This window comes from Pogoniulus pusillus, chromosome 8, assembly GCF_015220805.1.
Source record: "Pogoniulus pusillus isolate bPogPus1 chromosome 8, bPogPus1.pri, whole genome shotgun sequence".
Taxonomy (NCBI): domain Eukaryota; kingdom Metazoa; phylum Chordata; class Aves; order Piciformes; family Lybiidae; genus Pogoniulus; species Pogoniulus pusillus.
In genome coordinates this window covers 6,161,551-6,738,266 of record NC_087271.1, presented here as the reverse complement: position 1 = coordinate 6,738,266, position 576,716 = coordinate 6,161,551, and the positions used below count along the sequence as shown (strand labels likewise).

The following is a 576,716-nucleotide window of genomic DNA, read 5'->3' as shown; positions in this document are numbered from 1 at the left end:
GCCTAATAAACTGCAAACCTGAAGTGACACACCAGCACAAAATAGAACAGTGGATTGTTAAAAATAGGTAATGGGAGGACAAATGTACTTGGCAGAGAGTAGAGAGCTGTACTTCCATCCTTAAGGTCTTACTAGGAATTCACTCCATGGCCATAAGACAGGTACAAGTCAAGAAAACACAGGAGATATTTATTGTGTTGTGTATGTGAACTCTGATGAATGTTAGTAAGACTCTTGTTCCTTCCCCTTGGAAATCACAGATCTAGTACATGCTCTGTGTCATCTGCTGGTAAGAATTAGAAGAGTTATTTGGGTTAAGTTTATTTTAATAGACACTGACTAACCCTTTGAAGAGTTTGCTCTCCCTCCTCCCCTGAAAGTCTTTCACCATACCTTGTTGTGGCTTCTTACAATCCCGAATGAATTTCTTTTGCACAGGTGCAGTCAAAGTAAGATGTTCTCTGAGGTTATTACACTGACATGAGAGACTTGTAAAAACCAAGCACAGTCATGAATAAAAGATAGAAAGATGCAATGGAAGCAGCTTCTCAAAGTGTTGTGCTAACAATAAGAAACAAACTAGCTGGGTGTTCTTGTAAGCACCAGTGTGAAGATCTGTATTTCATACTGCAGCTCTTAGGGTTTTTTTTTTGAGAGCTGATATGAATTTCTTTTCTCTGATCATGAAAGTATTGAATAATCATTTCTTTGAGGTTTTCCATTGACTTGGCTGTTTAAGTGTTTTATCTAGGCTGCAGAATTTATGGTTGTGCTCCCCACTTTGCCCCAGTAAATTCAAATACAAGAGGTAGATAAAAGTTTTCGAGGTTTCTTTGTCTACAGAACAGTTTTGTAACCACTACTGACATTTCATCAACTAAACTGCAATGTGAGTCCCTGTGGTAGGACCAATGATGATACATTTGAGTAGGAAATGAGCATCACTTACAATTATGCCTCTTAGAAAAGCAGTTTTCCATGTCACAATTTGCACTACAGTGATCACCTTCTGATGCAGTTTTGTAAATAGTTTTCCTGAAGCATTTTACCACCTCAGTTTTAACACAAGATTTCACAGAATCAGTCAGGGTTGGAAGGGACCGCAAGGATCATCCTGTTCCAACCCACTTGCCATGGGCAGGGACACCCTACCTTAGTGCAGGCTGGCCACAGCCTCATCCAGCCTGGCCTTAAACACCTCCAGGGATGGAGCCTCAACCACCTCCCTGGGCAACCCATTCCAGGCTCTCACCACTCTCGTGCTGAACAACCTCCTCCTCACGTCCAGTCTGAATCTCCCCACCTCCAGCTTTGCTCCATTCCCCCTAGTCCTGTCACTCCCTGACAGCCTGAAAAGTCCCTCCCCAGCTTTTTTCAGGCCCCCTTCAGATACTGAAAGCCTGTGAGAAGGTCACCTGGGAGCTTTCTCTTCCCCAGACTGCACACCTCCAACTCTTTCAGTCTGTCCTCATAGCAGAGCTGCTGCAGCCCTCTGATCATCCTTGTGGCCCTTTCCTTGCATATGACTTTCATTTCATGTTTTCCCACAATTTATTCATTAGTGAGTCAAGTTGGTGCTGTTCTCTTCTCACAGGTAATTAGCAATAGAACAAGAGGGAATGGCCTCAAGCTGCAACTGGGTAGGTTTAGCCTGGGCATTAGCAAAAAAAAAGTCACAGAAAGGGTGGTCAGGCATTGGAAGGGGTGCCCAGGCAGGTGGCTGATTCACCAACCTTGGATGTTTTTTAGAGTCGTTTGGATGTGGTGCTTGGGGATATGGTTCAGGGATCAACTTGTAGAGTAGGGTGAATGGTTAAACTTGATGATCCCAGGTGGCTTTTACAACCTGAATGATTCTATCATCTGAAGTATCTTTTTACTTCAGTGATCTTTTCCACTGCATCTTTCTTTCTGTTTGTCTCTTTTGGTTTTCTTTTTGAACTTCTGTCTCATTGTATGTCTGTCTCTTTCCTGTTCCCTTTTCTGTGGTCTTATTTTAATTTCCTTACTGCTATATTCTCATTCTTCTCAGGACCATTTTCTGTGTTCCTTACCTTTTCCTTTGCTAGTCTGACACGGGGATCCTTAGCAAAAGATATTTTAGGGATGCAACTCTGGGATGTAAGACGGATAGTACTAGTCATTTGAAAAGGTAACTAAGTAGAGGGACTGCCTAGCTAATCTCTGTGCATCTTGCATACCTAATGCCGTGTTCCACTTGCTGGTTCTTTGTGATGAGACGCGGCAGGATAGACTGTGAAGTCTTGCTAGTAAGGAACAAAGGGCTACTCGAAAAAAAAATCACTCCTTGCAACAGTATGCTGTCTTGAGCTGCCACACATGCCTCTTATCAATTACACTTGGGGAGTTCTTTCAGTCAGGACTCTAGTCTAAAGATTTCCATCTCTTTATCTCTGTGCTTTCCCAAAAATCTGCTTTAGTTTTCATTTTGCAATAAGCCAAGATGCTCCTTCAGGCAGCCTGGCGACTCCTGTTCTGGTGCAAGTGGCAGGACATGAAAGTTGTCTGCTGAATATATTTCAGTGACCACTGACTACAAGTTGCCAGTTTCATGGCATGTAGGAGTACTTGACCTAAGGGACACAAGGAATTCTGACACTTTGCTCTCATTTGCTTAACCAGTGTAATAGTCCCAGTGTAGCCAGGGTCAAGAATGCATAATAATTCCTGAGCTGTGTGTTTTGTTGTTTTTTTTCCCCCCAATTTGCCCTCTGTTAATTCCATATCAATACTAATAAAAGCTGAGCAGCCATTGTGCTTCCTCAGCTCTTTTCCAAGTTTCAATTTCCATTTTCTTTCTTTGAAGCACAGAGAAGAGCAACTGTACATAAACAAACTTTCATACTCAAGCCAAAATGCAACAATTGAATAGCAGTCAGTTAGGAATCTTAAGAGGACCTTTCCTATGAATATTTAATTGCTATATTTACTGAGCAAATAAAGAACATGCTATTAATATTCATACCGTGTTAGCAGTGGTTCAAAGGAACTTAATACATTTTGCAGTTCATACAGCATCCTGTGCATTGTGTAGGCCTTCAAAGGGTGCCCACATCTAGTAAGCTAATAACGCTACAGATCTCTCTCGTTTTAATTATCTGGATTTAAGGAACGTCTGTTGTTGCTCTTTGCATAGCACATTAATTAGCCAAATTCTTCACAGTTATGCAATGACACCAGTCTTGCTTGTTTTGTGGCCCAAAAATGACTTTTAAATGGCTATACAAAGAGCTGTGAGCTGCTGAGGTACTGATAACGAGCCTGACTCCTCCAGAACTCACTGTGCTGTCTCCTCCTTCTTCATTATTCTGCTTTGTAACCTTTTGGAGTGCAAAGTTCAGGAGGTACATAATATCTGGCTTGTTTGCTCCTGCTTAAAGCTTTCAGAATGCTTATCTGTCTGAATGATGGAGATAGAGTTCAGAAGAGGCCAAATGCAGAACCTAAACCTGAGCTCTTTGCTGTGATGTGTTCTTCCTCTGTGTCAGTTTCTGTTTTAAATGCACTTCTCAAGTTAATGTGTTTTATCCAAGAATGAGGAAACAGAATAGTGCTTACTTTTGGGGTTGTGACACCTCAAATCAGAAAAAAAATTCTGGAGACAGCCCTGTAGCTTTCATTTGCTTGCTGAAAATAGGAGCACTCTTTCTTTCTCATTGACTTAGTCTTTAAATTCCTTATGGCTGTTTGCATTGCCTACCCTCAGTAAGGATTTAAAGATCTTTACAACAAGTGGCATGCATAGGAACAACTGAAATGCTAAAATTTCCCTTCTTGACTCTGGTACTCCTTTTTCCTGGCTTGAGGAAAGACATTAACAGACGCTGAATTGAGACTTCATCAAGGTCTCTACTTCATTCACTTAGAAATACTTTCAGCTATTTTTTACTGCATATAGTGATAATTACTCCTGTTGGCAGAGCAGAACTAATCTAATCTGCTTTGCCTGCTGAAATATGTGGAAGAGCCAAGAATGATTTCTGTGTTGAATTGTTAACTCTGAATGTACAACGCAGAGTACCAGAGTGTGCCCCTGCGTTGTCAGAGTACTTAGTATTTTGGTGTTAATGAAAATCTAGATGGTAAAGAAAAAAGGGGTTATCCAATAGAGGTGCTCCTGTTTTGGTAACCCTTGATGGGGAGCCATCCAGCTTGGCTTGTGGAAAGGAGCCCTTGGTATATGAGCAGCTGTATCTGTAAATACCTAAATTGTCTTCCTTTATTGTATGTGGCTGAAAGAATTTAAAGGAAGTTAGACGTTTCCTGTACCCACACATAATGTAGGAGACAGTGAGGCTCTTGGATCAGTATCTCTACTTACGGTTGGCTTCTGTGGTGTGGGTGTTTTTTTTGTTTGGTTGATTAATTTTGTTTGTATCTAGGTTCAAGGTAGAACTGTTGTACCTTCACTGTGATCACAGCATTGTCACCCTGACCAGAAGAGGTAATAGTGCTGTTTGGTCACAGCAGGGAGAGTAGGGAGTTCTTGGATCTCTCTATATACTTACAAAGACTAAACGGGCTTAGTATGGAATTTATGTTCCTCTTTCCAACACAGTTATTGCAGCAAGTACTGAAACAGCCCTCAGGCTATTGTTCTGTTTCAGTGCTTTCTTTCACTGAAACAACCTGCACATATCAGTCTTGGTGATGGAATGTGGAAAAGCAATTCTTCCAGGGACATCCATTATGGCAATTTTCACATGGTTCCTTGCACTTAAGAGGTGTAACTGTGTTATTTGCCTTTTTGCATGTGTTTTCAGGAACAGAGTGGGAATCAAAATGGGATATTCCCAGCTAATCTGTTGTCATCAGCATCCCAGAAACAGGCAGGAAAAGTCAGGAGCCCATGTTTTGCAATGAACGCCGAGGTGTAGGAGCACAGTATAAGAGTTAGAGCAATGATTGTTCCTCTTTTATGCTTCTGCCATCTATTCTTGTGTAATTCTGCTTTTCTAAGGCCATAAGTGGCTCACAGAAAAATGTCCCATCCTCATTACACTGCGTATGCCTCCTTGCATGTAGCATCAGTATTTCACAAATGGAAAAGGAAACTGCCTTCTGAGATGGGTGAATTGCAGCCAACCTTGATTATGTGATTACTTCCCTTTTTCATATGTGTTTTGAATGCGTGGCCTTTCCTCAACTATTTTTGTCATGAAATGCTTGCTTTCACACACAAACCCATGTTTTTTTGGTTTGCTTATGTATGCCTGCAAAGCTGTTCAGAGGCTGGTCTGCAGCTGGGTGGCTCATAAAGGGATGCTATCTATAGGAGGTATAGGAGGGGAAGATTTCTGTACTTTCCCTGATATGCTGCTTTTTCTCACAGGAGACTAAGTGGTTCTTGTGGACAGCTGACTAAGCAGAGTCCGTTGTCTGTTTTTGACTCTCTTGTCATGACTTTGTGATGTTGGCTGTGAGGGATTGGCCTCAGTTCTTGTGCATTTGCTGGGAACCTCTTCAAGTTCAGGCTTGAGGTGAGAAGAAAGCTCTTCACTGAGAGAGTCACTGGACACTGGAATGGGCTGCCCGGGGAGGTGGTGGAGTCGCCATCCCTGGAGCTGTTCAAGGCAGGATTGGACGTGGCACTTGGTGCCATGGTCTGGCCTTGAGCTCTGTGGTAAAGGGTTGGACTTGATGATCTATGAGGTCTCTTCCAACCTTGGTGATACTGTGATACTGTGAAGTTTGCATGGGGCCATGCACACAACCTGCAAAAAACCCTGGGAAGTGTGGTGACCGAGGGATGGGTGTACAGTGTCAGCAAGTGTGAATCATGCTGAAAAAGCCCTGACACCTTCCCTGAGATGGAGTGCCAGTAATCCATTTTGTTCTTACCACTCCTTTAGAGCTTAGCATCTATTTAAATTGGTTCAGATGCTCAGGCTTCAGCATGCACTCTATCCCAAAGGCAGTGTGAACGTCTGTTGATCCAGACACAAACACGGGGGGCTGCCGGCTACCTAAGCTTTCTTCCTTGCTTGTGCCTAAATCACTGTAATGAAAAGGAGGTGGAAGTTGAAATGAATATAAATAACTTATTTTCCCCTTCCTAGTACTGATAATGAAGCAAAGGAAGTTGAAAGTGGCCTAGACCTCCTGTCTTCTCTACCAGCTTGTGATTGCTTGGCCTCTCAGTTTTCACTTGACTGACTGGTGTTGCTTCCTTGGAATTCCATATAAATATCTCATGGCAGAATTTCATCTTCAGAGCTCTTTGTGTTGGTTTCTCAACACCCTCAGGAGTGCTTTCAGTACAAAAGATAAATGTAGATACTGAATATTATGGTCTGTACCAGACTTTTGTTCCATTGAAGTGCTTCAGTGCTGAAATACCTTTTCTGAGAAATACCTCTAACAAATTGATATTTTTTTCCTTGTTCTTTTTTTTTTTTTTTCATTTAATCTTTCACTTCATTAGATGCTTGGTTGGAGAAATCAGTCTTCCCTGTGGGCAGCTGCAGTCCTGCCAGTGCTTTTTTAAGTCTAATTAGTCATTTCTGTTCAGTAGATTCTGTAAAATATTTCTCTCTGTACTCTGTTGAAAAAGCTTCACGTTTTGTGAAGCTGTAGATATTATGGCAGAAACCAGCATGCTTTTTCTAGAGAACTTAGTGTCATTTGGCTTGCCCACTCTTTTCTGCTTTATGTTCAGACAAATACAGTCCTAATGAAGATAGTATACTTTTTTCCCTTTACTGACTTGTTTTTGTTATAAAATTCAGTGCAGAATGCACCAGAGGCCATGAAACTCCAGTCTGTTCCATACAATCACCGTGGTTTATCACAAGAGTTGTACTCTTTTGTCAGCCATACAATGGCAATTTATTGGTTTGTAGTAAACTACTTACACTGTGAAACGTGAGGGTGCTTTAGGGATGTCTTACTAATCTACAGATGCTAAGAGTAAAAATTCTCATGGTCCTGAACCCCAACAGGTTGTGGTTTTGCCAGCCTGTCTCAAGGGACTGGGTGTGCTCTCCTCTTCTGGTGTGTCTGGAGTTGAGCCAAATACAAGCTCTGTTTTTCACTAGAGTAAACTTTTTCACATTCTTGGCTTACACTATCCTACTGCAATATTTTTACTGATCCACATATATTAGGACTTCTGCATTGCCATCTCCTGATAGAGCCATTTAATGCAAAAAGAGGGAAAAAAGGCAGCAATAACTTTTCAAGAGAATGTTTTAAAGTTACAGGATACTATAATGAAGAGAAATCAGTTTTCATAGTGAAAGGCATGCCCTGTGGAGGAGACTTTAGCAGATAAAACCAGGTGAGAGATCTCTAGTTCTCCTTGCATCTCTGATGGACCCGGGTACCCAACTGCTCTTTGTGCCTTTGATGATCTCCCTTGTGCTATGCTGAAGCATAATTCTTTTCTTCGAAAAGAAAACACCTTCAAGTGGTAGGTTTCCAAACATCCTGAGGACTGTGCTTACTAATGAGAGACTGCAGACTGATGGTGCCTGTTCTTCCTTGGTTGAATTTAGGTGTATGCTCTCTCCTTTTCATTTGGAGGTTTCTTCTGCTGATTTGCACTTATACCATAAGAATAGTGATAAAGATCTTTGTTTTCATTGTGGAAAATTGCATCCTTAGATGATTGTGCTATAGAGTTTTGAAAAACTTTGAGTAATAAATAGGATTTTTTCAACCTGAGATTAGCAGAAAATGAGTTCTTGTCAAATATTAATTTTCCTTAGATGTCCTATTGCAAAACGAGTATATATAAATACAAACATTTAAAAATCTTACAATTTTATCCTTGTAGTTACTGTGTTTACTTCCATAGTTTAGTAATAAGCATTTCAATTATTTTGCAAGAGGAAATTGATGGGTTCTGTATCATGAGTTGCTCAGCTAAACTGAAAAAAAAGAAGATGGTGGAGACAAAGCTGGTGAGAGGTCTGGAACACAAACCCTGTGAGGAGAGGCTGAGGGACCTGGGGGTGTTTAGCCTGGAGAAGAGGAGGCTCAGGGCAGACCTCATTGCTGTCTACAACTACCTGAAGGGAGGCTGTAGCCAGGTGGGGATTGGTCTCTTATGCCAGGCAACCAGCATCAGAACAAGGGGACACAGTCTCAAGTTGTGCCAGGGGAGGTCTGGGCTGGATGTTTGGAGGAAGCTCTTCACAGAGAGAGGGATTGGCATTGGAATGGGCTGCTCAGGGAGGTGGTGGAGTTGCTGTCCCTGGAAGTGTTCAAGCAAAGACTGGATGAGGCACTTAGTGCCATGGTCTAGTTGACTGGAAAGGGTGGCTGGGTGCTAGGTTGGACTGGATGATCTTGGAGGTTTCTTCCAACCTGGTTGATTCTGTAATTCTATAGTAGGATTACATTGGTCTTCAGTGTCTCTATTAGAATATTCCAGTATTATTATTTACAGTTTAGATACTTCAACGTTTCCTTTAAAATGTGAGTTAGAGAAAACTGTATCTTGTAATGTGCTCTCCCATCTATTTGTGTATAACTCATAGTAACGCGAATTTAAACATAACAGTCACAAAATTCCCTTCAGATGTGAAGGGAATCTGGTTGGAATAAAAAAGCTACTATCTTGGCCTTCTCTTGTAGGAGACCTTTGTTAATAATGGGAGGAATTTCTCCGATGGGGAAGGGTATTTAATTTGTGCTGATACAGTGAACAGTTCTTGTAGCTATATTAAGAAGCTAAGTGCAACTCACTCAAATGCTCTTTAATAAATCTAGGCCAGATATTAGGCTCATGACAGCTCCTGTCTCTCTCTTAATATCTTGCTCTCTATAGAGGTAAACAACCTAGAGCAGCTGTAAGCTTTCTTTGCACTGGCACTAACTAATCTAAACTCAAAACAGAGGCTTTAAAAAGACAGCTGAGTTTGCCAGTGAGGGAAAAAAGCTGTCTGTGGTTGTGAGAATTTCAGTGTCAAGGAAGTAAATTTGTATTCAAGTGGAATCATCAAATCAGTCAGGGTTGGAAGGGCCCACAAGGATCATCTAGTTCCAAGCTCCCTGCCATGGGCAGGGATGCCCTACCTTAGATCAGGCTGGCCACAGCCTCATCCAGCCTGGCTTTAAACACCTGCAGGAATGGGGCTTCAACCACCTCCCCGGGCAACCCATTCCAAGCTCTCACCACTCTCATGCTGAACAACTTCCTCCTCATGACCAGCCTGAACCTACCCACCTCCAGCTTTGCTCCATTCCCCCTAGTCCTATCATTACCTGATAGCCTAACAAGTCCCTCCTCAGATTGATTGTAGGCCCCCTGCAGATACTGGAAGGCCTGGAATCTGCTGGACAAACATGTTGGACAAGCCTGTTCATCCTTGATGGCTTTTAAGAAAAAAAAAACAAACCCAAAACCTGGGGAAAAATCTTATCAGAACACACTAATCACTTTGCATATGCCATCTTGTTTTAAAAGCCTGTGCACTTCCAACCCAGGTCTTGGTGCCAGTGTCATGGTGGAAGCAGCACACAGGTTTTATATCACTTAGCCTTCCCACTTTGTATTTTTAACTTGAAAATGGTAATTTTTGTGAAACTGTAGAAGCCTGTGATATTGCTGGAGCAAGCAAGACTAATTTTGCAGATTTTGCTAGGCATAACAGCAGTTTGGCTTAAATGCAGTGTTGTTCTTGAGCGGCCCAGTATGGAGCCCAGCATCGTCTGCCCCATCTGAAGGGAAGGGTGGAGGCTTCAGCTCCACCTGGTTCATACCTACCCATTATGATTTGCCATTGGAATGGGCTGCCCAGGGAGGTGGTGGAGTCACTGTCCCTGCAGGTGTTCAAGAAAAGAGTGGATGAGGCACTTGGTTCCATGGTCTAATTGACTGGATAGGGCCAGGTGCTAGGTTGGACTGGATGATCTTGGAGGTGTCTTCCAACTTGGTTGATTCTATGAATGAAGTTAAAAGCCTTGTGTCAAAAGGGATCTGTTATGGGCAGATGAGAACTGGTGGAAGATCACAGCATAATCCAAGTGCTGACTTGAGCAATAATTTCATTCAGGAATTTAGTGATGTATGTGTGACCACAGTGAGCACACAGGTTGTTAACTGACACACTTGATGCTCAGTGTTTTTCTTTTCTTTCCCCTAGTTTCTTTGCTTGAAGAACATAAGGACTTTCCTTTCGGCATGTTGTGAAATATTTGGGATGAAGAAAAGTGAACTTTTTGAAGCATTCGACTTGTTTGATGTGAGAGATTTTGGAAAGGTAAGGAGTCCTGTAAATCACATCCTGAATAATGCCTGTGCTCTGCTGCTTGAGTATAAAAGACTTTGATGCTAGGTGTGGCATAGAAGTAGTGTCTAATGGGTGAACATTTGTTGTTGTGATGGGTTTACACCACTGAGAGTTTGGGATTTACCCTGCCTCACCCCCGAGGTAAATTGCTTACAACATGGAAGTAAAAGGAAATTACTATTTACAAAAATAGGTTAACTATAAAAGGTAATAAACCTACATAAACACATATATATGTATACAGCTAGCCGACAGCCCAACTACCCACCCTGGACAAGGCTCAGGCACCCCTTGGACACTGTAGCCAAGGCCAAGTTGCCTTATCTTGCTACTGTGGTGTGACCCAAGTGATGTTTGGCACAGAGCAGGCAAGGCCAAAGGCAGAGACAGTGGCAAAAGCAAGGAAGCAAGCAAGAACACTGAACCTCAGGTTATATAGGAAAATCATAAACCACTGAAATGAGATAAATAGATCTCTTGTGTTCTGTCTGCCTCCTTTGGGATGTACTCTCAAATTCTCTCAAACTTTATTTACAATTTCCAGTGAAGACACTGATCTTTAACTGTAGCAGTTGGTAAAAAAGAACCAGTGTGGAAGAATTAGGAAAAGCAGAAGAATTATGCTTGCATTGGAGGCATAAAAAAGGGCAGAGAGAAGTCTCCAACAGGAAAGTTCTGAAGGTGTGGAAAGCATAGATGAATTAAAAAAATAGGTTAAAAGATGCTGGGTTACAGAGAGATGAAATGTGTGAAGATGTCAAACTGTGGTTAAGTGCTATCTGATGAGATCAGTTTTGATGTAAGTAGTGTGGAATAGAAAACCCTGGGCCAATACCTTGTGAGATTGTTGGGAACTGGCTGAAAAATAGGGGGCATGAGCCCCTAGAAGCTTGTACAATCAAGCTTTGGATGTGAGGACTGAATACTGAACTGCAGTAAACCACAGCGCTGTGTGTGAAGAAGCTCAGAGGAATTTGTCCTTGAGCCTTCTGATAAACAGCTTCTGTGGGACTGTGTGCAGAGCAGGAGGGAAACAGGAGGAATATTCAAATTCCAATGCTTAGGTGCACTAAACAGCTATAACAGTAACTGCAAGTAGGGAGGATTATGCATATTCAAATATTAGATGCACGAAATGCTAATGAACAGTACCACGTTGCATGCTGCATGCATTCACTTCACCCTAACTGAAAAGTATGTGCTTTGTAACTTGAAGTCTGATGCCCTTAATAAACAAATGGATTGCTTGGACAGCTAGCTCACATTGAGTGGTGCCTTGGCTTTCCCATTCCCTTCCGTGTGAGACTGTGTGTCACAGAGCATGCCTCTTTGGTCTGTAGTGCTCAGAACTCACCCTTGTATCTGCCCTTGTCAGGTTTTCTTGGACAAATAGTTTCTAAATCAGTTGGGCTTTTTTCCTAAGCTGCTATAAAAGTGCCACAGCAATGGTAGGTTAATGAGACTATTCTAATTTACACAGTGTGAACTATATTCTCTGAGTCTATGGTTAGTTATTCTATGTGTAAAAGCTTTTTCCAGTCTATTGTTTGCAACCACCTACGTATCTTTGATCTGTCATTGCCAGCATATGTTCAGTTCAACTTCAGTTTCTGCTTTTGAGTCATAGGGCATCATTACCCTCATTTCACAAGAACATTTCTAAAAATTACCTGAAGTAGGACCAAAAATAGTTATTTATTCAAATTTAGTATGTTTCAAGTATCACTCCTTTTTTTTTATTTTAAGGGGTCCTAATTTTATTACCTAATCCTTGTACACTGCTCTACATGTAAGCAGGTGTAGAGGCAAAGATGCTGTAACAGTGCAAGTGTGAATCAGGGTTGTGATCTGACTTTGGAAATGGTGCAGTGATTGCTGTTAGCCAAAACAACAATTTATACTCCTGGATTTTTCATCTAGTTTTAAGTCCTTTGAGTCTAAAATGAGATAAATCTAGTAATCCCAAATTTCCTTTAGTTATGTCGAGCTTCTTTGTCCTTATAAATCATATTTAAGACAAAACCTTTCTTTTTAAAATGTGGTTTTTTTTTTTAAACAATTTTGGTGCATTGGTTATTAAAAAAAATACCTTTTGCTTGTTTTCATGGTGCAAGTAGCAGAGGAATTAAACTTGTTTGGTTTGATTTTTGTCTTATTTAAGGCATGCAATGTTAAGTTAGGTATATTAATGCTTGCTTTAAGCCCTGCAAGGAGAGGCCGAGGGAGCTGGGGTTGTTCAGCCCAGAGAATAGGAGGCTCAGAGGAGACCTCATTGCTCTTTACAACTACCTGAAGAGAGATTGTAGCCAGGTGGGGGTTGGTCTCCTCTCCCAGACAACCAGTGACAGAACAAAAGGGCATAGTCTCAAGCTGCACCAGGGCAGGTCTAGGCTGGATGTTAGGAAGAAGTTCTTCACAGAAAGAATGATTGGCATTGGAATGGGCTGCCCAGGGGGATGGTGGAGTCACAGTCCCTGGAGGTGTTCAAGAAAAGACTGGATGAGGCACTTAATGCCATGGTTTAGTTAATTAGAAGGTGTTGGGTGATAGGTTGGACTCGATCTCAAAAGTCTTTTCCAACCTGCTTGATTCTGTGAAGTCTTTGAGACCTATGCCCAGTGCAGATATTTTTTTTAATGTTGCATGTTTAATTGCTGGGAGTTTCCCATCAGTTGCCTGGTGGTGTGGTGTGTTTTTTTTTTAAATACAGTCTACTTTTGAAGAGGTATTTTGCAGTATTTGCTGTTATTTCTGCATCACCAAACACTCAGGAAACAAGTTCTGAGTTCAGACTGAATTGAACTGAACAAATCTGTCTCTGGTGCTCTTAAATTGTTATTTTAACAGAATTTACTGTAGGATGCAGTTTTATGTAAGTAATTAGTTTTAAATATACTGTCTTCTACCCATGATACTTAATATTGGTTTATTCCCAAAGTAAATTTGGATGCAGAGCCATAGGTTTTTTTTTTTCTTTTTAAACCACTGTTTGTTGCCACAGAGTAGCACAAACAGGCTAATTATTCTTCATACTGATATTTCAGTTTTAGTGATGGTGACCATGCTTATAAGCAATGGTTTCTCTAGTCATGCCTTCATCAGTGCCCTTTGACACCTCATTTGAAAAGCTACCAAGTGAAAAATGCAGCAATGAGTTTAAAAGACGCAGATGTGTGAGTCTCTTCAGTGAGGTGGTCTGGTTACAGCTACTTGTGCAGAGCTGGAGATACTGAGGGAAGCAAGCCTGTGCAATTGGCAGTTGCTGTGTTGGAACCACTTCTGGGTGTGCAATGGCTCTGCAGTTTAGCTGCTCTCATGGCATGTTAGTGTGGAAGCTTGCCACACAAGTCAAAGCTGCATTATACTGTATTTAGATAAGCTGATCTGTGTATTTTACTAGCCTCTGTGAATGAGCATTTAGTCATCTCTAGAAACCAATTGTGAACTTGAGGCCATCAAGGAGGTGGAAGGGAAAATTACAGCAGTATTAAAATGTGTAGTTAGTCCTAGGCTGAGCAACTGCTGTGGTTTTTACTGTGTTGTGTTTGCAGTTAGCTGTGAAATGACATGGGATTTCAGGACTGATTACTTTGGAAGCTCTGATTGCTAGTAGCAGCCATGAGAGTAAGAAAAGTCATCTTTTTCAGACTGCTCTTGGCTTCTCAGCTTTCCCTTCTATTATTATTACCTATGTCTTACAACTCCAATACAGTTCTAAATCTCCAGCTTTCCTGCAAATCAGTGCTGCAGATATTTTTCCTGCTACTGCATCCAAGTAATTGTAAAAATGCCTCTCTCTAACTGTGTACAAAATATGTATAATCTTGAAATAATGGCAGGCACAAAGAAAAAGGATAACAAGGTTTAAAAAAACCACTTTCCCAAACTGTTGACCAAATGAGTGATAGAATGAATGTGTGCAATATCTAAAGCCTCTAACACGTCTGTGTGTACTGGAAGTTGTCTTGAGATGTCAAAAGTTCTCAGGTGCTTATTAATGATCAGATGCAAATGAACTTCAGCTGAAATGCCTCCACAAGCCTTGCATATTTAGTGCTTTTAAATACTTGAATTGAGCTAGTGAAGAAATGTTTATTTAAGTTGTCTTAAACAAATGGAATATTCTACTTAATATGACATATTTCAATGACTACTTAAGCATGCAGTGGAAGGGACAGGAGCAATGTATCAACTGTACATGATCAGTGTGCCTTGGGAGAAACAAGACTGAAGGGAAATTGCTGGTGATGGAAACAGGTATATAAAAAAGCCTTTAGAGAAAACAGCAGCAAAACCATGTGCATGGTAGGAGCAGCAGCTGTCATCAAACTTGTAAGAGCCTTGTGAAATAGCAGTTACAAAATGTTTGATGTAGTGGTGAAACTTGCGTTTAATAGCTAGGGGTAAATGAGCTGTTTTCAGCTGCTTTGACATAACACGTGGAAATGTGACTTGAACTTTGTACTCTGCTTTGCAGAGATTCTTTGATCTTTCAGTGGTTAGAGAGAAAGAAGGGCGTACATGATGTAGATGGATATCAGAGGTGAAGCTAAGTACCAGCACAAAGAATAGGTAAAGAGAGAGGGAAGTAGGCAAAGGCCATGGGTATGATTTTAACATGTATATTCTGTGTGACCATTGACACCAGCTGTTACAAGATGAGTGTTGGCTTTTTTTTCCCCAAGTAAAATAGTAGTTTTCCTTATATTCAGATGAATTGTGCTTGAAAAAAGAGTGACTACGTTACATAGAAATAGGGGGGGGGTCTTAAATCATGCTTTATGAAACTTAGGTTTTCCAGGAGTTGCACAGTATTCACCCATTCCCACACACCTTTCTATCAGTACATTTCATTGTCATTGCGTTGAGTTCCTGACAGAGCATGAAATGCCCTCCCACGCACACAGGGTGCCAGACAGTGTTTTCATTATGAATTCCACGCTGCAGAGTCATTTTTCACTACCGCAGGGTTGTCAGGTCCTTCCTTTCTTACCTGTGTGCCAGAATCAACAAACAGTGTTGATGCTCATCCTTTCAGCTCTGTGAGCCCTGCATGCTTTTCCAGCAGCAGCAGCCTTTGCTGTTTGCTACACTGCAACGTGTTGTTGCTATCCCTATTCTCTGAAGGAGGTTTGCAACTAATGTGTTACAGAAGTGGGAATTTGAGGATTAGTTCCAGTGCCTGTTGATGTCAATAGATACTCCTTGGCCTCAGAGAGATGTGTTTGAGGTCCTGCATGGGAAAACTGTGTCCAGATACTGACAGAAAAAGAACTCTGTGTACTCTGCTTTTAAATATGCTAAGGGTAACTGAGCACAGAGTGTTTTTTATGGGATAAGTGATGTAATCTGAACATAGCCACAAACTCCCCTACTAGGGATCCTGCAGTGGATGCCTACATACAATATTCAATCATGATTTAACTAATAACCAAACAAGGAGACCAGATGTCAATTGCTACCAATCAAGCAAGTACCTGAGTGTTTAAAATCATTTGATAGCTGTACAGTGGCACTTAAAGGCTAATTTGTGTAAAATCAAGCAACTACTGTGAATTAAACTAAGGCTGTGTAGGTTGAGACCATTTTAGTCACTCTTAATGCAAGGAAAATCCAGGCTATGATGAAGCAGAAAGTCATGCTGGTGTTGAGGATCCTTTGTGTTAGTGTTCCCTCAGGTTTAACAGATGTTGGGAAGCTCAGGCAAATGTGTGTGAGACAATCAAAATCAACACAAAGAAGAATTGTTAGAGGTTGTTACATACTCTTGCAGGAAGAGAGAGGAGGAAAAATGGTTATAAAAATATTCAGTAAAACTGAAGTGCTTGAGATGAGCCTCAGCAGTTTCAGGTTTCATTTGATGAATTCAGTGAGTGAAGTAAGAGAGCAAAATATGAGCACTTTCACTAACACAGTTACATTAAAACTGCAGAACACTGGGGAATGTGCCAAGACATTGTGGCATTTTTTTGGGGGGGTAAAGATATTCAGATGGTGGAAGAGAAATGAACTGGTAAAAACAAGACTTGCCCTAAAAATGATGTCTGTATCTTCTGAAATCTTTTAGTGGTAGGATAAAGAAAACCAACAAACACCACCATCACCAAAAAACCCTTACTGGTTTACTCAACAGACTCCCTGTACAATTGTTTTAATAGTAGTATGTTGATGGGCTCATTTGGGGTGAATGACACTTAAACTGACTCAAGGTGTGCTTGTGAAAGTTGGAAACTGAAGATACTAAGACATGGACAGGTTTCAGCTTCTCACTCTGTGGAAATGCCTTGGAAAAAATGAGCAAGAAAACACTGGCCTGTTGCAAAACTGTGGAAATGCTTGGCATACATGGAGACCATAACTGTTGGATGTTACTTCTGTTTGTATGGAGTTACATAAAGGTCAAGCACTCAGGAGCACCCCTGAAAGCCTTCCTTAAATCAGAAAAAGGGCTTTCAGGGCTAGAGAATGTAAGTCACAGTTAGGGGATGGGTCGTGAGATAAGGTAGGTGAATGAGTGGGATGAATAATGGTCTAGTTCAACAGCCTCCTTTTGGAGGAAGTCCTTGAAAATTTAAAGAAGGAGATGGTGAGGCTCAGTTTAGGAAAGATGTTGAGATGCTTGAGTGTGTCCAGAGACGAGCAATGAGGCTGATGTGGAGGCTGGAGCACAGCCCTACAAAGAAAGGCTGAGGGAGCTGGGGTTGTTCAACCTGGAGAAGAGGAGGCTCAGGGCAGACCTCATTGCTGTCTACAACTACCTGAAAGGAGGTTGTAGCCAGGTGGGGGTTGGTCTCTTCTGCCAGGCAACCAGTGACAGAACAAGAGGACACAATCACAAGCTGCACCAGGGCAGGTTTAGGCTGGTTGTTAGGAGGAAGTTCTTCACAGAGAGAGTGATTGGCCTTGGAATGGGCTACCCTGGGAGGTGGTGGAGTTATGATCACTGGAAGTGTTTAAAAAGAGACTGGATGTGACACTTGGTGCCATGGTTTAGTTCATTAGATAAAGATAGGCAATAGGTTGGACTTGTGATGATCTTGGATGTCTTTTGCAGCCTGATTGATTATGTGATTCTGTGTGACAGTGGAAAGCATTGCAAACCCTAGATACATGTAGTGTGCTGCAGTAGCTGTCACCAAAGAGTGTAAAAATTTCTAGGCACAAGACATCAATGAATCTAAAAGCATTAGTGTGACTTCACAGCTGCTTCATAAGTTCATATATTTAGGCCTGGATATTTCAGGCCTTGAATGTTCTTGTGATGGAACACTGGTTGGCTGTCACCTCACTCACTCATCTTTCCAAACCAATCTTCATGAAGTTCTTCAAGCTGTGTCATAACTTTTCAAGTTGCAATGGTTGCTCGCTGTTGATGAAAATGGTGACAGTAATCTTTGCTTCTGACCACATCACAAGGTGGTGAAGAGGCCACAAGTGTTTGATCATTAATGAAGAATTCTCATCCAGGGAGTGCTTGGGATCTCTCAGAAGTACCAGAGGACTTTGAGTCCTTTTACAATGCAGGTATCTGTTATTTTTCTGGGTTTTCTTGAAATGTGACAGGGTTAATGAGAAACTGTGAACATGAGAGAATAAAACTCAGTTTCTGAGCACTTGCCTTGGTTTTTAAGATGATCAGCTCTAGTTGATGGACAGGGCTGGGGGATAGGTTGGACTGGATGATCATAGAATCAACCAGATTGGAAGAGACCTCCAAGATCATTCAGTCCAATCTAGCACCCAGCCCTATCCAATCAACTAGACCATGGCACTAAGTGCCTCATCCAGTCTTTGCTTGAACACCTCCAGGGATGGTGACTCCACCACCTCCCTGGGCAGCCCATTCCAATGCCAATCAGTTTCTCTGGGAAGAACTTCCTCCTAACATCCAGCCTATACTTCCCCCAGCACACCTTGAGACTGTGTCTCCTTGTTCTGATGCTGGTTGCCTGGCAGAAGTGACCAACCCCCACCCAGCTACAGCCTCCCTTCAGGTAGTTGTAGACAGCAATGAGGTCACCCCTGAGCCTCCTCTTCTCCAGGCTATCTTGAAGGTCTCTTCCAACCTGATTCTATGATCTTGTACAAATGTTAGGTGTATCTGATTGATGTGTCTTGGAGACACTGAAATAGTAGCATGGAATTCTGATGGCCTGTATTTCTCTTTGATGTGAAAGAAGCCTTAGAGGAAGAGGACAATTGGAGCTTGAGTAGGTTTAACACAGAGTTGTTTATAAGAATAAGGTTGAAAAACTTTTCTAAGTGGAGAATGGATTCCTTGCAGTATAAACATTTCAGTAACCAATTATTGATGGTGGAGCTGACAGCTAAACCCAAATCTTCCTGAGTTTATAAGGGTTGGTCCAAGTAACACAAGTACTGTTGTTAGAACCAGAAGGCAATTAATGAACACCTTGAAGATGAAGTCTCAATGAACTTTGAGGAGTTTTGTGTGTCTTTTTTTGCTCTGCTAGTGGAATTGTTCACCCTCTCAGAAGGTGAGAGAAGGTTGTTTTTAAAAAATTGCTTCTTTTCTCTTTTTTTCCTCCCTCCTTTGCACAGCCAGGAGGCTTCCACAGAGGAGAAGCCTGAGTTGTTTGTCAGCATGTGGATAAATGGAACAGTGGGGCAAGAGGAGAAGCACAAATTGTATAACCTATTAGTTCAAGGATGAGAGAGCATGTGTCATTCATTTCTAAGAGAATCCCTCTCCTACTGTGACCTACATTCTCCCGCTGCTGCCTCGCATCCCTGTGTGTCTGCTTTCTCTCTGTTCTATGATTCTGAGATGGAGTTGAGGCAGGCACCAAACTGTACTACCTCTAGGACCAAGCAGTGTATGTCTGGTGCGTTTACCTGGGCCTGTTGTTCAGTCTGAGATTTCCAGTTACCACAGAAATGGGCTCAAGGTGAGCCTGAAGAGTCTGTTGTAAATGGGGTTTGAATTCCACATCTCATTAAGATACAAGGTTGGGTTTCCCACTGAATTTGCAGAGGCTTGGTCCTCGATTTTTGGACTTCAATTTTTGTCATCAGTAGAGCAAATCAAATATTCAAGGCAGAGGTTGAAACAGAGCACAGTCACAGAGCTGAAGAACTTAAAATTTTTATTCACTTAATGATCCTCTGCCTCTTCTGAATTGGGGGACATTTGTTTTCTGCTGGTGTTCCTCATGTCTGCCTATAAGTATTAGATTCCCAGTCAAAAATAACACGGCTGGGTAATGAAGGAGACTTCCTGGGTGTGGTGGTTTTGGTTTTGTGTGTGTCTGTGAGTTGTTTGGGTTGTTTTAACATTTATTTATTTATTATTCCCTATTTGGTATAATTTACTTCCATTCTCCCAGACAACCAGCAACAGAACAAGGGGACACAGTCTCAAGGTGTGCTGGGGGAAGTATAGGCTGGATGTTAGGAGGAAGTTCTTCCCCGAGGGAGTGATTGGCATTGGAATGGGCTGCCCAGGGAGGTGGTGGAGTCACCATCCCTGGAGGTGTTCAAGCAAAGACTGGATGAGGCACTTAGTGCCATGGTCTAGTTGACTGGCTAGAGCTGGGTACTAGGTTGGATTAGATGATCTTGGAGGTCTCTTCCAACCTGGTTGATTCTATGATCCTATGATTTTATAGTTTGGAAGTGATGAAAGGAAGAAAGAGAACTTTGTGGCACTGCGTAATCTCAACAATGGGTAAGGCACATCAGGTTTCTACTACCCTAGCCTGGAATTGGGCAAACTCAGTGTAGTTGTAGCTTCCTGCCTGATTCCCCACAGCCTGATCCATTCCATAGAGCTGTGAGCCTCAAGGCTTGTAGCAAAGTTACATGAGCATCTGTGGCAGTGATTAATGTTTTACTGTTAGCATTTTTGGTAATGGTAGATACTGGCATGGTTGACTGCACTTCCTTTGCTAGACCCATGAGAAAAGGCTTATTTGGACAAGTTATGTTCAAGCTTTGTTTTTGCTCTTTTCCTTCCCTCCCCCCCCCCCCCCGTACTTACATTGGTATTTCTAGGGAGAGAATTTTAAGGGTGGCTTGGACTACATTTCAATCTGAGTGTTGAAGTCCTATTCAATTCTAAGGTTTTGCTAACATGCATGGATTCAAGCATAGCCTTTTTGCAGGGTCAGTGGGCCATTCTGAATACGTGGCTGCTCTTAATGATGACAACAGCAGTTCAATTAGCCTGATAGATGATCTATGTGTAGTTTAAAAATAATAAATGTGGCAACTCTTTGTTCCATTCCAACATATATATATATATATAAAAGGCAGAGAAAGTATGATTACAAAGTTTGGTTTTCCCCCTCTGTTCCTTGGAATGATTTGAAATAGCTAAACTTCCCTGTTACAGAAAGATGTCTCCTAGTTCTAGTCTGTATATCTGTATGTGTGTGTATATAATCTGTCAAATGAGGTAAAAGCATGACTGAAGCTTGGAGACGAGACTGAGAGGTGACCTCATTCGTGTTTATAAATATGTAAAGGCTGAGTGTCAAAAGAATGGAGCCAGGATCTGCTCAGTGATGCCCAAAGACAAGAGGCAGTGGGTGGATGTTGAGGCACAGGAAGTTCTATGTAAAGATGAGGAGTATTTTTTTTCACTCTGAAGATGACAGAACACTGTAACAGGCTGTCCAAGGAGGTTGTGGAGTATGTCTGGAGATACCCACTTGGATGCATTTCTGTGTGATCTGGTATAGGTGATCCTGCTCTGGCAGAGTGGTTGAACTGGATAATCCTTTGAGGTCCCTTCCAACCCCTCACATTCTGTGATTCTGTGATATCTGTGATATATCTTCACCAGAGGGCCACTCCTGAACAAATTGCAAGCTATGGAGATGATGGTTTAAGCCATATCTTACTGAGTGTTGGGACTTCCTGTGAAGAGTCAGCTCAGCACGTGTAAGCATCCTCCAAGAATTCTTACACACAGTCTGCCACAAGCAGCTCCTGGCACAGCTGGCAGCTCGTGGCTTGGACAGATTCATTTTGATATGGGTCAAGAACTGGCTGGAGAGCTGGGCCCAGAGAGTGGTGGTGAATGGTGCCACATCCAGTTGGCAGCTATCACTACTGGTGTGCCCCAGGGATCAGTGCTGGGCCCAGTCCTGTTCAATATCTTTATTGATGATATGGACCAGGGAATTGAGTCCAGCATCAGTAAGCTAGAGATGACACCAAGCTAGGAGCAGGTGTGGATCTACTGGAGGGTAGGAGAGCCCTGCAGAGGGACTTTGACAGGCTGGATGGGTGTGCAGAGGCCAGTAAGATGAGATTTAACAAGGCCAAGTGCAGGACCCTACACTTTGGCCACAAGAACCCCAAATGGTGCTACAGGCTGGGGACAGAGTGGCTGAGAGCAGCCAGGAAGAAAGGGACCTGGGGGTACTGGTAGAGAGTAGCTGAAGATGAGCCAGCAGTGTGCCCAGGAGAGCCAATGGCATCCTGGCCTTGATCTGGAACAGTGTGGCCAGTAGGACAAGGGAGATTATTCTGCCCCTGTACTCAACACTGCTCAGGCCACACCTTGAGTGCTGTGTCCAGTTCTGGGCCCCTCAATTCAAGAGAGATGTTGAGGTGCTGGAACATGTGCAGAGAAGGGCAATGACGCTGCTGAGGGGCCTGGAACACAGCCCAGTGTGGGGAGGTTGAGGGAGCTGGGGGTGTTTAGCCTGGAGAAGAGGAGGCTCAGGGGGACCTCACTGCTGTCTACAACTACCTGAAGGGAGGCTGTAGTCAGGTGGGTGATGGTCTCTTCTGCCAGGCAACCAGCAATAGAACAAGGGGACACAGTCTGAAGCTGTGCTGAGGGAGATATAGGCTGGATATTAGGAGGAAGTTCTTCCCAGAGAGAGTGCAATCTCTCTGCAGAGGGAGGTGGTGGAGTTGCTGTCCCTGGAGGTGTTCAAGCAAAGCCTGGCTGAGGCACTTAGTGCCATGGTCTAGTTGACTGAATAGGGCTGGGTGCTATGTTGGACTGGATTATTTTCGGGGTCTCTTCCAGCCTGGTTGATTCTATGAGTCTAAGACCAGCTCCTAATGACACGATGGAGCCAAGCCCTGGAGATGTTAGTCTGCTGGTGGAAAGCTGGGCTGTGTTTTTATTGCTCAGTGTGTAGAGCCCCCCATTTTCTGCAGGCAGATGGGAGACCACCTGCCAGCTGTTTGTGGTTGGTGGTACTTCTGTGTGAAGCAGAAACATACTTGAGAGAAAAGCACGTTTTCAGAAGGCTGTGGTTGCTGCTTATTTCTTTGTGGGTATTACAAAGTCAGGGTTTGTTCAGCCTGGAGAATGCTCTGGTAGTTAGATTGGCTGTAATTTCAGTCATTGTTTTCGCTGTCTGTTTTCCTCTCCTCACCAGGCTGTGCAGCCTGCTGTATGTGCCCCTCCCTGCAGTGCTTCTTGAGCCTTTTCCATACTGCATTTCATGTTCGTTTCTGTGGTTTGCTTTTGCCTCTTGGTTTTTACCAGAAGACTGATCTTTTTATTCCTCTGTTACTTCAATGCATCCTCACATTTTTCTCCCTGTGAGGTAAGTATTCACTAGAACTACAGTTCTGTTAGGAATCCTGCAATCCAGTTTCTTGAATTTAGTAGTCTCTTCCTTCATTTTGGTCACGTAAAGGAAAAAAGTCTCAAGTGTGGTTTTGTTTGCATCCTCTTACATCTGATTTGGGACAAAGTTTTCTAAGTTGAATAGCAGAGTGAGACCAGGCTTTGGTGTTGTCTGGCACCAACCAACAAACCTCTGAAAAGGAAACAGAATTCTTAGCATTGATGTTCTGATAAGGCTTTATTTCCTCTGTCTGAACTGAAAAAAACCACTCCCACAGCACTCGTGAAGAAGGAACTTCACTTTTGACACAAATTACTTTAAAAACTTGCACTTTGCATGCTGTAAAATATACTTTTATTTATTGGGAATGATTCAAAAGGGTGTTTTGGCTCTGAGGAGCAGTATTTTCTTCCAGCTGTGCTCCCTTACCTTAATTTTTTTTAACAGCTGACAACAAAAACTACTTCAGTTCAGAATGCAGTTGAGAGGAGTTGGGAGAAGTCATTAATGTGCTGGGGTCTATAACAAATGTTGATCAACATACGCATACATGAATTGCTGTGATGTCTCAGGACATCAGAAAGTTAGACTCTGTATCAGATTTACTTTTTCTGAGGTTCTCTGAGATTGAACAAGGCCAAGTGTAGGACCCTACACTTCAGTCACAGCAACCCCAAGCATCGCTACAGGCTGGGGACAGAGTGGTTGGAGGAGCAGCCAGGAAGAAAGGGACCTGGGGGTGCTGGTAGATTTAGCTGAACATGAGCCAGCATTGTGCCCAGGTGGCCAGGAGAGACAATGGCATCCTGGCCTGACCCAGGAACAGTGTGGCCAGTAGGACAAGGGAGGTTATTCTGCCCCTGTACTCAGCACTGGTCCGGACACACCTTGAGTGCTGTGTCCAGTTCTGGGCTCCTCAATTCAAGAGAGATGTTGAGGTATTGGAGCATGTGCAGAGAAGGGCAATGACGTTGGTGTGGGGCCTGGAACACAAACCCTATGAGGAGAGGATGAGGGAGCTGGGGGCGTGCAGCCTGGAGAGGAGGCGGCTCAGGGGTGATCTCATTGTTGTCTACAACTATCTGGAGGAAGGCTGTAGCCAGGTGAGGTTCATCTCTTCTCCCAGACAACCAGCAGCAGAACAAGGGGACACAGTCTCAAGTTGTGCTGGGGGAGGTCTAGGCTGGATGTTAGGAGGAAGTTCCTGCCAGAGAGAGTGATTTGCACTGGAATGGGCTGCCTGGAGAGGTGGTGGAGTTGCCCTCTGGGGAAGTGTTCAAGAAAAGCCTGGATGAGGCACTTAGTGCCATGGTCTAGTTGATTGGACAGGGCTGGGTGCTAGGTTGGACTGGGTGATCTTGGAGATCTCTTCCAACCTGGTTGATTCTAGGATTCTATTCTATGATTGCACTTTGTAGCAGCCTATCTTAGGAACTCCAGAAGCTGATGAAGATTTTTCCAGAGAACATGATATACAGAAATAGCAGGAGAGTCTTTTGCCAATGCACAGCTCTGGACTGAGCAGAGAGTGCAGTGCAAGGCAGGGAAGCATAGTGCTCTATGATATGTTTGTGCTTCTGTGGTGCATGTGTGATTGTGAATGTGGAGAATCAAAGATTCCATGTGATGCTGAGTTCTCTGAGGCATATAAAGCCAGCTGCCCAGGGAGGTGGTAGATTCACCGTCCCTGGAGGTGTTCAAGCAAAGCCTGGATGAGGCACTTAGTGCCATGGTTTAGTTGACTGAACAGGGCTGGGTGCTAGGTTGGACTGGATGATCTTGGGGGTTTCTTCCAACCTGGTTGATTCTATGAGTCTAAGACCAGCTCCTAATGACATGATAGAGCCAAGCCCTGGAGATGTTAGTCTGCTGGTGGAAAGCTGGGCTGTGTTTTTATTGCTCAGTGTGTAGAGCCCCCCATTTTCTGCAGGCAGGTGGGAGACCACCTGCCAGCTGTTTGTGGTTGGTGGTACTTCTGTGTGAAGCAGAAACATACTTGAGAGAAAAGCACGTTTTCAGAAGGCTGTGGTTGCTGCTTATTTCTTTGTGGGTATTACAAAGTCAGGGTTTGTTCAGCCTGGAGAATGCTCTGGTAGTTAGATAGGCTGGGTGCTAGGTTGGACTGGATGATCTTGGAGGTCTCTTCCAACCTGGTTGATTCTATGAAATCATACCTGAGCTGCTTGGCTGGTAGAAAAGAATTTGCCTGACAGAGTGCCTCAGACCTTGTGAGGGCTTCAAATTGATTGATATTAGTTCACTTGGCAAACTAAGCTCTTAAGGGAAAAAAATCGTGCTGTGAAGCTTCTCATAGACAGGGGTGCCTTGTGCTAGCAAGGCAGCAAATCCTGTCAGAAGCCCTTTTTCCCTGCTTGCTTTGTTGTGATGTTAGTAAGCTGTAGACCTGTGAAGATGGAGTAGAAGTGATAGCAGAAAGTGTTGTGTAAGAGTGGTTTAGTGGTTGTGTCATTCTCAAACAGCAGTAATGACAACTTACAAATAGTGAAATCTAACTGCTGTGGTGTGTCTGCAGCTGATTCCTGTACCTCACACGATCAGGTGTGTGCCACACATGCTCTAGGTACTTCATCTAGATCAGCCAACAGCATGGATACAGCTGACAAAGATGATTCATATGGTGATAGTTCTGATCCTTGCTGTGGAAAATGTGCAGCACCTTTATTTGGAAGTAAATTGGTGCAGAGGGAACTGTGTGAGGTTCTTTGGTCTCGTTTTATGTTTCGTTTGGTTTCAGTTGTCTTGTCCTGCGTCTGAGCTGTTGAGGTGATGTTTTTGTCATCTCAAATAATTTCACAAGCTGACATTACTTTTCCTAGAATGAGATTTTTCCTCTTCCTCCGTTGCCTCACCCTCCCTCTTTCAATTTCTTTCCTCACATCTTCATCCTGATGACACCTTTCATCTTTCCCAAAACTTCTCTCTCTCTCCAAACCCTCAACTTCACTTCTCTCTGAAGATTACATTTCACTCCTGTGCCTCAGGTAAGCATTGCTTTATTTCACTGTTTTGGATGCTGTCTCATCCCTGAAGCTGCTGTTTTGAACAGAAGTGCACCAAGGGAATTTCTGTTTTGTTGGAAATGCCTGTGAGCAGTAAAATGAGTGATTGCCAAATAAGCAGGGAATTATATTGAGGGATGCCATTTTTAGAGACCAATTACAGTTAGTGTGGGATAAAACTACAGCAGTAATACAGAACAGCGCCTTGGAAAACTTGCCAATGAGGCTCTTTCAGTCTCTTGGTTTAGCATTCATCAACATTTAAGCATTTAAAGTGATCTCTGGTTTAGATGTGGGTTTGGTATGAAAAATGGAGAAGGTAAATGAGTGTCTTGAGTTGGGATGCTTCTGAACATGGACAAACTTCAGAACATGTGTTCCTAACTTGTGCTTATACTGGAGCTTGGGAATGTAGTTGCTGCCACGAAGAAAGTTTTATATGTTTGAAATCATTATTGTTTTTTTTTCCCTGGGGTAGCTGGCTAGTGAGAATTTAACTCTCTTTGCCACAAATGTTGCCTTTCAATGAGCCCATAATACTTCTGACAAAATACTAGGGAAATCCTGGCTGCCCAAGGAGGTGGTGGAGTCACCATCCCTGGAGGTGTTCAAGAAAAGACTGGATGAAGCACTCAGTGCCATGGTCTAGATGACTGGCTAGGGCTGGGTGCTAGGTTGTACTGGATGATCTTGGAGGTCTCTTCCAACCTGGCTGATTCTATGAGGTGTATCTTTCTCATTGCATGTTAGAGACAAGCAGAACACTTAGACAAGGTGGGTTGATTGTGATTTCTCTTTCCTCAATTCCGTCTCTCCACAGTGTGCTGACTGCAAGAGATATGGGAGCCTGTTGTTCCTAAAACATGGCTTCTTCTGGTAGCTTGTTCATGTCTAGGACAGAGAACAGTTTTCAGCTTTGCTCAGTGTGATATCTGGGTGCACCTCCTTGCCTCCAGTTCATCTTGTGATTTTTCACTCTTAGGCCATTGCTAAGACTTGGGTGGGACTGAGTGGCACTCTGGATATTGTGATTGCTTTGGACATGCCATGTAGAATTGGAATGCTCAACTTGGTTCATTGAAGAGTTTCATTAACTCCTATGTACTCCTTTTGCCTTTGTCATGAATACTTGGAAGAGCTTGGCTTTAGATGAAGTTTTATAACCAGTCTGGGATGTGTTCAGTCCTGTGCCCTTTCATAAATGCTTTTAAGCACAGTTCACTACAAAATATTTGAAAATGCCTATAAACCTTAGAAAGTAAAAGTGAGATGTAGTTCTGTGTACTCTGAGAGACAATATTCATGTCCAGGGGGAGGTTGCTCTCTTCTCTCAGGTGGCCAGCTCCAGAAGAGAGGACACAGCCTCAGGCTGCACCAGGGGAAATTTCGGCTCGAGGTGAGGAGAAAGTTCTTCACTGAGAGAGTCATTGGGCACTGGAATGGGCTGCCCGGGGAGGTGGTGGAGTCGTCGTCCCTGGGGCAGTTCAAGGCAAGGTTGGATGTGGCACTTGGTGCCATGGTCTAGCCTTGGGCACTGTGATAAAGGGTTGGACTTGATGATCTGTGAGGTCTCTTCCAACCTTCGTGATACTGTGATACTGTGATGTCAAAAATTATTAGTACTTATTTGTTCTGCTCCTTTTCATGTGCTGGTGAAACAGAGATTAAGAAATCTGTTTCTCTGCTTACCAAGTCTCTGTAGTGGTCTGTGACATAGAATCATAGAATGGTCTGGGCTGGAAGAGACCTCCAAAGGTCATCTAGTCCAACCCTTGCAGTCAGCAGGGACATCCTCAACTAGACCAGGTTGCCCAGAGCTTTGTCCAGCCTCACTTGGAATATCTCCAGGGATGAGGCCTCAGCCACCTCTCTGGGCTGTTTCAGTGTTCCACCACTCTCATTGTGCAGAACTTGTTCCTAACATCCAATCTGAATCTGCTCTTCTCCAGTTTGAAGCCATTGCCTCATCCTGTCACTGTAGGCCTCTGTAAACATTACCATGCTAATGGCTTCATTAGCACAGCTAAGACAGTAGAAACCTGAAGTGCAAGGAGGAACAAGTGGATGAAGAGCACAAGGCAGAGGGCAAGAATTTCTGGAGTCAGTTATGCTGGTGGAATCCCAGGAGACATCATAGCATTACCTACAGCTGAATGGTCAGTGATAGGTATCAGTGGTATCTACATCTAAAGCACACAGCACGATCCTTATCACATACTTGAAGAGCTCAGCCTTCTCTGAAATCTCTAGAGATGTGAAAATTGAAGAACGAGTCCCAGTCTGAAGGACATCTCATATGACTCACTTAGCATCGTCCAATACAAAGAAATTGGATTCCTCTCTGCAGTTCAGGTTTGGGGCTGTAGTTCTGAGATTAGTGTCAGGCACATTGGCTGCCCAGCATCTTCAGATATCGATGCAGCAGAAGAGTAAAGCCTTTCCCATGACACTGCTGAAAGCTTTTATTTTTTCCTCCTGTGAGAGAAATCAAGTGCCTCCCCTCCCCCTCCCTGGTGTTTTGAAACATCCACGAACAGCCCCTGCTGCCTCCCAAATGACAGGAAGAGGTGCAGCAAATATTGTTTTCCTCAATGAGAGATGGCATCAGATCACTGAGCAGAGGGTGTTTAAGATGCTCTTCTGGTTTGTATTTCGTCAAGGTGAAGGACTTGGAAGAGGACAGATCAGAGACATAGATTTACAATGAGATCTGATCCTGACTCTTGTTTTATTTTAGTAATATGGGCATAACACCTCATGTTATGCCTGATGGGGAGGTCTGATGGTGTGGGTGTTACCCCCCCACTTGGGAAAATCACCCAGGCTAGACTCAGCAGCTCTGGAAAATTGAATAAAGCTTTATATTTACAGCTTAGCACAAGCAGATACTTACAGTATATACAGCTATAGACAGAAATACACAAAGTGAAAGGTAATACAGAAACACAACAGCCCTCCCAGAAACCAGAGTCCCCAGGAGGGGCTCCCAACCACCCTTCCACCTTCTCCCACCCTTCTATCTTAACCCTGACTTTGCCTTACTCTCATTACTGTCTGCAACTACCTGAAGGGAGGTTGTAGCCAGGTGGGGGTTGGTCTCTTCTCCCAGGCAACCAGCAACAGAACAAGGGGACACAGTCTAAAGTTGTGCCAGGGGAAGTATAGGCTGGATGTTAGGAAGAAGTTCTTGACAGAATGAGTGATTTGCCATTGGAATGGGCTGCCCAGGGAGGTGGTGGAGTTGCTGTCCCTGGAGGGATTCAAGCAAAGACTGGATGGGGCACTTAGTGCCATGGTCTAGTTCATTGGATAGGGCTGGGTGCTCGATTGGACTGGATGATCTTGGAGGTCTCTTCCAACCTGGTTGATTCTATAATGATTCTATGAAAGGCAGGTTGGAGGATTGGCCAGGGGGGTTAGGAAGCAGAAGGATTAGTCACACAGGCAGCAGATTGGGTTAGAAAGAAGTTCATGAAGCCCCAAGAGCCAGAGAGCAACTCTGTTATCTATGTTTGTATTCTTGTTCTTACACGTCTCAGCAAGCCTATGAGTGAAGTAGACATCACCATTGTTTCCTTTTCACAGCCTATGATCTAGTTCTTCTCACCAAAACAATCCAGCTAGCTTCAAACTAGCACAGGAGGTGAGGTTTGTGATCCTCTGCAGTAACTGTGTTTAAATACTTTTGCTTTGCTTGTATTTAGATACTTTTGAACATGGTTAATGAGTGCACGTTGGTGAGCGTCTGGCTGGGGAAGAAACATTGACCTAAATAGATGCATATTTTAGATTAAAATGAAAGTTAAAGATGGGTAATTTTAAAATGAACTATCCTTAAGTGTTAGTTGCCTTTTCTGTCTTCTAACTGATCTTTTAGATGGCAAGCTCTCTGAGGTCTGCCCAGCTTCATTTTGCCATATGCACTGTAAGGGCAGCATCAGTATGGGTGCAAAGGAGGATATGGTGTTGCTCAGAAGTGATATTTTGTATTGCAAATATTAAAGCAAACAAAAACCAACATAGAGAGGAATTCCACTTAATCATGGCTGTTCGTAAGTGCAGAACTCCTTCTAAAAGGGATATCTATATGTAGATAACTTAAGCTGCAAGCAGCTGGGTATTCAAGGGAACAAAGCAAGAGAAGTAAGTGGTAGCAAATAAAATCAGCAGGTTAGTTTTATTAATTTTGTAGGTTTTGGTACAACGATGCAGCTCCAAGAGAATGAGATGTAAATTTAATTAATAGCTGTAGTTGATGCTTTTTTAATCTAATTGAACCAACGATTAGGGAGAAAGCCAAACTAGAACAGAAGTATTGCTATTTTTCTTGCAAGATGTCTTCTTAAACGCAGAGGTTTTTTGTTTGGTTGGGGGTTTATTGTAAAACCTGTCTCAAAGACGAGTTTAAAACAAGAGTGGAAAGTGAGTTATGCCATCTTGTGTACTGTGTGTGTATCTCTTTGTAGTTTTGAAGGTAAGTGAAAAGCTTTTTTGATGGGCTGATCCAATCTTGTCTCATGCGTACAGAAAAAAAGCTCTTCAGAGCCTGGGGCTTGAGAGACAGCCTCGAGTAAGCTGGAGGCTAATTGCATTGAAGAGAACAGCTCACTTCCTTTTGTATTGCCCACTCTTTCAGCGAGAAAGGAGACACACAGGTGTGTGTTTACCCCTAATAAACATCCTTATCTTCAGCGATTGTATGCTGGAGCAAATTCATCTCATGGTTCAAGTGTGCCCTGATACCGTTCAGCAAAGCTGCACTTCACTTGAATTTGTACAGTCAATGCTTAAAGTAAATGTAGAAAAGAGAGAAGTGTGGCAGAAACTGTTTCACCCAAGACAGGAAGAGAAAGATCTTCCTCTGCTTTTAGCAGATGAGAGGAAGAAAATCACTGTGTGGTCTTCTCTGAATATTCTCCTTGCCAGTATCAAAATTGACAAAGAGTCATTTTAGATACTAAAGTGCAAGAAAAAATGGGAATGAAGAAGCCACAGGTCACTTCAACTCCAGGATGCATACCTAAAACAGTATTTGAGGTGTAATCAATAATGAATATGAGAGCCTTTGGCTCCTTCTAAAACGTTTGTATGCTAATTTTAAACATCCAAGGTCAAGAATACCCAAACTGTATACATAGTGTCCAAACCAGAGGTTGCAGGTTAGAGAATTTGCTTGTTCTTTCCAGAGATGAAAAATAGGGTTTTGAAATCCTTTAGAGAACAGCAGCAAAAGAAAATTAACTTTGAAAAACACAGAGCACTGATTTATGGTCATATAATCAGGGTTATATATCAGGCCAACCTCATGAAATTCAACAAGGCCAAGTGTAAGGTCCTGCATCTGGGTTGGTGTAATCCCAAGCAAAAATCCAGGCTGGGTGCTGAATGGATGAGAGCAGCTCTGAGATAAAGGACCTGCGGGTCTGGGGTGATGAAGAGGTCAACATGAGCCAACAGTGTGCATGTTCAGTGCAGCCCAGACAGCAACCGTGTCCTGGGCTGCAGCAAGAGCAATGTGGCCAGCAGGGCGAGGGAAGGACTTCTCCTCCTTTGCTCTGCTCTCATCGGACCCTACCTGCATGTGCAGTTCTGGAGCCCCCAACACACGAAGGACATGCAACTGTTAGAGTGAGTCCAGAGGAGGGCCACGAAGATGCTCAGAGAGCTGCAGCAGCTCTGCTATGAGGACAGGCTACAAGAGTTGGGGCTTTTCAGTCTGGAGAAGAGAGGGCTTCAAGGAGACCTTATTGTGGCTTTTCAATGTCTGAAGGGAGTGTGCAGGAAGGCTGGGGAGGGACTATTGACAAAGTCTTGTAATGACAGGACAAGAAATAAAGGGTTTAAACCCATTATTACAGGGGAGATTAAAACTAGATGCTGGGAAAGGGTTCTTTGCAGTGAGAGTGGTGAGACACTGGCACAGGTTGGCCAGGGACGTTATGGCTGCTCCCTGCCTGGAGGTGTTCAAGGCCAGGTTGGATGAGGCCTTGAGTGACCTGTTCTAGTGGGAGGTGTCCCTGCCTATGGTGGGGAGTTAGAACTGGCTGATCCTTGAGGTCCCTTCCAACCTAAACCATTGTATGATTATATTATAATGTACTGTTTAAAATGCAGTAAAGAACTGCTCTCTCCTTGATTGTTTAGTCTTAAGACCCATATTAAATACAGTAAAAAAACTTGTGGTATCATGGGTAAGAGTGTTTACAAAGCATTGGAAGTGAGCACTCGATGAAAGATGAATGCACTTTGAAGATGCTGTTCCTAAGTTCTCATAATAAAAGTTATGAAGGGAACTGGAATGATTTAATAGCATCTAGGTTTTGCAGTACTGTCCTAGGCATATCCTTTAGTATTCCTTTGCCCTCCGTGCAAACCATGAAATGTAATACCTGGACTAGAAAGGACAGCATGCTATTTCATTGTGCCTTTTACAAGGATGGTCTGCTTGACAGCGGTCTGCACCCATGCTGTTAGCTGCGGCGTTCAAGGGCTCTGTTTATATCCCAGCAGTGCTTGAAATGACTTTGTAATTCTTTCAGCAATATCTCAAACCCAACCCAAACCCCAGAACTAACCCCCCTGAGAGCATGGTGAGGGCTGGAAGGTATTCATAGAACCAAACACACGAGCTGCAGGCAGGAAGCAGCTGCTAAACCTCCCTCCTCCTGTGCTTGCTTTGGACAAAAAGAACCAAGAGCTTAACGACTGTGCTGCTGCTTGTGCAATTGGGACTTTTTCAGTTCCTTCTAACACCAGAACTGCCCAGGGAACCTCTCATGCTTTTGCACTAGCAACTGTAGCCATGTCACAGATCTAAAGTTTGCAAGGATGGGATTTTTAAGTGTGACTTCTGTGTACTGTTTATACACTTGTGGTTGTTAAAGGCTTGCAGCCTTCCTCGCTATACTCATTGTAGTCCTGATAATCTGGCATTGAGTGTTTCAGATTGCTGAAGAGTGTTCAGTTTTGGTTCTTCTTGTTTTGTTTTGGGCTTTTTTGGTTGTTGATGGGGTTTTTTGATGATTTGGTATTTTGTGGTTGTGGTGGTGTTGTGTTTTCTCAGTTGCTTCTGCCAGTGCCACTACTCCAGTTCAGGAGTGTCGCTCGCTATAAAAGAGATAAAACGTTAAAGATGCTCAGCGTGTGAAAGGGGTGACTGAGGAGTTTGGTTAACGTGAGGTTCAAGCTGCCCCTTGCTACTGTTGGAAGCTACATTGATGGTCTTAACTACTGCCCTAGAGAAAAACGCTATAGGTGCTTTGTCTGTAATGCAAACAGACATCAAGTGTCGCCTCCTCTACTTCAGCAATGTGAAAAGAAAACAATACCAGAACTAAGCACTTCGGGGTATTTCTTACTTAATGACAGGTGCGTTATTTTTACTAAAAGGACATCAAGTCCCCTGTCCTCTTATTTCTTTCAGACCGGAGTGTTGGTGGTTATTTTTGGGGCTTTTTTAGATTCCATTCTGTCTCTCTGGCTCTGGTAGCTGGTGCCAAACTGCCGCCCTGCCGCCCTCCTCCTCACCTCTCCTTGCAAAGCTTTGGAGCAAATGTTTTAGCTAAGTTGATTTCCCCAAGCCTTTTGAAGTCTCGGCAGTTTGCATCTCTCTTGTTAGCTTATCTACAAACAGAAAGAGGCAACACCCAGGAGGCTTTTTTTGGTCTTCTCTTTTTTTTCTTTTCTTTTGTCTGGAGAAAGACTTTCCTGACACTTTATCAAGAAGACACTGAAGAAAATGGGTACAAGATGAGACTGTCCTAGGGCAATATATGCATGGTGGAGGTTTGTATGCCAGGAGCCAGCCAGGCTTAGCCCCAGCAGCATGTCAGTACCTCCAAGGTCTTTTCACAGCTGTGGGCTGGAGCTCTGTGTTCAGAGAAAACACACGTGGCTACCAAACCCATGTTACCCTTGCTTCCTCTGCATAGAAGCCTCTGGCACCTGGTTTCAAAGGGGTTTCTAGAGTTGCTGTCAGGTTCCTGTCGGTCACAAAAAGCCTTAGCTTGAGGTTGTGCATTACTCTGCATTACTTCCCTGGAACACTTGGGCTATTTTCCTTCTTGCTACTATTCCAGTGCTAAGCTTTGGTGGGAAAGAAGGATGCAGTAGTCTTCTGGTGTGTTTCCTGAAGATGTAGTTCAGTGGAAATGAAAGAATGGAATGATGCCAGAGTCAGGTTAGCTGAAGGTGATGTCAGTGAGAAAACAGGCAGCATCCCGCAGCTGGTGATTACCTCTGTGGAAAGTAAATTTCTGTCTTTCCTTTGTTCCTCTGGATTGCAGCTATCAGTGCTCTACACTTAAAGCTCTCGATTTCAGTGCTTGAATGTGAGGAAAATCGGTATTGTGATATCTGTGAAGCTTTGTGCAAGCAAAACGAAGCTATTACTATTTGCTTTCAAGGGCCTGATAGCGGTGCCTTAGGTGAAACGAGGGGTTTGTATTTAGGCCAACTCTTTTTTATTGTGCCTTTTTCTTTCCTTTTTTCTCCTTCCTTTCCCCTCCCCCCAACCCCCCTTTCTTCTTTTTAATGAGCTTCCATTCATTCAACTTATTTTGAAAAATCCCCACCCCTTCTCCTTCCCTAGGGGTTTGTGGTTTGATTAAGCCTAACATGAACTAACGCAGAGTACTGACATGACACCAGAACAAGGCAGAAGGAGAGAAAATGTGCAGTTTCACTCATGGCTTGGAATAATGTGCTCTTTAGGTCAGCAGCTGTGTAATTACTCTGGGCTTGTCTGGCTACAGGTCTTTTCCCACATGTGTCACCTAAGTGAGATGCAAATGTAAATGCAACAGTTCCTAGAGGTCTTGAGATGAAGAAGTTAGTGGTGGGTGATGTTACCTTATTAAGATACATTTCCTCCCTCTTCTCTTGTGCACCAAATGAAGTATTGATCCAGGGTTGCCCAGGTCCCAGTTAACTGCAGAGTAGCAAATGCTGAACCTTTGTTCTTTAATAAACATTATTTTCATATACTCTTTGCACTTCTAGTTCTATAAAAGTCTGCCAACCAAACAGAACTGTTCCAAAGTCAGCATGTAAGGAGGCATGTTAGAAATGTGATCAGAGATCTAAAGTTATCTTGAATGTAAGAGAGCTCAAGATCATTCTTGTAATGCAGAGACTGGGATGGAGAAGGAGCGTAGTGAAGGATGTTACAGCTTTCTAAGGGATTAATTTGTCTTCATAATGGAAGCTATTTATTTATCCCCCTAAATTTGAAGTTAATTAAGACTTGTTTGGGAAAAAGCCTTTGTCACTTTATTTAAAAGCAGCATATCAAAATAAGTTGTCATGGGCAAATAACTGTTTTATGCTATGCTAATCTGTTTCTATGTTTGTTATAGAAGTCACTTCAAGGTGAGGAGTGAAGCTAAGTATTCAGCAAAACGAAACATTTAAATGCTAAGTCAGAGGCTCTTGGGAAAAAAGATCTGATATGCAACAGGCTTGTGGTGACTTTTTCTGCCTAGGAAAAACATATCCTGACTTAAGTGCATATGCAAAAACAACTGCTTTGAAGGTCTAACACACAAATGAGTCTTTCCAGACTTCACTGATTTAATCCATGAAACTTGCTGTAGACATTTGTTGATCAACTTCATGCTTTCACTTCAGGTAAACATCAGGAATATAAATATGGGCCTAATCTTGACAGCAGGTCAATAGCAGGGAAATGTTGCCTGTTTGGGGAGAGTTGTAAAATGGTTTACTTTTAGTTCTAAAAGTGGAAAAGTATTTTTGAGATGTACTTTGCCTGTGCTTGAGCTGCATGATTTTTAAGTGCTTCTTTTTCAAGAAACAAAAAGTGACCTCCACCAAAAGACTTAAAAAGGCACATGTTAAACGCAGGCACACCACTGCTGTGGGAAGTAGTCGAGCAGTCCCTCTAGTGTACTGCTACTGTAAGCATGCCTAGGAACATCAGGTGTGATTCACTGAGATATGGCTGCAGGGAATTACAAAACAACGTTTCGACAGGGGGTATGAAAGTGCTTCCATAAACTGGAGTCTCATCTACAAGAGCAAGTCGAGTGATACAATAATAAATACCAAGCCAGAAAAAAAAAGAGACTGCTGTTGGAGTAATAAATGAAGTAACAAGTTTATGTGTAATGTGAAACTGAGCCATGAACGAGCAGCTTGGCCACTCACTGGGGCACAGGCTGAGGTTTGTTTTCTCTTGCATGGATGGCGATTTGAATTTCATGACCTGGTTTGCCTAAACTGGTTATGTTCTGAAAAACAAACATGGATGCTCACATCTTGAAGCAGCTCTGGCTTTGATGTGACTTCTGAAGACTTGCCTAACCGTTCTCTGGCAGTAGTTAGTGTGAAGGAGCTACATGGAGACAGCACGTCCTTTTAGACCTGAAATGCTCTTCCAATCACAGGTTTGCTGCAGGAGAGTTGGGAAGTCATCGAGTTTTCCACCGTGAAGAGATGAAGTCATTGCAGGATGTTTTTGAGTATAAACATTAGGGTTTATGAGTCAATTATGAGCCTTTACTTGCTATCTCATTTTCACTGCCTGTTGCTAGTATCTCTTTCTGTGTGTGTGTGAGTGTGCAATGGCCCTGCAGCTTTTTATACGCTTGGCGCAGAGCAGAGCCTGACGTGGAAGCCACATTGGTCTGGACTTGTACATACATTTCGGCTCGAGGTGAGGAGAAAGTTCTTCACTGAGAGAGTCATTGGGCACTGGAATGGGCTGCCCGGGGAGGTGGTGGAGTCGCCGTCCCTGGAGCTGTTCAAGGCAAGGTTGGACGTGGCACTTGGTGCCATGGTCTAGCCTTGGGCACTGTGGTAAAGGGTTGGACTTGATGATCTGTGAGGTCTCTTCCAACCTTGGTGATACTGTGATACTGTGATACAAGGGATGCTACTTTCACTCCTTAGCTAAGATCCAGTTTAGCCTCAAAGATAAACAAGCATCTGTCCAAGGCCTTGCTGTGAAAGGTTACTAGGCAGTCGTTTAGGGTGAGGTGGGTAAAACAGATTGAAGCTCTGCTGAAAGGAAGAGAGAAAGGCCAAAAGCAGATGAAAACCAAGAGAGTAAAGCGAAAAGCAGATGAAAAGCATTAACCTCAATCTTCTGGAGTTTCATGGGCATGGTGCATTGTAATTTTAGAGTTCAGAGTTGCACTGCTATAGCTTCCTTTGACAACTGTATAAGGGCTTCAAACTATGAGTGTTGTGAAAAACTCCTGAGCCTCTCTGTCACTTTGTTGAAAATCAGACATTTGTGTGGGTTTGGTTTTTAAGATGAATGTCTTTTGAAACTCTGTTTTTCTGACAACTCGTTCCATACGTGGCCTCAACCTTCCCCACTGACCTGGAAACTGGATTTTGTACAGTGGCTCAAAACAGAACTGAGTTTTATGTGGAAGGAGGATCTTTTTTTCGCCTCCCTTCCCGTTGGAGAAAATACATTTACACCTATGTGAGGTTGAAGTGGTAGTTTTGCATGTGATTGCTTGTGTAAGTATTCCTGGTGTCTTCTCAGAAGTGTTTAAGGGAACTACAACAAGAAGAAAAAGTAGAAACTGTTCTGTATCTAGACAGTTTTATGCTGTGTGGAGTTGTGCAGTGAATGGGCAGGAATTACCTTAATTTTGTAGAAATTATGTCCTCATTTAATGTGTTTTAATGTTAAACACACACTGATGTGCTTAATGGTCTTAAGTTCTTAATTGCTTTGTTTTGAAATAAAGGAATAATGATCTCTGTCCATTACCTTTCCCCTTCTGCAATGCTCAGGTGGCTATGCTTGATCACAGTCTTGTGGAGAACTCAGGGTGTCTCTGATGGGATACTGACAGCTGTTGTGATGATAACTGTTTTCTTCTTAGCAGGTTGTTCACTGTTCGGTCGTTGGTAGAAATCTGCCTGGTGGTGGCTTCCTGCCAAGTTAGTTTCCTTTTCCTGCAGTGCCAGACCTCTGTTCTAAGAGCAGTGAAAATCACCAAGTAGTCTTCTGTTGTATCCAGTCATATTATTGCTCCTTTCTCCCATTCTGTGTGCATGTTCCATAAATGCTTCCTTGTCTTCCTCCATGGCTTATGTTCCTAAAAAAGGGTTTTCTTAGCTTAAGTATAAGCCTTGCTTTTGTTTGTGCTTGCATTAATACCTGTAAAATGTGACTTGGTGGTGCATTTTGGGGAATGACATTTACTGGCTGGTTTACTAGAATTCATAACTTTACTTGCACAGATTTTTTTTTTTCATGTTATCTTGAAGCCACATTTCTACTGAGTTTGATCATGATAGATAAGTGAGGCTCTCTATGAGGAAAAGGCTTTATGTGGGTGAGATAGTTTGCAAAAAAATACCCTGTACTGGGAGTTGAGTGCTGTGTCCAGTTCTGGGCCCCTCAATTCAAGAGAGATGTTGAGATGTTGGAACGTGTCCAGAGAAGGGCGACAAAGCTGGTGAGGGGCCTGGAGCACAAACCCTATGAGGAGAGGCTGAGGGAGCTGGGGGTGTGCAGCCTGGAGAAGAGGAGGCTCAGAGGTGACCTCATTGCTGTCTACAACTTCCTGAAGGGAGTTTGTAGCCAGGTGGGGGTTGGTCTCTTCTGCCAGACAACCAGCAACAGAACAAGGGGACACAGTCTCAAGTTGTGCCGGGGGAGGTATTGGCTGGATGTTAGGAGGAAGTTCTTCACGGAGAGAGTGATTGGCATTGGAATGGGCTGCCCAGGGAGGTGGTGGGGGCACCATCCCTGGAGATCTTCAAGAAAAGAGTGGATGAAGCATTTAGTGCCGTGGTGTAGTTGACTGGCTAGGGCTGGGTGCTAGGTTGGACTGGATGATTTTGGAGGTCTCTTCCAACCTGATTGATTCTATGGTGCAACAAGAAAGGGATATTTAATCTCCACACTTGTCCCCCTCTGTTTTGGTACTCATTAACCCTCTTCTCCTGTAATTTGCCAATCAGTGTTCACTCATTCTCAGGACAGATCATTTTGACAGCAATTAAATCTTCAGTTAACTTCCTGTAGTCTCTTGTCTCATAGCTTAGCAGTCCCTGCAGTCCTGCACTGGGATTCTTGCAGGTGTATGGAGGCAAGTGGTTGTCTAGTACAGAAACCAGAGCTCCTCTGCAACCATGAGACTGTTTAAAGGTAGAGCCTTTTTTCCCCCCTTTTAACCTTTTGACTGGGGTTAATAGTCTGTTAGTAACTTGATTGTTTAATCAATTCTATTAGTAATTTCTAATTCTTAAGCTAAGCTGCATTGCAGTTTTATTGTGCCTGCACCTTTTCATTATGTCCATGGCACATTTGTTTGTTTTTATCATTCTTTAAGGCAAAAACCAGATGCTCTGCAACATTGATTTTTCAGAGCAGCTTAAATGACCCCCTAATGTTCCGTTCATGGGAGTAATGCATCTGAATTCATTCTGTATTTTGCTTGTATACGTATGAGACTTTTGTAACTTCAGTTTGAGGTCTGTAGTTGGTGATTACTTTCTGTGGTTTTTACTTTACAACGGAGAGTGATAAAGATGTAATGCTTTTGTTTTCTTTGAGCAATGTGCTTTTCATGTGCAATGTGCTTTGATGAGTGGTCAAGCTAGTCTCGTAGTTTAAACTTGAAAATTCAGTGTTTTTTGAGATGATTCCCAAATGCCTGTGGAATGCAGACTTGTTGAATTTTTGTATTACTGACAAAAACCTTACTTGGAGGTTTCTCTTGAGTTTATTACAGGTTTTAAGTTGTAAAGATCCAACCTGAAACTTCTGCTAAGTTCAGGGGAGCCTTGTCATTGGATAGATGGCATTTGGCCTGTTTTTTTTCTCTATGTATAAAAGAATACCGATCTGATAGTGCTCAAAATAAAATATCTGTGACTTGCAGAACACCCTGGGCAGATTATTGCTTGATCTTCTAGTATTACTGCTGAGAGCAGCATAACTTCATGTGTATGTCCTTATGTGTGTGTATTCCACCCTCTCTAATGTTGCCAGTGTCATCTTATATGATCTTGTGCACTTAGAGGAGATGTTTTCTTAAAACGAGATCTGAGAATGAACTAAGCTCCTGGGCTCAAATGTTCATCTTCTCTACCTCTTGGGCTGAGTTTCCTTCCTGACAGGTGGCTGCGGCTTGCTGCTCAGCTGGTGTCTGGCTCCCTCTTGTGGCCAGTTTTGGAACTTCTCAACACTTGAGAAGTGTTGAGAAGTTATCACAGTATCATCAGGGTTGGAAGAGACCTCACAGATCATCCAGTCCAACCCTTTACCACAGAGCTCAAGGCTAGACCATGGCACCAAGTGCCACGTCCAATCCTGCCTTGAACAGCCCCAGGGACGGCGACTCCACCACCTCCCCGGGCAGCCCATTCCAGTGTCCAATGACTCTCTCAGTGAAGAACTTTCTCCTCACCTCGAGCCTAAATTTCCCCTGGCATAGCTTGAGGCTGTGTCTTCTTCTGGTGCTGGCCATCTGGTGCTCCCATCACATTTCCCAGTACAAAAGTACTGAAAACCAGCTCGTAGGAAATCTGTGGACGTTTGGTGCCCTCGATGTTTTGCACAGCCAGATTCTGTGGAGCTGTCATCTGTTCATGGGGGTATTTCTGGGGCCTGGACCCAGTGGTCTAGAAGCTTGGAGCAGGAGGTTGGATGAGACACTTAGTGTCAGGGGTTAGTTAATTAGGAAGGTTAAGTGATAGGTTGGACTGGATGACCCTAGAGGTCTTTTCCAACCTGGTTAATTCTGTAATTGGGTGTGAAATGGTGTTGGTGATAACTAAACAACAGAGAACAAAAGGCTTTGTTTCTTCTGTCCTACAGCTAATTGTGGTTTCTGTTTCCTTCTTCTGCAGGTGATAGAAACGCTTTCAAAACTGTCTCGCACTCCAATTGCATTAGGCACAGGAATAAGGTATGTTACTGCCCTAAGGAATGGTGGGAATAATGACTTGTGTGATGCTCCTTGGAATAGAGACAGTATTGGTTTTATCCCCCAGTAGGAACTTCTCTGTTTTTAAATCAAATGGCCCAGTGAACAACTATCCAAAGCTCCAAAGGTTATCTTCTACTTCTGGTACACTTTCTGAGGTGCCTGAGCTCCATTTACTTCTCCTGTTAAAACACAAACTGAACAAATGAGCAGTTAGCATTACAGAACGTATGGAGTAGTTCTGACACAAAGATATTAAGTCAGGCTAGTGCAGTGCTGACCTACATAAACACAAATTGGTTTCCTTTTCTCTCTCTCTTCCAAAAATTATGACAAGTACCAAGTTTGTGAGAATCTAATTTTCAAAAAGAGACCATAAAACTCCAACCAAACTTAACCTTGTGAATTATAACTGTGGACTGTGAGAAGAGGTGAAAGACTTATGCTTTCATGTTGTCCTTCTCTTTGAATGGTTTGATTCAATGGCCTTACTGTATATGAATTGATGATGGCTTTCAATGTGGTTAAAACTGCCTAGTCAGTCCTGTAATCTGTGTCCTGTGCTAAAAAGACTAGTTAATATTTTCAGTTGGAAAACCATCAGTGATGTGTTTTGATGGTAATATATAACAATCTTCCATCCATTGGGGTTGTTTACTATATTAATTATCAGTTCATATAAAGAGGTCTGCATATGTGCGTACTGCTCATCAAAGAGGGGAATTTATGAACACATTAGCATAGAGTAATGCATGTGAAGACTTCAGATACCAAACAAACCCCCACTATGTGACTGTACAGTGCTGTCTATAACACATGCTGTTTGTCTTTCCGTAGGCCCTTCCCTACAGAAGAAAGTGTTGATGATGATGATGTCTACAAAGCTCTTCCTGATTTAATAGAGTATGTTGTAATCTTTAGTCAAAGATATTAGCTTTAAGTGTATGCTTTAATTTGATGGATACTTACTTAAGAGGTGTTCACAGAATGTGATGTAATGTCCACAGTGGTGTTAGGTCACTGCTGGACTTGTTGGGAGGCTTTTCCAACCAAAACAATTCTGTGATGACTCTGAAGGAGGAAGAATTAAAAAAGCTTGTCTGAATGACTATAAGGAATCATATTTCATAGAGGGTGCTGGTAGCAGAGTAATTAATGAATCTTTTCCAACTGTCTGTACTATGAGAATGCTTTCATAGAATTCCATTATCAGTTGTAAGAGATCCAAGGAAGTTGATTTGAACTTGCAAATAAATGCAATTTTGGATTGTAATTCAATGGAGTAATTTCCTTGGAGCCAAGGACATTCTTCTTATATCTTTGAATAAGTCTTTACAAGACTTAGTTGCTTTGAGATACAATTAAGGTAGACATGAACATAGTGCATAGTGCTGAATGTTAGACACTGGCTTTATTTTGCAGACTGGTGAGATAAATACAGGTGAGCAATTGTCAAGAGGAATGACTCTTGTGTTCTACAGCTAGGATCTCTCCATATCTGTTAAGAGTCATGTTGGACAAGAGCTAGGATCAGAGCTTGCTCCCTTGAAGTTTGCTAGCAATTGTCTGGCTCTTTTTTGGCTCTGGACGTTCCCTATGTGACTTGTAGTGTGATGAAGTAAATGCTGTGCACGCAGTGGATTTGGTGCTTTACTGCCTGTAAACCTCACTCTGGTTGACACTTCTCAGTTTATCACCTTCCCTGCAAAGCTTGTTCTTGCCTCCTGCAGCTGGCTGACTGTCAGAGGTAGCTGCTTTTCACTCTGTGTAGCTGAATGTGCAGAAGGTAGGACATGCAGACTTGGACTCTGAGACTGAGATAGACAAATTCAGTACTGAGTCTGTCTGTCTGAAAGATGAATTATACCAACAAAATGGAGATTTGTAGCTCTTGTTTTGCATCAGGTTACAGATACTCTTCACTGATACTTGATAGTTTCATGATGTTTCACTTGAAGCAATTCAAGAAGTCCTCTCCTCACAGGAAGCAAATGTAGCAGTGATTGGTGCAAATGGTCTGCACTTTTAAGTTCCATAGTAAGCAGTTTTGATTTAAATGATTTAATTGCCCCTGTGTGGAAGTGATAGCTAAAGAACTTAGAATGAATGTAAGGCTTTCTGTTCTGAAGAAGTGTATTAGTTAAAAAAAGAAGTGTAGCAGTTAAATGTTTCTATCCTTTCTCTACCTTTTTGCCAGCCTTTGTTCCCTGGAGCAGGTGAGGTGAAATGGAGTTTGTCTGTGTTGCATTTGACACAGCTGCTTGGGTTCACTGGGAAATGGTAGCACTGTGCAAACCCAGATGTTCAACTAACCTGGAGCACCTGAGCTTCTTTTAATTGTGTTTTTCTTTCAGTGAAACTGGTGTTGATGAAGATGAGGAGTTGTATGATTGTGTCTATGGAGAAGATGAAGGTGGGGAGGTTTATGAAGACCTAATGAAAGATGAAGCAGCCCAGCAACCTGTATGTGTTCCAATTCCTAGTTGCTTTCAAACAGCAGAAGTTATATTTTTTCAAAGTTAATATTTCTGAAATAAATATCTTGATAGCTAGTTTGAGAAGAGCTTAATTTTATGATTTATGGTGGTTTCCTTGCTTGATTGTTGCTATTGTTATCTTTTTCCCACCTGCCTTGCATGGGGCAATATAACTCTACTGTTTTCCAGCTTGATTTTGTCTGTCTTCTAAAGTTTAGGTTGTTCAGTGAAAGCCAAATGAAAAATGGACTAGAAAAACTGTTTTGTGTGTAATGAAGTTGCATTCACTTGCAGACAGGATGTTTTAGAAAACGGTTTGAATCATAGGAGATCTTTTCTGTAATCCTGTTATGAGTTTTTATTTTATACTGAATTTCAGAATGTGTTAAGCTTTGGATTTCACATAATGAGCTTGGGTAGCTTTTTTCTTTCTTCAACTGTATTGGTTGGTAGTCCTTGGCTGTTGGTAGTGTCTAAACTTGCTCTAATTCTTCCTTTCCCATTGCAAATGTCACTCATCTATGATTTGCCGTCTGTGATTGGCTTAAACAGGTGGACTGTTCACTGGGTTAAAAACTAGCTGGATGGCCGAGCCCAGAGAGTTGTGGTCAATGGGGTTAGATCCAGTTGGTGACTGGTCACAAGTGGAGTCCCTCAGGGCTCAGTTTTGGGGCACCCTCAGCAAGTTTGCAGATGACATCAAATTAAGCAGAAGTGTCAATCTGCTGGAGGGTAGGAGGGCCCTGCAGAGGGATTTGGACAGGCTGGAATGATGGGCTGAGGCCAACTGAATGAGGTTTAACAAGGCCAAGTGCTGGGTCATGCACTTTGGCCACAACAACCCCCAGCAGCCCTACAGGCTGAGAAAGGAGTGGCTGGAGAGGTGCCTGGTGGAAAAGGACCTGGGGATGTTGGTGGACAGCTGGCTGAACAGGAGCCAGCAGTGTGCCCAGGTGGCCAAGAAGGCCAACAGCATCCTGGCCTGTGTCAGAAATGGTGTGACCAGCAGGAGTAGGGAGGTGATCATGCCCCTGTACTCAGCACTGCTGAGACCACACCTCAAGTAGTGTGTCCAGTTTTGGTCACCACAGTACGGGAGGGACACTGAGGTGCTGAAGCAGGTGCAGAGATGGGTGATGAGGCTGGGGAGAGGTCTGGCAAACATGACCTATGAGGAGCAGCTGAGGGAACTGGGCTTGTTTAGTGTGGAGAACAGGAGGCTGAGAGGGGACCTTATTGCCCTCTACAGCTACCTAAAAGGAGGTTGAGGTGAGGCTGGAGCTGGTCTCTTCTCCCGAATTACTAATGATAGGACAAGAGGAAATGGCCTCAAGTTGCGTCAGGGGAGGCTTAGGTTGGATGTTTGGATGAAATTCTTTCCTGAGGGGGTGGTCAGGCACTGGAACAGGTTGCCCAGGGAGGTGGTGGAGTCACCATGCCTGGAGGTGTTCAAGAAAAGACTGGATGAGGCACTTGATGCCATGGTCTGGTTGATTGGACAGGGCTGGGTGCTAGGTTGGCCTGGATGATCTTGGATGTCTCTTCCAACCTGGCTGATTCTATGATTCTATATTTCTAGCAAATGAGCAGTACAGCAATGAGAACTCTTATATTCTAATTTTACTTGCATCTTAACCTAGATATCTCAGATGGAACAGACTTTGCATTTGTTTCTCGCCAAAAAGCAAATGGAAAATGTGGTACAGCACAATACTTTTCCACAACATGTAGTGAATGGAGACGTAGCAATTATTTTGTTGTGGCAGCTTTTTTGAATGTGGTAATTATTTCTGGCTTATGATATTTCCTCTTAGCTTTATAAATACATTGCATGCTAGCATGATGATTCTGTGTACTTCATGTGAATCATCCTTGAGAAGGAGGATGGGCCCAGGTGAACATCATTAGGTTCAACAAGAGCAAGTGCAGGGTGCTGCACCTGGACCACAGCAGTCTGTGCTATCAATATAGGCTGAGGGAGGAGCCGATAGAAAGCAGTCCTGAGGAAAGGGACTGATGGATGGGAGGCTGAATGTCAGCAGACAGTGTGAGCTTGCAGCACAGAAGGCAAATGACATCCTGGGCTGCATCCAAAGCAGCATGGTCAGTGGATCCAGAGAGTGGATTCTGCCACTTTACCGTGCTCTGGTGAGATCTCACTTGGACTACTGCATCCAGCTCTGGAGCCCTAAATATGGGAAGGACATGAACGTGATGAGTGCAGAGGAGAGCCACAAAAATGATCAGGAGGTGGAGCACCTCAGCTACAAGCACAGGCTGAAGAAGGTGGGACTGTGCAGCCTGGAGAAGGCTCCAGGGAGACCTAATAGCAGCCTGCCAGTACCTGAAGTGGGCTACAAGAAGGCGGGAGACAGACTGTTTGCAAAGGCCTGCAGGGACAGGATGAGGGCAATGGCTTCAAACTAGAGCAGATTTAGATTGGATATTAGGAACAAATTCTGCTTGTAGATTCATATGGGGAGAAACAGAGAGAAGGGTAAAGTAGATAGACCAAAACAGCAAACAGAATGTGAGCGATGAGGAAGCTTTATGTGTCTGTATGAGTTGCTACTTGATACCTAGTTTAGGTGGTAGGGATACATTTGCCACTTCTCAAGGGTGGAGAAGGGGCATTATAGGGGCTCTATGGAGCTCAGGGACTGTTTAAGTGCCATTTGTTATTTCTGTGGTATGCTTAGCAGGTCTATCAAGTAGGCTGATAGCAGAGAGAGGGAGCAGGAGTTGTCTAGCTGTTGGACATACTGACATCTAGTTGTTAAGTATCAATTGAGAAGATGTACTGTTCTTGGAGGAGAAAAGTCTTCAAAAGTTGAAGTATTTTGCAGCATGGAAGGAACTGTAGTACAAAATTTCTAGTCCTGGTTGCTTCCCCCTGTGTTGTGTGTACATGTGACATGGAAGAATGCTGCAGACTGATGAACAGGCTTCAGAAAGGACATGACATTACCGTTGCTCATCAAGCCACTGCTTATTGGTGGTTTTGGAGAAGATATTTTGGTTCAATTATTGTTTTTAATTGTAAGAGCCTTATCCAAGAGCTGACCAATAGTTGAAGAGATTTGAAGCCTTGCCTGAGGTGAATGCTTCCGTACATTCCTCTTACACTTGAAATCACGTTGGAAAGTTACTGAAGCGCTAAGGCTGTGAATCTGCGCTTCGGGAAGAGTCCTTGTAAACTGTTTCATAGAGTTCTATGCTGATAATGAGAGTTGGGTTAAAATCCCAGGCTCTCATGGAAGTCAGACACATGCATATGCAGGATCAGAACTTTGAGGCCATTGTACTTCCTACCTTGAGGACACACCCATATTGTGCCTGAAGAGGAAGTTTCCCCTGAGAACTGAAAAGGAAAAGCCGTAACTAAGTGCAGGGATTAGGCTGAATCCCATATTTATGGCAATGCAAAGTTACTTACATGATTTAGCCCCATTAAGTTTAATGGGATTATTAACTGCTGGGTATTTGAATTAAGATTTCTCAGGCTGGATGTAAATGAAATGTGACCTTGTATTTCAGCTTGTGAAGTACATGCAGAGAGTTCAGTGTTTTATGTCTAAACGTTAACTTTTCATAATATTCCTTTGATGCTGAGTTTTAGTAGAACTCTTTTAAGTCATCAGCTAATTGAACATTAAAATATTCATGGTTATTGCTATCATCTTTGGAGGCTGCAGTACTTGGAAATTTTCAGGAAGCAGTTATCCTAATTGCTTAATTCTAAACAAATAAATACATTTATTATCCACTAGGTGCCTGTTAATGTCTTTGAACATGACTCCATTGTAATTGCAGAAATACACTGAAAATGACATAAGGAGCTGCTGTCTTGCTGAAATAAAGCAAACTGAAGAGAAATACACCGAAACTCTGGAGTCAATAGAGAAAGTAAGATACTACTTAGAGAACTGCAGCATGTGTTTTCGTAACTCTCAAGACAACAGAACGTACTTGATGAGTACATACTTCTTTTTGCCTTGCAGTTTTTCATGGTGCCATTGAAAAGGTTTCTGTCAGCATCAGAGTTAGATACTGTTTTCATCAACATTCCTGTAAGTAATTGTGTACTTAGGAACAGAGGTAAGGTTCGTCGCTGGCTGTGATGGATTCGTGCTGTGTATTACTGCACAGAGTGATTGTTTGAAGTATGGTGCCCAGTGCTTTTGTGTAGCTGATAAAAAAGAATAGGTGCATCATTTCTTTCTGCATGAAGAAATACGATAAGAGGAATACTATCATTGTGTCAGATAGTGAATGTTTCTAACCTGGAGTTACCTTTGACCCTTAACAGCTAACAGTGCTAGAGGAGGTGGTTTATCTTGCAACATGCTGGTATTTGAGCCAACACTAGAAGTTGTGACTCATGAGTTGCCTGCCACTGTGTGCTGAGTGGTGCTTGCATGAAGATTTCTATAGCTGCTCTGCAGTCTCTTGATCTGATCCCTTGGATTTTGAAAACAAATTTATATTCTATCCTACATGAATGTTTCTTATTCATAGAATCATAGAATCAACCAGGTTGGAAGAGACCTCCAAGATCATCCAGTCCAACCTAGCACCCAGCCCTATCCAATCAACTAGACCATGGCACTAAGTGCCTCAGCCAGCCTTTTCCTGAAGACCCCCAGGGACGGTGCCTCCACCACCTCCCTGGGCAGCCCATTCCAATGGGAAATCACTCTCTCTGTGAAGAACTTCTTCCTAATATCCAGCCTATACCTACCCTGGCACAACTTGAGACTGTGTCCCCTTGTTCTATTGCTGGTTACCTGGGAGAAGAGACCAACCCCCACCTGGCTACAATGCCCCTTCAGGTAGTTGTAGACAGTAATAAGATCACCCCTGAGCCTCCTCTTCTCCAGGCTAAACAGCCCCAGCTCCCTCAACCTCTCCTCATAGGATTTGTGCTCCAGGCCCCTCACCAGCTTTGTTGCCCTTCTCTGGACATGTTCCAGCACCTCAACATTCTTCTTGAATTGAGGGGCCCAGTACTGGACACAGCAGTCAAGGTGTGGTCTGACCAGTGCTGAGTACAGGGGAAGAATAACCTCCCTCGTCCTACTGGCCACACTGTTCCTGATGCAGGCCAGGATGCCATTGTCTCTCTTGGCCACCTGGGCACAAGATTCATGGTAGATAAGACCCTCATATGCCCTACCTAGGTTACTGTAAACCTCTTTCCTGTGTGCCAAGGCACAGTGACTTAGGTGAACCTAGAGCCAGTCAGCCTGAAACACTGCACAGCAATATGAAAAGAGCTTACACCCTGCAAGCACAAACTGAGAGGTCAGCCTACTGACTACTTGTTAAAGAAATATAAGGTGAACAGAGGAGGGAAAAGAACAAAACCTGTCTCTTTGAAACTAGGAAGACAGGTAGTAAACTGCCACATTTCAATGGTTTTACTTTGCTTTTCATTATTACCATTCAGTGTTCTGCTGTTAGAAGGCAGTGCTTAATTTTGACTCCAGTTAGATTTCATAGGTATCAAAAACATTAAAGGAAATACAGAGCTGGCTTATCTGCAAATGCTTTGGGTACTCAGACCTTGTCTGTGCAGCAGTTCCTCAGCAGGAAGGCTGGAGGGCAGTGGAAGCTTGTTTTATACTAAAAATAGCTGTTCCATAGTGCTCTACAGCAGGCTGTGATGTGGAGAGCGACTGTGGTCTTGGGATGGATTTGCCTCTGTTAAAGGGCTGCAGTAAAGGATTGGTGCTTTACACAGATGATATATTCCTTTTATAGACTCTAAAAGATGCTTGCAGGAAAAAACCTCTGCTGATGTCAACATATATTCTAATTTTAAGGGAAAACCTCCTCAACAGCCCAAAGCATCCACCCCAAATTACTTGCCAGTCTACCAAGAATGCCTTTTGGTAAGGCTCAGATTTCCAAGTCCTGCCCTATAAAATGTGTGTTTGGCTCTACATTCCTGTGTGTATCTGTGTGCACATGTGTCTCTGTATGCATTTGTGTATGCATCTGCCTTATGTACATGTGTGTGCACACAGCTCCATTTGCCTGTGTGCCTATGTGTGCACATCAATTGAGAAGTATCAACAGAGAAAGAGCTGGACATGTGATGGGTATTGAAGTGGTGGAATCCTCATTAGCTTCTAATGATGCTAACATGAGTTCTGCTTAAAATTTGACTTGGAATTGAAGAAAGCAGCTCAAAAAGACCACCTTGTGATGGTTTGGGCGTTTCCTGCTCCCTCACACTTCAGAAAATCACCCAGACTAGACTCAGTGGCTGGAAATTTAAGAATGAAGCTATATTTACAGCTTAGCACAATATAAAAGCAGATACTTACAATGTATATAGCTATATACAGAAATATACAAATTAGAAAGGTAATACAGAAACACAACCACCCTCCCAGAAACCAGAGTCCCCAGGAGGGGCTCCCAACCACCCTTATATCTCCTTTCCACCCCTCTACCTTATCCCAGACTTCGCCTTATGTTCAAAGGGAGTTTGGAGAATTGGCCAGGGGGGTTAGGAAGCAGAAGGATTAGTCACACAGACAGCTGGTTAGAGAGAGAGAAGGGAAGTGGCCAAAGCCAGAGAGCAACTGTGTTATCTATGTTTGTGTTCTTGTTTTTATACATCTCAGCAAGCCTATGAGTGAAGTAGACATCACCATTGTTTTCTTTTCATAGCCGATAATCTAATTCTCCTCACCACAATATCCCAGCTAGGCTCAAACTAGCACACACCTCTTTAGCATTAAGCTGCTGTTCAGGGATATTTCTCCCTTGGGTCACTGTGCATTCAAGGGCAAATGTGCTCCCCTGATCTGTTACTGGGGAAGCATTTCCAGAGTGATGTTTTGGTTGCCACTTCAGATTCTCAGGACATGGCCATACCATTGCTAGCAATTGAATCTTACTTGCTTTAAGTTTTTGCTCCCTCTCTTGTGATTGTGTGTGTGCTTAGTTTGCATCAGTGAGAAGTGAAACACAACCAGCAGTAGAACAAGGGGACACAGTCTCAAGTTGTACCAGGGGAGGTCTAGGCTGGATGTTAGGAAGAAGTTCTTCATGGAGAGAGTGATTGCCATTGGAATGGGCTGCCCAGGGAGGTGGTGGAGTCACCATCCCTGGGAGTGTTCAGTAAAGGACTGGATGAGGCACTTGGTGCCATGGTCTGGTTGACTGGCTAGGGCTGGGTGCTAGGTTGGCCTGGATGATCTTGGAGGTCTCTTCCAACCTGGTTGATTCTATGATTCAGCTCACAGCTCAGCCCTATGTATTATTTTTGCAGTATATAACTTACTGCATTAAGACATCATCCCTGGCTTGCCTTTTTTTTTAAAACAGTCCTCTATTTTTCATTGCAGTGCTCTGTACACTGCTTGCAGTCAGTTGTCCTGATCTCAAAACATTTTTAACTTCTTTTGCCTTAGTTTTCTATGCATTCCCTGACAGTCTCTGTGTGGTATTAAGGCTGATGTAGTCTCCTGTAGTGCCATTCAGATTCTTGTATGACATTTCACAAGTGACTTGCTGCTACACTCAGGGAGTGCAGTGGTCTTGCCTTTCAGCCTGCAGTTGCCTGCTGTATTGGAAAACTCATTATGATTGCAGTTCAGCTAGCACTAGAACATCACTAATTGACCAATGTAATGTACAAAGCTAATTTTTCACAGCTCAGGGACATGAATCATTACTTTATCTTGCCACTAAAGCATTTACTTGACGTGCTTAATTTTAAAATTATCATTATAAAATGAAGATGAATTAACAGTGAACATTCCAAGCTGGAATAAATTAGTCTCTTAATAGGTGGTTGTTGGAGTTTAGTGTGGGAGTTTTTTTTTGGTGTTATTTTGTCATGGTATATGGAAGATGTGTCAAACTTGGAAATCAGGTTTTACTTTCAAATGATCTTTTTCAATTGATTGGAATGAATGGATCTAATATGAAATGATTTATTTCTATATTCAAAGCCTTAAATGATTCTGTTTTTAAAGAGCTTTCCCCTTCCCATTCCTGTTTTTAAGGATTTGGTGAAAATCCACAGGAATCTAACACAGGACATCAATGACTCCATCGTTAACAAAAATGATCAGAACCTCTATCAGATTTTTATTAACTACAAGGAAAGGTAAGATTGGAGCACTCTGACTAACTGCAGTAATCTCTGCTGAGTTGGAAGTTGAATGATATTTTTGTTTGATTAATATTTCTGAAACACAATTGAATTTGATATCAGTTATCCTTAAGCTACTATTTAATACCTTGAGTTTGAAAGTGAAAATGTAACCTATTGCTGTATGAGCCTTTCCTTTTCTTACCCCTAGTTTTGGCAGTATCGGTACATAGATGTAACATCTCTATTTTGATCAGAAGGGAATTTGTTTTGCACATCATTTATTTGAAATACAAATAATCCCTGGCATTTTATGGGCTGCACCTGTATTGTTTAACAGATAAAATGCTGTAAAAGAGGAAGATGGGACAAAATAGGGCAAGAATACATGGACACAGTCTCAAGTTGTGCTGGGGGAAGTATAGGCTAGATGTTAGGAGGAAATTCTTCACAGAGAGAGTGACTGGCATTGGAATGGGCTGCCCAGGGAGGTGGTGGAGGCACCATCCCTGGAGGTGTTCAAGCAAAGCCTGGAAGAGGCACTTGGTGCCATGGTCTAGTTGACTGGCTAGGGCTGGGTGCTAGGTTGGACTGGATTATTTTGGAGGTCTCTTCCAACCTGGTTGATTCTATGATTCTATGATATTAAGGCAATTGCAGGTTAAAGAAAGCAGAGGGGGTCCTAAATTGAAAGAAGATAAAGCAGGTGTGAAAGAGAAGGGAGAGGACACTGGGGTCGTACCCTACCCTGCAGCCCAAGATGTGACTGTAAAGCAACCACACTTCACCTTCCAACTGTGAAAGAGAGTCAAGCTGATAACAGGCTAGCAGTGGCAGCATGCCATGCCCTGTGGGCTAATTGCCATTTTTTTAAACTCACTTTTCCAGATGATTTTTCTTGCCAGCACTGAGCAGCTGTTGGACTGCATAGATGAACTTAGATGCCTTTGGTACTTCACTGAAAAAAAGCACTTATACTGAGGGCTACACTGCTGACCTACCTTGAAGTAACCCTTGGGTTGTGGTTAAAAATTAGTTCCTTCTGGAACCAGAGTAGGAAAGACCTGTGGGAGCTAATTGGATTTGCTTGGGGGTGATGAGGAAGGGGGATTGTGGCAGTAATAGCAGGCTTTTGGGAAATTGGCTGGCAGCATCGGTAAAACGCTGGACAGGAGAGTTGTTTGCTGAGGGAGGAGGGTGTCCCTGGCTGCTCATAAACAGGCTTGCCTGCAGAGACCCTCTGTCGCAGCTTTTATGTTGGAGCAGGACATAGTTATTTCCCAGGCTGTTAGCCTTTCTTCTGCTGTAGAAGGGAATTAGGGGGCAAGAACTTACTGTGGAAAATGCTTACCTTACAGAAGTAAGTCTGGAATGTTTACTAAATGGGAAACAAAGGACACTTGAAAGAAACTTCAAGTTTATACAAAAAGGAAGCAGGTGAAGCTTAACTCAGTATCTTAACAGTGTCATGATTTAATAATAATCAGAAGTGGTAAATCAGTGTAATTGTTTTAATTATGGGGGGAAAAACGGTGGCAAAAAAGTGCTAAAGGTCAGGTGTCATGATTTAATAATAGAACTGGTAAATCAGTATCATTGTGTTAATTGTGGGGGGAAAAAAGTGGCAAAAAAGTGCTAAAGGTCAGGTGTCATGATTTAATAATAGAACTGGTAAATCAGTATCATTGTGTTAATTGTGGGGGGAAAAAAGTGGCAAAAAAGTGCTAAAGGTCAGGTGTCATGATTTAATAATAGAACTGGTAAATCAGTATCATTGTTTTAATTGTGGGGAAAAAAAGGTGGCAAAAAGTGCTAAAGGTCAGGTGTCATGATTTAACAATAATCAGAACTGGTAAATCAGTATCATTGTTTTAATTGTGGGGGAAAAAAGGTGGCAAAAAGTGCTAAAGGTCAGGTGTCATGATTTAATAATAATCAGAACTGGTAAATCAGTATCATTGTTTCAATTGTGGGGGAAAAAATGTGGCAAAAAAGTGCTGAAGGTCAGGTGTCATGATTTAATAATAATCAGAACTGGTAAATCCAGTATCATTGTTTTAATTGTGGGGGAAAAAAAAGGTGGCAAAAAGTGCTAAAGGTCAGGTGTCATGATTTAATAATAATCAGAACTGGTAAATCAGTATCATTGTGTTAATTGTGGGAGGAAAAAAGTGGCAAAGTGGTGCTAAAGGTCAGGTGTCATGATTTAATAATAATCAGAACTGGTAAATCAGTATCTTTGTTTTAATTATGGGGGGGAAAAAGGGTGGCAAAAAAGTGCTGAAGGTCAGGTGACATGATTTAATAAATAGAACTGGTAAATCAGTATCTTTGTTTTAATTATGGGGGGAAAAAAGGGTGGCAAAAAAGTGCTAAGGGTAGGTGGGGAAAATTTAGGAGACCCCAATGGAAAGCTTGTGGGAAGTCCCAAGAAAAGGGATTTGAAGCACACAGAGGGAACTGCCTCATGGAATGTATGACGGTATGAAAGGAGACAGCTCTCTCTGCGAGGGGACTAGCAGAAAGCAGCACTCCAAAGAGTGGCAAGAAACTGCTGTCCTAAATCCAGGCTCCTTCAAGCAGCATTGCTGCCCTTGGCAGCCATTGGAAATCTGAGCTTCTAAACACTGTTACTTGGCTCTGTGAGCTCTTGGAATGTAACCTGGTAGAAATGGTTGGAGATGAATCAGTTTGGGTAAGGTACAAGCTCTTCAAAGGATAGCTGTAATTAATTCTCGAAGTCTGTGTGGTAGAATCCATTCATTACAGCCTTCTTCACCTGCAGTGCTGTAAATACTGCAGACTGGTCTCTTACACAGCAGTTTTTAATGAGTCCTGTCTTCATCAGAATATATAGCTGGGAATATTAGGGGAAATTCCAATGATTTTTCCAGCATCTTGAAGGTAGATAAAAATGGTGTTCTCCTGCAGATTCTTCCTCGTATTCCTTGAAGTCTGTGGCTAAATCCTATGCTTCTATAGGCACTGTTGCTTTTGGAAGAAGGATTGTTAAGAATGTATTTCTGAAAATAGATCAAGGATTAGTCTTAAACAAGGAAATGTTGCTTTTGTTCTTTGTCTCTTCCTTCGATTTAGGTTGGTCATTTATGGACAGTACTGCAGTCAGGTGGAGATAGCCATATCATGTTTAGACAACATCTCTAAGACAAAAGAAGATGTGAAATTGAAATTGGAGGTATCAGTATGTTTTAACATACATGTGTGTCCAGTGTGTTTCTATGCATATGCCCTGATGTCATCCTAGTAAAAACCTTTACTTCTCATCATGTGATAAAAAATAATCTGGATTGATACATGTATGTGTGTGGGTTTTGTTTTCTATTTAAAGTTCTGGTTTGTTTTTTTGAGCCTCTGATCAAATGAGTTATCTGAGCTGTTGTGATATATGTCCTGGCACTGAAGTGAATGGAGTTTAGCTGCTGATGTCAGTAGTGTTAGTCTTTATTTTGGAAAGCCTTCATCAGTGATATGGTTCTGTTTGCCTTCACTTCAGCTGAGAACACAGACTGGAGAATCACTCAGGTTGGGTTGGGTTGTGACCACCAAGCTGAACAAGCCCTGGTATCACAGCCTCACAGGGCTTGCTGTCTCTTATGACCCCTGTGTCTTTGCCGGTAGAGCTGCTCCCTAGCTGGTCATGCCCCAGGGTTAGTGTGTTCCAGGTTAGTGCATACCAGATGAAAGACTTTGCTTTCATGTTGTCTTCATGTCTTGTTGGACATGCCCTGAAGAGCACCCCCAGTCTGGTGTTGTTTGCAGACTTTATGTGGGTGCTCTCTGTTTTTTTTCCTGCAGGTTATTGTTAAAGATATTAAATGTGAGGGGTCCCTGGAGAGATCTCTGAGGAGGTCTACTTGCATCTGCCCCTCAGGTAGTGTGGGGAACACTAGCCTCTGCTCTTTTTTAACCTGATGACCTAGCCAGTTCTTCATACACCCAGTAGTTAATTCTTCTGGAAAGTAACATCCCAAGCTAAGTGTCAGGATGCTGTGGGAGATAATGTTGAAAGCCTTGGAAAAGTCAGGGTAAACTCTCCCCACCTTTACCCAGATCTAGCCATTGAGTTGTGGAAAGCAGTCAAGCAGGGCAAGCATTGATTTACATATGCAAAGTCCATGCTGGTTATTACTAGGCATTGATCCCATGTGCCTGGAAATTCAATCAAGTCCATCAAAAAGGACTTCCTCTGTAATGTTTGCAGGGACTGAAGGGAGACTAAGCGCCTTGCAGCTTCTAGTGTTGTCTCTTGCATTTTTTGAAGAGAGGTGGAATATTTGCCACCTTTGCTGTGCTTCCAGGCAATGATTTCCATTTAATTCAGTGGGCTCTGCACCACTGTTGTCTTTATGGTGTTTATTCTACTCTTTCTCATGCTGTTGTGTCTAACAGTATTTAGACTCAGTCCTTTTCTTACTGCCAATCAACTCTTTTCCTTCATTTTGTTGATAGTCTTGATCTCAAGCTCAATATGGTTCCTTGGCCCTTATATCACTTGAATATTTTTGTTTTCTAACTCCTCTGTCTTATTGTTTCTTCTGTTTTGAACTAGGAATGTTCCAAGAGGGCCAATAACGGGAAATTTACCTTGAGGGATCTTTTAGTGGTTCCAATGCAGAGAGTGCTAAAATACCATCTGCTGCTCCAGGTACTTAATGCTTAAAACTGAAGGTACAGAGAGCACAACTTTGCCTGTTTATTCTTGGTGGATTGTCAGAATGAGAGCTATTGGCCTTTATGAAAGGGAGGTGGTTGACATTTCTCTACACTTGAGGCTGATGTTTAACAAGGAGCCGAGTGGGGTGTAGGTGTTCTTACAGAGGTCAAAGAAACTGCAGTTTGCTCAGTACCTGAACCTTTTATTCTTGGTCCATTTAAAAATGTTAGGAGTATCAGACTATGATGATGGTACTTAAAAATATGAACCTTTACTCCCCAAAAGAGGAAGCTGGACCATGATTAGAGCAAACTTTTAAGATGCTTATTTGCTGTCAAAAATTACAATGAACCTATATTTATTTTGAAGTGCTTCTTGCTTTAACCCACAGAGCTTTAGCTTTTGCAGTTAGTCCTCTAAGAAGGGTATAGAGAGTCTTATAAATTTAATTTGATAGCTGCCAGGAGACTCATTAGTTCAGCTGCAAAGAAATACATTACTGTAGACTGTCAGCCCTGCTGAGGCGTGTGAAATGTCATTTTAGAAAGACCTACCACTTGGATGTGGAGCACAATTTTGGCTCTGCAGAGCAATATACATACATTTTGGGTAACATTTCTATAAGTGAGTCATCAATATTTGGATCAATTGGAAAACAAAACCAAACCAAAACAGTGCAACTGCTTCAAAGAAAGATAAAAATGGAGACCTGTATCATTCTGTATTCAAGTTGTATATTAGGAAAAGCTGATATACAATGTCACTATGCTCTGTAGTATACATCATACAAGAAAGAAAGGTTTTACAGACTTGAAAGAGAAAACAAGCAGTAAATTATTAGAATTGTACCATAAATACTTATTCCTCAGCTTCCTACAATCTTAGCAAGCTATGTTAGCTGAAATATATAATTCCCTTCTGAAATTATAACCTTTTCTCCAAGAAGTTACTTTTCCACTTCATAAAAGCCAAAAGAGCTCCTTTATTTTCCTTGTGGGAAGTGGCTAAAAGACTTTAAAAAAAACATTTACATGTGATTTAAATATGTCTTCTGAGTTCAGGCATAATGAGACAGTGGCTTCTTGTAAGCAGTGCATAGTTTAGCTGAGATTTCATTGCCAGCATATATGCCCCTCTGCATACAAGTGTATGCTTTGGAATGGAGTGATATCTACTATATAGTAATGCACAAATGAGCAGGGTTACCTGTGCTGTCAGCACACACATGTAATGATGGTTCATTATCGGCTGAAATCAGTGTTCAGGCTAGGCAGCAATCACTGCTAAACAATTGCCAAGTACCTGTTTGTGGTAATCCCCCACCCACTTACAGGCTGCACACTCTAGAGGTGAAAACATGATTTTTTGGGTTGTGTGTTTGACTGTGTTTCTTTTGGTTTGGTTTTTTTGGGGGGGAGGGGGAGAGGGTGGTTGGGTGGTGGGGTGACAACTCGAGTTTATAAACTGACAGACAGTGAGTGAAAAGTTCTGACTGCTGTGTCCACAGGAGCTGGTAAAGCACACTACAGATCCCATGGAGAAGGCAAATCTCAAACTGGCACTTGATGCAATGAAGGTAAGTATTCCTGGCAATGAAATATTCATGTCTTTGTTTGCAGTTAAAATGATAGCTCAGAATTCTATTTCCTGGAGGAGATAATGTTTTCACAGCAGATCAAACATGTTTCCACAGGTCACTGTGAGCTTTGAGTATGTCAGGGCAAGTATATAGCTGAGTGCTTTACTCAAGTCTGCAAAACAAGTTCAGTATTTTTCTGAAGTGGAGGGTTTATGGAATGGAACTTCCTGATTTCAGTTTACTTTTACATCATTTTACTGTCATATAATGAGTTGAAAGAAGAGCTGTTTCAGTTATGTTGGCCTCACTCCCCAAATTTAAGAGCATTTCAGGACCATAAGTCAATGCTCATTGAGGTCAGCTGTCTTGACGGGAGTTTTCCTGTCATCTTCGTGTCATCTCTGTGGCTTTACTTGAGAAAGCAGTAGAGGCTTTCTGGAGGTAGATTACCTGTTACTGTGCATTCACCTGCAAGCGTTATAAGCAGATGCTTTCCAAAGTAGCTGTGCTGCCTTATACACAAGAGAGCAGGCTCCATGAAATGGGGCACAGTTCTGCTTTAGTTGTCTTTGCAGCATGAGTTGTGACGCACAGGCACTGGAATGGGGAGTTTCTTTTAGAATCATAGAATGGTTTAGGTTGGAAGGGACTTCAAGGATCATCCAGTTCAAACTCCCTGCCATAGGCAGGGACACCTCCCACTAGAACAGGTAGCCCAGGGCCTCACGCAACCTGGCCTTGAACACCTCCAGGCAGGGAGTATCCACAGCCTCCCTGGGCAACCTGTGCCAGTGTCTCACCACCCTCACTGTAAAGAGCCCCTTCCTAATATCTAGTTTGAATCTTCCCTCTTCCACTTTAAACCCATTACTCCTCATCTTATCATTACAAGACCTTGTCAATAGTCCCTCCCCAGCCTTCCTGTAGGTCCCTTTCAGATACTGGAAGGCTAGTACAAGGTCTCCTTAAAGCCTTCTCGAGGCTGAAGAGCCCCAGCTCTTGTAACCTGTCCTCATAGCAGAACTGCTCCAGCCTTCTGATCATCTTTGTGGCCCTCCTCTGGGCTCACTCTAATAGTCCTTCTTCTGTTGGGGGCTCCAGAACTGCACACAGTGCTTCCTTTGTGGGGAATAGGAGAAGGAAGCCAATGTGATGCAGGTCATATCTCATTCTGTTCTAAGCTGTGTGGTCCACAGAAGTCAGATTAAGTTAGTTTTGGGTCACAGAGCTGCCTCTCATTATGTGACTGCCTGCCTTGCACACTTGCAGTACAGACCATCTCACAAATGAGATTCCTGGTTTCCTTTTTTGGGTCCAGTTTTGTGCAGTGAATGCATCTAGTCACCACCGTGGTAATCTCCAATGGAGAGGTGGCTGAAATGGGGTGGCACGCTGCTCTCACCACCTAGTGGCAAGCCATGCCTGCTGGCTGCTGCTTGGCCAGAGAAAGAACCCTGAGTTTTATTCCCCTGCCACTCTGCTGTTTCTGATGGCTCTTGAACTGTAAAGATAAGTTAAGCAGGCTCTTTTCAGAGTGGCTGTGGCTGTTATGTGCCAGCTGTCAGGACATAACCAGCCAATTAAAAAGAGCCCCAAATCCTCCACTCACACCTCTCCTCCCTACTTACAGGGCAGAGTGCCACAGGTATGATCCATCTCTGCTTCAGAGCACAGGACTGTTTCCTTCTGGATTTATTGTATTCACTTAGCGTAGTCCCTGCTAGTGTAGGAGAAGTAACAGCAATATTAGTATGTTGCCTCTGAAAACACTGATGTGCCTGCTTGAAAACAAAATGTCTTTGGAAGAACTGTCAGCAAAGTGGTATTGCCCCTCTAGAAAGAAAATTCTAGGAAGGATTAGATGTCAGATTTCTTTTAGCAGCAAGAAAATGGCTATTTAATTTCTACACTAACTCTTTTAGGACCCATGTGAATGTCTCCTGCACATGTTCATTTGAGAAGCTGGCATAATGATTGCAGCTATTCTTAGATTCTGATTAAAAACATCTAAGGAAGAGGATGTATCTTTTCCCCCACCCTCCAGATCTGTGACTGTATTGAAGGGACAGTGTAAGAGCAAGTTGTGAAGATCAGAATGCCTTTTCCAGCTGCTGCTTCTAGCATCCCTAGCCTTATCAGCTACCATTCCTGTTCACTTCTCATCTTTAGCCAGAGAGAAACCCCAGCAAATTGTGACTATTGCTGAAGCCCATTCAGAGCATTTTGAAGGCTTTAATGAATGGTGTACAGTACATGTTCTGGTAAGGGAGGCAATAAGGATCTCAACCTGTGACTTCAGGTTGTGTATGCCATTGAAAGACCTTTCGAAGTTCTGCTGTGTAATGGCTTCTCTGCTGTGCCACAGTGAAAGCAAGATCCTACTGCTAGGGCAGTAGCTTCTGTGCTCCTATTTAGCACCCAGCTTATGATGTGTTTATGCCTCACATGTTGCTTTTGGGTGGTCTTATGCATGTTTTCTACTATATGCTTTATTCACCTTCTGTCTTATTCTCAGACAGTGGATGTTATTGGCTATTTTTTTTGACAGTGTGCTGCATAAATTACATTTCCATCTTTAATTTTGCAAGTAAGACACAATGAAAATTAAGAACAGAATGTCCCTTTTAAACAATTGATTACAACTTGCTACTGAATTGGTGTTTCAGTAGGTAAGATGAAGAAAGCTGTAAATACGGTGGAAGCTATGCAAAGGCTTTTCTCTTTTATTAAGGTGTGCACACTGGTAATTGCTGAGCATTAATTATATTTCTTTATTTTAAATGACATATCAAAGACAAAATTAGGAATAAACTTGCCAAAATAATGTCTGAAGGTGGTCTGTTATGAAAAAGTGTTTCTTCCCTCCTGTTTTCTGTGGATGCTCCAGGACTTGGCTCAGTATGTAAATGAAGTGAAGCGAGATAACGAAACACTGCGTGAAATTAGGCAGTTCCAACTATCAATAGAGAACTTGGTATGTGACATTTTCTATTCATACAGTTTATAAATAACTTTTTGGTCAAGTATGTAGATAGATATTCCTTTTTTCTCCCCCAATTTCATGAGAGATTATAGTACTCAGTAATTAATTTGCTTGGTTTAGCATGACCCGAATATTGAAATACAGAAATCTCTACTTTGTGGGCTGACTGTGGTTAAATCCTTTTGAGTAGTTCAAGGTTTGTGTTTGTGCAGTGATTTAGATGTTTTTGTAATGGGAAAATTTCCTTGCATTGAAGGCAAAAATGGGAGAAACTGACACTTGTATTTAGTTGAGGGTGTCCAGAGAAGGGCGATAAGGCTGGTGAGAGGCCTTGAGCACAGCCCTACGAGGAGAGGCTGAGGGAGCTGGGATTGTTTAGCCTGGAGAAGAGGAGGCTCAGGGGTGACCTTATTGCTGTCTGCAGCTACCTGAGGGGTGGTTGTAGCCAGGAGGAGGTTGCTCTCTTCTCTCAGGTGGCCAGCACCAGAACAAGAGGACACAGCCTCAAGCTATGCCAGGGGAAATTTAGGCTTGAGGTGAGGAGAAAGTTCTTCACTGAGAGAGTCATTGGACACTGGAATGGGCTGCCCGGGGAGGTGGTGGAGTCGCCGTCCCTGGGGCTGTTCAAGGCAAGGTTGGACGTGGCACTTGGTGCCATGGTCTAGCCTTGAGCTCTGTGGTAAAGGGTTGGACTTGATGATCTGTGAGGTCTCTTCCAACCTTGGTGATACTGTGATGTTTTTAGATGGTAGTAAGGCAAAGATGCTTTTAAGGTGTGAAAAGTGTTTTATTTAGGTTAAAAGAAGCGGTCAACAATTTGAATGTGTCAACATCTTCATGTTTTTAGTATTACTGAGCTGTACATATTACTTCTGTTTCAGAATCATTCCCTTTTACAATATGGAAGACCTCAAGGTGATGGGGAAATAAGGATAACCACGTTAGACAAACGTGCAAGGCAAGACAGGTGATGCTCGGGCTGCTGGTGTTTGCTGTTAAAAAGCCTCTAAAGTAACTCTTTTTGTGGTTGGCTCAGTGAGCCTCTTGCACTGCATATTTGCAGAGCCTATCCACCACTTAGCAAGTGAATTTGCAAAGTGATCCATGGGAAGTTAGCTATTATGTTGTCATCTGAAGACCACCTAATACTCTTGAAAGTATTAAGTGTTGAGCAAAAGTACTTCCATTACTCCTTTTCTTGCATTATTCTTCAGTTCAGTTGCTCATCTTCAAAATTTTACATGCCATGAGACTATGGAATGAGATTTTTGAATGTTTGCTTTCTGGAGTGTTTTGAACCACCTTTATATTGTATTTTCATAGGCATATCTTCCTGTTTGATCTAGCTGTAATTGTTTGCAAACGGAGAGGTGACAATTATGAGATGAAGGAAATAATAGATCTTCAGAAGTACAAAATTACAAACAACCCCACTACTGATAAAGAAAATAAGAAGGTAAAGATTTGTTGCTAATTCCTATGTTTTCAGTAGCTGCCTGAAACATTTCTTTGGGTTATTTGCGCTCAACACTGGTTAGTCCACACCTTGAGTACTGTGTCCAGTTCTGGGCTCCTCAATTCAAGAGAGATGTTGAGGTGCTGGAATGTGTCCAGAGAAGGGCAACAAAGCTGGTGAGGGGCCTGGAACACAAACCCTATGAGGAGAGACTGAGTGAGCTCAGATTGTTTAGCCTGCAGAAGAGGAGGCTCAGGGGTGACATCATTGCTGCCTACAACTCCCTGAAGGCAGGTTGTAGCCAGGTGGGGGTTGGTCCTTTCTCCCAGGCAACCAGCAACAGAACAAGGGGACACAGTCTCAAGTTGTGCTGGGAGAGGTCTAGGCTGGATGTTAGGAGGAAGTTGTTGGCAGAAAGAGTGATTGGCATTGGAATGGGCTGCCCGGGGAGGTGGTGGAGTCGCCATCCCTGGAGGTGTTCAAGCAAAGACTGACTGAGGCACTTAGTGCTATGGTCTAGTTAACTGGATAGGTCTGGGTGCTAGGTTGGACTGGATAATCTTAGAGGTCTCTTCCAACCTGGTTGATTCTATGATATTCTATGAAATATTTCTTTTAGTTTTATATTTTAATTGTGAGCAGAAGTAAATATTTGGGGATTTCAGCTTTTGTTTATTTTGATGTAATTGAATCATATGAATAATTTCTAAGGGAACACTATAAACCTGGGAGTTAAGGAATGTACAAATGCTCTCTTATTAATACTTTCTTTTCCTTTCTTCATAACTGATGACCTTTCTACTGCCAATTTTATTATTTTTTTTTAATACAGTGGTCTTATGGCTTCTACCTCATTCATATCCAAGGTCAAAATGGCTTAGAAGTTTATTGCAAAACTAAAGACCTGAAGAAAAAATGGCTGGAACAATTTCAGATGGCTCTGTAAGTATATTTTCATTAGGGTAGATTCACACTAGTCGACACTGTAAGGATATGTCCTGGGTTAGGGTGGATCCCTCCCCTGGTAGAATAAACTCACCACAACAGAGATTTTTGTTTGTAAAGTCAGGGAAAAGTGGAATTGTATTTCTTATAGTTTAAATATAACAGTATAAGGAGAAAGAAATTACTAGGGAAATACAGTAACATTAAGGAAGATGGGGAAGGGGTCAAGTGGTGGCGAAGCAGCAAAGCAGCAACAGCCAAAACAGCAGCGGGGGAAGATAGCAGCGAGCATAACTGAAGCAGCAGAAGCCAGCAAGGGGAAGAACAAGCTGTGCTTCTAGACATAAAGGTCTTGATGCTCCAACGAAATGATATTAACTTAACCATTGTTGCCATGATATGGCCTATCCCTAGAATATTCACCCCTCCCCTATGTCTGAGCTAGAAATCTAGCTCGAACGGCCACAGGATATGAATTCAATGATGCTGAGCTGCTTTCCTGTTTTAAGTTTCTTTAACGTAGCCTGGTTGCCTATTTAATGTGACCTCCTGAGAAGCAACTGACTGACATCTTCATTTACAGAATGTCTTTTCCTCTAGGAAATGACAGAGGGCACTCTTGGCTATGTATTACTTTCCAGCTCTGCTGCTGAGACTGGAGTGGTAATCCTGTCTTAAGCAACCAGTGGGGAAATTTTCTTTTGGAACAATAAATATCTAACAGAAAAGTGACATTTTCCCCTTTCCCATTTCTATTTTGATTAATTGAGGTGTTGTTTTGTTTTTTTTTTTTTTGTGAAGGTAATGCTAGTGATTTGAGAGGGTATTCTGGCATCTTTCCTAGCTCTTTGAGCAAATTTATTGTTCAGTGTTTGGATTAGGTTGCTTGCTTTATTAAATTTAGTTTCAAAAGGCTGATTTTGATTATGTGTTTTCGACTAAAAGAGGAGGTTGCTTTAGACTTCTTGGAAAGTAAGTTGTTGAGATGCAACACTGTGGGTTACATTATCCTTACACAGCATGAGCTTTGTTTCCATTCCTGATTCCTGTCAGAAAGATACAAGATGATTGACACCTCAGGTATTCTGATTAAATTCAAAACACCTGAACTAGGTCTTCAAATGACCAAATGATGCTTAACAAAAAAAATAAAGTGAGGAGGGAGTAAGATACTCTCAGTATCTGAGAGATAATATTAATAAAGGCTGTTTGGATGTGACTGTAAAGGTATGTGCCCTTAGACAAAAAGCCTACTGTGAGCTGATATGAGTGCAACTTGCTCATATATTATTATGTGTGTGATTAAAAGGCCTCATGGTATCAGGAACAGTGTGGCCAGTAGGATGAGGGAGATTGTTCTTCCCTTTGTACTCAACACTGGTCAGGCCACACCTTGAGTACTGTGTCCAGTTCTGGGCTCCTCAATTCAAGAGAGATGTTGAGATACTGGAATGTGTCCAGAGAAGGGCAACAAAGCTGGTGAGGGGCCTGGAACGCAGCCCTGTGAGGAGAGGCTGAGGGAGCTGGGGGTGTGCAGCTTGGAGAAGAGGAGGCTCAGGGGTGACCTCATTGCTGTCTACAACTGCCTGGAGGGAGACTGTAGCCAGGTGGTGGGTGGCCTCTTCTGCCAGGCAACCAGCAACAGAACAAAGGGACACAGTCTCAAGTTGTGCCAGGGTAGGTCTAGGCTGGATGTTAGGAGGAGGTTCTTCACAGAGAGAGTGATTGGCATTGGAATGGGCTGCCCAGGGAGGTGGTGGAGGCACCATCCCTGGAGGTGTTCAAGAAAAGAGTGGATGAGGCACTTAGTGCCATGGTCTAGTTGACTGGCTAGGGCTGGGTGCTAGGTTGGACTGGCTGATCTTGGAGGTCTCTTCCAACCTGGTTGATTCTATGATTCTGTGAGTGCTAACGATTTAAATAAAAATCTGAGGAAAGACAGCCTGGCTAGATGGATATTTTAATGTCGTCTTATTGGGGTTCACATCTTGTTAATTGCTACTGAAGCCAAGAAAAGTTTGTGTTTTGGCATATAGTTCTGGGTAGCGTAGTGGGGGGGATGGGAAGAGCTGTTTGTATGTATGCAGAAAGCTGATTTCTTTGCTTTTTCCTGTGCCTGTGCTCTCCCTACTGCACTTCCTGTAATGCCATTATTGAACATACTTGAACATAGATAAAAAACATGAGCAACTCAGATTACTAGCTTGAGCATTGCAACTATTGATCACTCTTCAGGTGTCCTTGTCTAGTGCACAAAACGCCCCAACCAAGCAAAACAAAAGCTACTCCAGGAGCCAAGGGGAGCAATGAGATCTGTAATGTTTCCCCCAGGAGCATATCCTTAATTCTTCCCAAACATTTTTATGGTTTTTGTTGGGCCACCCCCACCATTGCTGTGTGCATGGTTAGTGCAGCTGTTTATCCTTACAGAGTGCTGGTACCAGCTAGTGCTCTTGAGCTGGTTATGAGGATGCCTTTTACAGCTGCTGGCTGCCCTGTGCGAACAGAACAAATGAGACCTGAAGGGCTGACAAGTGAACATGCTGCTCGTTGGGCAGATGGAGGTCGTTGCTGAGAACGAGCAGAAATTCCAGCCTTTTCTTTCAAGGATGTTTGTCCTTCTGAAAAACCCAACACCTCTGGTTTAATCTCTTCCCCTGTGATTAAAGGCTGCAATGCAGCAGCATGGGAACTGGAGGTCAGGGCTGAGGTGTAACACGATACAGTGGCATAATGTGCATTGGGCAATGATTTTCCTCCCATGTGCTGTGTTTGGGAATAAACCAAGCCAAGCATTTGGAACATTTAGTTGTTTCAGGGGTCATATTGCCTGCTGTGTAGGCTCTCTCCTAGTCTATTTCTACTCTGAAGAGTAGCCATGATTGCAATGATGCCATTATTCATCATATTCAATTATAATTGCTGCCCCTATGGCTGAAATACTTCTCATAGCTTACAAATTTTGCTGAGCCTGCAAAAGAGCACAATTGAAGGGGTGAATTAAGTTACTTTTTTCATCATCAGAAATGTTGTTTGCTGAGTTCCAGATGGAAATTGCAATGCATTTTTGTTGCCTTTAGGATAGCATTCTGTATGAAATCAGGTCTGTGCAAGTGTTAATCTGAGAACATACCAGGAGAACAGATTAGGATCTCTCTCCCTATTTTTAAATTAAGAGTTAACCTTGATGCCTTTTGTTGGCATAAGTGTTAAATAGGCTGTAAGCTTTTTTTATTCCTCCCCCCCCCACTTTTTAGGATATTAGGTGTGTTTATACCAGTGTATGAACAACAGTGATGATAGTTATAGTAATGGAAAGACATCTACTGTTGGAATACTGGTGTCACTGAGATCAGAATTTTTCTCCAGCTATGTAGAATTATATAATCAGTCAGGGTTGGAAGGGACCACAAGGATCATCTAGTTCCAACTCCCCTGCCATGGGCAGGGACATACTACCTTAGATCAGGCTGGCCAGAGCCCCATCCAGCTTGGCCTTAAACATCTCCAGGTATGGGGCCTCAACTGCTTCTCTGGGCAACCCATTCCAGGCTCTCCCCACTCTCATGGTGAAGAACTTCCTCTTCATGTCCAGCCTGAATCTCTCCACCTCCAGCTTTCTCCATTCCCCTTAGTCCTGTCACTCCCTGAGGGCCTAAAAAGTCCCTCCCCAGCTTTTTTTGTAGGCCCCCTTCAGATACTGGAAGGTCACAAGAAGGTCACCACAGAGCCTTCTCTTTTGCAGACTGAACAGCCCCAACTCTTTCAGTCTGTCCTTATGGCAGAGGTGCTCCAGCCCTCTGTAAAGCTGATGTTACTGATGAAGCAGGAGACAGAGGAGAGCACTGCTTTGCTGTCTGGGCATTTTTTAGCTTTGAAGGGTTGGAATGCATTAAGCACTTCAGATATGGAAAAACTTCCAAGGAAAGAAGATGATATCCCAGAGCACTTCCCAGTGTGTTACTTTCCAGACTAGAAAGCTTCTTTTAGAAATCTAGTTTCACAAACCTGTGAGAATATTTTACCTCTTGGCATCCTAACAACAGAGGTGGCTATGTGATGAGTTGTTCTGTTGTGAGGGAGGTTGGGAACAATGTGCTACGGGTCATAAGAAACTGAGCAGATGGGTTTTGTTCATACAGCACTTGTCTTGCTTTGTGATGTGTTTGCTATTTTCCTGAGACTGTTAGAATATTTAGAAAGTGCATGGCACCAAAACATCTCAATTTTATCTGTTTTTGCAAGAATTTCATGAGTGTTATTGATGAAGCCTGTTCATACACTGCATCTTCAGCATAATGGCCCAAGCCTTTGCTGTACTCCTGCCCTTGCTTCTCCCATCAGCAGAAGGGTGGAGCAAGCCAAGACATCTAATAGGCTTATTAGCCTTCCAGGACAGCAGTTCCACATCTCAAAGGTGAAACTTGGAATAGACTCAGAAATCTGCTGAATTTGTGGCACTTTCTTAAAGTAAGCAGGCAAAGATTAGTGTAGGATGTTTCAACAGGAGCCATCATCTCCCAGACAGTAGGCTGAAGATGACCCAGCAGTGTGCCCAGGTGGCCAAGAGAGCCAATGGCATCCTGGCATGCATCAGGAACAGTGTGGCCAGTAGGACAAGGGAGGTTATTCTTGCCCTGTACTCAACACTGGTCAGGCCACACCTTGAGTGCTGTGTCCAGTTCTTGGCTCTTCAACTGAAGAGAGATGTTGAGGTGCTGGAATGTGTCCAGAGAAGAGCAACAAAGCTGGTGAAGGGCCTGGAACACAAACCCTATGAGGGGAGGATGAGGGAGCTGGGGTTGTTTAGTCTGGAGAAGAGGAGGCTCAGGGGTGACCTCATTGCTGTCTACAGCTACCTGAAGGGAGATTGTAGCCAGGTGGGGGTTGGTCTCTTCTCCCAGGCAACCAGCAATGGAACAAGGGGACACAGTCTCAAGTTGTGCTGGGGTAGGTCTAGGCTGGATGCTAGGAGGAAGTTGTTGGCAGAGAGAGTGATTGGCATTGGAATGGGCTGCCCAGGGAGGTGGTGGAGTCACCATCCTTGGAGGTGTTCAAGCAAAGCCTGGATGAGGCACTTAGTGCCATGGTCTAGTTGACTGGCTAGGGCTGGGTGCTAGGTTGGCCTGGATGATCTCTTCCAACCTGGTTGATTCTATGGTTCTATGATTCTCCCTTGGTGTATCCACTCCCTTATTGATATGAATGGATGTTGGGTATGCAGAGAGGGAATGCAACCGCTTACTACTTGAGATGTGGTGCTTAACAGAGGTAGTGGTTAATTTGAGCAGTTGAAAGGGTGCTCTTGGAACTCTCTTCATAGTAATGGATGAGCCTATAGCTGTGTGGGTGAATAAGCACCATTTAAAAGATAATACTATGAAGACTTGACTAGACATGGAATGTTTAAATTTAATCTAGCCTCTCAAATAGCATTGGTTTAAGTGCAAAGTCTCTCCATATCCAAGGTAATTTGAATGTATGATTCTATTAATATTACTGCACCAAATTAGAGACCTCATATATTAAGTGAAAGTTTGTCAGCAAAAGTCTATGATTTACTTGCTGGAACTGAGCCATTAAAAGATGGATTGAGAAAGTGACACGATTCAGTTAGATTTTGTAGCAGCATATCCTGTCTAACCAATCACCTCCTGTGTCAAAACCAACCAGAAGGATGTGTTATACCTAAAAGTTACATCAAGTACTTTTATATTGTTCAGTTTATGCTAAAAGGGAGGAGCATTGATGGATAATTTTTTTCTCCCTAGAAAACTCTCCTACTGATGCTTATATTTTGAAACACTTGTGTAATATCTTAATACGTATATGTCAGCTACTCTTTATTAAGGGAAAAATGTGACATTTGAAGCTCTCTTTCTCTGCTCTATGTGTCTATATACCTCAGTTACAATACTTTGGAGCTCCTTATCTGACTAATTATCAGGTCTAATTTCTTCCTGTATGGCAACTGCTTCTCCCTGCTTTGTGGTGATTGTTTTAATTTTCTTTTATTTCATTATGAGATAACAGAATAAATATTGAAAGAAAACATATTAATCATAGAATCAACCAGGTTAGAAGAGACCTCCAAGATCATCCAGTCCAACCTAGCACCCAGCTCTATGCAGTCAACTAGACCATGGCACTAAGTGCCTCAGCCAGGCTTTTCTTGAACATCTCCAGGGATGGTGCCTCCACCACCTCCCTGGGCAGCCCATTCCAATGCCAATCACTCTCTCTGGGAAGAACTTCCTCCTAACATCCAGCTTATACTCCCCCTGGCACAATTTGAGACTGTGTCCCCTTGTTCTGTTGCTGGTTGCCTGGGAGAAGAGACCTATTCCCACCTGGCTACAGTCTCCCTCCAGGCAGTTGTAGACAGCAATGAGGTCACCCCTGAGCCTCCTCTTCTCCAGGCTGCACACCCCCAGCTCCCTCAGCCTCTCCTCATAGGGTTTGTGTTCCAGGCCCCTCACCAGCTTCGTCACCCTTCTCTGGACACATTTCAGTATCTCAACATGTCTCTTGAATTGAGGAGCCCAGAACTGGACCCAGTACTCAAGGTGTGGCCTGACCAGTGTTGCTATTGATGTCTGCTAAATGTTTCTTTGTGTGTGGTTTGTTTCCTGATGGCAGCAGAATGGGAGCAGGTTCATGCTGTCTTCCATGGCCCAGACCTTCCCTGTGAAAGGCTGCAGTTGCTATTTTCACACAGACTTCATATCTGACTCTATTAGTGTAACGTGGCATGCAACATCTTATGCTGCTTTGTCCTGAACTTATTCTGCCATCATGAACAAGTTCTTCACCATGAGGGTGGTGAGACACCAGAACAGGTTTCCCAGGGAGATGGTAGGAGCTCTATCTCTGGAAGTCTTAAGTCCAGGCTGGATGCGGCTCTGAGCAGCCTAATCTATTGTGAGGTGTCCCTGCTCATGGCAGGGCAGTTGGAGCTTGTTGATCTTTGAGGTCGCTTCCAGCCCTGACAATTCTGTGACATGCAATTTACTAATTTAATTAAGCCTTTGTCTGGTTTCTCAGTTGTGCTTTGTAATCCACTCTATAAATGGCCATCAGCAAACTTTGCTTCCATGTGTGTTTGCAGATAGGGACATAGGACAAAAATGCTCTTCAGGAGGAGTTCAAGTTTGAAGGAGTTCATGGAGATGGTCTGCCTCAGTCACCTGCAGGGCTTAGGTTGCTTAGGGCCTTGTCAGTTTGAGTTGAGTATAGCTGGATTCCAAGATGCACAAAAGCCATGTTGCAAAGTCTCATGCAGCAACGTTTTAACATGCCTTTTAATTAGGCTTTACTCAACATCTCTTGCACAAACTTTGCAGTGCAAGAAAACATCTTGCAGGCAGAGGAAGAGGCCTTTTTATAAAGGTACTTACTTAGCTGGGATTTCACCTTCAGAAGTGCCATGATTGTAATTTCTGCTTTGAAATTGTTACTGAAATTGCAATATTAACATTATGTTTAAGTAGCAATGCTGAAAATATCAGTGGGAAACACCTGATCATTATAGTGGTTAGACTATGTGTTAATTGCATAGAGTTAATGAATCTGGTGTGGTGTGTGTGTGTGCATTTTTTTCTTCCTTTTAAACATACATGCAAAAAAAGATTTCAGACACGAAAGCTGTAGAGGCCTCAAAAACATTGGTGATTTTAATTACACTGTCTTTAAGTTTTAGGTCACCACAGAGTTTGTGCAGCAGCTCAAGTACAGTCAAATAGGTTGTTGAAATGTTACAGTTCCAATTAAACATTAATTTGCACCCTGTAACTGCAAGGTTATGTAGAATGGTTTAGGTTGGAAGAGACCCCAAGCATCATGCAGTTCGAACCCTCCACCATAGGCAGGGACACCTCCCACTAGAACAGGTTGCTCAGGGCCTTGTCCAAACTGGCCTTGAACACCTCCAGGGAGGTTGTGGAGCACAGAAGCACCCAATGTGATCAAAGATTACATTGGGTGCTTCTGTGCTCCACAACCTCCCTGGGCAACCTGTGCCAGTGTCTCACCACCCTCACTGGAAACAACCCTTTCCTAACATCTAGTTTGAATCTCCCCTCTGACAGTTTAAACCCATTGCCCCCTGTCCTGTCATTCCAAGACCTTGCAATAGTCTCTCCCCAGCCTTCCTGTAGGCCCCCTTCACATACTGTAAGGCCACTCTAAGGTCTCCTTGAAGCCTTCTGTTCTCCAGGCTGAAGACCCCCAACTCTTGTAGCCTGTCCTCATAGCAGAGCTGCTTTAGCTCTTTGGTCATCTTTGTGGGCCTCCTCTGGCCCACAGTTAAATATGCTTCTTGTGTTGGGGGCTCCAGAACTGTAGGCAGTACTCCAGGTGGGGCTACAGAACACAGAATCTGATTCTAGGGAAATCATCCCAAGATTCACTGATTCTCAAGCTTGATAGGTATTTGTGCAAGGCTGTGATGGTTTGAGTGTTCTCTGCCTCCTACACTTCAGAAATCACCCAGACTAGACTCAGCCAGCTCTGGAAATATGAATGAAGCTTGTATTTACAGCTAGCACAATATACAAGCAGATATTTACAGTATAGACAGTTATAGACAGAAATATACAAGGTTTTATACATCTCAGCAAGCCTATGAGTGAAGTAGACATCACCATTGTTTTCCTTTCACAGCCTGTGATCTAGTTCTTCTCACCAAAATATTCTAGCCTGCTTCAAACTAGCACCAAGGCTTTGGGTCAGGCAAGCTACAGAAACTGCATACAGACCTCATTGGTTTGTTTAAATTTTGAAGTAAACTAGTACAAGAAACAAGGTTAGTGAAAATATTCTCTTACCCATGACCATTCCTCCAGATTTGGATTGCAGTCTGAATAATGACATTGGTCAGATTGAGCTCAAATAGATCCATTCCCTCAGTGCATCAATAATGCATATGCCTTAAGACTCCTTCTGCAAGAACGTTTGAGCTCTGGCATATTGAACACTGACATATTAAATTGAAGCCATCTTATCAGAGCATGTTAAAAGCCTTAGATATTGGCTCTATTTTTCTAGTAGCCTGCAAAGATGTTTTACTTTATACCAAGCTCATACAGCTTACCAAAGCAATAATAAAGCATGTCTGCTGCCAGGGCTTTGCCAAAATCACTGCCAAGTTCACGTCTGCTGAAGAAGAGTGGTTGCCTGTTCTTTGCTGTGACTCGAGGTTGTTTTTCTTTTCCATTCTCCCCCCCCCCAAAAAAAAAAGGTTCTTCAGGGCTATAAGCAGCCATTCACAACACATATTTATAGTTGAGTCATTTCTTTAGATTATTCCAGACGCAGCAAAAACTGTGTGAAGATTCTGAGTGTGATTAAGAGCTCAGTGTAAGGCCAGCGAGGAATGTGAAAACAGAATTTATGGAAGTAGTGTGTAAACACCTGGAGATGATAAATATACTTTGATGCTACATCTTCTGGCTCACAAAATCCAAAGGTTTCCCAGTCCTTGTTTATTTTTTTTTTTCTTTCAACTTGACTTATAACATGTGAGCTGTATTGCTATGAAAATTAATAGGGGTTTCTTCAAATCCAGTGAAATGGATTTGTGGTGACACTACATCCTAACAATAAAGTACCACCATCTAAATATCAGCTTTTAAAGCAAGGTGTTAGTTTCATCCAGTCTTTACACATGGAATGCTGCGTTGCACATTTGTCCTGAAAATATGGCTGTAGGAAAAGATTTCCTAGTTTCTCCCTGCAAGCCAGTGCTACATTTTGTCTCAGCCAATTTTAGGTGTTTGGTTGGTAATTCACAAGTTTATGGCAGTATTTGTCCTGTGTTTTTAGTGGTTTTCCTCTAAAGTATAGACATTTGTCTTCTGTTAAGTGTGGCTATATGATAAAATATTTAAAGCTCATCAAGACAAGCAACTTCATAAATCTGAATCTGTAAGCTTTAGAACTCCCACAAGTAAGACTCAACCTGTGAATATTAAAGTACATAAAGTATTGATGCCTTTGATTTACAAATACTGATGTGTGACAGAGCTTTGTTCCTCTCAGGTGGTGCTCAAGAAAGTTAAATGGGAACATATTAGCTCAAAGCAGTCCATCTCCCACACTATTGAGGGAAGCAGGCTGATAAGCAAAGAGGAAAGGCATTATCTGGTTTGAAACAATGTAGTGTATTTCCAAAAAGTGAACAAGATAATTTCCTTGATCTTAACAAAAGTTACTCATCATATGATCAAATAAGCAAATTTCCTAGCCCAGTCTTAGAAGCTGTGCAGTCTTGATCCAAAAGCACAATTTACTTCTGGTATGGTTAAATGAATTACATCACATGTCTTCTTGATGGAGATTCATTGATGTGACAAACCAGAATGTTTGAGGATTAGCATATAGAGGATTGATTGATTAATTCAGTAAATAATGTCTTCAAAGATGATTCTGAAATATAACAGCTTAAGCTGGCACAGAGGAAATGAATTAGCTGTAAGTAATCAGCATGGCTTCTGAGAGGACAGAAAGAAGCCAGAAATCATCCTTTGTGAGGTGGCATTGCCCATCTCCAGTGAGGATACCCCTTAGGAATGCCATTTTCTCTCTCCACCCTTTCAGAGGAAATAACAGAGCCCTTGTATAGGCTGAGAAAAGAGCTGTTTAGATGTGCTTTTGTCTCTGCATTCTTACCTTGTTGTTTCCTTACCCAAATAGCTTTTTATTAGATGACAGCACGTTGGGTGAAGTGGTCAGTTGGAATGGTGATAGCTGCACAGATCCAAAATGCTTCCTATGGAAGGAAAGGGTAGTGCAAACCTGGGACTGGTTCTGCTGTTTACAAGGAATAGGGCTGTAAGGGAAGGCTGCTGCACAGCAGAGCACAGAACAAGGTTGAACATCTCTAGGGGAACCATCTTTGCATGCAATTCTTCAACTAAACTCTGTGCTGGATTAGGAACTGGCTGGAGGGCCGGACCCAGAGAGTGGTGGTGAATGGTGCCACATCCAGCTGGCGGCCAGTCACTAGTGGTGTCCCTCAGGGATCTGTGCTGGGCCCCATCCTCTTTAACATCTTCATAGATGATCTGGATGAGGGCATCGAGTCAGTCATCAGCAAGTTTGCAGATGACACTAAGCTGGGGGCAGATGTGACTGAGCTGGAGGGCAGAAGGGCTCTGCAGCGGGACCTTGACCGCCTGGACAGATGGGCAGAGGCCAATGGGATGGGGTTCAATAGCTCCAAGTGCAGGGTGCTGCACTTTGGCCACAACAACCCCATGCAGAGATACAGGCTGGGGTCGGAGTGGCTGGAGAGCAGCCAGACAGAGAGGGATCTGGGGGTACTGATTGATACCCGCCTGAACATGAGCCAGCAGTGTGCCCAGGTGGCCAAGAGAGCCAGTGGCATCCTGGCCTGCATCAGGAATGGTGTGGTCAGCAGGAGCAGGGAGGACATTCTGCCCCTGTACTCTGCACTGGTCAGACCACACCTCGAGTACTGCGTTCAGTTCTGGGCCCCCCAGTTTAGGAAGGACACTGAGATGCTTGAGCGTGTCCAGAGAAGGGCGACGAGGCTGGTGAGAGGCCTCGAGCACAGCCCTACGAGGAGAGGCTTAGGGAGCTGGGATTGTTTAGCCTGGAGAAGAGGAGGCTCAGGGGTGACCTTATTGCTGTCTACAACTACCTGAGGGGTGGTTGTGGCCAGGAGGAGGTTGCTCTCTTCTCTCAGGTGGCCAGCTCCAGAACAAGAGGACACAGCCTCAGGCTGCGCCAGGGGAAATTTAGGCTGGAGGTGAGGAGAAAGTTCTTCACTGAGAGAGTCATTGGACACTGGAATGGGCTGCCTGGGGAGGTGGTGGAGTCGTCGTCCCTGGGGCAGTTCAAGGCAAGGTTGGATGTGGCACTTGGTGCCATGGTCTAGCCTTGGGCACTGTGGTAAAGGGTTGGACTTGATGATCTGTGAGGTCTCTTCCAACCTTGGTGATACTGTGATACTGTGATACTGTGATAAAGGCTTTTTGTCTCATTTGACAGCTCCTCACCACGAGGATGGGGAGACACTGGAACAGGTTGCCCAGGGAGGTGGTGGAAGCCCCATCCCTGGAGATTTTTAAGGCCAGGCTGGATGAGGTTCTGAGCAATTTGGTCTAATGCCAGTGTGAGGTGGAACTGGATGATCTTTGAGGTCTTTTACAACCCTGACAATTCTGTGATGAACATAATTTTGTGTTTCTTAACTTCTACTCTCCATGTTATTACTGAAAATATGAAAATGTGACAACTTGGATATCTTTTATAGCCTAGTTGAATTTCCTGAAGTGTTCTGAGATGCTTAGCACCAGTTGTCATCAGTAACTTCTAAGATGCTTAACATTTTGAAAAGGAGATGACTTTGGCACAAACTAGGAATTTTATCTTTGGATGTCTTCTTACATATTTCTGTTTGCTTTGAATGGCTTAGAAATACTTAAGGCAGATCTGGGTTTATTGATGCATTTTTGTGCAGCGATGTCAAATATTAATACAGTAAGTAAAACTGGAATGAAAATTGGCAGTGTCCTCAGGCATTAACCTTTGCCATTTTCTTCCTAGGCTACACTTCATGAATACAGCATCAGGTTTCATGTCACGTACTCTTTCAAGATGTTCTTCAGCAGTTTGTGCTCAGGGTGTTCATAATTCTGAACAGCTCTGTGAGGAGCATTTCAAATGATTTTAAGGATAATATGGAGTGCAGAATAATAACAGCTCTAAAATGCAAAGGTCTTACTTGGGGTTGAGAGTTGACGAGAGTTCAAGGTATTGAGTTCTATCTAAGCTCCCTGTAGTATTTCTTCTTTTAATACTTAAAAGAGTCTCCTTATGTGATTCTTCATGCATCTGCTTATTGGTTATGCCTCTGGGCTCACAGGTGGGCTTACATACATTGGCTATTCTCTAAAACCAAAGTTTAATCAGCTGGAATGGCTACTCAGTTTCAAATAGAACAGACTCTTCACATTTGGGGATATTTTGCAGACATCTCCATACAGTCAAATGATGCATGATGTCTTGGGCTAATATGGAATTCCTTGAGGAGGCTGATATGGGAAAAAAACTGATGCAAATAGCATTTCTGCAAAAATGAGTCAACCCCAAAGCTAAGAAATATCATTAGGACTTAGTAACGTATCAACCTCATATGGATGCCTTCCTCTGTGACCTGAGATAGATTGCATGGTCCTGTTCTGGCGGGGTGGGCTGGGCTTGATCTCTCTGGGTCCCTTCCAACCCTTAACATTCTGTGATCCTGTGAAAAGGAAGCTGTCATGCTACTGTTCCACAGAACAGGAGGAGAAAGTTCTTCACTGAGAGAGTCATTGGACACTGGAATGGGCTGCCCGGGGAGGTGGTGGAGTTGCTGTCCCTGGGGCTGTTCAAGGCAAGGTTGGACGTGGCACTTGGTGCCATGGTCTAGCCTTGAGCTCTGTGGTAAAGGGTTGGACTTGATGATCTGTGAGGTCTCTTCCAACCCTGATGATACTGTGATAACCTATGACCTGGTTGGACAGTCTGTTACCAACTTGACAAGATCCACATCTGGGCACTTGCTGCTCTTCCTGGTCACTCAGAAATACATGCTTTTGGCATTGCTGCTAGAGGAAAAGAAGGTTCCTCTTCCATTGCAGCTGACAGTCCCTACTGAGTATTGGCAGTCTGGAGGAGTATCTCTGGACTTGAGTGATACCTGTGAGGTTTGAAACACAAACCCTATGAGGAGAGGCTGAGGCAGCTGGGGTTGTTTAGCCTGAACAAGAGGAGGCTCAGGGGGGACCTCACTGCTGCCTACAATGACCTGAAGGGAGGCTGTAGCCAGGTGGGGGTTGGTCTCTTATGTCAGGCAAGCAGCAACAGAACAAGGGGACACAGTCTCAAGTTGTGCCGGGGGAGGTCTGGCCTGGATGTTAGGAGGAAGTTGTTGGCAGAGAGAGTGATTGGCATTGGAATGGGCTGCCCAGGGAGGTGGTGGAGGGATCGTCCCTGGAGGTGTTCAAGAAAAGAGTGGATGAGGCACTTAGTGCCATGGTCTAGTTGATTGTACAGGGCTGGGTGCTAGGTTGGACTGCATGATCTTGGAGGGCTCTTCCAGCCTGGTTGATTGTATGATTCTATATGAGAGTTTGTTGTCAGTCTCCTGAGAAGAATGGCTCAAGCAAGTCAGTGTTCATAATGCATATGTAGAAGAAGTTATCTACTCAAACAGTCAGCACCTGTTTGTAGTAATACTCTGTCTTAATTTGCAGCTTCCAAAGGAGCCTGACTTATGCATTTGAGAGTTACTTCTGTGTTTGGCATGTGATGTATTTATTTTATGTGTGCCATGATTCCTGTAGTTAAGCATGGATGTGCTCTTTGAGAATATGCTCTTTGAGGTAGAAAAAGGATTTGTGCCTATCTGAGAAATGCAAGATGTTTATTATCACACGGTGGTGGTGGGTTCTTAGGTGCGTGGTGGGGCTTTTTGTAACCCTGTAATACTTCTTTAACTTCCAGTTTCAGAAAAAAACAAATTAATTTATAAACATGTGAAGTCTGGGAAGGAGAAGTTGAGTTGTTAATTAAGTATTCCAGAGAAGCAATTTTTCAGCGTTACTTGAAGTGTTTGCAGTGTTTGAAGTGTTGCAGTGAGTATAAGCAACACCTTCTCAGTGGCCTAGGCCCTGAGTGGTGAGGAATCTGCACAGGTCTTAATTGCTGAAGTTGAGCTAGTATTGAAAAGCTGCCAAGGAAGCAATTAAAAGAAATAGCCATTAAAGAATGGCAGGAAAGACAGAAGATTGCTCAGTAGTGGAAGGTAGCAGTGGGCCTTGTAGAAAGGTTGTTTGCAGTACAATTTCCAACCTGTGGTATTAAACACAATAGTAAATAGGTTTAGAATAAAAGAGGTTTTTTTGTGTGCTGTGTTTTGAAGTCTCCATCCTTTATCTCCTTACAAAATGGAGCCATAGTGTGGTAGACTGGCAGTGCTCTCTGCTGCTGAATACCTTTGTGTTATTGTCTACAACTACCTGAAGGGAGGCTGTAGCCAGGTGGGGGTTGGTCTCTTCAGCCAGGCAACCAGCAACAGAACAAGGGGACACAGTCTCAAGTTGTGCCAGGGCAGGTCTAGACTGGATGTTAGGAGGAAGTTCTTCCTAGAGAGAGTGATTTGCATTGGCATGGGCTGCCCAGGGAGGTGGTGGAGTCACCATCCCTGAAGGTGTTCAAGCAAAGCCTGGATGAGGCACTTAGTGCCATGGTCTAGTTGATTGACAGGGCTGATAGGTTGGACTGGATGATCTTGGAGGTCTCTTCCAACCTGGCTGATTCTATGATTAGTGCTGTGCTATGAAACTGACACCCAGGGAGCCAGTTTAAGTGCTTCTCCTCTTTACTTTTTCACAGCACTGCTATATCTCCTTTCTGTACACTTTTTCAGTAGGAGCAGTGTTATTTACATTTCATTAATTTCCTATTTAAAATTTAAACTTGCTATGAGAATTTAATTAATCAATGCTGTGCTTAATCCTTGCATTGTTTTTTGTTGGATTTGCTGGCAGCCAGTAGGCTTTGAGTAAAATGTTCATGCAAAACAAACTTGAGACAATAGTCCTTCAAGTCTGTAAGGCTAATGCTGAAACCTCTGAAGGGCAAAACAGTCAAGAGAAGATGTACTCAATATGTTTACAATTGGTGAAATGGGGGTTTCTTCATTGGTTAGGTCTTTAAAAAGATGACTCTTCTGGAAATGAAGACTGGGATTTTAATGTGCTTATTCACCTCATGGGAAAAGAGAAGGGAAAAGCTGCAATAAATAATCTCTAAGCCTTTTATTTATTCTCTTGGGACACATTACCTGTGGTAATGTACACATTTAGTAGAGAGAAAAGATAAGAGTTTTAGGGCTGAAAGTTTAGCAGCTTTCCCAGTGTATTTTATTTTGTGAGCCTTAACTGTGTAGCGCAAGTTTAAACTAGCAGGAGAAGAAAGCGTATTTGTGCTTGTCCCACTGAATAAATTGCAGCTGGTAAGTTTAGTTGTTCTATGTAGTTTTTCTTGTCAGAAATGAGCAGGAATGTAGAAGTACTCATGAACTGCTGCTATGTCAGTAAGTTTGCAGATGACATCAAGCTAGGAGCAGGTGTTGAACTGTTGGAAGGTAGAAGAGTCCTGCAGAGGGACCTGGACAGGCTGGATGGGTGGGCAGAGGCCAATGGAATGAGATTTAACAAGGCCAAGTGCAGGGTTCTGCACTTTATCCACAACAATCCCAAGCAGCCCTACAGGCTGGGGACAGAGTGGCTGAGAGCAGATAGGAAGAAAGGGACCTGGGGGTACTGGTAGATAGTAGCTGAAGATGATCCAGTAGTGTGCCCAGGTGGCCAAGAGAGCCAATGGCATCCTGGCCTGCATCAGGAACAGTGTGGCCAGTAGGACAAGGGAGGTTATTCTTCCCCTGTACTTGGCACTGGTCAGGCCATACCTTGAGTGCTGTGTTCCAGTTCTGGGCTCCTCAGTTCAAGAGAGATGTTGAGGTGCTGGAACATGTCCAGAGAAGGGCAACAAAGCTGGTGAGGGGCCTGGAACACAAACCCTATGAGGAGAGGCTGAGGGAGCTGGGGGTGTGCAGCCTGGAGAAGAGGAGGCTCAGGGGTGATCTTATTACTGTCTACAACTACCTGAAGGGAGGCTGTAGCCAGGTGGGGGTTGGTCTCTTCTGCCAGGCATCCAGCAACAGAAGAAGGGGACACAGTCTGAAGTTGTGCCAGGGGAAGTATAGGCTGGATGCTAGGAGGAAGTTCCTCACAGAGAGAGTGATTGGCATTGGAATGGGCTGCCCAGGGAGGTGGTGGAGTTGCCGCCCCTGGAGGTGTAGAATAAAAGCCTGGATGAGGCACTTAGTGCCATGGTCTAGTTGAGTGTCTAGGGCTGGGTGCTAGGTTGGACTGGATGATCTTGGAGGTCTCTTCCAACCTGGTTGATTCTATGATATTCTATAATATAAAATAGCTCAATGCCTGTTGTGTGCTATTGCAATGCAGACATATTCTGATCTGAATGTTTTCTCATCAGGATATGATTTTGATTAAACAGGGCAATGACATCCTTAGTGTTGACAATGTGTGCTTTTCATTGCTATATACATTTTGGCATCACTTTGTATCCAAGGTGATGTAAGTTCAGTTTGATAAAATGAGCTGTAGAACTTACATTGTTGGAAATGTGAAGATTTCCAAGGTTCATTGATTTATTTTGACTTAAGTATTGGTGTTTTGATTGTAAGATGTTTGTGTTTTGAGGGTTTAAAAATGACTTATAATTTTTTCATCTCCTCTCCTAGCCACTATATGAGAGTGTTACAAACCCTATAGCTTAAATGATTTAATTTTATTCATATGAACAACTGTTTTCTTATTGTGAGGTAGGATAGTAGAAAAAACTTACTCTTTATTGCATAGGAATAGCTGCCTACCTGTCTTGTCTGGCAAGATAACTTTGGGCTATGCTGTGTGGTCAGCTGTACTATTAGCTGAAGTGATTATTACTAGATTATTACTAGAATGAATTCTCACTGAGAAAGCTCATAAGTGATGGCTGATAATTTGGCACTTTCTGACACCATTTATAAAGGTGTTACATTATGTGGGTGACTGAAGACAGAATTGTCCTGTGATCAACTTATGGAGGAGTCAGAGTCAGTAGAAAGAAGTGCCACTGCAAATGCATTTAGAAGGGGAATACTTCATATACACAAGGTCAGCAAGAATGGAGTGCTTTGGAGTTTGATGATATTACGGGCAGTCGAATAAGGTACCTGAATAATTCTTTGCTATGCTGAACTCTGCAGACTTTACTGATGAAAGTTCTGTTCAGAGATGCAGAACTGTCTGAAGAAGGTAGTCATTCTGCTCCCAGAACAATGGCTCCAGTGGCTGATGCAGAGATAAGAATTGTGTGTCCAAATGACGGAGAGTAGAAAGACAAGCACCTGCAGGTCTCTGGGCTGGTGGTGTAGCTGTGAATTGGTCCCTGTGGGACTAATATTCACCAAGTAGCTTGGAAAGAGAAAGCTTTATTCAAAAGGCTCAGGGGCAGCCCAAGGACATTGCTGTAGTGACTGGAGTACATCTGGTTAAGGGGATCCTGCACTGTGCAGGAGAGGGCACTCATGATCATCCTTTACAAAAACTTTGCTGCTGGATTGAGGAGAGAACTGGAAAAAAACTCCTTATTACAAATTCCTTCTGTTCCTCTATCCTGACATTTTATCTCTACTAAAGTGCAGAAGTTAAAACAGCCTGGAGAAAAAGTAGAAGAGAATAAGGGAAGCTACTTTTGACTTCCCACATTGCTTGTGAAAATAAGAGACACAGTTTTGCCATAAAATGTTACTTGCCTAGGATGAAATACTCCTGCTATCTGGTTGACTTCCTGCTCTGGCCACTGATAAGATTGTTTGACAGCAGGAATGGATAAAACATATCATTTGCAGTCAGCCTGGGGCACCCTACAGAAGCTGTTGTAGAAGGAGTTAATACTTTTAGAGTGGTGGAAGGGAAGGATAGCAAAATCTGGAAGGTCCTTCTAGTTTATGAATAGGTGCTGTGTGCCCCTGAATGTACTACTCAGGCACATGTCTTAAAACAAAACCAATCAGACAGGTTTAGAAGACCTTTTTCTAGCTTGGCCATAGCCAACAAGGACATATATGAGGTTAGATGGCAGTGAATGAATAAGAGAGCATGACAGAGGTGAAGAAAATTCAGTTTTTCAGATAAAAAAAAATCATTGATATGGTCATTAGTCAGGGTTTTTTGATAAGGAAATGATTGAAATAATCATTAGAATCTTCCAATCACTAAATGAAAACCTGTTGGGTTTGAAGAAACTGAGCAGTTCAGTCTTTGGAACCAAAGTAGGTCCTTTTGTAGGTAATACACAAAAGATCAACTGAACTTTGTGTTTTATTCTGAATCTGTATTGTATTAAATGTTTTCAGCTTTGCATTCTTCTATGCGAGTAGGGCAGATGTATCCAAATTTTATCAGACAGCAGAGAGCCAAAGCTGTTAAGTCTGTGTATCTGGATAAACCCTCTCTCTTGTTTAGGACTTCATGATCTGGTCATTTAGCCCAGAGATGAGTAGAACAATTGATGTTGAAAGCAAGTGGAGGACCTGTGACAGCTGTACATAGAATCATAGAATCAACCAGGTTGGAAGAGACCTCCAAGATCATCCAGTCCAACCTAGCACCCAGCCCTAGCCAGTCAACTAGACCATGGCACTAAGTGCCTCATCCAGCCTTTTCTTGAAGACCCCCAGGGACGGTGCCTCCACCACCTCCCTGGGCAGCCCATTCCAATGGGAAATCACTCTCTCTGTTCAGTGAGGCAGCAGCTTCATTCTTTCCCATTTTACCACTGTGCTTTTTTTCCCCCCTCAGTTAAGGACTGCAAAATGAAAGGGAATGGCTTTATAAAATATGAAGCAATGAGAATGTTACTTTTTCTGCGAGGAAGAATTAAGACAGTGTATCATCTTTGTTCTCTTAATAGGGGACATATTTTCTGTAGTCCTTCTGTTCCAATCTTTGTGTGAGATAGGCTGAGAGAAGAATGAAAGAAAATCTGTGCATACAAAGGAAGTCCTGCAGTCAATCGCTGGTGTTAAATAACTCTCTGTATGATGTAGCAATGTTTTTTCTTATCATCCACTATGCTAATTCTTTGTGAAAAACGATCCTGTTCTAATTAAATTAATGGGCTCTTGTTTGGTTTGTTCCTGAAAAAATGGTCAGGTCATTAGGATTAATTCTGTAGGTTTTCCAATCTGATGGGTCCCTGCCCTTAGGCTAGTATTTTCCAAACTCTTTTGCAAGCTTTCCTGGTCTCCACCAAATGGTCAACAAAGAGCAGCTTTGGTTAGGAACATTAAGTAGTGCAACAAGTTTCAGGGAGTTTTCAGGGTTGTCCATAGCCAACAGTGTAGCCCAAGAGATTTTAGCAGCTCTTTGGCAACCGTTACAAGAAAGATCTGGATGTGCTAGAATGTGTCCAGAGAAGGGCCAAGAGGGTGATCAGAGGGCTGGAGCAGCTGTCCTGTGAGGACAGGCTGAGCAGCTCCTTGGCAAATGTTACAAGAAAGATCTGGATGTGCTGGAATGTGTCCAGAGAAGGGCCATGAGGGTGATCAGAGGGCTGGAGCAGCTCTCCTATGAGGACAGGCTGAGAGAGTAGAGGTTGTTCAGTTCACAGGATCACAGGATATTAGGAGTTGGAAGGGACCTAAGGAGATCGAGTCCACCCCCCCCTGCCAGAGCAGGTTTGGATAAGAGAATGCTCTGAGGAGACCTTATTGTGGCCTTCCAGTATCTGAAGAGGGCTACAAGAAAGCCGGGGAGGGACTTTTTAAGGTGTTAGGTAATGATAGGACTAGGGGGAATGGATCCAAGCTAGAGGAGGGCAGATTTAGCTTAGATATTAGGAAGAAGTTCTTCACCATGAGGGTGGCGAGACAGGTTGCCCAGAGATGTGGTGGAAGCCTCATCCCTGGAAGTGTGTAAGATCAGGCTGGATGTGGCTCTGGAAAGTGTACCTGCCCTTTGCAGGGGGGTTGGAACTATATGATCCTTGAGGTCTCTAACAGCCCTGACAGTTCTGTGATTCTGTGTTGTGAAATACAGGCCTTGCTCTGTGCAGTTAACACCCCTGAGAAAATAAACTGGTCTCCTGATGTAAAAAGTTCTTTACTACTTGGAGATTATCCTCACATCTGTACCTTCTTGCTGTGAGTGAGTAGTATCAGTGCCTGCTTTAGTTAGCAGGAGTTGTGGCATTAACGTCTTGCATGCCATGGCAGAAAGAGACTCTAGTGAGCTGGCTAAATACTACTGAGTGTGATGTTATTCTTAACCATAACAGCAAAATCCCATTTACTCTCTGAGTACAGTTTTAAACACATTCATTTTCAGCAGGTGGGTTAGAACATTGACCTTTCTGATACTGGTACTCAAACAGATTCTTTAGATTGCTTTATTTTTATAAGCCTTTTCATTCCTGCAGAGATTGATGAGTGCATTTTGGTCTCTATGTTTTATTGCAGTTTGTGCCTCTCTGTGTCTTAATCTAGAACTTATTTATAAGACATAAAAATGAAACTATCCTAATAGGTGTCTCCAGGTTTAATGCAAGAATTTGCAGTTATGTGTGTGGAAAAAACCTTTTAGTCTTTCCTTTGAGTGTTGTAGATTCTTTTGTTCTTACACTCGAGATTTTTTTTCCCTATCTCTATTCCTATGAGGAGAGGCTGAGGGAGCTGGGGGTGTGCAGCCTGGAGATGAGGAGGCTCAGGGGTGACCTCTTTGTTATTGTCTACAACTACCTGAAGGTGTAGCCAGGTGGGGGTTGGTCTTTTCTGTCAGGCGACCAGCATCGAGATGCTTGAGTGTGTCCACAGAAGGGCGATGAGGCTGGTGAGAGGCCTTGAGCACAGCCCTGCGAGGAGAGGCTGAGGGAGCTGGGATTGGTTAGCCTGGAGAAGAGGAGGCTCAGGGGGGACCTTATTGCTGTCTACAACTACCTGAAGGGTGGTTGTGGCCAGGGGGAGGTTGCTCTCTTCTCTCAGGTAGCCAGCGCCAGAACGAGAGGACACAGCCTCAGGCTGTGCCAGGGGAAATTTAGGCTGGAGGTGAGGAGAAAGTTCTTCACTGAGAGAGTCATTGGACACTGGAATGGGCTGCCCAGGGAGGTGGTGGAGTCGCCGTCCCTGGGGCTGTTCAAGGCAGGATTGGACGTGGCACTTGGTGCCATGGTCTAGCCTTGAGCTCTGTGGTAAAGGGTTGGACTTGATGATCTGTGAGGTCTCTTCCAACCCTGATGATACTGTGATACTGTGAAGGGCACACAGTCTCAAGTTGTGCCAGGGGAGGTCTAGGCTGGATGTTAGGAGGAAGTTCTTCACAGAGAGAGTGATTGGCATTGGAATGGGCTGCCCAGGGAGGTGGTGGAGTCGCTGTCCCTGGAGGTGTTCAAGCAAAGCCTGGCTGAGGCACTTAGTGCCATGGTCTAGTTGATTGGCTAGGGCTGGGTGCTAGGTTGGACTGGATGATGTTGGAGGTCTCTTCCAACCTGGTTGATTCTGAGAGTCTACATAACAGAGTATTGGAGAATGAAGTGAGCTTTTTTCAGGTCCATAAAATGATCCTAGTTAAATGAACAGAAATGAGAACCAGATGATACTTGATGTCTAGTTTTCTAGTCACTATAGCAGCTAAGGTAGGTACAGGCTGTATATCAGGACCAGGTCTGCATAGTATTATAATTTAGTTTTTTTGCTTCAGGTTGTGTGCTAAAATCTATATTAGGCTGTATTTCTGGTTCTCCTCAGTGAAAACCCCTTAGTTGTTCTTGAATTCAGATTTTCTGCTGTGAATGCCACAGTTTCTTCTAGATTTTACCAATCTAAGGCAGATTTCAAATGTTATTTAATTTATTTATTAACTTTTAGGTCAAACATACGGCCAGAATATGCAGACACAAGCTTTCATGAGTTCAAAATGCATACCTTCAGTCGGGTGACATCTTGCAAAGTCTGTCAGATGCTTCTGAGGTAAGAATTTTGGGTGATTTGTGGAGGTGGGGTGTCTTTTTTTTTTGTGTGGATTTTTTTTTTTTACAGTATCCCTGCCTGCAGTGAATTATTTTGAGTTAAAAGAGTATGTGGAAATCTAGGGCTAGCTGCTTAACTGTCCTAAGACAGAGAAACCATGAAGCCACATGTAGTATATCTCATTGTGTTAACGTGTCCAGAGAAGGGCGATAAAGCCGGTGAGCAGCCTGAACACAACCCTGTGAGGAAAGGTTGAGGGAGCTGGGATTATTCAGCCTGGAGAAGAGGAGGCTCAGGGGCGATCTCATTGCTGTCTACAACAACCTAAAGAGAGGCTGTAGCCAGGTGGAGTTGGTCTTTTCTGCCAGGCAACCAGCAACAAAACAAGGGGACACAGTCTCAAGTTGTGCCGGGGGAGGTCTAGGCTGGATGTTAAGAGGAAGTTGTTGTCAGAGAGAGTGATTGGCATTGGAATGGGCTGCCCAGGGAGGTGGTGGAGTCACCATGCCTGGAGGTGTTGAAGCAATGCCTGGATGAGGCACTTAGTGCCATGGTCTAGTTGAGTGTCTAGGGCTGGGTGCTAGGTTGGACTGGCTGATCTTGGAGGTCTCTTCCAACCTGGTTGATTCTATGCATCATGTATGGCAATGTTTTTGCTAGAAACAAAGGGACTCTTAAGCATTCTGATACAAATAATAATTGAAAATACTTTAATCTTTACTACTTATGTTTTTTTTCTTGTCTGATTATGCTGAAGATGAAATTATGCACCTACCATTTCAGTGTGTCTAATTTTGCCAGTATTAAGATTGGGGAATGTTACTGAATTCAAAAGAAAACAAAAGAACCAAACCCAAATGAAAATTCATATTTTCCTCTCTAATCTTGGAAATGGGCAATATAACAGAATAAAAATGGGTAGGTGCTAGGTTGGACTGGATGATCTTGGAGGTCTCTTCCAACCTGTTTGATTCTATGATTCTAAGCTGTGGTGACAAAATTGCCCAGTATTATGAGGACTGCTGCTAAAGGCTCAAGACATTTATCAGAAGACTACTTCATCATGATTTTTCCAGGAGGATTGCTTTACAGGAGTTCTTAGGTCAGTGACAACAGTCTGGTTCAGTTCTGACCACTGTGGCTGCTCCATCAGGCTCACTATTTGTAGACCACCAGTCACAAGAACAGATGGAAGGCTTCCTCAGTAAACTGGATGATGACAACGTTCATAAATGTTTGATATGGGGACATGACTTTGAGAGACAGAAAATAACTGGGGCATTTACAGGCAGTTCTGAATTGGAGGTGTGTGGACAAATTGAAGGTAGATGTTGCAAAGCTAGATAAAGGCTTGCAGACAGATCATGGTTTCCTGAGTGTGAGGATTTGTGAAAGTAACTGGATCTAAAATGTTCCATGTTTTCTGCTGCTTCTCTGTGAAACTCACAGAAGCTTGTCTGTATTTGTAGTTTCTTATTCAGCATTTGAGTTATCCTGTAGAAGCTATGTTTGGTTTTTATGGGAAGTGCAATGGTGTAGAGGTATGTACAGAACCCTAAATTTCATAGTGTAGATTGGAGAAGCAAAAGCTTTGTAACCTTTCAGCAGTTCAAGGGCTGCCCAGCTAAGCTGTGAATACCCCAATGTGGGAAGTGCTCAAGAGCTTTGAGGCATACAGTAGGGTCTAAGCTACTATGAAGTGTAGTACAGACACTGTGAACTAGGCAACGGGAGGACTGATTTCTGAGTTTGAGGCACTGTGTCTCTTACAGCTCTGACTGCTATTGCTGAGCTTTCAGGGCACAGCCTGCATGATGCTGCCCTGTTGTGCATAGGCATGCTGATTTGCTCCGAGATAACTTGAGTATCCCAAAGTGCTACCCTGTGGTTTACAGTCATGTCTCTGGATAGCTAAGCTGTATTCAATGCCTACTAGACTTAGCCTCTTCCAATGGGAATAAAATCCTAGTCTTAAGAGGCACCTGTAGAGAAGGATAATGTGTCCTATACATTAGTATAGAGTATCTGGCATTCCTGTGTAACAATAAGGAAAAAATAAGAATGGAAGAATAAAAACCAGTAAAGTGGATTAAAAATATATATATGTATATTTCTACTTATTTCTCTTTGCTTATATATTCCAATACTTACAAATACTGAAGTTCTCAGTGTAATTAAAAATATATTTCATCACTAGCAGTCTAGAAATTGCTGTAGTAAATAGCAAGTGTTGTACATTGTGTTCAGGTTTAATTGTCCTGTGTTCTGTACGAGGCACCTGACTTTCCCTTGAGGTGTCATGTGAGAGTCGGATGCATGATGCCAGTCACTAGTGGTGTTCCCCAAGGATCAGTGCTGGGCCCAGTCCTGTTCAATATCTTTACTGATGATCTGGACAAGGGGATTGAGTCCAGTATCAGTAAGTTTGCAGATGACACCAAGCTAGGAGCAGGTGTTGATCTGTTGGAGGATAGGAGAGCCCTGCAGAGGGACCTGGACAGGCTGGATGGGTGTGCAGAGGCCAATGGGATGAGATTTAACAATGCCAAGTGCAGGGTTCTGCACTTTGGCCACAACAATCCCAAGCAGCGCTACAGGCTGGGGACAGAGTGTCTGGAAAGCAGCCAGGAGGAAAGGAACCTGGCCGAAGATGAGGCAGCAGTGTGCCCAGGTGGCCAAGAGAGCCAATGGCATCCTGGCCTGCATCAGGAACAGTGTGGCCAGTAGGACAAGGGAGGTTATTCTTCCCCTGTACTCAACACTGGTCAGGCTACACCTTGAGTGCTGTGTCCAGTTTTGGGCTCCTCAATTCAAGAGAGATGTTGAGGTGCTGGAATGTATCCAAAGAAGGGCAACAAAGCTGGTGAGGGGCCTGGAACACAAACCCTCTAAGGAGAGGCTGAGGGAGCTGGGGGTGTGCAGCCTGGAGAAGAGGAGGCTCAGGAGTGACCTCATTGCTGTCTACAACTACCGGAAGGGAGGCTGTAGCCAGGTGGGGTTGGTCTCTTCTGCCAGGCAACCAGCGATAGAAGAAGGGGACACAGTCTCAAGTTGTGCCAGGGGAGGTCTAGGCTGGATGTTAGGAGGAAGTTGTTGGCAGAGAGAGTGATTGGCACTGGAATGGGCTGCCCAGGGAGATGGTGGAGTCACCATCCCTGGAGCTGTTCAAGCAAAGCCTGGATGAGGCACTTAGTGCCATGGTCTAGTTGACTGGATAGGGCTGGGGGGTAGGTTGGCCTGGATGATGTTGGAGGTCTCTTCCAACCTGGTTGATTCTATGATCACTCCAAACTGGTCAGGACAGTCTTGACAACACATATGCAATGTGGAGTGTGAGCAGATACATCAGTGGATGAAATGTGTAACTGCTAAGAGGTACATGTAAAAAGCTGTTAGCCTGCTAGCTGTTCAGTGGATAGAAACTAAGAGAAAAGGAACACACAAATCTGAAAATAAACCAATTTCCTCAGGCTTCATTTCAGCTCCTTAAGGGGAATTGCAGAACACTTAGAGCAAGGAAAGTGACTCCTAACTTAGCAACTCTAATATTAACCAGACTTGGATATCTCTCTGGGTTTGGTGTCTGTGTGATGTGGGGTTTTTTTTGTTGTTGTTGCTTTGTTTTCTCCCCCCCCCTCCCCTTTTTAAAGCTTTCCCCCTTTTGAGTTAACGTCTCTGAAGTCAAGGATATTTCCAGTATAGCCTACACATTCCTTAATGCTTAAATATATTTTCAAGCTTGTGACTGTCTCAAAATGCATCTTATTCTTCATGGTGTCTAGGCTAATTCCCACTGAGATGAAATGAAGTGCAGCTCTATACTAGGATAGATGTGTAATGGTAGTGGTTGAAGTACACCATGCCAGAGTTGCTTTGGGCTAAACTGAAATGGAGATAATTCTGGACTACCAGAAGCACAATCTGGTTATGACTTTTGAAAGGCTAGTGGTGACAAAGAGGAGGAGAGCTGCTTGTCACTTGTGTCACTTATTCTCAGTGCAAGGACTATCGTCACACACAACAGCAAACGACTTTTAATGCTTTATGCTGCGTCTCTTATTTCCTTTATGTGTGGAATTTACCACCTCTAATGTATCACAACCTAATTTTATTTTACAGGGGAACATTTTATCAAGGCTATTTATGTTCCAAGTGTGGAGCTGGAGCACACAAAGAATGCTTAGGAAGATTAGACAATTGTGGCAGAGCTAATTCAGGTGGTAAGTCATTTTTATTGTTAGAATACCATTTTTAATTAGGACATAAAACTTGCTAGATATAATTAAGGTTTAATTTACCTCTAATTTGTGTTTATTGTAACATACATACTTGTGAAACTACCATTTATAAGCACAATTAGAACTGCATTTGGAATTCATAGGGATTTTTATTGTTGCTAAACTGAAGTGTTCCAAAGCAGGAGAGAACTGCTATAGGTCAAACCCAGTTTCTTCCTCAGTGCTGTACACAACAGAGACTTGCTCTTGTTTTAATCATAGGCTGCTCATATGTAACACCTACTCTATGGCACATCATCTATCATCCTTGTGGTTCTCCCTTCATGTCTGTGTCATTTCAAATATTTTCCTCTCAGCATCTAAAGCTGTTTGTTTGTGTTGCCTCAGCTTCCTCTTTCATCTGCTTGGTTTCCATGGTTTCTGTCCATTCACAATATGCACAAAAAGGTGATTGATGGCTCACATCTAAGGACTGTTTTTTTTCCTCTCCTCTTGTTATCGACTGCTGTGCTCTGAGTTTCTTCCCTGGCCGTTGTCACTTTGTGCTTCCTCTATTTTTCTGCTCTTTGGAACCTTAAAGACTTTTTTGACTTGAGCTAAGATTTCAATGACTCTAAATTTGCCCCTTTCTCTTTCTGCTCTCTAGTGTATCTGTAGTTCTCTCTGACATCTTCTGATGCTAGCTCTTGAAATTTACATCCTTTCCCTAGGCCTGTTCAGTTGGTAGCAGTGAGTTTGTTACAGTCCAACCTGCTAGTCACATACTTGTAGTGCCATTTTGGACTCTTCCCTCTCTACAGGTTCCTACCTATTCTTTCTTCTTTGTAGAGATGATTTTGTGCTTAAGGGGCAGGGTGGCCAGGGAAAACAACAACTGGCAAGCACGCACGCTCCCATCCTGAATTTCCCTGTGTTTGAATGTGCTTGAAAAGGAGAAGGCATTGGGCCCCACAATGATTTCTGGAGTGCAGTTGTACATGTTGGCAAAGTTTCTAGTTCACTGTCCCTTTCGCTTCTTGGAAACCTCTACCTTCCTTGCAAGAAGGAAGTTTGTGAAGTTCCTGTTCTCACACCAGCTGCTGCGACCTCCTCCGTTGTGTAATTCTCTTTCTGATATTGGTGTCTGCAGCCTTTGCAAAAAGATGTTGCAGCAATCATCTCTCCCACTGCTTTAATTGCATCATGGCTTCACTAAGCTCCTGCTTCAGAATTTTGGCTGCTTTTCCCCTTGCAAAACTGTATAAACTTGTTTCTGCCTTTGTCCCTATTTGCATTAATTCCTGACTTGATTTTTGCTTCTTGGCTCACTGTGCTATTTGCCTGTTCTGTCATGAAATCATCAGGGTGGCAGGTACTGACTTCTTCTGCAGTCAGTGAGCTTGATTTTTCTCACTTACTTTCCTGTCTTAGGCATCTTCCAAGTCTGGAATTTAAAAACCTATTCTGTAGGTCTACAAGCCATAAAAATAAATCACAATATTTTTCAATGAAGTCCTTTTTTTGAACACTGTTCTTTTTTTTGGTAGAACCTCCTATGGATATTATAAAGAAAATAAATCTCCATTGAAACCAGAATATTCTAAAGCATTTGCATTGATACTAATAGAGTGGAAAAACAAACACACACTGCTCTTCACAAAAGAGCAATTTCCTCTGGTTTAAACCATCCCTGTTCCTACTTTTTTCTTTCCTTTGTACCTTCTGTTTTAATTGCTTTTGTAGTTTTTAGTTTAATTGGATAGCTGACACCCCAGGAGGCAGGAGCTTGTCTTTTGATTCCTCTCCAAAGAGCTGTGGACACATATGGTGCAGCATGTAGCAGTAAGAATGACCATTAAATGCCTGGATAACACAAGGCCTGATTTCTTGCAGTTTTCCTGTATATACTTAAGTATTGCTGTGCACTTGCTAGAGGGAACAAAATCAAATCACACTTCCACTTCTTTGTGAGTAGTATAAGTTATCATTGTACAGCTTCAGAGGACCAGAATGTTAATTTGGGTTTTACTTGAAATCATTGCCCATTGTAAAATGATACTGCACCAAGTCTTAAGAGCAATTGGAAGCAACTGGGTTACTTAGAGGCTATTTTCTATTTGGCTTTCTATGTTTAGCTTTTATCGAGGTGTTCTGCTCTCTGTCCTCTCTTCAAACTTCTTTTTCTCTTTCCAGTCTACTTTTCTTCTATGCAAGGACTCAAAGCTGTCTGTAGCTCTGTTACAAACTAGAAGCTCTTCTGCATGTTCATGTGGCAGCATGAAAGGAGATGGTCGGCTGGGGCTTCCTCACAGCCTGCCCTGGGAGTAGATCATAGCTGTGAAAAACAACCTGTAAATTGCAGTTCTTGTCATGCATCCCCATGCTCTATGAATTAAAGAGTATGGAAAAGACAAATGATTTTGCCCACCTTGCTGACAACGTGTCCTGTTTCAGCTTGATGAGGGACTTTGCCAGTGAATGTGAAGGGAAGTGCTGAGGTTTCTCCTTCCACTTTTACCCTTTCTTTGCCCATTCCTAATGTTCACAGTGTAAGGAAAGGTTTAAGGAGGAGTTTTATTACCAGTTGCCTGTATGATCCATAAAGGGGTGGGGCAATTCAGACTCTTTTTAAACCCTGGTTTGTGCAACCCCAAGTATAAATTATTTTCTGGAGCTATGCTTTTTATTTTTCAAGAGCCATGCTGAGTAATGAGATCTCCCATAGGTTACCTGCCACACCTGCTAAGTTGTGCAATATTGCTCAGGAAAGGCAGGCACAAAGACACCATGTAATATTCCCTGTTTTCTCTGCATTTTGTAGGGAAAGGATGCTCTACATGCACAACATTCCAACACAGTTTTCGTTTGGAAACTCTTCCTTTTGAAGTCTTTAGAGACTTTAATTTATGGTAAATTTAATTTTTCTAGTGATGTCATTTACCATTCCTGTGGGAAATTAGCAGAAGTGGTCTGGGTGTGCTAGTGGGTAAGAGATTGTGAAGTGTAGCTGGAGTGCTTCAATATAGCAGAATGCCTGGGAACATTTATTGTATTACTATGCATTTCTTCTGTTTCTAGGGGACCATTACAACCTTTTCCACAGGCTATAACGGACACCAGCCACAATTTCCCTTGTAGAAATCTGGACATGATTATTACTCAGTCATGTAGTAGTAATTACTACCACACACACTGAAAAAAGTAGGTAGAATCATGGAATCAGTCAGGGTTGGAAGGCACCACAAGGATCATCTAGTTCCAAGCCCCCTGCTGTGAGCAGGGACACCCTACCCTAGATAAGGCTGGCCACAGCCTCATCTAGCCTGGCCTTAAACTCCTCCAGGGATGGGGTAACCTGGGCAACCCATTCCAGCCTCTCACCACTCTCATGGTGAAATATATGTGTATGTACCCCATTAGAGATGTGTGGCCTGTTCAATCTAGAGTTCTGTCATTCTGCCAGTGGGTGGTTGCAGGTGCTTCACAGAGAAGTGCATAAGCTCTGTATGGCAGACAGTGCCCAGGAGGGATGCTGCTTTCTTAATCCAGTGAAAATTTCTTCTTTTTATTTCTTTTTTTTTTGTTTTCCTTTTTGTATCCTCAGAGATTTTGCATCTTGTTAATACCTTTGCCTATCTTCCCTAACTGCATTTCAGAAGATTTGGAACAATGAGTTCCCTAAAGTTTTTGTTTGGATTTGTTTTTCTCTTTTAAATGTTACTGTTTGTTTATTTTTTTTTTTATAATTTGTAGGCTGGTTATGCCTGGCTTTTTTCTACCTTTCCAGTTGAATCATAGAATCAACCAGGTTGGAAGAGACCTCCAAGATCATCCAGTCCAACCTAGCACCCAGACCTATCCAGTCAACTAGACCATGGCACCGAGTGCCTCATCCAGTCTTTTCTTGAAGACCTCAAGGGATGGTGCCTCCACCACCACCCTGGGCAGCCCATGTGGGACTCTGTTAGGGTTTTATGAGAAGAGTCAATAGAAGCCTTGACTATCTACTTCTGTGTGATAAATGACTTTATTTTATGACTTCTCATGACCTTTTGTTAGCATGCTCTCTGGGCTGAATAGTTTTTAATATCTTTTTTTATTCAATTATCTCTTAATAAGTGGAATGTATTCTGCACCTCAGGTGATTTTTCATTCTCATTCCATAGATGACTTCTATTTCTGGAGGTCTGTTTGAGAAGAGGTGATCAAAATTCAAAGCACTGCAATGAGAATATACCCTTAGGTGTAAAGGCATTTGCATTTTCTGGTTCTGTAGAGGTGAAGGTTTTGTTTTCTTTTTGGGCCACTGAGCAGATGTTTTTGCTAGCCTTTGTGAAATGATGCTCAGAATTTCCTCAAGTGGATGAAATGTTAGGAGGAAGTTATTGACAGAGAGAGTGAGTTCCCATTGGAATGGGCTGCCCAGGGAGGTGGTGGAGGCACCGTCCCTGGAGGTCTTCAAGAAAAGGCTGGATGAGGCACTTGATGCCATGGTCTAGTTGACTGGACAGGGCTGGGTACTTGGTTGGACTGGATGATCTTGGAGGTCTCTTCCAACCTGGTTGATTCTATGATTCTGTAAGTTACAATGTGTAAAAAATTCAAAGGACAGCCAAGCCAGATGAAAGCTTTAGAATGACAAATGTAATAAGGGTCAGATGAAAATTACACACTTGGGAGAAAAACATGGACAAAATCTGAAGGTCAGCTGCTGTGTTGCCATGCTATGCTTTGTGCACAAACATGGGCTTAGCTTTTCAGATGCCTTGCTTCAGAGCAGGCCATTCAGCAGACTAGAAATGGCAGGGATGAAAGATGCAGAGTTAAGTGGTTGGATGTCGGTGGTGGGTTTTAGTTACTGTCCCTGCCTTTGTTGCTGTAAATCATTAGTGCTGGTTCAAGTCTTTTGTGCTCATCTCTCTCACTGTTTAAGAAAAAGTATTTCCCCTGAAATGGTTCCTTGTACATGCTCAAGCAGACCTCTGCATTTCCATACATTTCACTCTTATGCTCTGGTCTCTTTCTGTGGCTCAGTCCTCTATGCCCTTTCTTTTTTGCTTATGTTCTGATGAACTGCAAGTCTGATTGTGCACTTCTAAACACAAAGCTTTACAAAATTCTTAAGCACTGGGATTACAAAATGGATGTACATATTTCTGACATGTTTATTAGCACATAATGTTGCTCTTTTCTGTTGTTGAAGTCTCCTTTTTATTTTCTACTTCTGCTTCTTACCTGAGTTTCTATGCCCTATTTCAAGGCAGAGGACAATTTCATTTATCTGATGATGCCCTTCCATTATATGGGAGGATTTATATTTGGGACTGGTTAAGAGTGGGACTTTTGATTACTGAGCATGAGTAATACACACCTTTAAGAGAAAAGAAAGAAATTATATCCCTCATTATTCCCACTTCCATTGTACCCATTGTTCTGTGGTCCTTGCAATTTCTACAGAGGTCCTCAGCATTAATGAAATAGCATCACTTTGCTCAGAACATGCTGCAGAAGTCCAGTGACTGGTCTAGACTGGTCTGCTCATTTAGACTGCTAGTCTAAACCAGCTAAATTAACAATCCATTTCTCTTGCCAAACTGGAATTTTCCCAAATCTGTCCAATTATAGTGGATGAAATATTCTCAGGCAAATGTTTGCTGGTTCCACAGACTGCTGAGTATTTCAATTAGATGAACCTCCAATAACTGTTGTACAATCTGAATATGTTTTGAATATTTTAAATACTGTGCCAAACCCACAAAACTTTCTTCTTTATATCATTGTTCCCAGGGAATGTTAGAAGCATCTCTCATCAGGGCATAAACAGATTAGAACAGCACTGAGTTTCAAGGTTTAGGGCAGGGCAGGCCACTAAACAACTGGCAGACACTCTCTATTAATCTTTCTCCCTTCCCAAAGGGGAAAAGAAAGGGAGTAAGGGAGGGAGACTTATGAATTAGTAAAGAAAACTAAAACTACTTTAATGAAAGTAATAATAATAAAATGAAGCATTCACAAATATGTACAAACCCAAAACTGCATCAAACCCAGCCCCCTTGATAGCAATTAGTCACTGTCACCACTGAGACTGTGGCAGAAGTCCCAGACTGGAGTCTGTGGAAGACTGGAACCAGACTGAGGAGCTGAGTTCTGGAGCTATATTCAGAAACTCATGGTTTGGGATGGAAGGCAGAATGGACAAGGTCCCCTTCAGGTGCTGGCCATTGAGGAAGAGAGGTGAACTTGTCCCTTGTGGTGCCTCAGCTTTACTCTGAATATGATGTATATGGAACAGAATATCTTGGTCAGCTTATGGTCACCTGTCCTGTCTGCTCCTCCCCTCAGGTGCTAACTGGAAACAGTGAGGCTGTTCCCTACTAGAAACAGTCACTGCCTGTGGAAAAGTGCCATTAACTTCAGAACATGCAGTTACATAGAAGAGACTGAGTTGAAAAGTAAAATCACTGCTCAGTTCTGTCTAATTCCAACCAGGACACTGGGCATTTTTATAGGAATTTTTAGTTAGCTGATGCATGATTCATTTTTCCTTCAGATAATTCCTTCTGGAAAAAAAATCCTGCATTTCTTTAGGTGGAAAAAATTCTTAACTGTGTGATGAAATGGAAGGAAAATATTACCCTGAGAATGGGTTAAGTTTAGACTTGCTTTCATATGGTAATGTGTATACCCAATGAGATAGTCTGTGCTGTTTATTGAATAATTGCTTGCTACAGCAAAACAGATATTATTCACCAAAAAGCAAGAGCGTTTCTGACATCTGAGAGGAGATCAGCAGCTTCCACTGTTTACCTTTTTGCTGGCCTGATCAATAGTTGCAAAATTGCTGGCTCTGCTCCAAACCCACTGTGTCAACAGAATTGACAAGTTAAATGCTTAAATCCCAGCATGTTTATTGGAGTTATGCCACTTTTTATTGGACTGCAGCAAAGATTGAGCTGTATTGTTTAACCATCCTTGCTCAACCTGAACAGAAGTCACGTAAGGGGGTTGGTATTCTATGCAGAGTGCTGCTCTATGCTACTTGTGGGCCATGATTTTCTTTGTTCTGACTGTGCAGTAACTGGTTAAAGGGCTGGAAAGGAGCAGGTAGTCCTACAGTTCCTTTATAGTGACTTACTTTATAGTTCTTGCATTTAAAATATTTTGAGTTTTCATTTTCAAATGGAAAGATGAGTAGTTTAATACATACCCTTTTTATTTACTCTCCATTTAGTTCCCATGTAAATCCAACTGCTCTGTTGCAGCCCTGATGTGGTGCTTTGGGTGTTCCCTGCCCCTCCCCCCAACTTTAGAAATCACCCAGACTAGACTCAGCCAGCTCTGGAAATATGAATGAAGCTTATATTTACAGCTGGCACAATATACAAGCAGATATTTGCAGTATATACAGTTATAGATAGAAATAGACAAGGTGAAAGGTAATACAGAAACACAACTCCCCTCCCAGAAACCTGAGTCCCCAGGAAGGGCTCTCAACTGCCCCTACCCCTCTCAACCTTACCCCAGTCCCAAGGAAGAATGGAGGCTTGACCAGGGGGTTAGGAGGCAAAGTGGATTAGTCCAAACTGGAGGGTGAGGTTAGAGAGATGCAGCTCAGCCAGCAGCCCAAGTGAGAGTGGTTATCTATGTTTTTATTTCTTGTTCCTATACATCTCAGCAGGCCTATGACCGAAGTAGACATCACCATTGTTTTCCTTTCACAGCCTGTAATCTAGTTCTCCTCACCAAAACATTCTAGCTAGCTTCAAACTAGCACACCTGAGGAGCAGCTTATTCCCATTTTCAGTCTGTACTGCCTCACTTATTGAGGCCAGCTGATCACAGAATCATAGAATCAACCAGGTTGGAGGACACCTCCAAGATCATCCAGTCCAACCTAGCACCCAGCTCTGTCCAATCAACTAGGCCATGGCACTAAGTGCCTCATCCAGGCTTTGCTTGAGTGGACAGTGACTCCACCACCTCCCTGGGCAGCCCATTCCAATGGCAAATCACTCCCTCTGGGAAGAACTTCCTCCTAACATCCAGCCAAGAAAAGCCTGGATGAGGCACTTAGTGCCATGGTCTATTTGACTGAACAGGGCTGGGGGATAGGTTGGACTGGATGATCTTGGAGGTCTCTTCCAACCTGGTTGATTCTATTCTATTCCATATTGCTTTTGTAGTAAAATACAAGTATGAGATATGACCCAGTGGTGTCTTCCCTTCAGACACTCGACAACCCCCCTAAACATTATGCTGAGCTATGGCAGTGTAAGTAGGTTCCTTTCAGATCCGAGAACTCACTTGATAATTTCATTTGTACATTGGGGATGAGCAGGAACTTGGATCAATATTGCCATGTGTGAAGTATCTGCTATCATTTTTAGTTTTGCTGAAAGTAAATAGAAATGAGGGTTGGTTGATTTTCATTGTGCATTTTTTCCCACTCCTGTGCCTATTTAATATTTGAAAAAGATCTCTTATGAAAAAAAAATCATATAAATCCATACAAAATATTCTGAAATACAGGAATTTTTAAGCTAATGAAATAACAAGACAAGTTTAAGTCTTATTTTTGAATAGGCTTTCATGTGGAAATACAGATATGGAATATTTTTCTATTCCTGGAGTGCTAAGTGAAGTGAAAAAAAAAAGAAAAAGGCATTTTAATCCACAATTGCTGGCAAAATCTTGGGCTTTTCTTTTTAATCCCATCCCTCCAGCTCCCTTTTCATGAAATTCATTTTATGTGAGCTACCTGGAGCGTTTACTGCCTTTTTTTTTTGGTAGTGAATTCTTGAATCTGATTATAGGAAATTAGTCATAAGTTTCTTATTATGAAACGTTGGGATGCTGCAGTCATCACATGAAGCTCCTCTGCATAGGTGGGTTTGGGATATTTCCTAGAGGTAAAATTAATCTTCAACAGCAGTCATAAAAATCAGCTTCATTCCTTCCCATTGGAGGACAGAGTGGCATTTCCATTTAATTTTTCTATCAGGAGATTTGCACAACTAAATATAGGTCATTTAAAACAAAAGAGAAAGGAAAACCTCCCAGGTCTTTGTTTGAAGTTTTGCTCCTGCTCTGTAAGTACTTATCAAAATGATTGACTTTATTTGAAGTCTTTCACAATGCTGACATCAAACATAAGGGGAAAAAAAAAAGTGATTTATTCAGATATTGGCAAAAATTCAAGAGGTGTAGCAAATTGCGAAAGTAAATACCAAACTACTGAACTTGAGCAGCGCTCACTTGGCTGATTGCCTCAGGCTCCATAGAAAACCTCAGTAGCCTTAGCAGCACCACCTCCTTCGGAGCAGGCTTCTTTTTCTCCTCTTTGCTCACTATGCAAATGCAAATGAATCCTTGGGAAGGGTTATAATGGTGCGAGTGTTTCTGTGGATGGCAAGATGATGTGTCTTTGGCGCGCTGTGTGAGAGAGGAAACGGCGGCTGAAAGCCTACGTGAGAAGAGAGCTCTGCCGGAGGTAAACAGGCTGCGCCTCCCTGGCCCAGCCCAGAGTCCTCAGCCGGAGTGCTTGGTCTTGGCATGCCTTAGCTTTGCATGAAATGCTGCAAAGCCAAAGATAATCCCTCCCTCCACACGTTATTATTTAACAGTTTGTGGTTTTTTTTTTTTTTTTTTTTTTTTTTTTTAACGTTTAGCAGAAAACTGACTTGCAGCTCAAGCTTTTTCATTGCTTTAGTGTGACCGTGACTTCTCGTGTACAAAGTATGACAGGTTGTAGATGTGATGAAGTCCAGATTTGGCGTGCGCAGCTTGCGCCTTGCCTCGGCGCCGGCTGCAGCGCACGTCAATACAGGTGTGTGTGCGTTTCATAACACTGAACCCAAATCGAGAATGGAGCTGAATCCCTGTCAGCAAATTAGAAATTCAAAGAGAAATGTGTGTGTGTGGGGGAAAAAAGTATTCTTTTCTGATTCTTTTGTACTGGGTGGTGGTGCGTGCGCAGAAGTGATTTTGACTTGGTGCGCTCCTGATCACCCGTGGGGCCTTAGGATTTTTTGGTAATAATTTTTAAATTGTTAATAGAAGAGGGAAATGAGTCACCAGTGGCTTCAAAGTCTGTAGTACACTAGTGCAACACTGAACTGGACTGAAAGACACAAAATGCAGATAGATTGGGAGCTAAGAGGTACACATCTTGGCTTGACACACAACAACATGCTAAGACGAGACAAAGCGTAACTTGACATGCAATGAAAAGCTGAAGCTTTTGAATTCCCAGTGAGTAGATACACGTAAAGAATATCTGAAATTCCCTAGCACTCGACAAAGTTTTGTGAGCCAGATAGCTAGAATGTGCAGCGTACCTTGCAGCGAAGAGCCCTTCCAGCCAGCGCAGTGCAGCCTGGCAGCACCAACGAGCGGGGAGGGGTTTGCACAACAGCACCTGGAACAGCCCTGGGCTGCCAAGGCAGCTGCAGGTATCAGGTAGCAAGAGACCGTACCAGCGTTCTCTGTAATGCAACGCGACACAGACTGAGATTGCTGTATATAAAGTGTACAATTGCCAATCACCAATAATGCCAATTTTTACTTATGTTCCAGAACACGGGAACCTGAAACACGAGGTAAGGATTTGTTTTCCTTTGCATGTGATACTTGTTTTGTCAGTGACAAGATCGAGTTCCTTATTTGCTTTGTGCATGTGCTGTTGGGGCAGGTATGTTGTTTTTTTTCTGTGTTTAACAACAGATTTTCAGAGTGGTGAGAGATTGAAAGAAACAAAGCATTCATAATTAAATATCATTGTATTCTTTTTAAATTCTGGGTGAATTTTCAGTTGGTAGGACTTAATGCTGAGAGCACTGGAAGGGATGGAGATGTGCTTAAGTTAGAGGTAAAAATGCACTTGGTTTCACATCTAATACCTAGATCCTTACTGTTCCTAGACCAAAGCTGGCAGCAGAGTTAAATGTAATGATTTGTTTTTCCCCTTAAGTGCCAGTGAGTCCTGCTGGGCTTACACAGTGCACCATCTCACCCATGCCAGACTCCAATGTTTGCTTTTCTCGTGAAAAGGCATGAGTGGCAGAGCTATCCAGCAGTTATCAGTTTACATAACCCGGAGAGAGCAGTGAAATGGGTCCTGCGTGGAGCAGAGACTGTGGTGCACGTAACGCAGCACCAGCACAAGGAGGCTGAAAGCTAACCTGGGGTGTTTGTGGCCAGCTCCTGATAGCTTTCCACTCAGGTACAGCAGCGTGGCAGCGGATTTTTGTCTGCCACTTCTGACAAAGGACGGGCAGCACTTGACACGTACAGTGTAGCAGTTTGTAGCGTCTGTTTCGTATCAGTTTTCTGACGGGTTAGCTGCTGAAAGGGGAGGCTGCTCTGAGCAGCGCACAGGTCCGTGTGCTGCTGCACAAGCACGGCGTGTTTGCTGTGCCTAACGCGGGCAGCGCAACCAGAAGGACGTTCCTGCTGACGTGCCTGGTGCAGGGCAGAGTCGCGCACAGGGCTGGCCACGTCTGTGGGCTCTGGAGCCAGTTCGGTGTCCCTCTACGCCCAGCCGACAGCAGGCGCAGAGCGAGAGGAGCCCTGGCACGCCTGTGGGCCTCAGGCCGGCGCAGGCCACAGCAGTGGGCACTGGGGGCCTGGCACGGGAAGGGCTGGGCAACCTGGGAGGAGAAGGCTGTGCTAGCACGGGGAGACGCTGGTCACGGCTGCATCAGCCGTGCCCCTGCCGTGTGCCGCCTGACTTAGCTCCTCTCCGCCCAGCGCACAGCTCAGCGAGGGCGCTCTGAACTGCGGGAGGCGTTGCCTGGCGCTCCCCAGGGCTGCAGCCGGCTGGCAGCGCCGCGCCCTGTAACCAGATCCCCTCCTGGGCCCTGTGGCGTTGCCAGGCTCCGTCACTCCAGCTCTGGCTGTGGCTGGGTGAGGGGAACAGCTATCCAGGCTGAATGTAAGCCCTCCCTCTCCTTGGCCTCTCACTCCCTGGCTTGGCTGATTAATCGGTTGGGTTTTTTGGGTGAAGGGGTTAAAAACCTCTTCCTTTCTGCAGCTATTGATTTGCTGCTGCCGATGGAGTTGATCCAGAACGTCACCGTTTCTTCAATTCTTACCGAGACTCTCCCTTCAGTGCCTGCTTTAATGCTCTCTGTGCAATGATTTTAAAAAAGCATTTAGCTTTCCTACCAGTAATGTACTAGAGTCTACTGGTACCACAGTACACTGCACCATATTAAGCCTGTTTCCATACAACTCAAGAATGGTTTTCCTCAGAATGCTTTTCCTTCTGGTCCCTTGGTGTATATGAGTTGCATGGGCCCAGAGCTATTCATAGAATCATAGAATCAACCAGGTTGGAAGAGACCTCCAAGGTCATCCAGTCCAACCTAGCACCCAGCTCTATTGTATTTTAAAAGAAAATACTTCAGTTCAACGTTTCTGTATCTTTGTGCTGTCACTTTCCCTCTCTTGTGGTTGCTCACCGCTTTGCATCAATCCTCATCAGCGATACAGCCTCCATCAAAACAAAACAAGAAGAATATAATTGAGGCTTTTGTTCTTAGTCACTAATACGACCTTCATTCTACCAGCAGCTTGAAATGTTTCTTCTTTCCGCTGCAGACGAAACAAAACTTGCACCCTCTTTTTTAATCACAGCTGTGGAGTACAGAGGGAATGTGTCCGAACACTTCAAAGTTCAAAAGATCTTTTTAAACCAAGCTTTTCATTTTGCCAGCATGCTACAGGGCTTAGTAATTTGGTTGTGCCTCAGGTTACTGCTTTCTGGCTTTCCTCTGTGTGTGTCCTGCATCAGCTTCTATCAGCTGCAAGTAAATTGAAGCAACCTAATTGTTCCCTTTGTTATGCAACGTGCTGTTCTCTGCGTAGTTTGATTAAAGTAACAAATCCATGTACCTTCCTGCAGGGGACGAGTTAAAACAAGTTTGCAAAAGCAAAGTGCTTCACAGATAGGCGTTATTTCACAGTAACACAGTATCACAGTATCAACAAGGTTGGAAGAGACCTCATAGATCATCAAGTCCAACCCTTTACCACAATTCTCAAGGCTAGACCATGGCACCATTCACACTGCTATTTTCAGTATTCCCCATGAAGTGCCTTGGAATATAAAACACATTACAAAATCAGAGAGAAAGTCTCAGTCTTGTCAGAGATTTTTGGATTTGACACTGCTCTGAGTCAGCCAAACTTTAAAAGAAAGAGGAAGGTGAACATATTTAAGTACTTGCTCAGCAAATAAGTAAATCCATAGTGTGATGGTTTGGGTGTACCCCACCCCCCCACACTTTAGATATCACCCAGACTAGTCTCAGTCAGCTCTGGGAATATAAATGAAGCTATTTATTTACAGCTAGCACAATACACAAGCAGATATTTACAGTATATACAGTGTTGTACAGAAATATACAAGGTAACAGGTAATACAAAAACACAACTTCCCTCCCAGAAACCTGAGTCCCCAGGAGGGGCTCTCAACCATGCCTGCACCTTCCCCTTGCCCCTCTCTAACCTTACCCCAGTCCCAAGGAAGAATGGAGATTCAGCCAAGAGGTTATGAAGCAAAAGTGGGTTAGTCCAAATGGAAGGTGAGGTTAGGGAGATGCAGCTCAAAGCAGTGTGAGACAAAATGGGGAGAGTGTTATCTAATGTTTTCATTTCTTCTTCAGCAAGGCTCTGAGGGGAGTAGACATCAGCCTTGTTTTCCTTCCACAGCCTGTGATCTACTTCTTCTCACCAAAACATTCCACCCTGCTTCAAACTAACACACATTGGAAGTTCTAGCTGCCTGAAGTACAAATTAGTAATAGTGAACGTTTCTGCCTCATTAAAGCAGTGCAAACAGCTTTGATACTTTCTGTGTTCATGGTCATGATGCAGGATGGATAATAGCAAACAACATATTCTGCCCCCTATCCATGATCTAAAAATACATTTGTTCTTGCTATCAAAAGATTTTGTATGAACAAACCTGTTGCAGAGTAAGAATCTTTTGAGCCTAGCGTCAGGAAAGAATGGGATTTGTGAGAAAACCATCTATGTTACTAGGAATATTTCACAAATGATGATCTTTCTACAAGATAAAGATAATTGTGGTGGTGGTTGGGGGGAAATAAGAATACCAGCTTTGCCTAGTAGATTGTGGGAAAGAGAGGAGTGCATTATGCCTACATGAAGACACATTTATTCATATCCTTAATTTGTATTTTTGCTCTACAGAAACGAACAAATGGAATTAGAAGAAACTCTAGACACGTGGACCCAGGTTTGTGTCATGGCTTTTTAACTGTTAAAAAGAGCAAGAGAGCTTTTACTTGCTCGAAGTTGTGGTATGAACACCGTTGTAATGCATACCGTGTGGAGAAGGTTCTTTATTGCTAAAGTGATGAAGGTCTGAAGGCTTTGCTCTGTGATTTCAAAGATGTGGGCAGCTGATTTCTTTTTCTCTTCCCCTCTTTGTTTAAAAGCAGTGCTTCAGTTCTGTCTGAACAACAAAATGCCTCTAGGCTTTTGGTTAGCATGACCCACCTTACTGTACTCTGCAGTTTTGAAGGGAACAACTAAGTGATTGAAGGCAGACAGAGGGTGATAAAGCTTAAGTTCTGATCTGTGAAGCTGTGGGTATTCTCAGTGCACTTAACTGTAGTGGTGCTCAGTGCTTGGTTGTTCTGAATGTGAGTTGTTCTTCTAAAGGGCATAAACCAATTGCAGTTTTATGTAGAATTTCAAAGTGAATTTATTCTTTCTGTTAGTTTATAGTAGATACTCTTGTGGAGCCATGGCAGCAGCAGCCCTTAAGAAAATTAAATGCTTGCTTACAGACTATGTACTCAAGTGGGTGAACATTCCCTCTAAGGATCCATTATGTGTCTGTATAAAATATTCAATGGGTTTCAGTGTAATTGTGTGATATTTTTAGTGTGATTTTTTTTACAGTAATTACGTTTCTGTCCTTTATGTTCCTTGTGTAGTTTAATTTCTGGAGATTTGTTATGCAGATATTATTTGGAATAAAACTAAGCCGTGGATTATGAAATATTTCTAGACGTGGACACCTGACAGTAACTGGAGTCAAACATTAAAGAGGCTGTCAGCTCTGTCCACACATTACAGCCTGGCAGAGCTAAGCACCTTTTGAGAAGTAGGAATGCTGGTTGTGCTAGCAGCATTGCAGCTGCCTGGGCTCTGCAAGTCTGAGTGTTGTAACCAGCTGAAGCAGACCGCACCTTTCTTACTCGCGTGCCTTTGACATGTTTTGCAATACGTGTTGTCACTTTGTTCCCTCTAGCAAAAAGAAAGTACTTCATGATACTCCTAAATGGTTCTGTGTTTCGTTGACTGAAGTCATTTAAAGAAAAAAAACAATACAATGAGCACCCTGTAACTGTAGAAATTCATACAGTGAGAGAGGGAAACATAAGGAAGAATACTTCTTCCAAGTGGGACTGCTGGAGTTCTTCCCACTGAGTGGTATGTGCTAGAGTGAAGTGCAAAGTGTACTCACAGGATAGGTCCTTATAGGTCCAGATCTTTAAACATAACTATTTCATATGGGCTTCAGAAAGGTTAAGTAATTCAGCTTTGAGGACCTTGTGGGTTTGCTTGCAGTTGAAGTCTGATAAAAGTAGTTACACAATTTTTATACCCGAGGATACTTTTAAAAATGAAGTCTGATTAATTCATATGACCAGAATCATTGCATTAAATAGATGTTTAAAATCTGTAGGTAACCAATGCCTAAAATATGGTTCTGCTCCTCTCTTCCCTGTCCATTTGCCTACACAGAAGAGTTTTTGGAGTTGAGGTAGACTTCAGGAGTGAAGTTCTTAGGCCAAATGACATTTTTGGAAGTCAGTAAAAATGCTGAACATCTGCATTGAGTTTAAGTCTTTATCAGAGCCCTTGTTGCAGGAAACTTACAGTATTGCCTCTGAGGGTCTACATATTTCTTAAAATAACAGTGATGATTACAAAGGTAGTGCATGCTAATATGCTTCATGCTTTGTTGGTTTTCAAACAAAGTGAGCTGTGGTATTTGTGTTTTCCCAGCATGTGGGTCCCCCTGTAGCCTGGTATTGGTATCTTTCAGAGACACAAATGTCTCTGATAAACCCTTGGCATCTTTTTTTTTTGCATATTCTGAGGTCATCAGATTGCATATTGCCTGGAGAGACAGAGGATGCTATCAGGAGAGCAGCACTTGTGAGAGATCAGTTATTTCAGACGTACATTACTGCATTGATCCTAAGAGCTTTTCAAGAACACTGGCATATAAATCTCTAGCAGTCCTAGCAACATGGTGCTCTTTTTGCTGAGGTAGTCCAAGTCAAAGATAACATTTAAATCTTAATATGCTGTCTTTTTCTTCCTAATTTTTTTTTTCTTTCATTAAAAAAATGGCACAGACTTATAGTCTTGGTTTGATATACTGCTGCTGTGTGTGCTGAAGCATGAGTACTGGTTTAGGCAAGCAAGCATTTGCTGTGAATCAATAACCTGCACCTGCAGTGTCTAAATACTGATGGAATTTGATAGTAGTAGTAAAGACAATTATTTTGGGCTGCAAATGGTTTAGCACAGACATTTTAATATCTTCTTCTGTCTTGTTTCTTTCTGCTGTCTGGCTATTTGAGTAAAGTACAATGAATGCAGGAGGCATAGTACAAATAAGTTGATAAGCTGTGCTTCTGTTTTTATGCTTGTTAGAACAAAATTCAGCTTTTACTGGCACAGCTTAGTCCTGAATGAAAAGTGATTTAAGTCTGATGAGACTTACTGCAAGCAGAAGGGTGTATAAGCAAAACAATGTGAAGATACTGGATTAAAATATCTCTTCTCTTGGTAAAGTTTTTTTATGGAAGAACCTATTTAGCTGAAATACCCTCAAAACAATAAGTTGCTCACAACTTTCATTTCATTTTCCTTTAAGTTTGGTTAAAAGTTTTGAGAGTGATAGTTTCCTTCTCAAGATGTGCTGTATTGTGCTGAATACAAAGGAATGGTAGAAGGGAGAGTGAGCAGTAGGTGATGAGGCAGAAAAATGCATGGCAATTAAACAGTCAGGAGAAAAGAAATATGGGTAGAATCTGAACAAAAAGGCCTGTGCAGGAACTGTACAAGTGCAGAGTAAATAGAAAATTGGAAGGGAAAAAAAAAGACACTTCATGCTGTGTACTGTGACTTCAACCTGTGGTCCAGTTGCAGATAGCCTCCTGAATTGATTCATCTAAGTTTTAGAGACAGGTTTTAGATTCTCTTTCTTTGGATTAAGCAGCACATAATAAAATCTGCTGGGAGAGTGAACCTGTAAATGCAGCTCCATCTATAAAGCCAGGAAAAAACTGGTCTAGTTAGCATTTTGCTATACAATTCTGCTTAAATATAGTTGAGAAGTGATTAGATTGGTGTCAGTTTTTGCCTGAAATAGGCATATGGAGTGATAATTCCATGACATTTTCAGCCTTGTATAAGGAATGCTATGAAATTTTTTATGCTCTGGTTCAATTTTAAGCATGTGATTTGTGCTACTGACTGAAATGACAAATGAACCATTTATGTATGTATATATAGAGATATATGTGTGTATATGTAAGTATGTGAGTATAAATTAACACTTCATATGCTTTGTTGAGTATGATGAAATCTGGCAAGTATCTTTACTATGATTTTGTCTCTGTTTTAATGAGCAAAATTATTTCTCTTTCTCAACTGTTGTAATACTCTGCATGTTTGCTATCTTTTATTTCCTCAGTGTTATGCAGAGTTCAGGTATGATAGATTCCCAATATAGTGTTTTTAAAACTAGTTTTATCCTATCTTTGCTAATATAAGCTTTGGAACTTCCATTTTTAAAAGTGTGAAAGTATATTTCATATCAGGGTAAACTTGGTGAAAAAATAGAACACTACAAGCCTTATATTCAAGATTCACTGCAGATTAAACTCAATCTGATCTGTAAAAGAATGTCCTTGAGCATGTTCTGACTTCCTTGTAAGCATGGATTAAAGCTTAGAAAATCTTGTTTCTGAACTGAGGGACAGAACCAACAGGTCTTTTCACAGTATCACCAAGGTTGGAAGAGACCTCATAGATCATCAAGTCCAACCCTTTACCACAGAGCTCAAGGCTAGACCATGGCACCAAGTGCCATGTCCAATCCTGCCTTCCTTTCACAGTAAGCAAGATGCTGACTGGCATTATTTTTGGTGGGCAACACAGTATTAACAAGCAATGTATGCAGAGCAATAGCTTGGACAAACCCATCTTTCTGCCTGCAAGTGGGGTTCAAATAGTAATTTCTAGTTGATGTCTGGTCCATACTTGATTTATGAAACAGCCCTGTAGTACTGATTTGACACAGGTTGTACAGAAAAGGATCTGAAGAGTATAAGTGGATTTATGGCCTGAAGTATATCTGGCCTGAAGCTTAAAAAACCCCAAACAACTGTGCAGGGACAAGAACAATGTTAGAGACATGTTTATTTAATTAGACCTAGTGGGAAATGAGCTACTGTGTGCTTCGTATTTTGTTGAGATTAGATTATGGTATCTTGTAACTAGGTTGTGCCATTGTTATGTGTTTGATTATTAAGCAGCAAAACAATATTCAGATGCTTGTGTGTTGTGGTAAAAATTCATCCCATCTTAGTGGTAAAAATCAGGGCGTAGTGTAATGCCAACAGTTAGGTCCTAGAATATGCATCAGATATTCTTTACAGTTTTAAATACTGTTTACATTGAACATAGCCATGGGCTTTAATGCCTGGTCAAAATGAACGTGTACGTGCAGCTGACTCTAAATTAAATCAAGGAAATCTCAAGGGAATACTGGAGGAAAGAGAAATGTTTCACAGAACTTGGTGTTCCCCAGGGATCAGTGCTGGGCCCAGTCCTGTTCAATATCTTTATTGATGACCTGGACGAGGGGATTGAGTCCCGCATCAGTAAGTGTGCAGATGACACCAAGCTAGGAGCAGGTGTTGATCTGTTGGAAGGTAGGAGAGCCCTGCAGAGGGACCTAGACAGGCTGGATGGGTGGGCGGGCAGAGGCCAATTGGATGAGATTTAACAAGGCCAAGTGCAGGATTCTGCACTTTGGCCACCACAACCCGAAGCAGCGCTACAGGCTGGGGCCAGAGTGGCTGAGAGCAGCCAGGAGGAAAGGGACCTGGGGGTACTGATTGACAGCAGGCTAAAGATGAGCCAGCAGTGTGCCCAGGTGGGCAAAAGAGCCAATGGCATCCTGGCCTGCATCAGGAAGAGTGTGGCCAGTAGGATGAGGGAGGTTATTCTTCCCTTGGACTCAGCACTGGTCCGGCCACACCTTGAGTGCTGTGTCCAGTTCTGGGCCCCTCAATTCAAGACAGATGTTGAGGTGCTGGAATGTGTCCAGAGAAGAGTGACAAAGCTGGTGAAGGGCCTGGAACACAAACCCTATGAGGAGAGGCTGAGGGAGCTGGGGGTGTGCAGCCTGGAGAAGAGGAGGCTCAGGGGTGATCTTATTGCTGTCTACAACTACGTGAAGGGAGGCTGTAGCCAGGTGGGGGGTGGCCTCTTTTCCCAGGTAATCAACAATAGAACAAGGGGACACAGTCTCAAGGGTAGGTATAGGCTGGATGTTAGGAGGAAGTTGTTGGCAGAGAGAGTGATTGGCATTGGAATGGGCTGCCCAGGGAGGTGGTGGAGTCACCGTCCCTGGAGCTGTTCAAAAGAAGACTGGATGAGGCACTTAGTGCCATAGTCTAGTTGACTGGCTAGGGCTGGGTGCTAGTTTGGACTGGCTGATCTTGGAGATCTCTTCCAACCTGGTTGATTCTGTGATTCTAACTTCCACTAGTGAAGAGTTTGTTTGCAGGATTGAGGGTGTCCTCGCTGCTCACTGATATGGGATAACCTAATAAGGTTCGTAGTAATAAGCCATCCATCGCATCCTGTAACAGACCAGGAGACCTGGAGACTTGTTGTTGCAGACTAGCCAGAATGACCTGCTCAATTATGTCCTTTTGATTTAGTTTTTGCAGTTTCCTGTTATAGATAAAAATGCAGCCCATGGCTTAAAAAATGCAGCCTATCTGGCTCTGGGATAAAAAGAAAGCACAAAGCCAAGAACTATTCTAGAGACTTGAAGGAACTCAAACATCTACTTCTCTTGGAAGTAAAGTGTGTCTAAAAACTAAGAGTGATAACAAAGAATATGTAGTTTGGTGTGTTTTCTATAGAGACAATTGGATGTTGGAGGAAGTTCTTGCCAGAGAGAGAGATTTGCCACTGGAATGGGCTGCCCAGCGAGGTGGTGGAGTCACCATCCCTGGAGGTATTCAAGAAAAGCCTGGATGAGGCACTTAGTGCCATGGTCCAGTTGACTGGATAGGGCTGGGTGCTAGGTTGGACTGGATGATCTTGGAGGTCTCTTCCAACCTGGTTGATTCTATGAATTTTGTGGAGCATTACTTCAGTAAGTAGTTAAAGGCTTTTCTGTAGGGTAATGTGTTAAGTGATAGGCCTGAAAATAGACTTTGATTATACATCCATATAAACATGCTTAACTTCTGGTGGGTTTTATTGGGTTAGGGATGCTATCTTCTCCTCTATGCAGCATCTAAATGATCTGTTCAAGGTGTATATGTAGTGCAGGTCTGCAGGAATCTGTGCAAACCAGGTGAAATGCAGTTAAGAACTGGTTTAACAGGGCAGCTAGGAGCATGCTCGTTGCAAAAGGAAAGCTCCTTAGCAGAATAGAGGCAATACTGCTTGTTGACGTGATGTATAATTCTGAATCTTCTGGAGTCCTTCAGGGACTTAGATTTCAGCTGTAACCTGGCCAGCTCTTAGTATCATAGATGTGTTTTAACCTGATTTACATTATGTGACTCCACAGTGCTGGGGTTTGAGTTTGGAGTCAGGACATGTCTTTTTGGTCACTACGTTGTTAGAAGCAGTTCATGAGGTCACTTGGTGGACATCAGCAACAGTGAATTCAGATGCACTGAATTGAATGACCTAATTTATGTGATCAAATAAATTTATCACAAAGGTATTAAACAATACATATTGCAGTCAGGATCCTTGCTTTTTTAACTACAGGGCCAATACTGTGCACTCAGCTGTTGTTGCTTCCCAAAAGAATGAATTCATCTTTGTTGTGATACAAGAAAGAACATGTCTAATGTTTTGCACCAAGAATCTTTCCACTAATGCATTTCTGGAAGGCAAAGCACAGTTGTCTTCCAATGAAGCATTTCAAATTCAGTTTAATGTTTTTTTATTTGGGTTGTTATATTTTAAATTAAAATGATTTTTACATTCCTGTTGGGGGGAGAGAGAGAGAGAGGTGTTTTGAGAGGTGGTTGTCCGTTTGGCATGTCAGCAGTGAGCTAACATTCAGAGAAGAACATAGCCTTTAGCCCTTTCTTTTAATTAAACATCAGAAGACCCAGGTGCCAAAGGGTGAAATATATTTATTTTGTCAAACTCTTTCATCCTTTCCTGGTTGGATTGCAAGATTAGGTAGTAGTTGAGTAATTTAGACTCTTTTGTCTTACTGGATGTGTTTTGGGGGCTGTCTTTACATCTTGAGCAACTACCATTTCATTTTTCTCTTAAAGAAATAATGGTGAATAGAAGACAGCACTGTACCCTTTGCAGCCCAGAAAGCCCTCTGTGTCCTGGGCTCCATCAAGGAAGTGTAGCCAGCAGATATGGGAGGCGATTCTCCACCTCTGTTCGGTCCTTTTGATATCCCACCTGGAGTGCTCTGTCCAGCTCTGGGGCGCAAAACAGATGTGGATGTGCAGAGGTGGTCCATGAATATAATCGAAGGGCTGTAAGGACAGGCTGAGAGTGTTGGGGTTGTTCAGCCTAGTGAACAGAAGGCTCTGAGAAGACCTTAAAATAGCTTTTCACTATTTAAAGGGGACCTACAGGAAAGATGGGGAGAGACTTACTTGGGGAGTAGAGTGATTGACTGTGAGGGTTAAGGGTTTTACATTGAAAGGGGGTAGATTTAGATGAGCAGTAAGGAAGAAATTCTTTACAGTGAGGGTGGTAGAGCACTGTAACAGATTGCCCAGAGAAGCTGTGGATACTCCCTTTCCTGGAAGTGTTCATGGCCAGGTTGCATAGGGTTTCAATCAACCTGGTTGAGGGGGAGGTCCTGCTGCCCATGGCAGATAGGTTGGAACTAGAGATCATCTGTCAAGGTCCCTTTCAACCCAAACCATCCTAGGATTCTGTGATATTCAAGCATTAGCATAATTTTGAATGTGAGTTGGGTTAAACATTCTGTGGTATCTTCCTCCTCTTCTGCATAAAAATGCTCTCAAGCATGGAATGTGCTAAGCAAAATGTCACCATTTACAGATAACTACAAGGGAGTTGGCAGGCAGAAAAAAGGAAAAGATTAAGGTAGAAGTGGCCGTGATGAGCACACAACTATGATCAATAAAACAGAAGTATGCTGCTTTGCATTTGATACAAAAAGCTCATCACAATTAACCCAAACAACAAACCCACCTCCTCTTCCCTATAAACCAAACTCCAACAAACATAACAACCACCAGCCTCAATAAAAGATGCATCCAGAAACCATAGACCCCCGAAGTTGCCTTTAGTTACCATGGCAAATGGAAAGGAATTGCATAGAGTTTTGCTATCATTTATTGAGACTTAGAAATCTCTTACTGAGCTTCAAGAGGAATGTTGCATTTAGGTATCTATTTTCATATCTGATTTTAATCTTAAGGGTACTGTCATTCTCAGAAGGCAGCAAAAAAGATAATAAGGCAATGAATGATTAAAAATAGTCCAAAGTTACTGAACTGTTGTGCACTTTAAAGCTTATGGTTTCTTTTTTTGTGGCTCACTCATTTAACTAAATCAGTATTTGATCATTACTTCAAAGTGATTCTCACACAAAGAATTTGGGGAACCTTATGAAACTGAAAGCAGGCATCCCATGGGAGAAAAAAGACTGCTAAAAATTCACAGAAGAGAACCTCCTAAAACTGCCCCTTCTTTCTGCCTGGGGAAGGTTTGACAGCTTGGTGAAAGGGGCCAGTAGCAGGAGCCTGAGAAACTGATGCTGCTTTTCTGGAGGGTTTTCTGTCTGCTTACCTCTTCTCCTCAGAGAAGAGAATCACAGAAACATTCAAGCTGGAAAAGACCCTCAGGATCACCAAGTCCAACAGAGAACCCTACTCTACGAGGTTCACCCCTAAACCATATTCCCAAGCACCACATCCAAACGACCTTTAAACACATCCAGGGTTGGTATCTCCACCACCTTGCTGGGCAGCCCATTCCAATACTTGACCGCTCTTGCTGGGAAAGATTTTTTTTCCTAATGTCCAGTCTAAAACTAGATCTATGAGGCTGAGTTGAAGTCTGCAGGCCCATCTAACCCAGGATCCCTTCTTCAACAGTAGCAAATTAAATGGATGCTTAAGGATAGAATAGAAAGTAAGATGTATGCTACTTCTCTCTGCCCCAGAAACTTGTGGTCTTACTTCTTAGCTTTTAATTCTTCTTGCTTTTATTTTCATTACTGCTTTTTGAGCTGATCTAAAATCTTGCTGTTCATTGCATGCTTTAACTGTGGCTTTCATGATTTCAGTTGAGCAATGCACATCTTTATGTTTGTTTTAAACCTGCTTCCTGGTACTTTGGCACCTCCTATTTTTCAAATAGAGTAAGTAGTAAATGAAGAAATAATGAATACTTTCCTCTAGTCACTATCTCTGTGCCACTTTAGGTTTGTGTGTCATATCACCTCCAATCTTACTCCACCTTGAAGATCTGTTCTCTGTTTAATAATTCTGAAACAAAAGTTCTTCTGTAAGTCTGACAATCCTGTTTGCTTCTCTGCATGCTTCTAGGTCCAAGAGTGGTCAATCTTTCTAATTCTGTGGTCTGCTTCATGAAATTAATTGGCATTGGTACACAGCACAATTAGATTATGATCTCAAAGAACTGGTTTTAAAGAATGCTTAACAATTGTTCTAAAATACATTGTTGGTATGGTAGTAGCTGCTTTAGAGTCATATTTAACCCATGCTACTTAGATTTGTTAATATATGTCTTATATGAAGTTATGACTAAATGAGCTCCAATGATTCTTCCAGTGAAAGGTATTCTGTGGTTTGAAATTCTGTTGTACAGGCACTTGAGTTCTTGAAAGGTTCCTTCAATTCTCTACAAATAGTTTTCTTTTTAAGAAACTAACTTTGCACTTCATCATAGAATCAACCAGGTTGGAAGAGACCTCCAAGATCATCCAGTCCAACCTAGCACCCAGCCCTAGCCAGTCAACTAGATCATGGCACTAAGTGCCTCATCCAGTCTTCTTTTGAACACCTCCAGGGATGGCGACTCCACCACCTCCCTGGGCAGCCCATTCCAATGCCAATCACTCTCTCTGTGAGGAACTTCCTCCTAACATCCAGCTTATACTTCCCCAGCACAACTTGAGACTGTGTCCCCTTCTTCTGTTGCTGGTTGTCTGGGAGAAGAGACCAAACCCCACCTGGCTACAGCTTCCCTCCAGGTAGTTGTAGACAGCAATGAGGTCACCCCCGAGCCTCCTCTTCTCCAGGCTAAACAGCTCCAGCTCCTTCATTCTCTCCTCACAGAGCTGTGCTCCAGACCTCTCACCAGCTTTGTTCCATGTTCTCTGGACATGTTCCAGCACCTCAACATCTCTCTTGAATTGAGGAGCCCAGAACTGGACAGAGCACTCAAGGTGTGTCCGGACTAGTGTTGAGTACAAGGGCAGAATAACCTCCCTTGTCCTACTGGCCACACTCTTCCTGATGCAGGCCAGGATGCCATTGGTTCTCTTGGCCACCTGGACACACTGCTGGCTCATCTTTAGCCTATGATCTACCAATACCCCCAGGTCCCTTTCTTCCTGGCTGCTCTCCAGCCACTCCGTCCCCAGCCTATAGTGCTGCTTGGGGTTGTTGTGGCCCAAGTGTAGAATCCTGCACTTGGCCTTGTTAAATCTCATCCCATTGGCCTCTGCCCACCCATCCAGCCTGTCCAGGTCCCTCTGCAGGGCTCTCCTACCCTCCAACAGATTGACAGCTATTCATAGCTTGGTATCATCTGCAAACTTACTGATGCTGGACTCAATTCCCTGGTCCAGATCACCAATAAAGATACTGAACAGGACCTTCTAAAGGACTTCATCTGCTCCCATTACAATGCAACATTAATTTATTGGAAAAGTGCAAGTTCAAGTATGAATTTCTTTGGGTGAACCTTTTGGAAACTACCTTCTACTGGGGTTGTGTGTTTGGAATTGCTTCCAACCTTTTACTTCCTGTTTTTTACAGCTTACTGAGGAGGGAGCTTTGTCTCTCACGTTGTGAAAAGTGGAAGGGAGCCTCCTAATAAGTCCTGTTAAAATTAATTTGCTAACCTCTTAATATATAATCTGGAATCTCCTGTTCATTGTCAGCTTCAAAGAATTCTAAACAGTGTCCCTGTTTTTCCTTTCAAAAGAATTTTTGGTCTTTACATTTATCCATATGTTTGCAAATCCTGTTTTTGTAGCAGGCTGAACAAATTTGCCTTTGTACAAGGCACAATGATGTTTATACAATGTTAGATATCTGTGTTGGGGCATCTGCTGATTATGACTGAGTTGCTTTAAAACATTGCTTGCAGACTTAACCTATTTCTGTGGTATTGAGGGTGTTTTAGGAATTAGATTGCAGAACACAACTCAGCAATTTCATTTTTGGGTTTATTTTGTACTTAGTCTTTCTAAGTAGTAATAGTGAAAAAAATGATCTGATTGATTTTCCAGCAGAATCAATTCATTCAACCCACTTGTTTTAACCCTTTGATGTGATTTATCCAGCAGAATAGATAAGTACCCTATATAAGAGATTCAGAGAGAATATTTGAGGTCATCTCTCATTGCTGCTCTTGCTGTCCTGCAAATAAATAGAGGACATGTTCAGTCTTGCACTTTTCCTGACTCTCATTTCTTAAGCTTTAGTGTTCAACAGGAAATTAAATAGTAACTTCATTATCTGGTACCTTGAAAACGTGCCTCAGCTGCACTAACCTTAGAAGTTATTCTTTAACCAGCCCATTTTGAATAGGGGATGTGAGGAAAGGAGTGAATGTGAGTCTTTTAATTCAGGTGCTGAAGCAGTTTTATGGCAGTAAATCACAGGAAATATGGTACAGCAGAAGCTGCATGTACACATCACAGCTTTCCTTCCAGAGCAATGTCTCAGCCCTGCAAGTAGCAGTCTGCTTGCAACTAGCAGGAGTAGTTTTAGCACGGTGGAATTCACTTAATGCCACTATGTCTTCTAGAGTTTAAATCTGGTGGATTGTTTTGTCTTGTCTGTCTGTCTTCCTTGTAAGAACCTACAAATTGCACAGTTCGCTCCCTCCTCCACCCCCTGTGCCCAACCTCCTCCCCCCCCCGTTTTTTTTCCCCCACTTGATTATAGGGAGAAGAGTGGATAAATAAGGACACTGAGAAGGAAAAGGTAATGATCCTTAATAATGGAGGCTGAAATCTCCAGACTTGTGCATGGTGATATTGGTTTAGGTTCTGCATTCTTACATTGCTCTGTGCATGGCTGAGAAACACTGAGTGATCAAAGAGCTTATGCTGGGATTCAAATGCATGAAGGATGTTCTTTGGTTGTTAGTAGTTTTGGGAGAAAGACCAACTTTGGGTGTTGTGCTGTCATCACTATGGTCTCTGGAGATCCTTCAATATAGCTGCAGGCTGTTGCCACAAAATATGCTGCTTATCCCTACGCAGGTATTCCCTTGTAGTCGTTTCTTCTCAATTTAATGATCATCTGGTCAACAGGCCTATAGTGAGCTAGTAGAAAAGTGCCCATGGGATGTGGTGGCAGCAGTGCTGATAGTGGCAGTGGGGAAATAAGTGATTTTCTTCCTGACTGGATTGCTGAAGCAGCTCGCTTCAGAGGCTGCACAGTTCGTGGCAGGTGACAGAATGCACTCATCCTGGGTTAAACGGAACATCGACTATATCCATTATTGCTTTCAGCTATGGTGTATGCCCTAACAAATTGCCCACTGTTGGCTGGACTATAACAATCCACCTTCAGACTAGAAACAGAAAAGAGGAGGAAAACCTTTCCTGCTGGGAAAATGAATATGTGAGGGTTTTCTTGGAGGGTGTGGGGGGAAAGAAATAAAAAGGTTTTAAGATGGAGCCACATTATTAGGATGGGAATTAACTTGATTCCCATCTTTACTGCCAGTGATAGTTTACCAATAGCCTTAATTTTGCTCCAAAGATCAAGTGATCATGGATTTGAATCTTTTATTAAAACTATTTACATTTTTACCTTTAAAACAACAACCTCTTACTACATATTTATCATGTGATCCACCTTCAAGTTGAGGACTTACTGATATATATCTAAACAAAAAAATAAGCTATTTACTTTAAAAATCAAATTAGAAATGCTGTAGTAAAAAAGTGAAATGTTTTTCTTTGATAAAAGGGAGGGGATTTGGGGAGACTGCAGTGCATCACAGTGCTATGTGTTTTTCAGTATGCCAATCCTGCTAAAAGAAAGGGTAGTTTTTAAATGAAGACAGATCAGGTCCAGCATCAGTAAGTTTGCAGATGACACCAAGCTAGGAGCAGGTGTTGGAGGGTAGGAGAGCCCTGAGGAGGGACCTTGACAGGCTGGATGGGTGGGCAGAGGCCGATGGGATGAGGGTTCTGCACATTGGCCACAACAACCCCAAGCAGTGCTACAGGCTGGGGACTGAGTGGTTGGAGAGCAGCCAGGAAGAAAATGACCTGGGGGTACTGATAGACAGTAGCTGAACGTCATCCAGCAGTGTGCCCAGGTGGCCAAGAGAGCCAATGGCATCCTGGCCTGCATCAGGAACAGTGTGGCCAGTAGGACAAGGGAGGTTATTCTGCCCCTGTGCTCAGCACTGGTCCGGACACACCTTGAGTGCTGTGTCCAGTTCTGGGCCCCTCAATTCAAGAGAGATGTTGAGGTGCTGGAATGTGTCCAGAGAAGGGCGATGCTTACATACTAAGTGGCTGAATTGTGGTCTGAATGAGGAAAAGCTGGATGAAATGACTGTGTCTTTTGGATTTCCTAGAAGCTATTTTCATAGATTTCTGCTGCTTCAAATGTACAAAGTGTGCAGCAGAGAAAGAAAATCAGAAGGGTGTATTTTTTTGGAATAAGCAATTTAAATTATATTGAAATAACAGTGAAAATGTAATTATTTTTTTTGTTTTCCTTCTGTAGCAGAAATATTTTGTGGTGAAAAGAAGTGTTCTTTGCTTTCCCCAAGAAAATGTTACTCACTATAAGCTGTACAAACCAGAAATCAAGAGATATACTTAGTGAAAGCAAGTTTGTTTCAGCCAAAGCAGCATTGCTCAATAGAATGTCGTAATTCCTGGTGACACTGATCTACAGGTACTTGCCTGCAATTCATGTCTACATGGCCTGAAATGTTTTCATATGTTGGTGAAGAGCTGTCTGTTAAGAAGTAAAAGAAGTATCTGCTATAATCAGGGTAGAGGCCACAGAGAAGAAAACCTGCAGTAAGAGGCAGATCACAGGAGCCTAACTTGAGAGGCTGCAGGATTATGTTGCATTACAGAGGGTGTGTACAGGAGAGATTGTTCTGTCATCTGCTGGAGCCTACTTAGGCAAGCATCAGACATTTTCCCTTCATGTCATGCAGTAGTTTGAAACTCTGTTCTTGCCAGAGAATTTCTTTAAGTAGCAGAAACGAGGAGTAAGATCTTTGATCTTAGAGGCTGATGCTATTAGCCAGTACTGAACACGAAAGAAATTGCATGAAAGATAATTCAGTTTTCGTTTCCGCAGGGTTTGGTGAGGAAAATCTCAGCATGTTCATAGCAATGCCTGTTTTAAAGTTGTTTTTGAGCCCTCTGGGAAATTCTAGGGGGCAAAACTGTGTGTTTTTATGGGTTCTATTGTGCACAGTTACCAACTTGGTGTCCACAATGATTATTTTAGTGTGCAGCCTGTTCATCAGGATGACTAATTCCATTTGTGCTGACCAGACTTGTTGGAAGGCAGGGCTGCCTCCTGTCATGCCATGCTTACATATGCACTGCAGGTGATATTTGACTATCACATTCTTACTGCAGTATATTTATCTTTTAGAGAGGACAAACTTTGTGTTTATGCTTCCATGACCAGGTTACTTCCAAGATTGTTTAGTCTGTGAATGTACAGTAACAGAAATGTCCAGGTCCTATACAAGATGCATGACATTTCACAAGATTAACTTCAGCTCCTGCTCTCAACCCTTTTTTCTTTCTTCTGCTTGCTGTAGAATCATCCCTGGGTATGCAGAAGGCAGGATTAAAAGTATTGTTCTAAGTAATTACTTCTGTGGAATAATGGAGTTTTATTTTCCAAGATTTGTCCCTTTTTTCAGAGCTGTTGCTTTATTTCAGCAAGGTTATGATTCACCTTAGAATCATAGAATCAACCAGGTTGGAAGAGATCTCCAAGATCATCCAGTCCAACCTTACACCCAGCCCTAGCCACTCAACTAGACCATGGCACTAAGTGCCTCAGCCAGCCTTTTCTTCAACACCTCCAGGGATGGTGACTCCACCACCTCCCTGGGCAGCCCATTCCAATGCCAATCACTCTCTCTGCCACCAATTTCCTCCTAACATCCAGCCTAGACCTCCCCCAGCACAACTTCAGACTATGTCCACTTGTTGTGTTGCTGATTGCTTGGGAGGAGACCAACCCCTATCTGGCTGCAACCTCCCTTCAGGTAGTTGTAGACAGCATTATATAATCTCCTACTGTCTTGACACACCTTTATAGCTCCTCTGTAGTACCTGCCCAGTGTAAGTTGTTAGCTCCTCGGGGCAGGTACTTGTTTGAACAAATACACATTTTTGAATGTTGTACCTGTGTATGACACCACATTAAAAGAGGGCATAATCAGCACTGCTTGATTTTCATACCTTCTGCTTTTATAAAAAGCAGCATCTCATCTACCATACTTTTAGACTCCTATACCCAAACTCTAGTTTGTTCAATGTTAAAGAAAATAAGCAAGCTTCTCAGATTTAGAGGCAACATTTATTCTCAGAATCCTTGTTCCCACTTTACCTACTACACTCATAGAATCAGCCAGTTTGGAAGAGACCTCCAAGATCATCCAGCCCAACCTAGCAACCAGACGTAGACAATCAACTAGACCATGGCAATAAGTGCTTCATCCAGTCTGTTCTTGAACACCCCCAGGGATGGTGACTCCACCACCTCCCTGGGCAGCCCATTCCAATGCCAATCACTCTCTCTGCCAACAACTTCCTCCTAATATCCATCCTAGACCTCCCCTGGCACAACTTGAGACTGTGTCCCCTTGTTCTGTTTCTGGTTCTCTGGGAGAAGAGACCAACCCCCATCTGGCTACAGCCTCCCTTCAGGTAGTTGTAGACAGCAATGAGGTCACCCCTGAGCTTCCTCTTCTTCAGGCTGCACACCCCCACCTCCCTCAGCCTCTCCTCATAGGGTTTGTGTTCCAGCCCCCTCACCAGCCTTGTTGCCCTTTTCTGGACACGTTCCAGTATCTCAACATCTCTCTTAAATTGAGGAGCCCAGAACTGGACACAGCACTCAAGGTGTGGCCTGACCTGTGCTGAGCCCAGGGGCAGAATAACCTCCCTCATCCTACTGGCCACACTCCATTGAAATGATAAGATTTCATTACTTTGTCAAAACAAAGGAAAGTTGTGGGTTTGAAACCTGATTATACTTTACTCCAATAAGACATTTAGCACTCAGACATTTATAATGCTGATGATTCCAAAATCCCTTACTCTCTCTAAGATAATTGCTTATGGCAGAGCAAATAAGGAGAGGTTGCCTGATTAAGCATTTGAAGTTATAACTGTACAAAACATGAGATCTTGTCAGTAACTGTTGCTTGGAGGAGGACATGCTGAAAAAGGGAAACCAAGTGCTGTCAGAAAAATGGTTTTCATTCAGTCACAGAATGCCTGTGTTTATGGCCAGTGATGTTCCCAGCACTTTCCTGCTTTCTTTCAGTGCAGTCCTGAAGAAAGCCCTCTTTTTGTTTTTTGAGAGAGGGCAAACATCAAAGTTTTAAATGCCAGGTACCTGGCTTTCAATTTAAATAATTTAACCTGCTACTGGAGTTGCACACCACTTCTATTCTTTTAAGCATCCTTTCTTTCATTTGCAGCCCAGTTACCTATCTAGGTCTTGGCCAGGTTTCCTAAATTCATCTGCTGCAGTTTCAGCATTGATCTTACAATCCTTGATCTTTCCTAGTACTTGGTACTTTCTGAAAATGAGATCCTTTTTTTGCTTCACTTGCTTATGAATATACTAAACCGTGTATTTTTCATTCCAATGACTATTTGCATCATGCTAGGACACCTGTGGAGAGTTTGTATCAGTAGATTCTTATCACAGTGTACTTGCCTAACTGTCAGGTTGCTTTTGCTCTGTAGCTGTAACATTTTGTCCTCCAACTTGCCAAAAATTTTTGAGTTTCTCTTCCTTGTGTTTTGAGAAGCAAAAAGTAATTTTATATCTGACTGTTTAGGCCACAGCTTGAGTCCTGTGTCCAGTTCTGGGACCCTCAACTCAAGACAGATGTTGAGATATTGGAATGTGTCCAGAGAAGGGTTACAAAGCTGCTGAGAGGCCTGTGGGGAGAGAATGAGGGAGCTCAAGATGTTTAGCCTGGAAAACAGGAGGCTCAGGGGTGACCTCATTGCTGTCTACAACTACCTGGAGGGAGGCTGTAGCCAGGTGGGGGGGTTGGTCTCTTCTCCCAGGCATCCAGCAACAGAACAAGAGGACACAGCCTCAAGCTGTGCTGGGGGAGGTCTAGGCTGGATGTTAGGAGGAAGTTGTTGGCAGAGAGAGTGATTGGCATTGGAATGGGCTGCCCAGGGAGGTGGTGGAGGCACCGTCCCTGGAGGTGTTCAAACAAAGCGTGGATGAGGCACTTAGTGCCATGGGCTAGTTGATTGGATAGGTCTGGGTGCTAGGTTGGGCTGCATGATCTTGGTGGTCACTTCCAGCCTGGTTGATTCTATGAGGAGTGAGCTGTAGACAGAACAAGCCTTAAGGGCATGAAAGACAAACGGTCACTGGTCATTGAAATACCAATACATTCATTCCTTCCCAAAAGGCAGCCCATAAGGTTTTCTGTTCTGTTCATAAAGCATTTCTCCAGTGCCTGCTTTTCCTTGCAAGGAGGCAGGCTTCCAGATTCCTTAAAATGCAAGCCACCATGTGCCAAGTGGCCCTGCTTTTAGGAATTATTAAAATGCCTTCTGTTGGAGTTATTTTTCTAAAGAAAAAAAAAATCTAAAACTTGAATTGGCATTTTGAGTTTTCTTAGCCAAATTTCTTACTGCTGACAGAAGAAAGGGTGGCTACTACGCTGGGGATTAACTGCTCACAGGATTACTTTCTTCATCAGTGAGTGACTCTGTTATGTTGCTGCTCATATTGTCACTAAGCATAAAGAGATAGTTATCCTCTAACATCTTAGCTGAGAAACTGCTTGACCTAGGTGATGTTCAGACCAGGTGAAGATGTCCATTTATCTGTGCATTGTTCTTTCAGCAGAAGAAACTACTGCCATGTAGAGAGAAGGAATAATGAAACAACCCTGTGAGGAGAGGCTGAGGGAGCTGGGGTTGTTTAGCCTGGAGAAGAGGAAGCTCAGGGGTGACCTCATTGCTGTCTACAACTACCTGAAGGGAGGTTGTAGCCAGGTGGGGGTTGGTCTCTTCTGCCAGGCAACCAGCACCAGAACAAGGGGACACAGTCTCAAGTTGTGCAGGGGGAAGTCTAGGCTGGATGTTAGGAGGAAGTTGTTGGCAGAGAGAGTGATTGGCATTGGAATGGGCTGCCCAGGGAGGTGGTGGAGTCGCCATCCCTGGAGGTGTTCAAGCAAAGCCTGGCTGAGGCACTTAGTGCCATGGTCTAGTTGATTGGCTAGGGCTGGGTGCTAGGTTGGACTGGATGATCTTGGAGGTCTCTTCCAACCTGGTTGATTCTATTCTAATCTTTATATCAGAAGTTACACAATTTCAGAAATGCACCATTGCAAATGCAACATAGCTGGACTTGTTTATTTGCCTTGTAGTGAGATCCTGCTATGAGCTGCAGTATAGTTCCAAGCTTTTTGTGGATCTTAACTGAAAAATGAATATATCAGAGTGAGCTTAGGTTATTTTTTTCCCCTAATGATGAAATGTACAAAACTCCTAGAAGCAAAAAGGTTTCCTGGCTTGTGGTGTTTTTCTGTTTCTAATAACAAGTTGTTGATCAGACTGTTAGCAGACAGATTTTTTCCTCCCACACATCTTCATTTTAGTTAATGGTTGACCATTTTTGCAGAGGTCTCTGCCAAGAATACAGCTTGTATGTGCAGCATTAAAGAGAAATGGTGGAAAAATTGAGTCTTGGAATAATTACAGACGGTTTGACATGCAGTCACATACTACGTGTGAAATGCACTGGAGAGAACCCCTGAATTCTGCTTCAAGGAAGTTTTTAAGGAGGCACAATGATGGAAACAGTTGAGAGAAGACAGTCATCTCACTTATGAGATGGAGATTTTTGCCCATCCCCTAGTGCTCATGCCACTAAAACACAGACTGAAATGGTTTAAAGCAACTTTACAATATCCAGATACCAAAGCTGCTCTTGCAATGACAAAATGGACAGCGAGAGTGATTTGCCATTGGAATGGGCACCCCAGGGAGGTGGTAGAGTTGTTGTCCCTGGAGGTCATAGAAGGTTTATAGAATCAACCAGGCTGGAAGCAACCTCCAAGCTCATCCAGTCCAACCTAGCACCCAGCCCTATCCAGTCAACCAGACCATGACACTAAGTGCCTCATCCAGGCTTTGCTTGAACACCTCTAAGAATAGAGACTCCACCACCTCCCTGGGCAGCCCATTCCAATGCCAAATCACTCTCTCTGTGAAGAACTTTCTCCTAACATCCAGCTTATACCTTCTCTGAAACAACTTGAGACTGTGTCCCCTTGTTCTGTTGCTGGTTGCCTGGCAGAAGAGACCAACCCCCACCTGGCTGCAGTCAGGTGTTCAAGAAAAGCCTGGATGAGGCTCTTAATACCATGATCTAGTTCATTGGATAGGGCTGGGTGCTAGGTTGGACTTGGATTATCTTGGAGGTCTCTTTCAACCTGGTTGATTCTATGAATGAATGAGACTTGATGAGAATTCCAACAGGAAAGGTAAATGTCATGGTCTTGTGTTTCTGGAAACATTAGACTGTGGCTGTGTCAGTCTGAAACTGTTTCAGGTTCAAAGCCTCATGAAGTCAGCAGGCTTTCTTCCATTACATTACTGGATTTTGGATCAGGTTATGAGTATTTGGTGACTAGGTTGTGTTTTCACTAGAGAAAAAGGAAGTCTTCCTTCAAGACTCTCATTTGCTAGGGATGGGTGTTTAATGCAAACAGAGCTGGTTTACGTCTTTGTGCTGGTCTCCTATACTCCATGTCATTATTCTGTGTTAAAACGATCCCTGCCCAAAGTGTAAACCATGTTGCTTGGAAATAACAGATGCTGGAATCAATTTTGACAGATAGAGGTCATAGGGCATGCATTATGCATGTTGTTAGCAAAAAATAACATTTGTGATGCTCTGCATGAAACTCTGAGGGTCATCCAGTGCCATTCAGAACTGCAGAGCTGCTGTAAGGAATGGAAGTAGTTAGTTCTCATCATTCCACCTTTAATGAGGACTTTAAGTTGTTATGTACAGTGTTAATCCTGAAATGCAGCCTTCTTCCTTGTCTCATAATGAGGAGATTAAATCCTCAAATATGTGATGTGGTTTATAAATGGTTTTATTTTGCTGTCGTGTAACCAAATTGGTACTTTGTAAATCCCAATTTCCAACAAGCTTTCTACTTCTCTTCTGACTGCAGTTTAGATCATCAATTTGTGTTAGGTCTGTGACCTGGAGCCCAGCTCTCAAGACTCTTCTAGGAATCCCAGTTTTGTTCTGGCTTTCAAGTGAAGTACGTTTGGGCTTCTAATTGGTAGAATAACAGGATCAGTTTGCCTTCTGATTTGAAGATTGGAAACTGCCAGGATGATTTGTCATCTTTAAATTAGGAAATTTCATGCTAAAATGCTTCAGTGGTGAAATTTGATCTCATGGAATTAATTAGAATACGTGGCTGAAGTCCTGACCTTGTCTTTGTCTTGCAATGTTATCTGCTTTTAAACACGCTAATGAATATGTGTCCAGGAACTTTCTGCAGTTGTCAGATGCTCTCAGTACTGCAGTTCTATACACCACAATGGCCTTATCTCTAATCATAGAATCAACCAGCTTGGAAGAGACCTCTAACATCATCCAGTCCAACCTAACACTCAGCTCTATCCAGTTGTCTAGATGGGGCTAAGTGCCCCAGCCAGTCTTTTCTTGAACACCTCCAGGGACGGTGACTCCACCACCTCCCTGGGCAGCCCATTCCAATGCCAATCACTCTCTCTGCCAACTACTTCCTCCTAACATCCAGCCTATACTTCCCCCAGCACAACTTCAGACTATGTCCCCTTGTTCTGTTGCTGGGTATAAGCTGGGTGTGAACTAATTTGCACTGGGAAGCAGAACATTGCAAATGCTCAGAGTATACATTTGTACAATGAACAGTAGGAAAAAAACCAAATCAGTTTCAGGATAAGTTTGCCAACAGCTGCAAGATTGTATGAACTGGTTCCTGTGGTAATGATGGATGGAGTTAGGTAGGATAATGATGGTAGGAGTTAGGAGGAGAAGGGCTGACTAGATTCTGTCCAATTAAGTGTACACTATTCCAACTGTGTTACTAGTATCAAATCTGTAATTACATGGAAAGAAGAAAGCTGAGTGTTCTATGTGGAGCTTTGACTCTATCTCAATGTATTACCTTTTATTCTGTTCTTAATGGTAATATAAGTTAAATTCTGTTGGAAGAACATCTATTTATGGGAAAAAAGCTATGCCACTGATTCAAGGATTTCTTTAGACTTTCTGATGATGTAACAGAGACAGGTCCTTTTGATGATAGTTTCATACAAGTCCAAGACAGTAGTTGTCCATTCTCTCTATATATATCTTTGATTGGTACATGTCTGGCATCAGTGATATTGAAATGAACATACTCTCTGTGACTCAGATGCTGCTGTTGTTGGAGACTTTCTTCACCTTGCATCATCACACTTTGAGTTTTAAGTACTTTTCAGAATCTCTGTCAGGTCTGATGTTTGCTCAGTTGGTGCCAGAAGGCAGTTTCTCCTGATGATAGGTGCATCTTTGGTCAGTGGTCTTAAAGCTAGCACATGAGTGACTGGAAATAACATGGTAATGAATGAAATCACATTATTCTTCTGCAGTAATTAATGAAATCACACTATCCTTCTCTGTTGCAGTGTGTGGGAACCCTAGCCCAGCATCCCTGTTGTTCCAGGTGGTGGTTGATGTGGGGCTGGTGATAGAGCTTATCTATTGTGCTAGGCAGTGTGTACTCATACAAAGACAAAGCTGGAGAGAAAGAACTCCAGAGCAGACCAAAGACAACAGTTGGTTAAAAATAGGCAGTAAAATTACAGTAGAAGAGTAGTGTTTATTGGTCACCGTAGCAGAGAGCAGCTGTAGCACATCAATACTGCAGCTATCACAGTTTCTGTGGGCATTACTGCAAAGGAGTTTTAAGGAGGGATTTGAAACAAGGTAATGAGCTCTCTTAAGATCAAGACCCAAGCTTATTTGAATGAATAGGATTATTTGTAGTGATGTCAAGAGCTGTTAGATCAACTCTTTTAACACTGTATCTGCCAAGAAAAGTTTGTAATCAAAACTGCTGTTAGAATTTATGGAATTAAGCACACGGAGTTATACACAAGTATTTGAAGCATGTGTTTTAGCAGGATCCAGTCTGTGTTATCTTTTGAATAATTCTCCTAGTTGGCACAACAGTGTTTTGTTGATTCCCCCCCCCTCCATGTTGTCTTGGCTTGGTCTTGTGTAACACAGAGGGAGAGGAATTTTGGGGTATACAGGACTCCAGGACATTCGGTTTTCAGAGGTATCAGTGATCATAAATACCAGTAAAATAGAAACAAGAAGTCATTTTACTTGTATTTATGATTAATAATTTCAGCTGTGTAGTATCTCTAAAAGACCCCACGACTGGCTCTGAAAGGTGCATGGGACTATTTCTTGGTAATGCTCTGATAAGATCAATGCCAAGGTGATTTTTGAAGTTTAGTGTCTGCACACTAAAAATGTGCTGCATTAAATCACCTAATACCAGGTTTCATACCATGAGGGGATTTTTGTGTTCAGATTCCAAGTGTTTCCAAGATGAGTGCATGCTTATGATTCATCACATATGTAGAGCTATCCTTTATGCTGTGATGGGAGTTACCTTACCTTAGAATCATAGAATCAACCAGGTTGGAAGAGACTTCCAAGATCATCCAGTCCAACCTAGCACCCAGCCCTATCCAGTCAACTAGACCATGGCACTAAGTGCCTCATCCAGGCTTTTCTTGAACACCTCCAGGGACGGTGCCTTAGGACAGAGGTGTCAGCTCTGAGGAGATCTTGTATGCAACATTGCTTCCATTTGCTACTCAGTAGATGCAACATTTGTTGATGCTGAATCAGCAAAAGCCTGAGAGCCTTCAGCTGAGCAATAAAGCACAGGCCAGTATTTACCTAAGGGGCATAATAGCTTACTTAAAACGAGCACCTAATTATTGGCACGCTAGACAACTTGAAGAAGTAGTAAGTGTTATGGTGTCATTTGAGTTGTTAAGCAGCATAAGAGCTGGCATTAGTTTGCTTAACATTGCATCATCACTTTGAATTAGTATTTATTCTTCAATAGAGAGAGCAGTAATAATGGAAGGTGAACTCTTTCATGTTTCATACAATTTAGAAGAGATCATAAGTATTAGTACTTCTTGCCACCTAATTTTCAGTAGTGGCCAACAGAAATAGGTCTTTTGGTAACCTTGATGATATTTTGTTGTTACAATTAAGTTCATTGTGACTTTCCAGCAAGAAACTGGTTGAATATGGCAGCCCAGCTGCCTTGACTTGGCTGCTTTTGCTTGTATGTGCCTTTGTTGATATACATTCATACAAAATCTTAACCGAAAACTTTCTGGTTAAGAACATAAATGAATTTGCTCACTGAATGGTAGCAGTTTTTAACGTCCCATGTGCAGTTAAAATGGGAAAATTATTGCACACAATATTATTTAAAGACAGAACGAGAGTGATTAAATATAGATCTGTTAAAATCATGCTTTCCTTGGCAGTATAAAGAGTGGAAAAAAATGCTTTTCTAAGCTTTTAAGTCTGTATTATGTTTGTTATGGAGTGGGTGGTGCTTCACTTGATTCAAATGGTTTTGATAATATCACAACACACTGTTTTAGTGCAATGCTCTAACTGTCCATAATGCCTTCTGTGGGTTTTGTTTTGATACAATGCCATTATAGTTGCAAGAATACAGAGTTACATTACTTAGAGTTTTCTCCTGCCTGAAGTCTCATCCCCTGGCCCCCTATTTGATACATGCTTGTGGCAGGCTCTTGAAGGGCAGTTCGAAACAGTGATTCAGTTCTTTGTACAGGCAGAGAGATTAATCCTTGGGGAAAATATTTTGTCTCAAGTAGATTGCTTCCTTGAAAGAAACAACCCCAAACTTCACAGATCAGCTATCTAGATTCAGCCAGTATTGCTGTGGAAGGACCAGTCTGCAGCTAGAGTTCTTGAAAAGGAAGCCTTAAATTGATGCAGGCTTTGCTATGTGTTTCCAGAGCTAAAGCCCAAGGCTGAAAATGCTAAGGAGTAAAACAAACCAAAACAACCAAACACCCCCTAAATGACTACATTTCAAAGGACTCTCATCCTCAGTCTCTTGGACATGTTCACATCAGCAGTAGGCTTTTTTAGTAATGCTGATCTAAAGGTGGTGAAATTGGTGTCTTTAGTACTACCTTCTACAAAGATGGCCTTAATATGTGAACCTTGTGCAGAGCCAGGGGTGCACATGTAGAGGAAAGAGTCTCCATAGGTAGACATGAAATGAAAGAAGGGCAAATAGGTGTTTTTCAAAGCAGTTATTATCTATTGGGCTCTAAGTAGTGTAGCACTAACACACTGCCATAGTGCCTTAGGTACCTAGTAAAGATCTAGTGCCTCTTTGTTGCTTGATTGCTTTTGTGGTCTTCAGATTGGAAATTGTCATTAACTAAAAGTTTATGTTGACTTATGGCTTGTTTGTTTCTTTTTGTTGCTTTTTTCTTTGTCCAGGCTTACCAAAAATGCAGGTTATTCAAAACTACAATGGAATACCCCAGCCAGCAACACAAGATGGTCCACCACTGCATATCCAGGTTGGGGACACCGTTGAACTAATCAGAGGAGATGCACATAGCTTATTTTGGCAGGTATTGTATCCTTGAGAAAATGGCTATATTCCATGGGTCCTTGAAATTCGATTTTTTTAATGTCATATTGATTTATTGATCCTGTAACTTTCTTTTTGAACAAAAGAACATCTGAATTTTACCCCAAATAAATGTCAAATGCAACTCTTTTTACTTCTAAATCGCTAGCAGTTCACACATGGTATAAAGCTTCCTCCTTGCCTTATAGTAACAGTACTGGTTAATAAGTCTGAGAGAACATGGCATTAGTAGTAGTCCTTGTAGTGAAATTTTCAGAGTGTGTAAACATTGGAATCCTTTGAGTTTTCAGTCACTGCTTCTCTAATACAGCACAAAAAAAAGCTCTGTTAGTGAAACTCAGTTACAACTATTAGGTTCATAGGGAAGAGAAAGAGCTCTGTCAACCAAAATCACACCAAAACTTCTTGATGAGCTCTCAAGTCAGTTAGGGACAGGGTGGTTTATGTGCATAGGAAAAGCATCTTCTAGTGATGGCAAAATCCACATCACTACTGCTGTTAGTGAACTTGCATTCAATTGAAAGGTGCATTAAAGCATGGCTCATCATTAAACTGCACTAGAGTCCTGTGTACTACTGATATTGTTGGATTAAAGGAAATAGAGCTGAACAGGAGAGCTTTCAGGATATTAACAGAACAACAACTGGGAAGCATCTGTTGTCTTGTATTGTTCCTGTCTTTGTGATTTGCCTTTTTTTTTTTTTCCCTTTGAGACTTTAATAAGTTAATGAATGTAATTATAAAAACTGCTTGGTCTATTATGTGAGTTAAGTTATACTTTGTTGTTGTTGGCTTCAATGAGGATTGAATCTTCCCCAAACTCCTTGGGACTGAACTCTGTTCCTATGCCACTGCCTTGTCCTGAATAACATTTAACTGGGGGAAGTAATTTACAAGGAAATTCATGTGTGTATTTAAAAATATGTAAATAATTGTATCCATCCCTCCACCTCCCTGCAAAAAAACCCCTCAAACTCAACAAGCCAACCAAAATGAAAATCCTGCAAACCTGATATTTAGTAATATTTCACATCACTGAAAAGAAACTGTTTCAAACGTTGGTTGGCAGATTGTGGCCTATGTAGTTTGAGATGTAAGGTTTGGGTCTGCAAAATCTTGAGATCTGATCCAGGGAAGCATTTAGCCATGCTTGTGATCTGAAACTGCCTGGTGGATAATCATCTGACTAATACAATCAGTACAAGCTAGAATTTTTGGCACTGTGTGAAACTGATTCTGTTGCCATGCTCATGTACATTTGTCAGATCAATCTACTGAAGTTTGACATAAATGCTAGTTGTACCTATCCTATTAAAGAATTTAGCTAGAATCTCACTGTGATTAACTGGTAAAAGCTGCATGAGGCTTTTTCCCTAGAAGGCTTGGTAATAGATTTGAATCATAATGAAAGTCATCATCTCCATCAGCATCATTCAGGAATGTTTTTTTTTTCTCAGTGTTTTCACATGCTGCTTAGTACAGATTTTACTAAGTTACATAATGATACCTGTGGTTTAAAATGCATGTTAAGAAAAAGACCCTGTAAAACACAGTTTGTTTTAAAATCTAGGTTTTATTCAGAAAGTAATTTTAGAGGTGACCTGCAAGGCTAATATTAGAAGAGATTTTTAAGTCAACCATCATTCAGTTTAGAAACTTGGCTGTTTTATGTCTGTACTCAGCACTGGTGAGTGCTCAAATACTCTGTTCAGTTTTGGGCCCCTTGCTACAAGGATATTGAGTTGCTGGACATAGAATCATAGAATCAACCAGGTTAGAAGAGACCTCCAAGATCATCCAGTCCAACCTAGCACCCAGCCCTAGACACTCAACTAGACCATGGCACCAAGTGCCTCATCCAGGCTTTGCTTGAACACCTCAAGGGATGCTGACTCCACCACCTCCCTGGGCAGCCCATTCCAATGCCAATCACTCTCTCTGGCAACAACTTCCTCCCAACATCCAGCCTAGACGTCCCCTGGCACAACTTGAGACTGCGTCCCCTTGTTCTGTTGCTGGTTACCTGGGAGAAGAGACCAACCCCCACCTGGCTACAGCCTCCCTCCAGGTAGTTGTAGACAGCACTGAGGTCTGCCCTGAGCCTTCTCTTCTCCAGGCTAAACACCCCCAGCTCCCTCAGCCTCTCCTCACAGGGCTGTGCTCCAGGCCCCTCTCCAGCCTTGCTGCCCTTCTCTGGACCCCTTCCAGCACCTCAACATTTCTCTTGAATTGAGGAGCCCAGAACTGGACATAGTACTCAAGGTGTGGCCTGACCAGTGTTGAGTAGAGGGGCAGAATATCCTCCCTTGTCCTACTGGCCACACTGTTCCTGATACATGGCCAGAGAAGGGCACAGTGCCTGGTAAATGGTGTAGAGAGCAAGTCTTAAAAGAAGTAGCTGAGACAGCTGGGGTTTTTCAGTCTGGAGAAAAAGGAGGCTCAGGGGAGACCTTATCAGCCTTTACAACTACATGAAAGAGAGTTGTAGAGAGGTGGAGGTTGGTCTGTTCAACCAAGTTGCAAGGAGTAGGACAAGAGAACACGGCCTCAGGTTGCACCAGGGAAGGCTGGATATTAGGAAGAATTTCTCTCTTGAAAGGGCTCTCAGGTGCTGCAATGGCTGTTTGAGTCCCTGTCCCTGGAGTCATGTAGAAGTATCATGCAGGGATATGATTTAGTCAAGGACTTGTCAGTGTTAGGTTAATGATTGGACTTGATGATCTTAAAGGTCCTTTCCTATCTAAACAATTCTGTGATAGGTGTCTATGTGTGGTTTAAGCACAATTTCTTAATTCTTTGCAGTCCATGAAATAAACACCACAGGTCACTAAGCGATGTCTAAGCAGTAACTTTCAAACGTGTTTTGGTAGGCACTGAAATTCTGCCGAGTTAATGTTTGAATGCTCATATAGCAGTTGTGGTAGGTTCTGTAGTAATTCCTGGCTGCATACAGATGGGAATCTACCTCTTAGGCTGTCTGGAAAACAGGAGCAGTATGGGATTTTTTTCTTTGTAGAACAGCAAGTACTTTTCTGAGAGGCAAACTGAACAATCACAGAGCAATCCACAGTGAAGACCGTAAGGTGGCTGGGTTAAGCGTTTCTGAATGTCTGGAATTTGCTTTCGACCTCTTCACTGCTATCACCCAAAACCTAAGCTTTTCTTCAGAGAATCTGTAATGTGGGGGGGGTCAGTAGTGTCAGAAATAATTTCACTCTCCTCAGTAAACACCTCGTCGTGTGCTGTGACACGCACATCCCGTTGTGCACAACTACTCTCATGTGCTCTGTAAGATTAGATGACCTGAGAGCTTGCCTCACAGGGGGCTCTGGCTAACATCACTTGAGGAACAGAAAAAGGAAGGGGAAAGGGGCTGAGGAAAAGAGGACTAAACTCAATACTTTAAATTGAAATTTCAGACTGCTTAACCACAGCACTGCCACTTCTTTCAGCTGTAGTGCTATGGCTTTGAAGTAGCCAGATGGTTGGGTTTTTTTTGTGTATGTGTGTTGCAGATGTGAATTATTTTTCTCTTCTGAGTTCGGTTTGAGTAAATTGTTAGCTGCTTAACCTGAGGGTAGGCTTTCAGGGGTGCTGCTGTGCCTGCCAGAAGACACAATGTAATTCTAGTTTCACAAGTTTGCATTGCAATTACCCACCACCCTAGGCAATCATGCTTCTGAAGCATGCCAGGAGAATACAGATATTTCCTGGACTGATTCTTTCGTGTTGTTAAAAATCAGCTTTTCTTTGATGCAGTTTAAACCCATATCAGGTAATAGTTATTACAATATATTTCCTAATGCTTCTGCTGTAAACAGCCAAAAGGCACTAACTGTGTTGTAAATACGATAGAAAATTGAAACATTGGGGTGGCAGCAGTGTAAAAGTGCCTTTTCTTTTTCCTTTGCCTTGTAAGTTTTCATTTGTCCTCTTTCATCCCTTCACCACAGTTCACACTAAATAAAAAACCAGAAATGGGTGAAGAACATGTTTAAAACCACTGAATTATGTTCTGTGTGGTGGCACTAGGGTAGAATTACACATTTTCTGTTACTGAAACAAAAGGAACTGAACCCCCAGAGAAATTCCACGTCTGCTTCTGAAGCATCTTTCCCCCCTTTGATTCTTTGTTGTTGCTTCTACAAAAAAAAAACCCTCAAACAATAATTTTCAATATTAAAATGTTTGTGAAGTACTCATTCTTACTGTCACTGCTAAATGCTAATAGTATATTATAGTTATAGTCAGTATATTAAATTTAATGGAGGTTAGGTATTTATGTGCTTTTAATCTGTCAAATGAAAATGTATTCATTTGCTTAAATATGCATTTTGGTGCCTTCATTTTATGCATCCGTGTCCAGAAATTTTAGTGTTGTGCCCTGTTCTGCTTTGAAAAATGCAGTCAGTATTTCACAGCCGAGTGTTTACTAGCTCCAGAAAGGTTTTTCTTTCACTGTTGTGACTGAGGAGGTGAATTGTGAGCTGCTGGAGCATAGCTCCTTGCTGGTTAGGTCACTTTTGGTTGTTAGAAGTCTGAAGTATCATAGAATCAGTCAGGGTTGAAGGGACCACAAGGATCTAGTTCCAACTCCTCTGCCATGGGCAGGGACACCCTTCCCTAGATCAGGTTGGCCAGAGCCTCATCCATCCTGGCCTTAAACACCTCCAGGGATGGGGCCTCAACCACCTCCCTGGGCAACCCATTCCAGGCTCTCACCACTCTCATGCTGAACAACTTCCTCCTCACGTCCAGTCTGAACTTACCCATCTCCAGCTTCACTCCATTCCCCCTGGTCCTGTCACTCCCTGAGAGTAGATGAATGATCCTGCAGAAGTGAGGCAGCAGTTGTGTTACATAAAAGGCCCAGTTCAGGCCATGCTGGATGCATTTCTGCTGCTGATCTCCCAGGTGTGCAGGTGCAGCTACAACGTAGTGTGAATATATCGGAGTCAGAGATGCTGTTAGCGTTTCTGCGCCCACTCCCTTTCCAAAGGTTTGCATCACTTATGGAAACCCCTAACTGTAGAACTTTGTGTCTGACTCAGCTGATGCATTATTAACTGTGAGCTCCCACTGGAGTCAGCATAATTTCTCAGGTGCTACAACTGCCACTGCAATGTGGTGCAGCCATTCTGGGGATCTGTACCGTGGCATTGGTCACTAGAGATTGAGAGGAGATAATTAACTCTAATGGAGATATCAGACGCTGGCAGACGTTGACAGAACTGGGAATCACAGCCCATACTCTACCCCCACTTGGTGTATCTCATCTCTTGGAGATCTCAGGTGGATCAACTATAATTGTTACTTAATTACATAAACATGAAGAGCAAACAAAACTAAACAAAAGTCACATGACAGTTAACAGTATAGGCTGGATGTTAGGAGGAAGTTCTTGCCAGAGAGAGTGATTGGCATTGGAATGGGCTGCCCAGGGAGATGGTGGAGTTGCTGTCCCTGGAGGTGGTCAAGCAAAGCCTGGATGAGGCACTTAGTGCCATGGTCTGGTTGACTGGTTAGGGCTGGGTTGGACTGGATGATCTTGGAGGTTTCTTCCAACCTCTTTGATTCTATGATATACTCTTCCTATCCTATATCCCTCTTTTTTATCTGCTGTTAATGTCCATAATGTCTCAAAATGGAACAATTTGGGTTTCTTTTCTAGGGCAGAAATTTAACAACAGGAGAACTTGGATTCTTCCCAAGTGATGCAGTCAAGCCTAGTCCCTGTGTAAGTACAATTGTTTGATGTTAGATGTTACCTTAGAGAAAAAACACCTGTTCATGCCATTGCTTTGTTGGTCTTAATTGTGTAAACCAGATTGTTTCTAGTTCCTTTGTGTTTTTATGTTATGTTCAATATTGCTTGAAATAGAGCATTCTAATGCTGCTGGTTATTGGGTGTAAATGGGACAGATCAAGAAAACCTTTCTGAGAAGCAGATTGATTTTTTTTTGGGGGGAGGGGGGAAGGGATATTAATAAATTGAACTATCCAAAGAGTTTCTTGACTATGGAACAAGCACATTTCATGTCAAAGTGCACTTTCTTCCTTCCCTAGCAGTGAGGTGAGAATGCTGTGGTTCTAATCTATTCCCCAGTCACAATGGGTTAGAGAGAGAGATTACACCATCAGAAGCAAGTGGAAAATTGTGTGAAACTAATATGAAACTTTGAATTCAGGCTGCTTGATAAATTCTCTCGTCTCTGGAGGGTCTTACTTGCCTTTATTTCACACAAGGCTGTTCTCAACCCAGGGTAACAACAAGAAAAAACTATAATATGTACTCAAGGGCTTTGTATACAGATGTGATGATGCATTAATGCCCTAAATGCCTGCTCCTTCATTCGCTGCCCTCGATAATACTGTATGTCAGATAACTATGTGTCTGGTGTGAGATTGGTGTAACCCCTGAAAACCAGTGGTGAATCACTTCATCTTCTTTTAACTTGATTCACAACAGTGTGACTTATTACTAGGATTGCTTTCATTACAGCACCCAAGACCTGCCACTTACAATGGTTTATAGTAGGTAGAACCAGCTGTTAGAGGGCTTATTTTGATGTGCTGTTAAGGCTTATATTGTGCCTGGGGCTCTAAAACAAGTGTCTAAACACATGAGTATATCTCAAGGCATCTTTGGTATCCTGTGTTTTCAGAATTCTATTTGAAGAGTCATGTACAATGTGTTTGTGGGTACCAGGTGTGTTAAATGGGGTGAGAGAACAGATCACTATCCCTTGCTTAGGTAAAGGTTGGGGATTTCTCATGCTGTGGTGTCACTCTCCAGGACACACTCAATGTGTGTTACATATTGGCATTAGGTTATCAGAGTCACCCAGTCAATCATTTTAAGAACCACCATCATGCTTTAAAGCAGAGTGAGCAGCATCTCCAGAGTTAGGAAAACTCTTCCTGCAGTCTTGTGAAGATTGCTTTCTAGTGGTAAAGCTTTCTGCTAGGTTTAAAATATGCCATTGAGGTGAGCATTGAAAAGAATACAATTTTGCAGAATAAATAAGTATTATTCATGAAATGTTACCAGCCCATGTCAGGATCAGAACAAAAAGATAAATTGATGCTTCACCACTGTTAACTTGGAAAGATGAAATACAAATATCTTACTATGATAAATGATGCAGTTAAAGATACTGAAACATCAATCAGGTTTTAAACATGCTATAACTTTTACTGTTATTATTAAGTCTAACAATTTTTACAACCAGCTGATATAAAAATGCCCAGAAACAGCATAAAATACGTACATCAAAAGACTTTTAGGAATGAATATTGAATGAAAAACTGCTGAGCTCCAGAATATCTCTGTAGCAGACTTTTCACAGATGTACTTATAAAAAATATATTCCTCTTTGCAATAAGTAGTGTATGTCAGCAGACATTTTCTGCACCATAGAAATAAAGTCTGGTGCTTCCTAGCTTTTTTCCATAGCTTTCTTCCAGTTCTCTGATTCCTGTAGATGCATTGGATGCATAGCACAGTGTGAGCCAAGAGCTTTGGCTTTACATTTGGTTTTACTGCATTAGGTGTATCTGTCCATTCAAAATTAATGAAAAGAGCTACTTGTCTTGTGGTGCATTGAGAAGAGTGTGGCCAACAGGTCAAGGGAGACTCTCCTGCTCCTCTGCTCTGCTGAGGCCACATCTGGAGTATTATGTCCAGTTCTGGACTCCCCAGTTCAGGAGGGACAGAGATATGCTAGAGTGTCCAATGGAGGATGATTAGGTGACTGAAATATCTGCTTTATGACGAAAGGCCAAGAGACCTGGGGCTCTTTAGCAGGGAAAAAAACAAAAGATGACTGAGGAGATAGGTTAAAGTTTATAAAGGTAAATGTTACCCAAGTGAGATAAAATAGTGTGAAGTCATAGAATTAAATCAGTGGATTAGGCTCATCTCTTTCATCACATTTTATACTTCGGTTCCTAGTGGAAAGACCTTCTAATGCCATACAATCTGAAGTGAATTTAATACATATTACTGTAGAATTCTGCACATTGTAATGATACTTTTCAACATCATGTAGCATTGGGCTGTTTCATGAAGGAAATGCAGATGTAGACACTGTCAAAGTAACTCTTAACAGCTGTTTTAAGTTAAAAAAACCCAAACATTGGAGCGTCAGAGAGATAAAATATTCTATACTGCTTTAAGAATCATATGAAATATTTGTCCTTTGACTTCCTTCAAAAGAAATTAAGCTTTGCAGACTAATTGGATCTTCTGCTTCTTTCAGTTGTGTGATCTGAATATTGACAGTAAGATCAATTTGGTCTGATTTGTGTTGATTTGAAAAAATCTTGATGCTCATTCTCTTGTATCTTTTCCTGTCCTAGGTTCCTAAACCAGTAGACTACTCTTCACAACTGTGGTGAGTCTTACAAGAACCTCTTTGAGAGAAGCAGTCATAGAAAGGCAGCTGTGTTTGTTACATGCAGTTGATATTGGTTTAACCTTTCTAGGCTTCCAAAGAAGACACGATGCAGTGGTTTTGGAAAGCAAGACCATGCATTGCCTGAAAACCTCTCTGAAGTAGCAAAAGGCTTAATACAGGCTGGGGTCAGAGTGGCTGGAGAGCAGCCAAACAGAGAGGGATCTGGGGGTGCTGATTGATACCCACCTGAACATGAGCCAGCAGTGTGCCCAGGTGGCCAAGAGAGCCAGTGGCATCCTGGCCTGCATCAGGAATGGTGTGGTCAGCAGGAGCAGGGAAGTCATTCTGCCTCTGTACTCTGCACTGGTTAGAACACACCTTGAGTCCTGTGTTCAGTTCTGGGCCCCCCAGTTTAGGAGGGACATTGAGATGCTTGAGCATGTCCAGAGAAGGGCGACGAGGCTGGTGAGAGGCCTTGAGCACAGCCCTAGGAGGAGAGGCTGAGGGAGCTGGGATTGTTTAGCCTGAAGAAGAGGAGGCTCAGGGGTGACCTTATTGCTGTCTACAACTACCTGAGGGGTGGTTGTGGCCAGGAGGAGGTTGCTCTCTTCTCTCAGGTGGCCAGCACCAGAACAAGAGGACGCAGCCTCAGGCTGCACCAGGGGAGATTTAGGCTGGAGGTGAGGAGAAAGTTCTTCACTGAGAGAGTCATTGGACACTGGAATGGACTGCCCGGGGAGGTGGTGGAGTCGCCGTCCCTGGGGCCGTTCAAGGCAGGATTGGACGTGGCACTGGGTGCCATGGTCTAGCCTTGAGCTCTGTGGTAAAGGGTTGGACTTGATGATCTGTGAGGTCTCTTCCAACCTTGGTGATACTGTGATTTCATTTACAAAAGCTGTAGCTGTGCAGCCTTAGCCTGAAACAGGATAGTAAGCAATGAGTATAATGCTAAGTGTGCAAGTAGTTCTTCTGTATAAAGTGAACAGAGTGAAGGAAAAAACTTGAAATACATCTTGTCTCATGAATAATTCTGTATTTCTTGAAAACAAGATCTTAGGGATATAAACCCAGTTTACCAAAACTACAGACACTAGTGGTCAGGGGCTTCTTGTGTGGGCTCTTTACTGGAATTTAGCTTGCTTCAAGAAAAGACATGGCAGTGCTGAGAGAGCAGAATAGGCAGCACTTGTGGTGGTCTGCAGCTTTTGTGCTTGGTCATTTAGATGTGTTCTGACTCGTGCCAGTTTGCAAAAGTGAACTCAGAATTTGAGCTGTAGAGATACTGATTTGTAGTATAGAATGTTTAATATTTAAACTTGATATTTTAAAGTAAATTCAAAGATTTGCCCTATTTACAAGAAGAAAGTAAATCATTGGGACCAATCTTAATCTTCTAAGGATTTGTAATCATAGAATCAACCAGGTTGGAAGAGACCTCCAAGATCATCCAGTCCAACCTATTCCCCAGCCCTATCCAATCAACAAGACCATGGCACTGAGTGCCTCATCCAGTCTTTTCTTCAGCACCTCCAGGGACGGTGACTCCACCACCTCCCTGGGCAGCCCATTCCAATGGCACTTAACTGGACAACGATTTTAGGTTGAAACTTGCTGTAAAAAGCCATGTTTTGTCATATACTTCAAAACACATCTTCCCTCATATGATTAACAAAATAACTATTAAAAAGTTTCCTTCTGACTGGTAGTGATAGCATAAAGTTTACATGGTCATGATCTGTGATGACTGCCTGTAGACTACTTTCTGAGATGGTAAAATAAGCATCATTTCCCTGTTTCTAAAATGGTAAAAAAGGGCATAATTTCCTTATTTCTGAAATGGTAAAATAAGCATCGTTTCCCTGGAAGCAAGGTCATTTTCCTCAATTAACAGTTTGACCTCTAGTTCTGCAAGTAAGTATTTGCTGATGGCCTCAGCCTGTCTGAACTAGAAAGGCAGAGCAAGGGAACAAATCTTATGCAATCAGGCATGCAGAACTGGTGACTTCCTTCTCTTGGACTTCACATTTTAGTATCACCTCTTTCAAAGTTGGACATAGTAGACCAATTTAATAGAATCATAGGATCATAGAATCAACCAGGTTGGAAGAGACCTCCAAGATCATCCAGTCCAACCTATCACCCTGCCCTATTCAATCAACTAGACCATGGCACTAAGTGCCTCATCCAGGCTTTGCTTGAAGACCCCCAGGGACGGTGCCTCTACCATCTCCCTGGGCAGCCCATTCCAATGGGAAATCACTCTCTCTGTGAAGAACTTCTTCCTAATATCCAGCCTATACCTACCCTGGCACAACTTGAGACTGTCCCCCCTTGTTCTATTGCTGGTTACCTGGGAGAAGAGGCCACCCCCCACCTGGCTACAATGCCCTTTCAGGCAGTTATAGACAGTAATAAGATCACCCCTGAGCCTCCTCTTCTCCAAGCTAAATAGGCCAGCTCCCTCAACCTCTCCTCATAGGATTTGTGCTCCAGGCCCCTCACCAGCTTTGTTGCCATTCTCTGGACATGTTCCAGCACCTCAACATCCTTCTTGAATTGAGGAGCCCAGAACTGGACACAGTACTCAATAGCTTTCTTTTTTTTCTTGTGTATGTTTAGTCTCCCCATTACACTTATGCTTTTAGAGGTTATGAATAATTCTGGAACCAAATACAATTTTTTGCCTGTGTCTCTCTTTTTTTTAACCTAATACACTGTTGGTTCTCTACTCGGTTAAGTTAAATCCCACTGGAACTCAGGGAGGTTCAAATGTTCTGGAGCATTGTTGTATTCTTTCAAGCACAATTTGGATTTATGATCTACTCAAGCAAGTGGTCATTCAGCTAATGTTCAGGCTCAGGGCATTATCTTGAACATGTGCAGAAGTACTTTTGATTTTTTTATCTCTTTGTTCTTCAGACAAAGATCTGGAAGAAGAATTCACTTGCAACTGGTGCATTTTTAGGTCCCTATCATTTGCAGAACATTGAGGGTCTGCACTGTAGATTTGATAGACCTTTCTTTGTAGCTTTGAGAAAATCATAGCCAGCCTTTCTTTATAGCTTTGAGAAAATCATACCCAATTTTTGTTGTTCTCTGTTACAGGTTTGCAGGAGCAATGGAAAGATTACAAGCAGAGAGTGAACTTATCAACAGAGTAAATAGCACTTACCTGGTGCGGCACAGAACTAAAGAATCAGGAGAATATGCAATTAGCATTAAGTAAGTGAAATAAGATCTCTTACAAATAGTTTTCCTTTTCTCATTTATGTCTAGACAACATTTTGCCTAATTGTGCACAGCCTTTAAAACCATCAGTACAGGAAAGCTGAAGCTGCTATCAAAAGTACCCAGGGTTTATAGTGGGAAGGTAGAAATGACTTTTTGATGCTGGTGCAGCAAGCAAGTCTACAGAAATGATGGTCTAATATATTGGGTAAGAGTAAGGGAGGAATGTGGTGTGTTTCTCTGCTGTGTTTCACTGTCTTGAGGGAGAGCATGTCAGAGCCCTATGCGTCTCTGACATTGCAGTTCAATGCAGGTTCATAAATTCCAGGGATGCAAATTATTGTGGGGGGGCTTGTTTGACTTCACATTGTTTATCAGCCTGAACGTAAAAGCAATGTATGGGAATTCCCAATAAAAACAAACAGTTAGCTTGGACTTCACTTCTGAATACAGATTACCTTTTCAGCTGTACTTCAACAAATATATTTGGTTAATTAGATGTCAGCTTTGTTTTGGCACAGATGTACGTTCTGTCTTAAGAATGCATTCCTGTGGTGTTCTTGGGGCATGCCCTCAGGTGATTATTGATTGTGTCTGATTAAAAACACATTTATATTCATAAGTTATTCTTTGCCCACAGGTACAATAATGAAGTGAAACACATCAAGATTTTAACGAGAGATGGTTTTTTCCACATTGCAGAAAACAGAAAATTTAAGAATTTAATGGTAATCATTGATTAGGTTTTGAACAGTTTATGGTTTCCTTTGCAGCAGTTGCTTTAAGTGAGAGCTCCTTTGGTTTGTGAAATTACAGACTCACATTAATTTCTTAGATTGGAAAAGACCTTTGAGATCATCAACTCCAGTCATTAGTTCCACATTGACAAGTGCTTGACCAAACCAAATCCCTCAGCACAACATCTAATCACTGTGAATCACTATGGTTGGAAAGAACCACCAGGATTGTCCAGTCCAACCTTCATCCCAGCATCCTTAATCGCTAGACCATAGCCTCAAGTGCCACATCCACTCTCCTTTGAAACATCTCCAGGGATGGTGACTCCTCCCTGGGCAGCCTGTTCCAGTGCCTGACCACCCACTCAGGAAAGAACTTCCTCCCAACATCCGACCTAAACCTCCATGCTGCAACTTGAGGCCATTTCCTTTTGTCCTATCATTAGTAACTGGGGAGAAGAGACCAGCTCCAGCCTCACCTCAACCTCCTTTTAGGTAGTTCTAGAGGGCAATAAGGTCCCCTCTCAGCCTCCACTTCTCCAGACTAAACAAGCCCAGTTGCCTCAGCCGCTTCTCATAGGTCATGTTTGCCAGACCTCTCCCCAGCCTTGTCACCTTTCTCTGCACCCACTCCAGCACCTCAGATGCTATGGGAGATTTGAGTTGTGTCCATGCTTCCAAATAGGATGATTTAATTTGTTTCTGCTTTGTGCTTTAAACTACATAATTATACTTAGGACTGGACTGTGTCCCTTGCAGTGATGTGGAAGAGAAGAGGAATTGACTCCAATGCACTAAACCACTATGGAGTTAGGCTAAATATAGAAAGGAGAATTTGATGTCTCTGTGTAGTAATGATCCCTAAAAGTAGCTGGGTGAAGATTCCTCCCCATCCAGCATGTGCACAGGTGTACTGCTGAATGTAATGATAACTACTGATAGGTAAGTTCAGAGGGAGAAGAATATGAGGTGCAGCTGTGTCAGAGAACCCAGTAAAACTTGGTAGGGGCTGATCTTCCTCGTCCTAACGTGCCAGACACAGAAATACAACTAGCAAATGGGACTGTTTATGTTGCTAGTACTGTTGGAATAACAGTAATCTGGAATCACTGACTAGTTAAGTTAAAACAACTATGTGGCTACTTTGAACTTATGCTTTATGGCAGCCAATCACTCACTAACAAACTAAATTAATAGCACACAAAACAGTCTCCCTCATTTAACTTTCACTCCACCTATAGGCATCCTTCATTCCCAGAAATGTGAGTTTGATGTCCTAACCACCTAGATCAGTGAATTTCAATGTTGTCAGAATCATCTTGTACTGGGAAAGTTAACTTTTTGAACTTTTAACTGGGAAGAGTTTCTTGACAGCTCGTTCTGCTCAGAGAAGACTCAGAAATGCAAGGTGTCTGAATAAATTAATGTAGTGCATCTGTAAAACGTTGCTACTTAGGCATTTTCTGGTGCATTGTTCAAGGAAGCTTGTTCAGTAGATTATATTTCATGTGATCAATTGGGTTAAAACTTAAGCTGCACCCTTCCTATGTGCATATCCAAATACTCTAAACTGATAAATAAAAATCAAAGGCAGTGTAAAACAAGGGTAAGGAAAGAAGCTTTTCAACTGGAAAGCCTTAGAAATTATTTTCATTTAACCAGTGGTACTCTGTAAAGCAGGGGCAGCCTACGGGTGGTAAGAAGTCAAGCAGAAATCTATGCTTTGTCTGACCCTATCTGAAACTAATGAAGTGATCAGCATTAGGGCTGGGGACCTTGGGGTCTTATCATTGTTAGCAAGCAGAAATGGTGACATTCTTTGTATACATGAAGGAGGTGGTTACTTAGTCTGCAAACATTACAAGTGATACCCTGGAAACCTGTGAGACCATGAGTGCTCTCAGGATCTTGAAGAAGTATGTGAGCTGCAGTCAGCTGCTGCTAGGTACCTAGGGAGGTTGTAACCAGGTGGGGATTGATCTCTTCTGCCAGGCAACCAGCAACAGAAGAAAGGGACATAGGCTAAAGTTGTGCCAGGGGAGGTATGGGCTGGATGTTAGGTGGAAGTTCTTCACAGAGGAAGTGATTTGCCATTAGAATGTGTTGTCCAGGGAGGTGATGGAGTTGCTGTCCCTGGGGGTGTTCAAGCAAAGTCTGGATGAGGCACTTAGTGCCATGGTCTATTTGATTGGACAAGGGCTGGGTGCTAGGTTGGACTGGATGATCTCAGAAGTCTCTTCCACCCTGCTTGATTCTATGATTATGGAGATGATGCAGTTTAATGCACTAGTGCAGGCTTTAAAATAGAGCTAAATTATCAGAGATGTAAACACAAGGCACAAACTTGGGTAAAAAAGAAGCAAAAAGAATGTGCATTGCATCAAATAGTTGAGACAACAAAAGCAATGTTTAATGCAAAGGCCTCATACTTAAGCATTTGGCCTTGCCAACATTCAATTAGGAAGGAGTAATTTCATAACTCAGCTTAAGGGTATTATGAAGTCTGCCCTTGGGAGTTCAATAGACAAGCCATAGTAGTGTAAGCACTGTTTGCATATGCTATGAAACAACTCCTTTTTATGGGTGGATGGAATAGAAAAAGCAACAGAAGAGGCACAAAAGTAGTGTGAGTAGAACTGGGAGTGAAAGAAAGACAAAGTTAGCAGTCATGGAAACCTGAAGCAGTGATCTTCAGTGACACAGTGTTCAACACTACTTTGAGGGTAACAAAAGTAGAAGAGCTCTTGTATGTAATTTTCATATTGTATTTGAGGTACTTTCACAAGAGTAATTAAAATGTGCTGAGTGCATAAAGCAGGTGAAGGTGCAGTGAGAGGTCACCTCTGCTGCTGCTGTGTATAGTGATTATGTAATAGCCTCCTGAGGAGCCCCAGCCACAATGAATGTTCTGGAAGCCAGTTATTTGTCAACTGTTTTCAAGGAAAAATGCTATTAAAAACTAAGTAACAGAGTCTTTGTGACCCAAAGTAAATGTTTTCTCAGATTTGGAACCATTTTGGCAAGAAATAACATCTATCCAGTTGAAATTCTTTCCTTACCAAACAGCAGAGAATCATAGAATCAACCAGGTTGGAAGAGAACTCCATAACTGTTCCAGATTTATGTAATGCAAATGGGTAACAAAAGTTTCATACTGATAGGATTTCTGGATAACTGCAAGAACAACTTTGAATGCTGATAACTTACAAACCATCCTCTATGTTCCCTTGCTAGTTTGAATATCTGGGTATTCAGTGATGATATTTGACAGAAAATTTGGTTGCTGAGATTATAACTAGCATGCTGTTCTGATCTTGGACAGCAAAGCCCAAATTGGTTTTAGTCTCCTGGCCTTTCTTCTTACTTGGGAGTGTCTAGCAGGTCTGTGAATATGAACTGTTAAAAGAGGTGCAGATTTTGCTTAGTTTTCAGCTCAACTTCATAACTAGTTTCAGAGACATGCAACAGTGTGGGGAGTGAAGTGGTCCAGAATTCAAAAGATAATCTCCAGGCTGTTGTCAGGAACTTTATGCAGTAGATCTTGGACTAGGAAAAATTGAGAATTATTTTGTTTGGCTGGAATTAACAAATCATTGATGCAGGCTGTTGTGGGCTGTGTGATTTTGTTAATGATTTTACCAGGAGGGAATAATTGAACGCAGTCCTATTTCTATACTTTGACCTGGGCTTGGCTTTGTCATCTTTGATTTTGGTAATCTAAGTGTAAGTAAGATGGAATGACTGAGTTACTGGTAGGAGTGAAGGATTTACAATGGAAAGTTATCAACCTTGTTTTATTAAAAAAGCTTTCTTGGTGTTTGCTTTTCTGGAGTGAAACCCCACAGGTGAAGAGTCATTAATCAAATTAAATACATTTGCTTTGAATTATCTGGTCACTTTTAACGTTATTCTGGGCTTTTATGTAGAAATTGTGATGTTGACATTGGAAGTGATAATTCACATGTAGGAGACAATGGCAGAGGCTGAAGATAGCTAAGGAAAAACACCAGCTGTCAGTATTTTGATGGGTGTTGCCTTCTTCATGTTAGAAACTGAAGCTACTTTTCTCCCTGGTTACATATTGGTACTATTGGAGCCAGTCTTTTATATTTGCATATATATATACAGTTATAAAACTTGTCTGTGTGTCTGTCTGTGTGCATATGTAAAGTTATGTATGTGCACACAGCTTGGCCCAAGGATAATGTGGAACATTGGATTTTCTTAGTTGGTTTATCTGAAACCTTGCCACCCTATTCACCCCATCCAACAACCACCCACTCTCCCCCAGATTTTAATAGCAGAACCCGGTAACTTTTACACAGTCCTGCTCGTTAAGTTGCTGTTGGTTCATATGCAAACCTTCTACTTCATTTTGGATCTGCATGCTTAGAAATACTGTGGTGGATACACAGCACTTATCATTGCAGAAGAAATCTGAAGAAACCAGACAGTTACCATTAAATACTTAAGGAGCAGCTGACCTTGCCTTCTGCCTGACTGCAGAAAACAGAATACATGCTCAAAGGAGCCAGAAGTATTGAATCTGGCAGTGCTTTTTAGGTAAAACACCCCAACCAAACCCAAAGAAGAAAACACCCAAACCACTTAGAATCATAGAATCAACCAGGTTGGAAGAGACCTCCAACATCATCCAGTCTAACCAAGCACCCAGCCCTAGCCAATCAACTAGACCATGGCACTAAGTGCCTCATCCAGTCTTTTCTTGAAGACGTCCAGGGACGGTGCCTCCACCACCTCCCTGGGCAGCCCATTCCAATGCCAATCACTCTCTCTGTGAACAACTTCCTCCTAACATCCAGCCTATACCTACCCTGGCACAACTTGAGACTGTCCCCTTGTTCTATTGCTGGTTGCCTGGGAGAAGAGGTCACCCCCCACCTGGCTACAATGCCCCTTCAGGTAGTTGTAGACAGTAATAAGATCACCCCTGAGCCTCCTCTTCTCCAGGCTAAACATCCTCAGCTCCCTCAGCCTCTCCTCATAGGATTTGTGTTCCAGACCCCTCACCAGCTTTGTTGCCCTTCTCTGGACATGTTCCAGCACCTCAACATCTCTCTTGAATTGAGGGGCCCAGAACTGGACACAGTACTCAAGGTGTGGCTGGACCAGTGCTGAGTACAGGGGAAGAATAACCTCCCTTGTTCTACTGGCCACACTGTTCCTTATCCAGGTCAGGATGCCATTGGCTCTCTTGGCCACCTGAGCACACTGCTGGCTCATCTTCAGCTACTATCTACCAGTACCCCCAGGTCCCTTTCCTCCTGGCTGCTCTCAGCCACTCTGGCCCCAGCCTGAAGTGCTGCTTGGGATTGTTGTGGCCAAAGTGTAGAACCCTGCACTTGGCCTTGTTAAATCTCATCCCATTGGCCTCTGCCCACCCATCCAGCCTGTCTAGGTCCCTCTGCAGGGCTCTCCTACCTTCCAACAGATCAACACCTGCTCCTAGCTTGGTGTCATCTGCAAACTTACTGATGCTGGACTCAATCCCCTCGTCCAGGTCATCAGTAAAGATATTGAACAGGACTGGGCCCAGCACTGATCCCTGGGGCACTTAACCATTTAAGTGGCAGTGTAAAAGCAGTCAGTACTTAGGATGTTATATTCTACAGTAGGATGACTTGTATGATGAAATTGTCTTTACCTGTATGCCAGAATGTTGAAGAGGATGTGGTATCAATTTCCAATTGAAATGCAGTGTTTTCCCTTTCTGAAAGGAACTTGTAGAATACTACAAGCACCACTCTCTCAAAGAAGGCTTTCGAAGTTTGGATACTACTCTTCAATTCCCATACAAAGAATCTGAAAACTCAGTGGGACAAAGAAGCAACAGAGCAGGGGGCAACTGTGAGTATTATGTATATAAACCTCTTCATTTCCCATTTTTGACATGAAACCAATTAATATAGTAATGCTTTTAACTAGATTAATTGTTATTTTTAAGTCTGAAACAGATTCAGATCTGCTAAGAGGTTTAAAAACATGTCTAGCAAGTTTGCCTTGCTGCCAAACATCAAATCTCCCTGCTACTCATAAATCTATTAGGCAAGCTGGTGGGAGATTAAACTGCATCCTGCTTAGTGTTTTTTCCTGACATTTCCCTACGTGCAGCTGCAAGTGTTAATATCTGTGACAACTTCTAATCCTTAAAAAGAGATTTAAATAAATCAGTTCTGTAGTGGAGCCACAGGAAGTAGAATTTCAGTAACACAACATAAATTTCTCAAAAATCCCCCTTAGATTTACTGTATCATAATTATTTGTATGCCTGCCTTTTAGCTTGAAATATTTATTACAGCCTCCTAAGCTTCTGATAGTTAATGAACTACTGTACAATGTAAATAGCAGTTAAAAAGTTTTGGAGTTTAGGAATCAACTGAGAAAATCTGAGGTATGTGATGTCCTTTATTTAACCTATTGCAACTGAAGTGGAAGTTAGCATGAGTTTTAGGACATGTTCAGTGTTAACAACAAAAGCTCCTGCGTGGCTGACCTCTGGAACATGTATGAGCTTTCTGGCAAAGAGCAAATATTAGATTTGCAGCTCTGCAGACAGTGGCTGTACCATTGTCTGCAACAGAGAAGAGGAAAACAGAAATGAAATGGGATTTTACCAATGTGAGGAGTGTTGTGAAAGATCATAGAGGCTAGTCTAATCTTTGTGGAGATTAAGCTGGTAGTGTTACATTCATTTGTGAGCTTTTGTTTATTTGCATGACTCTGTTCCACAGCATTTCTATAGCTTTAGAAGCTTTCTTCCTCTCCAAATTGAGGGGAAGAGGATTTAGGACAAAGTAAAAAAACTAGTGTGTCTCTGTGCGTTTTATTTACTCTGTTTCAATCTCTCAATTCCTTTTTGTTCCTTATTCCGTTTTCTGTCACTGCTTTCCAGGACTTTTGTCAGTTGTCTCTTTGCTGTGCTCTATCTCAGTACATCTCTGTTCTTGGGGAACTTATCTGTTCTCCTTTTAGCTTGTGATCTCCCTTCGTTTCTTTCTTCCCCTTTTCATCTCTTGTCCTTTCCTCATCCCTTACTTCCTTGCAGAACTGAGACTTTAATTGTTGAGAGGACACATCCTGCTTAATTTACTTTGTGTCTGTTTTAGTGGTTATTGACTGTGAGCAGGACCAATTTGTTTTCTTTCGTTTCTTAGCCTAGGTAGAATGTTATCTGTATTGTCCACAAACCTGTTAGCCTGCAGGAGCATTATCTCAATTGTTTTGCACTTTACAGGATACAAGACTCTAGTACATCCTCATTACCTTCATTTCCTATGCAAAACCTCCCTGTCCTTAGCAAGCTTTTTTAAGAGCAAGAGAAATGAATGTGCCATGCTCTCATTTTGGTCCCGCGGTTGAGAATGTGTGTCTCTGCTGAAGTCAATAGCAGTGTCACAAACCATGCTACTGGGAACTGGCAGGTTTTAGCTTAGGCCAGACAGATCAAATTCCCCCTCTCAATTCTCAGACTTCTCACATAAAATCTAGCAGATGTTCACAGATCTACTAGCCTACCTACACTCACTGTGGATGATGTTTTCCTTTAGTAGAGCTGACAGTGTTTCAATCAATGAAATTGTTAGCATGTCCACATGAGTATAGGGAGTGGTGGGAGTTTTTGTTGGTTGTTTCTTTTTTAAAGTCAAATTTCCATGGATTACAGCCCAACTGTGAGTCATGCTGCTCACTTTTAAAGCTGTCTTCACAGTTTTTCCCAAGTTGGTGTTGGAACTTTTTATCCAGGCCATAGGAAATTTGCTGGATTGAATTTGGAAAGAAGTTGGTAAACTTTGATCTGCAGTTTAAAGTAGATTTGAAGGAGGTTTTACACTCTATCATTTGGTCTTTTGGACTATATTATTCCCTGGACTGCATCTGGATGTTTTAATGAGGCCAGTTTTTGAGAAGACATCAGCTTTTTAGTCAAAACAGCTGGTCTTTGGCATCTGAAAGCAGGAAAAGTATTTCCACATATATCAGTTAAACCACTGTAGTCTTTGACAGCGTTGCATCACTTTCTGCTGCAAAGGTCTTCAAACTACTGTAAGGTGGAGAGACAATACCAAATTAACTTCATTTTTCCAGAGCAGTGTGAGAAAGGATTATGCTAATTGTTTTGGTTATTGTCACGTTTTCCTTTACCCATGTGGTGGTTTGGGTGTTACTCACCCCCCCCGCTCCCCTTAAGAAAATCACCCAGACTAGACTTAGCAGCTCTGGAAGTTGAATGAATGAAGCTTTGTATTTACAGCTTAGCACCATATAGAAGCAAATATTTACAATCTATGCAGCTATAGACAGAAATATACAAGTTAAAAAGTAATACAGAAACACAACAGCCCTCCCAGAAACCTGAGTCCCCAGGAGGGGCTCTCAACCACCCTTCCACCTTCTCCTGCCCCTCTACCCTACCCCAGACTTTGCCTTACATTTAAGGTAGTTTGGAGGGTCAGCCAGGGGAGTTAGGAAGCAGAAGGATTAGTCAGGCAGCAAGTTAGGGAGAGGGAGAAGTTCATGCAGCCCAAAAAGCCCAGAGAGCAACTCCCCTATCTATGTTTGTGTTCTTGTTCTTATACATCTCAGCAAGCCTATGAGTGTAATAGACATCACCATTGTTTCCTTTTCACAGCCTATAATCAAATTCCTCTCACTAAAATATCCCAGCTAGGATCAAACTAGCACAATCCATTGAAGGAAAGAAAATCAAGTGGCATTTAATTTCAACTGTAGTTTTTGATGTGCTAATAATAGATCACCTTGCAGCTTACGTTGATAGAGAATCTGATTCTCTGTTGAGCATCTACTAGAGCTTTAGAACAAACATCTTCATGTAATGGAGATGGTTAATTCAACTCCCCACTTCAATTAGACCTTTGCTGCTTAGTTTTCTGGTCTTGCAGAAGTCACTCACTCTTCCCTGATATTTACTGCACATTTTTAAAGCAGCTGTAAAAGCTGTCAGCTGTTTACTTTGATCAATATAGAAATGTAAGTTAATTAGGAAGATTTTTGGGAAATGGTATGTTCTTTATTTTAGTCTTAGGCATTTCTAGACATGGTATGATCAAATTTGGGTTTGCTACACAGCAAAATACGATAATCATTGCATTAGATTAGAGAGTCGATCGACCATGTAATGAAATAAAGGCAAAAATGGAAGATAACTTGACATTCTTCTAGAGAATTGGTTTTGGCACTTCATTCCAATTTGCAGTTGTTGAGCACAGTCATATTGAGGAATCTGTGTCCTTATGGAATTTTGACTGCAGTGTCACCTAAGTCACAAAGCCGCAAACTCTTTGCATGACACTTTTAATCACCTGCAGACTTAGGGGTAGGCTTATGAGCCAGTTAGATCACTTCATTCTGCTACTTAAGGAATTAACTATGTGAAAATATCACAGTATCACCAAAGTTGGAAGAGACCTCATAGATCATCAAGTCCAACCCTTTACCACAGAGCTCAAGGCTAGACCATGGCACCAAGTGCCACGTCCAATCCTGCCTTGAACAGCCCCAGGGATGGCGACTCCACCACCTCCCCGGGCAGCCCATTCCAGTGTCCAATGACTCTCTCAGGGAAGAACTTTCTCCTCACCTCCAGCCTAAATTTCCCCTGGCGTAGCTTGAGGCTGTATCCTCTTGTTCTGGTGCTGGCCACCTGAGAGAAGAGAGCAACCTCCTCCTGGCCACAACCACCCCTCAGGTAGTTGTAGACAGCAATGAGGTCTCCCCTGAGCCTCCTCTTCTCCAGGCTAACCAATCCCAGCTCCCTCAGCCTCTCCTCTTAGGGCTGTGCTCAAGGCCTCTCCCCAGCCTCGTCGCCCTTCTCTGGACACGCTCAAGCATCTCCGTGTCCTTCCTAAACTGGGGGGCCCAGAACTGAACACAGTACTCAAGGTGTGGTCTAAGCAGTGCAGAGTACAGGGGCAGAATGACCTCCCTGCTCCTGCTGACCACACCATTCCTGCTGATAAAGTAAAATAAAATGCCACCCCAGTCCTTAAGGAACTAGAGTACCCAGCATTTTACCCCAAACCCTAATACCTGAAAATAGGTTTAGTTGTTGAGAATTTTGCACATAACACCCAAACTCCAGTTAAATCAAACAGGAAAATTCTCCAAATCTTAAGATACCAGATGGACAGGATGGGCCACCCTCTAAGAAGCTCCTAACCTGTCTTTATTCCTTTGCACTTTTGCACATCATCATTGTTCTTCTGTAGAAATAAAGTCAGTTAGTTGTCTCTTGGAATGGGCACACTGCTTAATCAAGTTGCCCTTTGGGTCCATGTAACATATTTCCTTACAGAGCTGTCACCTGGGGTGCTTCCTCCTTGACTAACCTCATAGATTCTTACATAGCCCACTTAGTATTAGAGGAGGAGAAAGGATCATCACTGTGGTATGGTTTGTGTTTTGGTTTGGTGTTTTGGTTTGGTTGGTTGTTTTTTTAAGCAAATAACTAACATCTAATGACCACAAAAATACAGTAGCAGTCCTGTTTGTTTTATTAATGGTGGTAATGTCATTGTCACCAGTGTATCTGTTCTCATCCAGGTAAGATGCACAAACTGTATCATGATCTTCACCATGGTTTCTTTGTTGAGTCCTTGTGTAAGGAAGGTCTAGCTGTCATCCATGGAAAGAAGGTCTAGCTGTCATCCATGGAAAGAAGGTCTAGCTGTCATCCATGGAAAGAAGGTCTAGCTGTCATCCATGGAAAGAGGGTCTAGCTGTCATCCATGGAAAGAGGGTCTAGCTGTCATCCATGGAAAGAGGGTCTAGCTGTCATCCATGGAAAGAGGGTCTAGCTGTCATCCATGGAAAGAGGGTCTAGCTGTCATCCATGGAAAGATGGATTTTGAAGAAAAGTTATCTTTTGTAGTCACAAGGGGAAAAAATATCATGGAAGCATCTGTATATGATGAATATAACCCTGCTGCATTTTTAAAGAGCACATTTTGGTCAATGATTATAGATACTACTAGGTGCAATATAGAATCTAGATTACCTTTTTTTTTCCAGTTGAGGATGGACTTCCCTTTCCAAACTCACAGCTAGGACCAAAGATCTCAACTTTATTAGACTTTTTATATGTCTTCATTGGCTCTCCAAAAGGGACAAATGTGAGATCACGTAAGCAAGCTGTAGTGCCATTTGAAGTGATTTTAGTTAATCTGTTTTTACTGCAAAGTATGTTGACCCCAGGTTTGTTGGCCACAAGCTCTAACCTTTCACTCGAAGCTGTTACAGGGACTAGGATGATGTGTTGGTTCTGCTGAGGTTAAACATTACCTTTCTTTGCTTGCTCAAGTTTCTCCCCCCCCCTAAATAGGAGCAATAGTGTTTGGGCCTTTGAGGATGCAGCTTAGCTGTGCAATTCCTACTCATGTTAATGATTATGAGGGCCAAATGTGTTCTTTCTCACGCATATGACAAGACCCCTGTTCAGCTGATACTTAGGCTGTATTCCTAACTAAAACCGTGAGACTGGTCTTTCAGGGCTCAAGGAATTCTTATGTATTCAGGAGTTCTTGCTTTTATACTGTTAAGAAGTGGGGCACCCAAAATGATAGGGTTCCTCCCCCCCCCTTTTAAATCTGAAAATATTTGCAAGAGTCTGCAGTTCTAATTTGCTTCTCTGAAACCCTGAATGGGTGACTCCTTTGTACTTTACTCTTTGAAAAATGCAATTGTTAAAAATTAAATCACAGATCCAAATTTTCTAGTTATTACAGTCAATTTCCTTCCAGACATCCTTAGTAGGGAACCTTGGTTTCCTTATTATCAATGAATGATATAGTTAAAAACCTATTATTTAAACCTCATGCCAATATTTCAACTTTCTTTTCCTTTTCTCTTTTTCTCTTTCTTTCTCTAAGCCCCTTCTTTGTTCTGTGGGTTTTCTTTTGTAACTCCTCCAGGCTACAGCTTTGTTCCCCCTTCCTCCACTCCTTTCTGGTCAGGTACTGCTTTACTGCTTTTATATTTCTTCTCAATTTGCTTCTGTTGTTTCTGTGTGCAGCAAGCAAGGGAAGGGACGAATCTAATACTTCACTTCTTCACCAACAAAGGAAATTTACATGTTATTCTTGAAGCATAACAAAAATCGAGCTCCTAAACTCGTATCAAAAGTGTATTTCACAATAAGCAGTTTCAACAGGCAGTGGCAAAGCTCAATATTTGCAGCAGATTCAGTGAATGATCATTTGATCTTTAATTGTTATCTAGTTGTCATCTGTGAGCTATTTCTATCTTAATGTAGTTATTCAAATGCACCAAGCTGACAATTTCACTGCTTGTAGATGAATAATATATTCGTCCCATCCCTGCAGCAAACCATACTGCAGCAGCACCTTAGAATGCAGTAGTTTTTGTGCAGAAAATGCTTTCTTTAAATTCTGCATTGAAATTGTTAATTCGTTTTGCCCATCTGTTTTCTAAGTATTGTTTTCCTTGTTCTCATTTTACCACATCTGACTTTAATAAATGCAAACATTTTAAACTAAGAGGCTGCGTTAAAAATACTTCAAGTAGTAGCAGCAGTGATAGTCTCCATGAGTGCTTTGGTGTGACTATGACTTGCTCTGATCTTCAAAGAGGTGAACTGCACCACTGGACAATTCAAGAAGGATTTTGCTAGTAAATGCTTCTGAGGAGCATGTTGGAAGGAGCTACTGCTGTTGAGAACACAGCCTTCACCCATGTTGCCCTGGCACATCTGTGCGTGAAGGTGGTGGAGAACTTGTCCTAGGTTGTGCAATCAGGACTGAGGTTGGCTTTTGCACCAGTGAAGGGAAGTGCCAAGCATGCACATACATGGATGTAGTTATAATCAAGATCTATATAGGGTGTCTTAGGAGAAAATGTCTTACACCTGCCCCACAGAGATCATTCCAATTGCTTCACCCTCTGAGATGGATTTGTAAGGTTCTGAATTTTCCAAAGGGGGAAAGGATGTAGGTGGCAGCTCAGTAGTGGAATTGTTAGTGTTCTCACTTGTGCTGAGTGTATCTGATTATTCCTCTCTGAAATACCTGCCATGAGATGAATCTCCATGTCCAATAGTCTTGAACGTTTGGATTTTCAATTGCTCACTGTTTTGGAGTCTGTTTCTTTCATTTCTATCTCCTTATGTAGAGATGTTTTGGGGGTAGATACTTTTATTTCCTTTCATTAGTCGCAACATTGATGACTGAGAATCCAAGCTTTAAGGCACACTTCCAGCTTGACATTTACTCACATCAAGGGGCACATCTGTAGATAAGATTAGAAAGCCATTCTGGTACAGCAGTTAATCCTGTGGTCATGACATACAGCTGGAATAGCTGGTGAACTCACCCAATTTGAAACGGAGAACATAAAGGATTTAAGTTCTGTCCTTTATTGTAGGTACTTTGAGCTTCTGTCCTCTTGGGCAAAAAGAGATGATGTCCTTTTTTTGCCATTCAACTGCACAGTGCTTGGTCAAAGTCTTACTGAAACTGATATCACTTCCATGAAAACTAAATTTTCAGGTAGCCTACAGTTCTGCAGAGTTACTCAGACTAGGAGTCATTTTAGCCTGCCACACATTCCCATATATATATTCTCATCTATGGTTTCAAGAGATTACATCTATTTTTCTCTGTGATAAACTTCCTAATCATAAAATTCTGAAGTAGTTGACAGTAAGTAAGGCTTTAATGCCTTGAGTATGACAATATTCAATGTAAAGTATTTCTTTATACAAGCACAAAATGTTAAGGGAAAAGATTGCTTAGTAATTCTTCATTTAAGCTGATCTACCTACTGGAATTCCATGTTCTGGTAGATAGGCTACATTACTTGATATGTTCTTTGCAAAAGTATCTTAGAGAAGAATTTGCTTACATTAAGTGAACATATACCTATTTTGTGATATTACAAGGCTTTTTCTTCAAAGCTGGCTTAGTTCTGCTGATATGAAAGTTGCAGAAGGGTTAAGCCAGCTGCTGAGCACTGCTGGAGGTGCTGCCTGTGTTTGTATAATAAAACAGAGTTTTAGTTAAACAGAGCAAGTAGATATACATTGCTTTGAGGAGCATGGAAACCAATATACAGGAGGAAGCCTTAGGGGGATGTGGCTGTAGAATTACAAGGATTCCATAGCACAAGGAGAGAAACAGCTCAGCTTTTATAATGATGCACCGATCCTTGTGGAATTTAAGCACAGGCAGAAATGTGAGCTAGATTAGCCTGCTGAGACAGCATGGAACCTCGGTTTTTTTTGCACCCTAGTTCCTTCATCAGTGGCCTGTACAAGTACTGAAATTAATTTGCCACGCATCTACCTCACTGTCAGTGAGAAACTTCTCCAACATACCCTAGTGTGAATGAAAGCTGACTATAGTCTCCTGTCTTTTCTCCCGCTGTTGGCAGGAGGAAAAGCTTGGTTAAGCAAAAGTATACTTCTCTCATTCACATGTGTACCTTTTCTCACCTCCTTCAGATGTGTCACTGTTTTCTGTTAATCCTCTGAGATCTCCCTCCTAATAAACAAGATTTATGCATTGTTACTTTAAGAAGGTCATTCCTATTTTCTTTCCCTTTTTGTGTTTCTTCCTTGATTTCTCATTCACTTCAATTCTATGATTCTCCTGTTGGACACTTTCTTCCCACCAATCTCTATGTCAATTCCATTCTCTCTTCCCCTCCTCATTGTCCCTGTAGCTGTTCTCTTTCTCTCCTTCCCCCAATGTTTCTTCCCACTCCCATCTATACGAGTGTCCTTTTCACATGCTGCCTCTCTTTGCTCAAGATTCATTTATCCTAGGACAACTCCAGTTGGGAATTCATGGCTGGTAGTCTCTACTAAAGTTGCTTCTGTGACTCTGTCACCAGACTGATATGTTTAATAGCTTTTCTAGAATTAGCAGTGTCATTTTCCTATGTTCCACCTCTTGTCTGGCTTCCATTTATGTATTTTCTAGCACAAGCATCACTTTTAATTGAAAAGATGGGTGTTGGATTCTAGATTGATCTAAATTCTGCTGTTTTCTGCCTCTATACTTTTGGAGATGCATGGCTTTGATTTCTCAGGCTGCTTTATCCTTTTCCTTTCTGTCTTCACAACTTGAAAAATTGTTAGAAGTCCTCCTTTTCCCCAGATCTGCTCCTCTTTCTTTCCTATTTTCCCTCTTTATTATTCTTATTTATTATTATTCCCTCCTCAGCTATTGTGTCTCATTCTTTCCCAAACATGTTCATTTTTGCCTTGTGTTATCTCCTTCCTTTGTCTGAATCTAAAATGATACAGTCGTGCTCTGCTCCTCAGAATCACCCTTCCATTCTGCAATGCTTCACCAAATCTGCCAGTGAGTAGTGCTGCAGAGCTATAAGTAGTTACTGGCCTTAAAATTGATAATTGCTGGGTTTGTGGTGTGGTTTGGGTTTTGTTGCTGTTCCAGTTTGGTTTGGTATTTTCTTGGTTTATTTTGTTGGGATTTTTTGGAACAAAACAACTGCTGCCCATGATGTGCTCAAATTGCTGCAATGTTGGTAAGGTATAGGGCACAACATTCCTGTCAGGATCTAAACAAGTAATGCCTACATGTGACAAAGTATGTTTGATCTTTAATGTCCTTAATATATCAGCTACATGTTTAACAACTCTAGATTGTAAATATAAGCAATAGATTGAGATGTTGATTCTCTTTTATGTGGCATCCTGTGTTGAGTACCTGATGAGCACACACTATGTATGCAGCCTGAAATGTTGACCTAACCCTGATTGTCATGATATAAGAGGAAATGATTTGGTGCCAAACCAGCTTTTTAGGCATTGCCTCTTTGTGATATAACTAATAATACTTCAAAATAGTATTTATTGTTATTCCAGAGTAAATTGTGTTGTCCCTAAGCTATATTTAAATGTGTAATATATTTAATATCATTATGCAAAAGCATCTGTTTCAATGAAATGTCCCCAGTGGGGCCAGGAGCAATCTTAACTACAAGCAGAGCTGAAACCATCAAGAGCTTCTAGCTTATTTGCTATGTTTTGTGTTCCTGATTTAAATGAAAGACAACTAGCTGTGAACTTTCAGTATTGCATTGGTGCAGATGTTGCTAAAACTAGAAACCATCAAGAGCTTCTAGCTTACTTGCTATGTTTTGTGTTCCTGATTTAAATTGAAGACAACTAGCTGTGAACTTTCAGTATTGCATTGTTGCAGATGTTGCTAAAACTAGAATGTTGCTAAAACTAGAAACCATCAAGAGCTTCTATCTTACTTGCTATGTTTTGTGTTCCTGATTTCAATGAAAGACAACTAGCTATGAGCTTTCAGTATTGCATTGTTGCAGATGTTGCTAAAACTAGAAACCATCAAGAGCTTCTAGTTTCCTTGCTATGTTTTGTGTTTCTGGTTTAAATTGAAGACAAAATAGCTATGAACTTTCAGTATTGCCTTGTTGCAGGTGTTGCTAACACTAGAATGTTGCTAAAACTGGAAACCATCAAGAGCTTCTAGTTTCCTTGCTATGCTTTGGGTTCCTGGTTTCAATGAAAGACAACTAGCTATGAACTTTCAGTATTGCATTGTTGCAGATGTTGCTAAAACTAGAAACCATCAAGAGCTTCTAGTTTCCTTGCTATGTTTTGTGATTTCCTGATTTAAATGAGACAACTAGCTGTGAACTTTCAGTATTGCATTGTTGTAGATGTTGCTAAAGCTAGAAACCATCAAGAGCTTCTAGTTTCCTTGCTATGTTTTGTGATTTCCTGATTTAAATGAGACAACTAGCTGTGAACTTTCAGTATTGCATTGTTGTAGATGTTGCTAAAGCTAGAAACCATCAAGAGCTTCTAGTTTCCTTGCTATGTTTTGTGATTTCCTGATTTAAATGAGACATCTAGCTATGAACTTTCAGTATTGCATTGTTGCAGATGTTGCTAACACCAGATTGTTGCTAAAACTGGAAACCATCAAGAGCTTCTAGTTTCCTTGCTATGTTTTGTGCTCCTGATTTAAATGAAAGACAACTAGCTGTGAACTTTCGTTATTGCATTATTGCAGATGTTGCTAAAACTAGAAACCATCAAGAGTTTCTAGTTTCCTTGCTATGTTTTGTGCTCCTGATTTAAATTGGACACAATTAGCTATGAACTTTCAGTATTGCATTGTTGCCAAACCTAGAATCAGTGTGGTGTTTCCTAAAGATGATTGGGAGTTTTAAAGAAATATAAAAGGGTTTGGAGAAAAATGAATATGATTTAAAGGTATATAATATCAAGTCATCCATCACTGCATTTGATGAAGACTTCTCAGCAGGAAGTTTGCATGTGTTTATAAAGTCCTGTCTAGAGTAACTTTCGCAGAAAAGCAATGGCATTAGTGGGGAAAGCAAAAGAATGCTTTGGCCAGATTATCCAACTACACAATGGAGTAGAATGGTAGATGTTCTTCCTGAAAGGCCCTCATCTCTTAGGTGGCATGTCCACTTTGCTCTCAGTGCAAGAGCTGAGCACTTCTCCTATGAGGACAGACCGAAAAGAGTTGGAGCTGTTCAGTCTGGAGAAGAGGAAGCTCTTCTAGCTAGCTTCAGACTAGCACAGAAGCTCTTTGTGGTTTTTGCTCATACTGATAGCAGCTTCCAGTTTTAAGCTCATTAATAGTTAACTTGGGAGTTGTTTTGAGCGACCAGCACTTCACTTTCATTGTTTTGCTTCAATAGAGGTTTAAAGTTCAATCAGGTGAAAATGCCATTCATTTCTATAGAAAGAAACTAGTGACCTGTAGAATATATTCATGCCTGTAACTGATAGCAAGTAGTATTATGAAGCCCAAAATACAACAAATGCAAATGTATTTAACATTTTTGGGGTGGGGGATATTTTAGTCATTACTAAAAGTAAGAACTATCAGAATCATGTACAATCTCCTCAACTTTTACACCACTCCACTATATTTAAAGCTTCTTGATCTGGATTGTTAGATCTTTTCACACCTGCACAAATGCAATGCCAGTGTATGTTGTTAGGAAGCTGTTTTATATCTGACAGTACAGCTGTTTACATTACCAGCCTTCAATTAACAAACACTAATAATTCCAAATCTGTTTTGTTTCAGTGCTAAGCCCAAAGGTGATAGGCATTGCCATAGCCAGGTATGACTTCTGTGCAAGAGACATGAGAGAACTATCTCTGATGAAAGGGGATGTTGTCAAAATTTACACAAAAATGAGTGCAAATGGCTGGTGGAGAGGTGAAGTAAATGGAAGGGTAAGGTGCTCTTTTTTTGTTGTTGCTCTTTCTTTTCTTCCTTTGTCTCATTTCTGCCCTCACTGGCAGGGATTTTGTAAAAAGATAATGGGGGATGTTCCTACATCATAAACTTCCTTTGTGTATTTAAATTCACAAGATACAACATGCTCTCATCTGTGTTTCACAGGAGTCAGGCAGAACTCTTGCCAGGCTGCTTTCCCAACATCAAAATTAACTGGTTATTTAATATTACCTACCAGGTGGAATCTTTGGGCAAGAAAGTGTGGTTGGACAATAACCAGGGTTAGTGGGGCAGCTACAGCTGAACCCTCCCAAACAGAGTTGCACCACATTTCTGGTGTCAAAAGCTCAGGTTTCTGCTGCTATGGGAGTTTAGCAGTTTGACACACAATGATTTCCACATCACTCTGCTGGATGCAGTAGATTCAGGCATCTTTTTTTGTAGGGACTATGTCTCTTAGCCTCTGCAAATGACTGGTACGGAGTGCCATATTTACCAGGGATTTTTGCAAAGGCATTTCATGCTGCTCTGAAAGACTTGCATAGAAGTGACATTCCAGCTTTGACTGATAAAGACTATATTGTCTTAGTCTTAGTACATTGCTCCTCAATGCAGATTCATCAGAAGTATTTGAGGCTATGTCTAAAGGGCCAGGGTGCAGGATGGAAGAAAGCAGATTGACTGGAAGCTGGAAATGAAAGTGGCAAGCCCAGTTGAAGCAGATGTCCAAATTGACTGCCTTATGCAATTTGGAGAGCTTTTATGTGTGTGGGCCTGGCTTTGCTCTTAAATTGAGATGGTCAGTTAGACAAGACAGGGAAGTGCTCATCCTATATACACTTTCCATGGGGTGAAAAGTAAGCACCTTGTTCTAAGGCATCTACCCACACTCTCAAGGGTGCTCTCTAATATGCTGACATTGTTTCTAATAGCTTTTGCAAGCTGGACTTTGGATCATAAGCTCACCTCCGGACATGGTTTGGAGAGGCAGTCTAAAAGGAAATGTCTGCAGTTTTTCCTTCCAGTCACACCCTAGGTTTGCTTTTGAGGACTTGAGTGTTAAATTGACTTGGGTATAAAGAAGTCTGAGTGAAAAACATAAAGTGGAGTAGATAAGACAATAAGAAATATATGGCATTGGTTGCCTGTGTGTGTTATGTAGTCCTCGTTGAACACATCATTAATTTCAGAATGAAGGTAGCACTGTAAGTTATGGAGTATAAAACACTGGACTCTGCCTCCCAGTTACTAAAAACCTGTTGGTGGCAGTGGAATTTAACTCCATGTAATCAAATCAGTCACTGTTGCCTTTGTAAGAGGTTTCCCCAGACCTGGCTGAAGTCTGTTAAATATTTAACTGCTCATTCATGAAATAAAAACAGCAGCAGCCTGCCTGTAGTGAAACTACTGCTCTTGGCATTTCTAGGCATTTTGTCTGAATGTATAGACTTCAAATTGGGGCAAGAAATGTTTGGGATTTTTTTTGGTGGTGTTTGGGGGGTTGTTTTTTTTCGTTTTTATATGAGAGGATGAGTTTAGTCTCCAAATGTTCACATCCACAAGTTTTCATTTTATTCAGGGTACTTACTCTGTCAAGTTTATGTAGGTAATCTTCTCCTTATATTTATTGAGCAGGCTCATCCTTGTTTTGCCTGGTTCAGCCATTAAAAACCCCCACACCTGTGCACATAATGTATTCTTTTCTTCTGCTTTCCCCCTTTTTAGGTGGGCTGGTTTCCATCAACTTACGTTGAAGAGGACGAATGAATTAAAACCTTTCCTTTGCTGACCAGCAGTTTCAGGGATTGTGTAAAAATTTAGCATCTTCAAAGTATTGTTGGTCTTATTAAGTGTTTTAACAGAAGCATTTTTGTCTGTCTGAACCTTCCAGTCTTAATGTTGGGATTTATAAAGAAGTTTTTGCTGACAGATGATTATTTTGCCCAAAGCTGTGCAAGAAACAACCTGCTGCTTTGCCATCTCTGGGGATCGGTACAAAGACCAACCCTCACCTCCCAGAAGATCTCTGGAAAACAAATTTCTTTATGCTCATTTTCATTTCTCCCTGTATTACAAATACTATCTCTGGCTAAATACTTAATAAGTCTCTTCCAGCTAATATCTGTGATGGTACAAGGAGATGAAGGCTTTACTACTCCTTATCGCTGCACGCAGAAAACAGAGTTCATTTATTCCAGTGGGCATAAAGTATAGTTGGTAGATCTCTTTTGCAACATCAGACTACTTTACTTACCACCTTACAAGCAGTTTTATGCTCACAGAGGCTTCATGAAGAAGTATCAGGTAAACAAGAGTAGCAGTCATGCATATATAATTAGTTAACTGACTACTTTGCCTAAATCTTCTAAGGATTTGTTTAAAGACGACGTTTTCAAGAGGTGTAGTGATGTGGTATTGCTGGAAACAGCATCCACAAGGTAGAACTGTGGGACTCTTCCTTTGTCATCCCAAGCCTTTTTGTGGGAGGCTTTTTTCATGTCAGCAGCTGATCCTAAAAGCTCCACTGAGGATAGTCATGACCAGATGAGTTATAAAAATTAAGTATTGTGGACCTGTTCTGTAGGAGAATACACTAATGCAAGGTGATGTCACTTCTTGAGGACAGAACTCTTTATCTTAACCTTTTGATTGATTCAGATGAATGCTGATGCTTTCAACACTGAACTATCTTCCTAGTTAGGCAGGGTTTTTTGGGTGCCCTTTCCTGCCTTGTTCCCTGGGACAGTTCGCAGTTCAGTAGTGGTCTGGTTGAGTTGTTGTGAACATTCATAAGGAAAAATGCATCTAGGTTAGCTAGCTTCAAACATCAGAACTTGTCAAGTGCTGTTCACCCCTTAGTGAGAGAGTGTTTTAATATATTTATGGAGAGTCAGAAGTGTTGTAGTTCCAACCTAAAATAGATGTGGGTGATGTCTTCAGATGTACAGTTTCAAATATTTAGGTAGTGGCTTGAAAACTTCTGAGAAATTAAAGCTCTTCTATGTGTTTTCCTTCTACAGTAGCATTAACCAATCAAGAAAGTTAATTTATCCTGTTCCCTGTCCTCTGTTTTGCTTTTCCCTGCCATCTTTTCCTGTAGGCATCTTGCACTTAGTGTGCATAGACACTGCATGGTTTAACACTGCGGTTTTACCCACTTCACAAGCAACCTAATAGCTGCTGTTTGGCGGTACACTGCCAGGACACATGGCAGATTCTTTCTGGCTGTCCTCAGTGCTCTTTGTTTTGTTTCTGCCTGCCTTCTGGCCATCAGGAAGAACCAAGCACAGCACAGAGGTTTTACAGTAATCCCCTTCATCTCTGCAGCAAACTTACCCATCTGATAAACCCGCTGAGTGACCAGGTGAAAAAGGGGGTCTCCTAGTCAGAACTCCTCTGCTTGTGAGATTGGGCCTTGTAGGTGAAACTCTGCTGATGATCTAACTTATCAAAGATTTACCTCAAAATGATGTAAACTGTGATTGTGTTGAGTGCATTACTTGATGAAGCAGTTGAGAGCATTTGTAAATATGTAGATGATGCATAAAACATATTCTGTAAATGACGTGTACAGCAGTGTAAACTAGAGTCTTTGATCATGTTTTGCCACACAGTTTTATTGTCCAATGAGAGCTTAATCTTATATTCCTTAACTAGACAGAACTGATTCTTTTGCAGTTTTGCCTGCTGAAGGGATAGAGGAATAGGATCTGAGTTTGTGGAAGTGTTTAGTGCTTTGCTGTCCCGTGGTTCGGAGAAGAGCTAGATCAATACAAGTTGAGAAATGCATCCTTTATTTTCAACAGCTTGGTCTTAGAGTAATCTCGAGTAGTCTCCATCTTAAAGTTGCCTTTAAGCAAACGCTGAGTCCAATAATCAGCTCTTGAGAAGAACAAAAGCCATAGCTAACCTTAGTTTTGTGGCATAAATCTACATAGTGCTGTCTGTGTTTGATGCCCTGTATTTATTGAGTTAATGCTGCATCTTAAACCACATTTTGAGTACCAAAGACTTCCTAAATATCCTGGAGTGTCTCGTTCATGTGCTGCTTTTGCCTATATAGAGGTTTTGTTGTCATGCAATAACGGAGTTACAGTGCTTTATTTTGTACTATTTTGTAAATATGTTAAATATAATAAACTGGTTAATTTTTTTGTTTAATGGTATTTGTCAAAATAAGTGGTTGGGTAGTTGTTATGAAGATGATGTTGTTAGTGTGAAGATTATATTGTTAGTATGACCATTGTGCTCCATATTCTCATTGTGAGCCAAAGCTGAGAGTGTTCTATTTTAGTTTTTCATCTCTATATATATTGTTTAGCTGTTAAACTGAGTTGTCTAGATGAATGGGATAGTAGAGCTTTCCTTGATAGCTTTCGTATTGTTGTGATAATTATTTGCCTTCTGCAGTATCTAGAAAGGGCATTTTTTTGGCATCTGTGTGGTTTTGCTTGTTTGTTTTTCAGTTAGGGAGAACACTGTGAAATCAGTCATATACCATTAACTTCTGTCAGTCAAAAACGATTTTTTTAGTGTTTTGATTGAAACTTGTTCTAAAAAGTTCCTTTTTTTTGTGTGTGTGTGTGTGTTATGTTTCATAGTAAAGTCCTTTCACAGGGTCACAAGATATTAGGGGTTGGAAGGGACCCAAGAAGATCATCGAGTCCAACCCTCCTGCCAGAGCAGGACCACAGAATCTAGCACAGATCGCAGAGGAATGCATCCAGACAAGCCTTGAAAGTCTTCAGAGAAGGAGACTCTGCAACCTTTCTGGGGAGCCTGTTCCAGTGCTTTGTGACCCTTACAGTAAAGAAGTTCCCCCTTGTGTTGAGGTGGAACCTCTTATGCTGCAACTTACGCCCATTGCTCCTTGTCCTCTCACAGGGAGCAGTGAGCAGAGCCTGTCCCCTCTCTCCTGACCAGCCCTCAGATGTTTATAAACATTTATCAAATCCCCTTTCAGTTTTCTCTTCTCCAGACTAAAAAGTCCTAGGTCCCTCAGCCTCTCCTCAAAAGGCATCTCCTCCAGTCCCCTAATCATCCTTGTAGCCCTTTACTTTCCCTTCCACCTTCTGCTTTCTCTCTCATATGTGTCTTAACACACAAATTCAGGCCGACATCATCTCAAATCTGAAAATACAGTTGGTCTCGTCTCATGGGCTACTTGATAACCTTTTTATGGTGTAACTCATTGGTGCATTTTTTTACAGTGTAACATTCATTAATATGCATATGGAAACACTTCTGGACAGGTGAGTTAATTCAGCAGGGTCAGCTATGATACAATTGCAATGTTTTTTTCACTATGCCCCGTCTGTGTTTGCAGCAGCAGAGATTTTCTTGTGGAACTGCCTTTCTAACGGATAATTATTAGACTTAATGAGGCATTTACACATCTCTGCAGATGTAAGACATAATTTTCCCTTCACCCATGCACATATCACATAACTAAGAGTCACACCTAATGCGAGATGCAAAAATGTTTCTCAATGAAGTCCTGGTTAACAATGTTGCTTTCAGTCACAGGCATTCGCCTTGTCTGTGAGAAGAGATGCTTGGCCTCTGATGGGTGAGAAACTGAGGAAGAACTGGAATTAGGGCATGAGAACCACTCGTGACTGTGTTCTGAATAATGGTGGTGTGTTTTTTGGTTGTCAGGCTTGGAAGCTTATTGGAAAATCTCATCTTGAAAGAATCCTGACTTGAATAATGAAAACTATGCCGACCAGGATGCAGTTTTCCTTTGCCACTAAATGCTGTATTGAAGGGGAAAAAAAGGATCAGTTCTCAAGGCTTTAGCAGTTCATAACGCTGAGAGAGAGGTGCTGGGTAGGAAAAGTGAGACTTGTTTATACAAAATATCCAGGTTTTGTTCTTGTTGACTTTGATGCTCAGGGCATAAATGTTTGTTTCCATTTTGTGATCAATATTGCCAACACTTTGGAAGAAGTGCTACAGCGGCTGATATAATTTATGCACTAGCTCTGTCATGAAGCTTCTCCAACCATATTGATGCTTCAGTAAATTAACTCTCATCTGTTTGCTACAAACTGGGCTTCTGAGAGCCTTATATTATTATTTGATCTGAAATTCAGGTTCTCCTCAGAGAGCACTGCTTATCTCATTTGAGGGACAGAAGTGCTCCAGCCTCTCCATCTTATTGCATAATGTTGCATGTTGTCGAGTATCTCTTTAGTTAGCTTGGGTTGTCTACTTGGTTGTGCCCACACCCAGGTTCTATTCACTGGTGGGGAAGGCACAGAGTAAGAGAAAGCCTTGATGCTATGCATCAAGTGGTAGCTGAATGGCATTCTCGCCTGGATCAGGAGCAGTGTGGCCAGTAGGACAAGGGAGGTTATTTTTCCCCTCTACTCAACACTGGTTAGGCCACACCTTGAGCACTGTGTCCAGTTCTGGGCTCCTCAATTCAAGAGAGATCTTGAGATGCTGGAATGTGTCTAGAGAAGGGTGACAAAGCTGGTGAGAGGCCTGGAGCACAGCCCTGTGAGGAGAGGCTGAAGGAGCTGGGGGTGTGCAGCCTCATTGCTGTCTACAACTACCTGAAGGGAGGCTGTAGCCAAGTCGGGGTTGGTCTCTTCTGCCAGGCAACCAGCAACAGAACAAGGAGACACAGTCTCAAGCTGTGCCAGGGGTGGATGTTAGGAGGAAGTTGTTGCCAGAGAGAGTGATTGACATTGGAATGGGCTGCCCAGCAAGGTGATGGAGTTGCTGTCCCTGGAGGTGTTCAAGAAAAGACTGGATGTGAGGCACTTAGTGCCATGGTCTGGTTGATTGGCTAGGGCTGGGTGCTAGGTTGGACTGGATGATCTTGGAGGTCTCTTCCAACCTTGTTGATTCTGTGCTTCTGTGATTGTATAAAAGGTCAGTGTGTCATCAGTGCTGTTTTTGTTGCTGATCCAAATCACAGGTGGTAAGAGCTGGTACAAAGAAGGTCAACATGTCCAGACCCAGTACAGCAGGCATCAAGGTGAAATGATGGGCAGAGATGCTGTGTGTGTATGTATAGTGCAGGGTCAAGGTGAAATGATGGGCAGAGATGCTGTGTGTGTATGTATAGTGCAGGGTCAAGGTGAAATGATGGGCAGAGATGCTGTGTGTGTATGTATAGTGCAGGGTCAAGGTGAAATGATGGGCAGAGATGCTGTGTGTGTATGTGTAGTGCACGGTCCTTTATCAAGCTACAGTAGTATGTGTTCTTATCAAGTAGAGTCATCTGACATAGAACTTTGAGTCCTGGAATATATTCACTTCAGAGAGAAGTTAATGCATTCCTTAGCCATGGAACTTAACTAGCTGTCTACTATATGAAGAAGTTTTGAGTAATTTAACTTCATAAAGCTGTGAGATGAGATGTTAATGATAACTGTTTTTTTTTTAGCAAAGTGCTGAAGTGCTAGACAAGTGTACAGTTAGCTAAAAGAAATACAGAAAGGATTAAGCATCAGCAATGGGCTGCAGAAGGATGATTCCTTGCATTATGTTAGCAACTTCCTTTGCAAGATCAGAGAGCTGTTTGTTTTTATAGCAAATGAGATTTGGTTTCCTAAATTGGTTTTATAATTCCTGATCTGCTGTAGTGTTTTCTGTCCATTCATTATAAGAGTCTCTGCTGCTTACATGCCTGTGAAGTTAGATTTGACTTTCTAAATCTCCTGAAATATTTTGACTTATTGGAGGCTTTTTCTGAGTTACTTATTTTTTTTTCCTCACCTGGCAATGTGCTTTTCAGAAAGTATGTGAGTTTGTTCATAAAGCATCACAGTCTGACCTTAAGCCAACTCATTCTTACATCAAATAACAGGTTTGGAGGTGGCTGTTTGCCAGGGGGCATGAGGCTGGTTTGCTTCTTTCAGAACTATTGAGGTTGGTTGGTTGATTGGTTTAAAATTTGTAGTTGTTTGGGTTTTTTGGTTGCTTTCTTGGGGGTGGGTGTTTTTTTTTTGTGTGTGTATAAGTTGTGTCAAGTTGGCCTCACTTAGGCCACGTGGGAGTGGGAAGGACATAGACTGATACCACTATGGTACATTGGTGGTCAGTCCATTTATTGAGGCTAAGCATTGATTTGGTACAGGGGTGTGTACTTCTGATAGGCTTACATAGCAGAGTATGGGATGTCCACATGCATAGAATCATAGAATCAACCAGGTGGGAAGAGACCTCCAAGATCATCCAGTCCAACCTATCCCCAGTCCTGACCAATTGCCCCTTCCGATCTCCCCCTGCGCAGCTAGCCACAATGTTCATTCGTTCCCAGGGCTAACCAGCCTGCCCTCCTTTCACAGTTGAGCTTACAGATAGCAGCTCACTTCTCTGCTAGCCTCCCAAGGCCACTTTTCTGCAGCTGTGTCTCCCTATCAGAATGACCTAAGTCTGTTCAGTCACTCAGCCCTGCTCAGACCCCAGCAAAGTTGGTTTGGTTTGTTTGTTTCTTTGGCTTGCTTCAATGTCAATAGTATAATATATAGCTTTAGGAAAAACAGAAATAAGGAATATCAGAGAATGAGAAGTAAAAAAAATGATATCATACCATATATGTTGGAAAGTTATCATACACCAGGTTGTTTCTAAATAGTCGCCCAGAATATTAACTATTTATTGGTGGTTTGGAAGGAGAAATTCTCCAAAGCTTCTGTATAGGAAAATATTGCTAGTAAGGTATAGAGTCAACCAGGTTGGAGGAGATTTCCAAGATCATCCAGTCCAAACTAGCACCCAGCCCTGTCCAGTCAACTAGACCATGGCACCAAGTGCCTCAGCCAGGCTTTTCTTGAACATCTCCAGGGATGGTGACTCCACCACCTCCCTGGGCAGCCCATTCCAATGCCAATCACTCTCTCTGCCAACAACTTCCTCCTAACATCCAGCCTGGACCTCTCTGGCACAACTTGAGACTGTGGCCCCTTGTTCTGTTGCTGGTTGTCTGGGAGAAGAGACCAACCCCCACCTGGCTACAGCCTCTCTTCAAGTAGTTGTCGACAGCAACCAGTCATGGCTGAGTTTCGTTTTGGTAATATTTATATTTCTAAGGGAAGGGTGGGACAGGGCTTGCATTGCCTTTAGGACCTTGATTAGCAGGACTTTGATTAGCTTCAGTTTGTTGTATGAAGTGTGCTAGTCCCAAGAACAACTCCAGCAGAGGATGCAGTGCCAGATCTTCTGTTCCTATTGGATTTTTTTTGCTTCTGTTCCCGTTTGATTTGATTTTAAAAAGACATTTATTGTTTTCTCAAATATATTCGGTTGAATTAGACAAAGACAAGTGGTAGAAGATTAAAAGCCAGATTGCTCTCTAAATCATTACATCACTGTGACTTTTTCCAGGTAGTAAATTGTGGAAAATCAAGGCCTAGGCAAAGTCTAGATGCAGCTTTTCGGTCTGTGCAACTTCGATTCACACCTTGGAGGAGCATCCCCTTTGTTTTTAAGTACACTCTGCTGAGCATGGGTGCACAAGCTTAGCCTTCCCGTCATCAGAGGGTGATTACATCTCCTCAGAGTGATGCAACAAGACAAGATGCACAAAGCTCTTTGGGTATCTCCTGGGACATGCTAATGAGCAGTCATTTATACAGAAAGTATTTGTGATTGTGTTATTTCTTTTGCCCACTTCCCCAAAGAGCCTTATGTTTTTAGGAAAAAAACCAAGCTTCCAGTAGGTTTGGTTCTCTGCCTGCACATTCTTCACTTGCAAACCTCTGATGGTCTCAGTCTGTCTGTAGGGAGCTTAGTTTTAACTGTGCTCAGGGCCCTCCATTTCCAAGGTGACCTTGCCCCAACCAACAAATGCTTGCCCAATGCTACCTTTCCCTGTATAGAAAATAGATTTAAGATAGGTCATGCAAGCACAGACTGTGAGTAGGCTGGAGGATAGGATTTTAGCTCTCCCAGATACTGCTGAATTGCTAACTTATAAAAGCAGATGCCATTGAATGTGAATATCTATGAAATTATGTTTGTAGGTGGAAAGAGTTGTCTGCACCATTAAGACTGGGCAGTTTCTGACTAAGCAGCAATACTGTATTATAGAAGGACTGAAGAAGAAGAAGAGTAAAAGTGAATCATGGACAGAGCATAAGTTAACAGGACTTTACTGTGAAGGTAAATATGTTCCTGGTGTGTAGCAGTGGGACAATCATCCATAAAATGTGAAGTAATAATTGAGTTAATTTCTGGTAAGCCTGCAGCTGAAGTACTTTATTTGGTTTGGGGCACTACATTTTGAATAAGATATAGTCTCTTTGAAGATGTTCCTGAAGAGACTAATCAAGAAGAATCAATAAACTGGAGTCCTTTCAACAGAGTTATAGAATAGGCTAAGGGAGGTGGTGGTAATAACATCCAAATAAGTAAAAGGTTTTGTGTGATGTAAGAGGCCAAACTTCTCTCCATAGTCAGTGTAAACAGTATGAGTTAAAATCAAGCTTGAACTAGAGCAAAGAGATTCAGTCTTCAGGGAAATTTTTTGAGTATCAGGCTACCTAGGTAGAAAATTGTCTGGGGAAAGTGTGGAATCTCCATCACCAGAGGATTCTGAGATAGAGTTAGCTAAATGTGTGTCAGGGATAGATTCTATGTAGTTAAAGATGCCCAAGATGCATGCTGCAGATTTTTTTTTGAGCTCCTGCTTTACTATTTTTCTGTAATTGCCTTTTAGCTGTGGAATGCTTCAGTCAGCTTCTAGTGTTTGCCAAAACCCTGCAGAATTCTCTTATTCCAATGCAGTGAAGAAGAGCTACAGGAAAGGCATTAAGGTGAATATCCAACACAGAGTGAGCAAGCTGCGAAGTATGTAAAGAGTTTGAGTGTTTGCAAGGTAAAGCAGTTCCTTTAGGACATGCAATTAGCTCATGTTTAGCTCACAGGAGTGTAAAAATGATGTAAGGCCACAGCCTTAAGTTGGTTCACAGTGGGAAGCGTGAGCTAAACACCAATATTGAAGTTTGTGGGTTTATTTTTGTTAGAAAATACCTAGGTTGGTTACTTTATTTTTAGTTCCTCATCAGGAATGCATTGTGAAAAATTTTATTTGGCCATCCCTGTGTGAAAAGTTCTGATTAATGATAGAATTCATCAGACCATTTACTGTAGTGACATAAAGTAATAATTAATAGCCCATGTGATCCGTGGCTGCATGAAGTGGCAATGGTTAACCTGTGACATAAAAACAAATGACTGGAGAGCAACTGGCATGCAGTGTGTCACTGCTTGGCCTTTCTCTGCTCACAAAATGAAACTGAATTCAGAATCCAGAACCTGTTAATGTGACTGGTGTTTGGAGCTACACTGCACGTCAGCCTGAGCTTTCACATGGTGGGTGAACATCTTGTCATTGGGGCTCTTGGTAATGGGCCCAGTGTGCCTCTAAGGAGCTGGCAGAATGCTGTGATTTGCTCTACTGATATAGTATCTTTTAAATAGGTTCTTAAAACTATATTATCTGTATTCTGGCCTGTCCTGGTTTAAACTCATCTGGCAGCTGAGTCGCAGCAGTTGAGTTACAACAGAAGGGTTTTCTCCTCCCTGACACCTCCCCTCTGGGTAGGCAAGGAGGAAACTGAGCTGGGAAAGCCAAAATGTCAGTTGAGATAAGGACATTTTACTACTCTATTGCAGGGATATCAGATTATACAAAGACAAAACAAAACCAACTAACGAACCAAAACCACCTGAAAAACAAGCAGCCAAAAAAGCCCCAGGAGAAAAGCTCCCCATCTACAGAGCAGACAAAACCACATAAACTGTGGCTGGAACAAAAGGGACAAACCCTATCCCCAAAACTGGGGAAGAAACAAAAAAGCTGCAATAGTAAAATTGATAGAACAAGTCCCATAAGCCTCAGACAACCTCTGCCCTGGCATACAGTCAGCATGATGTAAGATAGACAGTTGAGCTTCCTCTGTTGTCTGGCTTAAACCAGTATATCCAGCCACTGAAGTTACAGCAGTAGCTGTGTGATAAGGTTGTGTTCTCACAGTATGCAGTCAGCTATGGGTACAGAATAGCCTTTAAGGTTGATGTGGTTCACCAGTATTTAGAATGTTGCTGCTTTCAGAAGAAGTAGAAGGGGAGAAAAAGTGTATTTCATTGGTGCAGCCTGTGTGCTTACAGAGAATATACAGATGAAAAGCCTGGATGAGGCACTTAGTGCCATGGTCTAGTTGCTTGGCTAGGGCTGGGTGCTAGGTTAGACTGCATGATCTTGGACATCTCTTCCCACCTGGTTGATTCTATGATTCTTCCATTTTCCAGATTGAGACAGTATTGTTATCAGAGACTGAAGTTTCTGCTCTAAAAAACCCAGCCTACCTTTTTAGCATAATTTGTGGCTTTCTTTGCTGTATATTACTTTTCTGGCTCCTCAGACTTTTTTGTTTACTTCCTTTCTCTTCTCTAAGGACACATACAAGAGAACACTTCACTTAACCACTCATCTCTGTTTGAGGAAGCAATACCCAGATAGGCTTTTCACCAGCCTATGTTAAGTTCTTAGGAGTACCTTGCCTTAGGCATTCATTCCTCGGTATACTTAGCAGTGCAAGAAGCATTTAAAGGTGTGAAGGTCTGTATTTATACATTCAGTGTGCAAAATGCTTAGTTAAAGCACTAACTTCATCTTGTAAAAGCAGACATATTAAAGAAGCTGGGAACACTTTCCAACACAGTGACACACTGAAGTATGATCAACATTTCCTCTTTCTTTTTTTTTATGGTGAGCATTTCTTCCAGCTGTTATATTTTTCACTCCTTTCTTTGGAAACATCTTAGTGTTTTATGTTGAATGTTTTGGTAAGAACAGAACCCCAAATTAGAATCACTATATCACCTGCTCAATGCTGGCAATTTTTTTGGATAAGACTTTATAGAACGCTCTGGGTTTGACTTCTTGTGAGGCTGGGAGGAAGTTTGTTTTAAGAGGGACCTGAACCCTCATTTTAACAATGGCCTATTATGTAATGGAACTTTCCAGAGGTTTTATATTAGTTCAGAATGTTTTGTACAGTTCCACTTATGTGATGATTTTGATCGTGCAACAAAATACCTTGAGATGTGGAAAGCAAAAGCTTAAAGTGAAATATCCTCTAAGTGTATCAGGTTACTTTCAAGATTGCAATTCACTATCACACGTGCTAGCACAAGCTTCAAAAGTGAAAAAAAGCCTCTGAAGCACAGGCCATGAGGGATGCAGAATATATCCAAAAACCTCAGAAGCAGTTCAAGGTGCTCAGAACTGATCAGGTGTAACTGTGGACCTTTCATTGTCCAAAAGACACTGACTGATGGAAACCGAAGCCACACAGATCAGTCAAGGTATGCCCTGGAGAGTCGTTCAGCTGTGTGAGTTTTAGCAGTGATGGTGCCTGAGGCCATGTCTTAGAGTAAGTCACAGTCCTTTGGCAAGCACATAATATACTTACTTAGAGTAAGTCTTAGTCCTCTGGCAATCACATAATATAACTGTCCAGGAAATTATATTCCACCTGCATCTCAAGCAAAATGAGGGGGAACACATCAGCATCCTTATAGCTCATGGAAATGCAGGTTGAAGATGTGACCCTGAAGTTGCACAGAAGCCAGGGCTTCAAATACTGCCGTGGCAGCTAAGGATTCCTAAGCCTGAGCCTAAAAGCTACAGGAATCCTAGAGTGTCAAAAGTAGTAGACCAAAAGTCAAGATCTATTGGTTTTACCCAGCTCTGTTGTCCATTAAAGAAATGCCTTGAGAATGGCTTTTTGGGATTTGGATGCCTGATACTTCTGACTAAACTGTGTCTAGGGTGAAGAATCTCCTGAAGAAGTTTGAGCAGCATTAATTGTGAACTCCATTCTCCCTGGTCAGTGTTGCTTGCTCAGTGTTACTGATTATGAGGGTAGCTGAAGGAACACCCCCCAAGTATTTCCACATTTGTTGGATTCAGTTACAATTTAGCTGAGGGATAACATTATTCTTGTTATTTGGACACAGATGAAGCAATCTCTTTTCAGCTTCTTCAGGTAGAAACTAAGGTTGGTCTTAGAAAATGTATTAAAGTGAATTAAAACCACCAAAACCAACTCAACCGACCAAACCCCCACAACACACCAAGCAGCCCTCTCCCTATTTAGTTTCATAATAATAGAAGATGGTCAACAGTGATCCCCCATCTAACAAAGAAACACAAAATCTTACACCTGAATCCAAACTTGTCATGTTTGGACCATGCAGTTACCCGTACTGAAGGAAGAGCTGTAAGTCTGTTTGTAGAAATGTCATGAATTGAACTCTACAGGTGGTCAGGCAATTTATTTCAGTGGAACTTGGATGGAACCAGGTAGATAGTAGCTGAACATGAGCCAGCAATGTGCCCAGGTGGCCAAGAGAGCCAATGGCATCCTGGTCTGGATCAGGAACAGTGTGGCCAGTAGGACAAGGGAGGTTATTCTGCCCCTGTACTCAGCACTGGTCCGGACACATGTTGAGTGCTGTGTCCAGTTCTGGGCCCCTCAATTCAAGAAAGATGTTGAGGTGCTGGAACATGTCCACAGAAGGGCAACAAAGCTGGTGAGGGGCCTGGAACACAAATCCTAGGAGGAGAGGCTGATGGAGCTGAGGATGTTTAGCCTGGAGAAAAGGAGGCTCAGGGGTGACCTCATGGCTGTCTACAACTACCTGAAGGGAGGCTGTAGCCAGGTGGGGGTTGGTCTCTTCTGCCAGGCAACCAACAGAACAAGAGGACAGCATCTCAAGCTGTGCCAGGGGCGGTCTAGACTGGATGTTAGGAGGAAGTTCTTCACAGAGAGAGTGATTGGCATTGGAATGGGCTGCCCAGGGAGGTGGTAGAGTCACTTTCCCTGGAGGTGTGGCCTGACCACTGTTGAGTACAGGGGCAGAATAACCTCCCTTGTCCTACTGGCCGCACTGTTCCTGATCCAGACCAGGATGCCATTGGCTCTCCTGGCCACCTGGGCACACTGTTGGCTTATCTTCAGCTACTACCTACCAGCATCCCCAAGTCCCTTTCTTCCTGGCTACTCTCCAGCCACTCTGCCCCAGCCTGTAGCACTGCTTGGGGTTGTTGTGGCCAAAGGGCAGAACCCTGCACTTGGCCTTGTTAAATCTCATCCCATTGGCCTCTGCCCACCCATCCAGCCTGTCTAGGTCCCTCTGCAGGGCTCTCCTACCCTCCACCAGATCCACACCTGCTCTTAGCTTGGTGTCATCTGTTGAAACACATATGTTCTTTGGTGTTGTAAATGTAGTCAGAACGAGAAAATTCCTTTCCTGAGAGAAGAAAGTGTCTTAGGGGTTGCTGTGTGCTGTGTGAATGGTGGATTTGTTTAATTTGCCTCCTTTGGGGCACGCTGATCCAATACACTGGAGTCAGTGACTGCTCACAGCCACTATTCAGGGTAGCTGTGAATCCCTTGTAGACACTCAATACTTTTGCCTGGTTTTGCATACAAATCGATAGTCTTTTAGCAGCTGAACAGATCATGTAACTTCTAAAATAACTAAACAAGCGGTAACATGAAGGTGATATCACCTAAAACCAAGTGCTAGAACTAAACAAATGGTTTTATTGATTCTCTTAGGTTTAATTAAAATTGCAGCAAGTCCCCACCATGTGTCTCTCTTTGGCTATGTGAGTTATTAATACAGCGTTAGGCATGGTCGCCTTATTAGTTTCTGGTACTCAAAGAACAAGCAATATCATATTTAGACTTTAGGATATATTCTGCAGTGTAGTTACACAGGAAAAACAGGTGCTTGTAGTGAAGAGATGACTATCCCAAAGGCTTTTTCTTTTTTAGTGTCTTCCACTTGGTAATAATCTTGGAAGCTGATTGATTTAGAGAATTCTGTTGCAAGAAAATATTTGTGAGGACTCTCTGAGTGCCTGAGAAAAAAATACCTACCTGAGTAACACTGACAGAAGAGTGGGCTTGAATGACACCAAGCTGGGGGCAGATGTGGCTGGGTTGGAGGGCAGAAGGGCTCTGCAGCGGGACCTTGACCTCCTGCACAGATGGGCAGAGTCCAATGGGATGGCGTTCAATAGCTCCAAGTGCAGGGTGCTGCACTTTGGCCACAGCAACCCCATGCAGAGAAACAGGCTGGGGTTGGAGTGGCTGGAGAGCAGCCAGACAGAAAGGGATCTGGGGGTGCTGATTGATACCCGCCTGAACATGAGCCAGCAGTGTGCCCAGGTGGCCAAGAGAGCCAGTGGCATCCTGGCCTGCATCAGGAATGGTGTGGCCAGCAGGAGCAGGGAGGTCATTCTGCCCCTGTACTCTGCACTGGTTAGACCTCACCTTGAGTCCTGTGTTCAGTTCTGGGCCCCCCAGTTTAGGAGGGACATTGAGATGCTTGAGTGTGTCCAGAGAAGGGCGATGAGGCTGGGGAGAGGCCTTGAGCACAGCCCTACGAGGAGAGGCTGAGGGAGCTGGGATTGTTTAGCCTGGAGAAGAGGAGGCTCAGGGGAGACCTCATTGCTGTCTACAACTACCTGAGGGGTGGTTGTGGCCAGGAGGAGGTTGCTCTCTTCTCTCAGGTGGCCAGCACCAGAACAAGAGGACACAGCCTCAGGCTGCGCCAGGGGAAATTTAGGCTGGAGGTGAGGAGAAAGTTCTTCACTGAGAGAGTCATTGGACACTGGAATGGGCTGCCCGGGGAGGTGGTGGAGTCGCCGTCCCTGGGGCTGTTCAAGGCAGGATTGGACGTGGCACTTGGTGCCATGGTCTAGCCTTGAGCTCTGTGGTAAAGGGTTGGACTTGATGATCTGTGAGGTCTCTTCCAACCATGGTGATACTGTGATACTGTGAATGACAGAGTGTTTTCAGAGCTGGGCAGAATGCAAAGGGTTATTTTAAATCCACTTGTAGGAAAACACCTTAGTTTCCAGCTACTGCAATATAAACAACAGTTGATCAGTAAGCTGATGTGCAAGTCAGTGGGTTGTGAAGAGCTGTTCTAATCATATTTCCGTCACTCACTTGCTCCACTGCTGCCAGAAGGACCTTTTGATGTGTTTGGCAATGATAAGTAGCCGGCATAAAAAGAACAATGTGCAAGTCTGGATTGCCCATTACTGCAGATACACGGACAAAGTTCACTCATCATTTGTATCCATTATTCTTCAGAAGGAGACAAGACTTGAACCAGTGCATTTCAATGGAGGAAATCAGACACTACTAGGTTAGAAATGAACACTGAAAGATGTTTAAGTCTGTTAACTGTTAGCCTAGCACAGTCCTGTAGAGACAGGTTTCAGGGGAAGCTTTCTGTCAATATCCTAATCATTGCTGTGGTGGAATAACTGCTAGGCAGAGAGGCAGTCTCAGCTAGGACTCTGCTGGGGAGAGAGGAGATGAGCTGAGGGGCACCCTACAGAGGACAGGTAAAACTTGTACTGGAAGAAAAGAGACATTTGAAAAAAAAAAAGACATATAATTCTAGCATGCAATGTCCCTGTAGGAAATGTAAGTCAAATGCACCAATAAAGGAAAGAGGAAAATGCCACGGAAGGCAGTAAATCAAAAAGTAATTGATTGGACTATTTAGAGAGCTTAATTTCAATTACTGAAAGTGAGACAAAGGCACACTGCAAAAGGCTGAGGTTTGGAAAGCAAGATCTGCAGTACTTACTCTTCAGCCTTCCTCATGGCTTTCCAGAAAGGATATACAGGAGCAGCAGAGCAGCTGACCCCAAAGGACATGGCCCTGTTCCTCATTTTGACACACTGTGTAGCTTCAGCATTTTCAATACCTTGTCTGTTGAAAACTGAGGAATTAGGCCATTAAGCCCTCAGCTTGGTGGGAACAGAAAATCCCTAGGAGCACTGCTGTTCTCTGGTTGGCACTGAGGGGCACCATGGTATCAAATCCCTGTAACTTACCATAACTATTTGCTTTTCTGGCTTGTACTTTGTTAACTGCTTATTAGCAATAGCTTACAGCCAGCCAAGCTGCTGATAATTCCAGTGAACTCCTGCATTTCTGTCACCTCCCCTACATTTTTCACTGATAATTTCATGTTTGATTTTCTTGTATGTTAACATTTTCACTTGAAATGGCAATTATTCTTTGTCAGAACCCAGGCATTACTCTTGTCAAAAAGACATATGATACATTAGCTTAAGGGCAATTGCTGATAACTGCGCAGATGACGTTCGGCTACATGGGATGGGCAAGGCTGCATCTATCTTTGTCAAGTGGTCAGGCTTTGCATACCCTGTGGGTTATTCTCTTTGGAGGTGCTGCCCAACTAATCTTGCCAAACCAAACTAAAACAAATATCAGTTTGGCTTTGATACCATTTTGCTATAATTAACATCTTCTCTCTCCTGGGTTCATTGAAATCTTTTTATGTTCATGTTTTATAACTGCAACTGAAATGACCTTGTGGAAGGGAGTGTGAGGGGGAGCATTTTTTACCGTGTAGTCTCTCTAAGCTTTTTATGATGACAACACTTTTGGGTTATTACTGGGAGGGAGGTACCAAATGATCTTTTCTTGCACTGTTTCAGTGTGTGCAAGGTATATTTGCTTTGCAAGATAAAATGAGAAGGGAAATGGGATTTTGTACACAACATAGAGATGCTTGCATTTGTTAGTTCTTCTTTCAGTGATTAGCTTAAAGATTCAATTAAGTAAATTTAAGAAGGACATTGAGATGCTTGAGCGTGTCCAGAGAAGGGCGACGAGGCTGGGGAGAGGCCTTGAGCACAGCCCTGTGAGGAGAGGCTGAGGGAGCTGGGGGTGTTTAGCCTGGAGAAGAGGAGGCTCAGGGGGGATGTTATTGCTGTCTACAACTACCTGAAAGGGAGGTTGTAGCCAGGTGGGGGGTGGCCTCTTCTCCCAGGTAACCAGCAATAGAACAAGGGGACACAGTCTCAAGTTGTGCCAGGGTAGGTATAGGCTGGATATTAGGAGGAAGTTCCTGCCAGAGAGAGTGATTGGCATTGGAATGGGCTGCCCAGGAAGGTGGTGGAGGCACCGTCCTTGGGGGTCTTCAAGAGAAGACTGGATGAGGCACTTAGTGCCATGGTCTAGTTGACTGGCTAGGGCTGGACGCTAGGTTGGACTGGATGATCTTGAAGGTCTTCTCCAACCTGGTTGATTCTATACCCACAGCGCTGTCCATGGTGATTTTTTTGCCACTAGGTTCTCAGTGTGTGCATCTGAGTCCAGTCCAAATTGGTTGATCACTTAGAAAACAATGACAAAGATGTCAGAAGGGTGATAAGCTGAAGGTTATAAACTGAAAGCTGCTGCTGCTATTCAAATGGGACATTTTATCAGTTTAGGTTCCAGGTTAGCTAAATTATCTTCTGTAACTAAAAGCATGAATTGCCTTTTAGAAGGCATGATTGCAGGACTTGGCCAGTAGGAAGTATTTGATTGGAGAAGATGGAATGGTCCACCTACCCTTGAAGTCCCTGCAAAGAGATAAGACTCAGTACTGCACTAGACCAATACAGTAATACTGAGTGAGTGCTGACAACAGATTGACAAGGGAGATCATCTGTGCCCTTCTCTGGACACATTCCAGTATCTCAACATCTCTCTATAATTGAGGAGCCCAGAACTGGACACAGCTCTCAAGGTGTGGCCTGACCAGCGTTGAGTACTAGGGAAGAATAACCTCCCTAGTTCTAGTAGTCCCAACTATACTGGATAATTTCTCCCCAGCTGTTATTGCAATGCTTCCCACAGCCCATTTCTACCTAAATCACCTTTAATTTGCATCAAGAAAGCATAAATGGATGAATCCCAGGTGTGTGTCTTCTGCAATGAGACACAGAAGTTGTGAAGACAAACTGTCTGCAGAATTTGCACAGGTTCCCAGTCCCTAGAAATGCAAATAGACATAACCTTATAACTTCTGTCTTAATAAAATACAAAGGGGCAGTGAAGTTTTCTTTTCCACATCTCATAGGAAGTGTCTCAGTTGCAACCAGAGCAATTAGGGCAAATCTCAGAACTCCGAGGCTATGGAAGCATTTCTGCCAATATTAACTAAGATTTGGGGTTGTTTTAATCAACAGAAGCTGATTTACAAATCTTTGAATTTCATAGAATCACAGAGTCAACCAGGTTGGAAGAGATCTCCAAGATCATCCAGTCCAACATAGAACCCAGCCCTATCCAGTCAATCAGACCATTGCACTGAGTGCCTCATCCACTCTTTGCTTGAACACCTCCAGGGACGGTGCCTCCACCACCTCCCTGGGCAGCCCATTCCAATGCCAATCACTCTCTCTTTGAAGAACTTCCTCCTAGCATCCAGCCTAGACCTCCCCTGGCACAACGTGAGACTGTGTCCTCTGGTTCTGTTGGTTGCCTGGGAGAAGAGACCAACCCCACCTGGCTACAGCCTCCCTTCAGGTAGTTGTAGACAGCAATGAGGTCAACCTTGAGCCTCCTCTTCTCCAGGCTAACAACTCCAGCTCCCTCAGCCTCTCCTCATAGGGTTTGTGTTCCAGGTCCTTCACCAGCTTTGTTGTTCTTCTCTGCACACATTTCAGTATCTCTCTTGCATTGAGAAGCCCAGAACTGGACACAGGACTCAAGGTGTGGGCTGACCAGTGCTGAGTACAGGGGCAGAATAACCTCCCTTGTCCTACTGGCCACACTGTTTCTGATCCAGACCAGGAGGCCATTGGCTCTCTTGGCCACCTGGGCACACTGCTGGCTCATCCTCAGCCTACTACCAGTACCCCCAGGTCCCTTTCTTCCTGGCTGCTCTCCAGTCACCCTGCCCCAGCCTGTAGCGCTGCTTGGGGTTGTTGTGGCCAAAGTATAGAACCCTGCACTTGGCCTTGTTAAATCTCATCATCCATTTCTTGTTACCCAAATACTTGAAAGCTGAGGGTCTGCCTTTCCAGCTGGTCCTTGCCCTAGGGGAGTTTTCCTGAACGTATGACTTGTTTTCATCTGGCACCACTTATGCCTCCCTTTTGAGGTTTATTCAGTCACTGGTACATTAATGAGATGCAACTTTGTAACTGCTATTTCTTGACACCTATGGTCATTAAAACTTAATTAACAGACAAGCAACACTTCTTATTTGTTGCAAGTCTTTTAAAAAGTGTTTGCCATTGAAATCTGCTTCACAAAGAACGAAAAAGCAGAGCTGGGCAGCGAACAGCTGCAGTGCCTTATGGTACCAGCACGAAATGAGATGGAAATCATAAGCTGGAAGAGGTGAAAGTGCAGGTGTGTTACAAAGAAGTACTTTTTATTTCCTAGTAACTTTTTCTGTCTCTCTCTGAGGATAATGATCATGATAATGCCTTAACTTCAGTGGGAACAAAAGCAGGACCCCAGAGAAGAGTGGTGGGATCCATAATGTATCCCATGCTGTCTCCCCCACCCCACCAGCAAATAGCTCTGTTAAATAGCTTTGTTGTGAACTACACAAGTACCAGCTGCACACTGTCTTGGCTGGAGAAAAAGAGTTGGGGAGATGTGAATCTATGTGGGAACATCTGGTGTGGAAACTAATCAAGCTGCAGAAATTATTTTCTCTGTGATATTGCTTGATTGTTGATTTCTATGCCAAAAAGGAGAACAGGAGGGTGAGTGTCAAATCTCTTTAGGCAGTTCAGCAAATCCTCCTCAGAGTCTTTCTCTTCCCCTGAGATTCAATTTATTTTCCATGAAATTTAATCAACAGACCAACTTTTGTTTAGGAAAAAACAAAAGCAACCACTCCTCATATAAGTAGCTCTCCTCTCCCCCAGCCACACATGCTCCCGTGCTATATCTGTCCATGTAGACAAACCCACTCCTTGTTGGTCATTTCTCTTCCAGTCTGAGAAGACATCTCTCTTCTCTGGGAGGGGGAGATGTATTAATGTTCTCCTGAGGCAGGAGTGGCAAACATCAAAGGAATATTTATGATGGCAGTATCAGAAGAACAACACAGATATCTTGGCAGTTCTTATTTCAGGTTAGATGGGTAGAGAGTTTTGAGCAAAATATTGCTTGCTGTAGTCCAGCTGACCAAAGCTCTGTGTGATATTCTTCCCCTGTACTCAGCACTGGTCAGGCCACACCTTGAGTCCTGTGTCCAGTTCAGGGCCCCTCAATTCAAGAGAGATGTTGAGGTGCTGGAACATGTCCAGAGAAGGGCAACAAAGCTGGTGAGGGGCCTGGAACACAGCCCTGTGAGGAGAGGCTGAGGGAGCTGGGGGTGTTTAGCCTGGAGAAGAGGAGGCTCAGGGGTGACCTCATTGCTGTCTACAGCTACCTGAAGGGAGGCTGTAGCCAGGTGGGGGTTGGTCTCTTCTGCCAGACAACCAGCAACAGAACAAGGGGACACAGTCTCAAGCTGTGCTGGGGGTAGGTCTAGGCTGGATGTTAGGAGGAAGTTGTTGGCAGAGAGTGATTGGCATTGGAATGGGCTGCCCAGGGAGGTGGTGGAGTTGCTGTCCCTGGAGGTGTTCAAGAAAAGCCTGGCTGGGGCACTTGGTGCCGTGGTCTAGTTGACTGGCTAGGGCTGGGTGCTAGGTTGGACTGGATGATCTTGGAGGTCTCTTCCAACCTGGTTGATTCTATGATTTGTAACTGTGGCTTGCTTTTACGATTCTCTTCCAGCCTTGCTTATCAGAACATGACACCAACACATCTATTTAAGTGGAAGAAAACATACTTTGGGTTGCTCAAGAGCTGTTCTGTGTTTGCCTGAATTATTCAGGCATTAGCGTGTTTATGTGCACCTGGATGGTATTCAGGTGCTTGGTTAACCGGAGTGTGAGGTTCCTTATAACCACAAGATGTCAGGCTAGTCTGAGTGAGGAGCAGTGCTTGGGGCTCAGGGCTCCGTGTGTGTTTCTCTCTCTCTCTGTATATGTGTGTATAAATATATAAGCAAAAATGCTGCTGAGGGTAATGATGAGATCTTGACTTTTTAGAAGTATCAGAAGACGACAATCAGTTCCTTTTGAAGCCCAAAGGCTGTGATACTCTCTTTCCTTAGAATGACATAAAACTCTCAGCCCTTCATGTTTTGTACTAAGACACAATTAGGTAAAGTGCCTGCATAATGCAGAGTTGTGTGCTCTGAATCGAAGCATTTGGGGTTTGGCTTCTTGTCCTTTGAGTCCATGGCCCAGGGACTTCATCTGGAAGTGGAGGTGTGCAAATAATGAGTTGGAAGATGTAACCAGCACATGGTTCTGAGAAGCCTTGATTAACACTACCCTTCTTCACCCCCTCACTTGCTCAGCTTTCTTGTGAGAACCTTAGAAAGATAGAAGGTGTGTTAGAAGCAAGAGATGTTTTTCAGGCTTGTACAAGGTGGGACATAGTTCTTTTGGGCTGGTTTCTTTGTGGAGTTTTTTATAAGTCCTGCTCCATGACCCCTTTAGTTTAGCAGAGAAATATTAAGCAGGCAGGACTTATTAATCAGCAACCTGCTCTGCTTTCAGAAGTAGTGGTGTGCAGCAAAAAAAAAAAGTTAATTAGGAGCTAAATGAAAAAAAATTCTACCTTTAGTGGCTGATAATTGTGATATTCTGAAAAAGTGTGCTTGTTCCTGCCTTGACCTGCCAATAACCAATATATCTGCTGTCCACATCATTGACCTTTTCACCTGCCCTCCCTTTGTTTGTTCTGCTTGCTTGCCCCCCACCTCTTCACCCCATGGCATTCCTTTCTTTCTCTGTTTTAATTAACATGGGCTGCTCTAGTCAGTGCACAGGCTCAGAGTGACAGTTCATGACAGTCACACAGACCATGGGTATGCACACAGATTTGGCACAGAATTTTGTCCTGTGCTTGCTGCCATTTCATGCTGCAGCCAACATTTTGAGTGGGAAAAGAGTGTTTAGTGGTTGTTGTATTTAATATTCCTAAGATGCTTTGCTTTTTTGACTGCAAAGGACTATCGATGAAACAGGTTCTGCTGATGAGGGACTCCAGAAGGTCTCTAAATCTTCTATACTAGGAAACAGATAATGGGCAGAAAAATGTTCTGTAGCTGAGAAAAAAATGCAGAGAATAAGGATGATTTAACTTAGAAAGTTATTTGCAAATGAGCAGGTGGGTAGATACTCAAACACAGTTATTATCTGTGCATGCTCACATGATATGCAAATACTTTGCTGTGGAACCCAGTTGAAATGTTTGGAAAGCCTTTTACTGCTTTTTAACCCCAGCTGGCAACTAAGTCCTGCACAACCATTTGCTCACTCCTCACCTCGGTGTGATGGAGGAGAGAATCAGAAGAGTAAAAGTGAGAAAGCTTGTTGGTTGAGATACAATCAGCTTAATAGGTAAAGCAAAAGCCACACACAAAAGCAAAGCTAAAGAAGGATTTCACTCACCACTTCCCATCTACAGGAGGTTATTCAGCTATCTACAGGAAAACAGGGCTGCAGCATGTGTAATAGTTACTTGGGAAGACAAATACCATCATTTCAAGCATCCTTTACCTTCCTCCCCTCCATGCTGTGTCGTATGGTATGGAATATCCATTTGGTCAGTTTGGATCAGCTGCCTAGCTGTGTGCTCCATGAGCTTCTTGAGCACTCCAACTGAATTGCTGGTGAGAGGCCTTGACTCTGTGTAAGCACTGCTCAGCAATAACAAAAACATCCTTGTGTTATCACAGTTTCTGGCATAAAGCATAGCCCCATACTAGTTACTGTGAACAAAGTGCCCTCTATTCCAGCCCAAACCAGCACACCCTATGAAGTCTTTGGTTACCTGTACTATAAGCACAGCAGCATGCATGAATATCCACCTACATAATTCCAGGGCATGCATATGTTACTCAAATAATATGCCTGAAGTGAGTCCCATTTTTACAGGCTGCCTGTGTGCTGCTCTCAAAAGCCTGTACATTCCATTTCTTTTAGGTTTTTGTATTTTCAATTCAGAGACTTGAGCTTTTTGGTAGAGGAGATTGGATAAGATGACCTTTGAGGATCCCTTCCTACCAAATGCAATCTGTGACTGTCCTTTTGTGTCTAAGAAACTATGACCCCAGTGTGAGAAGGCTCAAGAACATGCCAGTTAGTGATAATTAAGGATATGTGCTGTGTCTTGAGTTTAGTCAAAGGATATGTGCTGTGTCTGGAGTTTAGTCACATCATCTGAAGGCATATATGTGCTACAGAAGCTTGCACTTTGAGACAAAGATGAGACAGAAATAGCAGCAGGAAACTCTAGGCAGATGCACTGAAATGTTTGTGTGTTGATAGAAGTACAGAGCCTGGATGGAGCAGGGTCTTCAAATACTGCAAGATTGCCCTTCTCAGTCTGGTGCAGAGTAGTGACTTGCATTGGTGACAACTTTCAGTGTCACTCATGAAACAGATCTAGGTCTTAGAGGCTTTCTGTAAGTGGATATGTGTTTCTGTCACCAAGGATCCAGCGCATGGCACTAGCTGCTGAAGGGACAGGCAATCTGAGGGTAGTTGCACTTGGGTCATTTTGATTTGTACTACTGATCCTCAGTCGTGCAGCAGCTTGACAGGGCCCTGTGGCCTCTGACAGATTATTTGGTGTTAGCTCACTGTGTGCATGTTTGGACACTGCTTGCTTGGTAAGACAGCAGCTAGTTATGATGTTGGTGAAGAGACAGAGAACGTGAATGAAAGCAGCTCTTGATTTGAGCCATTTTATATCATGTCATAGAATCATAGAATCAACCAGGTTGGAAGAGATCTCCAAGATCATCCAGTCCAACCTAGCACCCAGCCCTAGCCAGTCAACTAGACCATGGCACTAAGTGCCTCAGCCAGTCTTTTCTTGAACACCTCCAGGGACGGTGCCTCCACCACCTCCCTGGGCAGCCCATTCCAATGCCAATCACACTCTCTGGCAGGAACTTCCTCCTAACATCCAGCCTAGACCTACCCCAGCACAACTTGAGACTGTGTCCCCTTGTTCTGTTGCTGGTTGCCTGGCAGAAGAGGCCACACCCCACCTAGCTACAGCCTCCCTTCAAGTAGTTGTAGACAGCAGTGAGGTCACCCCTGAGCCTCCTCTTCTCCAGGCTGCACACCCCCAGCTCCCTCAGCCTCTCCTCACAGGGCTGTGTTCCAGGCCCCTCACCAGCTTTGTTGCCCTTCTCTGGACACATTCCAGCACCTCAACATCTCTCTTGAATTGAGGAGCCCTGAACTGGACACAGGACTCAAGGTGTGGCCTGACCAGTGCAGAGTACAGGGGAAGAATAACCTCCCTTGTCCTACTGGCCACACTGTTCCTGATGCAGGCCAGGATGCCATTGGCTCTCTTGGCCACCTGGGCACACTGCTGGCTCATCTTCAGCCTACTATCTATCAGTACCCCCAGGTCCCTTTCCTCCATTTAGTTGACTTAGTCCTGGACTCATGCCACATTGGAGCAGGAAGGAGGACATTTCACCTACCAGCCTAACAACCTGAAATGTCATCATTTCCCTCCTGGTTTCCTGAGCCCTTGGTGATGTACTTTTTCTGCTGCATCTGTCCCCGCTCCTTGTTCTCGGTGGATACCAAAGACACACCAGAAAGCTTTTCCCCAAGTTTTAGGTGGTTTGCTAAGGAAAAACTATGCAGGTTTAACAGCATGTGCAGGTATTAGTAGAAAAGCAAATATGCTTCCCTCTTGGCTGTTTAGTTGTCTGTAACAATAATGCCATAAATAACTAATGTTTCCGTGAGGGAAAAGAGGAGATGTTTATCAGATGGGATGCATGCAGGTTGGGATAACTCTGAACAAAATGTTAACATGGATTAAACAGGAAAAAACATGCTGCTGGCAAACACACTGTTGGTGCAAACAGCTTCAGCGAGGGAGTTCCTATCTCTGTTGGGTAGTAATGGTGCCTGCCATGCAGGCCAGCTTTTAAAATGAAGACATTTGTCACCAGAACTGCTGGGTCTGTGGAAACATTGAAATGAGACTAATGTAAGCGCCGCAATAGAATAACGCACAGTAAATAGTAGAGGGAACTGTACAAATGTTGCAGATTATAGTAGGATCAGAGAGATAATGCCTAAGGGATTACTTTTGCCTTTCCTGAAATTATTTTTTCAATTGAATTTAAGACCCAATTCAGATTCTGTTTTGCTGAAATCAAGGTGAAGGCTTTCCTTTGCCTATCAGTGGATTCTGGAGCGGGTCATTAACGAATGCAAACTAGCGAGTCCTAGGAGAGCGAGTCCTAATTCCACAGAACAGATGCATCACATACACTGAAGTTCTATGTTTTTTAACACTGTTTTGTCAATCCATTTCCTCATTCTCTGAGGCCTGGCTGTGAGAGATGCAAGGCAATCTCATCTTCATTCCGCTTCCACTTGGCTTCCTTTGCTAAGACTGACAGCTAGGGACAAAATACTGATAGTTTCTGTTAATCAGAGTGCACATCTCCATTAGCAGCTGTGCTAAGACTGCCAGCCAACAATTACCACTCAGGAACTCAAGTCAGAAGACATAACATCACAGCCATGCCTGTGTTTCTGTTGTTGGATGGGTTTTATTGGTAGGCTGTTGTTTGGGGTTTTTTTTTGTTGTTGTTACTTGGTTTTTTTTGGGTTGGTAGGTTTTTTTGGTGTGTTTGTGGTGGGGTTTTTTGTTTGAGTGGATGGGTTTTGGTGTGTGTGGCTTGTTTGAGTCTTCTGTGGTTTGTGGTTTTTTATTATTTTGTTTTAAATTTTAATTATTTGGGTTTTTTTTTTTTCAGTTGTAGAGAGCTGGATGACTAAGAAGAGAGTGATTGGCATTGGAATGGGCTGCCCAGGGAGATGGTGGAGTTGCTGTCCTTGGAGATGTTCAAGCATAGCCTGGCTGAGGCACTTAGTGCCATGGTCTAGTTGACTGGCTAGGGCTGGGTGCTAGGTTGGCCTGGATGATCTTGGAGGCCTCTTCCAACTTGGTTGATTCTATGATTCTGTGATAATAGCATGCAAGTCCTAAGTGATACTATCTCAGAACAATCCTACCTGTTCCTAGCCATTGCAAGCCCTTTGAGGAAAGGTAAATAGACATTACATAGAGTCATAGAATCAACCAGGTGGGAAGAGACCTCCAAGATCACCCAGGCCAACCTAGCACCCAGCCCTAGCCAGTCAACTAGACCATGGCACTAAGTGCCTCAGCCAGGCTTTTCATCTGTATATTCTCTGTAAGCACACAGGCTGCACCAATGAAATACACTTTTTCTCCCCTTCTACTTCTTCTGAAAGCAGCAACATTCTAAATACTGGTGAACCACATCAACCTTAAAGACTATTCTGTACCCATAGCTGACTGCATACTGTGAGAACACAACCTTATCACACAGCTACTGCTGTAATTTCAGTGTCTGCATATACTGGTTTAAGCCAGACAACAGAGGAAGCTCAACTGTCTATTCTACATCATGCTAGACCACCCAGCCCTATCCTATCAACTAGACCATGGCACTAAGTGCCTCATCCAGTCTTTGCTTGAACATCCTCTAGGGATGGTGACTCCACCACCTCCCTGGGCAGCCCATTCCAATGTCAATCACTCTCTTCTTAGTCATCCAGCTCATTTCTTGAACACCAAAATACACTAAAGGGAGCTTTGGTGTTATTAAATACATGCTCCAAGTTCAGCACGTGCTTTCACTTCTCCTAAACAGGGTTGCCATCCTAAACTGACTTGTAAATTAGCTTTGACATGTTACAGCAATTTTACATTCCTAGTTTTTCCTCTTTTAGAGACATATTTTTGTTTGAGACTTTGCTTGTCACATTTTTAATAGCAGTAAATGGCTGTAATACATAATGTGAAAAAGGAAAACATGTTAAAACTCCTATTAGAGAATATCTGGAGGTTGTCATGTACTTCATCAGCACACTGCACTTGGTTCCAAACACAGGGAAAAAATCTAATGTCTGGCAGAAAGTCTGCTTATTGGTTAGACTGCTGCATATGCTTGAAGAATAGAATGAGAGGAAAAAGTGGCAAGAAATGTTGGAAAGCAGCAGAAGGAAACACAGTGACAGTAGAGAGAGATGAATTATGGAGAAGGTAAGTACATTCATTCAGTTGCTCTCTGTTGGCTTGAGGGTAATCCCTGCCATATTCCAATGTACTGATTTATGGACTAATTAGTGGTGCAAAACAAAAATATTTATAGAAAATATTTCTCTCAAGCAGTCACCAAACAATAGGAAAATGGATTTTATGTATTAAAAAATTAAATTCAATATATATTTATGAGCCCATTCAAAATGTGGATTTGCTACCAGATTTCTAGTAAGCAGAAAGAGCTACGTAGCAAACCCCACCTATGTTAGCATTTAGACATGTATGGGAGAAATGAAATGCCTAAGCTAGAGGTATTTCAGGTCTTAAAATATACAGAGTCTTAATTTAGAAAGTAATAATATTATTGTTCACAGGCTCACAGGATGTTGGGGGTTGGAAAGCACCCAAAGAGATCATTGAGTCCAACCCCCCTGCCAGAGCAGGACAATCCTGTCTAACACAGATAACAGAGGAACACATCCAGACAGGCTTTGAAAGTCTCCAGAGAAGGAGACTCCACAACCTCTCTGGGGAGCCTGTTCCAGTGCTCTGTGAACCTTAAAGAACTTCCCCCTTGTGTAGAGGCAGAACCTCTTGTGCTGCAACTTAGACCCATTGCTCCTTGTCCTAGCACAGGGAGCAAGTGAGCAGAGCCTGTCCCCCCGCTCCTGGTCAGCCTTTAGATACTTACAAACATTTATTAAATCCCCTCTCAGTCTTCTCTTTTCCAGACTAAAAAGTCCCAAGTCTCTCAGCCTCTCCTCATAAGCCATGCCCTCCAGTCCCCTAATCATCTGCTGGACCCTCTCCAGCAGATCCCTGTCCCTCTTAAACTGGGGAGCCCAAAACTGAACACAGTATTCAAGATGAACTCTCACCATGGCAGAGTAGAGGGGGAGGAGAACCTCCCTTGATCTGCTGGACACACTCTTCCTAATACACCCCAGCATCCCACTGGCCTTCTTGGCCACAAGGGCACATTGCTGTGCCATGGGGAACTTGTTAGCCACCAGGACCCCCAGGTCCCTCTCCACAGGGCTGCTTTCCAGCAGATCACCTCCCAGCCTGTACTGGTGCAGTTTATTATTCCTCCCCAGATGCAGGACTCTGCACTTGTCCTTGTTGAACCTCATCTGGCTCCTCTGTGCCCAGCTCTCAGTCTGTCCAGGTCTCTGGATGGTCACACAGCCTTCAGCTGTATCAGCCAAGCCTCCCAGTTTGGTGTTATCAGCAAACTAGCTGAGCACATACTCTGTGCCCTCATGAATGCCATTGATGAAGATGTTGAACAGGACTGGACCTTCATTGTTATATGACCTTTAAGAAATCCAGTAAAAGAAAATAATCAGAGGAGGAAAAAGAAGCAGCCTGCAGCCATTTCTTTCTTTTGGAAGAGGATTTTGGTGTTTTACTGTTTGTTTTTTTTCTTTTTTTCTCCTGTGTGCATGTCTTAATTTCTCAGACTGTTAAGATGCTTCCAATTACTTCAACTCACATAATCCTTTCAAAAAACAGTAACTGTTTTCCTTCTAGCCTTAGACTGAAGTGCAAAAACCTCAAATCCAAAGCAGCAAGATTGAATGTGAGTTATGTATCACAACATTGAAACTCCAAGCATGCTAGGCAAATGCAGTGTTTTGGGAGGTGTAATGTAAAATAGACTTGGATAAGATAATTTGAAGTAAGTGGGTGGCAAATACATGCATATGGAAGACTATTTAATTTCAGATTTGTGTAATTTGGATGGAGTAGAAAACTGTAGGTCTCAGTACTTAATGCTGGGGATGAGGCATCAGAATTAATCTCTCCTTCTATAATTGACTTTGTAAGTCTCTCGACATCTTCAAGCTTCAGTCTCCACGAATAAAATAGAAGCAGCATGTCTCTGTGCTTTGCAGTAGTGTCATGAGGCTAACCTCAGTAAAGCCTAGCAGATACTCAGATGTTGTCAGTAAACGAGAAACCTGTCAAAAAATTCTTCACCACCAAATTTACATAGTTTAGTCATCATTCCTTACATCCTACTCAACCAGAGGATTGTAAAAGTAGTTGTGACTCTATCCAATCTAGGGAGGCAAAAGAGCACTGCCAAGGCTAATTCATAAGTACCAATCCACCTACTTTTTGCCTGTGGGAGATCTGCAGAGCAAAGTAATAAATGTATTTTATGAGGGTATAGAAGAAACTCTTGACATGAGGGAAGAGAGCGAGCCGTAGGATGGCAAAAGAAAGCAGTATAATAGATGTAATTACTGGAGTGCTCTGCGTGCCAGTTCTCCCATCCTTCCAAGCAACACAAATTAGAAGTAAGAGGTGTTAACAAGGAACTCATTGAATGAGTCAGTGTAGTCATTCAGAGCCTAGCACAGTCCCACGTTGAACATGGTGACAGCAGGTGCCAGTAGAAGGTCTGAAGGGAAAATGTGCTCCTCTGAACTCAGTTGATTTTCTGTCTCCTTGTAGGAGTTATAGTTAATGATTCAGGAATTGCATGGCCAATGGCTGATATCACTGCTGGCCTTGCACAGATCTTGGCAGTGGGATTCTTTCTGAACTGAGGTTGCTGTCCTTATGATTGGGGGAGAACTTCCTCAAAAGGTGTTGAAAAGCAGATGTTTTATCAACATCTGGAGTCTACAGCTAGATTAGCACTGCTAAATCCACAGCTGGAGCCAGGACTCTATGGCTAGACTAGCACTGCTAAATCCACAGCTGGAGCCAGGACTCTATGGCTAGACTAGCACTGCTAAATCCACAGCTGGAGCCAGGACTCTATGGCTAGACTAGCACTGCTAAATCCACAGCTGGAGCCAAAGACAAAGTAGAGGTGGTGCTGACAGGCCTTTGTTCTTCCAGCAGATAGCTGAGCTGTTTCACCTAAGCAGGAGGTGAAATCACCTCCCTGTTCTCCCTAAGCCTTAGCATGGTGCCTAGGAGGATCTGTTCCAGGGTCTTGCCAGGCACAGAGGTGAGCCTGGCAGGTGGATAGTTCCCAGGGTCCTCCTTTCTGCCTTTTTCAGCAATAGGTGAAATGTTTTCTCTCTTCCAGTCACCAGGGACTTCAGCTGACTGCCAGGACTTTTCAAATACCAGCTTGGCAACTCCATCAGCTAATTCCCTCAGGAGTCTGGGACGCATCTCATCAGGTCCCACGGACTTGTGTATCTTGCGGTTCCTCAGGTGATCATGCATCCAGTCTTCACGAATGGTGGGAAGTTCTTTGTCTCCCTCATCTCCATCTTGTGGGCTATCAACATGACAGCCACGAGGAGAGGGGTTGGCAGTGAAGATTGAGGCAAAGAAGTTGTTGAGAATCTCAGGCTTCTCATCCACAGTTCCTAGCCCCCCACTGTTACTCACTGGGGTGGTGGGGTACACTTTCCATAACCTTCCTGTCTGGTTTAGGTACCTCTTGAAACTCTTCTTGTTTTTCTTTATATCTCTTGCCTAGTTCAGCTTGGCCTTCCTGACCTTGTCCCTGTGCAACTAGGCCACATCCCTATACTCTTCCCAGGATGCCTGCCCCTATGTCCATTTCCTATGTAGCCCCCACTTGCCCTTTAGTTTGACCAGCAGGTCAGACTCAGCCATGCTGGTCTCTTCCCTGTCTTTCTTGCACTTGGAAATTGAGATCTCTTGCCCTCTGATTCTGCTTTGTCTTGCTCTTGTGGGTCTATGTCTTCAGACAGCTCTGCTCTTGCATCACACGCTCTGACCATCAGGACTGTATTTAACTTTCTAAGTCTCTTTTATCTTTTCAGGCAAGGAATAATTTCACACCATTTGGGATACACCCGTTCGTTCTGCGCATCAGTTGTGAGAGCACATATTGGTTTGATTTCTACTCTAAAATGAGGAGGTGTGAAGTAATATTTTGTAAATAGTTACATGCATTATTCATAATAATATGTTATATAGACTGATACTACACACAGAGTGGCAATTATAACCAAAGCTACTCAGAAGTTTTCCACGCTCCCATAGTGTAGCTCATATTCAATCTGATGTGGAGCTTGAGCGTGTTGAGCTTGTCTCTGTGCTTGCCAGTTGCTTTTTTTGGTGGTTTTGGGGTTTGAGGGGTTTTTTTGGTTGTTTCAGCTCATTTCTACTAAAAGAGAAACGATGTAAAATTTCTGTTCAAGCTATCTGAGGTTTGACAGGTTGTAGAGACTAACAATCTAGCCCATTGTCTTTGCCTTGAGGGTTCTTGAAGCACTGCAATTGTGGTAAATGAAGTGCTTTGACATTTTGAGTGTTAGAAGGATCTTGTAAGGAGGATTTTGCCTTGCTCTTTATTTAGTTACAGTAAACAAATGCATCTTTTCATTCAACATGTTTACAGAATATAGTCCAGGAGAGCCCAAGCCTTTGAATGAGATCTCTCAGTACTGTCAGTTATAAACAACAATTAGAGGCAGCAGCCACTAATTTGCATCCACAATCATTTGCAGGTGCAAAGGGAACCATGTTGCCAGTAGGTGTACAAGGATTCAAATGTGTAATTTACACGGTCAGGTAACACTGAAAACAGTCATTGAGAGGTGTGAAATCATCTTCTGGATTGAAGCCTCTTAAAACATGGCTTGCACAACCTGACAGAGAGGTCTGAATGAGTGCACATCTTCTCGTGTGGGTTTGCTGCTTTTGTGGAGGAGTGGTGTTGTATTAATCTCAGAAAACAACTGGTAGCCAAGGAGGAAAACATTTTGGGACAGGTTTGTTCCTTCTCTGGACCCAAAATTAGGAGAACTTGCAGGATGATTCCCTTTTTAGAAAAGAAGATGCTGAAATTCAATTCTGCTCTGTTAGATATGAGAAGCTACAGTATTTCTTCTGGAGTTAAACTCCCTTCTGAGCTCTATCTTCAGGTTGCAGCTATAGGCTGCAAATTCTATCACTTGAATTAGATTACTAATGAATAAAACTTGACTTCTAATTATATTTAGAGTTTTCAAAAGTAATAGAGTGTAGCTGCTTTTTTATAACCTAGAATTCCAAGAGTATTACACTTGGGATGTCTACCATAAACTTGGCACAAGTCTTCTACTCAATTGGTGCCATCTGTAATATCTAGATTATCATATATGCTGCTTTGCAAACTGAAGTTTGATGCAGAAAGAACTTAATTTCCTGTCCTAAACCCAAGCAGAGTCCCTTTCACTGTACATTTGTTGTAGTGGCAGTAAGGCACAGCCTCTCTGAGCTGTGGAGTGCTTGTGAAAGTCAGAGTTTCTATTCAGAACACTGAGGCCTCTAAGTAAGGAGATGTTTGGCTGTGTGTTGGGAGGTGTGTATGTATATACACCTGCATTTTTTTTTACTCCTATATCTGAGGCCTCTCAAGTTCCTTTCACCTTTCTCAATGCCTCTAATATTTCTTCTCTTCAGAGTACTCTGTCTTGAGCCGATCTTGCAGTGTTGAACTGTGAAGGTGGCCAGTATATGGGATTGAACTGATGTCATTATTCTGAAGAGGTCTTGTTCAGGTGTATAAATGTCAGAACTAACTTGATAGTAATTTATGCTGCAGATGTCACAAAGATCAGCACTGAACACTTGGGTGACAATTACACTGCATGAGAAACAGGGAGTGCTCCTCCAAAGCTAGGCTTGTTTTCTTGAGGAATAGCTGCAAGCCTCACTTGTGACCCTCTTTTCCCAGAATATGCTGTCTCTACTCCCATTTCTCTGCAGCAGTTCACTCCTTGTGCAAAGGTTACATTTTTTGGGAGAGCAGTATACAAGACCATGTGTACAGCAACTCCCTTCAGCAGCATCATGGCAGTAGCAGGCAGGTAGAACATGCATATCTGTAAGCACACACACCAAGTAGGGGAATGATCACTGGGTATGTCCCAGGGTGAGATGTAGGGGTTCTTGCTGACAGATGCAGGACTAAGACTTGTCCTGCTGTGTTTTCTGAAACTAGGCTCTCACTGTGCTTCTATTCACTGCTGTGAAACTCTATTCCATGCACTTCCATGATGTGGCCTTTACCCTGGTCCTTCTTAGAAATGAGCAGGAATGCAGGAAATCAACCCCAGAGTGTTAATAGTCTGTTGAGGTCTAGTGATTTCATTCTCTCTGTGTGTTCTCTGGGGCTGTACTGTTTCTGGTCAGACCACACCTTGAGTCCTGTGTCCAGTTCTGGGCCCCTCAATTCAAGAGAGATGTTGAGGTGCTGGAACGTGTCCAGAGAAGGGCAACAAAGCTGGTGAGGGGCCTGGAACACAAACCCTATGAGGAGAGGCTGAGGGAGCTGAGGTTGTTTAGCCTGGAGAAGAGGAGGCTCAGGGGTGACCTTATTGCTGTCTACAACTACCTGGAGGGAGGCTGTAGCCAGGTGGGGTTGGTCTTTTCTGCCAGGCAACCAGCAACAGAAGGGGACACAGTCTCAAGTTGTGCTAGTGGAGGTCTAGGCTGGATGTTAGAAGGAAGTTCCTGCCAGAGAGTGTGACTGGCATTGGAATGGGCTGCCCAGGGAAGTGGGGGAGTCACCATCCCTGGGGGTGTTGAAGAAAAGCCTGGCTGAGGCACTTAGTGCCATGGTCTAGTTGAGTGGACAGGGCTGGGTGCTAGGTTGGGCTGGATGATCTTGGAGGTCTCTTCCAACCTGGCTGATTCTATGATTCTAAAGCAATATTTCATTTTGTATGTGTTTGGGTGTCTATAGGTAACAATGGGCAGAAACCCAAGGAAGGGAAACACATGCTTTGTACTGGTATTTTATCTACTGCATGTTGTGGCAGCACTGGTGTCTTGGTGAACACTGTGCTGCTGCTGCACCTTCATTTTGTGAAATGAAATGCACCATCTGGTGCAAAATGCTGCTGTTCTATGCTGCTGCTCTGCTGTTTTGTTTGCTCTGCATACCCTGCTCACATCTCCTTTCTGATGATGGGAAAGGTATTAAGTTGGTTAATATAAAATATCTGATTTATCATTCCAGATCTGCATTTGGGTGGGTAAATGTTTGAGTTCATAAATAATTAAACTTAACAGTTTTTTCTTAGGAATGAATTGATTATGTCTTAATATTTACATCTGTAACTTTGCATTTGCAAGGACAAACATGAAGCCTGGATTGGAGGTTGGCTGGAAATCTGGTCTTGCATATTCTATGAAAGATATTACTCAAATTTCTCACAGGTGAATAAACCTCATGCATGGATGAATCTAGTTAATTCAATGGTTTAATAAACCCAGAATCCCAATGAGGCTATAACAAATCCCCCTGGCACCTTGGAGTTATGAGAAAGATGTATAAAATTATATGCAAGCAGAAGAGCTCTTTCCAAATTCAAGGAGTCTTTTGCACATTAGGGTTTTTTTTTTTGTTCTGTTCACTACATGAAATAGTTTCTTATCTGTTGGCTCAGTCATAATGAAATATAAGACCAATTATAATTTGAGGGCAATATCTGGGGTCAGTTTACACCTGACTAGGTGTTGGGTTTTTTTTTCCCTTTGGATAATTTGGTTTTGAGCGGTCATGTAGCACTAAAACAGATGCCTCTCTGTTAATGTCCTTTTGACAAAGATGCCTAGCTTGAAGTGGAAATTTCTGCAGCTCCTTTTTGTGGAGCAGCACCTTGTCATAAGCTGCCCCATTTTCAAATGATAATCACAGCCATCTTAGATAACAACCGATCCTCTAGCTAGAGGAATTGCGAGCAGACCAGGACTGACTCATTCACTAAAACAGCTGCATACATTTAGTGATGAGTGCTAGGTTTAAGGTCACTGTATCCTCAACTGTCATCTGGACAACTAAATAATGTGAAGCCTACTCGGTTTTGGATGCCAAACCTTGCAGGAAAGCAGTATCACCCAGGATTTCATTCTGCAGGGATTTCTTTTTGCTGCATTTTGACACAGAAACAAAACCCTCCTGTTGCTCCTGTTGCTTTTTCAGTACGGTGTTAAGTGCTTGCTAATTTGCAAGCGTTCACAGGGAGAGGATACCCACTCCAAGAAACCTGAAGTATACTGGAAGAATACATTTTCAGGTGAAAACCAAAGCAGATAGTCTACATCTTTTAATGGGTAGGAAAACATATCTTTCCCTTAAGAAAAGGAATCTGTTCACAGCCCCTGAACCGGGGAATAGATTCTGCCTTCATTTTCTACCAAGTTAAATGAAATTAGTCAAAGCAATGTTGTGTGATGCACATCTCCTCCCCTCTCAGAAAGAGAGGGGAAAGAAAACCAAAGCTTCACACTTCATTTCAGGAATATACCTGGAGTACAGCAGCAGAAACTTGTATTCAAATTTTTAAGTTAGTGAAGTGCTGTGGAGTTCAGAGGAGGAAATAATGAAGCTGAAGAAATGGATGATTGGGAAGAAAACTTACCACTCAATGTACTCCTGTGTAAAACTGTAACTTCATTAATAGGTGAAGCAGGCTAAAAAGCATGCAATGGTAGCTAAGTACATGGACAGCCATGTGCTCTGCCTTGCTTCAGAAGATGATAAGTATAGGAAAATGGAATGCAGCTGAATTGATTGTGATCTGATATTCATTACACTTCAGCAGCGCTGGCAGGCTCTCTCCTAACCAAACGTGCATGACATGCTAGCACTTCCACAAAGCCTGGAGTTTATCATCACAATTCAAGTGCATCTTTTCTAATAATTACATAGTCTGAATCTGCTCTGTGCTAATAAGCTTTAAGAAAACATAAATTCCACATTTTAATGCCAGAAATCCGCTTAATTGTAGGTAATCTCCAGCTCTGCACATCTACCTGCGTTAGCATTTATATTCTTCATTCAGTCTGCAGTGCAATTTTCAGTTTGTTGTTGTGAACATCCTTCTAATACATATCTGCTACCTCTTGTGGGCATGGCTGGAGTCTCAAGTGGTGCCGGGGAAGGTATAGGCTGGATGTTAGGAGGAAGTTCTTGCCATTGGAATGGGCTGCCCAGGGAGCTGGTGGAGTTGCCGTCCTTGGAGGTGTTCAAGCATAGCCTGGATGAGGCACTTAGTGCCATGGTCTAGTTGTCTGGATAGAGGCTGGGTGCTAGGTTGGACTGGATGATCTTGGAGTTCTCTTCCAACCTGGTTGTTTGTATGATTCTAAGTGGTCTGTGGAATTTTCTACATTAGGAATGTTTCTGGTAGCTTTCTGGGGGTAGATTTTGAAACTGGGCTGTAAAGAACCCATTTCTCGTGTTAAGGAGTAACAGCTTAAGAATCAAGTCCAAATCACTTTTCTATGGCAAATATCACTTATGGAAACCCCACATTGCCATTTCTGTCTCAAACCTGCCAGTTTCTAGGAGAAACATCAAGCAACTCATTCGCTTTGCCTGCAAAGTCTGGGTCACTCTGTTGTCATATGATGAGATTCAAGGCACTGAAAGGTAACTTTCTGCAAAGTGTGTGAAGGATACACCAAGAATTCAGGTTGGCTTTTCTGTAATTTGCCTCTCCTACACACATCTCCCAAGTGGCATTTTTCTGTCTGCTTTGGAATTTCTTTTCCCTTGCTGTAATCACAAGAGGTAGATCCACACCTGAGGCTACATTACTATCTCTGGACTCAGGCACTTCAACATCAATGTCTGGCTTATGCACATTCTTTTTCCTAGCTCAGTATTAATGCAGATGTGTGTCGTGGCTTCTCCATGTGGCAGGTGTAGGTATCGTCACTTTGTAGTGGCCCTGCCTGGCCATTGGAATGGGCTGCCCAGGGAGGTGGTGGAGTTGCTGTCCCTGGAGGTGGTCAAACAAAGCCTGGATGGGGCACTTAGTGCCATGGTCTAGTTGATTGGCTAGGGCTGGGTGCTAGGTTGGACTGGATGAGCTTGGAGGTCTCTTCTGACGAGCTTGATTCTATGATTTGTCTTACTGCACCAAAGAGAGTGACAGTGTGCATAGCAAACCTCTTACACAAAGGGCCATGGTGACAGCCTGAGCGAGCACCAGCTTGTCTCTGTGGTCATCAACTACCTGAAGGGAGGTTGTAGCCAGGTGGGGGTTGGTCTCTTCTGCCAGGCAATCAGCAACAGAACAAGGGGACACAGTCTCAAGCTGTGCCAGGGGAGGTCTAGGCTGGATGTTAGGAGGAAGTTGTTGCCAGAGAGAGTGATTGGCATTGGAATGGGCTGCCCAGGGAGGTGGTGGAGGCACCGTCCCTGGAGGTGTTCAGGCAAAGCCTGGCTGAGGCACTTAGTGCCATGGTCTAGTTGATTGGATAGGGCTGGGTGCTAGGTTGGCCTGGATGATCTTGGAGGTCTCTTCCAACCTGGTTGATTCTATGATTGTATGATCATCTTCATAGGATTCTTTTAGAAATGCAGACCTGATTTGCCTACCTGTTTCTGTGTACTGGCCTGCAGAACTTGCTTCCTCAGCACAAAGAGCTTAGCCAAGAAGGCAGCACCCTAAATTCTGCTCTGTTTACCACTTGGAGGAGGCAGCCAAGGAGAATTTCTTTCTCTCATGAATTACTCTTTTGCTGATTGTTTTCTGCACTAGGCTATTATGTTGGTAAAGTATTTACAGCTATTATGATGAAAATTGCCAGGAAATGAATTCAGAGTCTTGCTGCCTTTTGATTTGATTTTTTTTCCCCGGGACTTTGAAACGCTGCTGTGGTTTTGGCTTGCCTCTATTCTTGCTATTCTTTTCTGTCACACTCAGTAATTGGCCTAATAAAAGGCAGAAACAAGAATTTATTACACCTTGGGCAATACTTGAAACAAACTTTATTTGCTGGAGCAGCACTTTTTATCTACTTGCTGCTGTATATTTTGACATTCCTTCTAAATATTAAACTTGACTTTATTAAAAGTTAAACCTTGGTGCTTTTTTTTGTGATTGCTGCTGGTTTTGCAGTTTCTTAGGCAGACTGCTACATATATAAACATATCATTGTAATGAAGCTTTTGGAGAAACAATAGAAGCTGTGGCTATATGTACTTCATAACTGCCAGAATCCACAAAACCAGCCTGAATTAAAAACTACTTTCTGTAATACCTTGTGAATTAGGCTTGGAAGAAGTTCTGTGAGTCATTGAGAGAACAAAGATGAGAATCATAGAATCAGCCGGGTTGGATGAGACCTCCAAGATCATCCAGTCCAATCTAGCACCCATCCCTATCCAGTCATCTAGACCATGGCACTAAGTGCCTCATCCTGTCTTTTCCTGATCACCTCAAACTTTTCATACCCTCTCTAAGCTTGGGACTTAAACCTTCAAGCAAATGATGTCCTGAACACCTCCAACTTTTCATACCCTCTCTAAGCTTGGGACTTAAACCTTCAAGCAAATGATGTCCTGAACACCTCCAACTGTCCAACTTTTCATACCCTCTCTAAGCTTGGGACTTAAACCTTCAAGCAAACGATGTCCTTTGTGTTTAAAGTTTGCAAAAACAATGACAGTAGTTAAAAATATAATAGAGTTAGGTTGTTATGATGTAAATTTGCACTGCTGAATCTGTTTTTCTTGCACGTGCTGCTAGGTGGTTAAATGATCAAAAAATGTTGTTTGCTTAAAAAAGGCCTTAAGAAATAGCAATGCATCACATCCTGGAACTGTTTATGCAGGAATTTTTATTCTTTGAAATCTTCCAGTGTTAAAGCAACAAGAAAACATTTAGAATGTCCTTTGGTGGAATCTTATTACACTCGTTATATATGTAAACTGATATTCTTTGATGCCAGCACGTTGCCCATACAGAGAAATCTCTGCACAATTAAATGAAAGGAAAGAAAACCAAACCAAAACCAAGAAAAAGAAGAAAAGGACTAAATAAAAAAGTAATATTCTTCTCTTACCTGATTAGAATTAAATACATTAACAAATTGTCTGGTAACACAAATAGGCAAGAATACAAAAAATCTACATTGTACATTAGTTCGAGAAAAATAACTTCATTTGAATACAAAAGGATAAATACACTTTTTGTCCTAGAGCCACTCTTGTACAGTAGGTGAACACAGCATCTCAGCGATGCGGTGCCGCTAAGGTATACAAGGATATGACTGGCTTGAGTTGTATCGAGGGGGGCTTGTTACACATGTGCATCACTAACATCAGACAAAGAAATCTTTCAACCAACAAGGGTTACAGAGCAACGTTCACTAAAGCACAGATTGGGAAGGATCTGGGGACTGAAGCAGGCCAATATGGCAGCTTTTACAGATTTCCTTATACCCACAATGCACTGACAGCAAAGAATGCCTTTATTTGGTCGGTCCACACGCCGGGTGGAGGTACAGTAGCGCACCATAGAGGAGGAGCAAATCCTTTGTAAATTCTCTCCCCGTTCTGGGAGCTGTCAAAGCCGTTCCAGTCCTGTGTAAGCTTTGCAGCTAGCAGTGATTTGACAGAACAGGCAGCTGCCAACTTCTCTCGAGTCAGAGGTGAACAGTCTTGACTCGGAGCCCTGTCCATAACTGATTAATATGGCTTAGTTCAGCTAGGCCTTCCAGTTTGTATGTAGTTATTTTTTCTCTCTTCTCTTCCGTTTGAAATGTCAGTCGCGAGCGCTCTGGTTGTGTTTTGTTTTCATGTGGCACATTCGTTTGAAGCGGTCTGGATGCGATGCCATCAACCATACGGAGTCTAGCATATGCAGAGTCCAGTTGCTCCTAGTAGAGCAGTCAGCAGTAAGAGAGGCTGGTGCGATATTGCCCCCTGGCCGGAGTTTTGACTGCAGCCTCCTGGATCCCTTTCACACTTCAACTTCTCGCACAAAATGCCAGTGTAGGCTGGAGGGCACTGGCACCGCACGTTGTTGATGCACGTTCCTCCGTTCTGGCAGTGCAGTAGTTCATTGTCACACACGTTTGCTGCAAGACAGCAAGGGAGAAGGGGGAAAGAAAAGCAGAATAAATGTTAAGTTCTGCTACGAGAGAAGCTCTGCACTAAAGCCAGAGTTAAAGCATTACCTCCCCCCCTCTTCCTGAGATATGAACAGGGGATGTGTTTTTTTTGACAGTTCAAGTTTTATTTGCTAATTTAGTTTGGTCTTTTTATTTCCTTGTTTATTTTTAGCCTTGGAGAACCATATCATTCACTTCAGTCCACTGACTAGGACAATGCCAATTAATGAATTGCTGAGGAGTTCATATGACTATCAACACCTGCCTTGTGTCATCGTTGGTGTCTTTAAAGTTACTACTGAACCAGGACTGTAGGTGAGTATGGTCTTGTCTGAAAGACAAAATGTAACTACAGCTTTTTGGAAAGCATGAACAGCGATTAAAAAGGTAACATGGCTTGGCTGAAGTAAAGAGGTTTGTAGGATAAAGCAGGGTTTTATAATCAAGAACTGTGTATGTTAATGATCTGGAAGAAATCACCCCCCCCAAAATAAGATCAGGCAAGCAGAGGCAGGAAATTCAGCATGCTATTTGATGGAGATTACATGGTATATACATATGGCAGTAAAAGATAATGGTATTTCTGCTACAGATCAAATATTCCTTCTTAATTAGATGGACGACGTTGCTACAAGAGTAACTGACAGCTTAAAACGATCGTAGTTAGATACTGTAGCCTGATAGAGCAACATCAGAAGTCTTACTTGACCCAGGAGTTAAAATAACACAGGCAAAAGTCTTAGAGCTTCAGCTGCAAAATTGGCAGCTTAACTTTTTTACTGCTTAACATGAATGGAATAATTTCACTAGGTGAATCTGTTGAAGTATGAGGGACACACTACTGAAGCATGCCAACCTCTCTTTTATTCCAGATGGTATCACTGGTACAATATGTGCCAGATTACAGCTCTGTCTTCCATAGGACAGGCAATTTCAGTAAACACAGAATCATAGAATCAACCAGGTTAGAAGAGACCTCCAATATCATCCACTCCAACCTAGCACCCAGCCCTAGCCAGTCAACCAGACCATGGCACTAAGTGCTTCATCCAGTCTTTTCTTGAAGGCCTCCAGGGATGGTGCCTCCAGCACCTCCCTGGGCAGCCCATTCCAATCTTGCACCTAGTCAAATATCTTGCACCTATTCTCTAGGCAGAATGTACCACTAAAATATTTTTTGATTCAGAAGTAGCCTCGATTTTCTATGCTGTTTATGCATGCTTTAGTCTGGAAATACCCCAAATAATTCAGAATGGGGAAAAAAAAATTGTTAATTTTATTGTAAGCACTGCTATTTATTACTTGGGGGGGGAAAATACAATTTTATAAATGTTGGTTGTTTTATTTTTAAAAGCAACCGAAACATTCTGAGAACTAAAACTGAAACAGTCCAAGTTCTATATAAATCTGTACAATTTTGTGCCCCAGTGACTGTACTGGTAATCTTATCTGTTCTGGTTTGCTTTCAGGGTTGTTTTCTCACTCTAGACAGCTCTGACAACTGCTTTCTAATGTTCTGTATCCAAGGGGGCCAAATCATAACACAGTGTCTTAGAAACTCATAGATGCAATTGAGAGAGAAGTATTTTTTTGGTAATGATGCCTTTGGTAATCAAAGATTTTTACTAAGAGTGATGAACTTAACCTTGTTGTCCAGTTTCTGAACTGTAAGATATTAAAGTACAAAGCCCACATGCCAGTGACAGCCACATAGAATCATAGAATCAGCCAGGTTGGAAGAGACCTCCAAGATCATCCAGTCCAACCTAGCACCCAGCCCTAGCCAGTCAACTAGACCATGGCACTAAGTGCCTCATCCAGTCTTTTCTTGAAGACCCCGAGGGACGGTGCCTCCACCACCTCCCTGGGCAGCCCATTCCAATGGGAAATCACTCTCTCTGTGAAGAACTTCTTCCTAATATCCAGCCTGAATGTCTGAATTTTAACATTCTACATATACATTACATAAAACAGTGTTTAGGCTATGCACAAGCAACAATAAATCACTACCAAATAAGTGTGGTGAGATGAACTCCCCATAAAAACACAAGCTGCAAAAATGAACTCTAGTTAAAAGTCAGTGTTTTAGTTCCATCTCTTATAACTGAGGCTATGTATCTTTAAAGCTGACTTTAATATTGTATGTGTTTAGCCATAGCAATATGCAATATCAAAATGGTCTATCTGATGGTGTCCAGTTCTGGGCCCCTCAATTCAAGAAAGATGTTGAGGTGCTGGAACATGTCCAGAGAAGGGCAACAAAGCTGGTGAGGGGCCTGGAGCACAAATCCTATGAGGAGAGGTTGAGGGAGCTGGGCCTGTTTAGCCTGGAGAAGAGGCTCAGGGGTGATCTTATTACTGTCTACAACTACCTGAAGGGGCATTGTAGCCAGGTGGGGGGTGGCCTCTTCTCCCAGGTAACCAGCAATAGAACAAGGGGACACAGTCTCAAGTTGTGCCAGGGTAGGTATAGGCTGGATGTTAGGAAGAAGTTCTTCACAGAGAGAGTGATTTCCCATTGGAATGGGCTGCCCAGGGAGGTGGTGGAGGCACCGTCCCTGGGGGTCTTCAAGAAAAGCCTGGATGAGGCACTTAGTGCCATGGTCTAGTTGATTGGATAGGGCTGGGTGGTAGGTTGGACTGGATGATCTTGGAGGTCTCTTCCAACCTGATTGATTCTATGATTCTATGGTCCAGTGACCTAATGTGCTTGTTCTAGAACACTCACTGCTGGGATGCATCCTGTAGTTCAGGCAATGAAAATGGGGAAATATCTGTTCAGTCAATACTGTCCATTCTGAGTGGAATTCAATAGCTAAATATCACTTCTTAAACAGCAGATGAGATACTTCATGCTGTGTTTGACCCAGAATACATTATCCAAATTTTCCCAAGTATTCAGCAAACCAAACTTATTTTCCAATAGCTTTCCTATTTTCAAACTTATTTTGGACCTGGGCCATCAGCCCAGAATCTGATCTGCAGCTACATATTGCTGGAGATGGGTGGCTGAAGTGAGTTTTGCTAGATGCTGCCTGTTGTGCCTTTCACACTGATGCAGGCTACTGTCAAATGCTTCCAATCATTGCTGTCTACTAAATTCTGGATACAAGATTAGAGATGCCTGGTTTTAAATCAGACCATGCATTTCTGATTAGAAAACTTAAAAATGTACTTAAAGAAGAGACAGCTCAAAAGCTTATTTTTCATTGGCCTCTGTCCAGGGGTACCCCAAATTCCTCTCTTCTTCTCACTCTGTGGGTTTGAATGGCAGAAGGAAGGCATAAAAACTGCTTTCCCCAACCCTGTTCTGCAGGCTTGAAGTGGGGCAGCAAAAGGCACCTTTCTGCATGTGGGCTGACCCATGTGGAAACCTGCCCTGGAAATGGGCTGGTGGTTGGCTGAGTTGTTGTGCCCAGTGGAAATGGTAAATGGACACTAGAGAAAGGGTTCCCCCCTTGAGTGTTCCCACTGGAAGTGTTCAAGAAAGGACTGGATGAGGCACTTAGTGCCATGGTCTAGTTGACTGGCTAGGGCTGGGTGCTAGGTTGGACTGGATGATCTTGGAGGTCTCTTCCAACCTGGTTGATTCTATGATTCTATGAAAGTTCCCATGTTGAGAGTTCCCTGCCACTGTGAAGGACAGGTTCCTGTTGTGACTGGACTGTCCCCACTTTTAGATGGGTACCTTTTGCATGGCTTTTGATTTTGCCCCATCCCTGCTTTTGTGTGGTTCTCCCCACATTTGCACCCTTCTGTGCAAACCTGCAGGCTTGGCAAGCTCTGGGGTCCTTTGAGAGAGAGCAAGCAGTATCTGGACCACCCTCTGTCAGACTCTATCAGTAGCCAGTTTCCTGAGCTGCCTCTCAGACTGGGAGACCCTAGCAGTTTTGGCTCTCCCCTTGCTGCTGTGAAGGCAGCATTGTTCCACAGCTATCCTGCTCGAGACATTTCTGAGTTTGGCAGCTCTGCCACTCACCTCAGGTTTCTGCAGTGTGGATCTCTATGACTGGATATTGCATGCAACGTCAGCAGGCTGCTCCTACAGAGCAATGCAGCAGGGGACCACTGCCAAGTGCCTGTCTCACCTTCGTGAGTAAGAGCTGCTGTTCCCTTAACCTTCTGCTCAGCATAACTGATAGTGAGATGAAGCTGTGTTCATAGCTTAGCCTTTCCTGTTTCCTGACTTCCTAAATATTTAAATTTATTAATAAAATCCTTTAGGAAGAAATTCTCAAACTGAATCTGTGAATAAACTAAATTTTTTTTTAACATGGTTTGGGGGCAGGGTTCCAGGAAAAATAAAATCATTCTATTTTTTATAATCCCTGCCTTGACCACATTAATTCCCTGCCCCCACAACAGCCTTTTAAAAGTTTGTCCACAGAAACACACTAGAGTAAGATCAGGTAGAGTTGAATGTTCTCACCAAAGTAGGCAGCAGCTGAAAATTCTCAAGTGGTTAACCTTGTATTGTCTCTGCTTTATTTTCCTTAGTTTCAGGCCTGTGTCTCTGTCTTTGTACGTACCACACAATCATAGAATCAATCAGTTTGGAAGAGACCTTCAAGGTCATCCAGTCCAACCTATCCCCCTGCCTTAGCCAGTCAACTAGACCATGGCACTAAGTGCCTCATCCAGGCTTTTCTTGTGTGTCTATAGACACATTTATGCACACATATGTACAATGTAGGCAGCAGTCGTGGTGATATGGAAGTTAAATGAAACAGCTCTGAAAATGTTGTGCAATCCCTTTTGTTGTTGCCAATTGTGCTGCAATTCTTATCTGACCAACTCTAATACCATTTCTGCCTTCCTGAAAGCATGGTCAGGATTACTTTTATAGCTTTACTATTAATTAATTCTGTTTATTCACCTTAAGACTTTGATTAGTAATACCTAATGAGCGTAGCACACAGCAGCATAAAGAAACTACTTTCACTGGAGCGCATTCACTGGAATTCAAAACAAAATGTGTGCCTTGGAAGTAGCTGACATGCTGTCAAGACCAAAGCAAGGCAAGTGTATTAATTGCTTTTAAGAAAATGAACAGTGTTTCTAATGTTAACACAGTAGTTTTCTTTTCAGGTAGGCATTAGAACATCTTTTATTTCAGAAGAGGCACTAGATTTTACTTAGAGGAGGCAGTAAATGGCCTGGGAACTGCTGAACAATGCCAGGTCCTTGCAGACCCAGTGCTCTGCTGAAGCTCAAGGGGAGCTGCTGCAGCCTCAGTTTGTGCCTGGTCCTTGGCTTTTCCATTTCCCCAAGCAGCAGGAGCAGCAAGCCTGGCCATACAGAGCTTTCCTGCCTGTTGTACCCTTTCCTGCCATACTCTTAATTTTTTGTGCAGCTTGCCTACAGGAGCATCTTAGTCAGGTGGGTTTGCCACATGAGCATGAGAAGAGACAGAGTATTGACTTGAAAAGAAATGAAGATGTTGAGAAGTTGTGTGCATGGTCTGCATCAAAACATGTGTTTTTAAATAACATTTTCATTTGTTTGTGGGAACAACATAAGCACTGTTGATGATTAAGTCACACAAAGAAACTTTTTCTTAGAGGTCTTTGCTTCCTTTCCTGAATTCTGGTCTTGAATTGAAAGCAGTGTTCTGTATGGTCTCTCTCATTACGTTTTTATTCAGTGTGTTCTTTTTTCTGCTATCATTTGTTGCAGCTTTCTCTTTTAAAAATATTCTCTTCACTTTTCAGCTTTTTATCTCCCAGATCATGAGTGTTACAGTCCCTGGACAGATAGGTGGCTTGACAGCTCAGAATATAATGCAAACATTTTGTCTATTCTAAAGTCCTGATTATAGAATTGGCCAGGTTGGAAGAGATCTCCAAGATCATCCAGTCCAACCTAGCACCTGGCCCTAGCCAACCAACTAGACCATGGCACTAAGTGCCTCATCCAGGCTTTGCTTGAATACCTCTAGGGATGGTGACTCCACCACCTCCCTGGGCAGCCCATTCCAATGGCAAATCAATCTCTATCCAGCCTACACCTACCCCAGCACAACTTGAGACTGCTTCCCCTTGTTCTGCTGCTGGTTGCCTGGCAGAAGAGACCAACCCCCACCTGGCTACAGCCTCCCTTCAGGTGGTTGTAGACAGCAATGAGGCCACCCCTGACCCTCCTCCAGGCTGCACACCCCCAGCTCCCTCAGGCTGGAATACAGGGCTGTGTCCCAGGCCCCTCACCAGCTTTGTTGCCCTTCTCTGGACACATTCCAGCACTTCAACATCTCTCTTGAATTGAGGGGTCCAGAACTGGACACAATACTCAAGGTGTGGCCTGACCAGTGCTGAGTGCAGGGGAAGAATAACCTCCCTTGTCCTGCTGGCCACACTGTTCAAGATACAAACCAGGAGGCTATTGGTGTTTTGATACACATGTGTACAAGGTTAACCCTCCAGGGGGAGTAACCTTGAACCTGACCCTAGATGGTCTTGACCCCTCCCCAGCTGTGGGTCTGAACACCACCAGGTGATTTGTGGTTAGCCCACTCCCCTTCCTGTCTAAAGGTCTGTAAAAGCAGGGGGAGCTTCCCGTTCTTTCTCTCTCTGCGCTCCCTGCCTCCCTGCTTACCAGCATCACCACCCTGTTCCTGGTTCTCTTTGTTCTATCATGTGGCCATCACCCTCAAGGTGGACAAACCCATTACCATCAAAAAATCTGATTGTACTTACACTATACCTTCATAACTTCCCCACCTCAGATACCTTTTAAATATATTGTTACATTTTCCTTTTAAATTCCAAATCAGAGTGAGATTATTTCTTTGGGTGTGCTTACCTTTTTCTCTCTATACATCTAATTTTCTTCCTTTTGGGAAAGAAGGGGGAAGAGGGAAGGGCACTGTAAAAAACTGTTACTGGTTCTATCAAATAGATTTCAGTCTCTGGGAATTTCAATTAGAACTGAGACATCAGGAAAACAAAACAGGTTTGCTCTTATCTGCCAGGACATTTTCTGAAGTTAAGACATAATCAGCATAGACAAGTACAAGCATGAAGCCTAAATAACAAACATTAATGCAAAGATCTCTATTTCAGAGTTTAAACAATGTTGGTATTAATTATACTGCATACAGGACAAGGAAATACACACTGGCTGAGTGAGAATAGCTTCTAAAAGCACACATCTTGCCTTAGAAATGTCATAGAATCAGCCAGGTTGGAAGAGACCTCCAAGATCATCCAGTCCAACCTAGCACCCAGCCCAACCAACTAGACCAATGCACTATGTCCATTCTAGGCACAACCAAAATGTCATGATTTCTTATCAAAGCAGTCTTATTAAGTTTTGATAAAATAAATGGCTAATGGTGGTGCTGTGTTCGAAGGCTCTTGGTAGAGTCTGTAGTTTGATTGCCCATGTGTGATTTCTGTACCTGCTGCACAATTCTCACCTCAAAGCTAAGCCAGTTCTAATCAAATTGCAGGAAAAGTCTTGGGTGTTTCCACAAGAAGACACAGCTACTACTGAGTTCTCCTGAGCCACAGAACGGATGGTGGGGATTCCTCTCTTGTAAACAGGTGCCAGCTGATCCTAGCATCCACGTGGGTAAGTTTAGTTGGTTATATTTCACTACTGAAAACACAAAATCCTCTACAGAACAAATTTTATTCTAACAGTGGTACAAAGATAGCAAAAGTAGAAGGTTCCTCTGTTCCCAGGTTCAAGTGCTTTCTTGTTTTCTATCTCTGTTCTTAATCTAAAACCTTTGGACTTAATTACTAAACGATAATGAGGAGAAACGCATCGAAAAGGAGAAGGTGGAGAACTGATTCTGCATATAATACCCTTGCATGATAGAGAAGCCATTGTATCTTTGGCAGAAACAAGAAGATTGCTTGTAAAAATGTTGGGGAAAAAAGATAATCCAGATGTAGTTATGTAAGAATTCTGATTGAGACAATACCTTCTAATAGTCCTCAGTTTTAGGAAATGGTTGATTAACCTTTTAGTCTTCTGATTAGGATTTCATACTTCTTCAAAAGAGGATGATTCCCAAAGTGGAGAAAACTGTTTTCCCATTCTTTTTCTTGCTTTGCTTGTGGAGGAGCACTACTGAATTGTATGACCCTTATCATATTTTAAGATAATCTCAGGAGAGCAATAAGCTACATCATAGCCTTAGTTGCTCAAAAGGGACTACAAACTCCTGTCATTCATATTCCACTTAGAAAGCTGTAAGCTGCAGTGCCATTATTTCTGTCTTCCTGGAGATAAATGAACATCCTTACATCATCTGTCTTCTCTCCCCTTAGCTAGGAAGAAAAGCAATTGAAGCTACAGAGTTTTTCTAGGCTAGTGCCAACAGCAAGGTCAGGGTTTAGGTGTAACCACTATCAATAAGGACTAGCTAAGGCAAAACCTCCTCAGATACAGAAGATGAAGTGGTGGTCATCGAATGGCCCACCGAAGGTGGGATTCAGTTCCCTAAAGACAAGTGGCTACTGCTGTTACAGGTGCCAGAGGGCATGTCAGATGTTTACAAGGACCTATGAGAGATTCAGACTTGTAAAAGTGGTGCCAGGATGCCTGCCAGGGGGTTGCCAGCCTGTCTCAGGCAGCTGTGGGGGAGTCTAAATGTGTGGGCAGGCTCTGCCTGCTGTGGGCAGCCTGCTGCTCTCCTGCAGGCTCTTCAGTGTCCATGTCTGACATCTGCTCTGACCCAGTGTGGCTGTGCAACCTGGACATGGCTCTCTGGAGAACCCCAGGTTGGCAGCAGGAGCTATGAAAGGCCTCAACTGAGGCCTCCACTCAAGCACCTCTGCCTGCAGGCCTGAAAGTGCATTCGAACCCAGGGCCCTGCCTTGGTCCTTGTCAGAGTGACCTCCTGGGTCCTGGTCCTGCATGTTTGACCTCCTGGTATGACCCTAGACCTGCCTCCCCATTAGAGGCTGATCTGGCGCTCTGCAGGCTATGACTGATCCTATCACTGCCAAAGGAGTTGCTCTGCTTGCCTAGCTTGGGTGCTGCAAAAGGGACTCTGTTCTGGAGACCTCTCCAAGCCTGCCGCATCCCCTACCTCCAGCAAGGGCACTGGACAACGATGGTCAGGCAGTTCAGCTCTTTCCAAGACAGCTGTTGGGATGGCTTTGCCTCAACAGCAGCATTTTCACAAAGGTTCCCAAGAACTATTAAACAGACCTGCAACAAATAGTGCACTTGCAGAGACCGCAAGGGCAGAAGCCTGGCGAGTAAACCAAAGCAGGAGCAGCCAAGGTCAGCAATTCAGATCCGTGATAGCAGATTGTATAAACGGCTGAATGTTCCTGCAGCCTTAACTGCTTCTGTGTTTGACTTGCAGTAATGCTTCTGACACAAAAGAACACAAATCATTTCTGTGTCTTTACAAAGACAGAAGTTTCTTTCTGCTGTTCTTCCCAATCAGTGTTGCACTGAAACTCAGAACAAACGAAATAGTTCCCCTGGTCCCCCTCGCTCACTACTTTGTTTAGCAGCAGAACAAGAGAAGATCATCACAACTGAAAATACTTTGGCATGATTTAAGGGACTAGAATTTTTCTAATTGTTTCTATGTATTATTTTTTTGGGAAGGAGAGAGGGTGAGTAAGAGAATGTGTTGGTGACTGCTACTAATGATGATATTAATTCCATGGTAATATTAACCTCAGCACACGTGCTGCTATATTGCTATTCCTCAAAACATCTGCAGGGCCCTGGATTATGACATTCTTTACAGACAAAAAAAATAACAACTAGAGCACTGCTGAGTGAGAACTTTAAAATTCACAGAATCAGTCACAATCACAGAATCCCACAAGGATCATCTAGTTTCAACCCCTCTACCACGGGCAGAGACACACTACCCTGCATCAGGCTGCCCAGAGCATCATCCAGCCTGGCCTTAAACACTTCCAGGCATGGGGCCTCAACCACCTCCCTGGGCAACCCATTCCAGGCTCTCACCACTCTCATGCTCAACAACTTCCTCCTCACGTTCAGTCTGAACCTATCCATGTCCAGCTTCACTCCATTCCCTCTAGTCCTGTCACTCCCTGGTAGCCTAAGAAGTCCGTCCCCCGTCCCCCCCCAGCTTTATTGTAGGTCCCCTTCAGAAACTGGAAGGCCACAATAAGGTCACCTTGGAGCCTCCTACCAAATGAATTGGTAATTTTATGTTCTTCAGTGGCAACATTTGAAACATTTATTCTCTCCTCATTTGTTGCCTCCCCAAATAAATGGTACACTCGTGCACGTGTGTGTATTCCCTGCCAAGATGAGCAAAAGTGCTCTCGATGTGTTTGATAAAGGAGACTAATGTGTTACTTAAGCTTTTGTTGCCCAAAGCACCATAGCTGTAGCTCAGTGATGTATGTCCTGGTCTCAGTGTTAAGAAAGAGCTGAATTTTTAATAGTTGGTTTAGTATCACTCAGGGTCAGGCTAGTTCTGCAACTTTGGTTGGCTGTGTTGAGCAAACACAGCGCAGGAAAACTCTTTGAATTCAAAGCAGTAATTTAGCATTGCAATGGTTGACTTTAAAAGGCGGACTCAGTTGTACTCATTTTGCACACAGAAGATGCTATAGTCACATCACTTTGAAACGTTGAGATTCTAAAGTTATTTGTGATCTAAAACTTGCTGGTTTTGCACCAGACATTTTGAAACACCAGTAACAAAAGGTACTGGGAATAGGCATTGTGACTGACTTGTAAACAACACAGTGTTTGGAACAGGATAATCCTTAGTTACACTATCAGAAATATCAAAGACGTTGAATATGTAACTAAAAAAAGTCACACTTGAGTAAATGTGACTTACCAGATATGATCATAGAATCAGGTTGGAAGAGACCTCCAAGATCTAAGAAAGTTACCAGAAGCATTCTTAATGTAGAAAATTTCACAGACCACTTAGAATCATAGAATCAACCTGGTTGGAAGAGACCTCCAAGATCATCCAGTCCAACCTAGCACCCAGCCCTGTCCAATCAACTCGACCATGGCACTGAGTGCTTCATCCAGGCTTTCCTTCAACACCTCCAGGGATGGTGACTCCACCACCTCCCTGGGCAGCCCATTCCAATGCCAATCACTCTCTCTGGCAACAACTTCCTCCCAACATCCAGCCTAGACCTCCCCTGGCACAACTTGAGACTGTGTCCCCTTGTTCTGCTGCTGGTTGCCTGGCAGAAGAGACCAACCCCCACCTGGCTACAACCTCCCTTCAAGTAGTTGCAGACAGCAATGAGATCTGCTCTGAGCCTCCTCTTCTCAAGGCTAAACACCCCCAGCTCCCTCAGCCTCTTCTCACAGGGCTGTGTTCTAGGCCTCTCTCCTGCTTTGCTGCCCTTCTCTGGACACATTCCAGTACCTCAACATCTCTCTTGAATTGAGGAGCCCAGAACTGGACACAGTACTCAAGGTGTGGCCTGTCCAGCATGCAGTGTCAAAAAGTAAAGCCAAAGTGAAGCTTATATTTGAATGCCATTACATATTCCTCTTGCATTTTTCAGAGCAGAGATATTTGACACCAGAGAGTAGCCTACTGTTGGAGACCGAACCAGCAACGTGCAAAGTAAGTGGTGTGCAATCTCTCAGGCAAGGAATATTCAGGACATTGGTTAGAATGCAAAGGTAAAGGTCAAACATTTATATAGTTCCTATGAAACATATGAAACATGAGGGATAGATCTTTCTTTAAGTATAGGTCCTGAGACTCAGATCTTTCTGAAGAGACACAGATTTACTGGTCTGAATGTGGCTGAAATGCTTCAGAGTCCTTTTTGCAGAGCTAGCTCTAGAATGGAGATGAAACCATTGCCCTGTAGGACTCCCCAAGCTCTTCAGAGCAGGAGTTTTGTCTATGAGCAATAGAGAAGCTGATGCCTGGGAAAGTCAGGTGGTTTGCCTGTGGTTGAAAAAGAAGGGAATGAACACAGGTCCTCTGGACTGCAGTTCCATGTACTCGACCATTAGAGGGAGTTTGGAGGCGCTCTGTTGTAAAGGCTTATAGCCTATGAGGGTTACAAAGGGAACATGCAGCCTTGTCAGGTGCAGTTGCAGAAGATGGTTAAATATTCTGCCAGTTTGAAATACCAATGTCATGTATGAACCTTCAGTCTCACCAGGCAGAACTTTAGCAGCTTCATATTCATATATTGGGAACAAGATAAAGGTTTTTGTCCTGGGGTACCCCAATTCCATCTTCCCTCCCCTCCTGGTTTGAATGGGAGAAGGCTCAAAAACTGCTTCCCCCCTGCTGTGTGGGCTTGAAGGGGGAACACCAAAAAGTGCCTTTCCACACGTGTGCTGACCCATGTGGAAGCCCACGCTGGACAAGGGCTGGTGGTTGGCTGGGGTTTTGTGCCCAGTATAAAATGGTAAATGGACACTTTGTCTAGAAAAGGATAAATAGAGCAAGGGAGAACTGTAAAAGATCCCTGCCTTGAGAGTTCCCCATCCATATGTAGTGCCTGACATGGCAGATTCCTGCTGTGACTGGGCCACCCCTGCTTTTGGATGGCTCCTACCTTTTTGGATGGCTTTCGGTTTTGCCCCATCCCTGCTTTTGGGCAGTTCTCCCCACTTTTGCACCCTTCTGTGCCAAACCTTCAGCCTTGGCAAGCCCTGGGGTACTTTGAGAGAGAGTAGTAACTGGACTGGCCACTCTTGGACCATATCAGCAGCCAGCTTCCTGGCTGCCTCCCAGACTGGGGGACACTTCCATTTTGGCTCTCCTCTGCTGCTGTGAAGGCAGCATCATTCCATGATCATCCCACTGGTGAAGAAGTGCTTAAGACATTTCTGAGTTTGACAGCTCTGCCACTCACCTAAGGGCTTCTGCAGTGTGGATCTCTATTGCTGGATATTGCCTGCAACGTCAGAAGGCTGCTCCTGCAGAGGAATGCAGCAGGGGACCACTGCCAAATGCCTGTCTCACCTTGGTGAGTAAGAGTTGCTGTTCCCTTAATCTTCTGCTCAGCCTGATTGATAGTGAGGTAAAGCTGTGTTCAGAGCTTAGCCTTTTCTTTTTCCTGAATTCCTAAATCTCTATATTTGTCTATAATATCCTTTTTTGGAAGAAACTCCTGATTGAACTGAATCTGACAACAAACTAAACTAATTTTTGTATATAGTTTTGGGGCAGGATTCCAGGAAAAAAAAATAATTCAATTGTATAATTCCTGGCTCAGCCACATGAATTCTCTGCCTCCATGACAGTTTTCAAAGGTGTTTTTATCCCCTGTGCTTCACCTTGGCCTTGAAAAATATTATCTGTTATTGTCTATTTTTAATTACTACAGGAAAATTTAAAGCTGACACTCAACAAGCAGAGATTTCTATCATAATTCTCTTGAGAGCCATACAGGATCAGTGGAGGTTCAGTTAGGACAATGCTTTACTTTCCTACTCTTTTCATTTGAATATCAATAAGATGACTCAAACTGCTGGCATGTAGCACTCAGCAAAACTGAGAACTCCTAAATTAATGTATCAAATAATTGATGTTGTTAGCTGCTCTGCCATAGTTTTCATCACCAATATTTATGGCTACCTATGGACTTGTTCTAGGTATCATTGTGCATTTATCTTTGTGACAGAGCAGCCATTAGATGGGAAAACAGAGACAAGAGGTGCTGCTTTCCCAGCAGAGTTTTGTCCTTACACACTGCAACGTCTAAGCAGGTGTAACCACTGTGATAGCCTCAGCCAGTGTTTGTTTTAGCTGCAAACACTTTGTGAACTGCCTTGCAATACCATGCTGTTCAGCAAAAATGCTCACACCAAAGCAGAATCTAATCTAATGCTATTGCCTGCTAACATCGTTTCAGAGGCTCTGATTATTTGTCTTTTCAAAAGTGATGTTTTGATAAGCATGCAGTTAGAACTCATAATTCATTATTACACACTGACCCACACAGATGAAGAATACCTACAGACACTCTCTACATTATTGACAACATTAATATGCTGGCTGTTGCTAATAAGTTATTGCAATAGTGATAAAATTGCACCTATCTCATTTGATCAACTCTACAGTTTTGCTGCAGTGTGGAAAACCTCTGAATAACAATAGACCTGCCTTAGAAAGAGAGCACTCAGGATGTGTTTGTTTGGGTTAATGTCTGAGAAGTTCTTTCTGCATGCCTGTCAACTAAAGATAATGCATCCAAACACGGGTGTGGACTGTTTGCTAGGAGAAAGCCTGAAGAAAATGCTGGATATTTAAAAGCCCAAAGTGAAAAGTTTCCTTCTGCGTTTTATATGCTTCTTAGAATCACAGAATCAGCCAGGTTGGAAAAGACCTCCAAGGTCATCCAGTCCAACCTAGCACCCAGCCCTAGCCAGTCAACTAGACCATGGCACTAAGTGCCTCACTCAGGCTTTTCTTGAACACCTTCAGGGACAGCGACTCCACCACCTCCCTGGGCAGCCCATTCCAATGCCAATCACTCTCTCTGGCAAAAGCTTCCTCTTAACATCCAGCCTAGACCTCTCCCAGCACAACTTGAGACTGTGTCTCCTTGTTCTGTTGCTGCTTGCCTGACAGAAGAGACCAACCCCCACCTGGCTACAGCCTCCCTTCAGGTAGTTGTAGACAGCAATGTGGTCACCCCTGAGCCTCTTCTTCTCCAGGCTGTGCACCCCCAGCTCCCTTAGCCGCTCCTCACAGGGTTTGTGCTCCAGGTCTTTCACCAGCTTTGTTGCCCTTCTTTGGACACATTTCAGTACCTCAACATCTGTCTTGAATTGAGTAGCCCAGAACTGGACACAGCACTCAAAGTGTACTTAGATTAATTTTGACAAGCTGATTATCAAACATATTTCTGTTTATCAATCCTGATGCACATAGATGTTAAAATTGAATTATTAATGAAGACTGAAGGAACCTAAGATCCCCAAGAAATGGATAACTCAAAATATTATTTAACTTCAAAATATTTGCATCATTTTGTTCACAATTACCTTCTCCAACCTTTATTTTCAAGTCATGCCAGAGCTGAAATATAGCAAAGGAACTGATAATGCAAAATATGGTTTCACTTCAAAATATTTGCATCATTTTGTTCACAATTATTTTCTCCAACCTTTTTTTTCAAGCCATGCCAGAGCTGAAAAATAACCAAAGTGGCTCCATTAATCTAGTCAAAATAAATTACTCTATAATTGGGGTGTTATGTATTTCTAAAGATATCTTGTACCAGGATTTGTAAACTGCACGATGAGTATCACAGAATCTTAGAGGTTAGAAAGGACCCTTGGAAGTCCAACCCTCCTGCCAGAGCAGGATCACTTAGAGCAGATCATACAGGAATGCATTCAGGTGGGTTTTGAATGTCTCTGGAGGAGACTCCCCAACCTCCCTGGGCAGCCTGTTCCAGGGCTCTGTCACCCTCACAGTGAAAAAGCTTTTCCTTCTGTTCTCATGGTACCTCCTCTGCTCCAGCTTGCACCCATTACCCTTTGTCCTGCCATTGGCTGTCACTGAGCAGAGCCTGGCTCCATCCTTCCAACACCCTTCACATCTTTACAAACATGCATGAGGTCAGCTCTCAGGCTCCTCTTCTCCAAGCTGAAGAGACTCAGCTCCTTCTGCCTTTCCTCAGAATTCTAACTCTTCCACTCGTACTTAAGACTGAAAAGCCAAACCGTGGTCATTTAGTCATGCACCTGAGATGTTGTTAGGATCTTCAACACTCCCCTTGGCTTTAGAGAAGGAAGGATCCCTTTAAAAGATGCTCAAGTTATACCAAAATGTACTTCTGGACTGTTACAGGTTCTTTAAAAACATAATGGTTGAGTATATTTGTTTGTAGACATCTCAGACAAATGGAAACAAATTTCTGCTAAACAGAACCTGTATGATGAAGCTGTAGTTCCTGACAGGTTTAGCTCTTTTTAGCTCCAGTCCTGTTCTCTGTCCCCAGCCATCCCACCTTGCATACTCCTTTCTTACACCACCTGAACCTCCCCAACTCCTCTCACATGCTTATCTCTTTCAGCAGTCTTGGCAGTGGCAATCATATTTCGTCAATCATAGCTGCTGCAGAACTGTGTCTATCCTTTCACATCGCCTGCTGTGTGAGAGCTGCTGTGTGTGGCATGCCTGTGAAGAGTGCACATGGCACTGAAGGATGAGAAAAGGCAGCAATTCCAGCTAGGATGACCCCTGTGAGGAGCTAAACACCAAGCCTTCTCCTGCTTCATGAAGCCAAGCGGCCAGCATGGCTGGCCAGAGTGCGAGGCAACCTCTGCACAGAGATGCCTTCTGCAGCAGCATGGGTCCTGCCCAGGGCTGAGAGGTAGCCCAGTGAGGTGGGATCACAGCAACAATGTGAAATGCAAAGGGTTTATGCTGCTTGTGTAAGACAGCATTTCTAAAGTGGCAACATGGCAGATCTGAGTGGGATGTTAGTTTTCTGAAGACTGCAAGAACGAAACAGAACGAGTAGCTGCTAGGCTAAAAGAGAAAGATGAGTGCTAAAGGAACTGCAACTGAAGGGTTTGGGCCAAAGCCAGGATGTGTGGGAGGAGGTGAAGGGAGGTGCTCAACACATCTTAGCTGGCTCAATGTTTTGTATTTGCAAAACAGTCAGGGTCTTCTAATGGAGCAGAGCAGCGTGGGCTGCTGCAGCATCCTCACTACGTTGTCATGTTGCCACTGAATAAAAGAAGAGATATAACTGGGGTACACTTTTCTCTAAGCAGCTTCTCAGCTGTGTTTTAAATTGGTAATGGTTTTGCATGAACTAGCAAAGCTCTCAGGTCACTGCAGGAAAACTGTAGCAGTATATATCTGCCTTCATTCCTGATAGATGGGAAAATCTTGACCCAAATTTTCAAACCTTTGCGAAAGTTCTGCTGTGTGCAAGCAGCCTTTCACTTCTCGCCCCAGCTGTGTGCTACGTACCAGGTGTGTGTGCATGTAAACTGGAGCATTGCAAAACCTGGGACTAATGTTTGAGACATTTGTGCTGAAGCACACTATTGTAATCTGTCTGCAGAGATATCTGGAATAGGATGCTGATTTTACTGAGCACTGAAGCCTCCTTACAGAGAGCTGCACACCGCTGGATAATGTCAAGATAATAAGACTGAATTAAGGATGCTGTGTTTGCCCTCAGTATGATTTTCCTTGCACTAACAGCCCCAATCTTATTATGGGATTCTTCTGTTCTTGAAACCAGTAGGAAGTAAGCCAGGGTTTTGAGTCTTGTGAGAGGAACTTGCTGTCTTTGGATGCTAGTCACTGCCTATTGCCTCACTATCAAAATGCAGCATCATAGAATCAACCAGGTTGGAAGAGACCTCCAAGATCATCCAGTTCAACCTAGCACCCAGCCCTAGCCAGTCAACTAGACCATGGCACTAAGTGCCTCAGCCAGGCTTTGCTTGAACACCTCCAGGGACGGCAACTCCACCACCTCCCTGGGCAGCCCATTCCAATGCCAGTCACTCTCTCTGGCAACATTTTCCACCCAACATCCAGCCTAGACCTCCCCCAGCACAACTTGAGACTGTGTCCCCTTGTTCTGTTGCTGCTTGCCTGACAGAAGAGACCAACCCCCACCTGGCTACAGCCTCCCTTCAGGTAGTTGTAGACAGCAATGAGGTCCCCCCTGAGCCTCCTCTTCTCCAGGCCAAACTACCTCAGCTCCCTCAGCCAAATTCTCTTTACTCTCCTTGGAAATCAAATTCCAAACTCTTCAAGGATCTTCTTGCTAAAAAGGGAGCTTGATTTCCCATTTAAAGTGTGTGTAACATTCACAGCCCAGTGATGCAGCATCTCATCAGGGGATGCCCTGCTGAATGGGACCTGTGGACAGCTAGTTCTATACTGAGGACACTGGAGGTATTTGTTCCTCCAGCACCTGGGGACTGGTAGGTGTAGGTGGGTAACAAAGCTGCAGCTCTTTTGATCATAGCCCTTGTGTATCCCTGACCTATAACTGCTTGCTTCTACTCCTTAAGGCTAACTTAAGTAATTATTCAGAGGAAAATTCCTCCTCCAAAGTGATTAAGCCTGAGCTCCCTATAACCTAAATAGTTTTGAAGTGCAATAATAGATTCTTGGGCCCATGTGAAAACCCTTCAAATGAAAGCAGGAAATAGCATGAGAACAGAGAGTAGCATACAGGTGTTGTAGAAAGTTAGAGCTCTCTTTGGCTATTCATTCATATTTACTTATTCTTCCTAGAAGCCAAGATAATTGTGATGGGCTTAACTTGGCTACTTGACTGTAGTCCAATGTGAGAAGAACAGGGTGTAGTGCACAAAACCATATCTCCAAATTGAGCAGGGATGAACACAACTGAAAGAACAGTGATGTAAATATTTCAGAGGACATCATGGCACTCGTGTAAGGGGCTGTCAGTCCCCTCTAAATATATGCTGCCTGACTCTTGTAAAGCTGAGTCACTCTCACAATTGTTATTCATATGGATAGCTTGTCCAGCATTTGTGCTGTAAAGGAAAGCAGATGAATATCTAATACAAAGCTGGACTGACACGTGTAAGATCAAGCTTTTGCTCCTGATTTATCTTACCCATGTTCCTTGTCAAAATATTTCCTTCCATGCTTAACTTTAAGATGCATTTGAATTTACTGGGAGGCTTAAGATATGTCTCAGGGCTGCTCAGGGAGGTGGTGGAGTCACTGTCCCTGGAGGTGTTCAAGCAAAGCCTGGATGAGGCACTTAGTGCCGTGGTCTGGTTGACTGGCTAGGGCTGGGTGCTAGGTTGGACTGGATGATCTTGGAGATCTCTTCCAACTTGGTTGATTCTATGATTCTCAGGGCAGGAGAGTAGGGGAAGAGAAGATGTTGATGTAATTATTACAAAGAAATGCAAGAAGCTGAAGGGGCAGAATGCTTGCAGCTCATTTGGTGGGATGAACACATTAGAGATGCACAGTAAAGTATGGAAGAAAGCACCACTGTTTAGTAGGATTTTAATAAAAACTCCATTGCAAGCAGCAAAGTAAAAACCTTTCTGGAGAGATTACATTTGCAAACAGTAAGGAAAAATGTGGAAATTGTGATGAGCTGCAGGAAAGGAGTAACAAGTACAGGCTCTCAGAATTTAGCCAGAACATGGTAAAGTAGCAAGCAAGGCCAGAAACTACTGAGCAATGTACCAAAAAAATGAGTAATTATTTTTTTTCTTAAACACACCAGAAGAACAAACCTTCTAGGAAGTCTCATGGGTAAATGAATGGTGGTTGAGGTAGGGGAGGGAAAAATCTACAGCCATTAACTGTGGAAGAGGTTCAGAAGGTTACTACTTTCAGAGTACTGCCTGTGTTGGTGGGGGTTCATCTCAGAAGTTTATACAAGTCATTCTTACAAAGTGGAAGATAGGGGGGGCCTCATTGCTGTCTACAACTACCTGAAGGGAGGCTGTAGCCAGGTGGGGTTGGTCTCTTCTGCCAGCCAACCAGCAACAGAACAAGGGGACACAGTCTCAAGTTGTGCCAGGGGAGGTCTAGGCTGGATGTTAGGAGGAAGTTCTTGCCAGAGATAGTAATTTGCCTCTAGAATGGGAACTTCTTGTCAGAGAGAGTAATTTGCCACTGGAATGGGCTGCCCAGTGAGGTGGTGGAGTCACCATCCCTGGAGGTGTTCAGCAAAAGCCTGGATGAGGCACTTAGTGCCATGGTCTAGTTGACTGGGTAGGACTGAGTACTAGGTTGGACTGGATGATCTTGGAAGTCTCTTCCAACCTGCTTCTATGATCATATCTGGTAACTCACATTTACTCAAGTGTGACTTGTTTTAATTACATACTCAATGTCTGATATTTCTGATAGGTTGGACTGGATGACCTTGGAGGTCTCTCCCAACCTGATTCTATGATAGTGTGCTGGACCAATCATCAGAAGGAAATAACATTGACTCAAGAACTCTGAACAAATGCAGGAATAGCTTTTTGATTGTGATCTGTGATCTTACTGATTTGATTACCAAGGTGAGCTGTAAGGAGGAATTACAACAGGTGGGATTTTTATAACAGCTCCAAGGGGATTGAGGAACTAAAGACCAGTAAGTGAAACTTCTGCAGTATGATGTGTGCTGGAAATGAAGTACAGAATTAGCAGATAAATGAAGGAGCATGATGAGCACAGAAGAGTGAAACTTTGTGGAGAGAATGTGCAAACCTAGTGGATTTTTAAAGGAAGCAGCATGGTGCAAATGATCAATCTGATGATGTATCTAAACCTCCAGACAGTATTTCACAAGATGCCTCAGCAGTAGTTTTTGAAGAAACCATTAAGAGAGAGGCTGTTTGGTTTATTATTTGTCATGGTATAATCATGGATTGAGTAATAGGGAAAACAGGGTAAGAATAAATGTACAGAGGCTACCACTCAGTCCTTTAAGTGCTGCATGATCACACATGCAGTATTGTGCTAGAAAAGTGAGTGAAGATTGATAAAGTTTGCACATGTTATGAAAGTATTGTGGCTGTAAAGACCTTCAGAATAATTTCTAAGGTGCCTGGATATAATACAATGGTAGCTGAGGTTCAGTGATTAAGAGTAATGAACCCTTGTAGATACTTGGCTTTTCCATTTCCCAGAGGGACCCTTAAGAGTAGTTCAGGCTATTTTATTGCAAATGTTAACTTAATGCTCTTTGTCAGTTGAAAAGGCAAAGAGATGATTGATTTCTTTCTTTCTTTTCTCTATTTCAGGATGGAAAAGAGTGAAATAGAAAAAACCATGATGTCACCATGCAACTTCATGATGCAGCCATCTCTTGAAGGCTGCACAAAGTTCTGCCTATTTAAAAGGTAAATAGCACCACCAAAAAAAGGTAGAATTGAGAGCAATCACAAGCAGTTCCTGTAAAAGGTGAGAATAGATTAGTTTTCTTCAGCATAAGAAAGGGAATATAAATCAAAGGAAAACAAAACAGGCATCTATAAAATCACTCAGGTGATGGAAAAGGTAAATTGGAAATGACCATTCATTTATTATTATTATTATTACCTCTTCCTCCCAGATGTTAGGAAGTACCAAGTGAAATCATCAGCCAGCCAGTTAAAACAAAGGTGATGATGATGATATTATTATTATTATTATTATTATTATTATTATTATTATTATTATTATTATTATATTGGTATATTATTATTGTTGTTGTTGTTATTGTTGTTGGTATTTGCACAATCATGTACTTGAGCCCTGGATGCTTGGCTAACAAAAGCAGGAATGTCTCAAAGAGTGATTAGGCAAATTAGTGGATGAAAGATTCATTGAGACCAACTAAATGTGGAGATACTGACAAACTCTTTGGCTGAGAAAATCCATGAGCTGCAGCCTCCTAGAGTTTGGGTGCCTATGCTGAGTGAAACATCACTACTGCTGAATAGAGGGCACTGGAGTAAATCAATCCCTGGTCTGACTCAGTGCAGCCTTTCAAACTTTCTACTGTAAGGTCTATAAGTGTACATGCATGAAGAGAAGCACACAGCTCACAGGAGTGAAAGATTTTGAAGACTAGTTCTAAAGACAAGCTAGGTAAGATGGTCAGAAAAGAGTAGGGTGAAGTGAGAACTGAGAAACATAAAAAGGCACTTCTGTTAAGTGTTTTAGTTAAGAGCTCAAGTCTTGAAAGGTCTGGATTATTTTCAGAGATTCATTGCTGCAGTACTCAACTTGTTGATACCAAAGAACTCCTGTAGTTCACCTAAAGTTCTATAAAACCTTCAGTGTGATTTGGGATTCTTTTCTCCTTAGAGATAACTCATAACATCTTCTGGGAAGTAGCTCAAATACTGGTATTTTGTCATGCAAACCCCCCATGAGTTCATTAGCTGTTAGATACTACACTGCTTAGCACTGCAGAAATACAAACCTCAAGTTATAGAATCATAGAATCAACCAGGTTGGAAGAGACCTCCAAGATCATCCAGTCCAACCTAGCACTCAGCCCTAGCCAGTCAACTAGACCATGGCACTACAGGCTGATTACTTTGAGTCTTGGCAGACCTATTTCCATGGCACCTATTTATTAATGCAAAATATTAAAAGGCATTTTTAAAACTCTAATAACACTGGGCAAGCTCAGCCTCTGTTAGGCAAGGCAGATACCACCTTGCAAGTTAAAACCTATCACCTCCTTCTAAACTAAATTCTGAGTTTCATATTGCCATCATTGGGAACAGAAAGACCTCTTGAGAGTTGCATTTGCAGATGTGTAAAGGAAGTCAAAACACTAACTCCTGAAGTCTTATCAGCATGTGCTGCTGTCAGCAATGCCATGACTTGCATCAATGTCAAAAGGTTCAACATGACCAAGGGCAAGGTTCTGCATCTGAGTTGAGGCAATCCCAAGTACAAATCCAGGCTGGGCAGTGAGTGGCTGGAGAGCAGCCCTGAGGAGAGGGACTTGGGGGTGCTGGTGGATGAGAAGCTCAACATGAGCCAGCAGTGTGCACTTGCAGCCTGGAGGGCCAACCAGATCCTGGGCTGCATCAGAAGCGTGGGCAGCAGGTTGAGGGAGGTGATTCTCCCCCTCCACTCTGCTGTGGTGAGGCCCCAGCTGGAGTACTGCATCCAGTTCTGGAGCCCCTATTACAAGAAGGATGTGGACATGCTTCTCATGTGTCCAGAGAAGGGCCATGAGGATGATCAGAGGGCTGGAGCAGCTCTGCTATGAGGACAGACTGAAAGAGTTGGGGCTGTTCAGTCTGGAGAAGAGGAGGCTCCCAGGTGACCTTCTTGTGGCCTTCCAGTATCTGAAGGGGACCTACAAAAAAGCTGGGAAGGGACTTTTTAGGATGTCAGGGAGTGACAGGACTAGGGGGAATGGAGCAAAGCTGGAGGTGGGGAGATTCAGACTGGACATGAGGAAGAAGTTTTTCAGCATGAGAGTGGTGAGAGCCTGGAATGGGTTGCCCAGGGAGGTGGTTGAGGCCCCATCCCTGGAGGTGTTTAAGGCCCGGCTGGATGAGGCTGTGGCCAGCCTGCTCTAGGGTAGGATGTCCATGCCCATGGCAGGAGGGTTGGAACTAGCTGATCCTTGTGGTCCCTTCCAACCCTGACTGATTCTATGGTTCTAGATAGCAAGTGTCCACAATTTGTACCAGCCTCAGGTCAGGAGTTTTTATCTGCACTTAAGCAGGATGGAGATTTTTGCCCCTTAATGATTCTCTTCAGCATCTTCACAAAACCATCCCATCTGGGCGTGTCTGTGGTGCCACTGATCTCTTTATTTCCGCCCTCATAAAAAGGCAGTGAGTAAGCAGATGACATGAAAGTTGTAGCCACTGAGCCAGGCTCAAAAGGCAAATGTGACAGATTTTTTTCCAGAGCAAAAGCAGTTCTGATCATCCTTGTTCAAATGAACATTTAATAATTCATACCAGCCCAGTTATAAGTTTCCTCTTCAATACGTTTGCAAACGTGAATAGATTAAGCAGTAATTGCTATCAAGCTTTATGTTCTATTTCATGTACCCAATAAAAATTTATCTAGTGGAGCTTACTTTGTATGTTTTTGATCTATTCCTAACTGACTGCAATAGACTATATTAAAATATTTATCATTATGCTATCAAATATTAACAATTTAAAAATCATCTGACTAAAGAAAGCAAATAATGTTACTTGTTTCACTTTTTTTCATGCATTTCCTGATATTTAGTTGCTCAGAACTCTCCCATGACACAGCACCAGAGTTAGTGAAGACCCTAGAATGTGTATTTCATAGAATCAACCAGGTTGGAAGAGACCTCCAAGATCATCCAGGCCAACCTAGCACCCAGCCCTATCCAATCAACTAGACCATGGCACTAAGTGCCTCATCCAATCTTTTCTTGAAGACCCCCAGGGACGGTGCCTCCACCACCTCCCTGGGCAGCCCATTCCAATGGGAAATCACTCTCTCTGTGCACTCTGCTCATATTGGTCAGCAGTGTTCATTTTGGCTCTGTGTGCAGAACCCTGCTTTTGCCATCTGTAAGTAAAGAAGTTATGATTCTGCTTCAGTAAAAGAGAAACCTGGAGAGTTGTTTGGGTTTTGGTAGGTCAATGAGTTTATGTTGGGGAGGGTATAGAACATTTTGGGTTTTAAAGGAAAATCTTTCTGGTTGAGTCTCTTAATTACCCACCTGCTCATCCATCTGAAATGATGGGGCTTTGTCTGGGAAAACCTCAGCAACTTGCTCCACTGCAACGTGAATGATCTAACAGATGTGCTACAATTGCACAGCAGCCTGGTCCAGCCTAACTGCTGCCTGCCAGGGGTACATCTCTCCCCAGCTGAGTGGGTTTTGCACTCCCAGGGTGATCCTGCTTGCTCAGCCCATTGCTGATTCAGATCACAGCACAACCCCCTTCTTTGGCTTTCGTTTGTTTGTTTTGTTACTGTTGCTGAGTTAGGTCGAAAATGGTTCAGTGAAATGTCAAACGAGTCCCTGAGTGATTGCGAGAAGTGCAGAACTAAATAGCTGGGAACTGGGAGAAGAGGGATTGCAGCAGTTGCAATTAGAGCAGCTTAGCCAGCCAAGGAATAGCAGCTTTGAAGCTGACGCTTGGGCAAGATCAAGAGGAGAACAACCTCTTTGCTCCAATCCAATCCTTTACCTTGCTGGGGGAAAATAGTTCTATTAAGAGTCAGGTATATAAATGTTGCTACAGGACCATTTTTCACTTAGCAGAAAATAAGTGTGATGGCTCAGCTACCAGAGCAAATCTCATGAAGTGAGGAGCTGCAATCTGTTGAGAGCCTGGTGCCTCTTAATAAGAAGTAAACTCTGCTAACTAGCTCCCTCTTCTGGGCCTTGTTCTCTGGTTGATTTATGGCCTGCTGTTTCCTTTGGCTTGCTCACACACAGGTGTCACCCTATTCACAATCCTGTCCTGGTCACAGGAGCCTTCTTTCCATCACAGAGATGCTGAGATGATGTCCTTGAGTGCTCAGCAGTGTGCCTGCAGGTTCCACCATCTCTATCACACACACACAGTATCATCAGGGTTGGAAGAGACCTCACAGATCATCAAGTCCAACCCTTTACCACAGAGCTCAAGGCTAGACCATGGCATCAAGTGCCACGTCCAACCTTGCCTTGAAGTGCCCCAGGGACGGCAACTCCACCACCTCCCCGGGCAGCCACACATTTTCTAGGCAGCTTAAAAGCAGGTTGACACTTTGCCATCACCTTAGGCATGCTACAGTAACCATGTAGATCTGTATATAAAGCATCTTATGTTTTCATCTTCCCTCTGCTCTTTGTGAAGGTCCTTACTCATTCTTCTTAAATGCAATGTTTGTGTTCTAACAGGATTATTCTGATTAAAGTATTCTCTCCCCACATAGTGACCTTCTTTCCCCCCTTCAAATCCAGTATCTCATTAAAAATAACAGCAGTCCATGATATCCATACTTTGGTGATCCATTTCCTATGCATCCTTGTCTCAGTGTGGTTATTCTGTACTTTGTTACTCATGTGTTTTGGAAGGCATACCTCAATATGCACGTTCACATCTTTTCTCAGGTTTAAGAGCCCAGCATATCAGTATGGCAATACAAGTGGTCAGCACTCTGCCCCCGAGGTGAGGAGTGGAATCAGCTGAGAATCAAGCCCAATAATGCTGTCATTTTGTTGGTAATCTTGCTTTACTCATTTTACATCTCTGAGACATACTTTGCCTTGAGTTGCAGCAGCAGGATTCTGGATTGATTTAAGGAGAGAAACTCTGGATTTAGTTTTGGAGCCATCTGAGGTCAAGCCTGTTCCTCTTCCCTCCAGACTCCTGAACACACAATTGCTTCAGTCTGCATCACAATCTTGGCACCAAAACACACCAGAACTGAAAGGAAGCACAGCATCTGTGCAGAGGGAACCCCCCCTGGTGAGCTAAAAGCATTAGAACTGATACTTTAAAAGTATGTAGAAGATATACAAAGACATAGATGGGGACTGTCTGTGGCTGCCCACACAGGCATGGGCAAGGATGAACTGGAAGACAGGAGGCTGCAGTTCGAATTTCTGTTTCTCTTTTACAGAGTTGAGCTTCCCAGGCACAAGGTTCGATGTGCAGGAGCTGGAGGACATTGAGTGCACCCTCAGCAAGTGTGCGGATGACACCAAGCTGTGTGGCACAGTCGACTTGCTAGAGGGCAGAGATGCCATCCAGAGGGACCTGGACAGGCTGGAGAGGTGAGCCCAGGCAAACCTCATGACATGCAACAAGGCCAAGTGTAAGGTCCTGCACCTGGGTTGGCACAATCCCAAGCACAGATCCAGGCTGGGTGGTGAATGGCTGAGAGCAGCCCTGAGGAAAAGGACCTGGGGGTCTGGGATGATGAAAAGCTCAACATGAGCCTGCAGTGTGCATGTGCAGCCCAGACACAACCCTGTGCTGGGCTGCAGCAAGAGCAGTGTGGGCAGCAGGGCAAGGGAGGGGATTCTTCCCCTTTACTCTGCTCTCATCAGACCCCACCTGGGGTACTGTGTGCAGTTCTGGAGCCCCCAACACAAGAAGGACATGGAACTGTAGGAGCAAGTCCAGAGGAAGGCCACAAGATGCTCAGAGGGCTGCAGCAGCTCTGCTATGAGGACAGGCTACAAGAGTTGGGGCTCTTCAGCCTGGAGAACAGAAGGCTTTGAGAAGACCTTATAGTGGCTTTCCAGTATCAGAAGGGGGCCTACAGGAAGACTGGGGAGGGACTGTTGACAAGGTCTTGTCATGATAAGGCAAGGAGTAATGGGTTTAAACTGGCAGAGGGGAGATTGAAATTAGGCGTTAGAAAAGGGTTGTTTCCAGTGAGGGTGGTGAGACACTGGAGGAGGTTGTCCAGAAAGATTGTGGCTGCTCCCTCCCTGGAGGTGTCCTAGGACAGGCTGGATGAGTCCTTGAGCAACCTGTTCTAGTCAGAGGTGTCCCTGCCTATGGCAGGGGGTTGGAACTGGATGATCCTTGAGGTCTCTTCCAACCTAAACCATTTTATGATTCTGACTCAGAGAACACATCTGAGTGTAAATATGTACAAAGTATGACTAACCTTCAGAGAAGGAGACCATTACACTGATGGATTTTATCTGTCCAGGAAGATGTCCATGATGTATTTTTTTCCCCAGAAAGTTGTAGTACACTTTTTATTAGTAGGTTTTTTTTTTTTGGTTAAGAAATGCATGGTAACAGATCTTTGCTGTAAAGGCAAACTTCCAAAAGCAAAACTTCCATCAGGTGTACAATTCTGAGGTTTGACAGTTGAGTCTGCATGATGATTTTGATCAAATGCTTTGGATTCTAACACTTGCCACACAAGAGGAAATGCAGGCAAAAAAGCTTGAATAGTCATGTAATAAGCTGAATGCACACTGGGATAGAATATGAATTATCTATCAGGCAGCAGAGTAATACAAGTTCAGTCTGGAAGACAGATACAAGCTCTGAATGCAGTTTGAGCACGCAGTTAAGAGTGTAATCCTTTGCCTACTTCAATAGAACCCATTTAAAATGAATGAAAGAAGGTAAAATAAACTATTCAGAGCTTGATGTAGGACATCTGTCTGAACACTCATTTGCTAATTGTTTGAACCAAGCTGATTTTAAACAGCGACTGTCCATAAATACACAGCATTTAACCTGGATACAAGCTCCTGTTGGCAACTCTTGCACTCAGTATAGGCCTTTGTGAGGCTACAGGTTCGATTTCTTCATTTTCTCATGGGTAGTGAATAATATGAATCACTTCTTGCCCCATGGGGTAATCACAGCTAAAGGAAATATGAGCTGTGCTGGTAAGGTGAGATTTGCAAGAGAGACTCTTTTTGCTTTGACTGATTGGCTAAACATGCAGCTGGGTTTGGAATCAGCTCTTGTGTGCATGAAATTAAAAGATGTTAATTTAGATGTTGCTGTGTGTATGCAACAGAGATGTCAGACAAAGAAACAGGAAAAGGATGCAAGACTGGGAGCAGGACACTGAGAAAACCCAATGGGTACTTCTGCTTCGTATTTTGCCATCCTCCATTAAAACAACAAAGTAACTTGAGCAGGAGCAGTCCTTCTGTGTGTGAATGTTTCTGCCTTTTGTTACAGGTTCCTCTTGTCACAGAGCACCATAGAATCCTAGGACCAACCAGATTGGAAGAGACCTCCAAGCTCATCCAGTCCAACCTAGCACCCAGCCCTATCCAGTCAACTAGACCATGGCACTAAGTGCCTCATCCAGGCTTTGCTTGAACGCCTTCAGGGACAGCTCATTCCAATGGTAATCACTCTCTCTGTGCAGAGCTTCCTCCTAACATCCAGCCTAAACCTCCTCTGGCACAGCTTGAGACTGTGTCCCTTTGTTCCGTTGCTGGTTGCCTGACAGAAGAGATCAACCCCACCTGGCTACAGCCTCCCTTCAGGTAGTTGTAGACAGCAAGGAGGTCACCCCTGAGCCTCCTCTTCTCCAGGCTAAACACCCCCAGCTCCCTCATCCTCTCCTCACAGGGCTGTGTCCAGGCCCCTCACCAGCTTTGTCATCCTTCTCTGGACATGCTCCAATACCTCAACATCTCTCTTGAATTGAGGGGCCCAGAACTGGACACAGCACTCAAGGTGTGGCCTGACCAGTGCTGAGTACAGGGGCAGAAGAACCTCCCTTGTCCTACTGGCCACACTGTTCCTGATGCAGGCCAGGATGCCTTTGGCTCTCTTGGCCACCTGGGCACACTGCTGGCTCATCTTCAGCTACTCTCTACCAGTATTCTCAAGTTCCTTTCTTCCTGGCTGCTCTCCAGTCACCCTGCCCCAGCCTGCAGGGCTGCTTGGGGTTGTTGTGGCCAAAGTGCAGAACCCTGCACTTGGCCTTGTTAAATCTCATCCCATTGGCCTCTGCCCACCCATCCAGCCTGTCCAGGTCCCTCTGCAGGGCTCTCCTACCTTCCAGCAGATCCACACCTGCTCCTAGCTTGGTGTCATCTGCAGACTTACTGATGCTGGACTCAATCCCCTGGTCCAGATCATGTATAAAGATATTGAACAGGACTGGGCCCAGCACTGATTCTTAGGGAACTCCATGCTCAGTTTAAGATGGCCCCAACCAGCTGTAGCTGCTGGTTACATTTCTTGCCAACTCTGGAGTTCTTTCTTCAGCATTTGTGTTAATTTTTAAAGGAAATAGTTTAATGTCTATGGAAAAAAAAAATAGAGCTATGTATTTTTTCTTGCTTCTGGAACTCTGAAAGGGTCTCAGGACCTGGCTGCTCTGTTCTGAATTAATTCCTTGTGCTTTGATCTGTGTGTGCATGCCAGTGAGTAAACCATTGTTGGTATTCAGGAATGATGCAGAGAGCTAAACCCCAGCGGCTTTCTCGCACACACAAGGCCTGTGGCATGAATGGTTCTGAGGGAGGGCTTAGAAGTAGCACCAAGGCACAGTCACGTCTGTTGTTCCTCTTCTGAGGGCTGCAAACCTTCCAGCAGCAAGCAGACCCTGCTGACTGCTCTGTCTATGCAGCATAACCCTTCAATTCAGTAAGGTAACAGCTGCTATCGTGGCGCTTTTTATCTGGGAGGCAAAGCCCAGAATTGCACCTGACCTCTGTATGTGCAGAGCTGCCAAGTGCCGAGTGCTCTGCCTACATCCTCAGAGGTTTTAGATTAAATCAGTAAGAGTCAGGTACTTAAATGAATACTTCTTAGAATAATAGCTTTTTTTTGTCTTTTGCACATGTGTGGTAGAGGGTAGCCTCTGAACAAGTGATTTATCAAGTGACGTATCGCCAGCCTTAGAAAACACAACAGCACTTTACAGTCACTATGGTTCTTTCCCCCAGCAGAATCATGGAATCAACCAGGTTGGAGGGGACCTCCAAGCTCATCCAGTCCAACCTAGCACCCAGCCCTGTCCAATCAACCAGACCATTACTAATACATAAAAGCTAAGCCACAGCATTTACTAACACAATCATCCCAGTAATTAAACTAGCTATGGTATAGATTTAACTTCTTTATTTCCAGGTCAAGCCTCTGCTTGCCCTAGGTCAGTGATTTTTAGCAACAAAGCTCCATCACAATGGATTTTCTTACTAGTTCTGAAAGGCTCTGTAAAATAGAAAGCAAAGAAAGACACACTGGTCTATTGAGTGTCTTCTGTAGAATCAGTCAGGGTTGGCAGGGACCACAAGGATCATCTAGTTCCAACCCTTCTGCCGTAGGCAGGGACACCCTACCCTAGATCAGGCTGGCCAGAGCTTCATCCAGCCTGGCCTTAAACACCTCCAGGGATGGGGCTTCAACCACCTCTCTGGGGAACCCATTCCAGGCTGTCATCACTCTCATGCTGAATGACTTCCTCCTCACGTCCAGTCTGAACTTACCCATCTCCAGCTTTGCTCAATTCTCCCTGCTCCTATCACTACCTCATAGCCTAAAAAGTCCCTCCCCAGCTTTTTTGTAGGCCCCCTTCAGATCCTGGAAGGCCACAAGGAGGTCACCTTGGAGCCTTCTCTTCTGCAGACTGAATAGCCTCAGCTCTTTCAGTCTGTCCTCACAAGGAGAGGTGCTCCAGCCCTCTGATCATCAACCCAGTGGCCCTTCTCTGGACACACTTTGTGTGTAGCCACCTTGGCATAGATATGTTTCTGATAGCTCAAGCTCAGGGGAGCAGACCAAACCCACATGCTACATGTCCAGACAAATAATCCTTTTAAGCTTTGCTAAGGCAGCAGAATGAGTGCTTCTTTTTCCTATATATTGAGGTCTGCCTGCTTGCCTACTCATTTGTTTGGATTTCAATGGGAAAATAACAAACACAGCTAAAATTGCCACACTGCGAAATGAAATGAATTGGAGTCCTGATCCTCCATGAAAAGACTTGAAATGAGATTTAGATCAGCATGTGCTTGGTACAACATAGCAATTTGATGTCTGTTCCATAAAACTGACAGCTGCAACTAGTTTGGGTTTTTTTTTGCCTGAATTTGGTCAGATAATTTGGTGCAACTTGGAGACCATCTAACAGTTCAACAATCAGGCTGAGATGCACTCAGAAAACTACAAAAGAGTGAAGGAAGCCTAATTAGTTTTGTCAGCAAACAGAAACTGTCTAAAGCTTTTACAGATACTCTGATTCAGCTAAAATCAGGCTAATTATACACTGGGCTCAAAAAAATCCTAATTAAAAGAACATCATTGAGATCATGATGCCCAAACCTGAAAATATAGGAAATATTGCAGTTAATAAGCAAGTAGTTTGACAAGCTGGGGTATGGGTATTATTGTATTAGTTTTACAACTGGTTCAAGAAGGACATAGAGCTGCTTGAGAGAGACCAGCACGGAGCCACAAAGGTGACTGAAGGGATGGAACAGCTCTCTTATGAGGAGACTGAGGGAGCTGGGGTTCTGCAGATTGGAGAAGAGGAGACTGAGAGGTGACCTCATTCATGTTTATAAATATGTAAAGGGCCAGTGCCAAGGGCATGGAGCCAGATTCTGCCTGGTGATGAGCAATGACAGGACAAGGGGCAATGGGTGGAAGTTGAGGCATAGGAAATCGCAGGTAAATGTGGAGAGGAATTTTTTCCCTGTGAGGGGGACAGAATACTGCAACAGGCTGCCCAGGGGGAGTTGTGGAGTCTCCCTCTTTGGAGATTTTCAAAACCCACCTGGACACGTTCTTGTGTGATCTGGTCTAGGTGATTCTGCTCTGGCAGGGGGCTTGGACTGAACGAGCTTTTAAGGTCCCTTCCAACCCCTGACATGCCGTGATGCTGTGAAATTACTCCACAGACCTCCAGACCAGTAGACTTGGTGCTGACTGTACTTTATTCCAGTTCAGAGCAGCTCACTGATTTACTTTCTTTTTCTCTTCCTTTTTACTTTTTCTTTTTCCTTTTGTGGTCCCTGTCAACGCCTTACAAATTCTAATGTGTACGTGTGTGGCAGTACCTAGCACAAGGTCCAGGGGTGGTGACAGCCTCCTGCAATAGGAGGTGCAAGGCATGAGTTCTCAGTGCCTTCTTTTAAAGCTCTGATTTCTCAAGATATTCATCATGGAGAAGGCTGAGATTTGAAACCCTCCTTTGCCTGTTTCTTGCTATAACTGTATAAGTTTGTGAACCACAATTCGAGTGCAAAACTCAAGTTGTTAACCACATGGTGGAAAGCCTGGTTTGAATAACCTGTCAAACACAAAGAGGGGCTTTCTGGCAGAGCTCCAGCTTTCTCAGGTGATGTTTAACTGCAATGCCCATGCAAACTTCCTTTCTCTTCACACTATCTTTAATGCTACTTTGTTAATTATCATCATATTTCCTGAAATTCTTTGGTTTTTTTTCCAGATACGTTTGCTGAATGATCACAACCTCAGATTGGCTCACAGAATCAACCAGGTTGGAAGAGACCTCCAAGATCATCCAGTCCAACCTAGCACCCAGCCCTATCCCATCAGCTAGACCATGGCACTAAGTGCCTCATCCAGCTTTTGCTTAACACCTCCAGGGATGGTGACACCACCTCCCTGGGCAGGAGAGGCAGAGGTAATCTCCAGCTTTATTGATATATATGTCTTATTTTAGATATATGATGAATGAGTTGCATTTGGTTTACAGCATTTTTGTGACTATGTGGTCAGTTTTCTAACATTTGGCTAATTGGTGTCACTAATTATGTCCTCTCTTGTGTTTCTGAGTCTTCAAAATCAAGCTCCTGTACAAATCTGTTGGTAATAGATGTAGGTAATAGGTTGGCCTTGATGATCTCAGAGGTCCTTTCCAACCTAGTTAACGCTGTGATTCTGTGATGCATGTAAGAATGCTAAGGGGCAGGGAGAAAAGGTGAAAGAAAAAACATGAGAGGACTCTGTAGTTTCTAGAATCAGGTGATAAAAACAGCTAGAAAGAAGAAATCTTAAGAATTGACTGCAAAATAAATTTGCATCAGAAGTCTGATCCTGCATACACCGATCTGGTACTTCTACTCACTTGTTCCACAAGCTGCTAACCAGAAGAGAAGCTAAATGTAAAACTAAGCACTGAGACAACATCTGCTCTAGCAATGTTTGTACAAAATCAGCCCTTATTTTCTAACATGTTATATATTTTTCCCCCCTACCTTTAGCTTTTGTCTAGTTTTCACTAATGATAACAGGTAATGAGCCAGTTTTGCAGTCTTATTGTCCAGGGACTTAGTTTTAAGATATGATAGCAAAGTTAAGTTACTCAATTAGCTGAAATTTAGTACAGAGAAAAAAGTGAGCATGCAGAGAAACCAGCTTTTGTCTTTTAGTAGGGATTCAAAGCTTGGAGTTCATATGCTGAGGTTTTGGTACACAGAACTTAGCTCACAGCTGGCAAAACACGCGGATTTACGTATGTCAGTGGGAGCTCCTCCAGGCCTTTGCAAGAGAAAAAGAGAGGATACCAAAAGCCTGTTGAAAGAAATGGATGGCACAGACCGGGATGGGAGTCCCCAGAGAGGTTCAGGCAGTGTGGCTTTCTTACAGCTCTCAGAGCATGTTGCTCATTTTCTGCTCTGAAGTAGCTGCATGTAGTAGCATACGGACGCAGAGGCAGCAAAGTTGCAGGAGAGGGGCGACTCTCAGAGTTACTTACGTTGACAGCCCAAGCTGTGCCAGATATATCCCGGCAGACATTTATCACATTTAGGCCCTGATGTCCCCTCCTTACACTCACAAAATCCTCTGTCATTACAGCGATCATGGACTGAACCAAAAGGGTTACAATAACAGTCTGCAGAAACAAGACAACACATACACACCGGATTCAGGTCTGCGTATGGTGATAATACATTCAATACCAACAAAGGGTGCATTTCCCAGTGCTAAGGGTAAAGGAAGACTGTCTGTTAAGGGTAGCTGGAGTAGTGAATACAACTGCATTAGGTACATTTATTTGTTTGCAAATGTCATTTCGGGAAGAGACATTTTAGGATGTGAAAAGAAGAAGTAAACAGAAAAGATATAAAGGCAGAAGGTACCACGGCCGTTGAGGCTAAGTGATTGTAACAGATTCTCTTTTGGTAAGAATATTTCTGACAATTTAATGAACATTAGAAAAAACTTTGTGCAATATGGATATATCACTGTGCCATGATTAAAATAGGCTTATCTATATTACTCAGTATTTCCAGAAGGGCTGAATGCCTTCACGGGGCTATATAAATGCACTTTACTTATTTCTGAGATAGTCTTCCTTTATGGTTTTGAGCAGTACAATAATTTATGTGGCTATCTGCCATTCAATTGATGAGACTGCATTTATCAGTGACATTAATAAACCTTTTACATTCTCCACAATGAAAAGCTTGAGATGAGCAGTACTGTAATGCAAACCGTATCAGAACTGGCTTTATGCTGCCATTTTCATTTCTTTCACCTCCCGGTGGGCAAATGGAGCATTCAGTGAGGCTCATTCCCTGCTGTATATTTGCCACATGTGTTCAGCTAATTAAAGAATGACTAAGGTAAGCCATTTCCTCCCACAGCACTCACTGTGGTGGTGTTCATTCACAGCCTCTTTCTTTAACACGATTAGCAGTACCCATGTTCAACCTGCAGCTAGCTGAACAAAGGAGACAAGGCAGCAGCTGGCGCAGCTCTTTTTTTTTTGGTGCTCCTTTTTTTTTGGAGTTGTTTTTATTGAAGGGCTCTATCTTATTTGTATGTAGACCCATGTAGACCCAGAGTAACTCCACTGTCAACTGAGACCACAAATGCTTTTTTGGCAGCCTCTGGTCTCTGCTGTTATCGAAGGCAAAAGATATCAAATCAATTTCTGAATCTGGGCAGCCTGCTGGGATTGTGGCTTTATATGCCTGTGAATCAGCACTACCATGATGACTACCTTTGGTAATTGTTGCCTAGCATTAGGTTCAACCTCAGCAATGCTGTAAATGACAAAATGGAGTTGAACTGGGAAGTAAAAGAAAGATAAAAGTTAAAAAAATCCAATGGAAAAAACTAACAGGAAAACCAAAAATGGCCAGGAAGACATTTGTCATCTGTTGTCTGTGTGTTATTAACTACACATTACAGATGGCACTTTGAACATTTGGCATATTGGAGAGGAATAGTTACCTTTGGCAAACAGAGCTCCACGATAATAACAACAGAGTCAATTATCTAACAACGTTCATTAATGAAGTTGAAAACTGACACACCAAAAATCCTGTCCAGGGCTGAGCAGAATTACAGCACAATGAGTGCCATTTGAAAAGCTGGCAAGGCTGAGCTTGATCAGATGTATGAAATATTTATGTCAACAGGCACAGAGCTGTGATGCATATTGCAGGAAGGAAAATTTGCTTGAGAAGAGTTTATAGAAAACCTTGAAAGACCAAGAGCTTGGAATTACACTAGAAATAGAGGACCTGGTTCTGGTACAGTAAAAATGGCTTAGTTGGACATACTGGAGCAACAGTGCTTTAAGCAAGTGTTTGGCCTATGATACTGCATGTTAGAGGTACAGAATGTTGTATTTGCTAGAGAGCAAGAAGCTGGCCCTGAATCAGTGAAAGCTTTCCTCATGACCTCTAGGTATATATGAAGAGCCAGGCCCATACTGTGCTGCTCAAGGGCAGGGTAGACCGTGGAAATGAACATTTAATCCAGGCCCTATAACAAAAGTAGCAGATGATATCAAAACACCAAACAGCCCCAGTCAACCTTTAGTAACTGCATCTAGCCTCCATCTTTCCCAAGACACAATTGACAGCAGAGATATATAACCTACAAGAGCCCTCTGAAGGTTCAAGCTCATTGTCTAGCTCAGCATCACAGGCTGGGGAACATTTCCCCAAACCTGCCAAATATTCAGGATGTTAAAAAGCTCAAAAGCCTCCGTTCCAGTGTGCCAGAGTGAGTATCTCCAATGCTCTTAAAGACAGCAGGGCCTTAAATAACATTAACGTTCCCATTTCATCCTAGTAAGGAGAGAACACGCTAGGGAAAAATCCCCTACAGATCTGAATGGGGAAGGAATTTTTCTCCTGATCTCCATCTGGTGACTCTTTGAAGGATAGGACGATGACAGCAGTAGTCATCTGTTCAGTGAATGCGACGCTGCCAACCAAAGACAATGAGACTAAGTAAAAAGCAAGGTTGGGAAAATGGGCAGAAGGTTGCAGGCTTGCTGCTTAGCAGTCTGGGTTGACAGTGACTGCAGGACAACTCTCAGGGCTTCCTTAACCACACATCATTGGCGTTTCAGAAGGTCTCATGTGTGTTAACTGCAGCTAAAGCCTAAGTGGCTGCAAGGTTGGCTTTGTTATAGTTGTGATGCCAATTGTCATTTCACATTCATGCTGCATGGCAATGCTTTATTACTCTGGGTCTACTTGGTGGTTTCCATGCTATCCATGCTTGCCAGTGTGTGCATTCATGGAAAGAGTGTGACTGGGCCTTTATCAAGCTCTCCTAGAAAGTAAAAGCTGCTCAGTTTGTTAAATTCTTTTTCACTGTCAAGTGAATTGTTTTAAAATAGCTTGATTTATGTAGCAGCTTTGGTTGCCCATATGAGGTAATTTTGCAGTTAGCTAACAAATCCACAATTTTTGGCTATTTCTTTTTGGGAAAGAAAATGTATTTTTTTTTTCCTTCTGAAGAAATGAAGGGCAAAAGGAATTTTAAGCCCACTGTAGAATGCCTTGCATTTGGTTCACTGCTGTAAAAACCTTCTCAGTATTTCAATTCTTTGTAACTTGACAGTTTTAAAAATGAAACAGTTTACAGTTTCTCCATTGGCAAAGATTCACAGAGTTGTTATCCATATACTTACCATATATATTTATGAAAACTATATGAGTAGTTTCCATAAATCAGAGCTAAAGCCCTGTTAGTTGCTATTAAACTAGCTCATCCAGACATTTTTTAAACTCCTCTACATCTATGGCTGAAGAGGAATGAATTAGCCTGGAAAAAATTCCTTTCATATGGGAATAAGACTTGCACATGTCACTGGCAATCTACTTATTAAAATGTTCATGCCAACATTTCACTCGTACTTAAACCCCCAAACAGTGCTTTTTAAATGCAGAGAAAATATAAATGAGCATTTCCAATAGAGCAAGATTCTTTGTGCTTGACCTAGAAGGATGGTGAATAATTCAACTCTCTCGCAGGTGAAAATGGTCTTCATTTTGCCTGAGAAAATTGGACATTTAATAGGACTTAATTGGAGCCCCAGTTCAGGGAAGCACTTTGTACACAAACTTCTTAGCTTTATTGAAAGCCCTTGGGTATCTGCTTCACTTCACTGACTTGAAACAAGAAGCAACATGAAAGTCTTTTGTCGGCCAATCAGCTGGGGCACATAGGTTCTGTGCGCAGTACGATCGCTACGCTCTGGAAAGCTATGCCGGCCCAACGAGAATGGAACTGATTAAACCCAAGGACCTATTCTATCTAGCAAACCAGGGTTTGGTCCTACAGGCATCTCACATGGTACAGTTCTCAGGGGAGCCAAAGAGAATTCTGCTTGCACTAGCGTGGGCAAGTCAGCAAATGCGTCCTGCTGCCTTGTTTTGTCTTTTAAGAGACTCTTGACAAGTGAAGGGTTTGCAAATGTTCTTTCTGCAGAAGCTGGGCAAGGCACAGTTGTTTTACTACGACATTCCAAATGCACCATCTGCAAATCAGTTTAGAACTGGCTTATTTTTTGGAGTCCTGATTTATTACCTTGGTGTATGGCTGCTGTCTTAGCATTCCAGTGTACGTGGGACAACTACTTACTGAATGAGCTGATGCAAAATCCTGAGTAACTTATGTCATATTCAGTAGGCCCATTGAGCCAGCTGAAATTAGATGGTGGCCCCCACATCAAACCTGTGGTGTCCATCACCTCTCTCAAACGAGTATGATGGAGAGTGGGTTTTCACCAGCAACATTTGATTGGGTTAATCTTCTCAGCACAGTCACACAACATCATGACTTGCCTACTAAAGTTCTGATTAGTTTAGACTAATTAATGTCAAAGGAGATTATGCATTTTCAGAATGTGTTGCCAAGCAGAGTTAAAAGGACATGTGAAATGCAGTGCGTGGATGGAGCTGGCTGCTTACCACCAAATAAAATGTAAATCTGTCTTGCAGACAGAAGCAAATAATAGCAACCTAAACAGTTTCTGGCTTGGATCTCAGCAATGGATTATAAAGGCTCTTAAAATATACTGTATTCACCTAGAGTTTGTTTTGGCACAAAATTATCTTGTAACTACTTTCTCTTTTTGCTTCCTAGAAAATGGAAAGAAAAAAATATCACACTGACAATCCAGAAGAGGTTCTGTGGCTATAAGGGAAGGTTATCTGTGAAATTCCCCCCCTCTCTTTGCTCCCTTTTGTGGCTCGCTGCTAACCACTGGCACTTCCTTTATCGCCAACATTCAGTCTTTGCCTAAAGTGTCCTGACTGTTGTTCTACCCCACCTGCGGTGCCAGGAGGCCAATGCATGTTCTTCTGGTGTGATCAGCATCTTGTAGGTTTTACTGAAGTGCTTTTCTTAGGTTCTGACATGGTCTTTAATTCTGTGGTTTGGGTATTTGCAGGGGGGATGAGAGGCCTGAAGCGGTGTTTTCACCTAGGAATCCCTTTTCTGAGTTGACATCAGGTCACGCTGATTTGGTAAGTCCTGCTTCTAACCACATGGGCATCATCTCAGTTTCTCCTCTAAGGACAGAGAGGGTAACACTGCATTTACAGCCCTGTGCCTGAGAGCAGAATTCGATGCAGCATGGGTTTATGAAATTTAACTTAGTAATCCCCATGCTTTATTGATACAGCTGGCATCTTTTGCAGGTCTCCAGGCAAGCAGTCAAGAATCTGTTCCAAGAACTCTGGAAGTTCAACTGGGAGCAGATATGTACGACTGGGCCCTTCAGGTTTTCGTGTGTGCAGCTCCAGCATGGCTCCCTCCTGCCATAGGACAGCAGAATCAATTTCTCAGGGGCTTCCAGGGGAAGTCTTCCCAGGACCCTTAGCCAAGGTGAGTCATCACCACATGCAGATTCAGAACACCTTCTTGGGGCTACAGGGGCCATGGAGATGAGGTAAAATGTCTACACAGGTATTCTTATCTATTGAAAAAGCTCATTCTGGCTATCTGGCAAGTAAGCAGCAGTGGTCCCTAGCAGCTGCCAGTGGCTGAAAAGGCAGAGAAGAAAAGGCGCAGTTACCCCGGGACTGACCTATGCACACATTTTCATCGTCCAGCTCTGCAGAAGCATTTCTGAAGTAGCCCAGCCTGCATAACTCACAGTGCTGACCTCTAGTGTTGTGCTTACAGCTCACGCAAATGACCGTATTGAGCAGCTCGATGTAACTGCACCGGTTGGAGTGCCCGAAGCATTCACAGTCTTTCAAGGAAGAACAGAAATGTATACAAAATGTATACAGCAGCAGAGTAATAGCACATTACATGCTCAGTAAAAATGAACCATGGACAGAAGAATGGATGAATGGCATATACATGTTAATCAATGTAACATGGACAGCAGCAGATGTTTATCTGCAATGGAAGTGAAGTTCGTTTCAGGCAGGTTAGCATGACCCAACAACCACGGCATGGCATCGAAGGTGGGCTGTTGTTGGCAGACCTGATGGAACTGAAGCATTTGCAGTTGTAAACCTTTCAGAGGTACTGGAGGCTCAGTTTCCACTGGTAGAAATGCACATCTCTTTGCACATTTGAGGCAAGTGTAATAATCAAGACCTGGGGAAAACCTTCTCATGTTAAAAACATTAAATACAGTGGACAAAACTGTCAAGCTGCAGCATGCTTAAATTCACAACTCCAAGTAACCTAAAAAGCTTTGTCCCAAAATAAATAGTGAGTATTAAAAAATGCTACCCAATTTGGGGAACTGTTGCTAGTAAGCACCTTGGAAACAAGACTGTTTTATTTCAAGACCAAGCAAATCTCTAGTTTGACAATTTTGGCCAGCTTCTCCTAGAACAGCACTGAACAGAGAAGAAAAGGACGAGAGGTGCTATTTAAGATCTACTTCTGCTATACTTCAGAGTTAAGCATTAGCCCATTTTTATATTCTGAGATGGAGAACAATTGGGACAGAAAAGCTTAGGAAAATTCTGAGATGTGTACTGAATAGAAAGCAAGCTTCCTTCAGCCATCTGAAATGCAGCTGGCACGACAGCCACTTTTTAAACCCCCTTCGTTAAACATAGGATGCCAGTGCCTTTGGTCTTTAATCACCAGCAATGCTTGGGTTTATGCAGAGAGAAGGAGAAATTAAAAGTAAAGCTCTACCATTAGAGGAGGTACAGCTATGCTGTGTGTAGAAATCTTGTGTAAATCTGATCCCTCAGCTCGGAGATTATGAGCCTGGAATGAATGCAGGAAAGGTTATTAGGATGATCAGAGAAGCAGAGAGCCTACTTAAAAAGTGGAGACTAGGCTAATTTAGCTTGTTTAGTCTAGGAAACTGAAGATATCACTGGGCTATAAATACATTAAAGAGATCTTCTGCCATCCTAAGTGAGTATCTGTGCTAATGGCCAGCACTGGCACAAGAACAAATGGATGTTAACTGGTCATTGAGAAATTTCAACTGGAAACTGGGAGATGGTATCTAGCCATTAGGGCACTGAGGTGCTTGAGCACTCGTCCACTTGGTAGCAAAACCACTGATGCTTTAGAGATGTAGTTTATTAACAGGTGAAAGAGATTACAGCACGTTTCCAGCAGCAATGGAGCACTGGATACAGTGACCTGGAAGGGCTTCAAGGTCTTGAAGTTAACTTAGCCTGCTAATAGATAATAAAGCAGCAGCAGAGGGTGTAAACTGCTTCCCTGTACGACAGCAGACAGGCGCCCTGCACTGCCTTTCCTGTGGTAAGCTGCAGGTCATGCTAAGGCACTTACTGATCCCACTGATTGTTGGCATAGGGCATCAGGTACAATACTGCCTGTACTTACAAAGAAGTACCAGTACTGGTACGTGCTTGTGACTGTGTTATGCACACCTAAACCAAATGTATTCCTTTGGCTTTGCCTGATGTAGTAGACTGTAAATAGACTGCATCTTTTCTTATAATGCACAGCACTTAGCACAACATATGTTTCCATCTTGAAAGCTGCCTTTCTGCTGCCAGGAAGCATTAATTCCATTTACATACACACATTTAGCTAAAATGCATGCATTCTTACTCTCTTCAACGTTATACTGCTAAACCCATGTTTTGTGCTCCACAACAATCTGCTAGTTTTGATGTCTGTAAATGCTGGAGTGCAGCAAAACATTTGGCATATCAGTCTCAGTAGGTTACCACTTGACATCCTTGAATGGGGATGAAAAAGGGGTTGAGGTTTGTTGCTTTCTGCAGCTGGTTAGGAAGATGTGACACCTCAGCCAGCCACTCAGCATTTCTCCTCTTAGCACTTGTGACATCTCAGCCAGCCACTCAGCATTTCTCCTCTTAGCAGAGCCATTGTGCTCAAGTAAAATCAGTGTGGGCAAGAGGCAACAGATCTACAAGTGGAAACCAGCACTGAGAAAGAGTGAAGATTTCCAGGACTGTAGTAGTAGTATTTTTAAAACCAGAAAGACTGAAGAGTGATAAACAATCTGATTCCTCTGACTCTCAGACTCAGAAGCAACAGTGTCTCAGCCTTTGTCCAACAGGACTTGTCCTCCACTGCCATTAGACAATTTGTTGTGGTGAGACGATACCATACTGCTACACCTGTCAGACTTAGGGCTGAACATAATGACAGCACAGATGAATTGGGAGGAAATAATGCACCCTGCCATTGGAATCAGTAGCAGGCAGCAGAACATTACATTTTTATGTTTTAAAAATATGTGGCCCATAAAAAAGTGTCAGTAAATTGGACTATGCTATGTCACCTTTTGTGTTTGAAGCAGCAGAAAGACATGGGGAAACATGCTGTGACTGGATGACTGCACTACTTCCACTCAATTTCTGATCTGACCTTCAGTAACATTACTGCTACGCATAATTAGCCACTGCAAAAGCACAGGAAACAAAGCTCCACATAAAGTAATTCTCTCTGTAACAAGGGTTGCTCCAAGGTATGGTTTGGACTGAAGAAACATCTAACGATGCAAAAGACTAAGTAGAAACAGCTAGCAATGTGAAAGACTTAGCTTGATGTATGTACATGCTCCTAAACGTATGCAGGAGGACTGCCCAAGTTCAGACCTGGTTCATCAATACTAAAGGTAAACAATGAGCCCAATTCTTATACTTGGTTGCATCCCTATGGGTACTGCTCTTTTGTAACAACTGTGATGTGTAAAAGAAACCCTAACTTGTACTGAGATACAGGAGAGCTCTAGGAATCTTGACTGTCAGTGAGTGGCTGGAGAGCAAACCTGAGGAGAGGGACTTGGGGGTGCTGGTGGATGAGAAGCTCAACATCAGCCAGCAGTGTGCACTTGCACCCTGGAGGGCCAACCAGATACTGGGCTGCATCCGGAGAAGTGTGGCTAGCAGGTGGAGGGAGGTGACTGTCCCCTCTCTACTCCCCTCTGGTGAAACCCCACCTGGAGTACTGCATACAGTTCTGGAGCCCTTAATACAAGAGGGATGTGGAGATGCTGGAGCGCATCCAGAGAAGGGCTATGAGGATGATCAGAGGGCTGGAGCAGCTCTGCTATGAGGACAGACTGAAAGAGTTGAGGCTGTTCAGTCTGGGGAAGAGTAGGCTCCGAGGTGACCTTCTTGTGGCTCTCCAGTATCTGAGGGGGTCCTAAAAAAAGGCCAAAGAGGGGCTTTTTAGGCTATCAGGTAGTGACAGGACTTGGGGGAATGGAGCAGAGCTGGAGCTGGGGAGATTCAGACCAGATGTGAGGAGGAAGTTATTCACCATGAGAGTGGTGAGAGGCTGGAATGGGTTGCCCAGGGAGGTGGTTGAGGCCCCATGCCTGGAGGTGTTTAAGGCCAGGCTGGATGAGGCTGTGGCCAGGCTGATCTAGAGTTACAGTGTCCCTGCCCATGGCAGGGGGGGTTGGAACTAGATGATCCTTGTGGTCCCTTCCAACCCTGACTGATTCTATGATTCTATGAAATTCTATGAACAAAACTCTAGTTAACTCCAAAAACCACTCTGACAGCTGATCAAAGATTCATAATGGTGCAGAGGTAAAAAAAAAAACCAAACCAACCAAAAAAGTCAAGGCAAGTAACAAGTAAGTTTTGTGTTCCCCCCTGGCTCCCTCCCCATTGTGCCAGTGCAGTAATATGACTTTGTTTATTGCTGTTGACCTTATCAGTGAGTAATTCTTACATTCCTCTGTTTACATATATATATATATATATATATATATATATATATATAAAAACCCCCAACCCAAACTCACAACTATTTAGAAGGTCCTCATGTGACTGAAATGGAATTGTTTTCTCTGCTGGTGACACGATGTGCTACTCTAAACCAGTCAAAGATAGCATGTAGAATTGCATTCAGCATGGTGCATCTGGGAAACTTAATACCTGTCAGTGCTGCACGACCTTTCCAGCTTACGTGGTTCACTTCAGCCAGCACACCAAGACCTGCTTACTAGAGCTGCTAGAAGCACAGCTTAAGCTTTTAGGCACATGTCTCTGGCTAGCAGCTCAACCCCTTTCATGCACTGGCAAAGCCACGCAATCACTGAAAGAGATGGAGAAGTATCAAAACCAGGCTGCAAATGGTTTACCAAGAATGAAATTACACGAGCTTACAGTGCTAGAAAATGCTGCTTGCAATTCCAAGTACCACACGTCAGAAAAGACATAAACTGGAGACAATTGGAAGCTGAGTAACAATAAAGAGTAAATGGTTTGGAAAATAAAACTTCAGAGGAGAGAGGTAATGATAACTAGATAGGTAGGTTTAATGAGAAGGAAAAAGAGAGTAGAGATATCCATGTCACATTTGCTAATTGTCCTTAGAAGAGTCAGGAACTGTCAGATCCTTTGCCAACTCACAGAAGCATTGACTGAGCCTTTAAAGGTTATCTCCAACCCGGATGCTATTGTAACAACGGTGATCCTCTTGCAGAAAGCAGGATAAAATTAGCCCTTGAAGGAGGCTCATCAAGAAGTTGATAGTTTCTTTTGTTTCTATAGAAGGAATAGGCACATACACCTTTGCCATGCTACTGTGCTATGGGAACAAGGTTCAGCTGAAGCTTCAGCTGGCACCACCTGAAACAATGATGGACATGCGTGGAAGGGAAGCATAACTGTTTAACTAGGTGGGGTAAATGCATCAGCTACCAGGGTCGTTTTCTGACTAAAAGCACCAGAAGTATTTCAGGAGAAATGCATTCAATAATCATCAAAACACTTCTATTTTTTTTTTTCAGTATCTCTGTGTTCCTCCTGTAGGTACCAGTGAAAAAGCAAACAAAGGAGATTTTGCTGTGACCTTAGCAATGACCTGCTCCGTAGCAAACAGCCTGTTTCATTACCAAACCTCATCAAGTGGGTCAAACCATGTTCAAGCATTTCTCAGCACCCCTGTTCTTTGTTCATCCGTATTTCACAAACGACGAGCTATCCACAATAGCTACATGAAGACAAAACACCTTTGTACACACTCTTTACAGATAAACTGATGAGGAAAACCAGCCAGCGTTGGGACTGTGAATGACAGAGATGCAAATGGCACAGGTTGCCTGCAGGTTGGAATAGTGGCATCCTTCATTATGCACATAGAGCTCTGTTACTGTGACAAAACACTGAAATGTCAGCTCAAAAGAAAATGCCTACACCCAATTTTCACAGTGTTACAATAAAATGAAGATGTAAGGCACACTCACAACGCAATCAAAGACATAACTATGCATTACACTCCATAGTGTTTACAGATGCTTCTGGAGGATAGGGGCAGTCCATGTTTTATGTATTGTTTGCCCTCAACTAATCTGCTCATGTATCTTCTTGTAGCATTTACTATATCAGTGAGGAAAACAAGAGTCTAGCAAACATTTGCTTTCTAGGCAACAACCTGAATGGTCACATTCATACATGTAACTCCTTTACAAACAAATGCCATGTCGTTGTATATGCCAGCACCATCTGCCTGAGAGACATAGTTAGTTTTGTATGGCTTATGTTTATGCAACTTAATGTTTCTGTTGTTGTCAATGGCGATGCCTCACCAGTAAGCTGATGGGTACCACTTCACAGATATTCCAGATTCATACAGTGCAATGTTTTCATAACACAGAGTACTATGGAATCACTGTATGAATCCAAGAATTCCTACCTCTCTTGTGGTTTGCAACTTGAACAGAAGAAACAGTTGACATAGCTAATTTGGGAGCAACTGGATGGGTAATAAAATGAACAGTAAATTAGAAAAGGTAGCAAGTAGGAACAAGCAAAAAGATTAAAAGAAATGTCTTCATTTTCTAACTTTTAAATTAACTTTAACAATGAGATATATTTTTTTTCCTTTCAAGGAAAGGTGAAAGGGAAAATTTATATCCCTGAATCAGCTACTGAACAGTTTGAGCTGCGATATCCAAGATAAAACAGAAGAAATTGAATTTGCATCTACACAGCCTGGCAGTTTTGTGTCAGAGGTGATTTGATGACTCTTGCCAGTCCATGACCAATGACTATGTGGTAAGTAGAGTGGTCTGTAAAGGGTTTTATTAAATTACTATGCATATCTGTTCTGGCCTCATAGCACAAAGAAAGAAAACACAATGAAATCATATTAGCTATAGACAGATTTCTCTAATCATTCTCTTCATACCTTACCCCTGACTGAAGCATTTAATCCCCAATGAGCATTCAACATTGTAACAATGTGCTGCAAACACAAAAACCGAATAGAAACTCCTGCAAGTTTTTTTGTGGTTTGTGCTCTATTACAAGATGTCAAAACTAAATTCACTAAAACTTTGGGGGAGAATCAGTGAACAATTCTGTACTGCAATGAAGTCGTAGATCACAAGCAGCACAATTAAGCTATGAAATCCATTAGAAACACAAAGTATCATTTCCTTGGGAATGTTTTGATTAGAAAGTCCTGTGAATAATGTAGGTTAATCCTCACAGAGAGCAGAGAAGCAGAGATCAATCTGGGCTTTCTTTTTTTTTTGTTTAAGAGACACATGCAAAAGCTTGGAAAGTATAACATGGGCTAAATGAAGTTACTGGGATGTATCACAGTTACTGGGATGTATCACTTCAGCAGGGATGCTTAATTTAAAACATATGTTAATAATGCAGGCTGAAATACCTTGTTAATCCCTACAGAGAGCATAGATCAATTAGTGTTTCTGTATTGCTGGGCATACAGAAGCTTGCACATGGAACGTGGCAGATTGCACATGTACGTACGCTTTAATTTGGTCATTGTGATCACTGCATTTAACTGCAGCCCTCCCAATGTAACTCCCCAAGACTCCAAGTACACTTTGCTCACATTCATCTATTTTGTTCTCCACTTGTATGTTTCTAGCACAGAGAGGACGCTCTTTGAACAGTTAAAGCAAGCCACAGGCCAGGTTTCTGCAGGGATTTCTGGGGAGCAAAGCTCAGTAAATAAGGAGGACAGAAGAATATTGTTTTTTTTTTATAATGAGCAATCATTTTGAAATATGAAGTGTAGAGGACTGCAATTTCAAACAACAACGAATCTTACTCCTATTAGTCATCTCAAAAAATTGTTCTGTCTCTTTGAATGCTTATCAGCATCACAGTCTGCCAGTGATTTTTTTTGTGGCACTCAAATTGTAGAAAACTGAGTGTCTCCTGCAGAAAACTTGCTCGTCCTGTGAATGGCATAGAAGCCAAGATCTCAGCTCACTTGGGAAAACAAAGTGCAAACAAGACATTAAAAATGGGTTTGATGCAGACAACGACAATCTTACTCAGTCATAAACTTTGAAACCTATCCAGATACAGCCTGTGCAGTTTAAACGAGGTCAGTATTATCTAGGGCTTTCTGTATCCCAGCACTATCTGTGCACCTATTTCCCCAGGCTTTTGCAGTCTGGGTGTTGCAAGGCTCCCTTTCCAGGTAAGGAGTGCTTCATGGTTGTTTTCTCACAGAATGGCATTACTTAGCACCAGGAGAAAAATGAGTCTGATTATCTTTGTTACTACTTTTGTCACCACGTGGGACTCCCTGAAAGCAATTTCAGTAACTTTAGCCCAGTAGGAATTTTACAGCATCCTACCTTGGTTTGGTTTAGAAACCTCAAGGGAAGAAATATTCGGCCATATCCTATCAAACTTTGGAGGATCTGCATGCATCAGGAAAAATCAGGTTTTGTTATTTACATCTGTGACATTGTTCTAAACAGGCAAGCATATGGACAAAGACACAAACATCCATCATTGGACTAGTCTAGGTTGCACTTGAACAGTACATGACTCCACAGTGAACAAGAAAACAAGCAATTGATGATTCCCAAAACACCAAATGAACATAAAATACTGTGCATAACAGTTTGCTTTCTGTGGTTTACAATGTGTATATATATATATATATATTTTGGTGATGAACAGATATCCTGGACCAATATATATGGTTCTAAGATCAGGAACAAACCAGGAATGAATTCTGTTAAGTCTGCTCTGCAGAGATAAAATGACAGTATCAAGTAGGAAGTTCTTACCAAAGACACACATCTTACCGTGGCATCCTCCTTTAGGGCATTTTGAGTGACTTACACTTCTGTTATCAGAAGAAATATATTCAGCACTAAAGTGAGTCTTTTCTTTTGCTCTCACACTTCTTTTGCTGTTGTCTCTATTTCCTATCACCTCTGCTGCTATGTTTTACAGCTTCATTTTATTGGTAAAAACATCAGATGTCTGCATTTCATAAAAACTGTATGGAATGTGTCACATGAGGCCTTTTATCTCCCAGTGGAAGAATTAGCTACGTCTCTAGAGCTTCACCTCCTTGCCAGTATGTTTTGGAGCTGCTGGAGTAGTGGAGAGTGATAATCTTTAGCAGAATGGTGTTGGAGCTGAGAGTATGTGAAGGAGGATGGGGAAAGTAAACTTATCATTGGGTGCTGATCTGGCAAAAGGTGATCATATTCTCCTTATTTTTCTGTTGCAGTCTTTTCTGTGTTTTCATCAGCCTAGCTTTGAACATCAGATTTGAACCACGCTCCTATCATCTTCTGTGAGTACTGCAATGGCTGTGTCCTTTCAGAGCTGAACAGAATTTCAGCTGCTCACATCAGACCACAGAGCAGTGCTATTAGGGGAAGAGCTAGTTCTCAGTTCTACCTACAAGGAGGTCATGAGAATAGTGAGTACACTGCAGTTGTCGCAGCTTGGTTGGCGTCGAGGGTCTAGGCTTACAAGTCTTTTGGTGAAGGTGTGTTCCACTGCTCTGTCCCTTACTGGACAACGCAGGAAAGCTCCAACAAAAATAGTGGGGCTTCAAACATCCTGAAGTATCTTCTGACATGATACATCCCACAGTATCTTCTGTCATGGGTGAAGAGAAACTGTCTGGGTGGGGCTGGATGTTCCAGACCTCCACCCATACCGAGACCAAGTAAAGGAGGATGACCTGCACTGTGCCACTTACTGTCAGATAGTCTTCAGCAGCTGAATCAGACAGGTTGTGATCTAATCACACTGGTACATCACCTTCTTGTGGTTTTGTGCTTTTTACTTATCAGTCAAGAAAATGGAAGAGAGAAAAATGGCCTCAGCTTTGAAAGACTCCCAAGGAGTCTATGTATTGATTAAAAGTAACCTGCCTCTGCTGGTCAGATCCACCAATTCACACACATAGGAAGAGCAAACATAGTAGTGTACAACAAAAGGTTTTGGAAAATCACTCTTCCTGAGGTGTTTGCCAGCCCTAGCCCACTGACTCTAATTCCATGCACCTAAGAGGCCACCTTCCTCCTCCTCTTCCTCCTCCTCCAACACTGACTGACTGGTTACGGTAAAGAAGTTCCAAGCACACAGAGGCAAATTATCTGCACAGCTACTTCACTGTCTTAAATCTTTGCATATTTAAGAACACTTAGGCTTGACCTAAAGCTTTTAAAGGAAGTGGGCATGAGAAAAGACATATACAAATCAATAGGTAAAGAAAGGAAAAGCAATCTTTATTGATAACATTGTCCTACTGTCCTCTGAGCCTTATTATCTTTTAGCCACTGTGCAACACCAGGGCTGTTGCAGAAATCTGCAACATTTCATACTGGAGCTTCCCACATCCTACTTCTGTTGTTGAATGCTATGTGGCACACCTACTAGAGTTCACATGCATAATGGTCTTCAACTGAAATGGCCTAGGTGTCACCAGAAGTAAAAGTACCAGCCTCGAAGCTTTGTAATGCCTTAGGACTAACCTCCTGGAATGTTTGCCATTTAATGAACTGTGGGCTTGGTATAGGAAATCAGATATTTGGTGTGCTTTGATTCACATAATCACTAATATTTCATGTACAATCATATTCTGATGGTGATTCCCTCAAGTAATCTCTTGTCTGGTACAAATCATTACCTGCATGATTGAAAAATGAGTGTTACCTATTTCTTAGTACTCCTGTAAGTGCAATAGATCTGTGCTCATTTTAGCAGGCAATTTAAAACGAGCCTGTGACTTAGTGCAGAGTAATTAAAAATTCCCTGACCCTTTAAATTAGATTACATCTTGCTGAGTTTTTTTCTTAATGGGCACCCAGAACAATAAAAAGCATATTTACAGTTCCTGAAGATTACCAATTAAGTATTATTGCTAGCTATTATTACTAGTTATCAGTGATAATTATAACTGCCTTAGAAGACTCTTCTGGAGGTCATTTGTTTTCAGTCCCTTGCTCACAGCAGAGTCAAGTTCAAAGTCAGAGGAGATTGTTCAGGGTCATAGCCAGCTGAGATCAGCTGCTGTCTTCAGTGTCTGCTCAGTAATGTGGTTAATGCTCCTGAAGAATTAATGCTTCTATTAAGTGCTTAAAAAAATAATATGGCAAAGAGTGTGTTTTTTCCCCCCCTTATATCCTTATTCATGTACTGCATTATCATCACACAGGTTTTGTGATTAAGGCCTTTCTTAGCTTTGAAATTTGCAGGGCTTGTTTTTGTTTTCTTTTGTTAGGTTTGATTGTAATGGAGATGAGTTCAAACCTAAAAAGGTAGGTGAGACTGTCCAGGGTAAAGAATGCTGACAGTCAAGTCTCACAAACACACAGAAGCAGGTGAGTCATCCTTTGAATAGGCACTGGGAAGATTCATTGAGCAGCTAATTATTCTTTTACAGCAACTTGTGGCAATATTTCTGGGTCTCATTGATTCCCACTATGGTTTTATTTATAGAGAAGTTGATTAGATAAACCAAGGCACTCCAGAACAGTTCCTTGTGTGGACATGATTCTCTAATTGAAGTTATAAATTGCCAGGATAGTTAATGAATTTTTGTTGGGGCTGTTCTATAGGACATGCTGTGTAAATCTGCTGTAATGCATTCCATGGCAATTATTCTGGGCAATGAGGGCTACAAAATGTTTCTAAAAGTAGGTTTTAGTGTTACTATTTAAAAGTGAAGCTACTGTAAGCACCTCTAAGGGTAGAGGCATGTGTGCTGTAGGTCTGAGCAGAAAATCAGATAAGACCTTCTAAATTTACATGGGAAATGTCTGCGTTTTGAGTTACTATTGTTCCAAAGACAATTATATGCAGAAAGTGACTATTTGGTGGAAAAAAAAAACTTACTTTCATGAAGTAGGGAGAAAGCAATTGCATAATACTTGTTAGTTGTATCATCATTTCCCTTTTTATTGTTTGGATCCTTTGTACATGAAGTTTGGCTCTGGCCAGCCTGATCTAGGGTAGGGTATCCCTGCCCACGGCAGGGGGGTTGGAACTAGATGATCTTTCCAACACTGACTGATTCTATAATTCTAAAGTATTGGAATTACCTATGATATTAAACAGCCTGTCTCAAATATTCCCTGGAACTCTGTTCCATGGGCTACATCGTGGTGTTAGCCTGGGATATGATTCAGCCTGATCCAGCCAGACATCTGCACATGAGAAAAACCTGTCGTGACATTGGCACGTTGTTGTCTTCTCACTCTAAGTTGTGCTGGGGGAAGCATAGGCTGGATGTCAGGAGGAAGTTCTTCCCAGAGAGTGACTGGCATTGGAATGGGCTGCCCAGAGAGGTGGTGGAGTCGTTGTCCCTGGAGGTGTTGAAGCTAAGCCTGGAGGAGGCACTTAGTGCCATGGTCTAGTTGATTGGCTAGGGCTGGGTGCTAGGTTGGAGTGGATGATCTTGGAGGTCTCTTCCAACCTGGTTGATTCTGTGATTCTAACCAAGTGCAGAGCTGGCACTAAAATTAAAAGGTATTCCCACTGAGAGGGATGATCTCTCTGGGCTGAAGAGTGTGGGTGATGGACCAGATGTAGACTACACTGCTGCCTGGACACCTCCACTCTTTGGTGGATTAGTGTATTTTCATCTCCTAAACTATTCCTGCTGACCCAGTCCACAAACAAGGCATTGGCTGAAAATTACTACTAATAAATCAGTAAGTCTTAAATAATGCTCACTCTAATGGCAGACAGGGAGCACTTGTGTTGACAGTTCTTGTTCCTTACTTAATTTATAATTACAATAAGGACCCCTAGAGAGAAACTCTTTCTTACAACTTCTATTTAAAACACAAAAAAGGCTTTATAAAACTTGTCATTGTAAGCTTAGTGATTCCATTAGAAGTCCATGTTTCTGGTGACAGAAAACTGGCCTTGCCACTGTCTATTTTAAACTATGAGTGGTTGAGAGTAAATAGGTATTGTAATCTACAGGTGTTTGCAGAGCACAGTACAGTTAGGACAGCAGTTTTAGGTATTAGGACCAGTTAATGTCCTCTGAAATCAATGGCAGGTTCAGTAACTGCTGGAATAATTGGGTGTGTTTATATCAGATCATATTCCACCACTTCTTGTAAAGATCACACTGTCATTACTGCAGCATTTCCATCTCTTTAGGTCTGTTTGAAGTCATCAAAACCTACCTTTGCTTAAAATTTGCCTTTCAGCACTTTCAAAACACTACCAAATCTCACTTATCAACAGAGAAGAAATGCTGAGAAGTTGTTGGGGGGTTGGTTGGTTTGTTTTTAAATCACCCTTTATCAAATGTGGGGGAAAAAAAAAAGGAATCAAATAGCCCATGTCAGGCAATCTCTTTTGGAGCAATGTAGGAAGTTTCATACCTGTTCCTTTGAAGAAAGGAGAATTCTGCATAAATGTGAAGATGTGGTTGTTTTATGGCAGCTCCTCAGCCATAACGGCTTTTATAACTGTTGGAAGAATTTAAATGCAATTAGTCCTTAATGTGTCCACTTTTTGTCTTAGAGTAAAAGAAAGTGATTTTTTTTTTCCTTAAAGAGGCTTAATAAATTAAAAATAACAATAAAAAAATAAATCCAATGATCCAGCTCTGGAAACTTTTAGATTAGAAATAAAAAATATCCACTGCTTTTAATAAATGCATTGACTGAATCCACTGCTTTTAATAAATGCCTTGGACTGATTCTCAAACTAATGAAGCATTCTTCAATTGTAAACATTTCCACTACAATATCTGCAAGGGTTCAACAATGAATTCAAGTAGGTTTGGAAGGAAATATTTAGGTATTTTCTTAGGACAAAACCAGTAAATGGCTCTGTTGATAGCCTGCAGGGGTCGTTTCGTTTTCTTTTGATTGATTCTGCGCTCTCTTCCCAAAGATGCTGAAGCTGGCCAGGATTATTGTTCAGTAATTCAGCAGGGTTGAAGAACAGTCAATCAAGGCCTCTTTTAAAAAAATCAGAGTGCTGATTTGGAAACTTCATCCTTCCCCTACATACTATGCAATAAACTGATTGCATGTCCGTTGGACAGAAAGAAAGAGGAGAGGGGAATGCACAGAAGTGCATTTTTTCCCCCCTGGGATTACTACACCCCCAAGCTTTACAGATGATTAGATTTTAAGCCACCTTTGTGGATGGATCATGTCTGCTTTCTAAAGACTTCCTTGAGTAACTGCAGCTAAACTTGCGTGTTGTGGGTGCGATGTACACATCAAAATGTTGGTATCTTATTTTCCATAGTGCCTTACACTTGATTTATCTATTGATGGTTACAACAAAGGTAGCTGTGAATTAAGTGACTTCCTGTACATTACAGCAAATTAAACCCAAAGTAATAATTGAAGAGATTATTTGGCTGATATGCTGCTTTCAACTAACCCAAGATGATGAAGGAGGCAAACTGAGATGAAGAATGTGAAGCAATACTGTACTGTCAGTGGCCATGTCTAGTACAACAGTGAGTATGGCTCTTCTTATCTGTTAAAATTGGTGGATCTGGCAAAAAAAAGAGGTGAAACAAAGGCTCTCTAAAATCCTACTCCACAACCTGTCGGTGTTCCCTAGAGCACTGTTGGCAGTTTCTGACCCTGCACTAGAAATCACTCTGCAAAGAGACAATTTCTACTCAGCATTGGGGTCAGTGCAGCAGCTTTGCTTTGAAACTTTGAGGCTGAAATCCTAGTTAACAAAAACTGGGTTTGGTATGAATCTTGCCAGATAAATAAACTACCCCAGATGTCATCTTCTACTTAGAGTGCTGAGTTTCGGTCAAACCCAGTGTCCAAACGAGTCCATGGTACCACACAGGCAATATTTGATCAATATTTTCTTTCAGTCCAGTAATTCTGGAAAACACCTCCTTGTTCAAGTGAAAAATTTGCAGTGCTTGGAAGTATTAATGTACAGAAAGTGCAAATTAACTTGTTATTATAATCAGTTACTTAGACAAGGTGATTGCCCTACACTAAGAGCCTGATTAGTAATTAAAAAAATCAGATTTGGGTAGAACTAAATTGAGAAATGTTTTGCTAGTGTGTCCAAAATAATATGCACATATACACTCTGAAGACATTATTTTACTATCCTAAAGAGCTAAAGGTCTTAATGGCCTCCCAACACTACAACTCTCTCTAAAGTTGACCTCAAGTAGTAATGTACAGCCTAGTTACACATGTTTATACCCTACTGACATAGGTGAGCGTTGTGTACCTACTCCAGCCAAGCACTTAGCATTGTAATGACTTTGATCCCATGACTGTAAATTTGCTGAGAGAACTTCTCAGTTATTACAAGAGGGCAAAGTCAGGTCCAAAATGCTTTTGTGTTGTCATAAAAAACCACCACAACAACAAAACCAGAAAAAAAAACAACCCTGCTAGCATTTTCTTTCACAATCTCTTAAGCTATATATTTACTCTATTAAAATGTCATAATAAATACATAAACCAAACGAAGCTACACTCATCCTGACACCATTTTAGTTCCAAAAAAACCCCTCCTAGATCTGTCAAGGTGAAGAAAACAATAAAACAGAAGAATGCCCATTTGCTCTTCTTTTTCACTGTGGTCTCTTGCATTCGTTATGGTTAAAAAGAATAATTATCTTAATCTGAAATTGGCTACAAAAAGAAAGAGAACAAAACCATGGAGAACAAAGCAGAAAATACCGTCTGAGGATCGTGATTGCATCTTGCACTTGGGTGCATGGTCTGTCTCTAAACTCTGACTCATCTGCCACCAGCAGGCTTTAAGGTGATAATCACCCACACAGAGCTATTTGCACATCATGTCTATCCTATCCTGTAGCTAATTATACCCTTTATAACAAACTGCTTAGCATAATTAGTGGAGTTCTGCTCTACAGGAAAAAAAAAAAAAGCTAGAAGCTCTAGTTTAAAAGGTTCAGCTTTTTGAAGGCATACATGTAGAGATCAGTAACTTCCAGTATTTGGGAACAGCGATGAAGATGTCGAGGCATTGGTCTATGTAAAAGTGTGCAATCGTCATTTCAGCAAGTAAAAGATTGTAGGTTTTAGACTATTTACACCTTGTATGTCATCATTGCTTAAAATGGGTTTTGGGACTCATTAATTGCTAACACTTCCACCAGTATTTTTCCAGACATGGCTGAAAAATGCTGCAAGGGCCAACACTGGAATCAAGAATGCTGGAAATGATCAGAGAACCTGACAGACAACAGCAGGTACAAATGACCTTAATGGGAAAGCTCTGATTTGTTTTATTTAAAACAAGATTATATATATATATATATATATTTTTTTTTTTCTTCTAGATGATCAGAAAGGATGTTTACTTAATGACCACTCCTCCTTTATGCTCAGTCTTTAATGATGAGCTGCTTGAATACAAGATGCTTTCAGGTGGAAAAGGAGTAGAGAATGACACATATATGTGCACACAGGCAAGTGTTTTTTTCTTTGCTTGCTTTCACTGCAGTCTTAAGTGTCAAGTGAACATCACTTGCAATGGCATCTTCTTTGTACGCTGGCAGTTTAGCTTTCATGCCCCCCCACCCCCCACCTCATCTTCCCTATGCCCTAGGAAAAGCTTGACTCGCACAAAAGCCAGTACCCCCTCCTGTTAGTGTTTGCTGACAGGCAAAATAAAATCCAAACTCCATCTCCTGAGAGTAACTTCCTGTCCCCAGATAGGGGAAAAAACTCTGCTGATGTGAACAGAAACATTGTATTAGCATAGACAAAAGAAGAAATCATGCAGAATCCATTAAAGCAGTGACAACTAATTAATCTTGTTTGGTTTTATGTGTTAATTGTACTTCTGTTAAACTCTCCTAGAGACCAGGAGAAATTTATGGGTTCTATCCTTGTTTAACGATAATTCTGCCATTTCTATCTTACAGAAGAGATGCTCAGAACGTTGTGCAAGTAGAGCTATTTCCCCCCTGAGCTATTTAAGAAAAAAAAAACCACACATGAAAAAGGAAAAAAAAAGCCAAGCAGAGTATCAGTATTCAGTTGTGCTTATGAAGAGATGCTCATACTTCATCCTTTCCAGGTAGGTAAAGAAATGTATTGAATTCTACCACGTATTATTACAAGACATTTACAGCAGATTAAAGCACAGACTTGCCGAAGCTCTTATATTCCCTGCGGAATGCTAAACAGAATCTTCTCCCTTTGCAGCAGATAAACTGTACTGATCACCCCAGTGTGAAATACAAAGAGGTCAACAATGCATCCTTTCAGGTCACCATTGTTTAATAGGTATTTGAGTTTCCCTATTAAGTTTTTAAAGGCCAACATCTGCTGATGCTCAGAAATGGTAGATGTGGTGACAAAGGCTGTATGGAGTGTGAAGTGAAAACACAACCATATAGTCCATGCAACACAGTACTCTAAGAATCTATAGCACAACCAAACTCCAAAGAGCTATTTTCCCATTCATCCTGTTTCTGTTCTTGAATATTCCCGAGAACAGTGGCATAAACCTTTTATTTAGTTGATGTTTTTTGGGTTACAAAAAGGTTTTGAAAACAGAACGTTTGTGCAAACGCCCAAGAAGATATTACAGCAGGCAAACGATGTGATTAAGATTGAAGGCTTTCCTTTGCATTGTCATTGGTGCTGTTTCACTGTTCAAAGCTGCAAAACAGATGCCATGGCATTCAGCTTTTTACTGCTGCCCTTATTTGCAAGGCAGCTAGTTCTGATGGCATTTAACTTGCTGTCTAGAGCTTAACAAATCAGTGCCGCTCATGAGCTTAAGTAAACCGAGCTGATTTATAAATCGACAGACCTGATGCCGCATCATAAGAAGCAGAACAGTTTTACTCAAATTATTAGCAGCTTTTCAGTTGGATACCAGATATGGCAAATTGCATTTTCCTACTGTGCTATTCTATCGTGGAGATAGTTGCACATCACACGAGTTGTCTGAAGACCCTGCAAAGCCGAGGTCGTGGGTTGCAGCAGGATTCAATTTCTACCTCCCTGCTTTATTTGTCATCAGTTAATGTGCCATGACTGCGTGCACTTCTCAGATACAGACCCCTTTTAAGATTCACAGCTGAGCTACTGTGCACTTGTTCTCTGCAAGTGCTTCAATGAATCGTCAGTTTCATTGATATAGGAGTTCTTTACAGAACCGAGATATGGTTTTGCTGAAGTGTAATATTTGGGTTCTAAAACTGCACCCAGGAAAGCAGGTTTTTGTGAAGGAACCCAGTTGTGTTTACTTTGTGGAGTAAAGAGCAGTTCAAAGGCCGCTGGAGTAGACTCCAGCAGGCACACTGTGTTTGCTAAGCTCCTTCACCAAATGCAAGCTCTTCCACTTGCTCTTCAGATCTGCACATGCACACACGCGTGAAAACGAATGGTCCTATAGCTTTATCTTACGAGCAAACAGGCTTGCTTGTTTGTTTGTTCCCCAAAGATGCTCAACAAATATTTTCTGTGGAACAGTGTCTTAGCTCTCAGTACTACACTGAGTTTGCCAGCACTTGGCTTTCATCTGCTGATTAGCACTGATCAGAAAACCTGTGGCTGAGGGCAGATGTGCCGTGGCGAGTGACGTTCTCTCTGCCCGCGTAACGCGGTTACACAGCGATGCCACAGAGGAAGGTCACCACGCAGCTCCTGCACTACAGAGCACGTTTTCAGGGCAACATTTTCCCCAACAGAAAGGGATGGTGGGAAATTAGCTCCAAGAAGCTGAATGACAATGCAAAACAATACTAGTTGTATTACTTACTACCGATACTGGAAATACTGGGTATACCTGCAGAGAGAGAAGAAACAAAGTCGAGTTAGCTGGCTTCTGTCGCTGGCTGAGCTATTGCAGCTCAAACTCTGCAAACAATTTCCTCCTAATTTTCAGAACGTTCTATCAGCACCCCAGCAACTGCCAGTATGCACCCAGCCCTTTGAAAAATGCAGACTCTTTAGGTTTGTCAGTACGAGGCTGCAGGGACCACTAAAATGTATTGACAGATGGGTATTTCTGGGACCTACACCAGCTCTGTGAACTTCATGAGTTTGTTCAGCACAGCGTTGTATTTCAGCTCACCAGCCATTAGCTTTAATGCTCTAGATAAAAATATCACTCATGCATGTATTATGCAGAACTAGGAGAACACTTTAACCAAGGGATAGATGCATTGCTAACTGCTTTGGCCAGCTGCTTAAATCACTTGATGCCTTCTGTTGCATTAGCTGTACAGAACTATTTTTCTCCTCTTTCACCTGACAGTTATCTAAATGAAGCTATGGGGAAAAAATGTAATTGAGCCTAACAATCTAATGCATTAGATTGGTCATATTGACTAAGCCTCATATAGATTTTTTTCCTTCCTTTCCCCCTCCCCCCTCTTTTTTTCTTCCCTCCTCACCCCGCCTTTGCTCTCATTTAAATTTCTAAGCTGAATTAATGCAGGAAACCATTCCAGAGGCAGGTGAGATTTGCTAGAAGTGATGAGGCTTCTGGGGAGTAAAACTCCTCTGTTGGATTAGCAATGCAAGACCTCATGTTAGATGATGCAGTACCAACATGCAGTTTGCTGTCAGGTGTGTCTGGGAAGGTGTGAAGCACAACAATATGGCCATGAAATCTTTTCCTGGAATGCCATCTTCTTTAGATTAAATAGCATTGCTAATGGCACTATCGCTGTTCTCTTGGGTTCAAGTCACAAACTGCAGATCAGTGTTTAAATGCTGGATATTTGCAGCCTTTCAGTTAAATACAGTTTGCCTTTTGTAAGTTTTATTGACTTTTGATGGCAGGCAGGCATTTTACTGCAGAAATCTGTTTCTCCATTAAACATCTGCTAGACTTCTTTCAACATCTATCTTGAAGCTCTGTCTTACTCGGAGAGAGCACTGACCTCATTCTGCAATTAAGCAAACTGGAGCAAGGCAATGTCATGGGGATAAATGATATTCACTGTAAGCAAGGTTGCAGAGCCAAGTTGGGAACATTTCTAACTCGTGCCATGACTAAGACAATTCTGAGGTAATTGCATTTGCAGAATGGCCACCTTAAACAAATCTTTTGACTTTCACCACAGCAGCCCTGGGGTAGAACTCCAGCTCTCTGGTTTCACAGCCTATGGAACCTGTGAGCTGGCAGAACACTGGGCACTGCACTGGAGGCAGCACTTGCTGCTAACCAAGCCCCCCACACTTAGGTGTTCTGCTGAGCTCAACATTGCATTTTCCAGAATTTTAAAATCACAAGGTACTAAAAGCTAAATAAAAAGATCATCATTGAAGAACAGTGCTGTTAGAGTTCTAAAAGCAAAAAAAAAGTGTTTTTTTTTTTCTCAGGTAGGATAATGTATAGAATATTGGAATGGGCTGCCCAGGGAGATGGTGGAGTTGTTGTCCCTGGAGGTGTTCAAGGAAAGACAGGTTGAGGCACTTAGTGCCATGGTCTGGTTGATTGGCTGGGGCTGGGTGCTAGGTTGGACTGGATGATCTTTGAGATCTCTTCCAATCTGGTTGAGTCTATGATTCTATGACAAGAGAACTTATGTCTCTTTGTCTTTAATGTCCAAAAGGCAATCAAATTGAAAACAATTTCCCCTGAAGTTTCAGCAGCAGCCTTTTGCATTCCGGTAAGTCAATGTAGCTGTTTTAAATTAGCAGGATTAGTTTTCCTTTATAGACTGATGGAATCTGCACAAACATGAGGTAAAACACAGATACTGTGTTCTCACACTCACACTTGCACTGCAAAATGGTATTTGTATTTCCCCTGGGTATACGCCCCCGCCTCCAGCCTCCTGCTCTCCTACACACACATACAAATATCCTTTCCTTTCTCTCCTGAACAGATTGTAGCAAAGGAAGAGGTATTCTTGCAAGTCTGCTCTCCTCATTTTACTGTATTTCAAAATTTTCAATGAATTCATAGTGATAAGTGCTTCCTGGGCTAAGAATAATGAAAACACAACACCTGCTGGCCTGAAGGGCTGTGTGATTAACCTTGCAAAGTTGTCTTCAGGTTCTGTTTGAAAAGCTCTTTTGTTATTTCCATACAAGGTTTCTGGGTTGCTGTGATCTTCAGTAACCAGCTTGATTTTTGCAATACCAGGTGTGCTGTGTGTGGTGCCTAGCTTTGACAGTACACTGCTTTCTGCCCTTTCTGCTAAAGAGAGTGAGAATGGCACTTCTAAGTTTGTCTGGAAAAGAGCTGGTTCTACAGGGCTAAGCAGGTTCTATTAACACTCTGTGAAAACTGCACATATGATGGCAAAAATATTCTTAGTATGAGTGGTTTTGTGAGATCTGGAGGTACATATTGAGGCTAGCTCTTGAATTCAGCAGAGCTGTATTTGGTGCAAGTCCTTAGGTAACAAGGCACAGGCAGTATGATGCTGCCTCTCTGCCGCTGGGAATGTGGAGGATTACTGGCTTGACCACAAGGCTGCTCTGGTGCCAGGGACACAATGGGCTGTGGTGAGTTGTCCCACCACTGCTGGCCCTTTGGATGTAAACTGGTATGTTATGTAGCATGGATTGCTGCCAATCAGCCTTCTATTGAAATCTGTGAGTACTGTGCAGCAATGAAATGTGAACAGGTTAGAGAGAGATAAAGAATCAGGCCCGATCACCTCCCCAGTGCACAGCTCTATTCATCTAGACAGAGTAAATAAACTCAACTGATAGCATCTAAGTGTATTAAGTTGTTCAACCAAAGGAATATCCAATCAAAATTATTCTCCAGTTGAAGTCACTGGGATGGTTATTAATGGTAATAGATTTATAGTGAGGGAACAGCAAGTAAAGCAAAGTTTAGGGGTAGCTATTGCCCCTGAAACTGTGAACAATTTCAGCCTTGCAGAAGAAAGGCTCTAACACTGTTTACTATTTTTCACTTGACTTGAGTGCAGTGGTTTGGTAGACTTGATGTTCATTGGGAGTGCCTCTAAATACACATGCATTACTTGAGAGACAAAAATCTGGTGTTTTCCTTCTGTGCTGTCTCCTGCATCTGCCCTGTAATTTTCTTGTTTCCCCCTTTTGCAGAAATGGGTTGTTTTAGCTATTAGCTACCATGGAGCTGACTGCTGTGAATGAATCAAAAAAAGCCAATCAGATGCTGGCAAGGAAAGCAAGTTTCTGATTTCTTATGTAGTTTGTGTCAGTGTGACATCCACAACACAAAAGCAGAGCATCAGGCTTTCCGTGAGAAGAGCCAACCTGCCGCTTGCAATCTCAGAGCAGGTCATAGCCTGCAGTCCCTCTTATCAACTCCAGCCTCAATACCTGTGTGTGCTTCCTGCCAGCTGTACAATTAATACAGCCAGGCTGCACCTCTTCCTGGGCAGGGAGTACACGGGGGATGAAGGATGAATTATTCTGTTCCCTTGGTCTTGGCTACCATCTTTTCCTGGGCTTCTCTGCCTCATCTCCATCACAGGTTGAACATGCACCTGCCCTATGAGAGGGAGGCAGGGACAGGCTGCTGCTGCTATTGAAGCACTACAGCCAGCTTGCTTAAGTGCAGGGAAAGTGTCACTGAGAGCTCCGGTGAGGTAAATACAATCCAGAGACTCCTCCGTGTGAAGGCATGGCAGGATTCGATAGTAAATAATGCAGTGCAAGTTTGGAATCATATTAATTACTCATCAAAGCCATGCCAGTGCTTTTCTGACAGTAGAGGTTTCCTTGTAACTGCACTTTACACCACACACACTTGAACTCCTTAGCAGGAACAAAGGACAGAGCTCCCCCCAGCAAAGAGTCAGAGCAGGACCGTTAAAGCACACCAGATCTTCTGCTAAAACATCTGTGCTACAGCATCACCGCACCCCCTGTAATGAGTCCTTTTTCCCTTTGCAACTCCTCCCCTGAGGCATGATTGCAGTATCAGATACTCAGCATCGATTTCAGAGGCTCTGGATTCTCCAGTAATTTAAAGCCCTGAGAAGCCAGAGGAACCTAGCATCTTGCAATCCCTCCAAGCGAGTGATTGTTATGATCACAGGAGGAAACTTTTCCTGTATCACCAAACCTGCATTCAGCCAAGGGACCACGTGGAGTGAGAGACACAAGTCTGCTACTGTTGATTTTGCACTTGCTTGCTCTTTCTTAATTCCCCCCAAAAGCATTGCTCAGATAAAGCTTGTTATCTTTCACCTCTGCTTTCCCAAGCAGCATCACACAAATAAATGGGACAGAGAAAATACTTAGTTACTGGTTTATTTGGCATCACCTTTTAAATTTGGGCTTTCCCTCATGATGTTTTAGTGATCCCAACCCAGAACTTAAATCTCTCTGTCTAGGAAGCTCCTAGTGAGATCAAAGTATGTTTGTTGTTGTTTTCAATTGTAATTTACTGATAGATAACAGAAACATCAAAAAGCCTCAAACTCAGAATATATTTAGAACTTTGAGTATCTTCAGGCATCTCTCCATCCCATACTGCTGCTTAAGAACTAGAGCCCTCTTTCATTGCTCCTCCTCACTGCACATGGCAAAAATGGAGTGGTTTGAAACCAGTGATGGAGGAAACAACTCATTTCCCAGCAACCGATGCCACCATAACCAGCACAAATGACAAACTCAGCAGGGTCACACAAGGGCAGTAGAGTGCTGAAGGCTAAATTTTCAAGCCCCATTTTGATGAAAAGGTAGAGCACATGAGATTTGCAGTGCATAGCTATGTACCTGCAAAGCTTTGCTGGCCACTGCACTGTCTGCCCAGTTGGAGGGAAGTTGGTTTATCATTTGGAGATTTCCCTGACACTCCTGTGTTCCTGAATGCTCATGATCTAATACACTTTCCCCTCTCCCTCAAGTTTCCTAGCCTGACATAGCTTTTGTGTGACATCTTCCTATGGTTTAACATCTTCTGTGAGCTTCACAAGACAAACATAATCATAGAATCATAGAATCAACCAGGTTGGAAGAGACCTCCAAGATCATCCAGTTCAACCTATCACCCAGCCCTAATATGTAATATAAACCAGAGACATGAAGAAGCTTTGCTCTTTTCTAACCTGTGCTTGTATCCAGATCCTTTTTTTTTTTTCTCTATGAAAGATGCTATCAAAATCATCCAGAAAGCAACACTTTGCACAAGTATTCCATTCCTTCAAATCAAGGTCATGTGGGCTTACCCCCCCCACCTCGATCATGATACAGGTACTGGAAAGCTCTTTTCAGTGTGGGAGAATGGGGCCCTTAGACGCTGCCTACTTTATCAATCTGCTTTGACAGGAGAGTAGGATGTGTGATCTTGCCAGTTACAGCAACCTATTCCTGAATCCAGTCCTGCCATCACATTACCTCTTGGCCAGCTTCATTTACCCCAGTCCTTTGAGATGCCTTTTGTGCCAGGAAATGTTCATGGGGAAAACTACAAGCATGGATAAGGGAAATCAGTGCAACACATTGAATGTCATATTGTTTGCTGGAAACTGTTTCTGTGACAGCTGTGCTGCAGTGATGCTTCTTATGTCTTTTCCCATTTTGGGAGGATTGAGGCTGTGTCAGAGGGTGACCCACTGCAGGAGACATTCAGTAAACTGATTGAGACTACCTGCTTAACTGTTGACTGAAAAGAACCACCAATGTTCCCTATGTCCTGGTCAATCCTCTGTTTAATGTTGAACTATGAATTAAGGAAGTCATGTAACAGCTGGGAAGCGTATTTTGTTGAGCGCCAAGCACTTCTGCTAGAGGTTTCTGGTTGTGGAGGAACTCAAGAAAAATGAGCAGGCTTTGATGGATGGCAGCCTAGCAGAGTCTTAGACAGCTCTGTCTGATGGAGCAAAGAACATAAGTGCCAAAGATGATCTAAACAACAGGAGGAAGCAAAGGGCTAGCACTGTCAGACACATACGAGTGCTGAGGAGAAAAGCTATGGTGTAATACCAAGTACAGAGAAATTCAATAAGTTCACTTTGAGTGTCAAAACATATTGCAGAACAAACTATCCATAGAATGTGGCAGCACAGGGGAATAAATGCAATCACAAAATAGTCAATAAGATAGAGTGAAAATATAAAATAAATGCTGTGTGGGAGACAAACATGGAAATATTGTTAGTGCCAGGAAACAGCAGAGTGCTCAGTGGTGTTCACAAGCAAAGCATGGAGAAAAACACTGTGTTCTCCCCCCAAAAAAACTCCTGGTGACTTAAAATGAGAAGGATACAGAAAGCAGCTTTACATCAAGGTTTAAGCTTTGACAAGGATAATCTAGAATTGGTTTGTAATTCATGAGCCGGAGCTTGAAAAGATACTAATAAAATCTTACTGGCCACTTGTCCTGGACACCCCAGATTCCTCTCTTCTCCCTCTCTTTGGGAGAAGAAAGGTGTGAAAAAACTGCTTCCCCCCCAGCCCTGCAGGCTTGAAGGGGGGCAGCAAAGGGTACTTACTGCATGTGGGGTGACCTGTGCAGATGCCCGTGCTGAAATTGGGCTGGTGATTGGCTGTGTTTTCACACCTACAAATGGTAAGTGGACACTTTGTCTAGAGAAAGATAAATAGAGCAAGGGTTCCTGCCTTGGAGTGCTTCCCGTCTGTCTGGAGAGTGCCCTGCCACTATGAAGGACAAACTCCTGCCATGATTGGATTTTCTCTGCTTTTAGATGGCTCCTACCTTTGTAAGGCTCTCATGGTTTTATCCTGTCCCTGCTTTGGATGGCTCTCCCCACTTTGCACTCTTTTGTGCAAGCTGGCAGGCTTAATGAGTGTTGGGTCCTTAGAGAGCCAGATTGCAGCACCAGGACTGCCCTCTCTCAGACCCTGTCAGTAGCTAATTGCTGGCTGCCTCCCGGACTGGGGACCCTAGCAGTTTTTGGCTCTCCTCTGCTGTTGTGAGGGCAGCATCGTCCCACAGCCATCCCAACTGGGAAGAAGTGCTTGAGACATTTCTGAGTTTGGCAGCTCTGTGACTAGGACTTCTGTTCTGCAGACCTCTATTACTGGACATTGCCGGTACCATCACAGGCTGCTCCTGCAGGAGAATCCAGTAAGGGATCTTTGCCGAGTGCCTATCTCCCATCTGTGAGTAGTTTTCCTCTTAATCTTCTGCTCAGCCTGATTGATAGTGGGGCAAAGCTGTGTTTATAGCTTAGCCTTTCCCATTTCCTGACTTCCTAAATAGCCAAATTTATCTATAAGATCCTTTGTAAGATATTCCCGATCAAACTGAGTCTGCTGATAAACTAAACTAATTTTTGGCTATAGTTTGGGGACAGGTTTCCAGGAAAATAAAATCATTCTATTTTTTATATTTCCTGACTTGGCCATGTTAATTCCCTACCTCCATGATACCACCAAAAAAAACCCCCAAACACTAAAAAAGCAAACAAGAAATGTAAACTAAATGGCAGAACACCAGGAATTCTAGATGGGAAAACTCTGGAAATAGACATTAGGCTTCATGTCGAATCTGAACAACTTGCCCAAATTCAGAGAATCTCAAGGAAAAGAATATTTTTTGGTTTGTGGGAAAAAGAAAAGCTGTTTCACTGATGCAGCTGGTTTTTTTTTTACTGTATTTTAGTTAAGCACAACACCAACAAAAAAATTCAAATCCATTTTAAATTTAAACTATTTGGGTGGAAAAGATAAATGCTGCAAACTGGAGAAAGGAAGAGCGTCAAAGGGACACTGTATTACTGGGTTATACAAAGTGTCCTCTGAGAATTAACTTAATATATCAAGAGAAGTTTAGGGTCAAACTAGGTTAAGTTAATTCTATCAGCGTGTTCCACCATCTGTTGAAGAGTTTACACTTTTAAGGCTAGGGCTGCATTTCTGGCCACAAGGTGGAGATGGTGACACGAATGCAAGAGGGTAAGTGAAACTAGATTGGCTATACAGAGGGTTTACACAGTAATGCAAGATTTCAAGATGCTCCAACACATGACATTAAAGCAGGACTTGGCAAAAGAAATGAAGTCTTTTTACATACCATAAACGGTTGCTGCTTGTAGCAAGTCAGATAACCCACAAGAGAAGCTGATTTAGTGCTGAGTAGTACATAGGACCCAATTCAAGAAGTAGTTATCAAAGAACCACTTCTGGAATGAAAGTCAACATACTTGTGTAGAAAGAAAAGGATAAAACAAAACCTACTGCAGTCATATTTAACTTCCAGAGAGTGAACAGATCAAAATGAGGAAGTTAGTTGAAAGAAAAATGAGAAAGGCAGATAAAAAGATTCAACGCAAACAGCGCGGAGGCAAGCGGCAGATAAAAGGTAGGCGATTCAGAACAATCACAGCCCAGAAGAAAAAACCCAAATCACTGAAATAAATTATCTTACAAACAAAGAGGTCCCCAAACCCAAGCCAAAACACCAGAATGAAAATTATCTTGGAAAGATAGCCTTCAAAAGTGTAAGTGCAGAGAGAGGGGGCAAAAAAAGGGCAGAAAATGTTGTCAAGTTAGATATAAAAAACGGTGTTTTGAGAATCAGCTTGCTGCACACACAGAAGTTTGGTAAAATAACCACATTAGAAGCAGGAGTCCTCCCAGGGAGAGATTTGGGATGGGGGAAATCAAGATATAAATGTAATACATATGAAATTAGTTCTTTCCCCTGATGTTCACAACAAAGGATTCTCAGTTAGAGAAAGTTTCTCCCCATCTATCATCGTCTGGAGGTGGTTTAGAAGTTGTAAATAATAGCAATTGCCATAAGGCAATGGTCTTTCAAAAGAATGTTCTAAAGGAACTCAGAGATGCCATTTCTGAACTCACTGCTGGAACATATAACCTGTCACTGATGTCAGCCTTGATGCCAGAAGGAACATTGTACCTGTGGCACAGCTTTACAAAAGGACTTAATGGCTGATGCCTGTAATAACAGAATAGAACACTTCTTTTTTATGCCATTGGAGGAGATCTCTGTTGTTCTCATGCCTAGAATGTCATTTGTGGCTTTAGCCTCACCCAACCAGAAAAGCACAAGCCAGCTGTGGCACAGTTTCACATGTAACATTAGACTATGATTCTTTAATTTAGAAAATCAGTTGGAGGAGTGAACATGTCAAGCCTATGTGCCCATAAATGATAAAATGGATGTAAACAGGGATGTATTATGCTGTTTTCTTCCTAGGTAAGGATAAACAGGCTTAATCACAGGAAAACAATGAAAGAAAATAAAAGGGAGTAGCTTTCACTCCTTGTGTTGTTGGAATGTGAAACATACTGCTGTAGGAGTGAACATGTCAAGTCTATGTGCCCATAAATGATAAAATGGATGTAAACAGGGATGTATTACACTGTTTTCTTCCTATCTAAGGAGATACAGGCTTAATCACAGGAAAACAATGAAAGAAAATAAAAGGGAGTAGCTTTCACTCCTTGTGTCGTTGGAATGTGAAACATACTGCTGTAGGAGTGAACATGTCAAGTCTATGTGTCCATAAATGATAAAATGAATGTAAACAGGTATGTATTACACTGTTTTCTTCCTATCTAAGGAGATACAGGCTTAATCACAGGAAAACAATGAAAGAAAATAAAAGGGAATAGCTTTCACTCCTTGTGTCGTTGGAATGTGAAACATACTGCTGTAGGAGTGAACATGTCAAGTCTATGTGCCCATAAATGATAAAATGGATGTAAACAGGGATGTATTACACTGTTTTCTTCCTATGTAAGGATAAACAGGCTTAATCACAGGAAAACGATGAAAGAAAATTAAAGGGAGTAGCTTTCACTCCTTGTGTCTTTGGAATGTGAAACATATTGCTGCAGGAACAGGTTGCCCAGGGAGGTTGTGGATGTTCTCTCTTTGGAGGTGTTCAAGGCTGGGTTGGATGAGGCCTTAAGCAATGTGTTCTAGTGGTGGTGTCCCTGCCTATGACAGGAGATTTGAACTAGATGATTTTTGAGGTCACTTCCAACCTAAACCGTTCTATGATTCTATTCTATGATTCTAAGATGTCTCTGAGATCAAGCTTTGACAGCTGGGTCTCCATCTCTCCATGCAGCAGCTAGCAACCACTGTGAGTATGATGGAGGCTCTGGCTCAGAAAGCCAATTCACTGCTGGCAGCTGGGAAGGCCAAGAAGAAATCCTACACACGTCTGTCTGTTTGCTATAGATTCCTGGTGGAGATCACAGCTCAGGTCAGAATTGGAGGGTAAGTGCAGTATCCATCAGCTCAAGCAAGGTTTTGTTTTTTATGATGCTATCAGAATAACAGTAACAATAAACTCTAGAAAAGATTGCCTGTTCTTTGCAGATTTTGATTCCTGCTGGAGCTGCCTCTCTGATGGAATTAAGTAATGTTGGGAAGTTGTTTTAACAGGCTTCAGGCATCGTTTTCAGTGGGCGCTAATTCCACTGTTCCGTCTGGTGTGTGCTCAGCTTATTGGAAATGATGTAACTGGCAGAGCAAGCTGCATTTAGAAAGATCCCCATCTTCCTGTTTAGCTTGTCACTAGATTGGATGACTTCTGGGGTAGCAACTGCATTTTATATATATATGTTATGCAAAAATGATGTATGTGCATGCATATGTATGTGTGTGTGTATATGAAAGGATATAAAATGTCTAAATCAAACCAACTTGGTAAAATCTCACTTTTTTGGAGGGAGGGGACACATAGCTTTAAAGTTTTAACTCTGTGAGCCACACTCATTGCTTAAAACATGCAAAAAAAAAAAGTGAATACTCTTGCAAAATGGTGTTTTTTTTTTTTTCCTTTTCTTCCTCTCTTTTTTGGAAGTTCATTTCCCCCCCTGCTTAGTAAAACTTTTATCATAATTTAATGCCCCCCACACTTCATGGTTTGTTACTTGGTCTATTACTCTCACATTTAACTTGATAAGGTCTTACTTCCTATGATATTAATTTCTGAGTTTTGATTCTTCACAGCTGCTGCTTTGAAGTCTCAGATAACATTGTGAGCATTGCACATTGCTCCTGGTTTTAAACTTTTCGTTCAGCTGCAGCACATCGCTCTGATTCTCCCAAAGAACTTCTCAGTAAATTGCTCTACTCAAAAATGAATGTTTGGGCTTTTCATCAGGGCAAAGCTGGGGACTCTTTTCTTAAAGGATGCTTGTACGTTCTGCCAAAAGGTTTGTTGATTTATCCTCATCTTCTTCTGTCCTTTCTTCAAAGGAATTTAAGTCTGTTACTCAGTTCAGGAGGATTCTGAATCGTTTTGTATTTCATATAGGCGTGAAAGGAAGAACTGATGCTCATATTTGTTTTCGTGCCCTCTCTTTCAGCATCATGTTCTTTTCAACCCAACCCTGTCCACGACCAGGAAATGCAGCTGCATATAATTTCTGGGTAATATGAACATGCTGGACTGGCAAGCAGGTGTGTTGCTGAATGGCTATTTGGTAGAAACAGGCAGCTATAAAAATATGAGGTCTGACCTCACTTTCCCTCTTCAACACTTACAGCGCTGGACTGCAGGTCACCGCCAGGTAAAAACTTCCTTTACCAACCTCTAGAGCTTTTGTTATGAATGTGAAAAAGATTGGTTGGAGAGTTTTTAACTTTCTTAAGCAAACAAAAAAACAAGCAAGGATGCTAGCTCACAGAGAATCATAGAATCAACCAGGTTGGAAGAGCCTTTGTGAGGCTACAGGTTCAACTTCTTCATTTTCTCATGGGTAGTGAATAATATGAATCACTTTTTGCCCCGTGGGGTAATCACAGCTAAAGGAAATACGAGCTGTGCTGGTAAGGTGAGATTTGCAAGAGAGTCTCTTTTTTTCTTTGACTGATTGGTTAAACATGCAGCTGGGTTTGGAATCAGTTCTTGTGTGCATGAAATTAAAAGATGTTAATTTAGATGGTGCTGTGTGTATGCAACAGAGATGTCAGACAAAGAAACAGAAAAAGGATGCAAGACTGGGAGCAGGACACTGAGAAAACCCAATGGGTACTTCTGCTTCGTATTTTGCCATCATCCATTAAAACAACAAAGTAACTTGAGCAGGAGCAGTCCTTCTGTGTGTGAATGTTTCTGCCTTTTGTTACAGGTTCCTCTTGTCACAGAGCACCATAGAATCCTAGGACCAACCAGATTGGAAGAGACCTCCAAGCTCATCCATTCCAACCTAGCACCCAGCCCTATCCAGTCAACTAGACCATGGCACTAAGTGCCTCATCCAGGCTTTGCTTGAACATCTCCAGAGACAGTGACTCCACCACCTCCCTGGGCAGCCCATTCCAATGCCAATCACTCTCTCTGTGAAGAACTTCCTCCTAACATCCAGCCTATATCTCCCCAGGCACAACTTGAGACTGTGTCCCCTTGTTCTGTTGCTGGTTGCCTGACAGAAGAGACCAATCCCCACCTGGCTACAGCCTCCCTTCAGGTATTTGTAGGCATTTTGTAGACATGCTGAGCTGAAGTTGTTTCCAATCACAGACAATAAGGATGTAGGAATGGAGAGCTGAGGGTGCCATGGCTGAATCAGCAGTGCAAGTATTCCCACTGGTTTCCTCTATGTGTGCTTTTCATGTGAAGGGTCCTTTGTTTTATTCATTCCTTAACCCTTTCTGTGTAGTCTCAGGGGACTTGTCTGAGGATAAAACCACTCAATTCTTGTGCTAGTTATTTGTAACCACATGAAAGCTCAGATGATGTGTACTTACAGTTAACACTTGTCCAACTGTGCACTGGGTCATAAAGAAATGACAAACTTTTGGCAGCATTAATCTTCCTTCTGTCATGATACAGGGCAAAATTCTACTAATGAAATACCAATTTGATACAGAACTACTTACAGATATTAGCAGTGCCCTTAGGTATAGGCAGATAAGAACCAGGGCTCCATGGTCGGCCCTGGTAATTCTTCTTGCATTTTCCACAGTCGGGGCCAGTTGTGTTATGCTCACATTCACAAAGTAGTCTTTTGTTTTCTTCTTTGCAGCCAGTAGCATGAAGGTTGCACTTGCACCTGGTTTTAAAGGGGAAGAACAGGAAAAAAAGTCTGTTATTGTTCAGAGGTGAGTTGAAGTTCAGATAAAGTCCTAGAGAAGCATGTCCTATGGCACCCACTTGTTTCTGTGTGCTGTGCCCAGTGTGCATTGCAAGGCATTAGTCAAATAGCACACTGCAATATCTTCAGCTCACAGAAGGCTAAAAGCAGTAATGTCACCAGACTCCAAGATGCTGAACCTTTTCTTGCTTTCACTAACACAGCTCCACTGAGATCAACTAAATTATTCATAATTTTCATTACAGACAGCTCTAGAATCTTGCAAAAAAACTGAGAGTTACTCACTCCTCCCAGGAACAAAACTAATCCTCTGCTTATGTCCTTAGAGAATCTGGCCCAAATTAAGATCCAAATTAGGCCCTGGGAGTCTGAAGAAACGGGCTTCAACTAAATATCCTCTGCAATACCACATTTGAGTAGAAGGGAAGCTCTCTATAATGGTGTTTTGCCATTCCTGTTCTCTTCTTCAGAAAGAAAAACTCTTTTTTTTTGGCCTGCTTTGATGTAATTGTGGTAAGTGAAGGGCAGGGGGAATGTTTTGGTAGGCACATTTAGTTTTACTTAACACCTAACTGAATCTTGCAACAAAATCATTAGATAAATCAGATTCTGCACCTGGTCTTAGAATAAGTCTCTTTTCCTTGAATCTCCATTTCCCTGAAACTAGGCTACTGAGAGAATGGGAAACTAGTTGCAGAAACACCTCTGTAGATGTCAAAACTGGCTAAAATCTGTTTCTGTTTGGGGGGCTGCAGAGAAAAGCAGTTTTTTTAATGACCCTGTCTGTTTGTTTTCCTAATGATTGTACATCCAGCGATTTAAAGAGTTCTCAGGTGGGCATTTGTCACCTGTTCCATACAGTGACCAATAATTAGAGCAAAACAACACATGGAACAGCCAAGTGCAAATGAACAGCTGTCAAGCTGACTTCCATTTGGAAGGAATATGACCTGAAGCAAGTGGCCACATGCATATATATATCCCCAGGGTAAAACAAGCTTGCAGTTGTCTTAACTGAGTGCTGGGAAAAAAAATCCACAAGGATCTGTAATACAGTAGGTGGTGACACATTCTCCTCAGTGTCAGAAATGTGGCAGATGCAGCTGTGGTTATTTGAGCAATGCTCATTCTAAAGAAAAGCAGGTTCAGTCTCTTTGAAATTGAAATTACTGAAATGTGGTGAATATGCCAGACAAAAGCAAGTGTGATTCATTTTTATAGAGTTTCCAAAATATTGATGCTTAAAGACTAGATCAATTTTAAAGTACAATTTCCAATGCCTAGCCACTGAAAAATGAAAAATGCCTGTCTGGATGTCAGCAGATGAGATATGCCTACTTATGGAGAGACTGGAGATTTTGGTGAAGGGGACTGCTATTAAGGAAAGGAATGGGTGGCTTTACTGTCCATAGGAATATGAACGTGGAAGACTCCCAAACAGGAGAGAGACACAAGAATGATAGGACCAGAAATGAGAGAGAAAGAGCAGAAAGAAGCAGGAGTGCAGAGCTGCTAGAATAGATGAGGGAAAGGAACCAACTAGATTTCTTTCATGAGAAGATTTCTGTTTCACTGGAGAGACTCATCAGTGTCACAAGCAGCAACTGCTTTAAGCAGGAAGAAAAAGGCACCTGATTCAGAGCTGTAGCTCCTAGGGCTCTGGAAAGGTGCTGCAGACTGCTTTGGGGAACTGAGGTGGGGGAAAATAAATGTAGGGACACCTAGTAATCGGTGTAAATGTGCACAGCTCTTTTAATAAGCACCTGGAAAGGAAGAATAGTTGTGCTACAAAACCTTATGCTGAGTCTGTCTGTTTCTTAGATGCTGCTCTTGACTGAGTGACCCTTCCTGAGTTTTGCTTGTAGGCTTAAAAGTCTTGGGCAGACACTGGCCTACTCCATCTCCTTCTGCTTCTATCCATTCCTGTCCCATGCCACTTCATATGCATATATATGTATATGAGGGTGGACAGCAGGGAACATACATATGCATGTATGCATATGAATGTGGACAGCACAGGTTAGCTCTGCTGCCACAGTAGCTGCTCTGCCATCCACATGGCAGGGCCCATACAGTACAGCAACAGGCAGGGTTTCTGCAGAAGGCATCTTTGGTGTTTTGGAACACCAAGCTACAAAGGACAAATTAAAACTACATGTTTGTACCAAATCTGGGGAGTTTTCCCACAAAAATGGTAAAGCATATTTTCTTGTAGGAGTGTTTGGAGACCTTCTGTCAGTTATTAAACCCCTCATAACTAAGTTTTAGAACAATCAGCCCTAGAACAAACACACACAAACCAGACAGTGTAGGGATGTTGCAGTCACTTAGCTGCCTCAATGGAGCAATGGCTAAAAGTCTCTCTCTGTCATAATGTGGTGGAATAATCATAGCTTCATTCAGTCAATGCCTCTCTGCAAATTAACTTTTTTGGATGTTTTATGTCTATTTTAAAAAGCCTTCACAGCAGAATCCCCCAGAATGCTACATCTCACCTTCAAAGAGAACTCTAAATAATACCAGTTTTAAGACAATGGACAGCAAATGACTCCTCCAATAAAGCCCCTCCAATAACCAATTATTTGCCCACCCAAACCAACACCCCACAGCAATAAGGAGACAGCTGCAGGAGAATGATTTAAAGTAAACAAAAGAAAGGAACAAATTTGATCACTGAATAAAGGACTGATCTAACATCTTTGTGGGCAGAGAACATAAAGTAACAACTGAGCAAAAAGGAAAAGTGCTGACAATGTTGAGTGATCCTAAAACCCCTCAGAAGAATTGAAAGTTAACTGTATACAATGTCCCTGGAGGTGTTCAAGCAAAGCCTGGATGAGGCACTTAGTGCCATGGTCTAGTTGCTTGGATAGGGCTGGGTGCTAGGTTGGACTGGATGATCTTGGAGGTCTCTTCCAACCTGGTTGATTCTATGATTCTGTGATTCCAAGGGGAAGAAATTAAGGAACAAATATGATCACAGAATCATAGGAAGTTCTTCACAGAGAGAGTGATTTGCCATTGGAAAGGGCTGCCCACCGAGGTGGTGGAGTCACTGTCCCTGGAGGTGTTTAAAAGGATGAGGCACTTAGTGCCATGGTCTAGATCACTGGCTAGGGCTGGGTGCTAGGTTGGACTGGATGATGTAGGAGATCTCTTCCAACCTGGCTGATTCTATGGTTCAGGGAAAAAAAATTCTAACTGTACCTTTTCATTTTAAATTGGGAAAAAGATTCTTCTTTCTGCTGCTCTATTTCTGTTGCTGACTTCACACAGGAAAAAAAACTTGTTTTCTTTTTCAAGGCTACCATAGGATTACTGTTTGGTTACTGTTACGTTGAAGCTATTAAATTCTGCAAACATGTTTTAGGAAAGTCAGTGGAATTATACAAAAAATTAAAACTGATCTATTTATTAATTCATTCATTTATTTAATTATTAGAAAGCTGGAGATAGTTTTAATGAAAGAAAAAGTGCTTACTACAGTAAATGAATAGTCAGTCCATGGATATGACTCCTAATGGATGGCTTTGAGTTCTCCAAGGTAGGAAGGTAGAGCTAGATATCCATAGAATCAGTCAGGGTTGGAAGGGACCACAAGGATCATCTAGTTCCAACACCCTGTCATGCCCAGGGACACCCTACACTAGATCAGGCTGGCCACAGCCTCATCCTGCCTGGCCTTAAACACCTCCAGGGATGGGGCCTCAGCCACCTCCCTGGGCAACCCATTCCAGCCTCTCACCACTCTCATGCTGAAAAACTTCCTCCTCACATCCAGTCCCAATCTTCCCACCTCCAGCTTTGCTCCATTCCCCCATCTCTGAGGGGGGATCTTTGAGTTTTTCTACAAGACTAACTAAAGATCACAGAAAAAAAGAGAAAAGAAACACAGTCATATTAAAAATGGCACGTGGAGAATTACTGAGAGCTGGTTTGAGTGGGCACAAAAAGAAACGTTCAGACATGGCCCACAAAAGGTCAGACGTGCAGCAAAAAACACTACCTGTGCCTTCTTAGTGTACAGGCAGGACTCTGTGCTGGGTTAGGAACTGGCTGGAGGGCCGGACCCAGAGAGTGGTGGTGAATGGTGCCACATCCAGCTGGCGGCTGTCACTAGTGGTGTCTCTCAGGGATCTGTGCTGGGCCCCATCCTCTTTAACATCTTCATTGATGATCTGGATGAGGGTATTGAGTCAGTCATCAGCAAGTTTGCAGATGACACCAAGCTGGGGGCAGATGTGACTGAGTTGGAAGGCAGAAGGGCTCTGCAGTGGGACCTTGACCGCCTGCACAGATGGGCAGAGTCCAATGGGATGGGGTTCAATAGCTCCAAGTGCAGGGTGCTGCACTTTGGTCACAACAACCCCATGGAGAGATACAGGCTAGGGTCGGAGTGGCTGGAGAGCAGCCAGACAGAGAGGGATCTGGGGGTGCTGATTGATACCCACCTGAACATGAGCCAGCAGTGTGCCCAGGTGGCCAAGAGAGCCAGTGGCATCCTGGCCTGCATCAGGAATGGTGTGGTCAGCAGGAGCAGGGAGGTCATTCTGCCCCTGTACTCTGCACTGGTTAGACCACACCTTGAGTACTGTGTTCAGTTCTGGGCCCCCCAGTTTAGAAGAGACGTTGAGATGCTTGAGCGTGTCCAGAGAAGGGCGACGAGGCTGGGGAGAGGCCTTGAGCACAGCCCTAGGAGGAGAGGCTGAGGGAGCTGGGATTGGTTAGCCTGGAGAAGAGGAGGCTCAGGGGTGACCTTATTGCTGTCTACAACTACTTGAGGGGTGGTTGTGGCCAGGAGGAGGTTGCTCTCTTCTCTCAGGTGGCCAGCGCCAGAACGAGAGGACACAGCCTCAGGCTGCACCAGGGGAGATTTAGGCTGGAGGTGAGGAGAAAGTTCCTCACTGAGAGAGTCATTGGACACTGGAATGGGCTGCCCGGGGAGGTGGTGGAGTCGCCGTCCCTGGGGCACTTCAAGGCAAGGCTGGACGTGGCACTTGGTGCCATGGTCTAGCCTTGAGCTCTGTGGTAGAGGTTTGGACTTGATGATCTGTGAGGTCTCTTCCAACCCTGATGATACTGTGATACTGTGATGATCATTAGTATTATACAAGTAAGAAAAAAAATCTGTGGATTAATTAAATCTGAAGAGATTAAACTGGAGTTCAGTTACTGAGGTCAGTAACTACACATAAGGAGTAAAAAGAGAAGCATAAGCAGAAAAAAGGCATCCAGAGGACCGAAACGCAGAGATTCTGATTCTCCCCTCACACCATTTTTTGCTGAGGTCACTTCACAGATCTCAGAGAGATTAATCACAATTTCCACAGCGAATCAAGGATGGAGCTGAATACTGACTGAGTGTAAAATGCAGACAGCGCTGGAAGCGTGAGAGAACAAAACGCATCTGCGGAAAGCAAACTGAACACAAGTCGGAGGGTAGCGTGGCTGGGGAAAGCTGAGCAAATTCTGTGCTCTATGTGGAGAGACATTTAACTGAAACAGGGAAATAACATTCTGTATACTTCTGATTGTTCAGGAAAGCTGCACTAGGAAGTGTGCAATCTGTCCCAAGGATGTCATCAGCATGTAATGTATGGACAACCTCAGAGGCTTCTGCAGAGAAGAGAAACGCCTGTTGTGCTTGAGGGACAGATTTCTCTGGATGGAGGAAAGAGGTAAATGAGTGTAGCATGGCTGAGAGACAACTGGAGTACAATAAAAAGCTGCTTCTATTTGTGGGATAAACAGTAAGGAAAAAAATGAAGCATTTAAGGTTGCAGAAAGAAGACTATTTAGGTTAGGAGTATCATCCAGACAGATCATATCTCACTCTTGAGATATATTGGTTTGAGAGTAGTGTGAAAACAAAGGAGCAAAGCCTAGACCTCAGGAATTTGAAGGAGCTGGGGATCAACTGAGCTCTGCTGACTTGGGTCCTACCAGATCACTGTCAGGATATGGACATCAGCTTTCTATGGAAGACTGACCAAATTCAGAGTCCTCAATCTCTCTTGTGTCTTTTAAGTAGTATTATCCTTCCTTCTGTGCTCCAGGGCTAAGGAAATATTTTGTTACCTTATGTGACTATCACAGTGATGACAAATTATTACTAGCACTCCTAGGTACTGTTCTTAATTTCTTTAAAGACTTGCTTTGAAAAGCTGTTCCTAGCTGCTGCTGCTTTACATTGGAGGTACAGGCTGAATGTTAGGAGGAAGCTGTTGGCAGGGAGAGTGATTGGCATTGGAATGGGCTGCCCAGGGAGGTGGTGGAGTCACCGTCCCTGGAGGCATTCAAGCAAAGCCTGGATGAGGCACTTAGTGCCATGGTCTAGTTGACTGGACAGGGCTGGGTGCTAGGTTGGACTGGATGATCTTGGAGGTCTCTTCCCACCTGGTTGATGCTATGATAGCACTTAATTAGACTTACATACAAAGAACATTAAACATAACATTTCATAGAGCCTTTGAAGATATTTCCATTAGAAGAATGTGGTCACTTTGGCTGCTTGTATAAGAATGAAGACATTCAGAACACCTAAAATACTGCTTCCACATCTTGTGTCCTGAGATCCAGAGGACAGCATTTCATGCCTCCAGTTTCTTGAAACCCAGAGGAAAAACTGAAAGTGCTTCAGGAAGTATTACGTACATGTGCCTGAAATGCAGTTACTGGGTAGCAGTGGGTGAGTAGCAGCTGCTTGGCACGTCCTATGGGCTTGCATGTGGACAGCAAAGGGATGACTGAGGGAGCTGTAATAAGTAAAGCAGGTTTGAGAATGCAGGGCAAGTTATGGCAAGTGTAAGAAGATGTATGCTGCAGCCTTTGCACTGCATTGGCAAACAGCCTAGAGGCAAAATCCCATGTAAGGAAAAAGCAAATGTTAAGGGCAAAGTGCAGTTCTGAGATACAGTTTATGCTCACCACAAATGGCATTGCTGAGGTCTAATGCTTTGTCCTTCTTTACAGAGAAAGTCTGAAGCTAATGATTATAAATACCAACAGCTCCACGTGCAATTAGGTTACGTGCAGGGAGATGCAGCCTTTGGAGCAGCTTCCCACCTAAGGGCGACAAAGCTGGTGAGAGGCCTGGAACACAAACCCTATGAGGAGAGGCTGAGGCAGCTGGAGGTGTGCAGCCTGGAGAAGAGGAGGCTCAGGGGTGACCTCATTGCTGTCTACAACTACCTGAAGGGAGGCTGTAGCCAGGTGGGGGTTGGTCTCTTCTCCTGGGCAACCAGCAACAGAACAAGGGGACACAGTCTCAAGTTGTGCCAGGGGAGGTCTAAGCTGGATGTGAGGAGGAAGTTGTTGCCAGAGAGAGTGATTGGCATTGGAATGGGCTGCCCAGGGAGGTGGAGGAGTTGCTGTGCCTGGAGGTGTTCAAGAAAAGCCTGGATGAGGCACTTAGTGCCATGGTCTATTTGACTGGCTAGGGCTGGGTGCTAGGTTGGACTGGGTGACCTTGGAGGTCTCTTCCAACCTGGTTGATTCTATGAAATCCTATGAAAACAGTTGTCTGCCTGTTACATCTGGTGACAGTCTTTCCAGACCTTTCCTTGGTTAATCGTTGTGGGAGCAGCTCTGACAGTGCTGAGCTGGTGGATTTGAACGCCACACCCCCACAACACATCTGCATTTGGAAACTTCCATCCTTATGCTTCCACAACTCATCTGGTATCAATCTTTCCAGCTCAACCTGCAAGAACGTTCCTGCTAAGCAGCCTGGCTACAGCACACACAGGAACACATTTCCTTCCAATGTGCAAATTCAATTCTGAATCACTGGAGATTGATATTGCTGTCCAACGCTATAAACTCTAATTGTGTGGGAGAACAAATTTGTTTTTCTGACCACTCATCTTTGACAGACTCATTATTTTGTCATAAAGCAATTGAAATGATATTTTTGGCAGTTACATAAGAGGCAGGAAGCACTCTGGCGTGGTGAAGGAGCGGTGCTGTTGTAGTGGGAGCAGGAGCCCCAGGCTCGCCGTGCTTCTCACAGACTCTATTTACATACAGACAGCTGACACTCAAGTGCTGTAAATATCACTAAGGTAATTGCTAATAGAGTGCTGATGCTCTTGCATGTGAGTGCCAACCAACAGACTGGGGGGGGGGGGGGGGTCACACAAGGGGACCATTTTTCTTGAAGAGATCATTTAAGAGAAAGAAAGACAAGAGAAGCTCTTTGATACATTTTTAACAACTAGCCATATGTTCCTTACTTAAATACATCTTTGGATCATTCTAGGTCATTGCCAAAGTTTAGAAAATCAACAGAAAAGCAACTTGCAAGCCTTCTGCACAGACAGGCAGTGAAGTCAGTTTTACATGCCACCAGTCCACTCCCTGCTTCCAGGTAAGGAAAGCTTTAACTTGCAGAGGAATTGTTTGCTGCTTGCTCTTCATGTTATTGCTCACGCAACGTGCTCATAGAATCATAGAACATAGAATGGACCAGGTTGGAGGGATCTCCAAGATGATCCAGCTCAACCTAGCACCCAGCCCTGTAAAATCAACTAGACCATAGCACTAAATGCCTCAGCCAGGCATTGCTTGAACATCTCCAGGGATGGTGACTCCACCACCTCCCTGGGCAGCCCATTCCAATGCCAATCACTCTCTCTGGCAACAACTTTCTCCTATCATCCAGCCTAGACCTCCCCCAGCACAACTTGAGACTGTGTCCCCTTGTTCTGCTGCTGGTTGCCTGGCAGAAGAGACCAACTCCCACCTGGCTACAGCCTCCCTTCAGGTAGTTGTAGACAGCAATGAGATCTGCCCTGAGCCTCCTCTTCTCCAGGCTGCACACCCCCAGCTCCCTCAGCCTCTTCTCACAGGGCTGTGTTCCAGGCCTCTCACCAGCTTTGTCACCCTTCTCTGGACACATTCCAGTACCTCAACATCTCTCTTGAATTGAGGAGTCTGAAGGGTGGTTGTAGCCAGGAGAAGGTTGCTCTCTTCTCTCAGGTGGCCAGCACCAGAATGAGAGTAGACAGCCTCAAGCTATGCCAGGGGAAATTTAGGCTTGAAGTGAGGAGAAAGTTCTTCACTGAGAGAGTCATTGGACACTGGAATGGACTGCCCAGGGAAGTGGTGGAGTCGCCGTCCCTGGGGCTGTTCAAGGCAGGATTGGACGTGGCACTTGGTGCCATGGTCTAGCCTTGAGCTCTGTGGTAAAGGGTTGGACTTGATGATCTATGAGGTCTCTTCCAACCTTGGTGATACTGTGATAATGTGATACAGTACTCAAGGTGTGCCCTGACCAGTGATGAGTGCAAAACACCATCCCCACACTATTAGTAGGCCATTTAAAAACAGTTAGCCATGTTAGTCACCCTTCCCAGTTCTAGCATCTGTTTCCAACACCCTGTGGCAGTTGTCCTGAAAGACTTGGCCGTGTTTAGCATGACATCAAATGTGTTAAGGCTGTCATCTACATTATGCCTCTCCAGCCATCACCAGTGACATGTAGTTTTCTAATGTAACATAGAAAAAGATGAAAATTCCATGTTGTAGATACATTAAAAGTGATAAATGATATCTCAGGCGTGAAGGAGAACAAGAGGTAGGCTGAGGAAGTTGAAATATAAGAACCTTTAAATTATAGCATGAAGTCTTTGGAATAAAAGGAGCTCTCCATCTCAATAATTAATTTTTCAGGTTTAACCTTCCCCCCCCCCCCCCAAAAGCAAAAATGCTTTTAAGAGTCAAATTCATCCTAACTTGAGAAACTCTCTGTTTAAGTAAGAAAACTCTTACATCATGAAATCTTTGGAATAAAAGGAGCTCCCCATCTGAACAATTAATTTTTCAGGTTTAACCTTCCCCCTCCCCCTAAAAAATATATACTTTTAAGAGACAAATTCATCCTAACTTGAGAAACTCTGTGTTTAAGTAAGAAAACTCTTACATCATGAAATCTTACATCTTAAATCATGAAATCTTTGGAATAAAAGGAGCTTCCCATCTGAATAATTAATTTTTCAGGTTTAACCTTCCCCCTCCCCCCAAAAAATATATACTTTTAAGAGACAAATTCATCCTAACTTGAGAAACTCTGTGTTTAAGTAAGAAAACTCTTACATCATGAAATCTTTGGAATTAAAGGAGCTTCCCATCTGAATATTTATTTTTTCAGGTTTAATCTTCCATCTCCCCCTAAAAATATATACTTTTAAGAGACAAATTCATTCTACCTTGAGAAACTCTGTGTTTAAGTAAGAAAGCTCTTACATCATGAAATCTTACACCTTACATAATGAAATCTTACACCTTACATCATGAAATCTTACATCTTACATCATGAAATCTTTGGAATAAAAGGAGCTTCCCATCTGAATAATTAATTTTTCAGGTTTAACTTCCTTCCCCCCCCAAAAAATAAAGAAATATACTTTAGGAAACAAATTCATCCTAACTTGAGATACTCTGTGTTTAAAGAAGAAAACTCTTACATTATGAAATCTTACACCCCACATAATGAAATCTTTGGAATAAAAGGAGCTTCCCATCTGAATAATTAATTTTTCAGGTTTAACTTCCTTCCCCCTCCCCCCCCAAAAAATATATATACTTTAGGAGACAAATTCATCCTAACTTGAGAAACTCTGTGTTTGAGTAAGACAACTCTTGCACCATTGAGTGCACAAGGTACAGATAAGACTCAGATAAGCTGTTTTTTCCCTTTAGATTTCTCCATCAAGTAGAAGATCTTTCAATAGAGGCTGACAGTCTCAGACACATCACGTGCCTACTGAACATTATTATTCACTATATCATAGGATTTTTTCATCTCACATCAGAAAAACAAAGTAAGCTGGTCCTTATCCTCATTTCAAAGATTAATAGATGCCTGCACAGCTTTACTGTTGAAGATTGTGTGGGGATGAAAGTAAGCAGAAAGGACACTGCTGTGATGAAATACAATGATTGCTGGCCAATTTCTCTCTGTAAGGATGAAATGGGCAGTGAGAACACAGATACAAAAGAGGTAACGAGGTAATTACTGCAATCTAGGCTGCTAGGGCTCGCTGCAAGGACTACCCATCTGAAGAAGTTCTAAGCTAAAAGGGTCAAAAAAAGCTAAGGACAGTTGGCAGCCAGAAAATGCTGTAGGTTGCTGGCTAAAAGTAGGTCTGCTGAACAAATGTTCCAGCTCATGTGAAGCAGGAGAGGCAATTCTGGTTTTAATTTGGTATTTTTTGAGCCATGTGGCTTTCTCAGGTCTACCTGACTGAATGTGATCCAAGTCCAAAAAAATCTTTTGGTTTTTTTTTTGGGGGGAGGGGAGAAGTTATGAATAAGATTCCTGTGGTTTGCTGGCAAAACATTGCCACTATAGTGATAATAATGAAATGTGAGTCCTTTCATTTGTTTATTTCTGGGAACACATTTGTTCACCAGTCTCCATCCCTATCCCTTTTCCTGAATTTATCTAATACATCATCATCTCCCACTGGGGAAAATAAAAAGAAAGATTCCTTTGTGGAATGAGGCTGCATCACATCAATAATAAAGGATAAAAAAGCCCCCTCAGTAATAACAAATATAACTTTATATAGGTAGATATATTATTCTTTCATTTGCAAAGCAAGGACTAATGTTGGATCAGGTTTTTAAGCTTCTTAAATCTGTAAGTAGCTTTGTGGCTAGAAAAGAAGTTTAACCTGCACTCAGTAATCCTGCTGCACCTTAGTACCTCACAATCCAGAGATTTACAGAAGCCTTCTCAACTTTGTTCTTTACTGTTTAGGTTTTGCTGCTAAATTTGGGAGGAAATTGAATTAGATTCCCACAGGCAGTATGGAAAATTGGGGAAAATAGCTTCTTATTCTGCCTCAGCTGAATATAATGTATCTAGTCGGGAACAGCAAAACCCAGGCACAGAGAGCATATTTGCTTTGCTTTCTCAGTGGCCTACTTCCAAGCAGTTTGGAGAGCTTGAAATTAGAAAAGAAAACAAAGTCCAAAAGGGCAGAATAATTCCCTTTCCCACAGGAGCCAGGACTTTGCAAGACTCACAGAAGGGATGCAGGGCGTGGAATTGGCCACTATCAGCACTCAGCCAGTCCAACAATGAGAGCACACAGGTGCAAAATGCAAATCTGAACGTGTCCACAAGATTTACTGTGCTCACCTGCTCGTGAACGTTCCTACATGTTGTGATGCCTGGAGAAGAGGAGGCTCAGGGGGGACCTCATTGCTGTCTACAACTACCTGAAGGGAGGTTGTAGCCAGGTGGGGTTGGTCTCTTCTCCCAGAGAACCAGCAATAGAACAAGGGGACACAGTCTCAAGCTGTGCCAGGGGAAGTATAGGCTGGATGTTAGGAGGAAGTTGTTGCCATTGAGAGTGATTGGCATTGGAATGGGCTGCCCAGGGAGGTGGTGGAGGCACCGTCCCTGGAGGTGTTCAAGCAAAGCCTGGATGAGGCACTTAGTGCCATGGTTGAGTTGACTGGCTAGGGCTGGGTGCTAGGTGGACTGGATGATCTTGGAAGTCTCTTCCAACCTGGTTGACTCTATGATTCTACGACTTCAGTGGCAACCACTGTCAAGTTCCACACTGGTCTATACAAAGAAGCACTGCAGGATCACTACTGATCGATGATTTATATCTCACCCTGTATTTTATTAGTACAACATCTGATAGATGGATATTATCTTTGTTTGGAAGCCAGATGTTAGTGAGGCAGGTCAGCTTGGCTTGGCTTGGCTTCTTTCCTCCTGCCCCTTTCAGAAGGAGAGCCACAAGTGATCTCGCTTTGCTAACATAGAATCATAGAAACAGTCAGGGTTGGAAGGGACCACAAGGATCATCTAGTTCCAACCCCCCTGCCATGGGCAGGGACACTTTACCCTAGATAAGGTTGGCCAGAGCCTTATCCAGCCTGGCCTTGAACACCTCCAGGGATGGGGCCTCAACCACTTCCCTGAGCAACCCATTCCACCACTCTCAAGCTGAACAACTTCCTTCTCATGTCCAGTCCGAACCAACACACCTTCAGCTTTGCTCTATTCTCCCCAGTCCTGTCACTCCCTGATGGCCTAAAAAGTCTCTCCCCAGTTTTTTTATAGGCCCCCTTTGGATACTGGAATGCCACAAGAAGGCCACCTGAGAGCCTCCTCTTCTCCAGCCTGAACAGCCCCAATTCTTTCAGTTTTTAATATAAAAATAGAATTATAGAATGGTTTAGGTTGGAAGCAACCTCAAAGATCATCCAGTTCCAACCCCCCACCATAGGTAGGGACACCTCCCACTAGAAAAGGTTGCTCAAGGCCTCATCCAACCTGGCCTTGAACACCTCCAGGGAGGGAGCAGCCACAACCTCCCTGGGCAACCTGTGCCAGTGTCTCACCACCCTCACTGAAAAGAACCCTTTCCTAACATCTAGTTTGCATCTCCCTCTGCCAGTTTAAACCCATTACTCCTTGTCCTGTCATTACAAGACTTTGTAAATAGTCCCTCCCCAGTCTTCCTGTAGGCCCCCTTCAGATACTGGAAGGCCACTCTAAGGTCTCCTCAAAGCCTTCTCTTCTCCAGGCTGAAGAGCCCCAACTCTCGAAGCCTGTCCTCATAGCAGAGCTGCTGCAGCCCTCTGAGCATCTTTGTGGCCCTCCTCTGGACTCACTCTTAACAGTCCCATGTCTTTCTTGTGCTGGGGGCTCCAGAACTGCAGAGAGTTTCAGGTGGGGTCTGACAAGAGCAGAGTGAAGGGGCAGAATCCCCTCCCTTGCCCTGCTGACCACACTGCTCTTGCTGCAGCGCAGGACACGGTTGCTGTCTGGGCTGCACGGGCACACTGCACTAAACTCTAAATGTCTGTGAGGTGCAGTAGTTTGCTAGATGACATCCAGGCAAACAGTGGTGACTGAAAATGTTTGCAGTCTAGATCAGCACCACTCAGAACTCAAGCACAGAGAAGAGGAGGCTGTAACCTCTTAAGACTCCTACAAACACCTCAGTGTTTAAGCATTTGAAACTGATTTCTTGGCTAGACAAGAAAATACTATAGATCAAAATGAAACTATTCAGATCTACTTACTTTTCTTAGGTCCATTTTAAAACTTAGCTCCCATTTAAAACTAGTCCTGTGATGCTTATGCTTAGTAGTGCAGAACAGCTACATCTGAGGAGTACTGTGTGCAGTTCTGGAGCCACCAACACAAGAAGGACATGGAACTGTTGGAGCCAGTCCAGAGGAGGGCCACAAAGATGCTCAGAGGGCTGCAGCACCTCTGCTATGAGGACAGGCTACAGACTCTTCAGCCTGGAGAAGAGAAGGGTTTGAGGAGAGCTTAGAGTGGCCTTCCAGTATCTGAAGGTGGCCTACAGGAAGGCTGAGGGGGAGCTGTTGACAAGGTCTTGAAATGACAGGACAAAGGATAATAGGTTTAAATTGGCAGAGGGGAGATTGCAACTAGATGTTGGGAAAGGGTTCTTTGCAGTGAGGGTGGTGAGACACTGGCACAGGTTGCCCAGGGAGGTTGTGGAGCACAGAAGCACCCAATGTGATCTTTGATCACATTGGGTGCTTCTGTGCTCCACAACCTCCCTGGAGGTGTTCAAGGCCAGGTTGGATGAGGCCTTGAGCAACCTGTTCTAGTGGGAGGTGTCCCTGCCTGTGGTGGAGGGTTGGAACTGGATGATCCTTGGGGTCTCTTCCAACCTAAACCATTGTATAACTTCAGTTCACCATGTAAGAAAATATCTCTCCCTATTATGAAATACTTAGACACACCTAACCAAGTGGAATGGCCAAATGCTTTCTCTGAGCTTCATTTCACATCCCTCATGAGCTAAAGCTGAAATAAATTTGTCTGAAAACAGAGCTGCTGTAGAGAGCTAACTTTTATCCCCATCCCAAATATTCATTTCTCCTCGTTCTTTGGAGGAATTAGTTTTCTAGGGAATGTGTCAATAAAGAGAGTGGCTATAAAACCTGCTAGCTTGCCAAATGATTCCACCCATGAACAGAGTTTGGCAGATTCTTAGCTGATGTAAATCCATCTGGCTCCTGCACAATCAATGAATTTGTTAGTTCACACTGCTGGAAATGTGGCCCAATTTGTTTCCAACTTTCATTCATATTTTCCTAGGCTCAATAGCTGTGTTTTTAGATCATGACAGATAACAGTTCTGTAGTTTTGAAAGGCAGACCCAAGGCCTTGAACAAGCATGGGGTGGAAAGTGGGAGTCAGTAGAAATATGGAGATGTTAAGGATATGACTGCTGAGAAGTTAGGATGCTGCTATTTCACACTGTTTCCATGCACCTATTTTGCTCTAATATTTAAACTCAGGAGTAGGAAGCTTTCTTACCAACATGGAAGGATGCTGAACAAGAACCATGACAGCCATGTGTCTCTCAGAGGGGAAGCAAAACCTCTTGCTGAGATGATGATCAATAACTGCAGTCTCTTCCAGTGCTACACTGATCACTTAACGCTAGTGACTGTTTTGGTAGATTCCCAGCCTACTGCTGAAGACTGCAGATGTAAAGTCTAAGTGCATCAGTGTAACAGTTAGTCATAGAATCATAGAATCAACCAGGTTGGAAGAGACCTCCAAGATCATCCAGCCCAACCTAGCACCCAGCCCTAGCCAGTCAACTAGACCATGGCACTAAGTGTCTCATCCAGGCTTTGCTTGAACATCTCCAGGGATGGTGACTCCACCACCTCCCTGGGCAGCCCATTCCAATGCCAATCACTCTCTCTGCCAACAACTTCCTCCTAACATCCAGCCTAGACCTCTCCCAGCACAACTCAAGACTGTGTCCCCTTGTTCTGGTGCTGGTTCTCTGGGAGAAGAGACCTGGCTACAGCCTCCCTTCAGGTAGTTGTAGACAGCAATGAGGTCACCCCTGAGCTTCCTCCAGGCTGCACACCCCCAGCTCCCTCAGCCTCTCATCACAGGGCTGTGCTCCAGGCCCCTCACCAGCTTTGTTGCCCTTCTCTGGACACATTCCAGCACTTCAACATCTCTCTTGAATTGAGGAGTCCAGAACTGGACACAGTACTCAAGCTGTGGCCTGACCAGTGTTGAGTACAGGGGCAGAATAACCTCCCTTGTCCTACTGGCCAGACTGTTCCTGATCCAAGTCAGGATGCCATTGGCTCTCTTGGCCACCTGGGCACACTGCTGGCTCATCTTTAGCCTACTATCCACCAGTACACCCAGGTCCCTTTCTTCCTGGCTGCTCTCCAGCCATTCTGTCCCCAGCCTTTTTATTTTCTCTTCTTCCACTGAAAATTTTCCTTCTTTCTCACTGAGATCCCTTTGGCTTCACCTACTAAGATGCTGTGCTTCACACAGCAGTCAATGTCTTAACACATAGATGGGACAGGATGGCAGAATGGGGAAGCACATCTGTTACAGAGCTACTACACAGCTTACATGTTCTGAGTTGTAATGATGTATCTCAGCTGTTTAAATTGCTTTGTTCTAAATATCCAGAATAAGTAGAAGTCATTAAACTGAGTATCTTCAGCTGCCCATAGTGTTAGGCAACAGAGGGAGAAGGGCTACTGGGACAAAGATGCAGCTCTCTCTCCACCTGCTGGAATTGTGCAATCTGCTTGGCAGTATGCTGTCATTATCTGCCTGATGGTGTAAAAAAGCTAAGGAGCATGCTGGAGATGTTAGGTGGTTGGAAGGGATCTCCATGGATCATTACTGACTCCATAGTCACAGGATCACAGGATAGTCACAGATTGGGAGGGACTCAAGGAGATCATTGAGTCCAGCTCCCCCTGCCAGAGTAGGACCACAAAGTCTAGCACAGATCACAGAGGAATGCAGCCAGACAGGCCTTTAAAGTCTCCAGGAAAGGAGACTCCACAACCTCCCAAGGGAGCCTGTTCCAGTGCTCTGTGATCCTTACAGTAAAGAAGTTCCCCCTTGTGTTGAGGTGGAATCTCTTGTGCTGCAACTTACACCCAATGCTCTTTGTCCTATCACAGCAAGCAAGTGAGCAGAGCCTGTCCCTCTGCTCCTGATCAGCCCTCAGATGTTTATAAACATTTATTAAATCTCCTCTCAGTCCTCTCTTCTCCAGACTAAAAAGTCCCAGGACACTCAGCCTCTCCTCATAAGGCAGTGCCTCAGTCCCCTAATTATCTTTGTAGCTCTCCACTGGACCCTCTCCAGCAGATCCCTGTCTCTTGTAAACTGGGAAGCCCAAAACTGAACACAGTATTCAAGATGAGCTCTCACCATGGCAGAGTAGAGGGAAGGAGTACCTGCCTTGATCTGCTGGACACACTCTTCTTAATACACCCCAGGATCCCATTGGCCTTCTTGGCCACAAGGGCACATTGCTGTGCCATGGGCAACCAGGACTCCCAGGTCCCTCTCCACAGGGCTGCTCTCCAGCAGATCACCTCCCAGCCTGTACTGGTGCAGTTTGTTATTCCTCCCCAGGTGCAGGATTCCGCACTTGTCCTTGTTGAACCTCATTTGGTTCCTCCTCTGTGCCCAGCTCTGTCTGTCCAGCTCTCTGGATGGCCACACAGCCTTCAGCTGTATCAGCCAAGCCTCCCAGCTTGGTGTCATCAGCAAACTTGCTGAGCAGACTCTGTCTGTCTGTCCCCTCATCAATGTCATTGATGAAGATGTTGAAAAGGACCAGACCCAGCACTGATTTCACTGATCAATTTGATTTCCCTTTGGAATGGGCTGCCCAGGGAGGTGGTGGAGGCACTGTCCCTGGAGGTCTTCAAGAAAAGCCTGGATGAGGCACTTAGTGCCATGGTCTAGTTGACTGGCTAGGGCTGGGTGCTAGGTTGGAGTGGATGATCTTGGAGGTCTCTTCCAACCTGGTTGATTCTATGATCCCTGGGGGACTCCACTGGTTACAGATCTCCAGCTGGACCTAGCACCACTGATCACCACTCTGAACTCTATCTTGTACCCAGTTCCTAACCCACCTCACTGCCTGCTCTTCCATCTCACACTTCCTGAGCTTGCTCACTGAAATGTCATGAGAGATGGTGTCAAAGGCTTTGCTAAGGCCAAGGTAGACCACATCCACTGGTCTCCCTGAATCTACCCATTCAGTTATGTCATCATAGAATGTTATCAGATTAGTCAAGCATGACTTCCCCTTGGTAAATCCATGCTGACTACTCCTGATAACCTTCTTCTCTTCCAAGTGCCTTGAGATGCCCTCCAGCAGGAGCTGCTCCACCATTTTTCCAGGGGTGGGGGTGAGGCTGACTGGTCTATAGTTTCCTGGAACCTTTTTCTTGCATTCAGTCATTACTGGCAAATCAATCCATACACACCAACAGATACCCTAGACACACTTTCTATTTTAAACACTATCATGCCACCAGGCAGAATTTAGCCACTGTATTATAACAGTTGTAAAAGCCTGTGCCACAGCCTGCTAGATGATTAAGAATGTGACATACAGACCTCAGATGAAAGGTGCAGCAACAGATCACTGCAAAGTTTTATAGCTTACAGATATAAAAAAGGGAAGTTAAAGTCTTTAGGAGTCACAATTTCCTCTTCTCTATTCTCCTGATAGAAATCTGAATGTCAGATTTGAAATTCCTGGCATTGCATTAATGTGCATCACCACTTTTAAGTTTATTGAGAGACCAATTTCTGTGGGTTTAATTTAATTAATGCCAGTCTTACATCTGCTCAGCAGCAATCCTAAGAAAGCTGCTCTGAGATGCTAGTGATTACACCAAACTTCCTGTCTTTATAGTATTTCAAAGCATCAGCTGCCAGCTGGTACCCTGAATTCTTTTTCCCAGCACAACACTGAAAAGGAACAATTTGTTGTGTGGGAGGTCTAAAATTGTGGTCATTAAATTACCATCCAAGTGGACATACTTAAAATACCATTAAAAACTGTTACTTAACTCTCTGCAGTAGGAAACGTTTCACTCTCACATGCAGCGATACCCCAAGTGAGCCCTTAACAAATTTGTCTCCATGAGTAACGTTGAACAGACCTGGCTGAAGCAGAAATATCTTTGCTTAAAGCTTAGAGAGAGACTCAGGGTGTAGCACCTACTGTGTACTACAGCAGGGAGTAAAGTATTTTCATGAGCCATTGTCAGGGGAGCAGCATTTCTGCTACGTGGGAAACAAACAAGGTTAATTTCATACTGACTTTGAGAACTTTCTGGAGACTATAACAGAGAAAAGCAGCATAAAAATAGCCATGGTGAGCATGGAATTTGACTCCAGGGAACCAGTTCTGTGAAGGAGTACATCTGCTGCTCTTTTCATAGAATCACAGAATCAACCAGGTTGGAAGAGACCTCCAAGATCATCCAGTCCAACCTAGCACCCAGCCCTATCCAATCAACTAGACCATGGCACTAAGTGCCTCATCCAGGCTTTTCTTGAAGACCCCCAGGGATGGTGCCTCCACCACCTCCCTGGGCAGCCCATTCCAATGGGAAAGCATTTTTGGTTAAGGGATCTGCTATCCACTCCTTTAAAGGCTCCAATGTGCCCCCTAGTAGTTACTGCTGCAGGGATAGGAGATGTGGAAGAGCAGGGTGTGGGCTGCAATGGGTTGCCTCTGAGGGGCAGAAGTTAGGCACTGTGCTACTCTGAGCTCCTGGGAGAAGCAGCTGAAGTAAGCTCCAACCCAGTGCAGAGGCAGGATGGCACTGCTGCTGTCCTCACTGGGTATCGCTGTGCATCCAGCCAAGACTTGGTTCCCCACGTGGCTGTTAGGGCAGGATCCCTGCACTCAGGCTCAGAAGAGGAGCAGAAATTAGGCCCTGTGCTACTCTGAGCACTATTCCTGGGAGGAGCAGCTGAAGTAAGCTCCAACCCAGTGCAGAGTCAGGATGGCACTGCTGCTGTCCTCACTGGGTATCGCTGTGCATCCAGCAAAGACTTGGTTCCCCACATGGCTGCAGCAGCTGTTAGGACAGGATCCCTGCACTCAGGCTCAGAACTGCCCACCCTGCATACAGGTGCTTAGGCACAAGGTTTCACTTGCAAAAGGGAGGCCTCTCTGATAGCTTTGATGCAGGGAGTTGCTCAGTCAAGTCAGTCACAGGAAAGGTCTTTCTGTGGGTCCTGGTTTCAGAATTTAGTGAGGAGCCTTCATCTCTTGCTTATTCTCTGATAGACATCTGCTGTGACCAGCTCTGCTTTTAAACCCTCTTGGTAAGCCTATGAATATAGGTGAGAGGGTTTTACAAATCAAAGCACTGAGGAGACTTCTGCCTCCCTTCCAAACAAACGCAAGGGCCAGGAAAAGCTTTGTTCCCAAGAAGAAAATGATTTGTAATTCAGAGAAAAGAAAATGCAAAGCAGAAGGGTTTATGGAGGTTGTCAAGCCCTGCCAGAGGAGCTGGTTCACCCCAAGCCATGGTGGCTGCAGGAGCATGCCAGGGAAGTGAAGCCAGAGCAAGGGGTTAGGGGACAGCAGGAAAGCTTCAGGCAGTTGATCAGGAGATCTTACCCTGCCTCTTCTTTAAAACTGCAAGAAAGAAGTCAGGTATTTCCCCAAGGAGAAAACAACTTTTGAACATTCCCTAGCTCAACTTTTGTTCCAGATATGCGACCAGTATACCCAACCAGCACTAAAGAAGAAAGGCTAAGTTCTCCTTCCAGTTAATTCTCTTAATACGTATAGCTAGACACCTGCTAACAGGAATTGGGTGCTTTAAAAAGGTATGCACTTCAAAATCTGTTTTCCTTTCTTTAATTGGTCTTGTTTTACAGGAGATGTGTGTGGGAAAGGCAAAGAATTGTTGCTGAAAGCATGCTTAAATCGTATCACCACGAGATGTTGAGGCACTGATGGAACATTTAGGAAACCCAGAGTGTAGCAGAAATGTCATTCAGGTTGTTCTCTCTGTTAGGGTGAGGAAGCTGGTGAGAGGCCTGGAGCACAGCCCTGTGAAGAGAGGCTGAGGGAGCTGGGGGTGTGCAGCCTGGGGAAGAGGAGGCTCAGGGGTGACCTCATTGCTGTCTACAACTACCTGAAGGGAGGCTGTAGCCAGGGGGGGTTGGTCTCTTCTGCCAGGCAACCAGCAGCAGAACAAGGGGACACAGTCTCAGGTTGTGCTGTGAGAGGTCTAGGCTGGATGCTAGGAGGAAGTTGTTGCCAGAGAGAGTGATTGGCATTGGAATGGGCTGCCCAGGGAGGTGGTGGAATTACCATCCCTGCAGGTGTTCAAGCAAAGCCTGGATGAGGCACTTAGTGCCATGGTCTAGTTGACTGGATAGGGCTGGGTGCAAGGTCTCTTCCAACCTGGTTGATTCTATGATTCTACAATTCCCTCATGAAAATCCTGAGAAACAAGACATGTAAGCTTTAGGCATGTGATTTAGTGGCCTGTCCTATTGATTTTTAAATCAAGGTGGTTGAGGCCCCGTCCCTGGAGGTGTTTAAGACCAGGCTGGATGGAGCTCTGGCCAGCCTGATCTAGGGTAGGGTGTCCCTGCCCATGGCAGGAGGGTTGGAACTGGATGATCCCTGTGGTGCCTTCCAACCCTGACTGATTCTAGGATCCTAAATAGTTGAAAGGTCTTTGAATTGTGCATACACACCCTAGAGTAGAACTTGAGTCTGAAAGCTAGCTTAAAATCCCTCTTTGCAGGCTCATGTCTCATCTGCACAGAAGCCGCTGCCCACTGCAGCTACTCTGAAGTGCACTTTTTCACTCAGGTAGACTGTGTCCTGCTATTCCCCCTGCTCCTGATGCTTTGCTGTTTGCATGGCTATCACTGATATTACTTCTACTGTTACCTGAGTTTAATGCCTCTGAATCCCTTCCCTGTCGCTGCAGTGCTTCCCTGACTGCCGAAGGGAGCGAGGCAGTGGGCAGGTCGCTGTGTGCCCAGCATCCCACCCGTTGTTCTCTGCCACGTTCTGGTGGTGCCTCCCTTGGAGGCTTCTCAGAAAGGCAAAGGAGAAGAACTGCAGGCAGGTTAATTGATCTCTTTTCTAAAAATCCTGCTGCTAAACATGAATTTTAAGGATAATTATATGGCACGAGGAAGCAGCTTTCTTTTCTGGAGTGCCTTCTGAGGTATTCACCATTAAACTATCAAAGCCAAAGGATCACAGCAAATGAAGCCAACTAAATATTTCAAAGGTGGTTTTGTTCTGGCTTCTCCTTGCATTTCATTAGGGCTGATTTTCAAAATCTTTAGGCCTCACAGCTCCATCTAAAATAACTGGGAGTTGGTGGCTTTTTATTACCAAAGCAGACACTGCAAAGACACTTTAAAATAGAATGGTTTTGTTTGTTTCTCTGGAGTTTTATTCCCCCCTTTTCTCTTTGTGTTTTGCATTTTGATTAAAGGTCATAATTTGAAGAAGTGTGAAAACCAAACAGAACATTTCATAGCATCATAAAATCAGTCAGGGTTGGAAGGGACCACAAAGATCATCTAGTTCCAACCCTCCTGCCATGGGCAGGGACACTCTACCCTACATCAGGCTGGCCAGAGCCTCATCCAGCCTGGCCTTAAACACCTCCAGGGATGAAGCCTCAAGCACCTCCCTGGGCAACCCATTCCAGGCTCTCACCACTCTCATGCTCAGCAACTTCCTCCTCACATCCAACCTGAACCGACCCATCTCCAGCTTTGCTCCATTCCTCCTAGTCCTGTCAGTACCTCGTAGCCTAAAACATCCCTCCCCAGCTTTTTTGTAGGCCCCCTTCAGATACTGGAAGGCCACAAGAAGGTCACCTGGGAGCCTCCTCTTCTGCAGACTGAACAGCCCCAACTCTTTCAGTCTGTCCTCACAGGACAGGTGCTTCAGCCCTCTGATCATCCTCATGGCCCTACACTACTCACTTGTCAGATGCAGCTGGAAAGGAGCTCCTGTACCTCAGATGGGGAAGAAGAGAGGAGCATTGGCCTTGGTGAACGGTGAGCAGGAAGCAAGTACAGATGTCCATGTACACCTACTAGTCATGGTACCACCAATGTTGACTGGTTTCACCCCAGTGCCAAGACAGGTCTGTCCCTGGGTTTAATCCTTTTCCTAGCCCCAGACTCATGGGACACGCAAGAAAAGACTTTGGGTACATCTTTGTCTATGAAATGAGGCTGATACTGCTTTGATATTATTCTCTAAGTTTACATGACAAAGGGCCAGGAGTTTCAAAGCTGAGCCTTAGAATTCTGACCTAGTGTCACATTACAATAAAATAGTCATCACTTTTGGCCTTCACTCTGCTAAACCATTTATTATTCATGTTTGTTTTTAACAAATACTGGGTAAATCAAAGCATGTTCAGACAGAGGCTAGAGCTGAGCTGCACTGTCCACTGGAAGGGTCAGGAACGTGTTTTTGCTGCCTCTGAAAACAAACATGCTGGGAGGTGAGATGTGATCCAGTGGCTGTAATATTCTATGTAGCAGAAGAACTGTACAGCTTCATTTATATTTCAAATGTTTCAAATCAATACTTCCCTTCCTATTCTGCAACCCTCACCAGGAATCTCTTATAACTGAAAATTTAAGGAATAGATTGCAAGTTATGAATAATGTAAGGCTGGCATAGGGGAAAGCAGGTTGTGAAATACTGCTGACAAAACCATCAGTGTATGTTTATACTGAAGAACAAACCTTTGCAATTCCACCTTGCACAACACAGCTTTTAAAATCCTATATATATATTTTTTTTTCCCCATTTTCCCTGAAATGTCAAGCAGGCTTCTTCAGACTCCAGTGGCAAATCCTGCTCTCAAAGAATGTTTGAGCTAAGCTGGAAGTAAAATGTATGGGATTGTAGTTAGAGATGCATATAGAGGCACTTAGTGCCATGGTCTAGTTGATTGGATAGGGCTGGGTGCTAGGTTGGACTGGATGATCTTGGAGGTCTCTTCCAACCTGGTTGATTCTATGATTCTATGATTCTATATATGCATAAAATATGACCTTTAAGACCAATAATAAGAGTACTAATGCACACTTCTTTACTAATGAAAAGAAATAACCTAGATTTGAGGGGAAAGGGGAAAAAGAAGTAATTTAATATAGGGATATCTATCAGCACCCATTTTTCAAGCAGCAGTGTGTTGCAAGGGATCATAGAATCAACCAGGTTGGAAGAGACCTCCAAGATCATCCAGTCCAACCTAGCACCCAGCCCTATCCAATCAACTAGACCATGGCACTAAGTGCCTCAGCCAGGCTTTTCTTGAACACCCCCAGGGACGGTGCCTCCACCACCTCCCTGGGCAGCCCATTCCAATGCCAATCACTCTCTCTGTGAAGAACTTCCTTCTAATATCCAGCCTAGACCTACCCTGGCACAACTTGAGACTGTGTCCCCTTGTTCTGTTGCTGGTTGCCTGGGAGAAGAGGCCACCCCCCACCTGGCTACAATGCCCCTTCAGGTAGTTGTAGACAGTAATAAGATCACCCCTGAGTCTCCTCATCTCCAGGCTAAACAACCCCAGCTCCCTCAGCCTCTCCTCATAGGGTTTGTGTTCCAGGCCCCTCACCAGCTTTGTTGACCTTCTAAGGACATGTTCCAGCACGGCTTGAGGCATGGACAGTCAGAGAGTCAACCACATCTTCCTTGCACTGTTTAGGGCATAGATTTAGGCAGATTGGTCTTTAAAGGGAATTGTTTTTTGTTCACATCCTGACAGAGACTTGCTGTCCCTTGAAAAGAAGAAAAAGGGATTTGTCCTGAAGACCTGCTGAGTAGGAGACAAAGTGCCCTTAGAAGATCCTAAAAAGACCTTTTGTATGACAAAAAAAACTTTACCCTGAATGAATTTGGGCATAGCTGTCAGAAACCTCCCAAATTACAGAAATAAAGGAAACCTTCCAAATTACAGAAATAAAAGGATAAGAGCCACTTAGTTAGGAAATAACTTTCATAAGTTGTGCTTCTGGGCATGAAGGAGTTAGTGTTTGTGTCTAGTATGAGTTAGTGCTGTGTATTTTCTCTCACACACAGAGAAGGTTGCAAAGGAGGAGATATGAGACTGGGAATTAGGATGGTGCCCAAAGCAGTCATGACCTTCTGTACCCAGCATTACTGCTCATCATCTTCGCTCATCTACTCTAATGCCTACTCAGCATCTCCTCCTGTTGACCTGTGCAAGCCAGGAGGGAAGCATTACACAGGACTCAGAAATGCCCCCAGATCTTGTTAAAGCTGTTCTCTCCCTTCACATCGGGCAGAAAACCTCAGGGGAGGAAAAGGACAGAACTTTGTGGATTTTCTGCCACATAGAGATTTATCATGATATACAGCAAACTGACTGAACCAAATGGCTTAGTGGACATACAATCACATCACAAAGAGACAAAGCTTCTAGCACCTCTCTGAGCTGCTTGTAACAGAAGTTGTGTAGTTTTCTGAACACAGTTTTGTTTTGCTTGGTTTTTAACCTATGCAAATCACTCTTGTGTTTTGTCTCTGTTTTACCCCTTCAAGATAACCTCTAACGTTTCAGATGCTGAAGGTAAAGAACTTGATAAAATAAGGAGAAAAAATCATCTTAATCTGCAAGAGGCTTCTCTTGAGATGCATGCAGTGCATGCTGAGAACTCTGCTGGCACCTGTGACAAAACAGCCGCCCCCACTCGGCGTTACTGGTGTCTGCTCCTGTGGCTGCGAGGCAGGACAAGTGTCCTAGGCTGCTGCCTGTAAGTCTTCTAGGATGAGATTTCACCTATGCCTCATGGCAATTCCTTCCCTTTTCTGTTTGCTTAAAGTAGTCACAGCAGCTGAATTTTCCAACGTGGCTTCTTTCAAAATGTACTAAGCTTACGAGGATACTAAAGAGCACACTTCTGATGTGTTAGAAATATGAGGGGGAGGCTCTTGTATAGATGGTATTGAGACTGGACTTGATGTTCTATTGATTGTGTTTGTGCTGCTGCACTATTTACACAACACCCCAAAAAGCTCTCTCTCCTTAAATAGAGGATACTAAAGAGCACACTTTGGATGTGTTAGAAATATGAGGGGGAGGCTCCTGTATAGATGGTATTGAGACTGGACTTGATGTTCTATTGATTGTGCTTGCATTGATGCAATAATTGCACAACACCCCAAAAAGCTCTCTCTCCTTAAATAGAGGATACTAAAGAGCACGCTTTGGATGTGTTAGAAATATGAGGGGGAGGCTCTTGTATAGATGGTGTTGAGACTGGACTTGATGTTCTATTGATTGTGTTTGCATTGATGCAATAATTGCACAACACCCCAAAAAGCTCTCCCTCCTTATACAGAGGATACTAAAGAGTACACTTTTGATGAGTTAGAAATATGAAGGGGAGGCTTCTGTATAGAGAGCATTGAGCAGACACTCAGCTCATTTTAAATTGCAGAACCTTTTCTCTGGCAGTAGGCCCTTTTTTTCCCCCTGATGGTCCTAGCATGTAAAAGAGATTTTTCCAAAGTCCTGCTATAGTTAAACACAGCCAAAATTTACTAAATCCCCATTTTTTCCCCCAAAGGCAGCACTAAACCACCTTTAGCTTGTTTCATTTGAAGCGACAAATACCTCTGAAAACCTATTGTGATGCTCTTTGTAGGAAGCCTTTTGACAGAGCATAGCTATCTCCTCTCCACAAGTCACAGGCAGACTGAACAACAGCCACACTTTAATTGTGCATCAGGCAAAAAGCAGATGAGAAACCCAGTGAACTACATTCTAAGTACATGCTTCACCTGCCACTGGCATCAAGACACATGACCCTTTGCCATTCTGGCAGTATCACTCTCCTGCATCTCTCTTATGTAAAGCATATATATATTAGGAAGCATTAAGAGGCAAACAAGTGTATAAACCACAAAATCCAAAGACTGCATTAGTCTCCAAAAGCATTCAGCATCCAGCAGAATTTTCAGCATCTGATATAGGCTCTGTGTAAAAAAAAGAAAGTAAATCTGGATGCATATTTTAAGGCATCAAGCCTAAAAAATGGTATTTATACGACAGAACTGAGGCTGTTGCTGCCATCCACCTGAAAGGACAAATCTCAGAGAGTCACCACACTGAGGATCATTTCCACAGTGACTGATCATAGAATCATAGAATCAACCAGGCTAGAAGAGATCTCCAAGATCATCCAGTCCTACCTAGCACCCAGCCCTGTCCAGTCAACTAGACCATGGCACTAAGTGCTTCATCCAGTCTTTTCTTGAACACTTCCAGGGATGGCAACTCCACCACCTCTCTGGGCAGCCCATTCCAATGGATCTACCTGATGAGAAGGTAAAATGATGCAAACTGGTTTGAGTGTGTAAGGACTCCACACTGTTGAAATATTATTGTCAGATATGTACAGTAGAGGAGAAATAAGATGTTAGTTTTCTTTTCCTTTTTCCTTTCATCCAACTGTTTCTCCACTCCTCATTCACCATTCAGGGAAAAGTTTGTTTGCTTTTTGATTTGTTTGGGTTTTCTTTTCAGATCTAGCTGGTGGATTGGTTTAAACATTTTCAGTAGCAGAATATAAGGAGTTAATGACACTCAGAGTGTTTGATCTTTAGCTCATTGATAGCTGTAAGACACCATCCTGGAACCACAGCTTCCCATCTTTTAATCCTTCTCCTGTGCTGCAGAGGGGAAGGAGCTGCCCTTGCTGGCAGACTGCAATTCCTATGGGATACAAGTGATTAAAAATGTAACTGGCTCCTTGCTGTTCTGCTGTCCTGCTGGAAGAATTACTTCAGGGGCCTTGAAAGAAAGGGAAGCATGATTCTATATGCACAGTATCTTTAATGAAGCTTGTTAAATGATAAGCAATTGTCTGCTTTGACAAAGAATAATAGGTTTACTCTTTCATTGTAAATTGAGATGTTCCTGCTGGAGGTTTCCATTCCTTCTTTGAGCCACACGGGCAGCAGCTCCCCACACGACGCGACTGAAGGAGGGATGATCACCGTAAGAGAAATGAAGACAATGAGAAATGAGCAGCTGGAGGTATGTGTGGTGTGGGAGGAGGGAAGGAGCATTTCCCAAAGTGGGTCACTGACAAAACAGATGCCTTCCCATACCGCAGCTCTGCCCCCCGTCCCAAATGCCATCGCTGCATTCCTGCTCCCACCAGCTATGCTCCCCTGGTGGTGCAGAAGGTCCTGGCACCTGCTGTGCTCTAACTGGGGAGCAGGAATGGTAATTTCTTGAAACGTGTTATTTTCAAGACAGTTCCTGATTGTGCTTACATGGCAACATCAACTCCCCTGGTTCTAAGTAAGCAAAAAAAAAAGCAGCCTGCAGTTCACTAAACACAATGAGAAGATGCAGAGACAATAAAAACGTGAGCCTTACCAATGTAAGGCTATGTGCTAGCTTGAAGCAGGCTAGACTGTTTTGGTGAGGAGAACTAGATTACAGGCTGTGAAAGGAAAACAGTGGTGATGTCTGCTTTGCTCATAGGCTTGCTGAGAAGTATAGGAACAAGAAATAAAAGCATAGATAACCACTCTCACTTGGGCTGCTGCTGGGGAACTGGCTGAGCTGCATCTCTCTCTCTCTAACCTCACTCTCCATTTTGGACTAATCCACTTTGCTTCCTAACCCCCTGGCCGAGCCTCCATTCTTCCTTGGGACTGGGGTAAGGTTGAGAGGGGTAGGGGGAAGGTGAAGGGGCAGTTGAGAGCCCCTCCTGGGGACTCAGGTTTCTGGGAGGGGAGTTGTGTTTTTGCATTACCTTTTACCTTGTATATTTCTGTCTATAACTGTATATGCTGTAAATATCTGCTTGGATAATGAGCTAAGCTGAAAATAATAAGCTTCATGCTTATTTCCAGAGCCAGCTGAGTCTAGTTGAGCCACTAGAGGCTAAAAAACCCCAAACATATAAAATGAGCTTCCCTCTCCTCCCAAAAGAGCAGATGTGAAGCATGTGATGGCCAGGACATCTATGTTGTAGTGAATGCTACCAGCATGCATCAGATAAAGCGTAAAGGACCAGGACTGAGGGAATAGATTTCATGTCTCCTCTCCCACACAGAAGCCTACCAGACATTCCTAGACTCCAGTTCACATTTGGGTGGCTCAGCCTGACTTGTCTGAGCAGGCCTAAACAAAAACATTACAGAAGCACTACCAAATCAAAGAAGTTAGAATCATAGAATCAACCAGGTTGGAAGAGACCTCCAAGATCACCCAGTCCAACCTAGCACCCATCCCTATCCAGTCAACTGGACCATGGCACTAAAAGCCTCATCCAGTCTTTTTTGAACACCTCTCTGGGCAGCCCATTCCAATGCCAATCACTCTCTCTGTGAAGAACTTCCTCCTAACATCCTGCCCACGCTTCCCCCGGCACAAGTTGAGAGTTATCAGGTTTGCAGTGACTTTGGTACACACCATTGCAATGTCTAAACATTCCTAATGCATGAGAGAGTTCCACTGGAAAATGAATAAAATCAGTTTTCCCAGGTATAAAAGTCAGAGACAATAAACAGTCCTGCCACCACTCTGTCTCTGGTAACTTGCATTAAAATATATATAAAGTGTTCTGGGAACTGAAGCAATGCTTCAGTTCAATAAAACTAATGCAATTAAAGAGTAAGAATCCTGTTTTTTTTTTTTTCCCTGCTTGCAATTTCAAATGAGAGCTTCCTCCAACTTGTGCCCATTGCTGGAATCCAATTCAGGACCCCAGCTTATCAAATTGCCAGCTCTGGCACCATGCCTGTGAGGTATTATAGAGTGATGCTCATCATCACACCAGCGCTGTCTATGGCTGCTGCAGACAGCCCATTTTGAAACGGGCAAGTGCTGGCTCTGAATCAAAATGGAGTCCCCAAATTCGGGCAGCCTTCTTTTCTTGCAAGGCAACAAAGGAAACCCTGCTAGCACAGAGTCTCTCTGTAACATTTTCTTACAGTGGGAAAGCTTTGCAGGGCAACACACCTCCACAAAGCCGCGGGTTCCCGAGACCCTGCAGAGCAAGCATCTTACTCTGTAATTCATCCCAGGGCTCAGAAACTGCCGGGCTAATGAGCTTTCCTGCAGCCTCTTCCCCTGCAGGTGCTTCCCTGGGAGCACAATCTTAAATCAGACACTGCCATGCCAGATGTGACCCCCCCAAGCCATCCCCAAGCCCTCTCCCTCAATGTGGCTGGAGAAAGCCACAGCATCTGACTTTGATGAAATCACAAACTTCTTTACCATTCGGCCAGTGGGAGATGAATTAATTCCTCAGCTTTTTTAGTGCTGAGAGCCATGTCTTGGGAATTCGGTATGGGAACTTATTAATCTCTTTGATAGGTGATAATGCAGTATATTACTGATGGGGGAGCCAGCACATCAGCACTGTGATAGTGACCCTGACCAGCAGATGACTGAATGGGTAAGGCGAGAAGGAGCAGGTGTAGCTTGAAGGCACAACCTCAACTCTGGCAGGCAGTCACTCAGTCTCGTTCCACTACTAATTTTCCAATGCATTACTTTGTCACACGGGCATCCAGAAATGCTCATTACAGAGGTGGGTGACAGCCCCTGATAATACATGTCTGTGGCAAAATAAGTGGTCCCTCTTTGCAGTGGTGCTCTTTAAAGCTCACAGGGCACGGTAGGTTATTAGATGAAGGCACCCTTTGATGGTCTCTAGTGTAATAGGTTACCAGATGGCGCTGTGCCAGCTATCTGTCACTTACAAAACAATGTCACCCCTGGAAAAGGGCCTGGCAGCAGGGGTTGAGGGAGGAAGAGCATGTAATTAGATCTGTGGACCAGAAGATGTCCTGAGAAGAGTGGGCAGTCTGATTATTTATTGGCTGCTGAGAAGCACTCAACATAACCTAAGAAACAGATCAGGCTGTGAGATACAGTGGTGTGCTAGTTTGAAGCAGGGTAGAATGTTTTGGTGAGAAGAACTAGATCACAGGCTGTGGAAGGAAAACAATGGTGATGTCTGCTCCCCTCAGAGTCTTGCTGAAGAAGAAAGGAAAACATTAGATAACACTCTCCCCATTTTGTCTCACACTGCTTTGGGCTTCTGACTGAACTGTATCTCCCTAACCTCACCTTCCACTCTCCTTTGCTTCTTAACCTCTTGGCTGAACCTCTATTCTTCTTTAGGACTGGGGTAAGGTTGAGAGGGGCAGGAGGAAGGTGCAGGGGTGGTTGAGAGCCCCTCCTGGGGACTCAGGTTTCTGGGAGGGCTGCTGTGTTTCTGTATTACCTTTTACCTTGTGTATTTCTGTCTCTAACTGTACATACTGTAAATATCTGCTTGTGTATTGTGCTAGCTGCAAATATAAGCTTCATTTATATTCCCAGAGCCGGCTGAGACTAGCCTGGGTGACTTCTAAAGTGTGGGGGGCAGGGAACACCCAGACCATCACAAGTGGTTCAGGTTGCTGTTAGACTCTAGCCTTGAAGTCAAGTTCACGCTGAAGAACAAAATCGCCCCTACAATATGTGGCTTGCTTCTGCAAATGAAAAGGGTAAGAGATGTATCAGTAATGTTGGCATCAGTGGGGCAGCAGTTTTTAGACATTTGGTATTTCAGGGACGTGAGTTTAGCATTGCTATTAGAAGTACAGCTTACTGTATTCCTCTGCTGACTTTCCAACGGTGAGCAGATGGTTACCCTATTACCAGCCATTTGCATTTAACATATTGTGATGATTTATATACCACATGTCACCCAGCAAAGTGAAAACAGTCGATGGCAACTAATTAGTGGAGTGTGAAGACGCACATCTCAACGTATATATCCTCATTGTAATCAAATTTGATCGGTCTGGCTGTTAATAGGCTTAATGTGTGGCATCGCAGAAATCCTGGTGGCAGTGAAAAGTGAGCCAACGTGTCCCTCTGTCATCGAGATGGCATTGCTGGCCCTCCTAAACACTGGTACCAGTACTCCCTCTGCATGCCTGCTTTATGAATGGTGGGGCAGGGAAGACAGATTCTAACACTCCATCGTGCTCGCTTACCAGTCTCTCCTGGGGTGGTTTAGCCTGGAGGAGAGGAGGCTCAGAGGTGACCACATTGCTGTCTACAGCTACCTGAAGGGAGGTTGTAGCCAGGTGGGGGTTGGTCTCTTCTTCCAGGCAACCAGCAACAGAACAAGGGGACACAGTCTCAGGTTGCGCTGGGCAAAGTATAGGTTGGATGTAGGAGGAAGTGCTTCACAGAGAGAGTGATTGGCATTGGAATGGGCTGCCCAGGGAGGTGGTGGAGTCACCATCCCTGGACGTGTTCGAGAACAGACTGTATGAGGCACTTAGTGCCATGGTCTGGTTGATTGGCTAGGGCTGGGTGCTAGGTTGGACTGGATGATCTTGGAGGTCTCTTCCAACCTGTTTGATTCTAAGTGTATTTCAAAGTTTGATTCTATGATTCTAAGTGTATTTCAAAGTTTGATTCTATGATTCTAAGTGTATTTCAAAGTTTGATTCTATGATTCTAAGTGTATTTCAAAGTACTTTATAAATCTTAATATAGGATGATACAGCTCATGTTAGAGAAGAACACACATCCAGGGAGGGCCGAAGCAGGGGTACCACACAGCAGAGAGAAAGGACACTCTACATAGTTCTCATAAAGAAAGAAATGTTTTAAGGGTGAAAATGAAAAGACCCACAAGGTCTTCCAGTGAGATTACAAGGAAGAAGCACACAACTTCTATCTTGATGTTTGCACAAACATCAAAGGCAGAGGCTAGCCTCAAGGGTTCAAAGAGCCAGCATGATTTTGGAAGCCTGCCCTGCAGCACTGGGCTGTGGGCATGTGTGTGTGTACCATGCCTCCTGCATTGTCCCAAGGCCTGATCAGCCTTAACCCATAGCTATGGATCATCAGCCTCTTCCTCTTCATTTGTTCTTAGACTTATTACAAAATATAGATCATCAGCCTGAAATGTCAAATAATCATCAGTAAAGTACAGCTATGCTACTCCAGCATTTCCCAGCAGAGAAGCCATACCAGTATTTCCTTTTTATTTACTGCTACCTGCTTAGAAGTCTGGATGACAGTTGTGTATGCAACCAGATGCCGTTAATGGACAGACTCTAAGGCTCCCAGGACTCCTGCTGCAAATATTAAAGGTGGTCTTGTACAGGAGGGGTAGATGTCAAGAATTTCTCCAGTTACTGCTCCTTCTCCACATCACTAGGACACCTCTTGTCACTCGGCATCCTTTCCTATGAACCTAGGCAGGACACATCCCTTTCCCCTGCAAAGGGCTGCAGCTAACATTATGCTTTCCTGAAAGCATCAGCAGCCAGACTTTCCCTTGGGAATGCTACCTGCAGCATAACTCCTTGTCTCCTTTTCCCTGGCCATATTGCTGCCTGATGAATTCAAAGCATTGCTGTTTCTTTCTGTAGCTCTTTTCTTGGCTTTCCATCAACAAGATTATATTCTATGAGAACAGAACCATGACCAGGCTGAATGCTTGCCCTATTGCTCAGTCCAGTTAACCAAGAACTTTCACCTGTGTTTCACTGAGGATTTTTGCTCATGATGCATTTGCATTACAGCTTGCTATGATTGAGTAAGGACCACGATGATTCCTATTGTGCATGGGTCACTAGTACTGCTGAGGCACATTAATCCCAGAGATGGATTCAAGAATGAAGGAGAGGGAGGGTTCTTACAGACCTCACATAATGAGACTATTAGACTTTGACATTTACTAATTCAGCTTCCAGTTTTCTGAATAGGTGTCTCTGTGTGACTGGGCTACTGGATTTAGCAGAACTGTCCTGCTTTACTTCAGCCTTGTTGTATGAAGATGAGAGAGGACGAAGACTTGAGGTGAGTGTACTTTTTCTCATTTATTTTAAACAGAAGTTGGGGCAGTCTCCTTCTCTTTTCCCTCCCTCCTTTTCCTTTCCCTTTCCTTCCTCTCTGTCACTTGTTTTCCTGCACTCCTGCATGAACACATTTGAAATTCACTGGTTTAATATGACTAACTTCATTGAAGTTATTCTCAATATCCAGGATAGCATCTCAAACTAACAGAAGCTCTAGTCTGTTGTTTCAACACTTAACTCCTTATAATATATAGGGAGTGGTACACAGCATTTACTATGGCACTGTACTAGAGGGAAATAGGAGTAAAGGCATTGAAGTTAACTCTCCTAGTTTCAAGTATCTCCCTGAGTCACAACTGAACTAACAAAGAAAGGATTAACAGAGAAACATCACCTGTTTCAAGAGAAAGTACATGGATATTCTGGCTTCATCTACTACTTTTGGAAGCTCTTCACATGCTCAGGAGCATTCAGGAAAAATCACTCCCTAAGCATGTGTAATCAGGTACTGAAATGGACAAAACTGACAGTAGGTAACCTTACCATGCTGGGACCCATGGAAGTGATCAGAATGATAGATTAAAAGCCAACCAAACACCCCCCCCCCAAAAAAAAATCACAATCAATCAAAAAAGCCAAGCAAACAAGACCACCACCACCCAAAACCCCAACCAAACCCCCTAAATGGGCAGTTCCTGTTTCTTGTGAAACAGTTGGCTATGTGCAAACTTTTAACATGGTAATATGTTGCACTACTCTCAGTTTAAATTCAACCTAAAGGACATCCCTGTGCCACAAATCATTTGCAGATGCCACCAAGCTGGGTGGTTGTGTTGATCTGCTAGAGAGTAGGAAAGCTTTGTAACAGGATCTGGACAGGTTAGACCAGTGGGTTAAGGCTAACTGCAAGAAGTTCAACAAGGCCAAGTGTCAGGTCCTCCACCTGGGTTACAAGACTGCATGGTAAGCTACAGATGTGGGGATGTGTGGCTGGAAAGCTAAGACTTGGAGAAGGATCTGGGGGTATTGGTTGACAGTTGACTAATCATGAGCCAGCAGTCTGCCCAGGCGGCCAAGAAGGCCAACAGCATCTTGGCTTGGATTAGAAACTGTGGCCAGCAGGCACCTCTGCTATGGGGATAGGCTGAGGGAGCTGAGGTGGTTCAGCCTGGAGAAGAGAAGGCTCCAGGAGGACCTAATAGGAGTTTGCCAGTACCTGAAGTGGGATACAAGAACACTGTTCACAAAGGCACTTTGCAGTGGCTTCAAATTAGAGGAGTGGATTTAGACTGGATGTTAGGAACAAGTTCTGCACCATGAAGGGTGGTGGAACACTGGAACAGGTTGCCTGGGGAGGTCATTCAGACCCCATCCCTGGAGATATTCAAGGTCAGGATCAACAAGGTTTCTGAGCAACCTAATCCAGTGGGGGATGTCCCTGCTCACTACAGAGTGGTCTTGGACATTTGGAGGTCCCCTCCAACCCAAGCCATTCTATGATTGTATGTGATCCAGGAGAACCTTAATCTTATTTCAGTGTTTGCATTAAGCTGAACTCATTTGAAAAGAAAACCTTAAAGGAAATAAAGTTCCTGCAAGATATTGGAATAACTGATTTTTAATTCAGAAAGGTTTTGGGGTTTTTTTGATAGCTTTTCAGCATAGAAAGCAATTCAGAAATAAAAATTCTCATTTCTTTCATCAGGAGTTTCATCTCTACTCCTTTGATGGTCAATGGCAAAATGAATTATACTACAAAAAAGGCTTGGTGGCTCTTCTCAGACACCCTGATCCAGCGTGATACTGAGCTTCCTTGAAAGACAGCCAGGTAAGATCAGCATGGAAATACTTGACATCTTGCAAAAGGGGCCAAGAAAAGATGAGCAAATGCTAATGAGCAAAGGTGGTGAATGAAACCTGGTGAATGAAACCCACTAGTTTAGAAAGCATGTAGCAGAACTGAAGACCTGGGCAGTCACTCAGACTTTCACTGTTCTGTTCCCCTTCCATTCGCTACAAGACTGAGATCACTTTCCCTGGAGGTGTTCAAGCAAAGCCTGGATGAGGCACCTGGTGCCATGGTCTAGTTGATTGGCTAGGGCTGGGTGCTAGGCTGGACTGGATGATCTTAAGGATCTCTTCCAACCTGGTTGATTCTCTGATTCCATGACAGGGCTTGCGCCAGTAGCACAGAGGGTAGAAACCAGTATTACTTCAGCATGAGCAGAGCACCTGTACTGAGTAAACCCTTGGAGACTGCCCACGTGTGAATAAACAGTGACCATTTAATTATTTTGAGTCCTGATGATCCTAGATTTGTTTTCAGAAAATGAAGGACTATTTTCCTTAGTCATATGTTACAGTATATACATCAAAAAAGCAAATTGCACTTGGGAGTTAAAGATAAATTGACATGCTCTTAAAAATACATACTGGTCTGGGCTCCTCAATGCAAGAGAAATGTTGAGGTGCTGGAACGTGTCCAGAGAAGGGTGACAAGGCTGGTGAGAGGCCTGGAACACAGCCCTGTGAGGAGAGGCTGAGGGAGCTGGGGGTGTGCAGCCTGGAGGAGGCTCAGGAGTGAACCTCATTGCTGTCTACAATTACCTGAAGGGAGGCTGTAGCCAGGTGGGGTTGGTCTCTTCTGCAGGCTGCCAGCAACAGAACAAGGGGACACAGTCTCAAGTTCTGCTGGAGGTGATATAGGCTGGATGTTAGGAGGAAGTTGCTGGCAGAGAGAGTGATTGGCATTGGAATGGGCTGCTCAGGGAGGTGGTGGAGGCACCATCCCTGGATGTGTTCAAGGAAAGCCTGGCTGAGGCACTTAGTGCCATGGTCTAGTTGACTGGCTAGGACTGGGGGCTAGGTTGGACTGGCTGAGCTTGGAGGTCTCTTCCAACCTGGTTGATTCTATGATTCTATGATTTCCTTTTCTTTCCTGTTCTCTAATGAATTTATAATTTAATTGAAGAAACTACTAGATTCCTTCCAACTTCCAGTGCAAATCTGAAAGGAGATCAGGCTGCTTATGCAAGTCTTCTCAAAATCAAAGTCTGTTCAAGCACAGAAAATAGATACTCAAAATAAGAATGGCATTCAGTTGTCTCCTTCAAAGCTTGGAGCCTACATATCTTCATACTGGTGGTCCAGTTATGATCATTATTATAAATAATTATCAATAGTTATAAATGAAGCTAAAGTAATTATATATTACTGGATACTGCAATGGGCTGCCCGGGGAGGTGGTGGAGTCACCATCCCTGGAGCTGTTCAAGGCAGAATTGGAAGTGGCACTTGGTGCCATGGTCTAGCCTTGAGCTCTGTGATAAAGGGTTGGACTTGATGATCTGAGGTCTCTTCCAACCTTGGTGATACTGTGATATATACACATATATATATATGTATACACTACCTCTTCCCTTGGGCAAACCACTGCTTTTTGGGTAAATTACAGAGGGGTATTATTACAGCATTGTCAAATGTATGCCAGAGTAGCAAACAGATTTAATCCAATTAATTCAGCTGTAGAATGAGGCAGAGGATGGAAACTTGTATAGCAGAGTTCATGATGGGACCCTCTGCTGAAGGCTGCAGTGTAAACTCCTTGCTTTTCTTAAGAGAAAGGGCACCCCTCAAACCCAAATCCACCACAGTGGCACTGTTCAGGGTCTCAGCTGGCAGGAGGCTGACTAAAAAGACCAAAAAAGCCTCAACCCCCTAAGTAGAAAAAATGCTTTCCTTCAGAGTTCTTTATTCAGATTTTGAGATGGATTTAAATTTAGAAGTGATAACATGAGAGCAAGAAAGTGTTAAAACTGAGGATACTTTTCACTTGTGTTACGTGAGCTAAGAGGTTTCTTGTTGCTGCTGGAACTGCAACTGTAGCTGAGACAGGGTCAGAAAACCCTGAGGCTTAAATACAGAAGCTTCAAGGCAAGGACTGTATAAAAATAAATTCCAAAGAGCTTAATAACATTGTACAGTGGCTGGTGTCAGAAGGAAACTGGAGGCTCTTAGATCAAAACCTAATCACTGAAAAGCAGTGATCCATTGTTTTAGCCAGAGAGTCATTCTTTCACCCACTGGGGCAATGTTTTTTTTCTCACCAGCATCCTGACCTACAGCTAACTTGGCAGTGTATAAATGTACATGGCACTGACAATGTAACACTTGGAGCAAAAATACTTTGGGATGAACGTGGTTAAACCGTCAGCAGCCTGATCCAAAATCTGCTAGGAACCTTTTGCTTGACTTCAAAGGAATTATTATCAGCATTTCAGTGAACTTCTCCTACTGAAAAAGGAAAAAAAAGCAAAGTTTAAAGAGGGAGCTGTGCCTCTCAGCTTACTGCCAAGGCTGTCCTTCATGTGGAATTGAAGGCAGGCAGAGCTTGCAGACAGCCCAGGCCACCTCTGCAGACAGCAAAGTGGCCACGCAGGGACACCCTCTGCTTCTCTGCAACGAGGCCAGACAAGGGGGGAAATGTCTGCTCTTTCTTAGTTTCCTATCTCAGAAGACTTTATTTATGCATTAGTCGACCTTTCTAGCCATTAGGACCATCTTGCTTCAGCAGTTAATTAACACAAGTGCCATAATTTAATACAGTTAATGTTACTTGATGCCCTTTAATGTACCTTCCATTAGTGATATTATTGTAGTATTACCCTGTAAATTAAAACCAGATCAAGACTAAGAGAGGCTCTCTTTAATTAAGGTATTGGCACACTACATGGGCCATTATTCATTGGAAAAAAATCACCCTGATTTAGTGAAGCAGACCATTGGTAAGTCAGAATGAGTTCATGTAGATGATTTGGTTCCTTGAGTAACATGAGCACAGTGGGGTTGCTGAAATTGCCAGCAGCCACGTTTCCTTTTTGTTCCTCATCTTCACAAACACACAACGGAAGTGGTAAATTGAAGATGAATAAACAGGTGGTAATAAAGGAAGTAAGGCATTCATCAAGAGTATATAGGGATTTTTTTCTCTAGTGCAGCGTACATCAGGCTTATTTTGTACCAAAATGCAAAGCAAGGACAAATCAAACTCTGTATGAAGTGGGTAAATCCTCTAGCTATAATCCACTGTATCATAGTATCATCAGGGTTGGAAGAGACCTCACAGATCATCAAGTCCAATCCTTTACCACAGAGCTCAAGGCTAGACCATGGCACCAAGTGCCACGTCCAATCCTGCCTTGAACAGCTCCAGGGACAGCGACTCCACCACCTCCCCGGGCAGCCCATTCCAGTGCCCAATGACTCTCTCGGTGAAGAACTTTCTCCTCACCTCAAGCCTAAATCTCCCCTGGCGCAGCCTGAGGCTGTGTCCTCTTGTTCTGGCACTGGCCACCTAAGAGAAGAGAGCAACCTCCTCCTGGCCACAACCACCCCTCAAGTAGTTGTAGACAGCAATAAGGTCACCCCTGAGCCTGTAAAATATTAACCACACAAGCATCCTTTATGTCCAATATGGCAGCTTTAAGGTAGATGCTTTTCACTCTCATTGATCCTAAAAATATAGTGTGAAACAAATTACATTTTGTGCTGCCTTTAGAAATGTGTTGTGAGCTTTGTTGATTTGAACTATATTTAACCTATAGGTGATTTTTCTGTCAGTAAAAGAACCAGCTTTAAAATGTGTCTGCTAACATGACACAGACCCACCACATGTCAGGCTCCGTGGTAACATCCCTTTTGTATCTCGTCCTCATGGAACAACCTAGTCTAGCGTTACTAAATGTATATAAATGTCTAGGTCCCAAAGATCAGGATATCAAACACTAGCAAGAAATAAATGCATAGATGAAGTGGTAGCCTGTTTGCCAGTTAATATTCTAAATTAAAAGGCACTGGCTGGAAAGCTGAGCTGAATCAGGATGAGAAGCACAAAATCCCTGATAGAATCATGGAATCAACCAGGTTGGAAGAGACCTCCAAGATCAGCCAGTCCAACCTAGCACCCAGCCCTAGCCAGTCGACTAGACCATGGCACTAAGTGCCTCAGCCAGGCTTTGCTTGAACACCACTAGATATGGTGACTCCACTACCTCCCTGGGCAGCCCATTCCAATGCCAATCACTCTCAATGGCAACAACTTCCTCCTAACTCCCCCCAGCCTATACTCCCCCCAGCACTACTTGAGGCTGTGTCCTCTTGTTCTGTTGCTGGTTGTCTGGGAGAAGAGACCAACCCCCACCTGGCTACTGCCTCCCTTCAGGTAGTTGTAGACAGCAGTGAGGTCACCCCTGAGCCTCCTATTCTCCAGGCTAAACACCCTCAGCTCCCTCAGCCTCTCTTCATAGGGTTTGTGCTCCAGGCCCTTCACCAGCTTTGTTGCCCTTCTCTGGACACGTTCCAGCACCTCAGCATCTCTCTTGAATTGAGTGGCCCAGAATTGGACACAGTACTCAAGGTGTGGCCTGGCCCCTCATCATGTTCCTATGCTTAGGGCATGTCAGGTACCTGTCTGTATCGCTGATTTGTAGTCTCTGGTGAGGCCCCATAAGGTGTCTGGTAGGAGACCAAAAAGACCCAAAACTGGGTGTCAGTGAGCCCACTGCAAGTTACATTTGGTGCAGCTGTATAATCAGGGGAAGTATACCATAGCCCCACAGCTACTCAGCAGTAAGCAAGCCAGTGGAGTCTTTAACAACGAGAGCTCACTATGGATTGAAGGAAAGGCCACCAAATCCCCTAAGAGCTGTTCTTCTCATTAGCAGAAGAGTGATAAGACTTCACATTAATCTAATCTAGTGAGATACCATTACACATCAGATATTTCTTTTAAAACATATGTTCAATTACAGCAGCCTTTAGACAACAAGCTCCAGCATCAGATAAGTTCTCTGTGCAGTCACGCTTCATTTCTACAGAGAACTCTGCAGCAGATTGAAATGCCCCAGATGTGCTTGGAAGGTTTCTGTTTCTAATTTGCATGCAATGCACTTTCCCTAATCCTTCAGATGCTTTCTTTGATAAAGTGCTGATAGTCTAATTGAAGTCAGACTAAGCTCCAAATGAGTGTTTCAAAGGGAAGCAGCTTTTCCTTAAAGCATAAGGACTTTAGAATCCTGAGTTTTTGATGTAATGCCTCTCTAGAGCTAACCTACGTGGAGTACAGTGGAGAAAGGATACCCATGAGGGTGACAGAGCACTGGAGCAGGCTGCCCACAGAGGTTCTGCAGTTTCTTTTGCTGGGGACACTCAAAACCTGCCTGGATATTTTCTCATTGAGGTGCTGGAACATGTCCAGAGAAGGGCAACGAAGCTGGTGAGGGGCCTGGAGCACAAATCCTACCAGGAGAGGCTGAGGGAGCTGGGGGTGTTTAGCCTGGAGAAGAGGAGGCTCAGGGGTGATCTTATTACTGTCTACAACTACCTGAAAGGGCATTGTAGCCAGGTGGGGGGTGGCCTCTTCTGCCAGGTAACCAGCAATAGAACAAGGGGACACAGTCTCAAGTTGTGCCAGGGTAAGTATAGGCTGGATGTTAGGAAGAAGTTCTTCACAGAGAGAGTGATTGGCATTGGAATGGGCTGCCCAGGGAGGTGGTGGAGTCACCGTCCCTGGGGGTCTTCAAGAAAAGACTGGAGGAGGCACTTAGTGCCATGGTCTGGTTGATTGGATAGGGCAGGGTGATAGGTTGGACTGGATGATCTTGGAGGTCTCTTCCAACCTGGTTGATCCTATGATCCTACACTAGGTGGTTCCACTCTGGCAGGGGTGTTGGATTGAATGATCTTTTGAGGTCTGTTCTGACCCCTGACATTCTGTGTGATTCTGTGAATTGGGTTATTTTTAATAGAATCATAGAATCAAGCAGGTTGGAAGAGACCTCCAAGATCATCCAGTCCAACCTAGCACCCAGCCCTGTTCAATCAACTAGACCATGGCACTAAGTGCCCCATCCAGGCTTTGCTTGAACACCTCCAGGGACGGCGACTCCACCACCTCCCTGGGCAGCCCATTCCAATGCCAATCACTCTCTCTGCCAACAACTTCCTCCTAACATCCAGCCTAGACCTCCCCTGGCACAACTCAAGACTGTGTCCCCTTGTTCTGTTTCTGGTTGCTTGGCAGAAGAGACCAACCCCCACCTGGCTACAACTTCCTTTCAGGTTATTGTAGACAGCAATGAGGCCACTTCTGAGCCTCCTTTTTTCCAGGCTAAACAACCCCAACTCCCTCAGCCTCTTTTGTACATACTGAGGCTAACTTTACCAAACTATTTCAAGCAGTATCCTAAGTTGTCTGTGATCTACTTACCCTACCAAGAGACTTCTGAAAAACAACGCACAATGTATCCAATGAGAATAATAATTCTTAACTACATAAGGTACAGTGAGAATTCTTAAAGGAGCAGCATTTACCTTGTGCTTTTGCACAGTCAATTAGTGATTTTGTATGTATATATATGTATTTGGTGTGGACACAGAGGAGTAACTACCTGCTGAGCCTACAATCCTAAGAAATGTATTTTGATGTCATACAAAAATCTATCAGCACTGCAAAAGCAGTCTTGTATTCAAACTTGTCTCTGGCATCAATTCTTCCTTTAAATGAAGTTAGAGGAATATTTCCCACTAGATTGCATCACAGTAATTATATTCTATTTTGATTTTAGCAATATGGAAATGCTTATGAACATGAAAAGCTTGTATGAAACAGGCAGAAAAAGGCAAACTCACTACATGAGGAATAGAGTCACTGGTGTTTTATGGAATCACTGTCTTGTTTTTTCTTCCCCTCAGTCCTATGTCTGCAATAAATGCCCTGCCATGCCCTGCCAAGCTACATCAGTGTTTATGACCCTGTTTTTTTTTACAGGATGATCTGAACTGTCTACAGAAGAAACAGAAGTGAAGGACGTGTGAGTTAGACAGGTGAGTATATTACTGACAGAGAAGGTTCCATTTTTCTTTTGAACAAGCTGGCATCTGAGGGATATGTAAAGGGTATTGCCCTCCTGCTTGAGATCATCAGTCACATGCTAGTTGGAGTTGGGAAGAAAATTTCCCAATAGGAATGTCATTGCACAGTTATTGTTTTGGGGACTACAGCACCTGCTATCAGCCACTGCTTTCCCTGGAGGCACTACTTGTCTTGAACACAGCTGAGTAATCGTCTTTGTTTTATTCACATCAGGCTTGCTAAGATACTGTTGATTCTTTCCATTTTACTTCATTTTCACTGTATTCCAGAGCCAGTTAAAGTACCAGGAATGGACTCTAATGTCTGCCACCTTCCTTGTTCACAGGCAGCTCATAGTCAGACCTAGAGGGAAGGGTCTGCGCAAGGGCTGCTGTATCAATCACACTTTACATTATGGGTCTGAAAAAGTCAAATGATAAAAGAGAATCTCTCTTCTTTAGTTAACTGCCATCATATCAGACCCCAAGTACACAAAAGCAGAAAGTGTCCTATCATCAGAATGAATTCCTGAGCCAGTGGAAGAAATTGTTCATACTGGTAGGATTCAGTCATTTATCTACTCTAGTACTAGTAGGATCCAGTAGTCCACCCTCCACCAAAACCTCACTTCCAAGTCCCATGAACCTAACTTTCTGCTTGTTTGCTAATTCTTATACCATGACTAAGCTGTTTAATTCAACTAATATATTAATCTGTGATTTACACAGTGCTTCTTTATGGCTTCAAGTAACTCTTTTGATGGGTCCTTGCCTGCTTTCTTTAAATACTCCCAATCTCATACTCTTTTCAAGCCTGGGAAAGTAACCATGAAATCAAACAAGCCAGTTTTTGCAGAAGTCCTCATGCATTAGCATCCTCTTTGGGAAGAGTACTTCTGCTTCCTCTTTTATCAGTGGTTTGGAGCATGAAAATAGTGATCATGAGCCATGAATTTTTGACTCAAAACTTCCTCAGGGTCATATGTGTTGGTTTGGGGTTCTGGATCCCAGCAAGTCACACCCTGTGCATCAGGCCTGAGTGCTTCTCCAGGGCAGGGGGACAGCTGAGTCCTGAAGGGAAATACTGATTCCATGTAAACTCCGTCTTCACTGCTTTGCAGACTATGGCCTAACAGCACGTAACACCAGTTATGCTTTACTCTTAAGTGTCATGGTTAAAATGAGCTGAGGCGATATTAACTACCCTCTGTTATGCTTTACTCTTAAGTGTCATAGTTAAAATGAACTGGGGTGATATTAACTATCCTCAGTTATGCTTTACTCTTAAGTGTCATAGTTAAAATGAACTGGGGTGATATTAACTATCCTCAGTTATGCTTTACTCTTAAGTGTCATAGCTAAAATGAGCTGGGGTGATATTAACTACCCTCAGTTATGCTTTACTCTTAAGTGTTATGGTTAAAATGAACTGGGGTGATATTAACTGTCCTCAGTTATGCTTTACTTTTAAGTGTTATAGTTAAAATGAACTGGGGCAATAGTAACTGTCCTCAGTTATGCTTTACTCTTAAGTGTCATAGTTAAAATGAACTGGGGTGATATTAACTACCATCAGTTATGCTTTACTCTTAAGTGTTATAGTTAAAATGAACTGGGGCAATAGTAACTATCCTGCTCATGGGACTCAGGGTTCAAGATCCCGGGCTAGTAACAGTGAACACCTGGGACTTTGTGCTGCTGAGTCAGTAAGTTCTAGGATGACCATAAACAAAATTCAGCTGAGCCAGATTTCCAATGAACACATCCTGGCAGAAAACACTGTCATGTTTGGAGACAGAAAAGGGTTTTGGGCAACCTCTGAAACCAAACACACATTTCTGTTTCTGAAGGTGTATATTCTCTTACCTTCCATATACTCTTATGTCTGAAATGGCATAAAAGTAGCGTGCTAGGTGTTGCTCATCTACATATATTTCTCCAGTTGCTGGCCTAAGCAGTCTTATCCTCAGATCTGTGACAGTAAAGAAATCTCTTAGCTTCTTGGTTGTGTCAAGCTGGCCATAAAGTGAAGCCATGTTATGAAGCCGAGGTCCAGCAAAAAAGGCAAATCTATCTTTGATTTCAAAGTGGATAATTTTACTGTTTGTCATGTACCCAGTAGAGTATTCTTCTGTGCAAATGATTTCTAGGACCGTGTGCTGTGATAAATCCCGTACTGATTTTGGATCCATGTGGAAAGCATCTAAGCAGTCCGTGGCATAGTACTGGTAGGGCTGCCATGTTCGACCATAGTCGAGTGATTTCTCCAGGATCATCTGGTCTGGACGGCCAGATTCAAAAGTGATAACGATGTTATCTGTTAGCTCAATGGTTTTGTTCCAGGAGAGTGTAATATTCACATGAAGAGGCTTTGGGTAATCCTTCCAAGTCGTGGACTGCCAAAATGTGGAGGGATGTCTTCCTTCGAGGTCGAACATCAGTTCTGGAGGATGAGCCAGTTCTTGGGTGCTGGCATCGCATTCGTTATTGCACATGTAGGGGTTCCCCTGGAAAAGAGCAGAGCGGCGTTACAGCAGGCATGGCAGAGGGGACTGCCACACATCAAGGTGTTCCTTGTCTGGCCCAGGAGAACTGCTGCTTTTTCTCCAGGAATGAAACCAAGAAGGAAAGAGAAAAATCAAATGCTTGCAATGGGTACCTTTATCTTAATGAGCTTTATCCTGCCCGCTTTACCTGTTCAAGTGATTGTACAAACATGCACATATACAGCACCTCGTGAAACACATTTTCCTCAGTGTGTTTTAGAGAAACAAAAGAGTTTATTTACCATGAATGACTCAGACTCGTGACTGGGACAAAGAAAACTGAGAACAGTAAGCAAGTCTCTAATAGCTCAGTAACTCCAACTCTTCCTAGAAAGATGCAGCAGCCAAAGAGAGTTTATTTTTAAAACGAGTATGTTCCTCAAGAGCTCTGCTCACAAAAGAAGTGATTTTCAGGGCAAGTGTTTGGAGGTCAGCAGTGCAGCCCATATATATTTGGTATGAACCAGTATCCAGTACACTCTCAAGATTCCTTGCACCCGAGTGTGAAGTTTATCATGCTTAACTGTGCTCCCAGCTTAGCATTGGCTTGCCTTAAAAACAGTTCCACTCACCACCAAAAGTCATTAGAAAAACAGTGTTCTGCCAGCTCTGGGGCTCTCATCAGACATCTGCCATCTTATTACAGGGTAGCAAAGTACTTGAGGAAAGACTTTTCACACAGCACCAGCTCCAATTTATCAGAACAAGATAATCCAGCACTTGATTAGGTGGGAGATGTCAGCAGCTTCAGCTGGAATGCTGCCGAGGTGGCTGGAGCTCTGAACTGGGGGTTGAGTTAAAAACAGCAACAAAAAAGGCTTGCCAGTAGTGCACAGCTTTTACTGCTGCCTGTCCTCTGTAGCAAGGTGAAAGTGAATTATTCTCCTCCTGGCCTTCTGATGCATTAACTTGCACACTACAATCTTGTGTTTCTTCACAAAGCCTATTTTGTCTGTGGATGGGGGATATCTTGTAACAGTTGCGCAGATATCAGACCCTGTAGGCTGCACTGAATCACATCTATCTAATTTCGGCTTTCAACAGTACATTAATATTTTGCTACTTGTTCATTCTCTGTTTGTTCCAGAGAGAAAAGTGCTGTTCTGTCTCCTTCCCTCTGTCTCACACAGGGATTGCATAAAAATGGTCAGGACTGCCGACAGCCATCAGCGCTTGGTGAAGTACAGTGGCATCCTGGCCTGGATCAGCAATAGTGAGCCAGCAGGACAAGGGAGGTTATTCTTCCCTTGTACTCAGCACTGGTCAGGCCATACCTTGAGTGCTGTGTCCAGTTCTGGGCTCCTCAATTCAAGAGAGATGTTGGGTTATTGGAACATGTCCAGAGAAGGGTGACAAAGCTGGTGAGGGGCCTGGAACACAAACCCTATGAGGAGAGGCTGAGGGAACCGGGTATGTTTAGTCTGGAGAAGAGGAGGCTCAGGGCAGACCTCATTGCTGTCTACAGGGAGGCTGTAGCTAGGTGGGGTTGGTCTTTTCTCCCAGGCAACCAGCAACAGAACAAGGAGGCACAGTTTCAAGTTGTGCCAGGGGAGGTCTAGGCTGGATGTTAGGAGGAAGTTGTTGGCAGAGAGAGTGATTGGCATTGGAATGGGCTGCCCAGGGAGGTGGTGGAGTCGCTGTCCCTGGCAGTGTTCAAGAGGCGCTTAGTGCTGTGGTCTAGTTGATTGGACAGGGCTGGGTGATAGGTTGGACTGGATGATCTTGGGGGTCTCTTCCAAACTGGTTGATTCTATGAATCTATGATTCTAAGTGTAGCCATTACTGGCATTAACCAGAATTTCTTTCACCTATCCTTAGAACAGAAAAAGCCCTGCTATGAAAATCAACCTTTTCTTTCCTTATAATTACTGTTCTGCTTCTCTCCATCTCAAAGCCTCCAGGATAATCAAGCCATTTAATTCCATCCAGCATAGGAAATGGGTTTCAAATACGAGTTTCCACTTTGGCTGCTGCTTTGCTCCTCGACATACTCCCACGAAACACATGCAAAAGGACTTCTGCACTCAGTTTGACCTTCTCACTGCCAACTTCCTCTCACCTGGGTGGGGAAGTACTACTTTCTTTCTCTTTCCCTTAATACAGCTGAATACTAAAACTGACAATGATTCTCTGGGACTCCAAGCAAGGGAAAAACAAAACTACAAGGCAACAACCCAGGTTATTTGAAGAGCAGCAGACTGCTTGTTTTGCTGACAGCTTCAAAGCGTGCAGCTGTAACTGGAAATACTCTGCAAAATGTGTCTAGGATAAATCCCTGCTACAGCTCTGATTTCCAGCTCGTAGTTGCTATTTCTATGCCTTCCTTTTGAATAAAACAGTGACAATCAAAAGTAAGTTTCAAGCAGAAGACAGACAACACCAACTTTTTTATTATTGAAGCTCCATTTAATATTTCAGGCACAAATGCCAGAATTTGCTTACTTAAGGGGAAAAAAATCATATTCTGAAATATGTAAAGTTCTAAGCCTTTTGATTATAAAAAGTAAAGTACTAATTTAGCAGAAAATGCTCTGAGTTGCATAAATCACACCTCTCTGAGGTTCACTAGAAAAATCTGGTCACTTCTGCACCTGTCACCACGAAGCTGCCTGTGTACCTGTAATATATATGCTTCTGTCATCGCTTCAGTGAGAGCAGCTTCCCTGGGAGGTCATGGGTGTCGAAACCCAGCAAATAAATGCTCCTGGGCAGGCAGACAGGTGCAGCAAACACTGCTGAGGGATGGCTTTGGTTTCCTGCTCCATAAGAAGCCACAGAGTCTGCTGTGATTCTTCAGGTTAAAAAATTCAAGTGGCTCTGATTAAAAAAAAATCAAGTTGCTGGATGCTGGAGGAGATATGGTTTATGACCTCCTGGGTGTAACCCAGGTGGTGTGGGATGTATTCTTTCTCTATGTAAGAGTTAATGTCTTTTGCTACTTTTTTTCTTTCACCTTTTCCTTTTTAGCAGGAGCTGAGGCACCAATATAATCAGAGAGCACTGGAAGACATGGCTCTAACAAACCACAAGCTAGTGTGAATGCATGGAGGACATGAAAGCTGGTAGCAATAAGGTACCTAAAACAATATTACAGTGAATGCTAATGATCACTCTCAGCTTGCTGCAAAATGATAGTCTACATATAGGCTGGGGACTGAGTGGCTGGAGAGCAGCCAGGAGGAAAGGGACCTGGGGGTACTGATAGATAGTAGGCTGAAGATGAGCCAGCAGTGTGCCCAGGTGGCTAAGAGAGCCAATGGCATCCTGGCCTGCATCAGGAACAGTGTGGCCAGTAGGACAAGGGAGGTTATTCTTGCCCTGTACTCAGCACTGGTCAGGCCACACCTTGAGTCCTGTGTCCAGTTCTGGGCCACTCAGTTCAAGAGAGATGTTGAGATACTGGAACGTGTCCAGAGAAGGGCAACAAAGCTGGTGAAGGGCCTGGAACACAAACCCTGTGAGGAGAGGCTGAGGGAGCTGGGGTTGTTTAGCCTGGAGAAGAGGAGGCTCAGGGGTGACCTCATTGCTGTCTACAACTACCTGAAGGGGCATTGTAGCCAGGTGGGGGTTGTTCTCTTCTGCCAGGCAACCAGCAACAGAACAAGGGGACACAGTCTCAAGTTGTGGCGGGGTAGGTCTAGGCTGGATGTTAGGAGGAAGTTCCTGCCAGAGAGAGTGACGGGCATTGGAATGGGCTGCCCAGGGAGGTGGTGGAGGCACCGTCCCTGGAGGTGTTCAAGCAAAGCCTGGATGAGACACTTAGTGCCATTGTCTAGTTGACTGGCTAGGGCTGGGTGCTAGGTTGGACTGGATGATCTTGGAAGTCTCTTCCAACCTGGTTGATTCTATGATTCTATGATTTCTGTGGGCACAAAGCTTTTTGAGAAAGATGAGGGTGTTTCATAGATTCATAAAGTGCCAGGTTGGAATGAACCTCAAAGATCATCTATTTTCCAACCTGTCAGGGTAAGAATATAGTTTAAATGGGATATAGAATCATAGAATCAACCGGGTTGGAAGTGACCTCAAAGATCATCAATTTTCTAACCTGCCAGGCTAAGAATATAGTTTAAATGGGATATGGATTCATAGAATTCACATTATCATAGAATCAACCAGGTTGGAAGGGATCTCGAAGATCATCTATTTTCCAACCTGCCAGGGTAAGAATATAGTTTAAATGGGATATGGATTCATAGAATCAACCAGGTTGGAAGGAACCTCAAAGATCATCTATTTTCCATCCTGTCAGGGTAAGAATGTAGTTTAAATGGGATATAGAATCATAGAATTCATAGAATCATAGAATCAACCAGGTTGGAAGAGACCTCCAAGATCATTCAGTCCAACCTAGCAGCCAGTCCTAGCTAATCAACTAGACCATGGCACTAAGTGCCTCAGCCAGTCGTTGCTTGAACACCTCCAGGGATGGCAAATCTACCACCTCCTTGGGTAGTCCATTCCAATGCCAATCACTCTCTCTGGGAAGAACTTCCTCCTAACATCCAGCCTAGACCTCCCCCGGCACAACTTGAGACTGGGTCCCCTTATTCTGGTGCTGGTTGCCTGGGAGAAGAGACCAACCCCACCTGGCTACAGCCTCCATTTAGGTAGTTGTAGACAGCAATGAGGTCTGCCCTGAGTCTGCTCATCTCCAGACTAAACATCCCCAGCTTCTTCAGCCTCTCCTCATAAGGCTGTGCTCCAAGCCCCTCACCAGCTTCGTTGCTAGTTTATGAGGTCCAGCACCCTGTCAAGGAATATGGCATCACTCTTATGAGTTTATTCCAATGTCTAATAATTCAAATGGTGTACCAGTCAGCTTGAACTCTATCATGGTACAAGGCATGTGTGCCTGCATGGGACAGAATGCATGAGCTAGCATTGTTCTCACTGGGCAGAAGCATTTATTAACAAGTGCACCTCCACCAAAACACTTGCTGACACTGACCATAGGTGGAGAATTTTAGTTCTAGAAGCAGTATGAATAGCAGCAGGGCAGTCAGCAGCAGTGCTGCAGGTGCCATTTCAGGGTTAAAGTTAGAGCACTGCCTCTCAGGCCTGTCTCTCTTTGGGACAGCTCTTCAGTCGCATCTACACAGGCTTAAGGCTTGATTGAAGAGGTTGCTTCTTTCAATCTGCTTCCTGTCCACACTAACACCTCATGGACTTTTTTACTGTGGAACAAAGATAGAAGGGCTTAACCCTTCTAGAGTGTGAATGTTGGAAGCTGTATCACAGATTACAGCCTGAAATAGACACCTGGCTAAATCCCTACAGAAGATTATAACTTGCATTTTCAAACTGAAGAAGGTTGCTGAGGTCAAGGAGGGCAAGATATTAAGAAGGAGCAAAAGAAATTTTGAAGGAGCAAGTCTCAGCAACTGATTTTTGAACCACTGCCTCAAGGTAGGTAGCTCAGATGCACAAGCCAAAAGGTAAACACAGCCTGGTTCACATTTGGAATGAGGTGCAGTAACTTACTGCACTGGAATCAAACTTTAAGAACCAACAGAGTATTTTTGCTCTTCTTTCTACGAGTTCATTGCAGGCAGCTTGCTCGGTACTGTGCTGTACATTGTGGATGACTAATTAGCCAGTAATAGCTAATAGCAGCAATTGCCCTTATACTTACATTTTGCATTTGGTTTCATGTTTGCCATGACAGAGAGAGATTATGAAACCATTAACTGGGAGATACTACTCATTAGATATCGTCCTACTAAGGGTAAACAGTCAGTGGGGCGGAGGATCGGCACGGCACAGAATCTGTCGCATGATAATTGATGTTATCAAACTGCATCCATTAGCTGGTTTGAGAACACCTTGGTCAGAGCCTGCAGAGTTATTGTTGGGATGGAGACAGGAATGGCTGCAGACAAGAACAATTTACCATCAGTAGCCATTCATCACTGCTGTGACAGCATTTTAAGTTAAAGTGATTTAAGTCAAGAAAGAAAAAAAATGCTAAAGCCTTGGCGGAAGATTTGATGCTCTTTCACAGAGCTCCCAAGTGAGAGGCATCTGGATGGCCAGACAAGCACTTTGAACTCTGAGCTGCAGGCTGAACAATACACAGGCTCCAAAACCAGCAAAAAGAAAAGAAAAGCATGTGGAAATCAGTAACTTAGAATCATAGAATCAGCCAGGTTGGAAGAGACCTCCAAGATCAGCCAGTCCAGCCTTGCACCCAGCCCTAGCCAGTCAACTAGACCATGGCACTGAGTGCCTCATCCAGTCTCTTCTTGAAGACCTCCAGGGACGGTGCCTCCACCACCTCCCTGGGCAGCCCATTCCAATGCCAGTTACTCTCTCTGGCAAGAACTTCCTCCTAACATCCAGCCTGTACTTTCCCCGGCACAATTTGAGACTCTGTCCCCTTGTTCTGTTGCTGGTTACCTGGCAGAAGAGAACAACCCCCACCTGGCTACAGCCTCCCTTCAGGTAGTTGTAGACAGCAATGAGGTCACCCCTGAGCCTCCTCTTCTCCAGGCTAAACAACCCCAGCTCCCTCAGCCTCTCCTCATAGGGTCTGTGTTCCAAGTCCCTCACCAGCTTTGTTGCCCTTCTCTGGACACGTTCCAGTATCTCAACATCTCTCTTGAACTGAGTGGCCCAGAACTGGACACAGGACTCAAGGTGTGGCCTGACCAGTGCTGAGTACAGGGCAAGAATAACCTCCCTTGTCCTACTGGCCACATTGTTTCTGATGCAGGCCAGGATGCCATTGGCTCTCTTGGCCACCTGGGCACACTGCTGCCTCATCTTCAACTACTACCTACCCTTTCTGCTTGGCTGCTCTCAGCCACTCTGTCCCCAGCCTGTAGTGCTGCTTGGGGTTGTTGTGGCCGAAGTGCAGAACCCTGCACTTGGCCTTGTTAAATCTCATCCCATTGGCCTCTGCCCACCCATCCAGCCTGTCCAGGTCCCTCTGCAGGGCTCTCCTACCTTCCAACAGATCAACACCTGCTCCTAGCTTGGTGTCATCTGCAAACTTACTGATGCTGGACTCAATCCCCTCATCCAGATCATCAGTAAAGATATTGAACAGGACTGGGTCCAGCACTGATCCTTGGGGAACTTCTGGGGAGACTTAAAAAGATTAAACCAGGGAGGACTGAACTGGCCAAAAGAAAAAGAAAGGAAAATGCTTAACAACTTTGTGCACTTTTACACTTGAAAGTATGTTGCAGCAACAAACTTGGAGCAAGCAAGACTCTTAAAAGTCAGATTTTAAAGATAAATTTAAGCCTCTAAAGATTTGGCATTTTGCCTTGTGGAACACAAACCAAATTAATCTTCACAACGACACCTCCACAAGGTATGGGATCCTATGCCCAATTTACATATAGATGTAGAAGTAGAGAGAGATGCTTTTGCATGATGAACTCTGTAATCCCTGATTATATTGTACTGCTTCTTCCAAAGCCTTTCTGTAGAACACGTGAAGGCATTCCTGGCACTCAGAGTAGCTCTCAGATTATTAGATCATGCCTCTCTCCAAGACTCTGAACTGAAAATGTATCACAGGGAAACATTTTCATATTTGCTGCACCAAACACATTGCTGCATTTGGCAAAGGCACTTCATTTCTAGCAGAACATTTCCTCTTTTTAGTTGCTTTACTTTCTGGAAATGCTTTTCCATTTTCTTTGAAGCAAATGGGGTTTTCTTTCCTTTGAAATACCTTTACTCACTTTTGGAGGGAGGAAGGCCTGTTTATTTCTAGTTGATAATGGCACACTTCAGAGGCTGTCTTTGACTAGGCAAACCTGCTGATGTTATTATGACCACTTGATCATTCTGGCGCAACAGGACAGAACCATAGAATCAACCAGGTTGGAAGAGACCTCCAAGATCAGCCAGTCCAATCTATCACCCAGCCCTGTTCAATCAACTAGACCATGGCACTAAGTGCCCCATCCAGTCTTTGCTTCAACACCTCCAGGGATGGTGACTCCACCACCTCCCTGGGCAGCCCATTCCAATGCCAATCACTCTCAATGACAACAACTTCCTCCTAACATCCAGCCTAGACCTCCCCTGGCACAACTTGAGACTGTGTCCCCTTGTTCTGTTGCTGGTTGCCTGGGAGAAGAGACCAACCCCCACCTGGCTACAATGCCCCTTCAGGTGGTTGTAGATAGCAGTGAGGTTAAGACAGATCTACTGGCACTGACCCAAGTGTGGTTTTGTTATTTCAGAAGCTCAATATTGGTGTTTTCCTCTTCTACCAGCAGGTACCTGGCAATATAATCACTTTCCTATTTATAGCTTTTTCAATGTCATGAGGTGCATAACGCTGGGACCTCATCCTGCTGAGCTCTGGCTGAACACTGTGAAAAATGGTCCAAGAAAAGGTAAGTTTCTTTATACACAGGATGCATTTTTGGATTTGTGAAACTGATATGTCAGGGGACATAGCATCCCTTTCTCTGAGCACACTGGCACTTGTCCTGGGGATGTTGGCTCATCTGTAAGAGTGCTCCTTGGGCAGGGTGGCAGAGGGTATCAATTTACAGTACCATGCTCAGTTTGTATCAGTTCATTTTTGTCCAAGCTGCTTTTCCAGCTGTCCTTGCTGCCTTGCAAGAGCTCTGGAAAGGAAGTCTTAGGGGAGATATGAGAGGTCTCTTCAAGTGGGAAGAAATTCCTCGTTAACAACAGCCTTGGGTTTCTAGATATTTTCAGGCCACACCTTGAGTGCTGTGTCCAGTTCTGGGCTCCTCAATTCAAGAGAGATGTTGAGGTGCTGGAAGGTGTCCAGAGGAGGGCGACAAAGCTGGTGAGAGGCCTGGAACACAGCCCTGTGAGGGAGCTGGGGGTGTTTAGCCTAGAGAAGAGGAGGCTCAGGGGTGACCTCATTGCTGTCTTAAACTCCCTGAAGAGAGGCTGTAGCCAGGTGGGGTTCAGTCTCTTCTCCCAGGCAAGCAGCAACAGAACAAGGGGACACAGTCTCAGGTTGTGCCAGGGGAAGTCTAGGCTGGATGTTAGGAGGAAGTTGTTGCCAGAGAGAATGATTGGCATTGGAATGGGCTGCCCAGGGAGGTGGTGGAGTTGCTGTCCCTGGAGGTGTTCAGTAAAAGCCTGGATGAGGCACTTAGTGCCATGATCTAGTTGACTGGACAGGGCTGGGTGCTAGGTTGGACTGGCTGATCTTGGAGGTCTCTTCCAACCTGGTTGATGCTATGATTCTTTGAAATGACAGCTGAGCTAAATAAACAAACAGTGTGAAGTAAACCAAATCTTTAAATATATCTGGTTGATTCTGTGATTCTATGATTCAGTTTTGAAAGTCTCCAGAGGAGACTCCACAACCTCTCTGGGCAGCCTGCTCCAGTGCTACAGCATTCTAACAGTAGAAAAGTTTTTCTTCCTGCTGAGGTAGAACTTTCTGTGTTCCAGTTTGTACCCCTTACCCCTTGTTCTACCAGAGGGCACCACTGAAAAGAGACTGGCCCCTTCTTTTTGACATAATGTGTTTTAATGTTCTGTTTCTAAAACAGTAAAGGTAAAACATACTGAATCTTTCAAAACAGGTCTCCAGTAACACAAAAGGCTAAAGTATTGCTCCAGCTAAAACCCAAACCAGCTTTGGCTCAGTTTTTATTATAGCTAACTTTGCTTGCCAGCACATCTACAAAACCAGAAAACACTACAGATGAAATATTTGGGGTGGACTAAGGACTGGATGTAGTATTATAGGGTGAAGTTCATAAGTGAAGTTCAGTAATCTACTTACTGGAAAAAGATGCACAACCTCCCTTATTCTTTTTTTTTTTCCCTTAGCCAGGACATTTTTCAGTCTGAAAGGTTTCTGAGAGGGATCTGGGCCAGAGAGGGATCTGGGGGTACTGATTGATACCCACCTGAACATGAGCCAGCAGTGTGCCCAGGTGGCCAAGAGAGCCAGTGGCATCCTGGCCTGCATCAGGAATGGTGTGGCCAGCAGGAGCAGGGAGGTCATTCTGCCCCTGTACTCTGCACTGGTTAGACCACACCTTGAGTACTGCGTTCAGTTCTGGGCCCCCCAGTTTAGGAGGGACATTGAGATGCTTGAGTGTGTGCAGAGAAGGGCGATGAGGCTGGGGAGAGGCCTTGAGCACAGCCCTACGAGGAGAGGCTGAGGGAGCTGGGATTGGTTAGCCTGGAGAAGAGGAGGCTCAGGGGGGACCTTATTGCTGTCTACAACTACCTGAGGGGAAGTTGTGGCCAGGAGGAGGTTGCTCTCTTCTCTCAGGTGGCCAGCACCAGAACAAGAGGACACAGCCTCAGGCTGCGCCAGGGGAGATTTAGGCTGGAGGTGAGGAGAAAGTTCTTCACTGAGAGAGTCATTGGACACTGGAATGGGCTGCCCAGGGAGGTGGTGGAGTCACCGTCCCTGGAGCTGTTCAAGGCAGGATTGGACGTGGCACTTGGTGCCATGGTCTAGCCTTGAGCTCTGTGGTAAAGGATTGGACTTGATGATCTATGAGGTCTCTTCCAACCCTGATGATACTGTGATACTATGGAGATCATTAACATGGCTTCAAGAATTAGCTGACTATCTCCCAAAGCAATGCCATAGCTTCTTAATAGCACACAGTGTCAAGATATTTAGAATGGAACTGAAGATAGTTGTATTTGAGTTAATATTTTACACAAGTATCACACCAAACTACAGCTAAACAAGCAAATAGATTTTGTCTGTTCCTTCTGTATTTAAGTACAGAGCAATAAGAAAAGTCCACATTAGTGCAGGCAGCTACCATAAAGCAAATGATATGAATAAAAAGTTTCATTTTTTAAAGTTATATCCACTTAACCTCTGCTGCTATGCAGCAAAACAGGCTGAGGGCTTCCAGCCACTAAAGCAGATTTTACACTAAATGAGAATGAGGCTACTCTTTAAAATAGCACAAACTTAATTCATCTGCGTTTGAATGGAGGCATTGAAAAAAAGGGATAAAAAAAAAATCCCATTGTGCCACTTTTCCAGGCCATTAATTTCCAATGGATCCACTGGAAAACCTCTTTCCATCTGAGCTGTATCTTCGCTGCAGACTCAAGCCCTGCCTCAAGCTCCCCTCACAGCCTGCAGTCTGGCAGTGTGCTGGCAGTGTGCTGTTCGCGCAGCCTGCTCCCTGCTCGCCTCTCCCTGCTCCCCTGCTGCTGGCACATGCTGGTCTCCAAGCTGGCAGCTTCTCTCTATGGACTTATTTCCTGCAAACATGAGCCAGCAGTGTGCCCAGGTGGCCAAGAGAGCCAATGGCATCCTGGCCTGCATCAGGAATGGTGTGGTCAGCAGGAGCAGGGAGGTCATTCTGCCCCTGTACTCTGCACTGGTTAGACCACACCTTGAGTACTGTGTCCAGTTCTGGGCCCCCCAGTTTAGGAGGGACATTGAGATGCTTGAGTGTGTCCAGAGAAGGGCGACGAGGCTGGGGAGAGGCCTTGAGCACAGCACTACGAGGAGAGGCTGAGTTGGGATTGTTTAGCCTGGAGAAGAGGAGGCTCAGGGGTGACCTTATTGCTGTCTACAACTACCTGAGGGGTGGTTGTGGCCAGGAGGAGGTTGCTCTCTTCTCTCAGGTGGCCAGCAACAGAACGAGAGGACACAGCCTCAGGCTGCGCCAGGGGAAATTTAGGCTGGAGGTGAGGAGAAAGTTCTTCACTGAGAGAGTCATTGGACACTGGAATGGGCTGCCCGGGGAGGTGGTGGAGTCACCGTCCCTGGGGCTGTTCAAGGCAGGATTGGACGTGGCACTTGGTGCCATGGTCTAGCCTTGAGCTCTGTGGTAAAGGGTTGGACTTGATGATCTGTGAGGTCTCTTCCAACCCTGATAATACTGTGATACTGTGAAACTTGGGAGATTCCACCTTTGTGCCTGGCAAGCATGCTGCTGTGGGATGAGCTGGGTGAGAAGGCTGATGTGTTTCAAAAGCAAGTACTTTTTATCTCAGTCAGTTTTCCACCAAACTGAGCCTCTGAAGTGATGTACTACTTGGCCAGATGAGTGCTGATAGTGCCAGAAGCACCCAACAGGTGGGGACAGAAGTAAAGCAATACAGATAGACTGACTAGCTTAAGGGTAACATGGAAATGCACCCTGAACTGTGAACAAAGAGCTAAATCATGCTTTGGATTTAATGCTCATCTGTTGAAAGGTCATTTATGTCTATCGAGTGGCTATTTGTACATGCAAGAAGTGTAAAAGACTACGCTGGGAGTGTAAATGCATATTGGACTTGGGCACAACCAGTCCTGTCCCAACAAAATGATTTTAACTCCATGTGTCAACCCAAGGCAGCATTATGATTTTATTCCTCCAAAGGGCAGCAGGATGTAGGACTAGAAATTGAGTTATTTCTTTTCCTGCAGATGTAAACATAGCACCTGCAAGTGCTACTGGGGTTTGCACCAAGGCTATTCTGTTGAAATCTAAATTCAGATAAAAAGAATGTTACTTTTTCCACAGCCACCCAGGTTTTTGCCTTCTATGTATGGATATGTGTGGGCATGCTTCAGATTTGTTTCTATGCTTCATCTGAAAATGTCCCAAGTGTAAGGTCCTGCATCTGGGTCGAGGCAACCCCAAGCACAAATACAGGCTGGGAAGTGAGTGGCTGGAGAGCAGCCCTGAGGAGAGGGACTTGGGGGTGCTGGTGGACGAGAAGCTCAACATGAGCCAGCAGTGTGCACTTGCAGTCCAAAAAAGCCAAGCAGAGCCTGGGCTGCATGAGGAGAAGTGTGGCCAGCAGGTGGAGGGAGGTGATTCTCCCCCTCTACTCCACTCTGCTAAGACCTCCACCTGGAGTATTGTATCCAGTTCTGGAGCCCCTATTACAAGAGGGATGTGGACATGCTGGAGCGTGTCCAGAGAAGGGCCACGAGGATGATCAGAGGGCTGGAGCAGCTCTGCTATGAGGACAGACTGAAAGAGTTGGGTCTGTGCAGTCTGCAGAAGAGGAGGCTCCTTGTTGTGACCCTATTGTGGCCTTCCAGTATCTGAAGGGGGCCTATAAAAAAGCTGGGAGGGACTTTTCAGGATATCAGGAAGTGACAGGACTAGAGGAAATGGAGTGAAGCTGGAGATGGGTAGGTTCAGGCTGGACATGAGGAGGAAGTTGTTGAGCATGAGAGTGGTGAGAGGCTGGAATGGGTTGCCCAGGGAGGTGGTTGAGGCCCCATGGCTGGAAGTGTTTAAGGCCAGGCTGGATGAGGCTGTGGCCAGGCTGATCTAGGGTAGGGTGTCCATGCCCATGGCAGGAGGGTTGGAACTAGCTGATCCTTGTGGTCCCTTCCAACCCTGACTGATTCTATGATTTCTATTCTTTCCTGAGAGTGGAAGTGTAGAATATGCTGTCCCTGGGCAGTACAGGTGAGTTTGTTGAGAGGCATGTTATGTTATCTCCCCGTGGTTGTAGGTTTTGTGCTTTACTCTGAGTGCTAGCAAACTGCCCCGATGAAGACTGAGATGCGCTGGATCAACCTGCTCTGATTGACACCAAGGTTGTACAGAACTTTTTTCATGTGCTGAAAAACTCACGTGCTGTAGTAGGAAGTTAAAAGGGTAAATAACAAAGCCAAACTCCAGACCTAATTGGATTTGTAAAGACACAGCTCTTGTTTCAGTATTCACCCTCAGGAAACAGAGCTTAACATTTATTTCCCACTTACAATTTCCTCCAGCTTAAAAGATGCTATCTGCTTGCCTAAATGTGCAGCTCCAACAGACAGTCATTCTGCATAATCTTTAGGATATTGAGTATGAATTATGGCAACACCACGAGCAGAAAGGATACAAAATCCTCCATGGTATTCATTAATGGTTGCCTGTGACAAACCACTGTCAGCTTTAATAGTTTTCCTGGGGTGATTCCTGCTTCCTCTGTGGGAGACTTTTAAGACTGCTAGAGAGGATTCCTAAGTAGCAGCACAAGTTAAATACTATTGCAGAATATGGGTAGGGAAAAAAAGTACCTAAAATGTAACTTTCTTTCTTTCAAAAGCATGTCACATTCTCAGAAGAGATGGTCTAATCAGGTACCTGCATAGGCTACACCAAGTCATGGTGATATCAGAGCATTACCAAAGCTGTAAGCTGACATTTTACTAATCATAGAATCAAACAGGTTGGAAGAGACCCCCAAGATCATCCAGTCCAACCTAGCACCCAGCCCTGTCCAGTGCAATTCAACAGCTAATCCCCCAAATCTTAAGAATCTTTGCATTGTCATCATTGAGAGCAGAGAGCTTTGCTACATTTGCCTTTTCAGCTATGCTAGTCCCTTATTTCACACACTACACCACCAGTTTCAGTAGGCTGCCCAGGTAATGGGATGTAGCAATTTGTATTTGCTGTCAATAAGAACAGCAAGCCCTTCTGACTTAAAGCTTTAAGAAAACATTATCAATCCACACTCATACAATATTGCATGGGTTTGGAGTCTTTTGCATATCACTTTTAAGCTTGCATCCCTCAGTGATTTAAAAGCTGACCACAAAGTCGAGGGGGCTGAGTGAGATTAAAGAGGTGAATCAATTAGCAATTATTAATAGCAATATGTATTTGCTGTCAATAAGAACAGCAAACCCACCTGACTTAAAGCTTTAAGAAAACATTATCAATCCACACTCATACAATATTGCATGGGTTTGGAGTCTTTTGCATATCACTTTTAAGCTTGCATCTCTGAATGATTTAAAAGCTGACCACAAAGTTGAGGGGGCTGAGGGAGATCAGACAAAGAGCTGAAGCAATTAGCAATTATTAACAGCAATATGTATTTGCTGTCAATAAGAATAGCAAACCCACTTGACTTAAAGCTTTAAGAAAACATTATCAATCCACACTCATAAAATATTGCATGGGTTTGGAGTCTTTTGCATATCACTTTTAAGCTTACATCCCTCAGTGATTTAAAAGCTGACCACAAAGTTGAGGGGGCTGAGTGAGATTAAAGAGGTGAATCAATTAGCAATTATTATTAATAGCAATATATATTTGCTATCAATAAGAGCAGCAAACCCACTTGACTTAAAGCTTTAAGAAAACATTATCAATCCACACTCACAAAATATTGCATGGGTTTGGAGTCTTTTGCATATCACTTTTAAGCTTACATCCCTCAGTGATTTAAAAGCTGACCACCAAGTTGAGGGGGCTGAGTGAGATTAAAGAGCTGAATCAATTAGCAATTATTATTAATAGCAATATGTATTTGCTGTCAATAAGAACAGCAAGCCCTTCTGACTTAAAGCTTTAAGAAAACATTATCAATCCACACTCATACAATATTGCATGGGTTTGGAGTCTTTTGCATATCACTTTTAAGCTTACATCTCCCAATGATTTAAAAGCTGACCACAAAGTTGAGGGGGCTAAGGGAGATCAGACAAAGAGCTGAATCAATTAGCAATTATTAATAGCAATATATATTTGCTATCAATAAGAACAGCAAACCCACTTGACTTAAAGCTTTAAGAAAACATTATCAATCCACACTCATACAATATTGCATGGGTTTGGAGTCTTTTGCATATCACTTTTAAGCTTACATCTCCCAATGATTTAAAAGCTGACCACAAAGTTAAGGGGGCTGAGGAAGATCAGGCAAAGAGCTGAAGCAATTAGCAGTTATTAATAGCAATATGTATTTGCTATCAATAAGAGCAGCAAACCCACCTGACTTAAAGCTTTAAGAAAACATTATCAATCCACACTCATACAATATTGCATGGGTTTGGAGTCTTTTGCATGTCACTTTTAAGCTTACATCCCTCAGTGATTTAAAAGCTGACCACAAAGTCGAGGGGGCTGAGTGAGATTAAAGAGGTGAATCAATTAGCAATTATTATTAATAGCAATATATATTTGCTATCAATAAGAGCAGCAAACCCACTTGACTTAAAGCTTTAAGAAAACATTATCAATCTACACTCATAAAATATTGCATGGGTTTGGAGTCTTTTGCATATCACTTTTAAGCTTACAACTCTGAATGATTTAAAAGCTGACCACCAAGTTGAGGGGGCTGAGGGAGATGAGACAAGGAGCTGAATCAATTAGCAGTTATTATTGATAGTAATATGCATTTGCTGTCAATAAGAACAGCAAACCCATCTGACTTAAAGCTTTAAGAAAACATTATCAATCCACACTCATACAATATTGCATGGGTTTGGAGTCTTTTGCATATCACTTTTAAGCTTACATCCCTCAGTGATTTAAAAGCTGACCACAAAGTTGAGGGGGCTGAGGGAGATGAGACAAGGAGCTGAAGCAATTAGTGCTGAGAGGTGGTGGCTAAGGCAGGAACCCTTTCCCTCTGCCCCACAGCCTTTTATCTTCTTCTTTTTTCTTTCCCCAAAGAGATTTTTTTGTTGGTCTTTGTATTAATTCTATGGCTAATGCCATAGAGAAAAGAAACTGCAGAGCCAGCCAACAAATAAAAGGGACTGAAGAGACAAAAGAAATCCTTTTCTTGTGGGGGATATCTCAGCTGTGCTTCTGGGACTGCCTGCATCTGCAAGCACTGCTCATCCCGCCCCAGCGCGTTACCGATTCCGTGCCCGCGGACTTCACGCCAAATTGTATTTCTACAATAACTGCAATTTCATTTCTGATTCTTAATGTCAGGATGGCTTTTGACAATTTCTGACCTGCTCCTGTACTACCAATGCATCCACTGCAATTTTTTAATAAGCTTTAGAGCCGATGGATTAACGCTGAATGTCAAACACCACAATTAGAATTGCTGATGTTGCGCAGAAAGGCTACTTTTAACATACAACAAATTCTGCCTTACTCTTGCCACAGAATCTGCACTCATTTCTCTTGTGTTTGATATTTTTTTGTGTGTTACAGCATTGCCAGGCTCAGTGTGCACATGAACCACTTAAAGGAAGAACGAAAAGGAACATAAACAAAAATGACAGTTGTAAGTGAAATCCAATTTCACCTCATTTCTCTTAAAAGGTGGGCTCCAACTGTTTCACCTTTGTTTGTGTTTGTCAGGGTGCTAACATAAATATTGTTAATGACTCACAGTGCATACCTACATATCCTGGAACTGTTACAGAAACAAATTTAAACATTGAATTTTATTACCCTGCAAGGAGATGCCTTATTGGTATTCACAATGAATCTCGTGATGTCTCTGTACATTCAGATGATGGCACAGAGTGCTTCGAAAGAGAGCGAAGGCGCTCATCAAAACCACATTAGTATATGGCACCAATAGAAGTAATTCAATCAAACAACTACACAGTCTCTTTTGAGAGGGCTTGCAAACTTTGAGATAAACTAGTAATTTGTTCAGTTCTGTGCTGGAGACTGTCATGTCATTTTCTTTATTGTATATATCCATGACAAAGAAATAAGTGCACAGCTCTGAAAATATACTGCCATTGCCTCAAATAATTTGCACTAAGACAGTTACCTGCAAATTTGCAGTTCAGGTGTGTGGTATGTGGTTGCACTGACTCCTAAAAACCTCTACTTTCAAAACTTACTTCACCACAGCTTGTTGAAATATGGAGAATCACATCTGGCTGGATGGCAGGGTAGGGGAACTGAGAGCCTATGCTCCATGCAGGAGCATTAAGACCAGGCTGGATGGCAGGGCAGGGGAATTGAGAGCAAATGCTCCTCTGCTCCATGCAGGAGCTTTAAGACCAGGCTGGATGGCAGGGCAGGGGAACTGAAAGCAAATGCTCCTCTGCTCCATGCAGGGGCTTTAAGACCTGACTGGATAGCAGGGGAACTGAAAGCAAATGCTCCTCTGCTCCATGCAGGGGCTTTAAGACCTGGCTGGATAGCAGGGGAACTGAAAGCAAATGCTCCTCTGCTCTATGCAGGGGCTTTAAGACCTGGCTGGATGGCAGGGGAACTGAAAGCAAATGCTCCTCTGCTCCATTGCAGGGGCTGTAAGACCTGTCTGGGGTCTGCTGCCTCTCAGGTGGGAGACTCAACACAACAGAATCAGGGATAAAATGCAACCCACCATATATTTCGTGGCCACAGTTAGAGAGAGCCTCCCAAATCTGAATGTCAATCTTCTAGGTCAAATAAAACAAGAGCAGCTCTAAGTGCTAGAAAGGCTCATAACACATGGAACATATTCAGCTACCTCATCAAATCTATAACCTGCAAGCAACTCCCTTAAACTGAGCCCAACTTGTTTACTGAGTTGACTGTGAAGTAATTCAGGCCTGGAGATGAAGAGGCTTCTGGTACCAGAGAGCTGTGGTAAGACTGCTGCAGTATGAGGCTCCACTTCAAACACAGACATGTCTCCACTGTCATAGGTAGTAGGCATCTTACTTGGGCTAGCTCAGGCAGCCCCATCAGTGAGAGCAGGGCAGCCTGGGCCATATAGTGATGCTTAGTATTTTGATGCTCATTGCCTGCATGCATTTTGTGCTGCCACTGTTTTCTTTGTGCTGTTAGCTCGCTACTGAGTTTAGGCATGCCAGAATCCTGTGTCATTTACGCTGCAGAATGAACGTACCCTAATAAAGATCTGAGCATATTAAGCATAGGTGGGGAATTTTCTTACAAGGACAGACTGAACATAATTTTTCTGCAGTGGATAAAATTGACTTTCTCCAGTTGCTTGCTGGGATTGTTTAGCTGGAGAAGGCTCAGGGGTGATCTCATTGCGTTCTACAACTACCTGAAGGGAGGCTGTAGCCAGGTGGGGGTTGGTCTCTTCTCCCAGGCAACCAGCAACAGAACAAGGGGACACAGTCTCGAGTTGTGCTGGGGGGAGGTCTAGGCTGGATGTTAGGAGGAAGTTGTTGGCAGAGAGAGTGATTGGCATTGGAATGGGCTGCCCAGGGAGGTGGAGGAGTCACCGTCCCTGGAGGTATTCAAGCAAAGCCTGGCTGAGGCACTCAGTGCCATGGTCTGGTTGATTGGACAGGGCTGGTTGATAGATTGGATGATTTTGGAGGTCTATTCCAGCGCGGTTGATTCTATGATTTGATGATGCCTGAAAGTAAAGTTTAAGGGCAAGGATTTCTTTTATCTTAATGCATTCCACTCTGTTACAGAGTAAATTGTTGAGAGAAGCTCTAAGTGTGCTCCTTTCCACTAGGAAGCAATAAATTACAGCATATTATGTTCCCTATCAGTTCCATCCATCACAGGCTTGTCTCAGAGAAGATGAGATGAAGAGAAACATTTTGGCTAAAGTAACAGTGAACTGCTGCCATTTGAAATCTGGAAAATGACATCTCCTTATGGCAGTCTAACTTGGCAACCATTCCTAGAGACAAAATGTAGTCTAACAACTTGCTGTCTGCACCTGCCACCAGCACCGCAGCTGTGTGGCCCAGGGGTCAGAGATGCCTAGGGACAGAAGTGTACCAGAGCAGTTCAGCTCCACCATCTCCCTGCTTCAGGGAGAGAGGTACAGTGGTGACATCACCTCCCTAACACTTGGATGTGCTTCTGATGTAAAACATTCTTGTGGCCTAGCCACAATGACTGATACACCTCTGAGTATTCCTACAGTTGCTCTGCACTTTATATAATCTAGTGCCATTTGGCATTTATCTTTAAAGGGAGCTTTAGATCCCAGTGAAAGATCTGCATGAAGTGCACTTATTAGAGTGAAAAACAGCCACTTATAAAAAATGAGTCACATTTGTACGGGTGCAAAAATAATAGCCAGCAGAGAAGCTGAGGTATTCTGTCCTCTAACACAGAGTTGAGGGCTGCACTATGCTACCACACCCATATGCTTCCTTCTTTAAGAGATATGCAGCATTTATGTCTCTTACATAGAAACACTTTGCAAATACCATCTGAGTATTTTCAGGCTCTAATAAAGTGTTTTAAGAAGAAGTGGCATAGCTCTGCTTGTAACAATGTCTTGAGCATACAGGATCACCCCGTTCAGCATGGCCATCTGTGGTATCTTAGTGCAAAAATAGCAAAGCAAAAGTAACTTCAAAAGATTTATGCCCTTAGATGTCTTCATTTTCATGTCTCCTAATTTTTGATTGGACATTTACAGAAAGTTTGGCAGCAGAATCCGTGGGAAACGGCTCTAAAATTTTATCCAGGAGCTGAAGTCATGAAGGGGATGTAACTAATTTTAAATCATAGAATCAACCAGGTTGGAAGAGACCTCCAAGATCATCCAGTCCAACCTAGCACCCAGCCCTAGCCAGTCAACTAGACCATGGCATCAAGTGCCTCATCCAGGCTTTTCTTGAGAACCTCCAGGGATGGTGACTCCACCACCTCCCTGGGCAGCCCATTCCAATGCCAATCACGCTCTCTGCCAACAACTTCCTCCTAACATCCAGCCTAGACCTCCCTCAGCACAACTTGAGACTGTGTCCCCTTGTTCTGTTGCTGGTTGTCTGGCAGAAGAGACCAACCTCACCTGGCTACAGCCTCCCTTCAGGCAGCTGTAGACAGCAATGAGGTCTGCCCTGAGCCTTCTCTACTCCAGGCTGCACACCCCCAGCTCCCTCAGCCTCTCCTCATAGGGCTGTGCTCCAGGCCCCTCACCAGCTTTGTTGCCCTTCTCTGGTCATGTTCTGGTATTTCAACGTCTCTCTTGAATTGATGAGCCCACAACTGGACACAGCCCTCAAGGATTTGAGATGATTTTTGTGACTGCTGTTACCTGGCATTTGAACACATTATTTCAGCAGCAGTTCAGGTGGCCAACCACCAATTCAAAAACTCACCCAACAATTAAAACATGTGTAAGAAGAAAGCAAGCCTGTTAAATTATCCTTGATTTTTATAACTCACAGTGGCATACTAAGGTTATTTCACATGATTTATTAGTGTAATTCATTTGACAAGCAAGCTGAGAAGCATTTGTCTTTGTCATAGAAGCTATTTAAACCCCCCCAAATCTCCTGTTTATCTCTTCCTTGCCAAGGTTTGTGACTCTATCACCATCTATATCTCTGTGTTTATCTGTATATAGTTTGGAACACAGTACTGACCAGCTTTAGATTATAAAATCAATTCCTCCATCTACCTTGATGCCCAGTAAAGTTCCCTTTTAAAGCTCTGATATTTCTTAGACTGCTTTTCTAGACTTAATTATGTGAATATTACTTTGCAGATGTAAGAGTTGGAAACTTCAGAGGTAGAATAATAAGTAAGTTTCTGAACAGAATAATTCTGATTTAGCATTTTCTTGTAGGGTCCTCTGCTCCCCAAACCTCTATGTATGTGGACAACTGGAAACCTGGCTGATACCAACATTTTGGCTACAATGAATGGTGAATGTGGGGCAGGCTGTGGATGTAGTCTACTTGGACTTCAGCAAAGCCTTCGACACTGACTGCTACAACAAGCTCCTGGCAAAGCTGGCAGCTCATGGCTTGGGCAGATTCACTCTGGTATGGGTCAAGAACTGGCTGGAGGGCTGGGCCCAGAGAGTGGTGCTGAATGGTGCCACATCCAGTTGGCAGCTGTCACTAGTGGTGTTCCCCAAGGATCAGTGCTGGGCCCAGTCCTGTTCAATATCTTTGTTGATGATCTGGACCAGAGGATTGAGTCCAGCATCAGTAAGTTTGCAGATGACACCAAGCTAAGAGCAGGTGTGGATCTGTTGGAGGGTAGGAGAGCCCTGCAGAGGGACCTGGACAGGCTGCATGGGTGGACAGAGGCCAAGTGCAGGGTTCTACACTTTGGCCACAACAACCCCAAGCAGTGCTACAGGCTGGGGACTGAGTGCCTGGAGAGCAGCCAGGAAGAAAGGGACTGGTAAGATAGTAGCTGAAGATGAGCCATCAGTGTGCCCAGGTGGTCAAGAGAGCCAATGGCATCCTGGTCTGCATCAGGAACAGTGTGGCCAGTGGGACAAGGGAGGTTATTCTTCCCCTGTACACAGGGGAAGGGCACATCTTGAATCGTGTGTCCAGTTCTGGGCCCCTCAATTCAAGAGAGATGTTGAGGTGCTGGAACGTGTCCAGAGAAGGGTGACAAAGCTGGTGAGGGGCCTGGAACACAAACCCTATGAGGAGAGGCTGAGGGAGCTGGGGGTGTGCAGCCTGGAGAAGAGGAGGCTCAGGGCAGACCTCATTACTGTCTACAGCTACCTGAAGGGAGAATCTAGCCAGGTGGGGGTTGATCTCTTCTCCCAGACAACCATCAGCAGAACAAGGGGACACAGCCTCAAGTTGTGCTGGGGAAGGTCTAGGCTGGATGTTAGGAGGAAGTTGTTGGCAGAGAGAGTGATTGGCATTGGAATGGGCTGCCCAGGGAGGTGGTGGAGTCACCATCCCTGGAGGTTCTCAAGAAAAGCCTGGATGAGGCACTCAGTGCCATGGTCTAGTTGACTGGCTAGGGCTGGGTGCTAGGTTGGACTGGATGATCTTGGAGGTCTCTTCCAACCTGGTTGATTCTATGATGCTCAAAACCAGGAACTTTCGACTTTTTTCTTGTATCTGCAAGCTCATAAGAAGAAAACCATTTAAAAATGTGAGTATGTTGAATATATGAGGAGATATTTAAATATTTATTGGTATAAAATAGCCTTATGTCACATAAAATATTGTATTAGAACTTTATGGGTTTATTTAAAATCTCTGAAGTTGCTCTCAATAAGGCAAATCCTATCCTGAGATTCAATTAATTCAATTCCTAGTCAAGAATTCACTGAAACCAACAGATGTTCTTACTGAACAAAACCTGAATAGCAATTGAATAAAAGCTCCAGGAGGCATCTCAGTACTTAGGAGGTCCCAGATCAACCTGTCACTTCCCAGCAACATTTAGTTTCACATACATCCAGCTTCTGAAACTGGCCTGCTTTGCTCTCCCCTGACACCTGTGGAGGAAGGTGACTTAGGGTAGTTTTTAAGTAAGAGAAGCTAAAACTCACTGCTCTGCTCCTGGAGCTTGGAGATGAGGCAGGGCTGAGGACATGTCAGAGCTGTGGGGAGACTGCAGGACTAGGGAGCAACAGTCACAGCCCCATCTGAAGGCAGTAAAAGAAATGTGTGGCTGGGGTGGATGTGCAAAGGAGTTGTATTTGTCCAAGTGTAAGGCAAGCAGGTGCAATAGTGGTGCTTCCTTCTCAGCTTATCACCCTTCACTAATTAAAGAAAGACTTTAGACTAGAGTAGCTGTCACAGATGATATAATTGCTATCACTTTGATATCTTAATTAAATTACACTGCAGGCTATAAGTCCTTTGGGGCTCCTTCATTTAAGATGCCTGATGTTTGTCAGTCACCATCATGAAGGGGATTTTGCCTTTATCAATATCACCTATGCCATTAAAAAAGGCATATTACATGCCAAAGATGGAGTGTAAACTCATCCTGCTATTCAGGAGCCTGCCAGCCAATGCTCAGGTTGCCCTGGGGTCCAAAAGACACAACTTGTGTTGAATTCCATAGCTCTATGTAAAACAGAGCTGTGTTACACTAACGTTCCTAAGACTCCTATAATGGTCTGAGCTAAAAAGAGAAAGAAAATAAAAGAAAGCATTAATTATTCCTACTTGTTTACACATTGCTACTGCAGCAGCATGTCACTGAGTAGCCCAAGGCCACAGTCTGCTTGAGGGACACTGCCCAAACAGGGATGAGGACATCTCGACAGCATTCTGATACATCTGTTTGTCAGCTTTATGACTCTGTGGATGGCCAGCTGCTCTTGTGTCACTGTCACCATGACATGCACTGGTCTCAGCCACGCTCAGATGTTCTTCTAGCTGTTGTGCCTCTGAGAAGGGATGCAGAACAGCCACATCCTACTCTCCTGAGTAAATCAAGAGTAGGAAAATTCAGGAAGCAGTTTAAGGAACAAGAAGGCAGTTAAGCCTTGTCTGTATTAGGTGCTCTTACTCTGGTGTTTGGGATGGACAGGTCTTTCACGTGCCCTTCTTAACACCTGCTAAAGGCCATGGGAATCTTTGCATGGATTTAAATGGAAGCAGATTTGCTCCAAGGCATTCAAGTAGTTAAATAGCATCAAAAGTCTGTAAGATTAAATTCTTCTACAGTAGGAAAAAAAAAATAACAGACACACTGTGTTCAGTGGGGGATACTGTGAGGAAAATAAATCTCTTCATGATGAATAATTGTAAAGGTTAACCAACTGACAGTATTGCAATAAGCACTTATCTCAGATGAGGACTTTTCTCCCAACTATGCATTATGGTTTGGAATTATTTTATCACTGGACCTCACTTCATGTAAAATTAATTATTCCTTATTATATCCACATTAAAAAAAAAAAAACCCTAAAACCCCAAACACAACAACCCACCCCACCAGTGATGAAGTATGACATTTAAAATAATTCCTCAAGTGAGTTTTAATTAAATTAGGAATAGACAGAACGTTCTGCAAATAGAGCTGCTGCCTTGAGAGCAGGCTGCAGCATGCTGCCTGCGTGGCCTCAGCATAGAATCAGTCAGGCTTGGAAGGGATCACAAGGATCATCTAGTTACAACCCCCTTGCCATGGGCAGGGACACCCTATCCTAGAGCAGCCTGGCCACAGCCTTATCCAGCCTGGCCGTAAACACCTCCAGGGATGGAGCCTCAACCACCTCCCTGGGTAACCCATTCCAGGCTCTCACCACTCTCATGCTCAACAACTTCCTCCTCACCTCCAGTCTCAACCTACCTACCTCCAGCTTTGCTCCATTCCCCCTAGTCCTGTCACTCCCTGATGGCCTAAAAAGTCCCTCCCCAGCTTTTTGGTAGGCCCCCTTCAGGTACTGGAAGGCCACAATAAGGTCACCTCAGAGGCTCCTCTTCTGCAGACTGAACAGCCCCAACTCTTTCAGTCTGTCCACATAGCAGAGCTGCTCCAGCCCTCTGATCAACCCAGTGGCCCTTCTCTGGACACACTCCAGCATCTCCACATGCTTCTTGTAATAGGGGCTCCAGAACTGGCTGCAGTGCTCCAGCTGAGGTCTCAGCAGAGCGGAGTAGAGGGGGGAATCACCTCCCTCACCCTGCTGGCCACGCTTCTGATGCAGTCCAGGATCTGGTTGGCTTTTTTGGGCTGCAAGTGCACACTGCTGGCTGATGTTGAGCAGAAGAGGCAGTAATGATGACTGTGGAAGCTAGGCTTTGGAAACAAAACTCTTCTGAAATGGTGTGATGGTTTGGGTGTTACCCACCCCCCCACACACTTTGGAGAATCACCCAGACTAGGCTCAGCAGCTCTGGAAATTGAATGAAGCTTTATACTTACAGCTTAGCACAGTATACAAGCAGATACTTACAATATATACAGAAATACACAAGTTAGAAAGTAATACAGAAACACAACAGCCCTCCCAGAAACCTGAGTCCCCAGGAGGGGCTCTTAACCACCCTTCCACCTTCCCACTACCACTCTCCCTTACCCCAGACTTTGCTTTATGCTTATGGTAGTTTGGAGGGTTAGGAAACAGAAGGATTAGTCACACAAACGGCAGGTTACTTTAGAAAGAGAAGTTCAGCCCAAAGCCCAGAGAGAGACTCCCTTATCTATATTTGTGTTCTTGTTCTTATACACCTCAGCAAGCCTATGAGTGCAGTAGACATCACCATTGTTTCCTTTTCACAGCCTATCATCTAATTCTTCTCACCAAAATATCCCAGCTGGGCTCAAACTAGCACAACTGGTGAAATACCTAGAACAAGAATTGCATGTGAGCATGACCTCCTAAGAAAATATACCATTCATCCATCCAAACAGCACCCCAGACTCCAGTCTCCTTAGTACTTTCACACCTGGTACTTTAAAAATACCTCTACAAAGGGCAGTGAAGTATAAGCTAAGTCAATGATGAGAAGGCTGCATGAAGGGTTTCTGTTGGGTTTTGAATCTTCAGCAGACCAGATGAATAAGAAGGGCTGGGGAAGGTTTACTTAATTTTTATCCTAATCTAAAGCAACTCAAGTGCTTGCACAGGCAATGCAGCTCCCTTCTTTCAGTACAGTTGCTTTTTCAGTCTTAGAGGAGCCTCATGTTTTCCCACCCCTTACATGGCATAATGCAGAAGAAGTTATGCACAAAGCAGATGTCCTTCAGTTACTCCAGAGCTTGAGGGGAGATCACTGTTATATTCCTGAAGGCTATCAATGGTGGCTGAATAAAACCTCTGGAAAAATACATAGTTGCCCTTTAGTGCTGGGATGATCTAGTTATAATCTGGATGATATTGCTGATGTTCTCAGCTTTAATGAAATGTGATGAGAAGGGTGTGCAAGTGAGAGTCACTTTGGTGCCTTGGTGTTACAGCTACAACAGACAAAAAACAATAGGAATCCTCAAACAGGTGTTATGTTTTCCTGCAAGGTCTTCACTCAAATGTCTCTGGCAAATGTAGCTGAAGCTTCAGTAGCTGAAGCTTTTATATTCAAATATGTGTAAACTAAATTATGTTTTGCTTCCCTGACAAATCACAACTGATGCTGGTACCATTACTGGAATTACAAGTGCCAACAAATGGTTAACTGCTTTAGATGTGGAAAGTTTCATACAGGGCAGCAGCACTCAGGCCATGTTTTTCACAGGAGGCATTTACTGACACATGCTGATGCAAACTGTCTGTCCAGAGAATAAAACGTGAGTTTTCTATTCACAGCTGAGAGCCTTTACTTTCCCAGGTAGCCTCTCTGAAGTCACTCCAACTATATCTGAGAGCTGACTGTGTGAACCCCATCAAATACTGCATAAATGGGATTAGTGATGGAAGTGCCTGCTTCCAGGATTCCATCTCTAAGGTGCTGTGGTCCTCACTCCTGCATTTCTACAGGTAGGCTTTGGGGTGTGTGCTTGCCCCAGAAAGTAGTCTGAAAAGAAAGTCAGTGGGGGAAAAAAAAAAGATAAGATAAAAGAGCACAACTAAATTTCAAACAAGTTAGTGACAACTGTTCACAGCACCAGAAAAAAATGAAATAGAGGTGATAATGGCATGAAACAGGAAAGGAGGAGTGTGAAGAATGGAAAGTAATGGAAGAAATGGCAATAAACAGTTGAGGTTTAAAAACCAAAAACCTCTTCTTGTTTTCCTCCTCCTTAATTCGCAGTTACTTCAGGTGATTCCCCTGAATATAAAGTCTATGAAGCCACAGGCAGGTCTTCCTTTCCTAAATGCTAAGGTGATGCTGGGAGCTCTGAAGCTCCTCTTGCAAATTAAGTATGCTCTTAAAGCAGTACTGCTTATTTGCTCTGAGTATGCAGAAGGTTGCACTTACCATGCACCCAGAGGCAGCTTACTTATTCAGTGGGCCAGACACCTTTCTAGACAAGGTGCTAGCTAAAATGTACCTTTCCCCACTTTTTCAGCCCTCTTCCTGACTTTCTCTGATATTTGGCTCTGGTTTCTTTCCTTTTTTTCTAGAACATGGTATTAGAGCAAAGTGTACATGCAGCAATCACTCCTTAGAACTCTGTTTCTGACCAGTCATGCCCACAGCACTCTGGGCATGGTCCCAATTTCTTTATTCCAGGAGCTAATGCCCCCAGAAGGGCAACCATCATAATCAGCAACAAAATGCACAGCATTTCACCCATTTTTAGTCCTAGCACAGTGGATATGCTCCCAAGGGAAAATTAGGGAACAACCCAAAAATGCTCATGTATGCCAGTGAGACTCTATCCTGAGTTGGTAACATTAGCACTCAAAGTGTAGGGTAATAGGATCACTCATTACTTGCAGCTCTCAGAGGGCTTGGCTCCTCATTCCTATTTTTTTGTTTGATATGTGCTAACACAGTCCAAATAGCATAATTACAATCATGCACTTAAAATTACACCTTCATTTTACTGTGTCAGGTGAAAAATTGAGCATCCAGGCTGCAGCCTATCTACAAGGAGGAATTTTAGGCACGAGAAGAAAAACACAAGGAAATGAAAGGTCACTGTCTTCAGGTGGATAAAGAAAATGGGATGGAAAAGTGCTGGATTACCAAAAAAGTGAATTATCATTAAGTCATTTTCCCTACCTCCTAATTTCCCCTCATTCCTCCATCTGAGTAGGCATTATGCTAAACGACCAAAGGAGCGGTCAAGGCTGGGAGGAGAACTTCTTACGCAGAACAGCCAGAAGTGCAGTTTTGTAACTGTTCACATTTGTCTTTATCCTTCACCAAGCCCAAGGATGTCCCCTGCTCTGACTTGCATTTATTCTTGAATTGCAAAAAAAAAACCCCAAACAGTTAATGTGTGTAAAAATACCTGTGAAATCTTCCGGGCACCAATGGGAACACTGTGTCTCTGACTTCTTTCTTCCCACAGGAAACCCCACATTTCCATTTCTGTCTCAAACCTGCCAGTTTCTAGGAGAAACATCAAGCAACTCATTCGCTTTGCCTGCAAAGTCTGGGTCACTCTGTTGTCATATGATGAGATTCAAGGCACTGAAAGGTAACTTTCTGCAAAGTGTGTGAAGGATACACCAAGAATTCAGGTTGGCTTTTCTGTAATTTGCCTCTCCTACACAAATCTCCCAATTGGCATTTTTCTGTCTGCTTTGGAATTTCTTTTCCCTTGCTGTAATCACAAGAGGTAGATCCACACCTGAGGCTACATTACTATCTCTGGACTCAGGCACTTTAACGTCAATGTCTGGCTTATGCACATTCTTTTTCCCAGCTCAGTATTAATGCAGATGTGTGTCGTGGCTTCTCCATGTGGCAGGTGTAGGTATCCTCACTTCGTAGTGGCCCTGCCTGGCCATTGGGATGGGCTGCCCAGAGAGGTGGTGGAGTTGCTGTCCCTGGAGGTGTTCAAGCAAAGCCTGGATGGGGCACTTAGTGCCATGGTCTAGTTGACTGGCTAGGGCTAGGTGCTAGGTTGGACTGGATGATCTTGGAGGTTTCTTCCAACCTGCTTATTCTATGATTCAGTATGTTTGCACATGTTGTAGCCTGAAAGATGTTTCCCCCACAAAACCCACATGGTAACTGTAACAAGTAATCAATCTTCTGAACAGCAATCAGGAAACCTCTTAACGAACATCCTACACAAACACAATAATTAATCTAAGCTATGACCTGAATAGCAATTAATAGAACCAGCTTCAAATGGTGTGTGCCTACTGTACTCACTTTTTTTTTGGCTGTCACAGTTAGCTTGCTATATGCAATACAAACATACTGCTTTGTTTGGAAGAATACTAATTTCAGGAAGGAAAGGTGACACCAATGTTTTATGCAGATCAGGTTGTTTGTTCCTACGTGTACAGACTACAGTAAAACACAACCTCAATGTCAAAGCAGAACAAAAAGGATATATACACACACACATGAAGCAAAAGGAAGCCCAACCCCTAAACCTGACACAAAACACAGTCTAACCACAAAGCCTCAGACAAACAGTCGTGGTCTGTGAACATTAAGTGGTGGAGAAGGAGATGTGTTTGGGCACAGGTTCAATTTAGGCAGTGTAAACTTAGCTTTCCCTTATTAATTAGAAGGAGCTGTTGTTGTGAAAACCACAGCCTGCTCCTCTGTATACATCAGCCTAGTGCCATTTTACTCACATAGTCCAGATGAAGATGGGTAACATCTTTTTGTTTTGAGACATCACATTTTCTCCTCTGGATTAGTGAGCAGCTCTACAAAGCGAGTGGATTTTGAAAGCCTCATGCACTTTGCATTCCAGATGAGCAACAACAGGAGGCAGGAAGGTTTGACTCACCAGTGGGCAGGCTGCAGGCAACTGTGCATGCTACTGTTTACGTGGTGGCATTGCAGAGGGTTTCACAAGCAGAAGCAAAAATATTTTCCCTAAGGATTAAAATAATGCTGCTAGCTTCCAGACATGCTTCTAACCATCTTTTCTTTCACAGGGCTTTTCTTTTCATGAATCCTAACTACTAAAATGGATGTTGGAAATGCCTGAACAAACGTGGCCAAAAATGAGCTTCTTCTTGGACAAACACAGGTGACTTTTAGTATCAGATATATTTAAAGATTTGATTTACTTCACACTATTTATTTAGCTCAGATGTCATTTCATTGAATCATAGAATCAACCAGGGTGGAAGAGAACTCCAAGATCATCCAGTCCAACCTAGCACCCAGCCCTAGCCAATCAACTAGACCATGGCACTAAGTGCCTCAGCCAGGCTTTTCTGGAACATCTCCAGGGATGGAGACTCTACCACCTCCCTGGGCAGCCCATTCCAATGCCAATCACTCTCTCTGCCAGGAACTTCCTCCTAACATCCAGCTTAGACCTCCCCTGGCACAACTTGAGACTGTGTCCCCTTGTTCTATTGCTGATTGCCTGGCAGAAGAGACCAACCCCACCTGGCTACAACCTCCATTCAGGGAGTTGTAGACAGCAATGAGGTCTGCCCTGAGCCTCCTCTTCTCCAGGCTGCACACCCCCAGCTCCCTCAGCCTCTCCTCAGAGGGTTTGTGTTCCAGGCCCCTCACCAGCTTTGTTGCCCTTTTCTGGACACGTTCCAGCACCTCAACATCTCTCTTGAATTGAGGAGCCCAAAATTGGACACAGTACTCCAAGTGTGGCCTGACCAGTGCTGAGTACAGGGGAAGAATAAAAAATGGGAAAAAAATTCACAGGAATTCCTTGTCTTTTCTGTGGTAGTAACTCAAACTAGTTCAGACTGGGCAGATGCTCCCTAGTAACTGTCAAGAAATGCTCAGCATTACTTTTTTTTCTCAAAGAAGACTGCTGAGTCATTAGATCTATCACTTAAATTGTGCATATTATGCACATTGTTCCAGGTGCATAAAATGAAAGGGCTGCCCATAGCATGGAAGTCTGACAGGTAACCATTGAACAGTTAATTGTCAAGAAAAACATCAGTAGTTAATACTAACCTTGCTTGCACATAAAGAAAGGGGATGAGGAGCAATGGCTAAAGAAGGGAGAAAAGTCAAAACATTAAAATCATAGAATCAGTCAGGGTTGGAAGGGACCACAAAGATCAGCTGGTGAGGGGCTTGGAACACGAACCCTATGAGGAGAGGCTGAGGGAGCTGGGGGTGTGCAGCCTGGAGAAGAGGAGGCTCAGGGGTGACTTCATTGCTGTCTGCAACTACCTGAAGGGAGGTTGTAGCCAGGTGGGGTTGGTCTCTTCTGCCAGGCAACCAGAACAGAACAAGGGGACACAGTCTCAAGCTGTGATGGGGGCAGTATAGGCTGGATGTTAGGAGGAAGCTCTTCTCAGAGAGAGTGATTGGCATTGGAATGGGCTGCCCAGGGAGGTGGTGGAGTCACTGTCCCTGGAGGTGTTGAAGAAAAGCCTGGATGAGGCACTTAGTGCCATGGTGTAGTTGATTAGCTAGGGCTGGGTGCTAGATTGGACTGGCTGATCTTGGAGGTCTCTTCCAACCTGGTAGATTCTATGATTCTATGATCTAGTTCCAACCCCCCTGCCATGGGCACAGACACCCTACCCTGGATCAGGCTGCCAGAGTCTCATCCAGCCTGGCCTTTAACACCTCCAGGGATGGAGCTTAAACCACCTCCCTGGGCAACCTATTCCAGGCTCTCACCACTCTCATGCTGAACAACTTCCTCCTCACCTCCAGTCTGAACTGGACATTAACTAGGCTAGAGGGAGGAGTGGAATACAAGAGCAGGTTCAAGAAACACCCTAGCACAGCTAATAAAACTTAACATATATTTTACTGAAACTTTTTCTTCTGTACTTTTCTGCTCTTCTCTGCAGTGTCTCCACATATAGCTCTTGTTTGCACTTCCTCTACCATGCTTCAACACACAGCTCTGTGTTTCCTTCTCCTTGAAGTGTGAAAAAAAAACCCAACAAAAAAAAGACCTCCCTAACTTCTCAGCCACTGAAAGCACACCTGTTGCCATTTCCACAGTGGCCTACATTTCCTTTCCCTTTGCCAAAGAAGGAATCAGTGGCTCCCAAACTAATTTTGTTTGTGTCTTCTGTTCCACAGAAAACACAGTTTTTGGAAAGCAAGCCTCTTTCTTCTCTCTGTCCTCCCCAACTCAGAACACTTGTCTCTCCTTTGGAGCTCTTCGTGGACGCCCTTATCAGTTAGCATCAGCAATGTCTCCTCCTGACTCCTGTGGACACAGTTCCCATCCGCATCTTGATGCCCAGGGGAGCCCAGCAACTGCACTGTCCTTAGACAGCCTCTGGGATCCTCTCCTCTGCACTCAGAGGCATAAGGCAGGCAGATGGGCTCTCAGATGGTGACGAGGACAGCAAGGCACAAGATGTGCAAAAGCGTCCTTTGTAGAGAGTGAACAAGAACAGCCTGTGAAAGCGGAGGTCAGGCAGTCTCCAGGCGTGCTTTGAAGAGGACAGAAATGGCAGCTCGGGAAGGAATTTGAGATTTCAAATCTGGGCTCTGACTTGGACATCAAACTGAAAGTTGTAATGTTTTTAATGCTTACTGAAATGAAACTTCCACTAATAATAACACCAACTTTGTATCTAGTTCATACGTTGTTCAAAATGTTGGCACAAAGCACATTAGGAATTTAAAACATCTCTTTTTTTTTGAGGGGGCACTGATAAAAAAGTAGATGAAGCTCTTGAGAGGCCTGGAACACAGCCCTGTGAGGAGAGGCTGAGGGTGTTTAGCCTGGAGAAAAGAAGGCTCAGGGGTGACCTCATTGCTGCCTACAACTACCTGAAGGGAGGCTGTAGCCAAGTAGGGTTGGTCTCTTGTCTCAGGCAACCATTAGCAGAAGAAGGGGACACAGTCTCAAGTTGTGCCGGGGGAGGTCTAGGCTGGATGTTAGGAGGATGTGGCTGGCAGAGAGAGTGATTGGCATTGGAATGGGCTGCCCAGGGAGGTGGCGGAGTCACCGTCCCTGGAGGTGTTCAAGCAAAGCCTGGCTGAGGCACTTAGTGCCATGGTCTAGTTGACTGGCTAGGGCTGGGTGCTAGGTTGGACTGGATGATCTTGGAGGTCTCTTCCAACCTGGTTGATTCTATGATTCTTTGAAATGAGGAATGGCAGCACTAGACAGACTACAGCTTCTATTTGTGACATTTTCATAGTCGTGGCAAAGTCAACCTGGTTTTTTATTTCAGCGGCTAACATCTGCTGTTATAACCAGCACCACACCACCCAAAGAGATCCACAGGCTATCTCTGACCAGTTCAGTTGCCATGGTATAAATGAGTAGATGAAGTATGTTAAGGTTGTTCCCACTGAAATGTAAAATTCAAGTGCTGAGAAGCTAGCCAAGATGTATGAAAGCCTACCAGCTGGGCTGGGACAGGAAAGAAGGAAGGTCAGGAACTCTGAAAAGAACAAGGATCAATAGAGAAGTCTTGAGAGAAATGAATTTGAGTCCTACAGGGAAATAGAAAACTACCTTAGGTGAACAGCAGAAGCAGTTGCCTGTTCTAAAAATAACAGTGCTTGCTCTTGTGCTTGTTCCTTTTTTCTTTCTGCTTCTCATTTTCTTTCCTTCTCTGCTTTTCCTTAATTGATAACAGAAAGAAATTGGTGGCTGTTTTGTTTGTTTGTGCTTTTCTTGGTTTTGGTTGTTTTTTTTTTTTCCTCTCTCCTCCCCTCTATATGCTATTGCAAACCTGCTGAAATCTGGCAAGATGATAAAATAAAAAGCATAGAAAAACAAAAGAGTTAAAATGTTAAAGTATATTCAGCAGCCAGGAAGCTGACTCAAAACTTCAGGTAACAACTTCATGCAGATGTCAACTTAAAGTTCAGATGGATCAACATTTCAAGTGAATGCTCTGCAGAAAGAAGGCAATAAAACAGGGAAAAAAGCTTTCAGGTGTCCTTTGGGCATGGTCTGCTCTGCAGCTCAGCTTAGCTGGAAGAGATATTCAAAAGGTCTAGATTTGGTGTTTCCATGGCTTTCTCAAATAGAAATTGTTCATTAATTAAGGGAAATCAGTGAGAAACTCCACTAACTAATGATCTTGCCTTCCAAAGAAGGGCTTGCCTTCCCTTAATTTTGGAGCCCTAGTACCAGTCCTGAGCTAGGTGCAAGATGCAGAAGGGAGGACAGGAAGCACAAAGCCCATCCCACCTCGTCCTCTGCTCTCCCATGCCTCTGTTCTTCCTGAAGCTCAAACTTTGTCTAAAGGCTTTGACAGCTCTTACCATGGTGGGCCCTGGATCACTGGGACTGATAGCAGCTTCTGAGAAAATACTCTTGCTGATGGAGAAAATGAGAGCAACCCTTAACTAAATCTGCTGAAGCCAGTGACGTTAGTCTGCATTTAACTCACGCAAATCAAGAGCGGAGCATGGACCTGGCCAGATGGAAAACAGTCAGCGCTATACAAAAGGCAGCATCATGTAAAACTAAGATCTATAAAGGCTTTTCATTCAAAGCTTTAGCTCTAAGGAATCTTTGAATTTTCAACTTAGTTACAGCTACGAAGTGCAATGGGATATAATGCATGCTAAAGACCTCAGCTATCAATTAGTAATAGGCAGGAAAGAAAGATGAATATCTAATGTACGGCCGATACAGTCTCCAGTGGGAAGGGTTGGGTATTTTAAGTGCATGCCTGCATTTCTGGGGAAGACACAGTGAGCTGCTTGATGCCCACAGCAGTTGGCACTGAACAGTTGGCAGCTTCTTCATCTCCCTCTCAGGAGAGTGTCTGCTTTACACCAGGGTTTGGTTTCATGTTTAAATTTTGTACAGAACCTGCCATGGAGAATGACACTGATGGTTGGGGAAAAGACATTTAGCAAAGGCACCCATGTCAAACACGATGAGAAAGAAATGTTGCCTGTGTGGCTTAAGTGACTGCTCAGAAACAGGTTAAACCTCCTGTGGTACGGTCACCTGTGGATTTGGTGGGGCTATATGCACACTTGCACAAGCACGAATTCCAGCTCCACAGGTCCACACAGCCTCTCTCCATCTCTGGCTGTTACCATGGCAGGGGCACAGCAAGCAGGGCTTCTCTCCATCTGCCCCATTCTTAGCAAGTACCTTTGTTCAGAGGCAGTTATATGTAAGGGGGCTTAATGCTCTGCATGTGTGAATGCAAGTGTGTCACGGACCTGCTGAGAATCTAAACCTTCTGGTACACTGATATCTGAAGAGCTCACATCATGTTTAGACACCTGAAATGAAGGTCAACACAACTTTTCTATGAGAGAAGTTATTTTTGATAAAGAATTCCTTACAAAAAGCCCAAAGCCAGCAAGACTGCATCCCTTAGATGTGCAACAGCAGCAAACACATGCACTACAAATGCATCTATAATTTATTAGCCACCTAAAGCTCTAGTGTGACCAGCAGCAAAGCAGGCTGACTCTTATCAGCAAAACTGCTTTGACACCAAACTGCTTTCCTCACAGATAAGTATTCAAGATGAGGTCTCTGCCCTGGTGAGACCTCATCTTGAATACTGTGGTCAGTTTTGAGCTCTCCAGTTTATGAGGGACAGGGATCTGCTGGAGAGGGTCCAGCAGAGGGCTGCGAGGATGATTAGGGGACAGGAGGGCATGGCTGATGAGGAGAGGCTGAGGGACCTGGGGCTGTTTAGTCTGGAGAAGACTTAGAGGGGATCTGATAAATATTGATAAGTATCTGAAGGCTGGCCAGGAAGGGGGGACAGGCTCTGCTCACTTGCTCCCTGGGATAGGACAAGGAGCAATGAGTGTAAATTGCAGCACAATAGGTTCCACCTCAACACAAGGGGGAACTTCTTTACTGTAAGGGTCACAGAGCACTGGAACATGCTTCCAAGAGAGGTTGTGGGGGTCTCCTTCCCTGGAGACTGTCAAGGCCTGTCTGGATGTGTTCCTCTGTGATCTGTGCTAGATTGTGTGGTCCTGCTCTGGCAGGTGGGGGGTTGGATCTCCTTGGGTCTCTTCCAACCCCTAACATCCTGTGATCCTGGGTTCAGCCGGGCTCTGCAGTAAGTGGAGAGCCATGCAGGATGGTGTGCAAGCTCTCCACAAACCAGCATGCAGAGGCAGCCTGTGCTAATCATCAGAGCTGCTGGCATGCTCCTTAACCTTTTCACCAACAGCTGTGAAAATATGCTGCTTTTCAGCTCTGAAAAAAAAAAAAAGCCATGAAGCACAGTTTTATTTTTCTCTCTGAAAGTTCCAGAAACAGTAATACGACCTTTGGGGGCATGCTATAGAAAATGAGAGAGATAATGGATCCTTTGAACCAATGACTCAATGGGGGAAGGGAAACAGAATTAGTCAGCAAAGAAGTCTTCTGTGCAATCCATCCCTCTGCTAAAATGTGTGCCTGCTGTCTTGGGGACGCCACCCGCGACCATTCTGTGGGGGGAGAGTGCCAGCGGTGCCTACTGCAGTCACTAACAGGGACTTGTGATATTTTGAGCTCGGCAATTTACATAAGCAAAGAGCCTAATCCTCTGCATGCAGGGCTCTGGAGAAAGCAGGGAAGGAAAAGAAGGAATTGCCTAACTTCCACATGCCCTTACAGCTCCTGTATAGAAAGGAAATGAACAGAAGATAAAGCAGTGTGTGCCACCAGCCGGGTGGCTAGCATGGTGGGCTTGCTGGGGCACTGCCAGTCAGTGTTCCTGTTTGCTGGTCACATTAAAGGCTGATGGTCATGGGGAAGAAAACCTGTGCTTTTTCTTCTCTGACAGCCTAATGCACCTTTTGAGAGACGTTTTGGAAACTGCATATCACACAGCTGAGGATTTTTAAGCGTAGCCTGTAGAATTCCACAGAATCACAGAATGTCATGGGTTGGAAGGGACCATGAAAGGTCATCCAGTCCAACCACCCTGCCAGAGCAGGATCACCTAGAGCAGATCACACAGGAAGGCATCCAGGCAGGTCTTCAATATCTCCAGAGAGGGAGACTCCACAACTCACCCTGGGCAGCCTGGTCCAGTGTTCCATCACTCACACAGTGAAAAAAGTCTTTCTCGTGTTAATATGGAACTTCCTATGGCTCATTTGGTGGCAGTTAATGGAAACACCAAAGGTTACAGAGCAGTGTCTTGGACTGCAGATATTAGCCACACAATTGCACAAACCCTTAAGAGTTAAGCTTGTAAAATATCTAACTATTACAGGTACAGAGCATCAATAGCAAAAGTAAAAGTCTGAGTCTCAGCAACAGGGTTGCAGCAAACATGCATCCTGGTGGAGCCTCAACTGCAAAACCCTTGCTCTGCTCTTCCATCCTGAGCAACCCAAGCTACCACTGGGAGCCTGTCCTCAGCCAGCAAAGCAGCTGCAACCCCATTGTCACGTTTGACATCCCTGTTATCTCTGGGGCATAAAAGTGCTGTTCTAATTACTCTTCTGGTGCTGAGATTATTTGTGAAGGAAGTTCTAGGAGAAAGTTGGTGTATTATGTATCACACTGCTTATTAAAGTCCTTTATCCTACACCTGGTGTGATTTATCCTCTCAAATCTATGGGTGAATGCATATGAGAGCATCCTACTTAATGTTGTGCCTTGCATGAAAAGAGATGCCCAGGCTTCCTGGAACCTTGTCTTTCATTTCAGTGTAGCCCAGCTCACTGCTCTTCTCTTGAATACATGGAATTTCCATGCAGCTAAGCAAGGTTACTCTTCTTCACAAATTCTGGTTTTCTGCTGGGAGATCTCAGCTGAGAGTGAAGTGTTACAATGGCAGACACTGTCTAATCAAAGAATCATACAATCAACCAGGTTGAAAGAGATCTCCAAGATCATCCAGTCCAACCTAGCACCCAGCCCTAGCCAGTCAACTGCACCATGGCACTAAGTGACTCAGCCAGGCTTTGCTTGTACATGTCCAGGGATGGCAACTCCACCACCTCCCTGGGCAGCCCATTCCAATGCCAATCACTCTCTCTGGCAGGAACTTCCTCCTAACATCCAGCCTAGACCTCCCCTGACACAACTTGAGACTGTGTCCCCTTATTCTGCTGCTGGTTGCCTGGGAGAAGAGACCAACCCCACCTGGCTACAGCCTCCCTTCAGGTAGTTGTAGACAGCAATGAGGTCACCCCTGAGCCTCCTCTTCTCCAGGCTGCACACCCCCAGCTCCCTCAGCCTCTCCTCACAGGGCTGTATTCCAGGCCCCTCACCAGCTTTGTTGCCTTTCTCTGGACACATTGCAGCACCTCAACATCTCTCTTGAACTGAGGGGCCCAGAACTGGCCACAGCACTCAAGGTGTGACCTGACCAGGGTTGAGTACAGTCCATTTAGCATTGTGGAGACAAAGGCATAAAGAACCACGAGAAACCCATTAGAGTCACTTGTAATGGGGAGATGAGGAAACACTGCAGTTTGCTAAGAGCCGTTTGCAAACTAGCAAGAACCAGCAGAAAAAAGAGAAAAAAGGAAGTTTCTGGACACCAACAGATGATGCAGATCAGTATTAAGATTGAAATGAGAAGTCTTGGGAAATCTTAACTTTAATTAATGAAAAGCAAGGTATTGCCTGAACCTGTCAGCCTCTGAATTGCTAACTTCCCTCTCTCAGGATTACAGTCTGCCTTCTGAGGTTTCTCTTATGTATTTTAGTCACAGCCACTCAGTGGCTCATAAGAAATAAGAAGTATTAAGTACAAAATTGATATTCATTATAAAATGCATGAAGCCAGAAAATATGTTTCTAGTTTTGAAATACATATATTCTCCCTTCTTGGTTTCTCTAAGCAACTGCAGTGTGATACTACTATAATATCTTGTAGCTATGTTAGCCCAAGTGGAATGCTGAGGAAGAAAGATCAGTAAATATGAATCATAGAATCAACCAGGTTGGAAGAGATCTCCAAGATCATCCAGTCTAACCTAGCATCCAGCCCTAGCCAATCAGCTAGACCATAGAATCATAGAATCAACCAGGTTGGAAGTGCCCTCCAAGATCATCTACTCCAAACCTGCATCCAGCCCTATCCAATCAACTAGACCATGGCACTAAGTGCCTCATCCAGGCTTTGCTTGAACACCTCCAGGCACAGCAACTCCTCCACCTCCCTGAGCAGCCCATTCCAATGCAAATCACTCTCTCTGGCAATGACTTCCTCCTAACATCCAGCCTAGACCTCTCCTGGCACAACTTGAGACTGTGTCCCCTTGTTCTGTTGCTGGTTGCCTGGGAGAAAAGACCAACCACCACCTGGCTACAGCCTCCCTTCAGGTAGTGGGAGACAGCAATGAGGTCACCCCTGAGTCTCCTCTTCTCCAGGCTGAAAAGTATTTGATTTTGTAGAAGGGCTTCCATACCACACCCATTAAATAAAGCTGGATGACCCTGTGCATCAATGTAGAGCACTTGATTGTTTGAATTAAAATGGGGATCACTGTAAATGAAATAAAGAATTAATATTATTTTCCAATCCCCAGATAAAATGATGCCTTTGACAAAGTTTACTAAATCTCACACTGACATGAAGTTTTCTGTACAGCCTCATAGCTGTCATCTTCCAGCAAAGTCAGAGTCCTTTGGGAATCAGAAATACTTCATGCTTTTCAAATCTTTATGAATCCTCTGTGAAAAGAAATTGTAGCACAGCAGTATGCTCAGAAAAAAAACATTTCACAACTAGTATGCTTTTAAAATGCTGTATCAGGAACAGAGTGGCCAAATGAGGTTATTCTCTCCCTGTACTCAACACTGGTCAGGCCACACCTTGAGTACTGTGGCCATTTCTGGGCTAATTAATTCAAGAGACATGTTGAGGTGCTGGAATCTGTCCACAGAAATGTGATGAAGCTGGTGAGAAACCTGGAGCACAGCCCTGTGAGAGAGGCTGAGGGAGCTGGGGGTGTGCAGCCTGGAGAAGAGGAGGCTCAGGGCAGACCTCATTGCTGCCTGCAACTACCTGAAGGGAGGCTGTAGCCAGGTGGGGGTTGGTCTTTTCTCCCAGGCAACCAGCAACAGAAAAAGGGGACACAGTCTGAAGTTGTGCCAGGGGAGGTCTAGGCTAGATGTTAGGAGTAAGTTGTTGGCAGAGAGAGTGATTGGCATTGGAATGGGCTGCCCAGGGAGGTGGTGGAGTTGCCATCCCTGGACATGTACAAGGAAAGCCTGGCTGAGGCACTTAATGCCATGGTGTAGTTGATTGGCTAGGGCTGGGTGTTAGGTTGGACTGGATGATCCTGGAGGTCTCTTTCAACTTGGTTGATTCTATGATTCTATGAAAACCTACAATTCACAATCATAAAGAGTCAAATTCAGTGCACTTTTTCTTTGGTCCTTATGGTGACACTCTAAAACAAATAAGTATAGCACCTCTCAGATTCATCTGTGCTTGGTTATTTGTGTGAATTTTAGCCAATTACTGCTAAAGTTAAAACCAATTAAAACTAAAAGATTAGAGGAGCTTTTTTTATCCCCTCTCTTTTCTCCTCCCTTGCATCATCTATCCATAGGAGAGTACTTTGGACACAGTTCATTCCACTGCTGCCTGTACTTTAGGCTGCTTCTGTCACACAGGGTGTGGGGAACAAAAAAAAAGAGTTAAAATGAACAGAAAGAAAAAAAATACTTTCCAGTTCAAGTCATGGAAATTGCTGGGAGGATTATGTAGGCACCATAGCTAAAACCACTTCTGCCTTTTAAAAAAGCTAATGTTGCAATTTGCTACTGTCACTTCCAGACAAACAAAGCCAGCTAACATCTCCTCGAAGAAAGCAGTCATTTCTTAGAAGATGAGTCTTTTTATTCAGCTGCTGCTTTTTCAGAGCTGGAATAATTCACAGCAGAGAGCTAACATGTCGATAGGTGTATGTTTGTTAGCAGTAAATAGTGATAAATACAAACCCCACTCTCTCTGCTCTGCCATTTATATCGCGAGCTGGCTGGGCTGTAGCTCTGCTGTCCAAGAACACATTAGCAATTCATCAAGACAGCAAATGTCATTTTACATGGGAAGCACAGGGAATTAGTTTGCATTTGATTTCCAGCTCTGATAGCATTATTATTGATTTAAATATTCTGCAGCATAACATGCTCCAGATACAAAAGATCGCTGTGTTTTGGAGCTGCCAATCACAGTAATCCTGAATTGCCCAAATACTGATGGCTTTAATAAAATTGAATACACAACCTCCTGAGGTCAGCTTTCTAGCCTGTTAACTAATGAACTTCAGCAGAAGCTCCCAGACTAAAACATAATTTCTGAAATATCTAAGAGTGCAATCCTAAAATAGCTTTACTTGTATGCTGGTATGTGGGAAAAAGCCAGGAATCCTTTACTGCAGAAATCTGCTGTAGGTAAAAGTAGTGAAAATGAATCACAGAATGTCAGGGGCTGGAAGGGACTTCGAAAGCTCATCCAGTCCAACCCCCCCCCTGCCAGAGTGAGTTTTGAATATCTCCAGAGAGGGAGACTCCACAACCCCCCTGGGCAGCCTGTTCCAGTCACCCTCTGTCACTGTTACAGTGAAAAAAAATCCTCCTCATGTTTACATGGAACTTCCTATGCCTCAAATGAGGAAGGAAACATCTCCCTGTGTGGCACTGTCTGTAGGAAAGAATAAGCAGAGGGAGGTCAGCACATAGACACAGCTCAGCCTCCCTGAGGGAGACCAAGCCTCCCTGCGAGCACAAATTGCAACTGCCTTGATTAAAAGCTGCCATTTCATGCAGAAGACCAGGAGAAAACCAAGCAAGTAAAGAAGAGTTGTGCTCATTTTGTCATAAAATGAAAAAGCTTTTGCTGCATTCTTTAAAGAACCCAGGTCTGTGCTTGGCTCAGCACTGGGTGTAGAGCTGGAGGTTACCCAGGCATTGCAACTCCTGGGGCATAAGAAAGTTACACCTATGAATGTCTGTGACAGAAACCATGCATTTCAGACCCACCCACCGTGACCTGTGGTGCAGGGTGCCTGTGGTCCGTGGCCTTAGCATCTCTGGGGACTGGCTGCTGTGGGTTTGGCAGTCTGGAAGCACAAGGGTTACTGCCAGCAGGAATGGCCCATGAGAAGCAGCAGTTTGCAAGTGCACAGAACAGGCTCCTCAAGCTGCTGCAGAAAGCTTACAGCGCTGCATAAAACAAGGACTCGTGGATAGCCTTTGGTCCTCTCGAAGAATAAACAACATAAGTCATTGCCTGAACGTGAAAGAGACTTGGCAGGAGACTAGGCCACAAACCAGTTTTGACAGTGGTTAGCAAGATGTCCAGAAGAAAGATGGGGAGTTGTTTCTGCATCCAGTGAAACACTATATTCTGCCATGAGAGGTGCAGAGTGCATAGCCATGAGCGGGCTAGAGCTCACAGCTTAAGGCTGAATTGAAATCAATGCAGCTGCTGAAGGAACTGGGAAAGGAAACAAAAAGATCTCCCAGCTCCACGTGAGCATATTTGAGAGGGCCAGTTGGGATGCTCCCACAGAAGTGAGACAAAACAAGCAAGGGTGAGAACTTGGTATGAGAAAGCACAGGTTTCCTTTTCCATGGTTATTCTCTTTGTAAAGAGTGTTGAAGACAGAGAAGTGTTGAAGGAATTTGATCCCTCTCTCTGTAAATACCAAAAGAAGCAGCAAACAGAATAAAAGAGAGAAGCAGCTTTGTTTAGATAAATGCACCCATCCAAAACCAACAGACATGACTGCTGGAGCCAGACGCAGTGACACTTCCAGCTCACAAAGGGCTTTGACATCTGCTCCCCAGTGACTCTGGACGGAGGGATGTAGGTCGCAGCCCTTCCCTGAAGGTTGGAGCTGGCAGACTTACTTGCCTATGCAAAATTCATCAGCTTAACTGACCGTCCTGGTGGCTGCAGTTTAAGGTAAACCAGGGGACCTCAGGCTGAAGTAGTTTCCTCTGTGGACTTAGCTGAGGGAAAATGGGAAATGACCATGGCAAAGGTGGAGAGGAGACAGCATCAAAGCATGTGCTCTCTTGAACTTGAAGACTAGCAGAGAGGACAATAGCAACAAACACTCTTAAGATTACCACCTCTCTTCCAGATACATCACAGATCAACTTTTTATGTGTCTAGCCTCAGCCTCCATTCTTGGAAGCAATGGAGTCTATCTTGCTTCTCCCAGACAACCAGCAACAGAACAAGGGGACACAGTCTCAAGTTGTGCCGGGAGAAGGATAGGCTGGATGTTAGGAGGAAGTTCTTCACAGAGAGAGTGATTTGCCACTGGAATGGGCTGCTCAGGGAGGTGGTGGAGTCACTGTCCCTGGAGGTGTTCAAGAAAAGCCTGAATAAGGCACTTAGTGCCATGGTTTAGTTGACTGGCTAGGGCTGGGTGCTAGGTTGGACTGGATGATCTTGGAGGTCTCGTCCAACCTGGTTGATTGCTTCTATGATTCTATGATCAGTAATGAAGGAGGACTATTACCAGAAGAGAAGGGAAGGGAAGGGAAGGGAAGGGAAGGGAAGGGAAGGGAAGGGAAGGGAAGGGAAGAGGAGAGAAGAGGAGAGAAGAGGAGAGAAGAGGAGAGAAGAGGAGAGAAGAGGAGAGAAGAGAAGAGAAGAGAAGAGAAGAGAAGAGAAGAGAAGAGAAGAGAAGAGAAGAGAAGAGAAGAGAAGAGAAGAGAAGAGAGAAGAGAAGAGTAGGACACGTACAAAACTGCAGCCTATTGCTGTTTCCCAGGCCCTGCTGGCACAGCTTTGCCACATGTGCCCATAGACAGGTTGCAATTGTTTTCTGGTTCTTTTTATTCTCTCTTAGCAAATGACAGTGGAAAAGTTTTGTTAATCAGAGCTAACTTGTTTCTGCCATGCTGGTAATTACATACATAACTGCCTACATGCTATATAAAAATTCACTGATCCCATACCTAGAAAAACACATGCATGTGGGCTAGGGAAAGAGTGGGCTGAGGACAGGTACAAATAGCATGATTTACTTAGCTTGTCTGAATGTTAAGCCTCGGTGTGTTATTCTAAGACACCTCTTTTATTTCTGGGTTTGGATTCTTAACATACAAGAGATGTACTTTTTAAAAATAAAATTGAAGTATCCTTTACTGAGAAACCATCAAAATCCCACTTCAGCTATCCACAGATGACAGTGGATTTGCTCTGCTTGATTTCATTTCTGAAGTTTTATCCACCTACATCTTTCTCAGGTGTGATCATTCTGCTGCTAGTTTCAAGATTCAAAAGGAGTGTTATCCTGTGTAATCTCAGCACTAGACTTAAGTCTAAAGATGCAATGCACTAATATGTTTTTCATCACATAAACCCATGATACTGATGATAGAATGCTCCATTTAAGTGTGGTTGTCAAAACATCACTCTTTCTTTTCAACTCAGCTTTTTAGGTTGACTCCTTTTGAGAGCCACGGTTGGAGATTACCTCCTTGCCCCAGACCCAGCTATCAAGAATAAGGTGATAATTAGGGGTAGGTGAGTTTGAGGCTCTCCACAAATGTACCAAATTAAGGTCAGTGAGGGTGATTGCCTATTAACTAAAAGCTTAATTGAGGATTTCAAGGCAAATCTGTGGATGTTGCTAGTTTTGGAAGGCTGTGATGGTTTCTGGTCACTTCTGAGCAAGGAAAGCTTCAAACTACTCCTCTAGGACTTTGTGAATGTTACTCTGGATAGCATTTAATGGGTAAGCAGCGTGTTTATTTCTAACCTTGTGTCTACCTGTAGAAATTGTTGTATGCTAACTTTTGATCCATGTGTTGGTGTGTATGTTCCTGCTGGAAGTGCTCTTAGCAAGCAGTGATGTGGGAGGTAGGTTTGCAGGAAAGGAACTGCTTGTTTGATGTGCTGCTGTTGGAGCTGATACTAAAGTTCTGGGTCTGTTCTGTATGTTCTCAGTGGAAGTGCTCTGATTCAGTTACACAGTACTGCTGGTTCTCAAGCTCTCAAAGCTGAAGGATCATGAGGCAGTGTGTTGTGCCTCCTTAGTTCACCAGGGAAAGCTGCAGTGCATCATGAGAGACCAAAAGAGGAAGGCTGTTGTACAGGCAGCTGTAGCAGCAGTGTCTGAAGCACTTAACCAGAATTTCTCTTCCTAATCTAAGATTTGGTATGTACCATAGGAAAACAAACCAATTCTAACAATATGTGTTTTAATTACTTCCTAACAAGACACTCAAAAGTAAGTTTAGATGATGAAAGACTCTATGTTAATCAAAAGTTATGCTGCTGCATAAAGCAGTAGTAAAAGACTACCCTTGACATCAGATGCTTTTAAAAGACACCTGGCTGCAATACCCAACTCTTTTCCAAGGTGCTGGAAGCACACAACTCTTCCAGTAAGTGGTGTGAAATAGCATTTGGTGAAACTTTCTCAGAAAGGCTTCTCTCTAGATAAATTTGAAAATGTCCATATTGTATTCCACTTAAGCAGTGAGACTTAGAAATTGAAGCTTTGATGCCTACTGAGCCATTTCAGAAATATTTTCTCTGGTAACCCAAAGCCCTTTCAAGTTAATAAAAATCAAAATGCAATCAAAACACCATAGAGGCAACACAGTGTATATGGAGCAGAAACTTTTATGGAGAAGGGAAAGAAAAACAAACCATATGAAATGCAAAAACTGTGATAGAAACACTGGAAACGTTGAGATGCCACTCCATAAATCATTTTTGTACCCTCTCTTAAAATATACCACTGCTTGTCTTATCTGCCACAGGACATAGCAGAAATAGCTGAGGCTCAAAATCAGGTGATGGCAATGATTAGATGTCCAGGCTGACTTGTACAGGAGGGAAAAATGAGAGCTGAGTGGTATGGGAGAAATAAAGCAGCACTGTGATTGCACAATAGTAGCAAATGAAGTGCTCTGTTTGTTCTTTTGCATAATGAAATGAGACAAAGCAGGGAAACAAAGTTGATCATTTAAAGTGTGCTGCTGCTGGAACTTTGGGCTGTGGTACTCAAGTGAATGCCTGAGCATTGAGACGAGGGTGAAATGCACCTGGCTCAGGGGTGACCTCACTGCTGTCTACAACTACCTGAAGGGAGGTTGTAGCCAGGTGGGGGTTGGTCTCTTCTGCCAGGCAACCAGCAACAGAACAAGGGGACACAGTCTCAAGCTGTGCTGGGGGCAGTATAGGCTGGATGTTAGTAGGAAGCTCTTCCCAGAGAGAGTGATTGGCATTGGAATGGGCTGCCCAGGGAGGTGGTGTAGTCACCATCCCTGGAGATGTTCAAGCAAAGCCTGGATGAGGCACTTAGTGCCATGGTCTGGTTGATTAGCTAGGGCTGGGTGCTAGGTTGGACTGGATGATCTTGGAGGTCTCTTCCAAGCTGGTTGATTCTATGATCATTGAGATCAAGGGAGATTCTGAATTTATGGTGGTTATTGCAGAAGGCAGAATTCGGTACTAGAAGAGCAGAAAACAGATATTTAAAACTTGAAAAGAGAGAAAAGTGACAACTCTGTTTCAAAAACTGTTTTCAACTCTGGAAAGGTCAAACTCAGCCCCAGAACAGCAGGTACAAAGTACACACAAGCTGAATTTGGTTCTAGGAGTGTATGACTTTATCTTTCATCTCCAAGGTTTTACTGGGGTGGAGTTTTTGTTATTTTTTTTCCTCTTTTTTTGGTTATTTTTAAAGCTTGGGCTGAGTTATTATTCTCAGTACAGTCCCATATGCTTTTATGTGACTATCTCATTTTATTTGTGCATTTTAGTCCAATGCATTAGTCATGTATCACAGATGACCTTGTAAGGGATAACTTGGAAAGCAGGAGAATATTACAATATTATGAAAGGAAATCTAATTAAAATGATACAAAGTTAATAAAGACAGAGTATTAAGTAAAAACCAAGGAAAAAAAACCCACATGCTCAGGGAGGGTACTAACTTTAAATGGAAGCATGCAGTGAATATTGCCCTTCTGAATTATTTTTGCTCTGAATATGTCCATTGCTATGGGCACTTGCAATTGAATTCAGTTTGCATGCTCTGCTTTGTCAAATACAGAGCAATTCGTTTTACCCTGACTCCTTTTATTTCAGTAGTAAAGAAAATTAAATGCCCATTAACAGCAATTGGAAAATGCAAACCAACTTAAATAAAAGAAGAAATCACTTTTCCTAACTAGGTATGGCAGACTTGATTAGCCATTTCCAGCAGTGCTACAGGACAGCAAAAGACTTGGAAAACACTAACACACACACACCAGGCTTCCATCTAGCCTGTTCTCTTAGATGTTGGATGGAAAGTGATTTTGGTGTTGGAAAATACAAACCAACTTAAAGAAGAAATCACTTTTCCTAACTAGGTATGGCAGACTTGATTAGCCATTTCCAGCAGTGCTACAGGACAGCAAAAGACTTGGAAAACACTAACACACACAAAACAGGGTTCCATCTAGCCTGTTCTCTTAGATCATCGAATCAACCAGGTTGGAAGAGACCTCCAAGATCATCCAGTCCAACCTATCCCCCAGCCCTAGCCAGTCAATTAGACCATGGCACTAAGTGCCTCATCCAGGCTTTGCTTGAACACCTCCAGGGATGTGGGATGGAAAGTAACTTTGGTGTGACAGGGATGCTACCGGAGCTGCAGAGCAGCAGTGGTTATGAACAATGCTGAGCAGAGCTGTGTTGAGCATAGGCTTTTCCACAAGCCCTGTGAGGGGGGAAATGCCATTGCTGTTTTGTCTCAGGAGCACGACAGGCTCACTGCCATCTCCTCACAAGTTTGGTACCAAAGGATGTGCACTGGCCTGTTGGAGCCCAGGAAGCATCATGGATGCTACAACCACCTGTTCCTCCTCTAGCCGCAGGGTTGTGCGTGCAGCAGACACATAGAGGTTGTTGTGCTTGTGGTACTAGAAGCCCAAAAAGAAAATTGAAGAGACATCTTTACATCCGTTGCCAATGCTGAGAAGCAAAAATGTGCATAATTCTGGCTCCTAACTCGTGTTGAGAACTTTGAAAATGCCATCATTACAGCCTTATGTACAATATTGCCTGAGGAAGAGACCAGAACAATTTGCACATCCCCAGGAAAATGAGTGATTGCTTCAACGTGGCCAGAAGACAAACTCCTGACAAAATAGAAACAGAATGGAAAGTAGAAAAGAAAACAAGACACAAAGCAGCAAACCCATAACATAAACACCACCAACACACAGGAATCTCATTAAATGCTGCACCAACTGAGGAGAACTGAGCTTTACATGTAGAAGCTGTGCTGTGCTTCAAACAAACACAATCTCTTTAACCCACATATGGTCAAACTGCGAATCTGGAGAACAGGGCTGGTGAGGAGCAGCTGAGGGAACTGGGATTGTTCAGTATGGAGAAGAGGAGGCCAAGGGGAGACCTCATCACTCTCTACAGTTCCCTGACAGGAGATACAGTGAGGTGGGGGTTGGGCTCTGCTCCCTAGGATCAGGTACTAGAAGGAGAGGAAATGGCCTGAAATTGTGCTGGGAAGGGTTAGGTTGGAGATGAGAAAAAATTCTTTGGTGCAAGAGTGGTCAGAGATTGGCACAGGCTGCCGAGGGAGGTGTGGAGTCTCCATCCCTGGATGTGTTGAAGCACTCGTTGGTTCAAGAGTGGCCAGGGATTGGCACAGGCGGCCAAGGGAGGTGTGGAGTCTCCATCCTTGGAGGTGTTGAAGCACTCTTTGGTGCAAGAGTGGCCAGGGATTGGCACAGGCTGCCAAGGGAGGTGTGGAGTCTCCATCCTTGGAGGTGTTGAAGCACTCTTTGGTGCAAGAGTGGCCAGGGATTGGCACAGGCTGCCAAGGGAGGTGTGGAGTCTCCATCCTTGGAGGTGTTGAAGCACTCTTTGGTGCAAGAGTGGCCAGGGATTGGCACAGGCTGCCAAGGGAGGTGTGGAGTCTCCATCCTTGGAGGTATTGAAGAAAGGTGTGGCCATGGCCCTTGGGGACATGACTTAGCAGCCATAGAAGTGTTATCCTCTTTCTGGCCTAAATGAGGGCAGCCCTGGGCACAGGAGGCTGCCTTTGGCCGCGTGTCGCTGCCTGTGTGCAGCCCCGACGCGATTTCGATCAGCGCGAGGGGGTGCTGATGGTAAAGAGCAATCCCATCACCTGACAACAGCTTGCTGATGAAATCTCTGGCACAGATTAAAGAGGGAAGGGCAATAACTCATCAGAAAAAGCAGGACTGTCTGCTTAATTACTTGAAGAATGTCTCAGGCACTACCTTTTTATGACACCTGGCGGGTATAAACATGTCCACAGCTTTAATTAATTTTCCCTCCTCTTTCATTGCACCTGTGTAGCCTGGAGAAATGGAATTCTAATGAAATTACAATCAAGCATTTCCACCAGAGTTTGAGACACACTTTGGCAATTACCAAAAATTGAAACATTTCCATGGGTTTAATTAGGGAGAGAGTGTGTGCTTGGGAGAAAAAAAAACCCTACCACTTCCCTCCAACTCTAATTACCCCAAATTGAGCCACAATCTAACTCCTTCCTCTTAATTCATGTAACATTGCTTTTTGGTGTCCATTTTAATTCCAAAAGATAATGGTACAGGTGTTTCTCTGGGGCAAAGTGGAGTTAGGGTGAAAACCCTCTCTCTTGGCATTTTCAGAGTAGCAACAGCATAAGCTCATACCTTTGACCTTGCAGTCCCACAACTCATTTAAAATTGATGAGTGAGACCCTCAAATTGATCCTGCTGAAAACAACACTTTTTATAATGACATTTATAAGCATACCACTAATTGTCCAGTATTCTAAAGTGCCAGCTCTGCAGAAAAGCAGGAGAGAGAAGGACCTCTGCTCCCTTCCTGTTTTTCCTTTTATGTTTTTCTTGGTTTGGGAAGGGAAACAGGTTTGCTTCTATTTGGGTATGCTAGGTTGGAATCATAGAATCAGTCAGGGTTGGAAGGGACCACAAGGATCATCTAGTTCCAACCCCCTGTCATGCCCAGGGACACCCTTCCCTAGATCAGGCTGGCCACAGCCTCATCCAGCCTGGCCTTAAACACCTCCAGGGATGGGCCCTAAACCACCTCCCTGGGCAACCCATTCCAGGTTCTCGCCACTCTCATGCTGAAAAACTTCTTCCTCACGTCCAGCCTGCACCTACCCATGTCCAGCTTTGCTCCATTCCCCTTAGTCCTGTCACTCCCTGATAGCATGAAAAGTCCTTCCCCAGCTTTTTTGTAGGCCCCCTTCAGATACTAAAAGGTCACAATAAGGAGCCTCCTCTTCTCCAGACTGCACAGCCCCAACTCTTTCAGTCTGTCCTCATAGCAGAGCTGCTCCAGCCCTCTGATCAACCCAGTGGCCCTTCTATGAGAGTTGCTCTCTTGTCAAAGACAGCCTGAGTTTGTGCTGAAGCTTAAAAAGGTACCTTATATGTTCCCTCTTCCACATCACTCTGGAGGGAAGTCATGCTTCAACTGGTCTGAAGCAGATCAATTGGGAGAGAAAAATCTAAATACAATTTGAGATCAAAATCTAACATTCTCTAATGCTTGCAACAGTCAATCACTACATCTACTCTTCTGCAGCTGAAATCTTGCAGTCCTCTCTCAAAATCTTGCATTCCTCTCTTATATTTGCCTGGGAAGTTGTGCATCTTGTAAAGGAAGCAAGTGCTTTAGGAGCTGAAATGAAGAGAAATGAAGGAAGCAGGATAAACACTGGGGGAAACAGGATCCAAAATGTGTGTTTATAGTGCGGGCACAGCAACATAGCAACAGGATTGGCACCCAGGCATCAGTGGGAGTTTTCAGTGCTGCACAGCATTGCTGGTGTGAGTAAAGTGCAGATTTCTGATCTGAGCAGTTGCCATCAACCCCAGCTGTGGAAACCTGAGTCTTCTAAGTTGGTGAGGAAGAGTCTGAAGATAGCCACTACATTCTTTAGCCTGGAGAAGAGGAGGCTCAGAGGTGATCTCATTGCTGTCTACAACTACCTGAAGGGAGGCTGTAGCCAGGTGGGGTTGGTCTCTTCTCCCAGATAACCAGCAACAGAATGAGGGGACACAGTCTCAAGCTGTGCTGGGGGAGGTCTAGGCTGGATGTTAGGAGGAAGTTCTTCGCAGAGAGAGTGATTGGCATTGGAATGGGCTGCCCAGGGAGGTGGTGGAGTCACTGTCCTTGGAGGTGTTCAAGCAAAGCCTGGCTGAGGCACTTAGTGCCATGGTCTGGTTGGCTGGCTAGGGCTGGGTGCTAGGTTGGACTGGCTGATCTTGGAGGTCTCTTCCAACATGGTTGATTCTATCATTCTACTTCTCCCTCAGTGAATAAATCTCTCATTCTGTGGACAGATACTGTGTAGTAAATACAGCTCTAGTTCCTTGTAAGCTCATTGACTGTTAATGTGTTGCAGGTTCATACAGGCATTTAGGTTGGACTTATTTCATGCAATCAAGCACGTTACACTTGTTTCAATTTTTTGCTTCAAAGGCTTAGCATCTGGACGTTAAAGAATTAATGACTCACTGAAAATGTCATCCCAAGTATATAAAATATTTGTTAAGATAATATTGTAACAGCAGAGAAAGAAATATGTAATGACAGCAGCGAGATGCAAAGTACCACAGCAAGAATTTGCCAGGTTCTCATCACCATTTTTTGACTCTCTTTTGATTCCATGCTTTTCCCTATCCAGATATCAATTAGCATCATTGGAAAGATCTCAAACATTCTCATGCATATAAAATTCTTTATTGCTGATACATTGAATGGTTTGTGTGATGGTTTGGGTGTTACCCACCCTCCTCCCCCACTTTGGAAATCACCCAGACTAGACTTAGCCAGCTCTAGACATTGAATGAAGCTTGTATTTACAGCTTAGCACAGTATACAAGCAGAGATTTACAGTATATACAGCTACAGACAGAAATAGACAAGGTAAAAGGTAACACAGAAACACAACAGCCCTCCCAGAAACCTGAGTCCCAAGGAGGGGCTCCCAACTGCCCTTCCACCTTTTCCCCCTCTTCTCTACCTTACCTCAGACATTGCCTTGTGCTCAAGGAAGAATGGAGAGTCAGCCAGAGGGGTTAGGAAGAAGGTGGATTAATCAGCTTAGGCTAGAGAGAGAAAAATGAAGCCCACAGCCTGCGCAGACAGCAACTACAACTTCCTTATCTATGTTTGGATTCTTGCTCTTATACCTCTCAGCAAGTCTATGAGTGAAGCAGACATCATCATTGTTTCTCTTTCATAGCCTGTTACCTATTCCTTCTTGCTAAAACATTCTAGCTAGCTTCAAACTAGCACAGTTTGGCCTAAGATGGAAAATAAGGAACCTGTACAAGTGTAGCCTGGAAATGCCAAAGCACTCCATGACAGACAAGTTTTGGAAAGACTAGTAAGTGTAGAATTAACCAGGTTGGATGAGACCTCCAAGATCATCCAGGCCAACCTAGCACTCAGCCCTAGCCAATCAACCAGACCATTGTACCAAGTGCCCCATCCAGTCTTTTTTTCAACACCTCCAGGGACAGCGACTCCACCACCTCCCTGGAGAGCCCATTCCAATGCCAATCACTCTCTCCCTGAAGAGCTTCCACCTAACATCCAGCCTAGACCTGACCCAGCACAGCTTGAGACTGTGTCCCCTTGTTCTGTTGCTGGTTGCCTGGCAGAAGACACCAACCCCCACCTGACTATAACCTCTGTTCAGGGAGTTGTAGACAGCAATGAGGTCACCCCTGAGCCTCCTCTTCTCCAGGCTAAACACCCCCAGCTCCCTCAGCCTCTCCTAAGAGGTCTGTGTTCCAGACCTCTCATCAGCTTCGTTGCCCTTCTCTGGACACATTCCAGTACCTCTTTTTCTTTGGAAAAGAAGTATCTGAAGCCCTCCTATGCTGAATTGCCCTGGAGAACCTACCATGGTGAGGCAAGGGAAATTACAGTATGTTTCTTGTTAGAAAAACAGCAGCACAAGAAATGCTAAGATGTCTGCTCCTTCGAGCACAACCTCCCCCTCAGCATGTGTCATCACTGACCAGCCTTTCGTTACAACAAAAGACTGCTCCCCAGTGAGGTAGAAAACAAAATGGGACTTGGCCCTTGGTGTCAGATGTGAGATACTGCAGGAGGAGAAAGGGTTGTTGTAGGGCAGCTGGTTAGCAATAGAAAAGAGGCTGTAAGCTTCAGGAATAGAAAACGGAGTCTAAAGCAGAGCTGCAAGCCAAGAAGGAACACTGGACTCATAGGAAACGTTTTGCAGGGTGACTTAAAGCGAGCAGGATCTGCTGTACCTCCTGCCTGTCAGGTGGATTAATTTGGGAAGTCACATTTAGGCTAAATATGTTTACACTGTATTTAGTTGCACAGAGCAGAGATCTGAGCTAGCTATAAATCTGTTGTTTAGATGTTCCTGTGATAGTTACAAACCAGATAGCTTGGGTAGCAGCAGCCTAACTTTGGCAGCACACTGCTCATCATGGGCTAATTGACCTTGCTGAGAGTGCACAGGCTCTGCTGGATGATTTATGGCTTCCATGCTGCATCACTATTTCTGCTATTCAGTCTTTCCTATCCATCTTTCCAGTTAAACTCTCATTCAGGCCCTCACCACACCATGTCTTGATTACAGCAACAACCTTTTCTCTGGCCTTGACAAGTGCAATCTTGCCCTGTCAATAACCATCCAGAATGCTGCTGCAAAGATGATATTTGTTTCTATCTCTTTGCTTTGGCCGTCATGAGCTCCTGTTGCACTCCAGCACCAGCTCCCCCTTCTCCAGCTCCTCAACCATCAGCTGTTTGCTTTTGATTTCAAAACCACAGAATCAACCAGGTTGGAAGAGACCTCCAAGATCCAACCTAGCACTCAGCCCTAGCCAATCAACTAGACCATGGCACTAAGTGCCTCAGCCAGGCTTTTCTCCTGGTGACTCCACCACCTCCCTGGGCAGCCCATTCCAATGCCAATCACTCTCTCTTTCAAGAACCTCCTCCTAACATCCAGCCTAAACTTCCCCTGGCACAACTTGAGACTGTGTCCCCTTGTTCTGTTGCTGGTTGCCTGGCAGAAGAGACCAACCCCCACCTGGCTACAGCTTCCCTTCAGGTAGTTGTAGAACGCAATGAGGTCACCCCTGAGCCTCCTCTTCCCTAGGCTAAACACCCCCAGTTCCCTCAGCCTCTCCTCACAGGGCTGTGTTCCAGGCCCCTCACCAGCTTTGTTGCCCTTCTCTGGACATGTTCCAGCACCTCAGCATCTCTCCCTTCCTGCCCTGTCCCTGGTCTCAGTTTGGAAGGCAGTTCTTCTCTTGTATCACTGCCTGGCAGTAGGAGCCTTTACTTACCTGTTTAATGCTTATTCACTTACTACATGGTCACCCTCATACTTTCTCCTGTGCTGCTTTTCACACTTGGAGGGGGGGACAGTTCTCTACAAGCATCAGTGAAATGACATCATGAATCTCTTTCATCTGATCTCCTTAAAAGCCTCTCTTCTGCAGTGGTGGCTAGAGAAAATGTCATACTAGACATGTGTGCTGTATTATGGCTACTGGCAAACCATGCTGCCTAGTGTTGTCCTGAGTTTGTGGAGTTCTTTGGGCTCCACAACTTGTCCATACCTGTTGTCTCCTTAATATGAGAGCCTGCCTTAGGGGTAAGGGATGCTCCAGATGTTTGGGCAGTGCTTAGGACAAAAAAGGCTCATCACTACAAGTGTTTCTAAATAATGTGGTTATAGAAGCAATTTTCGTAGCAACACTATAGAAGCTGTTCAGTCAAGAACGAACCAATTTAGCCCCCACCTTTACTAAGTGTATGGAAATGAGGTACCACTAAGTGCTGATGTAGAGTGTAATATTACCATTGGCTTGACATCTTCATAGATGATCTGGATGAGGGCATGGAGTCAGTCATCAGCAAGTTTGCAGATGACACTAAGCTGGGGGCAGATGTGACTGGGTTGGAGGGCAGAAGGGCTCTGCAGCGGGACCTTGACTGCCTGGACAGATGGGCAGAGTCCAAGGGGATGGGGTTCAATAGCTCCAAGTGCAGGGTGCTGCACTTTGGCCACAACAACCCCATGCAGAGATACAGGCTGAGGTCGGAGTGGCTGGAGAGCAGCCAGACAGAGAGGGATCTGGGGGTGCTGATTGATACCCGCCTGAACATGAGCCAGCAGTGTGCCCAGGTGGCCAAGAGAGCCAGTGGCATCCTGGCCTGCATCAGGAATGGTGTGGTCAGCAGGAGCAGGGAGGTCATTCTGCCCCTGTACTCTGCACTGGTTAGACCACACCTTGAGTACTGTGTTCAGTTCTGGGACCCCAGTTTAGGAGGGACATTGAGATGCTTGAGCGTGTCCAGAGAAGGGCGACGAGGCTGGGGAGAGGCCTTGAGCACAAGCCCTATGAGGAGAGGCTGAGGGAGCTGGGATTGGTTAGCCTGGAGAAGAGGAGGCTCAGGGGTGACCTTATTGTTGTCTACAACTACCTGAGGGGTGGTTGTGGCCAGGAGGAGGATGCTCTCTTCTCTCAGGTGGCCAGCACCAGAACGAGAGGACACAGCCTCAGGCTATGCCAGGGGAGATTAAGGCTGGAGGTGAGGAGAAAGTTCTTCCCTGAGAGAGTCATTGGACACTGGAATGGGCTGCCCGGGGAGGTGGTGGAGTCGCCATCCCTGGAGCTGTTCAAGGCAGGATTGGACGTGGCACTTGGTGCCATGGTCTAGCCTTGAGCTCTGTGGTAAAGGGTTGGACTTGATGATCTGTGAGGTCTCTTCCAATCCTAATAATACTGTGATATTGTGTGAACTCTTAGATGTGGTTATTGCTGGTTATTGTGCTATTTTGATGTTCAGAGAACGCTGTTTCCATTGTGGGGGAAAAAGAGAGAATAAGATGAGAAGCTTGGAAAGATTTTTTTATAGACAAAGAATCTGAAAAGGGTGGACCTCTTAGCTGAAGGAGATGTGCTTGAAATGAGAAACACAGAGTCCTGCAGGAAGTATATTAAGTTATAACGGTGCCATCAACTAATTTCTTCTTAAACTTATTGGAATGCTTTACTTGTAACAGTGATCTTTTGATTTTAGCTGGTGTGGCAAACACAAGAGCTCTTCCTTCAAAGCTACCACAGTGACTGACTCTCAAGAATTTGGTAGGAAAGAAGGAACTTTAATGCTCTGAGATGGTGTGCAGGCTCTAAAGAGACACTTAATTGCTTGTGAAAGTACCTGAAGTGAACAGGGAGGCAGTAAAGGAAAGGTGAATTATGGTTTCCTGTTGTTTTAGGAATAGTGTGGCCAGTAAGACAAGGGAGATTATTCTTCTCCTGTACTCAATGCTGGCCAGGCCACACCTTGAGTACTGTGTCCAGCTCTGGGCTCCTCAATTCAAGACATGTTGAGATAGTGGAATGTGGATGAAGCTGGTGAGAGGCCTGGAACACAGCCCTAAGTGCAGAGGCTGAGTGAGCTGTGAGTGTTTAGCCTGGAGAAGAGAAGGCTCAGGGGTGACCTCATTGTTGTCTGTAACTACCTGAAGGGAGGCTGTAGCCAGCTGGGGGTTGGTCTCTTCTGCCAGACAACCAGCAACAGAACAAGGGGACACAGTCTCAAGCTGTGCCAGGGGAGGTCTAGGCTGGATGTTAGGATGAAGTTGTTGGCAGAGAGAGTGATTGGCATTGGAATGGGCTGCCCAGGGAGGTGGTGTAGTCACCATCCCTGGAAGTGTTCAAGCAAAGCCTGGCTGAGGCACTTAGTGCCATGGTCTAGTTGACTGGATAGGGCTGGGTGCTAGGTTGTACTGGCTGATCTTGGAGGTCTCTTCCAACCTGGTTAATTCTATGATTCTGTATTTTCCTCTGACAGAAACCTTGGTAGCAATGTTAGGAGCTTGCACACTCAACTATTTAGAAGCAATATGGTGCTGTGGGAGGTCACCAGCTCATCCATGGAACAAGCATGAGATGAGGTGGTGTTTGCTTGTGTTCATTGCATGTTCCTGAAACCACAGGGATTGTCATAGGCACCAGATGAACTGAAATATCAGAGTATAAATCACATTGAGTCAGAAAGTACCTCCACCATGCATTTAATCCACTACACAAACATCAAGTGCAATGAAAGTCATCAGAAACTACATACCCGCATTTCTCAGAAGCAATCTTCCACCTTTACTGCATGCTGCAGCTGGTGGTAAGAAACTAGTGTGATCAGCCACCACTGTACATCTTCATTTCTGGCCCCTGTAATTTGGGTTAGTTCATGCATCTATAGGATTCCTGTCAGCCACCTCAGTTACACATGACTCATTGCTCTGAAGAAGGAACCAACTGCGTGCACTCGCAGCTCTCCGCATTTATCACAGCAAAACACCTACGAATGCTTTGGTCTGCTCTGAAGGGCAAGAAGCAACACTGATTTACATGCTACCAACTAAAAAGAAACTTCAAAAGGAAGCATTTTAAACTGAAGATAATGCCATTCTTAGCTGGCAAGGCTTGTGGTTTCGATCCTTCTCGGATCCACAGCCAACACTGAGCTATCTGGCTGCGCGAATTCCCCTACTCTTTTCTTCCTCTGTTAAATCTGTGCTTCGAATGCACACTCCAGTACTCGGGAATATGTGGATTTGCAAACCTTCTGAAAGACTTCCTGTCCATTAGCCACTGGCTGCTTTACCAAAAAGAAAGCATAAAGATAGCATTTTCTCTCTCTAACAGATGTATTCCCCTCGCAGTCTTGTTCGTACTGCTGGAAGGAAAGCAATATTCCTTTTCTCTCCGAGTTGCTGAAATAGTGATAGCTCTCAACAGAAACTGACAACAGATTTGGAGCTTAATATCATTCAGCTTTCAGAGTTTCACAAGTGAGGGATGAACACGTGAAGATCAGCTTTCGGTAATTAGTGAGGCATGTTAGAAGGGCTGGATGCTGCACGGTCATCTGTGCATTTAAAGTGTCAAGAAGCACTTAAGACCTGCTCTTGGCATGACCTGCCAGACTGACACTTTTATTTCAGTTGTCACTCAAAACTTACAGGGAAAGCTGTGGAAATTGTTACTCAGAGTTAATTCACGTTTCTTGGTTTCCAGTTTATGCTCATCACAAAGAAGAGGAGGAAAAGTAGTTCTAAAAAACATTTAATCCAGATTAAGACTTGAAACAACTCTAGGCACAATTCAGAGCATCCTAAAGGCTGCTTCAGCTTGTGCTGGTTACACAAGTCCCAGCATGCTGGCTGCACTTGTTGTCTGGAAGAGGTTTCCTCTGCCTTGTTCTGCATCCTCCAGCTGCTGGCATGGTCCATCTCCTGAATATGCTTTGGAAATAGTGGAAGGATCAGGGAGCAGATGGCACTGAGCTGGCTTTGCCAATCCTCTGCCACTGGAGGAAATCATCCGTGCCAGTAAAAGTTCTCTGCTCCATCCTCAGGCCTGCTGTTTAACTATTTTGCACGGCCAAGGCAGCATGGTGCATCCAAACCAGGTTTTAGGCAGATGCTTCTTCAGTGACTTCGGTGGACTTGCTCCAAACTCTCCCAGGTGAGGCTGAGGGTGCAGAGAAGCTCATGGCAAACAAATGAGTCGCAGCAGTGCAGTAAATTCGTCAGGGATACTGCAGCAAGCCCCAGAAGAGGCAGAGGTCTAACATCTATTGAGGAGCGATGACAAAAATAAATGCTGAACAGCTGCTCCACTCACTTTGCACTAGACAAGGACACTTCTAAGGGTAAATATTCTGTAGAACAACCCATTGTGCAGAAGCTTGTGGATTATCCACCCCTTTCTGTAAGACGCTTCGGGAAAGCTAACCTGAGTTCTGACAAAGCACTGTCCACCACTTTTCCCCTAAGAAAATCGTTAGGAAACCCACTCTACATTTCAAAATCTGAGCTGAGTACTTTTAACAAACTCCACAGTGGGGCAGGAGCAAGCTGCTGGGCGAGTGGTGACAAGGTGTTTCATAATCGAGGATCTGCAAGCCCTTGCTGACAGCAAGATCAGCACAGCGGGACCAGCGTTCAAGGAAAGATATTTTAAGTCTGGCAGAAATTTTACAGCTCTTCTACAACCCAAATCATCACAGAGGCAGTTATGGCCATTTTTATTTCTGAAGGGCAGCATCTGGCCTATTTGGCACACTTTAATTTCAAATGTGTGTTTTTCAAAGCTAAAAAAAAAAAGAAGCATAACAAAAGTATATAACTCGAGCTGGCAGAACGCTATACTTGGGATGACATTTTGTAGTCAATAACAATTTAACATAGCATAAACTTCACTTCTGCTGTGCTTCAGCCTGATACAACCCAGAAAACCATTGTGCAGCTCAGAAATGCTAAAGGACTGTTGAAAAGTAGCTGTGCTATCAGGCTCTGCTGCTCATACAGGAGCAAGTAGTTTCTGTGATGATATTAGTGCCTGATTTTAGTGTGTGATAGTTATTGTAAGTGTCTGAGAACATGAAATCATCAGGGAAGGTGAGGAGTAACATCCTGGTTAGGGCACTGCAAATTTTCTAGCGTAGTTCTGTCTGTTTCCAAAAAAGGAAAAGAAAAAGACTGTAGAAACTTGAGAAGAGTTGTACCATATGCGCTGGAATTAGCAGGAGTTTAACTTGGGTCCCCATTCGCAAGGAAAAATCCATCCTGGGGCTGAGCTTGACCCTGCTTTGTGCAGGACTGACTCCTGCTTTGTTCTCCCTTGCTGTCCCTTCTGGTTTGCAGTTGGTGTCACTTGCACTTTTCTCTTCCTTTTGCAAACTGCCCAGGCACGCTCTGGGCACATCTCAGAATGCTAAGCTATGCTTGAGATGTGAAACTGAGTGCCAGATGCTTTTGTTTGTCCTCAAGTACCATGATATTCCTCCACTCAGTACATTGTGGACAAATCTGGGTAGCCCCCACACTGTGCCTGAGAATGGCTGGACCCTGGGACGTGTATGCACATGATGGGTTGGAGGAATGCCAGATGGGCTAATTCCTCATTTTTATCCTTGTATTTAAGCTTCTTCCTAGCAATATTTTGACCTGGGTAGAGGAGGGGAGCCATATGGCATCTTCTGCCCCTGACAACAACTGCTGTTAGTGCAATCAGGGTATTACCTAGGTGATTTGTTTAGATTCAGCTGTGTCACTAACTCATGGCAATCTCAAATATAATTAAGTCACCTATTAGGCAGGGTCCCACTGTAGGCTGATTTCATTTTGCTGTGCCATTTCCCTTGTATTTTCTGCCACGTAGCCGCTTACAGATGAAGTGTCCTGACCAACTGCTGCTCAGGACTATTGCCTTTCTCACCTTCCAATTCAAGCCCAATGTGTGTGGCTATCCTGGTTCCCCCCAGAAATGGGACAGCTACAGCATCAGCCACAGGGCCAGGAGAAGGACAAGGGAAAAAGGGGAATTGTGCACAATCAGCAGCAGCTTTACACCTCATCTTGCCACAGCCACCCTTCAGAGGGCTACGTTTTGGTTACTTTGTAGATTGGGGTTTCAGTCATACTGTAAGCTATTTAAAATGGGGACAATGCCTTCCCTTATTTTTGTACAGTAGCCAACCCAGTGAAGCCCCAAGCTCGACTGAGGGCTTTGAGAGGCAGAATAAGCCCCCGTTTGTTTTAGCCGCTTGCTGTCCTAGGAGGGATTTGTCAGGGTAGGGCTCTGGGTTTCAGCAGTCTTTTCTACAGCATTTATCATCCCTATTTTCTCAAAAGGCATATGAAATAATGACACCAGTTTATTTCTTCTCCAGCTCCTCACTTCCCCAGACAGTTTCCTGTGTTTAATAACAGGATGAAAGAGCTGGGTAGCGCCAACACCCCCTCCCCGCAATGCACCGCGCACAAAACGGGGACATCCCCCCTCCTATTTACAGTATAAGTTTCTGAATTGAATATTAATGCTAAGCATAAAGTAAACTGGTTCATAAGCCTTAGAAAAGAACAAAACTGTGTTGAAAGTTACCTAGGGCTATTCTATTTCTCGACTTGACTGTGTTAACATGGTACTTAACAAAAGGTAGGCAGCGCTTAAAAGCTGACTGCTTAAGAACACCGAATGCAGGAGGAAAGAAATTAGATGTCAGATCACAAAATCCTTGCCAATTGTTGCCTTTGAACAATAACCTCAGAACAACGGGGGAGGGGGAGATTATAATAATCTAATTACAAATAATGACCAAGTATAGAAGGAGAGGTTTGCTAATGAAATGCTTTTAAAACTGCAATGCTACGCAAACGAGCACCCTTTTACTGCGCAGTAAATAGCTACAGTTCATTACAAACAGGACAAAAGAACATCCTTTCTGTAGGTGCTTAAGATATGTGTAGGACAAAATACAGGGCAGCAGACAATGAAGGTTTAATCCCAGATGAACACTATTAATGCCATAAAAATTCAGTATTTCTGCAAATTCTCTGCATTCTCTGCCTGGAAATGGAGACGACCAAAATGAGATGCAAATCAGTGTCTTTATCTAATGAATAATGCAAATGAGTGCTCCTCTCATGGCGTGGCAGTCTGCAGGAATCCTCTCTGCTTCACCTCACATTTCTTGTGGATTTAAACACCATGTGTCAGAAGAAATTAGAGAATGGAATTGCCAAGAAATGACAAAGCCTTGGAGCCCCCAAGTCAGCACAGACAGGAAGGTACATTAAGATGCACGGTACAGAGGAGGAGAGAGCAGACATCTCATTAAAATGAAAATGTTGCTGTTTTTCCTTCACCTACTTAATGGAGTTGTATGACATTGTAATCTGCAATTATTTGTGTGGCTTCTGGTTAGAAACATCTCTAACATGGTTCCAAGGTGAGATCTTGAAAACTTTATAACATCCTTTTTTTTTTTCCCCTTCTTTTTTATGCTGGTGCTATTTTATCCCTCTGATATTGGTTAACTGCAACAGCACTTTCCTTGTAGCATCACACAGCACACTGCATCTTATCCATTAGTCACAAGCCTTGCCATGCCTTTTCCTTGACATCTAGCACTACCCTTCCAAAATATTCTCAAACAAACCTGAAGGCATGCAAGCCCTGAAAATTAATTCTTTTGTCCCCAGTTGTTTAGCCTGAATGCAGTTGTGATTCAGAATCCAAGACAAATTTCATTTGCTCTGTTAAAGCTTCTTAGCTGCACTGCCAAAAACATCATCAAGACCCTCCTATTTGTCACTGCATTGGGATTTCTGAAATTAATACTTTTCTGACAGGTGCTCTCTTAAAAAAACAGGGCAGGTAGACCACATCTACCAAAGCTATTTGTTCCTCAGACAACTTCTTAAGGTATCAGATACAGAGCAGTGAAGGAGCAGCCCCACTGGGAAAGGGATTGCCCAATGATTTAGGATGCTGGGAGGGGACTCCTCATTGAGAGGCACAGGGAGTACAGGTGTGAGCACGCAGTTTGGTCAGCCTCAGCTTCAGGCAAGCATGCTGTAGGGTGGGGAAAGTCACCTCTCACTTGAAAAGGGTAGGTGAAGGACCCCAGTGTTCTGATCTGTAAAGCTGAAAACTGAATGCACTCACTACACCTTGGGATGCCAACCATACAAAGCACAACCTTAGGGCAGTGCTCTTTTGGTTCTCTGGGTTATCTTGTGAATCAGCAGGCAACAAATCAGTGTGTTGATTCAGTAGCTCATCAAACACAAATCTGTGTACCAAAGAAGAGATTAGACCTGTCTTACTACATGTCCTCTCAGAAAGTGTGGAAAAATACCCCAACCCCTTTTCCTCACAAGCTGACAGAGACATCATTGCTATTTATAGTCGTGCTGTAGTTCATCAGTTGGAGGCACACTGCAGAAGATGCTACAGCACTAGCAACATTGCTACTAAATTAAGAGCTTCCAGTTTCTTTTTAATAGTTGAAAGCAAAGCCATTTCTCTATTGGGCAGCTTGTTGCAAGCCCCTTAACAGTGAGGAGAAGGGGGGGAAAAAAAAAGCAAAGTATTATTTTAGATGAATTTTCTCTCTGCTCAGCCCTAGTGAATCAAGGGGGAATTGCCTGGGATGCAGGTCTATAAGGAATTTGATGTCAGCTCCATAAAAATGCAACTAGCAATCAATACAGCATTTTCTGTCTCTTAAATCAGAGGGATGTGGATAGGTTCTTTGCTCCTGTTCATGTTAGCAGCTACCATGCCAGGAATACACAGAGTTTAGGCTTCTGATAGCAAGGGCACTGAGAACTATAGAGAAAAAAATGGTGTTAAAGCAAACTAAGCAGAAGGAGGGAGACAAAGCATAGCATTTCTGAAAGAGTAACAAAAATGTCTCTGCAAATGATGGATTGGTACAAGTCCTTGGCTTCTTCCTAGCACTGCAATAGAATATGGTGTTAAATCAGCTCCAAGAGATTATTAGTGGTATATGTTATTTTCACCCACTCAAGGAATTGAGTATCACTTCATAAATCAAGTGCAGGTTAAAATTAGATATTTCCTTCCTTATTTTTTTCCCCTACAGCTTTAGTTGTGTGACCTTTCCACATACAATTAACAAAAGGAAATTATATATATATATATAAAAACCCACCACAGTTGGAACCTGGCTCAAACTAAGAAAAGCTGAAAATATTCCACTAAAAAACCAAACCAGCTTTGCAAATAGCTGCAGATCAGTGAGGTTCGCTGCAGAATTGGATGTTGAGCCACAGATGCTGCAGAAAGGGACTTCCATTTCTCATGAGCTTCAGGCTCTTTAAATCACTTGTAAAATGTGCCTATAGTTTGTGCTGTTTATTTCCTGTATTGCTTTTCTGCATAAAGCACTAAAACTTCAGTCAGAAAACTATGAATGATTAAAACTACCAATAACTGATCCAAACTACTTGGCATGTGCAGATCAATAAAGTGCAAGGTTTAAGCAGACAGACATATTGTCAGATGCAGTACTACTACAGACTCTATTATGTTCCCTGTTCACCTCTTTATGGGCCAGATAATGTCTTTTAACAACATCTTTGTAAAAAGCACTGTTGAAATCTTATAAGCATTTCCCACCTGGAGGAAAGGAGAAAAGCTGATTTCTCCTGCAAACAAATCACCCAAGAATCCCCCAAGATGGGCACAGGAATATGAGGAATCTCTTGTGACATTCAGCATTGCTCCAACTCCTCTTCATGTGCACTGCTTGCTTAGGGGCTGCAATAGGCTCCAGAGACACTGGCTTATTTGTAGAATCACAGAGCAGGGGCTGCCACCAAGACCAGCAGTACCTGGTAGACTGTCATCACTAGCTCAAGTGAGGTCTATCACCCTCCCACTCAGCAGCAGCCCTTTGCTATAGCTGCACCACTGATGGTCACAGGTAGCCAATGCTGTGGGTCTGATCTTTGATTAAGAGGGCTATTTTTGAATTATAAAGGTGTTTCAAATTTATGATTTCTCTTATCATTGTAAAAACAGGCATGTTCTTCTCTTCCTGCAGGGCTTTATACAGCTTAGGGTTCTAAACAAACCCATTTACTGAGCCAGAGTGAAGACAGTGGGAGCAAAAGCTTGCTCAGCATCACCCTTACAGCTGTTTTCCAAGGCCTTGGACATTGACTAGGGTTACAGCAAAAAAAAAACAACCAACTGGGACTAGTTTAGGTGGCAGGAGTTTAAGAAGCTCATATAAGGTGGTGGTAAAAAAACCATAAGTGTTAAAATAGGTCATCATCAGTGCCATTCATCTTTAATTATCCTGTGCAAAGCATGACTTTGTTTCTTGATCAGCTCCTGTAAATTTTCTTTTGGTGCAACAGAAGGAACTGACCTGGCAGGAGGAGGATGCTGACAGTTGCATTAGCATAGGACCTTGAAGATGGGAACAGGAAAAAAAAGCCTAAACCCTGAGGCTAAGGTGAAATTCAGTAGGGCCCTGCTGCTGTCTGATTTTTGTTTCTGATCTTAGGCACAATTTTATCATTCCAAACCCATCAGTTACCAGCATGAGCCCCTTGACAAGATACAATCACCAGAATGACATTTACTCCAAATTCTTAGTCAGGTTATTATTGATTGGGAGCCTGTTAAAAGGCTGTGCTTGCTTTCCCTGCACTCCTGCAATGTATTTACTGTCTTGAAGACACTGCCTAGGAAAAGCAGCAAAATAAGGAGGTCCTTATAAAACAAACCACTCTGCAGCACACACTTCTCCTACTCCTGAACAACTCCACCTCAACTTCAAACTTAATCTTAACTTCACAAGGATTAAAAAAATACTAATCCACCTGTACCAAAGGTACATAGCTGAGGTCTGCATGGCTCTGCACCATTTCAAAAGATACTTTTGTGCCACTCATGCCTCCACCCCCCCCCCAAAAAAAAAAAGTGGCAGAAATGTAAGTTGGAACAAACCCATCAGCTCTGCTGGATTCTCAAGCCACAAATCCCTTAAAGTGTGACAAGAGAGGGATCCAGCCCCAAGGACTCTGTGTTCTTGGAGCAACTCCCTAGCTCTCTGTTCAGTCTTTCATTTCTCCACCATTTTCAAGTGCTTCCATTCCAATGTGGTTGGAGAGGACCTTGACCTCAGGAAGTGGTGTGAGGGAAAAAGAAGCAGTAGATATATGAGAACCAGCTTCTCTATGGTGTTTGTGCCATCCCATTCAGTGCTTACCACCTTACACCAGCTGAGGACTTGGAGAAGTAGTGTGCCTGGCCTCAAGAAAACTGCAGGCATCAATTGTTTGTCCATTGTTTGGTGTTTAAACCCAGCATACCCTCTATTCACAGAATCACAGCATCTCTTAGATTGGAGAAGACCTTCAAATCTATCAAGTCCAATCATTAGTTTCACACTGACAACTCCTTGACCAAACCAAATCCCTCAGCACAACATCTAATCACTATGGTTGGAAAGGACCACCATGATCATCCAATCCAACCTTCATCCCAGCATCCTTAATCACTGGATCATAGCCTCAAGTGCCACATCCCCTCTCCTTTTAATCACCTCCAGGGATAGTGACTCATCCACCTCCCCGAGCAGCCTGTTCCAGTGCCTGACCACCTGCTCAGGAAAGAACTTCCTCCCAACATCCAACCTAAACCTCTCCTGATGAAACTTGAGGCCATTTCCTCTTGTCCTATCATTAGTAACTTGGGAGAAGAGACCAGCTTCAGCCCCATTACCACCTCCTTTTAGGTAGTTGTAGCTTAACATTTCACCAAAAGTTGTGATGAGAACCCCCCTAACAAAACCAGCAACTGCTGAACTCCTCTTCAGAAGCTTGCTTTTAAACTGGTAAAACCTGCAGCTCATAAACAACGATGCTCAGCTAATGCTGAGTGCTGCAGCCCATGATGGTGCAGTTATGGAGAACTACAGAGAGATTATTCAATAACAGTCTTCTGTTCTTTTTAATTATTTACAAGCAAGTCAGGAGATGCATAAAGATAAAAGACTATATTTTCATATGTAAACCCTGATATGTGTTCTAGCTGTCACTTTCCAGCTTAAAGCTCTAAAATATGCTTATGGTGCATTGGTAGATGTGATGGTTTGGCTGTTACTAACCCCCACACACACTTAAGAAAGTCACCCAGACTAGGCTGACCTGAGCTGGAAATGAGAATGGAGCTTTATATTTAGCTTAGCACAATATACAAGCAGATATTTACAACATATGCAGCTATAGACAGAAATATACAAGTTAAAAGGTAATACAGAAATACTTCTGGGCTGGGTGCTAGGTTGGACTGGATGATCTTGGAGGACTCTTCCAATCTGGTTGATTCTATGACATCACCCTTCCCAAAAACCAGAGTCCCCAGGAGGGGCTCTCAATCACCCTTCCACCTCCTTTTCACCCCTCTACCTTATCCCAGGCCTTGCCTTACATTCAAGGTGAGTTTGGAGAATCGGCCAGGGGGGTTAGGAAGCAGACAGATTAGTCACACAGACAGCAAGTTAGGGAGAGAGAAGAGGCAGCCAGAGAGCAACTGTGTTAGATATGCTTGTGTTCTTGTTTTTATACATCTCAGTAAGTCTATGAGTGCAGTAGACACCACCATTGCTTCCTTTTCACAGCCTATAATTTAATTCCTCTCACTAAAACATCCCAGCTAGGCTCAAGCTAGCACAGTGGATGCCCCAGAATTGTAGTGAAGAAAAAATTGTAGTCCAGAATGAAACCCTGCCTGGTCACTAGTTGTAATCAGCCTTGCACTCAAAGCTTTCACAGGGTTGAAGTAATTCAAACTGAAGCCCTAGTGTAATGAATAAAGAAAGGTTGGAAACAGATGAACTTCAGTGAAATTCCTTCTGACAGGAGGAAAAAAAAAAACCCCAACCAACAACCACCAAAACTCTTAACTTTTGCTTTTACATAAGATGGTTTTAAAGTTTATGACTGAAAGCTTCACACTGGTACATTGCAGAGGATAACCTAACTAATAAGATGGCAGTGTTTGGGCACAATCTACTGCTGTTTGTAGAAGTTCTTCTGTTGACTTACACAGGGTGCATTACTGTCAAAGGAGTATCCCAAGTCTCAGTTATGGAAAGCTAAATACTTGACTTATAGGTATCAAATCTACCTCATGAGTCTTGCCTATCTACCTTTTGTTACTGAAACATGTTCAAAAGAGCAAAGCTAACAAAAGCCTTTTATGTTCTTAACCCTTTATTTTCCAAAGCTTCTCTTACTTCTCTTTCAGGTAAAACAGGGACTGTAGGTACAAACTGCTAGCAAAAATTTACCCCCAACTTTTAGAGAAACCTATTAAACCTATTACAAAAGTTTGCTCAGACTTCCAGAAACGTTAAGTAAAGCCAAACACCTTGCTAGGATATTTCTGCAGGCTATTCCTCCAGTATTTATGCTGCTTGGCAGATCCATATGGTCAAGGAAACCAAGAAGCATGTCAGAATCTGCAAGGCTGTGATAAAAATAGATGGGGAAAATAGCACATGTAGAAAGTTGTTTTAACAGTCAGAAAATTAGATTCTGTACTTTTATCTACAGCTTTGCACACTGTTGCTTTAAAAGATGAGGCCTTTTGTGTAGTTTGCTCCTTTCCCCCCCTTTTCTGTTTTAGAGCCTTTTTTTCTCCCCAGTCATTTGTAAATGTCACCCAAAAGCAGTCCTGTTGCTAGTTTTGGCTGGAGGAAAGCACCTTATGAGCAGGTGTAGATGCTAAAAGTTAAATTGCTGTCTACAGCTACCTGAAGGGAGGATGTAGCCAGGTGGGAGTTGGGCTTCTCTGCCAGGCAACCAGCAAGAGAACAAGGGGACAAAGTCTGAAGTTGTGCCAAGGGAGGTCTAGGCTGGATGTTAGGAGGAAGTTCTTCAAAGAGAGAGTGATTGGCATTGGAATGGGCTGCCCAGGGAGGTGGTGGAGTCACCATTCCTGGAGGTGTTCAAGCAAAGACTGGATGAGGAATTGAGTGCCATGGTCTAGTTGATTGGCTAGGGCTGGGTGCAAGGTTGGCCTGGGTGATCTTGGAAGGTCTCTTTCCACCTGGTTGATTCTATGAAATGGATGAGTTAAAATGATGGCTCCTGAAATACACTAGGATGCTAGAAAGACACAGCAGTCACATGTAAGAAAAAGTTGCTCTCATCATAGTGCTGTCCTCTTTTGAAAAGGTTCTGCACCTTCCAAGCTATAAAAGCTCTCTCTGGGCTGAAACCTGACATAAAATTTCTCTATTATAATTTCTTGCTTCTAATATACATAATTAAAATTAATTTGTGCCCTTTCCTTTCCTCTATCTTTTTTTTTTCTTATTCCTAAATTCCAACCAGTCTAAAGAATTGGATGAAATAAAACCATTTTACAGGAAACACAACACTGTAAACATCAGAGCTACATGAAATCACTCGTGTGTTGCCAAGCCAGCTCAATGCTAAGCATTTTCATGTCCCTAGCTGTATTTGGAGTTGTAGATCAAGATGGTGTCACTGCAAGTGACCTGTGAAAACATAAGCTTCCATACCTAAAGTGTGTATTAACAACTGTTGTTTCTACAAGTAGATTGAGTACAGAACTACTTCCTCCTTTTCTTCTAGTGAGATTAGCATCCCAGTGTGCACATAAATATGTATCTCTTCAGTCACAGGATCACAGGATGTTAAGGGTTGGAAGGGACCTATGGAGATCTTTGAGTCCAACCTTTTCTGCCAGAGTGGGACCATAGAATCTATGGAAGAGAAGAGGAGGCTCCTTATTGTGGCCTTCCAGTATCTGAAGGGGCCCTGCAAAAAAGCTGAGGAGGGACTTTTTAGGCTATCAGGGAGTGACAGGACTAGGGGGAACGGAGCATAGCTGGAGGTGGGTAGGTTCAGACTGGACGTGAGGAGGAAGCTGTTCAGCATGAGAGTGGTGAGAGGCTGGAATGGGTTGTCCAGGAATGTGGTTGAGGCCCCATGCCTGGAGATGTTCAAGGCCAGGCTGGCTGAGGCTGTGGCCAGCCTGATGTAGGGTAGGGTATCCCTGCCCATGGCAGGGGGGCTTGGAAGTAGACGATCCCTGTGGTCCCTTCCAACCCTGACTGATTCTATGATCCTATGATCTAGTGCAGGTCACAGAGGAATGCATCCAGACAGGGCTTGAAAGTCACCAGAGATGGAGACTCCACAGTGTCTCTGGGGAACCTATTCCAGTGTTCTGTGACCCTTACAGGAAAGAAGCTCTTTCTCATGGTGAGGTGGAACTTCCTGTGCTGTAGTTTACATCCAGTGCTGCTTCTCTTATCCCAGGGCACAAATAGGGAGAGGCTGTCCCTGTCTCTTCTTTCCTGACCCCCAGCCCTCAGGTATTTATAGACATTTATTAGATCCCCTTAGTCCTCTCTTCCCCAGACTGAGCACTCCCAGGGCTCTCAGCCTTTCCTCATCAGGCAGTGCTCCAGTCCATTCAGCATCCTTGTAGCCCTGTGCTAGTTTGAGCCTAAATGGAATATTTTAGTGAGGAAAATTAGGTTATAGGCTGTGAAAAGAAAAACAGTGGTGATGTCTACTGCACTCATAGCTTACTGAGATGTATAAAAACAAGAACACAAACATAGATAAGACACAGTGCGAGAGTCTCTATCTCTGAGTTGGTGTCTGTGCTTTTCTTCCTGGGCTTTGGCTGTGTAACTCAACTAATTCCTCCAAACTCACCTTGACCATAAGATATATTCTGGGGTAAGGTGGAGGGATGGAAAGAAAGTGGAAGGGTGGTTGGGAGCCCCTCCTGAGGACTCTCATTTTCTGGGAGGGCTGTTGTGCTTCTGTATTACTTTTAACTCATATATTTCTGTATATAGCTGTAAATATTGTAAATCTGTGCTTATATATTGTGATGAGCTGTAAACATAAAGCTTCATTCTTTAACTTCCAGCTCAGCTTAATCTAGTCTGTGTTATTTCTTAAGAGTGAGGGGGAGGGGGGGGCAGGTAACTCCCCAACTTGTCATGTGCAGGGCCACATTACAAGCCCTGCATTGGACTCTCAGGTAGATTTCTGTCCCTCTAAAACCAGGGAGCCCAGAAGTGGATGCAATATTGCAGGTGGGGCCTCAGTAGGGCAGAGTAGAGGGGGAGGAGAACCTCCCTTGATCTGCTGGATCAATGACCTTGGTAGTATCTGGGATTGTTTTTGACCTTTCAGAACCAGCTAGTACTTACAGGTCTTGAAACACAGTCACGAAATATTGAATTTTACCGAGTTGAGCTGCTCTTAAATAGGGATGGTGTCTTTTGATGCATCAGAAATTTTGGCAGCTTTGGTATCAGTACTGATCACAAAAACAGAGAAAAGGAGGCAGCAGTGGTACTTGTGCTGAAGCTGAGCAGCTCCTACAAACCCAGCCCTTTCTAAACCCTGGCTAAAGCACACGGCAGGTTTTCACCCTTGTGTGAGGACCTGGGTCATCTCCAGCCTGTGTCAACAGGAACTGCTAATGCTTAGCTGGATTTCTCCCCCTCTACTCCACAGGATGGAGCAGAATTGATGAGAATGTCTGATTATTGTCTCAGTCTGTCCATTTATTTTCTATTGACTCCTCTGGCAGAACAGTCATGGGCTTGGATGTTTGCGTGGCTGTGTAGATGAAGAGCTGCTCTACAAACAAGAGAAAGGTCTAAACAGTAGCATAACTATTTGGCAGTCAACTTACTGACTTCTGCCTTCTCAAAGGACTCCAAGTGAGCCTACTAACCAGCACAGTTGTCCTGATAGACAAAGGGTCTGCAGAACTCTCAGTCAAGTTCCCCTGGCTTCCTTTCCTCTATGATTCTTACAGATGGAAGTTTTAATGTATGGAAGTGCCTGAGGAACATGCATTTTGCTTCCAGTGATTCTTAGCTGTTACAAAGTACAAGGTTTGCGAGAAAGAGGCACAGAAGTGGGGTTCCAAGACACATACATACTAAATGAGGAAGGAAAAATATGTTTGTCCAGATAATTTGGACAAACCCAAGCAGCATAAACAAAGCTCTGCTCAGTTCTGCCCAGTAAATCCAAAATTCACACTCCTGAGACTTGTCTGTCACAGCAGGAGGAAACATAATATACAGCATAATATCACATAATATATAACCTCCCCTGCACAACCCAGCACTGGTTGGTCTCTTCTCCCAGGCCTCTCACCATCTTTGTTGCTCTTCTCTGGACACCTTCCAGTACCTCAGCATCAATCTTGAATTGAGGAGCTGAGAACTGGACACAGGACTCAAGGTATGGCCTGATCTGTGTTGAGTACAGGGAAAAAATAAGCTTCCTTGTTCTCCTGGCCACACTGTTCCTGATCCAGGCCAGGATGCCATTGGCTCTTCTGCCCACCTGGGCACACTGCTGGCTCATCTTCAGCTACTCTTTACCAGTACCCCCAGGTCCCTTTCTTCCTGGCTGCTCTCCAGCCACTCTGTCCCCAGCCTGTAGCACTGCTTGGTGTTGTTGTGGCCAAAGTGTAGAACCCTGCACTTGGCCTTTTTAAATCTCAGACTCATGCAGTCTGTCAAGGTCCCTCTGCAGGGCTCTCCTACCTTCCAACAGATCCACACCTGCTCCTATCTTGGTGTCACCTGCAAACTTACTCATGCTGGACTTGATCCCCTAATCCAGATCATCAATAAAGATCTTGAACAGGACCGGGCCCAGCACTGATCCTTGGGGCACAACACTAGTGACAGCTGCCAACTGGATGTGGCACCATTCACTAATGTTATGTCTTAAAACTCCACACTTGAAAATAGGTACAAGCCTTTGACTTTGTTTCAGAAATCTGTTTCACTCTTCAATATTTTTAACAACTGAAGTACTTCGTGGGTGTGCTTTTGCTTTGTTTAAGGTTTGAAAAAGTTCCAATACCCAAAAGGGTAACTGAGGAAGAAAAAAACCCCAAAAAGGTAACTGGGTAGAGTTTTGTTAACAATTTACTGGGGAATCTTGATGTGTGATAATGAATATGATGTAAATCTCTTTGACTGACTACTTGCAGCTTGGATTTATGAGAAACTATTAATTTGTAGATTGCTTCCAGTTGGAAACGTGTTTTTCTTTTGTTAAAATTCTGCTGTCATTAAATACATCTATTTTCTTCTCTCTCAGGAATCCGAGAGCTCCTTTCCCAAGAGGTCCAAGGAACAAAGTGCCTTTGAAGTGTCTGCGGGCAGGCTGCCGCCACAGGCAGAGGTAAGCTGTTGCCTACGCGCTGACCAGCAGGAGGGAGCCAGGGGAGGGCGGCAGAGCAAAGGGCACAGTGAGTGCTGCTCGCTTTCCTCTCCGCCTGTTAGCTGCTCTAGTTTGAAATGCAACATAAAGACTTTGATGCGAAGAGTTGTGTCAATGGGGTGGCAGGGGAGAAGGGGCAGGGAGGGCTGTAGCTCACCAGACAGGTCTTGTGGTACTAGAAATGAAATGGTAACTTAAGAGGAAACACCAAAACAGAAAGTCTGCTGCCTGAAGTATTGATAAAGTCATTTCCAACAATGACAAAGCAACACTTGTATTGATTGGCTGTGGTCAAAAGATCTCAGAAGAGATGAATGCAGGTATTCTAAATAAAGTCTGCAGTAACTTCAAGCTACAACATACAACTATGAAAACTCACACTAAACAAGACAGCAACAGCAGCCTCACCTTTAACTCCCTATTCTCACTCTATCCCATGCTACCTAGTAAACCTGTACTGGTAGAACCAAAATGAAAGAGTGATTGCCCTTACACAGTCCATAACAGAAAGAAGGATTTTTTCTTAACAGCATCTCTTAGAGATATCGTTCAACACAGCTTTAAAATGTCACACCCAAGAATGTCTATGTGCCTGCCAGAATGCTTCCTGAGAATACCTTTCTGTTTTATATTTTGGTTTATGCATTGCCCAGAAGAAAATCTGTTCTCTGAATTATTTCAGTAAGCATGATAATGGTGCCACTAACTATGCTAGGGAGTATTTCCCTGTTTTTTAAGGAATATGAGCCTATTGGTAATTAAAGGAATGCTATATTAATGATGCTGAAAGTCTCAGAGGGGAAAGAACTTTAATGTCCACCTCATAATATTATGCCAAGAATTACATGCACAGAAGACTTTTTAATAATCTTTGTTTCTTAATTTAGTTTTGATTGGCTATGAAATACAGAGGAGCACTCAAGGGCTCAAATTTCTACTGCCTTCAGCATTTATCGAGCATTGCTGCTCTATAAATTGTACAAATGCACAGGACTCTTGTCTGTAGGCTTCTTCTCAAGCTTCTGTTTAACCTATGAGCTAAATTAGCTGCACTTAATGTTGCCTGCAGCTAATTTCCTCATTTTTTTTAGCCATTGTGATGTGGGATGGTGTTATGACAACTAGGTCTAAACATAAACAGAAAATTCTATTACGTTTCCATTTCAGCTGCAAACAGAGGTTGGTAATGTAAATTTGTCTCTAGCTTGTAAATTGCAGCCATAGCAAAAGGAGTCTCCTGGTTTACTTCGCAATGAACTTACACTCTAATCCTGCCTGAGGTTTGAATGCAAACCCCAAACTGAAGGCTGGATTTCAGCCCAAGAGCTGGTCTGCCAAGGAGCAGTGGCATCCTGGCCTGCATCAGGAATGGTGTGGTCAGCAGGAGCAGGGAGGTCATTCTGCCCCTGTACTCTGCACTGGTTAGACCACACCTTGAGTATTGTGTTCAGTTCTGGGCTCCCCAGTTTAAAAGGGACGTTGAGATGCTTGAGCGTGTCCAGAGAAGGGCGACGAGGCTGGGGAGAGGCCTTGAGCACAGCCCTACAAGGAGAGGCTGAGGGAGCTGGGATTGGTTAGCCTGGAGAAGAGGAGGCTCAGGGGTGACCTTATTGCTGTCTACAACTACCTGAGGGGTGGTTGTGGCCAGGAGGAGGTTGCTCTCTTCTCTCAGGTAGCCAGCGCCAGAACGAGAGGACACAGCCTCAGGCTGCGCCAGGGGAGATTTAGGCTTGAGGTGAGGAGAAAGTTCTTCACTGAGAGAGTCATTGGACACTGGAATGGGCTGCCTGGGGAGGTGGTGGAGTCGCCGTCTCTGGGGCACTTCAAGGCAAGGTTGGACGTGGCACTTGGCGCCATGGTCTAGCCTTGAGCTCTGTGGTAAAGGGTTGGACTTGATGATCTGTGAGATCTCTTCCAACCCTAATGATACTGTGATACTGTGTGATACTGTGAGAAGGTGCATGGCTGAGGCAACAGGAGCCCTGAGCCATAAGAGCAGCATGGGAGCTCCCACGGCTTCTACTGGAGTCACAGCTGGCAAATGTTTTAAAGTGAAGGAAGTTAGAAGCCACCTCTGCACTGCTCTTGTAGGCAAAAGGTTTGTTTATTTTTGTAAGGGGACAGAACCTCGTGAAATTGTAACAAGAGCTTACAAAGAAGGAAGTAGTAGATTTCACTGTTTGTTACGTCTAGGGACTCAAAGCAGACTTGTTTTGTGAAGTGAAATGCTGCAGGCCACAAGAATTAGCACTTGCAGGTACTTAGAAGTTTGTTTACAGCATCTCTGACAGTGAGTCCTGCAGTTCTGAAAATGTGGAGTAGTTTCCCTTCCCTTCTCTTCCCTTTCCCTTTACTCTCCTCCCAGATCAACCAACTGTAAGCATGTGGTGCCAGACACATTCTTACCAACGCTCAAAGTTCACGAACCACAGAGCCACGGGAATGGTCACACTAGCCCAAATGCCATGACCATCCAGTCCAACTCTGTTATTGACAAAGGATGGCCACATTTACCCAATGAAATGCCAAAGAATGCAGATGTGCACTATTTATACTCTAAGCAGCTAGAGATTGCTTCAAAGCAGAGAGAGAAGCTAGAAGTGACCAGCCAACCTCCTCTGCAGGGAGCTGGTTACTGCGCAGGTAAGACTACTGCCTACCACCTCCTCTTTACAGACACAAGCACCTCCAGTGCCAGAAACCATGAGCATTCATTGCTCCAAGGCATTTGTTTATATGTTATATATGTTTCTTTCATGCATCTCTCCCCTTCTGCAAAATCCTTAGCCAAGCCCTAAAAAATGCTGAGCAACTTAAACAATGATGACATTTAAAACAAATAATTATTTGGAGGGCTATTTATCTGGCTTCTGCTTTTTGAGCATCTCTGTTTCATTTTCAAACTTTTTTTTTGCTGCAACCAGAAGAACTGAGACAATAAAGATGATGCTTTAAATGAAAGCTGAGAATCTCACATACCCCCAGAGCTCCAGGGGTCTGAGCTTTCAGAATAGCCTCACGAGTTGTCAATACTGAATGTCATCAGAAACTATAATGTTATTCTCACAATGGAATGCATAAAAGCAGCTGTGTGGTGGTTTTCCTGCTGCACATTCCCTGTAACATCTGCAGATGCTATCCTGAAGCGATGACCCACAGGTACTTACAAGTGGTGAGCTGCCTCATGCTGGGCTTATCTACCAGCTAGTTTTCCTTTTGCAGCAAATCTGCATATCCAAAACCTCATGATTTGATCTGTTAACAAAACCAGCTCACAGAGTAAAAATTCATAATGGCTTCATGAGAACACTTAATTCCATGGGGAAGCTGCAGAAATAAGTCAGAGGCAAACTTGACCACTAACTGCTTTGTCTTCTCAGTGCTGTTCATGTGCACTGCAATGTGCAATTACTTTGTGTGCTCTTGCTGCCTATCATCATCTCCCTCTTGAAGACTGCCTTAGATGTTATCCTCATCTGTGGACCACTCAAATCTGGTTGTGTTTCACAGGTACAATCTATACTATGCAGACTCCAGAGCTAATATCTCGTCCAAGGCAGTGTTACCCAGATTTCCCTAACAGTGGTACAGAGGTTTAGCACACAAATATCCAATAGTCACAGCAATAAACCCAAGCATTTTTACATCTTTTTGGTGCATCACCATATTGAAAAGAAACCTTTTGGCTCTCTGTCATTTCAAATTTGCCATTTTTTTACTGCAAGTACATGCCTAACAAGAATGCACTCCATTCCCCTGCCCACCTTCTCCAAGTACATCACTGCTACCTTCTTAACTCATTTTCTAAAACTAAACATGAACATAAACCCCAAAAACCTCCTCCTTGGAAAATGCCAAGGACTCAGCCCTCAACCCTTATTTTGAAGGAAATGTGTAATTTCTACACATAGCTATAGCACTGATGGGCATGAAGGATTTTTAGGCATGAGAGGGCTCTGCTGCTGTGTAGCACCATCCAGAATATTAAGCATTTCTTTGATTTCTCCTAATATTTCAAGTAAATCAAGCCACTACTAATGCATGTCTGAATACAGTCTGTACGTACAATGCACCTCTGTAGTGAAAGCAAACCCAACAGTTTATCACGTAGGAGTCAGTCACTCTGCACTCGCCTCACTAGATAGACACCATCACATCACACATGCTCTCTTCCCCACTTCTTCCTATTACTCTGCTTCTATCACCATTCTGGTGGCTTTCTGCCTATCAATGGTTCAAGCTCCAAGTGAGCTACAGCTGTAACCAGCTCATTCCCAAGCAAACTTTCATCCCTCATCACAATTATTTTCAGGGGGAGTTCTGGCACCATTTTTAATACATATATTTACACAAAATATCATAGAATCAACCAGGTTGGAAGAGCCCTCCAAGATCATCCAGTCCAACCTAGCACCCAGCTCTGGCCAGTGAACTAGACCATGGTGCTAATTGCCTCATCCAGGCTTTGCTTGAACACCTCCAGGGATGGCAACTCCACCACCTCCCTGGGCAGCCCATTCTAATGGCAAATCATCCTCTCTGTCAAGAACTTCCTCCTAACATCCAGCCTATACTGTCCCCAGCACAACTTGAGACTATGTCCCCTTGTGGCATTTTTTTTGCTTGTTTTTCTTTTCTTTTCTTTTCCTTTTTAATTACTGGGGGGGGGATGGGGGGGTTGTTGTTATTGTAGCTAGAGGGTGGACTGATAAGCAAAGTCTTCAGAAACTTAGATAAATTACTCAAGACAGGAGCTGCTGCTGCAATGCTTATCTGCACTGAAAGGAAGAAAAAAATTTTGCTGGGCAGTTTCTTCTGCATTAAAGGAACAACTTTTCTTGATCACTACATGATCAGTTACTAATGTCACTGATTGAGTGCTAAATCACAGGGAGAAAGTGCATCTTAAGGTAAAGACTGTATTACACGGGGCGCATGACTTTTACTTGCTTTAAAACAGTGTCTGCTTGAATCTGCTTTGAGATTCAGGATGTCAAAACCATGTCAGCAGAGAAGGATTAGTGGGCAGAACACAAGTGGAGCAGTCCCAGGTGCACAGTGAATGTAATTCATTCAGGTACCTGCACAAATTATCACGTGGCTATTACCACAATGTACGTGAGGAATAGCTGCATGCGTGCGCATGACGCCTTAAATGGATGTGTGGTTGGACCTGAGCTCCTTACTGAACAGTAGTGGTTGAAAATGATACCATAGGGAATTGAGAAGCAAATTTCCTTCCTGTGGGGATCACACAGCAATGACGATTTGTATGCAGACAAATAAGTATTTTGTAGGCTTTCCTTAGCTATGATAATCTCACCAGAACTCACTGGTTTTTCAAATCTCAGTTATATAGATAAAGTGATCTATGTTTCCAGTGCTTTATTAATAGATCTAAATATGTTCTGTGTATCAAGCTAACATCTTCTACTTAAGGAATACTGTGTTTTCCACTCAATATTTAGCATAAATACTCAGTGGTGAACAAAATTTATTCTCTGCTTGTGAGAAGCAAGTTGCCTACAAGTTGAAAATCCTCTTTACCTTGAAGGACCTCTTAGGCAAGCTCTATCGAATGCTTGGGAGCAGCACAGGTGTAAAACCTTGATACATACACAGTGTCTGCCTTGTGTGTCATAGCTATGTAATTACTTACCAAGTCAAACATTTCCAAAACCAGTCTCTAATTTTAGAAGCATCTAAATTAAGGAGCTTGAATTTGGCTTGAATTTCTACAGTTTCAGTTAAAGAAGAAAGCCGTCAGTAGCGGGTAGAGCTGGCTCTCAGCGGGGGGTGTTGATGCACTGCTCATATGTGTAGTTATGGCCCTGCTGCTGTGCACCTGCTGCTCATGGTAGCAAGGCTCCAGCAATGCTGCCTGTGGCTATGTGGGCTTGCTGGAAAAACTCCATCAGTCTAGCTCCCACCAGCACTTTTTGAGCTTCAGCAGCATGATTTTCTAGCAATGGTCTCATGTTTGGAAATAATACTGAATTATACCATGCTACGATGCTTTCAGGAGATTGTACTGCAACCAGTTCATCATAATCCAGGCAAATGCACCCCAGTTATGGGTCAGCACACTACGAATTTTATGCTGCTTTCTTTTAAGTCGTTAAAAGTTGACCTAGAGAGACACTGAATTCAGACAAAGTCAACTTAGGTCTCTGTGAGCAGAACTCCTAGCCTAGAGTGACGTACTGCTCAGCATTTTGTTTAGCAGGACATTTCACCTTCAGAATGTGATGCATTTTTTTATGGATGTCTACATATGTACTTGAGGGCTTCCACTGTGAAGCCATCTATCACAAATACCTACCCACCAGCTACACAAAATGAAAAGCTTGCCTTACCATTGCACAGAAGGTCTCGGGAGGATCTCCGCACGTTATGTCTGGAGGATCCAGCGTCACCTTTACGTATTTGATCATGTCCCTGGCTTCTGGCTGGCAGGCCATGTAATCCCATACTTTTCCTTCTTCTGTGTAAATCTGAGTCTTACACACGTCATAGTGTCCCCACACGGAAGGGTAGTGCTGCATCACTGAGGACACGGTAACCCAGAGGGCGTGGAGTGACAGAAAACTTGACAAATACATTTCTAAATCCTTTTGTGTCGCCTTTGTGAGGATGCTCAGTAGCAGCCAATGTGCAGTCTATAGATTGTACATGTATATATCTTACAAAATGGGTTCCAACTCAAATGTGAAGCATTAGGGACAGGGTGTTCATTTCACTAGTTTGTCTCACTTGTTGAAGACTTTGGTAGAAGCCATCCAGACCCTGATGACAGCCTTTCAGAGCAATGCGGCGCTTGTCCTTTGTCTTATAACTTATCTGTCAGGGCTTCTTGTAAAAGATGTCCAATAGCAGATAATAATTTGTGAAGTTGCAGGTCTTCAGCTACACTGTCGACAACCCTGAGTGATCCTCTGTGTTCAGGGCTCGCAGGGGATGCCCAGATGCACTGATAAATCAGTATCCGAAGCGAAAGGATGAGTGTCTACAGGCTGGTGTCTGCTCCACATCAATCATTCTTTTCTTCTGGCAGCAGCACCCTTTTAGAAACAATAAGAGTTAGACTTATTGTCCAAGAATCAATACATTACAAAATATGATTTGTTGACATTTTGGAGGATTGAGGCAATATAAAGCAAATTGGTATAATATGGATAACCTTTACCGTGGGTGCTGTGCTAGAATGAACAAACTACCAAAATCATTCACAGGGAAAGTATTTTGACACGCAGGATTTAACTCTTCTCTAACAAAGACAGATTTCTATCGTTCCTGGTGACTTACAGTTTTGGAAGCAAAAAACCTTTATTTTCACCTTGCTGAAACAGGAAAGCAAACCACAAAACTCAACGGTTTGCCCAAACTGTGCAGGCAGGCAGGGGGGCAGGCAGCCCAGCACTGCGGGGCAGCAGCAGGAAGGCTCTCATTAAAGCGACAAAGGCGGGTATCAAGGCTAGCAGGTGCTGATAGTCTCTTGGCAAGAGCACCTCAGTGAGGTCCAAAAGAATTACACATTTCTTAGATTGCTATTTTTTCCTAATGAATAACCACGATTTTGCAAGCACATTTCAATTTCCTTGAAATTTCTCATTAGCATTGATAAAGCTTTGCACCTTTTTTCCTTTTCCTTTGAACTGTGATTCACCGATCACGCTGCTGATAAACTCCTGGTTTATTGGTAGCTTACTATAAGGATGCTTTCCCCCTGTGTTATGTCAGTCTTATTTTCCTAGGTTATGGCTTGGGGTACCTCCGTTTATTTTATAGCAGATACATCCTCTTTCTTCTGAAGGCAGCTAGAAATCTCCTTGGTTTGTATCACCTCAATTGTATTATTACAGGTATAAAATCCCAAGGTATTATTTCAATGACTTAAAATATACATTTGTTAAAAAACAGGTGAATTTTTTATGAGGGAAACTGGAGACTGAGTAAGCATCCTAAACAGAGATAAGGAAAACCAGGGCTAGGAACTCCAACTCAATTCTCTCAGCCTGTGCCTGGCATTATCGCACGCCGGCCAAGGATAGGGAGCTTGGGCGCTCGGCACTTTGCAAGAGAAGGATTTCGGCCAGCTGCTGCAGCACCTCTGTGTACTCTCTTTGTCTGGACGCTAAAAACTATGCAAACCCATCACACTACACCCTGCAGCCCACTTTGCTTGCCACAAGGTTTGAATGCTGCCCAGTGTCAAGAACCCTCCTATAGCCCAAAAGAAGGGGAAGCAGTATGTGACTTGGTGAGCCCCTTAGCGCGTCACTTGTTTAACATGCATTTGCAAAACTTCTCTTCCAAGCTATTCGCAAACAGCTTCCCTACATTTAAATAATGCTTCATCTTAAACTGAGCTAAACTACAGACACTATGAAATGCCAACAGATGGTTGAATTGTGTTTCCATAGCAAAGTAATTTACAATAATTGCCGTATGGACGTAAATGCAATTTTCCATTATATTCATTTTATCAAGTGTTACCATACAACTCGCATGTATTTTATCAGACTATGCAGAGAATATCTGAATTTTCATGCTGTAACAGTTCTCAGTTCTTTCAAATACATTTAAGCTACGTCTCCGAATTTGACACAAAAGCAGAAATATCTAAGACCAAATGAAACCTTTTTAAGGAGCGCAGTGTGTAGTATCACTGCTTGGTTTTGTAGTGACCTTACATTCTTCTTTGCTTTCTGTGGGAACCTTTGTTTATTGTAATTCACTAATTCAGGGAATATTTTCCATGTCATTCTAGAGACACTTTATAGTTTTTCCAATCTATTCTTTCTTTTGCAGAGGGAAAAGAACACCCCCAAAATGTCATAGCTCAGGAACAGTCGTTACACAAAAGGGAAACAACTACTCTGCTAAAAAAGGAGCCAAAGTATTTAAGATTTGTGGCAAATTTAGCATACAGTGTATTGGAGGCTTGGTTGCAGCTGGAATAAATAGTGGGTGAACATGATATTTCTGTGTAGAGAAAAGAAATTACAGAATTTAATTATCCTTAGAATAATTATCCTTAGCTGTGTATTCAAACAGCAACAGATTTATTTTCTTTAGTATTTTCCTTGATAGCTCCTCAGTTATTTGTAACCTTCCGTAACTACCAAGACTCAGATCCACTAATACGCAGGACTGGACAGGACTGAAATAACGTGAAGCAAGCCACTACCTTAACAGCCTGTGCTAAAATACCCTCTGTATAACAAATTAGCATTAAAGGAAGCCAGAGTCATAATGATGGTCGTTACACAGAATTATAGACTATATCATCGATCGAATTTAGTGCACTGACAAGGAAAAAGTGCAGAGGAGTGCAAGACATCTGAGCATTAGGCAGCTGTAGCAGTGTACGACAGACATTCCTGACAAGAGGCAGCCAATTATAGCTTAAATTTCTGGCATATAACCAGTTCTGATTAATAGTTTTCCATTACATTACAGACGTATTATTAATGTATTAAAAATGTCAAGCTTTGGCAAGAACTAATACAGCATGGCTCAGTGAGTCCGCAAGACCTTCTTTTAATGAGCTTCCATTGATACAGGGAAAGATATTGACCAAAGCACATTAAGGATCGTGCGCTGAGCGCTGCTGGGGTTTTCCTGACAGAGCTGTGCCATTTGTCTTGTTTATATTTATTCCTGCAGAGTCACTCACAATATGCATTCTGCATATTGCTAAGGACCTATCTGGTTTAATTATTCTGTAAAAACCTGGTTAGAATAACACTTCTGACGTTTACAGCTGTAGCAGTTGTTAAGCCTCTAGCTGTGGCAACACAACCTGGAGTTTTTTGTCCCCAGTAAAGTCTATGCGTTTGACCTTACAAAAAAGCAACCCAGCAAACTCGGACCAGCTAATGCTTACTGCCCATACACCCCACGGTGCTAGTTGTTGAGGGTACATAGGGGACGCAAAGAGGGAGCAGTATCCTTAGTGGGGGCGAGGGAATGGCAAACTGCTGGAATGACACTAGCTAATGTATGCAAAGCCTCTAGAGAAGCCCGCTCCTGGAGAGCTCCTTTGTGGGGCAACAGCAGTACGAGCTGCAGACCGCGTTTGGCCCCGAAGTTCCGATGTGCGAAAGAGAAAACACGGGGAGGCACTGGTGAGAAGGCTGCTTCTGCTGGCCCTGCCTTCCCGCAGAGCACCGCTCTGCCCGCGAACCGCGGGATGTTCGGGTCACAGTAAGTATGTTACAGCTGCTCGAGAGGAAGAGATTGCAGCTGAACCTCCAGCTAAAATCAGCTGTGAAGGCAGCTCTGTGCGCACACGTATCCCTTTCCAGGTGGGGAAGTCACACCTTCTGCAGCATTTCAGTTCTGCAGATTGAACGGATACCTTTCTCTTTATAACAGCTACAGTGTGTCCCGGCAGAATCAGTATCTGTAAAGAACTTCAGATCTCATCAGGGGTTGTTAACAAACGCTCCTCCTCGGCCTCCTTCCATCACCGCAAAAATCCAACCCCTTCCATGGAGACCTCTCTCCACACGATCTGTGTCGGCTGGAAAAGCTCCCTGCCAGGCCACAGATGTGCAGACCAGACCTTAGGGGTGTATTCCTGGCCTTTCTCTGTGGCAAACGCAGGCACGCAGAGGAGGTAAGAAAAGAAGTGATCGCCTCTCACGCAGACTGTGCATTTGATGGAGTACGCTACCACCGCGCACCAGGAAAAGCAGGAGCCCCAAACGGTTGTTACAACGCGCAGTAGCCCGGGGAGAACTGGTTAAAATCATGAAGGGAGACAAGGAATGCTGGCTTTCCCCGCCCAGCATCGGCATCTGCACAACAGCATTTCTTCCAAAGGAAACGTGCTTCAAGTTTGTATCCCTAACAGCTTTGCCAAACGAATGTATCTGACCAAGCCCAGGTAAAAAGATCCTTTGTGTCTACTACAGTTATTAATTATTTAAAGACAGTTCAAGTATATGAAACAATGTATGTTACAAAACAGAACTAACCCCCACACCTGCCTGTTACAACATTTAATAAAATACAGTCTTGCTACACCTAGGCAACTTGAGGGAGCACCTGGTATATATAAAGCTCCAAGAGTTCAGGAAAAACCACCCAGCCCAACCTGTTTCACAAAGGCAAAATCACTCATCTCTACACACAAGAAGAGGCCCTGCATCCACCAATTTAACTTCCCTTCCCACTTGGACAAAATGCACTATATGCTAAACAATGGCTGTGGTGCCTTTGGACTCAAATGCTGCTCCAAGAAAGTTCAGGTTCTGTTTTAATTCAGCTTCTTTAACTATTTAGCAGAAAAAAAAGATTTCCTCATCTCAAGAGAAATTTAAAATACCCATTGGCTCAAGAAAATAAAAGAAACTGTTCTGTTACTGAAAAAAAAAGAGAGCTATTCAGCACAGTACTTGCAGTATCTCTGGTTTTCCCACATCATTCTTTGCTGAGTGACACCTCGCACTACCACTGCCATGACTTGCCGGGTATCATCAGCTGCCAGCATATGGAGTAAAAGCATTCCAGCTACTTATATTTTAGAGGCTTTATGCAGCAGCTTTCAGTATTTCCTCTATCCCCATTATAATTGCGACTTACTTCTTTAAATATCTCTGCACCAAGCATGAAATCTGGTCTGAAAGTTTTTCCTTTCAGAGTTTTAATTAGTGTTTGGGGCAGCTGTGGGGTTTTATGGTTATTATTTTTCACCCTCACTAAGGTCACACATGCCCCTCAACCAGTGTGTCCAGAGTACAGGACTACCATACTTTCCAGTTGTGGTGTGAGCTGATGACACCTCAAAACCAAACGAAGACTAAACCCCAGCGGACCCTCCATTTGTCCTGTGCTAATGCAAGGTTTTACATACATAACTAGAAAGTTGGTGTCACTTCTTCTTCTCAGTTACAGGGCTGAGGGTTGATGGCAAAATCCAAGACTCCATGAGAATATTGTCACTAACTGCTGGAAACTCTCTGCTAAATAGCGTTTAAAAGTGGAAAAAAAAAAAAGCCAAAAATCAGCTTTTATTTTTCTTGATCCAAGTAAAAACCCAAACCAAAACCCACGCACACCAAAAAAATAAGCCAAGTAAAGTTCTGCTGTGGTTTTCTTGCCTTCGGCTGGCTGATCAGGCCAGAGCTTCTCATCCTCAACCGCATTGTCCTTAGGCAAGACAGCGATTTACTCCCTCTTTAAAAGCATCTCCACCGTTTGTTTCACTCACTGTCTCCGCTAACATCTCCGCAGAAGGAAGGCTGCCTTCTAGCGCAGCAGATCCGGAATATCCAAAAGTTGATTGCAGAACAGTAAAAGTACCTTCAGCAGAGGCCAAAACCGCGCACGCACCGTTTTTGAGGCAATAAAAGCATCGGGTTTATCGGGGTTAGTCGGTCTGCGCTGCTCCCTGCCATGGGGGGTTTCTTTAGGGGTTCGGTGTGCGGTTAGCAAAGCCGCCTGCAATTTCCGATGCGAGGGAGGGAACCGTTTCCAGGTTGAGGACCAGCGACCTACCCGCTACTCCTCGGCCACCGGGGCTACCCCCTCACCACTGCCCCTCTGTCAAAGGGGACTTTGGAATCTCCTCGCGCACCACCCCCGTGCGGAAAAATGCGCGCTGAGGGGGGGAAGCCAGGGCGCGGGCCGGGGAGCGGAGCGGGCCGGGCCGGGCCCCTCCCTCGGGGCTCTCCCACCGCCTGCGCGCGGCGGCCGCGCCCCTTCAAAGCTCGAGCCGGCCCGGCCCGCGCTCCACAGAGAAGGAGGCGGCAGCTCCGCGCAGGAGGCGGCAGCACCGCGCAGGTACCGCCCCGCCCTGCTCCCCCTCCGCTCCCGCTCCGCTCCCCCTCCGCGCGGGCGGCAGGGGGCGCGCGGCCTGCATCGATCCACCCCTGCGCGCCTCCGCGGGGGAGCGCAGTGAGGGGACGCGGTGCGCGCACCGACCCCTCCGCGCCGCGCAGTCCCCGCATCCCATCCCACCCCGGGGTGACAGGCGGGTGGTACTCACCTCTCGGGTTTACTTTCGCCTCACCGCGGTGCGGCGCGGAGCCGCCGCGGCGCCGGGACGCGTTTGGGCTCCCTCGGCGGCGGCATGAGGAGCCGCGGGGCGGGTCGGGGGGCGCTTCCTCTGGGGAAAGTTGCCGGTGGGGCGCGGGCGCCCGGCGGGGCGCGGGCCGCCCTTTGCGCTAGGCACTTGTCGGCGTCGAAGTTTGGCGGTGTGTGGGCGGCGAGCGGTGCGCGGCGGTAGCGGTATGGGCGAGCGGGCGGGCTGCCGCTCTCCTCCGGCTGTCGGCGGGGCGGCGGGCGGTGCTCGCAGATCATCCCCGCGGGCGCTGCGCAGGTGCTGCCCGCTGGGGATTCCCGCCCGCCCCGGCCGCTCAGGGCGGGGGCGGCCCCGCGCGAGGCGCCGGCGGCCGCGGCATGAGGCTGGAGCAGAGCAGCCGCGAACTTGGGGCGCGCGCTGCACCTCCGCACTTCGGAGCGACCTCCGCGCGACTGCCAGCGAGCGGGGCGGCGGCAGCTACCCCACCTCCGGGCCCGCGCAACGCGCGGCCCTAGCGCCGCCGCCGCCGCCGCGCCCGCCCCCCCGCCGCCGCGCTCCCCGCCCCGCCGCCCCTACCGAGCGGACCTCCGGCGCCGCCTGCCCCGCAGGGCGGAAGGTGGTGGTGGGGGAGGGTTCCCGCAACCCTCTCGTTCGTAGCCCCGGCAGTAGCGGGAGCCGCCCAGCCAGGCAGCGACAGGTCCGGCGGGGCTGTGGCTGCTCCCTTCTTGCTGGAGCAGTCCTGGGTTCGGCTTTTAATTACGGCTGCAGCCTGGTAACGCACACACGGAGGTCATCCGAAGTGCTTCTGTTGCCCGAGCCCGGACGGGCGGACCCGTGGCGGCGCTTAAACGCGAGAACGGGGCAGCGTCCCACCTAGCTCGCCGAAGGGTCTCTCCGCAAGGCTGGCTGTGCCTCGGAAGCGCCAGTCCTTTCTCTTCCCACAGCACCAAAGTGCCACCAAAACAGAGCGAGCGTTATTTGTACAGTTGCGGAGCTGCTGTGGCCACTTTCCTCCTGCCGGTCCTGGGCTTCGGAAACAGGCAAAAACTCGGGCCCCACGTTCTGTTCTGCGTGCCCGGTTCACCGCACTCGCTCCGCTTCTGTTTAAATGAGAAACGTACACAGCTTTCTGCTTCAGCCTTCTCCAGCCTATAGAACAGTATCTAAACCGAATAATGCTTAGTGACTCCTGAACAGGAATTGTGTTTACTTCTGGCAGCTACCTGGTTACTGAATGTGACCTACTCCAGGTGCCAGCACCTGGCAGCGGCCGCTGGCTGTGTCGTGAATGCTCAGGCGTTGTGTTTGCCGTTGGCATGTTTTACATGGTAAGAGGTGTTAAATGTACTGATGTAGGCACCTGTGCCATTGTATCCCGTTAATGAGGTCTGGTGTTTTGCAAAGCCATGGTGTGTAAACAGGTGAAATGAGACAGCGGATTTCTGGTAGAGACTTGTCTTCCATTTGGGCTTTGAAGTTTGGTGGTTTGTGCAAGTAACTAGCAGGAGCCTTCTGAGAAGGATGCTTTACTGCTTCTCCGTAAGGACGCATGAACCAGCAGAGTCAAAAAGATACCATCTAGTTCCTCATAGTTTTTGTTTCCCTGTGTGGGCAGTGGTGTTTTTTCTCATGCCGTTCCTTCTCTGGCATCCCATTGGCTGTGTTGGCTCACGTACCACGTACATAGAAAAACCATTTGTGTGAGAAAGCTGGGTATGGTCAGAGGGGTGGGAAAATTCAACTTGGAGATTTTTCAGCCCCTAGACCAGTGCTTGCTTGGCATCCTCCTGACGCAGGGAAATGGTCCCCGTGCAGGTACAAAAGGATGGAAGATAAAAAATGAGTAATTTTCTTTTACCGTTTGAACTGGAAGTGTGTCAAGCATTGAGGCTTCACAGGGCTTTTTGTAAAGGAGAGGGGCAGAGTTTCACTGGTGTTGGAAGAAACGACAGATGAACAGCTGTACAGCTAAGTGCAGGGCATTGTATGCACTGGCTGAGCCAAGTCCCTGCAGTGGCCTCTGTGGGCAGACCAGCCCTGCTGCCTGTGACAGATGTCAGGGACCTCCTCTGCCTCAGAGGTGCTCCAGATGTGGTGGTTTCGGCTGGTTGCGGGCAGGTCTGGGTCTTCTGTTTGCACATGCTGCAAGTCAAATGGAGTGCGAGTGCTGGAGGAAGGCGCTTCTGTTTTGCGTTTGACCTGGAAGAGGAAGCCTCCTTTCCATGCACGCAGAGCACAGCTCTGTGTGTTATGGTAATGCCATAAAGCAGCTCTCTACCTGTGTTAGCAGAGCTGAGTATGTGCTGTAAACATCTACTCTGCACTTTGTGCTGCTCTGGTGATGCACCCTAAACCTCAAATGTGGGGCTGTGTTGGAAGTTTTCAGTCCTCCATGCTGAGTCTTTGACCTGCCTTCTGAGACCATCACTTGGCTAGTGGGACTGCCTGGCGACAGAGATTAAAGGCAGGATATGTCATTAAGTTCTTCTGCTAATGATGTTAGCCTCCTCTGCATCAAAGCTGGAGCAGCTGGCTTGAGTGCAGTGTCACCAAGGCTGAGATTAAATGTGCTGTACTAGTAAAAATGGTGGCCAAAAGTTAAATCCAGTATGAGAGCATGGCTAAGCTTCACAGGTAGATTTGAAGCTCATGAGGAAAAAAAAACCCAGCCTGAATCTGCTTTATTTTTTTTTTGTCAAAGGCTGTTGCAAGGATGGATGAGCAGATGAAATTTGGCAGCTAGAGGAGACTTGCCTGTGTCATGTTTGCTTTGTTAGGGTCATAAGATGGAGTAAAATGGGGAAAGAATGATGCCTTTATAATCGACCTGAAAACATTATGTGAATGCCTATACTGAGTTTCTGACAGCCCACTTAGCAGTGAGTAACAATCATTCACATGTAAATGGACTGGGGAACTTGCTGCCACAGCACCTTGAGACTGGACTTTAACAGGACTCCTGAAGTGCATTTGATATTTAGACAGAAAATAAGATTAACTGAAGTTTGAATGGAGTGTTTAAAAATGTACAGGCTGCTGTAGGTCTTCCTACCTGTTTCACGGGGTTGGAAATTGACTAAAATGATGATTTAGCCATTCATAAAAAACTGAAGGATGGAAAATCACAAAGTTGGGGACGTTTTACCTCAGAAGTGCTTCCAGCAGTATTTCTTGTGTCTTCTCAGTAATAACTGATGTAGACCTTCTAACAGAATCAGAGAGAGGGATTAAATTTTGATTATTGGCCTGAGTATGGGAGCACCTCTGCCTGTTAGGATACTCCTTGCTACAAGGCACAGTTTCCACTGGAAGCAGCATAAATTGCTGGTACAGAAGTGGTGTCGTCGATTGCAAAGTTCTTTGTGAAGCACCAGCAGAACTGTCAACTTCTTACCTAAGTTCTAAACCTAATCAAGCTTTGCATGACTTCAAGCTGTGCTTTGGATATTTAGTGCATCCCCTCATGTACCATTATGAATCTTTTATTACCTGCTCTAGTCTGAGTTGACCTCTAACAATACAGCAGAATAATTTCATTAATGCATTTCCCCATGGCAGAGGACCATTACACTGGTCAACAGCAGAGTCCCTGGCTTTGCCTGAAGTAGTTGGTGTACCTGGAAATGGGTCCAGAGACACAGGGAGCTTCCCTGCCTGAAACCTACCATTTCAGTGTGGCAGAATCTGAGGCCTGAAGTGAAATATCCAGCCATGATGTGATGCAGTGACTGATGAGGGCAGGGCCTGTGCCTCAAGCAGGGCAGTGGGAAACAGGCAGCAGGTCCAGCTGTTAAGGGCTGAGTGGTGGCAGGGAAGGTCCTGCTGCCAGAACTGTTCAGTGCCCCCTTGAATCTTTGTGCTGTGGATCCACTGCCTGCTCCCCATGCTGCTCTGGTACGCTGTGTATGTGTTTCTGACCTCTTTTGCTGCTGGCTGAAGGAGGTTTTGCAGAGCAGCAGGCAAAAGGTATGGGAAGCAAGAGCAGAAGGAGCACTAATTTGCCCCTGCTTCTGGCTGCTGACCTGAGACAGAAGTAGAAAAAGGCAAGAAACAGTGAGCTCTCCCAGAGGCCCACCTCTATCCACTCTGTTGCTGATTTGCTCACAGTAGTTTAACCATCTGCAAAGTCAGTTGATTGATGAGGATTTGAATGCTGGTCTGGGCTTGCACCTTTGGTGCCTCCAGTAGTGTCATTTCCAGCAGAATGATTAAAAAAAACATCTTGAGATAAATGATAAAATCAAAAGGTTTCTGCGTTAGGGTAGACAGAGGAACAAATCCTGATGATGTTCAGTGAAGCACCAAAACCACAGTCCTCTTCAAGCAGCTATTTGCTACTACTTGAGCTTCAGCACAGCTCAAGGGCAGGACACAGAGAAGCTACTGAAAAAAATACCACCTCTTCTTCTGAAACCTCCGTTGCAGTACAGTTTGTGAGAGGCTTTCTTTGAGCAGGATGGATGGCAGAACAGAAAAATGCTGGCAGCTACAAGTGCCTTGTCTAGACCAGGGCTTCCATCATAGCACTCTGCCCAGCTAGCAGCGCTGGGAAGTTTTAATGGAAAGGCTGGTGGAAGCACACAGTACTCTGGAAAGCTCCCCACCCCCCGGTAAGGTAATCTGAGTGGACAACTGGGAGTATGATGTTGCACTGATGCACACTACATAGAGATATGTGAGTCTGACATCCTACTCCTGACTCCATTTCTATATGGCTTGATAATGACTTTTTCTCCTTAGAGGGTAAGGAGATCTTTCCCAATCATGTTTCAGGGCTGATAGCTTCTGAACAGGACATCTTGGTCTGAAATCTTGAAATTGGGTATGCATGAAATCTGGGAGAGAGACTACCTCATCAGCAGGGTTTTTCATTTAACTGGGATTGTCTCCCACTGGCAGGGCATGGGACCTCATTACTCACACCTGGGGCCTGGGATAAAAACCAAATTGTTTCAGGTGTCCTGGGAGAAACCTTTTTTATCAATTTTTATGCAGGTCCTTGGAGAACGTGGCCAAAGGAGTTCCACAAGGTGTGTGCCCTCAGTGGGAAGATGTAAGTCAATAATTTGATATCCTAGCAGTTACTCTTAAGTATTGGACTCGTTGATTCAGAGATGTATGCAAATTGCAGCCTGGATTTCCTCTCACAGGGTGGAAAAAATGTTTTGTTCTAATAATAAATACTGAGTCTCTGCTGTTTTGATTTACCAAACCCATATGACACAATGTGTAAATCTCTGACAATATTTTTTTTAGAGTTTAGCAGCTTGTTTTTCTGCAAACACAAACATTTATTTTTGGTGTTAATAATTAATAATATGCCACATGCCCATAACAAATGCAAAATCTAATCTTGTATAGACATAGATGTATCTGCCAGTGTGGTCTTTCTGTGCTGAAATGACTTTTGCAGAGTGGTAGCATACAGTCTATTTTCAATCATTGGTGATTTGTTTTGTCAGCTGATATGTCATTACACTAAATGTTTTCTTTTTAAATAACAACTACTTAACACATCAACTACTTTCCCTTTGGAAAAAAAATAACTTTAGAAAATGGTAGTGGCTGCTACCAAAATCGTTGCCAAATAAGAGGCAGGAATGTGGAAATCTGAGCAGTGGAGGTAAGGGAACATGAACTAGGAAAGCATCAGTCCTGATCTCTGCAGTGGAAAGAAGAAATGGTGGGGTCAAAGTCACTTCTGCACCTGGACAGGGAATGGTGCTACACTGTGCAGAACAAGATACTGCAGTGGTGCTGGGTAGCTGATCTAGGTACACCCTTCTCTCACCTATTGATTGTTCCTTCCAGAGGCAAATATTTTTAGGTTTTGTTATTTCCTAGAAACCAGCAGTAGCTGGGAAACCTCCTGACAAAGCCTCTGGGTTGTACTGCTCTTAATGACTGTCCTACCTGGTGGCCAGCAGTGTGCCTGCCCTTCCTTACTGGGTTAGCACAACCAACAGCAGCCACTGGGCTGAAAGCAGTAGGTGTGCTCATGAGCCGTGCTTAACAAACTGGATCATATAGGAACACTGATTTCTGGTACAGGGTAGAGTGTGGTTTGTCTTCTCACTGGTGAAGCCACAGGTAAGTGTAGTTCACTGAACTGCACTATAAATAGGTGTCTTTCCATAGAAACTTTAACTATTCCAGTGTGAAATGAGGGGAGATAAATCTGTTTCATCTGAAGCATTTCCCACTATCTTTATGCATTCTTTGGATGAACAAAGAAGCCCAATAGCTGTTTGTGGGCCAGCACTTGTTAATCAAATGAAAACAGAGTGCCATAACAAGGACAGGTTCAGAGCACCTGGCTGTAGCCAGGTGGGGGTTGGTTTCTTCTCCCAGGCAACCAGCTGCAAAACAAGGGGACAGTTTCAAGTTGTGCTGGGGGAGGTGTAGGCTGGATGTTAGGGGGAAATTCTTGACAGAGAGAGTGATTTGCCATTGGAATGGGCTGCCCAGGGAAGTAGTGGGCAGGGATGCTGTTGCCATCCCTGGAGGTGTTGAAGCAAAGCTTGGGTGAGGCACTTAGTGCCACGGTCTAGTTGATTGGACAGGGCTGGATGATAGGTTGGACTGGATGATCTTGGTCTCTTCCAACCTCATTGGTTCTATGATACCTGAACTGGACTGAGCCATTTTTACAGTGACAAACTCCCTGACTGGTTTTGTGCAAGGTGCTTTGGAGGAAAGCTTTCTGCTGGAAGCCCACAGGCATGTAGAGCTACACAGAGGCTCATGTTGCTGTAACTGAGCCAAGTCCTGGAGGAGTTTATTCACCTGCATAGGGTACAGCTGTCAATAAAACTGATTAAAAATGTGCACTGCAAAAGATTTTGTGTTTGCTTTTAAAAATCAAATGTTCTGCAGACGTAACCAGCATCAATGCAAGTTCCACCCATTTTCCAAATTTAAGAGTAAACCTAAGGCATTGTAAAATGGAATAGACTGTCCAAAAATACTGAACGTGATTTTGAAATGGAGGTTCCATCTTTAATTCTGTATTGGGAATTTTTTTCACATGCCTGTGCTTTTTAAAGCTAGACTTCTCGGGTCTTGGACTTGAGATCTGCTGCTTATGTTTGCATACAAAACTTAATGCTGCTTTCGTCTGAGTAATGCATCTAAGGTTGGACTTGCTACGTATAATACATACAGTAATTAACAGTAGTTCATCATCTGTCGTCAGGTGTCTTCTAGCTGTTAATGCTATCCTAAACATCTTTCTTATTCAAAAATAGCTTTTTAATGACATGTAGCTCTCACAGGTAGGTAGCTGAAGGAAAAAGCCACTCTAAATATAGTTCCAGATGGAGCTTAATGTTTGGATACAATGAAAGTTACGCTGCCTGTGTTAAAGGACCAGCTGTATTCCATTCCCTCAGCAGGGCAAAAGGCATGTACATAGAACTACCAGTTGTTTACCCAATCTCACGTATTTCCACACAAATATGGACATTACTTAGTACCAATTTTAATCAGCCCAGTATTTTCCTGTTGAATAGAAACCCTCCAGGGATGATTTTCGTTGTTCTGTTGCTGATGAATTTCTTTCGTTGTGGAAACGATCATAATTTAACATTCAGGAGTGAATTGCAGTAGTGCTCTGACATGGAGGAAAAACCCTACAAGAAAAATGGGCAGAGATAGTATTTGAAATGATCTTATCCCTTGCAGAGAAAAGGAGAAACAGGTACATCAAAGTATTTACTACTCGAAAACCTGGATTGCAAAGAGGAGTTCATTTGATAGGGGTGTGGAAATCCCAGAGAGATAATTAGAGAAAACTCAGTTTTCTTATGGCTGAGCCACAGTTGTATCAGGTAACTGTTAGTTTTGATTTGTGGTATACCATTATGAACCAGTGAAGGGCAGCACTAACCAACTGTTTTAGGTAACTAGAAAGATGACTAATATGTTATCAAGTTTAAAGTGATGTAAACATTAATTGTTTGACTGGCTTTGCTATGAAATTGGTTGCATTGCTGCAAAACGGTAACTTCAGGAGCATTCTGTCATCATCAAGTTGGAATTCTGCAGCTACAAATTAACAGCTTGCTTGTAATGGGCTTTAGGAAAGGGCATTTCATTTATTGAAAAGCTGAATCTCTTGCAAAGTGCATTCGTGGTTCAGCTACTTTATTAGGTTATAAGATAGGCTCTACACATCCAAACAGATTTTATCAAATTGGATTGTGGTTTGTATCAGAAGGATGTTAACAGTAAAACAGATTTCTGAGGCTCAAAACACAGGAGGCATGCTTTCCTACACAAAATGGTAGATGAGATTAATTCACTTATTTCTGATTTTTTTTTTTTTTAAATAGAAAATCATGATTTGTATGTCTGATAAACTCACATTCAGTATTACAGGGCAGTGGAAAGAACTTTCACTGGCAATTTAATTTTTCCCCTCATGTCTGAAGATTTAGCTGTAAACTTGTAGAGACTCTTTCCAAGTACTCTATTATTGACTATCGTGTTTGGGAGGGAGTGAATTAAAAGATGCTCTACTATTTAGTCTCATTTTCCATGTCCTATGCCTGAGTGCACATGAAAAAAAAATTACCTTTACTTGTTTTTTCCCTCTCCATAGGAAAGCTATGTTATATTTTTAAGTTGGTGCAGGCAATATTTCATCTGGTTACTTGTATAAAGCAAGCTATACATCATTTTGAATTTGAAGTATGTCATGGCTGTGAAAAACAGATGAATCAGTCCTGTTAGATGATTAACTGAATAATCTGTAAATAAAGATCTTCTCTGTGCTTCTATAGTAGAGGAAAGTCTTTCCATTTTCCATAGCTACTAACAATATTAATGAGCAGCATTGTTCCTTTCTACAAAGAAAAGAATTATTCTAACACTGGGAGTATTGCAGTACTAAATAGAAGGTACCTGACTCGGCTCACAGACGCAAGCATGCGCGTGTTCAACCTTACTGTCTCCACATCCACGTCTCTCGCGGTGGCCTCTGGCTGCCCAGCCAGTCCACAGTGGGGTTGTGCAGACCCAGTGTGGCCCCCATGGCTGAACTCTGTCTGGGATTTCCGGGAGCAGTTCTGAGTGGAGTGACTCCCAAGGTCTGTTTGGTCCATATGCTGCTGATTAACTTTCTAGTCGCAGGACAAAGATTAGCATAAGGCTTAGTCGTGGGCAAAGCCCTCGCCTGTTAATCCAAGAGCTTCTGCTTTAATCTGAGAAGTTTTGGACTGCAGTGTATCTGCAAGTGATCAGTGTGTGTGCCTCTGTGAGCAAAAAGCAAGCTGCAATAAAAGCTGGAGACAGTTGCTAGTGTTAACAGAACCCCTTGCTTTATCTGGAACTATTTTTTGCTGTTGTATCCTCTCTGAAAATCTGAAGTGTTGACATGAATTCAGATTGTGCCACTTCCTGTGTACTTGTGATGTTCTGCATGATGTGAATGCTTCAGGGTTTGGTGTATTTTTTTTCAAGATGCCTTTATAGACTGCCCTTCCTGCCAAAAGCAGGTCCACATGGTGGAGAGCAGAGTAGGAATGGCACCCGTGGCACATCAGAGCCTGAAAGTAGGCACTTGGTCTGGGTGAGTTACTGTGGGTCCCTAGTGCAAGGTGATGAGATAAGCAAGGATTCACTTCCAATGTGAGAGATCTGAATTACTGAGCACTAACTACAAAGAGAACACAGGTGGGAACCCTAAAGCTTAAGGGTAGGCAGTTCCCTGGGCACTGTCTCTGAAGCCCCAGGGTGGCTCTGCTGAACCTCTTTTGGGACAGGTGCTGGTTTTATTTCCTCAGACTCTATTTTGAACAGGTGTGCCACTCCTTCAGCCTTGTGGTGGTGGAGGGAGGTTTTCAGAGCCAAGATGGCTCTAGTATGGTCTTTTGTTTGTCTTTTCTTTCTCTGGCAGACCTGTGTACTAACTAAACATAACTATCATTATTTGCACATCCCTATAGTCACCCACTTAAGTTTCACCTACACTGCAAGACATTTATTATTGTATCTTAATGCCATTGTCTAGTTGATGGGACAGGGCTGGGTGATAGGTTGGACTGGATGATCTTGGAGATCTCTTCCAACCTGGTTGATCTTACTCTATTTAATGTGCAAAATGTCCAATTAATTGATGAAAAATTACCCTTTTCCTTTAAAGGAATTAAAATAGTTTGTTGTGGGATGCATCTGGACACTGGTTACTAATTAAAATGGTGACATTTACTGCAATGATGTTTTTTTATGTTGGAGGATCAGACCGATAGATTAGCTTATAGAAAAGTCGAATGAATCAGCAAGTAAATGTTTAAAAGCTGAAGCTGGCACTGAAGTTTATTCTGTTATGTAAAACACTTACTGATCTGAAGTTTGATCAGTAGTATTTACAGATTTATTCTCATGTACATATATTCTTAGGATGATATTCTCTTGTGTTAGGAGTCTTTGAGGTTACCCGAGTAGGCCACTGGCACTTCAGCCTGGGCAGCAATTGCTTAGTGTGCTAGTTTGAAGCTAGCTAGAATGTTTTGATGAGGAGAATTAGATGATAGGCTGTGACAAGGAAACAATGGTGATGGCTACTTCACTCATAGGCTTGCTGAGATATATAAGAACAAGAACACAAATATAGCTAGAAGAGTGGTTCTCTCTGGCTGCCTCCCTTCTCTCCCTAACCTGCTGTCTAATCCGTCTGCTTCCGAACCCCCCTGGCTGGTTCTCCAAACTCACCTTGAACATAAGGCAAAGTCTGGGAGAAGGTAGAGGGGTGGGAATAAGGTGGAAGGGTGGTTGGAATCCCCTTCTGGGAACTCTGGTTTCTGGGAGGGCTGTTGTGTTTCTGTATTGCTTTCTTTAACTTGTCTATTTCTGTCTATAGCTGTAGATATTGTAAACACCTGCTTGTATACTGTGCTAAGCTGTGAGTGTAAAGCTTCAATTTCCAGCTCAGCTGAGTCTAGTTTGGGTGATTTTGTTAAGTGTGGGGGGCGGGTAGCACCCAAACAATCACACTTAAGCTCCTGCAGCTGCTCAGACACCTGGAGCTCTGTGTTCAACACATTGGTAGGATTTTGTGATGGTTTGGGAGTTACCTGCCTGCCCCCCCTCCAATGAAATCACTCAGACTAGACTCAGCCAACTGGAAGTGAAGGAATGAAGCTGTATTTACAGTTTAGCACAATTTACAAGCATATATATATATACACAGAAATATTTACAGTTTTATACCAGTTGAAAGCAATACAGAAACACAATACCCTCCCAGAAATCAGATTGCCAGGAGGCTCCCCACCCAAACCTCTTCCGCTTCCTTCCCCTCTTTCCCTCCCTTCAGAAATAGCCAGATCAGTCCCTGTATATCTCATGTGATAAATCTGGAGAGATCTGAGGTGAGATGTCAAAAAAAGATGATGAGTAGGTTAGAGGAAAAAAGGTTAAGTTGGATTAAAGAGTTAAGGCAGAGGTGACTACAGAGACCAGACCAACAGAGAGAAGGAATAGAAGAGAGGACTGAGAAGTGTGTGAGAAGTGAGTGCCTCACCTATGTTTGGACTACTTGTGTTTCTCAGCAGATGAATGAGTGATATAGGGGACTCTTGTTTGGTGTTTTTCTTTCTTCTCACAGCTAAGGATTTAATTACTCTCAGTAAAATATTCCAATTAGCCTCAAACCAACACAGGCTTCCATCTTGGGGTGGGGAGGGGAGGATGGGAAAGGAGCAGGAAGGAAAGTCTGCAAGATTTCCCCCAAGGTGAGATGGTGCCATGTAGGCATGCCAGTCTGCCAGTGGCATGGCCTGGTGTGTGTGAAAGAAGCCTGAGGAAAGCTGCTGGGGCTGTCTGTGGGGAGGATGATGCTGTGGCTGGAGAAGGAAGGTGAGTGATTTCTTGGCAATGCCTCCTTCCTCGTTTTCAGCAACAGAGTGGAGCAGAGAGGGCCAAAGAGCAAAGACTGCGTTGCTCAGCCATTGGCACAAATAAGAGCTGGAGAAGAGGGCAGGCAGTAGAAGGTCAGGCCCATCTAAACCACAGCCCTGTGTCATGCCTGTGAGCTCAGGCTGCAGGCCACTGCATCTCTGGAGATTTCTTTTGCTTGTTTTCAGAGATCTGTGTTTCTCCAGGTCTGTTGAGGGGAAGGTTTCTGGGGCTAAGCATTTATGTCCCTAATTCCTTGTTCCTCATTTTCTTGACGTGTCCTCTGAAAAAGCAGAGTTGTGACCTTGGTGCTGCTGGGAAGGGATGCATCTGTGCCCTCCCCTCCTCTGAATCTGGACTGACTGAGGGCTTGAAGGACTGATTTTTAGGTCTGAGAGGATGGGGACTCACTGTACCATGCTCCAAAAAGGCATATACAAAGCACAAAAAAAGAGAACCTGGAAGTTTCTCTTATAAAATGGAGCTTGAAAGAGACTGCTTAAAATAGACAAGTAATTCCAGAAAAGCAAAACTGGATCAAGCTGTACCTGGGTCTTGTTAAGAGCAGAAAGCTGGGCAATGGGCACAGTGTACTGGTAGAAGAGGAACTACAAAGGATCTCCAAAGACAAATAGTTTAAGAGAACTAATTTTTTTTTTCAGTCTTATGCACAAATACAGAAAAAGCTTTAAAAAGAAAAGTTTCTAAAATCAGAAGTTCAATACCAAATCTAGCACTCAGCTGCAGTTGGGGCTGAAGTTTTAACTGCTTTCAACAGGTGTGGGAATTCAGATTTGGCTCTTTCAAAGATGCCTGCAATGTGTTGTCTACCCTCTTTGGCTCTTTCATTTTGCCAGTTTGGTTTGCAGACCTGGGTTTGAGTTCACAGGGACTGAGACCTAGGAGAGCCTGTTTTGATATTAATATCTACCACACTGGGAAATGTGGCCACTGGCATCCAGTCTTGCCCAGTACTCCACACAGCTGAGAATCAACATCCCCTGAAGCTGTAACTTCAAGTAGTGTTCATGTGTAACCTACTTGCAATGCTCCTCTATAGTTTTTTTCTTGAGCAGAAAAGTGGCAACATTATGTGAGGAACATACAGTTGGGTGGTGAAACTGAAACAGAGAACACAACCAATGTATGTAAGAATGTAAGTGCAAATACTTCTTATTTTTCATGCTCTTTACCTGATGGATGAAATCACAGATTATACCCAGAATGAGGAGCATTATACACTTGGCTAATACATAGAGTCAGGCAGGGTTGAAAGGGACCACAAGGATCATCTAGTTCTGACCTCCCTGCCATGAACACAGACACCCTATCCTAGAGCAGGCTGGCCACAGCCTCATCCAGCCTGGCCTTAAACACCTCCAGGTACTGGGCCTCAAACATCTTCCTGGGCAACCCATTCCAGGCTCTCACCACTCACGCTCAACAACTTTCTCCTCAAGTCCAGTCTAAATCTACCCACCTCCAACTTTGTTCTGTTCCCCCTAGTCCTGTCACTCCCTGATAGCTTAAAAAGTCCCTTCCCAGCTTTTTTGTAGGCCTCCTTCAGATACTGCAAGGCCACAAGAAGGTCACCTTGGAGCCGCCTCTTCTGCAGACTGAACAGCCCCAATTCTTTCAGTCTGTGCTCACAGCAGAGCTGCTGCAGCCCTCTGAGCATCCCCATGGCCCTTCTCTGGACATGCTCCACCATGTCCACATCCTTCTTGTAATGGGGGCTCCAGAACTGGATGCAGTGCTCCAGGTGGGGTCTCAGCAGAGCGGAGTAGATGGGGAGAATCACCTCCTTTGACCTGCTGGCCACATTTCTGATGCTGCCCAGGATCTGGTTGGCTTTCTGGACTGCAAGTTCACACTGCTGGCTCCTGTTGAGCTTCTTGTCCACCGGCACCCCCAAGTCCCTCTCCTCATTTAAAAATTGTGTTCTTTATCATGCCATAAATACATGATTTTACATTTATAGATATTTAATGGCACAGATCTAAATTATATGTTTACAGGAAGCATAGACATGCTGCTCTGATTGCAATCTGAAATGACCCTGTTGGAGCAACCCGTAATGGACACCACCAGCAGGGAGGGTGGCCTAAATACTCCTGCGAGAGTCAAGACAGTACAGCTTATAACTGCATATGCTGAAGGCTGTAGGTAACTTTGCACAGGGGAATAATTTCCTATTAGCTCTTGAGGGTTCTTTTGTCTTTGTAATTGCATTCTCTTGTAAATAAGTATGCAGGTTATCTTACCAACCTGAAAACACAAAGTCTTTTACCATAGGGAATTGAGGTATTTAGAGTTACATCATCTCAGGAGTTGTTGCATGCACTCATTTACTCCCGAGGAACTTGGTCCAGTTGCCCCAGAAGAGCTACATGCTCTATTCAGATCGTTATTAAACCCCTCCAAACCTATTTAAATTGTAATCTGAGCTAGTTTAGAGGGTTTTTTGTGCTTGTTTTTTTAAGGTCCTGTTCTGCTCAGTGCAGCAGTCTGAGAGTTCAGAAGCATTTCTCAATGTGAGCAACCTGAAATGTGTTTTAGAAGAAGGCCATGAGAAATGTTGCTTTCTAATACATTTCACAGTTTGTTGATGCTGAGTAATGGGGAAAAAAATATGAAGACATACTTCTAGAACATACATCACAGAAAGTGTGATTAGTTTCATAATGAATAATAAACACTGTGCAGCTGGAACTGCGGAGAGGAAGCATGTGTGTGACTGCAGTAGTGGTTTCATGGGTGAAGTGTGGTATTGAGGTCCTCTCCCCTCCCTTAAATGCAGAAATGAGCATCTACTGGCATGAATAATTGCTACACTCTCATCTTCCATATGCAGGCTGCTCAAAGAACATAGGAGGTGAATTGAGATGCATGTCAAAAATGGCATTAGCAGGCAAAGGCTATTCCATGGTGCTCTCTAGAATGCTTCATGAGTTGTCATCTCAATGTGGCTGTGGTCATCTTATCTCTAGCAGATGCATCTGCTTGCTTATTTCTTCATCCTTTTATTCACAATTATGCCCATTTCATCTGTATACATGTTCTCCTATCAATCCAGTATTCATCTGTTTTCTCCTGCAGATAGGCTTCTTCACTCCTATCTGCCACGTAGATCTCTAAAGTGCTGTGGGAATTGCTTAAGGCTTGCTGGTGGATCAAAGGAGAGAGCTATTTCCTGTGGAAGTGATAAAGAACTTCTCTCCCCTTTTAACAGTTCTGAATCAATTAGTTAATAGGTGGTTGGTGGCTCATGTAGCTAAATGGCTCCTCTGCAGCTTCTTGAGAATGTGGGAACCCTTGGATGGTGTCCTTGCACCATGGTGACATAATCATTCTCTGCCATGGTGGCTGTTAGCAATGTGGAACGAACCCAGCAGCCTGGGGATTTCGGGAGAAGTTAGTCTAGTTTTGTCCTGGGAGGTACTGCAAATAATTAGGGTACTGATAGGATGAAGTCTTCATTAATGCAGTCTTTGCCCCACCCTGTGTGGTACATTAACTCTACCTCAGTCATCTGTCCATACCTGCATCTCTCAGCCCTCTTGCCAATTACCGGAACCAGCTACTCTCTCTATATGTGTTTCAGAAATTAGTCTCTGATTATTAAATCATGACTGAATGTTAACACCCATTATTTTTATAAAGCCACTGCAGACTCCTATGCATTATAAATAAATTGTATTAACTCCAGTTCATATGAAATATTTATAAATATTATGGAAGGGGCTCACTTTCTGTGCATAGTTATTAGACGTTTTAGGTGATAGAAGATTGCAAATGGTCAATTAAGTAAAGTTATGAGAATACAGACTTAAAACTAGGTTCACAATCCTATGGTGAGCAAGACACACAAACCCAAGATTCCAGCAGGGTTCAAGAAGAGTGACATGCTTTATGTTTCTTAATTATCTTTATTTCCCAGTAGTATTGTTGTTGCCAGAGCTCAATTTACTATGCGCCAATGAGAGAGTAATAAGTTGCAGAGACACTGCTAAAGCAGATGAGAGAGTTTCACTCTCCTGTGTTGTCAGAACATAACCTCATAGAGGACAGATGATTTTAGCTGTACTGTGTTTGACTTGGAGCAAGTTTGGATTCTGGGTGAGATTCCATTGTGAAGTAAATGGTTCTTACAGAAAAGCCCTGCTGGAGATGGGCAGTGAGGCTGCTGATGTCACTGAATGTTAAGCAGCTAGCAGGAGTTTACGAATCTAAGTATTTTTGTAAATCTAGGTCATAACTCCTAACTGAGCCTTTGAAAATATCCCCCAGTGTCATAATGAAACCAGAAGGCAGAGCAGGAGTAGTGAGGCTGCTGTTTTGCAGTGCTCTAGTTTATAGATTAGGGAAGGACATGCCTGAGTGACAGGAAATTGTTTCTTAAAATGTTCTTCCAGCTTCCACTGAATCCAATGGAAAGCATCCTTGCTTCTCTGGCTGGTCCTGAGGAGACCTGTGACAAATGCCTCAGAAGCCAGGTAGTCCAAGATGGCTGTTTTACAGCTGCCTGCTAGTTTGGCCATCAGGGATTAGAAGCTTTTGATAAGTTTTACCTTTGGCTAAGAAAGTCCTTCCAATAGCACTTGGTATGGGCTTCTACATAAATAAGATAAACCTCTTTGCCCAACCTGCTCTCATCCACAACTTTCTTTTAACTAAATCTAGGTCATAGAATCAACCAGCTTGGAAGAGACCTCCAAGCTCATCCAGTCCAACCTGTCACACAGCCATGTCCAATCAACTAGACCATGGCACTATGTGCCTCATCCAGGCTTTGCTTGAACATGTCCAGGGACAGCAACTCCACCACCTCTCTGAGCAGCAGTTATGTCCCTAGTTAGAAAATCTAATTGATAAATAAGTTAAATGTTTGTACAGCACCTTGAAGCTGTAAAGTGCTGCCTAATTCCTGAGTATTAGCAAGTCTCTCAATTATGATGCAGCATGTTTCTACAAATATGTTTGATGTCCTGAGAACATTTGGAGTAAGTGGAGCGTATTTCCTGATGAGAATAGATTTTGCTGGTTGGAAGCCATGACTTAAGAAATGCAGGCTGCTGTCACAGCATCCCAGCCAAGAAAGATACGATGTAAAGAAATATCATTTGCAGCATTAAAACCACATTTTCTAAATCTTTGGAAGAAGTAGTAAAAGATTTGAGGGAGTAGCTTCTTCCTTGTTTAATCTGAATCATGTGGGTTTGCTGATTAGAGGGGCACCTGCAAGTTCATAGAATCAATCAGGTTAGAAGAGGCCTCCAAGATCATCCAGTCCAACCTATCCCCCAGCCCTATCCAGTCAACTAGCCCGTGGCACTAAGTGCCTCAGCCAGGCTTTTCTTGAAGAACTCCAGTGACGGCAACTCCACCACCTCCTTGGGCAGCCCATTCCAATGCCAATCACTCTCTCTGTGAAGAACTTCCTTCTAACATCCAGCCTATACTTCCCCTGGCACAACTTGAGACTGTGTCCCCTTGTTTTGTTGCTGGTTGTCTGGGAGAAGAGACCAACACCCACTTGCCTACAGCCTCCCTTCAGGTAGTTATAGACCGCAATGAGGTCACCCCTGAGCCTTCTCTTCTCCAGGCTGCACACCCCCAGCTCCCTCAGCCTCTCCTCTCCTGGTTTGTGTTCCAGTCTTCTCACCAGCTTTGTTGCCCTTCTCTGGACACCTTCCAGTATCTCAACATCTCTCTTGAATTAAAGAGCCCAGAACTGGACACAGCACTCAAGGTGTGGCCTGACCAGTGCTGAATACAGGGGAAGAATAACCTCCCTTGTCCTGCTGGCCACACTGTTCCTGATGCAGGCCAGGATGCCATTGGCTCTCTTGGCCACCTGGGCACACTGCTGCCTCATCTTCAGCTACTATCTACCAGTACCCCCTGGTTCCTTTCTTCCTGGCTGCTGTCCAGCCACTCTGTCCCTAGCTTGTAGAGCTGCTTGGCTTTGTTGTGGCCTAAGTGCAGAACCCTGTTTTATTATAGTGATATTGCATTTGACTCTAGTTAATGGTCTGACTGTTTTCATTATGGATTTTTATGAGTTTATCACTTGGCTATTCTGAAATGGAAACGTAATTAAAATCATAATAGAATTAGGAAGCTTTTTTTTTTTTTTTGAATCTAGAACAACCATTTTCTTCATAGCTGCCTGCTCCTAGCAGAACTATTTTTCTTGTCACAACTTAGCAGAGGAGGGTGCCAGCTTTGGGCGCACCAGGAGTTGTTGTTGCGAAGTGCAGGACTGCACTCAGGGGGAAGGCTTGCTCTAAAGTACTCTTCTGACACTGTAGTTGCAGGAGAGCTGTAAGAAGATGCATGCTAAGACCAAAAGAAAATATAGTCTTCAGTTAGTCCTAATCACACTTAGGATGCATGCTAAGACCAAAAGAAAATATAGTTTCAGTGAGTCCTATTTTCACACTTAAGACAATGACTTCTCCCTGTGCATACCAGGCTGTGCTTTATTACCATAAGCTTTCCTTGACTTAAAATACCTTTAGCATTTTCATTCTTGAGGGTTGAAGCTGTCAGGCAGTGGCTGGGCAAGCACAACCTACTTATTTTTCCCTTCCTAGGGAAATATTTCCCACCATTACAATGCTTTTCAACCCCAACAAAGGATAGTTTCTGTACGACAATGTCACCGCTAATGCCAGTAAAGCGGTCACATCTTGCTGTGTTAGCAAAGAAGAATTGTGCCTAAGGACACCAGAGAATGCCTGTACATGTTGGGTAAAGAGCTGTTAGACTTCTAACAGCCATGTCAGAATTCATATGCTTATAATTGAAAACTGACACTGGATAATTAAGCTATGCCAACCGATAGCCTCAAAGATATGCTGCCAAGGATACAGTGTGCTATTTGTGGCAGCAAAAAGGCTTTAAGGTAGGAAACTCTGAATTGCTCACCATTAGGCTGGCTCTGCTATCACTGAAATCAAAAGTAGAACTCCTATCAGCCTCTACAGGAACCATGCTGCTCTACTGACACATACATCAGGTAATTTCATCTTTAATTGCATGACCAAATATCTTCATTGTAAATCTGACTCAGTCTTGCTCATCAGTAGCATATTAAAAATATAGATGGGCAAAGACCAACTGTTTTTACAATGACTCTCAAGCCTTCAGCATTATGTGGGGTTTTTTTTTTTGCCACATGAAATTAGTGCTGAGAGAAAGAAAAGCCCATTCAAACCAGGGGCTTGATAAGAAATAATTGCTTATGCAGTGATTAGGCAGTCACCAAAGTGGTGGCCAAGAGAATAATGCCATGAATTTGAGCACTAGCCTGCTTATTCTTTGCTTTCCTTCCACTCCTTGGCAGCCACTGTGCTCCAGCAAAAGGAATAAATCACAGAGGGTAATGCTGCAGAAGGATGCTGGGTCACCAGCCTGTGCCCTCCCTCTCACGGGCTTCCAGGGTATCCCACTCCATCACACTTCCCATGTGCCAGGCTGGTTTGCCACCCGTTCTGAACTGCTTTCACTGGCAGAAACTAACACTGCTTTTGCAGCTTCACGATCTCCTGTCATGCTCCTTTCTGAGACCATGATTAATTCCATCTTTTATGTCTGCTCTTACCTCAGAAAGCTTTTCTGAGTGGTGCTTAGGTCTCTGGGAGCTTCCCCCTTCTAGGCTATGGACATTTGCTCCCTGCAGTTGCTCTTCATAAGCCAAAGGCAGAGTTTTTTTTTTTGCTGTTCTTGCTTTTAGCTCTATTTCTCTGATATTTTCTGTCCTATGGAAAATGGATGACAGGCAGCAGAACTACAGATGGAATTAAACTGAGTAATCCTCAGACTCATTATTCCAGATTTTTACCTATATTTTGCAAATCTAAAAGCTGGTAGTGATTTTTCTGAGGATGATTTATTATTGGCATAGCCTTTGCTTGTCTCACCTTTTCCTCTATCTTATCAATTCAAACTAAGCCCAGTGAACACTTCTCTGCCTAGTGCTGTACTGAGACCTGCTGACTTCTGTGTCTGTGATCTCACACCTGCATCATTGGGCTTTGCTAACTGTGTTGTATGAAATACTTGAGGTGATGTCACAGCCAAGTTGAGCTGTCTTTTTGCTCCTGTAACAGACTGGTCACAGGAACAGGCTGTTCTCCCTTATCCTACTTCTGCCAGTCTGAACATCCAGTACTCTGGCACAGCTTCTGTTTAGCTGAATGCAAACAGAACTTCTGTTTACAGATCATAGAGTGATAGGAGTTGGAAGGGACCTCTGGAGATCATCTCATTTAACCCCCCCTTACCAGAGCATGTTCACCTAGAGCAGATTTCGTAAGATGCTGTCTAGGCAGGCTTTGAATGGGCTTTGATGGAGACTGCAGGCTGCTGACACGTGTTCATCCCATACTCACTTCGTTTCCTCAGTCTATGTTACTTGAAGTCTAGTTTGGCAGCTGAATTTTTTGGATGTGTCACTTGGGTGTAGAAGCTTCTCTTCCTTCCTCGTGTCCTTCAGTTGAGGTATCCCATCAGTGCAGGCTCCCTGGTCAGTCCTATGTGGCCTCAAAGGACTTCTTGACCACAGGAACTTCACACAACTATTTAAGCTGATTAGTAAAGAGCATTTACTATAGATATTAAAATCCCAAACACTTAAGAGATCTTTGTGCCACATAAGCCTGGAGAAGAGAAGGCTCAGGGGGGACATCACTGCTGTCTACAACTACGTGAGGGGAGGCTGTAGCCAGGTGGGGGTTGGTCTCTTCTGCCAGGCAACCAGTAACAGAACAAGGGGACACAGTCTCAAGTTGTGCCAGGGGAGGTCTAGGCTGGATGTTAGGAGGAAGTTCTTCACAGAGACAGTGATTGGCATTGGAACGGGCTGTCCAGCAAGGTGATGGAGTCACTATCCCTGGAGGTGTTCAAGCAAAGCCTGGGTGAGGCACTTAGTGCCATGGTCTAGTTGACTGGATAGAGCTGGGTGCTAGGTTGGACAGGATGATGTTGGAGGTCTTTTCCAACCTGGTTGATTCTATGATTGTATACTCTCCTTGTCTTCTTGTCTAAGATAGCCATGTAAGGCTTATCATTTCAGTTCTCACCATGAGCAATTTCCAGTGTTGGTCTAATGTTTTCTTGTGATTCCTGAAGCTTCCTGGGTCTCACCTGGGATAGCAACTGAAACTGTATTTTTGGTGTATGCAATTGCCTTCTTGAGAATGATCAGGAATCCTAATACAGAGTTGAGACATAGTTCTATTTTGTTGCTGAGAACCAAGCTTCTTCAGCCAGCAGGTTGTCCAACAGGACAAAGTTGCAGGTAGTACCTAAAATATCAGTTTTGTTTGATGAAGAATTGATGGAAGATCACAGTATGGATCTTTTCCTAATTTCTTCAGCAAATAGACTGGATAGGGCTGGGTGCTAGGTTGGACTGGATGATCTTGGAGGTCTCTTCCAACCTGGTTGATTCTATGATATTAAGGCTTTGTCATCCTTTACTGGGTAGAACCCTATACTTTCTTACACAAATGTAAGACCACTAATATCCCTTGGATTATATCACTAAAAATGAGCAGAATTTCATGTACTGTATTTTGTGTAGTTAATTTAAACCCCGTAATTCCTGTAGTACCCTTTGTGTTCTTTGCAGCGCAGGCACGTTGTAAATAAATGTACAGCTTATATTGAGATCATACTAATGGGGATGAGGGTTTCCAGAGCAATACTTTGACTGAAGTCTACAGTAAATAGAAGAACAAAACCCAAGGCAAATAAATAAATATTGTTAGCTTTATAACTCACTGCAGCACAACAAGGAAGCAGTCAATTTCTATAGGAACTTTATGTTTTGGTGCTGCTTTTCCAGTGCAAAGAGTGTTCAGGCATTGGAATGGGCTGCCCCGGGAGGTGGTTGAGTCACCAACACTGGATGTGTTTAAAAGTCATTTGGATGTGGTGTTTGGGGGAGAATCTTGTAGAGGAGGGATATTGGTTGTACTTGGTGATCCTGAGGATCTTTTCCAACCAGAATGTTTTTGTGTTTCTGTGATAGTGATCTGGAACTGATAATGTACAAAATAGTTGCTTTTTCATGAGCAAAATGCTTTCTCCAACACTCCTGTACAAGTGCTCAATGAAAAAATGGCCAGGGGGATATGTAAGAGATCACCAAGCTACAGCTTTAGTAGTTTGTTTCAGGTGAGGACTCCACGTTTGTGTCAAGCTGTGCACTGTGATTCCCTGCCCACCTCAGCCAAAACTGGCAAATGTGGCAGCTTGTGGCTTGGACAGATAAACTCTGTTATGGGTCAAGAACTGGCTGGAGGGCTGGGCCCAGAGAGTGGTGGTGAATGGTGCCACATCCAGTTGGCAGCCATCACTAGTGGTGTCCCCCAGGGATCAGTGCTAGGCTCAGTCCTGTTCAGTGTCTTTATTGATGATCTGGATGAGGGGACTGAGTCCAGCATCAGTAAGTTAACAGATGACACCAAGCTGGGAGCAGGTGTGGATGTGTCGGAGGGTAGGAGAGCCCTGCAGAGGGACCATGACAGGCTGGATGGGTGGGCAGAGGCAAATGGGATGAGATTTAACAAGGCCAAGTGCAGGGTTCTATGCTTTGGCCATAACAATCCCAAGCAGCACTACAGGCTGGGGATAGAGCATCTGGAGAGCAGCCAGGCAGAGAGGGACCTGGGGGTGCTGGTAGGTAGTAGCTGAAGATGAGGCAGCAGTGTGCCCAGGTGGCCAGGAGAGCCAATGGCATCCTGGCCTGGATCAGGAACAGTGTGGCCAGTAGGACAAGGGAGGTTATTCTTCTCCTGTACTCAACACTGGTCAGGCCACACCTTGAGTGCTGTGTCCAGTTCTGGGCTCCTCAATTCAAGAAAGATGTTGAGACACTGGAAGATGTCCAGAGAAAGGTGACAAAGCTGGTGAGGGGTCTGGAGCACAAATCCTATGAGGAGAGGCTGAGGGAGCTGGGGGTGTTTAGCCTGGAGAAGAGAGGGCTCAGGGGTGACCTCATTGCTGTCTACAACTACCTGAAGGGAGGCTGTAGCCAGGAGGGGGTTGGTCTCTTCTGCTAGGCAAGCATCAACTGAAGAAGGGAACATGGTCTCAAGCTGTGCCAGGGGAGGTCTAGGCTGGATGTTAGGAGGAAGTTCTTCCCAGAGAGAGTGATTGGCATTGGAATGGGCTGCCCAGGGAGGTGGTGGAGTCACCGTCCTTGGAGGTGTTTAAGCAAAGCCTGTATGAGACACTTAGTGCCATGGTCTCGTTGACTGGATAGGGCTGGGTGCTAGGTTGGACCTTGGAGGTCTCTTCCAACCTGGCTCATTCTATGATTCTGTACATGGTGTGTCCACCACTCATGGTGGTCCAGCTGCCTGTGGGATGTGGAGAGGGCAAAGGGGTGCATCTCAGCCCCTGTCAGAAAGGAGCACTACCTCTCTCTTCACCTCTTGAATTTTCCCATTTGTCTGATCTTTAAAACATTGCTCTTTCTGGTTGCAGTTCTCTCTCCAGCTACATTCTTCTGTTACGTTGGAACACATGTACACAGAAATAGAATATTCCCCAACAAGGTATGCAAAGAGAATTGTACTTCCCAGCCTCTGTAGAGTGACTTCCTTAGGAATTACACTGCAAAGGTGCATAAAATATATCAACGAATTTAGCTATGAAAATATTCTGGATTATCCCTTTCACTGAGCAGATGGAGACAGGAATCAAACACGGGTGGGTGAGGTGGTTGTATTTTGACAAGAAGTATGAATTGCACTTTCTTTAGAAGAGAATACTTCCAATTCCCTACCCCACTCTTAAATGTGGAATGAAGAACCAGAAGGAGCTGGAGAGCTTTTTCTGCTAGACCATTCAGTTTCTCCCTGTTTGTTATGAGGCCAAATAACTCACTGAACCCATAATTAAAATTGTGTTGTTAATTTTCAGTTAGAATTAATCTGCCTTCAGCTTTTAGCCTTTGCTTCTTGCTATGCTTTTCCCTGCTAGATTAAAGGTGCTTTTAGTGCCTGGTATTTTCTCCCCACGAGGTGCTTATCTGTTGTAATCAACTCACTACTCAATCTTCTTCCTGATAAGATAAACAGATTGAGCTGTTCAGGTCTCCTACTGTAAGGAATTTCCTTCAGACTAAAATAATGTATGTGAGCCTCTTATGCACATTCTTCATTTTCTGTTCTAACATCCTCTGCCTTACACAGCTTCTCATATCTAAAAGGAGCAATCTGCCACCAAAATTGCCTTCCCCCCCTCCCAAGGAACAATCATCATAGGATGACCCTATGCAAGCCTCAAATGACAGGAACTGGATTTCTTTTGACAGCATTCATTTATTAGACAGTGAGGCCAAGTGAACATGTCTGAAGCTTCCTGATTCACTTTCAAGTGAAGCAGATTGCAGTAAAATCTCATGATTCTTTGGTGGAGGGGACAGTGGTGCCTGTGCCCAGGAGAGACCACCTAGCTGTGTGAAGCTAATGATGTGTTCGACTTAAACCTGGAAGATTTGTGCATAGGAATTGTTCCCAGGAGTGGGACAAGCCTGGAACACAGCCCTATGAGGAGAGGCTGAGGGAGCTGGGGGTGTGCAGCCTGGAGAAGAGGAGGCTTAGGTTGGATCTCATTGCTGTCTTCAACTACCTGAAGGGAGGCTGTAGCCAGCTGGGGGTTGGTCTCTCCTCCCAGGCAACCAGCAACAGAACAAGGAGACACAGTCTCAAGCTGTGCCAGGGGAGATCTAGGCTGGATGTTAGGAGGAAGTTGTTGGCAGAGAGAGTGCTTGGCATTGGAATGGGCTACCCGGGGAGGTGGTGGAGTCACCATCTCTGAAGATGTTGAAGCAAAGCCTGGCTGAGGCACTTAGTGCCATGGTCTAGTTGACTGGCTAGGGCTGGGTGCTAGGTTGGATTGGATGATCTTGGAGGTCTCTTCCAACCTGGTTGATTCTATGATTCTAAGACTTGGGATCATACCTCTTATGCCAAACTTGGGAGCGTGTTAATGTGAATTGGTGATTTTAGACATACTGAGTAGTAGCAGACATACAGGTGTGTAATGCTCTGGGGAGAAGGACAAGTCAGAGGAGTACTGCTGCTACTTCAGCCTTCAGGTGAGGAAGGGTTATCCTGGCTGTGTAGGGGAGGGCTGAGAGCAGAAAGAAACTGCTTTCCCACCTGCAAATGTCATGTAGACTCCTTGTTAAGTACTTTTGGGATACCCAATGGTATTGTTGGTAGTGATGTGATCCAAGAACCAATTGGTGTAAGCCATAGTAAGTTTAAAAACATTGTGATTTACTCTAGTGTACCAAACTGCCTCACTTTTAAATACAGAGTAAGCTGTACATAATTGATAAGGCAATTTTTGGGCTAAGAGAAGACTAAATGATACACTTGTTAAACTTCTCACTAATCTGTGTGCCTTGTGGAACCAAACTGCTTTCTAGAAGTCAATTCCAGGTGAATTCTTCCTGATGCTGTTTTACAGAGCCTAATTTTTCTGCTCTCTGTCCTTCAAACCTGCACATGAATGCAGGGAAAGTGCCCACACAGACTTCACTGCGTGGCCAAGGTCTAATTCACTGAAAATTCCTGCGGGCTGTTAGAGGGATGCTATAGAGGGATGCTATATATGGTGAAACACATGGCAGGCACGCCTTCAGCTGCTGAAAGCCTGAGGAGAGGATGTGCTGGGGTTCTGGTAGTCTCTGACCCACCAGTCACGGCTCAATAGTTTTGCATGCTGTTGAAAAAAAGCTCTTAAGGAAATTGCTAATACCTCCTTTGAAACCTTGATCCTTTTGATGTGATGACAGGAGGTCAAGCTTGGAGGCACCGTCACAAACAGAGAGATATGAGTGTTCAGCATCTAGAAGCATTCATTAATGACTCATAAACAAGTGTGCCTGACTGCTAATTGGAGATTTCTGTGCAGAAGGATTGTATTTATGGGCTCTATGCATTCTAACTTATTTTCATTTTGCTGCTTGTGAGGCTATCTTTTTGGCAGGAAGAACTCATTAATCAAAATCCTTCCTTTTGTAAATGACAGTATATTGAGAGGGTGGGGAGAGAGGAGGGCAGGTAGAACATGCATCTGAAATGCCAGGGAGATGCTGTGCTGATACAGCTTGTATCACCAGTAAAAAGGGTGTCAGAGAAGAGAACCTTAACTCTAGTGCTCTTTCTGGCAGTGCATTGCTGGTGAAGCCCAGCCTGACTTCTGTGTGTGAAACCTGAGTATTTTTATGATCCTTTTGTATCTGTTAATTTTGTTTTTCTAAAGCAGTGCAGCTAATATTTAGTCTGCTTACCATCAAATTATTTGAAGTAACATTTTATGTTCTCAGCTGATGCAGTTTCCTCATTGTCTCACTGCCCTTGTTAAGGGTTAAGGTTTGTCAGGGGGCTGTGGGGTTTGGGCAGGAGCCTGCTCCTGTGGTTTCAGGAGGAGCAAGTACCCACTTTCCACCCATGTGCAGTGGTTGTTCTCCAGCTGCTGGAGGCAAGGCAGCCTGGAGAGAAGGCTGCACAGAGCAGCAGTGAGGTACCTAGAAATTGAGAATTGTTTCATATTTAGTATTTAAGATCTTTTTGTTTACCCTTATCAAAGGCTAACAGATAGGGGATTTACAAGTTTATACTGGTGTGATGGTTTGTGTGTGTGGCACCACACACTTAAGCAAATCACCCAGACTAGACTCAATGGCTGGAAATTAAAGCATGAAGCTTTATATTTACAGCTTAGCACAATATCCAAGCAGGTATTTATAATACATACAGCTACAGACAGAAATATACAAGTTTGAAAGTAACAGAGAGACACAACACTCCTTCCAGAAACCAGAGTCCCCAGGAGGGGCTCCCAACCACCCTTCCACCTCCTTTCCACCCTTCTAACTTATCCCAGACTTTGCCTTACATTCAAGGTGAGTTTGGAGAATCTGCCAGGGGGGGTTGGAAGCAGAGGGATTAGTTAGACAGACAGCAGGTAAGAGAGAGAAGGGAGGCAGCCAGAGAGCAACTGTGTAATCTCTATCTATGCTCTTGTTTTTATGCATCTCAGCAAGCCTATGAGTGCAGTAGACATCACCATTGCTTCCTTTTCACAGCCTATCATCTAATTCCTCTCACTAGAATATCCCACCTAGGTCACAACTAGCACAACTGCCAGAACCACTTTTTATCCTGCTCCTGCAAGACCAGATTAATCTGTCTTTTGAGGTAATGAATACATCATTGACCCTTGTCTGCTAGCACACTTGACAAATTTGTCACCACTTTCCTATGTTGTACTATTTACTGTACTGTACATCTAGGCAAAGAGTGCTACAGCCATTATAACTGTAAATCACTGGTTCGCAGACTGAAAGCAATTGCTGTTAATGAGATACCTCTAAGGCGAAAGGTGGGTGAGCTGTTATTAAAAGCAGTGTGATGTGCACAACTTTGGTGGAGACTGGTTGTGGCTGTAATAAATGGAGGGAAAATGGGCAGGATGGGCTGGCCACACACTTGAGCAGACTGTGTGTGGTGCCAGAACATTGCAAAGAACATTAGAGAAATTAACTCGGATGTCCTTCTGATTAACAAGCTTTTCAGAGCCTAGCATAAGCTCTTTACTCTTTGGAAGGAAGTACTTCCTAGGAGGATAGAGAATTGTTTTTAATGGAGGTAATCTCCTAATAAATTACTTCTGACCAAGGGGAGACTTGGAGGGGCAAAGTAATCCCAGAGTAAAGTTGATTTAACTTCCCCATTATCCTTAGGAAGGCTCCGACATTGGAGCTTTGAAGAGCTGCATGTGACATTTTTAAAAGGCTTCAGGAGAGGCTTAAACTCCTACAACATTAAATATGTTTTCTGAAGTCATGTGGTGCTTGTCCTGGGGGGAATGACCTGAGCAACATTTTTGTGTGCAGATGATGTTGGCTTTCTGTCAAGTTTAGAAGATACAAAAATACATCTGTTGGTTTGTTGGGGTTTTTTTCATGGTATTTGTTTTTCCTTCTGACTACAGTCTTATTACTTTCCCAGTTAGCAACATGCAAGTGGTTTTAGGTTTTTCTCTGAAGTTGGCAAGGTACAGATGCAGAAGTTGTGCTTTTGGTTTAGTTTCTAGTGGATATGATTGAACAGCAAAGCTATGCCTGCTGCAACCTCTCCTGCATCCTGAGGAGAGGGACTTGGGGGTGCTGGTGGACGAGAAGCTCAACGGGAGCCAGCAGTGTGCACTTGCAGCCCAGAAAGCCAACCAGATCCTGGGCAGCATCAGGAAAAGTGTGGCCAGCAGGTCGAGGGAGGTGATTTTCCACCTCTGCTCAGCTCTGCTGAGACCTCACCTGGAGTACTGCATCCAGTTCTGGAGCCCCCATTACAAGAGGGATGTGCAGAGGCTGGAGCGTGTCCACAGAAGGACCACGAGGATGATCAGAGGGCTGGAGCAGCTTTGCTGTGAGGACAGACTGAAAGAGTTGGGGCTGTTCAGTCTGCAGAAGAGGATGCTCCCAGGTGACCTTCTTGTGGCTTTCCAGTATCTGAAGGAGGCCTACAAAAAATCTGGGGAGGGACTTTTTAGGCCATCAGGGAGTGACAGGACTGGAGGGAATGAAGCAAATCTGGAAGTGGGTAGGTTCAGACTGGACATGAGGAAGAAGTTGTTGAGCATGAGAGTGATGAGAGGCTGGAATGGGTTGCTCAGGGAGGTGGTTGAGACCCCATCTCTGGAGGTGTTTAAGGTGAGGCTGGGTGAGGCTGTGACCAGCCTGCCCTAGGGTAGGGTGTCTGTGCTTATGGCAGGGAGGTTGGAACTAGATGATACTTGTGGCCCCTTCCAGCTCTGACTGATTCTATGATTCTGTGCTCTAGCTCTGGCATGAAGCACGTCAGCAGGAGGTACTGGCAAGGCTGGTAGTGTAACCAGCTGCCCTCAGTGACCTGTGCTTACAGAGAATGTGACTTTGCAGGTCCTGAGAACCGGTGCCTTTTTCATTCGGGTCCAGGGAGGAAACCTGGAATTGTCATTTTTCCAGGGGAGGCACTGATTTGCATTAGAAGGCTGGAAAGAAAACATGAATTTCATCTGCTTTGACAGTTGGCCTTCTGAAATACACATATCAGCCACATTAGCCCAGTGGCCTTTGGCAGGTGAGGAGCAGGGGTTGGTAGTGTTGTTCTTGCTGATCAGGGACAATGCACAGCACCAGATTGCTGCATTCTCTTCGGCACTTCAGTGGCATTTATAAACATGACAGCTGCAAATTAGCTTAGCTATTTACGGGCTGGATTGCACATGGCTCTCTGACAGGGAAGGTGCAATAGACTTTTTTTTCCCTTCCCCTTGCTTAATGTTTGCTCTCCACCAGGAAAGCTGTGGCAGCCAAATATAACAGTGGTCAGAAGCCTCGATAAGGCTCTGCTGATCTATTTGCCTTGCTAATTTCTGTAGACAGTTATGTTTGCATCTGCGGTCGGTCTCAGCAGGAGGATCTGCCTTTTACAACCCTATGTGGTTGTGTTATGGGATAATGAAGACAAAGGAGGCTGCACACCTGAATTCCTGCCCTCAGAGAGGACTGTGCCTCTCACCCTTGTTAGCTGTTGTTCAGGTGCTAATGGTGTTTCTGCCTTTCACATGGCCTATTTGATTGGTGTTCCCTGCTGGATGGGGTTCTGTAATGAACAGTAAAGCACAGGGAGAAGTCCACATTGCCCCTGCACCACCACTTTGTCTTCCTTAGTGTGAACAGGGGAAAAAAGCTCACAACCACTCAGCTTTCCTTTTTAGACATGTGTTTCTATATTGCACTTTGCTTGAAAGTTTAATTTTTGTCTGAATTTCTCTGCTGTAGTAAACAAAAGTGAGCTTCTCTTTAGACTATGCTGGCAGGTCTGTATACAAGGGTGTGCTGAAAAGCACCCAGTGGGTGGGAGGAGAGGTGCTCAGCTGGAAAGGCAGAGGAGGGCTGAGAGCAGCAACGGCCTCAAATCCACCCAGGATGAAGGAGAGAGGAGATTCCTAAAGCCCTGTTTTGCCTTGCAGCAGGCTGTATGCTGATGGTGCTGAAGCTGGGCAGTCATCCAGTCTGGGCCACTCTGTGAGTGTCTGGCAGGTCGTTGTTCTCTTTGCTTTCCCTTGGTGAGAATTCCTGCAAGCTACCAAGGTGTTGAATGAAGGGAGACAAATTCCTTGGGACAAACATCTCACTGCTGCCTCTGTATCAGCTACAAAAATCTTCTTGTCTGTGTTGATGATGGTTAGATTCTCCTGTGCATCATGAGCGACGTCAAAGGGTTTTAAAACAGGGAGAAGCTTTCCCTACTTAGCTCCTTGGTGAAACTGGGCTTCCTGTGTTGGACCTCACCTCAGCAGCACCTCTGTAATACCTTGTTGTATAGGTTTGATCATAGGGCCTCCTTCTGTCATATACCATGGGTCTGGGGCATAGAGGTTTGGTGTGGAAAACTGTTTTCTGTCTTAGAAGAGTTATTTCTGTGATAAATGCATATTTACACATGCACACCCCTTCAGACTGTTAGACTGAGCTCTTTTAATCTCTTCTATACCATTCTGCACAGTCACCACCAAAAATCAGTTATTGTGGAAAATCCTTCCCCTTCTGCCTCCTCACATTGCTAAAATCCAATTTTAGCCTGGGGGGAAAAAATGGTTTAAAGGATTCATCTGGGCAGTGTGAATTTTGTGACAGGCTGGCCCAGAGCTCCATGCTGGAAGCAGTCCTGCCTGTCAGCTGAGCCACTGCAGTATTTGTGATTTTTATGTATTAGTGATCTGGCACCTTTCTCTGGCATCCTATGCCATACAAAATTAGCCTAGCATATGGGTAGTGTAAATTGGAGGACACAGGTTTGACTAATGAACCAACAGTGACTATGCTAATTGGCTTTATGGGCACCGAGTTCTGTGTCTGCAGAGTAGAATCACCTTAGCTGTTTTACAATAAATAAGTAACAAAAATTAGGGTCCCTGATTTGGGGATATTGTTCTGTTTTTTTTGGTCTTGGCAAAGGCAAATATTTCCAGGCTTCTACTTCATATGATTCAGATAGAGGGTCTTGGGGGTGCTGGTGAGCAAAAAGCTCAACATGAGCCAGCAGTGTGCACTTGCAGCCCAGAAATCCAACCAGAACCTGGGCTGCATCAGGAGAAGTGTGGCCAGCAGGTGGAGGGAGGTGATTCTCCCCCTCTACTCAGCTCTGCTGAGACTCCACCTGGAGTACTGCATCCAGCTCTGGAGCCTCCATTACAAGAGGGATGTGCAGATGCTGGAGTGTGTCCAGAGAAGGACAATTAGGATGATCAGAGGGCTGGAGCAGCTCTGCTGTGAGGACAGACTGAAAGAGTTGGGGCTGTTGAGTCTGCAGAAGAGGATGCTCCCAGGTGACCTTCTTGTGGCGTTCCAGGGTCTGAAGGGGGCCTACAAAAAATCTGGGGAGGGACTTTTTAGGCCATCAGGGAGTGACAGGACTAGGGGGAATGGAGCAAAGCTGGAGATGGGTAGGTTCAGACTGGACATGAGGAAGTTGTTGAGCATTAGAGTGGTGAGAGCCTGGAATGGGTTGCCCTGGGAGGTGGTTGAGGCCCTGTTCCTGGAGGTGTTTAAGGCCAGACTAGATGAGGCTCCCGCCAGGCTGATCTAGGGTAGGGTGTCCATGCCCATGGCAGGGGCGTTGGAACTGGATGATCCTTGTGGTCTCTTCCAACCCTGGCAGTTTCTATGATTCTAGATGTGTGTGCAGCCCAGTTCTCTGTATGTTGTAACAGGTGACTCTCACAAACAGGTGAGCCAACATCTTTTCCTTTGAATTTTTAAATGTAGCTGTGGTTGATAATAAAGATCAACATACCTGAAGGTGTTCATCAAGTTTTAACATCAAAACAGTAAGGAAAGCAGGAATGGCTGTGCTCGAAAGAGCTGTAAATATCTTGTAAGACTGAATATCAATTCTCAAAAAATAAAGCATGCTATAAAAAGAAAAGCCCAGGAAGATATTTTACAATGCGATTTATTTTATGAATTTCTACTGACTACAGCACTTTCCAAGCTTGCCAGGCTGAATTTTGATCTGTTCTTTTGGCTCAAGTGTTTCAATGACCCTCATTCTTCCTCTGTCTGAGCCTAATTCTGTGGCCCATGGTTGCTGCTGGCATCTGTGTCCAAGTGACCAACACTGAGTCAGCAGCAGAATGCATTCCCTCGCCTAGCCCTGTCCCTAAATCCCAGCTGGCAGAAGCACCCATTTGTGCAGGGCTGAGCATGTTCTTTGTCCTTCCAAAAGTTGTGGGGCCTGCCAGCTGCAGAAGGCAGATCCAGCATGGAGTAGGAAGCTGGGATGAGTTTGGGAAGTCATTTGCTGCTGTCTAGGTGCTAGTCCTAACTGCAGTTCTTGCCAAACACTGGTGCTGGGATTTAGTGCTTTTTTACACTTTGCTTCTTCAACTCAGGCTGGACTTGTGCAAAGCGAGTGCAAGCGATTTCGATTATTCTCTCACTGTACAAAATGAAGGGCAGAGGGAAAAGGAGAGAAGATGACTCTGCTGTGCAAAAGCTAGTTCCCTGTGAGCAGATATGGTTTTTTGTGGATGCCCTACAAACACTCCTCCCATGAAATGTTACCATCTGTCTTTTGGGGAACATAGGAAGTGATCTTCCAGATGTGGTCTTTTGGCTGTGGCTTTTTGAATTACAGAGATATTCAGATTCTGAGGAGTGATATCTAAGTGCTGTCTATGGAAAACTTCTTAGCCTGCTGCCTTCCTTGGTCTAGCTTTGAACACCAAACACTTCCAGTTTTAAACACTCTTCTTGTAGTTTTAACTGTGAATAAGAGAAGGAATCTCATGCTTACATCTGTTTTGAATGAAAGGTAGCTGCTGTAGTGCTAATGTAAATATCTTCCCCTGCTGATCATACATCAGAATTCATAAGAATAGATCATTATTGATGGTAGATGAGCCAGAGAAATTCTCCTTTCTGTCATGCCCCTCATTGATAACATGATGGAAACCTTAAGAAACCTTCTAAACAATCTGTTTACCAATACAAGTCTTTATAGTGGAGATGGGGATGTATATGTAAGAGCTTAACAGTATTGTTATTGTAGTGCTGGTGCTTGTAAGGATTTATATGGGCAAGGTTTTTAAAAGGCTAAAGCCTTTTATTATTTCAGCAGTTTAGTTTGGTTTTAATTGTGAAACACTGCAGATTTTGGTCTCAGTTCTCTGTAAGCCTTGCAGCAATGCTGCCTCTTCAATGCAGTGCTCACACTCTCTTTGCCTGGTGTTATTTACACCGCCACTTGGGTTCCCTCTCTAATCATGAGCAATTAAAAGCACATTTCTGTGGCTTCAGATTGCACCTCTGTGTAATTATCTGTGTGACCAAAGTCCTGTCAGTGTCCCCTCTAGCTGGGGGAATGCTCACAGTGTATGTTGCATTGAGGTTTCCTATTTATGGCTGCCCACAGTTCTCCTCAGTTATTTTTCAGGCACGCTGTTCTTTCCTTAAAATTGGATTGCAGAGTACTCCTCATCTCACAACTCATACAATAGGATCAGTACAGCAGTAAATGATGCTGAAACTGCCCTAGCCACTTTTCATATCACTGGCTGATCTGCTCTTTGTTAGAGGCGCCTGTTTGTTACTGTCCACGTACCTCCGTTGGTGAGCGATGACTTCATCTGCTGACAATGCAAGTAACCTAATTTTGAGTAATTTTCAGGAGATCCATGGCTACAATCTCCTGTTGGCTTTGATATCTGCAAGATTTTGTGAGGCAAAGGAATTAGGACCATTCCAGCTCCTCCATGCTAACTTCTGTCTTGATAACAGCATGAGCTTTATGAGAAGAATTGGGTAGGTGTTGCCATAATAATGAAAAGTTTAGATAAACATGAGCACAGACTTTAAAAGCAAAAACTAATCATGATCTGCACTTGGCTGCTTTTTTGGCTCTCTCATAGTTTTTCATGGGTTTTTATATATGCAACAATAATCTGCTTGTGATGCCTTGATAGATGAGTGAGAGCAGACGCTCATTCTGAAACCTGAGCATCAAACACTTTCACTCTCTCTAGTACATAATTTTTAATTCTTTCCAAACAAAGCAGAGCAATTCAGGCAGTGCAAAGCTTGGCAGGTAGCATGATGATGAAGATTGAACAACTTAATTGTGTTCTAGATAGAAAATGCCAAAGGGAATCAATGATACAGGAGCCAATAAGAGGCACAACTTGGGCAGTCACACTCTCTCGTTTTCCATCACAGAATAGGGTGGTTTGTGATTTAGTATTCCTAGATCAAATATGTTTTCTTCCATCTTCTCCCAGGCAACCAAGGGGACAAGGGGACATAGTCTCAAGTTGTGCTGGAGGAGGTTTAGGCTGAATGTTAGGAGGAAGTTCTTCACAGAGAGAGTGATTGGCATTGGAATGGGCTGCCATCCCTGGAGGCGTTCAAGCAAAGCCTGGATGAAGCACTTAGTGCCATGGTGTAGTTGCTTGGACAGGGCTGGGTGCTAGGTTGGACTGGATGATCTTGGAGGTCTCTTCCAACCTGCTTGATTCTCTGATTTTGTAAGTGGTGTGTCCACTGCTCATGGTGGTCTGGCTCCCTGTGGGATGTGGAGGGGGCCAAGGGGCCTTTCAGAAAGGAACACTACCTCTCTCCTCACCTCTCTTGAGTTTTCTCATTTTTTGAATCTTTAAAACCTTGCTTTCTCTGGTTGCAGTTCTCTCTCTCCAGCTATATTCTTTTGTTACTATGGAACACATATATAGAAATAGAATATTCCTGGATGAAGCACTTAGTGCCATGGTCTAGTTCATTGGCTAGGACTGGGTGCTAGGTTGGACTGGATGATCTTGGGGGTCTCTTTCAACCTGATTGATTCTGTGCTCACAAAAGAAATTCACAAACCTTTGCAAATATCTAAATTGTTTCAATTTCCTTTTATCATTGTTTTGTTTGGGTATATCAAGTGAAGAACCTTTTGTTAAGTATTTTTTCCCCCAATGATTAGATTCATTAGCTTCAATGTCTCTTTGGGTTGCATGGCTGCCCATGTATCCTAACAGAGGATCACAAATATAATGAGCTAAGAAACTTCCTGCAAACCATTTTCCAGCTCTCTTTTCCCTTGTTTTGCATAGAGAAATTATGCAAACACATTGTAAGTGTGTTTATATCCAGCAATTTCACGAGGACAGTAATGCTTGCCCTCTTTTAAAGTAAACACAAGCATACCCTTGGGTTGCCTGCTCCATGAGATCCATTGAATGCCAAGAGTGGCAAATCTACAAGTAGGGATACAATAACAAAGACAAAAGTCCTTGGACAACTTTCTGTCTGAAGAATTCTCTCTCTGCATCTCCTTTTAGCTTATAGTGGATTTACTGATCCCAGATCTGAGCTGACAACCACTCCCACACAAATACAGTTAGAAATAATTGAGAATCCTGTAAGAGCCCTTCAGCCCTGGACATGATTGCTTTAATTGTATACAAAACCAGAGTGAATAGGTATCATATCACTACTAGATGTTAATTTTAGCTGCTTTGTGAGTTAGGAAAGAGAAAGAAAATACACTTTTCATCCCATGGCAGGAATCGTTTTGCATCTGACTCTAAAGCCAGAAGTAATTTAGTTTATCCCAATTGAAATTTCTCCCAGATACTGCTGTGTTTAACTCTCCCACACCTGCAGAAAGTGCCGTGGGCTCTTCGGCAATCAGCTGTCCCTGGGACCTTGGCTTTCTCTTTTGCCCTGAAGCTGGACTGCCTGACAGCACAGCTGCCTCGCTTCCCCCACAGGTAGTGGGATTGCTCCCGAAAAATTGTGTTGGATCTCTGACTTCTTCTCGTAGGAGCGTCTCTGGAAGAGAGGAACTATTTAGACGTGGCTTTTGTTTGCGGCGTTGGCATTCTCAGACCCCCCAGCCGGAGTCCCTGCCTGCGAGCAGGGCAGGAGCTGTGGGCTGAGGGGCAGGGCAGCTCGAAGCGTCTAGCACAGAGAGCCGAAGAGGCTCCTGCCCACTGCCTGACCCTGTGGCAGAGGCTGCTTTTAGAAACGCTGCCTTGCTCTCTGGGTGGGTGATGTGCCTACAAATCAGCGCTTGGAGCAGCCCTGTTTGACCGGCACCGCTCTGCCTCTTCCTACGCCTTTGGGAAGCTTAATGCGGGGTGCCCACTGCCCGCTCCTCGCCAGGGCTCCAGCCTTGTTCCGGACGAAGCAGGAGGGCTGGGGCAGGCGGATCCCGTTCCTGGAAGAAGCTGCCTTTCCCGGGGGCTCCGTGGCGCGGTTCTCGGGTGCTGCTCACACGAGTTCCCTGCGCCTCGGCACTCAGCCTCGCTTGCCAGCCCTTGCCTTGCTGCCAGCGCTTGCCCTGCCTCTCGGGCAGATGTGCCTGGGACGTGACAGGGTACCTAGCCAGGCTGGGCGAGTGTCGTCCTGCAGTATCGCAGTGCTGATTTCCTCTGCTTTATCTCCCTAATTAGAGGCAAAACGGAAACCCGTGCCGTTAAACGCTGAGTGTGAAACCCAGCATTAGTCAGGACCTGGAATAAACTGTGCACGAAAAGAGGCTGTCTGCCCAGGTACAACACACAGCAAAAAAGCAGAAAACCTCAGAAAAACACGAGCAGTTCTTGTGCTCGTGTGTGGCAGCAATTTACAGTTCCCTTCCTGCTCCTGCCCCGTGTCTGAAACAAACCATCCTTGCCTGGGAGCACAGTTGTAATTTGGTACCTTCCCTGGTTCAAATTGGAGTGTAAGTTGGGATTTTCAATGGTTCTGCAAGAGAAAAACCTTGCAAAAAAAAACTTTTAGCCCAAAGGCCAAAAGAATTGCTGCTGGCTTCTCCTTAAGTCAGAAGCAATTTCATGTATTAAGATATTCCCATTTAGGATCATAGAATCAGCCAGTTTGGAAGAGACCTCCAAGATCATCCAGTCCAACCTAGCACCCAGCCCTGTCTAATCAACTAGACCATGGCACTAAGTGCCTCATCCAGGCTTTGCTTGAACACCTCCAAAGACAATGACTCCACCTCCTCCCTGGGCAGCCCATTCCAATGGCAAATCTCTTTAGAATCAACAAGTAAAAAAAAAAAAAGAAAAAGTAGTTTCCATTTTTATTTTATAATAAGAACTGTTTTAAAATGTTACTTTGAAATTGTTTATCAGCTGGCCTGGCTGGAAGATAAAGATCTTTGACCAAATTGAGCTGTTCCTACAGACAAATAATGTATTGACAGTGCTGAATTTCTGAAAGAAGAATCTTTGAGCCAGAGAGGTAATGGGAGCAAGAACTGAAGTTGTGCTGTTAGACCCTGTTACAATACATTTGAAAGTGCTAGTGTAGGAAACTTGAAGCTGACCACTTCTTCCTGCAAATGTAATGCAGCAATGACAAATCAGGACTGGTGACGTGAACTCTGGTGCAGGTAGAGGTCTGACAATGTACAGGGGCAAGACACAATGGTGCTTGCCCAAGTGACCATGGTCCCAGCCAGTCAACAGCTATTTCTGCTGGCATCAACGTCTTGGAGTCCCCTGTGAAACAGATGCCAGCTCCAGCTTGCCCAGCTCCAACCACTCTTACAGATGGTGCTGAAGGGACAGGTTTAGGTGGCTCTGCTGTCAGATGCAGCCCCATTGCGCAGTGATCTAGACCCAGACTGCAGCTTGAAGAATCAGTGCAGCTTAAGAAACCTTGAGATTCTTTTATTGCAAAAACGTGTTGCAGCAAAAGAGGTTCTGCCTCAACACAGCGGGGAACTTCTTTACTGTAAGGGTCACAGAGCACTGGAACAGGCTTCCCCAGAGAGGTTGCGGAGTCTCCTTCTCAGGAGACTTTCAAGGCCTGTCTGGATGTGTTCCTGTGTGATCTGTGTTAGCATTGTCCTCCTCCAGCAGGGGGGTTGGACTTGATGATCTCTTTGGGTCCCTTCTATCCCCTAACATCCGATGATCCTATGAACTAGACCATGGCACTAAGTGCCTCATCCATTTTTTTTTCTTGAATACCTCCAGGGATGACAACTCCACCACCTCCCTGGGCAGCCCATTCCAATGCCAATCACTCTCTCTGGCAGCAACTTCCTCCTAACATCCAGCCTAGACCTCCCCCGGCACAACTTGAGACTGTGTCCCCTTGTTCTGCTGCTGCTTGCCTGGCAGAAGAAACCAATCCCAGCTGGCTACAGCCTCCATTCAGGTAGTTGCAGACAGCAATGAGGTTATCCCTGAGCCCCCTAATGAATATAAGGAATAAGCACTTATTCCTCCTAGTGTCCTCTCAACTTTATTTTGAGGGAGTCTGGATTGAATGCAAACTTAGCATTTCCATACATGCATAAACCCAAGAATTTATGTTGCTGTTACTTGCACTGCACTGTTCCAGTAAAGCTGCTGGTATAAGGAATATACATAACTGGAATCACTTTCCTGATGTGGTGGTTATTAGAATAGGTATAGGCCCACACAGGCTAAAAGAGAAAATGTTTCTTCAAAATATAGTGAGTGATCCTACATTTTAATGCTTCCTACTATATATACACTTGTTTTTATTACAGCATAAAGTACTTTTCCCTGCTACAATAAATACCAACACAGGATATGCCTGTGTATTTATCATATTTGTGGCTGATACAGTTCTGGTGGAAATTAGGAATTAGAAATAGGACTATGAATACTAGGTCAATGTGACAAGTAAATTTACAACACGGCAGCAAGCTGCTATTTGGGACTAAACTTGGTAGAAGGATTTTCTGTCTAAGGTTATATGGAGAGGCCTGGAACACAAACCCTATGAGAAGAGGCTGAGGGAGTTGGGGTTGTTTAGCCTGGAGAAGAGGAGGCTCAGGGGTGACTTCATTGCTGTCCACCACTACCTGAAGGGAGGCTGTAGCCAGGTGGGGTTGGTCTATTCTGCCAGGCAACCAGCAACAGAACAAGGGGACACAGTCTCAAGTTGTGCTGGTGGGAGTATAGGCTGGATTTTAGGAGAAAGTTGTTGGCAGAGAGAGTGATTGGCATTGGAATGGGCTGCCCAGGGAGGTGGTGGAGTCACCATCCCTGGAGGTGTTCAAGCAAAGCCTGGATGAAGCACTCAGTGCTATGGTCTAGTTGATTAGCTAGGGCTGGGTGCTAGGTTGGACTGGCTGATCTTGGAGGTGTCTTCCAACCTGGTTGATTCTATGGTCTAGTTGAATGGATAGGACTGGGTGCTAGGTTGGACTGGATGATTTTGATGGTTTCTTCCAACCTGGTTGATTCTGTGATAAATCTGAAACAACTCCATGGGAATTTTAGTGTCAAAATGAATATAAAATGGAGGCAAATGAAGCTTTAACTCTGAGTCTTCTCTGGGATTTGGGAGAATTTTGGAGACTGCAATTAAGGCCTAATTCTCATTAGAGTGTTTGTTCAAATACAACTGTTTACAGCTGAAGTCCAAGCCCAGGAATCAAACCTCTGTGTGGCCTGATTTTATGTGAATTCATTAATTTTATCTGTAGTTAGAAAAAAAAAATAAATTGAAATTTTCTCCATTTTGAGGAAAACAACCATTATTCAAATCCCACTTTATTATAGTCCTTGCCAATTTGCCTTCCATGACAGATGTTATTTCTCTTGACAGTGTATTGCAGCCAAGCCATTTATTTCTAGCCAGAAAACTGAGTAAATAAGCCAAAAGGAAGGAAGATGAATGCTTTTGTCATTGCAAAGGCTTCCTTTATCCCCAGGATAACATTGGCTGCACAGAAGACTGTGCATCTGGCCATATCCTAGAATCAGTCAGGATTGGAAAGGACCACAAGGATCATCTAGATTCAACCCCCTTGCCGTGGACACAGACACCCTACCCTAGAGCAGGCTGGCCACAGCCTCATCCAGCCTGGCCTTAAACACCTCCAGGCATGGGGCCTCAACCACCTCCCTGGGTAACCCATTCCAGGCTCTCACTACTCTCATGCTGAACAACTTCCTCCTCACCCCCAGTCTGAATCTCCCCACCTTCAGCTTTTCTCCATTCCTCCTAGTCCTGTCGCTCCCTGATATCCTAAAAAGTCCCTCCCCAGCTTTTTTGTAGGCCTCCTTCAGATCCTTGAAGGCCACCAGAAGGTCACCTGGGAGCCTCCTCTTCTCCAGACTGAACAGCCCCAACTCCTCTGTGAATCTGGACATGCAAATGCTTTTACCTTGCTCTTCACACATGTGCCCTAGCTTAGGAGTCATTTGTTGGCATGTTGGCCCTTCAGTGTGTGTCTCTTTATGTCTCCTGAAAACTCTGTTTTCTTTCTGTTTTGCTCTAGAGGAGTCCTCTTGGCCAGCAAGTTGCCCTTTGGCAACTTCACATAGGATCCTCTCAGTTCTTGTCTCTTCTGTATGCTGTCCAACATCTTTCCTTCTCCATTGGGCAGAGTGCTTTGAATACTGCAGTTTGATTTCTGGAAGATTACCAGACCCTTCCACTCAACGTAGCAATATTGTGAATAAAAACCTGCTATTAAAGCAGTGGTGGCGAGAGCACTGTTGTTTAGAACAGAGGGAAAAATCTAACTACAGAATGATTTACTAATTTATGCTTTTCCCTCAGAGATTCTAAGCAGGTAATTACACTGCTTCATTTGTGACAGCAGCAAGAATTTTAGCATGGTACAGTGTTTTGTGGAAGTAAGCAAAATTGCTACCTAATGTTGCGTTTTATTAGTGTATGGAGTTATCACTGACAAGCACAGAGATAAACACTTAGTTTTAGTGGCAAATAGTTAACAGGAACCAGAAGTGATAAAGCCTAAAGGAATGTTCCTGAGGGAGTCCTGTTTTAACACCAGTGTGCCCAAATTTCCCCCTGCTGTTGTAAGAACAACCAGTTCATAGGGTCAGACAGGGTTGGAAGGAACCACAAGGATCTTTTAGTGCCAACCCCCCTGCCATGGGCACAGACACCCTACCATAGATCAGGCTGGCCACAGCCTCATCCAGCCTGGCCTTAAACACCTCCAGGCATGGGGCCTCAACCACCTCCCTGGGCAACCCATTCCAGGCTCTCACCACTCTCATGCTGAACAACTTCCTCCTCACCTCCAGTCTGAACCTACCCACCTCCAGCTTTGCTCCATTCCCCCTAGTCCTGTCACTCCCTGGTAGCCTAGAAGTCCCTTTCCAGATTTTTTGTAAGCCCCCTTCAGATACTGGAAGGCCACAAGAAGGTCACCTTGAAGCTTTCTCTTCTCCAGACTGAACAGCCCCAACTCTTTCAGTCTGTCCTCATAAGTGAGGTGCTTCAGCCCTCTGATCATCCTCGTGGCCCTTCTCTAGACACACTCCAGCCTCTCCACATCCTTCTTGTATTAAGGGCTCGAGAACTGAATGCAGTACTCCAGGTGAGGTCTCACCAGAGCGGAGTAGAAGGCAAGAACCACCTCCCTCACCCTGCTGGCCACACTTGTCTTGGTACAGCCCAGGATCTGCTTGACTTTCCATGCTGCAAGTGCACACTGCTGGCTCATGTTGAGCTTCTTGTCCTCTAGCACCCCCAAGTCCCTCCCCTCAGGACTGCTCTCCAGCCAGCCACTGCCTAACCTGTATTTGTGCTTGGGATTGCCTCAACCCAGATGCAGGACCTTGCACTTGATCTTGTTGAATCTCATGAGGTTGTCTTGTGCCCACCTCTCCAGCCTGTCCAGGTCCCTCTGGATGGCATCCCTTCCCTCCAGCATGTCTGCTGCACCTCACAGCTTGGTGTCATCAGTAAACTTGCTCTGCATACCACCAAGAACTGCAGTATTTTTAGAAGATCACAATTTTGGCACCTCTGAACAGAGTTTTTCTCACTGTATGCCAAGACAAACAGATTTCACTTTGTCTGGCATGTGGAGAACTTTGTTAGAAGTTTCTTAGTGAAAAAAAACAATCCCTAGCCATGACTAACATTGTGCAGAGGTGTGGGCTTGTGTTGAGTGATAAAAACCCCAAACATTCCAACCTTCCTCACAATTAAGCTCAAAGATGATTCTAAGCAGTACAGCATATCTCCATTGCATATTGCCTTATCTTGAGAATGTCAACTTGAAAGTGTTCCAGGCAAATCTGTTCAGAAGAAGAGCACAGCATGTACAAATCTCTTCCATCTAAACAAGTTAGGATGCTTCATACAGGTATGGAGTGGATAAGGCCTGGAACATATGCTGAGTGAGGAAAACAAAAGGAGTCGTGAGCATGTAGCAGTCGACTCTCTGAATAAGCAAGGATGCTGTGGACAAAAGCTTTACATCGCTCACATGATCACAAAGAGTGCCAATTAAGCCTGCAGTTCCAGACCTCGTTGCTGTCTACAACTACCTGAAAGGAGATTGTAACCAGGTGGGGGTTGGTCTCTTCTTCCAGGCAAACAGCAATAGAAGAAGGGGACACAGTCTCAAGTTGTGCCAGGGGAGGTCTAGGCTGGATGTTAGAAGGAAGTTCTTCACTCAGAGAGTGATTGGCATTGGAATGGGCTGCCCAGGAAGGTGGCGGAGTTGCCGTCCTTGGAGGTGTTCAGGCTAAGCCTGGATAAGGCATTTAGTGCCATGGTCTAGTTGACTGGATAGGGCTATGTTCTAGGTTGGGCTGGATGATGTTGAAGGTCTCTTCCAATCTGGTTGATTCTATGATTCTGTAAAACAGCTGTATTAATGTGTTCTGGCTATGTTTTTTATCTTTGATGCTGTTGCTTGTACTCAATAGAAGTGCTAGTGAATGGGATCCAAGAAGCCCTGGAGCTTATGCAGACAGCAAGCAAAACCAATAAAGTTTTACTATGCTGTGGTTATAACAAAGGATCAAAAAACCCCAAACATCCCTTACCTCCCAAATTCAACCTGACTGTATCAGTAGATTGCCAACTGTTAACATGGGAGTGGGCCAGGGTTTGTCATTTAAAGTTACAGCTAATTAAGGTGTGTTGCAACAGATGTCAAGCTTTTTTCCCCTTAGTCCCACGTGCACATGACTTCAACCTCATATTAAACATGTTCTCTGAATCCTATTTTTGATCTCTGTTTTGATGCAGCCTATGCAGACCTTGCCATGAAGTAATAGCTGAGGATAGCTGATGTTCAGATGTTCCAAAGTGAGGGCAGACTGCAGCACGCTGGGGCCCAGGGCTGAGCCCTGGGGTGCCATGGGCTATGTAATACATGATATGGGTCACAGCCAGTGCCTTGTTTTAGCTGCACTAATTTAGCTCTATGTCCTCCTGGGGTCTTAGGACAGCATAATACTTGTGATGATTGTTTTTCCTCATTTTTCTTCGTTTCTGGACCAGTCACTTCTGTTTCCTCCTATGGCTTTTATGTCCTTTGCATTCATGTGCAGAGAGGCTGCCTGGGACAATCTCATGTTTTACCCAGGCGAGGTGAAGGGAGTAGTGCTGAGCTGTCTCAGCAGAGCTAGGAACATGTCCCAGGCCTCCCACTGCAGGTAGTTTTGTTCTGCTGTCAAGAGAATAGGTTGCAAATGCCCACCCTCTGGTTAATTCCCTCTGCTGCCCCAGTGCCCTGCAGCCGCAGGGGGTTTGTCTGCGCTGTGCTTGCCAGAGGCCATTCCGTTGCCAGTGCAGTCACACATCATGCCCCCCTGACCAACACCACTTTAGGCAGCATGCACAGCATTTGTATGGGGATCTGAGCAGTTTTACAGACCAGCCCCATTCTACAGACAGGGGCAGGATTTAAACAACCATGACAGAAACGACAAGCAACTTGGAGATGGAAACAGGGGAGGCAGTAGAATACAGCCATAGCTCCAAAGCATTGGATGGCTTTGTTTTCTGTCTCTCATCGTCTGCTGGCTAGCCTGCACTGCTTCCAAAAAGAAACAACACACAACTTAGGCTGTGGAACTGAGAGAGTGATTTGCCATTGGAATGGGCTGCCCAAGGAGGTGGTGCAGTCACCATCCTTGGAGGAGTTGAAGAAAAGCCTGGATGAGGCATTTAGTGCCATGGTCTAGTTGACTGGATAGGGCTGGGTGCTGGGTTGGACTGGATGATCTTGAAGGTCTCCTCAGGTAGTTGTAGACAGCAATGAGGTCACTCCTGAGCCTGCTCATCTCCAGACTAAACACCCCCAGCTCCCTCAGCCTCTCCTCACAGGGCTGTGTTCCAGGCCTCACACCATCTTTGTTGCCCTTCTCTGGACACCTTCCTCCATCTCAACATCTCTCTTGAATTGAGTGGCTCAGAACTGGCCACAGAACTCAAGGTGTGGCCTGACCAGTGCTGAGTACAGGGGAAGAATAACCTCCCTTGTCCTACTGGCCACACTGTTCCTGATGCAGGCCACCTGGGCACACTGCTGGCTCATCTTCAGCTACTATCTACCAGTACCCCCAGGTCCCTTTCTGCCTGGCTGCTCTCCAGCCACTCTCCAGATGACATGAAGAAAACAAGCTTTGTCGTGTACCATCTGTATGGATGTTTTAAAAGTCTATGTGCTAGTTTGAAGCAGGCTAGAATGTTTGGTTGAGAAGAACTAGATTACAGGCTGTGAAAAGAATACAATGGTGATGTCTACTTCACTCACAGGCTTGCTGAGAAATAGAGGAACAAGAACACCCAAACCATCACAGCCTATTTTCTGACCTCTAAAGTCTTTCCAATTCTGATGTTAAAAATATGCTTTGGCCATGAAGAAGTATTGGTTTTTTTTTGATCTTTCCAGCTTTTGCTGGCTTGTAACATGCAGAAGTGTAGTAAAAGGCTGTTTGGCATGTACTCAACCTCTTTAAAAGGAATATAAAAGTACAAACTATTTACCTTCTTTCAAGAACTTACTTGGTTTAGGATCTCTCTCTCCCTTCCTCAATTTATATTAATGCACAGGGAAAATTAAAATCATGATGATTTGCTTGACATTTCTCAACCAAAAGGAAAACAAAAGAATTCTTGGTCTCAGGCTATTTTTCTAGATTGAATGATTTTTTTTTCTTATGATTGCATCATAAACCCTTGAAAATCATAGTTTATGAGGAAAAGAGTGACACAACCTTAGCTGTGCTATATCATGAGCAGCCATTCTAAGACACCCCCCCCCCCCCAAAAAAAAAACCCAACAAAAAAGGTTAAGTCCTTCTGGTGAAAGGCCTGGGATATAAACCCTATGAGGAGAGCCTGAGGGAGCTGGGGGGTTGTTTAGCCTGGAGAAGAGGAGGCTCAGGGGTGACCTCATTGCTGTCTACAACTACCTGAAGGGAGGCTGTAGCCAGCTGGGGGTTGGTCTCTTCTGCCAGGCAACCAGCAACAGAACAAGGGGACACATCCTCAAGTTGTGCCAGGGGAAGTCTAGGCTGGAAGTTAGGAGGAAGTTGTTGGCAGAGAGAGTGATTGACATTGGAATGGGCTGCCCAGGGAGATGGTGGAGTCACCATCCCTGGAGGTGTTGAAGCAAAGCCTGGCTGAGGCACTTAGTGCCATGGTCTAGTTGACTGGATAGGGCTGAGTGATAGGATGGACTGAATGATCTTGAAGGTTTCTTCCAACCTGGTTGATTCTATGATTTTATGCTGGTTGAAGGAGCAAAAAGACTCTCCCTCCCCCAGCTCTACAGACAAGGAGTGCGCAAAGCACCGGAATTTCAGTTCAAGTTAATACCACGTTGGCTGGTGCACAAGCAGCTCCAATTCTCTTTAATTAGTTCAGAGTTAAGTGGCAAAGTGTTTAATCAGTAAGCTAACAAGTGCAGCAGCTGATTGCTGTGTGCCTGCATGTGTTTGTGTGGGGGCGTGACAAAAAAGAGTAAATAAAATTACTGTCCTTGCTTTAAATGAAATGGGAGCCCTGATTTTATTACAGCTGAAATCAGTTTACAGGCATGATAGACCAATAAAAATTGATTCTATCCTGCTTTATTCCTTTAACAAAGTATTTCATTTAAGAAGATAATACTGTCATTTAACTGTTTGGCTTCTCAAGGTACGAATTTATTCCTTGTTTCCACAGCGTCTCTGTGGAGGGAGCGACCCAGCAGGCTTATCTTGATGTGCTGTTGTATTTAAAGCACATCTCTTTCTATCTGCTGCTGATCAGATTGAAGATTGAGCCCCTCTTTCTTAGAAAGGTCTAGAAATCGTGATCCATGTATGTAAGCTTATTAACTTTCAGTATTGCAATTCATTACATCAGGATCTTAAGGTAAATACTGTGAAAACCCTTTAACGTGGCAAGCCACTTACTGGCTTAGTAATGCAGATTACCATCAACACATCACCTAGCACTGAGCTTCCTGCTCGGGTTCCTGTTGAGTAAGGTCCAGTTCAGTATTTCTGTGTTAGAGCCAAAGCCCTCTGCACGGAGCTAGCAGTTCCCTGCGAGATTGTCACGGTGGTGCACTGAGCTGGGAGCACAGCAGCTGACAGAGGGCGGCACATAGGGCTCTTTATTGGCACTGAGCTGGCCTATGGACTTGTTCACTTGCAGTTATTAGTTCCAAGCCCAATTATTGTTGTTCCTGGAGCACCAGACACAGAGGGCTCGCTGTGTGCTAGGTACACTCAAGGCAGAAAAAGAAACCTTGTCCTAAGTAATTTCTGGGACGACATCAGACAGGAAGAAATGAAGTTAGGTGGAGGAGCTCAGAGAAATACTGAGGCTGTATCAGTTAGCACGGGCAGCAGTCTGGGAACAATAGGAACTCAGCTGGGCTTTGAAATAAATGACCCTGTTGCTTTAGTAGCAGCTAAGTGCTTTGCCTAATCAAGAGCTTCCTTTCTAAGTCTGCTCAGAAGGAGGGAAGAAACTTCTCAGTTAATTGGCAAAAAGTATCACACAAATGCAAAGTGACCTTTCCTAGACGAGTAGCAGAAGTCCTGAAAGTTCCTTGAGATTTTGGTCACTGCTTTCAAACAGACTACACTTTGAGCCATCATCAATAATTTATGGTAGGGCCCATCCCAGAAACACAGTTTGAGGTCAGCAGTGGGGCTGAAGTTACTGTTTTTTGGAGGGCAGTGGTGCAGTGCATCCCACCACACAGCCACGGAATGGCAGGCAGGGGGACACATCCCCACAGCTCTTCCTAACTCTCCGCATGAGTCCACGCCTGAGGCAGTAGAAGTCATTAAAAATATGTGATGTTGTCTCTGCTCTTAAGCAGCAGCCACAGTCCTGGGAAGTTTGTGTTTTAATTTACAGCAGAGTGCTGGGAGAGGTTAGCCTGAGAAGACAGACATGGAAAACAGCCTCTTGGATTGGAAGCTGACAGGTTTTATTTAGAAAGGCAGCATATGCACTGGCTGCATTCATATCTGCAGCCTTCCCCAGTGTGACAGGCAATCTAGAGGATGGAGTATATTAAAGACAAGCACGTTTGGATTCAGATTTTGGTTTCTTTAATCCAATTCCTGTAACCTGGACCATTTTTAAACAAATACTGGTTTTGTTTTTCAGGAAAGACTGCAGATCCAGTTTCATTCATAGAATCAACCAGGTTGGTTGAGGCTGAGGGAGCTGGGGATGTTTAGTCTGGAGAAGAGGAGAGTCAGGGGTGACCTCATTGCTGTCTACAACTACCTGAAGGAACATTGTAGCCAGGTGGAGTTGGTCTCTTCCACCAGGCAACCAGCAACAGAACAAGGGGACTCAGTTTCAAGTTGTGCCAGGGGAGGTCTAGGCTGGATGTTAGGAGGAAGTTGTTGGCAGAGAGAGTGATTGGCATTGGAATGGGCTGCCCAGAGAGGTGGTGAAGTCACCATTCCTGGAGGTGTTGAAGCAAAGCCTGGCTGAGGCACTTAGTGCCATGGTCTAGTTGACTGGACAGGGCTGGGTGCTAGGTAGGACTGGATGATCTTGGAGGTCTCTTCCAACCTGGTTGACTCTATGAACTGTTTTAACTTGTCTGGACTCCCCTTATTCTATTGCTGGTTGCCTGGGAGAAGAGGCCACCCCCACCTGGCTACAACCTCCCTTCAGGTAGTTGTAGACAGCAATGAGATCACCCCTGAGCCTCCTCTTGTCCAGGCTAAACATCCCCAGCTCCCTCAGCCTCTCCTCATAGGGTTTGTGCTCCAGGCCCTTCACCAGCTTTGTTGCCCTTCTCTGGACATGTTCCAGCACCTCAACATCTCTCTTGTGCCGGGGGAAGTATAGGCTGGATGTTAGGAGGAAGTTCTTCACTCAGAGAGTGATTGGCATTGGAATGGGCTGCCCAGGGAGGTGGTGGAGTCGGCATCCCTGGAGGTGTTCAAGCAAAGACTGGATGAGGCATTTAGTGCCATGGTCTAATTGACTGGATAGGGCTGGGTGCTAGGTTGGACTGGATGAACCTGGAGGTCTTTTCCAACCTGGCTGATTCTATGATTCTATGACTCAATATTCTGTGAAAGGTATAGATAAAGCACTCTTTTTACTGAATACTTCTGTAAAGATAAAAATGACCAGAAATGTTGCAAGCAAAAAAAATCCCTCAGTTAGAGGTGGTTCCCACATGAGTGTCCTCTTACTAAAGACCTCTATGAGATAATGTCTTAACCTGGTGCATAAATACACAGGCAAAATCTGATTTCACAAAGAGCACAGCAACTCTGATGTGCTGCTCCTTCATGACCCTAGAGGCAGGTGACCAGCTACTTCTGCCTGCCTCTGTACAGGTACATCTCTCCCACGCTACCCATCTGATGCACAGGGAGCTGGGATAGATACTGGAAAGGAAGTACACCCCGGGAAAGCAGCTGAGCAGTGTTGTACAGTCATTTAAATCAGTCCCAATGGTTAAACATTATCAACATGAAAAGGCTTTTTGAGAAGTGGCAAACAGAGGAGCCTTAAACCAAACCCAAAGATGGCTAAAATCAAATCAAATCAGTGGGAAGCTAAAACCCAGAGATGGCTAAAATCAAATAAAAATAAATGGAAGCTGAAGCTTTATGATGCAAGTGACATCAGCTTAGCTTTCCTATTAGACTGTAACATCTTCTTGCTTTGCCTAGTACAGACTTATCAGTACATCCCACAACTTTTACTGCTCCCTGACAGATCTTCATCACATTGGTTCAGTGAAAAGAATGGAAACTAAGAATATGGCAAAAATGAACTATTAGGGTATTCCCCCAAGGTATTATGTATGTAAATACCCTGATGTGGAAATGATCCCAGGTGGTACAAGATCTTTAGCCTATGAGAATGCAAAAGAAGCCCTAATGTCTGGCACCTGTTTGACTCACATGAGCCTTAACGATTTCCAGCTGGGGGTGATTTTGCTGTGGCAAATCAGGCCATTTCCTAAGCGATATCAAGGAGCTCTGAAGGTGCTTGTTGCCAAGTGAGCGATTTTGCAAACGAGCTTTCGAAAACAAAGTATTTAAGATCGTGGTGGGGTTCTGTTGTTCCTGGGAGTGTAAAGTGTTTGAACTTCTGCGTGCAGCTCTAAAGCTTGAACAGCTGGAGGAGTTACAGAAGGCTGAGTGTTTACTGACTGGTAAGTGAAATGAACTTGTGAATTTCAGACAAACCTTGTTTGTATACAATGAAATCCTGCAGCTATTACTGCTTTTGTTTTGGCAACCTCGAAAGAAGTTTAGGGCCGAGGCTGGAATACAGAAAGTAAGATGCAATGATCACGTTGTCAAGCAGGTTTCCCTTTTCATTGTACTACTAGCTGCTGTTGCTGTTTATGTCCAGAGGTTACACCATGGCTGATGTTCTGTGGAGGAGGTATGAAAGGTCTTACTGAAATGAGCATCTAGGCTTGTGAAGGATTATTCTCTGGCTGAAGAGCAGAACCTCTTGAGAACCCTGGGCTAGGAGGTGGCCTTGCTACCGTATAAATACTCTGTGTTCTGTGGGCTGAGCAGCAGCTGGCTGGACTAACCATACAGAGATAGGTCCTCTTGCTGCTTTCATGACATTGTCCACTGTGCTAGCCCTGGAGCCTATTCCCATTGAGAACTGAGTACAACAACATAAATGCAAATGGAAGTGAGAAGTGCAAGTACAAAATGTACTTTCAGAGTGATTTCCCCCTACATTCTTGTGGCTCTTAGTGTTTTGCATCAGAACACCACTGATATGTAGGAAATAATTGTGGCATGTACTGGTAGGTGCTGGGTTACAACGACATGTTTACTCTGACATGTTAATCTCTGTATGTGGAGGAAAGCTAGGAAACAGAAGGGGGACAAGGGCAGAGAAAGAGGAGAAAAGAAAATCTCCAAGGAGTTGAGGAGCTCTCCAGAGAACAAAATAGCATCATCTACTTTGTGGCTAAACTGATTAGCTCTCTTATAATCACATCTCAGCTGATGAACTTTTTGATCTTCCTCTGTAAGAGCCCTCTATGGCTGTTCTGTTTCATTCTTTAAGAAGATTAAGTGAGTAATCTTGAAGCTCCACAAACCCACCTGTTGTTTGGGCCCTTGTGTAATATGGCTTTGGAGGCAATCCTTGGACAGTTCAGTAGTAGGGTTCTTATTTGGGTTCCTGCTGGTTTCCAGTCTGCACATGCTGCATGGCACAGCGTGCTGGAGTTCTAGCAGCACAGGTAGCTGACCCTGTCCTGTCTCCCACTTTCCCTGCCAAGGGACTGTTTGCAGGAGCACTGCTTCTGTTGCTGTAATAGCATTCACAGGGAGACTGTCCCTTCACCATCTGGCTGCTCCTGTGTTTCAAGTGCACCAGGTACTGGTGAATACATTCAGTCCATCTGGAAGGGGCCATTGCAGGATGCTTGCAACTGAAATGCCTATTGGAAAACAAACTGTGATGGCATGGGTGTTACCCTCCCCCACACACTTAAGAAAATCACTCAGAGTAGACTTAGCCACTGAAAATTTGAATGAAGCTTTATACTTACAGCTTAGCACAATATACAAGCAGGCATTTACAATATGTACAGCTATAGACAGAAATATACAAGTTGAAAAGCTAATACAGAAACACAGCAGCCCTCCCAGAAACCAGAGTCCCCAGGAGGGGCTCCCAACCATCCTTCCACCTTCTCCCACCCCTCTACAATATGCCAGACATTGCCTTATCCTCAAGGTAGTTTGGAGGGTCAGCCAGGGGGGTTAGGAAGCAGAAGAGTTAGTCACACAGATGACAGGATAGGTTAGAGAGAAGTTCATGCAGCCCAAAGAGACAGAGAGCAACTCCCCTATCTATATTTGTGTTCTTGTTCTTATACACCTCAGCAAGCCTATGAGTGCAGTAGACATCACCATTGTTTCCTTTTCACAGCTAATTTAGTTCTTCTCACCAAAATATCCCAGCTAGGCTCAAACTAGCACACAAACCAACCAAAAAAGCCCCCACCCACAATAGCAACAACAACAAAAAAAAAAATACAAGAAAGATAAATGTATTGGGAAGGGGAAGAGAAAGAAGTCAGACCAGGAAAGCCAATCAGCTGCAGGTTGAGCTTGAAACAGCAGCCATGCCAGAACTGGGTCAAAGTCCTTGTTCTACATAATCTGCTGGGACATAATGGCAGCTGTTCAGGCTGGGATGTATTCCTGTAAAGCACACTGTCTGACCATCCTACTCAAATGTCACTCACTACAAGTGAAATTCCTAAATTTAAACCCAAACTCTGCACTCCAGAAGTATCTAAGAACAAGTTTTTCCCCTCCCTCAACATTTCAATGATAGAAAATGGCTGTAAGACAGGAATTAAGTGTTCCAGACTTGCTGCCTTTCTGCTCTGCCAGCCTTAAGGCCCCAATCCAACAGTATGTTAGGCTTGTGCTTAATTTTAGGCATCTTAATGATCTGATAGTTGTAGCCAGTGGTGTGGCTATTTGTCTGCTGTGATTTGAAGGCTTCCTTAAATGTAATGCTGACTTTGGCCTTCTTTACCACAGGTTAATATATTATGATTAAAAATGAATAAGTTCAGTTATGTCCTCATCCACTAAACTATCTTTGTCAATCCGTTGATATAAGGCTCTTCTCATCCCATCTTGTATGTTTTTTATTCTCTGTCTCTCCATTAATGAAGCCTAGGTGGTGGTGGTGGGATTAATCTTTGAATTATGAATCTTATTTATCTTAACTTCTCTTTTTGCAATTGGAATGGGCTACAGAGGGAGGTGGTGGAGTCACAGTCCCTGGAGGTGTTCAAGAGGAGACTGGATGAGGCACTTAATGTCATGGTCTTGTTGAGTGGCTAGGGCTGGGTGCTAGGTTGGACTGAATGATCTTGGAGGTCTCTTCCAACCTGGTTGATTCTATGATTAAAAAATTGTACATGTTTTTCGGTCAAAAATCTTGTGCTATGAATCTCTTATGCTTACTGACTTTGCCTATGAAGCTGCAGGCCAGACACTGATGGTCTTCATGTAGTCTTTGCTGTCTTGCTTATGTATCTATCTGTCAGAGTGGCTGGAGAGCAGCCAGACAGAAAGAGACCTGGGGGTACTGGTAGATGGCAGCTAAACACGAGCCAGCAGTGTGCACAGGTGGGCAGGAGAGCCAATGGCATCCTGGCCTGGATCAGGAACAGTGTGGCCAGCAGGACAAGGGAGGTTATTCTGCCCCTGTACTCAACACTGGTCAGGCCACACCTTGAGTCCTGTGTCCAGTGCTGAGCCACTCAATTCAAGAGAGATGTTGAGATGCTGGAACGTGTCCAGAGAAGGGTTGTGAAACTGGTGAGGGGCCTGGAACACAGCCCTGTGAGGAGAGGCTGAGGGAGCTGGGGGTGTTTAGCCTGGAGAAGATGAGGCTCAGGGGTGACCTCATTGCTGTCTACAACTACCTGAAGGGAGGCTGTAGCCAGGTGGGGGTTGGTCTCTTCTCCCAGGCAGCCAGCAACAGGACAAGGGGACACAGTCTCAGGTTGTGCCAGAGGAGGTCTAGGCTGGATGTTAGGAGGAATTTTTTGCCAGAGGGAGTGATTGGCATTGGAATGGGCTGCCCAGGGAGGTGGTGGAGTCACTGTCCCTGGAGGTGTTCAAGCAAAGCCTGGCTGAGGCACTTAATGTCATGGTCTAGTTGACTGGCTAGGGCTGGGTTTTAGGTTGGACTGGGTGATTCTGGAGGACGCTTCCAACCTGGTTGATTCTGTGTTTCTGTCCTATAACCCCAAATCAGTGTGTTTCAGTCTGAAGCATTTTTAGCACTTGGGAAATACATCCTGAGAGCAACAGTTGTACACTACTTATGTTTTCCCTTTGAGCTGTGGTGACAGGTAGAGCTGCATCTCTTAGCTGCACTTTGATTACAAATGCTACACTTTATGAGCCATAGGTGCTGAGAAAATCACACAGCTGCTTGTCAGTGCTTTTCTGACTGTAGAACTCTGATTGCTCCCCACAAATAAATAAATAAGACATTGTAAACATATGGCTGTTGTGTTTGATTTGTCTGTTCCTTAGCATTCCTTGGCAAGGAGTGGAAAGGTCACCAGACTTGAGCACAGATAAGTCACTTCTGCTTGCCCATCAGTTTGATCTCCAGTAATGGCTGTTAATGTTGTGTGCAGTGTAATTGAATGCTTTATATGGCAAAATGGATCAGTGTGATTAGCACTTACCCTGGTAGAAATGGCTCGGGAGAAAAAGAATTGTCAGTAAGTTAACAGATGACACCAAGCTAGGAGCAGGTGTGGATCTGTTGCAGGGTAGGAGAGCCCTGCACAGGGACCTAGACAGGCTGGATGGGTGGGCAGAGCCCAATGGGATGAGATTTAATAAGGTCAAGTGCAGGGTTCTACACTTTGGCCACAACAACCCCAAGCAGCACTACAGACTGGGGACAGAGAGCAGCCAGGCAGAAAGGGACCTGGGGGTACTGGTAGAGAGTCGCTGAAGATGAGCCAGCAGTGTGCCCAGGTGGCCAAGAGAGCCAATGGCATCCTGGCCTGGATCAGGAACAGTGTGGCCAGTAGGACAAGGGAGGTTATTCTTTCCCTGTACTCAGCACTGGTCAGGCCACACCTTGAGTGCTGTGTCCAGTTCTGGGCTCTTCAATTCAAGAGAGATGTTGAAGTCCAGAGAAGGGTGACGAAGCTGGTGAGAGGCCTGGAACACAAACTCTCTGAGGAGAGGCTGAGGGAGCTGGGAGTGTGCAGCCTGGAGAAGAGGAGGCTCAGGGGGGACCTCATTGCTGTCTACAATTACCTGAAGGGAGATTGTAGCCAGGTGGGGTTGGTCTCTTCTGCCAGGCAACCAGCAACAGAACAAGAGGACACAGCCTCAAGTTGTGTGTGGAGAGATATGGGCTTGATGTTAGGAGGAAGTTGTTGGCCGAGAGAGTGATTGGCATTGGAATGGGCTGCCCAGGGAGGTGGTGGAATCCCTGGAGGTGTTCAAGCAAAGCCGGGCTGAGGCACTTAGTGCCATGGTCTAGTTGATTGGACAGGGCTGGAGGGGTGTTAGGTTGGACTGGATGATCTTGGAGGTCTCTTCCAACCTGGTTGATTCTATGAAAAAACTGTTTCTGATGGGGAGTTTTGAAGAGGCAGTTTTAGGGGCTAGAAGAAAAGGTTATTGTGAGAACTGATCAGTTGTGCTAAGGGTAGGTGGAAAATTGATTCATTGGAATTCCAGCTACTGCAGCATAGGCAGAATTAATAACAGGAGTATTGTTTCACAGTGCTCTTATGGCCAAGGAAGCTCAGGGTTCCCAGGAAACCTGTTTTGATTGGCAGTTTATTCATCAAGGCATTGATTGTTTGCTGCCATTCAGCTTGCAGATAGGTTGTGAGTAAAGAAGTGTACAATTAAAATTCCTTGGTGCTGTTACTCCTCTAGAAAGGCACAAAACCAACATCTGGGATAGCAGGAGAGTTTAGAAGTTCTGTTTTCCATGGTTTTGAAGTACCTGTTTTGCATGATCAATTCAGAATACATATTCTGGTGTTCAGTTCTTCAGTGTAGTTACCTGGATTTAGCTGCCCTGTGACGTTCCAAGGTGTGCAGGTGCTGTAACTTTCTTTCTGCCTTTTGTCTAATGGCTTGGTATTTTCTAATGACAATTTGCCAGGGGAGAACAGTGGTAAACTTCGTCTCCTTTCAAGACAAAGACTAAATGAAGCAGGGAATTAAGTTTGTTTTCTGTTGAGGAGGTGAATTTCAATGGTCGTGGCTCCTTTTTTTCCCCAGAAAGTCACTCTCCAACTGAAGGGTGGAAGGGAGCTGTTGTAGCTGTCTGAAGGGTGCAGGCTGGTACTGAAAGGTGGAAGAAAACTTAGCTGTTGTAGCTGTCTGAAGGGTTTAGTTTGTGATACAGGAAGGCAGCTATTTCTCCTGTAGCAGTTGTGTGAGCAGCTGTGTTTGTGAGATGCTAATGAACACTGGGAACTCTCTCACTTCCGCAGGACATGATGCTATAGAGCTGAGTCTTGCTACTGCTCCCACTGTGTGCTGGACACCTAGTAAATACCCAGCTAGGCAACCTCAACCACAAATAGAGGCTGGGCAGTGACAGGCTGGAGAGCAGCTGTGAGGGGAGGGACATGGGGGTGCTTCTGGATGAGAAGCTCAACATGAGCCAGCAGTGTGCACTTGCAGCCCAGACAGCTGACCAAATCCTGGGCTGCATCAATACAAATGTGGCCAGCAGGTGGATGAAGGTGATTCTCACCCTCAATTCCACTCTGGTGAGACCTCACCTGGAGTACTGCATCCAGTTCTGAAGCCCCCATTACAAGAGGGATGTGCAGATGCTGGAGCATGTCCAGAGAAGGACCACGAGGATGCTCAGAGGGCTGGAGCAGCTCTGCTATGTGGACAGACTGAAAGAGTTGGGACTGTTCAGTCTGCAGAAGAGGATGCTCCCAGGTGACCTCATTGTGGCCTTCCAGTACCTGAAGGGGCCTACAAAAAAGCTGGGGAGGGACTTTTTAGGCCATCAGGGAGTGACAGGACTAGGGGGAATGGAGCAAAGCTGGAGATGGGTAGGTTCAGCCTGGAGGTGAGGAGGAAGTTGTTCAGCATGGGAGTGGTGAGAGCCTGGAATGGGTTGCCCAGGGAGGTGGTTGAGGCCCCATGGCTGGAGGTGTTTAAGGCCAGGCTGGATGAGGCTGTGGCCAGCCTGCTCTAGGGTAGGGTGTCTGTGCCCATGGCAGGGGGGTTGGAACTGGATGATCCTTGTGGTCCCTTCCAACCCTGACTGATTCTGTGATTCACACTTGCTCCTAGCTTGGTGTCATCAGGAAACTTACTGATGATTCAACTCCCTGGTCAAGATTATCAATAAAGATATTGAATAAGATTGGGCCCAGCACTGACCCTTGGGGAGCACCAAGGATGTATTCTAAAGGGCGAGATACAGCTACCACAGCCACACCAGAGAGAAAGAGTTGTGAAATGAAGAGCACTAAAGAAAAGTTAACTTTTTTTCCTGGTGAATTACTTGTCCCTGTTCTTCTGCTGGCAATAGCCATATTTTTCACTGCAATGAAATATAAGGATAGAGACCCATGAGAGCAAAAGTGATAGTAACTATATTTAATAAAAGTTTTTGGGTATTCCAGGTGATAAAATGATCAAATAAGACTTCTTTTTTAGGTCAGTATAAAAGGGTTTTTCAATATTGCAGGCATTAATTCTGGATTTTACATAAAACACTCAGAAGTGAAATAATTTTTCTTCATGTCTAGGTGTTTCTGGTGGTTGGCTGCAGCTTCATAGAAATGTTTGTTGAAAAGCAGAGTGAAATTAGAGCTGTAAGACTTGAGACAGAGAAAATTCTAGAAGTCACCTCTTCCAGAAACAAAGCTGGAAGGGTGGAGAAAGTAAGTTACTGATTACTTCAAAGTATTTTAAAGCACTTGGCTGTGGAGAAGCTGCACTCTTTACTGTGATCATTTCTGAATCTGTGTTGTAATACTTGAGGATGAATGATGGCCACAAACTGCAGTCCTCCTGGTTGTATAGAGGCTCTGGTACAAAGCAGCTGTTAGAGCTGCACACATACTGAGTGAGTGGTCAGGCACTGGAACAGGCTGCCCTGGGAGGTGGTGGAGTCACCATCCCTGGAGGTGTTTAAAAGGAGAGTGGATGTGGTGCTTGAGGCTGTGGTATAGTGATGAAGGATGCTGGGATGAAGGTTGGACTGCATGGTCCTGGTGATCCTTTCCAACCACAACTATTCATGGTGATTAGATGTTGTGCTGAGGGATTTGGTTTAGTCAAGGGCTTGTCAGTGTGAAATTAATGATTGGAGTGGATGATCTTGAACGTCTTTTCCAATCTAAGAAATGATGTGCTTCTGTGATTGCCTCTGATTTACCTAAAGAAGATGTAAAAATCCTCCCTTAGAGGCTAAATGAGACAGAGCAGAACAAGAACATTTAGCCTTAGAGGCTAAATGAGACAGAGCAGAGCACAAATCCTATGAGGAGAGGTTGAGGGAGCTGGGCCTGTTTAGCCTGGAGAAGAGGAGGCTCAGGGGTGATCTTATTACTGTCTACAACTACCTGAAGGGGCATTGTAGCCAGGTGGGGGGTGGCCTCTTCTCCCAGGCAACCAGCAACAGAACAAGGGGACACAGTCTCAAGTTGTGCCAGGGTAGGTATAGGCTGGATATTAGGAAGAAGTTCTTCCCAGAGAGAGTGATTTCCCATTGGAATGGGCTGCCCAGGGAGGTGGTGGAGGCATCATCCCTGGGGGGTCTTCAAGAAAAGACTGGATGAGGCACTTAGTGCCATGGTCTAGTTGATTGGATAGGGCTGGGTGCTAGGTTGGACTGGATGATCTTGGAGGTCTCTTCCAACCTGGTTGATTCTATGATTCTAAGTCACAGAAAGGTCAGGGATTACCAGAGTATGGAGAAATCCTTGCTTTTAATTGACAGTTCTCTTAACAGAAGATGGACTTCAGTCAGAGATGTGGCAAAGAGATCATTTTGCTGTGTATAGGAACAATGTGAGTAACCCTGTGGTGTGATTTATTGTGTGTCGTTGAAAGCAATTTTGGTTTCATCAGAAATCATAGTAAATATGTAATTAAAATCTTCTCAATGTGTGGGTTAAAAATGTCAACTACAATTGGTTTGTAACAGTTCCATTTGTCTGCCTCTGGGTTTGGAGCCCTATGGCAGGGCACAATCACGTGTACAGCTCACTGATTTATAGAACTGAGAGCAGATGCTAATGGGGAAAAGCTTTCAAAATAAAGCCTCTGTTATATCTTTTATGTAGCTGTGGCCAGAAAGGTTAAGAGGAAAAAAAAAAACCACCCACCAAACTGAAAATTTCTAGGCCTGAACTTGGAGGTGTCCAAGCTTATAGGCTCCCCAGAGAGGTTATGAGGTCTCCTTCTGCGGAGACTTTCAAGGCCTGTCTGGATGTGTTCTTCTATAATGTGTTAGATTGTATTGTCCTGCTCTGGCAGGGGAGTTGGACTTGATGATCTCCTTGGGTCCCTTCCAACCCCTAACATCCTGTGAGCCTATGATCCCCTTATGGACATTAGAATTAGAGGAGGAAATTTGGAGGAAGCTTGTATCTTGCTAAGTGTCACTTCCAAACTGCTATTCATTTCAAAACTTGATATCAAACTTGCCTTTTCCTCATCTCTTAACTACTGAGGAGTTTGCTCTTCAACTGCTATTCGGTTCATTTAGTGCTCTGCATGCAAGTATTTGTTCATCCACTATAGAGAGAAAAGCATGTGTTATTTAATGTAATATAGGCAGCAAGAAATAATTGCAAGGACTGTTGTGATAGGGAAAGCAACACTGATTTCTGACTGGTACACACTGGTGCAGCAGTGTTGGTATTGAGAGAATGAGACTAACTTGCCTCTTCTGCAGAGGTAATGCAGCTCATCATCAGTGCTACAGGCTGGGGACAGAATGGCTGGAGAGCAGCCAGGCAGAAAGGGACCTGGGGATACTGGTAGGTAGTAGCTGAACATGAGCCAGCAGTGTGCCCAGGTAGCCCAATGGCATTCTGGCCTGGATCAGGAACAGTGTGGCCAGTAGGACAAGGGAGGTTATTCTTTCCCTGTACTCAACACTGTGCAGGCCACACCTTGAGTGCTGTGTCCAGTTCTGGGCTCTTCAATTCAAAAGAGCTGTTGAGGTACAGGAATGTGTCCAGAGGCAGGCAATGAAGCTGTTGAGGGGCCTGGAGCACAGCTCTGTGAGGAGAGGCTGAGGAGCTGGGGGTGTTTAGCCTGGAGAGGAGGAGGCTTAGGGGAGACCTCATTACTGTCTACAACTACCTGAAGAGAGGCTGTAGCCAGTTGGGGTTGGTCTCTTCTCCCAGGCAACCAGCAACAGAAGAATGGGACACAGTCTCAGGTTGTGCTGGGGGGAGGTCTAGGCTGGATGTTAGGAGGAAGTTTTTGCTAGAGAGAGTGATTGGCATTGGAATGGGCTGCCCAGGGAGGTGGTGGAGTCACCATCTTTGGAGGTGTTTAAGAACAGACTGGATGAGGCATTTAGTGCCATGGTCTGGTTGACTGGTTAGGGCTGGGTGCTAGGTTGGACTGGATGATCTTGGAAGGTGTCTTCCAACCTGGTTGATTCTATTCTGTCATCTGAGTTGTATTATCAGATCTTACTCCTGTGTAGTGGTTGGGTATGATAGTGGTGTAGTAACATGAGCACTGCCAAGCTGCTAGCCAGCTCTGCACACAGCTGTGAAATGGCTGTGGAGGGTATACTGCTGCCTGCTTGTACCAAGTTAGGTAGGCCTGCTGTCATGTCTGTCTGCAGCTGGGTATGCACCATACCAGATGTCTCTGGTGTCATCAGCAGCTGAGTCTCTATCAAAAAGCCCTGCTGAAGCTTTGTAGCTGGAAAAGGGTTTGTGAATGACAAAAGGGAAAGTGAAAGGCAAACATTATAAGTAACACCTAACAGACAACTTCTGCAAGATGCAGAATATAGTAGGAAAATCAGATTTGATCATCCTGCCTCAAAAATACAGTGCCAAAAGACAAGTAACTACCTCTTTGGCTGTCTGAACAAGACAGTGGCTTACTGCTGATGGCAGTCATTCAGCAGGCTACAGTGAATAGTAGTGAGTTCCAGCCTCTCTCCTGGCTCAGGCTCCTGGGCTGGGCAGAAGAATTGGCTGTTTCTCTCCTCATCTGTGATCTCTCCATGCGAAAAGCATTTATTGTGGTCCCAAGTAAACCCCTGCATTCTCTGATCCTCAGGAGCTACTTCAGTCATGGGTGTGGCATAAAGCTGGGTGTGATTCCTCTGTATGATGTACAGTGGTTGTCAAAATAGTGATCGTGGAATATAGAATCAACCAGGTTGGAAGAGACCTCCAAGATCATCCAGTCCATCCTATTGCCTGGCCCTGTCTAGTCAACTAGACCATGGCACTAAGTGCCTCATCCAGTCTGTTCTTCAACACCTCCAAGGATGGTGACTCCACCGCCTCCCTGGACAGCCCATTCCAATGCCAATCACTCTCTCTGGGAAGAACTTCTTCTTAACATTCAGCCTAGACCTCCCCCAGCACAACTGGAGACTGTGTCCCCTTGTTCTATTACTGGTTGCCTGGCAGAAGAGACCAACCCCAGCTGGCTGCAACCTTCCTTCAGGTAGTTGTAGACAGCAATGAGGTCACCCCTGAGCCTCCTCTTCTCCAGGCTGCACACCCCCAGCTCCCTCAGCCTCTCCTCACAGGGCTGTGTTCCAGGCCCCTCACCAGCTTTGTTGCCCTTCTCTGGCCACATTCCAGTGTCTCAACATCTCTCTTGAATTGAGAAGCCCACGACTGGCCCAGCACTCAAGGTGTTAATATACCTGTTAGTTCACATACCTGATGAATTGCAATTTATGCTAATTATAAAGCAATTTATCTTTCTTATTTGGAAATCCTCCTTCCTGAGCAATAGTGAGTCCTAGAGCAAGACTTTTTTTCTGCTCAGCTAATTAATAAAAATCATAGTATTTCCAGAAGGGCTGTTCTTTGCTCAGCTTTTGTTAGGTGAATGATTTAGCAAACATAGCTGAGTGTGTTTAATGCCATTTTCTCTGCTTTCACTTCAAAATGTTGTTCTGGTACGTAAAAGAAATATCACTTTTAGTTGATGTTTCTTTTTTTTTGGGGGTGAAATGAATCACATTTCCTCCCCCCCCCTTTAGGATGATCTAATGCTGCAGCAAAATGGGATGAGGGGGAAGCTTGAGCAGCCAGGTTATTGAAGCAGTGTTGTCAGGTTTGAATGGCCAATGCAAATTAATTGCTTTTCATAGCTTACATCTTTAAGTACTTTGCATATCACCATAGAGTTTAACTGAGGAAAACCCTGCAAGAATGCAGTGGGAAAACAAGCAGTAGGTAGGTCTGGATGAGTTTGATCTGGAAGTAATGGATAGCTGGGGAAGCAGAGCTTGCATTTGCTTTGCCTGCCCCCCCATGAACACGGCAGAACTACAGTGTTTTGGGGTCTGCAATCTGCTCCTTTGCTGCTGTGGATGGTGAGTGGGGTTGGGGTGGTTCCAGGTGTCAGGGCACTGACGGGTAGAGGCATCTGTGGCTCTTACTGGATTCTCCTGGCCTCTGCCCTTGCTGTCTTTCCGAGCCATGTTCCTTCACTGTGTGCTGATAGCACATGAGCTGCATGATAAGCCAAGTCCATAGCTGTTCCAGTCACTGCCACAGAGGCTATAAAGTGTTGATAAGTGCCATTGTGGCTGTCAGCAGGTGACCCTCCCTTACATGCCTGGTGGCCTCTAGAGCAGATCATGGCCCTAAAGATGAGGAGGGAAGGATATGGCTGTCCACCCACCAGCAACTTGGCTGAACTGCACATTGCATAAAATGAGTTTACTGCTTCCTGCTGGAAACAGAAATGAACATTGAGCAAGAGAATAGCCTGGTGGCTACTTGTAGCATTAGCAGTGGTTTGTAGCAGGAGATACCTTTTCTTCTGCTCTAGAGACTGTCCAGCTCATGTTCTGCTGCTGTGGGCTGCATGGTCAGCAGCCAAGAATTGTCACCTGGGGGAACAGTTACTAAATATTTTGGAATCTAGACCAGGATTGACACTGTCTGGTATGCAAATTATGTCTCAGGGAGTTCATATGTTCAGTCCAAAAAACTGAACCCCCTCACCCTCTCACAACTAGAATACAGAGTACAACACTCAGGTAAAAATAATTAGGGTAGTAATTATGGTATAAACCAGCTTGTCAGCAGCTAGTTGTTTAAATTCCTTCTTTCCCACTCCAGGCTTCCCAAACCTGTAGGGAGATTGCTGTAAGAAATACCCTTTTTGCATGCTGTGTTGATCAGAAATAGGAAGCTGTATGTTAACACTTGACTGTGTAATGATCTGGAGTTTCAAGAGGTCAACCAGTGTTCTGATAACTAAGCTTCATCTATAGTGGCAACATCTAGTATTAATTACTACCACTCACACCTTTCACCATTAGAATCTGAACGTTTATGCACGTAATTATGAGTCAACTAATGGCTCGACAGCTTTAGGTTTTTTCCTGCATGCCTTTAATTTTGTTTAACCAGGAGAGACCTGGACTTCTATTTATTCTTGGCAAAGGTGGTTCAGAATAAGTCCTGACAGTTGGAGTTACTCCTGAGCTTTTGCATTTAGTAGAAACGCAGCACAAAACCCCTTCCTGTGCTTGTTGTGTGGGAAGGGAGGAATTAACAGTGGAAGACTTGATAGCACCACCAGGGAAAATGATGGCATAGCAGGGTGGGACTGACACGTGTTCTCCAGCTCTTCTTGTTGCAAGATCCCTTCTCCAGCAGGGAAATATCAGTGCATCTGTAAGATGATTCTCCTTTAGCACGGGTCTGGCCTGGCTGCTTTAACACAGATAAATGAAGAACAGCTCCTATGGACGGTATGTGCGGTCCCTGGTGGTGTTGGCTTTGCAGCAGAGGCTTCTGCAAACAATATCTAGTCAATAGATGGTCAGATATTCCTTCCCCCACCCAGCTGTTGGTACCTCCAGGCAAGCTGAATTCTGTATGATAGGTGGAGATGCTTCTTTCAGAAAACAGACATGGTTTGCTTGAGCTCTTCCTCATTGCCACAACCTCACAGAGCAGCCCTTGAGGTCTGGTGCTTGCTGGACTTGAGAGTAAATGCTCAGCCTGATGAGAGAAGTGAGGATAGCAGCTAGGATAATGGATTTATTGCTGCAGGACTGGAAAGTGATCACTAACTCATTTTGCATAAGCTACTGGACAGACACCAATTAGAGATACATGACCTTAGTTTTGGATTAAAAAAATCCAACCCCCCAAAAAGCACACCAAAACCCCAACAAACCAGCCAAAACCCAGTTTGTTGGCATAGAGAAACAAAATGCTGGGCTGAAGGAGTTTAGTGAAGGGCAGTGCAAGGCCCCAAGGGTTTCCTTATAGAACAGTTACTGCAGCAGTGCTCAGAGATGGTAGGGAGATACTCAGCAGCAGGGAGAGGGTGGAAGTTGTGGATGAGTACTCCTTAGAGTCATAGAATCAACCAGGTTGGAAGAGACATCCAAGCTCATCCAGTCCAACCTAGCACTCAGCCCTATCCAGTCAACTGGACCATGGCACCAAGTGCTTCATCCAGGCTTTTCTTGAACACCTCCAGGGTTGGTGACTCCACCACCTCCCTGGGCAGCTGATTCCTTGATGTGGTTGTGACTACTAAACAGCAACTGCTAGCATTGCTTGCTTCTTTGCCTTGGTTTTGCACTTGTCATGGTAAATAGTACTTGCATCCCCTTAAGTGGGCTACTATGAGGTCAGAGAAGCTGAGAAATTCTGGACTCCTGAGTACAGTGGTGGCTGTAACCTCAGGTGATGAAGCTCAGTCTGCCTTCCTGTAGGCACTTACTCCTACTCTCAGTGCCAAGAGGAAGATTTCTTCTCATTAGTTCTCTGGCACTTTTCAGTCTTTAAGATAGGTTTGTAAAATGTGAGTGTGATAAGGGAGTTGTATCTAAGTTGTTTGGAACTTAGGCTCTTAAGCAAGGAGACTGCTTATTAAAGCCACACCTTGAGTGCTGTGTCCAGTTCTGGGCCCCTCAATTTAAGAAAGATGTTGAGGTGGTTGAATATGTCCAGAGAAGGGGGTGACAAACCTGGTGAGGGGCCTGGAGCACAGCCCTGTGAGGAGAGGCTGAGGGAGCTGGGGGTGTGCAGCCTGGAGAAGAGGAGGCTCAGGGGTGACCTCATTGCTGTCTACAACTACCTGAAGGGAGGTTGTGGCCAGGCAGAGGTTGGTCTACTCTACCAGACAACCAGTGACAGAACAAGAAGACACAGTCTCAAGTTGTACCACGGCAGGCTTAAGCTGGGTGTTGGGGAGAAGTTCTTCATGGAAAGAGTGATTGACATTGGAATGTGCTGCCTGGGGAGGTGATGGAGTCACCATCCTTAGAGGTGTTTAAGAGGAGGCTGGATGAGATACTCAGTGCTGTGGTTTAGTTAATTAGAAGGACTAGGTGATAGATTGGCCTCAATGACCTTAAAGGGCTTTTCCAACCTGGTTAATTCTGTGATTCTGTGACAAGAGAAGGAATTCTTTTTAGTCCTTACCCTTGCAAGAGCTTAAGCTGGTGTGCAGGAAATGGTCTGATAGTTAAAGCAGATGGTTTCTCAGCAAAAGCCTTCTGTGGCTTGTATTCTGTGAAAGTGTTTTTTTCAGTGAGATAAACCAGCTTTTCTGATGTGACAGCTTCATTGCTGTGCCTTGTGGAAACATGCCACTTAGACTAATTTTACTGTGGAAGAACAGAAGCATGAGAGCACACTGGCAAAGCAGAAAAAGTCAACATTGCTGTGGTTGGAGAGTTGGGGTGGGATTTTTTTTTTGGTTTTGGAACATAAATGGTTGCCAATAGAGGGAAGTAATTTATGAAAGTGATGCAGAGAGTAATAACAACATTAAAATAAAGATAGACATGTTCCTGCTTCTGATTTTTACATATGCACACCATAAGCCAAGGCAGTTGCTAAAAGAGTACTCCCCAAAAGGGCTGCTCTACATCTCTGTGGTTTACAAATGACAACAATAAGGGGAAAAACAGAAGAGTGACAAACTTATTCCAGGAGATTGCACCAGCAGGGTTTAGAGACTGAAAACAGACTGCATTTGAATGCAGAGCTGTAATGTTAAGGTCAGAGAGTGCTGCTACCAGAGGGCTGTGAAGCTGGGAGCTGTAGGAGCGGGTTGGTGTTACTGGAGGTGGGCAGGGCAAGAAGCTGGTGACACATCTGACCTCAGTTGTGTGCAGGCCAAGGGAAAGAGGGATGCTTCTGTTTTGTCTTTGAGGGGGGCATGAGGCATTCATGCTGCCTTCTCCTAGAACTGGTGTGCTGCAGCTTGGAGATGAAAGTATCCAAGACTGGATGTTAGGAGGAAGCTTTTCAGAGAGAGAGTGATTGGCATTGATATGGGCTGCCCAGGGAGGTGGTGGAGTTGTCGTCCCTGGAGGTGCTCAAGAAAAGCCTTAGTGCCATGGTCTAGTTGATTGGACAGGGCTGGGTGCTAGGTTGGACTGGCTGATCTTGGAGGTGTCTTCCAACCTGGTTGATTCTATGTAATGGCTTTCTTTAGGGGCTGTACTGACTTCTACTGAATGTACCCAAAGGGTTCAGATTAGAGCCTGAGTGAACACTGAGGTCTGCTTCCTACAAAGCAAATAGTGCCTGTTTTTGTGCAAAGGGCTTGCAATGTTACTTTATGAATTAATGTTTGTCATTGAGGAGGCTCCTCTGGAGAGATTTGAAGTCCCTGAGGGTCAAAGTACAGGAACTAAATCTTGTATTTCTAATCATCTTTGATCACTTAGAAACTCTGTGGAAGTGGATTTGTTAATTATCTGCTTTCACTATATAATTTTTTGGGGGCAGGATAAGAATGTCTTTGCAGCCATCATTTGCATTTAGACTATGTGACTGAACTCATCCATTTTAATTGCATATGTTTGCATGGTCTCTTGTTTTGGTTAGGAGTTTCAGGAGAAATCTCTTCTGCTCTGTTGAGGGATATGTAGAATCCAAGGATAATGCAGTTAATGGGGTCAAGTCTTTCACTTTTAAGACTGTATTTCAAGTCAGTTGAAGAACTTCAGTGCTGGCAAACAAAACTTTGGAATGATGTGGTTCTTTTCTCTGCAATGCCACTTAACCCTGCGCATGGAAGGCAGTCAGTATAGGCATACCTAGAAGCTGAGCACTGGCTTTATGCAGAGACCTGACTGAGAAGGGACTGAACTGCAATCTGTACAGTTTCAGGCAGTTAAACTTTTTACTCAATGCCACAGTCTTGGCAATGAAGACAATTAACTTGATCCAGTGCCTTGAGAAGGTTCTGCTGCAGATGCATAGTGGGAAAGGACAGTTTCTGAATGGCTGCAATCAATCTCCAAGCAAACCATGGTCTGGTACAAATATCTATTGTAAAAGGAGACACAAGGTCTAATTAGTAAAGGCCAGAATAAGAACTGTGTAGGGGAAGGCTGTGGATGTAGTCTACCTGGACTTGAGCCAAGCCTTTGACACTGACTGCCACAACAAGCTCTTAGCAAAGCTGGCAGCTTGTGGCTTGAACAGATTGACTCTGATATGGTGAAGAACTGGCTGGAGGGCTGGGCCCAGAGAGTGGTGGTGAATGGTGCCACATCCAGTTGTCAGCTGTCATTAGTGGTGTCCCCCAAGGATCAGTGCTGGGCTTAGTCCTGTCAGTATCTTTGCTCATGTTCTGAACCAGAGGATTGAATCCAGCATCAATAAGGTTGCAGGTGACACCAAGCTAGGAGCAGGTGTGGGTCTGTTGGAAGGGAGGAGAGCCCTGCAGAGGGACCGTGCCAGGCTGGATGGGTGGGCAGAGGCCAATGGGAGGAGATTTAACAAGACCAAGTGCAGGGTTCTGCACTTTGGCCACAACAACCCCAAGCAGCGCTACAGGCTGGGGACAGAGTGGCTGAGAGCAGCCAGGCAGAGAGGGACCTGGGGGTGCTGGTAGAGAGTAGCTGAAGATGAGCCATCAGTGTGGCCAGGAGAGCCAGTGGCATCCTGGCCTGTGGATCAGGAAGAGTGTGGCAAATATAGTGAATCACCTAACTGGAAGCATCTCTTCTGGAGCAGTAAATCTCTTCCAATTGTTCTTCAGTCTGATTCTGTCATCCCACCATCTCTTAATTGACCTTTCCATATTGTTAGTTACTATTTAATCAGTTTTTGATTATATTTTATTTCCAAAGTCCTCCAAAAACTTTGGGGCCAGAAGAACTCCTTGGAAGGAATGTGGTTCTCCTGCGTTTGAGAACCACAGGGCGAGACCTTGCTGCCATTCGCCTGTCTGTAGGACTCAGTGAAAATAGATGACCCTTTTCTGCTGCAGGTTGCCTGCCTGAGTGCTTGTCAGGAACGTGAGTGATGTTAAGACATCTTTCTGCTGGGCTGGGTGGGGAAGAAGCACTTTGTCTCCTGCTTTGGGGTCAGGGTCACTGTTCCTCTGTGCAGTAGACTGACCCAGTAGTTGGGGCTAGCAGCACAATGTCGCTTGGTCTCTATCTCACCTGGAAAACTATGTTGCCTTGGAGCAAGTCCTGACCTTTCTGAGGAGGATCTGCTCTCTCCCTTGTGCCCAGGGGCTGTCTTGGCACATTGCCTTCTCTGCCTGCTCTCTAGAAGGCTTTTCTGGGCAGAACAGAACTTTCACATGCTGATGATGTGACAATAAGCTAGATAATGCCTGCCACAAAGGGACTGATCCGATCTGGAAAGGAAAAAACAACCCTGATGTAGTGAATGTTGGGGGCCAACTATTTCCTCAAAGGTTTTCTGAAATGAAGACTTGGTGAGGGCATTTGTGATCACACTTCACAATTCCAAATAAAGAGGCAGGAAAAAGAGAACTGGTCCTCATTTAAAGATGGGCAGTGTATTGAAGAGCATTAATGCAGAGAGGCCAAAAATAGGCACTTGAAAGAAGCCTGCAGGAAAGCACACACCTCTGAGCAGCTGCTTATGCTGTTCTTCACATTTTGTTTTCCTTCAGCACTGAAACCTCCCCCCAGATTGTCAAAGCAATAACTTCTCTCAAGGAACACTGCAGCTCAGTTGCCCACAACACTTCCTTCAGTTGCATGGCCTCGCAGTGGAGTTCTAAATGACAAAGTGGTGACATCATAATTTTTTCTCATGTAATAAATGGTGAAGCAATGAAGAGGACTCTGTGACTGATCTGCAGACCAAAGAGAATGAGCAGCTGGCTTCTCAAAGGGAAAAAAAACCCGAACCTCTTATTCAAATATATCTATCTTTAATAATAACAGGGGAAATACAGAAAATTACTGTCAGAGTAAATTGCATTTTGCATGAATGCCACCTCCCTTTGAGCTTGCCCCAGCATGGTAATCCTTCTTTATTTAGTGGTGTTGCCCTTTTCTCTTCAGAGACCTTCAGTGAAGTCGTCTTTTATATTTCATGTGTCATTAAAGTGACTTAAATGATCAGTGATGTAGTAGGCCTGACATTTATTTGTAATTATTAGCATAAAGAGGCATCTCTTTTCCACACCTGCTGCAATTATACAAAAGAGGTTTTCTTCATTTATAAAACAAATAATGTGCTCTGGGTAGCCAGCCAGGGAGGTGAGAGGCAGCTCTCTTTGGTAAACTCTGTGCAGTCTAGGTGTTTATCAGATGTGGCACTTAGTGCCATGGTCTAGTTGACTGGACAGGGCTGGGTGCTAGGTTGGACTGAATGAGCTTGGAGGTCTCTTCCAACCTGGTTGATTCTATGATTCAATGTGATCTGGGGGTACTGGTAGATAGTAGGCTGAAGATGAGCCAGCAGTGTGCCCAGGCTGCCAAGAGAGCCAATGGCATCCTAGCCTCTATCAGGAATAGTGTGGCCAGTAGGAAAAGGGAGGTTATTCTTCCCCTGTACTCAGCACTGGTCAGGCCACACCTTGAGTGCTGTATCCAGTTCTGGGCTCCTCAATTCAAGAGAGATGTTGAGGTGCTGGAATGTGTCCAGAGAAGGGTCGTGAAACTGGTGAGGGGCCTGGAGCACAGCCCTGTGAGGAGAGGCTGAGGGAGCTGGGAGTGTTTAGCCTGGAGAAGAGGAGGCTCAGGGGTGACCTGAGCTGGGAGAGGTCTAGGCTGGATGTTAGGAGGAAGTTCTTCCCAGAGAGAGTGATTGGCATTGGAATGGGCTGCCCAGGGAGGTGGTGGAGTTGCCATCCCTGGAGGCGTTCAAGCAAAAACGGGATGAAACACTTGGTGTCATTGTCTAGTTGACTGGCTAGGGCTGGGTGCTAGGTTGCACTGGATGATCTTGGAGGTCTCTTCCAACCTGGTTGATTCTATGACTGCATGGACCACTGGTGCCATTTTGATGCCACTCAGTTGATGAATTCAGTGCAGTTTCTGGGAAGGGTACCTGCAAAGAACTGCATAGAGAACTGTGGAAAAGAAGTACTCCTGAAATGTTTTATTGCAGCCTCATATCTACATTTTGTGAGAAATTGAGATACTGATCACAAAAATGTTAAGCTAGGACAGAAAAGAATTTCCTTCAGCCACTTAGACACCATCTAGAAAAGCACTTCAGTTAAAATTTCAGATCACAGAATCAGTCAGGGTTGGCAGGGACCACAAGGATCATCTAGTTCCAACCCACCTGCTGTGGGCAGGGACATTCTAGCCTAGATCAGGCTGGTCACAGCCTTAGCCAGTCTGGCCTTAAATACTTCCAGGCATGGGGCCTCAACCACCTTCCTGGGCAACCCATTCCAGGCTCTCACCATTCTCATGCTGAAAAACTTCCTGCTCACATCCAGTCTGTATCTCCCCACCTCCAACTTTGCTCCATTTCCCCTAGTGCAGTCACTCCGTGACAGCCAAAGAAGTCCCTCCCCAGCTTTTCTGTAGCCCCCCTTCAGATACTGGAAGGCCACAAGAAGGTCACTTGAGAGCCTCTTCTTCTCCAGACTGAACAGCCCCAACTCTTTCAGTCTGTCCTCATAGGAGAGGTTCTGCAGCCCTGAACATGACTTTAAAGGTGGAAACTTTAATCTGCATTAAAGCTGGGCTACGTTTTGCTGATTGTTGCTTTCCATTTTTCATCCCATTTGTATCTGTAAGTCAGCAGTCTCTTTATAAAATGCACTAATGTATATATTTTATGAATACAATAATTGCAATTAATCTAAGCTGAAACCTCATTTATCAAAGTGCTCTGCTTGAGGAGCTCATACTCCTTTCTCTCACAGGCTGTTTTGTTTCTTCATACCAAATAATCTGTCTCATAACAGCGATGCTATTTTAACCTTCTTGGCAAGAGGGACTACAGCACAGGAGTAGTTGCAACTCAGTAGTTAAAGTGTAGCGCTGTGGGTTATAAAGCCTCATCTGACAAGATCAAGAGAAGGATTTTTGTCCTCCTCTTTGCTTGGTGCAAGAGAAGCTATCCAGTTTAATGGAAGTAAGATGATTTCCTAAGATTTTCCTTCTGCTCAACAATTAGCTGACTTGAATGGACTGCAATATGTTGTGATGCAAGTGAAGGTGAAGACTTCCTTTTGTATGCTGTGTACTTGGAGATTTGTTCTGATCCCCTCAGACATAAGGGGCTTTAACTCTAAGTTTGTTGAGGTCTGCGTGGCTCTTGGTATCTGCTGAGGCTTTCTCTATCTTTCACCAAAGAATCATGTAATGGTCTGGGTTGGAAGGGACCTCCTGAGGTCATCTAGTCCAATCGCCTCTGCAACAGGCAGGGACATCCTCAATTAAATCAGACTGTCCAGAGCCCTGTCAACCCTCACTTAGAGTACCTCCAGGGATGGGCAACCTCCTCCAGTGTTCCACCGCCCTCATAGTAAAGAACCTGTTGTTAACATTGGCTCTACTTTGAAGCCTTTGCCCTTGTCCTATCCCTGCAGGCCTTTGTGAACAATCTTTCTCCAGCCTTCTTGTAGCTCCCTTCAGGTACTGGCAGGCTGCTATTAGGTTTCCCCAGAGCCTTCTCTTCTCCAGGCTGCACAATCCCAGCTCTCTCAGTTTGCTCTCAGAGCAGAGCTGCTGCAGCTCCCTGATCTCTTTTGTGACTCTCCTCTGGACCCACTCCATCAGGTCCATGTCCTTCCTATATAGAGGTCTCCAGAGCTGGATGCAGTACTCCAGATGAGGTCTCACCAGGGCAGAGTAAAGTGGCAGAATCATCTCTCTGGATCTGCTGGCAACACTGCTTTGAATGCATCCCAGGATGCAATTTGACTTCTGTGCTGCAAGCTCCCCCTGTCTGCTCATGTCCAGCTTCTCATCCATCAGCACTTGCAAGTCTCTTTCCTCAGGGCTGCTTTCTGTGACCTCATCCCATAGTCTGTGTTGATCATGAGGACTGTTCTGGCCCAAGTGCCTAACCCTGCACTTGCTTTTGTTGAACCTCATTAAGAAGTCTTCATGTCCCAGCTCTTCAGGCTTGCAAAGGTTCTCATGGTGCTGGATGTCTAGTTTGATGTGTTTGCCTCTCATGACACATCTGGATTAGCTGTAGTGCTCAAGAGAATACATGATACTGGCTAAATACACATTGACAAAGTAAGCTATGATGGTAATTTAGTGTAAATGCATAAAATTGTTGTTTAAGAGTTTAAGTTATCAGTTAAAAGCTTTTTGATTAATGGTAGCTAACAGCTTGCATGTATGAACATCATAATGCTGAGTGGCTGAATTCCAGGTGAAGTGATTGATTGCATTCTGGGGGTGCACAGATGTTCCTGGGTGCATATAAATTATTGTTAGTCAGGAGGTTTCAGTAATAGGCTTATTTTCTGTGCTATCTCTTCCATTTTATTGTCTTTGTGTTTCAGTCTGATTCTGAACATCCAAGACTGCCCTGCTTTGCATCGCTCCCTTTGTATTTATTCCCCTGTTCTTTCATGTAATTTATGCCTAAAGGACAATGACAGCATGAAGAAAGAAGGAAAAAAAAAAAAAGGCATGTTGATGTCATGAGGAAAATATCAGTTTAAACCAAATAAACCCAGCAAAGAAAAATCCTGAAAAAAGTTAAAACCACAACCAAAAAACCTGAGCCAAACCCCAACAAACAGCCCCCAAAATAGCCCAAATCATCCCAACTGAACCTCTATGTTTAAAACAACTTAAAGATCTGCTTTGCTTTGTGGCAAGGCAACTTGGCTTTCAGGCTAATATTTGCACAAAGGAATCATAGAATCAGACAGGTTGGAAGAGACCTCCTAGACTGTCCAGTCCAACCTAGCACCCAGCCCTGTCCAGTCAACTAGACCATGGCACTAAGTGCCTCATCCAGGCTTTTCTTGAGCACCTCCAGGGATGGTGACTCCACCACCTCCCTGGGCAGCCCATTCCAATGCCAATCAGTGTCTCTGTCAAGAATTTCTTCCTAACATCCAGCCTAGACCTCTCCTGGCACAACTTGGAACTGTGTCCCCTTGTTCTGTTGCTGGTTGCCTCGCAGAAGAGACCAACCCCACCTGGCTACAGCCTCCCTTCAGGTAGTTGTAGACAGCAAGGAGGTCACCCCTGAGCCTCCTCTTCTCCAGGCTGCACACCCCCAGCTCCCTCAGCCTCTCCTCACAGGGCTGTGTTCCAGGCCCCTCACCAGCTTTGTTGCCCTCCTCTGGACACATTCCTGTACCTCAACTTCTCTCTTGAATTGAGTAGCCCAGAACTGGATACAGCATTCAAGGTGTGGCCTGACTAGTGCTGAGTAGAGGGGGAAGAAAAATCTCCCTTGTCCTTCTGGCCGCACTGGTTTTGATCCTGGCCAGAATGCCATGGCCTCACCAATGCTTAGTGTTTAAGTGTGTAAAACCATTTAGATGTGTGTCTTCAGTTGGCTTCAAGTGCAGGTAGAAGTCTAGACTATGTGATGATAAGACCTGATTTCTAAGCAGTTCACACAATTTGTTCCTCAGGATGTAGACCTCTGTATCCTGTGGCATTCAGTCAAGTCTTTATTCTTTTGGAACACAAATGTTCTCTTGAACCTGATGTGAAGGCAGCCGGTGCAACAGCACCAGCTGTTTACCAAGTGGGGTGCAGCTGCTCTGGCTGTTTTAGTGAAGTGGAGAGCCTACTTGGCATCCCTGGCTGATAGCAAGAGGTCTGTGTGTGAACACTGAGCTCCTAGGACATGGTTAGAGCCAAAGAGTGTAAGACTTGGCTGCGTGGTGTTAGCTTTCACCTTGACCCATTGCAGGTTTTAATGTTTAGTGTAAAATGGATCAAAATATGAGGGCAGAAATTTAACCCCAAACCAGCACAGGGCAGAGGGAATGCAAAAGCAGCTAGTTGTGGCCCCAACCCCTGACTTGGGCAATAGCTCACCTGTAAAAACCTATGTTGCATATTGTCCTGAAAAGCAACCCAAGTGCTTTAGACTGACAGCAGTTGCTGTGGAGCACTCGGTTGTCTCAATGGAGCAACTGAAAAAGCCGCAACCAGGCACATTTCTGCCATTCTCTATGCCTGTGAGCCTCACTCAGGATTTGCCAAAGCCATTTTTAGAGTTAATGATGTCCTTTTGTCCTATCAGAACTTAGCCCCAGTGCTCAGACTGTCTGGAGTCGTGTGAGGAGGATGCCTCTCTCACACAGCCCAGACTGGAACCGTCCACCTGTTTCCTGCAGGGCACAAAGCAGGTGTCAGATAGTAACTGCTTTGATTCTCTAACCCCATCCCTCTGTAATTTGCACATTACTGTCACTTCTACCTCTGGTGTGCAACCCATCAGCTTCTGGATGCTCAGAGCACTTTATGCATGCAGATCTGAAGCAGGCTTGCTATCAGGAATCAATATTTGAAATGATGTTTTCCCCAGCAGATTATTATCATCGTAAAATCAAAATATTTTGCAGTTCTTGAAAGCTCAAAGAATATTCTGGCTACGAGCTGACAAGAAACCATAATCAAATTGTCAAGCAATTGCTCCTACTGTGGCAAAGTGAGAATGTTAGATTACATGTGTCAGCATGTGAAGATAAAGACTGCATAGTGAACAGCACGCTGAAGGCTTGATAGGAGAGGGAGAGTTTATTGCTGCGCGCTGTAACCTATTGTAGACAGTTCTGCCACCTCAGCAGTCCTCAGTTGGCATTAAAAACCTTTATGATCAATATAATGCCTCGGTTCTGTTGTTTGGTAAAGATTGTTTTAAATGTTCCACTAACTTTATTTGGTCAATTAATCCAAAGACTAATTGCTATTCCAAAGGGTTAAGTCAAGGAAGATGTGGGCCGCCGATATCCGTACGCCACTTGTTTACCGACTCGAATGTTGTTATCACTGCTCTAATCTCTTCAAACAGGCACCAAAATGCATGCTGCTGTGATTATTTGAGTAAGAAAAATGGCTCATTTGTTTGATGTGCACACTGGCTGCTAGGCTGGGTTTTTAGATGTTTAAAGATTTATGTTCAAATTATTTTTCTCCAGTTTTCCTGTCCTTTTTGCCTATTCTTCTGTGAACTCTTCCATCTTGGAGTTCTCTATGGCTGATTTGTGCAGTGGATTGTCACTGAGAACATCTTGCCAAAGTTCTGAGCTTGGGGGTCTTAACTCAACCTGCTGAGAACCTGAATCACAGAACTTTAGAGTTCAAGACTAACCTCCTTGCCAAGGTGGGATCCCCTAGGGTAGTTCACAGAGGTACACATCCAGGCAGACTTAGAAAGTCTCCAGAGGAGACTCCACAACCTCTCAGGGCAGCTTGTTCCAGGGCTCTGTCACCCTCACTGTAAAGAAGTTTCTCTTCATGTTGAGGTGAAACTTTCTATGTTCCAATTTGTATCCATTGCTCCTTGTCTTATTGCTGATGACCACTGAAGAGATTAGTCCCAGCCACTTGATGCCCACCCCTCAGATGTTTATGGACACTGATGAGATTTCCTTGCAGTCTTCTCTTCAGACTAAACAGCTCCAGATTTCTCAGTCTGTCTTTCTAGAGGAGATGCTCAAGTCCCCAGTCATCCTTGTGGCTCTCTGCTGGTCTCTTTCCAGCAGGTCTGTCTTTCTAGAGGAGATGCTCAAGTCCCCAGTCATCCTTGTGGCTCTCTGCTGGACTCTTTCCAGCAGGTCCCTGTCTCTCTTGAACTGGGGAGCCCAAAATTGGATGCAGTATTCTACTTAAACTCTCATTAAACTCAAGTCAGAATTAATAACTCATCACCTCAGGAGATGGCATTTGTGAGGTGCGTTCTCAAGCAGCCCATTCATTTCTACAGCTCTTTTCTGAGCCTACCTCTACAAGAGAAAGAGATTTGCAGGAATGAGACTTAAAAACTTTTTGCCACTGCTGACCAGGTTGCCGTTCAGGCTTCTTATTTAACTGCAGCACTGAAGAAGCATTTAATGTCAGCTAAATCAAATCATTTCAGGGAAGTACACTGTTTAGCCACCTAAGGAGCACAGCTTTCTTTGCCCCTGAAGTAGATTGCACTTCCTCAACAAATTTTAGCAGGGGAAAAAATAGTAATACATGTCAGGAAGATGAAAATAAATAGTACACTGTCAGATTCAGGTCACCAAGAGTACACGAACCTGGCAGTGTATATTGATGAAGCAACTGACCAAGGGCTTGCAGTATGTATGATCACTTTGGTTGGAACAAAAAAACTGGGGAGGATAATCTTTAAAAGCATGTGGGGGGAAAAACACAATGGAGAATCACAAATAAATGAGAAGTGGAAGTATCATAAGTGTTTAATACCAAAATGCATAAATTGTGAGTAGTTAGGATTATTTAGAGATACGTTTGTAATGTGCCTGGAGTAAAGGTCCAGAGCATCCTTCCAGCAAGACTGGCATGTGGAAGACGGAGCCACGTGGCTGCAGGTGAAAGAAGAGAGGGACTGCATTGGAAGGCAAGAGTTTTCCCTCTGTCTTCCACTAGAAAAGGCCAAGCAGGCAGGCTTGGCTGTGCCTCTGCTTTCTATTTGGTGGGTGACTTGAACAGCAAAAGGCGAGGTAGATTTGCTTTTCAGCTAGCTCTCTAGGTGTGATTTCCTTTGCTGCTGGTGGAGGTCACATGCATTTATAGCTGAGTCCTGTGCTCATTAGTGAAGGAGGAAGACTACACATAAACAACAGTTAACATCTTGTCTGGAGAAAGCATGTCTGTTCAGAATCACAGAATCAACCAGGTTGGAAGAGACCTCCAAGATCATCCAGTCCAAACTAGCACCCAGCCTTAGCCAATCAACCAGACCATGGCACTAAGTGCTTGCTTGAAAAAAAGCACAAGGCTTTGCTTGAAAACCTTCAGGGACGGTGACTCCACCACCTCCCTGGGCAGCCCATTCCAATGCCAATCACTCTCTCTGTGAAGACCTTCTTCCTAGCTTCCAGCCTAGACCTCCCCTGGCACAACTTGAGACTGTATCTTCTTATTGTGTTCTTGGTTGCCTGGCAGAAGAGACCAACCTTGAGGGCTTATCAAATGCTGGAGACAGACTTCTAGGAACAGAAGGGCTGAAGCTGTGACTGATCCAAGATGTGAGTGCCTTGCTAGGGAAAAGGAATAATCAGTGGCACTCCAAGCTACTAATTCTTGTAACCAAGCACTTCAGTGTCTCCACTTCCCTTAATCCTCTCCATGAAAGCAGTCTGTACCTACAGCTAACAGCAAGCTATATCCCCTCAGTATGAGTGATCCAAGAAAGATTTGGTTTCAAGGTGAGGTGAAATGCCACCACTGCACAGTATTCCAGACTAATGGAGCTTCAAGTGCAAAACAAAACTGAAGACAACCTTGTGGGGTGAATACTGGCTGCTGATTTAAATCCAGAACACCTACTGCTAATGCTCTGAAACCTTTGTTTACCAGCACTCGGCAGGTCTTTTCATTAGTCAATTAGTATTCCTTGTCAATCACTGCCTTCTCCTGAAGGCTTATCAACTCCATTCCACTAAGCAAATGCATCCTATCAGTGAAGGGATTTATTGACCATCTTAGTTGACAGCTAAGCAGGTGATCATTTTGTGTGTCACCTGTACCTAAGCAATGGATCCTTGTTGGTTATGTCCTTTATGCTGACACAACAGGAGCTGCAAAGTCCAAGAATTAAGTAATAATTACTGTTGCTTTAACTCTTGGGTTGAAACTGCTTACTTGTGGTTTATTGTTTGGTGCAGCTCTCCAAACTGCTTAGCTAAAAAGGCATTGACAGTGTGTGTTGTATTGCTGGGAAGGATAGCCTGCCAAGGACTGTTATGATGATGAAATAAATGACAATGGCTGTGCCTTGTCAACAGAATATTGCAGCATAACCTTTTTCTTCAGCAGATTATCTGAACAGAAAATATGGAGAGTGTGGGGGTGAAATACCTTAGGTTGAGGATTCTCCCTTGACTGTCTGTCCCTTTTCCTTAGGTGGCCTTAGGAACACATCTTACACAGGATTCTTTCTCCATCTTTTTGCTACTTTGGTAATGCACAGAATTTTAGCATTAGAAGAATGTCTTTGTGGCATCATTCAAGGAGGAGTCTTTGTTGTCATACATCTCAATAATTCATCATGCTGCTGATAAGATTCTGAAAGATCAGTAGATAAGAGGAAGCAGGCTCAGGGAAACAGCCCTTTGATGCTGACATGGTTAATTTTGCAGCAATTGAATTGGTCTTCTGTCAATTGCAACTTAAGACACATCATTGCAAGATCATCATTTTTAGGGATGGTTATTGGTGCCAAACAGTTTACCAAATGATGGTGTATTAATTGAACAGTTTAAACCAGAAACTACACTTTTCATTACTAACAAAGAAAAGCCTGGAGCCTGAGGACCCTAAAAATATTCATCAGTGAGAAGAGGGAGATGCAATTTCTCTTCTAAAATCAGGAAGAGATGGGATGGGTTTGTTGGGACCTTTTTGGTGTCTGTTTGGTTGGGATTTTGTGGGCTTTTTGTGGTTGTTTAGGGGGTTTGTTTGGTTGCTTTTGCTGCTGTTGTTTTTAACATATCCAAGTCATTACATCTGTCAGATGATAGCTTCACTTAAATTCTATTTTTAATATATAATATTAAAAAAATCCCTCTGATGGCTTAAGAAGCATTCTCATTTTTGTATATATCCTGGGCTTAGTGGGGACTAGAAAGCCTGGAAATTTTGCATAAATGAGGCAATTCTGGATAGGAAATTGGGTTAGCTATTTAAGAGTGGCTGGAGAGAAGCCAGACGGAAAGGAACCTGGGGGTACTGGTAAATAGTAGCTGAAGATGAGCCAGCAGTGTGCCCAGGTGCCCAAGAGAGCCAATGGCATCCTGGCCTGGATCAGGAACAGTGTGGCCAGTAGGACAAGGGAGGTTATTCTTCCCCTGTACTCAGCCATGGTCAGGCCACACCTTGAGTCCTGTGTCCAGTTCTGGGCCCATCAATTCAAGAAAGATGTTGAGGTGCTGGAACATGTCCAGAGAAGGGCAACAAAGCTGGTGAGGGGCCTGGGGCACAGCCCTGTGAGGAGAGACTGAGGGAGCTGGGGGTGTGGAGACTGAGGGAGCTGGGGGTGTGCAGCCTGAGGAATAGAAGCCTCAGGAGTCACCTCATTGCTGTCTACAGCCACCTGAAGGGAGGCTGTAGCCAGGTGGGGGTTGGTCTCTTCTTCCAGGCAACCAGCAACAGAAGAAGTGGACACAGTCTCGAGTTGTGCCAGGAGAGGTCTAGGCTGGAAGTTAGGAAGAAGTTCTTGCCAGAGAGAGAGAGACTGGCATTGGAATGGGCTGCCCAGGGAGGTGGTGGAGTCACCATCCCTGGAGGTGTTCAAGCAAAGCCTAAATGAGGCACTTAATGCCATGGTCTTGTTGACTGGCTAGGGCTGGGTGCTAGGTTGGCCTGGATGATCTTGGAGGTTTCTTCCAACTTGGTTGATTCTGTGATTCAGTCGTTAAGGGTCTGGGAATCTCTAAGACTTCTTGCAGTCTTAGATGCTTCTTGTCCTCTCTCTGTTTCTTCATAGGTTGTCTGGATGCTGATGTAGGTCTGAGTTTTTGTGAGGTGTGGTGGCTTTTTCTGCTGGTTGATGTTTCCATCCCTGTTTGTCATCCTTTCTCCCCCTTCCAACTGTATGCACAGAGCTTTCTCTGTTCTTATGCTTTGTTTACAAAGAGCTGTGGCAGGGCACTGTGTGGAAGGACAACATCCCAGCATCAGCTTCTGGAGAAGCAAATGGTTGCAGATGCATGAGATCCTGGCTGCCTTTGGGAATGGTGCACATTGCCCTTTTTCAGTGGTAAAAGAAAAATGTGGTGCTTCTTAATTCCCTTTGGCACACTCCTTACCAAAAGTGACAGTAGAACTGAATGATCTGTGTAAGGAGAGACCACAAAAGCTGTGACTTATTACACTTGAGCACAAAGTTGTTATGAGCAGAGCAAAAATGGCTGCTGGGTCTTAATGGGTGTCTTCTCCAACCATAGTGGCACACTCTTCTTAGGTACTGCAGGATTCCTGCTACTGGCTAAAAATCCATTTAGGAGAGGGCAGACAATTGTAGCTGAGGGGGGTAAAACTGCACCATTGTGGAATATTTCAGGGAATTGAAGGACATGATCACCTGGGTCAACACTTGGAGATGTTTTGGAGCATGATGGCAGGGAGATAAATTATGCTCTTTTACACTATTCATGTTGGATTGGTTATATGCCAGCCTAAGGTACCAGTGGCAGAAGGCAGAATTAACTTCATAAAAATGAATGGTGTTTCTGAAGTAGAAGTAACAAAATCTAACCTCGTGACTGTGGTGACTTGACTTCTGCTTGTATTTACCCTTAACACAACACATAGAGAATCACACAATTCATTGGAAAGGACCTCCCAAGGTCATCCAGTCTAATCCACTCTGCAGCAAGTAGGGGCGTCCTCAACTAAATCAGATTGTCCAGAGCCCTGTCAACCCTCACTTAGAGTACCTCCAGGGATGGGCAACCTCCTCCAGTGTTCCACCACCCTCATAGTAAAGAACCTGTTGTTAACATTGGCTCTACTTTGAAGCCTTTGCCCCTTTTCTATCCCTGCAGGCCTTTGTGAACAATCTGTCTCCAGCCTGCTTGTAATGCCCTTCAGGTACTGGCAGGCTGCTATTAGGTTTCCCAGAGCCTTCTCTTCTCCAGGCTGCACAATCCCAGCTCTCTCAGTTTGCTCTCAGAGCAGAGCTGCTGCAGCTCCCTGATCTCTTTTGTGGCTCTCCTCTGGACCCACTCCACGAGGTTCATGTCCTTCCTGTGTAGAGGTCTCCAGAGCTGGATGCAGTACTCCAGATGAGGTCTCACCAGGGCAGAGTAAAGTGGCAGAATCATCTCTCTGGATCTGCTGGCAACACTGCTTTGAATTCATCCCAGGATGCAATTTGACTTCTGTGGTGCAAGCTCCCCTGTCTGCTCATGTCCAGCTTGTCATCCATCAGCACTTGCAAGTCTCTTCCCTCAGGGCTGCTTTCTGTGACCTCATCCCATAGTCTGTGTTGATCATGAGGTCTGTTCTGGCCCAGGTGCCTAACCCTGCACTTGCTTTTGTTGAACCTCATGAGAAGTTGAACTGAACCATCTCTCCAGCTTGCCTCTCTGGATGGTGTCCTGTCCCTCTGGCACATTGACAGCACCACTGAACTTGGTGTCAGTTGCAAACTTGCACTCATTGACAAAAATATTGAACAGTATGGGTCCCAGCAGAGACACCTCTTGTTGGTGCTCTCCACCCAGGCTTTGAGCTGTTGAGCACCACCCTGTGGATGTGACTGTCTGGCCACTTCTTGATCCACTGAACAGTCCACTCATCAAACCTTATCTCTCCAACTTGGTCAGTAGGATGTTGTGTGGGACCATGTCAAAGGTCTTGTAGAAGCCCAGGTAGATGACATCTATAGGTCATCCCTTGTCCTCTGACATAATCACTTTAACATAAAAAGCCACTAGGTTGGTCAGGCAGGGTTTGCCCCAAATAAAGCCATTTTTGTCTCATTTCTGTGAAGCAGCTCTGATTCTACTTGTGGGTGTAGAAATCTGGGTGCAGCCAAGCATGCCTGATCAATTTTTAGTGCCCTTCCCCCAACTACTCACACCACCTCACTGCCCGAAGGCTGGCTCATAAATCTGCTTCTCTGGGCCACTGCAGTCCAAGTCCCTGTTCCAAGAGCACTGATAGCCTGCAAACGTTTCTGGTATGAGGAGAGCAGCAAAGACAGCTATTATAGAGGAAATGGAATCAAGCACAGCTAAGAAAAAAGCTAATTAAAAATGAAGGGGATGAGGAGCCAGAAAGATGTAATGGTCCTGGGAAACATTTTGGTCCTAGAACAAAGGACATCTTCCGAAAGGTTCTCTTAAAAGCTTTGTCAATGTAAGCTCCTTCAAGTCTGTAGAGATCTCCTCCTGTTTTGAGTGTCTGTCACAAAACTGCTGGTCACTGTGCGATTGTTGCCATCTCATCCTGTCCATCTGGATGTTTTCTCTCTGTCCAAGTGATGTTGTTTGTTTCAGCAATATAGCTGTCCTATGGATCTCCTGAAAAACCTCTCCCCCAGTTCTGAACCAGGGTTGGAGCTATCCATTAGGAACTAAACACAACCTAGCTTCATAAAGAGCGTGGTCAAAGGGCACTTTGTGATTTCAAGTGCCCACTTTACTAACATGTGACTGTTCTCAAGAGTAACAAAGGCTGCATTTGACTCCTGCTGAACAATTCCAAAGCAAGTGTCTAGGCTCTGTTGCAATAGGATAAATGCAGAGGAGCACCACAGAAGTGCTGTGTTTTCGTTGGGGAGCTGACAACAAAACGCTGTTCTCTGTATCAAGGATGGGGCTCTCTAAGGCTTGATAATTGACTTTGTCAAGCACTTACCTTGCCACCAAATGGGAGTGTTTAATAACCTTGCAGAAATTCAGGAGAGATTTAGTAATTCCTTAAGATATTGACATCTTTTTGCCATTTCCCAGTTGTTTGTTGGTCCTTTTTTATATAGCATTGTTTGCAGCCTCTCATTCTATTTTTTGGGGGGGGAATGTTATAATGTCTTATAACATTACAATGTTATAATGTCTTATAGCCCATGGCAGAGAGGTTGGAACTAGATGATCCTTGTGGTCCCTTCCAACCCTGACTGATTATATGATTCTTACAGTGACAGTTATGGGAATGGAAAAATACTATCATGACAGTCAGTCTATTAAGGTCATTTCAAAACATTACAACAAGATGATAAAAGGAATAAAATCTGTTCTGGTGATCACAGGTGGTTTGGCAGCAGCAGAAACCTGCGTTAGTGTGCTGTTAGTGTGACAAGCCTGTTGTTAACAGTCCCACTCCTTACTTCACAAACAAAACACAGAAGAGTGGGACACTTAAAACAGTATAACACCCGGGGTTGGGACACTGCTGGCTGAGCACACCCCCGCTGAGATCAGAGCAAATAGACGAAGGATATTTTATCCACAATTATGTAGGAGTCTGTGCCAGAGTTGGAAGTGTGCTTGTTGTCCTTGGAGAGCCGGGGCTGGGCTGTGATGCTGTTGAGGTACGCTTCTGGTGCACTTCCTAGCTGAGACAATGTCCCCACCACTCTGTGCACCATTCTGCCTGCCTTTTTGGGCCCTGGCAGTTCTCTCCTATCCCTGCCAGCTTAATGTGCTTCTGGGCTCCTCAATTCAAGAGAGATGATGAGATACTGGAACATGTCCAGAGAAGGGTGACAAAGCTGGTGAGGGGCCTGGAACACAGTCCTGTGAGGAGAGGCTGAGGGAGCTGGGGGGTGTTTAGCCTGGAGAGGGCTCAGGAGTGACCTCATTGCTGTCTACAGCTAGCTGGAAGCAGGCTGTAGCTGGGTGGGGTTGATCTTCTCCCAGGCAACCAGCAACAGAACAAGGGGACACAGTCTCAAGTTGTGCTGGGGGAGGTCTAGGCTGGATATTAGGAGGAAGTTGTTGGCAGAGAGAGTGATTGGCATTGGAATGGGCTGCCCAGGGAGGTGGAGGAGTTGCTATCCCTGGAGGTGTTCAAGAAAAGCCTGGCTGAGGCACTCAGTGCCATGGTCTAGTTGACTGTCTAGGGCTGGGTGCTAGGTTGGACTGGATGATCTTGGAGGTCTCTTCCAATCTGGTTGATTCTATGAAGTGCATTCAAAAAGACTTTGAGGTCTGCATAAGCAACCTCATCATTATATTGGCTAAGCAGAAATGTCACTGTCTTCCAGTATATTTTTATTTATTGAGGATAAAACATCTTGTATAGTTGAAATCATAATGCCTTTTACTGTCTGGTAACTTTTGAGTGAGTATACTTCTCCTGATGCTGAAGGGTGAAAGCATATGGGTTATATTACCTTGAAATATAGGTGTACTTTTGCCTCCCAAAGTTTTGGTTTAGGTCTTGAAACTTTTTCAGCGAGCATGTGCAAAGCTTCAGATGAGTATTACAGTGCTCAGATAAGTATTACAGTCTTTCTCCCTCACTGTGTGGAGAGTTATCCTTAGCAGCAATAGAGAGGTGTCTGTGCTCACCTCGGGATACTGCAGATCTGTCAACATGGTCACTTTTAACCCGAGGTCAGTGTAGTCTGTTTCCCTGCAAGCGGAGGGGCAAGAGGGCTGTTCATGCCACCAGTCAAGTGGAAGCTACCTACATTTGTGCTGCCTCAGACCACATCTGTCATACTAGCTGGGACCTGATGCTGCAACAATGGTGGCCCTGCCCCTGTACCCCTCCCTTTCCATTTCAGAGTGTAGGCAGAATGAGTTAATCATGAGCCTAGAAAATCTTTGTATGGACCTGCTGCTATGTGAATGACACAGATGGGAATTTACCTGGTAAGCACCAGAAAATGCTCTCTGCTGGGGTGCTCAGCTGTGATAATGTTGCTTTGGTTCCCTTTTCTGTGCATGAATAACGGTGAAATTTTGGGCAAGCTGATGCCTTCTGGATTCCATTAAACCCTTCATGGGACTACTCATGTGAGAACCTTGAAACTCTTTCAAGGAAGTATCTCTCTTGGTGCCTGAACAGTGACTGTAGCAGCCTGCATGTTAGATACCCTGGCCTTAGTCTTACCACAGTCCCTGTGCACTGCTGAAGCATACCTCTTCGCTGCAGCCTTGTGACCTGTCCCTGAGTTGCTGCAGCACTCTTTGCCCCTGGCTCATGTGCTATCTTTCTTCTATCTGTGCACCTGCAAACCCCATACTTAGGTCTGACAGATGTTGGCAAGAGACTTGCTTCTGACTGCCCACCTCATGTTTCCTGATGGCTGGCTGAAACTCTTAGCTGAAAGCAGGGAAAGCAAAGATAGGCACATGCAAAGATTATGTAGTGGCAGCACCTGCCCCTGATGTGCATGTATCGCACTTGGTGTGAGAGGTGGTAGCCTACTGGGCATGTGCCGCACTGGTTGCGAGCAGCGGCAGCCCTATAGGCACATGTCGCACTGGGTGTGAGCGGTGGTAGCCTACTGGGCACGTGCTGCACTGGGTGGGAGCGGCGGTAGCCTCCTGGGCACATGCCGCGCTGGGTGGGAGCGGCGGTAGCCTCCTGGGCACGTGCTGCACTGGGTGGGAGCGGCGGTAGCTTACTGGGTGGGAGCGGCGGTAGCCTCCTGGGCATGTGCCGCACTGGGTGGGAGCGGTGGTAGCTTCCTGGGCATGTGCCGCACTGGGTGGGAGCGGTGGTAGCCTCCTGGGCATGTGCCGCACTGGGTGGGAGCGGTGGTAGCCTCCTGGGTATGTGCTGCACTGGGTGGGAGCGGTGGTAGCCTCCTGGGCATGTGCCGCACTGGGTGGTAGCGGTGGTAGCCTCCTAGGCATGTGCCGCACTGGGTGGGAGCAGTGGTAGCCTCCTGGGCATGTGCTGCACTGGGTGGGAGCGGTGGTAGCCTACTGGGCATGTGCTGCACTGGTTGGGAGCAGCGGCAGCCCTATGGGCACATGCCACCCTGGGTGCGAGCAGCGGTAGCCTACTGGGAGTTTGATCATATCCTGATGAAACTGAGATAATTACTGTGGGAGAAATGTTGGAGGTAGGCAACCTGCTGCACTGGCAAGGATGCCCAGGATGGCATGCTCACCTCCCTCCATGGCCACTGGAGAGAGACATGTCTGTTCCTTTTTCTCTTTGTCCTTCTGTTGTACTTTTTTCCCCACCAAAGTAACTTTAACCATTAGAGTCAATATGTGCCGTTAGCTATGGACCCTACTAATAAATCTTTGTGCCTGTGAGCCTGTCTCAACAATCTCTGCACTACAATTAGCATGTTGGGACCCAGTATCAGCTGGAGTCTTCGGCTGTGGTAGTAATTCAGTAATACAGTAACAAAGAACTCATTTGTAAAGGCTGTCAGCTGTTACTGTAGTGCCATATAACCTCTTCTAGAAGGATGTGAGACCTGAGAGTTTTACAAATCAACTGAGGAGGAAAAGCTACATCTTGTGTTCAATTATAGCTGGGCTGTTTGGCCAGTCCATGCTTCAGAGCAATAAACCTTCAGCATCCATGTGACTATGCACAGCAGGTCACCCAGTTGGTCTGCCTGGATTTAGATGAGAAAGGAGATTGTTGTCAGTAATCCAAAGATTGCTCTCTGGACCAGGCTTTTAAAAGAAGAGTTCTCATCCACAGTACGAGCCAGACTTCCTGCAAAAGCTCATCCTCAGTTTAGGCACCAAAACAAAGCAATCCTCTTCCACCAAAAGGCTCAGTAGCAGGGAAGTCTGTGTGTGTGTAGGGTCCTGATCTCTGTGGCACTGCCAGAGAGTGGCAGGGAGCTGCTTCTGTGGATCTAGCAGTCATAAAAGTGTCTAAATATGACCTTGGCATATTGAATATCTGTCTGTAGCTGAGGGTGCTGAGCCCTTGAAAATAACCCCCTGGGCTCTTACGAAAGCCTGGTCTCGCATCTGTTGGATCAAGAAGTGCTGGGAGGGAGCTCTTGCTATGCAGATTGGCATTCCTTGTTGAATTAGAGCCTGTTATTGCCTTCTCTGACTAAACCATGTATGTTGTTATAAGCATAAATACATCTGGGGGAGTAAGATAATTGTTAACAGTACATTAACACACTATTACAAACCTCTGCATTTTACATCATCCTCTGGTTTGTAGTCCATATCTTTAGCACAGAATATAATAGTTCGGTTGATTTTAAGTGCTGAGAGAAACTTTCCTCCCTGACAGTGGAGCAGTTTTTACTGATACACTGGTTGTTCTATGATTTTCACTTTGGCTTCAGAGATTAAGCTGAAGAGATGATTGGATAGAAATAGATTGCATTTGAGAACATTTTTTTATGCTCTCTCTCCTCCCCAGGCCCCACTACCTTCCTCGTGGTGTTGATGAGAGAGCTCTGCTCAAAACTCCTTTTCAGCTAAGGAGATTGAGTCCATCATCAGTAATTTTGTAGATGACACCAAGCTAGAAGCAGATGTTGATCTGTTGGAGGATAGGAGAGCCCTGCAGAGGGACCTTGACAAGCTGGATGGGTGGGCAGAGGCCAATGGGATGAGATTTAACAAGGCTAAGTGCAGGGTTCTGCACTTTGGCCACAACAACCCCAAGCAGTGCTACAGGCTGGGGACAGAGTGGCTGGAGATCAGACAGGCAGAAAGGAACCTGGGGGTGCTGGTAGATGGTAGCTGAACACGAGCCAGCAGTGTGGCCAGGAGAGCTGATGGCATGAGGAGGAAGTTCTTGACAGAGAGAGTGATTTACCATTGGAATGGGCTGCCCAGGGAGGTGGTGGAGTCGCCATCACTAGAGGTGTTCAAGAAAAGACTGGATGAGGCACTTAGGGCATGGTCTAGTTGATTGCACAGGGCTGGGTGCTAGGTTGGACTGGATGATTTGGAGGTCTCTTCCAACCTGTTTGATTCTATTTTTGTAAGAGGGTGTGAGATCACCGCAGAACCCAATGGTTCTCTGTGGAAGTCTGCAGTCTGCTTTTGCCCAGTTCATTACATTTGATTCAGTTTGTTACTTCCTTTGTAAGACAACAAGTCCTAGGATGCTGTGAGGAGTTCCTGAGATCATAAACCCATGCAGAGAAGCTAACAGCTTTGCTTGATTGTACCAGTGACAAGAACGAGCCTGGCAATCAATTCTTTCTTCAGCATTTCCAGAATGAGAGTTCACTTTTGCAGACAGTGGGTTTGTGCCACAAATACAGGCAGTGAAACACTCAGTGATCCTCTGGCTGCAAGACTTCAACCCCTATATGGAGCTGTGGCTATTACTGGTGGTAGACTTTACCCCTCATGATAAATAATTTGTGGTTTTGCTAAAGCAGTACTTTGCCTCATTGCAAACTGTAGCACACTTTGGATGTGTACTTGCAGGACTTCAGCTGTAATCTTTAAAAACGTTTAATTTAGTTCTGTGGATTCTTATAATGATGTTGATAAACAATTTAGATGTCAGCTGTCTCAGCTGATGTGCTGTACATTATCTCTCAGGTTCTATGTGTGATTGAATGATTTGCCTGACTGTAGCCAGTACTGTGATCAAGCAAAACTTCCTACTATGCTGTCTCTGATTTGCAGTAGGACAAACACAGTTAAATTCTTTTGTGGCAGGGCTTTGACCTTGCTGGGTTTATCTTAATGGAGAGCATTACACACTCTATGTAGGACTAAAGTGTTCACATTTTTGATCTGTGGATATTCATTAACTTAAGAGAATATCCTAAACTTGTCCTATGGTGAAGCTTTTAATACCTGTAGAAATAGGAATATTACAAGAGTGATATTTGCCTGGTACATAATTATTCATCCCTCTTGATGCCTGTGGTTCAAACCTCAGGTCACCAGTTTAAACAGTGATAACCTCCATCCATTAAATCCAAAGGTTTTTTGTCTTTTGGAGACCTCTTTCATCTGTAACCTGCATTTATAGGATCATAGAATAACCAGGTTGGAAGAGGCCTCCAAGATCATCCAGTCCAACCTAGCACCCAGCCCTAGACAGTCAACTAGACCAGACCATGGCACTAGGTGCCTCATCCAGGCTTTGCTTCAACACCTCCAGGGATGGTGACTTCACCTCCTCTCTGAGCAGCCCGTTCCAATGCCAATCACTCTCTCTGGGAAGAACTTCCTCCTAACATCCAGCCTAGACCTCCCCTGGCACAGCTTGAGGCTGTGTCCCCTTGTTCTGTTGCTGGTTACCTGGGAGAAGAGACCAACCCCACCTGGCTACAGCCTCCCTTCAGGTAGTTGTAGACAGCAATGAGGTCACCCCTGAGCCTCCTCTTCTCCAGGCTAAACACCCCCAGCTCCCTCATCCTCTCCTCACAGGGCTGTGTTCCAGGCCCCTCACCAGCTTTGTTGCCCTTGTCGGGACACATTCCAGCACCTCAACATTTCTCTTGAATTGAGGGGCTCAGAACTGGAGACAGCACTCAAGGTGTGGCCTGACCAGTGTTGAACACAGAGCAAGAATAACCTCCCTTGTCTTACTGTCCACACTGTTCCTGATCCAGACCAGGATGACGTTGGCTCTCTTGCCCACCTGGGCACACTGCTGGCAAAGACACCTCTGTGTATCTTGTGGCTAGCTTATGTCGTCTCAAAGTTACGTGTAGCCTTTCTTACTTTGTGAGATATTTTTCTTGCAGAGACTAGAAAACAACACTGTCTCCTATTTCTGTAGTTGCTTGTTGAAGAGGGAAGACTTGAAATAAGAATGTGCAGTAAAAGATGGGTAACATGGTTATTAGAAGCATGCCTGGTCCTGCCTCTCTCAGAATCCCAGGTGCTTTACAAATCCTGGTCACTGCTGTTAACTCTGCATTACAGGCAGGAATGTGGGTGACAGAGGTTAGTTATGACTTCCTAAATAAGTAACTTTTGGTCTGTGGATGTCTCAATGCTGCTGTAAGTGATGGAAAAATAGCTTCTTTCAGGAAACCTCATGGGCTTTTATGCTCTCCCTCTGAATCTTCTGAATTTCTAGGTCTGATGTTCATGTTTGTAAGTGAATATCTATTTGGGAGGTTGTTTGGGTAATTTTTTTCAGGCCATTATTACTTGTAAGGTAGTTAAAATTAATGTACTTGTAATTACAAGCACTGTACTTGAAACATTCCATTCTTGTGGGGTTTGTAAAAGGATAGGAAGAGACTTCAACTCAGTTTTCAGGAAGTAAAATGCAATAAAGAACAAAATGGTGCCATGGTCTAGTTGACTGGATAGGGCTGGGTGCTAGGTTGGACTGGATGATCTTGGAGGTCTCTTCCAACCTGGTTGATTCTATGATGCTAACCCAGAAAAAACTACCCAAAACAAAGCCCAAAAACCCCAAACCAAACTAAAACTGAAAGCCCCCAAAAACCACCAACAAAAAAAATCAAGTTGGATTTGATGTTTTACAAAGATAAACCCACAATAGGACCTGACTCTTAATATTGACATACCCCAGGCCTTTGTGGAAGGCAGAGAAACTCCTGGAGTGCCATGTGAATTATTATCAATTATTATTCTGTTAATTCTTGTTTTCCCAATCTTTCTTTTCCTGAGTGGCCAAAATTAGTTAGGAAAATAATCTGCTGTGACTATTAGAGTGTGTTTTGTTTGACATATGGCATTATTGCAATTTTCTTGTTGCTAAAAATAAGATTTTTTTTTTAATGTAGCAAAAGCAGCATTTATGTTATGACAAATTAAGTTTCAGCTTTACAATTTCAGATAACGCTGACAAATGCTTGAAGCCAGTGTATCCTGATTTGTTTTTGCTATTGGGAAAAGAAAAGAGGGGGAGAAAACCACAGAGAGTATTTCTATTTTGCTCCCAGGGAGTAAGCTTGAGGAATGAGGAGTTGTGTGAACACCTGCAGTAACACTTGGTGTTTCTCATGTACTTGGTATGTGAGCCACACACAGTCCTTTTCATAGAATCAACCAGGTTGGAAGAGACCTCCAAGATCATCCAGTCCAACCTAGCACCCAGCCCTAGCCAGTCAACTAGACTATGGCACTAAGTGCCTCAGCCAGGCTTTTCTTGAAGACCTCCAAGGATGGTGACTCCACCCCCTCCCTGGGTAGCCCATTCCAATGCCAATCACTCTCTCTGAAGAACTTCCTTCTAACATCCAGCCTATACTTCCCCTGGCACAGCTTGAGACTGTCCCCCCTTGTTCTATTGCTGGTTTCCTGGGAGAAGAGACCAACCCCACCTGGTTACAGCCTCCCTTCAGGTAGTTGTAGACAGCAATGAGGTCACCCCTGAGCCTCCTCTTCTCCAGGCTAAACAACCCCAGCTCTTCTTTCGTGGCACAAAAGTGCTTATCAAATCCTAGACGCAGCAATGTGTCCTCCAGTGAACTAGACAAGAAGTAGAGATAGCCTCCAATAAGGAGATGAAGTGGTTCTCCAGAAGGGATTTACTGTGCAACACACTTGCTCTTGTCACGTCTGCATGTGTGGCTCTGTGCAGCATGCTAATGAGTAGAGAGTGGCTTGTGAAATGCTCTCTCTCAAACTGGTTCCTTGAGTGCCAGCATTGTGAAGGCTTTTGGACTTCTGCCTTTCATTTAGGCACTTCTCAGTTGGAGACGTGGCTGTGTGGAGATAGCTATAGGGAAATAGTAGATAACACAGAAACCTCAGATTGGAAAAGACCAGTGGGATCACAAAGTCCAAACAAGAACCCTACTCTGCAAGGTTCACCCTTAAACCATATCTCTAAGCACAGCATCCAAACAACCTTTAAAGACATCCAGGGTTGGTTGTGTACCCAGACACCACCTCCCTGGGTAGCCCATTCCAGTGCCTGACCGCTGGTTCTGTGGAAAAAATATTTCCTCATATCTAGTCTAAACCTACCCAGTTGCAGCTTGAGGCCATTCCTCCTTGCTCTAGCACTATTTACCTGTGAGAAGAGACCAGCACCAACCTCTCTACAAGGTCCTTTCAGGTAGCTGTAGACAATGATGAGGTCTCCTCTTTCTCAAACAGAACATATACATATCACAGAATCAGTCAGGGTTGTAAGGGGCCACAAGGATCATCTAGTTCCAATGCCTCTGCCATGGGCAAGGAGACCCTGCCCTAGATCAGATTGGCCACAGCCTCATCCAGCCTGGCCTTCAACACCTCCAGGGATGGGGCCTCAACCACCTTCCTGGGCAACCCATTCCAGCCTCTCACCACTCTCATGCTGAACAACTTCCTCCTCACATCTGAATCTCCCCACCTCCAGCTTTGCTCCATTTCCCCTAGTCCTGTCACTCCCTCATAGCCTAAAATGTCCCTCCCCAGCTTTTTTGTAGGCCCCCTTCAGGTATTGGATGGCCACAAGGAGGTCACCTGGGAGTGTCCTCTTCTCTAGACTGAACAGCCCCAACTCTTTCAGTCCCTCCTCATAACAGAGCTTCTTCAGCCCTCTGATCATCTCCGTGGCCCTTCTCTGGACACGCTCCAGCATCTCCACATCCCTCTTGTAATGGAGGCTCCAGAACTGGATGCAGTGGTCCGGGGGGGGGTCTCACCAGAGTGGAGTAGAGGGGGAGAATCGCCTCCCTCGACCTGCTGGCCACACTCCTGATGCAGCCTAGGCTCTGGTTGGCCCTCTGGGCTGAGCTGTCTCAGAACCTGGGCTGATTAGTTCCCCTCTAATCTATTAAGTAAAACCAAGCTGTTATTTTAAAATTATTATTGGTTTGTCTGGTGAGAAATAGTTAAGATTTAGATGCTTTATGGCATAGGCAATATAGATCCTGTCTGTGAATTCATAGAGTTAAACTCTATTTAACAAAGCATCTTCTATTAAAATCATGGGTTGATGTCTGGAAAAAAAAAAAAAAAGGCAGCAGGAGTGTAATGGAAAACAAAATAAATCAAACAAATGCAAACTGAATCTTAGCTATGAATCTGACCTTAGGCAATTTGGCACCAGTTTGCACCCTTGGAGAGCAGCTGCATTGCAGAGGAGCTGCTCTCTGTTGGGAGGGTGGCTTTACAAGGCTGTTCAAGGCTCTGCTGCAGTACTCTGCCAAATGAGTTTCTTCTGACCAGAGACAGGTGCTGAATCATGTCTCTCTTGGTTCAAACAGAAGCCATCTGCTTCTGTACCAGCACTGTCCTTTCCCAGTGGAGATGTTTGCGTCTCCTCTGTGATGGAGATGCAGGATTGTGATTCTGGGTTTAAGAAGAGGGATCGATGACTGGGCAGTGAGTGTATCCTAAGTAACCTAAATGTTTGGGTTACCACAGTGCATTGTCACTGATTTCACTAATTACCTCAATTGAGATGATTCTAAAGCCATTGGCATGGTATCCAAACTTTTCATACAATGACTTGACTCAGCATCATGAGGTTGTGTGAACTGGAGGAATAAGCAGTGGGTTGAGAGCACCAGTGAAACAGAATGGTCAAGTCAGGCTTAGGGTCAAGAAGGAGAAATCCCACTTCCTGGGGAGACCCACAGCTCCCTAAAAGGCTGAAGTATCTTATGTTCAGTTCTCAGAACTAATAAAGGGCAGTAAGCCTGAAAAACACAGGTTCTGTGTGGCTTCATGTTTGGCATTGTCCTTCTTTGGTTCCCTCTTGAAGATGTGAACATGAGTGACGCTCAGATGCTCTTGTGACTTCAAGTTTAAACTGAACCAGGGCATTGTTGGGGAAGTGGCTGACTGTGGCCTGAAATAAATGGCTGGTCCCAGACTCCCTGGAGCAGATTGCTTTCCTTGGACAGTGTGAGACAGCAGCACACTAAGTTTCAAATACTGACAAATACTTTTGGAGTGTTACTAGCTGTGTTAAAACTGCAGCTGCTTACAGTAGCCTCACTTACCTGCAGTTTTCCTGTAGCTGTTATTTGTTCCCATTAGTTTCCTATAACTCAGCAAGTCTTTGCCATGAAAATGGTGTACAGAAATAATATTGACAAAAAGAGAGAGAATAGATTGAAAATATATATATAGATGTAAACATTTCTGCACCCTGCATTAGCTGTTACTGTAGAAGATGCCAATTAAGCTACTCTGCATTGATAACTGCTAGACAATCCCTGGAAAATATTGCACAGCAGTGACTCAGTCTACAAAGAGCACTGAAGAGCAAATGCAGGAGAATATTCTGGTAGAGGGAAGTATGTGTTTAGTTTTAAGCATGCATAAGCATTCTCTCTGAGTAGTTGAAGACTTGCATACAAATTAGAATGGGTGAGGTTGGAAGGGAACTCAAGGATCATCCAGTTCAAACCCCCCCACCGTAGGCAAGGACACCTTCCACTAGAACAGGTTGCTCATGGCCTCATCCAATGTGGCCTTCAGCATCTCCAGGGAGGGAGCAGCCACAACCTCCCTGGGCAACCTGTGCCAGTGTCTCACCACCCTCACTAGAAACAACCCTTTCCTAACATCTAGTTTGAATCTCCCTTCTGCCAGTTTAAACCCATTCCTCCTCATCCTGTCATGACAAAACCTTGTCAATAGTCCCTCTAGACTTCCTGTAGGCCCCCTTCAGATACTGGAAGGCCACTATAAGCTCTCCTTGAAGCATCCTTTTCTCCAGGCTGAAGCACCCAAACTCTTATATCCAGAACTCATAGCAAAGGTGTTCCAGCCCTCTGATCACCCTTGTGGCCCTCCTCTGGACTTACTCCAACAGTTTTATGTTCTTCCTGTGTTGGGGGCTCCAGAACTGTGTATAGTACTCCAATTCAAATGCTTTGCTAAATTATGACCTTAAGCTCACCAGCTACTTGAAGATAAGAATAAAAATAACAAGTGCATTTAGTAAGAAAAAAACAACAATAAAAATGTCAATACCAGATATATTCCTGGGATTAGTGAAAGGTCACTGCCCTTGCCCATCCAGCCATTAATCCAGAAGGAGTTTCATGAATTTTGGTTGGGAACCACTTCTTCCAGATAAAGAGTAAACTGTACTTCATGGCCTGTCGAGTCTCACCTTGTCACTGTACATGTTTATTGGGGATGGACGAAATAGTGACACAACAGACAAAGCTGAAGCTGAAAGTCAAGGGCAAAAAGCTGTTTGTTGCTATATCCACTGTCTTTTATACCCCATTCTACAAGTAGTAGAATACAGCCAGTGGATAAAATATTGTTCCAAACATTTTTATTGGGTAACAGTGAAGTAATAGTGAGATGTTAGCCATTTTAAGACAGATTTATTTCAGTTTTTTGCTCTAAGTTGTGTCAGTTCCATGCAATTGTTAGAGCAGGCAAGAGTACCAATGTACCATGTTCCTATCCTCAATCTTACTGCCTCAAGGATACACAGGGATACACTCCAAAGAAAGATGCATCAAGGATACACAGGGATGCACTCCAAAGATGCATCAAGGATACACAGGGATGCACTCCAAAGACACATCAATCGTCATGTTTAGCTGAGTCCCTTTTTTGGTTCCAACATGAACTACCCTTTGCCTTTCAGAGGTACAGAGGAGTTTCTCCACTGTGGCAAACAATAGGTTGAATCCTGAATTATTTACAACCAGGTTAAATCTGACATTTTGCCAGCCTGAACAACAATTGATGCCCTTCCTGGGGTGTGAATAATATGTACATCTTTTACTCATAGAAAAGGAGCTATGAGGTTTTGATGTGTTCCTCTGTGATCTGTGCTAGATTGTGTGGTCCTGCTCTGGCAGGGGGGTTGGACTTGATGATCTCCTTGGGTCCTTTCCAACCCCTAATATAATAGAATCAACTAGGTTGGAAGAGACCTCCAAGATCATCTACAACTACCTGAAGGGTGGTTGTGGCCAGGAGGAGGTTGCTCTCTTCTCTCAGGTGGCCAGCACCAGAACGAGAGGACACAGCCTCAGGCTGTGCCAGGGGAAATTTAGGCTGGAGGTGAGGAGAAAGTTCTTCACTGAGAGAGTCATTGGACACTGGAATGGGCTGCCCGGGGAGGTGGTGGAGTCGCCGTCCCTGGAGCTGTTCAAGGCAGGATTGGACGTGGCACTTGGTGCCATGGTCTAGCCTTGAGCTCTGTGGTAAAGGGTTGGACATGATGATCTGTGAGGTCTCTTCCAACCTTGGTGATACTGTGATCCTGTCCAACCTATCCCCCAGCCCTATCCAGTCAACTAGACCATGGCACCAAGTGCCTCATCCAGTCTTTTCTTGAGCACCTCCAGGGATGGTGACTCCACCACCTGCAACACTGCTCTTCCACATTTGATATATAAATAAAACTTATGTTGGGAAAAAAAAACCCAATTAGTTCTTTCTGACAGTAGGGAAAGAAAAAGTTCCCTTAACTCAGTTCTTGATACTATGTGAAAATGTTTGAGACAGAAGCCTTGTACTGGTATCCTAACCTTCCATAAATATTGTTTTTTCTCTATGAAGCTTTCAATAGCAAGAAAATTCTGCCTGAAATCAGTGAAAAAAAAAATAGGGGAAAAAAATTGTCAACCTGAGCAGAGTGCCTGCCAGAAATATTTAGAGCAGATATTGACTGAGATACCATCTGAAAATCTTGGCAGCTAGACGACTTTTACACTGAACAGGGAAAGCCAAAAGGCTAAATCCTCCAAAGAGGAGGGTGTTCGAAAACCTGCCCAGGCTCATGACCCGAGAGCAATCTCTTCAGAGTGCTTCTGAGTGAAATAGCCTGGTGAATCAATAATAGACTTGCCTGCTTTCCTTGTCTTTAGCTTCCTCTGCTGTCCTTCAGTCATTTGGGGCTTTTCAGGAAGTCTCAGAGAGGAAGTACCTCATCTCTTACTTGACAATTTCTGTTATTCCTAGCCAGAATACCTTGTTAAAGTGTTAAGGAGTTTGGGCATGCAGGAGTAATTTAAGGATGAAGAAGGATATTGTATCAGTGTTGTGTATATCTAGCATGTGATTTTATGTACTTCCATATATATAATGTAGAACTTCAATGTTCTCACAGTTCAAAATGCTGTCAAATGCCCTATTAGGGATGAATGGCAATGAAACCAGAGAATTCTAAATGGTAGGGGTGCATGGTTAAGGTCACTCCAGCCAACTTGTGTGCTGTTCTTGTTAGTCAGCATACAAACAGCCTTTTCATTAGTTGAGGAGATGAACCTGAAAGGAGAAGCGCTTGGATTCAGACGTGCAAGAATATTGCTGCCTTGTAAGGAGTTCATTGCCTAAAGCATGAAGCTGGGTTTTCATCTAAGGCAAATTGATCCCTTGCCTTTTGAAAGCAATGGGCTGTGCCACTTGTTAGTGGAGTAATCCAAGTCAATTCTTAGGAAGAAATACCAGATGAATGCAGCTACTGCTATCCCATGGCCAAAGGAGTCTTAGCTGGGGAGTGTGTTGTTCTCTGAGGGTTGACAGTTTGTTTGGTGGGGTTTTTTTGTTGGTTTTGCTGTTGTTGGGTTTTGTTGTCTATTTTGTTTGGTTTTATTTTAGTTTCAAAGAACAGTTTTATTTTTTGAGGATTTTATTCCTGAAGTCAGTCAGAGCTACAGCTCTTGCTAAGCTTTTTAGAAGCAAGCAAACACCATTTCTGGAATCAAGAGAAATCAGACCTGTGTTTTTTAAACCATGTGACAAATCCTCTTTTTCTGAGGGACAGAGTTTATGAATAGCAAGCACAGAATGCTTGTGGGAAAAGTGAAATGGAAGAAAGAGTTGAAGAAGTCTGAAAGAGAGGAATGCAGTCAAATTGATAAGGTTCTTTCTGGTTGTGATTAGGTTTTAGTGTCCATTCAGGCTGCCAAGAGTTCTGACAGTGTATAGTTGCTTATGAGTGTTGGTTTCAGGAGAGAAGATAGAGTGGTTTTTGGTGTTTCTGTTATCACAGATGTTTCTGGAGCAGAAATGCAGAACATTTTAGATTTAAGGTTCAGTTTAAACTGACTCCACAGAACGAACTGCAAGGCTTTAAAAGTGCTTGTGTACTTCTAAGCTTCCACCTGTAACACTGCATTTCTGCCGACTGTGGATGATGCTGAGCGCCTGAGGTCGAGGCACAGCTCTATGAGAGCCTGGCTTGGGGCAACTCAGCCTAGGGGCGTTCCAAGGTGCCAGTCCCATTCTTTCTAGGTCTTGGTACTTCTCCATCCCACTTCTTACAGGGCTGTTCTTCATTGAACATGTGAAACATTGTAGTACTTTATAACACTTTTGACTGTTGGTTAATGGCTGATGTTATGGGGACACACATTACAGAATATAGGAACATTTCTATCCAGCCAACTACAGCTCATGCAGTCCTCCAGACTGCAAGATTGACCCAGCAGGTGGCAAAAAAGCCACATTGTCGAAACACTGTGACTCCCTGGGGGTAGGCTAGCTGATGAACTTCTTTTTTTTTACCAATTGAGTATGGGTAACTATACTGGGGTGTAATATCTAGGATGTTAAATCCACTTAATTGACAATAGTGCTAGCTCTTGGTAAGACTATCTGCTCGACTCTAACAGCCTTAAGATCTTCAGTCCATGGACCATACTTCTGAAAAGTAAGATTAATAATATGTTTAGGTTCAGTCATTAAAGATAAAAGACTCAGTAGATTTACAGCAGTGGATCTTTTTTGAAGTTCTTTCATTTACCAAACTCCTTAAAATGGATCCTCAGGGGTCTGTGTTGGGACCACTTCTTTTTAGCATCTTTATTGATGACATCGATTCAGGCCTAGAGTGTGCCATCAGTAAGTTTGCAGATGACACCAACTTAGGTGGCAGTGTTGGTTTGAATTAGGGTAGAGACACTCTTCATAGTGTCTTGGATAGGTTGCATCAATCAGCCAACATTAATGGAATGAGTTTCAACAAGGCCAAATGCCACATGCTGCACGTGGGTCACAACAAGGCCAAGCAATGCTACAGGCTTGGGGCAGTGTGGCTGGAGAGCTGCCTGGCAGAAAAAGGGTCTGGGGGTTGTAACAGACAGCTAAATCTGAGCCAGCAGTGTGCCCAGGAGGCCAAGAAGGCTGATGGCATCCTGGCTTGTAATAAAAATGCTGTGGCCAGCAGGAGTATGGAGGAGAATGTCCCCTTGGACTCAGCTTTGGTGAGGCGACACTTTGAGTGTTGTGTTGAGTTTTGGGCACTGCAATACAAGAGAGATGTGGAGGTGCTGGAGCAGGTCCAGAGGAGGACAGCGAATCTGGGGAAGGGCCTGGAGAATAAATCTTATGAGTAGCGACTGAGGGAGCTGGAGATGGTTAGTTTGAAAAAGAAGAGGCTGAGGAGAGACCTCGTTGCTGTCTACAAGTATCTGAAGGGACATGGTGGAGAGGCTGCTGCTAGGCTCTTCTCACAGGTAATTTGAGACAGAACAAGGGGCAATGGCCTCAAGCTGAGACTGGGTAGGTTTAGATTGGACATTAGGAAAACTTTTTTTCATAGGGAGAGTGGTCTGGCACTGGAGTCAGCTGCTCAGGGAGGTGGTGGAGTCACCAACCTTGGATGTGTTTAAGGGTCTTTTGGATGTGGTGCTTAGGGATATGGTTTAAGATGAGTCTTACAGAGTAGGGTTATAGGTTGGACTTGGTGATTCTAAGGGTCTTTTTCCAACCTGCATGTTTCTGTGATCCTGTGGATAGGAAACTCTTCAAAAGGATTTCCTGAATGTAATATAGCAAGTCAGTTATTTTTTGGGGTGATTTACTACTAGCTACTTATTGATCTCTGATGAAAAATTATTATGCAATGAAATTAATGAGCCCATAACCTCAATGGCAATAGTGCTGAACAGGATTTGCATGCAGGTATAGCTACTGCTTACATGCCCAGCAGAAAGATGCTACTGCTTTACTCCAGATGATTAGAAGTGAGAAATAGTGCTCCAACTTGGATTCATGACTTTGGAGAGCATATGTCTATACCTGTGTGCATGCATATGGTGGAGTAGGTTAGGAATGCTCCACTCTTTCATTCAGGCTGATTGTCATATGTATCATGGGTAGATCAGGCCTGGCAGTTCAGATTGTATGGAAAGCGTGTTGGGAGCTGTTGTGGAGGCAGGAAATTAATGTGGCTGAGTCAGGAATTACAAAAATAGAATTATTTTATTTCCTTGGAACTCTGTCCCCAAATGATATACAAAAATTCCTTTAGTTTATTTACAGACTGGCTTGGATTGGGAATTGCTTCAATAAAGGATATTATAGACCAATATAGAGATTTGGGAAGTCAGGAAGTGGAAAAGGCTAAGCTATTATCACAGCTTCACCTCGCTATCAGTCAGGCTGAGCAGAAGATTAAGGGAACAGCAGGTCTTACTCACAGAGGTGAGTTAGGCACTCAGCAATGATCTCTTGCTGGATTGATCTGTGGGAGCAGCCTTCTGATGCTGCAGGCAATGTCCAGTAGCTATGTCCATGCAGCAGAAGCCTGAGGTGAGTGGCAAAGCTGCCAAACTTGGAAAAATCTCCAGCACTTCTTCCAGAAGTGGGATGACTGTGGAACTATGCTGCTGTCGCAGAGGCAGGGGAGAGCCAAAACTGCTAGCGTCCCACAATCCAGGAGGCAGCCAGGACGTTGGCTGCTGATACAGTACAAGAGTGGCCAGTTCAGGCACTACTGTCTCTCTAAGGACCCCAGGGCTTGCCAAGCCTTCAGGTTTGCACAGAAGGGTGCAAATGTGGGGAGAACTGTCCAAAAGCAGGGAAAGGGTAAAGCCAAAAGCAGTACAAAAAGGTAGGAGCTGTCTAAAAGCAGGGATGGTCCAGTCATGGCAGGAATCTGCCCTGTTGGGCACTCTATCAGGAGCCCTTTTTCAAGGTGGGAAGTCACAAGGTGCGAACCTTTTCCTGTTCTGCCTTGCTCTATTTATCTTTTTCTAGACAAAGTGTCCGTTTACCGTTTATACTGGGCATGAAAACCCAGCCCACCACCAGCCTGGGCTTCCACACGGGTCAGCCCATGTGTGGAAAAGCAACTTTTGCTGTTCCCCCTTCAAGCCTGCAGGGTGTGTGTGTGTGAAGCAGTTTTTGCGCTGTCTTCTCCCATTCAAACACATGGGGCAGAGGGAGAAGAAAGGAATTTGGAGTACCCCAGGAAAGGAGCTTCACAGAATGCCCTCTTGTCTGTCAGGCTTTATGTACTCATTCTAAAGGGTCTTATCTTCAATGTGCTGTATCTTAGTTTTTCAGAGATGGACATAGTTGATACCTGTACAGTTTATTCCGGAGTTGGAGCTACCACAAGTTGATGTACTAGTTTGAAGCTAGCTAGAATGTTTTGGTGAGAAGAAGTAGATTACAGGCTGTAAAAGAAAAACAATGGTGATGTCTACTTTGCTCATAGGCTAGCTGAGATGTATAGGAACAACAAAGAAAAACATAGATAACCACTCTCACTGGGGCTGCTGGCTCCGAGCTGCATCTCTCTAACCTCACCCTCCACTTTGGACTAACTCACTTGGCTTCTTAACGCCCCGATCAAACCTCTATTCTTCCTTGGGACTGAGGTAAGGTTGAGAGGGGCAGGGGGATGGTGAAGGGGTGATTGAGAGCACCTTCTGGGGACTCAGGTTTCTAGGAGGGCTGTTGTGTTTCTGTATTACATTTTACCTTGTGTATTTCTGTCTGTAACTGTATATAATGTAAATATCTGCTTGTATATTGTGCTAGCTGTAAATATAAGCTTCATTCATATTTCTAGAGCTGGCTGAGTCTAGTCTGGGTGATTTCCAAAGTGTGGTGGGGTGGGGAACACCCTAACCACTACAGTTGTGTTCTGGAATAGGCTGTTACCCCAGAGTATTTCACAGTATCACCAAGGTTGGAAGAGACCTCACAGATCATCAAGTCCAACCCTTTACCACAGAGCTCAAGGCTAGACCATGGCACCAAGTGCCACATCCAATCCTGCCTTGAACAGCTCCAGGGACGGCGACTCCACCATCTCCCCGGGCAGCCCATTCCAGTGTCCAAAGACTCTCTCAGTTGGTACTGCTGAGAAACAGAGATTAGCTGTTGGATACAAGTGTAGGAGCTCATGGTGCTTCAAGAGCTCCCCACAAGCATGGAAAACAGGAGCTAGCCCAGGCCTTTCTGCAGAAACCTCTGCTCACAGGCTGTGGGATTCAGCCAAACACACAGGAACAGGAACTACTGCTGGTTGAGTTTTATGGCTTAGTCATGTGAAAATCAGTGTAACCTTGCATTGTAACCTCCAGCCTTGAGGTGTTGATCGTCCTGGCAGTGCATTAAACAGTCAATTTTATCTGTGCATCAATCTCTCAAAAATGATGGGAAAAACAGCATCACAGTAAGGCAGCTCAACATAATAATTAATATGCAGCATTAAATCTCTCGTAAGCAGACAGTAAGGAAAAGAAAGCTCAATCATTATATTGGATTTAATTTGCTGAGGGAAACAGCCTTCACACCTGAGCCACAGTCACAGCTTGGGTTTCTCTCAATTAAATCCATGCTTGTCTAAAACAATGAGGGTTTGGAGGACGAGATCAGGGCACATGCTAATGAAATTCCCTGCAGTACAAGGGCATTAGGCAGAAACTATTACAAGGCAGAGACCACGTAATCTGTATTTAAAATTCTCTCTAAAGCAATGGATGTTAGAGATTAGTGAACATTTGATGTAGGCTGTGTTATTAATAACCAGGATTGTTTTGTCAAAGTAAAAATGCTGAAAGTATCATAGTGTAGTTGTGACACTTCTGAGGAGGACTGAGGGGAAATTGGGGATGTTTATCTTCTGAAATACTTGTAAAATAGGGGTATTTTCAGGTGACAGCATTAAAAATAGTTTGTTCCACATGATGTTGTCATTCAAGTGCTTATCATAAGAGATATATTTTTACACCTACCCTTTTGGAGTCTAATGCAATAACAACAACCTGCTGCTTACTCCTATCCAGAGCCGTTTGGAATCCTTTGCTTTATGTACTACGTTGTTGGCCAAATCAAACTAGAGCACTATGAGCTACTGCAGTACTGCTCTGCTAATTAGGTTTTCTTGCCAGGCTGTTAGAATTTCTGGCAATGCCAGAGAATCTCCAAGTTGTGGCTTTCAGAAAGTTGCTGACAGTTACTATTAGTGATTGTCTATCTTTCACTGCAAACCACACCTTGGAAAAACAGTGAGAAGATACTGGGACATGTCCAGAGAAGGGGGACAAAGGTGGTGAGAGACCTGGAACACAGCCCTGCAAGGAGAGGCTGAGGGAACTGGGGGTGTTAGGCCTGGAGAAGAGGAGGCTCAGGGTGAACTCATTGCTGCCTACAGCTACCTGAAGGGAGGCTGTAGCCAGGTGGAGGTTGGTCTCTTCTGCCAGGCAACCAGCAACAGAACGAAGGAACAGAGTCTCAAGTTGTGCTGGGGAAGGTCTAGGCTGGATGTTAGGAGGAAGTTGTTGCCAGAGAGAGTGATTGGCATTGGAATGGGCTGCCCAGGGATGTGGTGGAGTTGCCATCCCTGGAGGTGGTCAAAAAAAGCCTGGATAGGGCATGTAGTGTCATGGTCTGGTTGACTGGCTAGGGCTGGATAACAGGTTGGATTGGATGATCTTGGGGGTCTCTTCCAACCTGGTTAATTCTATGAAGTGCATTCAAAAAGACTTTGAGGTCTGCAGAAGCAACCTCAGAATGTTCTTCAGTTTCTTTTCTTGGCTATGGTGAAAGATTTTTGAGGAACCTTTTCAAGGTTTCTCATCTGTGTACAATAATATCCTTACCAAACAGCTCTTCACCAAATGTCTTTACATTTGCACATTCCTCTTGTAAATCTTCCTGCAATGAATAGAATTTGAACTGTTTGAAGTCATCCTGAGCTAACCTATTTTTTCCCATGCTGTGGTGCATTGTTTGTCTTCTATCTGCAGCTCTCACCTTAAGAGAACTTTATGAAAGAAACCTTGAGTAGTTAAGTGCATTAAAGCTAATGGGAATGCTTTCATTTGGCTTCCAAGATATTAATTCTGAGTTGGTTTGGGGTTTGTTTTGTTGTGCTGGTTGTTTCTTTCAGCCAGAGTCATGGCTGGATGTTTGGCTTGAGGAGGGCAATACATGACAAATTTGCAGTTCTAGGAATCTCAACCAGCTTCACTCCAAGAAATACAGTACAGGCAGATAGCTGTAACTGACTGGAAACAGAGCACCCATTTTCAGAGCTTGTTTCTGTGGACAAGACTGAATTAAAACCATTATATAGAAAAAGAGAGAATGAGAGAATGTAAGAAGTCAATCAGCTTATCTCTTCCCTTCCATGCTATCTCTGGGATCCTTCTGAATCCATGTGATTTTATACAGGGGATCTGGATGACCTATTTCCCTCTGGTTCAGTACCTTTTGACAGGTATTCAGCTATTCTTATATTCTTGTTTTGATCCAATTTGTTCTTATGTCTCCTTGCACCTTTTGCTTCACTCAGTTTAAACATATGACAAAACTTCCTAGCTCAGCCTAGTCATTGAGCTCCTGTCTGTAAACTGGAGTTCAAAATAACAAGCTGGGTTTGAAATAAGAAGCAAATGCCTTAATAAAGGATTAAAGAAAACCACCAGTCAACCAAAAACCATCACCAAACCCCACAAACCCAGGTAATTAAAAATACCCCCACTGTGTATTGGTAGCCACTTAGGATTTCAAACATTCTAAGGTACTTCTGCCACGCACAGTGCTGTGCTAGTTGGAGGCAAATGGGAATATTTTAGTGAGAGAAATTAGATTACAGGCTGTGAAAAGGAAACAATGATGATGTCCACTGCACTCATAGGCTTGCTGAGGTGTATAAAAACAAGAACAAAAACATAGATAAAACAGAGTCTGTGTCTCTGTTGGAGTTGGTGTCTGTGCTTTTCTCCCTGGGCTTCTTCTGAGCAACTAATCCTTCTGCTTCTAACCCCCCTTGTGGATCCTCCAAACTCACCTTGCATGTAAGGTATACTCTGGGTTAAGGTAGAGGGGTGGAAAGAAGGGGGAAGGGTAGTTGAGAGCCCCTCCTGAGGACTCTGATTTCTGGGAGGGCTGTTGTGTTTCTGTATTACCTTTAACTTGTCTATTACTGTATATAACTGTAAATGGCTGCTTGTCTATTGTCCTAAGCTGTGAATATAGAGCTTCATTCCTTCATTTTCAACCATCTGAGTCTAGTCTGGGTAATTTCATAAGGTGGAGATCTGCCTTGCCATCAACTTCCCTGCCTCTCTGTACTCCTCACCATGGCCTGTAGGGCAGTCCTCTTTCGCTGATCTCAGTGTCTCCTGGGTTGTCTCCCTCACATTTTCACTCTTCCCTCTGGCTGCAGTTTCTATTGTGCAATTTCTTCTCATCCTTCAATGTGTTATCGCAGAGGTGCTACCACCTTCAGTGTTTGGCTTGGCCTTGGCCATCAATAAGCACTGCTTGGAGCCAGCTGTCATAGGGTCTGTTGGACACAGGGGAGACTTCTGGCAGCTCCTCACCAAAGTCACCCTTGTAGCCCTTCTGCTACCAAAACCTCCATGCACACTGATACAGCCTTAACCTGTTCATCTGTGTCTTATGACTGTAAGCCAGAGCAAAGAGATCAGCCCTTCCTCACTTATGTTGAAGCTGACACTCTCATGGCTTTGGGAATTCTGAGACAGAGTATGACAATAACCAACAGCCAACTCTGCAGACCTAAGCATGCAAAGGTAAGCACAGTAAGAGGTGTGAGAAACCTGGCAGAAATAAAGAGAATGCTGCTGCTGACCTTATTGCCCTCTACAACTACCTAAAAGGAGGTTGTAGTGAGGCTGGAGCGGGTCTCTTCTCTCAGAAAGAGGAAATGGCCTCAGGTTGCATCAGGAGAGGTTTAGATTGGATGCTAGGAGGAAGTGCTTTATTGAATGGGTGGTCAGGCACTGGAACAGGCTGCCCAGGGAGGTGGTGGAGTCACCATCCCTGGAGGTGTTTAAAAGGAGAGTGGATGTGGTGCTTGAGGCTATAGTCTAGTGATGAAGGATGCTGGGATGAAGGTTGGACTTGGATGATCCTGGTGGTCCTTCCCAACCACAGCGATTCATAGTGATAAGATGATGTGCTGAGGGATTTGGTTTAGTCAAGGACTTGTCAGTGTGAAACTAATGATTGGACTTGATGACCTTGAGGGTCTTTTCCAATCTAAGAAATTCTGTTATTCTGTGGGAGAAAAGCAAATTAAAAAGTTTAAAAGTAGCTAAACTTCAGTTTGCAAAATGAACTGAGAAATTCTCTCTCCCCCTCTTATTTTTTTAACTTTCTTTATGAACTTGCAAGGACAACTGTCCTCCAACCTTTCTCCTTCTCTAAAAGGAATCCAAGAAGAGGGCATGTAAGCTGGTAATTAAGTCTACTTCACACTGTGTGGTTCAAAATGCAAAGCTAAAGCAAAACAGAGAGAGCAGATCCCACTGCTGCACCTATTGAGCTGCAGAGAATTAAATTCTTCTTTGAGCCTCCTGTTATCTGGAAGAAGGGACTGCTTCACAGAAGAACCTGCCTGAAATACCAGTAATTACAAATGCTCAGTGATTTATAAGTAAGTTCCTATAATGAGACTAAGGCATGCTCAAAACAAACTGTAGTTTGGAGACGGGAAGCAGCCCTTATGCTCGCTGCCACGTTGCAAACGTTGAGGACAGGCACTTAAAAAGGGAAGATTCAAGGTGGATTAACTCACAGTATCATCAAATGAGACTTTTCCGTCTTAAATGTGGTGTCAAAGTGTTAGACTAAAGTAAAACCTGAACTTACACCCCTCCAACCCAAATGTAAAACTCCCAAACACCTTCTTCTCCAGAATAAAACAACCTCCCCCCTCCACAAATCAGATATCTAAGTTTCTGTATCCGTGTAATGTTTCCTAGAACTTTCCCAAGGCTCCCTCAGTGAGGAGCAGGAATGAATAGGATGTAAAGAAATCTCATTTGTGAAGCAATACAGAGCAAAGATCTTCCCCCCCCCTTTCACTTCTAACAAAGCAACTGCATTCTGACAGGAGTATTTGCTCTGAAAGCAGCTGTAGAAAGTGACAGAAATAATGAACTTGTTGCATAGGTCCCAATAAGACAGTAGTGAAGGGGTAATAATAAGCTCACAAAAAAAGCTTATAAGGAGTGGCATAGGCAGGTAGAAACTTCAGTAATGATCGTTCTAGAGACTCAAAGTATTACTGGAAATGCCTAAGTGGTTTCTACAGCTCATAGCTTAATTATTCAATGTGTCTGATTGTAATGGCTTTAATCCTGTGCAAAGTCATGTTATGCCAAGAAGTGCAGAGGAGCAAGGGAAGGCAATGAGCAAGCTTCTGATGATGGAGAGATATGAAGGCCTTTGGTAGCCCCTGGCTACCTGCTCTCTGTGAAGGCTCATGTGTGATGGTTTGGCAGTTCCCCACCCATCCCCCCTTCTCTTACAAAGTCACCCAAACTAGACTCAGCTGGCTGAAGGTAAGGAATGAAGCTTTATAGTCACAGCTTAGCACAGTACACAAGCAGATATATGCAATATTTACAGATATAGACAGAAATACACAAGTTCAAGTAATACAGAAACACAACAGCCCTCCCAGAAACCTGAGTCCCCAGCAAGGGCTCTCAACCGCCCTTCTGCTGTCTTTCCACTCCTCTACCTTATCCCAGAGTCTGCCTTACGTGCAAGGTGAGCTACAAGGATTGCAAGGGGGGTTAGAAGCAGAATTAGTTGGGTTACACAGCAAAGCACAGGCACCAACTGCGATAGACTCTAGCACACTGTCTTATCTGTGTTTGTGTTCTTGTTATCATACATCTTAAGCCTATGAGTGAAGCAGACATCACCATTGTTTCCTTTTCACAGCCTATAACCTAATTTTTCCTCATTAAAATATTCCAATTAGCCTCAAACCAGCACACCATGTCAGACTAATGGGGAACTGAAGAGGAGCAAACTGTTCAAAACTGGCTGGTGAATGCGGTGGCTCTAGAGGGAGGACAGCTCTCGGCTAAGGATAGGGAATCATAGAATCAACCAGGTTGGAAGAGACCTCCAAGATCATCCAGCCCAACCTAGCACCCAGCCCTGTCTGATCAACTAGACCATGGCACTAAGTGCCTCATCCAGGCTTTTCTTGAACAGCTCCAGGGATGGTGACTCCACCACCTCCCTGGGCAGCCCATTCCAATGCAAATCACTCTCTCTGGCAACAACTTCCTCCTAACATCCATCTGCTTGCCTGGGAGAAGAGACCAACCCCCACCTGGCTACAACCTCCCTTCAGGTAGTTGTAGACAACAATGAAGTCACTCCTGAGCCTCTCCTTCTCCAGGCTGCACACCCCCAGCTCCCTCAGTCTCTCCTCATAGGGTTTGTGTTCCAGGCCCCTCATCAGCTTTGTTGCCCTTCTCTGGACATGTTCCAGCACCTCAACATCTCTCTTGAATTGAGGAGCCCAGAACTGGACACAGGACTCAAGGTGTGGCCTGACCAGTGCTGAGTACAGGGGCAGAATAACCTCCCTTGTCCTACTGGCCACACTGTTCCTGATGCAGGCCAGGATGCCATTGGCTCTCTTGCCCACCTGGGCACACTGCTGGTTCATCTTCAGTCTACTATCTATCAGTACCCCCCGGTCCCTTTCCTCCTGGCTGCTCTCCAGCCACTCTGTCCCCAGCCTGTAGTGCTGCTTGGGGCTGTTGTGGCCAAAGTGCAGAACCCTGTACTTGGCCTTGTTAAATCTCATCTCATTGGCCTCTGCCCACCCATCCAGACTGTCTAGGTCCACCACAACTCTTAAAATGAATAAAATGTTATTTTAATGTTCTGCCTTAAAGTGGATACATAATGGTGGCACAAGGAAACAGAGGTTTTAGAGAGCAAAGAGTAGTCTCTGCCACTGAGCAAGTTGCAATAAGCCATAACTTGTAACATAATGGGAATTGAATTTCCTTAGATTTTGTTGTTGTTGTTTTCCCCAATATTTACATGTTTCAGCATTGTCTGTTGTTGTAGCTGCTCAGTGTTAATTTCCCACAGGAGCTTCATCTGACAGCTAGAACTTGGTTAAGATTTTAGAGATTATTTGCTTACCTTTTGTATTATAGACCTCTTACATCTTTAGAATCAGAGAATCAGCTAGGTTGGAAGAGACCTCCAAGTTCATCCAGTCCAACCTAAGCACCCACCCCTGTCCAGTCAACTAGACCATGGCACTAAGTGCCCCATCCAGTCTTGTTTTGAACACCTCCAAGGATGGTGTATCCACCAACTCAGTAGTATCAAGACAAAAACTCATCTAGCACCTACAGTCAAACCAGCAGGAATGAGAGTTGAGGAGGAAAAGAGCCTTATGGAAATAGACAGAAACTATGAGACAAATAGAGATGAGACTGTGAAGGGTAATTGGGGAGAGGAAAGAATCCAGTGAGGCAGGAACAAGAGGTATGATAAGACAGCAGTTCAGACTTAGATTTGTTGGGTTGAACTGCCTGATGACTAGCTGATATGTTGTTGAAAATGCTAAGGGAGTAAAGTCTGGGGTGGAAGTGATGTTTAGAGAATCAGCCTTGAAAGGACAGGCTTTAAAGTAAAATAGACAAAAGAAGTTGATGTGTTCATGTGTAGATGTCTGAATTTCAGAACACATTGCTTTTTAACTTAAAATTTAGGTATTGTCTTGCTAGAATGTATAATTGTAGAATCAACCAGGTTGGAAGAGACCTCCAAGATCATCCAGTCCAACCTAGCACCCAGCCCTAGCCAGTCAACTAGACCATGGCACTAAGTGCCTCATCCAGGCTTTTCTTGAACACCTCCAGGGATGGGGCCTCCACCACCTCCCTGGGCAGCCCATTCCAATGCCAATCACTCTCTCTGGGAAGAACTTCCTCCTAACATCCAGCCTATACTTCCCCCAGCACAGCTAGAGACTGTGTCCCCTTGTTCTATTGGTGGTTGCCTGGGAGAAGAGACCAACCCCCACCTGGCTAAAGCCTCCCTTCAGGTAGTTGTAGACAGCAATGAGATCACCCCTGAGCCTCCTCTTCTCCAGGCTAAACAATCCCAGCTCACTCAGCCTCTCCTCATAGGGTTTGTGTTCCAGGCCTCTCACCAGCTCTGTTGCCCTTTTCTGGACATGTTCCATCACCTCAACATGTCTCTTGAATTGAGGAGCCCAGAACTGGGCACAGGTCTCAAGGTGTGGCCTGACCAGTGCTGTAAGGAAAAAATATCAGTTTTAAAGGTGTGTTTTCCTGTCCCAGGTATCAGTATTTTTTGTTGTAAGGAAGGTGCTGTTTCCAGGGGTTTGGGGCAGGAATTGGATAGACCTCAGATACTTTGCTGTCTACAACTACCTGAAGGGAGGCTGTAGCCAGGTGGGGGGCAGTCTCTTCTGCAAGGCAACCAGCAACAGAACAAGAAATCTCAAGTTGTTTTGGAGGAGGTCTAAGCTGGATGTTAGGAGGAAGTTGTTGCCAGAGAGAGTGATTGGCATTGGGATGAGCTGCTCAGGGAGGTGGTGGAGTCACTGTTCCTGGAGGCGTTCAAGCAAAGTCTGGATGAGGCGCTTGCTGTCATGGTCTAGTTGATTGGCTAGGGCTGGGTGCTAGGTTGGACTAGATGATCTTGGAGGTCTCTTCCAGCCTGGCTGATTCTATGATTCTTCACATCAAAAAATGTGTAAGGGTTTGGCCTGAGCAAATTCTAGGCAGGAGTACATATCAGTTGATCGTCATGTGCACGTCAGCTACTGAACAGTGCTAGCTATAGTCATTTGGCCCAAATCCAATGAAATTTTATTTTATCCTCACTTTCTACTATCCTCTTCCTAAATTAGTCTCTGTGAAAGAGGCACCAACTGGAAGGAGCAGTAGCAGCAGTGCATGGGGGAGGTATGTTGCAACATATGCTCTGGTTCTGCCCTTGAATAGGACAGTTCTGAAAACAAATTATATAATGTGTTGACAGAAAGCTATAATCCCTGAGGTAAATTTGGCTTCAGGAAATATTCTCTAAGAACCATTTGACAGGTCCTTTGAGAACACAGAGATGGTAGGAATGGTATCTGATACACTGTTAACAGATTTGGATAGATCCAATCTCTTTAGAAAAGGCCTGAAGGATCTGTGATTTCTGGTAGATGTAGGGCAAATACTGCAGTATCTGATTAATTTGGATGGAAAGGGGAGAAAGCTTTTCAAACTCCAGGGTTGTGTTCTAACACATTTGTTCTTGATCCTACAGCTGACAAAAAAGGTCCAATTCTATGAAAAGTCCTGCTGGGAGTTTGGTCAAATTTAACTTTTAGCTGAGCTGTTGAAAATCCAGAATAACAGTTTCAGTCAGGGAAGTCTTGCCCCAAAATGACTGTCAGAAGAACCTGTCTCAGACCAGTGTTGCCAAGTGCTGTGTGTTTTATAAATGACTGCTAGCAAACTTGCAGGTGATTAAAGCTGCAAAGGTGATAGAAGTGGAGGAGAGTGCATGATGCTGGGACAGAGCTCATGCTTCAGTGGGTTGTTGTCAGAGGTTATGTGAGACAGTTTTAAAGAGAGTCTAGTTTGAACAAGGAAGGTTCAATACTGCTCTTTTGGTACTAGCTGCATTACAGTGAAATGAAATGGTACAATCCTCCTAGGTTTCAAGCCCTTTGTTAGTCCCAAGAAGAGTATTGTGTACTACTTGGGACTTCATTGCTGTCTACGACTACTTGAAAGGAGGTTGTGGCCAGGTGGGGGTTGGTCTCCTCTCCCAGACAACCAGCCACAGAACAAGGGGACACAGCCTCAAGTTGTGCTGGGGGAGGTCTAGTCTGGGTGTTAGGAGGAAGTTGTTGCCAGAGAGAGTGATTGGCATTGGAATGGGCTGCCCAGGGAGGTAGTGGAGTGACCATCCCTTGAGGTGTAGAATAAAAGCCTGGCTGAGGCACTTAGTGCCATGGTCTAGTTGACTGGCTAGGGCTGGGTGCTAGGTTGGACTGGATGATCTTGGAGGTCTCTTCCAACTTGTTTGATTCTGTACTTATTTATAATGAACACCATCTAGCTTGGTGTATGAGCCTGGGCCTGGGAAGCTCATTTGCTTGAGGCTATTAGCACCACAAAGTCAGTGGCATGGCTGTTGTCTGATCTTGGAGGTCTCTTCCAACCTGGTTGATTCTAAGACTGATCTCATGTGCTACACCTCATCAAGTATGACACTTAAAATATTACAAGAACAATAGAAACTCATAGAATCATAGAATCAACCAGGTTGGAAGAGACCTCCAAGATCATCCAGTCCAACCTAGCACCCAGCCCTAGCCAGTCAACTAGACCATGGCACTAAGTGCCTCATCCAGGCTTTGCTTGAAGACCCCCAGGGCATCTAACAGGCAGAGTTGAGTATCGCCTTTAAGACAAAATATTAAACCTCCCAATGAGTTAATCAACTCTTAAAGATTCAATGCAGTTTGGGAATAGTTCTTAGCAGTCTGCAGTGAAGATGAGACAGTTCTGGAGAAGCCCAGAGGGTAGGTGGCAAGGCAGAATGAGGTGGAGGAAAAGCCAGTCCCATTTCTGCAGGTGTTACTGTACGTGGAGGGAGCTGGATATGTACTACCAAAGGACTGTGGTGCTGGATAGCTAGATGTTTGGTGCAAATGGGATGTTGAAAACCACATTTGTTTTGTTAGTCTCTCCCATCTTCTTATTAGGTCATCTCACATGATAAAAGAGAGGGAGATTTTTCTGTGTGGTCATCCCTGTAATCGGCGTCTGGAAATGGGAAGCCTACAGAGACATTGTCTGGTTCCCACATAATTGCAGGAAACCTTGATTTGGTGTTGATCCACTTCAATTAGATTCAGATTAAACTGGCATTAAGTGGTTTGAATTGAAGCTTTAAGCATATGACTTTCAGTGTGTGTGCAAGTTCTGCTTTAGCAAAACTTGCTGACATGTGCTTACCCTGTAAGCTGTGCTTAAGCCTGCTCATAAAAACATATGCATGCTTTGCTGAAAGTAAACCTGGTGATCTTATTACTGTCTACAGCTACCTGAAGGGACATTGTAGCCAGGTGAGGGGTGGCCTCTTCTCCCAGACAACCAGCAATAGAACAAGGGGACCCAGTCTCAAGTTGTGCCAGGGGAGGTCTAGGCTGGATGTTAGGAGGAAGTTCTTCACAGAGAGAGTGATTGGCATTGGAATGGGCTGCCCAGGGAGGTGGTGGAGGCACCGTCCCTGGAGGTGTTCAAGCAAAGCCTGGCTGAGGCACTTGGTGCCATGGTCTAGTTGATTGGACAGGGCTGGGTGCTAGGTTGGGCTGGATGATCTTGGAGGTCTCTTCCAACCTGGTTGATTCTATGATCTTGCCAGTTTCTGGGTCCACATGGTAGATTATTCATACATGCAAACTTTCTATTTGATGTATTGTAGAAGATCTGATTTATGTATTCTGAAGAGCTGAAATTTTGCAGTGTTATTGCACATTTATGTAGCTTGCTGGAGCAAGCTGTGGCACCTCAAATGTAGCCCAGCTTTGAAAGGAATGTAAAATTGACAAAGGTCCTTTTTCAGACCTCACATATATCAGGACTATGAAAGTACCAAGGAAAATTGTTCTTTGTGGCACAGTCCCTGAGGAGGAATATTGCTGCTGTTTCTGTTACAATTATTATTTCAATAAAGCAGACATTTTAAAGAAGAGGGAGCAGAACATTAGAGCTCAGCAAAACAATGCTGGATGTAGCCTATTGTGCAGAATAAACAAGATGAACATTTTTCTGATTCTTCTATTAACTTTGTTGCATGTTAAATACTAAAAAGGATTAAGTTGATCCTTTAATTTTTAATAGGACATTGTAATTACTTGTGATGGTTGCTATTCACATGCTGGCTTTTGCCACCTGTCTGTTCTTTTGTGGCAGAGAGAGCTATCCACTTGGACAGCCTGGGCCCTCACAAAGTGAATCATACAATCAACCAGGCTGGAAGAGAGCTCCAAGATCATTCAGTCCAACCTAGCACCCAACTCTATCCAATCAACTGGACCATGGCACTAAGTGCCTCATCCAGTCCGTCCATTCTTGTACACTTCCAGGCATGGAGACTCCTCTGCCAGCCCATTGCAATGGCAAATCTTCCTTTTTCTGCTTAATTTTGGATGCTACATAATTTTATCTTTTTATATTTCATTTTTTGTGCTCTGCTACTTTTATTTCAGTAGTAAAGAGCTGTTGCCCCAGTGGTACTCTGCCCTCCTCCAGCAGAGAGAGTAGAAATTCTTGCTTTTGGTGCAGTGTGCTGCATGAAGATTTGGCTTCAGGGAGATGTGTTAGGAGCTATGAAGTTGTCTCACTCTTTGGTGTTGTGACTATGTAGAGCTGCTAGATTGAGCCAGCAGCATTGTCACAGCATAAAAATCATTTTTGCATCAAGAAATATATTCTGTGCTGTTGTGTGAAGGGCTGGAACCTTCTTTTCTTTTGGAAAGTTCTTTCACTTTGTTTTAGTATTCTGTGTTCCCTGTAAAATGTTTCCACTCTGCATTTGTGAGGTCTTTTATGACGTTCTTTTGGTCCTTGCAAGGGAATCTTTTACCTGCACAAACTCAAAGCAAGTCAAAAGGCCACCTTGAGGAGACCACAGTGGATGAAGCTGCGGTGTAGCAGTATCATGCTCAGAATAATGATCCTTTATCCAGTTTCAATACAAATCAGAGGTACTTCTCTGCAATGTGGAATCTTCATTCTGCTCACATTCTTTATTGATTTCCAGTGCTCGAATCTTGTTTTATTGAAGTATTCTCCCCACTGCTGCAGAATGTCAGCGCAGTTTGCAAAGTATTTCATCTTTTCTATCACCAAATTCTATTCAATTAAATGTACAGCATCAGCAAACATTGAAACTCCAGAGCTTTCTGCAGGAAATAATGCAGCCTAGTGTTTTGGCTCAGTTGTTTGTTTGGCTTTTTTTTCCCTGGCCAAGGTCTTCTTTCAAATGAGGTAGAGTAAGAACTGTCATTGACAGTCAGCTATTTCAGCAACTGAAAATAGCAGTGGAGCTGCAGAGCATCATTCATATTTTAGACCAAGTGCCTCTTAGATAATTGTTTAGCCAAATTACATGACCTGACAATTGATGTGGCTTCCAAAGCGGAGTAGCTGTGATGGGAATAGTACTGTCTAGGCTGGGGTTGTTTTTTGGTCTGGTGTTTTTGAAAAGGAGAAGAGAAGGGCGAAAAAGGTGGTGAAAGAACTGGAACACAAACTCTGTGAGGAGAGGCTGAAGGAGCTGGAGGTGTTTAGCCTGGAGAATAGGAGGCTCAGGGGTGATCTCATTGCTCTGTCTACAACTAGCTGAAGGGAGGTTGTAGCCAGGTGGGGGTTGGTCTCTTCTGCCAGGCAACCAGCAACAGAACAAGGGGACACAGTCTCAAGTTGTGCTGGGCGGGGGGGGGGGTCCAGGTTGGATGTTAGGAGGAAGATGTTGCCAGAGAGAGTGATTGGCATTGGAATGGGCTGCCCAGGAAGGTGGTGGAGTCACCATGCCTGGAGATATTCAAGCAAAGCCTGGCTGAGGCACTTAGTGCCGTGGTCTAGTTGATTGGACAGGGCCATGTGCTAGGTTGGAGTGGATGATCTTGGAGGTCTCTTCCAAGCTGGTTGATTCTATGAAAGTATCTTTATTTAGAGAAAAATTCTACTCATTTACTAATGCTAAAGAGTATTGGTGACATGAGTTAGCACAAGCTAAACAAGGTTTGCTTGAGGAATCAGGCATTACTTAGTGTGAAAAGAGCCTGTTAGACAATTTGAGTCAATTCCATCATAGAATCAACCAAATTGGAAGAGACCTCCAAGATCATCCAGTCCAACCCATCAACATGTCAGGGAAGATCAGGATGTCACTGAAAAGAGAAAAAAAAAAAAAGAAGCTTGTTTTTCCTGCCTTTTCCTCCCCCCCTGTAATGGGAATATTCGTCAAGAGGCTCACTAATCCTTGGAAACTTATTAAAAAACTCAAGGAAGCTGCAAATATGTATTAGGGTGACCCAACAGTGACCATCTCATGCTGTTCAGGTGCCTACTTCAAGAGCCCATGGTGTCTTGGGCAAGAATGTTTTTGGCACATAGTGGAACTCTGGTCACTCCAGCTTGGTGGGTAAGAAATGAGTGTTCTGCTGAACCATTAAGGACCACACATATTTGAGCCTCACCTCTAAAACTGCTCCTCCAGACAGCCAAGTTCAAGTCATGCAATGATAAATCAGGTATTGAGAAGAGAATAAACAGGGGAACTGAATCAGAGCTCCTCTCTCACAGCAGAAGCAGAGCACAGCTCAGCAGCAGATTTTGGTGGCTGCAGGCAAACACTGTCAGACCCACATGCCTGCCTTCCTGAGCACATTGAAGAAGGGATGCCCCTTTCTGTCCCAGAACAAACCTCCCTTGTGAAGTCAGGAATAGAAACACAACCTGCAGAGTTCAGAGCCCCAGTTTCTAGCTTCCTGTACCACCTTCAGTGAAGCTGGCCCTGTAATATAGGTTTAAAAGGGTTGCAGAGGCAGTGACTCAGACTTGTTGATTTAGGGTCAGGTTGGATCAGCCCACAAGAATTTTAGTGAAGCAGATATACTTTATCTGACCCACTTGAAAAGATCAGATTTAAAAGGAAGATGACTGAAATATGGAAAATGAGAGGGGGTGGGAAATGAGCTAAAAGTCTGACCTATTTTTCAGTGCTGTTGCACTTAAATCAGTTCACTTTACACAATAGGTCAAAGTTGCTACATAATCTTTCCAAGAGAAGCTTGAATTTTAACCTTCTCCTCTGAACTTGATAGAAGCCACAAACTTCCCTTCAGTCCTTGCTCATTTAATCCTAATGCCAAAGAGGACATCCCTATTTCACTTAATTACTCCATACCTGGGGCCTCATCCCCTCGGTCAGATTTTATGACCAACTTAGACAAACATACAGAGTCATTTTATTAGCTCTGTGCTCAATCTTTTATTACTCTGGACTTGGTAATAATGATGAAAATGAAGGCACATGAATAAGTATTGGAAGGGTTTCTGTCACTCATGCCATTGATCCATTGCCAAACAACTGCAGGACTCCTTTTCTTCCTTGACTCTGAAGAGAGAATAACCCCTTTGGAATTGCCAACTGCAGGGAAAAAGAATCATAGAATCAACCAGGTTTGAAAAGAACTCAAAGATCATCCAGTCCAACCTAGAACTCAGCCCTGTCCAATCAACTAGACCATGGCACTAAGTGCCTCGCTCAGGCTTTGCTTGAACACCTTCAGGAATGGTGACTCCACCACCTCCCTGGGCAGCCCATTCCAATGCCAATCACTCTCTCTGCCAACAACTTCCTCCTAACATCCAGCCTAGACCTCCCCTGGCACAACTTGAGACTGTGTCCCCTTGTTCTGTTGCTGGTTGCCTGGCAGTACTCAAGGTGTGGCCTGACCAGTGCTGAGTACAGGGGCAGAATAACCTCCCTTGTCCTACTGGCCACACTGTTTCTGATGCAGGCCAAGATGCCATTGGCTCTCTTGGCCACCTGGGCACACTGCTGGCTCATGTTCAGCTACTATCCACCACTACCCCCAGGTCCCTTTCTTCCTGGCTACTCTCCAGCCACTCTGTCCCCAGCCTGTAGCACTGCTTGGGGTTGTTGTGGCCAAAGTGTAGAACCCTGCACTTGGCATTGTTAAATCTCATCCCATTGGCCTCTGCCTACCCATCCAGCCTGTCCAGGTCTCTCTGCAGGGCTCTCCTACCTTCCAACAGATCAACACCTGCTCCTAGCTTGGTGTCATCTGCACACTTACTGATGCTGGACTCAATCCCCTCATCCAGATCATCAATAAAGATGTTGAGCAGGACTGGGCCCAGCACTGATCCTTGGGGCACACCACTAGTGACAGCTGCCAACTGGATGTGGGACCATTCACCTCCGCTCTCTGGGCTCTGCCATCCAGCCAGTTCTTGACCCAGCATGGTGATTAGATGTTGTGCTGAGGGATTTGGTTTAGGCAAGCACTTGTCAGTGTGAAACTAATGATTAGACTCGATGATCTTGAAAGTCTTTTCCAATCTAAGAAACTCTGTGGGAGAAAATCAGTGAAAAGGAAGTTATTCTATTTGTTTAGCCTGGAAAAGAAGCTGGAAGGAGAAGTTTCAATAGTTTGTGAGAATGAAAAGGCTATGAAAAAGAGAGCAATTACCTCATTTTTAAGAAAAGCTGATTTAGATGAAGTACAAATGTGTTAATTATATGGATATTTAAGTAAAAAGAAGGCCCATGCAGAGGTTGTGAAATGCCCACTACTGTAGAATTTTAATTATGGGTTACTCAAATACCTTGCATGAAGAGGATGTGAATATTTGACCTTGTATCCAGTTTTGGGGCAGTTGTAAGATGACTTCTGAAGGTTCCTTTCAGCTCTTTTATGATTTTTTCTGGGTAATAAATATCAAAGTGGTCACATGTAAATTAAAGGCTTTGAAAGTGGCAAGAAGACAGTGCTGATATCTTCATGCATCATCTGATTACAGATCCAGACCTCAGAATGCACTATAGAATATAAACTCATTTCTGGCTGAGCCTAGTTACAAATTTGGGGGAAAGTTCAGCTAAGCCTGAGTCTGTTTGTGACAGAATTTCTAAAGACTGGTCAATAAAATACACCTATCTTCAAAAGACCTAGGTTGGACAGGGCTGGGAGATAGGTTGGACTGGATGATCTTGGAGATCTCTTCCAACCTGTTTGATTCTATGATATGCAGCTCTACTCCTGTTGTAAGCTTTCTTATTGCAGCTCTATAGTAGCACCATTTAACTGATCATGAGCCAGCAGTGTGCCCAGGTGGCCAAGAGAGCCAATGGCATCTTGGCCTGGATAAGGAACAGTGTGGCCAGTAGGACAAGGGAGGTTATTCTGTCCCTGTACTCAGTACTGGTCAGGCCACATCTTGAGTGCTGTGTCCAGTTCTGGGCTCCTCAATTCAAGAGAGATGTTGAGATACTGGAACATGTCCAGAGGAGGGTGACAAAGCTGGTGAGGGGCCTGGAGCATAGACCTGTGAGGAGAGGCTGAGGGAGCTGAGAGTGTGCAGCCTGGAGAAGAGGAGGCTCAGGGCAGAGCTCATTGCTGTTTGCAAATAACTGAAAGGAGGCTGTAGCCAAGTCAGGGTTAGTCTCTTCTCTCAGGCAACCAGCAACATAACAAGGGGACACAGTCTCAAGTTGTGCTGGGGGAAGGTCTAGGCTGGATGTTAGGAGGAAGTTGTTGCCAGAGAGTGATTGTCATTGGAATGGGCTGCCCAGGGAGGTGGTGGAGTCACCATCCCTGGAGGTGTTGAAGCAAAGACTGGATGGGGCACTTAGTGCCATGGTCTAGTTGACTGGATAGGGCTGGGTGCTAGGTTGGGCTGGATGATCTTGGAGGTCTCTTCAACCTGGTTGATTCTATGAACTCTACCAAATTGGGGCTGTTACTGATTTTTACCACTTGTAAGTGTTTAGGTCTGGTTTCTTCTTTTCTTTTTCTCATCCTGTTTTGTTGTTACTGCAAACCCACATGTCACACCAACTCCTTATCAGACTATGAAAGCAAAACGTATGTGGATTCCATCCTTAGTGTAGACACTCTTTGACTCACATCATCTCACTGACAAAGAGAAACTATTGACAGATACCAGGAAAGGAAATGTTGAACATGCAGATGAGCAGGAACATAGGAGTGTAACATGTAACAAAGTAAATCTTCAGATTCTCAAGTGTTTCTTTCTTTTCTACCTGCCCATGCAATCAATATTGCTTTCTCTCTATTACTGAGGTTTCTAAAAGCTGTGATTAAAAGCATTCTTCCCACAAATATATCTCAGGCTAATTGTCTTTGATATAATTTAGCTAACCAAACCCACATGATTTCATCTGTTCAGGGACACAGTTGCAGCTAGGATAAGAAGGGTGAATCATGTCTTCCAACAAATGAAGTTATGAATCCTTATTTTCTCTTATTTGAATGGCATCAAGGATCACCCAGGTGCTACTGAGGTAGGTAACAAAACAAGGAAGAATGAACTTCCCATACAAATGATCCTGTTCAGCACAAAAGTGGATCCAGATGTGTAAAGGGAATGAGCTGAAAGAGAAGTGATAGAGAGCTTTTAGCCTGGAGACTCCACAATGGTTATATGGAACCCATTAGTGCTGTCATGTACCAAAGTGCTGGGACTGACCCTCCAAATGATTACAGAGGTAACAAAATTCCTGCAAAACTCAGCAAGTGTCTTCTGGAAGCAGTAATTGTTCTGTCCAAAGAGGGACCAACATCCTTTTGTCTGAATGGGTCAAGGGAGATAATGTGCAGAATCATGCAGTCAGCACATAGATGGGAATGAGTTGGTTTGGATACAACTATCATGACAAGGAGAGAGATTACATAGAGATTAGAAAACCCATGCTTCATGACTGCCAACACAGCATACAGCTGATGAAAGCAATGTTAGGAAGGAAAATGCAGAAGTGTTGTAACTGCAGCCTCATTAATGAACTCCACTGTGAAAATCCATCTGCAAGTAAAGCAGCATTTTGAGATGAATTAGCATTCCTCATACAAAGAGAGGAATCCAGTGGCTTTAACTCCACTGTGAAAACTCAGCTGCAAGTAAAGCAGCATTTTGAGGAGAATTAACATTGCTCACACAAAGAGAGGAATCCAGTGGCTTTAACTCCACTGTGAAACTCCATCTGCAAGTAAAGCAGCATTTTGAGGAGAATTAACATTGCTCATACAAAGAGAGGAATCCAGTGGCTTTAACTCCACTGTGAAAACTCAGCTGCAAGTAAAGCAGCATTTTGAGGAGAATTAGCATTCCTCATACAAAGAGAGGAATCCAGTGGCTTTAACTCCACTGTGAAAACTCAGCTGCAAGTAAAGCAGCATTTTGAGGAGAATTAACATAACTCATGCAAAGAGAGGAGTCCAGTGGCTTTAAATAGCGATATTGTTGCTTTATCCTTGTATCTAGGGCAACTCAAACAAAATGCTGAAGTTTTACTAGCAAAAACTTACTGTAACACTCAAGACCCTGTGTTTTATAAAGGTGGTAAAGTGAAATCTGTGAGAGGGAGTCCAGTTAGTGTTGCAGTCCTGAACACAAGTTATCCTCCCCTCTCCAGTGGCATGAGCCTCTATGCAACGAGGTGTTCAAGAAAAGACTGGATGAGGCATTTAGTACCAGATGACTGGATAGGGCTGGGTGCTAGGTTGGACTGGATGATCTTGGATGTCTCTTCCAACCTGGTTGATTCTATGTTTCTATGTGCTCTCATCACTGAAATGTCATAGCCCACTCCCCACATTTGGGAAGACAACAGGCATCATGGGGTCTTGTATTTCTTGTTGGAGTGATGTTTGTGACTTACACTAGAACATTCTTATAGTCATACTACTGAAGAAAGTGTGCAGAGGCATCACATGAGCTTACACACGAGCTTATCACACGAAGCAGTCAGCTGAATAACCATTAGGAAAGAAACTGCAAACAAGTTGTGTTATAACTGCTTTCCATCTGCATTTTGGAGTGTGATTAGGTGAGCTAGAAATGAGGCAGGGAAAATGTAAGCCCTGGAAAACATTCAAAAATCAATAATAACCTCAAAATTGAGCCTATAACTTACAGGTTGTTTAAGGAACTTTGTGTTCTTTCTAATGGATTATTTACTTGTTAGCTTTTAGGGTATGCAGGTTTGGTTTCTCTCTCTCTATGTATATATGTGTATGTATGTGTGTATATATGTGTGTGTGTATGTATGTGTGTGCAGCAATAGAACAAGGGGACACAGTCTCAAGTTGTGCCAGGAGAGGTCTAGGCTGGATGTTAGGAGGAAGTTCTTCCCAGAGAGAGTGATTGGCATTGGAATGGGCTGCCCAGGGAGGTGGTGGAGTCACCATCCTTGGAGGTCTTCAAGAAAAGCCTGGCTGAGGCACTTAGTGCCATGGTCTAGTTGACTGGCTAGGGCTGGGTGCTAGGTTGGACTGGATGATCTTGGAGGTCTCTTCCAACCTGCTTGATTCTATGATTCTGTATATGCATGTGTATATATATATATTAGCTTTTCCCTGTAAAGTAGAGGTTTCTCTCATGAGCTAGAAGGAACTAGAAGCAGCTACTTCATGAAATCACCTTATTGTAGCACTTCACTCAATTATGAAGCACTGAATGTTGTAGAACTGAGAGACTGGGCAATATTGGCTGGGAGTGCATTGGAATAATAAGCAAATGAACCAAAGCAGAAAGGGGGAAACTGAAGCAATGGGAAAAGCAAGTGACAAACTCAGAGGCAAGAGATGTATTTTTCTCCCATCAAATAACTTACCTCAGATATGTTGTTGGCCCCAAGGAACAGAGATCTTGAACCTAAGAACGAGCACCAAATTCTTTCTTTCTGTTAGCTCTGCTTGCATTATTTCCCCGAGTTGCTGAAGTTAGTGATTTGCAGAGCATTCAGGTGTTCCTTTTCTCAGCTGCAGTGTGATTCTCTGCGTGTGGTTTCTTCAGCTCTCCCTGCCTTTGAGAAAAGCCTTCACCTCCTTCCCTCGCAGCAGCCTCTTGTCGCGGCTTGTACCAGAGTACATCGCGTACTGGCGCTGTGCTGGGGGCAGCACCAGAGCTGCCACTGGCAGTGCTGGGTGGGGGGACACTGTGGTTTTAAGGATAGAAAAGGGGAAATAGCATAAGAGGCTGGTGAGTGGAAGACAAAGCCACCCTGCTGCATTGGGGCAGTAGGAAGTCAGGGGAGTATGCTGTCTGTGGGACCTTGAAAGAATGACATCTCCCAAGTTTTCTTCTGTGCCTCTCAAGGGGAGAAAGCCACTTCTTGTGAAATACCAAGGTGTCCTGTGAAAGTCATCCTGCCTGCCTTTCAGAATCTTCACGTCACCCTGTGGTAGGGTCAGGTAAAGATTCTAGCCTCATATGACCTATCTAGGCAAGGGAAGTGCTGAGTAATTCAAAGGCACAGCTACTGAAACAAACACCTGACTTGTGAAATGTCAACTGCAAAGTGCTGCATAAAGTACTCCAGGTGAAGACACTGTACAAATCTTAGGCTTCAGCAGGCTTCTTTTTTCATTTGAAAGGTAGTAATTTTAAGTTTGAATAAGCACAGAATCAGTCAGGGTTAGAAGGGACCACAAGGATCATATAGTTCCAAGCCCCCTGACATTGGCACAAACAACTACCCTAGACCAGGTTGGCCACAGCCTCATCCAGCCTGGCCCTAAACATCTCCAGGGGTGGGGTCTCAACCACCTCCCTGGGCAACCCATTCCAGGCTCTCACCACTCTCATGCTCAACAACTTCCTCCTCACATCCAGTCTGAATCTCCATTTCCCTTAGTCCTGTGACTCCCTGATAGACTAAAAAGTCCCTCCCCAGCTTTTTTGTAGGCCCCTTCTGATACTGGAAGGCCACAAGAAGGTCACCTCAGAGCCTTCTTCTCCAGACTGTACAGCCCCAACTCTTTCAGTCTCTCCTCATAGCAGAGCTGCTCCAGCCTTCTGATCAACCCAGTGGCCCTTCTCTGGACACGCTCCAGTATGTCCACATCCCTCTTGTAATAGGTGCTCTAGAACTGGGTGCAGTACTCCAGGTGGGGTCTCAGCAGAGCAAAGGGGAGAATCACCTCCCTCAACCTGCTGGCCTCACTTCTCCTGATGCAGCCCAGGATCTGGTTGGCTTTCTGGGCTGCAAGTGCACACTGCTGGCTTCTGTTGAGCTTCTTCTCCACTAGCACCCCAAAATCCCTCTCTTCAGGGCTGCTCTCCAGCCACTCACTGCCCAGCCTGTGTTTGTGCGTGGGATTGCCTGGACCCAGATGCAAGACCTTGCACTTGGTCTTGCTGAATCTCATGAGGTTGGCTTGTGCCCACCTCTCCAGCCTGTCCAGGTCCCTCTGGATGGCATCCCTTCCCTCCAGCATGTCTGCTGCACCTCAAAGCTTGGTGTCATCAGTAAACTTGCTGAGGCTGCACTCAATGCCTATGTCTATGGCACTGACAAAGATGTTGAACAAGACTCATCTCAGAAGTGACAGAGGAAACCACATCAGGCTGTAATACTCATGAATTACTGTGTTCTTTGGGTCTTGTAAATGGAAAATGTTTTCTGGTATAAAGGAATTTATTTTGGTAATATAATTTGTTTGGTTCTGTAATGGTGTAGTGATTTGGGTGTTCCCTGCCCCCCCACACTTGGGACATCACCCAGAGTAGACTCAGCCAGCTCTGGAAATTGGAATGAAGCTTATATTCACAGCTTAGCTCAATATACAAGCAGATATTTACAGTATATACAGTTATAGGCAGAAATATACAAGGTAAAAGGTAATACAGAAGCACAACAGCCCTCCCAGAAACCTGAGTCCTCAGGAGGGGCTCCCAACCGCCCTTCCACCTTCTCCCATCACTCTGAACCTTACCCCAGTCCCAAGGAAAATGAAAGTTTGACCAGAGGGGTTAGGAAGCAAAGTGGATTAATCAGAGAGACAGCAGAAAGGCTAGAGAGAGAAATGCAGCCCAGAGCTCCCAATCAGGAGTGCCTGATGTATGTTTGGATTCTTGTTCTTATACCTCTCAACAAGCCTATGAGTGAAGTAGACATCACCTTTGTTTGTCTTTCACAGCCTGTGATCTAATCTTTGTCACCAAAACATTCTAGCTAGCTTCAAACTAGCCCAAATGGCACACTGGGAAACATCTCTATCCCATGAGAGGTGTGGTTAAAGTAGCACAATACCAGCTGCGATGGTGCTGAAATATTATCACTGTCCCTACTGTTCACACATTGTCTGTCACAGATAGAGCAGGATGGACAGAAATGAGTAGTTGTACCAGAGAAATGTTTTTTTCCCACTCAGGAGGAATGCCTGTCTTAATGGACCTTGTAGCAGGCAGGAAAACTGATCATCCTTTCCTTCATTAGTGGTGGTGGCAGAGTAATACAAAAACCAGACTTCATTGAGCAACCTGAGGTCATGGAATACAGACAAAAGGGGTGGTAAATGTGTGGATATAAATTAATTACTTCTCTGATAATTTAAAAGAATCAAAATGGAAGTGTAGTGGTTTGGGTGTTCCCTCCCCCCCCGCCCCCCCACACACACACTTTGGAGATCACCCAGACTAGACTCAGCCAGCTCTGGAAATTGAATGAAGCTTATATTTACAGCTAGCACAATACACAAGCAGATATTTACAGTATGTACAGTTATAGACAGAAATAGGCAAGGTAAAAGGTAATACAGAAACACAACAGCCCTCCCAGAAACCTGAGTCCCCAGGAGGAGCTCCCAACCACCATTTCACCTTCTTCCACCCCTCTACCTTACCCCAGATGTTGCCTTGTGCCCTACAGAGGAATGGAGGGTCGCATGGGGGGCTTAGGAAGCAGTTGGATTAATCAGAGGGATGGAGGATGAGGTGAGAGAGAAAATGCAGCTCAAAAACCCAGAGTGTGCCCAAATGCCTTATCTATGTTTATTCTCATGTTCTTGTACATCTCAGCAAGCCTATGAGTGAAGCAGACATCACCATTGTTTTCTCTGTGACCTAATCCCTCTTACCAAAACGTTCTAGCTAGCTTCAAACTAGCACACTTCCTCAGCTGCTTAATTGGCTTAAGTAAGCAACATTGGTGTACTCTGATTTTCATCATCAGATTTAGTGGTTGTAGCTTTTAATCAGTTTATGTTTTAGGGTCTGTGGTGCAGAGGGGTCACTGTAACAGGGGTTGTAAAATAGTCTATTTCCTTGTGTGTATTAAGATTACCTGACAAAACCCCCACACATCAGAGGCTGATGGTGGTGTTCTCCCTTGTTTGCCAAGCAAGTGTAATTCCACAAGAAACAGGATTTTAGACCACTTCAGGTTGATTTTGTGCAGCACAGAGCCCCTAATGTGAGGCTGAGGGCTGTAATCTGTAGCTGGGCCTGATAGGGCCTGGGGGGCATTGCTGCCAGCCTGCTCCAGTAGCTAGGGCCAGGCAGAGCTTGGCCAGAGGCTTCATGGTGGGGAGGGTAGGGCTACTGCCTTCACTCTTCAACCTCATGCATAAATAATGTGTCTATCAGCCCAAGGCTAGTTTCTTATGTGAGGAAAAAGCAATATATAAGGTAATGCTGATCCTATATAAAAAGATCTCTGCCTTGAATAGAAATGGGAGTACAGAGAAGGTTCTGCCTGCTTTTCCATTTCCCCTGCTTGTGTGCAGATGTTCAGGGTTATTTTACTATGGAATTGCTTTTGAAATGAAGGTGAAGATGTAAAAAAGCAATGCTGTTTGTTTTACTGTGTTTTAACATATCCTCTCTCCTAAAGCATTAGTGGACTTAAAAATGTAATAGGGAATTTTGTATGGCAGAAACTAAATTTAAATAAGCTGTGGCTCATCAAAATTGTCTTTGGTTCAAGTCAATGAAAGACAAGACTTTTACTTTTGAGTTTTCCTGTTGCAAGGTTTGAAGACTGACATCTGAGCTTATTTTGATGCTGTGGAGATCTGGAAATATGTGTGGGGGTGGTACTCCTGTCTTGAACTTCAGAGGTTTTGAAAAGAAGAAGAGCTTCTACTTGCAGTCTTCTTAAAATGGGGGTTTCTGTCTAGGAGTTTCTATTAAAAGTCTGACTTGAATCTCATTCCATCTGTGGAGTCTCTGAACTAGGTGAAAGGGTCAATGAAATATTGTGATATGAGTTTTCCTTTTAAAAAAAGAAACAACCCAAACCAAACAACCCCTCATGAACCCACCAAGAAAAGTAATGGTGAAAGAATTTGGGTACAGAGCTTATCATGTTCTTTCCCTCTATTCCGCTCTGGTGAGACCCTGCCTGGAGTACTGCATCCAGTTCTGGAGCTCCCATTTCAAGAATCATAGAATCAACCAGTTTGGAAGAGACCTCCAAGATCATCCAGTCCAACCTAGCACCCAGCCCTAGCCAATCAACTAGACCATGGCACTAAGTGCCTCATCCAGGCTTTTCTTGAAGGGTGTGGATCTGCTGGAGCGTGTCCAGAGAAGGGCCACTGGGATGATCAGAGGGCTGGAGCAGCTCTGCTGTGAGGACAGATTGAAAGAGTTGGGGCTGTTCAGTCTGGAGAAGAGAAGGCTTCCAGGTGACCTTATTGTGGCCTTCCAGTATCAGAAGGGGGCCTACAAAAAAGCTGGGGAGGGACTTTTCAGGATATCAGAGAGTGACAGGACAGGGGGAATGGAGCAAAGCTGAAGATGGGTAGGTTCAGACTGGATGTGAGCAGGAAGTTGTTCAGCATGAGAGTGGTGAGAGCCTGGAATGGGTTGCCCAGGGAGGTGGTTGAGGCCCCATGCCTGGAGGTGTTTAAGGCCAGGCTGGATGAGGCTGTGGCCAACCTGGTCTAGAGTAGGGTGTCTGTGCCAATGTCAGGGCAGTTGGAACTAGATGATCCTTGTGGTCCCTTCCAACCCTGACTGATTTTATGTTTCTACATATGGCTCCAAAAGCATTGTGGAAGTATAATACATTAGGAGCTTAAACTTGCTTGTGGTGTACAGAATCGATATTTTTGTCCTAACTACTTAGTGTCAATAAATCTTTTCATGCCTTCTATAGGAACAGCTCATTTTTTCCAGTCAATAACCCAATATCCAGTAAATATCTATACATGCATATTTCCTACAGAGAAAAAACTATTTTTATTCCCCTCTTTTTAACCAGAGAGGAATTGAATCAACTTGAATACTGTGAACCTCCTGTTCTTAGTGATTAACTCAGTGCAGAAGTGATGTAAGTAATATCATGCTGGTGTAACTTTTAATGGAATCCCATAATGCATGTGAGACTTAGGGGATTGTGGCCACTGAGTTGCTTCTCATTTTCTCTCATTTCTGAGTCCTACTGCTTTTTTTTTCAGTCATGTGTCAGGTGTGATAAAGCAGAAAGGAGTAGCAGATGGTGGGTAACTAGGTAAAGTGAGAGTGTTGCTTCTTGAACTCATTTTGCTCTTCTGCTGGAGCACCATCCTTTGGTTCAGCTTGGAAATGACACCAAGCCCTATGAGCTTCCTCACCTCATTGCAAGGCTTTACTATCATCTCACCCTAAAGATCCTAATTTAATCTGTTAGGGCCACGACTAAAGATTAGAAGTTTGATATTTTCTGTGACAAGCTCAAAGATGAGACACAGAACGATAGCAGGTCAGTCTTCAGCTCATCTTTGGTGTATTTGGTAGACCTATAGCAAGTAGATGATATTTGGTTTTATGGAGTAACTCATGTAACAGATGTGCTAATTTCTGAGTAAGTTAGTCAAGAAAGACAGACCCTGGAAAAATCTAAGGTCTGTAAGGAAAGAGGCATTACTCTGTGTATCAGACATTGAGGAGGATAAAAGCCTGTGAAATTGGTCTTTGGATGATGGCTGAAGAGAAGGGCAATGGGCTTGGTGGTTCCCCATGATCTGCCAAACCAAAAAGATGAGGGTGAAGCTCTGAGTAAGCAGTGGAAAGAGGACCAGAAGGGACATGGTGGTGTGGTAAGAGAAAGGAGCGTAGCAGGCATGCAAACCAAGCAGATGGTGTCTATCTTTTTACTTCATGATAAAGAAGGTTTAGAGAGAGAGAAAGAGAGAGAGAACTTTCTAGATTTGATTGTACCTGTTAGATAATTTCTGGGTGAATAATACTAAAGCTGGAAGTAGTTTGAATGAGGACAGGCAAGAAATGATGGGTTTGTGACATCTGGAAAGATTCTTAGCTTTCAGAGAAGAAAGAACCTGCTCTTCCCAAGCAACCAGAAAATCTCCAACATGTTCACTGAAGGAACCAATGTGTTTTGCAAAGGTAGTTTTCAAATGCCATAGAGAACTCTTAAATTACTTCTTTTTTTCCCCTTTTTTTTCCTGAAAGGCTGATCCAAGGGAGCTGGGGTTGTTTAGCCTGGAGCAGAGGAGGCTCAGGGTGACCTCATTGCTGTCTACAACTACCTGAAGGGAGGCTGTAGCCAGGTGAGGGTTGGTCTCTTCTCCCAGGCAACAGCAACAGAACTAGGGGTCAGAGTTTGAAGGTGTGCCAGGAGAGGTCTAGGCTGGATGTTAGGAGTAAGTTGTTGGCAGAGAGAGTGATTGACATTGGAATGGGCTGCCCAGGGAGGTGGTGGAGTTGCCATCCCTGGAGGTGTTCAAGCAAAGCCCGGCTGAGGCACTTAATGCCATGGTCTGTTTGATTCACTAGGGCTAGGTGCTAGGTTGGACTGGATGATCTTGGAGGTCTCTTCCAGCCTGCTTGATTCTATGATTGAGAGATATATATATGTATGTATGTATATCTATCTTCATCCCATGTATATGTATCTATCTCCATCCCATATATATATGTATATATATAGAGTCAGATCAACTAGACCACGGCACTAATTGCCTCATCCAGTCTGTATGTATAATGAAGATTAGGAGTTCCTAGAACTCACTTATACACTCCCAACTCTGGCCCAGTTCTAGCTTAGCAGTAGTTTTTGTTGTTGTTGAGTATTGTCTTTAAAGGCTGTGGAAAACACATAATCAGAGCTGATTAAATGATTATATGACTCTGATGTATTTGGAAATGAATTTTGGTTGAAGAATAAATCATCAGACAATAAGGCTGTCAAGCAAATTCCAAAGCTTGGCAAAATCTTTTCATGCAGCCAAGTGGTGTTAAGTGTGCAGCTGTTACCTGGTATGGAGGCACTGCTGAAACTTACGTCTGGCAGAACACTAAATCCACATATTTATGGAAGGACTACTGCATAGAAACAGTAGGTCTTGGTCTTTATGGTATTCCCCCAAGCTTTTCTACTCAATATTTAATGTAAATTTGCTGAGTAGTGTTTAGTATTTAAATTTGTTTGCAATGTGCATTCCTCTGTGTTCTCGTGGAGGCAAAAATGACTTCATCATAAATGATAGAGGGCGTTGAGCATATTTTAACACAAGTATCTGCAGTGTACAGTCACTTAAAAACACATTTGCAGAACATTGTTTTGCAACCAAAATGAAATGCAAAGGCTGAATATAGGCACAATATTTGGAAGATGACAGAGGACACTTGTCACTCCCCTTGCTAGTGTTATTGTTATGAGTTGTCATGTGTGGCTGAGCTCTCAGAGCTTCTGAATCCTTGTCATGGTTTCTGCTATCTGTTTCTGCATTTAGAAAAGCCAAGAGCACAGTGCTGAGAGTTGGTTTCTTGGTTTCTTTTATGTTCTTTATATACTGGAAGCAATCAGATGCTGATTACATTTAGAGTTCTCTCTATCTGGTATACTTTGAAAAGGGCAAGCTGTATAATTGGTAGGAAATATGCACCCAGCAAAAAGAAGTTAAAAAAGACAGAATAGTTCCAATCTGGAGGAAAGGCAGGGATTTCCCCACTGATCCTCTGTCTAGTTTGCTGCTTGCAGGCTCATCCACACTGTCATACCTCAGGAATTCCTTATTATCAATTAAGAAGGGTTTACATAGCTCACGAATTGCTTCCTATCAATTAAGGAGGTTTTACTTCTTCACATAAAGTAGGCAAGGATGATTTGGAATACAGGTGGGAGTTACCCTCCTGGAGCTAGTAATGGGATGAGTTCACAGAGCACAAACTCTCTGGTCTAGTCTGCAAGCTCTTTAAGGTCTGGTGGACTCACCTCTACTGGTTGCTGATCACAAATAACACTTTAAGAATCATGTACTGGTAGTCAAATTCAGGTGAGGGAAACTGCACCAAAACCACTTCCACGTTTGCAGAGGCATTTCTGGCACTCTGAGCGCAATGCAGTAATACTCTGGGTTGTGCATGCAAGGTTGGTTTAGGTCTTTTGGGGTTCTGTGCTTTCATATCTTTTTCTGATGTTACTCATCAGAAGGTAAGTTTGACTGTGTCAGATGCTCATCTGCTATATTATATATATATATATTTATATACACACATATATTATCTGCTATAATCTACTTGCATTTAAAAGCTCTCTTGTACTTATGGCTATAAGCAGAGACAATCAGAACTAGTTTGTTCTCACTTATGTATTCTTGAAAGTGAATTCCCATTTCATTTAGTGCTTTGTTCTGATGTTACTCATCAGAAAGTTTCACTGTGTCAGATGCTGTATTATATATATATATATACATACATATACACATATATTATTTGCTATAATCTACCTGCATTTAAAAGCTCTCTAGTATTTATTGCTATAAGCAGAGACCATCAGAACTAGTTTGTTCTCACTTATGCATTCTTGAAAGTGAATTTCCATTTCATTTAGTGTTTTTTTCTGATGTTACTCATCAGAGGGTAAGTTTGACTGTCAGATGCTCATCTGCTATGTTATATACATATATATACACACATATATTATCTTCTATAATCTACCTGCATTTAAAAACTCTCTAGTATTTATAGCTATAAGCAGAGACAATCAGAACTAGTTTGTTCTCACTTATGTATTCTTGAAAGTGAATTAACATTTCATTTAGTGGTTTTTTTTAAGAGAATTGCACAGCTGAAATGAATTTAAACCCAAGCAATGGACATTGCCTCTGCCAAAGACAGGAGTTGGGCATATTTCTCTGGCTGTTTAAATAAAGGCAGCTCTAGGTCCAAAAGTTCTTAACAGGGCAGCTTTGGAATCTTGCCTTATGTCTCTATTCCCTAAAAGTTTTATTTTTGTTGTAGTATCCATAAGCAGCCATTGATTTTTTTTTTTCCCTAACCTAATTTGCTCTCTGATATATTTAATATCAAGCCAGATCTGCCATCTATCTACAAATCACCCTGGCTTTACAAGCCAACTCTGCCAGCCATTTACAAATCACAATGACTTCAGTCAGGAAATCAGAAGCAGACATAACTTTTTTTTTGAAAGTAAAAGATTCTTAAGCCACTTACTTCAGCCTGCTCTCACAACTCAACTTGTGATTCTGTTTGGTGCAGTTTCTAGCTTAAGGCATAGCACAGAGCATATTGTAGCTGACTCAGATTCTGGCAATCAGAATGGTTGTGTGAAGTTTTTCCCTTTTAAAGAGAAAGTTACTCAATTTTTTTAGGTGTATTTTTGACTAAACAAGGGGACACAGTCTCAAGTTGTGCCAGGGGAGGTCAACACTGGTCAGGCCACACCTTGAGTGCTGTGGCCAGTTCTGGGCTCCTCGATTCAAGAGGTGTTGAGGTACTGGAACATGTCCAGAGAAGGGCAGCAAAGCTGGTGAGGGGCCTGGAACACAGCCCTGTGAGGAGAGGCTGAGGGAGGAGGGGTGGTTTAGCCTGCAGAAGAGGAGGCTCAGGGGTGACCTCATTGCTGTCTACAACTACCCGAAGGGAGGTTGGAGCCAGGTGCTGTTCAATCTCTTCTCCCAGGCAACCAGCAACAGAACAAGGGGACACAGTCTCATGTTATACTGAGGGAGGTCTAGGCTGGATGTTAGGAGGAAGTCGTTGCCAGAGAGAGTGATTGGCATTGGACTGGGCTGCCCAGGGAGGTGGTGGAGTTGCTGTCCCTGGAGGTGTTCAAGAAAAGCCTGGATGAGGCACTTAGTGCCATGGTCTAGTTGATTGGACAGGGCTGCATGCTGGGTTGGACTGGATGATCTTTGAGATCTCTTCCAACCTGGTTGATTCTATGATTCTAAAACTGTTCTCCTCAAGGTTAAAGCTGTTTTCCTTCATCCTATCACTACAAGCCCACTACAATCCCTAGCTGTGTGATGTGCTTTGGAGTTACATCTATGTAATTCAGTAAGTGAACGCTGCAGGGAGCCATGCTGAGTAAGGTTCAGGTGAACTATTTGTGGAGGAAGATGTCTCTTCAGCAACAGCATCATAAAGTGGAACCTATCCCTTAGAACATAGGATGATGTGTGATTTAATACATGTGAACCTCTGGTCTATGAGAGCTGGACAAATCAGCAGCATATGTCACAGAGGATGAGGCACTTAGTGCCGTCGTCTAGTTGATTGGATGGGGCTGGGTAATGGGTTGGGCTGGATGATCTTGGAGGTGTCTTCCAACCTGGTTGATTCTCTGATTCTATGAATTGAATTCTAGAAATAAGTAATTGAAAAAAAAGACAGAATTCTGCTGGATTAGAAGGATGCATATATTATAAGAGCAATATTGAACCTGAAACTACTGTCATGGGTTAAGTTAAATCTGCTGTGATATTCATGTCAGCTTCAAAATACAAGTGCTGTCTGGAGGAAAGTAGTATGGGGCTTGAGGTTCAGACTGTGAAATGAGAGGCTTCCTGTTCTGCTTTCCTCTTCTGGGTTCCAGGTTTTGGGTGTTGGCTATTCTTGACAGGGCTGGTGGTGAGAGATGGGAGTTGGTTGGCATGCTGCTGTTCTGCTTTGTGTTGGGTTTGTTTCTGGGTTCTCCCCCCCCCTACATGACACTGTGGTTATTCTGCAGATAGGCTAAGCTGAGGGAATTGTGCAGTGCATTGTTAGCTGAGATAATTTTACATTAGGTGATGTGATTTTTAACTCTTCTTGCCTCAACTCTCTATCTTAAACCAGAGTTTTTGTGCGTTGCTTTTCCCTTGCTTCTGTTGCTGTTGTGTTGACTCATTTGTGCTATTTTGACCAGTTACAGTTCATTAGTTGCAATGAATTACTGTGATTATGTACTGGATTTCCTTGATGTGATGATCTCCATTATCAAAATATTTTTTCTATAAAATTCAGTCCCAGAATATGTTTCCAGAAGTAAATTTTAAGTCTTGGTAAGAAGGAGAATGTTAAAATGCAATCATCTTCATTTCTTACAGATATCACAGATGACTCAAAAGCATCCTGATTGTTCTCCTGAAACTTATGCCATGAATTTCAGCTGTAGACTGACAGTTTCTCACCTCTTTCTGTCTGCTTCAGTGAGCAGGAATTTATGGAATTTGTGTTTGGGAATTGACATGGACTCGTGCCATAGAATTCAGTAACAGTGCCTGTATTTCAAATAGTGTGTTGGTTTTGAGCAGAGTTGAAGCTCAGCACACCAGAAACCCATTGCTATTATATGCTAAATGCACAACGTTACATAGAGAATGTTCCTAAGGATAATCATATATATAATCTCATGTAGTTGTATTTCAATTTCATCTGACACTATATTTTTATGTTCCTTTTGGGGGTGGTAAGCCTGGAGAAGTGTTTTTAGAAGAGATAGGTGTGTGTGTCCAGTTGGATTTTGTAAAGCAACGAGCAAAATCTTGACCTTTGCCTGTTGCAGATCCTGCTGATTTGTCCAGCTCTCACAGAATAGAGCTTCACATGCTTTAAATCACACATCATCCTGTGTTCTAAGGGATAGGTTCCACTTCTGATGCTGTTGATGAAGAGACATCTTCCTCCACAAATAGTTCATCTGCACCTTACTCAGCATGGCTCCCTGCAGCGTTCACTTACTGAATTATATAGCTGTAACTCCAAAGCACTTCAGGCAGCTACAGGTTGTAGGGCTTGTAGTGACAGGATGAAAGAAAAGAGCTTTAAGCTTGAAGAGGGCAGGTTTAGAATCATAGAGTCAACCAGGCTGGAAGAGACCTCCAAGATGATCTAGTCCAACCTAGCACCCAGCCCAGTCCCATCAACTAGACCATGGCACTAAGTGCCTCATCCAGTCTTTGCTTGAACACCTCTAGGGATGACTCCACCACCTAACTGGGCAGCCCATTCCAATGCCAATCACTCTCTCTGGCAACAACTTCCTTCTAAGATCCAGTCTAAACCTCCTTTGGCACAACTTGAGACTATGCCTTGTTGTATTTCTAGTTGCCTGGCAGAAGAGCCCAACCCCACCTGGCTACAGCCTCCCTTTGGGTAGTTGCAGACAGCTAGCATTGATGTTCATGTGCTTCTGATGCATGGATCTAGTGTTTGTTCTTAGCTCTTTTCAAGTGGTACCATTCTTGACCCCTTAGTATCTCAGATACAGACTTTTTTTTCAGACTGTGAACCTTTCAGGACTTTTTATTCAGAAGTTTAGTTTTGTTTTCACGAACAACCTAAAATTTCAATCATTTAGTCCACTGTACTTTACTCTCACAGAATTTCAAGTTAATTCCTTTCATAGAATCATAGAATGGTGTAGGCTGGAAGGCTTTCCAACCTGATTGATTCAATCATGCTATGGCATGGCCGTGTAGCTTTAGCCTGTTGTCCTTTCAGTCATTTTTCTGGATGACCAAATGTTATTGCCACTCATTTGATGAGATCACTGCATGCATTCAAAAAGATAGTTTCTTGCTTGTACATGGAGTTTGTACTCCCCTCATAAACTAATCTAAATGTGTCCTGTTGGGAGGTTTACAAAGATGATTCAGTTTAGGTTTATTTTTGACAGATTTCTTCTCATGTGTCATTTACAGTGAAAGGAAAATTAGTCTGATGGGAAGGTAGAAAAAAGAAACCTGATCATCTACAAATTGTGCTTTGCTGCCAGAAACTTCATGCACATGGGCTGGCTGTGTTGTGACAGTGTGAGGGGAATACCAGATGTCAACTTACCAACATATACAGAAGTTCCAACACATATTTACCTATAAGAAATTCTTTAGATTTCATAGAATCATAGAATTACTTTGGTCATAAAAGACCTCTAAGATCTTCCAAAGGTTTGTAGTGACAGGAGAAAGGGCAATGCTTTGAAATTAGAGGAGATTTAGTTTGGAACCAGGTACTTTACCATTAAGGTGGTGGAACCCTGAACAGGTTGCCCAGGGAGGTGCTTGAGGACCCATCCCTGAGGGTACTCAGGGTCAGGCTAGACAGGGCTGTGGGCAACCTGATCTAATGGAAGATGTCATTGCTGACTGCAGGGGGATTGGACTAGGAGAGCTCTGAAGGTCCATTTTAGCCTAAACCATGCCATGGTTCTCTGTTAGAGGATTGTCAGCCGTTTAACCAGGTCGGAAGAGACCTCCAAGATCATCCAGTCCAACCTAGCACCCAGTCCCAGCCAGTCAACCAGACCATGGCACTAAGTGCCTCAGCCAGGCTTTGCTTGAACACCGCCAGGGACAGTGACTCCACCACCTCCCTGGGCAGCCCATTCCAATGCCAATCACTCTCCCTGGCAAGAACTCCTTCCTAACATCCAGCCTAGACCTCCCCCAGTGCAACTTGAGACTGTGTCCCCTTGTTCTGTTGCTGGTTGCCTGGGAGAAGAGACCAACCCCCACCTGGCTACAGCCTCTCTTCAAGTAATAGTGGACAGCAATGAGGTCACCTCTGAGCCTCTTCTTCTCCAGGCTAAACAACCCCACTTAGTGCCATGGTCTAGTTAATTGGATAGGGCTAGGTGGTAGTTAGACTGGATGATCTTGGAGGTATTTTCCACCCTGATTGATTCTATGAAAATGCATCATTTGAAATGTTATTATAAATCACTATGTGAAAACTCACTTCTGTACAACATGTTATGATGCATAGATCAGAAACCTAAATTTTAAGAGAGTTAGAGCTTTGCCATATAAGTAACAGAACAGTGGACTTCAGATCAGTTGGCTCTACACTGACAAGGTTGATGATCTTAAATATTTAGCAAGATGTACCTTTTAACCTTCATTCCCCTTGCAAAGCATTTTAACCTCCATCAAATCATTAAATTAATCCTTAGTGGCCTCTGGAAAATCAAAATTTCCTTTCTTTAGCATGCAAATGATACTTTTAAGGTTTGAAAATACCCAGGATACAGCAAAAAAATCATCCACCTCTCTAGTTTGGTCTGAAATCTTCAGCATGGTTGCTTCATAGATACATGAAATAAAAAGTCAGTTAAAATGTATTGTTGCAATTAGATGGCAATAGGTAGCTTCATTTGCAGGATAGAAAGATTAATCTTTTCAGGGACAAAGCATTTGTGGATGCACTGGAAATTGAATGGTATAAGGGGGGAAAAAAAGTGTATTCCTATGAAAGATTGTTGTATCACCCTGATTTTTACAGTAAATTTTGAGACCACCTCTATTAATAGAGTTTAGATGAGTCAGCTTTAGGTGACCACTGCTGAGCACTTCCCTCTCTTAGAGGACTTGGTGCCAGGGAGACCTGATGATTTACCTGGTTTCAACTGCAAAAAAGCTGGGGAGGGACTTTTTTAGGCAATCAGGTAGTGACAGGATTAGGGGGAATGGATTGAAGCTGGAGATGGGTAGGTTCAGGCTGGCCATGAGGAGGAAGCTCTTCAGCATGAGAGTGTTGAGAGCCTGGAATGGGTTGCCCAGGGAGGTGGTTGAGGCTCCCCCCCCCCCCAGAGGTGTTTAAGGCCAGGCTGGATGAGACTGTGGCCGACCTGGTCTAGAGTAGGGTGTCTATGCCAATGGCAGGGGAGTTGGAACTAGATGATCCTTGTGGTCTCTTCCAACCCTAATTGATTCTATGATTCTAACTTAGCGGCTCTGGGTCACCAATCCTGGTTCCTTGGGGATGCTTTTTGTTTACTTGTTTTATTGGAGTCTATTCAGTGTTGTTGAGGAATTTTTGTTTGGAGTTGTATTTTAGAGGTATCTATGAGTGCATCTCAGTGAGGTACCTCATGCTAGTGGACCTGATATCTGTGCATTTGGGTGCTCTTGGTGCTTTGCTCATTCCCTCTCCCATTCTGCAGTGCTGAGGCTCATCTGTACACCTTGCAGGGCTGGTTACTGAAAGGGTATGGGCAGTGCTGGAGTGTGAGACACTGCGTTGTCCAAGGCTGTTTGGCTACTTGGGGCTAAGCATGGAGCACTACCAAGTTCAGCAGCCAAATTCATAGGCCAGTGTTAGTGGTGTGACCCAGGAAGGGGAGCTGTGAGCAGTCCTTGCAGCTGGTGCTTCTCTTCTGGGTGCCAAATCAATGGGCAAATACACATCACTGCATTGTGTGTTTTCTTCCTGTTTGTTGCCTGTGCTTCAGGAGACACAGGTGGCTGAGGGATGGCCTTGGCCAGTGGAAGCTTTCAACCCACAGTTATCAGCAGGGAGGTGGCAGCAAGGAGCCAAGAACCTGTAGCTTCTGTGAGAATGCACTGAGTGTGAGCAGTCTGCTGTCATGGGGAAGAGTGCCTGCAACCAGCCCAGAGCCATGGAACTCTGGCGAGCAGGGCTGTTCACAAACCACTTCTGCTTCTCTTCTGCTTCTCTGCTGCTCATCCCCTGGTCACTTTGGCCTTGCCATATTCCGTCCAGACACTTTGGCTTTTCTCAATCTAAAAATGTGTTTTCAGAAGTCTTGCTGTTCTATATTTAGAAGCTTTTTGGTCAGCTTCCATAAAGGCAGACATTCCAGGTAGGTCTAATGGAAATCATGAGACAAGATGAGGTCAGGTCCCTAAGCCTTTACACAGTTAAAATGAGCAAAGATACTGATGTAAGTAATTGAAGAGCATGTAGGGAAGGCTAGAGGCTTGGCTGATAGAGCTGAAGATTGTGAGACCATCCAGAGAGACCTGGATGGACTGGAGAGCTGGGCACAGAGGAGCCAGATGAGGTTCAACAAGGACAAGTGCAGAGTCCTGCATATGGGGAGGAATAATAAACTGCATCAGTACAGACTGGGAGGTGATCTGCTGGAAAGCAGTCCTGTGGAGAGGGACCTGGGGGTCCTGGTGGCTAACAAGTTAACCATGGCACAGCAATGTGCCCTTGTGGCCAAGAAGGCCAATGGGATCCTGGGGTGTATTAGGAGGAGTGTGTCCAGCAGATTGAGGTTCTCAAATCTGCATGCACAGGTAAGCTTAATGTTGCTTTGATATCATATCTATGAATGAATACAGAGGCCTGAAAAGCAGGCACTGGCCAGAGCTGAGCAACCAAAATTGCAGAAGTACTTTCCTGCTGGAAAGTAGATATTTCTTATTAATGAAAAGCATTGAAATTGCTGTTCTGATTTATTGACAAATTAAGAAAAACAAACATGTTTGGTCAGCCTGTCTTTTTAAAACAGCTTCCTCTCACATTTATGGATCAATGAAAGCTACAGAAAAAAATATAATCACAGTACTTGCAGCAGAGAGGTTTTCCAAGTTCATCCTTGCCAGAAAGCGAGTGGGCAACATTTTTCTGAGGTTTATTACAGCTATGAAATAATTAAATATGATAGATTGTAGCATGCCAGCAAGTCAGGATATATATTGATAAAAGACTTTGAAAACTTCATAGTATTTAGACAAGAAGGCGAAAAAGACTAGTTTTAGCTACACAAAGCCATCCTCTCATTGCTCTCTGATTCTGGACCTAACTGCGTGGAAGCAGAGCAGGTAACTCTGAGATCATAGAACCATAGAATCAACCAGGTTGGGAGACATCTCCAAGATCATCCAGCCCAACCTAGCACCCAGCCCTATCCAGTCAACTAGACCATGGCACTAAGTGCCTCAGCCAGGCTTTGCTTGAACACTTCCAGGGACAGTGACTCCACCACCTCCCTGGGCAGCCCATTCCAATGCCAATCACTCTCCCTGGCAAGAACTTCCTCCTAACATCCAGCCTAGACCTCCTCCAGCACAACTTCAGACTCTGTCCCCTTGTTCTGTTGCTGGTTGCCTGGGAGAAGAGACCAACCCCACCTGGCTACAGCCTCCCTTCAGGTAGTTGGAGACAGCAATGAGGTCACTCCTGAGCCTCCTCTTCTCCAGGCTGCACACCCCCAGCTCCCTCAGCCTCTCCTCATAGGGTTTGTGTTCCAGGCCTCTCACCAGCTTTGTCATCCTTCTCTGGGCACATTCCAGCACCTCAACATCTCTCTTGAATTGAGTGGCCTAGAACTGGCCACAGTACTCAAGGTGTGGCCTGACCAGTGCTGAGTACAGGGGCAGAATAACCTCCTTTGTCCTACTGGCCACACAGTTCTTGATAAAGTTGAAAGATGAAGTTGAAAGTGTTGGAGTGGCTTACTATAAATTTCAACACTATTTCCATAGTTGATAAGCAAACAGGAAACTGGAGTTAATTTGAAAAGCATGTCAGCAAGCTGTTGTGGAAATAAGTGGAAGTGAGCTTCTCTCTTTATGTTCATTTGACTTTCCTGTGTGTGCAGAAGCATTAAAAAAAAAGTCAAGATGTTAATTTATAATGAAAAAAGTGGAGAGAGATTTCCTGATGTAAATTTTGAACATGAAGGAGAAACCTTCACGTTGAAGGGTCTCATGCCATGCAAGTGTTGTCTTTGCCACTTCAGATTGAAGCTTTGGGCAATATATGCCCCTCAATCTCATATCCTTTATGTAGAGCAGGCAACTTTCTATCTACTGCCTAACGGTTTGCCAGAGCTGCTATGCTTGATGTAAATAGAATCATAGAGTCATATAATGGTTTAGATTGGAAGGGACTTCAAGGATCATTCAGTTCCAATCTTCTGCCAAGGGCAGGGACACCTCCCACTAGAACAGATTGCTCAAGGTCTCATCCAACCTGGCCTTGAACACTTCCAGGGAGGGAGCAGCCACAGCCTCCCTGGGCAACCTGTTCCAGTGTCTCACCACCCTCACTGTAAATAACTTCTTCCTAACATCTAGTTTGAATCTCCTCTCTTCAAGTTTAAACCCATTACTCTTAATTTTGTCATTACAAGCCCTTGTAAATAGTCCCTCCCCAGCCTTCCTGTAGGCTCCCTTCAGATACTGAAAGGCCAGTCTAAGATCTCCTCAAAGCCTTCTCTTCTTCAGGCTTAGAACTCTTAGAATCATAGAACCAACCAGGTTGAAAGAGACCTCCAAGATCATCCATCCCAACCTAGCACCCAGCCCTATCCAGTCAACTAGACCATGGCACTAAGTGCCTCATCCAGGCTTTTCTTGAAGACCCCCAGGCACGGTGCCTCCACCACCTCCCTGGGCAGCCCATTCCAATGTCAATCACTCTCTGAAGAAATTCCTTCTAACAACTAGCCCATACCTTGCAGCTTGTCTCAAGTTGTGCCAGGGTAGGTATAGGCTGGATGTTAGGAAGAAGTTCTTCACAGAGAGAGTGATTTCCCATTGGAATGGGCTGCCCAGGGAGGTGGTGGAGGCACCGTGCCTGGGGGTCTTCAAGAAAAGCCTGGATGAGGCACTTAGTGCCATGGTCTAGTTGATTGGTTAGGGCTGGGTGCTTGGTTGGACTGGATGATCTTGGAGGTCTCTTCCAACCTGGTTGATTCTATGATTCTATGATTCTCATAGCAGAGCTGTTTCAGCCCTCTGATCATCTTTGTGGTCCTCCTCTGGACTTGCTCTAACAGTTCCATGTCCTTTTTTTGTTTGGGGCTCTGGAACTGCACACAGAATATACCTCATGGTGCGGTAGTGCATGGAGAGGGTCAGAACGTGATTTTCTAGCTTTGGTAAATAGCTCATACATATAATCCTACTGAAAACTTTGTGGTTGCTGTTGATGTGCATAACCTTTTGTATGAGTTAGCCTTTTTCTGACAAAGACTATGTCAGAGTTCCAGGAGATCTCAGCAGTGTTTTTAAAGACACTGAGAATAGTATTTTCATACTAACCCATGGCTTCATCAAATGTATGTCTACAATACCCCTTGAAAAACTCAATGAAAACTTGAAGAGGTTTTGCAATGATCAGGTAGTCAAAGCCTTCTAACTCTGGTTTGTTGTACCTGGGACTATTGTGCTTTATGGATAGGGGAACAGCTGGAGCTATGTGGAAAAGTTGTCCTCTGGTAGAAAGCAGGAATCAGTCTTATGGCTTAAGGATTATAGGTTGGACTTGGTGATCCTGAGGGTCTTTTCCAAATTGGATGTTTCTGTGATACTGCAAGTTGAAAAATATTTGGGCTGCCTACATTCTGAGGGAATTACAGCAGTGTAGTCATGCTAAGTTCACAGGATCACAGGAGGTTAGGGGTTGGAAGGGACGCCAGGAGATCATCGAGTCCAACCCCCCTGCCAGAGCAGGACAATCCTATCTAACACAGATCACAGAGGAACACATCCAGACAGGCCTTGAAAGGCTCCAGAGAAGGAGTCTCCACAATCTCCCTGGGGAGCCTGTTCCAGTGCTCTGTGACCCTTACAGGAAAGAAGTTTCCCCTTGTGTTGAGGTGGAACCTCCTGTGCTGCAACTTACACCCATTGCTCCTTGTCCTATCCCAGGGAGCAGTGAGCAGAGCCTGTCCCCCCACTCCTGGCAGCCTTTAGATACTTATAAACATTTATCAAATCCCCTCGAAATCTTCTCTTTTCCAGACTAAACAGCCCCAGGTCCCTCAGCCTCTCCTCATAAGCCATGCCCTCCTGTCCCCTAATCACCCTCGTAGCCCTCTACTGGACCCTCTCCAGCAGATCCCTGTCCCTCTTAGACTGGGGAGCCCAAAACTGAACACAGTGTTCAAGATGAGGTCTCAGCAGGACAGAGTAGAGGGGAAGGAGAGCCTGCCTTGCTCTGCTGGACACACTCTTCCTAATACACCCCAGGATCCCACTGGCCTCCTTGGCCACAAGGGCACATTGCTGTGCCATGGGTAACTTGTTAGCCACCAGGACCCCCAGGTCCCTCTCCACAGGGCTGGACCAGCCTGTACTGGTGCAGTTTGTTATTCCTCCCTAGATGCAGGACTCTGCACTTGTCCTTGTTGAACTTCATCTGGTTCCTGTGTGCCCAGCTCTCAGTCTGCCCAGGTCTCTCTGGATGGCCACACAGCCTTCAGCTGTATCAGCCAAACCTCCCAGCTTGGTGTTATCAGCAAACTTGCTGAGCAGACACTCTGATAACTCACAAATGTAATAATGAGAGACCATAGAGTTGGGCAGCTGCTGGTACAACAGCAAGGCAGGTTTACAAGGTAAGGTTTCAGTTTGAGAGTATTTAGAAAAGAAAAAGTATGTTCTATTCTATTTTTTTTCCTGACAATAAATGTCCCAGAAAGCACAATGGCAAGGTATTATTATTGCCAACAACAACACTAACTTTTAAAAGCCTGGTTGCTTACTGGCCTCTCCAATCATTCTTTCTAGTTTACACAGTTCATTACTCTTGAGGCTAAAATCCAGAAATCTCTATCAATATTTATGCAGCCTTACTTGAAACAAAATTCCCAGCAGAAACGAAATTCCCAGCAGCTTCAGCAGGACTTTTACCTAAACCAGTTTCTGAATGAGCACTTCAGAATCTGTACCCTAGTGAAAACCTGTAATCTGAATTTAAAAAGAGTTGCTCTGAGTGTACAGAAAGCTGTAACATTCAGCAGTTGAAGAAGAGAATTCTCACCATCCTCAGGTTTTTAATTATTCATTTCCATGAATTTCTTATCCTCTACTTTGCTTCAAAACTTATTTTTTTTTGCCATGAAAGACATTACCCTTGTTGTTGTGGGGGTTTTGTCAGACAGATGTGAAAGTGTTCCTTCTCCAGCTAAAGCAGCTGTGTGGTCTGGTGACTCTTTGCTAATCAGTCCCCTCTTTATGCTGTACAACTGCAGTGTACCCCAGGTCAGCTATCATTTAGTACAGCACCTGAGAGAACTTCCCAGAATAAGGCTTCATTCTTGTGAATTAACACAGAGCTGAGGCTCTTGGCTGGGTGCTAGGTTGGACTGGATGATCTTGGAGGTCTCTTCCAGCCTGGTTGATTCTATGATCTCTTCTATGATCTTGTACGCTCACTTCAAGTGAAGATTGTGTTTTGACTACACCCACACTTTAGGTGAGCTGCTTGAATAGTTCACATGATGATCAATATTGCTGGATTATATCATAATGTTATATATCTGTTGTTACCTACAGTAACTACAGGGATCTGCTGGAGAGGGTCCAGTGGAGCACTACGAGGATGATGAGGGGACAGGAGAGCATGGCTTATGAGAGGCTGAGGGACCTGGGGCTGCTTAGTCTGGAGAAGAGAAGACTGAGAGGGGATTTGATAATTGTTTATAAGTATTTGAAGGCTGCCAGGAGACAGGGGACAGGCTCTGCTCACTGCTCCCTGTGATAGGACAAGGAGCAATGGGTACAAGTTGCAGCACAAGAGATTCTACCTCAACCCAAGGGGGAACTTCTTTCCTGTAAGGGTCACAGAGCACTGGAACAGGCTCCTCAGGGAGGTTGTGGGGTGTCCTTCTCTGGAGCCTTTCAAGACCTGTCTGGATGTGTTGCTTTGTGTTAGATTGGATTGTCCTGCTGTGACAGGGGGGTTGGAATCAATGATCTCTTTGGGTCCCTTCCAACCCCTAACATCCTCTGATTTCATGTTTATTTAAAGGTGTTATTCAGTGTTGGACAAAGGAGTAATTCAGAATATATTAAATGGTTAAAAGAAAATCCAAACCCAAATGAATTTGAGAAAAATTTACTTAAATATTGTTCAAGAAAATCTACTGCTTATGGTGATGGGCTCCTCATTTATTGTGTGTAATTTTTCAGGTAGTAATATTACTGAATGTTATATTAGTTGGACTGGATGATCTTGGAGGTCTCTTCCAACCTGGTTGATTCTATGATTCTATGATTAATATGGTATATAATAAAATCAAATACAGCACTGAATATTGTCACTACTTAACATTTAGAACCCAAATGTGACTGTTTTGATTAAGCATAGAATCAACCAGGCTGAAGAGTCCTCCAAGATCATCCAGTCCAGCCTAGCACCCAGCCCTATCCAATCAACTAGACCATGGCACTCAGTGCCTCATCCAGGCTTTTCTTGAACCTCTCCAGGGACAGTGACTCCACCACCTCCCTGGGCAGCCCATTCCAATGCCAATCACTCTCTCTGCCAACAACTTCCTCCTAACATCCAGCCTATACTTCCCCCGGCACAACTTGAGAGCATGGAGGTCACTTCAGTATTTCTGTTGCCCACTTTTGAGTGCGTCTCATTATGTTCTTTTTTCATCAAAACTCATTCTTGCAAATTCAGAATCCCAAGTCCTGAAAATCCAGGGTTTAAGTGTTGAAAAAACTTGCATTACCTGGAGGTGTTCAAGCAAAGCCTGGATGAGGCACTTGGTGCCATGGTCTAGTTGACTGGATAGGGCTGAGTGCTAGGTTGGACTGGATGATCTTGGAGGTCTCTTCCAACATAGTTGATTCAATGATTCTATGATTAGAAAGAAGTTAGTGGATGAATAAGTGAGAAAATGGAGGCAATTATAGAAGAAACACACCCATATATATTTAACAATTTGGATCTGAATGTATTGCTAAAAATTAGAAACCTTTAAATGAATAAGCTGTATTATTCAGGCAACTGTATGGTGCCAACTCTTTTACTGCTCAGATGAGTCTGTCACTCATAGTGGTTAACAAGTAAGGAAGTGAAGTGTCATTGTTTGAAGGCAATGAGAGTTCTGCCATTGAGTCAGATGAGAAAACTAGGACCTTTGCTCCTTACCTGATACTTTCCCCCAACCTTCTGTGCTTTGGAAGGTGCCATGCTGAGACTTGACCTCTTTGAAAACACTTGGAGAAGTAAAAAAATTATAGATATGTGAGAGAATGAAAAGAAAAAACCCCACAATAATAGAATAGTCTCTAAGGTCATGAGGGAAAATGCCTTTATTTATAGACAATGATTATATTTTTTTCTTTTGGTCTTCTCAGCAGTTCTTTCAATCCCCTCGATTTTAAGTGGTAGGACTAGTCCAATATATTATCATCCCCCAGACACAAGGAGGTTGTAAAACAGAACTGCCTTTTCAATACTTATTGCAATAAGCTGAAATGGAAGTGTTCAGGATTCCTAAGTATAGATAAAAGAGAGGAAAATGCATCTTAAAGTAATTAGTCAATGTTTGTTGTTAAATTGAACTTTCTCCTTGCTGTAGTTAGCTGAAAAATAAGCAACCAAAACAACAGGTTAGTCTATGTAGATTTCTTTTGACAGCATAGGAGATTCTCCATGATGTCCTAAGGAGTTAATGAGCAGTCAGTTTCTTGTGACGTGAGGTCATTGCTTCCTGAGAGTTCTCTGGTCCTAGTATAAAAGCCAATTAGAAATCTGTAAGGGGTAAAAGTGAATCTCTTGGAAGGAGATTCTGGGCTCCTTAATTCAAGAGAGATGTTGAGATACTGGAATGTGTCCAGAGAAGGCCTGGAACACAAACCCCATGAGGAGAGGCTGAGGGAGCAGGGGGTGTGCAGCCTGGAGAAGAGGAGGCTCTGCAGAGACCTCATTGCTGTCTACAGCTACCTGAAGAGAAGCTGCAGCCAGGTAGGGGTTGGTCTTTTCTCCCAGGCAACCAACAACAGAACAAGGAAACACAGTCTCAAGTTGCACTGGGGGAGGTGTAGGCTGGGTGTTAGGAGGAAGTTGTTGGCAGAGAGAGTGATTGGCATTGGAATGGGCTGCCCAGAGAGGTGGTGGAGTCACTGTCCCTGGGGGTGTTCAAGAAAAGCCTGGCTGAGGCACTTAGTGCCATGATCTAGTTGATTGGACAGGGCTGAATGCTAGGTTGGACTGGATGATCTTGGAGATCTCTCCCAACCTGGTTGATTCTACAATCATCTAATGACCAAAAACTGCCCAGAGTCTCTCAGCTAGGCAATGTAGATGTCATGGAATCTAAGAAGTTTTGTGATTTTCTGTAGGTAGCCTGGAGATGCTTTCATATTCATCCCACCAACCTGCCCAATTGCAGCATGAGTTATTTGGTGTCTCTTTCCCACAGTTGTAGTAGTTTTATCTTAGCTGGAATATTTTAGTGAGAGAAATTAGATGATAGGCCATGAAAAGGGAACAGTGGTGATGTCTGCTGCACTCATAGGCTTGCTGAGATGTGTGAAAACAAGAACACAATCTTAGATGACAGAGTTGCTCTCTGGCTGCCTGCACTTTTCTCTCAAATCTGCTGTCTGTGTGACTTTTGCTTCCTAACCCCCTTGGCTGATCATCTAAACTCACCTTGAGCATAAAGCAAAGTCTGGGATAAGTTAGAGGAGTGGAAAGAAGGTGAAAGGGTGGTTGTGAGACCCTCCTGGGGACTCTGGTTTCTGGGAGGGCTGTTGTGTTTCTGTATTACTTTTAACTTGTATATTTCTGTCTCTATCTGTATAGATTGTAAATACCTGCTTGTATATTGTGCTAGGCTGTGAATATAAAGCTTCATTCTTTACTTTCCAGCTCAGCTGAGTCTAGTCTGGATGATTTCATAAGAGTGGGGGGACAGGCAACACCCAAACCATCACAGCAATATATTTTACACATGCAAACTTTCATCTTTGATCTTATGGTGAGTTTGTGTTCTGATATGTTCAAAAGTGTAGGTGTTTTGCTAACACATGGAATTGCAAGGAAGCTTAGCCGTGAAAATGGCAAAGTTGAGAGTCACAGGTGATCCCTTGTCTAATGGCACATTTCTTACCAGTGCATGGTTTGATGATGGTAGGATTTTTTTTAATTGGGTTATACACTGCAACTTCAGAGCAGTGCAAACTAATTTGTATAGAATGCAGTTATAATGGGTTCCCCCCCTCTTTATTGTGTATGGATCAGGGCCAGATTGAATTAGAATGTCTCTGATTTCTGTGCATTAGGAATGGACAAGGTCAAATGTATCCAATAACATTTTCTCTGTGGAAAGAATGCAGCACAGAGTGAATTGCAGATGCAAATGAGTATCACCAAAACCCTTTTCATCCTGACTCATAGCTCCAGTTGTTAATAGCTATTATCCCTGGACTGGTATTTTACAGTTATTGTCAAAATGGCCTGATGTCTTGCTGGCAGCACAAAATACTATCAGTTGATAATGAAGATTACTGCTTGTCTATGAGATTTCTTGCTCTAACTCCATGGTCCTGGTGAATGAGAGTATTTGTCAGAGGCAAAGAGGTTAGTGTTCACTGCCACACAGATTGTGGCTGTTGCAGTGCAGTAGGATACCAGTTTCTGGACTTAACAACAAAGTTTGATTACTCTGAAATCACAGCTGATCAAATTAATCCCCAACTCATAATTATTGAAGCTATTTCTACTGATTTCAATAATCTCAACAGAAGTATTGGGAAAAAAAATAACCCAAACAAACCCAACAAACCAAAGAGCAACCAAAGCAGAGAAAATCACCCTCAAATAACAACAACAAAACCAAAGTCACAAAACCACCACCACCAAACCAAAACCTGCAAATAGAAGGAACCACACTGTTTGCAAAGGCTTTGATAGTTTCACAGAAGCAAAAAAAAAAAAAAACCCCAAGCATATGGTAAGATGTTTTAGTCTTGTTCTGGTTTTGGGTTTTTTTTTGGTTCAATCTTTATTTCACAGCTTTTTTGCTGAAAGACTCAGGCGTAGAATTTCCTTTATCATTTCATATGCCTGGTTAAATATTGCATGATATAAATCACATTTTTATTTCGATCTTGTGTTCTACCTGTGAAGGATTATGCAAAACTAATAATCTGTATGGATTTTGATATCCAGGTGATGATTGTTCATAACTATGAACACTGTTTATTAACATTGAATCTCGCCAGAAACTTATTCACAGGTTCAAAAAACAATGCTGAAGCCAGCTAGAATGTTTTGGTGAGAAGGATTAGATCACAGGCTGTGAAAGAGAAAACAATGGTGATGTCTGTTTCACTCATAGGCTTGCTGAGATGTATAAGAACAAGAATGCAAGCATAGATAAGGGACTCACTCTTTGTCCAGGCTCTGGGCTGCATTTCTTTCTAACCTCACTTTCCATTTCCCTGATTAATCCACTTTGCTTCATAACCCCTCTGGCCAATCCTCCATTTTTCCTTAGGGCACAAGGCAATGTCTGGGGTAAAGTAGAGTGGTGGGAGAAGGTGGAAGGTCAGTTGGGAGACCCTCCTGGGGACTCAGGTTTCTGGGAGGGCTGTTGTGTTTCTGTATTACCTTTTACCTTATCTATTTCTGTATATACTGTAAACATCTGCTGGCATACTGAGCTAAGCTGTGAATATAAGCTTCATTCCAATTTCCAGAGCTGGCTGAGTCTAGTCTGGGTGATGTCCCAAGTGTGGGGGACCAGGGAACACCCAAACCACCACAAAGGCACAGGTTGGAAATTTATACAGACAGGGCACAGGCAAAACTTGATCACTTATTTTTTCAAGTGACAAACATAAATATTATACTGGAAGAGGCTTTTAAGTATTTACTCACAAAATGATAAGTCAGACAGTATCCAAAGCACATGGAAGTCTGTCTGATTGGCTGCTGAGACTTGATTCTCCCAGGCTTCTGGAAAGGAGACTGACAATCTCTGACCTTGTCCCCAGTGCCTCTGGATGATCTGTGTATCTCCAGGACTTGTAGTCTTAGCAGGGAGACTTTCAGGGGCAGGTAGGATGACTTGAGGTGTGCATGGTCTCAGCACAGTATCACACTGGGGGCTATGCAAGTTGACTGCATGCAGGCATTTGGAGCCTGTTCCTGGTAAGCTCTCCAGGCAAATTTGGGATACAAAATGAGGCTGCAGCAGCCTCCTGCTACCTGCTCATGCCTTTGATCAATATCCAGCCCATGACTAGTGGGACATTGGACATAGATTAGCCAATGGGAATGGCACTTTGCCAGGCCTCACCATATTAGGCAAAACCAAGGCTTTCACCCTCCCCTTCCAAGGTTGCTTCCCTAGCACAGGAGGGAGTGTTAGGCAAACATGTGTGGGCATGGATAAGCTCATGTTTGCCCCCTCAGGCCTACCACCACACTGCCAGATAAATATGAAATACTGTCACTCACTTTCATTAGGCTACAATATTTCTTGTGTGATATGCAGCTTCAAGTTGGACTGCTGTGTTCTGGGTCAGTTTCAATAATGTTCTAGAAGCCCTGCTGAAGTGTTCCTCCCTTGTATCATAGAATCAACCAGGTTGGAAGAGACCTCCAAGATCATCCAGTCCAACCTAGCACCCAGCCCTAGCCAGTCATCTAGACCATGGCACTAAGTGCCTCGCCCAGGCTTTGCTTGAACACCTCCAGGGATGGCAACTTCACCACCTCCCTGGGCAGCCCATTCCAATGCCAATCACTCTCTCTGTGAAGAACTTCCTCCTAACATCCAGCCTAGACCTCCCCCATCACAACTTGAGACTGTGTCCTCTTGTTCTGTTGCTGGTTGTCTGGGAGAAGAGACCAACCCCCATCTGCCTACAACCTCCCTTTGGGTAGTTGTAGACAGCAATGAGGTCTGCCCTGAGCCTCCTCTTCTCCAGGCTCAACAACCCCAGCTCCCTCAGCCTCTCCTCGTAGGGTTTGTGTTCCAGGCCCCTCACCAGCTTTGTTGCCCTTCTCTGGATACATTCCAGCACCTCGACATCTCTCTTGAATTGAGGAGCCCAGAACTGGACACAGCACTCAAGGTGTGGCCTGCCCAGTGCTGAGTACAGGGGCAGAATAACCTCCCTTGTCCTACTGGCCACACTGTTCCTGATGCAGGCCAGGATGCCATTGGCTCTCTTGGCCACCTGGGCACACTGCTGGCTCATCTTCAGCCTACTATCTACCAGTACCCCCAGGTTCCTCTCTGCCTACAACTTTCTCACAGTAAGGGTTTATAACTCTGGCAAAGACACAGGATTTTAAAATAGAGTTTATATTAGTTCTCAAAACCACTAAATATTACTTCACATTTCCCCCTGTAAGTTTGTGTTAGGTAAATAAAAGAGGTTCTGTATCGTGTATTAAGCCAAAGTTATCTTTGTTTCCTGTACTTTCATCTGAGCCCCAGCAAAGGAAAATGGCACACACTGAGCAACTTTTTCATGCTTGTGGTAATCTCACTGTGACAGATTTACTTTTATCTGTCACTGATTCATGTTTGACACAGACGTGAATTAATGTTAAGAGAATTAAAAGAATAGGCAAAGCTTTTCTCTTTAAACAGGGGACAAAAAACAGGCAGGGAGTTGAATATCTCTAGCCAAGACAATTAATATATCAAAGAATGTTCCTTAGGCTAGAACCCAAAGATCAGGTGCTTCTGCCATGAGGGAGACAAATTTACTGTGGGGGGAAAAAAAGAAGAAAAGCACCAGGAAAACTAAACTAAAAATGACACTTGCTGCTCTCCCTCAAAAATGGGAATTGCAGTGAAAGATGACTAGATCTAACTAGGCTGAGATATGATGGATGAATGCACAATGCATTCTGTGTAGCAGTAATTAAACACATCTAAGAAGCCAGTCAAACTTCAAAGAGGTATGACTCCTTTATGAAGAGAATCTGGAAACAGCAAGTTGGTGCCTGGCAAAGAGCCAAGTGACCAGATGAAGAGAGAGGATGCTTCTGGTTTGGCTTCCATTTGGTGTCTTTCTGCATAATTGATCCAGTGTCTGTTCAAGTAGAAAAACTCTCTTTGGCTTGAATGCTGCTGGTGCAGTAATCACAGAATTACAGAATGTTAGGGGTTGGAAGTAACCTCAAAAGATCATCAAGTCCAAACCCCCTGCCAGAGCAGGGGCACCTAGGGCTGGTCACACAGGAATGCATCCAGGCAGGATTTTAATGTCTTCAGAGAAGGAGACTCCACAGCCTCTCTGGGCAGCCTGCCCCAGGTCTCTGTCATGCTCACAGGGATTATAAATCTTGTGCTCCGTAAACCTGGCATAAGAAGCAGGTCTGCCCAGGTCATTGGGACGTTCTTGCCTGAGTGAACAAGCTGCATCCTAAAAAATACTGTATTTAAACACCCCCAGGTGAAAAATGTTGTGTTTCAACAAATCTCCACGTGAAGCTGTGCCATCTTTCTAAAGGGAACTGCTGCAGAGAGTCCATCAGAGGGCCATGAGAATGATGAAAGGAATGGAATGTCTCTCTTATTAGGGAAGGCTGAGTGACATGAGGCTGTTTAGCCTGGAAAAATCAGGCTAAAAGAGGATCTGATCAACGTTTCTGAATGCTTTAAGGATAGGTGTTAAGAACATGGGACCAACATCTTTTTACTGGTGTCCAGTGATAGGATGAGGGCAATGGATACAAACTGGAACACAGGAAGTTTTGGCTCAACATGAGATAAAACCACTTTACTATGAGGGTGAGAGTACTGGGACAGGCTGCCCAGACAAGTTGTGAAGTGTCCTTTTCTGGAGACTTTCAAAACCCACCTGGATGTGTTCCAATGTGAGCTGCCCTAGGTGAACCTCCATTGGCAGGGAGATTGGACTGGATTATCTCCAGAGGTCCCTTCCAACCCCAACTGTTCTGTGACATCATTTCCCTGAAGTAGCCACTTCTTGCTTTGGCGAAACACTCTTTGGGCAGTATTTGTACGAAGGCTGTTGTGAGGCTTCATTAAAATTTGAGAAAAAGACAATACTTCATGATTTTAATAGAAAAAAAAAAGCTATCCTTTTCAGAAGCAAATTATTGTATGTATTCTTTCATTTGCCTGGTTTTATGTCAAGGTGAAAAGAACCAAATGCACTGGAGTTAGAAAACCTCAGCATTGGCATGAGTTAAAGCACACCAACATTGCATTCCTGCACCAGTCACAACTGATAAGTTCAAACCCACATCAACTAAGGTTATTGTACCCTTGACTTGAAATGGAAAGGTTAATGCAGAAACAATCACTTAACTCTGTTAAACTTCTTCCTTGTCAAATCACATACTGCTAATGATTTTTTGACTGCAGGTTTGGCTAGGTGAATAGAATCATAGAATGAATCATAGAATCAACCAGATTGGAAGAGACCTCCAAGATCATCCAGTCCAACCTAGCACCCAGCCCTATCCAGTCAACTAGACCATGGCACTAAGTGCCTCAGCTAGTCTTTTCTTGAAGATCTCCAGGGATGGTGCTTCCACCACCTCCCTGGGCAGCCCATTCCAATGCCAATCACTCTCTCTGTGAAGAACTTCCTCCTAACATCCAGCCTAGACTTTAAGGTTTCTTCTGCGTTCATGCAGTAGGAGCAGATATTGGGGTGAAAACACTGATGTTATGCTAACTTCTGTACTTAAGCTTGAATAAATTGTTGTAGGTTAAGGGAAATTAAGGGTTGATTGATATAAGTTTACATATCAAGTTCTCCAGAGCGACTAGAAAGTGTTGCAGGAGGACACAGGGAATCTAATTGTTTATTCTCTTTTCCTGTATTTTCCTGTTATGGAAGCATAGAGTCAGTCAGGGTTGGAAGGGACCACAAGGATCATCTAGTTCCAACCCCCCTGCCGTGGGCAGGGACACCCTACCCTACATCAGGGTGCCCACAGCCTCATCCAGCCTGACCTTAAACACCTCCAGGCATGGGGCCTCAACCACCTCCCTGGGCAACCCATTCCAGGCTCTCACCACTCTCATGCTGAACAACTTCCTCCTCACATCCAGTCTGAATCTCCCCACCTCCAGCTTTGCTCCATTCCCCCTAGTCCTGTCACTCCCTGGTAGCCTATAAAGTCCCTCCCCAGCTTTTTTGTAGGCCCCCTGCAGACCCTGGAAGGCCACGAGAAGGTCACCTGGGAGCCTCCTCTTCTCTGGTCTCAGCAGCCCCAACTCTTTCAGCCTGTCCTCACAGCAGAGCTGCTGCAGCCCTCTGGTGGTCCTGTGGCCCTTCTCCAGCCACGCTCCAGCCTCTCCACATCCCACAGCCAGTTCTCTCCCTTGGCTGCTCTCCCAGCAGGTGTGGCCATTACCTCTGGTTCATGGGTAGGCTGTGGCCTTGGCTGCCAAGCTAAGCTCTCTCTATGTGACTCTGACCTAGCCTGGATGATGCATTGAGGCCTGGTCAAGGCCTCCTGTGCCCTGCCTGAGGCGTGGCACCGAGGCCTGGCAGAGCTGTCATTGGAGAGGGCAGTTTGGCCTGCTCCTGGGCTGGCTGAGGCAGGGGCAGACTTGGGAAGGCTTTCTCCTGGTGCCCAGGCGGAGAGCTGGGCCTGCTCTGTGTGTGTGTTCTTTTTGCCTGGATGCCTGTTCTATTCCTGTGTATAGGTGCAAACAGCATTCAGGTTTGACCTCCAGCTCTGGGGAGTGGATTGATTTTACTTCCTTGGGGGAAGCTCTTCCCAGAGAGAGTGATTGGCATTGGAATGGGCTGCCCAGGGAGGTGGTGGAGTCACCATCCCTGGGGGTGTTCAAGCAAAGCCTGGATGAGGCACTTAGTGCCATGGTCTAGTTGACTGGCTAGGGCTGGGTGCTAGGTTGGACTGGATGATCTTGGAGGTCTCTTCCAACCTGGCTGATTCTCTGATTTTATGTGTGCCTGCAAAGAAAGCCTAGGTCAGCTGAGTGTGTGGAGAAGGACAGTGTTGGTAGGATGGCCAGTACAACTGGCCTGTGGCAGAGAGCTCCCTCCAGCTACAGCACGCAAAGTTGGGCAGCAAAGTAGCCAAGTAAGCCCCTGTGAACTAGCAGAAGCAGTAGGCTGTGATGACAAATTGAGTTGCTTTACTGAGGTCTTCCCTCTGCTTTTCTGTGTGAATGAGCTGGAGGTGCACACGGGGATGGTTCTTACTTTCCTCCCAGCTACCTATTCCCTGTTGCAATCTCTGATTTCCAAGCACAGTTGCAAGAGGTGGTGGAGTCACCGTCCCTGGGGGTGTTCAAGAGGAAACTGGATGAGACACTTAGTGCCATGGTCTAGTTGACTGGCTAGGGCTGGGTGCTAGGTTAGACTGGATGATCTTGGAGGTCTCTTCCAACCTGGTTGATTCTATGATTCTAAAGGATCTTTTCTGTCCTTTTACCCTGGGCAGCTCGTGGCTCAAAACCAGGGCATAAATGTATAGAGTAGATCTTCTTACTGCAAAACAACTAACAGAATCATGGTTTAGGTTGGAAGGGATTCAAGGATCAGCCAGTTCCACCTCCTCACCATAGGCAGGGACACCTCCCACCAGAACAGGTTGCTCAAGGCCTCATCCAACCTGGCCTTGAACATCTCCAGGGAGGTTGTGGAGCACAGAAGCACCCAATGTGATCTTTGATCACATTGGGTGCTTCTGTGCTCCACAACCTCCCTGGGCAACCTGTGCCAGTGTCTCACCACCCTCACTGGAATGAACCTTTTTGTAACATCTATTTTTTGTCTTCCCTTTGTCTCTTTAAACCCATTACTCCTCATCTTGTCATTGTAAGACCTTGTCAGCAGTCCCTCCCCAGCTGTCCTGTAGGTCCCCTTCAGATACTGAAAGGCCACCATAAGGTCTTGTTGAAGCTTTCTTTTCTCCAAGCTGAAGAGCCCCAACTCTTGTAGCCTGTCCTCATAGCAGAGCTGCTCCAGCCCTCTGAGCACCTTCGTGGCCCTCCTTTCATTGGTGCATTGTTAGTATATTAAAACAGAAACATAGGCAAACAGAAGACCGAATACATGAGCAAGTACATGCACAAATGTGCTGCAGATTAGCCTTTTGCAAAGCCTTAATAATAGTATGTGAAAAGAGATTAGAAATCTTTGACAAGGCACTTTTGGATTTTGTCTTCTATGCCCATCCTTGATATTTTCTTTGAAGCTTGTTCAAATTTATAGTACAGCATATCTTTTAGTCTAAATCAAAATGAGAGGGTTTTTATGCATTGAAAAGTGTAGCCAAGCCAAGAATTTTTTTTCTTTTTATGTCTCTTTCTGTCTGCCTGCCTTTTAAAGACAAAGGCAACCCAGAAATCTGGACAGTGAGATATTTCAAATGAATCTTTCGTGAAGGAGTTTTGGAAATAAAGCTCTGTCCTCATTTTATTTATATGTATTTATTTAGTATGTATTAATATGTACTAATGTATATCTCTATATATTTTATATGTGTATATATATATAGTTTTTTATACATATTATTGAATCATAGAATCAGCCAGATTGGAAAAGACCTCCAAGATCATCCATTTCAACCTAGCACCCAGCCCTGTCAAATCAACTAGTCCATAGCACTAAGTGCCTCATCCAGGCTTTGCTTCAACACCTCCAGGGATGGCAACTCCACCACCTCCCTGGGCAGCCCATTCCAATGCCAATCACTCTCTCTGCCAACAACTTCCTCCTAACATCCAGTGTAGACCTCCCCTAGCACAACTTGAGACTGTGTCCCGTGGTTCTGTTGCTGGTGGGTCTGTTGCTGGTGGGTCTGTTGCTGGTGGGTCTGTTGCTGGTGGGTCTGTTGCTGGTGGGTCTGTTGCTGGTGGGTCTGTTGCTGGTGGGTCTGTTGCTGGTGGGTCTGTTGCTGGTGGGTCTGTTGCTGGTGGTTCTGTTGCTGGTGGTTCTGTTGCTGGTGGTTCTGTTGCTCGTGGTTCTGTTGCTGGTGGTTCTGTTGCTCGTGGTTCTGTTGCTCGTGGTTCTGTTGCTCGTGGTTCTGTTGCTCGTGGTTCTGTTGCTCGTGGTTCTGTTGCTCGTGGTTCTGTTGCTCGTGGTTCTGTTGCTCGTGGTTCTGTTGCTCGTGGTTCTGTTGCTCGTGGTTCTGTTGCTGGTTAATGTAACAATATATATTACTATATCTGTATTTCTTCAACTGTTACATTTGCTGAAAACTTTTTTTTTCCTCTAAAAATAATAACCAGATATTTTCAGGGAGTAGACATCCGGAAGTTAAAAATCCAGCAGCTGCTAATTGCAAAGTACTAGTAAATGGCACAAATTTTATCTGGCGTTACAAAAAATCTTTAGTTGGATCACAAAATATGTGAGGGAAAGTGCAGAATGATCAAGGGGTTAGAAAGAAAACTAGAAAACAAAGGTATAAAGACACACTATATTAAGCCCTGAGGCACTGCACCTTATTTATACAAGGGAGAATGTCTACAGAATAAGCAACCAGCACAACAGAGGTATGACTAATAGATAGGCATGAATCAGTAGATTTTTATTCTTCTCACATATCTCTCTTCCCAAAAGAAGAGAAAATGAAAGAAACCCCCTCCTGAGCTTTCTCACTCATTCATCCTTTTCAAATCTGATGCTTGCAGTTAGGATAGTTAAATCTTAACTTCGTGCAACACAAGGTGTTAATCTTACATGATCTGTCCCCAAGTAAGTCAGGGCCTGGTGACTCATTAACTTGTCCTCAAATTTCTTGGAGAAAACTGATCCAAGTTTGGGTTGTTTTGTTATTATTATGAAATAATATTATTAAATGATTTAATATTAGACACCATCGTTTCTATTGTGTTAGTTTGAAGGTAGCTGGAATGTTTTGGTGAGAAAAGTTAGGTTATAGCCTGTGAAAAGGAAACGGTGGTGATGTCTACTGCACTCACAGGCTTGCTGAGATGTATAAGAACAAGAACACAAACACAGATAACAGAGTTGCTCCCTGGCTGTGGCTGCCTCCCTTCTCTCTCTAACCTGCTGCTTGTGTAACTAATCCCTCTGCTTCCTAACCCCCTTGGCTGATTCTCCAAACTCACCTTGGATGTAAGGTGAAGGCTGGGGTAAGGTAGAGGAGTGGGAAGGAGGTGGAAGAGTGTTGTGAGCTCCTCCTGGGGACTCAGGTTTCTTGGAGGGCTGCTGTGTTTCTGTATTGGTTTTCTTAACTTGTATATTTCTGCCTATAGCTGTATAGATTGTAAATATCTGCTTGTATCTTGTGTGAAGCTGTAAATATAAAGCTTCATTCTTTAATTCCCAGCTTGGCTGAGTCTAGCCTGGGTGATTTCATTAGAGCAGGGGGCCAGGTAACACCCAAACCATCACATCTGTCTTGTTACTTTTTACACCTAGAGGGTTAGATTATAGGTTTCCATCTCATGGGATTTGGGTTATTTATATCTCCCAATCTTCCTTTTTCAATTTAGTTGCATAGAAGGACATTTTCTAAATATCAGGTTTGTAGCTACCTCTGAATGTCAATTAATCAATATCTAATTGTGATGCTGTTAAAATCAATTGGCTGATTTGTTTTTAAGGTTTCATAGAAAGGCAAGTACAAAGAATAGAAGCATGGAACCTTTTCTGCCATGGTAAAACACCCCTGGCAGAACAGGCTTACAGAAGCTTAGGGTGACAGAGAAAACAACATCCCAGCAAGTGACTTTGTTCCTACAGATACCTTATTTTTTTCACTGCTGTTCAATGTAAATCCAAACCTTCTAGTTTTTTGCAGACTTAATACTTGTGGATGCCTGGAGGTACATATATGGATTTGAGCTTTTCAACATAAAAAACCCAAGGAGAGAAGAATTTATTGTACTGGAAGACATATTGTCATAAACAGTTCGTGCATCTGTAGCCTTAAATGGTCTTTGCTGTGTGGCTAGGATTTGAGGGCTCCAGTGATTTGTAGGCCTTATCCTGGATATTGTACAAGAGCACATTTGCCTTGATGGAATATGTTAAAAGAACAGGATTGTGTTACAAGAGCCTCACAAACATAACCTTGCAAGCATGTGTGAAGCTTTCCTTTTGGGACACCCTGTGTTTCCCTTGGCTACTATCTGTAACCAGATATGGGAGTATTGATTTCGCAGAGGGAATAACTTTAAGGTACAAATCACATTCTGCTAATTATTTTGCCTTTCCAGTGCAATGCAAAAGCACTCTAATATGCTTTCAGCTGTGATTGGAGTCAAAAGATGAGTGCAGTGGGCTTGTTTAGATGATTGTTGCTTTTACCCAACCTCCTCCTGTTTAAACATTCTGTTTAACTGTCCTCATTTTGTCTCTATGATGAATGGCAACGTGTTCTTCTGATGTTTCTTATCTACAGTTGGGCAATGACAGAAACAAATGCTGTATTTGATGAACCTGAAAGGGAAAGGTGAGAGCAAATTTGCTAGCAGTCTTATTCTAGTTGACAGGTCTGCTCCTTTAGCTCCCAGTAATGCTTCAAGAATGTTGATATAAATCAAGATATAGGAAGAAGCAAGCCATAGACAGGGTGGGGAACCATCATCTTGGCTGTTATGGTATCCCCAGAGACGATGGTCAGACTGCAGCTTTCACCTATGAGTCCTTTCTCCTTACCCCGGAAACTGGTGCAGCAATCATATTCCACATCTGCCTGTACAAAATGAATCACAGCAGGCCCACTCAGGGCCAAATTGGCAAACTTGATTTAAAGTTCAATCCCAAACCCTGTTGTTTTAAAAAACAAAAAGCTTTTTCATGGACTCTGGGCTCAATCTCAGTGTGTCACTAGCACTTACTTTTCTGGCTACTTTTATGCCTTGGGAGGTCCACATTTCTGGAGTGCTTTGAAATCAAAATACCAGCTTGATCCTCCAGCTCTTATATAAGAAAGCACATATTAAGCTTCAACAAATAGGATTGTAGCTGAGAATCTTGCAGACTTTGTCTGCAGCTTAATTTGTTTATAGGCCTTATGCTGCTTCTGCAAGCAAGGGTGGATATTAGCTGCTTAGTGTGCTGCAGAGCCCATCTCTTGTCTTTTGTTGGTAAGGTGCTCTGTCTAACAGATTGGTAAAGAGCAGGGCAACTTAGAAGCTGCACTGTGAAGAGTTGTGAGACTGGGGCTAAAGTGAATGCTTGCTGTACTGAGCCTAGAGTCTGCCTAATGCTAAGGTGCCTTTTGGAAAGAAGAGATGTTTCCTTTCCTCTGTGTAGCATTCTGTTCCACAATATGTGTTTTAACACCTGCAGCTGCTGATTCTGCTTTTCTGATGTCCTGTGGTTAAGACAGCAAACACAAGAGGCTAATATTTGGGCAGGAATTACTCTGCCTGCACTTTTTCTCCATGATAAATGCACGAAGGTGGAAAGATTTCAAGGGAGTTTTTGTGAACAAGAGATCTGCTCTGTAGTAGAAGATTAATATTAGCCTTGTTCCATTTCTATGTTTGTGTTCTGGCAGAGGCTTTGTTTTCCACTCACGTGGGAGGTTTTCTGCTGGTGGAGAAAGTTTCTCAACTCTAACTCTTTGTCCCTCTGAACCAGTTGTCAAATTCAACAACTTAACCTTCTTCTCCTCCCCATGTTCTCTTTCTTCCTCTTTGGTCTCAGTCTCTTTCTTCACATCCTCTTCTCCTTTTCCTGACAAATTTTACTCCTGGAAGCTGTGTGCAGACTGTTTGCTGACACCTGCATCAACCCCTCCTTTGCCATGCTAAGTGTGTAACTTCCATTAGAGCAGCATACAGTCTCTAAGCAAAATCTTTCCAATTAACACTGAAATTTGCTATAAGTTCTAGAGAAGTAATTCCCTCTTTGATATGTTTTGTCAGCATCAGTTAGATCTACATACTGAAAAGGGATGTTGCTCCAATTCCTAGCACCAAGGATACCAAATGGATAGAAAGAATGCCTGTTAGACCTTCAACTTCTTGTGAAATAATCATTTAGTTCCATCAGGGCATTGGGAAAAGGAAATTAAATGACTTAACATCTGCACTCTCTTTACCAAAGTGTAGTTGCTGAGTTTAGTGCAGCATTTATGCCTAACAATAAATCGGCTGTGCAGCATATTGAGCTTCTGAGTATAATAAGATAGGGCAACGACCAATAAGGCATGAAGCCACATCTCCAACAGTGTGGCAGTGTGGTAGCACTGAGCTAGAATAAAAAAAATACAAAAAGTTAAAAAAAAAATAAAAATCAATGCCTCTCTTTGTTCTTGAGGAAAATGAACTTCGTGGAGACCTTGAAAATCCATTTGGCCATTCTAGAGCAATGCAAGAGCAATAACTTGCACTGGATCTTTCTGGACAAGTTTTCTGATCACATCTGTCACAGAATGATGAAATTCCATGGCAAGGAAACTTCTCTCCACATCCTTTTCTGCCTTGATAGGAAACCTTTTGAAATATTGCCCCCAAAACACTTCCTTGGTTTGTACACTTTAGTACCTTTTACTGACATGAGTAGACTTAAGCTTTAAGCCAGATGAGGGTAAGTTTCTCCTATGTTCTTGGATTACAACCAAATTCCCTTTAATCTTGGTCCTTCGTCAAGTCTCTGTTTCCAGGAACCAGCCTATACCAGTCTGAAATGGGTTTTAGAATCATAGATTCAACCATGTTGGAAGAGATCTCCAAGATGATCCAGTCCAACCTAGCACCCAGCCCTATCCAGTTAACTAGACCATGGCACTAAGTCCCTCATCCAGTGTTTAGCCTCACTTGAACTTCTCTATCAAACTATGCCTTCTTGTGTTCTCAAAATTGCTTCACCCCCTCTTTGAAAGAAGGATTTGTGACTTATTACACAAATTATACTGTTAAATTGTCTTTTTCATACAGACTACCTTTGAACATTTTGCTACTTTATATTATTAATTTATCTCTTTTCTTTCTTTAAATGTAAATAAATCCCCCACAACAATATCAGATGATGGATTCTCTTCATTTATATAACCTTGCCTTTACCAGGTGCATTTATCCCAGAACGGCCTGGCAAGCCCCAGGCTTCTCATTTTTCATGTAATCTCCTTCCATTGGCATCTGAAGTGGCATTAAGCACACAGACATTTTGACCTTGAAGTCTTCTTGATGGAACAGAAATGCAAGACCCCTTAAATAATAAAAGAAGCAGTCCATAGCTTTATGCCTATAAAAGAAGATCCCATTTCTTTTCAAATGCTCTGGTGATTTTTCAGTGTCTATATTTGCTGTCTGTTTGGAGAGTTTCAAGTTGGTTTCTTTTCTCTCCTGAAAACACAACTACAGTCTAGAAGGCACCCTCTGTTGTTTGGTTTTGTTTTGTTTGTCTTTAAACCCACACCCTGGTTTGGGTTTTGGAAATGCTATTTGTCTTTCCCATCTTTGCCCTTCCCTTTTGGTTTCCATATTAAACACTTAGGTTTTTCTGTTACTTTTTTCCTTGACAAAATGCTTTGTGTTTTATGCTAGAACACTCCCTTTTGCCTAAAGCTCTTGGAGCATTTTAGATGTTCATTATTAGTCCCTAACTGCTCAGAGCACAGACTTTATAAATACTATATTATCTTTCTCCTTAACAAGAAGAATCAAAATGTCCTATTCTTATTAAGCACAGAGTGATGAAAACTCATGTAATTTACTTGTGGTACAGTCACTCATTAAGGGAAATGGAAAGCTGATTTTATAGTCTGAATGTGTACCTTGATAATATAATAGCACTGACAGAGCACAGTAAAATATATTTCATTGATACAACACCCTGGTTTCATTTTTAATAAGTGAAGAGTTCACAGTATTCCAGACAATTCATTCTGTGATCAAAGTGTTGGCAGAGACTTTCAAAAAACCTTGCCTGCTGGACATGTTCTCCTACGTTTCTCTATGCCTCACAAGGCATTTAGGACTAATTAATTCTGTTGCCTTTAGAAGCCACAGCTTCAAAAACTGAAAAGAGAACAATCCAGAGCCTGCTACTGCAGTCATATGGCAAAGCTTCTCTAGGACCAAGGAGCAGCAGCTGTCTGCAGCTCCTGGGGATAGCTTCGTATCTTACAGCACAACATGACAGAAGCTTTGCTGTGAATGCTGGATCCTCAGCTCACAAAACAGCAAGCTTAGCATCTCAGGTACCCCTTCTGGGGAGCACTGCAAGGTGGTTGCTTTTAAAAGGGACTGAAATCTCTGGTTTGTTCATGGGTACCAGATTGCATGCCCTTAACAAGAGGATACAGCAAGATGGAGTTGGAGAGGTTCTCAGCAACATCACATTTTAGCTATTACTTGGAGCTTCTAAACTATTGTTTTGATGCAGTAAACTTTTCTTGAGTAAACCTTCTCCTGAAGGCAAGCACTGTGCCGGGTCATCACTGTGTCATGTACCAGCTCTCAAAAAGCCATGGTGGAGCAGCTCAGTGGACTAAGTTTCTTTGTCCCTTAAATGCTATCCTATGAGGGTTTTTTTTCCCCTTCATCTGTCTTTCTGTTTTTCACACTCGGTTGTTTGTTCTTCTACTTCCCGGTTCCATTTTCATCCTATTTCTCACTGGAGTTTCTCTCTAGCTCCCACACTGATCCTTCATTTCTAGTCTCTCCTAAGCAGAATAACAATCAAGTAACATTGAATTCTGTAACAGCCTTTTCAAAACAAAGCTGATTCCAGCTGATTTGAAATTAAGCGGCTGGAATATACTATTTACAAATCCATACACAGATAAATCAACCCTAAAACATTCAAGGAATTGGTTTTAGAATTGCAGCATATATGTGCATTTACAAGGATAGTCCTTAGCCTTGGGAGAAAAAAACAAAAAGCATTGCTAGGATTAAAATTGTCCAGTTGACTAATCCTATTTGCAGACACCCTGCAGGTACTAGAGAATTTTAATGTTAGAGAATATGGACCTTATTATGATGATATAGAGGACAAAATTACTGAGATTGGCTGCTTACCCCGTGTTTTAAAATGATCTACAGTTACACTGTTTGTCCATATTAAGATCAAATAGATAGCATTTAAGTAGGATATTTGTATGCATGTAGAATCCAATTCCACAATACCACCACAGACAATCTTGCTGTCTCCAAGCTATCCATCCATCTTTCTTCATCAAATCACTTAACACATGGTGAAGTCCTCCAGTTCCATTGAAATGCATTTCTAAGCACATACCTATGTACTCTGGTATAGATAGATGTGGTTTATGGTCTGAATTAAGATATATGGGTATGATCCTGTGCCATTGCAGTCACTGGAAGTTTAACTCTTGCCTTTAGAAGTCACATAAGTATTGATGGCTGAAAGCTGAGATCTCATTTATAGCTACGTATTCAGTTAGCCTTTTCCACTTACAAGTTTTAGCCATATAAAGCTTTATCTAGAGTTCTAAAAGCTCTTCTTTAACGTATGTCCATGTCAGAATCAACTCCTGAAGTTTTCTACCAAGTTAGATACCTCATCTTGTGTGTCTAATAGTTGTGACTGTGTGTATGCATTATGAGTTATAGGTATAATAATCGTGCCTTATTTCAGTGCTGTGCTGCTACGTAGATGAGCTGAAGGCTCAGTTTTTATGGTGCATGTAACCAGACCAGGGCAAATACAGAGAAATGCTTTATCCACACTTGTCTTCTCTACCTGATTCTTTTGCATTCAAACTACTTTCACAATAACCTCTTCAGAAAAAAAAGGTTTTTCAAACAGCCATTTGGATTAGCATATGGAACAAGTCCTGCAGTTTGCCTTTCTCACACAGGACTTGAAATCTCTTTTGAAAGACATAGTTAATTTTTAATGGTTTTCCTCCAAAACCAGCCTAACTTTTCAAAAGTAAAGCTGATATTAGTTCAGGAACAAATCACATCAGTTGCAATGTACTTTTATTCCCTTCAAGGTGATTGATTTGATTTTGTATTAAAGTGATCTTTGCTAGAAATGTTTTGACTGTAGTGCTTTCCTGTCCTTTTTGCTCAGCAGTCAGAAGAGTAAAACTATTATCAGATGATAAGTCTGTTTCAGCTAGCTGATGTTAATACTTGTAGGCAAGTAAAGCTGTGCAGTATGTGTGCCTGTAGGATAGCAGCAGTGAATACAAGTAAGTGCCAGCGAGTCTGAGCTATGGAAATTTAGAATCCTTACCTGAAAGGGCAGTAAGGGCAGGGACCTGGACATCACAGGACTGAAAATGCAGTCACTTTTCTATTTAAGTAGCTTATATTTCTAATCATGAAGTTCTGTTCTCAAGTGCAGTGCATTTGTACAGGCTGATTAATGTTTTTATACAGGCAGACTAATCTGGATTGTTCTGGAAGTCTGACACCTAGAACAAAAAGTGATTTAACCTTGTAAATTATACTTGCAGTGAAGTTATGTTTGCATCTCTGTGAACCTGATTGGCCCTTATAGAATACCACCTCGTTATGAGTTTTCCTAATAGAGAAATAAGGACACGAATGATCTGTTAGAGTTTCTAGATAAATATTCAAGATATTTCCACTTAAAAGGCAGAAATAGGAGTAACTTTTACTGAATGGCAGCTTATTCTAGAAAACATAAGTCAAAACTCCCTGGAAGTGGTTGAGGCCCTGTCCCTGGAGGCATTTAAGGCCAGGCTGGATGGGGCTTTAGCCAGCCTGATCTGGGGTGGGGTTTCCCTATCCATGGCAGGGGGGTTGGAACTAGATGATTTTTGTGGTCCCTTCCAACCCTGACTGATTCTATGATTCTGTGACTCCCATTCAGCTTAGCCCTGATATTTTGGGCTTGAACTACCTGGAAGCTTAAGTATTTCAATTTTCCCAGGACTTGGACAACATGTTCTACTCTGCCTCGTGTTTCAGGGGTGGCTTCTTCTCCCAGGCAACCAGCAATAGAACAAGGGGACACAGCCTCAAGTTGTGCTGGGGGAAGTATAGGCTGGATATTAGGAAGAAGTTCTTCACAGAGGGAGTGATTGGCATTGGAATGAGCTGCCCAGGGAGGTGGTGGAGGCACCGTCTCTGGTGGTCTTCAAGAAAAGACTGGATAAGGCACTTAGTGCCATGGTCTAGTTGATTGGTTAGGGCTGGGTGCTAGGTTGGACTGGATGATCTTGGAGGTCTCTTCCAACCTGGTTGATTCTATGATTCTATGATGTTTTGCACTTGAACTACCTGGAAACTAAAGTACCTCAAGTTTACCAGGAGAAGTAACTAAGTACCTTGTGATGTGGCAAGAAGTGCCACCAACATTGTGCTCTCTGCGCATCTGCAAGAGCTCCTGCCTGCACCTCTGCAAACCTCCATGCCAGGAGGGACCAGGATCAGATCAGAGATTGTCTGCCTCCTTCCCAGCACCCTGGGAAGATCTAGAAGCCTCTCAGTGGCCAAGCGGTTCCAATACTGCCACAAAGGAGCCAAATTTCTACTCCACTGCAGTGAGTGGAACAGACTTTCCCTAGTGCTCTGGCTTGCCTTTTATTTGTGAGGCAAAGCCATTCTGTGGCTAAACATTTCCAATGTTCTGATTCTCCTAAATGAATGAGTTAGCCATAAGCATCCTTATGAAGGTTTTCCCAGCAGAGTTAGAACCCAAATGTAACTAATTTGTATATAGTTGTGGGCAGGGCTTTCTGGAAATGTCATTAACTAAATATTTTATAGTTCCTGCCTTGTTAATTGCCCCAACTAAATCAGTGAGGCTTGTTTGGATTAGGTGCCTCCAATGACCTTTCTGGGTTTAGAAAGTGTAGGTGGTACTGCAGACCTATTTTCATTTGAGCACTGATAAATATCACATTCATACAGGCAGTATGCTATGCCAGGTCTTTTTAGTTTTTCCTTCTTAATTGTATTTCTGTAGTCTTGACTGTAGATCAGAAAATAGCCCTTGACATGTAAAGCTGTGTTTATTATCTATTGCAAGAGGCATGTGGACATGCTGAAGCGTGTCCAGAGAAGAGCCATGGGGATGCTCAGAGGGCTGGAGCACTTCTCTTATGAGGACAGACTGAAAGAGTTGTGGATGTTCAGTCTGAAGAAGAGGAGGCTCCCAGGTGACCTTCTTGTGGCCTTTCAGTATCTAAAGGGGGCCTACAAAAAAGCTGGGGAGGGACTTTTTCGGATATCAGGGAGTGACAGGACTAGGGGGAATGGAGCAAAGCTGGAGGTGGGGAGATTTGGATTGATTGTGAGGAGGAAGTTGTTCAGCGTGAGAGTGATGAGAGCCTGGAATGGGCTGCCCAGGGAGGTGGTTGAGGCCCCATGCCTGGAGGTGTTTAAGGCCAGGCTGGATGAGGTTCTGGCCAGCCTGATGTAGGGTAGGGTGTCCCTGCCCAGGGCAGGGGGGTTGGAAGTAGGGTGATCCTTGTGATCCCTTCCAACCCTGAGTGATTCTATGATCTCCTCTTTGTAGGAAGAGAGGTAGCAACATTATTTCTGTGCTATTCTTTCAACTGTGAAGTGCACTTTCTCCTAACACTGCTAATAATTTAGTAGATGGATCAGAAATACAGACTATAACAGAATGAACAGGCTCTGTCAAAAAATACGATGGTAGTCACACACTATCCTACATGCAGGATTAATTTTACAGAGCATATGGCTTTTCTAATTAATTTTTATCTTTTAATCTTTCAAGCCACATATAATACTTTAAGTTTTGTTCATGTATTACAAACTTGTCAAATGTGCCTGCTTTTGCACCTGAAGTTTTGCTTTTGCTCAACTCCCTCGTTAAAGGCTGAAATTAAAAAGAGCAAAGCACAATATAATATTTTACTTCAAAACTCCAGCTGGACTTTCTTTTAGATTTCCTCTCTTATTCTATGTCTCTTAAATTTCTAATCCAGAAGTTTTGTGCTTCCATCCTTTTTGAAAGTGCTCATCTGATGTTTATAGCTGCAGTCTTCCATTGCTTTGGTCTATCAGATGATGCATTTGCTACACAATTAGTGCTGTGTGAGGTATCTTATTTGAATAGTAACACTAAGTGTGGCTCTTACAGTAGAGGACATCATTTGCCCCTTTAGAAAGCAGCAGTCTGTCTTTTGTCTTGCTGCCTGCATGGTGTTAAAATTCCCAAGACAATAAGTAGACCGAAATGCAGGAGCTGTATTTGATGAGAAAATAAGCTAACGTGTAATTCATGAATTTGAGTTGTCTTTGCTCTGCTAAGTATGTCTACTAGAAGGCTCAAATTTTATCAGGTGCTGATCAGAATGAATAATTGCAGGCCAGATTATGGCTTGGCTTGTTGTGTATGCATGGTGGAAATGGATTAGAGGAGCATTATTGCCAAGTACATGCAAGTCTGGAGATCAGAAGGATTTTGGTGCTGAACCTTGGTCTTGCTGGGTCATGCAGTAGAAAGAATATAACAAATTGTACTAAGCTACATGCAGATGGCTTTAGGAATAATAAAACCCAGTCAGTCTGTTCACTCTTCTTCACTGTACTATGTCTCTGTGTTGTATTACAGACCACCAACCCAGCTGCTGGGCAGAGCTGAAGATGTAGCTCCGAAAGGAAAAGGGCTCAAAACATTTCCGTTAGAGGAACTGAAGCGTAAGTTTTGATGTGTGATTCTTAAAGCTTATCTTATGCCATCTTGAGCAGCTGCAGCTAATCCAGTATGGCTTTTGCTACACTAGAATATTTAGTCTTTTACAGTTAGAAAGAGTTGGTAGCATGGGTTAGTGGGGTTAAATGCTACCCCTAAGTTCCTCTTGCCCTTCCTGAGGAAACAACAGCTTGAAGTTTATAACTCCTCTTCTGCCTCCAGCCTGCTACCCTTCCATTAAATAGCACTTAGTGCACACGTCATCTGTTTTCAGTGGGATTCCTCGTGTATCACTTTACATAGAGAGGGTGTCAGAATCAGCATCAAAATTGCCCACAGCTTAGTTGTTATGCCATTAAAGTTTATTGTCTTGGATTTACCCACAACTGCGTTATTGCAAACTGTGGCATAACTCAGGCTTAATAGAAAGTTAAAACAACCCCAAAAGGTTGAATAATTGCTCTTGTTTGATTTCCGTCAGCTGTGGGAAAAGCAAAAAAAGCCAGTGAGCAAACCACAATCCCTCAACAGCAAAAGTGGACAAGTTGTGGAGATTTCAGATCATTGATATCTTTCCATTCTTATTTATTATGTGGGAAAGCAAATCAAGCCACAGTGCTCTTGTGTTTATGAATTCAGATCCTAGGCGTTCTTGGGATCAATTTATTTTGGTAACAAGTCCAGTCTGTCCTCTTTGTACTTGCATTGGCTTATCAATAAATCATTCAAATGATCTTAGTCATCTACTGCAATGTGAAGATGTGCTGCACTTTGGCTACAACAACCCCATGCAGAGATACAGGCTGGGGTCGGAGTGGCTGGAGAGCAGCCAGACAGAGAGGGATCTGGGGGTGCTGATATGTTCAGGTGGGTATCAGAGCCAGCAGTGTGCCCAGGTGGCCAAGAGAGCCAATGGCATCCTGGCCTGCATCAGGAATGGTGTGGTCAGCAGGAGCAGGGAGGTCATTCTGCCCCTGTACTCTGCACTGGTTAGACCACACCTTGAGTCCTGTATTCAGTTCTGGGCCCCCCAGTTTAGGAGGGACATTGAGATGCTTGAGCGTGTCCAGAGAAGGGCAACGAGGCTGGGGAGAGGCCTTGAGCACAGCCCTACGAGGAGAGGCTGAGGGAGCTGGGATTGGTTAGCCTGGAGAAGAGGAGGCTCAGGGGAGACCTTATTGCTGTCTACAACTACCTGAGGGGTGGTTGTGGCCAGGAGGAGGTTGCTCTCTTCTCTCAGGTGGCCAGCACCAGAACAAGAGGACACAGCCTCAGGCTGTGCCAGGGGAGATTTAGGCTGGAGGTGAGGAGAAAGTTCTTCACTGAGAGAGTCATTGGACACTGGAATGGGCTGCCCGGGGAGGTGGTGGAGTCACCATCCCTGGAGCTGTTCAAGGCAGGATTGGATGTGGCACTTGGTGCCATGGTCTAGCCTTGAGCTCTGTGGTAAAGGGTTGGACTCGATGATCTGTGAGGTCTCTTCCAACCCTGATGATACTGTGATGATATTCTTTGCCCCCACTGTCAAATCACCTTCTGATGTATGTGAATATTTAGAGGCAACATTTTCAAGCCTTCTTTGGCCCGAGGTTCTTAATGGAGAATAATATTCCAGTATAAAGGAGTTAAATTCTTTTTACTTTTAATTTAGCATGAAGCATTTTCACTGTGTGTAAAGTAATGAATTCACAGAATGGTGAAATTGGGGATGCTTATGTTAGCTGAAGATGTTGAGAGCTATTGATTCATTTAGATACCTAGTAATGTGTAATCCTGTGCCAATAAGAAAAACTATTTTAAGCAAGTTATAAACACAGAATCATAAATCAACCAGATAGGAAGAGACCTCCAGGATCATCCAGTCCAACCTATCCCCCAGCCCTAGCCAGTCAACTAGACCATGGCAATAAGTGCCTCTTCCAGCCTTTGCTTGAACACCTCCAGGGATGGTGCCTCCACCACCTCCCTGGGCAGCCCATTCCAATGCCAATCACTCTCTTTGTCAAGAGCTTCCTCCTAACATCCAGCCTATACCTCCCTCAGCGCAACCTGGGAGTGTGTCCTTCTTCTATTGCTGGGTGCCTGATAAAAGAGACCAACCCCCAACCTGTCTACAGCCTCCCTTCAGGTAGTTGTAGGCAGCAATTAGGTCACCCCTGAGCCTCCTCTTCTCCAGGCTACACAACCCCAGCTCCCTCAGCCTCTCCTCACAGGGCTGTGTTCCAGGCCCCTCACCAGCTTTGTTACCCTTCTCTGGACACATTCCAGTATCTCAACATCTGTCTTGAATTGAGGAGCCCAGGACTGGACACAGTACTCAAGGTGTGGCCTGACCAGTGATGAGTACAGGGAAAGAATAACCTCCCTTGTCCTACTGGCCACATTGTTCGAGATATGGGCCAGGATGCCATTGACTCTCCTGGCCACCTGGGCACACTGCTGGCTTAGGTTCAGCTACTATCTACCAGTACCCCCAGGTCCCTTTCTTTCTGGCTGCTCTCCAGCCACTCTGTCCCCAGCCTGTAGCACTGCTTGGGGTTGCTGTGGGCAAAGTGTAGAACCCTGCCCTTGGCCTTGTTAAATCTCATCCCATTGGCCTCTGCCCACCCATTTAGTCACACATGTGGCACTTAGGGGGTTATGATGAACATAGTCAGGAGGGAGTGATTTTTGAAAGGAGGGGTGCTCCTGGTATGTTATCCATTCTCTGCAGCATCTTAAAACTCTGTGGCCAGGGTCATCTTCAACAGTCACGTTTGTGAGTAGGCATGAAACACTTTTGTCAAGCTGCTGTCCACCAAGTACTTAACAAGCTGCACAGTGAAAGGTGGAGGAACAAAACTGATGGTTATAGCTTGAACATATATTAAATTTCAATTATTGATTTGCTTAAACTGGCATCATGTTGCTTAAATGAGGCAACATATAATTAATGAGGGGCAGAAGAAGGGTTTAGTTTCATATTGGGTTATTATAGAGACAATATTGTGTTATGTATTATGTGTGTATATATATACATCTCAGCAAAATACCTCCACATAATACAGTGGCTGAAATTGATGGCTCTCTCTGGCATCTCAGGGCCTGTTGTGTGAATTCCTTGAAAAGGAGCCTTTGTTTCCATAGGCAACAGAGCTGCTGTGGCTTTATGGATCAAACACATCCGGATTTGCTTTTATGCCTCCGAGGTAAACAGTTGCCTACTGCACTACATAAATACTGAAAGAAAACCTCTCTTGGTAAAAGACCTGACCAGCATGAACTGAGGGTAACTGCAGGCTGCTCAGAAGAACCTATCCCAGGCAGCTCCATGATAAAAGTATCCTGGGAGAATGATACATGCATTGCTATTTGTGCCTTTTCTGTCATTTACTGCTCTAACTTTTTTTGTTGTTGTGTATTTCACAGCTTAAAAATGGATAAAAAAGAAAAAAACCCAAAACTTAAATGTGATTGTTTTTTCCCTCCCCCATATCCAGGGTAAATGTGGTTTTTTTTGGTCTTGTCCCAGGGAGGTTGGAAAAAGCAATCATAGAACCAACCAGGCTGGAAGAGACCTGGTTTTGCTTTTTTTTTTGGGGTCTGTGTGTGACTATCTAACTATTTTGTCTAATAACTTTTGAATCTGTTGACCAGTGTCATCCAAACTGGACAGAAGGGCAGAAGTATCAGGGATAATTGAATTGTCTATGGTACTGTAAAAATAAGACCCCATAAGCGTTTTGACTGAGGGAGAGAGAACAGAGTAAGCTCATGTTTCGTGAGAGAGGTTATGAATTCCCACACCAGAGGAAAAAGCTCAAGTCAGAGCTTAAATCATGAGACACAAATCCACAGGAAGCCAAGCTGCATTTATTTCAGGCCTCATTGTTTCATTTTTGTTTCTAACTTCTTACAGGATTTAAAGAGGGAGAAAGGAAAAAAAAATCTGATGTTTGTCATCATTTGCACTCTTGACTTAATTTTTTACTGTCTAAGCTCATAGAGCAGATTTTATTTCCAGCTTTTTGTCAGCATCTAATCAAGCAACAAGTTTTGGGAGGTTAATAGAGTTGAAGTATTCCAGTGTGTCCTGGAAGGCTAATAGATCTATTAGATGCCCTGCCTTGCCCCACCCTTCTGCTGATGGGGGAAGCAAGGGCAGGTGGAAAACAAAGGCTTGGGCCATTATGTCCCCTCCCAAGGTGATAAGCAGGTACCCACAGGTGTTTAGGCACTTGTTGATGTCTTGCTCATATAAGGGTGAGCAAGCCCTGGGATCACCTGATATGGTCAGGTTTGCAAATGCCATTTTGCCTGGTGAATCTCTGTGGCCAGAGGAGCCTTTGCACTCAGGTAAATAATGGCAATTGAGCTAAGTCGCAAGCAGTTGTGCTGCTCTTCCTGGCTGCTTCTGCCTCACAGAGCTGCCTCAGCCTCACTGCTCTTGGACAACATGTTTTGCTCTGCCTAAAGCTTCACACTAGCTTAGCCCTGATGTTTTGGGCTTGAACTATCTGCAACCTTAAGTGCCTCAAGTTTCCCAGGAGAAGGCATTTAAGTGCTTCACAACGTGGCAAGAAGTGCCAGGGACATCGTGCTTGCTGCACATCTGTAAAAGCTCCTGCCTGCAACTCTGCAAACCTCCATGCCAAGAGGAACCAGGATCAGGTCAGAGATTGTCTGCCTCTTTCCCAGCACCCTGGGAAGATCTGGAAGTCTCTCAATGGCCAAGCAGTTCCAACACTGCCACAAAGGAGCCAGGGACTATCTTGAAACATCTATTCCACCTCAGTGAGTAGCACAGACTTTCCTTAGGGCTCCAGGCTGCCTATTTGTAAGTGAGGCAAAGCCATTTTGTGGCTAATCTTTTGCAATGTTCTGATTCTCCTAAATGAATGAGTTGCCCATAAGCAACCTTGTGAAAATTTTCCTGACTGAATTAGAACCCAAATGTAACTAATTAGTATATAGTTATGGGCAGGGCTTTCTGGAAATATAGTTAACTACATATTTTATACTTCCTGCCTTGTTAATTGCCCCAACTAAATCACAGTGTGCTGCTTCTTCTTCTTCTTTTAAAATCCAAAACGTAGGCAACAATCAGTTTGAAGACTAAGTTGGAAAAATCTGCATTCAGTGAGCCATGAAAGGTGCTTCCCTCTCTGATTTTGGATTCTTTCATGCTAGCTGGAGAAATATTTTTGAACAATTGTTAGTCTACTATGGGCTTCTACTATAGGGGAGCTCAATAGGTTCCACCTCAACACAAGGAGGAGCTTCTTTACTGTAAGGGTCACAGAGCACTGATATAGGCTTCCCAGAGAGGTTGTGAGGTGTCCTCTGGAGACTTTCAAGGCCTGTCTGGATGTGTTCCTCTGTGATCTGTGTTAGATAGTATTGTTCTGCTCTGGCAAGGTGATTGGACTCAATGATCTCCTTGGGCCTCTTCCAACTCTTAACATCCTGTGATCTTGCTTGCTCTAAAGATAGGAAAGGATATGAGATCAGTGCTGTTTCTCTCTACTGATGAGGTCTTCAAATTTCTAGACTATAGCAGGTATTTCAAGATGCTAAACAAAGCCTTCCCTTTTTACAGTCAATTTATTCCTCTACTGAAGGTGATCTTCATGTCCTCTTCTCTTTGGGGGAAGGGTTCTTCCCATTCTGCAACATCTTTCCCATGTTGGGAAGAGGATAACAGCTTTTAGAAGTCATGGCAGCTTGTGCTAATCTGCATTCTCAGTGGCTACTGATGTTGGTGGAAAATTACCAGCATGTGCTGGTTTATTTTTCCCCTCTCTAAAATTTCCTCCACATGTTAGGCCCTGTCAGGGAGGTAAAGGGAACTGTGAATTCCTGCTTTATCCAGTGTTTATTCCAACAGGTCATCCTGCTGTACTCTAGCCTCTGAGTAAGCAACCTCGGAGGCTACCGAGAGGATGACTGCAAATGGTGATTGTGTTCTCTGGGCAGTACTAATAACTGTGCTAAAAAACTAAGCCAGATAAATTACCTCAAAGGGCCACTGTGTAATTATATATTCTAGGCAGGGATTTTAAAAGGTTTTACATTTGACACAAACATTTGTTCAAGTGAGGCAGAGTTGTAAATAAGCACAGAATGCAGGCTGAGTGGCCTCATGCCTGTCACCGGGGTGAGTGCCATGTCACACGTCCTTCTGAGGGGCTGCTGCCACTTGATAGCATGCCACATCCTAAGCAGTGTTGTGACACACAAGTTGTTGCTCACCTGATTGTCATGTACAGACCATAGAACAGAATCATAGAATCAGCCAGGTGGGAAGAGAACTCCGAGATCATCCAGTCCAGCCTAGCACCCAGCCCTAGCCAGTCAACTAGACCATGGCACTAAGTGCCTCATCCAGTCTTGAACAGCTCCAGGGACGGCAACTCCACCACCTCCCTGGGCAGCCCATTCCAATGCCAATCACTCTCTCTGGCAATAACTTCCTCCTAACATCCAGCCTAGACCTCCCCTGGCACAACTTGAGACTATATCCCCTTGTTCTGTTGCTGGTTGCCTGGCAGAAGAGACCAACCCCACCTGGCTACAACCTCCCTTCAGGTAGTTGTAGAACGCAATGAGATCACCCCTGAGCCTCCTCTTCTCCAGGCTGCACACTCCCAGCTCCCTCAGTCTCTCCTCACAGGGCTGTGTTCCAGGCCTCTCTCCAGCTTTGCTGCCCTTCTCTGGACACATTCCAGCACCTCAACATCTCTCTTGAATCGAGGAGCCCAGAACTGGACACAGGACTCAAGGTGTGGCCTGACCAGTGCTGAGTACAGGGGAAGAATAACCTCCCTTGTCCTACTGGCCACACTGTTCTCTACTACTGTGAAACCTTCTCAGGCACTGGGTAAAACGTTTTAGTTTGCTCCATGATTGCACAGTGAGTGTCAAAAGAGCAGGGAAAAAACTATAGTAAAGGATAAAAAAAAGGGAAGAAGCTCTCACTTCTGGTGACTTGAAGTTACAGGTTAATTCTAGTCTAGTAAACATATATGTTGCATCTCTTTGGTGCAGTATTTCACCTTCTGGAGACAAGCTCCTACATACTGAAGGTATTCACCAGCACTATATAACTGTAAGTGAAGGTTGTGATGGATTAGCTGTGACAGATTTAGCTGCAGTGATAGAATGCTAACTCTTTACACCTTGCTTCTCAGCTGGAAGTAACTACCTGAAGAGCAGAGGTAACAGGCTGGATGTGTCATGTAGCTCTGTGTCCAGTGGCACAGCTGAAACTGCTGCTGAAGGCAGAACTCCCAGGCTGTGAACATGCATCCCATTT

General features: G+C 43.9%; 3 protein-coding genes across 19 annotated transcripts in view; 2 read left to right on the top strand and 1 right to left on the bottom strand.

The window, feature by feature from the left end:
- The window catches only part of VAV3 (vav guanine nucleotide exchange factor 3), a 184,219-nt gene extending 20,086 nt beyond the window's left edge, over positions 1–164,133 (top strand). For 2 of the 7 annotated variants that reach the window (XM_064147091.1, XM_064147096.1), the window contains exons 2-28: positions 10,113–10,229; positions 40,681–40,739; positions 41,595–41,660; positions 43,112–43,220; positions 47,048–47,140; positions 47,236–47,304; positions 51,259–51,362; positions 54,444–54,543; positions 55,918–56,013; positions 57,530–57,598; positions 60,489–60,575; positions 61,466–61,551; positions 61,908–62,040; positions 62,873–62,982; positions 85,490–85,591; positions 89,711–89,811; positions 100,384–100,406; positions 104,026–104,071; positions 129,180–129,316; positions 135,008–135,073; positions 137,698–137,732; positions 140,841–140,957; positions 141,604–141,691; positions 147,439–147,568; positions 153,607–153,690; positions 159,817–159,968; positions 161,698–164,133. In XM_064147091.1, coding sequence (XP_064003161.1) covers positions 10,113–10,229; positions 40,681–40,739; positions 41,595–41,660; positions 43,112–43,220; positions 47,048–47,140; positions 47,236–47,304; positions 51,259–51,362; positions 54,444–54,543; positions 55,918–56,013; positions 57,530–57,598; positions 60,489–60,575; positions 61,466–61,551; positions 61,908–62,040; positions 62,873–62,982; positions 85,490–85,591; positions 89,711–89,811; positions 100,384–100,406; positions 104,026–104,071; positions 129,180–129,316; positions 135,008–135,073; positions 137,698–137,732; positions 140,841–140,957; positions 141,604–141,691; positions 147,439–147,568; positions 153,607–153,690; positions 159,817–159,968; positions 161,698–161,739 — 2,421 coding nt within the window. In that variant the 3' untranslated portion in view covers positions 161,740–164,133. Of the gene's footprint in view, positions 1–10,112; positions 10,230–40,680; positions 40,740–41,594; positions 41,661–43,111; positions 43,221–47,047; positions 47,141–47,235; positions 47,305–51,258; positions 51,363–54,443; positions 54,544–55,917; positions 56,014–57,529; positions 57,599–60,488; positions 60,576–61,465; positions 61,552–61,907; positions 62,041–62,872; positions 62,983–85,489; positions 85,592–89,710; positions 89,812–100,383; positions 100,407–104,025; positions 104,072–129,179; positions 129,317–135,007; positions 135,074–137,697; positions 137,733–140,840; positions 140,958–141,603; positions 141,692–147,419; positions 147,569–153,606; positions 153,691–159,816; positions 159,969–161,697 lie in introns of those variants that run through there. The other 5 variants (XM_064147093.1, XM_064147095.1, XM_064147094.1 and 2 more) reach the window with 5 other exon arrangements.
- A 36,385-nt stretch (positions 164,134–200,518) lies between these two features.
- On the bottom strand, positions 200,519–403,366 carry NTNG1 (netrin G1). Of its 11 annotated transcripts, XM_064147089.1 has the most exons (10): positions 402,979–403,366; positions 396,338–397,042; positions 316,980–317,620; positions 272,279–272,451; positions 259,305–259,331; positions 248,915–248,980; positions 246,988–247,047; positions 240,938–241,105; positions 235,352–235,489; positions 200,519–201,777 (listed from the first exon to the last, which is right to left on the bottom strand). In XM_064147089.1, the coding sequence occupies exons 2-10, from the start codon at positions 396,581–396,583 to the stop codon at positions 201,551–201,553; spliced, it is 1,746 nt and encodes a 581-aa protein (XP_064003159.1). In that variant the 5' UTR covers positions 396,584–397,042; positions 402,979–403,366; the 3' UTR covers positions 200,519–201,550. The 11 variants fall into 11 exon arrangements, with proteins under 11 accessions (XP_064003159.1, XP_064003150.1, XP_064003156.1 ...); XM_064147080.1 differs by lacking the exon at positions 240,938–241,105 and having other exon boundaries at positions 402,979–403,365; XM_064147086.1 differs by lacking the exons at positions 235,352–235,489; positions 240,938–241,105 and having other exon boundaries at positions 402,979–403,365.
- On the top strand, positions 399,983–438,757 carry LOC135177791 (uncharacterized). Its single transcript, XM_064148249.1, has 4 exons — positions 399,983–400,291; positions 402,280–402,773; positions 408,010–408,067; positions 438,614–438,757. The coding sequence occupies exons 1-4, from the start codon at positions 399,983–399,985 to the stop codon at positions 438,755–438,757; spliced, it is 1,005 nt and encodes a 334-aa protein (XP_064004319.1).
- The last annotated feature ends 137,959 nt before the right edge of the window (positions 438,758–576,716 follow it).

Coding starts and splice junctions, on each gene's coding strand:
- LOC135177791 (XM_064148249.1), top strand. CDS start 399,983: ATGTATGCAAAGCCTCTAGAGAAGCCCGCTCCTGGAGAGCTCCTTTGT. Junction 402,774..408,009: donor GAGGCGGCAGCACCGCGCAG/GTACCGCCCCGC, acceptor ATTTTTATGCAG/GTCCTTGGAGAACGTGGCCA. Junction 408,068..438,613: donor TGTGCCCTCAGTGGGAAGAT/GTAAGTCAATAA, acceptor AATTTCTCCCAG/ATACTGCTGTGTTTAACTCT.
- NTNG1 (XM_064147089.1), bottom strand. CDS start 396,583: ATGTATTTGTCAAGTTTTCTGTCACTCCACGCCCTCTGGGTTACCGTG. Junction 317,621..396,337: donor CCGAGACCTTCTGTGCAATG/GTAAGGCAAGCT, acceptor GCTCTTTTCCAG/GGGAACCCCTACATGTGCAA. Junction 235,490..240,937: donor CGATGAAAATGTGTGCATAG/GTCAGTCCCGGG, acceptor TTGTTTCTGCAG/ACTGTTATTGTAACCCTTTT.